The 564,249-nt window shown below is 43.3% G+C and overlaps 22 protein-coding genes, 4 long non-coding RNA genes and 3 other non-coding genes across 74 annotated transcripts; 8 read left to right on the top strand and 21 right to left on the bottom strand.

Annotated features, from left to right (window-relative positions):
- Nucleotides 1–8,068: 8,068 nt before the first annotated feature.
- ppm1e (protein phosphatase, Mg2+/Mn2+ dependent, 1E) lies at nucleotides 8,069–51,693 on the bottom strand. The gene is made up of 7 exons (XM_023819465.2): nucleotides 51,423–51,693; nucleotides 19,109–19,230; nucleotides 15,916–16,115; nucleotides 14,646–14,834; nucleotides 14,233–14,376; nucleotides 10,909–11,002; nucleotides 8,069–9,045 (listed from the first exon to the last, which is right to left on the bottom strand). Exons 1-7 carry the CDS (start codon nucleotides 51,602–51,604, stop codon nucleotides 8,171–8,173), a joined length of 1,806 nt encoding a protein of 601 aa, XP_023675233.2. The 5' UTR covers nucleotides 51,605–51,693; the 3' UTR covers nucleotides 8,069–8,170.
- A 2,978-nt stretch (nucleotides 51,694–54,671) lies between these two features.
- Nucleotides 54,672–63,814, bottom strand: rad51c (RAD51 paralog C). The gene is made up of 9 exons (XM_023819499.2): nucleotides 63,329–63,814; nucleotides 62,824–63,061; nucleotides 62,267–62,424; nucleotides 61,179–61,312; nucleotides 60,811–60,942; nucleotides 59,458–59,524; nucleotides 58,670–58,730; nucleotides 56,248–56,308; nucleotides 54,672–55,170 (listed from the first exon to the last, which is right to left on the bottom strand). The coding sequence occupies exons 1-9, from the start codon at nucleotides 63,444–63,446 to the stop codon at nucleotides 55,054–55,056; spliced, it is 1,086 nt and encodes a 361-aa protein (XP_023675267.1). The 5' UTR covers nucleotides 63,447–63,814; the 3' UTR covers nucleotides 54,672–55,053.
- A 1,715-nt stretch (nucleotides 63,815–65,529) lies between these two features.
- On the top strand, nucleotides 65,530–82,553 carry tex14 (testis expressed 14, intercellular bridge forming factor). 8 transcript variants are annotated; one of them, XM_072702119.1, is made up of 28 exons: nucleotides 65,530–65,665; nucleotides 66,419–66,573; nucleotides 67,458–67,572; nucleotides 67,738–67,903; nucleotides 68,232–68,374; nucleotides 68,831–68,900; nucleotides 69,377–69,510; nucleotides 69,750–69,866; nucleotides 70,266–70,389; nucleotides 71,526–71,704; nucleotides 71,948–72,099; nucleotides 72,204–72,394; nucleotides 72,540–72,651; nucleotides 73,089–73,690; nucleotides 74,014–74,090; nucleotides 74,354–74,424; nucleotides 74,732–74,902; nucleotides 75,591–75,673; nucleotides 76,530–76,616; nucleotides 76,793–76,880; nucleotides 76,990–77,065; nucleotides 77,138–77,277; nucleotides 77,539–77,675; nucleotides 77,893–78,136; nucleotides 79,606–79,720; nucleotides 79,843–79,941; nucleotides 81,525–81,722; nucleotides 81,804–82,553. In XM_072702119.1, exons 2-27 carry the CDS (start codon nucleotides 66,444–66,446, stop codon nucleotides 81,691–81,693), a joined length of 3,792 nt encoding a protein of 1,263 aa, XP_072558220.1. In that variant the 5' UTR covers nucleotides 65,530–65,665; nucleotides 66,419–66,443; the 3' UTR covers nucleotides 81,694–81,722; nucleotides 81,804–82,553. The 8 variants fall into 8 exon arrangements, 7 of the variants coding, with proteins under 7 accessions (XP_072558220.1, XP_072558221.1, XP_072558217.1 ...); XM_072702120.1 differs by having other exon boundaries at nucleotides 75,573–75,673; nucleotides 81,576–81,722; XM_072702116.1 differs by having other exon boundaries at nucleotides 75,573–75,673.
- Nucleotides 82,554–82,827: 274 nt separating this feature from the next.
- On the bottom strand, nucleotides 82,828–88,227 carry ska2 (spindle and kinetochore associated complex subunit 2). 2 transcript variants are annotated; one of them, XM_023819386.2, is made up of 7 exons: nucleotides 88,070–88,227; nucleotides 86,005–86,094; nucleotides 84,306–84,482; nucleotides 84,113–84,187; nucleotides 83,678–83,720; nucleotides 83,402–83,537; nucleotides 82,828–83,182 (listed from the first exon to the last, which is right to left on the bottom strand). In XM_023819386.2, the coding sequence occupies exons 1-7, from the start codon at nucleotides 88,100–88,102 to the stop codon at nucleotides 83,050–83,052; spliced, it is 687 nt and encodes a 228-aa protein (XP_023675154.1). In that variant the 5' UTR covers nucleotides 88,103–88,227; the 3' UTR covers nucleotides 82,828–83,049. The 2 variants fall into 2 exon arrangements, with proteins under 2 accessions (XP_023675154.1, XP_023675155.1); XM_023819387.2 differs by lacking the exon at nucleotides 88,070–88,227 and adding an exon at nucleotides 87,565–87,693.
- Nucleotides 88,228–92,451: 4,224 nt separating this feature from the next.
- Nucleotides 92,452–97,652, top strand: mdh2 (malate dehydrogenase 2, NAD (mitochondrial)). Its single transcript, XM_072702242.1, has 9 exons — nucleotides 92,452–92,632; nucleotides 93,969–94,137; nucleotides 94,451–94,534; nucleotides 94,886–94,995; nucleotides 95,703–95,828; nucleotides 96,084–96,161; nucleotides 96,389–96,488; nucleotides 96,710–96,861; nucleotides 97,365–97,652. The coding sequence occupies exons 1-9, from the start codon at nucleotides 92,570–92,572 to the stop codon at nucleotides 97,491–97,493; spliced, it is 1,011 nt and encodes a 336-aa protein (XP_072558343.1). The 5' UTR covers nucleotides 92,452–92,569; the 3' UTR covers nucleotides 97,494–97,652.
- Nucleotides 97,653–98,014: 362 nt separating this feature from the next.
- On the top strand, nucleotides 98,015–109,744 carry gas2l2 (growth arrest specific 2 like 2). Its single transcript, XM_023819414.2, has 6 exons — nucleotides 98,015–98,710; nucleotides 99,597–99,838; nucleotides 100,742–100,849; nucleotides 101,221–101,317; nucleotides 105,414–105,687; nucleotides 106,535–109,744. Exons 1-6 carry the CDS (start codon nucleotides 98,353–98,355, stop codon nucleotides 108,246–108,248), a joined length of 2,793 nt encoding a protein of 930 aa, XP_023675182.2. The 5' UTR covers nucleotides 98,015–98,352; the 3' UTR covers nucleotides 108,249–109,744.
- Nucleotides 98,850–109,537, bottom strand: LOC111847850 (uncharacterized). Its single transcript, XR_002839174.2, has 3 exons — nucleotides 109,438–109,537; nucleotides 100,277–100,332; nucleotides 98,850–99,721 (listed from the first exon to the last, which is right to left on the bottom strand). It is a non-coding gene; the product is annotated as an uncharacterized lncRNA (long non-coding RNA).
- A 1,563-nt stretch (nucleotides 109,745–111,307) lies between the features above and the next one.
- LOC111847837 (ras-like protein family member 10B) lies at nucleotides 111,308–125,744 on the bottom strand. Of its 5 annotated transcripts, XM_023819390.2 has the most exons (5): nucleotides 125,393–125,744; nucleotides 125,036–125,127; nucleotides 123,360–123,960; nucleotides 118,669–118,793; nucleotides 116,989–117,600 (listed from the first exon to the last, which is right to left on the bottom strand). In XM_023819390.2, exons 3-5 carry the CDS (start codon nucleotides 123,648–123,650, stop codon nucleotides 117,324–117,326), a joined length of 693 nt encoding a protein of 230 aa, XP_023675158.1. In that variant the 5' UTR covers nucleotides 123,651–123,960; nucleotides 125,036–125,127; nucleotides 125,393–125,744; the 3' UTR covers nucleotides 116,989–117,323. The 5 variants fall into 5 exon arrangements, with proteins under 5 accessions (XP_023675161.2, XP_023675158.1, XP_023675156.1 ...); XM_023819388.2 differs by having other exon boundaries at nucleotides 123,360–123,701; nucleotides 123,803–125,744; XM_023819392.2 differs by lacking the exon at nucleotides 125,036–125,127.
- A 4,368-nt stretch (nucleotides 125,745–130,112) lies between these two features.
- On the bottom strand, nucleotides 130,113–158,014 carry ap2b1 (adaptor related protein complex 2 subunit beta 1). The gene is made up of 22 exons (XM_023819444.2): nucleotides 157,864–158,014; nucleotides 156,920–156,981; nucleotides 156,629–156,734; nucleotides 155,868–156,003; nucleotides 154,836–155,081; nucleotides 154,536–154,726; nucleotides 153,736–153,957; nucleotides 153,061–153,181; nucleotides 151,972–152,067; nucleotides 151,542–151,657; nucleotides 151,252–151,417; nucleotides 150,401–150,499; nucleotides 149,605–149,864; nucleotides 148,750–148,942; nucleotides 143,747–143,788; nucleotides 143,180–143,326; nucleotides 142,396–142,541; nucleotides 141,340–141,469; nucleotides 138,772–138,856; nucleotides 138,181–138,267; nucleotides 135,025–135,179; nucleotides 130,113–132,238 (listed from the first exon to the last, which is right to left on the bottom strand). Exons 2-22 carry the CDS (start codon nucleotides 156,954–156,956, stop codon nucleotides 132,164–132,166), a joined length of 2,856 nt encoding a protein of 951 aa, XP_023675212.1. The 5' UTR covers nucleotides 156,957–156,981; nucleotides 157,864–158,014; the 3' UTR covers nucleotides 130,113–132,163.
- A 2-nt stretch (nucleotides 158,015–158,016) lies between these two features.
- On the top strand, nucleotides 158,017–160,923 carry pex12 (peroxisomal biogenesis factor 12). Its single transcript, XM_023819445.2, has 3 exons — nucleotides 158,017–158,390; nucleotides 158,630–159,165; nucleotides 159,426–160,923. The coding sequence occupies exons 1-3, from the start codon at nucleotides 158,268–158,270 to the stop codon at nucleotides 159,817–159,819; spliced, it is 1,053 nt and encodes a 350-aa protein (XP_023675213.1). The 5' UTR covers nucleotides 158,017–158,267; the 3' UTR covers nucleotides 159,820–160,923.
- Nucleotides 160,924–162,631: 1,708 nt separating this feature from the next.
- LOC111847900 (uncharacterized) lies at nucleotides 162,632–164,547 on the bottom strand. The gene is made up of 4 exons (XR_002839183.2): nucleotides 164,439–164,547; nucleotides 163,472–163,608; nucleotides 163,175–163,258; nucleotides 162,632–163,060 (listed from the first exon to the last, which is right to left on the bottom strand). It is a non-coding gene; the product is annotated as an uncharacterized lncRNA (long non-coding RNA).
- Nucleotides 163,707–163,801, bottom strand: LOC111847906 (Z30 small nucleolar RNA). Its single transcript, XR_002839184.1, has one exon. It is a non-coding gene; the product is annotated as a Z30 small nucleolar RNA (small nucleolar RNA).
- Nucleotides 164,548–165,373: 826 nt separating the features above from the next.
- Nucleotides 165,374–170,106, bottom strand: orai2 (ORAI calcium release-activated calcium modulator 2). 2 transcript variants are annotated; one of them, XM_023819475.2, is made up of 4 exons: nucleotides 169,856–170,106; nucleotides 168,739–168,782; nucleotides 168,050–168,285; nucleotides 165,374–167,878 (listed from the first exon to the last, which is right to left on the bottom strand). In XM_023819475.2, the coding sequence occupies exons 1-4, from the start codon at nucleotides 170,089–170,091 to the stop codon at nucleotides 167,330–167,332; spliced, it is 1,065 nt and encodes a 354-aa protein (XP_023675243.2). In that variant the 5' UTR covers nucleotides 170,092–170,106; the 3' UTR covers nucleotides 165,374–167,329. The 2 variants fall into 2 exon arrangements, with proteins under 2 accessions (XP_023675243.2, XP_023675242.1); XM_023819474.2 differs by lacking the exon at nucleotides 169,856–170,106 and adding an exon at nucleotides 169,334–169,849.
- A 366-nt stretch (nucleotides 170,107–170,472) lies between these two features.
- bckdk (branched chain ketoacid dehydrogenase kinase) lies at nucleotides 170,473–187,848 on the bottom strand. 2 transcript variants are annotated; one of them, XM_023819472.2, is made up of 11 exons: nucleotides 187,469–187,847; nucleotides 185,302–185,370; nucleotides 184,141–184,251; nucleotides 181,416–181,463; nucleotides 180,177–180,296; nucleotides 179,494–179,592; nucleotides 178,430–178,503; nucleotides 176,373–176,501; nucleotides 173,883–173,972; nucleotides 172,503–172,658; nucleotides 170,473–172,060 (listed from the first exon to the last, which is right to left on the bottom strand). In XM_023819472.2, the coding sequence occupies exons 1-11, from the start codon at nucleotides 187,700–187,702 to the stop codon at nucleotides 171,916–171,918; spliced, it is 1,275 nt and encodes a 424-aa protein (XP_023675240.1). In that variant the 5' UTR covers nucleotides 187,703–187,847; the 3' UTR covers nucleotides 170,473–171,915. The 2 variants fall into 2 exon arrangements, with proteins under 2 accessions (XP_023675240.1, XP_072558288.1); XM_072702187.1 differs by lacking the exon at nucleotides 184,141–184,251 and having other exon boundaries at nucleotides 187,469–187,848.
- Nucleotides 187,849–187,938: 90 nt separating this feature from the next.
- On the top strand, nucleotides 187,939–191,334 carry LOC111847882 (uncharacterized). Of its 4 annotated transcripts, none has more exons than XR_011983523.1 (5): nucleotides 187,939–187,971; nucleotides 188,431–188,482; nucleotides 189,484–189,796; nucleotides 190,400–190,491; nucleotides 191,198–191,334. It is a non-coding gene; the product is annotated as an uncharacterized lncRNA (long non-coding RNA). The 4 variants fall into 4 exon arrangements; XR_011983521.1 differs by having other exon boundaries at nucleotides 187,956–188,008; XR_011983522.1 differs by having other exon boundaries at nucleotides 187,951–187,971; nucleotides 188,431–189,796.
- On the bottom strand, nucleotides 190,882–201,925 carry lrwd1 (leucine-rich repeats and WD repeat domain containing 1). Of its 4 annotated transcripts, none has more exons than XM_023819466.2 (16): nucleotides 201,812–201,925; nucleotides 201,096–201,177; nucleotides 200,403–200,637; nucleotides 200,059–200,178; nucleotides 199,707–199,853; nucleotides 199,510–199,599; nucleotides 198,209–198,985; nucleotides 197,973–198,090; nucleotides 197,414–197,520; nucleotides 194,347–194,554; nucleotides 194,189–194,261; nucleotides 193,347–193,487; nucleotides 192,817–192,920; nucleotides 192,069–192,227; nucleotides 191,855–191,964; nucleotides 190,882–191,290 (listed from the first exon to the last, which is right to left on the bottom strand). In XM_023819466.2, exons 2-16 carry the CDS (start codon nucleotides 201,173–201,175, stop codon nucleotides 191,147–191,149), a joined length of 2,613 nt encoding a protein of 870 aa, XP_023675234.2. In that variant the 5' UTR covers nucleotides 201,176–201,177; nucleotides 201,812–201,925; the 3' UTR covers nucleotides 190,882–191,146. The 4 variants fall into 4 exon arrangements, with proteins under 4 accessions (XP_023675234.2, XP_023675236.2, XP_023675237.2 ...); XM_023819468.2 differs by having other exon boundaries at nucleotides 198,209–198,982; XM_023819469.2 differs by having other exon boundaries at nucleotides 199,516–199,599.
- Nucleotides 201,926–202,577: 652 nt separating this feature from the next.
- Nucleotides 202,578–204,373, bottom strand: alkbh4 (alkB homolog 4, lysine demthylase). Its single transcript, XM_072702188.1, has 4 exons — nucleotides 204,172–204,373; nucleotides 203,670–203,861; nucleotides 202,933–203,516; nucleotides 202,578–202,892 (listed from the first exon to the last, which is right to left on the bottom strand). Exons 1-3 carry the CDS (start codon nucleotides 204,283–204,285, stop codon nucleotides 202,986–202,988), a joined length of 837 nt encoding a protein of 278 aa, XP_072558289.1. The 5' UTR covers nucleotides 204,286–204,373; the 3' UTR covers nucleotides 202,578–202,892; nucleotides 202,933–202,985.
- A 2,279-nt stretch (nucleotides 204,374–206,652) lies between these two features.
- polr2j (RNA polymerase II subunit J) lies at nucleotides 206,653–208,519 on the bottom strand. Its single transcript, XM_023819452.2, has 4 exons — nucleotides 208,368–208,519; nucleotides 207,938–208,027; nucleotides 207,628–207,802; nucleotides 206,653–207,163 (listed from the first exon to the last, which is right to left on the bottom strand). The coding sequence occupies exons 1-4, from the start codon at nucleotides 208,418–208,420 to the stop codon at nucleotides 207,128–207,130; spliced, it is 354 nt and encodes a 117-aa protein (XP_023675220.1). The 5' UTR covers nucleotides 208,421–208,519; the 3' UTR covers nucleotides 206,653–207,127.
- An 8,995-nt stretch (nucleotides 208,520–217,514) lies between these two features.
- ncf1 (neutrophil cytosolic factor 1) lies at nucleotides 217,515–222,305 on the top strand. Of its 2 annotated transcripts, none has more exons than XM_023819412.2 (11): nucleotides 217,515–217,672; nucleotides 217,820–217,900; nucleotides 218,237–218,312; nucleotides 219,313–219,478; nucleotides 219,622–219,680; nucleotides 219,775–219,897; nucleotides 220,495–220,602; nucleotides 220,722–220,839; nucleotides 221,159–221,272; nucleotides 221,559–221,734; nucleotides 221,822–222,305. In XM_023819412.2, exons 1-11 carry the CDS (start codon nucleotides 217,601–217,603, stop codon nucleotides 221,953–221,955), a joined length of 1,227 nt encoding a protein of 408 aa, XP_023675180.2. In that variant the 5' UTR covers nucleotides 217,515–217,600; the 3' UTR covers nucleotides 221,956–222,305. The 2 variants fall into 2 exon arrangements, with proteins under 2 accessions (XP_023675180.2, XP_023675181.2); XM_023819413.2 differs by having other exon boundaries at nucleotides 217,563–217,672; nucleotides 217,803–217,900.
- Nucleotides 222,306–222,701: 396 nt separating this feature from the next.
- Nucleotides 222,702–230,248, top strand: rcc1l (RCC1 like). Its single transcript, XM_023819441.2, has 13 exons — nucleotides 222,702–222,738; nucleotides 222,825–222,914; nucleotides 223,283–223,573; nucleotides 223,712–223,841; nucleotides 224,320–224,448; nucleotides 224,628–224,694; nucleotides 225,344–225,395; nucleotides 225,669–225,753; nucleotides 226,679–226,860; nucleotides 227,045–227,132; nucleotides 228,564–228,737; nucleotides 229,440–229,525; nucleotides 229,604–230,248. The coding sequence occupies exons 3-13, from the start codon at nucleotides 223,295–223,297 to the stop codon at nucleotides 229,679–229,681; spliced, it is 1,350 nt and encodes a 449-aa protein (XP_023675209.2). The 5' UTR covers nucleotides 222,702–222,738; nucleotides 222,825–222,914; nucleotides 223,283–223,294; the 3' UTR covers nucleotides 229,682–230,248.
- castor2 (cytosolic arginine sensor for mTORC1 subunit 2) lies at nucleotides 230,218–246,198 on the bottom strand. The gene is made up of 9 exons (XM_023819443.2): nucleotides 245,761–246,198; nucleotides 241,084–241,154; nucleotides 240,031–240,224; nucleotides 237,311–237,443; nucleotides 236,540–236,663; nucleotides 236,309–236,419; nucleotides 235,904–235,986; nucleotides 235,365–235,459; nucleotides 230,218–233,869 (listed from the first exon to the last, which is right to left on the bottom strand). Exons 1-9 carry the CDS (start codon nucleotides 245,871–245,873, stop codon nucleotides 233,804–233,806), a joined length of 990 nt encoding a protein of 329 aa, XP_023675211.1. The 5' UTR covers nucleotides 245,874–246,198; the 3' UTR covers nucleotides 230,218–233,803.
- A 2,045-nt stretch (nucleotides 246,199–248,243) lies between these two features.
- On the bottom strand, nucleotides 248,244–254,588 carry LOC111847894 (uncharacterized). Of its 5 annotated transcripts, none has more exons than XR_011983472.1 (9): nucleotides 254,534–254,588; nucleotides 253,559–253,622; nucleotides 253,278–253,310; nucleotides 253,045–253,088; nucleotides 252,597–252,652; nucleotides 251,950–252,206; nucleotides 249,091–249,172; nucleotides 248,710–248,863; nucleotides 248,244–248,559 (listed from the first exon to the last, which is right to left on the bottom strand). It is a non-coding gene; the product is annotated as an uncharacterized lncRNA (long non-coding RNA). The 5 variants fall into 5 exon arrangements; XR_011983473.1 differs by having other exon boundaries at nucleotides 248,834–248,863; XR_002839180.2 differs by having other exon boundaries at nucleotides 254,527–254,566.
- LOC111847907 (small nucleolar RNA SNORA8) lies at nucleotides 252,333–252,471 on the bottom strand. Its single transcript, XR_002839185.1, has one exon. It is a non-coding gene; the product is annotated as a small nucleolar RNA SNORA8 (small nucleolar RNA).
- Nucleotides 252,851–252,983, bottom strand: LOC111847908 (small nucleolar RNA SNORA18). The gene has a single exon (XR_002839186.1). It is a non-coding gene; the product is annotated as a small nucleolar RNA SNORA18 (small nucleolar RNA).
- A 5,533-nt stretch (nucleotides 254,589–260,121) lies between the features above and the next one.
- Nucleotides 260,122–469,645, bottom strand: doc2b (double C2-like domains, beta). 6 transcript variants are annotated; one of them, XM_072701925.1, is made up of 20 exons: nucleotides 469,395–469,645; nucleotides 468,297–468,383; nucleotides 468,170–468,208; nucleotides 468,001–468,055; nucleotides 464,227–464,311; nucleotides 463,544–463,687; nucleotides 462,607–462,736; nucleotides 457,648–457,734; nucleotides 427,843–428,008; nucleotides 413,573–413,686; nucleotides 412,904–413,056; nucleotides 342,917–343,099; nucleotides 313,548–313,627; nucleotides 290,905–290,979; nucleotides 288,677–288,786; nucleotides 277,782–277,908; nucleotides 272,369–272,526; nucleotides 265,695–265,776; nucleotides 264,008–264,104; nucleotides 260,122–263,589 (listed from the first exon to the last, which is right to left on the bottom strand). In XM_072701925.1, the coding sequence occupies exons 5-20, from the start codon at nucleotides 464,289–464,291 to the stop codon at nucleotides 263,453–263,455; spliced, it is 1,908 nt and encodes a 635-aa protein (XP_072558026.1). In that variant the 5' UTR covers nucleotides 464,292–464,311; nucleotides 468,001–468,055; nucleotides 468,170–468,208; nucleotides 468,297–468,383; nucleotides 469,395–469,645; the 3' UTR covers nucleotides 260,122–263,452. The 6 variants fall into 6 exon arrangements, with proteins under 6 accessions (XP_072558026.1, XP_072558024.1, XP_072558025.1 ...); XM_072701923.1 differs by lacking the exons at nucleotides 468,170–468,208; nucleotides 468,297–468,383; XM_072701924.1 differs by lacking the exons at nucleotides 468,170–468,208; nucleotides 468,297–468,383; nucleotides 469,395–469,645 and having other exon boundaries at nucleotides 468,001–468,141.
- Nucleotides 469,646–472,745: 3,100 nt separating this feature from the next.
- On the bottom strand, nucleotides 472,746–482,419 carry tmem248 (transmembrane protein 248). 2 transcript variants are annotated; one of them, XM_023797015.2, is made up of 7 exons: nucleotides 482,122–482,419; nucleotides 478,590–478,748; nucleotides 477,864–478,149; nucleotides 477,318–477,468; nucleotides 476,862–477,045; nucleotides 476,291–476,434; nucleotides 472,746–475,704 (listed from the first exon to the last, which is right to left on the bottom strand). In XM_023797015.2, the coding sequence occupies exons 1-7, from the start codon at nucleotides 482,122–482,124 to the stop codon at nucleotides 475,678–475,680; spliced, it is 954 nt and encodes a 317-aa protein (XP_023652783.1). In that variant the 5' UTR covers nucleotides 482,125–482,419; the 3' UTR covers nucleotides 472,746–475,677. The 2 variants fall into 2 exon arrangements, with proteins under 2 accessions (XP_023652783.1, XP_023652782.1); XM_023797014.2 differs by lacking the exon at nucleotides 482,122–482,419 and having other exon boundaries at nucleotides 478,590–478,760.
- On the top strand, nucleotides 481,533–487,899 carry rad51d (RAD51 paralog D). 8 transcript variants are annotated; one of them, XM_023797010.2, is made up of 12 exons: nucleotides 482,549–482,796; nucleotides 482,978–482,999; nucleotides 483,349–483,435; nucleotides 483,652–483,713; nucleotides 483,883–484,001; nucleotides 484,421–484,502; nucleotides 485,405–485,539; nucleotides 485,838–485,933; nucleotides 486,463–486,553; nucleotides 486,642–486,712; nucleotides 486,817–486,981; nucleotides 487,331–487,899. In XM_023797010.2, the coding sequence occupies exons 3-12, from the start codon at nucleotides 483,354–483,356 to the stop codon at nucleotides 487,436–487,438; spliced, it is 1,011 nt and encodes a 336-aa protein (XP_023652778.1). In that variant the 5' UTR covers nucleotides 482,549–482,796; nucleotides 482,978–482,999; nucleotides 483,349–483,353; the 3' UTR covers nucleotides 487,439–487,899. The 8 variants fall into 8 exon arrangements, with proteins under 8 accessions (XP_023652781.1, XP_023652778.1, XP_023652774.1 ...); XM_023797006.2 differs by having other exon boundaries at nucleotides 482,978–483,003; XM_023797009.2 differs by having other exon boundaries at nucleotides 482,978–483,003; nucleotides 483,282–483,435.
- Nucleotides 487,900–488,163: 264 nt separating this feature from the next.
- On the bottom strand, nucleotides 488,164–501,005 carry lig3 (ligase III, DNA, ATP-dependent). Of its 2 annotated transcripts, none has more exons than XM_023797004.2 (21): nucleotides 500,870–501,005; nucleotides 499,546–500,129; nucleotides 499,156–499,284; nucleotides 498,154–498,363; nucleotides 497,693–497,844; nucleotides 497,390–497,556; nucleotides 496,724–496,801; nucleotides 495,963–496,131; nucleotides 495,715–495,870; nucleotides 495,369–495,500; nucleotides 495,188–495,267; nucleotides 494,724–494,811; nucleotides 494,437–494,514; nucleotides 492,629–492,752; nucleotides 492,344–492,486; nucleotides 492,027–492,101; nucleotides 491,726–491,872; nucleotides 490,876–491,026; nucleotides 490,599–490,696; nucleotides 489,309–489,398; nucleotides 488,164–489,098 (listed from the first exon to the last, which is right to left on the bottom strand). In XM_023797004.2, the coding sequence occupies exons 2-21, from the start codon at nucleotides 500,093–500,095 to the stop codon at nucleotides 488,865–488,867; spliced, it is 3,051 nt and encodes a 1,016-aa protein (XP_023652772.1). In that variant the 5' UTR covers nucleotides 500,096–500,129; nucleotides 500,870–501,005; the 3' UTR covers nucleotides 488,164–488,864. The 2 variants fall into 2 exon arrangements, with proteins under 2 accessions (XP_023652772.1, XP_023652771.1); XM_023797003.2 differs by having other exon boundaries at nucleotides 500,763–501,001.
- Nucleotides 501,006–513,892: 12,887 nt separating this feature from the next.
- Nucleotides 513,893–556,649, bottom strand: LOC111836066 (protocadherin-1-like). Of its 7 annotated transcripts, none has more exons than XM_023796997.2 (6): nucleotides 556,342–556,649; nucleotides 556,070–556,158; nucleotides 553,316–554,132; nucleotides 550,744–552,936; nucleotides 528,670–528,889; nucleotides 513,893–519,375 (listed from the first exon to the last, which is right to left on the bottom strand). In XM_023796997.2, the coding sequence occupies exons 3-6, from the start codon at nucleotides 554,108–554,110 to the stop codon at nucleotides 519,041–519,043; spliced, it is 3,543 nt and encodes a 1,180-aa protein (XP_023652765.1). In that variant the 5' UTR covers nucleotides 554,111–554,132; nucleotides 556,070–556,158; nucleotides 556,342–556,649; the 3' UTR covers nucleotides 513,893–519,040. The 7 variants fall into 7 exon arrangements, with proteins under 7 accessions (XP_023652765.1, XP_023652763.1, XP_023652767.1 ...); XM_023797000.2 differs by adding an exon at nucleotides 527,905–528,095 and having other exon boundaries at nucleotides 519,249–519,375; nucleotides 556,070–556,649; XM_023797001.2 differs by adding an exon at nucleotides 527,905–528,095 and having other exon boundaries at nucleotides 519,265–519,372; nucleotides 556,070–556,649.
- Nucleotides 556,650–564,249: the final 7,600 nt, after the last annotated feature.

Here is a 564,249-nt window from a genome sequence, read left to right as displayed (position 1 = left end):
GGGGGGGACACAACAATATTATGTTTAACATTTTTTTTTTTTAAATAAAAATTTCTTAGCTATTGATGGTGAGGATATTTATTATTATTATTATTATTATTATTATTATTATTATTATTATTAATATTTATTTGTGCCCCTGTATGTGTTACTTGTGCTCCCACTCGTAACCAGGATTATAACACTCTTGTAATGCTTAATGTGGTGGAACACAGCAAGGGATCAGAGACCTTTCCTCCATAGAGATTTTTCTTGAGATCCTTCAGAGACTTCAGTCCTTATTTGTGGACAGTCCAGCTCGCTCCATCGTTTGTCAGTTGGGTTCCGGTCAGGGAGCTGTGTTCGCCATCGCAGAAGCTTCATTCTGCTGTCAATGAACCTTTTTTTTTTTCCTGTGGACTGGGAGGTATGCCTTGGATCGCTGTCCTGCTGGAAAATCCACCCATGACCCAGTTTTAGCCTTCTGTCAGCGGCATCCAGATTATGAACTAAAATTTCCTGCTATTAGATGGAGTTTATTCTAAAATTGTTCTCCGGGCCTTCGGAGGGAAAACGGCACCAAAACATCACAGCCTCCCCGCACCAGCACCGTCATATTACACAGTGCGGAGAAGGTGCTTTTCTGCATGAACACCCTTCTTTACACTGAACCAACCTGTGGTATTTGTTCCCAAAAAATTCTCTTTAAGAAATGACTGCTTATGTACTCCGTGACAGATGCCAGGCGATTTTCATGGCACTTTGTCTGGTAAGCCTTCCACGTAACGTGCTGGCATGGAGCGGCTGTCTCATTGCCATTTTGGAGACCCCCGGATGCATCCAAATTCAGCCGTTCTCAAAATGTGATCCTTGATCTCCATTTCCCATCTTGCTGGTTTATACTAAGAGAATACACAGTTTGGCTGAGGTTTGTTGATCTTTAACCATCTTGATGGATGATTAAGGCAGTTGGGTCTGTCCATCACCACATATTTATTTCCCAGTGGTACCTGAAGGCATGGATGACCATTCCTAAAGATTCAGGGGTGCTTAAAATTGAAGTTATGTTATTCAGTTATATTATATTATGAACAAAATTTCTGGGTGTGCCAATAATTGTGGCATGTTGGATTTTTTTCTTCCCTTTGAATCATACCTGAATTTATGGTTAAAATTCTTCATTTTGTGTGCAAGATCAAGCTTATCAAGAATTTTTCTAAAGCCTATAGCATTTTTCTTGTTCATTTTATACCATGGGTGCTGGTTGATTCTGGAGGGTACCTTTGCCCGCATACATTGAGTAATAATTATAACAAGTGGAGTTGTTGAATGTTCGCATTTGTACTTTTCCCTTCACGAGGCCCAGCTGCTCCAGAGCAGCCGGCCCCCACACACCCCCTCAGCTCAATTATATTTCCCCTTTACTCCACACCCGACACTGGCTCCCTGTGAAATTTCACATTTGCTTCATGGCTCCTGCAGGCTCGCTGCATTCGAGCTCCCTCCTATCTCTTTGGTATCATCCTGTCCACCCTCCTGTAATCTCCAATCCTCCACGACTGTTATCTTCACTGTTCCTCCATCTCACCCCTGTTGCTTTGGTGACGGAGCCTACTCCAGAGCCTGGGTGCTACCTATAACCCCAACTGTGCAACCATTTTACGTTTCTCCTATTTACATCCCTAATGTGATTCTGATATTGAACCCGAGTTCTGTGAGGCCATATACAAAGGCTCGGAATAGACCAAAAACACAGCACAGGAAGGTTTGCCTCCACTGTCGAGCAGTAGTTAACCTTTTTTCCAGGAGCTGCAAGTTCTTTGGCCTAGTTATACCGCCTCCTGCTGGCTGTTGACGGGTCACGCAGGATCCCTGCCAGTATTCCATGTAATGCTGTCCTGTGTGCCGTCTGAGAGCAGCTGGTCTTGGGGGAGGCAGTGAGGGGCTCTGCCAGGCTTTTGCTGGAAGGGACAGCACTCCACAGTAATTATATGGGTGAATGACTGTTGGCACTGGACATTGTCCTGCTCATATCCTGTCTCTGCTGTGTCTCCACACTGGAGGAACAGGAGGACGCAGTGGGGGACCAGTGCCTTCTATAGGGGAGAGGAGGTAAAGGACATGTTGCACATTTAGTCTGTCGTCCTACAGTTTTAATATCCATCTGGCCTTAATCCAGCAGAAATCAAAATAGTTGTAGTTGGCAAGCAACGACTCATGAGGCACTTACTGTGATGTGCTTGTGTGCCAAGATGTATCAATTGGGTAAAAGCAGCCCTTAATGAATCCTGCTCTGAATCTGGTTTGATCAAGTATTTTTGAATACATTGTGAAGGAGCGCTGACTGAAGAGGACACTTTGTTTTTATTCACGGGCAATGTGATCATGGTTCCATTTCTAAGAGAATTCCCCTGATATAAGAGAGATGCTGATGACGCTATGTTGTCAGCTTCAGCACTTACACAATTGGTACATCTGAAATTGCATACTTATTCAGTAGGTACTAAATATGGTCAGAAGCCTGTCGACTGTTAATGCAGTGCATACTGTATGTGTGAATGTGTGGTCGCCATCTTGCATATTGCCTGACCCAGATGTTTACCAATGACGTAGCTTGACCCCAGAGGAAGTTTATAGCCATTAAAGACCATTAAAGAAATATATATTTGAGTCAAGTTATGTAACTGAGGATTGTTTTCCACTTAAACCTATACAAAAACAGCACTTCCTCTGCCACCTTGCCACAGCTCCAATGGCCTTGTGGGATAGCGTAGCATCCGTTGGTTGCACTCTTCAGAATTTTCACAGAATGTTGTATGTCATTTGGGGTACTGTTTGCATACTGTCTCATCCACAGTAAGGATTCGGACATACTGCTCGCATCGCATACTACGCCTACTACATAGCAATCAAGTATGTGATTTCACATGCACCCAGTAACTCCAAGTGTGGAGTTAAGGACATGTGATATCCTTATGATTTTTGGTAGACGGTGGCAGTGAACTGAACATTTCAGCTGTGACCTTTTGTCTCATTACTGGAGATGTAATGCTTACCTCAGTCTCATTCTGCTTGGTAGATTTAGTCCACTCCTCCTAATTCTAGGCTTCCTCATGTTTGAAATGACACAAAAGTCTGGCCTAAGTGGTATCTGGTGTGATTAAAACTTGCATAAATGGACCATCTAAGATTCCAGGGCCTTGACTGGTACTCGGCATGACCGTTACATAGGTATTCAGTTTCAAAAGTTTCTTGGCCAGTCAAATGCTTATCTATATAAATGCAACCCCATAAGGTGTCCATGGAGTTTAACGACAAAGGGACTTAAATTGTGTGTCTACATGTATAAATGGTTTCAACAACAAATGTTTTGAAGGACGGTGGATAACTGGGGGAATCAGAATGGAACATCTAAGCTGGAAGCGTCTAGTCATGGAACAGGTATTCATTTGGCTGGACCGTAACATCAGCTGTAAGATGGGGCCCAAATCGCACATTCTTCAGCACCGACGTCGCCAGGAGATACTTCTTTCTACCTACATGAGACTGCTGGGCTCTTGGCACTCTGCACCTGGCACAGGGGGTGGCTGTTCTTTTGATGGAATGTCTTCAAGACTCCATTACTACATGGTGCAGACTTCTGTAAGAGTCCCCATATTAAAAAGCGGAGTGTGTCAGAATGCCCTGACCCACTTAAAGCAGGGCTCCTCAGTCCCTTCCCTTCCGGGCATCGGGTGTTTCTCTGTTTTGTGTCCCCATGCCCTTGGTTGAACTGAGCCATTAATCACTACCTCTACCCGAAGCCAGAGGACCAGAGACGTCAACGTTCCCTCTTCCCGGCTGGCATGGATACAGACAAAAGGTGTGAACGACATACTGTCTGTGGCCGTTTGTTGTTGGGAAAATGAAAAGTGGGTGATGACTTTCCTAAGTGTCATGGGAACATGGGAAGTCTTTAGAGAAATGCAGATTCGGTAGAAAGTCCCCTTTCGAGATGCTCGTGTTCTTTCTGCCACTCGACCTGCCATAAATATTTATTTTTTTGGGACCAGCATCTCCTTGTTCTCGTGTGGCTGCGCCCAGTGTAGTCGCTACACCCTTAAATGCAGGCATGGACGTCGGCACTGTTTTTAAAGCGCCTGAAAGCTCTTTCCAGGAGTCGCTCGGACGCAGTAGTTTCTAAAAATGTATTGTTGAATAACTAATGATAATGAATGTTTTATGGCGAGCCCTGAAAACGGTTAAAATGATCTGTCCCCCGTATAAGCACCTGGGGAGAGAGGGTGAGGGAGAAAGAGGACAAAATGGAAAAAGCCACATTTCTCTGCTTGCTAATAGCCCCACTCTAACACTTACTGTTATGCGTCCCTGGTTTGGCGCCATTCAGAGTCACACTCGTGCTATTAAGTGGACTTGGGGGTCTTTGCACTCAGTTAAATCAAAGCGTAAGCAAAGCTCAGCCCTCACCCCCTACCCCAGACGCCCGTGATGCCACGCCACGTCTCCACAAGAGATGTGCCAGCCTTGATTAAGAGCCACCTCTGCTAATTTAATAATTCAGTATCATAGGTAGGGCTTGGCGGGTGGAGACTGGAGCTGTGCTAATGAAATCACCGGGTGGCGCTGTTGGGGCGCTGCGGACAGATCAAAGTGCACCTGGGGATGGCCTCAGTGCTTGGCTAGCTTCACCACTGGGGGGGGGCGCATAGGAGGGAGTGGAAATAAAGCACAGCAGACCTAGTTCATCTAACCTTTATACAAGATAATAGTCACCAGATAAGATATGCACACATGTATTCTACATAAACACAGAGGATACGGATACAGAGACGATTATTGGTTAGCTAACCTGCAGACTGGGGAAGAGCACATTGTGGGTTTGTCTTTAGCGCCCTGGGGGTTCCGCTGTGTACACAGGCTCCAGATCCAGCCAAACTCTCAATCACCGAGCCACTGCAGAATACTGACCCGTGCGCGGCCCCCAGAGGCTGCGGGGAGCCCATCTGGCACTTTCTGCGGTTCTAATACATCTCAATTCAATCAATATATCTCGGCTTTCAACGAACGGCCCTTTTTAATTCACGTCGGCTTGAGACCATTGGGTGACCATTATTAGATTATTGTTATGACTAGTGCTTTATTAAGAACGTACAGACAAAAAAAAAAATGTGTCCCTCATGAAGTCGATGTTCCAAAAGGCCATGCAGAGACTGGCAGCAGTAAGAGGTATGACAGAACATGACAGAACCTCAGTCCTAATTAAGAGTTGAGCTGGAATAAGACCATCATACACAGAAAGCGGGTCCCCAAGTCTGATTAAAAAAAATAAAAATAAGAAAGTGTCTGTCAGTCTGTCATGTGACTTGGCAAAAGGCCGGGATGAGTGTTTCTGAGCACCTGCTCGGTCTCAGATGGTCGGCACGCTGCAGCCCACAGGTTTCCGTACCTGTGGGAGTCCTAGGGCCCCATCCAGGGTGGTAAGGGGTCGCCGTCTCTCTGCACTGCCCTTCCCCACATCCCCAGCTCCGGAATATACCGTGAGGTTCCTGTTCTAGCTAAACGCGGGTTACCTCGTCGCTACCGCGCTCGGACCGGGTCAGGGGCTCGCCGGCAATGAAGGTGAGCTGGAAGACCTTCAGGTGAATCAGCCCCCGGCGGCACTGGGAACACGGGACCCGTGTGCTAAACAGCGGCGTCCCCCCTCCCCCCCCTGGGCTTCTGCTGGGAGGGGACAGCAAACCCACAGAGCGAGCCTTCCCCCGCGCGGCTCATAAAGTTTCATTATTATTGCTTACAGGAACAAGCGGCAGTTACTGGACGCAAGTATGGAGTAATGGAAAGGTGGGGTGGGGGGGGGGGGGGTACAGGGGGGAAGGAGAACAAACCTGAACTACATGTACATATTATATCACCAAGCGGGGGCAAGTGGCACGACCAAGCTTCTCTGACAAAGCTTCTGGAGGGAGGGGAAAGCCGTTCTGTTGGGGGGGGGGGGGCTGGATCGTGGAGAGTTTGAAGGTACAGGAGCAAAAGGCAGCATTGGGCAGGCAGGGTTACCGGCGACAGCTGCTCAGTGGTTTTTTAACATAGTGTCTCTCAACCCGCTCCTCAGGGACCCCCAAATGGTCCACGTTTTTGCTCCATGTCTGGCAGGGGCTGGGAGCAAAAACATGAATTGTCCGGGAGGTCCCCAAGGACAGAGTTCGGAACCCAAGGCTACACAGTTCCGCTACGATCTTTGGCGGAAACCCTTGTTTAGGGACTCGGAAACGTGCCTCTCGTGGGCTCAGCGTAACGTCACAGAAGCTGGCTTTTGTTGGCCGAGCACAAAAGTGTCACAGCTGTCCTCCGGAGGGGTCATGTGATTGCGAGGACGGCGAGGACAGCACAGTGCAGCGGTGCGAATCTACACGGGCCGAATGTGCTGTCGTCTTGCTAAATTTACAGTCGATTTCGATATTCTACTACGGAACAGACTACATGCCCAGAACTCGATTTCTCACACGCTCACATGTGCACGCACACACACACACACGAACACACGCACATATATATTCATATTTATATAAATATGTGATATTCTCTTTTAGAATTCCAGTATATATTATGTGCCCTGGGTGTGAAGATTTTGGGATCAGGTTTGCTTTAGAAGCTGGTGGTAGGATTTTAGGGGCTCTGGGGTTTGGGGAAACCACCTTCATGTAGGTTACAACTTCTCCGCACAGAAGACACAGGGCAGGGTTTGGGAGTCTGATGCAGTACAATGTCCCAGAGACAGTCAGTCCAGACCCTAGGGGGCGCTGGTGCCTTCATCCCTTGCAGACAGACCAGCCAGCGCCTACAGCGTCCGTGCCTCCAGGGTCTCGGTGCAGGGTGGCATGGTTGTGCAGAGGGAGCGATAGCTGGCTGTACGTATGTCCATCTCGCGACCAGGCGACGGTCGCCCCTACTGCGTCCTGCCCAACGTGGCAGATTCTCTCCAGTCTCTGAAGAATGAACACAGGTGCGTTCCCCATGTCTGCCTCATGTAGACGTCCACGTCTGGGCAGACGGAGGTCCCGGGGGCGTCTCTGAGCATCCCCTGCAAGTCGGGCATAGTGGTCCGGTGGAGCGCCGGCCGGGGTGAGCTGCGGTTCTCATGTTCCTATGCCGTCTCCAGCAGGGAGGCGGGTAAATGTTTTCCCCTTGGCCAGGAACTACACCAGCCTAGCAGGGACACCCGGGTTCAAATGGCACAATGTGATGGTTAGTGTGAGAATATGGAGGGGAAGGTGATTTCGTACATCTACATTACTAAACTTCCTCATCTAATTTTGGGAGATGGAGCAAATATCGTGAGATGGGGGAGCGTGGGGACCTTCAGCCCAGCTGTGGTGACGATTGCTTAGATTCTTCAGACACTTGGCTACTAAAACAAAAAAAAAAAGTTTTGACTCGTTAAAGAAAAGCTTCCCATTGTCTTGCGATACGATCAAAAATAAGAAAAACGAACATAAAAAAGAGCGATGGCGACAGAGACTGCTGTCCAGTATGGCGTCTGGCTGCCTGGTGTGTGTGTGTGTATATGGCTGTCAGCTCTGGGCTCACCCGCTCCCCGTCCACGGCTGAGGCACCCCAGCGCCTCTCTGCCTCTGGTGCCGCTGGCTGGTCTTGGTTGCGGTCTGGGTGAAAAGGCACATGTTCCCTCCGGACAGCCCCCCCCCCCCCCACACCCCTCGGAGGCTTGCAGGCCGCCACGGGCATTGCTCTGGGCGCCAGCCTTTATCCCTCAGGCTGGGTCTCCAAACTGATAATGGCCTCGTATTAGTTGATATTAATGGCTGATAATACAGTCTCCACAATGCTAGTACGTCTATATATATATATATATATAATCATAGTGTTATGTGATCTGACTTTTACATTTTGAGCTCCAATGTAAAAGTGTTCGCTGTAATGGACCGACCTCGTGTATGCCAGTATGCCAGTATGTGTTTATAAGACACTGAGGGAATGTCTGGCTCTTCAGAGCTCATCCTAGGATTCTGGTTAGCTGGGGGTGGGCGATAATGTGGGTTGGGGTGGGGTGGGGTGGGGTGGGGATGGGGGGTGGCATCCCGGGCTCAGTGCCAGTGTGCCATGAAGTGAGTGGTCAGTCCTGGTCGGAGGAATAGGGGGGGTGGAGAGAGCGAGAGACGAGGAGATGACTGCGTCAGAAGCAGCCGCCCAGCGGCACGCGGGGTAGGGCGACGCCGGGCCGGTTTCTCAGGCAGCGCCGGGGACAGGGGGTGGCCCGTAAGGGGCGCAGGGGGCCACAGGCCTCTCTCAGCCCTCCTGTACGGGGCACCCGCCTGGAGGAGGTGCTCTCCATCCACCTCCTGGGCCTCCATTCACGGGGGAAGAGGGACTCCATCTGCAGCCATCGTCTGGACCGTTGAGGAGATGGGCGGCCCTCTAGCTTGTAGGGACGCCAGGCCGCACCGGGTCCTGCCGGCGATGTCAGGTCCAGGGTGACGGTTCTGGTGGGAGGTGCAGACGGAGCGCCAGGGTAGAGGAGTCGGCTCCCCTCAGAAGGCAGTTCGGGTCCGATCAGACTCAGGCTAGTTCTGTCAGTAAATGAGTCCATGCGGTCTTCGTAGCCCAGGTCTGCCGGTGCCGAGCACTGCTGTAGTGGCCAGGTGCCCATGTTTTTGCCCCGGATGTCTGTACCTCCATCCTGGCACCCGAGCTCACCCTGTAGCACCTCCTCTTGCTCCTGTTCCTCTTCCTCTTCAGCCGGCGCCTCTTCCTCTTCCTCGTTCACCTCGGGGGGGGCCGGGCAGCGGGGGTCCCTGAGGAAGACGACGATGACGGTGATGTTGTCGCTGGAGCCGGCGTCGCGGGCCGAGGCCACCAGCTTGTGGGCCACCATGCTGGTGTCGCCGGCGTTCTCCTGCAGGTGGTCGCTGACCACGCGCACCGCCTCGTCGGGGCTCACGGTGTCGTAGAAGCCGTCGCAGGCCAGGATCAGGTAGTCCTCTGAGCCGTCCAGCTGGAAGGTGCTGTGGTCGGCGTCTCCGCAGATGTACGGCTTGTGCTCCGAGTCGCCTGCGGACGGGAGCGGGCCGTGAGGGTCATGGCAGAGCCTTGGCCCACGAGGGCTGGCCTAGCAAATACAACCACTCCAAGTTTAGCGGCCGAATAGCAACTTATATCATTGGACCCATTCAGTTGCACGGTTCCAACTATGTAAGTTAGCAACTATGCTACGTAGTTGCTACACAGTTAGCAACTATGCTTTTGGGAAACGCACCCCAGGTCGATAAGCGAAGCAGTCGCCAAGTGAAAATCATGCTAGCTAAGGCATGACCGCGACTGTGCTTACGACTTTATTTTAGCTTTCTATACTCAAGTTCTTGTATACATCAACATGTGGACATCTCTAACGTAATTTTGTACATTCCAATTCAAACGCCTCTTTAAGTCAACGAAATGAGGTCGTAAATGCACGCATCGATTGGAAAAGTTATTTCTTTTATTACTCTCGTATTTCTGAATGGTTGCTAACCGCGGTAGTCGCTAAACAAGGACTGGTTGCAGTCAATTTAAACAACAGCAAAATCACTTTTACTGGCTTCTTAAGGCTAAACAGGTTTCTCTGTGGGCATGTCGGCATCTAGTTTAATTGCTGAAAAGCTAGGTGCTGATATTTCCACCCAGTTGTTGGCCTTCATCAGCCAAACGGAAGCCACAAGACCTCTGGCCATCTAATGGCAGGACTGGGCACTGCTAATGCCCTGCTGGGATCTGAAGCTGTTATGTCATATTGCATTTTTTACCTCACACATTCATATTCTGTTGCTGAGTCACGCCATGCCTGTTATAATGCACTATAGCAAAGGTCAGGATAAATCTGGGTGCTTTCAGATAATGGCTCAGTCACAGTGAATGCTTTATCTGTTGAAGGCGCCAGGTGCAGATGTGAGGACTCGTTCAGACCCATCACAGCGCACACTGACACGCAGAGCTATGGGCGATTTGGCAACTCCAATTCATCACAGCGTGTTTCATCACATCACAGCGGACTGTGGGGGAAACCGGAAGAAACCCCACAACAACACGGGGAGAACATGCAAACTCCACACATATGGAGTCATGGCGGAGACTCGAACCCTGCCAACCACTGCACCACCCTAAATAGGGTCTACATGTGTTTAGTAAACCTTGTCGAATCGGACTCTATACCCGGTGACACAAAGTCCGTTACTAAGCCGGAAAATAAACGTCTGGCTCCTTTGTGGCAGATAATATCTCAAGCCAGGTGCAAGGACTGGGGGGGCACAACAGCGACTCAATTAATGGCAACTGTGTGCGATACTGAAGCCACAGAATTTCCGGCAGATGGGCGACGGCAGTGTAGCGGGAGCCCTAACGCGGTGACGGTGGAAAATAGGCGCGTTTATAAATAGGGACGTGGTGGAGATGCAGGTCACCACTCGCGCTGTTTGTCCTTCTTTCCAGAATCATCCCGCAGGAATTTATTGCGTAGATCTGGCCCTGCTGAGGTCACAGAAAATGCTCCACTTTTTCAGTCGTCCATTCCAGTGCAGCAAAAAGTTTCTCCGCATCTGTGCGCCGTGGCAGAAGCCCCCGGAGGGACGGTATCTGCTGGATTTTCCCCCAGTAAACTTCTCTACGGCGGCACGGTCTCGTATAGCCACATATTTCTGACGTCCCACGCTAGACGCACCATTTCTAACGGTGTCTGCACTGGCGATGTGAAAATGACCCAGATGTGAAAGTCATTCTCGTTTGCAGAGGACAGGGAGTCCGCAGTGTGTTTGTTCATGAGTGAAGCCTCACCTCCATTCACCATTTCCTTCCAGAAGCCTCTGTCCTTCCCCCACACAATCCCCAGACCCAAATGCCCCCCCCCCCCCACCCCACCCCCTGGCCTATTGCCTTCCGTACCGATGGCCCTGGAGACGGACAGGCTCCCGTTCACCCTCCACGTGCCGAACCAGATGACGCAGCCGCCCAGAGCTTCGATACGCTGCTTCTCGTCCTGTGGGGGTGGGGGGTGAGGATCTGGTTATAGGCAGGTCATGACCAATACCAGGTACGAGCTGAATTCTTCTCTGCAGAAAGTATGTCCTTTGAAACAAGACAGTGAGCGAGCACATTTTACCCTAACCCTAACCCTCAGAGGATGGAACGTACTGTATTTAACCTTGTGTCAATTGTATATGAAGTATATCTAAAACATATGCACTCATGTTATTATTAATATTCATTTTTAACATATCAAACCCATTTGTTCCAATTTACAAATGAAACAACGTGCCGTTCGCCTCTTTACAAAACTGAATGAACGTGTTAATTCAGGGCTCGTCACGAACGAACGGCACATTCACACTCATCGTCAAACCGTTCTCTGACACTTTACAAACACATCCTGTAATTATAGATAAAACAGCTTTCATTAACACAGTAACTCATGCTAATATATCGATGGTTAACACACAGACGACGGATTGGTAAATGGTTTATAAGTGAGCCTTAAGTGGTTGTTGTAAATGATCATCAGTGAACGTGGAGATGGGGGCACATACATGGCTGTGCCACTCCCCAGGCATGCGGTCCGGACAGGCCCAGACGGGGCCCTGACTCTGAGCGGCTGAATCCACACGTTCACACTCTGACATCACATCTAGCATTAAGTTTTGCACCCCTGCAGTCCAGGGTCTTTCCTGTGCCGCGGGTGATGCAGGAGAAGGAATGCGGAATCCTGACCACACGCATGTGCCAGGAGATAATCACGGGAGACTCATCTCCGTGACCCTGAGCTGTTTCGTCCAGTGAGGCTGGTGTACAAAAGTATCATTTACCTTCATTTCAGGGATGAGGATGCAGGTTTAGACAAGATAAATTTGACTCCTAAATGCTATCTAAGTTAATGCCAGTTTCAAAATAACAAAAATGCCATTAGGATCCAATGACACCGGCTTCACAGATGGATTTGAGGTTTTAATATACATTTTAATTTCTGTAACCACTCATCCTATGCAGGTCTAAACCCTTGGGGGGGCTAGTTATCTGTGCCCATGATCAGAAGATTGCTGGTTTGAGCCCCAGCCTCAGCATAATGGTCACATGCCCATGGACCCTTGAGTAAGGCCCTTAACCCCCCTGTTCCAGGGTCACCACACAACGGCTGACGCTGCACTGTGAACCCATAGCTATGGAAAGCCAGACTGGGCAGGTGAAGAGATGGATTCCAGTGTACCTGTATTCATTGTTGTGCAATTGGCCAATAAAGGATTTGTCAAAAGAAATATCCCAGAAGCTATGAGTGCAGGTAATAAGCCGCAGTTGGACCCCTCCTCATCGTAGGGCACACACACAATTTGGCAGCTCCAATTCACCATGGCATGTTTCTGGACTGTGGAAGGGTGGATTCTTCAGTAGAGACCCTATGACAACACAGGGAGGGTATGCAAACTGACACACACTGCAGATTCAAACCCTGGTCTCTACAAGTAAGAGACAACAGTGTTAAGCACTACACCAGCCTCTGTATCTACTAAACAAATGTAATCCTCTTTTAGACTGTAAGGTTCTGCAGGTATCCTATGGGTGGATGCAGGTTTAGACAAGATCAATTAAAAACTCCTAAATGTTACTTTAAATTTAAAGCCAGTTTCACAATAACAAAAATGCCACTAGGATCCACTGACACAAGCTTCTCAGATGGACTTGAGAAATTTGTAAGGTCATAGAGGGAAGGAGGAGGTGAGGGTTGGTGAGTGGCTCAGTGGGCTAAGTCACCATGTCCATGATCCAAGAATCACAGGCTCAAGCCCCAGGCTCAGCACAACAGCCACAGGCCCTTGAGCAAGGTCCTTAGTAACCAGCCCCATAGTGCCACACAATGGCTGACCCTGTGCTGTGACACCCCCCCCCCCCCCCCCCCCAAGACCACAGACAACAAGATGGGGTAGACAAAGATCAGCTCTAACATATTTTTATAAAAAAATATATATCCCAAAACCTGAGCACACATCAGGGAATAACCCAAAACAGAACACTCACACCACCTGACCATACAAACACTCCTTACAGTACAGATTCAAACCCTGGTCTTCAGAGGCACAAGGCAACAGTGTTAACCACCATGCCACCCTCCAACCATACAACACAAATGTAACACTCTTTTAGACCAAGTAAGGATCTGCAGGTATCCTATGGATGGATGCAGGTTTAGAAACAATAAATTTAAGATTCTTTAAGACTCCTCAGCATGTTTTTGGGCTGAGGGCAGCTGTTGTTTCACACCTCTGGGACCAGGGCTTGAGTCTCTGCCATGGCTCCATCTGTGTGGAGTTTGCATGATCTCCCGTGTCATCGTGGGGTTTCCTCCGCGTAACTCCGGTTTCCCCTGACAGTCCAAAAACACGCTGAGGTTAATTGGAGTTACCAAATTGCCCGTAGATGTACTTATGTGCGTAAATGGTGTGTGAGTGTGCCCTGTAATGAGTTTGGCGCCCCATCCTAATGCCTTATTCCCATAGCCTCTGGGATGGGTTCCGGACTCCCAGCAACTCTGAATAGGATAAGCAGTTTCAGAAAATGGATGGATGTTTTTGGACTGTGGGGAGAAACCAGAATACCCATAATGACATAATGAGAAACCAGAATACCCATAATGACAATGAGAGAACATGCAAACTCTATACATGGAGCCACCTTGGACACTCGAACCTTGGTCCCAGAGGTGTAAGGCAATAGTGCAAATCACTAGACCAGTATGCTGCCCTCCAATTACAATAAACAAATGCAATACTCTTTCAGACTGTATAAGGATCTGCAGTCTGACGGATGGATGGATGGACAGACGGATGGATGGACAGACAGACGGATGGATAGATGGACAGACAGACGGATGGATGGATGGATGGACGGTCATACGGATGGATAGATCGATGGATGGACAGACGGACGGATGGATGGATGGATGGACAGACGGATGGATGGATGGACGGACAGACGGATGGATAGATCGATGGATGGACAGACGGATGGATGGATGGACGGACAGACGGATGGATAGATCGATGGATGGACAGACGGATGGATGGATGGATGGACAGACGGATGGATGGATGGACGAACAGACGGATGGATAGATCGATGGATGGATGGACGGACCGACGGATGGATAGATCGATGGATGGCCAGACGGATGGATGGACAGACAGACGGATGGATGGATGGACATGAGCAAGGCTGCCTCACCTCTCTATCTGGCTTGTGTGGCTTCATCAGCTCCACGGCCTGCCCTCGCCTGACCAGCATCACCTGCGAGTCGCCGAGCCAGGCCACGTGCAGGGTGCGTCCCCTCAGGAAGGTCACCACCCCAGTGGTGCCGCATCGCAGGCGCTGCCAAGCAGAGACGCATCGCAAGGCTCAGGGCTCCACTCTGCCAGCCACTAGCAACTCCACTCCTACACCTTAATGCCGCTTTATTCATATACTCGCAAACTAAACCACAGCACGCATTTCGACAAGGGTGACCGCTTTTACTTTTGCATAAATAGCTGCTTTTTGGCATTTCATCAAACCACCGACCCTCACCACAAGGGGGCGACCTGCAGCCCTGACCCACATACAGGCCGGAAGCTGGAAGGCAGAGGACAGCCTGCCCTTACCTCGCGTGAGGCTTTCTGCACGAAGCGCTCGTCCGTCAGCTTGAAGGCACGGCACAGGGCCTCAGTAGGGTCCTGGCTGAACATCTCCTGCCGCACCAGGTTCACATGCAGGTGGTTGGATGCGTAGGTAGCGGCGTCCACTCCCCCGTGGCCGTCGAACACGGCGAAGTAGGCCTGGTCCTCCTGGTCCTGTCCCGGTGGAGGAGAAGCATGTCAGGGAGACACGACCTTCTGGTGGCCAGTGCTCCGGCACGCAGCCCGTAAAGATATTCCACATGTTCCAACCACTTAGCTGCATGTGGCCCTTTGCGTACACCATGGGGGCCCACGGGGGGGCTGAGAAACAGGGTTTCCTTCCTGGAATAACAGGAAGGTAACGCTTTCCACTGATGCTATTAATTATGTCATATGCTGCAACTGAAGCTCTCGCACCTCAGCCAGTCAAAGGCAGAGCAGCAGAAACCCTATCGGCCTGCCAGCTGCCTTCATTACGTCGGGTGGTAGATTTCCTGCTGCGCTTCTGGATTTGCACCTTGGGGGGGTGGGGGGGTGGCGGAGCGCAATTAATTAGCCAACGCGGAGGGCTGAAAAAAGTGCCCTTAATTACCCGAGATTGGCGATGCCCAGCTGAGGTCTGGCAAACACACTATATTGTACACATCTAAACATGTGCACAGTCCGGACTCAGTTTGTAAGTTCTGTCTTTATTTATTTACTTCTTTATTGAATTTTCCTGCTGCATGTCGAATTGACTGACTTCCGTCTGACCTGACTTTGAGACCCTGAGCAGCCAGAAGAGGTGATCTAATGTGATTGGAGTCTATGGAGAGGTGGAATTTCTGCGTCAGTGTGCATGTCGATTCGCTCGAAGGCGCTATCTGTACAAACACTGCACAATGGCAGCAAGTGCACTCACACCTCCGCAATGTGTGTATGTGTGTGTCTGTGGGTCATGTACAGATTACACTGAGGAGTCCAAACGTCCCTACAATGTGATAAAAATCTGTCATTTTGACATTGAGGGACCAGAAATGTGGAGCAAACGTGTAGACCATCTGGCAGTGAGCTCGGAGGGAGCAAAAGCATGGACTGACTGTGGGTCCCCGAGGACCAGATTGGGAAAAGATATAATAAATCATGGAATTATAAATTATACATAAATGATCGTATTCACAACTAATCGCTACTACATATCAGCCGATTAAAGATGTCCGCCCTGCCTTGTCTTATGTTCTGCTCCCTCTGAGGAGGCAGGGATCCCTGTGGTCACCTGCAGGCTGAACAGCGCGTTGAATTCCGGGATGACGACGTGCTTGTCCTCCATCTTCCGCCGCATGTTCTTGATTGCGTGGATGGACGTCTCGTAGTAGGCCTGAGAGCGGCGCCGCTGCGGGAAGTCCTTGAGCCAGAGGCAGCAGATCTCGCACAGCTTGTTGAAGATGAGCCGGGCCAGCTTCACCGAGTCGAGCTCTGTGTGAGAAAGCATGCGCCCACACGGCCATTATTCCTCACCGCTGCCGAGCCTGTGAGTCTGACACACCCCCATTTCTCTCGGATAGTGGGAATTTTTCTTACACAAAAATGTTCTTAGGGCAGAAGAAAAAAATGATTGGTTCGGAGAGATAACTAATCAGATTGTAGAGGAGGTGGGAGCAAGCAACGAAAGGAGACTGGACCAAGATATCTGATTGGTTGGTCCTGCCTCCTCTACAATCTAAGTGGTCATCTCTCTGAACCAATCGTTTTTCCTTCTGCCCTCAGAACATTTTTGCATAAGTAAAATTCCCATGAGCCCTTGCTCAGGGGGCGGAGGCTGACCATAATAACTAAACGGCCCTGTGAGCCAGTGACAGTGGTCTCATTCTGCCACCAATCCGTGTGACGGCGCCCCCCAGGGTGCATGCTTGGCTAAACACACAAGCGCAACCACGACGCCCCTACAGTCATGGCACTCCGTACGTGATAAAGATGATTAGAACCAATTGAATTTAATTAGTAATAATTAAAAAATGCATTATTAATCTATGATTAACGGGGGGAGGGGGGTAATTGTTTTTGACCCTCAAAACATCTTACCTCGTACGTAACACGATATTAAATAGTGTGAGATGGGTACAGCTTGGAGAGTGACTGACACCACCGGCCCAGAGAGCGGCCCAGAGAGCGGCTCCGCTTTACACCTTGCAGCCCGTCCTCATTCCGGGACCCACTTAAGGGGACCGGGGCCGCCAGCGCACAGCAGGGGGATGAGAGGCACCTCTTTCCCTTTCGAGAGGCTCGCTAAATGTTACCTTTACATGGTACCTGCTGTGGTCTGTCTCAGTCTGACTGCTTCACTAACGATGTTCCTGCAGTGGCTGTCTAAATGAGATCCCCCCCCCCGGATACTGGCTGTGTAAATGAGAGCCCCCCCCCCGGATAGTGGCTGTGCAAGTGAGATCCCACCCCCCCCGGATAGTGGCTGTCTAAATGAGATCTCCCCCCCCGGATAGTGGCTGTGTAAATGAGATCCCTCCCCCCCTGGATACAGGCTGTGTAAATTAGATCCCCCCCCCTGGATACTGGCTGTGTAAATGAGAGTCCCCCCCCCCCCAGATAGTGGCTGTGTAAATGAGATCCCCCCCTGTATAGTGGCTGTGTAAATGAGAGTCCCCCCCCGGATAGTGGCTGTGTAAATGAGAGACCCCCGCCGGATAGTGGCTGTGTAAATGAGATCCCCCCCCCCGGATAGTGGCTGTGTAAATGAGAGTCCCCCCTCGGATAGTGGCTGTGTAAATGAGAGTCCTCCCTCGGATAGTGGCTGTGTAAATGAGAGTCCCCCCCCCCCCGGATAGTGGCTGTGTAAATGAGAGTCCCCCCCCGGATAGTGGCTGTGTAAATGAGAGTCCCCCCCCGGATAGTGGCTGTGTAAATGAGAGGAATATGCAATGACATCGGTGCTCGCCTTATTGGGACTGGCCTGCTGTGATAGGCGGAGCCCAAAGGACTGGGGGACAGCCTTCAAGGCCTCTCAGACCACCTGGGTCTCCCCCATGTCCTCCCTTCCCATTGGGGTGGCAGCATACTTTCGTGTCCCTCACCCTGAGTGGAATCTGGAAGGTCGTTTGCTTTACTCGGCCAGTCAGTGTATTTCAGCACCACACATTTCCAAAAGCTGTAAAGCTCTATTTCCGTAGGCTGAATGTGGAATTCCAACAATAACTTAGTGACCCTGTGAAATAAAGCAATCAACCACTACACTTGTGTCTATTCCAGTACCTTCCATTGCATCACTGTGCCACATGTTCACTAAAAGATGGCACCAGGAAATCGGGCCAGAGCCAGATCTGGGCCCAGCAGCCCCATTCTCCCTCATTCCTGCCACCCAGCAATCCCTCCTGGTCCGTATCCCCACCATGGCCGAGAGGCTACTCAGAATCCTGGTCATTATCAAAATCCTTCCGGACACCAAAGAACGCAAACCAAAGGAGGACGATTTTGTGAAAAAAAAAGGAGGCAGAAATGTCCCAGACACCCTGACTCAGACTCCTCGCCGTTCCTGTAATGTTCCTTCGCGAGATTTCACACTTGAATATGCTGTATTTATAAGGCCACTTGGTACATAGTTAGGTCACCATGTGACCTGATTTTTGAGTCAATACTTCAAAACACCACACATAACGTCCTACTTCCTGTGTCTATTGAGATACAAGATTCAGTATCCTTTCATCTTCATAGCCAACATTTTTCACATCTTCCGTGATATTCTCTGCTTGTACCTTGCCTTATACTTAAATATTTTGATTTGTCATGTGCTAATTGCAGCGTGAGTATCACATGCACAGATCCCAGTCTGATTCACGAATGTGGACTATGACTATGAGTGAGCAGCATAAATTTTACACTAATCATGCTTCACCACTCAACACTGAGCAGTGAAGCATATCCGGTGGCATAATATTTAAGAGTGGGGGTTCCTGATCTGTGTGATAGCACAGATGAGCAATTTTGGATGTACCCAGTAGTGATTGCAAAATGAAGCCTCATGAACCATTTGCTGTATTTTTTTTCCCCTCTAGATGGCAATCTTGGTTTGCTTTGGGGCATGCATTGAACCCTTTTTTTGAGCAGAGAGCACCACCTAGTGGGGTCAGAAAATACAGCAAGTGGTTCATGAAGCTTCATTTGGCCATCAATAGTACCCGGTACATTTCTGCAGAGGGTCTTAGATGATTATGTTTACAAACTGATTGCTGCTACATATCAGCCAATTAAAGATGGTCGTCCTGTCCTGTGCTGAGATCCGAATCCCTGTGGTCATTGGTTTACGCTCCAGGAGGTATCGTGCACTGAAACTGCCTTCCAATTCTTGGCATACCGCTACACTGTACCACATGAATTCTGCTGCATGACAGACTGTCACGTTGCTGGTACCACATCATGTTGTGAAAGTGAGGGCCCGCCAGTGAGAGGGGGATACTCACGGGGGAGGGACTCTGTGTTGTCCTCCACTGCCTTGTTTTGGTGGTAGACGGAGAGGTCGCTCTGGAGGACATCGTTGGCTGTGGCTCGGGCAAGGGCTGCTGCCAGGGTGAATGGGCAGTTACTGTAGGAAGACAGGAAGAGCAAGGGGGTCCTGTTTACCTCAATCCCTCTTACTGGCCTTTACATCCAACAGCCAATCATAGCAGGGTTTTCCACGCCCTCCTACCTAAAGACTCAGGAATATAATATGACTGCTTTCACAATCATTCTTCCCTTCAAAGTTCTACGTCCCTCCCCCCCTTAACAGGCAATTTCTGGACACAAAGCCAACTGGTAGCCATGATTAGTGAACTTGAGGGCCGATGAGCAGCCAAGCATGGACTCCAGCGTGAGAAATCGTGTCAAACACCTTTTTAATAATTAGCCTCCAGAAAAACCGCAGGATAAGGCAGTCGTATGGTCAAGGTCGCTCTTCTTCCTGTGATTATCCTCGGCTCTTCACGAACGGTTTCTTATCGGTGTTCCATTATTAATCAGATCAGCTGTGGAAAGAAGCTGTCATGGTGAACTTATTGTTTCTTAATGTGTTGTGCATGCGTGCGAGCGGGTTTACCTATCCTTATGGGGACACAATGTCCCCATAACGTGATAAATATCCGTTTTTTTTTCCCTTATGGGGACCGGTTTCCTGGTCCCCATAAGGGAAAACTCTATTTTATAAAGAACGGTGACTGCTATGAAAAAACTAAAAATAAAAAAAATAATAAAAATAACTCTTGTATTTTGTTAGGTTACTTATGGTTATGGTTAGGGCAGGGTAGGGGTTAAGGTTGTCATAGTTAGCGTTAGCATTTTTCCCATTGAAATGAATGAGCGGTCCCAATAAGGATATGTTTACCCTACATGTGCGTGTGTGTGTGTGTGTGTGTGTGTGTGTGACAGCCTAGAAATCTATCAGCAACAGCATGTAGGAGAGCCGTTCTTGCCACAAGCCACAGTGCCTCATCCCGCTATCCTGCGACTCCTGGCAGACGCAGGAAATACAGGCTGTCCACATCCCCACTTCTGGTGCAGAGTTCCATCTTTCCCATTTCACAGACAGCACACACACGCGCGCACACGCGCACGCACCCCTCTGTAGAGTGCGTAGAGAGTACAAGCGAGGGCCACTGCTGTCCAATAATGGGGCACTCTGAAACGCAACATGCAAAGGACATTCTGAGAACAGCTGAGCAGCTTGGGCCAAAAGCGACCCATGGACGCGTCGTCTTCAATTAAACTGAGCAGACCCTTCCCTTCCCCCCTGCGAGCGAGATTTCCGCACAGCTGTTGAGGTCACACATGGAACGCAGACAGGCAGCTCATCGGTCGCTCCCGACTTTAAGTGACCGCTGAATACGGCTCTGCTGGTTTACTTAATTCTCTCGTTTTTATTTATCCCTCAACTGTTATTGTTACTACTATTATGTATGGGACTCTGGGGTAATTAGCTCACACTTTACACATTTAGAATTGAGGTTAAACAATTCAGGTTAAGCAACTTGCTCAAGGATATGACAGCTCTGCATGAGATTTTAAGCAGGAAACCTTGAGATCACTAGTTCCCCAACCACAATACTGCTCATCCAGGTCTTGGGTCGTGGAAGTAGATTTGGTCTGGGTTCACGAAGACATATGAGCAGCTCTGTATTGCTGTGTATTCCTACCTGGGACATGCATCCTCAATAGTCTAATGCAGATGGGATTACATTTCCAGATCACCGAGGTCTCCTGCCAAACGCTCGGTGGGGGGGTAGGACTGTTGAAGCAATGTGATGCTTTATCCTAGAGACCGTACCCATGGTAACACGAGGTGCCTCATGTTGACAGCCGATCGGGTAACCATGGTGACACATACACCCTGGCTTCCGTGGCGAGCGCCGTAGGTATGGTAACGTGCAAAGCCTGGATGTGACCACAGGACGCCACGGCGACTGGCCCGATCACGTGCTGAGAGATGGCTGTCGGAGGCAAACAGCGACTAAAGCTCCTCAGGCGACGTGGGATTTGGATATTAAAATTAGAGCAGATCTCCGTCTTCATTTGCCGCGTTTCTGAAGAGCTGGAATAGCAGTCCGCAGACATGAAGGGAAAGTGGAACAGACTCCTGCAAGGGCAGCCCAATGACAGCTCATCCTCACACCTGAGGCTCGGTCCGGTACGCACGCCGCATCCAGTTTAGTGGTTCTGCGCCACGATATATTCCTGAGGCCTTGAGCACACAATCGCGGTGACTAATGAAGCCTTCTGATAGGGCCTGTTTTATTACAGGTTTATCAGGAATCGATAATGAACAATGAGCTCACTGAGGTCTGCATTCAGAGAACCCCTCCATGCTAAGACTGGACCTTTTGGTCTCATGGACAATTTGACAAGTTCTCCCACAGCGTGGTCATGAGGTTCAGCCCCTTTGTGTGCTGATAACGGTCTGGGAACGTTCACCTGAAGCTTGTGAGTCAGGCACAGCACAGACTGGCACCCGCTCACAGGAAAACAAATGCTTCCTCCACCCCATCAATCGTGAGCTCATCACACACACACACACACACACACACACACACACACAGAGTCATGAGTCACACTGAAATACATTCTGATTTGGCTGCATGAAGACACGCCCATCCTTTCATCCCGCTTGTGTTTTTGTTCGATCACACTGTGGTGTGCTTAGTCGTTAACGATCCTGCTGATCAATATCCATCAGGGGACCAAAACAAACCTTAATGCAGTTAGAAAGGAAAGCAAGCAAAAGGGGGTAAAGGAAGTCCGGGAAATGTAAAGTGAGTGGATGAATTTCAATGGTCAGGAGGAAATCCGGGCGTTTTTATGCTATGCGTGCGCTTGGGCACCGACTGCACCAATCAGAGCCCCCCCCCCCCCCAAATAGGACATCCTAATGGGCAAAGGAGGAGGCGCTAGAAGAGGGCGGGGGGGGGGGGATGCTGTCGTGAGCTAACATGCAATTTGGGGGGTGTGAGGGCTATTTATAGTCAACTGATTAGCAAGAAGCCATTCAAGCACTACCTTCTGTAATATACCCAGAATATCCGAGTCGGCTGTTTCAGCAGTCGATGTCATTATTCCGTGGGAGAAGGAGCGGCGCAGGGAAGTGAATTTAATCGCAGTAATTCAACCAGAGTAATGAGCGGGCGTGAGACCGGGATGCTGGGCGACAAGGGAAGCTGTGTGTGGGCGAGGAGGAGGGCCTGGGGGTGGACAGACAGAGAGGCAGGCCATGCCGGGTTTGGAAGAGGGAGACCTCACAAGCGGTGAGATCCGCAACGCGTGCGGGAGGATGCGGCGCCGCAAAGAGAGCCCCGAACATCCCCAGCTGTCACGCCACCGCCTGAAAGCCACCTCCTCCACATTTCCATTCATAGAAATCCAGCTCTCTCACTCGCCGAGCCGGGTGCCGTCACACCTCGCGCATGGTGGGTGGGGAAGCCGGTAAACACCTGATTTGCCGGAGGCACTTCTGCATACCCGCTCATGCCCAATCACGGCTCCCCGTTGCTTTTGCGACACAGGCGAGTCAGAGGAGGCTACGTTAGTAATGCGACGGTCCAGGCTGGAGATGCGTAGCTTTTGTTTTTTTTTTTGGAAACATAACAGAAAATGTAGGGATTCTATTTAAAGGCACCGCGTCTTGCTTGCGTGCAGCTTTTTAACTCCTCTGCAGCCTGCCATCTTCCTCGCTCCTCCTCTCCCTCACTGTGCTGCCGACACGGATCGGAGCGAGTCACACGCACACTGCAGAGCTTCGTTCTTTTTTTTCCTTTTTTGTTTCCCACCCCCTCCCGATCGAGGGGAGGATTAGGGAGTCTCTTCTTCACGTCACAGCAAGCGGGTAGAGACGCAGGATGAATGAGGAGAGTCTCCAGCCCCCCCCGACCGCCTCCTCCCTTCAGGGGATGCTGAGTTCAGGGCTGCCGTCATTGGGCTGCCGTACCTAACCCCCCCTCCCACCCGCATGCCGGCCTGTGCCCCCACCCCCCGCTAACTGAGACGGGGGCCAAGGTTCCTATGACACTAAGCATGAGCTGTGTCACCACGGTGCTGGCATTTCATTTTATTTTTAATTAGAGGAGTGTGCTGCTTAACTCCCGTCATGTAAAGCCGCCATCCAATCAGCGTGTCAGGTTCCAGACTCACATCCCGGGGTGGGCCATCCCTGTGCGCTCACGATTCCCTGCACCTGCAAGCGTGTGCGTGTGTGCGTGTGCGCATGTGAGTGCTGCTGCTTCGGGGACGCAGTGACAGCTGCTGACGTCAGACTGCTGTGCGCCAGCCGCAGAGGCAGCGCGTCACACACACACACACACACACACACACACATGCGCACGCCTGCCTGCCTTCCAAGGGGGGAAACCTCACAGCCACATTAACTTTCAAGCGTCCTTGGCCAAGATCCTACATGCTGGCTTTAGATACACGCTTATGCACCGAGAATATGCACGTATGTCACACGAGTGTCAGGACAGTGGCTCAGTCATCAGGGAGCAGATGCCTGTCTATGAGTCGGCCCCCACTCTGGATCGCACACGCCGGTTTAAGGCTTCCCCTTAATAACACAACATTTTCACCGACAGATTACAGCGGTAAAAGAAACGTACTGCAGCTGTATCGCTCACAAGCGTGCGGGGGCTGTGTGAGGGGGTGACCCTCAGACTGCGGGAATACAGGTAATCTCTGCTTTGCGTGACTCAGCCGAATGCTAGATTAATGTGCCCCCTCTCTGTCCATCAAGCTGTCTTTTTTTACCCTGGATAATTAGATGTGGAAGGGGTCTAAATATAAGGTCTTCCTTGGGGTGTCTCTCTTTCTCTTTCCGTGCGGCATATTTCGGCTGCAGCATCCCACCCCCATTTTCAAGCCGAGCTCCGCGCGTCACAGCATCACGACGCCCACGCCTCTCCGTCCTTGTGTTTCTCATCCTCTTTTAATTATTCATCCCTGTCCGTGTCACAGGAATGCGAAAATCCCTCCCAACCCCCCCCCCCCTCACCCAGCCCCGACTAACTGCAGGATCTCATCTCCGACAGGGTTTCCCCGCTCTGTCCGCTGCCTCACATCGGTCACACGGGGACGGACACGGCTCTATACGGCCGGAAATGGAATCGATCGCACAGTTTAAAGGGGAATTCCCCCAGTCTGGTCATTCTGCATATATTACTCGTTTACTGCGGTAAGAATATGCATAACCTATTATAACCTATTCTAGTAATCAAAACAAATCTAGTTTTCATAAGCACTAATTTGCCATTTCTGAGCGTCACAGTTACAGTTATTACTTGACAGTTCCATGGACTTCTTTTTTTACATTTTCAAATAACCAAGGCGTCATGGAAAGTGAAAACTGGACTAGCAAAGGGCTGTAAACATCCTGTGTTTTATCACAGACAACAGAATTTGGGATATATATTGGGAATTCTGACAGAAGAATGTCTAATTTTGCCATGTATTCATACCTTCCCAATAGATATACAGAAATAACATAAGAGAGTGAAATTCCTTATACAACAAAATAGCAACTCATGGTACATATGATACAGTTTCCGTTCATTAAAATTCAAAAATCATCTGATGCTTAATATGCCTTTGAGGTGGAGGAACCATCCTTAATGTTTTTTTAGTTCAGTTGCTCATTCTGGCAGCTACTGTGAGGGTTACGGAGACTCGCACACTGTACTGAACCCAAGTGATAATATACACAGCACACAGGAACACATATGTGCGAAAGTAATATTCAAAAACATTTCGGCTGCCTGAATTAATTTGTATAACTAAATGAAAAGAAACATCACCCACCGCCAGTGCGGCGACATCCAAAGCACGCACCTGGGAAGCTCTATTAGCAACAGTGTCTCCAGTTTCCGGAGAACGATCAGAAAACGCAGAGATTAAGTTGATAGTCGGCACATGGAGTTACAGGATACTCCAAAGTTAGAATGTACTTTACGCAATGACAATACCAACTGATCACTTTTCTGGAAGTCTGTGTTGCACCATATTGTGGTAAGGAGGCTATTAAATGTCTTACATCATTGTTCCTTATGTAATTAATTAATGCGCTCAGGTTGATGCTGCCAGCAGGCACAGACGAGCACCGATGTGTGCATCAGGAGTGGGCAATCGCCTCTCTGATGATGGCCCCAACTCGGCCTCTGCCTCTCAGCTAGGACAACCTCTGAGCGATTTCGTCCTGTATCGACGGGGACTTCAGGGACACACGGCTTAGCCCATTAACGGGAGCTCAGAGAACCGAAGGCACGGCTTTCCGAGAGACCCGAGGTGGCACTCCGGCGTTCCCAAAAACCTGGACTGGGTGGGCTGCGTTAAAGTCTGACTCAGAAGTGCGAGTGGAGGGCGACGGCACAGGCTGCTGCAGGCCGCCAGGCAGCCCCGCGGACAGATGGAGCCTTGCGCGGTGGCCGTCTCCGCTAGAAAACCCCAGAGAAATCCCAGGGTGCTTCATTTGCCCTTTGGATTGCCCGGGGAAAGCGCTCGCGCTGTCCCAGTGTGCTGGGCTATCTCCGACTTCAAAGAGCAGAGCCCCAGCTGCAGCTTCCGGAGTCTCTCTCTCTCTCTGACACATATGCTATAACAGTGGGGGCTTCGGCAACTGCAGGTGTAGCTGCTCTGAGAAATCCCACGCTGGGCATGCAAGGACTATGGGCCGCCAATCACCAGCGACTGCTGCTCTTCCAGAAGACAATGAGAGGGGGCGGCTGTGCCAAAAGCACCGCCATGATCTCTGGGTGGGTGAGTGGGGGGTAAAAGCACTGGGCCTTCTCCAGTGAGGAGGGCCACACCAGCTGTCTCTCTCGCTCTCTCTCCTGCAGCCTCCAGTACTACTGCTTCCCAGTTCCCGATTTCCGCAGCATTGTTTTGCTCATCGAAAATCACTCATCTGTTCGGCTGATTCTCCACGTTCAAATCTGTCCTAAAATACCAGCCACTTCTTTATCTTATGGATAAAACCACTTATCCAATTAAGGTACCATGACCTTTGCAAGTGTAGCATTTCAGCATCGATGAAGATCAAAATGATTGAGAAACAATGTCCATTAGTAAATCAGTGGTCTAGGACTGCAGGTTTTGGAGAAAAGTCTGGCCTTAGGATCTTGACCTTGTTTGACCTTCTTCAGGATAAGAATATGTCTCCTTAACTACAGAGAGAGTTAATATCCCAAAAGATTAAGAAGTTCAGATGATCTGTGAGAAGGAAAGATTTTGAAATGAATCCACCACAAAGCTGTCACTATATCCCCAAAGAATGCAGGGTTCTTTTGCATACGGAGAAGAGCTCTGTGGTTTATATATATATATTGCATGTTCCTTTATTGAGCTCTTTAACGGCATATTGCGAGCAGAGATCCCCTACAATCTGATTGGTTATCTCTCTGAACCAATAATTTTTCCTTCTGCATTTTTGTGTAATTATAATTCCCATGCGCTATTGGGAGCGAGATCCCCAAGAACGTTTTCCTTGGCTAAGATAAGAAAAGCTGAAAGTTGTAGGGCTGTTAATCGAGTGCGATAGGTCTCCTACACTTAGACAGGCATAATGTGCCTCTGTATACAAGTCCTGGTTTGTTTTCTGGGGCTCAATAAGTGAACGTTTCACGATTGGTTATGTTTATCGTGACTATGGTAATGGAGTTTAGCGACCTCAGTCAGTGCTGCTTACGATGTCACCTTGGCCCATCGACTGACGGACTCCCCTCGTCTTCCTCTGCCTTGACAGAGGTGCACCCACGGCCCGCCTGTGGCATCATCTCTGAATGTTCCACAGCAGCGGCGCGTCGCTCCCCAGCCACGTGTAAATGAACCATCACCAGAACTAATTACTCTTCAAGGCAGGGAGCTATTTTTACACTCTGCGGCTTTCCCCTTCTTTTCTCTTCCCTTCCTCCACTGATGCTTTGCGGTGACACCGAGCTCTTCAGCCGAGCCCAAGCACTTCCCTGTGCTGGATGATGAGCAAATGTGGAAGACTCTGCGCGGCCGGATCCTACGTGGGCTGGCTGCTGCGGCTCTCTGAATGCCAGCCGTGTGCGATTTAGCCGCACCGCTGATATCCATAAGCGGGGAAGACGGCAAGTAGACCTACAAAGGCAGCTCTTTTTGGAAAACCATGCCACTACTCCCCCCCCCCCATCCCCATCCACAAAACATGCACAGGGACCACAGGTGCACAAGAGCATGCCCGAGAGTGCTGGACTGCCCAAGTGTATGAGACAAGTATCCCGGGGGCATTACTCATGCTACAGGTATGTCCCACTTTACTCAAGCCCGCATTTTGCGATCGACAGTTCTGCCGGGGACTGCGATTGGCTGGCTTACTGCGGCGAGCCTGCTGCCACAACCGGGCTCTGAACAGCCATCCTCCCCGTTGGTGAAAATTAAGAAATCTGGCTCCGAAGGAAAATGTGTGAAAAACACTCTCCCTCTCTCTCACTCTCTCTCTCTCTCTATTCCGACTGAAAGATGAGGGAGCCCACTGATCGAAATGCAGTTAAAAGACAGGGTGCTTGAAGCGAGAACGGTCAACCGTCCCTGGCATTTCGGAGAAGGAAGAAGCACGTGGCCGTAGGGGAAGCGTGTCATTGACATGGCCGCCGGCATCGCTGTTGCGCTGTCTGTCCTGCCGGGGAAAGCGTGGGCAGAGGCGGCACCCATTTTACATCCCATAATCCCCCGTGCATTTGTTTGACCCAGCAGCGAATTTGCCAAACAAATCCTGTTCCAATTATTAAAAGAACCATTTAGTGCCAAGGAGACGACGGGTAACCCGGGGGGACTGGTGTGCTGTGCTCAGGGACTTGCGGCTTGGGGGTATGGCAGACAGAGAGCGCTGGCCTGACAAAGGGTGTTTGTTCAGCTGGGGACTCGGCCACATTACAGCCTCACCGGGTCGTTCGTCACTCATCCATCACGACTGATAACGTGGCTCCGGCTCCCCGACAAACCCCATTTAAACGACGTCCCCCGTTTTGTCGCTCTCTGATTTCCGAGGCGCTCTCTGCCTTTTTATAAGGCTCTTCGGTTGGTTCCATATGATATCGCAAGTTTTCTATTTATACTTTTGCAAGTGTGTGGGCTTCTACTGTGTTTGTGCCAGAGCGTGGATAGGAGGGGTGTCTCGCTGTGGAAACTGCAGGTGTGTGACTCACTATGCAGGGCAAACGTAGCCAGTTAGTGGTGGGTGACCTACATGAGCCAAGCAGTGCTAAGGCCATTCTCTGCCTCTGAAGTCACAGATGGGTAAGAGTGACACGTACCATCACACCCCTCCCCCATCCGCACACAAGTATCCATCTGTTGCAGAACACAAGAGTAAAGATGTCTAGAAGATGAAGACTTTTTGATTCGTTTTGGCACTTGAGGTCTGGAGAATGAAGTCCCAGCAGTAGCTGCAGGTAAACCTCGGCGTACTCATGGGGGGGGGAACCCAAAAACGAAACCCCCCTACAGCCGTATCCTGCTGTTTGTGGCGGAAATGCCAGTCAGCCCATTTCCATTTGAACCATAGAAAATAGAGCCCTTTTGTCATAGTAATGCACGCAATCCAAGAAGCTGGCAAAATGCTTCTACACAGTGATTACAATCCACTCCGCTATAAAAGCCTTAATTCCATTTTCGGTAACTTCAAATCCAGGAAGCGTCAGGTGAAGCCACGACAGTCACGGGGCACTCAGACTGGAAACCTGCACCCGCGTGTCATCGGCACCGAGTCTTTGTTCTGTGGGCGGAAAGCGGTACATAGAGGAAGCCATCCCAGTCTCCCGACCCACAGAACTGGGTCAGACTCGAACCAGAGGCCCTGGAGGTGGGAGGCGAAATGCTACATCGAGCCACGCAAGCCTTCCGTCCCTGCTGAAAGCCCAGAATATTGTGTGTGATTTAATGTATTTATGGAGGAAAACGGAGGGAAATCCACCGTGGGTGGAATTACTGTCAGTGACCGTCTGGATTAACCTGGTCAGAACCAAAACAACTAGTTAAAGTGATATGATAATCCCACTCACAGTGAGTTTTACACCCATCAGAAAGTTACGCTTCAGTTACATCTATAACCAGTGAGAGTAGCTGATTTTATTGCATAAGTAATCAGGAATTTAAAAAAATGGATTTCCTTGTTTTGAAATCAGTATTATTTTGTATTTCACCATTATAGCTGGTGTAAGATTCCACATCCCTCCTGCGGTCCATTTGAGTGTTTATAGAAACCTAGCACTTTGAAAGGTCCTTTGTATAATACCACTCGAGGGGTCGTGCACGACTACCGAAAGCGCCTGGCTGAGCAGGCTGGCGCTCGCTGTAAATCAGTGTTTCCAGTAAATCGCACTGTGACCTATAGTGACCAAAAGCTTTCGATCAAAGTATCGACTACTCATGTCTCACTATTTACAAATGACTGCAAATAGCGCGATTCTACTGGAAAGGTGAGGAAAAGTCTGGAATCATAACACTGGTGTTTGAATGAATGAAGTGTGTTTATGCGTTCAGCTTATAACAGTTACAGACTGGTATTTCCATCACTGCAGGCTGGCTGAGTGAGATACAAGCATCATCTGCCTCATGCAGCATAAACAGAGTCCCCCATGCTTTGAATAACACACGCAACATTGGAAAAATAATTAATGAAACAGCAGTTAACAGTTTTGAGTGCCTGCAATATTTGTACAGTCTTACGTGTTATGTCATACAGAGTAAGTGGGTACACTTTATGTTAAGGACATCAACTGCTTCCAAGGAGGTGGTCAGTTCATGGTCCAAAAGTGACCCTGCTGCGGCACTTAAACTGAATTGCACCAGGAAAAATATCCAGCTTGGGAACAGTATGTGGCTTCAGATGAAGCGTTTGCTAAACAGCTACGCTGCAACAATTTTCTGAGAACGGTTTGCATGGGAAATCGGTATAACTCACTGAAACTTTACACCACTAAGGCCTCTCATTCGCATGTCACGTTCCTGATCATATGTTGTCGGCTGGCTGAGGAGCCTCACTTCTGTCCAGTCGGTAGGCCAGGGGCATCCATTAGGGCCTCCAAACTTCCAAGGCTTCAGAGACCTTGAAAAAAATGCCAGTCTATCCAAAATGGCTTCCTTGGGTTGGGACGGCTGTCTGGGGTCTCGCTCAAGGTTACACGAAGAACTGCCAAACACGAAATGGAACACCAGGCATGTGAGGGACAGTCTGTCATCAACGAATGGGCAGTGGCTCCAGGAACAGGGCCACACCCACCACTTCTTTAATACTTCTTAACATTATTAAAAGGCTACCTGACAGATTTCATACTGCCAGTGATCAAAAAGTCTTCCGAGGTCAGATTTCGTTTATTTATTTCCCCTGTTACTTTCCCGCAGCTGTAGTTGAATACATACCCCTCATAAAGTACTTCCACCTCTCGCAGTATAGAGAACAGAAAAGCCTCGAAAGCTTTTAGCGATTGTTTATACAGATGCAATTAGAAGAAATCGCTCCGGTAGAACACAAGTTCTCGGAAAGAGTGCCTGGACAACGTCATTCATGGCCGTTACTGTCAGTTTTCAGGTAGATACTGAGTTAGATCACCATCATCCCGTTCTGCAGTAGTAGTTATATGGTACACATGTTATTTCCACAGCAACATCGATGCTCAGGGTCTATTTTTGTCTTTAGCTTTTTGACCGTGTCACACGCACAAAAAAGCAGCAGCACAGTCGGATATTCCTTTCCAGCTACGATAGATCATTCACAACGATGTTGGTTCTGACTCACCCGCAAATCACTGACGTGCAAACTTGTGTATAATGACTTGAATGTTTCAACCTTTCTTCAGGGGCAAAGGTACTTTTGAGTGCTTGCACTTCTTGAAAAAAAAAAATCCCAGCGGCCCACCTCTAATCTCAAGCAACCGAACAGGAAAACAGCGCAGACCACCGATTTCTGATGAAAGAGAACTGGGAAGGATGTAAGTCAATCGATTCGCGATTCACATTTATAAAAGATGGTTTCTGGAGTGTCTTCATCCTGACTTCAGAGCACTGGAACCTACACAATAGAAACTGCATTACGCCACTGACAAAATGCGGAAGTCTGAATCCCATCCGTTCCCCCTGGATGACAGTTAATCGGCCACTGAGTTAGAGGTGCTGAAAATGCGGCATTAATTATTAGATCTAGAGTATATAACTAGTACATAACGATGTTACAACACTGTCTAAGTGGCATCCACAGCAGGCCTGTAAAATGACAACACCGGTAGCAGTTTGGTGTCACAGAAGCTTCCGGTGAACGTTCCAAAATTAAATGGGAACACTGGAGAGATGCACTTGTGCTACTCAATGTGAGAATTCTCCAGGGGAGCAAAAAACTTTGAGCATAACCCAAATCACTTAGGACTGTCCTTTGTGTGTCAAACCAGACCACAAGCAGGGCAGTGACACTGACTTTTCACTCAGCAAGGTTACGTCTGTATCTCAGCAGCTAAAATTAGGTTTGATAAAAATAGACCTGGCTGTCATCTCTAAATACTATACAGATTTGATTTAGACAATCATGTGGTTACACATATTCAGCTGACTGTTAGTAATTTCTACCTACAATATATTTATAATTCACAAACTTTAAGGTGATAATAGTGGAATGAAAACAATTACTATTCTGTCCACTGGCAAGTTAAGTACAAACTAAAACTCTTGATGCAAATCCCTCATCAAAGCTCACTATACAATCTGTGAAGCTCAGACTACATACATATACATCACACTACATTCATTTTTCATAAACTACTTATCCAGAAGAGGGTTGTGGAGTCTGACATGAGGGCAGGGGACACCCAGGACTGCATGCCAGTCCATCATCGGACTAGTGATGTAACAGTTCTGAAACCGAGAACAAAACCGCGATACAAAACTTCATGATCTTGTGTCGCGGTTCTGGAAGACGCAGGTACAGCCTGTTTGGCTCTCAATTATGTTACTAATGTCACAAAACTTATTTTTCATTGCACAATTAACACTAAAACATGTACATCAAGAAATATTACAACACATGTAAATCACAAAATTATTATTCTATTTAAGTTTTGGCCAAGCTGTATATTTCGTAAATATTACACATTGCACCTATTTTATGGTCTCCCAGCTGCGTGTGTCTTGTGACTATTTTGGCCCAATCGCAACTGAGCGATCACACCTGCACTAAAAGCTAGGCTGGTTTCATTAGCTCATTAGAGTTTAGTATTTTATTTTTTATTTTATTCGTGATTAATATAACCCAGATTTCCCCCCCTATTTTTTCTTATTAAACCTACCTACAGTTGACTCTTTATGTCAACTGGTTGGTTGCAGCAAAGTCTTAGTCTGGACTTTTACTCTCTGGACTTGTATTATGTACCTGACTCTGGTCACCCAGCATCCCATCCAGGGCACCTCCTGCCTTAAGCTCTATGGTGCCTGTGATAAGCTTCACGTTACCCAGAACCCTGTGCTGCAAAAGCAGTTATATTATAATAAATACAAACTCAATATTGATTTATTAATAATGCAACAAAACCTTATAAATATTGATTTTGTCATGATGAATTCCCTTAAAATAAACCTTGCGGTGAATGCACTGCTTTGCAAAGGATATTTATTAATGGTTATAGAATGTTATTTATATGAGCAGGCAGCGGAACAATCTATGAGCATAAATCCACTTCAGAGAGCTAAGCTTCTTGTGACCCATAACAAGCTGCAGCAGGGCCTCCCGACAGGTCGTTATTCTGGATTGGGGCTATGTTTTTCCCCGCCCCCGAGACAAAGGCAGCTCCCTTATTGGCTCAAAGTTCATGACATCATCACTGCAAGCAAGCAAGGAAAGTAGTGAAAGGCCAAAGGGTAAAAAAAAAAACATATACAAAAAAAAAACATACAGCAGAAAAAGGGTTTTGCTTTAGCCACGAAACAGAAGCTGTAGGGATGTGACTCTTTAGTCAACGAAAATAGTGAATCGAGAGTGACATCGGTGGCAGATGAACAAACAGTGGAACTACGAGGAAGGATTGCTTGATGGCCTCGGTTTTGGAGGTGCTTGGGTTAGAGCCGACTCCCTGTGCGACGTCAGGGAGAGCACTGTGATTCTACGACACACGCCACCTTTCTTTTATTATCTTGCCCGGAGCTGCAAGGCTGTCCGGCAGCTGCTCAGCAGACAGTGAGGTGGGTTGGGACATTTGTCAAAAGCTGCCTCTGACTTTGTCAAATGTGTTGCTGAACAATTATGTGGTGGATATTAATTCAATTAATATTATTTTGCTGGATTGCAAGCTAATGTATATTGTCAATTTATCATGAAAAATATAGGCCTTTTGCCTTTGTTGCACAGTAAATCCATCCACTGATGGATAGGGGAGTGGGGGAGAGCTTACTACATATTACTAATATTACTACATCTTACTATATGCTACATACTACTAAGTAATTTTTAAATACAATGGTTTAAGATTTTAACATAATTAAACTGATGAGTAGTTTAACTAACTCAACTTAATTACAACACATCTATATGACATCTAGGAATGTAAAGTTTTACTCTTATCATCGGAACTCTCAATATGTCCCAATATGTACATGTTTAAGGCACTGAAATGGAGTGAAAAACTACTTTAATGGTGGAATCTTGGGAGCCCATGGTTGTGATACAGCTGTATCTGATTATGCAGAATCACCATGGACACACACTGATGTGGCAACTTAGTGGCTGGAGACTAAACTTAACTGGGGAAAAATATCTAAAAAGAGGAGCATTTCCACATGCCTTCCTCAGGGTGAATTCTGGGCCAGTTTTAAGCACCATAATGCTGTGTCTAGGGCTAGATCTCAGTTCTCTGACATGGATCACAATGAAGACTGCATTGAGTCTTAATGACTTTTTTCAGATGCAGGCCCACTTCCGAGGAGCGAGCCAGACAAACAAAGGGCCCCCAAAACTTCCCCCGTCGCCCAGGATCACGATCCTAATCCCAAGATTACCGTAGCTGCCATTTTCCACCGCTGTGCCGCTCGCCGATGTGGGCCGAGGCTCAGCGTGCCCAGGAAACGCTGCCGCATGCCATTGCGATCCGGCCCGGCATGGGCAGAGTGCGACCCGGAACGGTGACAATGCGATCATATTCTGGCGAGCTACCTGTGAGTTACGTAAGATGTCTGGATCCGGCATGAGGAACCGGCTGGGTTACGGAGGCGTTCGCCGGTGGGGCTGTACAGCAAGGGCGGCTATCCGCAGCTAACGTCATTTTGGCATCGGACTGGGATTGAGAAACAGCAGGTGCTGTTCTTCTGGAGCTCCGGGAATGTCCTCTGCTCCTTCCGAGGTTGGCGCGCCTCAGACCTCTGTGGCCCTGCAGCGGTTGACATGGTGAACTCTCTAATGTTCTCAAGCTTCCTGCTAATGCCGCCATTTGCACAGAGAGTCAAAGGGGAACGTCCCAAACACAGCTATGCATGGCCACTCAGCGTGCCCACCTGACGGGGAACCTCTCCGTCCTGCTTACACCCCAACCAATAACCAGCCTGCTGCAGTTTCCCGCCAAACCTCCACCAATAGCATACAAGAGACCGCTAATTTGTCCAAAACCAGGATCCATTTGTTGGTCACATGAATGCTGATTAGGAAATTTGCTCAGAAAGTAAAAAGCGACACTTAATGGTTTGTTGCCTTACCTCAGTTGGGATCTGAGAAATGAAAACCTTTCAAAGACATGCAGCATAGGACCACTTGTCGTAATCGGCTTACAGCATCCACAATTTAATTCACTCCTTGCTGAGATGGCACAATAATAAAGGGTCACTGCCGCCCAGTAGCAATTTACTGAATTTATGAGAAAGATGTAACAAAGCCACCAGCCAATCCCACCTTTTGAAAGGGGTCACGTGATTTAAATGCATTCTTTCCACAATAAACATAACATTGCATGCAATGTAATGGGTAAACAAACAGCATGTCAGCAATGACATAGAAAGAATGCTAATCAGCCCATTTGCTGAAAGCTGGCTAGTCACTGTCTGCTGTTCTTAAAGTTAATTTACAGGTTATACACATTAAGTTGGCAAGGACATTTAGTCAATTATCGCGGTATTCTTGCTCCGTTAACATAATCCTACATTAGACAGTTCACATTAAAGCAGTTCTGTTTTTCCTGTCTAATTTTATTATAACAGGGCAGATTTTGAATTAGAAAATAGTTCAGGAATAATTCTAAAACAATGTTAATTTCAGCCACTTTTTCCCGAAACCAATTATTGGCAAAATGAAAACAGCGGGGCAGGAAGGTGGGACAGTAGGGGCTCGTGAGGAGATCGGGGGGAGATTGGGCTGAAATCGAGGCTGCGGGGTCACGCCGATTCAGACCGGCGGCGTATTTCATTAGCGCCGAGCGGCGAGGTTGTGTGCTGGGATTCACTGGGGTGAGCATGGAGAAAAAAAAACATAGTAACAAAGCAGAAAAGCTGCGTACATCCCGCGGACTGCGCTGGTCCTCCATCCGCTTGAGGTGTCATGAAATACGCGAGCCGAGACTCTAGGTAATTACTCAACGCCGCCCGTGTAAACCCCCAGGAACGTGCCTGATCAGTACCGATGCCCTCAATCCCATTCATCGGACCAACTGTAATAAACGCAAACTCAGCACTTGAATTTTAAATACAATTCTTTTGATGCAGGAACGTGAGGCTTTTGATTAAGCTAGCCTAGCGCGGCTTCTGTCAGCGTGTCCCCCCCCGCAAACGTGAGCCCATGAGCACAGTGCTGACGCAAGTCTGCCCACCGCGCAGGGAATCGTGTTGTGTTCATCTTGGCTCACCCCTGAAGCCAGGAAAAGCCCAACCGGCGAGGGGTTCTGAGGCCCCCCCTCATCAGGGGGGAACAGGATGACGGCAAGCCGGAAAGGCGGATCCCCCCCCCCCCGGAAAGAGCCTACCCTCCGGCACGTTTCACCCCTTCACATGATGATAGCCCATTGATGGTTCTGTTTACATTTCATAATAACATGTAATTATTATGCGGGAGTGGGGGTTCCCAAAGGCAGTAAAGGCTGTTCAAACATATGCAGGCCCACCCCTCAAGTCACACCTGGGATCGGCATACAAAGGTCAGGTACATGTGGCGAGCGGCCGCCAAGTTCAGCCCCAGGGCTGCTGGGCTGGCTCGAGTCCACCTCCTTCTCTGGACCCGACCGGACCGGGCCACGAGATATACGAGCAGCACACCGCTGATAGAGGCTCAGGAGACAGTGTTACGTAACTGACCAGCTGGCAGTGCCACGGCCTGGACCGCCTTAGCCCTTTCAGTGCTTGTTGTACCTGCGTAGTTATACCTTAAGGTCATGTGACTGTCTCGACACGCCCCAGCCTAAGAGGAGGGTCTGGAACATAATTCGATTGGTCTGGGTTGGAGGCCCAATATGAAACGTTTTCAAAGGGCCCAAAATACCTAAGGGGCTCCCCTGACTTCTACTACTGATCACAACCTAGAAGTAAAACGCTCACTGGGCACACTGGGTGAAGATGTCATTAAAATTAACAGTAATGCTCTTAATTTGTTTTCCCTGCTGTTCAGAGCCGATAGAAACACAGTGGATATTCCTGATGGCTATAACTTATTTAGCCATTCCGAGAAACTCAAAGGAGGGGGGTTATTTTATTAGGAGGTAGCTAAGCAGACCCCTGGGGGGGCCCTTTCTCTTCCTAATGGGGGCTGGGTGAGCACATGAGCCGATCAGCCAAATGCTCTATCGACAAGGAGAGCGCAGAAGTAGGAGCGATTACCGTAGAGAAAGAGCCCCTGCTGCCAACAGCACTGGAGCGGCCGAGCTGGGAGCTGGGAGCTGGGAGTTGGGAGTTGGGAGCTGGGAGCTGGGAGTTGGGAGCTGGGAGCTGGGAGTTGGGAGCTGGGAGCTGAGCTTTATCACGCCATCAGCACCGGAGCGGGCGAGCTGGGAGCTGGGAGCTGGGCTTTCTCCCGCCATAAACCGATTGGTGGAATTAATCACATTGAGGCAACCAAAGTCAGGCACTTGAAAGTCCTTTGAGAGGGACCCGACTAGATTCACCAGCCAACTTGTGTAGGGTCCAGAGGGCGCTCCTGTGCAGCAAATCTCTAACAGCACTGCATTTACACTCAAATCTTAATATTTTAACTGTATAAATTAGGATTTTTGTAAATTTTCTGGGGGCAGGCATGGTGGTGCAGTGGTTAGCTCCCCCTTTGGGTCTGGTTAGGGTTAGGGCTTCCTCTGCTACCCCCTGGAAGACGGGCTCCCCCTTTGGGTCTGGTTAGAGTTAGGGCTTCCTCTGCCACCCCCTGGAGAATGGGCTCCCCCTTTGAGTCTGGTTCCTCCTAAGGTTTCTTCCTTCTAGGAAATTTTTCCTTGCCACTGTCACCTCTGGCTTGCTCACTGGGGGCTTGGGCAGGGACAATGTAAAGTGGTTTGGACAGAACAGACCTGTTTTGAACTGAATTGAATTGATCTGAACTGAACTGTGTGAGTGAGTGTGTTTTGTGGTGCTAATTGCTGCGGTTACTTCAGCGCCTTTTATGGCCTGGCTGAACCAAGGTGGCTCATAAATGATGCCCTGATGAGCCACACATCCAGTGGGAGGAGCCAGTGGGAGAGATTGGGCCTTCTGCTGGCGAGACAGCAAGTAAATGAGTAGCTCTTACAGTATTAAATATGTAGACAACAGACTCCGGTTCAATAATGCAAACTTTCTCCACAGAATTGCATGGCGTAATGCAACCCCACACAAAGGCAGAGCCGATCTGCTCCATTGCTAGGGGGGCAGGGGGGAGGGATTAAATGCCGCTTACAAAGCATGGCCTGACCAAGCCCACTCCCTCTTCCCATTTCCTTAATGAACCCGGGCATGGCACTCGATCCAGGAGGAATTATGTGGATCGCTATCCGGCAAGGAGCTCAGAAATACCGGGATAAACACAAAGCAAGATGCAATACCCTCTCATCAAATTCCGGCGTAGCCGGAGGCTTGTTTCGTGAAAATGAATCACCTGAATGAGATTAACCTACACGTGGCTTATGTGACAGCTAGTCCTCACACAAAACTGGTAACAAAAGCCTGCACAACTGGCTTTCCAAGGCTGCTGCACTAGGACAGTATGACCTGTAGCTGGGAGGGTGCACAGGCTGGCGCCCCCTTTGTCTCCCCGTGGTACTGCAGGCTTTGATCTTAAAGCAAGCAGGCTAAACATTTTAACAAGACATTCCTTGGGTTGAGAGTATACTTTGACCAAATGGTTTGCCTTTAGTTATGGACCCTAAGTCCAGGGCTTCCTTTAATACCTGTCTGGAATTCATGCATGCATTAATGAGCCTGTTCCAGAAACGTGTATTCCTTTTGTATTTCATTCAGTGGGCTTCATTTGCATTACACCATGGCAGACTGTCCGGCGTATGAGAAGACAAGGGATTGGGCCCTGGCACTCAGGGCAGCTGCTTTGCATTGCCCTGGCTTTGGAAGGGAGGCGACATTTGCTTACAAGCTGCTGATAAACAAACAGCCCCTCGCTGCGGACCGGATCGCCGGAGGCGGTGTGTGGGATTCACAGGACCATCGCAGAAGTGGCACTTCCTCTCTGCCACGGTGTGCTTTTTTTTTCAGATTCCCAGAAGGCCGCTGTGCTGCTGTGGTCATTGCCGAACACCTATTGGCTCTTCAAACATTATGAAGTGAGAGGATCATAAAACATTGCCTGAGGAAACAGCGTAGCAGGATAGGATAGGACTTTATTGATCCCACAGTGGGGAAATTTGTGCGTTACCACAGCTCTAGACAGATAGCCTGAAAGAGTACAAGAGTAATACAAGAATAAGAATACAAGAAAAAAAATAAATAATCAAAAATAAAATAAGATAAAACACTAAATACAGCAGTAGTGCCTATGTACACCCATACACAGTATGTAATATATGGATAGTGGGTTGTGGGAAAAAGTGCAAGTAATAATAAATAACAACTATTTCACTACTACAGCTGCATTTACCTCTATAAGGTGCGTTATGTATGAAGTGGTAAGTAGTGGTGACCGTAGAGGTACGTATCAGCACCCATGTTCCATAACATCTTATCAAGCGATGAGTCTGGAATCCATCCCAGGAAGCACAGGGACGAGGCAGCGGGCACATCAGAGGCTAGGGCTACTATCTCGCACACAAAATCATAGTATGGGCAATTTCGAGACCCCGATTCACGTAAACGCATGTTTTTTTGGATGGAATGTAGGCTATTGTGGGCAGAATATGCAATCTCCACAATCTCAAAACTGAAATCAAACTGAATGTCGGTGCCACCCTTCTGCATCACCATACCTATTAGTAATCAGATGACTGTCCATGAATATGTAAGATCAACACTTTGAAGAACCACACGCAGCCGCAAAGGCGCCATGGCATGAATAACCCTCCCCGCGGTCCGTCCGCTCCCGCTCTGCTTTCTGCGCTCAGCACCAGCAGCTTACGGGCTGCAGATGAGTCATAAGCCCCCAAAGGAACACTGTGGCCATGCACCGGGAACCAAGCACCGGGAGCCAGGCACAAGGTCAGGCCGGCACATCGGGCGGAACTCAGGCCACAGGCCCTCCAGTGTGCTCAGCGTCACCAGCACAGCCCAGAGCACAGAGGTCACCGCTGAGGTGACGAGAGTCACTGAACCATACGGTACAGGAGAGCTTCGTCAGAGTCAGCGGACTGAGAGAATCTGATCTGACGCTCGCAAATGCCAAATGCTGTAAAGTCCATCCATAAGGTTCTTGTAATGTTCTAAGGCAGATTCATAAGATTGTTGTAATGTTCTAATGCATATCCATAAGGCTGGTGTCATGTTCCAAGGCATACCCATAAGGTTGTTGTACTGTTCTAAGGCATATCCATAAGATTGTTGTAATGTCCTAAGGTATATCCTTAAAATTGTTGTTAGGTTCTAAGGGATGCCCATAAGATTGTTCTAATGTTCTAAGGTCTACCCATAAGATTGTTGCTATGTTCTAAGGCATAGCCAGAAGTTTGTGTAGACCACAGCGGCAGGCAGAAGGCCATTTTGTGGCACTTCTCCAGAGCCTTACCTTTCCCTTGCTACATGAGCGTTCCAAGGAGTTTGCACACCTGCCAGAAAAGGTTGCCTTCATAACACAATCAAACAAATAACCAGATGAACCATCTCGCAGTCCTGCTGAAACACCTGTCAATTCACGAAGGAACTGGCTCGGTCCTAGTTTGCAGCCCAGATAGCCGAACGTTATTATCACATTAAATAACCCTAACCCTCCCTCGACACCATCTCAAGGCAATGGCGAATTTCCCAGGGTGCGCCCGTCACAGGGCCATCGGCACCCAGCAAGTCGAAGGGAGAGACCCAGCGATGACGTTTCATCTGTGGCAAAAAAAGTATCAGTGCCCTGTCAGGGGGCGTGAGCTCCACTTTCAGGCCCTGCCAGAGACAGCAGCCACTTAAAAGCAGTCAAGAGGAGGCAATTAGTTTCTGTTTTGTGAGGGGAGCAACACAAGCCTCCCTGTCAGGCGTTCAATGGTCGGGACTAAAAAAAGAAAGTCTTTTTAAACTCTGAGCCTGTTAAAGCTGGAGCGGCCATGAGCAGCAGCCCCCAGGAAGCAATAGCTGCTTTAGAATATAGGCCAGTCATCTCCTCCTTCATACAGCCCCAGTTTCACAGCCTGAGGAATGGAGGCGCTGTACTGTGGCCTGGGAAGAGCATTTGCATATGAGAGCAGGTCGCCCGTTCGCTCTGACCACGGCTGCCTCCAACGTCCTTGAAAAGTCCACTCCTACAGGTTAATGGCCGGAATTCTGGAAGACCAGGTGACGCGCTCCTTATGGGACGGCCCAGTCTGCTGCCGTCACGTTCAGAAACACACATTTAAAAAAAGACAAGTGGCCCAAACCGGGCCCGTTGTTTTCAAGGCCACTGCAAATTCATGGTTCCGTATTAGCAGCACCGGCGCTACCTTTTCAGGGGCCCTAGGCAAAGCTTTATTTGGGAGGCCCCCCTACCAAGAAAACTGATGATCATTTCACTTCCTTTGCAGCGCAGGTAATTCGGGGCCCTTAGGCAACTTCCTACTCTCTGAGCTAAATTAAGACGTTGAAAGATTTAACCCTAAATAAACAGCTTTTGCCCTGACCATTAGACTGGCATCGTGTCATTACTTGCATGCTTGCCACTTATTGATCTGAATGGAGGGAAAATCGTTACAGGACCTGAGCATAGGCTGAGGTTTTATGACACAGAACCAAGAAAATAACAAAGAAACGGGGTCTGACTGACCCCAGAGTGCAAAGAGTGACCTTAATGTGCTAGCCCAGAGACTGAATCAGGCCAAGGGTTCTCAGTGCTAGCCCAGAGACTGAATCAGGCCAAGGGTTCTCAGTGCTAGCCCAGAGACTGAATCAGGCCAAGGGTTCTCAGTGCTAGCCCAGAGACTGAATCAGGCCAAGGGTTCTCAGTGCTAGCCCAGAGACTGAATCAGGCAAAGGGTTCTCAGTGCTAGCCCAGAGACTGAATCAGGCAAAGGGTTCTCAGTGCTAGCCCAGAGACTGAATCAGGCCAAGGGTTCTCAGTGCTAGCCCAGAGACTGAATCAGGCCAAGGGTTCTCAGTGCTAGCCCAGAGACTGAATCAGGCCAAGGGTTCTCAGTGCTAGCCCAGAGACTGAATCAGGCCAAGGGTTCTCAGTGCTAGCCCAGAGACAGAATCAGGCAAAGGGTTCTCAGTGCTAGCCCAGAGACTGAATCAGGCCAAGGGTTCTCAGTGCTAGCCCAGAGACTGAATCAGGCCAAGGGTTCTCAGTGCTAGCCCAGAGACTGAATCAGGCCAAGGGTTCTCAGTGCTAGCCCAGAGACTGAATCAGGCCAAGGGTTCTCAGTGCTAGCCCAGAGACTGAATCAGGCCAAGGGTTCTCAGTGCTAGCCCAGAGACTGAATCAGGCCAAGGGTTCTCAGTGCTAGCCCAGAGACTGAATCAGGCCAAGGGTTCTCAGTGCTAGCCCAGAGACAGAATCAGGCAAAGGGTTCTCAGTGCTAGCCCAGAGACTGAATCAGGCCAAGGGTTCTCAGTGCTAGCCCAGAGACTGAATCAGGCCAAGGGTTCTCAGTAATAGCCCAGAGACTGAATCAGGCCAAGGGTTCTCAGTGCTAGCCCAGAGACTGAATCAGGCCAAGGGTTCTCAGTGCTAGCCCAGAGACTGAATCAGGCCAAGGGTTCTCAGTGCTAGCCCAGAGACTGAATCAGGCCAAGGGTTCTCAGTGCTAGCCCAGAGACTGAATCAGGCCAAGGGTTCTCAGTGCTAGCCCAGAGACTGAATCAGGCCAAGGGTTCTCAGTGCTAGCCCAGAGACTGAATCAGGCCAAGGGTTCTCAGTGCTAGCCCAGAGACAGAATCAGGCAAAGGGTTCTCAGTGCTAGCCCAGAGACTGAATCAGGCCAAGGGTTCTCAGTGCTAGCCCAGAGACTGAATCAGGCCAAGGGTTCTCAGTAATAGCCCAGAGACTGAATCAGGCCAAGGGTTCTCAGTGCTAGCCCAGAGACTGAATCAGGCCAAGGGTTCTCAGTGCTAGCCCAGAGACTGAATCAGGCCAAGGGTTCTCAGTGCTAGCCCAGAGACTGAATCAGGCCAAGGGTTCTCAGTGCTAGCCCAGAGACTGAATCAGGCCAAGGGTTCTCAGTGCTAGCCCAGAGACTGAATCAGGCCAAGGGTTCTCAGTGCTAGCCCAGAGACTGAATCATGCCAAGGGTTCTCAGTCTAAGCGCATGCTAGTTAAAATATCTGAGCCAAACAAATCATTCGGAGCTCGTCCAGATTCATTCGGGGCTTCCGGATTCTGACATGTTTGGGAAAACTGACGAGCTCCTCTGGCTGTTTTATTGGTTTTAATGGAGTGTGGTGGAAAAGCGAGGCCAAGACTCTGACTGGGGGAGTAGAAGGGAGATCTGACAGGGGCGGCATGGGGCGGAGTCACACCCGCACCGGCGGCAAACCACTTGTTTTCCACAGTTCCACCACCTGCGTTTGGCATCGCAGACGGCAGCAGCGAACATGAACAAACATGAAGATTCCTCCGCCGGGAAACTTTCTGCCTCCTCAGACTCAACTGGGCAATTTCACTTCTTGGCTGGTCTGCTTGCGACAAAATTCAGAGGAAAATAAAAAACAACTCAATCTGTACATACGGACTGTTAGTGCCAAGTTTGGATCTTAGCAGAGACTATCTGCACTTTTGGCACTCGTCTGTGCGATCCTGACATTTCACAGAGTTGGAGAAAATGTGGCTGTATGCAGATATACCACCAATCTCTTCAGTCCTCAAGCACTCAAAATGCAACAAAATTCACATGTGGAAAGGAAGTATAAAGCTTCAAATTATCCATCCATCCATCTTCTGTAAATCACAGAAAGTGACGCCACAGCCTCCGGCTCCAGCAGGTCTTGGTGGATGGTTTGCAGGAGTAACTCCTCCCTGACCGGAGTAAACATGCTCTGTGTTTAACGTAGTCTCAGATGCCCCCCCACACCCCACCCCACCCCACCACGCATGAATAGTGACAGAACCAAGCAATGGCTGCCGTAGGTTGCAGGAGGGGGGGGAGGTAAAGGAGAAAGCAGTTCTGAGGAGGTGTGGACCAATGCTAAAGAGGAGCTATGTTGACGACCACACAACCAAGAAGGGTTTTAAGCGGATAGTGGGCTTGGCGATGGTCAGGGCTGCCCCGGTACGCTAATCCCAGGACCAGGGTGATTAAGGGATTACCCTTGGAAGTAATTTGCCAGGCCAGGAAAGCCCGGCCAAAGAGCGCGCAGTGCAGGAGTCAGGACAGGGAGGCGCGGAGGTGCGCTCCCTCGGCCACATCTGGGACGGAGGCGAGGTGGCGGCCGTCCTGGAGCAGCTTATCCAGGATTTCGTGCCGGTGCTCCGCCCTGATTCAGACTGAGGCGGCACTAACTGTGTCAGACGGTGTGAGTTGGGCCGCCAGGCCCGAACGCTATTAGGATACAAGCGCTCCGGGGGGACTCGGCCGCCGGGGGGCCGGCTGCCTTCATTTGCGGCAGCCTGCTCCAGAACTCACCGGTCTCGACATCCACAGGAAGGGGCGGGGACTCGGCAAGCTGGGGCTGTCCCAGTATATTTCCCCCCAGGCATTTTGCATTATTTCACTGGAATTGACGGTGCCGCTGGGCATACAGCAATACTGTCAGCGGTAAAAAATGCGACAACGAGGCCTGTGACGTGTGACAGCTGAGCCTGTAGGTCGCAAACAGCTGCTACGCTGTCTGTCGCTGACGTGAGATCGTGTTCATTTTCACGTCTCTTCACGCCGCTGTACGCCCACCATACACGTCGTGTAGTTTGCATTCTGGGCGACTCAAGGTCAGGATCCTCACATATTTTGGGAAAATGACTTTCAGGCAGCATACGGATTTGTTTGTTTAAATGACACGTTCCTGAGGCAAAAGGAATTCCGGCAACATCTTTGTTTCTGTAGGGGTCCAACAATTCACCTTCTTGATATATGACATGAAAGAGTCTCTGATTCTTAAGGTATTCATGCTGATTTCATTAAAATTATGCATTACTCAGCATAAAACTAGGTCAACTGCATCAAGAAATTTCAATGGACTACAGTATAAAGAAACACAACTTTTTGCTAAATGACTTCAGCTTCATTTATTGACAATGTACACAGATTCCTTCCAATACCTGATATTGACCCACTCATTCTGCTGCTTGGAGCTGTCCTTGAAAATGTAGCTTAATCTTTAAGGCCATGTGCCCTTCGAGCTGACAGCCACGACCTTGGTGAGGAGAGCCAGTGACGGACGTGTTATGAATCTGCCACAAGCACACTTAGCGCAACTGCTCATCAATCGGCAATAGTCAGTTAATCAATCACATCTCCACTGAATTATTAAGATGGTGGTTTTAACAAGAGGTGACAGACCTCTTTTACACAAATGAAATTCAGGAAGACAGCCTCAGAAGACCCTTCGGAATGGTGGCTTGGTTTATGCAGAACCTGAAAATGATCTGGGATGAGTATAAAATGCTAGACAGTAGATCATAATATATTTCCCCTGGGATGGATGGTTGGATGGATGGATGTATGGATCTATCTATCTATCTATCCATCCATCTATCTATCTATCTATCTATCTCACCCCTTGCTATCAGATCATTTTCACGACTGACACTCAGTCGCCAGGGGGAACAAATGAATCAACATTTGCATGTAAATGCAGATGCTTCAGAGTCCAACATGACTGTTAAATGAAACCCCTGCACAGCACCCACATGTCAATGAACATTCTAGAGAATCACACTAGCAGTAGATCCCAAAGAAGTTCAGCATTTAACACAGGTTTTGAGTACACCCTGTAAAGAGGAAAACGTATTACAGATGATGCAAGAAAATGTCTCTGACCTTCATATTCATTCATGTCCCCTAATAAAATGTCCTAATTGAAGCCAAGGATGGAAAAAAAGCATGTTTCTGGTGCTGCAACACAACAGGAGACGATGGAGAAAATGAACTGAGAATGACTGCAGGCCCCAGAAAATGACTTCTGCTCCATGACCAAAGAGCACAGAAAGACAGGCCTTGCTCTCAGAGTCAAGTGTATATTTATCTGTATGTATTTTTGATGGTTTACTGTGGTGGGATCCACCAGATATCCAAACAATGAAGCGCTGTTCTCATCACAGCACTGTGGAGGTTTTGACTTCTGCACGTATCGTCCTCAAGTCTTCAATATGGTGCTTTCCCATCCTTCAGCTCAAACCTAGAAATACATTTATTATTGTACATGGAAATTCAGCACAGCTCTCAAGGTTACTGAAATGCTAGTTTAGCATTGTCGTTACACACCGACCATCGCCCTGCCAACACATTGCGCCCATGGGCATCGCTCAGGCACTCGCACGCCGGCCTGGATGGCACCGTAGGCTCAGAGCATGCCACGTCTATGCCGGCCGTGGATCTATGTTTTGGCTGGCCTTGCCTTCTCTGTTAAATCCCACCACGGCTCAATTGGCAAAGTTTCAGCTGGATCCAACCTGCCTGAAAGGTGTCCCCAATACACCGTTGGAAAAGACTCTTCTTCCAACACCATGCAGGCAGAACAAGATGGCTGCTTTTTTTTTTTTTTAGCCTTGCAACGATATTTAGCCATTTTAAGCCACGCGCTGCACAAAGGATTCAGCCAGGATCTGGGTTGGATCAGGACGTTTGAACAGTGGAGGTTTTATCAAACAGAAGCACGATGCAGCCAGTTGCTTCTCCGCTGCCACCTGAATCAGGCAAAGGTCGCCTTTGTCCTCAGGATCATTTTCGTGTTGACTTTTGATCTGTGGTGGAGGTGCAAATGAGCTCACCTGCCGTTTCTCTGGGACCCGCTCTACGTTGGTGGACCAAATCCCAATCTGACTATGTCCCTCCTAAAGGGGATGGGGGGAGTTGGACTGTTCAGCTGGGGAGCAGCTGCTATCAATGTTACTGAAGACGAGTTGTGCTGTAATACGTCGCCAAAAATGCTCTTGGCAGAGAGATCTGGCTACATGTGAGAGAAATATGACAATTTAATTTCTATGCTATTGTGCACTTTTTTTCTTTACATCAAAACACTGTGACCAGAGGTTAAATCAAGTAGCATTGATTTGTATATGTATATATAAACATATGTGTGTGTGTGTGTATATATATATATATATATGTGTGTGTGTGTGTGTGTGTGTGTATATATATATATATATATAAATATATATATAATGTGTGAATGTATGAATAAAATAGACTGTCAAAATTATATTCCTTTTGGACAGAACCACACCTCCATCTCACTTATGAACCTGTAATTTGACTGAAGTCTTTCGACGCCATCTGCTTTGGTCATCTGACATTAAAAATGTATTAGCAAAAGGTACTTTTGAATATGCATAATTACCTTGTCATATCATTGCTTAAAAATCTTAACAAGAATTACTCAACCCTCTTCATCTGACCGTTCCGTGGGGCTGGATCAAATGGATTTCAAAAATCAGTTCCACACTTAATCCACATTCACATTTATGTATAACTGGTCATTATTTATTTTTATACAGCTACCTCTAATAAAAACGCTACCAGAATATTTGGATTATTTCCTCCTCCAAGCCAGCCAGTGATTCCATACCCTTGTTTCAAACCCTTTCCTTCTTGCAGTTCTTGTTGGATGGCACAGCACCACCAAACTTACAGCTCAGAGTATCTCTCCTGCACAACCAACCCATTACATAAATATGTTGTTCAGATCACATTCTCATATTGTGGACGGCCATCCCCAGAAAATGAATGAATTTCATGTCACTGAAGTGTGTGCTAAATTTGGCTTCAAAAACACGTTACAAATTTTCACTAAAATGTGACGGTTGGTTTTGCAGAGTTAAACTGATTCCCCATTTCTCCTAACCTTGCTGCAAAGTTAAACCGTCAAGCTTGGGTCACAGTAACCGGCGATGCGAGTGCTTGCTGCTCTCAAAAAGGTCACATGCAGCTACGCACATCCAAGGCGTTAATATCAAACCTGATGCTCTCGGTTGGCATGGCGTTTGGGACATTCATGTTGTCGAGGGCTACGGAGTTCCCCATTTGGGGCGTCTACACAGGACTCCTCGTTCAGATAACCATGGGACCAAACATACCAAACATGTTTGGTAAACATGGGAGTTTACCAAAATAAAGGATGCTATTTATATTGACTTGTCAAGGATATTGCCATGTAAGCTATATAAGAGACTACCAATGGCAGGAACATGTGCCGTCATACATGTAACCTAGTAAGACATCATGCTGATTAAATTAAATTCAAACAGACATAATCCTCCTGACACATAGCCAAAATAATTCAACTACCATCATAATCACATCATAATTACACTACTTAAGTGTCACCACAACTGAATATCCGGCAACTTCAAGGAAGAAACCAGCAAACAAGGCTATTTTTAATTACACCAACTAATAATAAAACACTAAAGGCATGTGGCTCCCGCACTGACTCCTTAAGAGCTGGTTTGCTATTTTCGATCACATTATCTGTATGTACATTATCTGTATGTACATTATCTGTATGTACATTATCTTTATGCATTCCACATCAGTGTGCTCATTAGTGTTCACCCTTCGCTTTGCAGGCCACGGAACTGAGACACTATTTAGCAACCAGTTAAAGGTGAACTTCATCCATAACTCCACGCAATTGATCCATAAAGTGAACAGGGTCATCTCAGTACTCAAGAAGACCCACTGGTCATCCTGACCCACGTTCTGCCTAGCATGCTCTGGATGTTAATATTGGTACTCAAACCACATATAAAACTGGTAATTTCACTGGTACTGGTTTTCCTTATTATTTTTATTGACTTGAAAATCAAACATCCACAGATTTTTTTTTCCCATTTGACATTTTTTTCATTTCAATTTTAAGAAGTCTTCAGTAGTTACAGATTAAAGAAATGATCTGAAATGATATCTGTGACATGACTAAGTGAGAAGACAACCTTAATTGTTATATTTGATGTGAAATTCAGCTTATTATGATAGTGCTAGATATTTACTGGAACAATATTGGGGTTAAGAGTATCTGACTCCCGCACTCTTGTCTAATTATGTCTCTCTGTGCTTCTATGAAACACAATTTAGCATCAGGATTTGAACAGTTTGCAGAAGAGTGAGAAATTTTCCCTTGGTGCCACATATGCGCAGTCCAATGCAAGAGTGTCTTTCACTCATTAGCCGAAAACGACATTTGTGTATTGCTGAATTCCCTATTGTGCAAGAACCATCTACATTTAAAAGTATCACTTTGGCCAGTTGCAATAATTATCTGTTACTTCACCATTTCAAAGTGGGAATTAACTGTGAGACAACGTGAGGTGTGAGTGCTGGGACTGAGATACGCCATCTCTCTTTGCCCTGGGAACAAACTGTGGGAATACTGCTGAAGAACAGACAAACCCCTCTCTGCCTCAAGCCTGGAATTCCTCTCACCGCACCCCCACTCCCAGCCTAGTCGAAACCTGTAATATTGAGGCATGCTCAGATCAGCAGGTCTGAAAGTGTGCCCGGGTATTAAAAAAAAAAAAAGCTTGCGATGTCATTGCCACGGCAACCCCTCCCTAGCACGGACGTCCCCCTCTTTCATGCGCACACACACTTCAACCCCTCCCAACACCCACGCAGACCCACACATGGAGACGAGAAGCGAACAAAGGGGATTTCTCCATCTCCTCCTGAACTATGATTAGATCTTCATCCCGGAGACACAATAATCACGCATTCGAGCTGAATCACCACAGAGGCAGCTGAACTCCAACATCGGAATCCAAGTCACTACATGGAAATAAGTACTGTTTGTGTCCACCAGGTTTGATTAATCTGGCAATAAAATTAGGTTCATGCAGCAGCAGAATACAAGTTCAAAGCTATCTGCATAACAGGCAACCGACAGTTAACAATCTGATCTTTGTGCACGGTTTGTACCCTTGTTACAGGGAGACCCATAATTAAACATCTCCAATGTTATCTAATCGGAAATAGCACGGATGGTCTGTCCTCTGTCACCTACCCATACGTGACCTTAATGTAAAAGACCTTCCTCTGACTTCTGCTGGAACTAGGTAAGGACATATTGTAGGCGGGTGGGGTACACTGACGATCGTCGATTCATACAACTGCAATGCATGATGCCTTCTGTACCATGCTCAGATCTCTAGAGGAAATCAATCAAAGAATACTGAAATCCAATAAATGGTATAAATTATCTTAAAAGCTTGGCTGAACCATTTATTTGTTTTATTTTATTAAAAAATGTATTACACCTGAGCAGCGTTGATTTTATTAATATATTATTAACATCATCCTTTTTAAATAACTACCAGCAATATCAGAACCTAACATGGTATATTTAGCACGACGGCAATTTTATAGGACCCTGACGAGGGTGAGCGGTTAAAAGATAGGTGGATGGAAACTTAAATTTTACAACCTTCTCCTCATACTCAGGTTAAACTTTTTAATCAGCTGCCTACAGGCTCTTAGTTTTTCCTCCTTGCGTCTACAGCCCGGGAGACTGAGCTCTGACCGCCACACTTGGGCTATTTGTAGAAACGCCAATGACGTGATTTCTACAAAGCAGAAACCATCCTACACAACTCGCCGGTGCCGGCTGACGCGTAAAAAGCGATGTAACACGCTTCCTGAGAATAAAAAATCGTTCAGGCAGCCTCATCTGGACTGACACAGGTACAGGAGAACCGATGTGCACTGGATGACTGAGACATCATAGACGATTTATATAAAATACTACACCTCTAAATGATATGACGTGGTACAGTCTGCCGGCACTGTGGGTCTTTCAACGAAAAGTATGATTTCAGTGCACGGTCAAAATGAAGGATATAATAGGCGCTGACGTCTAAACGCTAATTCACTGTAAAAAAAAAATCATTACCGATCCTTCAGCGTCATAAACCAAGTCCACGAGGAACATGTTATAACGCACAGAAACCGGTAACAAGCTGCTGGGTACACGCTTCTTTCATTCATCTCTGCACTCTTTCATTCATTCTTCCCTCCACATTCCCCGGGTTCGCAAGCACTGTAATTCTAGACCCCGTAAACGTGAACCCCTTTCAAAGCAGACCAGATTCCTGAATAATAATAAAATAATAATAATAATAATAATAATAATAATAATAATATAATGCATTCGTAATGTATTATTATTTATATGCGACTGATATTAATTTCCATATATATAGGTCTATATTATTCATACAAGTGAAACATAAACATGCACGGTAGCGCTTAAATTGAAATAAAGTCGCTCGTTTTGATCAAGTGTAGACAGCAGTGATGAAGGATGCATATGCATGGTGCTCAAAATCTCAAGTCGCGGTGCTCAAGCAGAAACTGGTGGTACAGACCGCAAAACTACACTGAAACGCCTGGCGAGGCGACTGACAGCGAGGCAGCCGGCGTGCACGATGCCATATAACGATGAAATAAAAGTGACATTATTTGCAAAGCGGAACTTAAGTGAATTTGAGTAAGTATACTGTAAGTTGTCTCGCTCGGTACTTTTCGCCGTTGTTATTAACGGCTCCGGAGCACTTGCCAATATACCATTTAAAAGCCACTGGGAGCTGAAAATATGTGTGAGCGATACGGCGGACCGGGACTTAACTATTTGCACAGATGCTGGAGACACAAGTCGAGACATTCCCCTTCCACTTCGTCCTCGGAGATGAGGTCCGTCAACGGGCGCAGGGGCAGAGGCTCATCGTCCTGGAGCGGTGTCCTCATCTCTCGGAGGAAGAGCTCCAGGAACCTTCGGAAGGTTTTCTCCTCGTTGGCGGAGCCGGCCATCACTTCTCATTCCTGGAGAGACGAGAGACAGCACTGGCCGGGGAAGGAGACTACTTCGGAGCGCTTTGCTGGATAGCTCCCCACTCGCTGGGAGGGAGGGGGTGAGAGGAGGGGGAGGTGGGAGGGGGCGGGGGCGCGCGAGCGCGCGTGACCAGCAACTCGCGCAATTACAGGAGGAGGCGGCCTGACGGACGAGCGTGACGTTAGAGGAGCGAGCGAGACGCCGCCGCGAGGCAGCCGTATCTTCGTCAGGGTCGGGGGCGCGCACGCCTGACAGGTATGTGTTCGCAATTGGCCGAGCCTTACACCTGTTCTGCGTGCGCGCTCTGTTTGGTGACGAAGGGAACCTTCCTTTTTTCAGCTGCTGACGGACGAAAGGACGCGAAGATGCTAAAAATGACTCATATTGTATATGAAAAAAGCACCGCCCGTTGTACATATTAATCTTATACACAATATTCCAAGTAATTATTAACATTATTGTTATTATTATTAATACATTATAATAATAAGATATTCAGCTTTATAATGTCTAAAGTGTGTGCTTTTAGAACAGAAATATTTAATTTACGAAGGTAATCGGTAAAATATTACTGGTGTAATTTTGTTGTCATTTAAAGTTTCATTATAGTATTGATTGCTGGGCCCGACAAGGTGAAATGGCGATATCTCGCTGTTTAAATGTGTATATAGGACATCAAGCTCTTGTCGCTAAAAATACCGACTGTAGTAGATTCACTCTCAGTGTGGATTAACCACTTTATTGCCTGGCCGTGTGGTTCAAACATTAGATATGCGGCCGCACTGTGGACAGTGTTAGAAAGAAATGTACTAAAATCGAACCAAGTTTTGTTGAATAAAAATAATGGGAAATTTGTCCGTTGTATTTTTTAAAATATAAAGTGACCAGTAATTATCCATAAATATTCAAAGAAATACAATGTTAATGTATTAAATCAATCTATAATATATTTTGTTTTATAATTTAAAGAGCATTTTAAAAGTGAAGGAATTGAGTTCTGCACAATTGCTTCTTTAAATCCACGACTCTTTAGGGAAACCTGGACTTCTAGTATAGGGAATTGCAGCCCTCGCCTGTTTTCTCATGCTGTTTATCGGACTGGAATCGTGGTAGAGAGAGAAAAAGCAGGGCAGGACTTGCCGCATACAAATAGTTGACCGCCGGAGGAAAGAGTTGTACATAATTTACTAGAATTACTTGTCTTTGAACATATATCTTTGTTATGGATGATGGCTCCTCTTTAGTGCAAACGACGTCACAACAAATTAAGCATGTGAACGCACTGCACAACTCAAATTAGTTTCCACTGAATAATGGTATACGGTTTCTTTTAATTAAGGTTTGTATTAATGGAGCCGACAGGTTTTTCAAGGATGTCTCCAGAAAACCGTAAATGCAAAAACCAGGGGAGGGGGCCAGACATACAGTATATACGCCTGTTTGCAGTGCCAGTGAAACACTCGCGGTTTAACTGAGTGCCACCTCTGGCAGTCAGTTCATTCGTTTATAAACTTGACGTCATTCATTTATAAACTTGATGGCAAAAGCAATAGCTGAAGAATGCGGGTCTCTGGATGAAATATGGCAGTTTGAGATATTTCATGATTTGTGAGATCCATAAGTAACACATTTCTGTCACCTGGAAAGAGACTTTCACAAAGGGGCTCGCTTCCTCATAATTGCCAAAATGAACCAATAATCTTTTCTAATTCAAGATATTCAAGTAAGCATGCAGGGCAAAGGTCAAAGTTGAAATGTCTGTATTTGTAAATATTGCTGCTACATGCCCTCATAACTACCATTCAGCCATCAGCCTTACGTTTATGAAATCAAGACCATGAAAACACAAATCTATGCTGTTGTTAGTGACAGCTCATAGTGACGCCTGGTAATTTGTGAAAAGGCGCATGGGCAGTCATCCTTGCGGAGAATGCTGGCTGAGGTTGCAGCCTCCCAGTTCCGGGCCAAGTTTACCATGCAGCTACACAGGCTTCAGGATGTGGGTTTTGCACATGGTGTCGTTATCACCAGAATCCACTCTGAGGCTGAGAAGATCCGTCTGCCAGCTGCTTTCCAGTGCAGGATGGACCTGGGAGATTTCCACAGAGGGCGTACCCTAGATGACATGCTAATCCATCACAGCGTACACACAATCACACAATAAGGTAAGTTAAAAGTCACCGATTTACCTCAACAACATTTTTGGATTATGAGACGAAACCCTGTGAAATACATGAAGAACATGAAACCTGCAACCCTGAAAATGTGAGATTGCTAAGCCTGGAGTCACGTCTGCTGCCTTCTGAGGTCTGCCCACTAAATAGTGACACATTTTCCAATACCCGTCGCTACACAAACAAGCTAGTCTTCAGAGATGAAGGGTATTGATAAGGAAGTCATCCACTCTATCTCTCAGACCTCCCCGCCATGCCAGAAAATATTAGCCCAAGTGCTCGTATTTCACTTGCTTGCCCACTGCAGCAGCTGAAGCCAGCATTTTTGTGTGGAATTTAATTAGAGAGATGAATCAACAAGGGCTCTTGCACTGGGGACCACAGTGAAGGCTATATGAAATATCCTTGACTCTGCAGCGATTGACTTGCATCTAAATTGTCCCAAGGATGCCCAGGTCACTCTGTCAAGGACTAACACAGCTTGTGAACCAACTCTGATCCTGGATGGGGAAGTCATTTTGATATTCCTTCAAGCTTGATGCTTTATCAAGCAGTTGTAACAGCAATAAAGTAATTGAGTCCATGTTTTGTATCCCCGCAATAGTTTGTAGGGTCTTCTAACAGGGTTGGGGCCATTCCTGAATGAATTCATTGATTCCAATCCAAATCATGAAATGGAACTGGAGTTGGATTTTAAATTTCCCTGAAATTCTAATTCAATTCCAGTTCTGTTCCACATAGTTTGTTTTCCAATTCCAACTCCAGTTCCAATTCCTGATTTAGACTGGAATTAATGAATGCATTCCGGAATGGCCCCAACCCTGCCTTTTAATAACCTGGGGATTATTGCTTGTTAGGGTCCAGATGCCTCTTGTTGCTTCCAAAAGAGATTTTAATGATCTACCACTGTCAAAGCACAGAGACAATAGTATTACGCAGAAAACTCAAAGTCATTCTTTAAGTACTTGGTGAACGTTTTGTACAGAGCACTGCCCCCTGTCAAAATGGCCAGCTGCCTTCCAATCAATATAGAACAAGTCCATCATGAGAGCTTCGAACCTTCACGGTCAACCCCATCTTTGTTTCGTCAAGTAAAAATGAAGATTAAAGCAGCATACTGCAGCTGTGTGTGATATTGCCTTCATGTAAACAATGCAGTACATCACATCCAGACCCCTTCTTATTGTCAGAGTGTCATCAGAATCATCAAACAGTTTTAGAACAGCTGAATGTTGTTTTTGAGCCAGATGTCTTCAAGTCTGGTGGTCGTCTGCTTCGGTGCGGAGGCGCTTAGGAGCGTTTCCTGATGGAATCACAGATGAGTCAGCCGAAACGTGGTCAGAAGAGAGCACATCTCTGAAGCCAGCGCCCTGAGAAAGAGAGGGCCGTCGTTCAGCACCAGAAACTCAGTGAAGCCCCGTCGTGGCACCCGGGCGGCACAGGAAAGCCCCGTTTGCGTTTACCCCCACTTCGCGGCCAAAGAGGAGAAAAGCCAGGCCTTATAGTGATGCGGAGGACTTTAATCTCCAGACACCATATCGAGACGACACACCTAGTTATTCTAGGCTCCCAAAACCCAGCAAACTATTTACTCTGTTCTCAATTAACTTAATTTGTCCGATTTCACCAGCTCCAAAGGGCAAATTGTCTTTGCCAAAGGAACAAGGGTAGGGGAAAAAAATATTTTCAAAATGCTTCAAATGCAATAAGCAATTGCAACCCAGTTGATACAATAGTTATGACAGCTAATGCTTAGCAAAAAAGACAAGTCTCCACAGTTCTGTTTTACTGCAGGCCGCTTTGTCGGCCAAATCCTCTTTACCAGCAAGAGCAAATAAGGTAAAATGAGAGTGTGTAAGCCTGTCCCTAGTCCCGTCTCGCCATGGCTGCTAATGTACAGCTTGCAGCCACGCCACTCCCGCCCTGACACTGAAACTCCCTCTGCTGTGTGACCAGGCGGTTTTTCCCCATAGTACCTTTGCCATTACGCTACAGTCTCGGCTCATTTGTCTAGACGTGGGGGGGGAAAAAAGCCTCGTCACGAACATGTTAATTACAGAGGCAAAAAAATAAATAAATAAAACTGCTCCCGCTGCAGTGTGTAGTAGCACGGTTACATAACCGCCAGGTGCCAGCTAACGTTACCCATAATTCCAACGTCGCCCAGAGATGTCTTACGCAATAGGCCAACTTACGTGAATCCTATGTAATAAACGTGGATAAGGGAGTGAGGAAAATACTTAAGTGGTCAACATTATACGGAAAGGCTTTCTTTTTCATAGATCGGACTGATAGATTTGATACATAAAGCATTTTTGAATAAACAGCCCTGGTGTAAAATGAAAATGAAAGGCGTCTGTGAGATTTGGACAGCTGCTTGCTCATCAGATTAGGCTTACGCTCTGGCAATCAGCTGAGCGGCGGGACAGGGAGGTATGCATACTCACAGTGATCTGGTACAGAACCGTAGCCTCCCTCTGGCTTGGAGACTTATACAGAGACGCCAGTCTGCGGAGAGAACGGCAGATCTTCACGAAAGCTGTGGAAACCTCGGTTAAACTGGCCACAACTGATGATCTGGCTGTAATTCACACTTACACTGTATGACCAAAGGCATGAGGATGCCCCTATTATTTAATTGTCTAATTAGGCTACACCCATTGCTGGCACTGGTGCATAACTAAGCACATAGTTACGCAATGTTTACGCAGCAAACATCTGCAGTGGAATTGATGGTTGTACAGAACCACAGCATAGCACGCCATCTTTCTAAGAAATGAGTTTGCCCTGGTCAACAGCAGCTGAAATGTGATGGTCATAATGTCCAGAAGCAAGTTCAGCTGTGAGGTGAGGGGCCACACAAGCTCACAGACAGGAACCTGATCACCCAACATTAATACCCAACCTGAATGGCAGCAAATCCCACCAGCAATGTTCTAGCATGTAATGGAAAGCCTTCCCAGAAGAGTTACAGCAACAATGGGGCAACAGAGTTCATATTTAATATCCTTGAATTTGGAATTAAATGTCAGACAAGCTTGAGTCTGCATACTTTTGGCCATATAGTGCATGTCAGGGGTGACCAACCTTATCCGCAAAGGGCCGGTGTGTTCCCAAAAACCTGCAGGTCAGCTGTTCAAACCCAGGTGTGAGGACTCTTCAGCCAATCAGTCCTCTAATTAGTAATGTAATTATGGAGTTGCGGCAAAAACCCGCAAACACAGCAGCCCTGTCCGGATAAGACTGACCAGCCATGGTATATGTGGATGTCCAGCTTAACTGCCACAATTAACCTTACAGAAACGTATCACAGGACAGCTTCTGTCTGGACGACCTTGAGCTTCAGAGAAACTTTCTTCAGCTTGTTTTTCTGCCGCCAATGAGCGGTCAGGCGAAAGTTATTATAAATAAGGACCAGCCACCAAATGCAGGCCAGCTCTCTGTGCTGCATGAGTCATTCTCGCAGCAACGCAGAACAAAATGTTTAGGCAGCACATTCTGGAATAAACAGGCGCGGCATAACGAGTGCTTCTCCAGGTGCTCCCTCCCAGCGGCGATTCGTTTTGCTTTTTATTTAGTTGGTACACTCCTCCCAGGACCCAGCCCAGAAGCTTCCATTTGCCTAATGCACAGACTCGGTGCTCCCGGTTCGGGGGCTGCGTAGAGTGCGTGACCCCTGCACAAAGTCGCTTGGATAATGGAACATCTCACCTCGCTGTTCCCCATCAGGGACTTAGCCAAGAGCAACACTCTTAGCTGCATGTGAATAAACAAGCATGTGTGTCCTGCGCATGTGTCCTTTGCAAAATGATGGACACAAACAAAATCAAATATTTATTTATGCGAAATAGAAATCATTTTTGTAAAACTACACATTAATGGGCAGCACTGTCACTTCCATACCTGTAAGTTTTGGGGATCAAAGTCTGTCCCGAGATCTGTCTGAATGGACTGTGAGTTGAAAGCGTTGGACATTCCATAAACATGCAGTTGGATAAACTAGCATCTCTTAATTCATACAGTATGCCCCTTTTGGCGCTTTTCCACTGCCACCAAGAACCGAAATAGTGGTTTTCCATTTCAGTTACCTGAGCCATAACTATAGTTACTCGACTAAGGCTGCCACTAACAACTATTTTTCTATGGATTAATCAATAGACTATTTCACCGATTGGTCGATTAATCTAAGCGATTAATTTTACTCCAGAAAATCAAACTGACAGTTTCTGCACGTCATTGCAGTGCTTTAGATAATGGACGCCGGCTTTCCGATGCTATACGGACATTATTTTCGCCCACAATTCAATAAGTGGATTAGTAGTATGTCTAAAACATTAAGTGCGTGTTGTGATGCACAAATCCGGCGTACCTTTTTGTTTATTAAACTCATGCATGACGTTAGTGCCGCTGAGGTATGCCACTGAACTTTGCACTGTGTAAAAAACGCCGTTACCAAGCGGACTCTTCTGCAGTGGTTAACCGAAGTGAGCTGGTACCGTGCTGCAACTAGTTTCTCTTCACAGTGCGGATCGAGTGCGACTCGGTTCCATATGCCGGTGGAAAAGCACCATTTGTGTGTCTTATCTGCTTCCTGGTTTCGCTCCAGGTTTACCTCGACCCAGGACTAGATAATGGTCAAGGACACTGGACAGATGATCCTCACATTCATCTTTCAGCTGCTTATCCTGGTTGATGGTCAAGGGGGGGGGGGCGTAGAGCCTAGAGCACAGGCCAAAATTGGTGGTGCAACAAGACGCCAGTCCATCACAGAGCTTGTATCAATGTTGCATATTAATATTTATGCAACAGAATCCTCTAATTTCTTTGGCAGCGGTAAAGCTTGTTCTGAGGGCTGCGGATCAGAATTACCTCTGTTCCCCCTCCCAGTGCAAAACAAGCCTCTGAGTCGCAGCATGGCCCCAGCTTTCACCTGTACAGGAGGGTCAGAGGAGACTCAGTCTTATACCATCCACAAGTCATATATTATATCATCTGACAGCTAGTAACCCTTCATTGAGCTCTCGTGGCTTTCTGATTCATATTATTCCCTCATTAAACCTTTCGGTACAGCCACAAATTGTTCCTGTCACCTTGCGTATTAATAGATCCAAGAGGCAAATATGGTGTTATAATCGTGGTACACATCACGACACGATCATAACACTGAAAGGGATTGTGTCTATCTGACACCCCCCCATTGAAGCCTCTACAGCTGTAATCTAAGGGCACTTTGATGTAAATTCCAGAACTTCTTACAAGGCCAGCAGAAAGACTCACCCCAGAGAAGCTTAAATGTAGAGGTCACCTTATTTAATTATAATAAATCTTTAAGCAATGAGTAACTACATCAGTAATCATTAACTAAGTAGTTTTACCATGCAATTCAGGCTCTAACACTGTGTGAATTAAATTTATCTACAGTTTACATCATATCCAGCTTTGGGAGAGTTTGTCTATTGAACCGTCACTGTTGGGATAGTCCAACGTTTTTTTCTGCTGAAATCCTGCAGGTATTTTTAGCAGCAAATGTGCTACTCATATTCAGCAAGGGGACACGGTGAAAACACAGTGTTTATGAATAGGGCCTAAATTAAGTATCTGCTATGCATTAAGCAACCTTCTGAACCTGAACATCCAGGACTCACACGTCCTCTCACCTAAGGCCGGCACCAGCTTGGATTGGCCGCTTCCAACCTTCGTTGTCATCTGATTGGTCAGTACGACCTAGGGACGAAGGGAGAAGACGGCCGTTTATAGTTTCCGAAAGACAGCTGCTCAGGCGCGCATAGCAACCAGGAAGGACACAACACACACTGGGATTTGCTTGTGACAGTTTGTTTAACCACAATTAATGGTGTCGACGTACACAACTGGCCAATAAAAATGTGAATCATACAAACAAGGAATAAACCTGACCTTTGTCCAGAGGTTTACAAAAGTTAGCCCTCTTTCCATCGAATGACGCTTTGGGAAACAGCCCGCTGCTACTCTACACGCCCTCTGTCAGAATGCTCACGTATTACGAGGAAAGTAGCCCACGCTCCCCCTTTTCAGTCTGCATTCCGGAAACTTCCCCTCTCAGTTGCAGCTGAAATGCTGTCAAATCCTGACAGGTTTCTGTGCCTGTGGGGAAAATTCCTCCCTTTGGGGGAATGATCATCTCCAGGCATAAAATGGCTACTTAGCTGCCAGCTGAGTTTGTTTTAAGAGAATCGTATAAATAATGTTCGACAGACATTATACCCCAAACCGCCCTGCGCAGCTTTGAAAACAATGCATATACTGCAGCAATTAAAAGATGGCAGTGAATACCATGCTGATCATATCTCAGATATTTCTCCTTTGGCAAGTATCATATACATATATATTCTGAGTGAAGACCCCTCATTTTGGGATGTTTTGCATTTACTTTGGAGCAGATCGGCCAGATGGGGGAATTCCCATTCCGCGACACATTTGCATTGAACTTTACGCAAAGCTACCAATGTTGAAAAGCCTGCCAATATGGAAATACACCCTGATTGGTACTCCCTCATTTCCTGAAGCGGGCCCCCATGCATTTTGAGCACAAAAACACATTTGGTTGATGTCCAAGAGAATTCTGTTTACTCAGGGATTCTGGCATCTTCCTCTAGGGCGGCGCTAACAGTTACGAAGTCAAATAAGGGGACTTCCCTGACTGAGCATGACATACTGAACCTCTGAAACAGGACCTCAGCAGGATTCCCCTGGATTCACCCATTTGTGACGAAGAATGCCTGCAGTTTTTCTTGCAGCAGGTCGTTAAATAACACCAGTGGGGGAAAAAAAACAAAGCAAATTTGCTCCAGGTCTTCCTGAAATCTTTCACTGACGAAACACTGCTCTGGCACTCTGGAGGGCCGCGGCACGGAATTTTCAGTTCATTTTGAAAATGAGCCCCTGGTTAGAACGGTGCAGACACCAAGCGAAAAACAAATGGCGAGGGAGAAAGGTCACAAGACTGCAGAAATAGCAGCCAGAGGACGGACCGCAACATTGTACTGGTTAGCCATCTGGGCGAGCTGTTGGGCAAGGCCGTTTAATAGCCGCGTTCTTTGGGAGAGGTCCTCAAAGTCATGGCGGAATGGGAAAGCAATGCTGTCAATCACCACCAAACGGACCTATCGAAACACAGCAGAGGAACAGCAGCCAATCAGCAAAAAGAACAAAAAGAAAATTAATTCTTATTGCATATGATCATTAGAATTAAAACAAAAATATTAAAACAACAGATCAATTTATGGCCAAGGAGGAGTCATAGCACTAATAAGCTAAAGGTAAACCATAAATACAACTTCTAAGATATTCTCTTTCCTTTGGACGCAAGCGCTTGCTCTCGTAAGACAGGAATTTATACCTCAGGGTGCTGAGATAAAAAGTCAGGCAGGAGGTAGGTCTCAGCCAACAGCTCCACGTAGTCATGACAACGGAAGAGGTACAGCTTGGAGAGAATGCCTTCCACAGTGAACACCTTCAAGGCCTCTCGCTGCTCTGAAAAGGACGTCTGGTCACCGGGCTTAAAAGATACCCGACTTCACACGAAATGCATTTTACATTCCCTCACTTCCAGGTTAACATTCATCCAGGCCAAATCTTGCTATTTTTCTTCCCATTTCCTCATACGCCCCCCTCCCCCCCCCATCACTTGTCATTTCAGTAACCCCCCCTAGAGCGCCACCAAGCTTAAAGAAAGTGCACTCGTGAATTGCTAGATTCAACATTTCCAATAAATTGTTTGAGAAAAGACCTTTGACAATTTCATATAACCCACACAGGAAAAGAAAACCTATGATCTGGAAGAAGCCTTAAAATTGCCTTTTTTAAAAGATGGATCATGTACTTTAAGGTTCAGCTGTTGTTGAATATGAAATTTTTAATTAACCAGTGTATAAGGAGTGATATCAGGTCAGGATTTGAACTTTGCTCAGATTTCAGCTGAAGCATGTAATTAGTTATGTTATTAAAATAATATTTGTGTAATGGTATACCAAGAGATACAATTACCATAAACTCTTAGTGCATCGGACAAAAATGTCACATGTTCTGGGGCAGATTGTGAGAAATGGGTTTAGTACCATATGCAACTAGGTGAGGACGGCTATATAATGTCTAGACAATAGAAACAGCTTCACATATGAAATCCAGAATGGGTGGCACTGGTTTTGGTAGTCCCACATTAGATGGATGGACGGATGGATGAGGTTTTGAGTTTTTGCCCTATGATGAAATGTGAAATTCAGGCTTAAAATCAATAGTGACATTCCAAAACAGGGGCATTTTCCAATAAGTCTAACATGCAGATGCATATCGATGCAGACGCAGTGTTGACCGGCAAACTGACATAATCTTCTTTTGCGAAACCAACTAAAGTTTCATTTGTGACTGTTCTAAAAAAGTATGCGGTATTTAGGGCAGGCGGGCCTTGCCCCCCGCTGCCTGTAGTACCGGCGTCGCCGGCCAGCAGGGAGCAGTGCTCCACAGCCGCTTTGGCCACATCCTCCACCCGCTGCACCATGAAGCTGCCCTCCGTGTCCACGAACACCGCCTGGCCTCCCAGGCCTCCGAAGCAGGCCGGTATCTGGACGTCCACCGTCAGCTGGATGCTGCCACAGCGCACAGAATACAACGATAAAGAGGCTCACTGTTCTATGACACCTCCGTTGCTGCCGTGCATAATTAGCGAAAGGAGAAACAAGATTATGTTAACCTACCTGTCACTAATCCAACTGCTTTAAGGTCCACCGTAATACTCTTAAAAGAAGAACCTGCCCTTAAATCCCCTAAGAATGTACCTAATAGATCAACTAGTTAGAATAGTTTCTTGCCCCCCCATCGTAAAAAAACATTACTCCAGTTAGTTCTGTTAATCAGCCAGGAAACTTCAAAGATCAATGATTATTTGGATTATTACATAACTAAAATAAAATCTACAAAGGCCTGTCCTGGATACACCAAAAATAGACGAGAGGGCATCGGAAATAGGCAGTGAAGCTCGGTCCTACCAGAGCTGTGTTTTGCCCACGCCAGGTGCTCCACAGACTTCACTGGTCTTGCCCACGGGCATCCCACCACCAAGGACGGAGTCTAGTGCTGAGCAGAAGGTGACGATGGCACCCATCGCCTGCTCCCTCCCCAGCAGCTCCAGGGCCGTCATCCGGCTGCCTGCACCCGCTCCCTGGCTGGCGTCACACCGCACAGTCTGCAGCACGTCTACCGCCTCCTGCTGGGAGATCCCTGATTCTGCGCAGCATCACAAAGCGAACGCAATGAATGTGCATGACGCCAAACTCCCGTTTGCGGAATAATATACGTAATAATACGTACGTTTAACCTTTTCTTCTGTGTAAATATACCTAAAGATTTACTCTTAAGATGCAAAATTCTGAGGATATCCTCGACAGGTTTAAATAATAATATTAAATAATATTAATAATATTTGTGCGATATGTCTTATGCCATAATCATTCCCATTTCTAGGCTTACGTGCCCGTTATAGAGACACACTACCTTTGCTGAGTTGCAGCGGTCGCAGATCGCACAGATCTGCCGCTGTGTGAAATCCGGCATTGATGAGCTTCACTTTGACAGCTGGGGCGAACGCAAAACTGGACAGAGGTCTCTGCATCTTCAACAGCGACGCACACCAGTAAGACCCAATATGTTTAAACACCAGCCAATTCCATAAACACTTCCTGCTGCTATGAAAGCCAAGCTATGTGGTAAAGTGGTTTTAAAAACACCACATTTTTGGATTGAAGCAGAGCAGGATCTCCTAAAAATGCGATTTGCAAATATATATATATAGTGCAACGCGGTCTACTTCGTATAACAAAATGTATCTCGTTGCAAAACTTCAAATTTACATCTTTGGTTTCGTTTCGCCGTGCGTTTTATCTGTTGTAGGAAATACTAAGTGAAAGCAGACGGACAGCGAGCGATCAGCCATTTTAATAATCCCTCCAACTTTTTCCGACAGGAAGAGGCTGTTCCGCCGCGCGCCCGGCCGGCCGGCGGCCCTCTATCGCCCCCCTGTGGCTGAATCACGAGCTGAATCTCAGGAAACCAACCGATCTTTAATTCAATTTGGGATCTTGTTTTAGTGGCCTAATTTTTCAAAATGACTTTGTAGTCACCACAATGTTAACATACGAAAAATAAATAGCCATTACATGCCTTAAAAAGTTATGAAACAATATGAAACGAGCAATAAAATGGTTATTAATTAAAATGGTAATTAATCCATTAAATTAAACTACATATTTTTCCCCAAAACTGTCCCTCAGGGGCAAGGAAGTATGATACCACTGATTTTCTTGACAAGTAATACCAAGGTTAGTGTCCTGATGCAGATATTTGTAAGTGTTTCTGTGAGCTTGAAATGGGAAATCTATAAGATTGGCTAATTGGTACCACAATATATTTTATAGAGCAGCCCAGCGCTTCAAACATCGATGGATGGTTAAGGTACTACAGGAAGCAGTAGGATGTTCTTGTGCAGTAAATGAGTATGCAGTATAAAATGACAAATCAGATTATCTGTATTCTATTTAAAACATTTAGAAAACATTGCTCAATGTCGTAAAACCAGCTTGTTCTTCCAGTTTAGCTATAAATCCACACATAGCCTGAATATTTAAGGCTTGTTGCATTAACACTTGAAATGTCAGTGTCTTCTTTAAACTCTGGTTAGGCTGCCTCCTCTCAATTATTTTCCTCAAAGGTTTTTGTTCAGGAACATGCTGACAGTTTTTCCCTTCAACCTGCTTCATTGCTCACAGACGAGGGTTGTGGTGAGCGGCTTCATGGGTTAGGGGGCCATGTCTGTGCTTGGAAGGTCACAGGGTCAGCAGAATGATTTCGCTGTTGGGACCGTGACCCCCATTTGCTCCAGGGATTGCTTGACCCTGCTTTCTAAAGAATGTATGGCACTTTGCATAAAAGCAGCCAATAAATAACTTTCCTGCCTTTGAAAAAAAACTTTCTGTGGGTACAGATGAAGCAAAAATACCCACCTATCTCACTGCAAGTCTGCTTATGTATGGAAATGCATGTTCATGCTCTCAACACTGAAGCGACGGATCGTTGTCCTTGCAGAATGAACTTCTGAGTAATGGTGCATTTCAAGAAGTGCATCGAGGCCTGCAGTGCTGACAGGCAGTGATATGCCTAGAAATTCTAGGCCCCCTGGCAAAACACCACCTTAGGTCCTCTGCCTGGTTACCAATGCTGGCCCCCTGAATTTGCTAGGAAATCGATCCCTCTCCAACACCCAAGTTGACGTGACATGATTATCAAAATCTGCCCATAACCCTCAATTTTCTGTGGCTGTAGAACTAGTGGCATGTGCCTAACTCAGTGGCGTAGAGGGGTTTGATGTCAGTGCTGAGGTACAGCCTCGTCATGAAACACAAGGATTTTACCCTTATGTCCAAAAAAGCGCTGGCAGCTAGACTATGAAAGATTGCAAAACACCACAATCTGACATTGCAGTGCTAGTTGTGAGACAAGCGAACGACTCCGACTGGCACAAGGGGCAGCGCTTTTGACACAGAAACGTGTTTTTCAGACCGACCTCCCTCCCGTGTCACCCCTTCAAAAGAGGGAGCGGAAGGAGAAATAGTTCTTATCCTAAAATTGCCATTTTGGCCCTGGTAGTAGTTCATGTCCAGCTCAATATAACAATATAAACTTTTAAACTACTAGGTAAACAAATTTAAAAGTTTAAATCGATTCTCAAAATGAAGCATTCAGATCTGAAGGATCGGTGTTTCAGTATCGATCCGCGCATCCCCAGCCGAGGAATATCGTTCGATCCAGGCCAAAGGTGTTTTATATAATTAAGAGGTATCTAGATGTACATATAAGTATATAATTACCTATTCGCTAATATAGCTTTACTCAGTTAATTATTATGCTATATGTGGATGACCTGGAATACCTGATCGCTGCTGGACCCAGTAGATTTCTCAAATATGGTCCTCGTTAAACCGAATAACCGCATTTAACTTCGATGTCTGTATCGCTTGAAATGTCAGCTTATATGGAGTATGCGTATTTCTCAGAATATATTTCGGACAGGCAGCTTGCTAGTGATAATTATATAGTCTAGATACAGACATTTTTTGTGGTTATTTACAGAATCTCAATATTACCTTTATCTCGTAAGGCCCGATGACCCATACATCATACATACACGTGTCATGGTGCTATCTAAGAAGTATATTATAGCTTTATCTTTTTATATAAAAGAAGCGGTATGTTTCCACATATTGCAGATTATATATGATAATTATAAAACACGAGGACGGGAGCTTATCTAAGGGTTTTGCCATCAATCTCGCAGAACATATACTTTTTTATTCGGGGCTTTTATTTAAAAGACTGTAGAGTTAAGCCCCTTATCGGCTTGGATATTTTTTACTCTTGAGTGATTTTCAGATTTCGCGTATAATTGCATCACACCACATTCGTTACGATTGATGGAGAACAGGACCATTTGGACACTTGACTGGTGTGCTGACATTTAGCATCTTTTGGGTGTATGTACCGATCATCCAGGAAAATGGACACTTTCATGTCTTTCCTTCCTGAAATCAGACCGGCGTTCCGCGTGCAGATCCTCATGGCTGCCGCGTGGCCGGTTCCCTGCCCCGTGCGTGGGGGCACTGTCAGAGACGGAGGCATGGCCGCGCGTCTACACCAGCACACGCTGGACAGGAATCTGCGCAAGATGGAGAAGCTGCTCAAGAAAGGTGAACTCACACAGCCAAAGATGGCAGGTTGTGTCGATGTTATGTTTGCATAGTTAGCCATTGACGTACACAGTGACAAGTTTCAAACTGTCATGCTCACGCAGGAAATCTTACGGTAAATCTATATTATTCCGTTATAAGCCTAAAATTAGCGTCATTAGGGGTAGTTTACATACCCAACAGACTATTTACAAGGTAAAGCTCTTACATGCATGTAAATGCACATGCATGTGTGTGCAGACTTGTCTCAAATTGAAAGTCTCCCAGCCAGCTGAACAAGGCTGGCAACCCTGCAGTGGTCATTGAATAAATGCAAGTTTCACAGCCCCCGTGTGAGAGTAGCATGTACAGCCGACTGAGACAAAGTGAAATTGGGCGGTAACGTGCCGATAGGGTGTTGATCAGCACTGCCTACAAGGTTTTCGTTTGACTTTGTGCTTTCTCGCACAGTCCAGAGGCATGTTTTTTAAAGGATTTGGTGCCCTTAGTGTGTGCCCTATGATATATTGGCTTCCTGTCTAGGATGTCCCCACTGCTTCATGGGATGGGCTCCTGGTGACCCTACAGTAGAAGATGGATAGATATAGCTTACTTACAAAAAAATGTTCTGAAGGCAGACCGAAAAATGATTGGTTAAGAGAGATAGCAAATCAGATTGTAGAGGATGTAGGCGCAAGCAACTAGAGGAGGAGAGACCAAGACATCTGATTGGTTGTTCCCGCTTCCTCTAGCTGTGTGGACCCACCTCCTCTACAGTCTGATTGGCTATGACATGCATCCATTTCTATACATGAATATTGTAATATTCCATAGTGCTTTACAGCAGGTGAAGAGCTTATTAGTGATGTACTCTCTGTTATTAGTGATGTTGCTCTCTGTATTAGGGGTGAACGTCGACTGTGTCAATCACCTTGGCCAGACGGCCCTGTTCTGTGCGTCTCTCCTGGGTCTGACCGGAGCTACGGAGCTGCTCCTGCAGTACGGCGCCGACCCAAACCAGTACGGGCCCCCCTGAGCGCGCAGACACTCGCTGCGCAGACACTCGCTGCGCTTTGGCTTTTAGTGCCCCTTTGTTTCCCTCCATCGCCAAATGCTATTATTTACACCTGTATTCCTGCCGCTTACATTCGCGAGTCTGTGAGATGTGCTGCCCGCCCCCCGCAGTCGCTGCGCAGACATGAGCACCCCCGTGCATGCAGCTGTGTTCTCCTGCAATCCCTGGCTACTGGCAGGGCTGCTGGATGCTGGAGGCGACCTGAGACTTCACGACGACGAGGGACGGCTCCCCCAGGATTGGGCGGAGGCCGGCGCACAGGAGCACAGCCCCAGGGTACGGCCGTGTGTCCTCCTCCTCCCCAGGTCTTGTTTTCAGTTCTCCCAGGTAATTAGTTTAATAATGGCTGATTCTGATTGGCCAGAGGCTTCACACCTGACTCACAGGTAAAGGAAGGCTGGGAAATCAGCAGCGCTCGGCCCTTGAGGGCCGTGATTTGAATTGCCCTGCCCTGCTCTGCCCTAGTGAATAGGACCCATATTGTGGCAGATGTGCTCCTTACCTTCTGCTGCTGTTAACTTTGTTTCCTAACTGCCCGCCTTTGTTCCCGCCCCTGGCCCCGCCCCTGGCCCCACCCCTGGCCCCGCCCCTGGCCCCTGTGCAGATGCTAAGCTTCCTGAGGAGCTGCGCGTCGCACATGAACAGTCTTTTGCAGCCGGTCCAGCCCCAAGCCCTTCAGCCAACGGGCTGCCACTCCTGCAAGTCTCTCCTGCGCTCCCCCTCCTTCCTGAACCTCCTAAGACCCAGGTGTGGGCGGGGCCCCACTTGCATACCCTTGTTTGATTGGTCAACTGTTTTTTTTTTTTCTTCCTTTTTTTGTCTGTGGTCAGCAGGTACCTTTTATCCAGGCCAGCTAAAAATATGTTTTTTTTTTTTCTTTGAAAAGCATGAGCAACAAGGTTGTTGAGGACATTAAGTGCGTCAGAAAAAACAAGGTTTTTGGTGGACTTTCTAGGTGGCTGGTGTTTATATTGGCCTTTTAGAAATGGACAGTATTTATCATAAAACTATGATTTATTTATTTATTGATGCTGCAGTTCCTATTTTATTAGGGGAGACTGTAGGACGATAGGTTATTTCAAGGTGAAACGGTGCATTCATTTCAAGACAGGTGATATTTTAATGAGGCAGTCATTCTGTTTCGGAGCTGTTTCTTGTGTAGGCTTATTTTGGGGCATTCTGGGTTATTAATCTGTGTTACAGCGGTTCAGACCTCCACCCTAGCTCCAAGGCGACCGCCTCCGACGCTGTCCAGTGTTACGGCTTCGGGAAGGTATGTGAAAGGCTTGGCCGAAGCAGGGCTGAGTCTTCGCCCCTTTAACTTGTGTGGGTGGAATGAAGAAATCGGCGTTAGTAGTATAATTAGTGAAGAGTTAAGGGACATTCATCAGGACGGTCAGCAGCGGTGAATGTGGATGGATGGATTAGTGGATAGGTAGCATTGATGCACTTTTCTGGGACTGGAGGTTTGAATGTGCCCCCCCCCAGTCTCCCGAAGGTATCATGAGTTTCCTCTAGGTTACCTGTCATCCCCCCGCTGTCTAAAAGCGCACAGATCAGGTGAATTTGTGAATATTCCTGTGTGCGCTCAGAGAGTAGCGCTTCACCCAGCATTGTGTCCTGCATCATGATCCGTGTTTCCCAGAATAGACTCTTCAGAGCTCTTGAGCAGATAAGTGGTTATCGGACACGGATGGACAGGTCGGGTTACGCCGGCTGTCGGTCACTTTCCGCCCTTGGCCGTTGCAGTTGTGGTTGGACCGGCCGCGGAAGCTTCTGGGCCTGCTGGCCTGCATTCCTCTGATCTCCGACAGCGACCTTGGGCAAGCGGAGGATGAACCTTCTCTCTCATACTCCTGCGGTTCATTCATAAATATGATGAAGTAAGAGATGCTGGCCATAGCATAGCAGTGTAACAGAGACATCCTCAGACATTGTAAGACATCTTCACATTATGGATTCAGTCGTAGTGAATTCCCAGTAGAGAGCAGTTTTTTTGTATGATTATGACTTACTTGCAACATGAAAAGCTTTTAAAATACACAGTGATTTCAGGCTAAAATTGTATCTGCTTGCTGTAAAGAAAATGGTTGCTTTCTCCTCCCTAATTTGCGGCTTTCAGTTCCAGCTGGAAGGGCTGCCGCGTGACGGTGAAGGAGCTGCAGACTCGCCCGGCGTCGAAGTACGTCGGCCAAGATGGCTACCAGGACCTTCTGATCGCTGAGCAGGCGCACTGCTGGTAATGGAGAGGGGCCTCTTCCACAGACGTGCTGACAATTTTTGAACGGATTTTAAAATAAAAAAAAAAAAGTCAGTGTTTGTTCTCTTGATTTGATGTCACGGGGGTTTCAACAGCCGAAAGTCAATTAAAGCTGTTTTTGTCATGACAACATGGCGGATTGTAGATACAGATCAAACGTGTTGTTAAACGTACAGAAATTGATTACGATGTGATGTTCTCCTTCAGATAAAACCTGAGAAATGTCTCCTTTTTAAATGAAATGAGCCGTCCTGTAGCAGCGAGCGGCTTTGGTTGTTGTTTTGATGGCCTGTGTGCGTATGTGTCCTTAGTGTCAATGTGCGTGACTCCTCACCCCTGTGACATTTCACGGTGTAACGTGGGGCTTCACCTCCTCAGCCGGCTGTCCCACCCGCACCTTCTGCAGCTGCTGGCCGTCAGTAAGTCTGCTGAGCTGCTTGGCGTCCGGCTGGTGTTCGAGAGGGTGCACGTGGGGTCCCTCCACAGCCTCCTGCACCACAGGGTAACCCTGCCACAAGCCCCGCCCCCAAACCCCGCCCCAAATCAGGCACACCATGCCAACCCCCCCAAAACACACCCCCAGTCCAGAATGCGCAAACCCATTTTTGGAGTTATATGTGCTGCTGATTTTTTTTCTACCCCAAAAGCTACAAATTTAGCCATCTACATTATTTTTTGTATTATTTTTACCTAAAGTTTATCCAGGTTAAGTACTTCCTCAAGTGTATAACTTTCAGTACTCTGGTGTATTTCCTAACCTGCCAGGATACCAGCCATTAATCAGCTATCTTTCTCACACACGTTCAAACACAGTACTGCTAGGTAAGTCTTAGGCCATCAGAAATAATGTTTAAAGCTGTTTATCGGGGTAGTTAGGGTATATTTGTTCAGAAAAAAAAACACAATTTAACTGGAATATATACAAATGAACAGTAACAATAAAAAATAAATGAGAATTTCTTTAATTCTCCGAAAAGTTACTGATATCTTGTTGGATGGCTGGATGAACACAGCTTCAGCTCCCAAACCTCTCCTCAGGGGCACCTCAGCCGTTCTGTCTGTTTGTTAAATCTCAGCACCAGCTCACTTAATTAACAGCTTAATTAGTGAAATAACTTAATGAGCACTGATTAGCCATTAGCATTAACATGTTGTGCTAGTGGATGATTCAGCAAATACATTGGTGTATTGGATGGTTACTGAAAAAGCTTTGGTGACTTTGGGAGAGGGTTTGAAACAGATAAGCTGACACTTTGACAGACATGATGTCATATTTTTACATTAATATTTAAACACTTTGTCATTCTAAGACTTTTGACAGTGATGTATATATACTGACTATATGTATATAAAATACACTGTATAGTATACAGCTGTAATCATGACTATGTGAAACAGCCACCTATTTATTGAGAAGCCACATGGATGCAGGGCTCAGCAGAGGTGGAACGTTCAGGTCCAGAAAGTACAAATCCAGACCAAGGTTTTATTCCCACCCGTCAGTTAAGTGTAAAGAGTCAAAGTGACAGAGTACTCAACTGGTCGGTTGAAACAAAACCTTGGTCTGGAGTTGTGCTTTCTGGACCTGAATTCTGGGGCTCAGAGATCACACACCTGTACCTCCTTACTCCGTTCCAGAGGGCCGAAGTTCCTGTGCTCCAGACGGGGGTGCTGCTCAGCATGGTGCTGCACGTTTGCGAGGCCCTGCTGTACCTGCATGGTCGGGGGCTGGTCCTGAGAGCCCTGTCTTCCCACAGCGTACAGATCGTCCACCCCACGGTGGCCAAGGTCACTGGGCTTGGCTTCATGGTGCCCAGGTAGAGCCGGGGGGGGGGGGGGGGGGGGGCTTTTTGGCAGTTTATGGTCCGTTTGGTGGAATTTTCTAAAACCCTCATTGGACCTATTCCTCAGGCAGCCGTGTATGTGATTTTATTTGTCTGCCTTTTAATCATATGTTAGAGTATATTTGTTTTCTTGCATTTTAGTAAAATATGCAAGAATTAAACATAAAAATAGACAAAACGAGCGACCCTATTCCCTCCTCCATCTGTCCCGGGAAGCGAGGAGGGGCGTGGCTCTCATGGGGCCACACACCCGCCCCTCCCCCCCGAGCTGTACAACTGGGCCGCTCCGGAGGTCATCAGGTTGAGGGCCTGCACCGACAAGGCCGACCTGTACAGCGCCTGCGCCCTCATTCAGGAGCTCTACACAGGTGCTGTGTCTCAGCCTTAGTCTCCCCCACCGCGAGCGTGATCCTTCCCGCCATTTTGCCAGTCTGTGTTGCCTAGTTAGACGCAGGGTCCCCTTCCGTCACAGATGCGGTGCCTTGGGGTCCCGTGGACCCCTCCTGGATCCAGCAGGCGGTGGATTCCGGCGGCGCCCTGCCGGTCCACTCCGCTGTGCCTCAGCCCTATTACAGGCTGGTTAGCACCTGCCTGCAGGCCCAGGCACAGGATCGAACCAACAGCCTGCAAGACCTCCGTTACCTTCTCTGCCGTGACATCCGGGTACCGTAAGGCCGCCTGTGTCCTGCACGCTGTTACCTGATGAGAAGCAGAGCGGCGTCAGCACCGCGGTACCTGCTAGGTGTGTTTACCGGGTCTACATGCTCATCGGGCCGGTCAGGATGGATTGGAGGTGTGTGTCTCCTAGGCGCCGTCCCGGAACTCGTGGAGGGGGAGTGGCCCGTGTCCGGAGCCGGCAGGCCTGAGTTTGCCAGGCTGGGGACTGGAGTTTGCAGAGGACTGGCCTCACCCCCCCACAGGTGGGTACTGGGGCAATGAAATCGCCCGTTATCAGGGACCTGAGGACCTCTCCCCCTAGGGGTGGTAGTTATGCAGTCTGCTGTGGCGTAATGTAGCGTTTGTACCAATGTCAAGATCTATAGTTAGTGCAGATGTAAATGACTGTATACGGGACGCAACACTCTTAAATGTCATTAGATACACGTAAAGCCTGTCTGTAGGCACGCCGATAGCTGTGTAGCTTAACACAGGGAATCCTGGGAGCTTCTCCAGCCTGCCTGATGTGGTTTGGGTTCAGGTCCTGAAAGTAAAAATCCTGACCATGACTTTGCTTCAACCAGCCTGTTGAGGACTCTGTGACTGTGACTCTTAATACTCAACTGGTTGATTGAAACAAAATCTTGGTCTGGATTTTTATTTTCTGGACCTGAAATTTCCATATCTGCCCGCCCCATAGCGAGCAAGGAAACGGAGCAGGAGCTGCAGGCGGGGCTGGCCGACATCTTGCTGGACAGAGAGATGCAAAACCCGCTTTGGCGGCTGGACCATCTCCTGGACAGGGAGGGGGGGGAAGTTAAGAACCAGTTGCCTAGGATGGACCTGGGGGGAGAGACAGCAGAGGGGCAGCACGTCTCCTTCCGTTACCCGGATCCGGGCGTCCTGGAGGAGGCCGGCTCAGTGGACGACTCGGCGAAGAGGGAGCAGATCTCCAGGCACATGGGGGCCATCGTGCTGAACCTCAAGGTGTCCCAGGTGCTGATGCAGCAGTCTGAGGCCAGTCTCCTGGCCGTGGAGATGCGTGAGGGAGGTGGGACTTCCGGCGGCTCGCAGGACGAGTGCGGGTTCGACGAGGTGGACGGCCCGTGCCCAGACCAGGTCGCCAGAGGTGGGGGTGTTTTTGGTAGGGCTGTGGGGCCCCCCCTCTATTATCACCCGCCACTTGGTGATGTCTTGGGAGAGGACGAGTGGGACCACAAGGCACAGTACCCTAGCTGTGGGAATGAGGAGCCCACGTGTTACTTTTCGGCGGAGGAGGACGTGTATGCTGAAGAACTTCAGGTAGGACGCTTTCCTAAGTGACAAAGACCACAGGAGGAAAAGAGTTATCTTCTGGTTCAGGGTTCCCCAGTTTTGTTCTGGAGGGCCAGTCTGTAATACAGTTTGTAGATTTCCCTCCTCAAACACACCTGCAAAACCTGCTAACTAGCTGATCAAGATGTGTTTGCTAACTGCGTTGCGGACTGGCCCTCCAGAACCGGGATCGCAGAACCCTTGTCTGATTGAAGTGAAGTATTGCCCTCATGTTCCAGGCAATCGTAAGGCCCGTGTAAATGAAAGCTGGCTAAGGCACTATGGCTGATGGCTGTCGCTTCCCTCGGTAGGTGAGCGCAAACACGGGAGGAGGTCAGAGAGGAGGAGGTGGTCCGCAGCGAGCTGGGACACGGGGACGTGAGGACAGGTAGGGCTCAGACGGGACTCTGTGATGGGAAAGGAGAAGCAGAGTCTGGGTCGTTGTAGGCGTCAGCTAGGCGGTGAGGGAGCGGCCGTGTGCATTACCAGGGGGAAGAAGGCAGAGGAATTCACACTCACTTGTGATTTGTTTAATTTTTTAACCTTTGACTGGCAAGAATTACATTTATTGATTGAGAAGAAGATGCAGGTCCTCTTGTGTGGCTGCAGTTTGTGGACAGTTCTTCTGGGCTGCGATTCGCTCCTTTGCAGGAAGTCTGCATCTCCCAGAGCGACGGATTTGAGGAGGCCCAGGGGGTCCGGCGGCCAAGCCGAGTGGAAGAGTGAGGGAGCGGCCATGCTTTTCACACTCACTTCATCACTCTCTTACCTCTCAATGCAGAATGAGTTGTCATTGCTTGGCAAATGAAGATCAAGGGTCAACATTTCAGCTTCACAAAAAAATTTAAGGGAGGTCACTTTCTAATGGGAGGGGCAGTCATAACAGCTGTCGAGTAATTACATTTGATTTAGCTGAATTGTAAGACTTCAGCTAATGCATTCAGTATAATGGGGATTAAAGTGATTAATTAATTGGAAGGTGAGGTTCGTTAATCAATGGCTCAGCCGGAAGATGTGTCTTGTGCCCAGCCGAGGTCTCGGCGGCGGTGGCCCGGATGACCCGGGGTCGCTTGGTCGGTCCCAGGAGCAGCGAGAGCAGGGGGTCAGAGGATCTCCTATGGAGTCACAACCCCCACAGACCTGGGACAGAGGACAGCTGTGACAGCAGTGACCCGGAGACCCTCCTCAAGAGCTTTGCAGGTGACAGAGAGGAGCGACTAAATGTGAATCGCTAACAGATAAAAGAGATGTAATCCAAACCCTAAACTGTGTTTGGGAACAGTCAATGCTTGGGCATGTTCCCATTGAGAATGGGCAACAAATTTCTATCTGGGCACGTTTGATCTCAGTGGACAACTTTTTGAGATCTTTCAGATGCCCTGTTTATCTGCACCTTTAGGTTTGTTTCTCTAGTTACTGTTTTTATAGACTTTATAGACTAAAGACAGCAAAGTGAGCAAAAAATATACATCTTATCATACAAATTGATTGTTTATTGTTAAATCCAGTTGAAAAATGTAAAAACATTTGATCTAGTTTTCTGTTTTATTTCTTCTTATAACTTACTGCAGTTACCTGTTTGGGGAAAATAGTTTCAATAAATCAGAGCATCATTGATATATTTTTAATATACCTACTATGTGATATCATTTGCTCTACACCAAAAATAAAACAAAAAAGATGTACTGCATTTCATTATTCGTTATTTTTTTTTTTATCTCAGGTTTGTGAGAGTGACCCATGGGTGTGTCATGATGTTCACCCTAAGCTAACAAGGAGTTGATTGTGAGGTTTATAAGAGTGAGAGAGCACTCTCCCTTCCTATATGAGAAATGCAAAGTGACTGTTGTGCATCTCCCTTGTGTCTGAGCGTGTCAGCTCTCCTCAGGCCTCCAGAGTGAGAGTGAGGAGGAGCCAGACCTCCTCGCTGTCACCAGAATGTTCCAGGCCCCAATACTGCATGCTGCACAGGTAAAATATACCCAACTGCATATTTTATAACTAGATGGAGGGACAACAATGTATTCACGGATATCACCCTGTCCCCCAATCTAATCCCTACTCCTCCCACACCCCCCAGGCTCTGCAGTCTCTGGTCCCTTTACACACTCTCCCCACCTCTCCAAAAAATGCTTTTTTAAAAGCCTAACTTTGTGTGACTTGTCTCAGTTGAACCAGATTCAGCAGATCTGCATATACGGCTGTCCTTTCATGGGCCAGCACTGTGTGGCGCTGCTTCAATTTTGATGTAACCTGGGTCTCGAATTTTGACCAGTTCCAGGGCTTCACCTATACAATGTGTGTGCAAAGATTTAAAAGAGTTCCATCAAATACTTTTTGAGTTACTGTGCTAACTTGAAAGTGTCTGCCAACTGGTCCCTAAACCATATGTATTCCTTGTCCAAGGAATACAATAATGCTGTAACCAGCAATGCCTATGACACCTCCGGAGAACAGAAGACTATCTGAGTCAGATTCATAGCTATTCTTCTCACTCTATATGTTACTCACCTCCTCAGGCAATGTAGCGAAGAGTGGTATCAGTTTTTATTCTCTTTATTTAACCCAAGACTGTGTAAGTATCCAGCCAATAGCACGATGAGAGGGAGATGTGAGCCATACCGACCACCTAAAGGAATACCAACTCATTCACGTTGTCTGGGCCTCCTGGCCACAGATGACTAATGCAGATCAAAGCTGGTGCCTATTTGTATTTCCGTGGCCTGGGTTTAAACCCTTTGGCCACTGACTGTATGTGTACGTTGTGTACAGCTCTGAATGTCCAGGTAATTAAGGCAGGGGATCATGTGACCCTCTGTGTGCACAGGAGGAGTCTTCATCCGAGTCAGAGAGCATTGGATCCCCAGTAGAGTCCTTCAGTGTGTTCCTCACCCCAAACCCAAGGCACTCGCAGGTTTGACTTCAAACATGAGGATGCTGGCTGACTTAGACAGATTTGTGAACCGTACCTTTGTTTTGTTCTGTCCGGATCATTGGGTCAGGAATGCTGTAGAGACTGTTAGACTTAAGACTGCCATGTCGAAAAAGCTGACGGAGAGATAATAACAGAAAAACTGCTTCCTGTTTCAGTCGCCCAGCTTGGAGCAGGACCTGGAGGTCACAGTGGGGGTTTGTCAGCCTGGAGCGGGAGGAGCGGCGCAGGAGGCCAGGCTCAGAGGTAAAGGAGCGCGGAGGTCCTTTGCTGTGCAGTTAAGACGGACCTGTTGCATTAAGCGTGCAATGCTCTGGGTTACAGCACCTCACAGTGGTATGATGTTTTTCTCCAGGACGAAGATTTGCAGTGGAGGAGTCAGCAGAAGCGAGGCCTTACCCAGCCAGCCCTAGTTCTTTTCCAGCTGCCGGGTAAGGCCCACTTGTATATGCGGTAGGAGAAAGCTCCCCGAGTACCTGACGCCGTGTCCTTTCTGCATACAGCGACTGTCTCTCAGACTTGGCTGAGCTGTCCAGCATCACATGCTCACCTGGGCAGCAGCAGGAGCAGGCAGCACAGGCCCTGGGGTCCCCTGCCGTCAGCCGACGCCCCTCGCTGTGCTACAGCACCCCCCGCAGCCCAGGTGGGCCTCGCGCATGCGAGCCCAAGGACAGTTACTGTGTCATGGCTCTCTGGAGAGACACTGTTCGCTCACGCCGATTAGAACTTGGATGAATCTACTGAAAACGGGTCATGGCTACATGGGAATAATAGAGGAACGTTCCCTGGCATGTTTAATCGAGAGTATCATAATTTGAGTCCATATGTAACATTACGTGAGATCGTTCCTGTGCACAATCGCCTGTATGCTAATGTCGCTAACTGGGGCTTGTTTCTGGGACAGTGCAAAGCCCTAGATCCAGGGAGGCAGGCAGCCGTGTTGAGCCACCTCCACACCTGGAGAGGCCACTTAACGCCACCTGCTGCACCGGCTCCCCCACCATGGACACCTTCGCTACTGCCAGCACTTCCACAGTGGCTGTACTTTCCTGCATGATTTGCAATCGCTTATATATTCATTTATTATGAAAATGGAGATTTAAAGCATTAAAGACATGTTTAGGCTACAATAATGAACAGAACCTTTTACGGTTCAGAATGAAAATACCTTATTAGCCCCCAGTGTTCAGGCGCACACATTACAGGGTGGATACTGCAAACACTCACTCATATAGATGCGACTCCTTTTTCGCTACAGGGTGATATTCCCAGCATGCAGCAGTCCCCCCCACAGATTGACACCAGCTCATCCCATGTGGGTGAGAGTGGGACCACATGGGTGTCAGGAAGCCAAGATAAGCATGAGCCTGGGACAGACCCTGAGCATGATGACCAAGTGAAGGCGGGCGATCCGGAAAGGTCTCCCTCCAGTGATTCCCCCTCGCCCAGCTTGAGCTCCACCCCCGAGAATGTGCTGTACACTTCGGTGGAACTTGCTGAAGGTGCGACATGTCATAGGTATCTCTTAGCAGAAAATTCACCCTTTTCTGGCATGTTGGTGACAAAATTAATCAGGATCCCCAACCCTGCCTGGCGAAATTAATATTTAAAAATGGAAGAATAGCACTGCTTTTGAAAATACCTTCAAAATACAGCATACCATGGCAAAAAATACAATAATTAGCTAAATATGGCGGAGACAGCAGATTTGTTTCTATGCCACTTTGTCACTTTAAACACAGACTTTAGACTGTGTACAATTTTTATACAATTTAGAACCATAATGTTTTGCATTTGCATTTTTCTTTAAATCCTGTTTTGGCCCAACTAATCGATTAGTTGAGCGCGTGATCACGATTAATCGATTTTTTACAGCCAAAAATGTCATTTATCCCATTTAAATGTTAAATACATTTGTCTCTGTATAGTGAGTGTGTGTAGGGCCCCATCCATATTTGTGCAGACCCAGAAGGTTTCGAAATCACTCTGGGATATGCAGCGAATAGAGCTCCAAGTCGATCACTAAGAAGTGGGAATTAGACAGCACCATCGAGAAGCTGCAGCCCTTCAGCCCCGATAATGGACTGAAATGCGTGGCCCAAGAGACACTGGAGTGGCTTAAATACAAAAAAAACTAACCACCATCAAGTGGACTGGAAAAAGCCCACACTTCAGTTCAGTGTATTTTACAAATTACCGAATGTAACAAAATCCAAGTGTTCATTAAGTATTAAAACGTATAGCTGCTCTGTATGGGGGTTAACATAAGGTTGTCTGATCCAGTTGGTCCTCATGCAGATATGTACTGGACTTCATTCGGCATGCCACCTTACCATGATTTAATTGCTACTTCAGTCAGGCAACTAATTTCTGATAATGTCTGCCCTTTATCTTTGTGCATTCTGGTGAAGATTGGCGGAAATGTCAGCGTAAAGTGGTTTTCTATATCAAAACTGGTATTAATTCGTACCTCTTCAAAGTGTTGAAAAATTGTAACACAAAAGGTAAAAGCCCTATTAAATCAATACTAAAATTTATGTAAGTCAAAATGCTGTAAGTTGGGGGAGCGTACATCCTACTGACCCTTCAGATTTACATTTGATTAGAAGGAAGTTACAAAGTGAATATAGCTTAATTGTAGCATTTTGGCATATGTAGCATATGTCGCTAGAAATCAGGCTGAACAGCATCGAGACCTGTTAGAATCTTATATACGTGGATCATGTCCCCCCCTTCATCTATTTTGCGCGAGGCTAAACAGATTCAGCTCAGCTAACCTCTCCTCATAAGACATTCCTCTAAGACCAGGAGTCATTCTTGTAGCCCTACGTTGAACCTTTTCCAAGGCACACTACATTTGTGAGATCTTAGGTCCAGCTAGAAATCAGGCAAGTTGCCTGCATGCTGCAACCTGTAGTTCTACAACTACAAAAAACTCAGTGTTAACATTATATTTTATTTATATGTTCAGGTGACCACTCTGTCGCTGGCCACACCAACCTCAAGGGGAGTATGTCTGCACACACCAGCCAGGGATCATGGTGCCCCACAGAAGATCACAGTTTACTGGAAGATACAGTCCAACGGTGGTGTCCAAATTTCCGCATAGATAAGCTAAAACACATTACCATAAATTAGAAGGCTGAAATAAGGCTGAGGACAATCCACAGATCAACTTCAGATACGAGCTTAGTCGTCCCCTCCACAGGGTGCATTCGACGTTGGACGAGATGCTGCATCACATGCTGCTGGAACTGGCTGCTGGAGAGAAGATGGCAGGAAATGACACCTCAGTGCTCTGTGCGCGGTGAGTTCACGGTCCCTAAATTGTGCCACAACTTTAGTTACATTGAGTTTAGAATGTGAGAGGTGGGATTGAGACCTATTAATGAACAATTACAAACAAGAGGAGGCCATTCGGCCCATCAAGCTCGTTTGGGGAGAACTTAACTAATAGCTCAGAGTTGTTAAAATCTTATCTAGCTCTGATTTAAAGCTTGCACTACACTAGCATGAAGACTATTCCATACTCTAACTACACGCTTTGTGTAAAGAAGTGTTTTCTCAAATTCAGTTTAAAATGTTCTCCTGCTAATTTCCACCTATGGCCACGAGTTCTAGTATTTAAACTAATATTAAAGCAGCCTTTTGGCTGAACAGCATCGAGACCTGTTAGAATCTTATATACGTGGATCATGTCCCCCCCTTCATCTATTTTGCGCGAGGCTAAACAGATTCAGCTCAGCTAACCTCTCCTCATAAGACATTCCTCTAAGACCAGGAATCATTCTTGTAGCCCTACGTTGAACCTTTTCCAAGGCAGCAGTGTCCTTTTTAAGGTATGGTGACCAAACATGCACACAATATTCTAGGTAGGGTCATACCAAAGAATTGTATAATCGTAGCATCACCTCCCTTGACTTAAACTCCACACACCTAGAGATGTAACCCAACATCCTATTGGCCTTTTTTATTGCTTCCCCACACTGACAAGAGTGAGACATGGAAGCATCAACATACACACTGAGGTCTTTCTCATGATCAGCTACCTTTACTTCAGTGGAACCCATAAAATACCTCTACTTTATATTTCTGCTCCCTGCATGGATTACCTTACATTTATCTACGTTAAATTTCCATAGCCCAGTCACTAATTAAATCAATATCCCGTTGTAGCCTCTGTGCTGCTAATTTAGTATCTGCTACACCACCCACCTTGGTGTCGTCTGCAAATTTATTGTACGTATTGGTGTCAATATCATTAATGTAAATTAGGAACAATAATGGTCCTAAAATTGAACCCTGCGGTACCCCACTATGAACGCAGGCCCACGGCAACATTATGCCTCTAATAACTACCTGCTGCTTCCTGTCTGTTAACCAGTTTTCGATCCAAGCTGCTACAGTTCCTAAAATCCCTGCAGCTTTGAGCTTTAGCAAGAGCCGTTTGTGAGGAACAACATCTATGGCCTTCTGGAAATCTAAGTAGATCACGTCGTAGGCTTTTTTGTGATCAATTTCTCTTGTAGCTTCCTCAAAGAACTCAAGTAGATTAGTTACACAGGACCTACCTCTCCTAAATCCAGAATCCTCAGAATGTTATTTGAATCCAGGTAATCTACCATTTTCACTTGGATTATAGCTTCTATTACCTTTCCAGTTATGCAAGTTAAGTTCCCTTGTAATATGCAGCCGAACCTGCCCACATAAATCTACGGATTTTATTTACAGTCTATCCGTCCTTCCATCTAAACTGCTTCCCCTGGTGAGAATTGCACTACTTGACATAATATGTAAAGATGAAAGATGTCATATTACTATTCAAATGGTTATTGTAAAAATATATGAAAGTGGCCGCAGAAGTCACATACAGCTGATTGATTCATTTAGGTTTTGGTTCATGTTTTGTGTGTCTGGACTATCTGCATTTGAGTCCGACAGGGAGGGGGTAGGGAATGAAATGGACAACCTGGAGTCTAGGAAGACGTTACAGTCTGATGACGCTGTACCTTCAGTACCCGGGACCACAAGTCCTGGGAAAACAGCATCCACACCCTGACAAATTTAAATGTGTTGGAGAACAGCAAGGTAACGCGTGCCTACAGTGCTTTCAAGCAGTCGTGTAGGTGTGAGCGCTGCTTTAACGTTGACTTATCTGCATCTCGATAGGCTGAGTAGATGAACATGAAGAGAAGCTGGAGGCTAGAGGGATCTGAAGACAACCTCAATGGTCCTTTCCAGCCCCACTGAGTTTCATTCACTTTGATTTGATTGTTATGAATGGTTCTTTATGGCATGACATTATATTTGTAACCATTCACAGTGAAGACACTAATCCCTCTTTTGCCAAAGTATTTTCTTGAAAATGACATGTGCATTGTAATAATAGAGGAAATCCATATGGTGTAACTTACTGGCAGTGACTGTCCTGGGTCAGGTTCCCACAAAAAGTCAAACTGGCCCAAACCAGTCACTGCTCAAATTATCCCATTCCCAGCAGGGTACAAGAAAATAATCACCTACATTATTATCATCACTCCTTGTTTGTGTTTAGACTTAAAATCAGTGTTAATATTTTTATTCTCTCGTTGCAGTTTTGTTGTTATTGAATTGTTTGCTCTTACATTGTGCTGTTGCCCCTTATAGCTTGAGATCCTTGTACTTTACAGTGTAACGTAATGCAGCGTTATATATTTATAAGTAGTATATTTTATAGGGTGTTCGAAGAATCCTTTTGGACACAACTGGAAGGACTGTGATCTTTTTGTGATGCTGTCTTTGTAGTGAGAGTTTTGTTTAGCTCACTGCTCACTGACTTTGCAGAATTTCTCTTCATATTGTAGTATTTCAATGAGACGTGAGCTGTTCTCCATTTAAATGTCTACACAACTTTTTTCCAAATAAACACCTTAACATCCATTGTTTCTTTCAATGTTTCATTTTTTCTAAGTAAGCGATTTCTCTTCCTATTTTAAGCCATCTAACCTTTTTAACTTAGTGTGGATATATGGAAATTTCAAGTGTGGATATACACAAACTCAGAAAACATTACACAGGATTTTTACGTTGGATGTTTGGTTGTGGCATTAACATGACGTGTAGTTATACAGTGTATGATTAAAATGCTTTTAAAGGTGTTGAAATAAATGTATGTTACAGGTAAAGCGAAGCACTGCAATAATCACTGTAGTCCTTTTCAGTAAACATAAATATTAAACATTTAATAAAATATTCATTTAACAGAGTTTTTAATTTAAACAGCCTGGAATACTTACCGTGTATGTTTGAAAGTTTTGTTTTGACACTAGTTCCATGAAAGCAGATGCTTCAGGACTGTACGACACAGTTGTTGGAATGTGCAGTACGTAACCTGCATTGATCCCTGCAGTCTTTAACACAGACCCATGCAAGCCCCTCAGTCTCTCGTTGCTAGGCGAACACATCCTTTCTTGTCCACTTCAATAAGGGAGAGGTGCTTTAATGTTTTCAACTTGGCTTCGCTCAGCTTCATGTTCATTTTCTTCATCTGCATCGAGTTAAGGGTCCCACTGGGGAGAAATGAAGTTCATATTGATAAGGTAAATACATCACTATTTTACCAAACCTAAACACACATAGGGCTAGGAATGTGGTCCATTTCCCAGGCTTAACAGGGAATACTACAAAAACACTATTTTGCTTTCGTTACAAATTTATAACTCTTGTCGAAGACAGTTATAAAAACAAACAGCCGTTTCAACAGCACATTCTGTCACAACTCCCCCAACCTGTTGTTTGCGACGAAGTGTTCGAACAGCTGCTTATAGAAGGCATTGAGGTCAGCCAGCTTGACGTTGGAGCGCACGCTGCGCGGTACCGCCTCCAGGTCCACTTCGCTTAGCTCCTCAAACTCCTTGCTTGGGGCTGCAGAGATGATTGAAGAGGTTAGATGTTTCTTTCTGAAGTCATGTCAAACAGCAGGGTTGGGTAATGAGAGTTACTAGCTCCAGACAGCCCTATCACTTCTTTACTAATATTCAGTGGTGAGGACTTCTTTTACTTACGTTGTGACTCGTTATCGGCTGGGACCTCAGATGTGGATGGGCTCTAAACACAAGTTAAATAACCATATGTGAAAACAGCAGGATTCCTAACATTTAAGATCCATGCAGAAATGCTCTATCACAGGTCAAGGAGGGCCAGTCTGCAGATTTCCCTGCTCAAATACACATTCAGTTCACCAGCTAATTGCCAAGTTTAGTAGGTTTGTTTGAGCGGGGAAATCTGCAATCTGTGTTGCAGACCGGCCCTCCAGGACCAGAATTGAACTCTGTTCTATCAGGAGCTAAGAAAGGCCGCATTATTGCATGAATCAGCACCAATCTGTAGCAACAACTTCACAACTACAGTGGTTCATTTTATACATTATCAAAGTCCAAATGTATGAGAATTCTTTCTAAGCCATTGCTTCCTATAAGCCATATTTGCGTTCACCTTACCGTTGCTGTCAGCTGATAATCAGGCAAGCAGAGAAACTCAGCTGCCTCTTGTTCTTTGTCTGTAAGCGGGGGAAGCTAAAATACAAAGGAGCAGACTTCTTCAGGCTTCCTACAACCACTTACTCTGCCTTCCATATTTATGGCAGATAACCATTTGTCTACAGGTGGTTAAGCAGGCAGGTGAGGGCTGTACCTGGTAGTCTGAGATGAGCTGCAGCTCTTGCACCAGCTGTACCGTGGTATTTAGGTGGACCTTGATGGCCTCCACAGACTGCTTCTGCTCCACTGCGATCTCCTCTATTTGCCCACATAGGGACTTGTGTCGCGCCTTGATGGCAGACAGATTCTCCAGCAGCTTCACGGGGTTTTCCTGTAGGAAAGGTCACACATCATGAACTATGCAGATCTCCAGTACGACATAGGCGGCGTTTACTAGCAGCACGTAACAGGAAGTGGTCGTGATTTTCTTTTACGGTGGTGAAACGTAAATTGCGAAGTGATCAAATGCACCCACCGATTATTATGTAAGTGAATATTCGGCATTGTGTTTTACATTCACGTCACGTAGGAGATTCCGCGAAAATGTCCACCGTGGCTGATTCGCTGCGATACATGGCCAGTCCCAGGGTCTCGTTTATAGCTACACCATTAATATAACGCGTCAAACTGTTAATAGACCAAGAGGAGGGGTAGGTGGCGATGAGCCCCCAAGCCCACGGCCCTCCGTGCCCTGCATGTCTGCTGAATTAACTGATGCAACCGAAACACAGAAGACTGACACGTTTCCAAAATGCACCCAAATGCGCCATTTGCGAAACCAATTATATCCGATACCGAGAAAGGGCAAGTTTTTAAAAAGCCACGAAGGAATGCCGTATATTTAGTAGCTATGAGCAATGCTTTAGTTTCACAGCCAACGTTTAATACCCCTTCCCTTTTGAAATAAGCGGGAAGGCTACGTGACAACGGACCATGTTATGCATAAGGCATTTATTAATGCTTTGCATTTTGTGGGTTATCGTATCCGCTTATGGTAAATTACAATGCATTGTAAATGTAATGTATACTGATGTGGTGTTACAGCGGTCCTACGTAGGCCGCGCGGTATCGTGTCGTTTAATTCTGATTGCTTATTGTGCAATAAAAATTAGCTTTTCAATTCTGTAAGTGTATACACAAATACATACACACACATTTTTATATATTATTTTTTATGCCGCCCTTTTAACCCCGCTGCTCCTTTAAAACCGCACAATATCTTTATACCCTTTGGGCAGCGTATAATTTTATGCAGTTAATACAGTATTGCCAGCTGTCAGGTATCTGACGTGACACTCACGCTTTCAGACACTCGCGCTCACGCAAGAAATCTTACGGCAAATCTATATTATTCCATTATAAACCTAAAATTAGCTACAGCAAAAGCGCTGGTGAGGCTTGCAAAGCTTACAGACTATTTACAAGGTAATAAACTGTTACACACATGTAAATTCATATGCATCTGTGTGCAGACTTGTCTCGAATTGAAAATCTCAGCTGACCAAAGTCGGCAGTCCTGCAGTTAATTACTGTCACATGAGTTGGGCCGTCGCATGCCGTCGTATTTGCCGCAGACAGCGCGGCCATGTTTGGGGTCTCATGCGCTTATACTTCTTATACCGCTGGTGACAGGTTGGGCAGTCCGTGGTGCCTTAATCTGTTCGGGTGCTACTCTGATCGTGATGATCGTCGGTTTTAAACACACTGTGACATATTGTGCTTGTACTACGGCAAACCGGGGGTTTTAATAAGGAAAAGGTCTTCATTTTTGCTAAGGGGATCGGTCAGCGTGGGCCGCATGGCCAGCAGAATAGGAGGCTTTTAACGAGGTCCTGTCACCCGACTTGCCTTACCTGCGCCTCCCCGTTCCCCGGAACGGTGGACATGAACTCGAACTTTAGCTGTTTTTCCACGTACTCCAGGTCAGCCTCCGCTTTCTGGAACTGAGAGGAAACCGTGCATAACAAACGGCAAGCCCCGTCACTCTGCCACAGTGCTAGGCGAGCGTGATTAACAGCCATGGAAAGGCGAAGAACAGCTGTATGCAGGACAGAGTACATCCAGGGGCCCACACGTTTTGTACGCAGATTTAGTTCCACAACTACATTTCACTCTAGGCATTTTCATATTGCTATGTGTTGCTGAAATGTACACATATTATGGGAGCTCAAATGACCAGCTAATTTCTGTATTATGCATATAAACATAGTTTTTTAAAACCTGAACAAACCTCATGTTATTTAATACCGTTTAGTTTTCCATTTTATGCAAAGACCACAGGTACACCAATGACAAAATGAATATGCTTAAGTCCTAGCAAACCACGTGCACTTGGATAATGAAAAAGCTTTTTTAGTCCATAAATTGCTTTCAGCTTCTTCCAAATATGCTTGTGGTTTTTGTTAAGTTAAACACATTACGTGAACTCAGCATAGTATCTTAAGAATTCAAACATTTGTTTTTGGCTTTTTTTTTTTTTTTTGCAAAGTGAACAAAAGTATGAGGCTGGGAGCGGCGACGATCAGGCTGAGATCGGGCTCTGCCCAAACACTGACACCCTATAAGCAATATTGCACTACTCTGAAAACAGCGGACAGCAGAGACAATATTGATAGGGTTTCAGGACTTAGGACACGTCAAGAAGTACGCATTACACAAAAGGATAGACTGACGAGAAGCTTCCCCTTTATATGTAACGCTAATTGAGCTATACTGCATTAATCCTGCATATTGACTGTAGCATACAGTAAATCAAATGATCTCGTCATTCACGTGTTTGCACTACAGCAGACTACGTGAAATACAGAACTCCAAACTTGATCGCAGCAGTCAAACAAACCGTCAGTACAAATCGTCTACTTGTGCCACACAAATACATCTACACCTTTTACATTAAAGCCTTTCCCGGTTCCTGCAGCCTCCTCTGACTGGTGTTTGGCTGCTTTCAGACGCTTTGACAATACTATTGCACTGCTAGCTGTCTAATACAGTAGTGCAATAAAGTCAGAGCAGCTGTAAACAGCACATCTGGTGTCTATTGATTCTTTTTTTGCCAAGTTGCACGGTCCTTTTTGGCATTATCTAATTGGGAACAATCCCTGGCCAATGCCCTTTTAACATTGCACTGCTTTCATTACTTTGTCATCAGTAGTACAACATAAAAGGGGCAGTGGACAGACAGAATGCACGGTGGTGTCTTTCCTTTAAAGCAAGTTTATGCAAAAACAAAAAGGGAGGAAAAATAAACATTAAATGACAAACTGCACCTGCATAGACCTTTGGGACGTTACCCATTATACACAAACAGGAGCTGGAAACCAGGTTTATATTTCGGCAGAATTTGCCTGAACAGGTAACTGGCTGGCTACGAGCCTTGGTCGGTGGAAGCAGCCTCATGAAATACGCGCACGTACCTAAATTCGGGGAGTAGTTGGGAAAGTGCGCGCCGCCATGCGACATGAAGGCACCCGCAGCGCCGAGTGCGGACAAACTCACTTTTTTAAATGTTAACGGTCACGACGAGCGAGTGCGCGTGGGAGACGGGCACGGCCTCCCGCACGCTCAGCCCCTTTCCCTCGCGTTCGCCCCAATTCCAAAACGCATTCGGCAGGATCGGGGCGCTAGTTTGGGAGCTATAGCTATCACCGATACGCAAAATGCTGGCCATCGTCTCACTTCCGTTTTCATTATATTCTCCCCTCTCCCCAATCCCACCCTTTGGCTTGCGAGTCGTGTGATGGGAAAGACAGAAAAGAAAATGTTGCTCCTTTGTACAATTCGTAAAACCCTTTTTCTTTCGGTCAGCTGCCCGAGTAACTATTGGCAACAAAACATGGGTTCTTCGAAACGTGTTCGTTATAACGAGATTAAACAATTCTTCATATTTTAGTGATTATTTTAGGATAAAACTGCGCTTACCATCGCCTCCAGCTTATTGACTGCTGTCTCCATGTTGAATAGTTTACATTCCTTAGGCAGCCCCGTAAAAATAAAGCTAGTACCTCATGTAACAGCTGCTGTGATTGGCTAGCTGTCAGGAATAGTGTCAGGAGATAGGCCACTTGAGAGATAGAGCGGTCTAGGAAGTGGGTGTTGTAAAAGAGAGAGCTCATAAAATGGCGTTCTGAATGCTGATTGGACGAACTCGTCTTCAAACAGTAATTGGACGGCGGTTTCAAAGTCTGCGGCTGTTGGATTTGTTTCAGTGCTGAAGGCTGGTTTAAAAAACCTGGAGTGTTTGCTGAACTTTACGTACTTCGGGATTCATCTTTATTAATTTGTGTAATGTGTGATTTAATAATTTAGTGATGTTAATATATTTTATGGCGCTGGCTGTCGGTGTCTGTGAAATTGATTTGCTTATTGATGTGTTGTAATGTTGCAATCTTGCCTATATCTCTGCGTTTTCTAGATTCCCTACACTGGCCTACAGGATTCCTTTCACGTGAACAGTTTTATGGTTTAAATCAGAATTAGTATTCAAGACTGTTATAAGGTAATGGCTTCCAGTTTCAAGAAACCACTGTATTATTTACGCGTGATTATTGACGTCGTTTAGTACGTAAAATTTCACATTTATTCAAGGACAACAAACATGTTCTATTACTAGTTTTGGTGATATCTTTAATGTAGTTGTGTTTGAGGTTGCAGCCCGCGGTATCTGTTAACATATACAGCTGTCAGATAAATACTTTGCCCAAATGTTAATCAAATCCAGTGCAGGGACTGATCAGTCAACTGTTTTGTGAAGTTCCGGGATTTACCATTACATTGGTATACAAAATAATCAAGGGTAAGATTATTTTATCTTTGTGCTTAAAATGATGAAATATATAAGTTCCCTTTTTTAAACTCTATAAAATGCCACTTTCATTAAAAGGGGGTTCTAGTGCTGCAACTAAATAGAATAGTTACTCATTTGAACTGGTTTAAATATTTAGTAGCTTTGAAAATAATATGTATGTATGTTGCTACATTAATGCTTTAATGTTTAATATTGACGTTTAATGCCTAGTTTATATAATAATGTTGTTTTATGATTTTGTTCTCAGGATTATCTTGGTTCTTGGGTTTGTTAGTTAATATTTATATTTAATATATGGCCATAACAAACGATGAATATATATCGCTTTTATATAAAACGATCTCTAGTTGTTTATCCTATGTATGCACTGAATATAACATGTTGAAACATATGCAAAGTATATAAGCAAATATTTCTATAATTCCAAATACAAAATCCTATGATTTATTTTTCCTTTTAAAACTTTTATAGACAGAAGTACAGTGTCATTTTCAACAAATGCATCAGCAATAAACATAAACAAAATCACCTCAAACAATGCATGGATATTAATCATATTTTAATATACTGTGCTAATGCTATGCATGAGTTCAATTAAAGTTAAGGGTGGACAATGATGCAAAGGTCTTTAGAAGTTCTTTTTTGGTGTTAATACCATAATCAATAGGCTGCCATAAATGTTCTATGTGTTGAAACAAAAGTAACAGTAAGGTATTGTTCTGTCCCACCACATATATATATATATATATATATATATATATATATATATATATATATATATATATATATATATATATATATATATATATATATATAGTACTTGCTTATATTTTGTTATTCCGTATTCGTTAGCAAAGAATTAACAGTAAAATATCATCTCTGTTAAGGGCAATGTTCTGATACAATTATCAGTATTATTTCTAGTACAATTTCACATTCACCGAGTTCAAGAAAATATAAAAATAATACTTAGTAGTACAACATATCTTTAAATAAGTCAAATCTGCATTATAAATCTGAATTTATTTTTATGTGTGGCATAGATTGATGGTTTAAAAATACATTCAAAGCCTTTTAATATTGAGAGTAATTTTGTGGATCTCCTAACCTGTTTTATATGTTTAATTTATTTGTAGTTAAAATATAACTCTTAAATGATCTTTATCCAGTTATTGCATTTAATAATCCTACATGACATGTATGATATTTATTTTAAATTGCCAATCTACTTAATTTGCCTGAACTATCAAAATTAATCAAAATATTGCTTAAGTAAGATTGAAAGATTAGTGAAGGTGTTAAATCAGAATGTGTTCTGTAGTGAAATAGTTTTTTCAAAATGGTGTTAAATTGCAATAACTCGTAACCCAGTCGTGCATTTTGAATGTTAATGTTTTTGAAAATATGATTTGTAAAAGCTGAACAATAAGTTAATTTTCAACCCTCTGAAAGTCATGTACTTTACCGTGTTGTGGCCAGCGTTTTATGATACAATTAATTTAGACACTGGACTAACGGAATGAGTGATTATTTTAAAAGGTTTACATCTTAAGGAACACTATATGAAAACAAACTTTGAAAAACAACCTCATTGCAAATCAGCCTTTTGGCCCTAACAGGTAAATTGAAATTATTCTACTCGTACAGATTGAAATGTGTTACATTTCCTTCATGTCATACTTTGTCCTCTTTTTTGCAGTTGTGTTGTGGGAAAATTGAATATCACCATAATCTAAAAACTAAAGTAATATAATCTTGCCCCCCATTCAATTAAAATAAAACAAAAAACCTTAATTTAAAAACGTGGTTTTTTTCTGCTGCAGATCATTCTGAATGGGAAAACTATAAAAGGTAGCCTGTGAAAATAAGTTATTTTTGCTTGATTTAAAATCAAACTAAAACATAACACTCCAAATACAAAAGTTTAAGGCTATTTTAGTAGATTATGTATGAAGTATGTTTATAGTAATACAATAATCAACACCAAGATGGTATTGGAGAGTAGTTTGGATAAAACAGGGAGACAGATACACTGGTTTTTATAAACTCCTACCTTAACATCTAAAATATTATAACATTCATATTATTTTAATATTAAAATATTAAAACATCATAAAAAAATATTTTGTTTTTAATACATTACCAAGATAAGCCGCTTCCTAGTATATGATGAGTTTTATTAATAAATAACCATTATACATCCATCCACCTTCCATAGCAGTTTATTCATTATAGTATGGTAATCTTGGAGCCTGCCACAGTAACCACAGAGAACACTGTAGGGACGGTCTGGATGTGAGACCAGTGTATCACCAGGATGTACTCTCAAACCATAGGAATTTTATAGTCACCAATTCACCCAAACCATGTGTTTTGGGACTGCAGGAGGAGCCCAGCATGCAGCACAAGGAAAACATGCAAACTCTACTCCCATCCTAAAACTAAACAAGGACTGTTTAAACAGTAATTTTTAAAAAAATGACATTAACATGCATGTCACTAATAGTGTGCCCCATCTTACAAAGACATTGTGGGTGACAACAAACAGTGTACTGAGAAACAACATTTCCTTGAAACAATACAGTAGTAGCAGCGCTTTATTGATCACAAAGGAAATTCCAAAAGAGCTATTTTTTGGTGTTAATATTATAAACATTATGATACTAACACCAAATGTGTTGAAATATACGTGTAACAGTAAGATATTGTTCTGTCCCACCATATATACATAGTACTTGCTTATACTAACTAAAGTAGATGTTATAGTACTATATGACATTTATCTTTATTATATAAAACAAATCTGTAAAATTTTCTGGTTTGTAAAGTTTTACGGTTTGGAATGTTGAAGCAGACAGACATTGGAATAATTGAATTTGAGAACATTCTACAATTGTAATTCATTGGATTTACTCTTAACATCGAATTGATATCTTAAGAAATCAATATCGAAAACTTTACACAATCCCAAATTGAGCACTTATGCCTAAATGAGTACGCTGGTCAAGTGCCAATATTTAAAAGCAACAGAAATGTGTGATCTCAGTACACGTGCATTGCATGCAGGCAAAGCATAGATTCGCGCAGCATTGAGGTTGTACAGATACAGCGCCCCATAACTGTAGTGACCATACGTATGCATAGCAGTCGTTGTATTAACAATTCTATCATACATGCGATACATTATTTGAAGAACAACAATCACAGACTAAAATAACGATTTTAAGGAACGTTAATAAAAGTTATTTTTCATTGTATATCAGAAAATGTAATTTTCTGGATAATTCCATTTAACCCCGCCTCATCGAAAAGGAGACCAATGACAAATTCATGAGCACCTAACTGAAGGATCCAAGAAGTCTGAGCAGTCACGGCTTTCACGCTCAGCTCCAAATGGACATAGTTTGGTTGACCGTTCATTCGTCCAATCACAATTTGAATTGACACTATTTAACCAATCGTATAGAGGCAGCGTGTGGAAGCGACGCGTCAGCCGCAGTTAAGGTAGGTAGATCGAGGGACGTTCGCTGTCGACCGGGAGCCGCAATAGAGGACGTTAGTGTCATTACCTAAGGAGAATCTGTTTTAAACTTCACAGCAAACCAGTTATCACAATGTTTTCCCGCGTTGCACGACCAGCTCTTAACATCACTCGGACCCTGTCCACCTCTTCCCAGGTAAATTGCCGGTACTTTAAAGTAAATATTAGTTATGCAGCTAATACACGTCTTGTTAATTAAGATTAAAAACTTCATTTTGTATCCAGTTTTTTCCTGTAATGTAATAACGCTGCACTGCATTTGTTTCTTTAACTGGCTACGTTGCAGACATTGGGTTTGCCCGTTAATGTTTACCATATCTTGGGTAAGTGTCTTGTAGGTACACAGTTTGTCTTTCCGGCAACGTCGTATTTATAGCTGACCCGAGAAGTAATTCTAGGCTTTGCTCTGCCGGAAGGTCATACATGTGGATCGGGCTCGTTTATTTCTTTACCCGCGGCCCAAACTCCAGTTTGCGTACCTGCGTCTCTTCTCTGGCCTGTTGAAAATGATCGTGGCTGACTTCTGATAATTATCTTTAGTGACGTTTAAGTACCATCCAGCCAAAATTACCTCGTCCTGTGGTATCAGCAATCAAGTCGCGATAGCCGGTTAAATTTTTAGTTGATTTAATCCACCATTTGACCTTTAAGGCCTGCTTCCTTTATATTCGTGAGCACCTGATGTGGACAAATCAAATCATTTTTCGTTGTAATGGTTAAAGATATGACTGGAGTAATTCCTTTTTCTGTATAATGACGTCTGCACGAAGGGCACGTACCCACGTGTGATGGAGAGGTCGTCGGTTCGAATCCCAGGGCCGCTTACAGTACGCCTGTTTCATTCATTCTTCTAGCTTCGTGTCTGAATTACGCAACGACGTATGTGACCGCCCTCTTCACATTCTGTCTGCCCATATGTCATTTAGAACAACGATTCAGAAAGTGAACTTTTCCTGGTATCTTGCATCGTGTGGAATAGGATTATTGACGTTCTTGAAGTGTTAGTGCCTTAGGTTATTGGTAGGGGAGTATTTTATTTAGGTGTTCCCTTTTATCCCTGGGATGTTGCTCTCTTCACTGGGATGGGTTACCTCTGCTGGTTAACTTGGATTCTAAAATGTTTGGTGTCACTGTTGCCCACTCTGGTTTGAAATGGGTTTGTTCAGCCAATGTAAGTAATTGGGGGGAAAATGCACAATCATCTTAATTTATTGTCTAATAAATCATGTCCCACTGACTCATCTTTCTATGATTTCAAAAACTGGCTTTCATTCTTATGTGTCATGTCTCTTGTTGCAGTGTTTCATGAGTGTATGTTGTAATATGGAAGGCAGTGGGTGTGTGTATAATATCTGTAAAATTGCCTCATTTTATAGATGCACTTATCACTTGCCCTAGTATTAAGATAACACCTCTTTAATGTATGAGTGAAATAATAAGTTCATAGGTTAGTGTGTTTTGTGCTTCCTTAGAACCATGCCAAGGTGGCGGTGTTGGGTGCGTCAGGTGGCATCGGCCAGCCCCTGTCCCTGCTATTGAAGAACAGTCCCCTAGTGAGCCAGCTGTCTCTTTATGATATTGCTCACACCCCTGGTGTCGCTGCCGACCTGAGCCATATCGAGACCAGGGCCCAGGTCACTGGTGAGTGATTGCGACCAAATTCCAAGCTGGTGTTGACTGGAATCTGCAGTTTAGGGTGGTAGGTTAGGTTTTTATGAAAGTTGACAAAATTAGACGTAAAAAATGCAAACAAGTTAAAAATAATCATTAATCTCTTTGATATTGAAATTCTGGCATCTGAAAAGATGCATTATATAATGCAGTGTGAGGGTTTTGTCCTGGTACATCTTGATGTGCTGCATATCCATTCATATTGAGACTTATTGGGCAATGCCTGCTACAAAATGGATCTGCTTTCCTAAATGTATCAGTTTGACTCGACTCTGTCCTTCAGGCTACATTGGGCCAGATCAGCTGGGAGCTGCCCTGAAGGGCTGTGAAGTTGTGGTTATCCCCGCTGGAGTACCCCGGAAGCCTGGTGGGTAGAGCAGGTCGTGACCTCCCGTCACTTACCGCTTTGATAAACTTGGCATTTTAATTGCCTTCTGAAGTATGACTATATAAAATGCATTTTTTATAAAACATGCAATGTGTACACAAAGGTGTTCTGATACAGAGAACAAACTAGCATGAAACCTCTCCTAAATTTTATTCAGACTTAACTTCTCTGCATTGGACTAGAGCAGCGTTTCCCAATCTGGCCCTCAGGGACCCGCAGACGGTCCACATTTTTGCTCCAATCTGGGAGGGAGCAAAAACGTGGACTGGCTTGGGTAAACACTGGAACAGGGTATTATACAGATATTCAATAACTGATTTTGGTCCACAGGAATGACTAGAGATGATCTGTTTAATACCAACGCCAGCATCGTGGCCACCCTGGTTGATGCCTGCGCCCGCAACTGCCCTGAAGCTATGTTGTGTGTCATCTCCAACCCTGTGAGTAGCTTCGTGTTCCTGATCAGGTTGGACTGCCGGGTGACTGTGGGGGTTTGTTACCTTGTCTGGTTCAGCTTTTTTTTTTTCTTTTCTTTATGGTTTCCTAAGTGATGAGGTGTTGACTGTAGGGCACATGGTAATGGTGCCTCATAAGCTGTAGCCCTTTGTCAGAGGGGTAGACTCTTATGGTGGCTGCATGTTGTACATTTTGGTCTCGTACTTCTTGGCATGCAGCCAATACAACTGCAAAGGGTGTTTGACATTGATGCCCTTGACTTCATCTGCAACAGTACAGCCTGGGCTTAGCTGACCCTGTTGTGTGCTGGCTGGGCACTTGCTAAACTTAATACTTACCTCAGTGTTTCACACATTGAAGTTGAGTATAAAGGGCTTAACTTATGGTCTAAGCAGTTAGTGCATCCTCATCATAATCATGTGTCTTCATGAGAATGCAATTTGGATGGGTTTTAGTGGCAACTGAAGATTAATGCTTCAGAGCTTTATTCTCGTCACTAGACATGTTGGAGGTTCTGTATCGGCGACATTGGCTACATACAGTATCTGTGTAATTAAATGTCTGGCTTAATTACCTGTGGCAAGTTACTATCTTCAGTGTTTTTCTAGACCAGAATTAATATCTTACTGGATGGTATTCATCTTTCTGCCATTTTCTTTTCTCTTTTTTCTTTTTTTTTTTTCCTTTTCAGGTAAATTCTACAATTCCCATTGCATCTGAAATTCTGAAGAAGCATGGCGTTTACAATCCCAACAGAGTGTTTGGCGTCACAACTTTGGATATCGTCAGGGCAAACACGTTTGTGGCTGAACTCAAGGTAAGCAGAGATGGCTCTGGAGATCAGATTATAGGTAGAAATCAAACCACTGAAGTTGCTTCACATCTTTGTGGTATTGTCAGGTTGAGTGCCGATTACGTTTTACACATAAGTGGTATCCTTGCCAATATGGTCAACCTAAATCCTGCTGTAGCATTGAGAATCCTTTCGATATGTAAATCCCAGGTATGTGAACAATTTGCATTGGAGGTGGGAGGGGTGTCATTGTGGAGTAACTTGGGGTTTCTCTTGCAGGGTCTGGATCCCGCTCGTGTCAATGTTCCCGTCGTTGGCGGCCATGCAGGAAAAACAATCATTCCAGTCATTTCCCAGGTGAACTGGATAATTAAAAAAAAAAAAAAAAAAAAAGTAGGGTAGCTTAATTCTTAAATTGAGATTATACCAGATTGTAGGGGGAGGTGTTGGGAGTAGTTTGGAGAATTTTGTTTGGAAGTGAAGTTCTGTATTTACTGGTATAGAAAAGAATCTTGTAGCACAAGGTTGAGTTTAGTCTGGTTCTGAATGTTCTGGCTCATGGTCACATTTTTAAACTTCCTCAGTGTACTCCCAAAGTCGAGTTCCCTACCGATACACTCACTGCACTGACAGGCCGTATCCAGGAGGCAGGGACTGAGGTTGTGAAGGCCAAGGCCGGGGCAGGTAAGTCCAGCCAACTGTAAGGCAGTGTTTCTCAGTCTGCTCCTCAGGGACCTGCAGACGGTCCACATTTTCGCTCCCTCCTAGCTTGGAGGGAGCAAAAACATGGACTGGCTGCAGGTCCCTGAGGAATGGATTGGAAAGTGGTGGTTTAAGGGTACAGCCATTAATTTTGTAGATCTGGAGGCTCTGACATGGGTTCTGTTTCTTTTTTTTCCCTTCAGGTTCTGCCACCCTCTCAATGGCCTATGCTGGGGCGAGATTCACATTCTCCCTGCTGGACGCTATGAATGGGAAAGAGGGGGTTGTTGAGTGTGCGTTTGTGAGGTCTGAGGAAACAGAGTGCAAATACTTCTCCACCCCTCTCCTCCTTGGGGTGAGTGCAGAGGCATGGATGGCTTTCAGCAGGCATTCCAGCTTATTTGCCAGTTTTGGTTCTTAAGACTTTTGCATCCATCTTCCAAACACTAGTTTAACACACCAACTAAAATTGGAATTGGGAGCAAATTTCTAAACTGAATACAGCTTGTTTAAAGTTACTTAAGTTTTTTATTTTTAAAAATCCTTACACCTTTGCTGGCAGTAATTTTTAAACATTGATGGGACTGTTTCCACTTCGACTCGGAACATTTACGTACCGTTAGGGGTACATTAATGTTTGTACATTGGCTGTTCCTTGGCCAGTTTCTATACCTTTTTTTTTTTTTTTAAAAGACTTAAAAGGTACATTTATCTACAGCTAGGGTACAGTCCCAGTGACTAGCAAAGGTACAAATTGGTACTTCTGACGGTGCGGGATAAGTGTATGGACAGTGATGCAATATGACAGTTGCAACTGGAGAGGAATGATTGAGTGACTCTTCTATCCCTCTTACCCAGAAACAAGGAATTGAGAAGAACCTAGGACTTGGTAAGCTATCAGCCTTCGAGGAGAAGCTGGTGGCCGAGGCTCTGGGCGAGTTGAAGGCCTCCATCAAAAAGGGAGAGGACTTTGTGCTGAGCAAGTGAATGGACAGAGCTGTGGCACTAGCATCGTGTTGTGAAACCACTGAGCACTGCAAGAGGCTCCCAGAGTTTAAGTTGACGGTGACTGGCAGCTGTTGGTGCAGTTGCTCGTTGCAGTCTCAAAATGTAAATTATGAAGCCAATAAATGGTGTGTGTTTTAACATTTCGTCCTTTGTCCATTTCATAAGGCTGGCAGTCCAGTTTTGGGTTAAAATTCATTTCTCAGACACTGGCTCAAACGTATTAACCATTGTTCCAAATGTGTGTCGTACCTTTAATACAAGGAGTAACTTATGATCGACTGCACACTGGTTGTACTGGTCCTGCACATCTTAACCCTGTAATTTGGATTCTGTGTGTTTTTTTAGTATTAGTCTGGGAAAATCTGATAACAAAGCTTAATGGCTGCTTCTAACCAGAGAGAGGCTTGCAGCCTTGAGGTAAGGGGCTCCTGGGCATGAAATGGTTAAGATGACTGTTTATAGCTACCCTGTAATCGGGTAACCAAGGAGAGCCGCTCATCCCTGTATACTGTGCTACAAAACAAATTTGGTCTTCACCCCGCACAATGGAGCAAACCCTATACCATTTCTGTGTGTGATTCTGGTGATGACGGAGCCACGGGGCTGGACTTTAAGTAAATTTTGGGCTAATTCTAGGTTCTTTTTCGTACTCGATTGAATTAATTGCACAGATTAATATAGAGTTCTGTTACTTTAATAACTAAACTATGTAAAGTCAAGATCTTTGAAATCACATCGATCGTTGTTCGACAGTCAGAAGAACAAAACGCGCGGCTTATTTTCGAAATCGATTTTTAGATTATTCGAACTTCATAGGAATATTAGCCAGGCGCTCGGGATGTCCGTCATTCAGCATTCCAGCAACAGGAGTATCAAGCCCTTCAAGTCCAGTGAGGAGTACTTGTATGCCATGAAAGAAGACTTGGCGGAGTGGCTGAGGGATCTTTACGGCATCAGCATCACAGTGATCAATTTCTTCGAGGTCCTTGAAAGCGGTGCCGTCCTGTGTCGCCATGCCAATAACGCGACGCGGGCCGCTGCAGACTTCTTAAGGGAGCTCGGGCACCAGGCGCCGACAGCGCATCTGCCCACAGCTGGGGTCACCTACGTCGAATCGGCACAACCGGCCACCTTCCTGGCCCGAGATAATATATCAAATTTTATAAACTGGTGTCGACAAGAAATGGGCATCAAAGGTGAGTGAGCGATGCACTGTAACACGTTTTATTCAATACTATCAATTTTCACTTATAGTTGTACCCGTTACATTAGCCCAAACAGTATGTCAGTCGTATTTCCTGTATTACCCGATAATAAACAGATAACGAACAGCAGTTATGTTCATGTTTTATGTTTTAATTAACTTTATATTTCACTGCTTTGAAGGTCTCTTAGAAACGATAGAATACAAACTTCGTGGGGTTTTCAAGGGGAAAACATCTGTTAGCATTGTCGTGATCATTTTACTGTGCAGTTTCCTTCTTCGCAGTTAATTTTTACTTTAAAATTGGGTTGTCTTGTGTTGCATGCATAGTGCGAAAGATACAATATAAACAAATATGAATAAAATACGGTCCTGGATGGCTGCAGGCCCATCAGATATCCTGTACTTTGGATTAACTAATCTAGTCGAGTTAATTAATATTACTAATTAATGTTAATTGCGTGAATAATCATACGCTGCTCCAAGACACGAAACTTATATATCTTCTTCAGAGCTTTTGCGGCAGTCTGTTATTTGACCACCAGGCGGCTCCAAAAACCTGCGGTCCCACGTGGTATATCTGAGTTGATAGACAGTTTCAGCATAAATGCCCACCGTCAGTGTTATGGGGATAGTATGGTGATTCAGTGGATAATTCTGTGGTTCGACATTTCAGATGTTGTGGGTTCAGTTCCCACTCTGGGAGCTGTGTTTGGGTTTCCTCTGGATACTGCAGGTGTCTTCTAATTGCCCTTATTGTGCTCAGTCTGGCATCTCATCTTTGGGGTACCTTTTTATGTGAATATATCACATGGAAATATCACAGATCTCAGAATCTGTGGGCGTGATTAGGCATATTCACTCTCCATGTTCTGCAGATGTCTTGATGTTCGAGACAGATGACCTGGTTCTGCGGAAAAATGAGAAGAACTTCGTCTTGTGCTTGCTGGAGGTGGCCCGGCGGGCTTCTCGCTTTGGGATGGCAGTGCCGGTTCTGATCCAGCTGGAGCAGGAGATAGAGGAGGAGATCTGTGAAGAGCTGCATTTGCCACTAGGGGGCGTGCCAAAAGTACGGCGAGCTAGGAGCCAGCTGTCTGACTTCAGGGACCTGGATGAGATGGTGAGGCTTGTGGAACTTCTGCAGAACCCGACTCAACAGCTAGTGAGACAAATTTAGCTGAAGGTGATGCTTTCCTATAGCATGTAAGGGAGCATTTTGTAGGATGTATGAAATGCCACAAAGATGCATTGAATAAACTTAATAATTATTATTATTAGAAGCAAGTAATCAGACATGCAGCTAGTAATGAAAATCAGCAGAGTCCCCCTCCCCAAAATTTGTTTCTGGCTACAGGCTTGATGTAATCAGCATAAGATATTAAATTATACACTGTTTTCAAATAAAACATGAATCATGCTCCCATAATTGAGCTTTTGTATTTTCTAAACTCATGAAAATCTTTGTTGGCCTAATGTCGCCCTAGCTAGTGTTTGATTCTCTGATGGGATGCATGACATCGCACATTCGCTACACAATAAGTGTCCATCAGATCAGTACCATGTCCTCTTCACTTGTTATAGGACAGCATGTTTCCTTTTGGTCTGAAGTATTTCCTGGAACACAAGAAGAGAAAGTTTTTTCTTAATATTAATGTTGCCAAGATGATTTACTAGATGTAAAATGAAGCCATTGCCGCTGGTCATCATATGTATGATTTTCAAAGGAGGCTGTTAAGACCCTGAGGAGAGGAGATTTATGTAGGAAATAAGTTCTCACCCTTTGTGTGTGTGTGTGTGTCTGTGTCTCTGTGTGTATATATGTGTGTCTTTGTCTGTGTGTATATGTGTGTGTGTCTCTCTGTGTATATGTCTGTGAGTGTGTATATATGTGTGTATTTCTGTCTGTATATGTCTGTGAGTGTGTATGTGTGTGTGTGTCTCTGTGTGTATATGCCTGTGATTGTGTTTTATATCTGTGAGTGTGTATATGTCTGTGAGTGTGTATTCCCTGTGATGTGTCCAGGTCCAGCATCTCGTAAGCCGCTGCACATGCCCCGCCCAGTTCCCCATGGCCAAAGTGTCAGAGGGCAGGTACAGAGCGGGCGACTCCAGCGCTCTCATTTTTGTGCGGGTATAACAGCAAAATCTGCTTCCTTCATTTTTTTGCCCATTTTCATCATATGCCAGTTTTCAATAACAGTTTTTCATTCTTTGCCCTCCTGTCAGGTACACTGCTGTGTTTTTTTCGATACCTTAAGGCAGTGTTTCTCAAACCAGTCCTTGGGGACCCCCAGACGGTCCATGTTTTTGCTCTCTCTCTCAGCTCCCTGCCAGACAGTCCACATTTTTGTTCCCTGGAGCTGGGAGGGAGCCAAAACGTGGACCGTGGACTGACTTGAGAAACACTGCCTTAAGGTATTTCTGGCAAAGAAAGTGATCTCTCTCAGCTGTGTTTGTGGAGATGTGCAAGAGGAGGCCCTAACGATGTCGGTATCCCTGCAGATCCTAAGAAGTCATGTGATGGTGCGGGTGGGCGGAGGCTGGGACACGCTGGAGCACTACCTGGATAAACATGACCCGTGCCGTTGCACATCTCTCAGTGAGTCACATCCCATAAAACACAAAGGATGAGTCTTTCACACAAGCCATATATCAGCGGTGGGCAATCTCAATTACCAAGGGCAACAGTGCCACGGCCTTTAGAAATGACTGGAATGTTCTGAGGGGTGACTTATTGTTCTGTAATCACAGCACAATCCACATGTCTGCAGAACAGGAATTTACGGTGGCCGAGAGAGCTCAACGCGCTGCAACTTCAAGAAAACACATGCAAACATAAAAAAAACACAACAAATTAAGAAAACGTCTCCATCAGTTTCACAACACAGGCGTTGCAAACACACGAACGCGCAGCAAACACAAAAAACGCGCTGCAAACACAAAAAACGTGCTGCAAACACAAAAAACGCGGTGCAAATACAAAAAACGTGCTGCAAACACAAAAACGCGGTGCAAATACAAAAAACGTGCTGCAAACACAAAAAACGCGGTGCAAATACAAAAAACGTGCTGCAAACACAAAAAACGCGGTGCAAATACAAAAAACGTGCTGCAAACACAAAAAACGCGGTGCAAATACAAAAAACGTGCTGCAAACACAAAAAAAGCGCTGCAAATAGCAGGCACCACAACGGAAATGTTTCGGGGGGACCTCAAAAAGTGACGAACCCATCTGGGAGCTGATTATTTGTTCAGTGGCTTTTGGTCAGAGTAGAGGTGTTGTGCGTGAACTAAAAGGTGTTTTTTTTTTTTTAACAACCTGATCATACGATTCATTGGTCTTTTGGATATTATTAGACTAATCTGACGAAGCACACACTTAACTGTGGAACGTTATTAATTTAATTGCCAATAAATATCTAAATAAATATATATGCAAATAAATGACAAAATTCTGCAGTGCTTCATTAATGGTTAAAATCAGGTCAAAATTCATTATAGATTGATGGAAAAAAATATATTTTACAATTTATTCAGACCCCTTAATAATAATGAACAACGGAATACAAATAAAGCATGCTAAAATCGGTAACATTGTTATTTTTATTTATTTATTTATTTTGTTTTTTCAGATCAAAATGTATTGTCCGTTCTGTGGCTTTCAGCGGCCAACTTTGCACAAATTTTGTAGCTCATGTGGGCGAAATGTTAGTTTTGTCGTGGAGAATGCCCCTAAACCTGCAGGTGAGGACCGGTGGCCTGTACTACGAAGTGGGGTTACTGGCTTATCGGGGTAACTTGTCGGATTTAAGGTACCACAGTTTAAATGGACTTCATATTCGTTCACTTACATTTTGCCCAGACTACCTTAAATCCGAAAAGTTACCCCGATAAGCCAGTAACCTCGCTTCGCAGTACAGGCCACTGGTGTCATGCCAGACTGTGCCCAGAGGTAATATGAACAAATAATCAGCTCCCAGATGGGTTCGTCACTTTTTGAGGTCCCCCCGAAACATTTCCGTTGTGGTGCCTGCTATTTGCAGCGCTTTTTTTGTGTTTGCAGCACGTTTTTTGTATTTGCACCGCGTTGTTTGTGTTTGCAGCACGTTTTTTGTATTTGCACCGCGTTTTTTGTGTTTGCAGCACGTTTTTTGTATTTGCACCGCGTTTTTTGTGTTTGCAGCACGTTTTTTGTGTTTGCAGCACGTTTTTTGTGTTTGCTGCGCGTTCGTGTGTTTGCAGCGCCTGTGTTGTGAAACTGATGGAGACGTTTTCTTAATTTGTTGTGTTTTTTTTATGTTTGCATGTGTTTTCTTGAAGTTGCAGCGTGTTGAGCTCTCTCGGCCACCGTAGGAATTACCCACCCAAACACCCATCCCCCAACATACTGATAACATATTTGAGTGATTAAATATTTGTGCTTGTCAGAAAAAGATTATTATACCTTATAATGACTTAAATGAAATGAATAAGTGACATACTGACAGAAAATTAGAACCAACCTAATATTAATTATTTTTTTTCCATTTTCCATATAGAGTTAAATTTTATTTACTAATAGACAAAGCAAAGCAGAGTTTTTTCTAGATTCATTCTTCTAACACAAAATCTTTTCATACATTTCGGTTTTATCAATGTATCTAAAATTAAAATAAGCAAGGTGTCTGTATTTTGGTTTGATGATGCAGGTGAGAATTTTTATATAAAATGAGAGCCGTTGATTGTGGTCTTTCATATTAGATAATGTATGACTGGCTCAGATCCTCCAATAGAGGGCAGTCTTTCCCGCATCATTCCGCTAGTGCAGGGCTCTTCAAATCTGGACCTCGATTCCAAATCTGGACCTTGTTTTCAGTTCTCCCAGGTAGTTAGTTTAATAATTACTGATTCTGATTGGTCAGAGGCTTCATACCTGGCTCACAGGTAAAGTATGGCTGGAAAACCAGCAGTGCTCGGACCTCGAGGACCGTGATTTGAATAATAGGGCTCTAGTCTATATCCATCTTTCAACTACATATCCTGCACGGGACCAACAGAGGGCCAGGAGCCACTCCTAGACAACAAATGGTACCATTTTAGTGTTTTATGCAGTTACGTAGGGGTCCATACATACCTGTGCACCCTAAATGAGAAGCCAGTTCATTGCAGGGCTTGCATACATGCACATGCTCACAAACTACAGGGTATATAGGACCGCCAGTTAGCCTGTCTTTGCACTGTAGGAAGAAAGTGTCATAACTGGAGTAAACGCTTATGAGACGGGAGGAACATTCAATAACACTCTACTTAAAGCTCTCCTTTATAATGCACTATAGATACCTTCATAATACATTGTAATAGTCGGCATACGAATTAGTAAAGCATTACAGCATCTTCTATTGACAGCCGTAGGGCATAATAGTGTTGATCATAATACATCATAAGCTCCAATTAATCTCTTATCTATAATACACTATAGATACCTTCACAATGCATTATAATTTTTGCTATAGGCATCGAGGATGCTTTGTACTGCACTATGAAGGTATCACTAGTGCATTATAGATGAGAGCTTCATAAAGCATTCATAATGTATAATAAACATGGCTATAATGTGTTATGCCTTGTTATAAGCATTTAGAGCCATGTTTCTACTGCTTTTTGAATGCATTATAATGTGCTATGAATGTGTTTATATTTTCTTATCGACATGGCATTCACAGAAAGTGTTACCGAACATTCAATTCAATTCAATTCAATTCAATTCAATTCAGTTTATTTTGAAGGCACTATGCTTTTCATAACAGAGTTGCCCTAAGGGATGTGAGAACTCTACACAGTCACATCCGTTACTATGGAGGTATGAGGCAGCATCGATGCCCTCTGAGCCACTATGCCAGCCTCTAGTGAAAGACAATCAGCAAGTTCCAGCACAGACCGCTATTAACTTCTCATTTGCATTCCGTCTCCACAATGTGTGGCGTGTGTTTTGTTTTTTTTTTAAATCAATGAAGTCAATTTGCACAAAAGTGGAAAGTTAAGAGCAGGGAGGTGTCTGTCCTTGACAAACGTCCCACTTTACAGTGAGGATATATTGACCTCTGCAGCATGTGCTGGCTGTTCATTTAATGCTGAGCTTTGTGAGGGAAAAGGATTTCAAATGGAATAAAGAAGAATTTAATATGAATGCCATGCAGTACGAGCCAAACAAATGACCAAGCTGCACATTCTGCTGTGGAGCAGCTGGATATGTTGATAAGCATGATTCCGGGGCAAACCTTACTTAAGGGTCCAATAGCAGGACCTATTCTGGCAGCCAACGCCTTTTTCTGTGCCCACTGGGCTTTGTAATGTGCTTGATGCTCAGCAAATAGGATTAACTAAAAGCAATTAATTTTGCCCTCAAAAATCTTGGTTGTGTTCTTCAATGGAAACGTCACTGTTTTCTCTGTGCGGATATATGTGGCAAGTGATGATGGATAGAGGGAGAAAGAAGGAGAAACCACAGATGGCTGTGCTGCTGGAAAAGCACAGCCAGTGCTGGATAGATGTGTACATGTGAAGCACAGCCAGTGCTGGATAGATGTGTACATGTGAAGCACAGCCAGTGCTGGATAGATGTGTACATGTGAAGCACAGCACTGCTGAAATGCTTCAGCTTCAGCTTATCCTGCAGACATGCAGAGTTAATGTCTGTCCTACGCACCTGACAACAGCCCACAAGCAGCCCAGGATGACCAGACTGCAGCATCCCAGCACTCCCGTGCACGAGGTCAGGACTCTTCCGACGGCGCAGCACGGGGATGGAGGCGGGGCTGAGCCCAGGCTGCTGGTGAGCCGCACGCAGTCGCCCCCGCCGCCCGTCCCCTGGGTAACTGCGGGCGGCGGCACCAGACCCTGGAGCGCACGCTGCCCGACACGGCGCCCGTCTCCGTCTCCCGAGCCACGTGCCAGGGTTGCTGCGGGGCTAAGACCACCTTCTCCTGACAGGTAGGTGAGCGAGGGGGACGTGTGTTTGTGTGGATTTGGGGGGGGGGGCTAGTGAGTCACAGGAGAGGCGCGGAAAGGCAGCAATTTTGTCCATTAGACGGAAGCGCACCTTGGCGATGGAGAATAATTTCATTAAGCCGCGGTCGCGACCTCTTTCACTGCCAGGGTGGCAAAGCATTGCGCAAAAAGCCGCCATTACTCATGGTCCGACCCCCCATAAACAAACAGGACCGTGTGGTACGTGGCATTTTTATTTGTACGAATCCACCGCATCTGCGATATATATATGCTTTTGCGAAACTCTTTGTGACACTGGGGAAAGCACGAGTGAGTAGGCGGACTGGGCGCTCGAATGTCTGCGGCCCTTCATCAGGCAGGTTATAGTTTCTCAGCATGCTGTTTCTTTTAAATCATATTTTTAGAAACTCTCAAAAGAAGAAACAAATCGCTTAGTGCAGCATAAGAAGAGGAAGGACAGGCTGGCTGTAGACAAACAGCAGAAATCCTGGGGATCTGCGGGAACAGAGTCCCCACGAATGTGGCTTTGATTGTGTATTACTCTATATATTACTCTGTGTATTACTCTGTGTATTACTCTGTAAGTTACTCTGAAATATCAAGGTTCAACGTCTTTTTATTATCCTGTGAAGGTCAGCAAACTATTTTGTGATCTATGTTATAAATAGAGAATATGATGTTTATTTGTCACTGGTTCAGTGAAATGCACACAGTTTATTTGCACTATTTCCGAAATATATATATGATCAAGTAACACATATGTAATCTATTTCGCATACGCCTAGTAATTTTTCCCTGGGGTTGGATGAGGTCGTGTTTGTTATTTCAGAGTGAGGGCAAGATCAGCCACACCCACACCCAGCAGAAACCTGCCCCGCGAGGACAAGGAAGAGTGTGTACACAGCGCCTCCACAAGGACAGGCAGAAAACTGACCCGGCAGTCTCCCTCTCCTCGCCTGGCTAGTAGCCTTCCTCGACCGACTCAGACCTCTCCCGCCCCCCAGCCTGAAACCCAGCGCCCTAGCACGCCTCTGGTCTTCCAGAAGACTGCAGGGACCATCACCTTCCAGCTACAGCACAACCCAGCAAGTCGGATCACAGAAACCTGGACGAAATCCCAGTTCACCTCTAAGTTACGACATGGCAGTGCTTCAAATACGCAAAATATCGAGGCTGAAAGCAGGGTTCCCAGTCCAATTGGCATGTCCAGGAAGGGGGGACTTTATTCGGCTGGTTTGTCCACACCTGTACGGTGCTACGTCCCCATCAGGGGCAGCCGTCCCAGCGCCAGGCAGCCCTCCACAGCTGTCCACCTGATGGAGGACGCTGGGCGTCCTCTACAGGTTTCAAATTTCATTCGCACCTTTAGCCCGACTAAGCAGTCGAGAAGCAAAGCCTCAGAGGAACACTTGCTCGGTGTCCTCACACCTGCCGAAAGTGGTGCAGATGTGGGTCTGGTGGATCACCCACCCAGCTCGTACAGCAGTTATGGACTTCTTATAAACAGCTCCATAACAGAAGGAGCCAGACGGTCGAGAAGCCAGGCATTGCAAAGCTCAGCAAAGAATCCTTTGATTTACCCAGGCAGATATGGAGAGTCCCTCGACAATAATTGTGCCCTTATTGCCCCCCCAGAGCTTGGCAGAGCAGAGGGTGTCAGGGAAATTAGTAAGAGGTACTTCTTCACGCCGCCACCCATCAGTCCGGAAGAGGAAGCTACCTTGTACCGTAGTTTGGAGCATGAGATTCTGTCCAATCTAAAGCTGCTTAACACGCACACAGATGATGACAGCAGCCTAGAAGGTGGCCAGGATGGTGGTGGCATGGGGAGAGCGGGAGACAGATTCTGCACAAATGACCGAGTTCCATGTCCATCTAAGCCGTCTTGTCAAAACCTTCCTGCTGCAGAAGACAGAGCTGCCACTGACTCTAATGGAAGCAGCAGTGTGGTTATGGATGACCTGGCAACAGGGTCATTTCTGCTGTACCCAAGCGACATCCAAGCACGTACCCTGGAGCTGCGTGCAGGGAATCATCAGGCCTCTAAGCCAGGCACCGAAAACTCCATGGGATGCAGCGTGGAGTCCACTGATCTCACAGAGACCACACAGGAAAGACAAGATTTTGGTGTAACTAATCCTAGTGCAAACAGGGCTCCTAAGGTGTTCACCATGGCACAATACCGGGATCTCACCCTAAAGTCCTCAATACCCATTACCCCATCCTCTAAGCTAAGGAGGGTGCTGAAGAGGCCAGAGAGGGTGCCGTCCATTTATAAGCTGAAGCTAAGACCCAGGGTTCGACCCAGGCAGGACAACAGGCCAGAGAGAAAGCCCTCCAGAATACCCACCCCGCTGTTCTATCGGCGTGGCCAGCCTGGCCGCGGCTCTCAAAGGGAAAAACGGAGAGATGATACGGAAGCTGCTCCATGTTGTTTGGACAGCAGCACCAAGTCCAAGGAGGACACGCCGGTGTCATTACCAAGGGCAAAAATGGCAGCAAAAGAGACAGTCGGGGACCAAGCAAAAGAGACTTGGCTTTGACTGGGCTGACTGTCAAAATGCCTTCATTATTTTTCACACTTGAATGTTATATTGCATTTCCTGAGATTATAAAAAAAAAGTTTCAGGGACAAATGCATATTTGCATGAGCAGCAAGTGTACTTAATATAGCACATGACTAATATCCATCCATCCATCCATTTTCTGTACCTGCTTGCCCTATTAGGTGTTGCCGGGGTCTGAAACCTTGTATCAGGTTTATTTCATCGTATAATCAATTTTCAGCCGGGGATTTTCATTATTGCTTATTTAGTGCAGGGTCATGGAGAGCCTGGAGCATAACCCAAGCAGCATAGGACAGGGAACACAATGGGTGCCAGTCCATTATAGGACACAAACTAAGGGGAGTTTAGAGATGTCAAACCACATTGTTGCACTGCAGGAGGAAGCCCACACAAACAGGAACCGGAGGTGAGCAATCAAAGTCACAGCTAGTGATGGGTAAATTGAGCTTCATGAACCATTTCTTAAATTTTTTGACCCACTAGATGGTGCTCTTGATTTGCTTTGGGCCATGATTTGAGTGCTTTTTTGGAACAGATAGCACCATCTAGTGGAGTCAGAAAATACAGCAAATGGTTCATGAAGTTTCATTGGACTATCACTAGCCACAGCTGAGGTTGTGCCGCTGCATTGCTACATACCACCGCAGAAGACCTTCCATTGTCGGGAGTAACAAAATTTTGACACTATCACACTTCCACTATTTCTCCACCATTATTCATGCATGCCGCCCTGCTGCTGCCAGAGGTTTTGCTTCATTGCTTCCCTGTAAAACGGTCTCACGGCACCTGGGGAGTGTGACACAATAGAGGGGCCAAGGAATCATTATTGGCCCCAGCTGGGGGTCCTTCAGCTATGGCCAGTTCAAGCTGGAAGGGGGAGGGGGTGCATGCGACCTGTCGCCACAGCCCAGCGGAGCATAAATACCCGCTAAGAGGCCACATTTAGACAGGCGTCAAGGGGAATGTAACCAAGACAAAATCGTGAATAAAGCCAGCACTGAAAAGGCTGATTTTCCATTATAGGCTTTGTGCAAATTATGGAAGGTTCCAAATGATTAGTACAATTACTGCGCGCCCTGTAACAATGGCAACAACAACAAAAAACTGAAATTGTATCAGGGATTCTGCAAGCCGGTTAATAATTTAAAAAATTCTTTTTATTTACCGCTAGCAGGGGTGCGGGTTAGCGATGCGCACGGACCGAGCGCTGCCTCCGTAACCTTGTGCCTTTGCTGGCCGCGGCTGCAGCCCGCAGACCTATAAATATCTCGCAGCACAATGCTGGAGAGACAGAGTCTGGGGCTATTATTAGCATGATCAGAAATGCAGCCTGTCACGCTACGCCGGCTGCGTTCTCCCTTTGTCACTTTCCTCCCCAGTTGCTTGTAAATCACCTTTATTTCCTGTGCGAGACGAGGGGAATCAAAGTCCTTGCCTTGAATGTGTCTTCATTTGAATGGATTTTCATAAATACAAACACTAGCTTTTTTTTTTTAAAAAAATCTGAACTCAACAGTTAATATATGCTTGGTTCAAAATACAAAATATCACACCTTTATATTGTCATTTAATGGTCTTTTCAGGTTGCAACTGGACATTCTTAATTAGTACATGGAGATGACATAACAATGAGATTTTATTAGGCTTCAGGTCTGAATTGTGACAATTAAGTTTGCTGTTTGCTGTTCGAAAAGGGTCCAAATAGCTTCTCTGTTTATTTGGAAACCAGTTCATGAGAACTGTGGGTAAATCACTGGCTTATATTCTTTTTGTCTAGTGGTTAAGTGAAGAACATGTAGTTTGCCTGTTTTGTGCTCATATGGAAAGTCTTCTTATACTGACATTGCTAGACTGGCATAGTAAACACATAATGTCACGGAGCAATTTATCTTCAGTTTTGAATTTGATAGGGAATAATTTAGCTATAAAAAACAGGGTTTGTTTTCAGTTGTTTCTGAACTAGTGGGATGACTCAATAAATGTGAAGGGCAGCCACATGTAGTGTATACAACAAAGGCTTGGGTTTATGTGTACAAATTCAGTTTGACCTGCTTGCACTTGGTGCCAGGTGGAGATAAATCAGTGTAACAGCTGGAAGTGGAAGCTGAAACTGGAGACGTGACCAAAATGTTGGTGCTTTACCCCTAAGAAAAGTACTGGCCGCACCTGGATCACTTCAGTGAAGGTCTTCAAGTGTGAATGTCCCTTTAGAACAGGTACCATCGTCGGTAGTCAGACTCAGACATGGAAAAACCAGTAATTGACAACAGAGCCCCACCTTCACAGCTCTAACCAGCAACAAGCTGCCTTTGTTCTTCAGGGCTACAAAGGCACTGTAGGATGGCAGCTGAGCATTAATGAATAAAACCACAATGGTCGACTGCCCTCACCTCCTATTCCAAATAGTTAAAGGTGGGGTCACTTCTAATTACACTGTGCTGTCTTACACAGGAAATATGCAATTATCCCAGAATGTGGCACACAGCAGGAAGGTCCGTTTGCCACTCGGAGCTGCATCAGATTAGCAGTGCAATAACTTGTGGTGATATCTGCTATGTCATTGTATGCAGTATGGGGTGACATTCAGGCTGTGATGAAGCACTGTGCAGAAGAGACAGGGGTTTGAGGTCCCACTGAGGAACATCGCACTGGAAGACAATAAAAGTATCCAATATAGGAGATGATTAAGTATAGCTTTGTATAAACAACTTCTACTATGCTCTTAATGTTTAATGTATATCCAATACACAATGCTGCTGGGGTAGTGGTATCGTGCAAGATTCCCATTCTTGTGACCCGGGTTCGATGCCTGGGCAGTGCATGCTATTTGGGGTAGTGGTGGTTTAATGGTTAGGGAAGCACCCTTGTGATCAAAGGACTGCTGGTTTGAATCCCTAATCACTGAAGTACTCTGAGCAAGGTGCTGCTTCATGGGTGTTGGATTAACTGCCCCCTGCTATGTCACAAATGGGTTAAATGCAGAGGACATGTTGCACTGTGTGTAACTAATCACTTTATATATTATATTAACAGTCTTTATGATGCTCACACATTCCTTTTATTAACATTATGCACCTTGTGATACTAAACATACATTTTAATAACCAGTCTAAGGGCTAAGGAATACAAAAAATTAAGAAATTAAGTGCCAATGAACTGCAATGTAGCAAAAGGTATCATTTAACGAGGAGGGAGGAAAGGGGCAAGCAGAAGATCACTCAGCCAGCCAGCTGTGGGCCAAGTTTAATTTACAGTGAAACTGCAGTATAAATAGGCATGCTAGTACAGCTGCAACAGAAAATCAACCTGAGTGAGTAATCTGTATCCAGTTCATACATCAGATATAAGGCCTAGTCATTTGCTTTGCTTTGTGTTTTATTTCAGGAACAGAAACTAGAAAATAGAAGGATTCTTCTTAGGTCCTAACATGCATCAATATGTGGATGAATGTGAAAGAGTATCAACCTGACATTTTGGAAACCGCTGAACCATTTTGTCCTGTATGCGAGGAGGGATTGTGCCACATTACAGTGAGATCCCAAGAACTTCACCCACCGAATTCAGGACCTGAAATAAAGGCCAATAAATTTAAAAGCCCCCCCTACACTGAAGGATAAACTGTATTTTTTTAATTCCAACATACACATCTTCCATTGACCATCCAACAACTCAAGAAGGCAAACAGTCCATGCCGAAGGAAATGTTTCACAAACACACAGAATGATAAAGCTGATCTGGTAACACTATACTTGAGGTGGCACAAATAACTTACTCAGTTACTACTCAACTACAAATCACGAACAAATATAGTAACTGCATGAAATTCGTGAACCATTATGATGATTTAATGATAAACGAACATGGGATCAGTGCATAACTAACAATTAGTTACTGGTTAATAAAAACATTAAGTAAGAGTGTCGCTCACTTCCTGCAGTGAGTAATTTAGATGCAGAGCGAGTACAAAAAATGTAACATTTACTTATGCCCCCTCAAGTAAAGTGTTACCAGGGATCTCGAAAAAGTTCCAAAAAAATCTCCCAAGGAGGATATTTTAGGTGACGAGGACAGATGGGCTAAAGTCAAAACACATATTATGTTCAGCCATGTAATAATGGAATAAAATACATCTCTCATAGGAAGCTCAGTTATGCAAAAAGTCAAAATAAAATGGACCGAAGCTGAATAAGATATCCAGAAACATGTTCTCTGACTGAGTGTTTCTTTAAAGACCCATTAGCCTTGGCTGAAGTTTTCAGTCTAAAATGAGGATGAAAAATGTCAAACCAAGTTACAATTAACGGATATAGTTTCTGAGGGAACAATATAAGAAAGTAATTCTTCTGACTTCTTCTTGTGCCTCGTTGAAAGTTATTAATGAATCTTCTGACGTCCGCCGATAACTGGACAACACAGCTACTGGCACAGACTACACAGGAGTGAATTAGACTGAGGTGTAATGTTTGCGGGACGGGTGTGACTGTCAGGTCAGGTCAAGGTTGGGAAGCATGCACTGGTACAGCGCGTTGCCGATCCCACCACACAATGAAACACCTCAGGATCCTGGTTGGCGACCCTCCAGGCCAACATGCAGTCCAGTCCCACCATCCAGAAACGGCCGTCTATCTGCCACAGCCAGGTGTTACGTGGGTGTCCCCTTAGCCTGGTCCAGCTGCTCGGGTCCTCAGCAATGAGGATCCTGTGAGCCAGATCACCCTCAGGGAATCGGAAACATAGCCGTAGTGCCATAGCACTTCCTCACAATGCAGGTAATGTGCCTCATTGGGAACTACCTGAGCAACCACTCGGTCGCACACAAAGTCAAACCAGTGGTACCCAAGGATTCTCCAAAGAGACACAGTACCAAAGGAGTCCAGTCTTCATTTCAGGTCACTGGATAGCGTCCATGTCTCACAGCCATACAGCAAGACAGGGAGCACCAGGACTCTAAAGACTTGGACTTTTGTCTTCTTACAAAGACATCTGGAGTGCCACCCTTTTCCAGCAACCTCATGATCCCCATGCTCTCCCAGTCCCTCTACTGACTTCAAAGCAAGAGTCATCAGAGACATGAATGTCGCTACCAAGGTAAGTGAAACTCTTGATGTGGTTGACGTTCTCCCTGCAGACAGACACACTGCTGATGGCTGTGCCCAAGAGGTCATTGAAGGCCTATATCTTGGTTTTTATCCATTACACTCACAAGCCCAGACACTCAGACTCCTCGATCATTAACTCGAGAGCCCTGATGAGAGCCTCCATTGACTATGCGAAGACCACAGCATTACATTTACATTAACTGCATTTGGCAGACGCCCTTAGCCAGTGCGACTTTTTGTTGGATCAGTGAATCTTTCTTCACCAACAGATGCCCCACAGCTGCTGGACCCCATGACCCTGCCCAACACCCAGCCCATGCAAGCATTAAGCAGAGAAGGAGCAAGAACACACTCCTGACAAACTGGGAAGAATGCAGAGATTCTGCCTCCACTCTGCCCGGCACTCACAGTACCAGTGTACAGGCCGGCCATGATGTCCAGCAACTTCAGGAGGATCCCGCGAAGTCTCAGGATGTCCCACAGGGCAGCCTGCCCAACAGAGTCAAACTCTTTATGTAAATCAACAAAGGCTGCAAAGAAACTCTGCCAATATTCATGTTTGCACTCAGTGAGAACCCTCAGTGCCAGGATGCAGACGGTTGACTTCTTAGGCATAAAACTAGGCTGCTCCGGTTGCTGGTAGGCAAACAATTGATCACAGATCCTGTTTGTGGATAAAATGCGGCTCAGGGCACTGGAACCAGGATCCAGTGACCCACAGCTGCTGACTTTTTGCAAAGTCAAGGAACATGGAGCCACTTTCAACACAATCACCAGACCTGTGGGGACTGACACAATCCTCATAATCAGCCCTGTCAGTGCCAGTGGTCACACTGAAGTCACCCGTGACCAGAGGAGTGTCACCTCATTGAGACAGCACTCACTGTGGTCAGAGTGTACACCCGGAGAGTGCCTTAGCCGGAGTCTCATAATATAGTTGTTGAAAAGAGTGACATTGGACACCATCGGGAGAAGTAATTCCGCCACAGCAACAGCAACTCCCGGAGTATGGCAGCCATCAAGGCAACCAGACCAATAATAGGTGTACCCACCTACAGCGATCTCACCAGTTCCTGGTCTGAGTGCCGCCACTGTTATGCGGTGTTTATGAAGCTCCACCGACAGCAGAGGAAGATGGTCATCATGCCGGAGAGACAAGACGTTCCACGCGCCTACCCGGATGGACCGCCTCAGATTCGGACCCAAGTGCTGCCGTGCAGCAGGTGATGCCTCGGCACCACACCAGGTCCAATTCCCAACAGGTCTGGTCCCATTGGCTCCCTGGTGGTTTCAACTCCTCCGGGGATGAGGCCCCCGAGGGCTTTCCCTCATCCCCTTCATGATGCATGCAAGCTTCCCATTGGTGGCTGCAGCAGAGCTACTCCCACTAAGAGTAGCTTTGTCAGAGCTGTGCTAAGTTTTTACAGTGGCTGGAGTGTCAATCCTGCCACCAACCCCCAAATCTTTCCCTGCAAGTTGGAGGACCTCTTGCAGAGCTGGATGAAACTGTGATTTTAGTCTGCGTCTGATTCAGAAAATAAGCATCTCTGTAACTTTATTCAACTCTTTGAAGAGGAAGTGGCGTCATAAAGAGCCAAAAGACAGAGAACAACTAGTTGTTTCCCGGCAGACCCTGGTCAAGGATATGCAAAGAATACATCTTCAAAGTAACAGTGAATACCAAATCTTCTTCTCGAGTTGATATTGCAGATTTAGCCGACTGCACTGGCATGGCAGGTGCTGTGCACTTCTTGGAGTCCGCCGAGAATGAGCCTTTGTGCTTCCTTTGTTGTCATAAAGTTCCGCAGCACAGATACAGGGCAGAAAGTGAGTGGGACTTTTGGTGCTTAGCAGTTGGGGCTGTTGCAATGTAGTGATGTCCTGGACCATCATAGTCGCATCTCGTAATGAGTTTTGGGGTCATTCCCTCACTTCGAAGGCCCAGTGCTCACATGAGGGCGCAGCGTTCACGTCTCAGTGCCCTCTGGAAGCGGATGGTGGCGTGGATATGCTTACAGCGGGCGCAGCCGACGCTACGTACGGCCTCGCTGAACAGCAGTAGGATGTGCCAGTTGAACTTGGCCGAGCACTCCACATAGCCGCACTTCCAGCTCTTGCGAACCAGGTCGGACACGTTGTGCCGGGGGATGACACGGCCGCGCTGCAGGTCCCGCTTGTTGCCCACGATCAGGATGGGGGTCTCCGCCGTTCCCAGCAGCCTAGTGACAGGGATTGGGGAGGGCAGGCATGAGTCACCGTGACACTCGTGCTACAAAAGGCATAGTAAGCTGGCATCTAGCCAGCCTGGGTTAGTATGCTGGGGGTGTGTTCTTAGTCATTAACATCAATGGAAACCGGCAGATACATTTCACCGAAGAACATTAGTCATCTCAACAATGTGGATCACGACTGATCGGAAATATCGACTAGTCCTTTCATTCTTTACACATTGTTTCTGTTTGTTAGAAGCAGTTTTCGTTGTCTGAGTTACAAATGTGTTTAATCAATGGCACAATGTCTTTTATTAGTGTTATTAAACCCCCGCTCTTGGCCCGACCAGAGTTTCTCATCTTGTTCAGAAGGTTTTGAGTTTGGGGTAGATCAAGAGCAGAGGAAAAACAGAAGGAAGAAAATGGGGGCTGGAACGAGTTCCCTACGTTGGTCAGATTGTTTCTCCTGTTCAGAGCCAATTATAAGACTGGGCTCCTTAGACCCAGAGGTAGGTAATTTGGACCCAGAGAGTAAAAGTCCACACTGAGAATTTGTTTCAACCAGCCAGTTTAGTATTCTGTGACTATGATTATTTATGCTGGTTGTTTTAAACAAAATCTTGGTCTGGATTTTTACTGTCTGGACCTGAACTACCCACCTCTGCTCAGACCCTACATTCAATGGCTTCATTGCACTCAGACATAATGATTTATCGCTTAAGAACATCCATGCGTCTCCTAACTGTGTATCCTGGTCAGGATCTTGACGAGGAGCTGGAGCCTATCACAGCAACATGGCACCCAAGGCTGAGCTACAGAAACATTCATATTAGAACCATATTAGCAGCCATTTAGCCGGACAGCATGACTTTGGACTGCTGGAGAAAACCTCCAAAACAAGGGGGGGGGGAGGGGGCGTGCAAACTCCACATAGACACAGCGTGGAGGCAGCATTTATACCCAGGGGTGGAACTAAAGAATTTTTGCTACTAGCAAAACAGGACTACTTCAGTATAAATGTAGGCCGACATGCAATTTTTTACTAGCAGTGTTCAATTTTTTGTACTTGCTACTCGCTCTGTGCATAAATTACTCACCACAAGAGGCAGGTGAGCTTAAATTCCAATACTGTTTGTACCCCAAATCTGGAGGGGCGAGGCGACAGTGATACCTACTGTCACCCCAATCAACAGCATCAAATAAGTAATTATTTCATAATAAGAAATACATTAAGAACATTGTAATTAATGTGTCAAAATACAGAATCGCACTGAATGGACGCTGATTTTAATTCAATTAACTCAATTCAAAAATCTCCACTGAAAAAGGACACTGAATTTCATTAATTCATAACAGTTACACTTAACGAGTCATTATCAGACACAAACTTGCTATAATGGATCCAACCATTTCAGGAATTCATTGTGGTCATTGACCGCCTTGACCCTGCACCCCCCAACCTGCCCCCCGCCAGGCATCGTGGGTTCATGCCCCATCTTCCTGTCCTCAGCTCCCACCTCCTTCCAGTGTTGGTGACATGCTCGCTTTAACGCCCATATTTGGGAGAACAATTCTCCCAGAATCCCAGGGGAGATGTTCAGAAGCCAGCGATCTCCTGCCAATTTTCTCTTTTCCCTGGGAGGCACCAAAAGGAGACAGTGCTCCATGTACAAATTTCTCCAAATCCCATCAACGTGGGCAACCTCTGTCTGCTGGGATTAACATACTCTGACGGCAGTAACTCATGTACATGCGGATAGCTTTGTACACAGCGACCATAAGCCTTTAAGCTCAGCATCTCTGGTATATGAGGGGTGGAGGCAGCATAAAGGCTGGAGATCTGTCACATGGAGACTCCGACTCCTTCTCCCCGCCCCCCATCTGCCCGTGCTCTGGCGGGGGGGCATGGCGGCACCGACAGCTGTCAGGTGTGGAGGTGACGCCTGGCCTCTCCGTGTGACAAGGCCACTGTGATGGGGCTGGCAAGCAGCTGGCAAACGCGACTCCATGCACAATGACCTGAGGAGAAGGCAGAAGAATATCCCCAGTGCTGTCAAGGCGTCCGCGGCTGAACGGGCGGCAAACCTCTTGAATTAGTTCGATGTTCCGTACGGTGAGGTGAAAGCGTAGACGTGCCTGACGGGTTATCTATGAATTAAAGTGCAGCATTAAGTGCATTTAAAGGAACGAAAAACCCCGGGACTTACTGCCCGCCTCGCTGTCTACGTGATGATGCGACCGCGCTCATGGGGTTGAAGCAACCGCACTAAGGATCAATCAGCGAATCCCTGACAGACGCATCTCCGGTATGCCGCCTGGCTGCTACTGACTCACACCGCTGTAACTTGCCGTCGAGGTGCAGAGTGATGTGTCGCTTGGAAAATCGGTCTGTCAAGGTAATCTCAAAATGCCACATTTTCGTCAGCTTCAATAGATTAGATCTCAACCCAACCGATCAAGACTATCTGTTTTGACTTCTCTTGTACGTTTTTATCAACTAATTCTCGCTTCTATCTGGATCTTTTGCCCACAGATGAATCTGACAATATGAAGGCCAGCAAGGTCACAGAAGCTTAAGGAAATCCTACGGCACTTTCGAAACATAATTTCATCGAGAAATGCATGTGTTAAAGGAACACTTTTATCACATCTGATATGTCAGTCCCCTATTAATCTAAGAAAGTTGTGGACTTTCCGGCAGGGAGCAAAAACGTGGACCATCTGGGTTGAGAAACACTGATCTAAGATACCCAAATGCAAATTAATATTATTACTGCCAGCTCTAAGTTTGGGGGAAACTACTGTGCAGAAACAGGGCAATAATTGAGCTAAATTTCCAAACGTTTTTACGGAAAGGTGGCTATTTATAGGGCGTTGGTATATTTTTGGAATCAGTATATTAGCAGATAACAAAAAGGGATCGACGACTCGTCACCTCAGTAAGGGCTGTGAGCAGCTGACTTTCTGCTTTTTCCTACACCCTCTGAATGCTAATGGGACATGGGCTACAGATCGTGGGCATGCAGGTGTGTCGTGTGTGTATGTGGGGGGGGGGGGGGGGGAGGATGGGGGGGGGTTGGCATGTACCTGGTCTCCAGTATCTGCTGCCGCATGGTCTTGACATACTCGAAGCTGTCGAAGCAGCAGATGTCGTAAACGAGGATGTAGACGTGAGCACTCCGGATGCCTCTGCAACAGGAATCGGCCCACTCCTGGGGGTGGGGGGGCGGCGAGAAGGAGACAAACAGGGAGGGTATGAGTGGGCGGGAAGAGACAGCGAGAATGTAAACACATGGAGAACTGGAACATAGTTACAAATCTACTGCCAGTGCAATTCCAACAAAACCAAACATATCAGCTGCACCGTCATTACTGTGACAATATCAGCAGTCCCTGTACTTTTATATTTGTAGAAATAACACTTGCCGCCGTTTTTAAATGTATTACGTTGTCTTTTACGGTATCTATGCAAATAATCAGCAGTCCTAGTTCCTTCTGCATTCAAATGTACCTGCCAGATAAAATTGTGTGCTATAGCACAGGACACAGCATACGAGTAAAGGAGTTACGGAGCACACGCTAATGCAGCATATTGCTGCACCTACCACATGACCCACCAACTCAGGGATGAGAACCCGAGTGCAGTCATGCAGCGGGTGATACCTCCACACTAGTTCGAATGGAATGGAACAATGTGAGTTTTTTCCAGTGGCTGCAGTGCCAATCCTGCCACCAACGCCCATATTATTCCCTGTAAGTTGGAGGACCCCTTTATAGGGCTGGATGTAGATTAATGTCATACCCAGGGCGAAGCAATTGCAAGTTGAAGGCCTTGCTCAAGGGCCCAACGGAGTAGAAACACTTCTGGAATTCACAGGATTCGAACCAACAACCTTCCCAATGCCATCACTCCACCCATATGAGTAAATCGAGCAGAAAAATAATTACTTATTTTCCTGGAGAGTAATTTAAGATACAATTCAGACCAAAAAAGGCTGTTAAAAAAGGATTAATAATTAACAATAATAATAAAAGTAATAATTATTATAATATGGTCTATCCATCTTTCGACTGCTTATCCTGGATAGTGACATGAGGGCCTGGAGCTTATCCCAGGCAGCACTGAGCTGGGGTAGATCCTGGATGGGTCTGCACAGGAAATTCATAGCCAGATCCCCAGAGGTGTGTGGAAGAAGCGCTAACTGCAGAAGTACTAGTGTGGACCCGTCATAAAAAAGCCATGTGACTCTACAGGCAGAACATGCCTGCTTCTAAACAGGGCTACCGCTATCACTTTAACGAATGCTACCGCTATCACTTTAACGAATGATACCGCTGTCACTTTAACGGATGCTACCGCTATGACTTTCACGAATGATACCACTGTCACTTTAACGGATGCTACCGCTATGACTTTAACGGATGCTACCGCTATCACTTTAACGGATGCTACCGCTATCACTTTAACGGATGCTACCGCTATCACTTTAACGGATGCTACCGCTATCACTTCAACGGATGCTACCGCTATCACTTTAACGAATGTTCCCTTTCAGCAGAGAGGCAGTGTGCTCGTAGAGTCCCTAGAGTTACAGCACAGCACGCATTGCGGGAGATGACAGGGCACTTTTTTCCACAAGCAGAAGACCTGTTAACCTGTTAACCTCTGACCCTAGTCAACCTTGGAGAGTGGGGGGGGGGGGTTGCTGGGAGGATGAAGGCAGGTGAATGAGGGGGAGGAGCTCACCCCACACACAAGCGGGGCACCAGTAACGCATTGCGGGATCCTAAGCATTCCATCGCATTTTCAATGCACACACAGCCCCCATTGCAGGATGTGCTCACCTTTGATAACATGCAGTCATCATTACATGCAATGACATGGTAAACCAAACGGGAACAGAGGCAAGAAATCAAACTATGGAAACGGATATGGACACAGCATAGCTGTCAAGTCTCCCGTTTTGGCCAGCAAACTACCGTATTTTACCCCTCTTTCCCGCCGTCCTCCCATATTAGTATTTTCCCGTAAATCTCCCGTATTATAATATCATTTAAAAAAAATTCCTCTGCCTCTCCAAACTGAACTGTCAGTAGCATCGCGAGAACTGCCACCTGCAGTAGACTGCAGGTCATTTACAACATTAACCAGATCATAAATGCGGAGGTTAAAATGGCAATGCTGTGTGCCAAAAACAACGTTACTTTCACCTTCTGTGACGACTTCAACAACGATACAAAGTCTGCAACAAATCTGTATAATAAGTCATTAGTGAAGGCCAGAGAGCCACATGAGTGAACATGAGAAATTAAAAGAAAATGTGTAATGAAAATAAAATGACAAGTTATTTTAGATTTCTTGTACACCTGTCTTAAAATGTAAGGGATACTACAGCTTGGTTGGGGTGGTGTGATGGCTCGCGGTGGGTACTGGAAAATTTCCCTTATTTTCAAATCCAAAACTTGACAGGTATGGGACACAGCAGCGATTGTACCTCTACACAAATGCATGGCATATCAGCTAATAAAGTGAACAGGGTTAGCCAATGAGAGGCCTGTACAGGGTTAGCCAATGAGAGGTCTGTACAAGGTTAGCCAACGAGAGGTCTGTACAAGGTTAGCCAACGAGAGGTCTGTACAAGGTTAGCCAACGAGAGGCCTGTACAGGGTTAGCCAATGAGAGGTCTGTACAGGGTTAACCAATGGGAGGCCTACAGCTAATCATTGTGTAATTTCATTTTTTTGTTCTTTTGCATCATGCTCTGGCAGGATTTGTTCATTCCTTCTTAGAAAATCATAAACAAAACACGATCTGCACAAAAACTGAATAAAAGATTTGCAGGGAAATAATAATAAAGAAAATATGGGTGAGGTATGCAAATGTATGATATAAGGCTGAGAGAGGCTCAAAGGCACTTGGCCGACTGGGAGATAAGAGTGAAAAAATGAGAAAATTGGAAAACATTAATGGCCAATATGGCTGCTGCTTCTTTCTCATTTTCACTTTACTTTCCGAAGCTTAAAATAAACACCATTAAAACACTACAGACAATGTCGTCAAGGAAAATAATAGGTACGATGTGCAACTCCAGCAAAAAACATGCACACCAGAGCAACTTAAAGCACTGCACTTCCCCAAAAAAATACATTTACAATTTCAGTTGCCCCAGCAGAAAGCGAGGGAATCGATCAGCCATCATGTCTGTTTACAGCCCTTTCACGTCCTGCTTTTAAAAATCTGTTATGCAACAAGCAAGGCTCTGTAGACATTAGCTTTGAGTGTCAAGTCATGGTGTGTGTGGCTGATCGGACAATACTTACTAATATTTCATTGCATTTAAGCAATTTTTGGAAAAAAAACATACAATAAAATTTATGCTGCACATTCCCAATGAAATAACCAAGTCGAGGTTTATCACTTCATTCGGTTTGCGGAATCGGAGTCTCCCCATTCGTCAAAGGGACATGGCTCTACTTGAATTGCGACCTTGCAATAATTCTGCAATGTTAGAGATACAGGTGATGATATGTTCATCTCTTTTGTGTTGCATGATGGGTAGGAGCCGGGAAAAAAACAGGCCCACCTTCCATAACCTTATCAGATGCTTAGGAAGCATGTGATATTCATACTCCAGTCCAGCAAGTAAGGCTCAAACAGGAAATACTGGTGATGGCAGAAAAGTGATGCAGGAAGCAGATGTGCCACTCTGAGGGTCTCTGCCCTAAATCCCTCTTCTGTTACTAGGCACCGATTCCGCAGCACCCATCAGAAATCTGAATCCATCCGGGTCTGAATTCTGAATTAACAAAGTCATCCAGGGTAGTGTTTGGGGACGCCGCCCACGGCCCTCAATCAGGGACATGCACTCCGCTAATGGCACACGACCCATCTGTAAGTGGTACTTGTTCAACGTGCTCCAGAGCTTCAGGCAACAACTCCAGGCCGCTATCCAAACAAATGGACCGCGACGAATCAAAGGAGAGCACGCCTATTTTTGGAGATTCATTAGCCGCGATGCAAAAAATAGACAGAATGATGCTGAATAGCTGAATCTTCAAGAAAAAAAAACAGGCTTCAGGCGTAACAGATTGAGTGCAAGGTGCGTCATAAAAAATGATAGAACACATAACACGACCAGACAAAAACAAGCAGGACATGAAATCTACACTTAAATACCATCTGCATGACAGGGATGTTAAGACACTCTGGGCAGAGTCTGTGGCAGGACAGGAGCCTTGGTACTCAAAGCACCTGGGATTCTACTGTCTTTTTTACAAAAAGCTCATAATGAGCTGGTTTCTACCCAAACAATGACAGGCATTCCAGCATTTTACACTTTGTTACCACATTTCATGAATACCTCACAGAATGATACAGCTCCTGAGCCTGAAAGAAACAGACTGTATGAAATGTAATATTTATATGGCTAGGTATCAGCAATAGACTTTAGTACAGTCATCACAGAATCTCCATGATCAGTTTTTTATATATATATAGTTACATATTACTTATATATAAAACTAATCTACAGATTCTACTATATATATGTGTGTGTATGTGTGTGTGTATGCACATTTTATTACTATAAACAGCAATATTAAACTCATAGTACTGGAGTTGCCCTATAATGTTAACCTTATATAGCAAATATTCATTATTAATGTCTGCATCACTTTTATTGTGGAAAACAATGAGAACAGAATGTGTGTCTCCTCTCTGTGGCCTACGGGGCTGAATGTGCTGCGCATGCCAACTGGTGCTGGGAGCAGCGGCGTACCTGCAGCGAGCTTCCAGGGAAGCTGGGGATGGCGGGGTAGTCGGTGATCTGGAGGTCGTGCACGTGCCCGTTGAGAACGGCGGCGGACAGATGCACCTGGCGGGTGTGGCCGGGCGTGCCGGTCTCACTGTAGTCATCGTGCAGGAACCGTCGCACCACTGCCGTCTTGCCGACCCCCTGCGCCCCCAGCACGGCGATCTTGAAGGGAGGGGGCATGCCCCCCCGGCCACCTCCTCGGCCTCTGCTGCCCGCCCCGCCCTCCCGGTTCTCGCAAACTGCAGGCCAATGCATTCCGGGCGCAGCGCGGATGCCACATAGTTACAGCGGGAGCACGGGCAGGGGCTGCGGGTACGACACAGTCCCATTCATAGGCCAGCACCCCTGCGGACAGCGGCAGAGAGAGAGAGCGGCGTGAGCGCCCAAGGCGTGCCTCACATCCGTACCCGTGTCTTGGGCTCTGGAGAGGAGATCCCCGTTGGTCCCGTCCTCAAGCGATCCGCTGCATTCCTATGCAGTCGCTCGGACTTCCCGCCGCGTGAGAGTAAGCAGGGGAGGCAGCGCCCAGCAACTGAACGAGAAATCGAGGTGCGATGGCACGTTCCTAGGTTCAAGAAAACATCCTGAGAAAAGGCAGGCAAAGGGTGGCATTCATCATGAGTGCAGAGTATAATATAATATAATAGAATAGAATATCTTTGTCATTCAACATAAATAAAATATGTGGATAATTAACAACAATTCACCATCACAAGATAGTAGTGAGAATTCTCTGTGGAAGTATCCATTGGTTTCCAGTAAAGTCCAGCTGTGACAACATCCATTTGGGGAGAGAGACGTCAGTTTTACTACTCATGATTGGGTTCCCGCCAATCAAGGCCCCGACGCTGCTGTAGCAGTGAGATCTACGCGGCTGCCTGCCGCTCTGCAGAGCTGCCGTCAGCAGTGAAGGAAAGCTCTAGCATTTGTATGCAAATACAATCGCAAACCCAAGCATGTTCTCAAATAGTGCTTAGGGATGCCATGACCTACCACCTAATGATGTCTGACGATTTTTTTTAAGTTGTCCATGGCACGCCTCCCGTTTTGGATTAACACTTCATCCCTGATAATGTTTCATCATGCCTGAGAGGGGTGCTTGAGAGCATAATGCTGCACAGCTAACGTTTACAGTATATTCTCATTAAAACAACAGCATAAAAAAAATTCGCGATCCGCACACCCTTACCCTTAGTGAAAATGAGGTGAACACAGGTTGGGCAATTTGATTTTAAATAATTACAAAAACCTAGAGAAAACACACAATGTAGCTACTCTGAGAAAATGTCAGTATATAATGACTATATATACTCTTTGCTTTATTTAACAATCACACCATATAGGAGAATGGCAGCGCGCGCACCGGTACTCTTAAACCAGGTCAGCAAGGCTTAAGTGGAACGGCTAAGATATTTATAGGGAATTTATTTGAAGCTTGAAAAAGATGAAGAATATGCAGATGAAAGTCTCTTTTGTAATGTTAAGCAGCAGTACTACGTTGGTGATTACTCAACAAAACTGCAACATCACGGAATAAGTGAAGGGTTAAGACAGCAGCGCAATTTTCTATCAAGTGATATTTCGGCTACTAATTCTAATAATATACTGTAAAAGAAAGAAAGAAAGAAAGAAAAACTTACCCAGTCTACGAGTGCCGGTTATACTGGCGACGAGGCATCATCTCGATTACAGTGCCTGACGCGTTTGTAGTGGAGTTTCACTAAGTTGACAGCTATCCTTCACCATAGGGTAGATGGCATTTTGGCGTAATGATAACATTCACTTCATCCTCTAATTTCACTATTAATCTTACTGAAACATTTTAACACCCAATAACTTTATCTGCAGGTATGCAGAGCGTGATGTTCCACCTACGATGGTGCCGATGTACAAATACGCATGGCTGCGGCGATTGCGGAGTGTGTTTTACGTGTAAACGCAATGAATACAGAACGTCTTATATACTAAGGAAAAAGCAACGAGTGTAGTTATCTTACCTTGGTAAGCTTAGGTATTATATTCGGTGAGCCGATCGCAAACCCCGGACATTGCGATCGCGGTCCCCACGCGTTGTCGACTATGAAGACCCCATGAAAGCGTTTTACTCCGTTTGCCTCCCACTCCCGAGCGGGCAGCTCAGGTGTCCGCGCTGCGGCGCCGCCTGCAGGGAGCGCATCTCCTCTACGTGCCGGTTTGTACGAGCGCGCAGCACAGGGTCGCTGCGCACGTCAGATAACGGGAGACAAAAACCAGCGCGTCGGCGATCAGCGTCTCATTTACCGAGCAGCTATACGACCTTGACGCTCCATCGCCGGGGCTGCTGGCGTTCCTGAGATTCGCACTCGTTAGTAAGCTGGCTGAGAAAAAAAAAAATAACTTCAAAATTTATTTCGGAATAAAATGCCTTACTAAATATCTGTTCGTCAAATGACACCGCTCAGTACTGAACTGGAAAAACAGTAGTCTGAGTAGATTTATAAAGGCATAGGTGTGTAGATTGCCCCTTTTTCTATCAATATTGCATGTATTTGGATTCTACAAGAACGTGGCGACGTAGCTCGTTTCAAGTTTCCGAGACGAACAAAAGTTTTAAGGTATATGTAAAAAATGATGTTGATAAAAATAATGTTACCCTTTTGCGGTTTCGAAGTGCAAGCTTTTTATTCAGACATAAACGGGGACTGGAAAACATCAAGACGCAACCGGAGCTTTTCCCAGGCAGCAAGGTTTCGGTACACGGTGGACAGGTGCACGTACACAGTCATATGCATATCATACATTCATCTGCATGATGAATTTAGAGACACCAATTAGTCTAACCTTACGAGTTGGTCCCCCGCATAACACGGAGCGAACATGAAACTCCGAGCACGCAGGGCGGAGGCGGTATTCGAGTTCCCATCTTTGGAGGTGGGCGGGAACAGGGCCGCCTAGTCAGCCGCCTGTCACGTTTCTCCTCTCAGAGCAATTACTTAAAATTGGAATGCAATACTGATTAAAGGTTCTTTGTAAATTAATATCAACTCAGTGTGCCATTTTAGTAACGCTTTTGTATCCTATTAGACAATTGCATTGCCACAAATACTACTTATAAATGACAGTCATTATGCATAAAATGAGATATCTGTATGGGAGAATATGTAATTAATTATCATCCCATTTCCAAACTGACAAAGGAACATCCTTTATTTTAGCCGCAAGCGGCGCCATGATTTATTTCAAACATCATTCAGCTTCATAGGAAGTGTATCAGTTTCATCTGGGCTGCTGCTGCTCGCTCTACTCAACAGCGCAGAATAAGCAGCGTGTGTAAACGCCACTGCCAGCGGGCAGTGCAGCGGCTGTCTCTTAGCAACAGCATTCCTGCTCCACTGTTGCTTGGCAACCACTTGTTTCATACCTGTCAAATACATGTCAGATAAGCATTCCGTTACCCGAGGTGTCTTTGTGCAACAAGTTATCTCTTATTCCTAAGGGCAGTCTTCGTGTGGGGCCAGGTGAAACTGCTCAGATGAAAAGGTAAAAGTATTGACGTAACTATTCCAAACGGATGCTTAATTGTTAAATTTAGCAGGAATCAAACACAATGAATGAAACTATTTTATTTCCATTTCAGGATGGATGGATGGATAGATAGATGGATGGATAAGATGGTTGGAAGGATGGATGTGGTGTCATTGTTTCATCCAAAAGTTAATATGGGATCAATACACTTACTCATAGTTTTTTGTCTGTTCCAAATACTTATTCTGACTCATCTAATTGTTTGTGTGCAATTGCCGACACTAAGAAGGCTGTGGCTTTACTAATTCTCTCAGAGAACAGTTGCAGAAATTACAAGAACTGGGCAAAGCTGTCAGTTTGCCTCTGGCTGGATTTATACTAAAAATGCCAGAGGGAATGTAGCTGTCCTGTCATCTGAGAAGATTTCTGTTTGACGGGGCTGCCTTTGTGAAATTGCACTCACTGGACAGTGGATTACAATGAGATGGAGCGAGCTCACAATTGAAATTAAGGGCACCCTAACACAAATACTGTGCATACATACTAATATAGAGAAATAGGCTGATTATCACAAACAGAAATTCATAATTGCTTACTTATTTAATCCTTTGATACAGCAAAACTGGATTAAATAGGTTTGGTGGAATTACCTTAAGTCCTACACAATTCATTCATCTTTGCGCAGTAATTAAATGTCATAATTTTCTAACAAAACCAATGACAAATTCATGGTCAGGTAGTGAACTTCAAGAAAAGAAGGCAAAATTGTAAAGATGAAAGAAGCGTCAAAACAAGTCAGGAATAAAGTCTGTGAAAATATGAGAGATCAGGAAAATGGTACAACAATGTCCCTGAGAGTGTATTTAATCATGAAGACAGGGATACAAAATGCCACCCAAACAAAAGATGTGGCTGTTTCTCAAAGTGGAGCAACCACACTGATGACAGAAGCCAGAGGGAGGTCAGATATCAGTAGCTCTCAGTTATTAGTAGAGTCTGACCAAAATATAGAAAAAAACGTTCAATTCACAATATTACTTACACTTAGTTGAAATGTCTTGTCATGAAAAGGAAGCTAATGTTTTATTTGCCCTTGTGGAACCTGGCAGTAACACACTTGCAGGATCATCTTGCAGAAATGTTGGTCAGAAAGGGAATCTGGACATGTGGTGCGAACCATGATGGCGCATCACCCAACAGACAAAGGGCAAACGGTCACACATGGTGATCACAGAATGGTGATCACAGAATGGTGATCACAGAATTGAGCTACAGAGGCACTCACTCTTACCAGGCACACCAAAGCTTGCTATGACTGAAGGAAACATGATGTAAACAAGAATCAGGAACCTATTTAATCCTGAAGAGCCTGAAAGCCACAGCAGAAGCACCTTTTACTGACTCGACAGGAATTGCATGAGTAAACCTTAAGCGACTTAAGAAAGCCAGTGAAAATCTATCAGGTTGAGAAAAATTACGGCACGCTATTGCAAATTTGGCTTATACAATGATCGCATTTCAGCTTTTTAAAAATTTACTGCACTGTTTATTTACAATTTTATTAATATGGGAAGCCTGAATATTGTGAAACATAATCATATACAGGTTTAAAAATTCAAGTGTATAAATTTTGCTTCAGATGATGCTGCATGAGATGGTACCTCTGTAATGTTCTACTCAACACATCCAATAAACTATCTGTTCGAAGGAAGACTTCTGTATGTCAGGATTTATTCTGGATTCCATAATTTGTTTGTTCCATGAGTGGCACTGTGTTCTTATACCTCCAGGTAAACAACTTTCTCCAGTTCTTTCTACACCAGTTTAGCATGTGGGAATCCAGGCGAAAGCTGTAAATAGCCGAGACGGTGGGGTGTCTTGACAATTCCACCCTGCTGTCCAAGAGTAATGTGGGCAATATGGTTCAGTTGAGCACTTTGCAGAGGAACAGATATGGAAATTTTGCTCCCTGCCCAGCATGTGACCATAGTGATCCATTCTTAAGCAGTAAATGCCTTTTGTCTGAACAAGGTCATTTCATCATTTAGAAGTGATTGGTGGAAGGTGGCACAGTGGTTAGCAGTAGTAACCTCTGGGATCAAATCTCCGCCCTGGATTTATGTGCATAGAGTTCGCATGTTCTCCCTGTGTGGTCGTGGGGTTTCCCCCCCCCCCCAGTACAAAAACATGCGGAGGTTAATTGGAGTTGCCAAATTGCCCGTAGGTGTAAATTCCATCCTGGGTTATTCCCTGACTTGTGCCCATACCTTACAGGATACTCTGCAGCCCTCAACCCAGAAGAGAACCAGTGCACATGGTCTCAGGCCGAGGAACAGCGCAATGTTTTCCCCTGTAGGCTAGCCAAAATTTGAACTAAAATATGCCTGAAATCTATGATTATTACAACAGCTAATGGAAAAAAAGGAAAACTCATCTGCCCCCAAACCAGAAGCTTACAATGGTAAACAAACCTCTAATTTCCATAGTGGTATTTGTACACTGCCCGGCCAAAAAAGTCACCATTTGAATTTATATCAGCAAATTCTTAAGAGCCAATGACTGGATCACTATTACAGCTCAGCAACATTATGCAGCAATAAAGTGACGTCAGCTGAGTACCTGAATCTAGTGAATGGCCAGGTTACACCTCCATCCATCATCAATGGATTTTTTTCCTTCCCTGTTGGCATGGGCATATTCCAGGACAAGAATGTCAAGATTCATTGGGTTTGAATTGTCAAAGAGTGGTTCAGGGAGCATGAGGAATCATTTTCACACATGACTTGGTCACCTTTAACCTCATTGAAGGTCTTTGGGATGTGCTGAAGGAGGCTTTATGGAGTGGTTCAACTCACTTGTCAATACAGGATCTCGATGAGGAATTAATGCAAATCTGGATGAAAATAAAGGGTCAGATGTTGCATAAGCCTGTGGAAACTATGTCATGACAAATGTGCGCGATAATCAAAGCTAAAGGTGGTCCAACTTTTTTTATTTTTTTATTTCCCTCTTCCCAGTTTAGATTTCTGATGTATGGAAGAGTATTACAAAAAGCGTGCCGTCACACGGTTTCTAAAGCAACTGAAATGTCTTGGTGTGACATTGCTGGTTTGATTCTTATTGCATGCTGATCAACTTCTCCTGTCAGGGCTTGTTATACTGATGCGTCAGAGCTGATGCGATTTAAACGGAAAGGAACACACGTAGGCATCGTCCATGAGGACAGTTTATTGAAAATGGCAATAAGGAAAAAAACAAAAAAAAAGAAACGAAAAGAAAGGTTACATCGGTTTGGGGGAAAGAAAGGTGGAAGAAGAGGTAAAACTGGCAAGATTAAGACAGAATTCAGAGGAGGCAGATGACCATTGAGCAAATAAACTGGTAGGAATGGGTGGCATAGTGGTCCTTTAAGGAGATTTAAGACGACACGGCCCTCTGTTTTGAAAATGGTCGATTTCAGGCTCAGAATCAGAAAATCGAAAATCCAGAAAAGCTGAAAAAACCCACAGCAAGTCTGGCAACCTCATAAAATAATCTCACATCAATCTCCCATATAGTTCCTTTGTGGTTCTTAGTCCCTGCCCCCATATTTATATAAACGATACAAGGTTAATGTATTGGGGCCAGAGTCTGTTCTTCAGAAGTGGTACATCCCTTTCTGCAAAGACCACAGCTCGTAGCACAAACGTTAAGGCCCCCAAGAAGCGATGGGCACTGGTTACATGCGGGACCACAGGCACGTCATGTATGGCAACAGCTCGCAAAACACATAAATCACAAAAACATTTGTACCTTTGTGTTCGAGATCCATACAACTATGCACCTAAAGTCTGAGCACAGACACGATTAAGCATCACTACCATATGTTCAGCAAGCATAGGTACTTTTAATATTTCTAATATGAAATTTTATTTGCATGTACTATAGATAGTCATTAAAATTCACTGTCACATTTGCAGCCTTGGTAAACCGCTACTATATCATGCTACTTTTGAGGCTAAACTTGTGGAAAAAATGTTTCTAACTTCGACTGTTCTTCCAGCACAGCTATCCTATATATATCCAAGTTTACCGACATATTATCACTACACAATGGAAGCAATGTGGCAGCTGCAACCACGATCTCTCACTGCATTAGTACAATGTTTTGATGCAAAAATAGCAGGTAAGCACAACCATGTAGCGATAAACATCTAATGCCAGTATGAGGGCTGAGTATAGCTAGCTACATTTACATATCGGCAAAATATTTAAGCTTGTATCCCAAGCAATAGTTTGAAACTTTTTTGGGGGGTTGTTAGTATACAATTGTTCAAAACACACTTACCACAACGATATTCTCATATTGGTCTTATTGTAAAACAGAAGTATAACCCTACAGAGAGCCTTCATCACCTCAGTTTTGCATGACAACCTTTCGCCGGTTTGGATGTGTGTGACATTTAGGGTTCAGCCTTACGATAAACTGCCCAAAGGGAGCAAGGCTGCCTCGACAGCTACAGAAGGGCCTGGCAAGTTGGGAGGCAGGAAAAGCTTCAGCTTATCAGTCACGCAAAAACTGGCAGACATTTCCTCTCTTTTAAAAGCAAAATATTAACAATGGCAATACAAAATATATGTACATAAAACACGACGGATGGCACGGGCTCAAGTAAATGCGTGGTCATTTTCATGAAGCGGTAATGCGATGGTGAGCAAAAAAAAAACAAAAACAAAAAAAACACAGGACTAAGTCGCCAAGACCGAATGTATAACATCGAACTCCCAGCTTTCAGCCTCCTCATGCCGTTTTGGGTTGCGGTGTTCGGTCACGTCAGCTGTTAAGAGGCGTTAGAGGGAGCACTAGGAGCTAACAGACAATGGTGTCTCAAACTGCCTCGCCGAAGGCCCCACCGATCAACAGGGCCAGTCCTTTATCAATGTATTCATGCTTAGTCGGGCATGGCGGACAAGTAAAGCAGAGACCATAAACAACTGGGGGAAATCGGACAAAAAAAAATAAAAGTGCTTCAAAAGAAACCAGATACAGTACGAAGGCGGGTGAAGAGATTTCTAAAGCGGTTCATGGTGTCAGACATTCACAACGACAACATTAAGATACAGCCGTGGATGGAATATTAGTGCCCTTGCTTACGTAGACAAGGACAGAGTAAGTGAAAGAACGTTTAAAAAAAAAAAAAAAAAGATCAAAAGGTACAGATTTGTTCTTGTGCCACAGAGGAGTGGAGAGTGGACCATGGTGCGAGGAAGTGGAGATGAACGATTTAGTTCTTCAGGACGCCGTCGTACACCTGGTAGACGTACTGAGAGACCTCAGGAGCTCGGCACTTCAGGGAGAGCTGGGGACAGACAAAGGGAGAGAAACGTAATGACGAGTGGCAGAGGGACTCTGTCGGATCAGTTCTTAGCTGAGCCTGCTCTGCGTTCTGCCTACAAAGTGGGAGTCAAATTCATAACCCCTCACCTGTTTTCATGGCAACGCCGTGAAAAAGAAGCAATTAAACTAATGACCATTTCATTTATTCCACATTGTACACTGATCTTGATGAGGGACTCTACGGAGATTCTTGGTTTACTTTCAGAGAAATACGAGGCGATTTGTATTCAATTCACACTTTGTCCTCACAATAACTCACCACTTCTTTAAAAAGTCATTTCTATGATATTTTTAGACTTTACAGCCATTCACAGCCCACCATTAATTAGAGAGCTGTTGAAGTTGCCATTCAGGTGAATTCAATAGCTAAAGCAGCAAGCAATCCTGAGCACAGGCTGGTCGATCACTCAGGCAGCCTTTGTCCATATGTTCTCTGTGACGTGTGAAACGTCTGCCTGCTGAAACATACAGACACAAACTCCACCACCAAACCGATACGCTGTTCACTTCAAGTTATTCTGCAAAATTTCATCCACCCCGTCAAGCCACTGTTATGCAGATACTTCGTGAAAGCTTAGCATCTTTACAAAAACATCAGGTGTCTATCCAAGTGATGATCAGCCTGAGAAATAATGACTGTTTGTACAGCACTGTAAACTCATATTTTTAAAGGAAACAATTGTGCATTTTAGGTGCTATAGGAATTCCTTGATAAAGGTAGTGATGTTCACAGCCATCTTGACTGACCACTGAAACTGCAGCTCCTTGGCATACTGACTTGCCAATGACCAATCAACACACAATTAGCAGCTCCTTGGCATACTGACCCGCCATTAGCCAATCAAGCTCCACAATGAGCAGCTCCCTGGCATACGGACTGGCCATTGGCTAATCAAACTCCACAATGAGCAACTCCTTAGCACACTGACTCTCCTGGCATTAATCCCTGGAAAACGGACAGCACAATGGAGGACTCAAAACTGCCCAGTATTCACAGAAATTGGGTTATGGAGCAATTACTGAGCAAATGACACATTAGACCAGTGTTTCCCAATCCGGTCCTCAGGGACCCACAGCTCCGTCCCAGCTCCCAATAGGGACTGAACTGGGGATTGTCCCTACGACAAATCCTAGTAGATCCACATGCAAAATCTTTGTTATAGACTGAAGAGGCCTTCATACCTTCTACCATGTCTCAAACTGTAACAGGCTCCATCTCGATTTTCTTATGATGCCATTGTCTGACATGGCATAAAAATGATCTTCGATGTGAGAGAGCTCTGACTTTCCTTCAGACGCTCAACCAAGATGGTCAGAGCAAGCGTGACAGGTATGGCAGATTGGAGTCTAGATCAGGCCCAGCCTATGGACACCAAAGGCTGTCAAAACCATCAAATATCGCAAATAGTAGATTCCTCTCAGTATGCATACAAGGTTACCCTTAGTTTTTGGTTTTTTAGATTTTACTTTTTGTTTAGATCAGCGTTTCCCAAACCCAGCCCTCAAGGACCCCCCAACAGTCCACGTGTTTGCTCCTTCTCAGCCTGTCTGGCAAGGAGCTGGGACGGAGCAAAATAATACTGCTTTGGTATACTTCAGTACGATATGCACTGTAGCGGAGCACACCACATAATACTGCTTTGGTATACCATGGTTTGGTATACTTCAGTACGATATGCACTGTAGCGGAGCACACCACATAATACTGCTTTGGTATACTTCAGTACGATATGCACTGTAGCAGAGCACACCACATACAGTAATACTGCTTTGGTATACTTCAGTATGATATGCACTGTAGCAGAGCACACCACATAATACTGCTTTGGTATACCATGGTTTGGCATTCAGTGTGACATGCACTGAAGTGGTGGTGAAGAAAGGAACAGCTCAGCAGCCACGACATCCTTTAAAAAAGATCTTGTGGATAAACAAAGTATAAAGACATCGGTGGTTAGCAGTTTTATAGTCTGACATTTATTAAACATAAGGATATACCAAATTTATACTGATTACTAACTTTTGGGCATCGGAAAATGCCTCATTAATATTTTTATGTGTATTACTAATCTGCTTAACAAATTGTGGGTGTAAATAAATGTCCGGATAGCACCGAAAAGCTGGTGTCTGGCCACATGTTTCACCGGTCATCTGAAACCCTAGTGATTATTGCACATGCGCGATGTAATATCGATATGATATCACCCAGTCTTAGCGATCACCTTTGAAAGACAGCAGCAGAAACATATTTTATTTCACTTCATAACACAACAGATGCTGACTAAGACATATGAGTTACCTCTAAATGAACTACGTCAGAAACCTGTCGAATCACCTGGAGGTGCAAGAATATGGTTGTAATTATTTTTAGGTTCTTACAAAACACTCCCTTGAAGGTTATTCTACCTTTCCAGCTCCTGTGAGCTTGGTTTTCCTTCTGGGCTTCTAGTGCGCCAGGTGGCTATGGGAGCAGAACCTAGCCTGGATAATGAAGACGCTATAAAGGGAGTCTATCTGTCATGCTGGAGACAGGTGTTCCCGGGCTCCTTCAAACGCACGACGAAGAGTAACGGCTGCTGGGCACATACAACAAATTAAGGTGTTTTTGTTCCAATCCTAAAACAAAATATGGCATTCTATTAAACATCAGAACAGCCGTGTGTACAGTTCCTGGTCCTGCCACAGGGAAAGGAGTGAGAATGAGCCACCGCGAGGACAGAAAGGGGCAGGGTGGGGCGGCAGGCTTACTGTGTAGTTGGGGTTGCCGGGCTGGATACGCAGCTCTGCCAGAATCCAGATGCCATTGGTGAGCTTCAGGGACTGGTAGAGCATGTCCTGACCCTCCACGTTCCTCTTGGCGATGGTGAAGATGTTGTTATTCTGGAGCTTTCCGGACACCGTGTCTGCAGACCCAGAAGCCCAGAGGCGTTACTCATGACAGGGTAGGAGTAGGACCAGTCTTGCTAACTTGCACCCCAAGAATAAACTTAGGGCACAATGACTCATGGTAAAAGAAAACTTGTATCCGACGATTTTAGTTGAAAAGACAGACAAACATTTGCAGCCAATGCTGAAATGAAAGGGCAGCCTATTCATAAGTATATATAGTAAGTCATACAGAATAATGTGAGATGATGGATTTGACTCAGTTACTTAACAGATGCCAGTCTCCCCCCAAACTTACAACACAGTCATGCCATGCCAGAAACACACAGTATGCATGCAACCTTCTAGACCTCTGAAGCTAGTCTGATAATGGACAAAGTTCTTCCAGACAAGGGGGATGGTTATCCAGTCTATGTTTAGAGTGTTATTAGGTTGTGCAACACCTGGATGCTCACAAACCCCTCCCAAAAGAACAGGGTCATGTGAAAAATTAGTTTGATAATACAAAAACCACATCCATTAATCAAATATACTTATGAGGAACAGTTCAAATTACAAGCACAAATGCATTTAACTAACCACACGAAGACCACAGCAATTTCACAAAAAATCATTTCCCTTCCCGCAAATATTCTGAGGGCCCCTTCATCCATCACTGTCCACCGTCAAACCATTAGCTGGCCAGAGACGGCTGCCTTCCAAGAGAACTAATCCGCGGAACTGAGAGTGACATGGAGCGAATGAGAACTGGGGAGAGGCCAAGCTTCATCCCAGGCTGCCACGTCTGAACGAGCTGGTCAGGATTTGCTGGAATCCCATCATGGGTTACTGAGCAAGAAAATACAATGAAACCACAATACTGGGATCCGCTTTCAATTAAAGGCTGGCCAAACGCTTCAACCAAGTGTACTTAAAGGAATAAACTTCACCATGTCAAGCAGGCATCAACATCCCGCGTCGGAGAACCCTAAGATTCAAGCTGATGCACATGAGCGTTGAAGTCGCCCAGATTAATTTACAGGCAAACACCGGCTCGAGCAGATAAAACGTTGTTGCTGCTACACACACGAGAAAGAGCTGATAGGGCTCCTCAGTCTCGGCACACCTCTGTCTCCTCGTCCGTTAGATGGCATGACGCCCCTCCTCTAACCCCGAGACGCTTCAGGATTCACAGGGAAATGCGCCAACTCTGGCCTGATGAATACAAATGAGAGACTGTCCATGAGTCACCCAACCGAGGGTGAACAGGCTCTGCGTTTCTCTGCATTAAAGGCATTTCACACTGGGCAATAAACTCAAACTCAAGGAAATGAAACAGAGTCAACTCAAGTGTTCTGAAATCATGGAGTTGTTTACAAGTATAAATAGTAAAAGTACTCTGATTTCTCCACAACTACTATTGCAGGTGACTCAGTACTAACACTGGCCAATTAAATGCCATGTTACTGAGTCATGGTCTTTGTGGTCTATAGATGCTCATGGGCTTTCATTCAACCGCTACTGCCCCTGAAAAACTGTCAATGACTTCTGTTCGACTTTTGAAGACAGAGACAGCACAAATTCCAATAATGAAATTGGGATCCAAGCATCCTTGGATGACATGATGTTTTCACTAAAGACCACGGGGCACCTGCAATAACGTCACGTAACTTGACTCATAGATGGGTTCAAAAAAACTGTGAGCAGAAGCTGCGTAGACAACAAAGGTACGGATATAAAACTAATAAAAGGAAACGTATGACAAAGGGTCACCACTGCCAGGTGGCAAGAAGTTAACTCAAAACCTCTAACAGTTTTTTCCAAATTAAATGCACCATTTTTGATAACAGTTTTCAACCTTTAAAACAACAGACTTGGGGACAAGAAATACAGCATCCACTGAACAATCACAGAAACGCAACTAAAACACTCCAAAGCTAATGAATTACATCGCGCATGTACACACACACACACACACACACACACACACACACACACACACACACACACACACACACAGACGCGCGTGTGTGCATGCAATCAATTAGTGGCAGGCAAATCCAAATAAAAACTGAAAGTCGTGCTCATTAAGCAGCAATTCTTCACATCTACGTGTGCGCTGTTTAAACTTCAGTCATTCTATTGATCGAACCAGCGACACCCAGTGAGAGCTGGAAGGTTAACGAGGGTCAGGGAGTTAAGTCGTCCTTTGCAGGAGAAGCGGAGGCTTATGGGACCCAACTCTCACTGCGGCTGAAGCTTGCAGTAAAAACAAAAAGCTGTCAAACAAAGCGGTCCTTGGTCCTTGGGAAAAAAACGAATACGCTCATCCCAGCAACCCCAACTAGTATTTAAGGCACCCTTGTGGGGTCTAATAGATATCAAAATATTTCACTACATTATATGGAAACAGTGCATAAACAAAATGGGAATGTGATTGGTTTTCTGCGGCATTCTTAAGTGAGAAATGGACCTAACGAAACGCAGCAGGCTGCACTGGGACCGGCAAGGTTAACGTGCCTCCTCTTTGTGTACAGATACGCCCATCATGGCAGGAGCCAGCCCAGGCGCATAATGGGGCATTCAACACATTTCCTGGTCCCTGAAGCCATACATCACTGCCTTACAGTGCACCCAGGGCCCGCACTGCAGTGAGGCTTCCATTCAGGTCCACTTTACGTTCAGAAACCCAACTCAACGGCCTCAAGCCCCAAGCAATCGCACACTGACAGCATATTAGTCAGACAGAACCCTTGAATTTATGCAGAAGGTCAGGTCTCAACTTTAAAGAGTCACTATATTATACTTCAGTATATTAATCCTTAATAAGCAGTACATAAATTCTCTATCGATCTAGAGAAATTGCATTTAAAAATGGCCCCTAGTCTGCACTTCTGTGTGCGCCTTGGAACTGGATTGGCATCCCATCCAAGGTGCCCCCCCTGCCCTGTGCCCTATCCCCCTAAATGACAGTGCATTCATTCTCTTCGTTAAAAATCAAGTTATCGGTCTTTGCCAACACTGCAGAGTCTCACTTACCTGCATTCAGGTGACAGTCCTTTATCTGATACTGCAGCTCGTTCTCATTGGGTATGTCCTTCCAGGTGGCCAAGAAGACCTGGCGTTCTGTGAGGGGGTTGGCATACAGTCATGCTGCGGTGGGGGGGGGGGCACGCTCTGAAATACTCAGTGATGGCTGAGCGTTCAGCGTTTAAGGGCTGACAAGGAGGTTTGCAGAATCCAAGCAGACATGCTTATGGAATCTCACTAGGACTGACGGGGCTATCGGATGATTTACAAATTACATGACTAATCTTCTTGAGTAGGATTTTTTTCTGAAAGTGTACCATCAATAAATCGCCCTATCATTTAAGTTTCTTTTTAAATGTTTCCATTACGTAACTCTATATGGCTCAACTAAGCAGGAGGATGAGCATTTCATAATTTAAAAATCAGTATCAAGCTAAACAAACACATTGTGTGGTGATTTGTACTGCATCCAACCCAACCTCAAGATTATGTAGATGAAAGAAATGCACTTAATCCAATAATTAATAATTTATTCCTCCCCCCAAAAAACAAATTTTTTTAAACACGCATAACTTGACGTCACTAAGCTGGCTCACTCACCCATTTTACCGTCCTCCACAAAGAATATGTTGAGTGGAATGAGACAGCTGAAGTAGAAGACATCAATGTTGTTTTTGACAGCCACCTGCCAAGCAAAAAAAAAGAGCATATCCGTCCAAGAGCCAGGCGGGCTACCTCACACGCACTCCTCACGTCACGCGTTACGCCGCCACCACGCCAACTGAGATATGCAAACTGCAGGAATTCTGGCTGCAGAGGGGAAGGGGTATCTACAGGGTACTGCATCTGAAAACCCTGGTCTTATCCCACCCCTGCAGTTTGAGACTCAAAATCTCTCAGTAACTAGCTGATCCTATACAACTATTGGTGAATTCAGACATTTCTGACAGGACATACCACCAACACAGGATCAAAGTGTGCTGGGCTGTGTGTGGATAAGTGTTCTTTGACAATATGGCCTGGGATTGGAGAGGACAGCCGGCTGATCAACAAGCAGCCAAAAAAGGAACTTCCATTGTCTCTGGCACTTTTACGGCAAATATTTCTTGATGCTAATGTTGGGTTTTTACAGAGTGTTGGAAAGCGAAAGGATCAAGGCGAGTGACTGGCTGAGGTCCGGTACGTTTGGAGTGATGTTTTCAAGACCATAGGACAGGAAGGCAGGAACCTTAAGCCAGGTTGAAAAGAAAATACCCAGAATTAAGGACCCATCACATAAGAGTTTCAAAACTGCATTCCTTGAAGACCTCTCTGAATGCCTAAAACAAGATCTTAAATTTAGGAGGAGAATGAAACCACCTCTGACTGTGGCTACGGTGTTCGGCAGAAAAGTGACGTGAGCATCAGACCTGAGGACGCATTTGGAAGCTGATGACACCCCGGAGGAGCCTCGTCAATCTGAGCCTGGGCTCGACATGACGAAGAGCTGTGATGTTTTATCAGCGGTAGGCAGAAGCCATGGCTGGCCATTTTGGGCAGTTCAGACTGTTCTCAGCACAGGGAATGCCATTAATCATCGAGGACAGCTGAATGAATAAGGGCAAACGAGTCCTTCATAGTGTGCCGGGACTCCTGAGTCATTCCATGACTGTCAACGTACATAGAACGATGTGCCTGACTCCTTTTAAGAAAATCCATAGAAAAAATAACGTTATGAATTTGATCTCCTGCCTCCTTCTAGCACCGGATCTCAGGGGTGTGAAGCTCACTTAAAGGTCACGTTCACAGCCCCAAAGACTCTGCAAGCAGAGAGCTGGTCTCAGCATGGGCCAGATCTGCCGTCTGTTGGACTCTCGTAAACAAACTCTGTAGGACTCCTGTATATTTTTACAGGTCAGCCAGATTGCCCCCAGCACCCTCCATCCAGCACCACGTGAGCCACGAGGGATGGAGGGGAGGAGCGACTGGGCATAATGGATTAGCATTTGGGGTCGCTTCGTTAGGTAGGGCAAGACCAAGGGCTGTGGTGCGCGGCTGGGTTAGCATCCGGCTAGGTCCTGGTAAATGGTCCATCACGCAATGGCAATGGTGCTCCAGGAATGTAACAACACTGCCAGGGTTTGTCAGGCACTGCGGCTTTTAGGTGAGCCTGCCAGCACCTAAGTGCTATGCGGCGAGCTGCAAGCATGGAGATTGCATGGCTAATGCTAGCTACACACCAAGCCAACGGCAAAAAACCTTGCGCCAACCAAGGCTGACAAACGATCGGCTCTCATGGACTGTGCACATTTGCGCTGGAACCAGCACGACCAGAAGTCACGGCTGAAATACAGCCCATTCAAGGTACTCAGTCTGACAGACTTGCTTCAATGCTGCTGAAGCATGATCGACAGGCTAAAACCAGTGGCAATGGGGACCGGCCGGGACCAGCCATGCCGCACACACCTGTGTGACAGCCAGTCACTGACTCGCTAAGTCACAGACAGCCTGACCGCTCCCGATGGCCAAAAATGGGCTTGGTGTGTTCCTGGCTCAAGAGGTTCACACGCAACTTTAAATACCATATACCAGTGTTTCTCAACCCAGTCCTCGAGGACCACCAGACAAGCCATGTTTTTGCTCCCTTCCAGCCAGACAGGCCATATTTCTGCTCCCTCCCAGCCAGACAAGCCATGTTTTTGCTCCCTTCCAGCCAGACAAGCCATGTTTTTGCTCCCTTCCAGCCAGACAAGCCATGTTTTTGCTCCCTTCCAGCCAGACAAGCCATGTTTTTGCTCCCTTCCAGCCAGACAAGCCATGTTTTTGCTCCCTTCCAGCCAGACAAGCCATGTTTTTGCTCCCTTCCAGCTCCCAATTCAATTCAAAACATGGCCCGCATGTGCCTGTAAATACACAGTGGGATAGTAAGTTGATTTAATACAAATCAAAGCAAGAAAATACCAGCAATGCTGAGGGCGGATATCACTTGATTTCTATACTGGGAGCTGGGAGGGAGCAAAAATATGGACTGTCTGGGGATCCCCAGCGACCGGATTGGGAAGCACTGCCATCCACAATCACAAAAATGCACCGAGCCATGTGGGCTCCCCCCAGAACCGACAGACCAGAAATCTGATGGTGTGGGGCTGACGCGGTGGTCGCGGTCGGTACACGTGAAGAGGGGCCCACCTGGAGGTTGTTGAGTGGGTCCATCTTCATGACGGGGCCGATGGTGTTGAGCGGCAGGGAGATGTCGATGCTCTGGCTGGGCATCAGCGGGGTGTGGACGGGCAGGGGTGTGGTGGGGATCATGCCAAAGCTGGGGAGACACGGGAGCCAGCTTCCAACATGGCCGCACCAAGAACCGCTAACCGCTAACGCATTCAAAATGTGGAGGCCTTGATTTCTCACAGGCAGAAAGCTGGGGGGGGGGGCTCCTGTTATGTGTTCACATTTCATTAAATGCATTAAAATCTTTTTCAGTTTTATGTTAATTGCTTGATGATTATAGGCAGCTGGTATTTTGAGTAAATAACGTAGGAGGCTTGTCTACATTCCTCTGGGTATTTGAATTTTGAAACAAAGCAGATTAATAATCAGTGTTTTTTTGAGAACTGAAAAGGGGCTTCTATTTATTAAAAAAAATATATATATATTCTCCTGTGCTTGGGGGGGTGTTCCACAAAGCGGAAATTCTCAGTTAGCTGGGATAACTTAAGAAGTCATGATTGTCCAATAAGAGTTTAAGTAAGGAGCATTCCTATTGGACGATCATGACTTCTAGCTTAAGGTAACCCAGCTAACTGAGAAATCCTGCTTCGGGGAACACCCCCCAGTCTTTAATACATTCCCCATAGCAGGGATAGGGGCAAATAAGAGAAATGTAATATCCTGCAATACAATGTGATTTATGTAGATGTTGTATGTGTTTGTGTCTCTTAAATATTGAGGTTAATTATAATTAATGATTTACTTGGTTGTTCAGTGTAGTGTTGACTTAATTATTCTGAATATGCTGAAAACTTCTATAACAACTGTCAGGGAGAAACAATGAGTATAATGAATGCATTAACTAATTAAGGAACAATGGATACGTAAGTAAATGAGATTCCAAGGACCTGAGCTGGCAACCACCAACCTAAATCTTTATTAAATAAGCAACTGAAAAACAATCTGATACTCAGGTTACAGGGCCAGTATTGACACAATACCACCCCCCCCCCTCCCATGCGCTCCCTCCCTCACCTGTTCTTGTTAAACTGAATGGCGAAGTCGGTCATGTGCTGCAGGGCCTTGTCCGTGAAGGTCATGTCCATGTACATGTGGCCCTGCCTGCGCGAGAAGGTCCCCGCGATCTCCAAGCCTTTGGCCTTCACCGCCGGCAGCCACACCTGCGGCACATGCGGCTCAGCATGATCGAAATGTCCGCGCGCGTACACACCTACAAGGCCACTCCCCCAACCCGCTCAGCCAATGACATTAACTTAACTCAGTTACTTAACCACGCCCCCAAAATAAAAACACCTGCTACAGAAACACTTGCCAAGCCCTGGTTCCATCTAGGGAGGACGTCTCAAGGCGTATCCCCACATGGACAAGGGCAGCAGCCATAAGAGCTCACAGAGGCACGTGTGCTTATCACCTGTGCTGGGAACCATTATTTCCACTGTGAGCTGAATACCACCACTTCCCCAAAACACTGACCCCAACATTCCTGATGCTGCCCAGACTATGCAAGATCTTACTAACTTGCCTCCCAAGAACAAACTTGGGGTGCAATGAATTATGGGACTGATCCTCGATATTTGCGGTGGGGCAAGAAAGACATCCGGGGATTTTTACTGTCCTCTGTACTTCTGTTCTTGAGTATTAGAACTGGTCTTCAGCAAGGAAGATGACATAAAACTGGGACACGAGAACACAAGCATGCATATTGAGAAACGTCCCTTCTCATTACTTAGTGAGATGTATTCACCGTCACTAAGAGCCGACCACAGGCCTTGACTGTGACCACAGATGACACACTTACTGTTTTGGGGGCCACGTAGCCCCCAGTGGTGATGGCCATACCCGTGGAGAGCTCGAACAGGTCATTGAGTCCGCTGCTGAGCGTGGCTGGGGTGGGCGAGGGTGCAAACGTGTTGGGCACCGAGGACGGAATGAAGTTCTGTCCCACCTGAGGCACAGAACACACACACACACACACACACACACACACACACACACACACACACAGCATGAGACCATCCTGCACAAAAAGCCAGAAAACAGATGGCTTTGGATTCATTTTAACCTCTTAATATTTCAGTACATTCCATTCCGAACTACACATCTCAATATTCAGATTCTCAGAAGGACGATTTTGCCCCCAAGACCACCCAAGATTATTAGTCCATCTGAAAGTTTGTATGATTACAAGCAATAACAGTAACCAAATATCTTCCAGCTATTTCCTGACAACAGAAATATTTTCATGTTACTTCCGTTGTAGGTTTTGGTGCCGGATTAGTGGTACAAAAGTATGGAATCTGGGCATTTAATCTTCAAGACACACGGAACACATCTATTCAAGAAAAAAGGTTTATGTGCAACTTACAGCTGGGCTTCCGCCAACACCTCCTCCCAGATCTCCCCCGAGCTGCAAAGGAGAGGGGAAATCCAGGATTCACATCCATACATACACGAAGACAGAAGATAAACAGGGGAGTGAAGGCAAAACAGAAAAGACCCCCCATCACAACCCCCCATCACAGTCCCTGAGAGTAGAGGTCGACCGAACGACAGACCAGAAAAAAAATGAAAAAAAAAAAACACAAATTGAACCATGAAATGCCAAACAGACAGCACCAAACGTGCTAAAATTGTCATTGTTTTCTTACTACCTTTAAAATGCTGCATGCCCTTAATTAATATTTAGCGTCAAATTATTGATTTTGTATGTTATTAATGTTAAGTAAATATTTAAGGTTAACCAGCTGTGTTACTGATGTTTTTGTACCTGCTATGCAGCTCACTAAAGAGCCACATCTAACCGAGAGAACCCTTTATGGAAGCAGCTGGAAAACCAACTTTAGTGGAAATGGAGGGAGGCCAGACGGACGCGGCGGGACCAAGAGGACGCAGCTGGAGAAGCCCCCCCTCGAAGGTCTGTGTCCCAGGCGGGGCCAGCGATATTAATGGATCACAGTCAATGACTCACGGGACACCAGGTGTTCAGCCAGAAGGAACCTCAAAGGGACTGATTAAGGAGACCTTTCATATTGAGGGTGAGATTTTATGGCAAATTAATCCAAAAGTTAACAGCGTTTAGGTGGCTTTAAATTAAATTAACTCAAGGCTATAACCATTCAAAAGACGCATGACATGAGTTCATTGAGAACATTTCCCCCCAGAACATGCCACAGTTCTTTTAAACCATCTGACGTAGAGCTAAGGCAGGAAAGTGACTTCAGAAGCATCAGACGCTGGTTATAGATTGCTGCTCTTTTGATGAGAAGAAATTCATACTTTCACATCCCACTGTCTGACATACTGGAGGGTAAATGACGGCGATGGAAACAGACCGACCCTCTGCAAGGCAATTTAAAACCAGCCAAGTAAACCGACCACATTGTGGGGACGTGAACGGCTGGTCCCGGATGTAGCAAAACTCATTCATTATACTTTCAATCACAGTTGCCAGGCAGAGCAGGTCATGTGAAACGCCGCAGACCCGGACGGGGCAGCCGGGCTAAGCGGTCAGTCTCGGTGCAGCCTGATTTCTTTCAGCCTGCTACTCCAGAGCAACTGGACACCTCCTCAGCTGTTAAGTGCTTTTTATTAAAAACGGTTTGACAACTTTATTCTACAAATTATTCACAGGAAGTCCTGCGGCCCGCAGATTAATCCATCGCTTCCCCTTGACACATTAACTGCAGCAGTGATTTATTTAACCAGATGCCGCGATTTCCTTGAAAGAAAACGAAAACCTGTCAGAATAATGGGCGCAGCTCTAGTGGATTATTCAGTGCAGTGTCTGCCGTGACCTCAACACGGACACGCGTGTGGACAGGGTACAACCGTACTGGCCGGGGGAGTCGAAGGCGGCCTCTCAGAATACATGCTTTTTGAAGAACAATATGCAAACCTTATCCAGAGCCTTAACCGCTACAAAATGCCGGTGGGGGGGGGGGGGGGGGGGGTTGGGGGGTCTCTACATCCACAAAGACTCTGTTTTCCATACTTTTGACATCAGAAGTCGCCATCAGATACAAATTCACTGCATCTGTAACAAGTCCAATAACTGCTCTGCTCACCCAGATCCTCCCACACAAAGGCCCCCTTTCCCTTTTCCTGCAGGCTAGATGTTTCTACACTCCACCAAAAACCAGGAGCACAGACTCTGCCCTGAAGCAAGAAGACAGCAAAATGCTTCAATTGCTCCCGCATCACAGAGAACGCTTTCATCAGAAACTAACACAGGCCCTGTCTGAGCGCTAATACGTCTATATTATCGCACAGTACATTTCTCCTGCCACTTTTATTTTTTAAAGGACGTTTCAAGAACGCAGAATTCTTCTTTTATCTAGAACACACAGAGTCCTTTCAGAAAGACGATAAATGTTTAATTTTTTTCATTATTCTAAAGGTTTTCATAAAGGCTGAAGGAGAGTGAGCATAGGTGAGGCGGGGCGGGCTGGGCGGGGCGCTGAGGGAGTGCAATAGGTTCTTCTCATTGTTATGCTCGGCTCCGTGTCCCTGTGGGTGTGCCGATGACGCGAGACTGAAAGACAGTGCCTGCAGGAACGAGCCCCCCCCCCACCCCCCCCTCCATGAACATGCATGACCCTCTCATAACCCTGAAAATGACCGTCATAGTCACTCAGCTGTTTTACTGATGGGCTGTCAGCATTCCGATGTCTAAAAAAAAAATAGCCGAGCATGTGGTTTTAATAAATATTTTGCACACTGATGTGGCAGAGACGCCCGTCCCCTATGCTGGGACAAAGATCATTCAGCGCGAGCTTGAACCCCTCCCTCCGCAGCCCACAAAGGCACTCGCTGCTTTGTAAACCTCAGCAGGAGGCTCCCCTCGTCCCGAACGCTGAGCCGGAAGGGCTGAAAGACTCCAGGATAAGCCCATGTAGTGCCCTTCCTGCCCCACGGTGGCCCTGATTGGAAGTGCCAGGTCATATTAGGTACTGGAATCAGCCGTTCACCTTCCAGGCAGGATGTGAGGCAAACCCGAAGACGAGGAATGACATCAAGGCAGCCACTGGCTTCCCCTTCCCCTTGAGGGCACTTTCGGATACAGCAATTTTGTATTCTGTCGCTCGTTCAATTTTTAGGATAAAAAAATAAATAAATATAGGGGGCTCAATTGTTTATCACCCCCCCCAACATAAAACTGGCCTGGAATCGGCTACAGGAAGGACGCCGACTTTAGCTACGCTTGGATCTGTGGATCAAATGACACCCATGCATCACAAGCAGCTTCACCCTGATGTACATGCAGAGAAAGATCAGTCTGCCACAGTGGCTACAGTTCGCAGGAAATGCGTCGCTGCATGTTCTTCGTATGCGATCGCATTTATGACACCACACCGGCCCTGCTTCAATGCGGCTTAACCTTCACTTCCTGCATGCAGCACGCTTCGCTGTCTTTCCACTCTCTGTCAAACGGATCTCAGCTGATGTTCGGCAGTTTCAATCACTTTCGAGCGAGCATTCCTCCATCCACTACAAAGCTGCTTTTTCATAGAAGTGAATAATCACGGGATAGATGATCGGAAAACCAGACCAGAGTGATGCTTTCAAGCGTCTGACACGTCGTTAGCCACAGAGCCAATCCGTTTAAGGGAGAACCTACAGGGTTCATAGCAAAGCTCAGCATAAGAGCAGCTCCTGACAATAAACGGGCGTCAATCGAAGGCCCCCCCTAAGCTTCTTGCGTCAGACGGACAGCGAGGCTGAGTTATGGGGGAAGGCACCTGAAGGGACCTGCAGCTGAGGGTGTGTGGAACCAGCTGGACAGCCAAATTACCTATGAGGCCAAACATTTACTGCTGACAATACAGCCCTTTCTATGAAATCTGAACCTCAAAATTAACTCAACTTCAGATATTAAATACTGATGTATTCTATTCAAAAGGTGTTAAATTCTGAGGGTTTGAAGTTAAGATAAATGAGCATACACAAAAATAGAGAAATATATTTTTAGCTTATCTGAAACAAACAAGAAAAATATGCACTATAGTTAACTCAAAACCTTTGTAATTGAATGATCTCGGCACGATTTCAGTTGGTGTGTTTATTTCAAAGAAGTTTTGTTACTAGGCTGGCCGGATGCAGGGCAGAGAATAGCCCTGAACAGACATGAAAGAGCAGCCATTTCTCTGGCCGTAGGAACTGTTAATAATTTTTACATACAGCGTTGTTGAAAGATGAGCCAAGCCATATAAGACAAGAATTTTAATGAAGTGCAAATTAAGATATAACTGAAGCACGTGGGACTCAGCAGCTGAAAGACCATGTCTGTAATGGTCATTGAAAGCACCCTGTCACTCACGTTTGCTATCATGGTAATACGGTTCCCTCTGGCAGAGGTGGAAAGTTCAGGTCCAGAAACTACAAATCCATACCAAGGTTTTGTTTCAACCAACCAGTTTAGTATGGAGAGTCACAGTCACAGAGTAGAGTACTTAACAGGTTGGTTGAAACAAAACCTTGGTCTGGATTTGGACTTTCGGGACCTGTATTATCCACTTGTGCCCTTTGGTTACCTGTACTGAGTGAGACAAGCGCATCAAAAAAACAGAAACGCTGAGCGGAGAAGCATATATGAGAGCCAGCACACACTTTCTGAGGTAGCAAACTCACTGATCCATGCTCTGAAAAGCTAAGGATTACCCTTACAGCTCGAAGACGTGCCGTACTACACCAACACCAGCAGCAGGTCTATTCCTTTGCTACATATCATCAATCTCTACGGGCCAGTACCCGCCACCTCCTCCACCCCCCAGTACCAGTCAAACCCCCTTTCATGGCACATATGATCTGGCTAAACAAACATGGCTCCCACCTCCTCTGTAGATGTGTTTATACCAGAGATCTCCAACTCCGGTCCTGGAGAGCTCCTGCTCTCCAGTAGGTTTTCTATCCATCCTGGCTTCTGATGAGTCACAGCTGTTCTCAGGTAAATATCAGGAAGTGCTGTGGCTCATCAGAAGCCAAGTGGGACAGAAAACCTACTGGACAGCAGCTCTCCCGGACCGGAGTCGGAGACCCCTGGATTACACCATCTGACTGGTACGGCTGGAACGCACACTTACTCTTCAAATACAACTGAGCTGAAAAGTCAGCTTGGTTTAACAGACACGGCTCAGCCCATGGCTACAGACAGCCCAAATTAATGATATTTGATAAATATGGAAAAGTAAACAGTGCATGCGCTTAATTTACATCTATTTAGCTCACAGAGTTCCATGAACACTGGGATAATCCTGGTTCCGTGATCATGCAAACACACCACCGTTTTAAAAGGTCCATGTAGACTAAACAAAACACTTCCCCAAGTTAAAAAAAAAAAAAACAGTCAGGGTCTGTGGGGCGTGAGCTTACCAGGCTGTCCAGACCTCCGCCCAACAGGTCGACGGCCCCCATCTGCATGGAGGACACCTGGGGCACATTGACAGGAGGTCCCAGGTCCAGGTTGAGCAGATCACCAAGGAGGTCCCCTTGGGAGGGGATGACCTGCGGCTGGTCCATAGGGGCCACCGGGCCGGCGCTGATGGGGCTCTCGCCTGTGTCGATGCTGACAGAGCACAGGGCCAAAACCATACATGAGCTGCTTCCTGTACAGTCATTCCCCAAGCCTGCGTTTCCCAATCCAGCCCTTGGGGACCCATAGACAGTCCACCGGGAGCTGGCTGGGAGCAAAAACATGGACTGTTTGTGGGTCCCCAAGAATTGGACTGGGAAACACCCCCCTACAAGACAATATACAAGAACAGTTTTTAGAAACAGCGATGTAATTACACGCTTGAAAAACAGGACTTCCCCCAAGAGGCCAATGCTGGACAAACAAGGATGCAAATGGAAAAACAACAAACTCCACTGACTGGGGTTAATTATTTAAACAGTACCAAAAACGAGACTCACTAATAGAATAGGTTTCTTTGTGGCCTATTAGATTTCAAGACTGGCAAACAGCCACATCCACAAAATGCTGTGGCCGTGAAAGAGCTAATAAATAAAGATCAATAAAATTATCAAACAACTGCAAAGACTCCTCGCATCTTGTGTGAATGACGACGAAATTGTGTTTGAAGGCGTTAACCAGGGTCCCCTTTGCAAAGTGATCTCGCACCTACCCTACACGCTTACATGCTAACCAAACAGGAAACGTGTCATAAGCCGGTTGCCCTGGAAACCAGCCGCTCTCCTGGAGCAGCCAGCCTGCGACGTGGGCCGTACCTGCCGTGCTGGATGGGCAGGTGCTTGCGGTGGATGCCGTGGCTGCCCTCCACGAAGGCGTTGGGGGGCTTGTGGTAGACAGAGGCCAGCGAGCCAATGTGGCAGATGAGCTCGTCCAGCAGAGTGGGCTCAATCAGGTCAGTTTCCTCGGAGATGAGGGGCTTCTCTGACAGGACCACCTCCTTGGCAGTCACGGGGTCAGTGGACAGAAGGCGCCAGTAGATGTAACCCCTGTCACGCAGGTCTGGGTTGTCAGAGTCCTACATGAAGAAATGGAACATAAAATACCTTAATCTTAAACCCATAACGCTTCCATAAACCCAGTCGTAGCTAGTCAGCGTTAGCCCTGCCCAGCGACTGACATTTTGTTTCATTACATACATAAACATGCAATATCTTGGTATATAACTCCTTAAGTGACACTGAAAAGACATTCCGGCACAGCCTATAATTCAACACGTGAGCTCCGCCCACACAAGCTTTGCTGTGACTCTGCTGCTGTTCGGGAGCACGGAATTAGACTCCGCACTTTTTGTTTAATTCCCTAGAAGATTATCCTACTCTACCAGCTCCAAATCATAACAGGGGTAGAAATAATAGATATAGGTGTTTCGGGTTATATAGTGAAGGAGGATGACTACCCCAAACCTTACCGCTGACTTCGGTTAGCCACCAACGCTAACATGGCGAAATAGAGCACAATGTGAAACACTCATGACAGCCTAATAACGACATGGGCCACGACCTGTAAGGGGTCACAGGATATCGAGCTAGAGCCTCCGCTCGCCGGCCTCACCTGGGTCGCTAGGCTGAGCACCTGCTGCACCAGCTCCTGCGTCTCCGACGGCTTCTTCAGGAACAGCTTGACGATGGCTGTCAGCAGAGTGAGCTGGACCTGCCATGTGACGACGGGGGACGCACTCAGACACATCGTACGTGGCAAACCGCTGCCAAGGCAGCTACGGGCAAAACCTTAGCCTTCGCTGACTGGCGGTATGCAGAGGAGGGCAGTTCAGGTCCAGAAAGTGAAAATGCAGACCAACATTTTCTTACAACCAACCAGCTGTGTATAATGAGGCATAGTCTCTACAGAACAACGTATAACCATCCATATTATATTCATCACCATCATTGTCACTCATCCATGTTTCAGTTATTCAGTACTCAACAGGTTGGGTGAAACAAAATCTTGGTCCGGATTTTTACTCTCTGGACCTGAAATGTCCACTTCTGGCGGTATGGCATACTGGATTCTTCAGTGATTTTTAAAAAAATAAATAGGCCTGGGCTTACATTCACACACTGGTCTGATGTACGTTTACACTGTTCTTTAGTTGATGCTTTTAAGCAAATGAATTCCACCCTGTTTTATCAAGCTACCAGAGGTGGGTATTTCAGGTCCAGAAAGTACAAATCCAGACTAAGATTTTGTTCCAACCTACTAGTCGAGTTCTCTGTGACTGTTACTCCTTATACTTAACTGGTTGGTTGGATCAAAATCATGGTCAGGATTTTTGTCGGGAAATGTCCACCTCCCCAAATCACAGAAGAAACGACCAGGCTCAAGCAAGGAAACTACACCAGGTGAAAGCCACCATTTTCCACCAGACACCTGGTTGGTTTAACCATGGATGGCTTTAGGCCTACCTGAGTGCTCTCGTCGTGGAAGCCCTCCAGGAAGCTCTCCAGCAGCTCGTCGGCGTTGTCGATTCGTTCGGCGTACTCGCCCACGATCCAGATCATGGCGGCACGGGCATCCGGCTCATCCAGGGAGTCCAGGTTCTCGCATAACGTGGCAATAATGCTCTCATACCTAAAGAGGAATTTTCAATGTTCTTTATCAGCCCTGAGCTAATGCCCAAACACAGGCTGGCTTTACCCACGAGTAATCAACGGTAGTTGGACACCACTCAGCTCGGATGGGGAGGGGGACTTACTTGTTGGGGTATTTGCGGAAGATGTCCCTGATGACCACAATAGCCTCCTGCACCACGTAGTTGACCTTGGTCTGGATGAGGTCCAGCAGGGTGCTCACACAGCGCTCGGCCGATTGCTGTCAGCCGGGAGACAGACACCGCGTTGCCACAAGTCCCCAACAAAAGGAGAGTGTTAAAATGAATCCAGAGATCCATCTCAGACTCCCTTCTTCTTGAAGCGACAGGAAATTACAAGCCGCAATTGTACAGAGACGCCGTTCCGGCCGGGAAGCCTGGCCTTAGAGTCTATTAAATCCATATTTTTAATTTGCATTTTAATATTTTATTCTTGCGGTGGCAGCTTTCATATGCATCTTGAGAGCAGGGAGAGATGGCAGCTAAGCTGAGAGGGGGTGGGTGATGGGCGGGGGTCCGTCCGCCAGGCACTCACCTCCACCTTGATGGCGCAGCGCCCGATGGCCCGGACTGCCTTGCGGACAAAGTCCACGTCCACTTCAGTGGCATACTCCTTCAGCTCGGCGAGGACCTGCAAGCCCCAAGCTTAAACCTCACCACAGATCCAACCCGTAGCCACCCCTTACCAGTGTCAATATCATCTTTAATACCCTGCCTCCCAATTAAAAACCATTTACGAGGTATTATCTGCAGTCAAACGTCACCCGTGTGGTGCATGAATAACGCTGCATTATACAACTCGGTAGACATCTGTGCGGTTCCAGTGCCACTGTGGGGATCTGAACCAGCTTCACGCCGGCCGATCATAGATCCAGCCCGCTCAAGATATTACCCTTTACTCCCACCTCCACCTCATTGGTGCTGATCTTCCGTGTCACCCGATAAATGTCAGTTATGAAATTCAACGACGCGACCTTTCAAAATATTTGCACGGGCAAGTGCTGCCACTCTCTGCGTAACGACCAGGAGCAGGTGCCGCGGCGATAAACACGAGGCGGTCCGCCCAGCCGCTCCCCTGGCATGCCCTGCTCTCGCCTGACGGCACTCGGCGCTTTGACAGCTGCGGTTTTCACTCGGGGGGGGGGGGGGGGGGCGGTGGTGGTTGGGGGGCACCTGCCTAGGTCTGTCTGCCCGGCCTGCCGAGATGGGCAGCACCTATCCCATCGGGTACGCAGGTACCAAGCATCTCACAGCGTTTCGGTCTCAGAAGCAGCCATCGCTTTAGGTAAAACCAATCACCCACATTAGCCTGCATGCAACAATAACCCTCCATCACCTGTGTCTGCGTGGGCATCTTCTACCCACCTGGTATCCATAACAACTTCAAGTTGAAATAAAACACTGAAAATGCTAGTGCTAATTTAGCGGAAAACATTTCATGATCTGTGTAAACGTAGTAGGAATGGTCTCTACCGTCAACCCGACTTGATTCTTCTGAGAAAGTCTACAAGTTATTGACGCCAAGCAAAAAAAACACCCAACAAACTGAGTGCGATCGGGCTGATGGTTCCTTAGGGGGGTAAGAAGCGGTGCTAGCGGCCAGGACGCGGAACGCCGTCGGTACCTGGGCGATGTTGGCCTGAGAGGCCAGGCGAATCATGATGTCCAGCTTCTCCAGTTTCACATAAATAGGGTCGTTGTACTTGACGAAAAACACCTTTATCTCCTGCTTCAGAATCTCAGGCCTGTTACAATAAAACGGAGGGGAAATTCAGAGAGTCATTCGGGACACATCAGTTATCTTTAGCTAAGGTCAGTCATCAGTTTGGGGTGCTTCCAAGGGCAAAGGTCAGCGAAGGTTAGGGGAACCCCTCACTGTTAGTCTATTTGCAATGTTAATAGTTCTCCATGGAGAGCAAGAGGAGAGAAAAGAAGAAATGAAAAACAAGAACCTAAAATGGGTAAAATTTCCAGTTGCTGCCATTTATTTGCAAATTAATTTGTTAGTTGCCATTTACTTAAACCAGGCAGTGACTGAGTGCATGAAACACAGCATCCTGTTTTTAAGCCTCGTTCCCAACCTCTCTAGAAGATAGGAAGCCTTCTCAGGTTCCAATACTGTCATCTAGTGGCAGAATATGAACATGAATCAATTTTTAGTGCCACCTTTTTACTTGTATGGACCGGACCCACACTGACTTACTAAAACAAAAGGCACAACAGGAAAAAAACGTTCTTCATTTCGCACATGTTGAGATGCCATGACCACACAGCCGAAGAGGAGCATGGAGATACTCACCTTTTCTGCACAATAAGGTTGATGTTCCTCAGGGCCACGTACTGAACCTCGGGCTCCCCGGACAGCAGGGTGACCAGCGGGGGGGACAGCTTCTTCAGCAGGGTGTTGTAGTAGTCGGAGTCCTTGGGCAGAAGCTCAAGGAACTTCATGAGCACCTTCACCGCCGACAGCACCACGGCAGAGTTGGCGTGTGACAGCCGGGGGGTGACGCGTTCACAGATGCTGGGGGGGGGGGGCACCGACACGAGTCAGACACGGCTAGACTTACACGCTCCACGGCCTATTCTCCAGCATTACTGGTATCGCTAAGGTATCGGCCTGCAACCTAAGGATGCTTCTCTCTTAAATAAAGAATAACGTTCCAGTAGCCAGCCTCAAGTTAATATCCAGCTATGCACCCCTAACACATCTGCATACACAGAACTTAATATTAGAGGGAGGACAGCAGGAAGTGGCAAAAGACAGCTCTAAAATAAACAAGGGAAAAGAGGGAGAGCAGAAAAACACTGCAAAATCCCAGCTAAACATAATCCATTAATCCACTGTCCCAGGTGAATCTTCTCCTATCCTGTGTGCAAACAGGTCACCTTTCATCATAATCATATTTCCATGGTCAAATAATAACATCCGAATGTTAAAAGAAAAACAATATCTAGATTCACCCTGCATGGGACAGTATAGAAAATGGATGGATGGATGATGATGGAAGGATGGACGAATGGATAGAAGAAAAATTATTTCAAAGAATGTACCAGGAGGACAGTGTTTGTCAGGGACATGGCGTGATGGTACAGACGTACCTCTGGGCTTCACGCTCGTCCTTGGGGTTGTAGTTGGACAGACAGTCCAGGATGAAGATCTGGCCCCACTCGGTGCACTCGTTCAGGGCCGTCAGCAGCTTGTTGATGTTCTGCGGGTTCAGATCCAGCAGGTTGCTGTTGGGGTGGGACTCGCTGATCTCGGACAGGGCCGCCACTGCGTTGGCCACGACCTGCAGGGACGACAGAGGGTCCTTTTCAGCCGCCCATCTCTTACTGGGGCGACGCAGGCAGACCGGATGTGGGAAACTTGCAGAAGTGGGGCAAAGGGAAGCGGCGCACCATGGGATTGGAGTCGGCGATGAGGTCTCGCAGGGAGTCCAGGAAGCCCTGGTCCTCCACCATCTGGGCGTTAATGTCGTGCAGCTTGGCCACGCACACGGCCGCCGTCTTCCTCACGTAGGGGTCCTCGTCCTTCAGGCATTTGCGCAGCGGCTCGCAGAGGTACTCCGTGATCTTGTCCACGCGGATGCAGCCCATGGTCCGAACGGCAAGAGCGCGGATCAGGGGGTTGGGGTCTTCACAGTCCTGCGAAAGGAGACGATCCAGAGATACCCCCCCACCACCCGTCAGTAAGGCTGCAGCCTGGTTATACTTTACTTTCTGCGAGGAGCCCCTCTTACATAATGCATTTCATTGTTTTCACTGGGCTTTGCCATTTGCATATTTGCATGTTTAAACTGCATACATGCATTCATATTCTATACTCACTACCATTGACATGTACAGCCATGAATACTTGCCATTTCAATCACTGTTCCATATAATGTGGTTATTTGAAATACTTCTACTTATCCGCTATGTTTTTTTTGATCTATTTCATCCTGTTTTCCATTTTATTTGTTTCATCTTACAGTCTTTTACACTTCAGCTCTGCATACTATGGTATGTTGTCTAATTTATGTTTGCTGTAACAAAGGAATTTCCCATTTGTGCTAAATAAAGTACATCCATCTATCTCTTACCCATCCATCCTTCTACGTCAAAACGGAAATTAAAAAGTGACAAATTAAAGAGGAGTCAGCCTATAAATTAAGAACAAAAAAATAAAAGGATCTGTCAGTTTACAAACCTTATCTATCAATTTATAGGAAAATATAAATAGCTTACTATTAAGACCAAAAGCTATATGCTGCGCATCATCTAACATATTAAAAAAAAAAAAACCTTTTACATATTTCTAAAAATAAAAAAAATTTAAATGAGGCTAGCTCAATTTGCAAAAGGAAACACCCAACGGTGCAGCTCAAGCGAGTGACTGACTGCTGCTGATTTACAAAACGCCGGTCGCCCGCGGCGACGAGCCACACCCACCTTCACAAAGCTGTTCACCGCCATGATGGCCATGTCAGGCTGGCTCTTGGCGTAGTTCATCAGATACAGATACACCAGCTTCTTTAGCTCCAGGTTGTCTGTCTGCATGCAGTTGACCACATCGGGGAACAGAGAGCTGCAGGAAAGATCCATCAGATAGTTAGGATTTACACTCATAATAACAAACAGCGAATCCACGTCCTGATACCAGGGATCTAGCCTGAGCAGCAGGCTGTCTTAAGGTTGCAGTAGAAGGCAATGAAGTGGTCTGAAGGGTCGAGGGTTTGACTCCTAGAAGAGGAACTGTGTTTTTCTCATGGGGTTTAAACAATGTGATGAAATGACTGGGGCGTGAACAAACTACATAACTTGTGAGTAGGAAACCCTGATCCTGCAGTGCCTGTATCCAGGAAGTTTTCCATCCTACCTGATGAGTTACTATCTGCCTGAGATCAGGTGTATTACATCAGAGAGCAGGTAGGATGGAAAACCTGCTGGATACCGACACTCCAGAATCAGGGCTGCCTATCCCTGGCTTAACCAGTATCTTCAGCAGCATTAAACAATTACAGCAGGATTATAATCAATGATAAAAAAGACATTATTTTAGGATGATACTTTTTAATAAAATTACAGATTCTTTTTTACATATTCACTAAACACCTCAATGCCAAATTTTTATAGCCACACACTTATCAAATTACTGCGAGGCTGAACATCTGATTACATTTCATAGGCCGTCTCAAGTTAAGGCTACCAACCTGACATCTTTCCCCACTGTCATGGCAGCAATGACCTTCTTCACTGCCTCCTTCCTTTTCTCTTTCTTCTCATTGTTCAGCTCGGCCTTGAGCTCAAAGATCTCCCCTAAAATAAAGAGCAACCAAAAACTGAATCAGCACAAACAATCTAAATAAGGGCTTGCACTCAGTGGACTGAGACACTTGCAGCATAAAACTGTTGCTTATAAAACATAACTTGATCTGCATGATTAATTACAGTACACATTACTGAAAACCAATTGCAGCCCGACTGACATTATAGTGACTCACCTTTTTTGTTTGTGGTAAAGTATTTTGAATCGGTCATTTTGGCTAATCTTCAAATAGCAGAGCTGAGAAATCAAGAATACAATATTCATTCATAAAGCACTCCATGACAAGGACTACATGCTTGGAAGGTACCTCAACACAAAACTAGTTCTATGCAAGGATCACGCTGATTGAGCCTTGCAAAATTTCCTTAAAAAATCTACTGCTATCAAATCACAGTAAAAAAAAAAAATCACTGCAATTTTAGTTTTACTGCTTTTAACGAACACAGAGCAAAAAAGCACTAACGTTTCCAGCTTCTTCCCAAAAATCTGATGTTCTAAAGCATACCTGTTGCACTTGTATATAAATATTATTAGCTAGATGCAAACGTGGTTCAAAGCATCCCGTGTCAGGTCGTTCGAATGTGTTACTAGGGGAGATCTGTGATAAGCTAGCGTTTGTAATTTCGATGTACATCGCGGCCTGTGTGTAGAAAACAACACATGAGGCATTACAAGAAATTTACTTTCATTGTCTTGTACCAGTAACATATAATGTGTCACGAACACTCTGCAGCGGTCTCCGCACAGCTACGTAAATCCCTCCTTCGGAGCGCTAGCAAGCCGGCTAGCGGGACTTACGGAAGGCTAATGATAACGATACGAGGTGGGATTTTTTTTCAGGAAAAAAATGTCCAATGCGCGTGTCATCCAAGTAACCGTAAAATTATAAAATGATAACAATTCACATCATTTAAAGTGTCAACTCGGTTTTAATTATGTAAGGTTTTCAGACACGTTATTGGGTGTGACCCTTAACAGTAGCGGGTAAATGGCTATCTAGCCTACTAGGAAAGACGCTGGAAAAAGAGGACACGGTATTCATAAAACGAACTATACAAATATAAATATTCTATATATAAAACGAAAGACCACGTATATGTGATAAAGACAGGAACTTACATAGACGCAATTCAAGGTATTGAAATTGAAAATGAGAATTTGCCTCCCTGGACTGCAGCGGTGGAGTACGAAGATGATGGAGCGCTCCCGGAAAAACACAAGCGACGGGGTAGGAAGAAGCAGCGACGCAACACCGGAAATGGATTATCAAGACCGGAAGTTGCTGTCCGGATGTCTTTGGGGTGAACACCAAACGAAAAGTTTACCGTTTGGACTTTGTGGTTTATGAATTTCTGTTCTTAGAGATGATTTAGATGTCCCTAACACATCAGTTGTGGATGTTTCCCGTGATTGCATTTTGATTAAAAGCAATGCTTGACAGGAATGGTTTTCTGTCATTTTAATATTCGATTATACTTTAATATAAGTAAAATTTAGTATCGTTTTTAACCTACCTGGAAATTATGGCGGAAAGAGGTGCCCATATCACTACAGCTGCAGCGGATGCCCGACCTTCGATTTTCGAAGTTCTGGCCCAGGACTCGTTATTGGGTGCTGTCAGACCTGCTGTTCAGCACGCCGTGAAGGTTGTCATTTATCTATGTTGTCTTTTAGCTTTATAAACGTAGCATGCAAATAATTTCTCTAGCCTGCTCCGCTTATTCAGTGAGGAGACTTAAACACTTTACTTCGACTACAATGGCATGATTCTTTAGAAACGTAGACTACCGCTATAATAATGTATGTTTTGTTAATGTGAGCTAAAAGAATTGTGTAGGGTTTTTAAAGATGGCATTTTAACACGATATTGACTTGTTAACTGCAGGTTCTGGCAGAGTCCAACCCTTCACGTTACGGACCTTTGTGGCAGTGGTTTGATGAAATCTACGTGTGCCTAGATTTCTTGCTACAGCATCATTTCCTCTGTAAAACCAGCGCTTCTTTTTCGGAGAACTTCTACGGCCTGAAGCGCGTGGTGGCCGCCCACCCCTTGCGCCCAGCGCATGTCGGACTCCGTCGGAAGCAGCACTGGCGCTCCTTACTCCTGCTCGTCCTGGTCCCTTACCTGCGTGCCAAGCTGGAGAAGATTCTGGCCAGACAGAGGGACGAGGATGACTATTCAATACAGCTACCGCAGACGAGATTCCGGCGTATGTACCGGGCCTTCTTGGCTGCCTATCCCTTTGTCAGCACAGCATGGGAAGGCTGGATCTTCTGCCAACAGCTTGCCTACATCTTCGGCCGGACGTGGCACCACTCCCCCCTGGTGTGGCTTGCTGGAGTCAGGCTGGTGCGCCTCACAGCTTATGACGTTCAGAGTATAGATCTAAAGCCTACCACAACACTGGCCTCCAAACAAAGGTGAGAGCCCAAAAAAGTGTCTTGAGACGGCCTACGAAAAGTGTTTTTTTGTTTGCATCTCACCACAACTTCATCAGATCCAAAAGTGTATTAGTATATATGTGTAATATGAAAATCTTCATCTTTAAAAAGTATAAATACTTCATGTGATTGCTATAGCCACCACGGATCATTAATCTGTAACGTTGGATATGTTAGATCTACAAAGGGCAGATACACCATCCTGTCACTCATAAGTAATCGACTGTTTTATCTTCCAGCTTCTCTGTAAAGCTGCAGAAAACGTTTTCGGCAGCTCTGGGCAGTGTAGCTGTTGCCATCTCTACCAGCCTTTCCCTGGGGGTGTTCTTCCTGCAGTTCTTGGAATGGTGGTACTCTTCAGAGAACAACAGCACCATCAAGTCCTTGACATCTCTCCCTACACCATCCCCACCTCTTCACCTTGACCACAGCGAGGAGCAGCCATTCCTGGCCACTAACGTCTGTCCGCTTTGTCGCAAGGTCCGTGCCAACGAGACTGCCTTGGCCACCTCTGGCTACGTATTCTGTTATCGCTGCATATACATCTATGTCAAAGCCCATCAGAGATGCCCCCTCACTGGATACCCAACAGAACTGCAACACCTTATCAAGATCTATTCACCTGAAAGCTAATGTGGGAAAACGTGATTTATGTCATTCAACATCCTTGATTTCCTGTAGCCATTTGTCTGAAGATCATGTCACTCTGATGCATAAATGCTGTTATTGACGTAGCACTGTGGTTTTTTTATTATTAACACATAGTTATACTGAAGTAAAATGTACAGTGAATTGCTTGGTTGGCTGACTCCATGGCTCTAAACAAGGAACACAAGTACAAAAAGAGGATGTTAAACATGTATGGTAACAATGGTCAACAAAGATTTAGTCAGAACAGCTAAGGGAGCGTCTTGTCTGTACTTTATGCCGCTTTCAGAAATGCACTCAGACTTTTGCTGTCACTCATAATTTTTGAGAGACATTTTTAGGCTATATTGACGGTATACAATTCCTTATTAAGAATGCATGAGTATATTAAAGTTTTATTTAGGAAAATTTTAATTTCTGTTTGTGAACATTTTCGAGACTTTACAGAAGGGTGCAAAGTGCTGTATTTCTTTTGTCAGAGCTTGACATTTTCGGACATGTTGAGACCGGACCTTTCTCTTTGATATGGAAGTATGATATCAAGGCAAGTGAACCATTAAGAGATGTTCCTGAAGCCAAGTACAGTGGTACCTTTGAACTCGCACTTATTCCGTTCAGAACTCCGGATCGAATCCTAAAAAGTTTGGGTTCTGATCGAATTTTCCCTATAAGGAATAATGGAAAACCAATTAATTGGTTCCCGGCCCCAAAAAATAACACCTAAATATGTTTTTTTTTAGCATTTAAACACAAAATGAACCGGATAAAACAAGAGCATATACTGTACTAAACATCTAAGGACACTTATCAAAACAGTAATTTGTAAAGTAAGAAAATAAATATATCCAATGTGTAAAGTTAAAAAAAAAACAATGTGTCCTACCCCGATCGTCTGCTCCTTCCGTGTGCCACGCCCCCTTGTTAACCCCGTGTGGAATCCCCGTGTGATCAGCTGTTTCTGGTTGTTGTCATTAGTCCTCTGTATTTAGTCCGCGTTTCAGTTTGTTTCCCCAGTCCGGTCTTTGTATTGTCCGTCTGCGTTTTGCCTGCCTTACCTGTAATTAAACCCTGTGTTCCCCGATACCGTGACGTCTGCGCCTTTGTCTCCATTCCGTCCCCGCTCAGCCTGACAATATTATTAAATTTATTGTTCTATTAATAAACCATTAAGAAATTTTTATTTTAAAATGTATTTTATCATATAATTACTGTTACTGTCTATCATTGTCTAAATGTATTTTTACTGTCTAAATATGTATTCAGCTTGTGTAAACATGCAGGATGCTATCACAGCGAATGCGAAGCTGAGATCGAAGTGTTACCCTTTGTTTCCGCTGAGAGACGTGCCTCGTGACTCATTTCCCCTGCGCGTACAAGTTATCTGAGGTCGGCGTTCACGGTTTGACTTCTGAGATTCAGATCGAGTACTAGGTAATTTTTTTCAGAACTGGTTTGTTTGACTTAAGAAATTCGAGTTCTAACGAGTTTGAGAACTGAGGTACCACTGTACAGCAGAAAATCATGGACTTCTACTTTTTTCATGAGTCACTTCCACCATGCACCTATACTGTAAATATACATATAAAGTTTCTAAAAATCCTTGCGTGATATGGAAATTCGGATTTGAATTTAGCACAAAAAAAAATAGATTAGCCCAAAAGGAAAAATTTGTTGACCAGTGTAATAATTGTAAATACCCAAAAAAATAGTAAGAAAGTGGCAGGCAATAGTGCAAAGTGTCAGTCTAACGTACACATGAAGCTGGACATTGTACAGCCTGTGGTGGAATAGCGGTTAGCATTGGGACACTGCCCTCATTGAGGATCTGGGTTGCTGGGGGAGGGGAGGGGCTCTCAGTCTTTTTGTGCAGTCTAAGCCACAGTGGCATTTTCCTAGTCTCAGCACAAAGGGGCCATTTTCACAGAAGCTGGGATCACTGATGATTCTGCTGGCCCTGCGTTTTATCTGACTCAGCCGACCGCATCATCCTCTGCAGAGCCCCGGGCTCCCGCTGTGTGCTGTTCCCAGCCCAAGCATGGATGGTCCACCTCTATATTCCTACATGTTGTTGCCTCTCCTTTCACCCTGGCAGCTAGACGAGCTCAGATTCCCCATCATCAAGGCATACACCTTATTTAAGATACTGAAACCTGATACCTGCTTGCATACACTTAGTCACTGTTGAGCAGTAGCCTGTTGTGATTTTGCAATCAAAACACAGTCAGGGATGCGCAGTCGTTGTGTACAGTATATGGCTAACATCCATTAATGTTTCTACCAAATAACAAAAAATTGGAAGATTCTGCATCTTGAATACAGGAGACAGTAAGAAGTATTTTATTCATGCGTATGGGAAAATTAGCCTTCATGCCTTTCCAAGAGATACAGAAACACACAGACGAGATCAAGTTTTGGGGTCAAAGGCAAGATGCCACAATCCCCGGAGCCAGTGGTGTTAAGGGCCTCCAAGGGCCCACTGGCAGTGCGACTCTGCAGGCCTCAGCATTCAAACCAAGACCTTCGCCGGGCACAGAGAACCTGCAGATGCTTGTTCGGTCACACCCACCACAAGCTTATAATGCAGATGGCAGACAACTCGATAGTTTAGGGGAAAGCCAACAAGCAAGTGCGGCAATTAAATTCCTGAAATGCCTGTAAAGCAGTGGTGGGGAACCTGTTCCATGGAGTGCCGGTGCGGGTTTTTGGGATAGCCTCTCAAATCAACCAATAATAAAGCAGTAGTTCTCAACTCCAGTCCTGGGGACCCACTGTTATTGGCTGATTGAGAGGCTATCCCAAAAACCTCACACCGGCCCTCCATGGAACAGGTTCCCCACCCCTGCAGTAAAAGGAATAAACTGGGACAAGTGTCAATCACCGAGTGACCCTGGGCATGCATTTAGACAGTCAGTGCAGAAGAATTCGAGTCACATAGAACACTATTCCTGTCCTGCTCCAGCCAAGCAGTTCTGCAGTGCAGGCAGCTCCCATGTTATGAACGACACCCATCGAGTCAAATTTGTAGGTAAGTCAGGGGACACAGACACACACACACTTCAAGTTGACAAACCACTGAAATCATGCAATGTTTTCATGAGCATCAAAGTACTCCATGCGTTAGTTATCACAAAGCTGCATTTAACCCGAATTTAACATGACTTTATGGTCATCATCCGTTTGGAAGTACAAGTTGTTGCAAGTCGGATGTTCTTAACCCAGGGACTGCCTGTATAAAAAGGCTGGTGTTTAGTCTTGATAGCAAGTCAGCCCATACTGCAGAGGAAACAGGCAGTCATTACAAAGACTGCAGGGCTGTTACAGAATGGAAGTGCAAACTCACCTCCGTCATCGCCTTCCGATTCACAGACTTGGGGCTGAATGGCCAGCTGGCCTGTGCAAGAGCACATCCTGTGAGCAGATGCACCTACAACATGAGAATTAGGAAATTTTGGTCATCTATGCAACGCATATCCAAAGCATTGAGCTCAACTTTGCATGTAGCGCCAAAAATTCAAATTTAAGCAAACAGATGCTAGCTAGACATATTAGGGCACAGATGAGCATGAAATAAAACCAGTGCTTTCATCTGTAGATGTAATGCAAAAGATCAAAGCAGAGCTATTGGCTCATTTGTCACCTCAATTGGGGGGGGGGGGGGGGGGGGTTGCACACAGGTTGTTTCAGGCCTAATGTCAGCATAACTGGGGAAGGGCACAGAGGTCATCCAAAGTCACTTGCTGGGGTCACCTACTCCGGATCCCAGAACTCCAATTCCTATCCAGAACAAAAGCTTTTCAAATTTAGCAAGTCAACTGGCACAGCGATCACATGCAACAGATTAATTTAGGCAGGGTCTCCGGGTGCAGTCCCAGCAGCTCAGAGAGAAGATTAAAAACGAGGTCATACTTTGATCATTGTCCACAATGTGACAATACCAAGTCAGGCAATTCTTCGTCTCATCACAGCTACACGGCTTATGATACAATGTTGATGCGTGGTGGTCAGCGAGTCTTGTCAATTGAACTACTACACTTATTCAAAATGCATTTCATCTGAAGTAGGGAGGAGAGCTAGTTTAAAAGGACAATCACATTCTGAAAGCTGTTAGCAGCTACACACTCAAACATGTGCATGGAAGTGAAGTAATGAGGCAAACAGTGGGAAGAGCGATTCCTCATATGCCAGACAGCCTTAATTACACCGAAGGCTCTTCCTGCAGCAATGCAATATTTCCATAATCAAAGCTTCAGCCTGGGCGTCTTGCAGCAGTTTCCAGAACCCCTTAAAAACCAAGGCCACATATGCCAACGCAAGCTGTGAAATGTTCCAGCAACGACAAGCTCCGTTTCTCAGACTCAGCTTTCCGTCATGCTTTAGGCCAAGCGGCTTTGGCAACAGAGCACCACCAATTAAGCAATGCTATTAAATCTTAACAGTTCAGTCACTTCAGATTCAGCTTCAGCAGGTACACACTGCAGAAGCCAGTCACCGATATGTCTGGAGTAAAGTAGTACAGACTTCGCAAACTAGGGATTAGTCCCAATTTCTGCAAATATCTGAATTCTTGTGTCATACATTCTTACGGAACCAGAAGCCCTTCTTACCTAGAAAGACACTGGTGTCATTGGCATGGAGCACAATAGCAAACAACCACATTTACTAGTTACGTTACGTTAAGTTAAGTTAAGTTAAGTTAATCTTCAACACCCCACAAACCACAACTGCCACACAACCAGAAATAATATCATGCAGCCCTGACATCTTATACCCATGGCGCTGTATCAAGTGGCTCATTACTACTAATTACTTAATTAGTTGCATGCATTGAGTACTTATTCCCCTATAGGCCCCTGCCTGCCAGCCATCACAACCCCTGCTCAATTACCCACCTGGTAGTCAGTGCAAATGAGCACCTCTTTAGGGCCAAATTCATACATTGCAATATTTCATTGATATATCACCCAACCTTATGGGAAACTAGAATCCAGTTGCAAAATGTTCTATTTACATGAATTAAGGGATAAAACTGAAACAGTACCTCTATGCATCCCTCCTCCAACCACTTACAAATCACAAACTCCCTGGTGGGCCTGGAGTCTATCAGGCAGCCTAGGGCACAAGGCAGGCGACCATCCTGGATGGGATGCCAGTCTATCACAGGGCACACAAATGAATATGCTCAAGTTATGGCCAATCTAGGAGATACAAATTTGCCAAAATGCATGATTTTAAATTGCAAGAGGAAACCCACACATCACTATGTGATGTGGATAGTTCAGGTCCAGAAAGAAATAATCCAGGCCAAGTTTTTGTTTCAACCAACCAGTTGAGTACTCTGTGACTGTGACTCTTCGTACTCAACTCGTTGGCTGAAATAAAATCTTGGTCTGAATTTTTACTTTCTGGACCTGAACTTTCCATCTCTACCTGCCAACCCTGTAGGTGTGAGGCCAAAGTACCGGCAAATCATTCCATGATTGTTACTCTTTAATAACATTTGGATAACAACTCATACACAGTTCACCGCACAAACATGTGATAACAGACATTTAGACTTTATTGTTAGGATCTGAGAACAGCAGTGCAACGTCTTAATTACAGCATCATGAAAACCCCTTCAAAGCAAGAGGACGTAACATTTAACGCTGAAAGAGCACTTGACCTTTTACCATAAGCATGAGCCAATAAAGCATTCGTTTGGTCAAAGGAACAGCTTTCAGTGCTGTTCCTCTGGTTAGTTGGCACAGGGTAAAACTGCAGCATTTTGGCGCTAACCTTAAAAACTAAATTCAACCTGTAATATTTCCCTTACTACCAAACCTATATACACATCAGCTGGAATGTCTTTTGTAATTTGCTCACTTATACACGACTTGTCTCACTTGAGTGCAAATCACACCAAACTGCCACATTACTACTTCATTTACAGAATATTTGGTATACAATTAGCAATTACGACCTTCATTTTAGTCTCAAAGACACACTCGTGGTAGTTTTACTTACACAAAATCGTTCTGAGAACAGACTGAAAAAACTATTATTTCTGGTTCTCTGAACCAATCAGACTGTAAAAGAGGTGGGTCCAAGCAAGTAGAGGAAGCCAAGACCATCCAATCAGATGTCCTGCTCCTGCCTCCTCTACTTGCTTGGACTCACCTCTACAATCTGATTGGTCATCTCTCTGAACTACTCATTTTTTGTTCTTGTATTTTATTTTTATTCTATTTGTGCAAATAAAATTCCCATGAACCAACGACACACCTACAGCACTTCCTATCTACAGAGGGAAAAAAATGCCCAGACCCTGGTCATTCTTAGGCAAAAAAAAAAAAAAACCTGCAACATCAATCATGTAAACTCACTCAAACGTAAAAAAGGATTTTGTAAAAAGATGCACTTGTTTGATGCTCAGTAGGCCGCTCTCCGCAAACGGACACGAGATCGTACCCTGATTACGCATTTCTCCTTTTTTTGTGCTTCACAATATAAAAGTACAAATAAATAGTTATGTGATATGAAAATAAAAGCAGGAAGGGACGGGTTATACATATGCTTCTGGTGGATAAGAGCTTACATGTTAGCTTTAGGATGCAAAAACAATGATCCTATACTTTCGATGTGCACATGATTATGAAAGTCGCACTGCGTTACCGTATTTACGTCAACACCGATAAGGTGGTCAAACACCTGAGACAAGAGAGACATCATGGAGACCATTGCTGCGAAAAAATTAATAACAGCACTCATGTGTGAACAGCACTGGAGGGGAAGCATAAATGGGGGAAGCATAAAAATAAAAAATACAGTGACAACCAAAGAAAGCTGCTGCTTGCAAGCTAGACACATATTTGCATACATTAATATAAAAGGTTTTTCCCATGCGTGTCCATGATACAGATATTGTATTATAACACCATTTGAAATGTTGTGTGCAGAAACTCATCATTGTAAACCAAACACGTATCAGGTGGCGCACAGGCCGCTTACGACAGCAGCCTACCCACAATGCACCTGGCTGGCACTCGGAACTCACGCACGAGTGCCACGCTTCACATCATCGCGTATAGCTTAACTCATTTACTCAGCTGGAGTTCAGGAAAACGGACTGTAAGGAGAGGGCGTGGACGAGACCTGCACTGCAACCTAAAGTGAACATAAGTCAGGAGAATGTGGCAGATACAAATGGCTGCATCAGCTCAGGGAAGGTCAAACTTTTTTAAATATTCAGACTCGCACTTAGCCGAACATGAAATAGCCCTTAAAAATTGGTTGTAAACCTTCCTTTGTTGTTAAAGGTTAAAACGGAATCCACGCGCCCCGCGTGAGAAGTCAACGGAAGGTACAACAGACGAGTACACATAATGCTCAGGATGGATAAGGACTGGAGGATTACTTCCCACGCGCGAAGACGTCACCATGCAACATTTATTAGGCTTCGTGAGCAAGACGGGGCTTTGGGGCAGAAGGTGGAGGAAGTTCTGAATGGGTGAGTGCTTCAGACGGCCTGAATCCCCCGCTCCTGGCCGTCCAGCTGCACTTTAATCTTGTGCAGTTCCTCAATCTCCTGGTGGTGGCGCTCCGTCTTGTGGCGCACAAGAGAGCGGTAGAAGTGGATGGTGAAGACCACGAAGATGAAGCCCACGGGGACCATGATGATGGTGGAGGCGAGGGCGGCCTGCCAGCCACTGTGGCCGGGCTGCGAGGGGGCAGGGGTGCTGCAGTTGGCTCTAGTCCCAGAATCCACGGGCAGGAATTTGATCCAGCACAGGAGCACCACCTCGGCCAGGAAGAGGAGGATGCCCAGGGCGGTGGAGAACCCCCAAGCGAGCTCGATGTAGTAATGCATCCGCTCGTGGGGCGACTCGCTGACCGAGTTGAGGTTGTGGATGTTGCTGACCGCCTCCACGTTGGGCAGGATGCAGGTGCTGATCAGCAGAGCGAAGAGGTGCACGGCCACCAGCACCGTGGTGCACACACTGAAGGCGATCAGCAGCAGCCGCGGATAGTTGTACTGCATCTCCAGCTGAACTTCAACCATGGCCACCTAACAGACAACCAACACCTTCAGTTCTGGATCTACCCTGATATAATCAAGAGTTATTAGCTTTATACATTAAATTAACTTGTAAACACAGTGTTAGGTACCTCCTACTTCCTTCCTGAATGCTAAATTTAGGTGTCTGCCATGCATCCTTGCTCTAGGTTTGAAACCCACCATGGCGAAGCCTGAGAGGAGGGCAGAGGTGCGGCTGGAGGCTTTGAGCTTGGCCCGGCTCAGGTAGAGCTTCCTCCAGGAGAGGGCCTGCACAGAGTGGTGGTTCGAGGTGACGAGCTCCAGGTAGCTCCGGCGTACCCAGTCCCGGTAGTCCATCCCCCCCCCCTCCTGCAATCGATCTGAGCCTCCTGGTGCAGGAGAACCCATGGGCACGTTCAGCTCACTGCTCATAACAACTGCGAAGATCAGCGGAAAAGGTTTGGCTGTTAATAAATGTGCATCTACAAACACCAGACATACAACCGCCCCCCCGTGCGAACTTTGGTCAGCTGGCTGGTGTGACATTCTCAATCCAAGACAAGTCTGCACACACATGAACAGGCATTTACATGTATGCGACAGTTTTATTACCTTGAAAATAGTCTGTAGGCTTTGCAAACTACCCCAACGCTTTTGATGTAGCTAATTTTAGGTTTATAATGCAATAATATAAATTTGCCATAAGATTTCTTGCCTGAATTGGCAACCCTGCACCCACACCGTGATAGTACCTCACATTCATTATAAGCAGCTGGAGAACCAGACACAGAATATTACGCAAATTGACGGAGGAACGGATCTTTCATTTACTATACGAACAATGAAAAAGTACAGCTGGTCATGGGGATTAGAGCGAAGCAGCTACTTACTTGGCCGGGTTTCCCCTGGATTCTGCAGGGCTTTCATCAAATACCTAAACGGGAACACAAGATATCAAGTTCCGATTTTTTCCTTATATACTTAGACCTTCTTCCTGAGTAACACGACACCTTTGATTTGTGTTTTGTGACTTGGGGATCACATGCATCGTCATATTAAGGAATTTCTCAAAAACAAGCCGGGTAAAATTACTTTGTGTTAACACGCATTTTGAAACATTTCCTGTCAAAACACGCAAAAACTGAGAAGCGTTTATTCAACGACCAGCATCTACTGATGTACAAAACCCGTATGACCAGCGACATTTTGCACGCAGTATTAAAGTTTTTTAATCGTACTTCTAATGCTGCCAATAACATTTAAAACAAAAACACGGATGTGGTCGGTAGCGAGTTTTTTAAGTTACATCCGGTTGTGTAATTTGAAAGCTACATTTGGAGTAAAATCTAGGGGCTTAATAACTGAAATCCTCGCTTCCCGAAAGCGCGATTTATACGGATTCAGCATCTGCTCAGTGATTTCCCTGAAAATGGTCCCCCACCCTAAGGGTGGACGGGGAAGCCGGGTCCCCCCCAAGCCACACACCGCATCCTTTCGCTTTCCCATAAGCACCGGGATCCATTTTAATAACAGCCTCCCAGCGACCCAACAAGCAGGAGTAGGCTGACTGAATTCTCCGGAGACTTTAGCCGGAAAGGCCGGGAAAACAAATCGTCGTGAAACGCTAGAGGCAGGGAGGGAGGGAGGAAGGGGGGTGCAATGACGCCCGATCTGCGTCGCGCAAATTCTTCTCTTTCTCTTACGGCCACGTCTGTCAAGCAACAATAGAGGTAAACAAGAAAAATAACATGAAATCTTATCAGAATAGATACATAATTAATCATTTATATTATTCGCTACATTATCTAATTGTGATTCTCCATAACGGAACGTTAACCAGTAGAAACACCTAAATTAATTGCAGATCGCGAGTCTCAACTTAATACAGAGACAAAAATATGTCAATAACAATACAGGATCCACTGTTGCGGCCGGCTAGCCACCTCCCTGGCAGTCGGACGGGCGGCTTTTTGCATCTTAAAACACACAGCGGGCACCTGCCTTTACCTTACTGCCCCCGACGGCCGCAGATCCGTCTCATCCACGTCAGCTGCGAGTGAAAGCGGCCCGGAGGAGGGAGATGCTGCGCCCACCGTGAGGCACCGCGCCGCCAATCCAGCGCCGTCGCCCCGCCCCCTTTTCGCCGTCGCCCCTGTCACGTGATGAGGGCGCCGGAAAAGGTGCTTCCCGAGCTGGGGGTTTTCCCTGGAATGACCCGTAATGCGAGACCCGATTTGGGTCATGTGTTGCCGTCGGTGCCAGCCTGCCTCATCAAGCTGTATAATACGCTGCAATTCGGTGATAGTGATTGCTAGAAGCATTAAAATCCATCAATCTAAAACTGCGACAGACCACAGATTCTGAAGCTGAATGTGTTTAATGATAAATTTAAGTGCGATGTTAGGCAAAATGGTTTTGATGTGGAATGTCACCGTTCAAAATATATCTTAATAGCACGTCCTCTAGCTTCTGGCCGTAAAGACCAGGCCAACGGGGAAACCCTCCCGAACTATAAGCAGCTGTGTTTGATCAATTTAAATTTCCATTCTATTCCCAAAACGGCGTTTATATGATTGGTTTTGAAACTGATGACAATTATACTGTGAATGACTACAAAGTTCACATTTGCTTGCATCATGAATTTAATAATGCCCAAGAAACTATACAGTTGAAACCTATGGAGAACAGTCAACAATTCAAATCTCTGCAAAACAAAAATTACTTCATAAAATCTGATTATTTGGGATATGTTAGTCTTCATTGACGATGAAAAATGTGCAAAACTTTAAATTACATACGCATTCAAATAACACTTCTCAAATTTTGTTTTACAATAAAATTGAACGTCATTTTACGTTTCACCAGTTTTCTCCGATTCTGTGCCACAAGAGGGCGCACTTGGCCAATATAGAAATAGTGGCTCGACGACAGGCAAAGTTAACCGACTGGAGCGCGATCTCAAGATACATTGCTTTTTCTCAGCCTTAGACTACATCAAAAAATAGAAAATAATAATGGATGCTGCGTTTATGCTTCTCAGATGACCTTATATTAACTTAGTATCCAACAGGACAAGTGAACTACTGTTTTTGAAGAAACAAATGACCATCAACGGAATGTAAGCCGCAGAAGTGTCGCTAACGTTTTGAATGACCGAAGAGAAGCAATGTCCCACTCCAACAACTTATCAGGCAAGATTAACGAACACGTGTATAAACAATACATAGCATTGTCAAATAGCGGTGTTAGCAGTAAAAATGCATTTTCAGTGTGGTCAAAAAAAAAACCAAAAATTAAACAATACATATAAAGTCATTGGCTTTACAAGGTAACCAGTATCACAAACTGCATGAAGTTCAGAAAGTAAAGACCAAAAGCTACATGAGTGAAATGAGCCAATGTCGAGTATTTATGCATAATAGACTGTCCAAATTTTTACTTAAATCGTCCACACTGAAAACCAGCTAAATACACGTCTACCCTTTATCAGCAAACGTTGTCGAGATGAAAGTTCGACTGAGTTGATCCTCACGGTGTTGCTTGTTAGCGTCTAATACACAGGCAAGAGTTAAATGACCACCAAAGTCCTTCGGCAATGCATCTCCAACACAAATTACAAGATCAGGTCAGTACATCCGGGACGATTCTCCACGACAGCTGTCATGCTGGCCTCTTTCCATACTTGTGGGAACATGGCAAGAGGCGGGTCTGAAGGAAACTCGTCTCCTTAGCTTTTTCTGCACGTGTCGGCCCTTTATAGATGATGGGCGAGGTCACAATCACCAGCAGACCATCTGAACCAACTTCCTGAAGGCTGAAGGTTTCCTCAACAACGGTCGTTACGCAGACCTTTCCGATGAGCCATCAACTATTGAACAGTATCTGAATTCAGCCTCGCAAAGACACAGTCGTACAAATAATCAAAGAGAGTAGTCATCCCAGCAGCTCAAGTCTACTGGCAGCGGCTGCCACAGTGGGGCACTGGTCCCCAAGGTGGCTGGGGGCGGGGAGAAGGTTAATGGGAGACACTGCCACCCTTCAGTAGTCTCTCCATGGCAGGTTTGGGGTCAGACACGGAAGCTCTCCCCCTTGCCGTCAATGTGGCGCAGACGCAGGTAGACATCGGTGCCGATGCCCTGCATCGACTGAATGGACAGGGAACCGCCAAGGTACTCCGCGTATGCCCTGGAGGTGGGCAGACCGAAGCCAAATCTGGGGGGAGGGGGCAAGGTGGGGGAGGGGTAGAGAGGAACAGGGCCTGAAACTTTGACACTAAAGGGAATCCCTTAGAAAGACCACAATGGCAAAGATCCAGAACTAGAATCTGGATCTGACTCTTCAGAACAAATAGGTATTTCAATCATTTATAATGAAAGAAAAGAAAAACTGCATAATCAATGGAACAAATTTCAGGAGCACGGACCCATTGTCTCATTTTAAAAACCTGCATGTGAACCCAGGGAGCAAAATATGATGGCAGAATCCGGTCCTCTTAGGCCCCAGACAGTCCACGTTTTTGCTCCCTCCCAGTTCCCTAAAAACGTGGACTGACTGGGTGTCCCCAGGGACCGGATTGGGAAACACTGTCCTAATAGCAGACATGCAGTGGGGTTATGGGGGTGCACTCCCATGGCCAGAGGGGGCGGGCCCTTACCCATGCATGGGGCCAGACTGGGGCCCGCTGTTGGTGATGTTGTTGAAGAGGTTGCTCATGCGTGGGTCCTGGGCACTCTCCTCGGCCGTGCTGAAGTGGTAGTCCATGACCTTGTCCAGGATCCTGTGAGGGATTCCTCCTCCGCGGTCTGAGATTCTGCAGCAGGACGGCACACGGCTGAGGCACACGGCAGCAGTTTCAAACTGCGCTTCGTATTAGATACCCTTCACTTTAAGATGCCAAACAACAGTGTTAGGAAATTGAAAGCTACAATTCTACTGCAATAAGCCTATTGATACGAGTTTGGTCAGAGCTATTTACTGACCTCAGTGATGACAACAAGAAACAAAGAACGCTCAGCATTTTAATTTCGTTCTATGCTTCATATTCAGTTAACATCAAAAACCAGAGCTTGGATTCCAGCTATAACAGACACTGCACCACCTCAGCCGTACATCCGACCCGTTCGAAAATGAACCCGCTGGCAGAGCAGGCTGGCTGCTGTGAGCAGGACAGTAAACATGTGCCTGTCAATATGTTCCTTCCCTCATACAGCTATTAGAGAGTTTAACACACAAAGAAGGGAGTAGCTGCGATGTGAAGATTAAATGAAGCGTGCAGATTCGTTACGAGCCATTTGCTGCTTAAAAAATTAACACATTTGACCTCTCAAAAATGGCTGTCCCCCCCCCCCCCCCCACAGGTAAATATTATGATTATTAAAACACATTCAGTAACTCAATAAGCAAAGTCCTAGTGAGGAACTATCGAAGGGTTTATTGAAGAGGCCCTGCTACTAGTTAATGACGCTGGTGGCGATTGACGACTGCGCTTTACCGCAGGAAGTGAGCGTGAATGACATAATTGGCAGCCGAGCAGCAAAGCACAAGAAAACATCGTTCCACGTGAATGCGGCCGAGTGCGTCCAGGAAAGGTCGCCACGACGCTAACGTGCGCGGTAAACAAAAGGGTGACGCAAAGAGGCACTTAGCGGGGCTAACCGTTTTAGAAACAACAGTCAGGTGCCCTGTGGCACTCCTGCATGATCTTCCTATTCCACACACACCCCCGGGGTTGCTGGCATTTCTGTTAGGGGGAGGGGGGGGGGCTGGCAGCTACCTCTTGACATGTGGTCATCACTCCAGCAAACTAGATTTATGCCGCGGTCAGAGTTTACATTCCTGTAGCTCAACAAGTACAGCAGGGTGCTAACAATCCAAAGGTTGCGGGTTCAAATCCCAGCGAGCACACATTAAATTCTAACCCTTCCCTGGACTGCAAGTCTACTGATGTCAGACAAATGTAAACATACACCCGCGAAAGGTCAAGAATGAGCAGGGGACGGCTGTTAGAGGATGAGGGGGGAAGCGCGTGGCTCACCTGATGACGAAGTCGGTATCGTTGTTGGCGATGGTAACCACTACGTCAGGCACGTTGTAGGGTGTGTCCAGGTGGCTTTCCATGGTGGCCCTGAGCAATGGGGAAAACAAATGAAATCATGCTTTATGTCATTTGTAAATCGAAGAAGCAGGAATGACAGCATCTGGCTGTAGTCATGCCATCTTGATACACCCAGCATACTCTCCTATGAGAATGAAGCCAAGGTCAGCGTCAGCCGTTCATCTGGTGCCACGGAGCATTTTTTCAGGAGTTAACGGCACTCAGAGTCATAACCGCACATTGCATGCGAAACATCTTGTGCGCCAATATGTATGGATGTATGCTGTCTATATTGCATCCGTGTCAACATTTAACATTGCACTACTTAAACTTGAACAAACCATCATATCTATCACATGACATTCCTACGTTTCACCCTCTCTGTCGTGTATCTAGTCTCTTGCATTTATTCTGTCTGTAACTGTCAATCGTCTATTGTCATGTCTCTACCAGTAGCGAGCTGCCAAAAAAAATTAAATATAAAATTTTCACCGGTCATGTAGTAATAAAGATTCGGACGACTCTGAACGTGTGTCTCTGTGAACAACTCAGTCCCACTGGGCCATTCAGAAAATCCCATGATGCATAGAGCTAAACCCAGGCCTGGATACAACACCGTTTAAGCGCTTTGATCACAGTGATGGTAAATGCATGATTATACTGGTAAATGTGTAATCAAGTGAGTAAAACGGCGGGGGTCACGTACAGCAGCTGACTGGCCTTAGCTCACAGCTGCCCCCCTGAACTTTTGGCAGACGTGGCAGGAGACTGAGGCATTGAAGCGCACAGATATTTGTCCTTGACGCTTACAGTGGTGCTGCTGGTGGGGGGGGGGGGGGGGGTGGGGCGGTGGTATGCTTTCAAAGTCCACCCCCACTCTCGCAGGGTTAGGTTGAGGCGAGCACAGGACCCAGACTGGCACCGCGGGCCGTCGTTCTAGAAGGAACGCGACAGAGGGTCTTGCCAAGGCTTCCTGCCAAGGGCGGTATGTTCCAGGCCTGACCGCTAAGACTGCGTGCCTGCGGGGGCTCGGGGGGGGGGGGGGGGGGGCGGGGCTATAGACGACGGCTGCCCAGCACTCAGAAATGACAAATCCACGTCAGACCAAGCGGAAGGTCTGAGGAGGGGAGGTACAACTTAACACGGCTGGATGTTTTACCGAAGAACACTGTCCGATACGATCCACACACGTCCACTTCAATAACTGATTTTTGTACTGATTGCAGCTTTCGCCCACTGAGCACTTCAGCAGTTTCTGGTCCCAGAACGTGACTCTGCTCACATGAGCAGAACACGTAATCGCACGGTTTGCACGGGGGGTGGAAAGTAACTGAAAAAAAGGGCGTGGCCAACAACTCCACAAGCCTGTGCTCAACCCAGCGGACACCAGAGCAGACTGGAGGAGAGTTAGGAGGGCAGTCTGGGACCACACACCAACAGCCTCCATCCTAATGGGGCACGAGATGCCACTGCCCCCACACCAAACAGCGAACCCATTCAGCAGGACCCACTGGCATGGAGACCTTCTCCTGACCAATCACCGTCTGTGTCAACATCACAGAGACTGGCAAGACTCACCATGCCAGTCTGAAAAGCCAATTTCAATTCCCATTTGGTCCACAAGCCTGCGTGTGGACTTCATACCGTGGGAGGGGGGGAATTATACTGTATATAGACGCTCTGGAAAAACACCGAGGGGAAATTTATAATCTTTATACCGCATGCTGAAGGAAATCTATAGGAAAAGGCTGACCACTGGAAATTTCCAGACCTACTTTTTTAGGTCTTGTGGAGGAGCACGTTCGCCTCCCAGCAAGTCCTCAGGCTTCCCAGACAGCGGGGTGCAGACACACGCGGGCCGTGTTTTCACAGCAAGGTCACCATGAGACGTCCCTCAAAGACCACAACAAGGACATGACCCTGCCCCTTATTCAGTACAGCAATTGTTTTCTTTTAATGTTACATAGAATGTAACTCTATCCCACTGCCTCTAACACTATTACTACATGTGATTCTTGCACTAAGTGAGCCTACGACCTCTTGTCATCGTGCATACACACATATGTCAATAAGGCTACGTTCAGACTGAATGTGCTCAACCGTTTTTTTGCCTGAATGCGACTCAAATCAGATTTTTTTCAGGGCTGTGTGGACACACAAATCCAGTGTTTTTATGTCAGATTTAAGTCACTTTCATACGCGACCTGAATGTGAGCGGTCAGATAGGGATTCATGTGGTGTTTTTTGCCTTTACACAAGCGCCGTCCTCACACAGCGCGGAAACACAATGGAGGAGACGAAACGTGTCAAGGTGCGCAGGCGTGCCGTTTCCGATGACAGACGCGTCCACATTGCAGTTAGACACAGGACACCTGTATTTATGACTTTGCGCCCCATGATCTGACAGGAAGCAGGAGGGACGGGTCGCACCTCATGGCGTTCTTCAGCAGCTCCGGCAGGATGTAGTCCAGCGGCAGAGGGATGAACGGGAAGCGCGCAGCTACGTGCCCGTTGATCCGGACCCGGGGCGAGTTTCCGTACTGGTGCTCACACAGACGCCTGTGGGGGCAGCAGCCAGTCCGTCAGTAAGGGAGCACATGGGGGGGGGGGCTAATGTGTTGTGATGGGGGTCAGGGGAACGGTCCAGGATTCCGCCAACTACAGAATATAGTTGGCAGAATTTTCCGGGTATATCGAGTACTACACACAAGTCTTCGCCCATCAGACAAGATGTCATACAGCTATTTGTCAGAGCAGTAAGTTTGCCCTTACTTAGAAACAACAACACCAGAATATGTAAATGCACAGTAACAAAAAAAATCCTGTCTGTTCTCCAAAATGATATCTGATTGGACGGCTAGATGAACGCCGCTTCAGGTCCCAAACCCCTCCGCTGGGGCCCCTCAGCTAATCTGTGTGTTTGTTAAGTTTCACCAGCAGCTCCGTTAATTAGCAAACTTAGTTAACTTAATGAGGTATTCATTAACCCAGTAGGCTGTGGCAATGAGCCGACTCAAAAGAATCAGTACTTTTGAAGATCTTTAGAAAGGGTTAGGGTTAGGGTTAGGTTTAGGGTTAGGCTTAGGCTAACACACAAGCAAAGACAGTATCAGTTTTATGCCCACATACAGACCGTCCCGCACATGATACAAGCAGGTAAAACAACAGTCATGTGAATGAATCGGCTGAGCTGCGTCATGGGCGGCCAGACCGCCGTCAGCGGTCTGCAGGGAGCCTCAGACGCTGACCGCCTCAGGCGCTGACCGCCTCTGCTCTGCGGACTGTGGCTATGCGCAGAGCCTGCTGACTCAGGCCGGCGTCACTGTGCGAGCGCAGGGCTGGAAGTGTAATGGCAGGCCGGCACGGGGGGGGGGGGGGGGGGGTTTGAGGGGTGGGTGGAGTCTGGGCACATTTCTAGAGTCTCTGAAAAACAAGTGCACGTAGTTCGCACGTGTACACGCGTGCACTGCACATGCTCGGCACGACGGAGCCTCTGCAGAACAAATGCTTGCTGCTGACTACTCATTAACTACTGTTACACACAACGCTGCAGACAGATATAAAGCCTCTATAACGTGTCACAGCAGGCCCAGCTAGGACTTCCATGACCTTCAGACAGACAGAAAGCCCCTCCCCCACCCTGAAGAGCCATTCTCACAGCTCATGCCTTACAAGAACCGTAGCAAGATCTTGTTTACGAAAGTCATGGCCGTTACTTTAATGGGAGCCCTGCCCACTGAAGAAAAAAAAAAAAAAGAAATAGTGCACGGAACGAAAAAAAGAACAAAACAAAAAAACAAAAAAATAAAAATGATAAGCAGGGATCCGATTGGTTCATTTGGTTGCTATGAATTCGACCGGCCAATCAGATCTCAGGAGGGGGGTGGGTGTTTTCTATTTCAGTGCCGGGGACTTCCTGTACCAGGACATGTGCATTTTTCTTCAGTGAGCTGTGGTGCTACAGCCCTTTGTTTGCGCCCAGCCCACATGCTGACTACAGGGATCTCAAGAGAACAGAACTCAAACAAGTCATCAAACAAGTCAACAAACCTCAAAACAAGCTCTGCATTACCTTTCGACTTCCCTAATTGAAAAAGAACTATTTAACATTCTGGAATTCTCTCCCCAAAAAAAAACAAACAAAGAAAAACCTTATTCAGGCAAAAAACAAGTTCTAGTGTTGTTTGCCGCCGAGAGTATATTTGTTCCAAGGCTGAACCTTTTTAAATTCAGCTACAAATAACAAGCACACATCCAAAAAAAAATAATTTTATTTGGAAAGCTAAAGGCAGAGTGAATATTTGCCGATAGCTTGAGAAAAGCACAGAACAGCATTGAACAAAGCCCAGGTGACTGTGCTGTAAACCTGCCTGCCTGGGCAGGAAAACTGGCACAGGGGTCAGACACACCAAGCGGGGGCTGAGCACAGACGAGGGGCTGATGGAAAGGGTGGTGGTGTGGGGGGGGGGGGGGGGGGGGGCACTCACCGGGCGAAATCCACCCACTTCTCAATGATCTTTTTCGGTGAGAGGCGCCTGCAGATTATTCCCACGAAGTCGGCCTGCAGGAGCAGAGGTACGTGAGCACAGACACAAACAGCACTTTCACTTCTTATTCACTTCTTATTCACGCCTGTTCTGGTTTCACCCGCCGATGAGTCACTCCCCAGCGAGTCCCAGGTTCGAGCCTGTTCGCCTGCCGTACGCTAACAAAGTTCTTTTTGGATCATATGTAAAAGACGTACACAAATATCAATTCTAGAATGAACCGGGGCTGCTCTGCCACAGATGGGAACGGGTACCTCAGATTAAGAGGCTATTCTGACTGTCCGCAAGTGTTTTTGCTTCGCTTCACTAGACAATAAAACAGTAGAATGAGACGGGGACACGGACACAAGAGTCACACGCGGGAAGTTGCCGGAAAGGCCGCCGTCCGTGCCAAAGACACCGTTTTCATATCGGTCTGGCAGAGCGTGCAAGATCTCGTGAGCCCGGTAAATTAAGCTTTGGAAGCCCAGTGACATTTAACAGGCATACCTCTAAAACGTAGAAATTTTCTGTTCTTCCACAATCCATTAACTGTGAAGTAAATATTAGCCAAGAGCATCTGCTCAGCCAAGTCACCCCCATGAAATGAGACTCGGAGAGAAAGGTATTTATAGAGAGTTGCGTAACTGGGTCATATAGAAATATTACACCAGGACCCCTGGATACCCAAAGGCGTCATTTCAGTAAAACGGCCGTGAGCAGAGCAGGCCGAGGAAGCCATGAGTCCGTGTGGAGTCAGTACAGACGGCTTTATTCACGGATGGGGGGGGGGGGACACTGAGATGCTAACATTGGTAATTAAGTTAAGTAGGGTGCTGTTCTTTGATTTCACAATATTCTTTCCTTCTGGATTTAAGAGGATAATAAGACCTTCTAAGAAATTACTTCAATAAGAATAAACCGATAAAAGGAATGCTTAAGATTACATCTCCAGTAGAAAGCACCTAAACCCCAACCCACCAAAGCATCCCGACAAGAAAGGAACGGTGAAATCGGGGACGTACGTTGTCTTCGTGCAGGGCGAGGTGGTGCGAGGCCAGCATGCGGATCCCCAGGCGTGAGGTTAGCGTGGTGTCCAGGAAGCTCCGAATCAGGGTCTCGTCCTGGGAAGGAACCGACACAGAAAATGAGCCCGGAACTGAAGCTGACACCAAGTTAATGAGTTTTAATCTTGCACAAATTTGACATACTTTTCCATCGCAAGAACATATGGATAAATGCCGCCACCACAAAAATTTAGACATTACAAAGAATTCTCAATGTTAACCATGTTACATTCTTTGTGCCTCGTTTTATTCCGCACATCTGATTAACACTTGCGCACGCTGAGACATTTCCATTAAGCATAACAGCCGTATAAAATGTCCTTAATTGACGTTTTGAAGACACAAACAGGCTGAGTACTGCACCATCCATCCCGTTTATGTGGGACCGGTCTCCAAGCAAACATCCCCTTGGAGACTCAGATGTGCCATCTGAACAAGAACTCTAAATATTTTAATTCACGCAGTTTTCCCGGCTCGACTCAGAACCCCCAAACGTAAGCAGGGTTCCGACAGACCCATCTGGAGGAGATCGAATCATCAATTACTGATTTTTGATGTCCGTACTATTCTCTCTGAAACCTCATCTTTAAAGAAATAAAATTAAAAAAGCATATACTCCCCCCCCCCCCCCCCCGACCCACCTGCAGGTGCTTGCGACATTCCCGAAACCCCTCCGCCAGCATGGTCACCACGTCCTTGTGGTCGTCCAGCAGCTGCTGCACCAGCTTGCAATACTGAGCCTCTGTCTCCTGATCCTTGATCTGACACAGGGGCAACACATTAGCGCAGGCAGAGCGCAGGCAGAGCGCAGGCAGGCCACTCTCAAGAAACCGCTTATTTCCGAATTACGCACAAGTTGTACTAACAAAAAAACTGCCATAAATCCTATTATATTAAAAATCTGTTAAATACAATAGTTCGTAATAACGAATGCGATGCTCGTGAAAACAGTACAGTGCCGTACGCATATACGTTTATCATTACTATATTATTACTATGTACTGTATTGTTAATTTTCCGACTTACAGACTTAGGGAACGGATCTCGTCAGTTCTGTACTACAAAACTAATGCGCAAGCAACAGTGATGATTGTTTCAACGATTTACAGAGAAAATATTAAATGCCTCAGAATGTGCTGTAACACCATGTAATTCAGACCATACGGTACATGATTTAGTAACATATTTGACCTACACGCTATGATGTTCCAGTCAGCAATTTCACAATTCCCAGTCAGCTACTTTAGCTGGTGAGTCAGCGCACACACACACACACACACACACCCACCCATGCCTTCACTCACCACCGATTTCCGACTGTGAACACTACATTAAGCAACAAATATGAATCACTGAAACACAGTTAACAGAAAAAGGGCTTCCAAATTTGAGGGACACCCGAGGGCTTACGCTGGAATTTCTCCCATCTACACCCATTCTGCTCCATGATACTAGAAGATTAGTCATGAAATTTTCCCACAGTGACTAACCACATATGGTTAGGCAAAGAAAAATAAAATAAGGTGAGTCACATGTACATGAGTCTGCTAGATACAGAAGATCCAGGGGGTGACTAAAGCCAACCATCTCAGCAGATACAGCATCAAGACTCAAGCAGTCCAAATGTCTATATTCGTTAAACCCCCCCCCCCCCCCAAAAAAAAGCACTGCACGCTGTGATGCCCACGTCAATTCCAGCAGTCGGGACAAATGCGACACCCGCTTAGTCACTTGGGCACCTCTGTCCAGTGGCGGGCATGCATGACGGCGTCTCCCCTTACCAATCACACCGGGCCGGCGCTATATACGGAAGCCCTTCAACTTGGCTAATAGACGCGTCCTCACATCATCCATGCTCACGCCCCCATGCTCTCACTTACCGCTGGGAAGTCGCTCAGCATGTGGTACGCCCGAATGTAGAGCTCGTGCTGGGGGAGGGAAGGCAGAGCATGGGTTAGACGTCCCAGGTGGGGGACACCAGCCCACTCACAGCTATCACTGAAGAGGCACACACAGACCCTCAGCTATGGAGGCATGGTATACAATGTTAATGACAATGACAACATCATAATAACAAACAACAACAACAACAACAACAACAATAATAATAATATCAACATTTGATCATTAAAAATCATTAGTTTATCATCATCATCATCATCAATATCTTCCTTGTTCTTCCAAGTGAAGATCAAATTCCCGCAGCACAATCCACAAGATACCGGGTGGGAGGACAGCATGAGCTTTGGAAATTGAACAAAAGTTCTTTGTCGGATCACATGAGGACCGAGTGAGTTTTGGTCCTCGGCACTGTGACATGTGATTAGCACACTGACTTTAGCACACTGACTTTAGCACACTGACTTTAGCACACTGACTTTAGCACACTGACTTTAGCACACTGACTTTAGCACACTGACTTTAGCACACTGACTTTAGCACACTGACTTTAGCACACTGACTTTAGCACACTGACTTTAGCACACTGACTTTAGCACACTGACTTTAGCACACTGACTTTAGCACACTGACTTTAGCACACTGAGTGTCATCGCAGAAACAAAAATGAAAACAAAAAGAAAAGAAAAAAAAAACAGTGAGTTTTGGAAATTTGCCGTTCGACTACTGACTAGTAATGAGCACAGAATTGTTATTCAAATTCGTTTGAAAACAGGAAGAGAACAGTTCAATTTACAGCCCTTAAACTCATCAAGCCTTTACAGTCAACACTGCTTCAGACCTGCCAAAAAGAGAGAAACCCCCCCACATTCACATGCCCCCTCAGCTAAACAGCTGTTGTTTTTGCTCAGCAGTGGAAATAGCACTTATTCCGCATATTTTCATGCATATCTGATAGCGATTCTCTGCTACAGACACTGACTGTACACATCGAAGCATCCGGTGGCTTCATCTCGTCGAGATTTAGGTTACAGGACAGTCGTATTCGGCCAATTAGTTTGCAAAGCAAAGAGAAACCTGACCCAGCTCATCAAATTGTCCCCGCCCTGCTGTTTGGAGCACACAGGAAAACAAGAGGCCCGCTTCAGGAGCTGCTTCCCGAACATAAATGCTGCTGGCAGCCAGCAGGGGCAGATCTGGGACAGAGGTCACCCAGTGCCCATATCTTGGAGGAAAACAAGCCAAAACTATATGCTGCTGGAAAAATATCTATACAGGAGAAAGGAAGGCGTCTTATTGCAGCCATCTAACAGAGTTCTTGTGGGGAAAGGGGATTCAAAACTGGCAACCTTCTAGCTTATAAAAAACAAAAACGTGACAAAAATATAATACGCAGTGGAGGAAAACAGATCTGGCGAATCCTTACATTAAAAATGAACGGTGAATCCAGGCAAGGCTGGAATCTGAACACACCACAGTGACAGGCATTATAAACAGGTGCGCGGTTTTAAATATTTATCGTAGATCTGGGCAAGGTCAAAATGAACGAGCAGCAGCGTGCCAACAACGGCTTTGCAGGTTGAAACTCAAGTGGAGGGAGAGCGATGCGCTGTTCATTGGCTTGTATCACGACACATCGTGGTATTTTTGCCATAAAGATATTCAAGGCAAGATTTTTATTTTTCACTTTTCTGTTGTCAATAGCAAAATACACACTGCACATTGTCAAAACCAAATGGATTATGCATAAACCAGATATTCTGGAAACTAATTCTTTAGTGTGCAGAGAACAACTTAAATTGAACCTCAAATATAAAAAAAGTCAGAATTCTTCAGTGCAAATACATCAAAAAAAAAATCTCAAATCTTTCACTCTTAAATCTTCAAAAAAAAAAAAAAAGAGTAAACCGTGTACAAAACAGCATATAAAATAAAAAGCAACTATACATTTTTAAAAATAACAGAGATGCTTAGCATCAAACAGCCTTTTCTGTCTTTTAAAGGAAGTTCTGCTTGCAAGTACTCCAGCTATTCTAGGCTGACTCAGTGTCACTTGTCCGCTTGATTTAGCTCTGGGATCGGCCACCAGGCTCTTCTCTCTACGCGATGTTTGACGTTCATCATGCACACGCAGGTGCCTTCACTTAAGGTGTTGACATTTGCTGTATTGCCACCTTCAGCCGTTGTATCTTTCTTGCATAGTTTACAAATGATCATCGTTTGGTTACAGGACATCAGACCTAAATCGTGCTTCCTTTTTAGGAAGCATCCTCAGAAACTGACACACAATTTGTGCTTTTGGCCCTGCTGGCTTCCACTTTGTTAGCTTATACATCGATACGTCACATTGCCAGTCTTGCGAGAGCAATTTCGTCGGGTTTTACTTGCATGACGAAACGTTACACACACACACACACACACACACACACAGATCCAGGGGCCTCCATCACGAAACTGAATTTTTGGGCTATCACCCATTTAGCGAACGAAAAAAGTCCATTTAAACTGGGGTACCTTAAATCTGATAAGTAACGTGGCAAACCAACAAATCTCGTTTCGTGATACAGAACCCTGTTTGTGAGACTGTGTTGATGGTGCGTCGCAATATCTTTAATATCAACATATGACTTATTAATAGTATCAAACACTGCACCGGTATTGTCGTGGGCAATATGGTTCGGCACAGCCCTTGGGGAAGGGACCTACCACTTGCAGGATAGTGGGGTTGCAGCCAATGATGAAGGGTAAGCTGCGGAAGCCTTTGATGCGATGGGCAATGCGCACAGGCAGCTCCTTCTGCAGATATTTGGCACTGCTCTGGAGGGGGGGGGGCGGGGGCAGGGAGAGTCAGATAAAATGCAACATGCACACAGAGAAGGTTCCCAATGACTAATCACACCAGTTCCACATTTTAGGCCCTGTCATAACAAGAGTCAACACACAAACCAGGCGCGCAAATCCTACTATCGTTACGCAACACGGCTAGCTAGCCAGGCTACGGGCAGCACCATTCTGAGCCTTTAGCACAAACAGGACTGAAAATATTCCATTATTTATCACGAATGTGAACCGAGTGCTGTTTTACGAGACGAGCAAAACATGCGCAACATCTAAAATAGATGTTATTGTGACTGGATGAAAGGTTGCGCTGAGCAAAACCAAACAGCTTTTGAACTTTTCCCACCGATCAAGGCCACTGTGGAATGAAACCGGAGCACGGCCCGCGATGGATAGAGGAAAGACGGCAAGTCCAGTCTGCTCATCCAGCGGCTCTGCAGAGAAGCGGCCGGGAGACTGCGGTCCGTTACACAGCTTGTGCTCCGTACGACACTTGCAGTTCGATTTTCAGCACAGCACATTTATGTGGATTAATTCTTAGTTTGCGAAAGACCACACTTGTTTATTTTTTTCCCCCCCCATTTAACCCAGATTTTCAACTGATTAAAAGCCAAACAACAGAAAACTTTAACATGACAGAGGAATTCTGCCCTTGGTACAGACCCACCTCTCAGTGCTTAACACAGCACAGCTGGCAGGTCTGTACAACAACAAAAAAAAGCTGCTGACCCTTCAGGTCCGCCTGTGAATCGGGGGAGCAGTTCAAACAGAACAAGATAATCTTTCACTTTTCTGATAAAGACTCGGCCAGTTCGTCTCTTAACTAAAAGGCACAGCACGGCCATTAAGTACAAATGACCTACTTCCAACTGCTTATGTTTTCTCCATTCGTCATATTTTTATCAAGTAAAGCAGATTCGACACACCTGCTACTCGCTAAGCAACACGAAAAAACTCACACATGACCCCTCCCACCATTGGGTTTGAGAGGGGAAAAAATGGCTAAGGAAGAAAAAGAAAAATAGTTACCAGAATGTGATGTCCATCTTGCGACTTTCCAGCGTACAGCATGGTGGCTGGCGTCAGTCTGACCGAGGCCTAGAGGAAGAGGCGCAAGAAAACCTGTTTGTGTGGTTTTTGCCGGGAATCTGTAATATAGCCTGCACGAGAGCCAATTTTGCCAAAAATCACTAAGAGAGCGGCTGTTTTACAAAGTGGCTCTTTTTGTGCCTCACACAAAGGGCTGGGATGACGGGAACCAGAAAAAGGGAAAGCTGGTTTAAAGCTGGTGTGAATGAAAAGACGCAGCGCCTAAGGTCACGAGGGGCTGTGCTGTACCTGGCAGAGGCACCTAAGCTACACAGCGCCACAAACAAGACCGGCTGAACAGAGAAGCAAAAGCTCACTTCTTCAGATCAGATGTAACCTGACACCCAACATTTAACTCAAAAACTCTTGCCCAATTCTACACTTCGCACAAACATTTATAGTGAGTGGAAGTACAGACTATGTATCATTATTCATAGAGCAGATTAACTTGGAGACACAGAATAAAAATGTCTTATTAATAATCAGCTCAGACATTGGCCGCCAAAGACAGGGTCTCTCACAGATTAAAAGTGAAGTTTGAGGAGAGTCTTACACCCACTCAGATCATTTAAACCATGTGGGCAAGGAGACGAAACACCAAGTTCCTCCGTGAAATTCAGCCGTCGCTGTTTTAGAGATCCTCTCTCCCAAGCGCATTGGGAAGGCCATGCAAAAACATGGAGTGTGTTCATCTTCAAACCAGCAATGCCAGTTCAACTTCATACACCCCCACTTTCCCACGAGGTGTGCTGCCCAGAATTCCATCTGACACTGCAGGCATCCCAAACATGGCGTGGCCTCAAAACACCGATATATGCTTCTAACGACACCCAGGCCACATTACCATGTTATGGGATTTCATATATATTTTGAATGAACCTACAAACAATTCTCTTTAGGCAAGAAACACTACAAATCAATTAACCGTTTATGCAAAAAAAAAAAAAAAAGTAAAAACTAACAACAGTTAGAAGACGGGACCTACAGAAATTCGAGATTGAAGCTCTTCATTGTCGTTGTGTAACACGAACAAAGTTACTTTCGTGACAACCCCAAGGTGCATTAATAGATTCAAAATAACAGCTAAAAATAAAATAATCATACAAAATATGTTCAAAAATATCTGCGAAGATGCCATATACAATGTTAAGTGAATAACCAGAGCTATTTATTGCAGCAGCGTACAGCAACAGATTATTATTGCACATATTACATAGTACATGCACTTCACCAACATGTGCTACTGTACATATTTAGCGAGATTATCTCAGATAGAGGGGATTCTGACTTCAGCAAGATTATGGCTGTTCTTCTACACAGCTGTTTTACTATATGCAACTTCTAAGCATCTGAAGACGTCCACTTTTGGATGTACACATATTCACTTTTTTGTATATTCCAGTTCTTCTGTTTTTATGTTGTATAGCCAACTGCAGGATTAATAAAGCTTCTCTTATGCCGTTGCGTTGAGTTTTCTCTATGCACTGAAGGCACCACGCTTTCTGACCTTGCTTTGCCCCGGCCGTGCAGTTTGCAAATGTCGTGCCCTTATCACTCAGCACACGTGGGACCAGATCAACTACCTCGCTATTTTCGCTTCTGCTTATTTATCCAAATAATTTAGGTGGGGCAGGGGATATCGAAACAATTCGCTTCCGATATCGAAACAATCCTGATTACGAAGCAAAGTGGACAGATCGATGACAAGCCTAGCATCTCCAACTGCAGGATGGACTGTACCCTGACGTCAAAAGGGGGAAATAAATACATTTGCCAGCCAAAATCTGTCTGAATACTGAACACTGTAACACAAAAAACAATCAGGATCGTAAAGTACCAGTGCTGCATATCGACTCACATCGTGCGCATCTGATTTTCGCCCTGTGTTATATACAGTTAGGACTATGTGGCAGAGAAAGGGTAACAGGAAGGTTTCCAGGCCATAGACGGAACCTCGGCCATCGTGCACGGCGATCGAAGCCTGACCTGGGCTCATGGGGGATAACCGCAGCTCGCGGCAGCGCCCAGGCCAGCGTGCACCCGCCCGGCCGGCCGAGCATGAACGCGCGCAGGATGCTGCGCGGAGCCGCATTTCCCAGGGAGTTACCTTTTCGGCGGACGCGTCGATGGCCGACTGGTTATAAAACGAAGTGACGGTTTTGGACCTTTCCCGAGCCAGCTCGAAGTAGCCCTGCATCGAGGAGGTGGACCGGAGCCTGCGGCTCGCAGAAAGGGGGGCGACCGCCCTCGTGATGGGCGAAAACATCTTTGTCATCCCCAGGCTGGCGAGTGAACCGCAAGCCAGCATCTCAAAAGCTCTTCCCGTCAGTCCCCGTCGCATTTTCGGCTCCTTTGTCCTTTAGTACACTGACCGTGCACCGTTACCTTCGGCTGAGTCAACACGGCCGCTTTATCAAGCCATTTAACACGATTCAGCCCCACAGCTCAGCACTACGTACAAATTACAGGGGGACCGAGTCTATATGCAGAAAGGCCTCCGCCAGCACCCTATTGGTCAGGCCACTCACCATATTGTCTAATCACATAGTCTGGGGGCGGGCCTATGGTGCCTCGCCACGCCCACCGTGGGGTTACAGTGCAGAAGTTACGGTAAGAACAATGGCGAAGGCAAGCCAGTTGTGATAAGGTGAACAACATAGGCGACGTGGGCCGTGCGGCGTAAAAACAATAAAAGTGTTTGTGTTATCTAGACGGGGTGGGAGGGGCATTACGCAATACCGCATGGCGACGCTAAGGAGGGCTGAATCAGGAAACAGTTCACCTTCAGACAATAGGCTGAAGACCAAAATCCAAAGCGAAGTCTTGCGTCTAGCATGATGTAACGTTTACTTATGAATAAATTATACGCCGTGATAGTTTCAGAAGAAACTATGACAACAGGAGCGTTATTTACTACGCTATTTACTCCGCGATTATAGTTCTTATATTTCGTATTATTGTTAGGGTGTCAGTCTATTAACACAAACCCATGCTACTCCATGATTCATTTCATGGTGATTTTATGTTAAGTGTCTATCTATATATACAGTATTCCAATCATCTATCCAGAACAGGGCTGTAGGGGGGCCTGGAGCCTATACGAGGTAGCACAAGGCACAAGGTAGGCACGAGCCCTGAAAGGGATGGGTAATGGGTAACTGCTTTCTTTTGGATTGTGGCAGAAGACCTGCATGACCCTGAAAAAGAATGCAAATTGCACATAAGCAGAGTAATGGTGTGATTCAAGCCTTTAACTACCCATCGAGCCACCCACATTTAAAACCATCCACCAAAATTCGCATGTTGTATGTATAGGCAAACAAGGCTCTCCCTGTAAATTCTGTCCCCTGGTGGCAAGAAAGAGAACTTACTGCGGTCAACTGTACCTGCGATAATCGCGGTGATTCCCGTTGCGAATGTATGCTAATAAATTATAAGAACCAAATCTTTACAAATCTTTACATAACAAGCGAGTTTACTCACAGGCTATTAAACAAATTAACCTAAAGGAATTGTCACTGTGACATATATAGAAATCTGAATATTTTTATGAAAACTATTTGATTATATCGATCAGGCCACAACTACGGTAAGAACACTAAGATTTGCTGCTGTAAGCAAAAACTTAAAAAAAAAAAACTATGAATAATATAACCAGCAGCAAAGCCTCACCTATAAATATGAATAATAAATACGCATGACATAATTTCCAGAGATTACTGGGGCAATTCTAAACATTTACCTACTGTACAGGTTTTTTTTGGCTTTCAGTCAGAATCAGTAATTCAGTCACTATCTACAGAATTCTGATAAATAATATGCAAAATTCTTATTTTCTTTAAACCATACTGCTGCAAAGAAGTTAGATTAATCCTTATGGATACACCTGACTATTTCAAAGACTAACATTGTTGTTTTTTTCCTGCTTTCTTGGTAGATTTAGTTAAGAATCATTAAGAATCTTTAGTTTCAACACATTGTCAGTATATTTCAAGTCGGACATTAGCTTTTCCTTTTGGGAAGTTCCGGCACCATGTACACCTTATGTTAAATTCAGTTTTATTTGTATAGTGCATTTTTACAACATTGTCTCAAGGCGCTTTACATTATTCCTGCCTAAAGCTCCCAGTGAGCAAGTCAGAGGCGACAGTGGCAAGGAATATCTCCCTAGAAGGAAGAAGGCAGAGGAAGCCCTAACCCTAACCAGACCCGAAGGGGGAGCCCGTCCTCCAGGGGGCAGCAGAGGAAGCCCTAAACCTAACCAGACCCGAAGGGGGAGCCCGTCCTCCAGGGGGCAGCAGAGGAAGCCCTAAACCTAACCAGACCCGAAGGGGGAGCCCGTCCTGCAGGGGGCGGCAGAGGAAGCCCTAACCCTAACCAGACCCGAAGGGGGAGCCCGTCCTCCAGGGGGCAGCAGAGGAAGTCAAAGGTCTAGGTCAGATCTTTTCAAAGGAAGTCTAAATTGTACATTTGCTGGTATATTTTTTGCCACATTTTGCATGTTGAGTAGGAGCAAGAGATCACAGCAAATGCCTTTTGTTGGAGCTGGTGCTTGATAACATCTCTTTGTATACAAGTTTAAATATATTCCCTGGACACGCAGTACAGACTGCACCAAAACCAAAGCAGCGCCACTTAGTTAGGAAGAACGGTAATTTCAGACACTTGATTCCGCTTGCACAATAGCTCAAATAGTATATGACAGATCTTTACAGGACATTACACGCACACAAGCATTACACCCTGAGGACAGAAGCTCCTCTTCAGCTAATCTGTTTTTTTCATAATACTCCTGAAGTGCTTGCCAGATTTAAGCAGGTTGAACAGGCAGTTACTGGGGTGAGACAGGTCTTTGACGATCCTGGTTACTCTGCTCCTGCAGAGACATATGTAGCTGCTGCTGTGATGTTGAAATTTCCCTTGGCGGGATTAATAAAGTTTGTCTTATTCAGACTTTGCATTGTATGTATGAAGAACTAAAACTGATCAATTCTGAGACAAATCACAACAAAGTTGAAGCAATGTCGCTTATTGGCAGATGGATCTTACTACCACTTCACCAAAACATAATATGGATGAAGATCTACACCTGATTTAATCTCAAGACAAAAACTGAAGCAACAGCACTAGGTGAGTGTCTATGGAGGCTGCAGTAGACATTTAAACACAGTAACTCTAAAAGTATTTAATGGATCTTTTTCAAACTTCCACAGAACATTGTATATATGGAGTATATTTCATTTTGAGACAAACTTTCCCAAAATTTAAGCAGTGTCACTTGGTGGTGAAACATGAAAGGAGAGCCACAGACACGGTTCTGGTGAACCTGACCATACTGAGACAAATCAACCAAAGCTGGGCTTTCAATAAAAAAAATTTTTAAGTGATGAGGGCAGCATGTAGAGGCTGTTGCAGACTGTAGAGGTTGGGGGGTGTGGGAGGATTAGGGATTAGATTGGGGTCGAGTGAGGGGGCCATATAGGACCTGTTTTTTTTTTAAATAAATAAAAACAGGACAAATTTGTAGGTGGTGTATGATTATATCATACATTTTTTGCAAGTATAACAAAACATACAAACTTTAAAAGATAAAAAGACTAAAAATAACTGGCATTAAAAGTAAAAACAGCATATTTTGAAAGGATTTCACTTAATACATAAACACCTATACATAATTGTTCTCAAAAGTCTTTCTTGCCTAAAAACATGAGAATGAGATGAAAAATTAAATGAAACCTAAAGCTCTATTGTATGGTCTCTCGGAAAAAGAGTGTGACTTAAAGAGCTACAACCTCTTCCACACAATAACCATGTTCTTGTCGCTTAATGCCACCAGGTATCGGACCCTGGGGCCCACCGCCACGCTGTTGATGGACGGCCCCTCCACGGGTCCGCCTCCATTCCTGACGGGCGAAGGCCACTGCAGAACCTAAAATGGGAAAGCAACGAGCGCCTCTCCTTAGCATGTCTGCTAACATACATTTCAGATGACAATTAAGGTCAATCATAAAAAAAGCATAAATAAATGCTTTGCAGGAACCATTCTGTACCAACATGGTCGCTAATACATAGATTATCGTTCTAGTGACATTTTTCACTACTCAAACTAAACAGCCCCAGGAAATCAGAGGCGCCATCATGCATTGTGTGTTTATTGGGTCGGGATTACAGGCCCCATGGTAATGTTATGTGCATGTTTATTACTTTACTCCTTTGACTTGTATTTCCTGAGATCACACACACAATAAGGCACCTTACACGCAGCACCACATTAAGAAAATCGATAATGCTTTTCATTAACATAGGTGCATGATACATCACTTGACATCGGAATCGGCCAATATTTGTTGAAAGTCCTATTGCCGGCTGATATTTAAACTTCATCGATATTCAAAGTTAGCAGCGACAGAGCTAAAGACAACTGCAAAAGTAATGGAAATGACTGCACTGAAAAAAGAATACAAAAAAACAAAAAGTAAAATCTGTACTATACCTCGGTGGGTGAAATAGTTCTGTCAGTCTTTGCTGCAGCCCTGGAAATGTCTGGGAGATGGTAAGTCCACAATTGGCCGTCCTCGTCCCCACATACCACATACCCTTCGCCTGTTTAGGGGGTCAAACTCATCAACAACAGGCAAACTGAAGAGAGCAGCAGGTCCTGAGAGCAGGTCAGGTATGTGAGGCCTTCATGACGACCAGCTACTCACTGGGACAGGTGCTGAGAGAGAGGTACGGGACGTCAGTGCAGGACCACTGCAGCACGGCCAGGATGGCAGCGGGTACCTCTTTGGTTTTGTTGGGCCGAGTGGCTTGGGTGCGTCTCCAGCTCCACAGGTAGATACAACCTGCCATGTGGCACTTGGACACTACAGGGGCGAAAGTTTGTGTGAGATTGGTGGGGGGCGGAGTCACATGGGTCTTTCGGTAGTCAGGTGACCAGGAGTTTTACAGATTCAACTGCACGTGTTCACTGCTTCAGGGCACACTGTAAACGTTGAATTTTGTTCCCCACTAGTCAAATCGAAGGGTGACACACACTTTGTCATCTAGGCTATTCTTTATAAATTAAGGTGACGAAGTCATAAGAACATTCTGAGAACTGCCTATTCTGTGCCCCCCCCCTTCTGGAACATGATGCCCACAGGCCAAAGATGTTAACAGCAGAAATTGTGTGAATCAAATGGTTGAACAAAACGGATCTAAGTATTAGTTTCTCTTGTCGCTTACATTCACTTATTTAGCAGATGCTTTTATCCAAAGCGACATAAAATTCAGTCCCTGGAGCAACTAGGGGTTAAGCGCCTTGCTCTGTGAAATCACTCTGCCGACCACGGGCTTTGAACCAGCGACCTTCCAATATGGGCCGCAAGTCCTATCCTGCAGTGTCACAAACAGCCCAACCCCTCGCGTTGGTATAATGGCTCTGAGCAGCATCTTAGCAGCTTTAAGACCCACCGACGACATCCTCCGAGAGGAAGCCCAAGCCATCCACGGTGCGGTAGTGCCTGTCCCGGTCGTCTTTCTTGTACACAGGAAACGTGATCTCCATCACCGGAGATCTAAGGGATGGCAGAACCAAAGAAGTTTCACGACACCTTCAGCCCGCATCACAAGATTTCTGGTGATCATGTGACTAGCGGACAGGCGAAACACATTTACTGAATTTGTGCAAACCGTTACTCACTAGGATTAGGGTACGGTTATCTCAATGCAACCAGGCAGGTGCTCCAAGAAGCAGGATTTCTTGCTTAGCCAGATATCTTGTTGGATTTAAGGTAGTCTGGGCTAAATGGACTTTATCTTCAGTCACTTGCATTTAGCTCAGGCTACCTTAAATCCGACAAGTTATCTGGCTAAGCAAGACAAAACAATACAGTCCTAAATCCTTTGTTACAAACCTGTTATTTCTATTATCATATAACACATTGACAACTCTAAATCAATCACTGCAGGACCGTGAGGGTAACAAACATCCGCCGTCTGACCTCTTAAGCACGTTCTGACTGAGCTGGATGTTGAAGTTAAGAAGACCTCCATCACAGCCAGCTAGAAGGTGCGAATCTGGCCCAGAGGGGGGCAGGCCGAGCTGCAGAGGGGTCGAGTCTGTCTCCAGCACCAGGAGCTGCCTGCACATGGGGAGAAGCATGAGACAGGGCCTCCTAGGGGGGCAATGTTCTCTCAAAGGCATCAGATGGCTGTTCAAGAATTCAAGATTCACCCTTTATCACTGACCATGTTATGATCTCTAAGACTCAATCAGTATCACAAATGCATGCAGATGCTCCAACCATTCGTCCAACCATTCGTCCATCCATCCATCCATCCGTCCATCCATCCATCCATCCATCCGTCCAGACCACTTCCCTAACCTAAGAGTTTTAGGTTTTTAGGATGTATAAATGTCTAGAAGGTATGGTGGTATGAAAAATAATAGATAACTCCTAAACACACGGAATTCTTACGGTATTGGTAGGGGCATGTCCCTATCGCCCATACGCAAATCTATACCCTTTGAAAGAAGGAAGGAAGGATACATATTTCCTATCTATCAAAGAAATAGACAGGTGGATAGATTTTGAAATTTTATTTCTAAGAAAATGGAATGAAAAATCTAAGACAATATCTGTGTATTTCTATTTTCTTAGAAAAAAAAATAAAGAAAATATGTAAGAAAATACCTGCGTATCTATGCATTTATTTTTTTAGATACATAGATAATGATCTATCTACCTACCTACCTACCTACCTCTGGCTGCAGATGGGGGGCAGTGTGAGTGCAGCCTTTATAGACCCACCCCAGGGTGCCACACAAATGCAGGACACTAACCTGACTTCAAACTTGTAGTTGCTGTCCATTCCACCGACGTCCCACATCACAATCTTGTTGTCGTACGCTCCAGCTGTCGGTGTGCGAGAGACCAATCAGTGAGTGAAGAGCGTGGCTGAGTGGGTGCTGTAGGACTGGGGGGGGGGGGGGGGACTCACTGAACAGGAAGCTCTGCTGCTGGGAGCTGAACCGCAGCGTGGAGAGGGAACGCCGGCTAGCGCGGAATTCCCCGTAGGCCACGCTGGCCCGGGGGTGGATCAGCTTCACTATCCCCCTCTTGCCCCCCGCCGCCAGGACGGTGCATGGCCGCACCACGCCCCCATCCCGAGACATCATCAAGCGCGTCCAGGACAAGGAGAAGAACTCCTGGGAGTCAGAGGGGGCAGGTCCCAGAAAAAAGAGTGAGGCATCAGAGATTGTAACATCTTTATGGTGCGCGCCCCCCCCCGCAGTGGCATGGGAAGGAATTGCAGGGGGCACTCAGGTGAGCAAATATGGTAACAGGCAGACAGAGACAGCACCTAGGGGGGCAAATAGGGCAACATACTGACAACACCTAGGGGGGCAAATAGGGTAACACACTGACAACACCTAGGGGGTAAATAGGGAAACACACTGACAACACCTGAGGGGGGCAAACAGAATAACAGGCAGACAGAGACAGCACCTATGGGGGGCAAACAGGGCAACAGGCAGACAGAGACAGCACCTATGGGGGGCAAACAGGGCAACAGGCAGACAGAGACAGCACCTATGGGGGGCAAACAGGGCAACAGGCAGACAGAGACAGCACCTATGGGGGGCAAACAGGGCAACAGGCAGACAGAGACAGCACCTATGGGGGGCAAACAGGGCAACAGGCAGACAGAGACAGCACCTATGGGGGGCAAACAGGGCAACAGGCAGACAGAGACAGCACCTATGGGGGGCAAACAGGGCAACAGGCAGACAGAGACAGCACCTATGGGGGGCAAACAGGGCAACAGGCAGACAGAGACAGCACCTATGGGGGGCAAACAGGGCAACAGGCAGACAGAGACAGCACCTATGGGGGGCAAACAGGGCAACAGGCAGACAGAGACAGCACCTATGGGGGGCAAACAGGGCAACAGGCAGACAGAGACAGCACCTATGGGGGGCAAACAGGGCAACAGGCAGACAGAGACAGCACCTATGGGGGGCAAACAGGGCAACAGGCAGACAGAGACAGCACCTATGGGGGGCAAACAGGGCAACAGGCAGACAGAGACAGCACCTATGGGGGGCAAACAGGGCAACAGGCAGACAGAGACAGCACCTATGGGGGGCAAACAGGGCAACAGGCAGACAGAGACAGCACCTATGGGGGGCAAACAGGGCAACAGGCAGACAGAGACAGCACCTATGGGGGGCAAACAGGGCAACAGGCAGACAGAGACAGCACCTATGGGGGGCAAACAGGGCAACAGGCAGACAGAGACAGCACCTATGGGGGGCAAACAGGGCAACAGGCAGACAGAGACAGCACCTATGGGGGGCAAACAGGGCAACAGGCAGACAGAGACAGCACCTATGGGGGGCAAACAGGGCAACAGGCAGACAGAGACAGCACCTATGGGGGGCAAACAGGGCAACAGGCAGACAGAGACAGCACCTATGGGGGGCAAACAGGGCAACAGGCAGACAGAGACAGCACCTATGGGGGGCAAACAGGGCAACAGGCAGACAGAGACAGCACCTATGGGGGGCAAACAGGGCAACAGGCAGACAGAGACAGCACCTATGGGGGGCAAACAGGGCAACAGGCAGACAGAGACAGCACCTATGGGGGGCAAACAGGGCAACAGGCAGACAGAGACAGCACCTATGGGGGGCAAACAGGGCAACAGGCAGACAGAGACAGCACCTATGGGGGGCAAACAGGGCAACAGGCAGACAGAGACAGCACCTATGGGGGGCAAACAGGGCAACAGGCAGACAGAGACAGCACCTATGGGGGGCAAACAGGGCAACAGGCAGACAGAGACAGCACCTATGGGGGGCAAACAGGGCAACAGGCAGACAGAGACAGCACCTATGGGGGGCAAACAGGGCAACAGGCAGACAGAGACAGCACCTATGGGGGGCAAACAGGGCAACAGGCAGACAGAGACAGCACCTATGGGGGGCAAACAGGGCAACAGGCAGACAGAGACAGCACCTATGGGGGGCAAACAGGGCAACAGGCAGACAGAGACAGCACCTATGGGGGGCAAACAGGGCAACAGGCAGACAGAGACAGCACCTATGGGGGGCAAGTAGGGCAACAGGCAGACAGAGACAGCACCTATGGGGGGCAAACAGGGCAACAGGCAGACAGAGACAGCACCTATGGGGGGCAAACAGGGCAACAGGCTGACAGAGACAGCACCTATGGGGGGCAAGTAGGGCAACAGGCAGACAGAGACAGCACATATGGGGGGCAAACAGGGCAACAGGCAGACAGAGACTGCACCTATGGGGGGCAATTAGGGCAACAGGCAGACAGAGACAGCACCTATGGGGGGCAAACAGGGCAACAGGCTGACAGAGACAGCACCTATGGGGGGCAAGTAGGGCAACAGGCAGACAGAGACAGCACCTATGGGGGGCAAACAGGGCAACAGGCAGACAGAGACTGCACCTATGGGGGGCAATTAGGGCAACAGGCAGACAGAGACAGCACCTATGGGGGGCAAATAGGGCAACAGGCAGACAGAGACAGCACCTATGGGGGGCAAGTAGGGCAACAGGCAGACAGAGACAGCACCTATGGGGGGCAAACAGGGCAACAGGCAAACAGAGACTGCACCTATGGGGGGCAATTAGGGCAACAGGCAGACAGAGACAGCACCTATGGGGGGCAAATAGGGCAACAGGCAGACAGAGACAGCACCTATGGGGGGCAAGTAGGGCAACAGGCAGACAGAGACAGCACCTATAGGGGGCAAATAGGGCAACAGGCAGACAGAGACAGCACCTATGGGGGGCAAGTAGGGCAACAGGCAGACAGAGACAGCACCTATGGGGGGCAAACAGGGCAACAGGCAAACAGAGACTGCACCTATGGGGGGCAATTAGGGCAACAGGCAGACAGAGACAGCACCTATGGGGGGCAAATAGGGCAACAGGCAGACAGAGACAGCACCTATGGGGGGCAAGTAGGGCAACAGGCAGACAGAGACAGCACCTCGGGGGTCTGAGTGGCAGGACACAGAAGGCACTGACCTCGCCAGGCACTTTGTACTTCTTGAGCACGTGTCCCGTCTCACAGTCTATCAGACACACAGACTCCCCCCCACAAGTGGCCACGATGCGGGACTCCTGGCTGGAATCTGCGTCAGAGGTGTAAAAAAAACAGCAACGCAAAAGGAGGGTAAATGCGGTCTCATCCCTGCAGGCACAGCGCACAGACTCAGGCTGCGTCCACACTGCCGCACTGTCATTAAAAAACACAAACATTACTTTATATTACTTTTCATCTACACTTTCATCCACTAAAATGCTCTTTATAGCCTATGGTGGATTATTTAACGCTAGATATAAATGGTGCTTCAGGTTCAATCAACCACATAAGTACACCTGGGAGGTACACTTTCATCGTTCCCAAAAAAATTTTTTTAAATGCTACCAAGTGAACCAATCACAGTTCTTGTGATGTGCGTCGCCACGACGTGTAGTTACATTTCTGGGGAGATGTGTGCCAGGCTACTGTGTAGGGTATGCAGCCGCACTTTACTTACAGTGTCGATTTGACGCAGAACTATAAATTAGGTGTTATACTCACTGCAGTCCTCCAGGGGGGGCTCAAAGGCACAGGCCCACAGCTGAGTGCTGAAATCTTCAGGGCTGTCCCGCTTACTGTGGCACTGCAGCACGTGGAGGGGCAGCAGGGTCACGGGCTCCTGGGAGAGATGGCACATGAGTGGGGCCCGAAAACGCCTGGCGCCGGGGACGCTCGGACAGAGTCACGTCTGTTTCGGCAAACAGAACTATAATCTGGGATCTCGGCGGACTGGCTACCTTGGGCTTGGCATCGTGCACTTGCATAAACAAGTTGTCCACCTTCTTCCCCTTAAGGGGAGTGGCCTTGCCTGGGCCGTCCAGAATTCTGAGGCTTTCTCCCCTCAGCCTTTTCCCAGTGGGGCTGCCCAACCCTCCATCACCTTCTCTAGGGCTTTCCATGGGCTTGTTGGCTTTCACGGGTGTGGTCAGCAAGCGGATTGACTTCCTGGTGCTGCCCAACCCTCCATCACCTTCTCTAGGGCTTTCCATGGGCTTGTCTGCTTTCATGGGTGTGGTCAGCAAGCGGATCGACTTCTTGGGACTGCCCAACCCTCCATCACCTTCTCTAGGGCTTTCCATGGGCTTGTTGGCTTTCACGGGTGTGGTCAGCAAGCGGATTGACTTCCTGGTGCTGCCCAACCCTCCATCACCTTCTCTAGGGCTTTCCATGGGCTTGTCCGCTTTCATGGGTGTGGTCAGCAAGCGGATCGACTTCTTGGGACTGCCCAACCCTCCATCACCTTCTCTAGGGCTTTCCATGGGCTTGTCGGCTTTCACGGGTGTGGTCAGCAAGCGGATTGACTTCCTGGGGCTGCCCAACCCTCCATCACCTTTTCGAGAGCTTTCCATGGGTTTGTCGACCTTCACAGGAGTGCCCTGCAGGCGGCTCGACTTCCTGGGGCTGTCTTCAGCGGGTGGTGTGTCGGCTCTCCGGGGTCTCTTCGGAGTGCTGCCCTCGTTTTCAACCACCCCTGTGGCCTCCTGTTTCCTCTTGGGGGTAGACAGCACACCCTGCTATAACAGGAATGAGTTCTGAGCAAAAGTCCATCCAGTATACAGCAATGTCTAATAATCTCTAAAGAAGAACAGGTTCGGTACAAGTTTGACCCCGTTGGCCCAATACCATCATAATATGGATATAACTAGGGTTGACAAGGGGGCCGAAAATTTCTGGGAACTTTCCAGAAACTTTCCATTCCATGGGAAGTTAAACTGGGAAATTTTGGAAATATTCCAAGTTGGAAATTTACCATTGGAATTATTGGGAACATGTGGGAATTAATTAAATCCCAGAATGTTGTAGCCCTAGATACAGCACATAATAAATGTACTTGTCTGCTCTATGTGTACAGTCCTTGCACATTTTGCACTACGTTATGTTCGTTTGTGCTTTAGGTTCCCTGCTGTTATATGTGCAAGAATTTCTCTGTGGGATCAATAAAAGCTATACAATGGTGGACAGAAAAATGCTCGATTATTAATGTTTCCTCTGGCTGACAATTTATACCGGCAGCTGATAGTTCTGGAAATGAACTTACGCCGACCTCATTCATGGCACTAACACCCCCGCGCTCCTCCCGTTCACTCTCAGCTAGTGAGCGCAGGTACTCTTTCGCAAGCATCTCCACCTAGGAGACAACAGGATGAGCATCCTCCTAAGACACGCTAATGGAAGGTAATCCTCATTCTTGGCACGAGCTTGTGGAAGTTCCTGCACCAAGACAGAGCTTCTCACCCTCCACTTGATGTAGTCATTGACGGAACTGGGGCCATACTTTATCTGAGCCCGTGCCGCCCGCACAAACTCGCCCTCCAGAGCTTTCAGCTTCTCTGCTGTTGGGTTATCAGGCAGGGAAAAATTTGCCTCCCACAATCCAACCACCTATATATATATAAGAAAACACCAAACATGCACACAAGTCAGCTCATGCGAAGCAAATAAGACGTAGTTAAGATTTATATACATCACCTAAACCCAAAATCCTGACCATCTGACATTGACGAAAGATGTCGATCTTGCACATTGAGGATTTAGCCAGTTGTATTATCTAAATTAAATAATAAAGCAGGAGGGAAAAACATTGTACCCGTTTCCTAAGATTTTCACTCTCGACATGGCGCAGGTGGCGTGCCGTCGAGCTGATGTCTTTGCCATCGAAGACCCTCAGCTTAGACAAGAGGAACATCAGTTTGTAGTGGTCACTGACCTAGAAGACACAAGCAGACACAAGCGCCGGTCAGACGCCAGTAACCGGCTCCGACGGCACTTAACGATGCTCCCCTAGGGGGGGGAAACGCTCTGGGCGGCTTCTCGTTCCATAAGAAAGAACGAATTTGAATGTGAATTGCAGGCCAATGAGAGGGGAAGGTGCGAGTTAACAGAGAGTCATCAGTAAGTCTGCAGGGAACAAGTGGAGAAACGGCTCCTCACTGTGAGGTAGATATTCCCTTCGAGCCGCAGCTCCTCCAGGGCACACAGGCTCTGCAGAGAGGCCACATTCTCCATGTTGTTGTCAGAGCAGTCCAGCACGCGCAGGGAAGGCAGGCGCAGACCCGAGGGCAGCCCCTCCAGGCGGTTCCCAGATAAGTCCAGCTGCTCCAGGTTACAGAGCCGGCAGAGCAGAGAGACGGGCAAGTCCTTACTGCATAAGCCAAGCTTTGACAAGCTAGAGGGACGAAAGCAGAGACAGGATACTCAGAGGGAGATGACCACGCCCGACAGCTACCAGTCTGATTTAAGCAGGAACCTTTTCATTTCAGGCTAAATAGAGAGATCTTCCCGGGTGGAAGAGCACAATGCAACAATGTCATGCTTCAGATTAGAAAACAAAATATGATTTATTCATTTTAAAACATTTTGATTGGTCTAGTTGCACAATATTAATCCACTACATAACACTCTGAAGTATAACTGAAGTAAGACCTATGGCTTGTTTTTTTAAACTAAAAAATTTTTAAAGTAAAATAGAAATATATTTTGAAAAATACAAATTCAATAACAATACAGGCAGAATACTAGTAATAATAACAACAACATATTTGCTTATTTACACACCACACACTGCACTCGTCTGAAATGAACGTTATCTCGTGTGAAGGCTCACGTCCTGTAAACGATACGTACTTCAGCGTCCTGATGTGCTCCAGTTTGTCAGTTTTTGGAGTCCCTCTCTCCAGCAGCATGTTCTCCGTTATCTTTACCATGGCTGATGTCGGGGAACAAGAGGAAGGACTGAAACCAGCACCGGAGCAACCAAACTGACTGATATTATTGCATGGGCAGCAAATAGCTATATATTTTGTTAGGGGGTGTGACCAAGCAGCGTTTTTTAGAGGTTGGATTTCAGAGGGTGTGAATCGGTGTCGTGAGAAGTGGTCAATTTACACCTTTCGCCAGGGTTTCGTTGGCTTTTCACGTGTAAATGGTTTCCTCTGTGAGAAGTGGCAGACGTGTTTTTTCTTTTTCTCTTTTGTTTTTGCAAGTTTGCTACGATGCATGTATTACTTGTGCACATGGTAATGAAATACATTAGGGGAAAACTGAATACAAATTCAGTTGTATTCATTGGGAAAACTTTAGATCCCAATAGCATTGGTTCCCAATTAGCTACTACACCACACCAAGTAAAACACCAGAAAGACACGCAATAAAAACCGGACATTTAAAACAGTTGTCCTCTAACCGGCTTATTTCTAGTATTTAATGTGTCAGAGAGTCCACTACATATTGTCTGCCACTAACTGATACCAATATAGAAAACGATCTACTTAAAATAAAGTGCATATTTCGAAAAATATAGATTAATACATTATGAATCAACATCTTGAACATATACTCACTTATAACACGTGATTTTTTTCCCCCAGGTAAAAACTTATTTCAACTTTGACCCGGATGAAAACGCAACAAAGCATCGTAACGACGCCATGTTGAGCGTGTCAACTTCTGCTGCGCTTTAGCGCCCCCCATCGGTCGGTCCCCTGCTTGTCGTGTACAGGGTCGTCGGTACTTCGGCTATATTATGCTTTAGCGTGTCATGTGTATGACAGCGGTACACAGTTTACAGAAATCATCAATTACGCATAGTTTTGATTATAGTTTTATTTTTACTATTGTCCTTTGTGCCTGGCATATCTTTTAGTGTCATGGACTCCTTCTATAAAATGTTTTAAAATGCATAAGGTTAAGGTCACATGGAGAGGCCGCCGCGCATACGTCTGCTCGCGCCGCCATCTTGAAGTATTACTGAAAATAAAATATATAAAATAAAATATATGGTATTACAAAGGAAACCAATAACAAACTGGGTTTTAACACCCAATGATTTTTTTTTACCGATGTGGTACGTAGCCGAGTATTAAAATCAAGAGTTTGCACCCCCTCAAAATTTGCTTCAGCTTCTGCGAAATCTGCTGAATGATTTTAATTCTGCCAATGGGCCTGGCTGCTTACATTCATAACTTTAGGAAATGCCTTTTCCCCCAATATTAATTTCCCCTCAGGTATTTATAGTTTATAATACAAATACAATTATTGTTTTTTTTTTTTTTTTTTTTTACAAATCGCACAACAACACATATTTCTCAGGTTTAAAAAATAACACAGTAGAGACAATTGTTTTTTATTATCGCTTAAACTATTCTAATTCAAATCTTTGGCATAATATATTTGGAGAATATAAAACACCACTGCCCAACATATTTCAGAATCACTATCAAATACTTTTCATTCCAAGGGGCCTGTTGCACATTTCCCAGAATGCTGAGTGACAAACACAATCTGCACGTCCAGAAAGTTTCCTACAACCCGCATTTCAGTTTGAGATCCTCTCTCTCTGTACTTCATAAATGAGCAACTGTCCATAATTACGTTCCAGATTCCTGGGTGAAAACTTACAAATATGGAAGCAGATATGAGAGTGTCTATGCTCTACGAAAAGTTCTTTTTGATTACCCCAAATTTTCCAGGTACAATTTTAGCAGAGGCATATCGGTTGCAATGACATGCAGAACTTCATACGGGCACTCCTTGGAAACTCCGGGCTACGTCCAGTAGCTGTTTCCCAAGGGCTTCCTGCCGTCCACCAGGGAGGAACTCCGCTGACAGCTCCCTGTACGTGCTGCACACCCGGCGCTCACAGATGTCCTTCCGGTAGATGGCGTGCTTCCACCTGTGGCGAGCCTCGTCATAAAGCACGATCAGCGCCCTGCGAGGAAGCTCCACCGACACTCGTACTTCTCCTTGCACGTTTCCCAGCTGGAGTTCTTCCAGCCGGTCGTTCCTACTCATCGTAACGACTGTGTCCGAGAGAAGACTGAGGGTGACCAGGCGTTCCCCCCACAGCCAGCTGTCATCCAGATGGGGGTCAATGGCAGACCCCCGCACTGGGTCATAGTCCAGGTTGCATTGCTCCACGGGCTGAAAGCCCAGTAACAATGATTCCTGCCTCATTTGCATCACCAGATCCCGGCTACTGGCAGGCAGGCCCCTGAATCCTCCTAAATGGACACGTTGCTTTTTGAAGTTCACTTTGGGCCCAAAGTCCTACAAAGAGAAGGCGGTGAAGAAGAATGGTTATCTTGAAAATATATAAGAAACCAAGAAATCTGAATTTTGCAATGCAGGTAGACACATTCAAGCAGTCTTGATTTGTGTAATGAACTGTAGGTCAACTATATGGTGAAGTTCTATTCACACCTGCTTCCTACGACCAGACTGCGACTCCTTCCAACAATCCTGGTCCATTCTCTTCACCAGCTCTTTCTCCTTCTCCTCCGACACGAAGTCTTTCCACAGAAAGACACCAGGGAAGGGGAACGACTCTTGAACACCACCCTCATTTCGTATAGCCTGCCGCAGGGATGGCTCATACTTGAAATAGTGTAACGTCTAGAAAATAAAAATAATAATTAAAAAAATCATTTGTTGAATCATTTGTTATTCCAAGAGATGACACCATGTTCACCTAATACCGCAAATGGCACATAATTGTAATCTGCCGCTTCCAGTTCCACGACGGCCCTGTTGATGTGCAATTTAGCGCGTACATAAGCTGGACGGCTCAAGCAAAAATGTGGCTGCATAAACTGGTAATATTGTTTTCAATTTAAGAGTCGACAGCCCAAAATGAAAGCATTATAATTTACCACAGAGTCAATAAAGCGCCAGTTACAGTTACAGGGTAATTCGCGAAACATACCGAGTGATTGCTGTCTTGTGCTCTTTCTTTACCGTTGATTTTTTCGCAGATAAGACAAGACCGGATTCCTTTACAGCCACAAATCTCGGCTGGTTTGTACTGTTCCGCTGCCATAGATCCTCACAGGACGCATGTCATAGAAGCCATGCACCGACAGCAGCTGTGCAACGCATTATTGTGTTCGACAGGAAACCCTGGCTTGCCGAACGCTGGTTCCCAAAAGACACAGCGAAAGTTAGAATAAATATTACGTTTCAAGTTTTATTATCACGTGTATTCTGAGAATACAGTGAAATTCTTGTGCTACGGTTGTGTATCTGTGTGTGTGTGTGTGTGTGTGTGTGTGTGTGGGGGGGGGGGGTCCGGATATGTGCATGGAAGAGAAGACAATCACCTGTGCAGTATAAATATTATTTAAAATAACATGAGCAGGGTTATTCAAATCACGGTCCTCGAGGTCTGAGCACTGCTGGTTTTCCAGCCTTCCTTTACCTGTGAGCCAGGTATGAAGCCTCTGACCAATCAGAATCAGTAATTATTAAACTAACTACCTGGGAGAACTGAAAACAAGGTCCAGATTTGAAGAACCCTGAACTAGAGTAATATAATAGTGCTGAAAAAGTGCAGGCAGTAGATCAGCAATACAGTACTGTGCAATACAATGGCGATATGGTGGATAGATTTGGGTCAATGGTTGTTTACAGTTTTTTTCAATCGCTAACAAGCGCTTACCCATACTTCAGATACTTTTTCTAAACTCTTAACACAGACTCACACCTACAAAACACAATTGGCCAAATGGATAATTTTCTTCTCAAAAATACATTTTGTTAAATATATACTAACTCTTCATTTCAAAATAGAACACATCTTTCTCTGCACACACTAACTTTACAAAAACACTATAAATCTGACTCAAAATGAAATTATTCTGTCAAAGAATAACACTTGTTTTCACTTCACAAGGTACATGCAGTCAATCAAAGTACACCAGGTTTCAAAATACTGGCTATTATTGACATTACAAAAACTGCATAGACTTTTATGTTTCAGTTTTACAGGTATTTGCATGCAAAACATGCAATCCACCATTTTGACACCAGAAATGTCTTGGTTGGTAACTGTATGTCCACATGTACAGTAATGTTCACATTCAAAAGCATTCCAGTAAAAAGCAAACAAGTTTTTTTTTCTTTACTGTTTACTACAGGAGGTACAGTAGAAACACGGTATGATAGAACAGAAAAAGTTTTACAGTATTGCTTACAGTGAACAAAATATCCATGAAACACACAAGAGCATTCTGAACAAAAAAACAACAGCAAAAAGCCAAGATAAAAAGGGGGGGAGGGGGGCTAAAAAAAGGCAAAAAATTTGCATCTAATCTCTGCGATCTTCAGGGTTAGGCCACATGTTTCCAAAAACATCACTCCTCAAAGTCTTGCCTTATAAACCCCACTGAGTCTAAGCCAGAATGGAATAAGCTGTGGTTGGCCCAATTTACCCAACATAAATCAGCTGTGTGTCAATTATTCAATTGTTTGTTTATTATCAGCTGAGATATATTTTTGATATTGATATTGTTTTTGAACTGATATCATTGCAGAAGCAGAGGTTTTTATACTGTATCTAAGGTTTGGAATATTGTTTTTGCTATTGTGGGATGTTGTGTGTTAACATTCGTAAATACTACAAAAACAGTCCATAATTTTGTTGGAAGGTATAGCTTGTCTGTTAAGAAAATGTAAGCATTGTGGAAATGTGTTCACTGACTGCATATTGGGTGAAAACGACATGAAATGTGTGAATGGTATGGCCACAAAAGACCGATGCTGTGCTAATTGTGTTTAGAGTTTTGAAAATGTGACAACTGTTTGGACAAACGCTTGTTAGCGACTGAAAAAAACTGTAATGACCTGACTATTTAAGTTATACAGACTGTATATGGTGATACTTCATACATTCCTGTGGGGATATTTTTCTTGCTTTGCCCCATCTTGCTCTCCATATAGGTAAGACCAGAGCTGGGGGTCACAGTGAAAGGGCAGCCATCTACAGTATCCATTGAGATGTGGGTTATGGGCCTTGTTCTGTGACTATTCTGCCAAGGCTGGGCTCAAACTGGTGACCTTCTTATCACAGACGCTTAGCCTGCTAAGCCACAGTCCACCACCACACACTTTTGATTTGAGAGTTTATGAAATGATGTAATTAAATCATTATACTTGATTGATCCCCATGGAGACATTCTCTTTTCCCCCACCCCATCTCACTCTCCATATGTGGGACCAAGCTTGGCAGCATAGGGCAGCCACCCATAGTGACGCCCAGGGAGCTGGGGGTTAAGGGCCTTGCTCAAGGACCCACAGACGGGCAGAGCCTGGGCTCGAACCGGCGACCTTCTGATCACAGGAACAGAGGCTTAGCCCAGTATTGGCTTTGCTTTTAAGTATCTCCAATAACAATACATGAGAAAGAGAATTCTTACACTTTTTTATTATTTGAATCATCAGTAATATACAATCGCAGAAGTTTTCAACAAAGACATTTTACAATTTTCTTCAATTGTACAAAGAAAATTGTACAATTGTTCCAGAGAGAATAACACATTCAAAGAGCACCTTGAACATCATAACATTAGCAAAGTGCTTCATTTGGTCTGGAATATTCAACCAATAATGATTTTACTGAAGGGATACTGAGTCACGGGGAAAGCTTATCAAAAATAAAGTAAAACATTGTTGAGCTGGCTGTGAATTCTTCTCAGTTTGCACGTTTTTTTTCCCGCAGCCAAAACAGGTTTCTCCTCACGAAATATTCAGAGCATAACCCAACACATGGACAAATAGCCCATTTTGTTATGATTTAGAAACATACAAAGGAAAACTGCAGCCGAATCCTCAATAAATAATCAATGTCAAGGCCTCCATTAGAGAAAGAACAGTGACGACACTGGTCACTCAATACCCTCCTGTTTATCCTTGATGGCCACCTGAAAAGGCGAGAAGGTAAAACATTATTACAAAAATTGCACAGACATCGTACTCATGGTCTTCAGCATATAACACAAATCAAACCACCTGCAGGGTTGCTGACTTTGGTCAGCTGGTTGGAGTGAGATTTTCAATTCGAGACAAGTCAGCACACGCATTTACATGTACGGAACAGTTTTATTACCTTGTAGTCTGCAGGGTTTGCCAACTACCCCAACGCTTCTGATGTAGCTCATTTTAGGTTTATAATGGAATTATATAAATTTGCCATATGATTTCTTGCACGAGCGTGCGAGTCTGAAAGCGCGAGTGTCTAGATGCGTGAGAGCCGGCAACCTTGCACATGTGATGTGAAAGGTAACCAGTAATATGGCTGGTTCTTATTTCCACTGGTATAATGCTGATCATGCGAACAGCTGGTAATACTTTTCCAGACTGCAGACCCATCTTGCAGCACACTCACCCTGAACCTCTCCTCCAGCAAGGACAGCTCACTGATGAGATCCGTGATGGCGTTGGTGAAGGCTTCCTGCGGGCTGTAATCTGGGGTGGTCTGGACGCGGATGACAATCTTGTGTTCCAGGGGATGGGGGACTTTGTACCCTGCAAAGAGCACCTGAGGGTCCTTCAGCAGCTGCCTAAAATGCAAGGGGGCAGGGGGGGGGGGGGCGGTTAGAGGTGAATGAGATTTTGATTGGATGATAAACACCAGTCTGAGTTTAATCATTTTTCACGTAACATATACATTGCGTTATCTTTCTTTATGAACTCACGATCGGATGATGTTGCCAAGTGTGTGGTCTTCTTTGTTCAACGTGAAAAGGCAGGCATTGGGCACCTTGGTGTCCTTTACTATAGTAATTCTATAGGTGGATACAATTATACAATAAGAATTACAACTCGCATGGTTTTAACTGCGAAGTCAGCTCAGTATCAACTGAACACCATTCATACTCTCAAAACGAACTGCAGCAACGCGCCAATAAGTAAAGAAAAAGTAATGCAGCAAAAGATAAAAAAAATACCAGAATCAGTTGGGATTTTTTTTAACAGGGAGATATTTATATATGTAAACATTCAAACGTGAAACATTAAAAATTGGTTGCATTTCTTCTTAGAGCACCACGCTACCATAGCCGGGTCGACTTATACAGTGAAACTTTTACATACATCCACACACAAAGACGTGGTAACAATACTTACTTTTTCTCTCCCTCAAACAGCAAAAATGACTCAAAAGCTGGTGGTGCGTTCATGTTTTATCGGTTTATTTTGTAACCAGCTAGCAGACAAGCCGCTTACGAGCGCCTACTTTAAATAAAGTAAAATGGCCGCCAAAACAATGCGTTAGATCTTCCGGTTTCCACTAGAGGGCAGTACTTTCAGAAAAATATCCACTTCTCTTAGTGAATTATATTATTTAATTGATGTTTGATTCATTATTAGGCTAAGCAAAAATATGACGCTTAATAAAAAGAAAATATCTGTGGATAACATCTATGCAGACATGTTAAACATTGCTTGTCAATGGAATTTTGTTATGAAACTAATAAATTTGCAATATTTTTACTCAATTAAGCAAACGTCCCAAGATTTTCTGGGAGCATTGAATGTTAAGGGGTCTATGCACATGCCGAGAAAGTACTAGGTTTGCATCCAATGATCACAGTCTTACAGACGCAGTATGTTCGTTTATCATTATGTTGTTTTACCACTCTCAGTGGAGGCGGGCACAATTCTCTCCCTCTCCCTCCCCTTATCTTCCCTGCTTTGCTTCTCTCGTCTCGTCCAGTCTACTGTCTTACTGTCTATATTTGAGAGACTTTCTCAGCCCTGCTCTTCAAAACTAAGAAAATCATGGATTTGATCAACTGGTCTCTCAACGCAACTGACAGCATCTTCTCAACGAGAAGCGCAGGTTCGGGGGAAACTGACTGTCCTGCAGGAACGTACGCAGCTGGCTACAGGATGGACGGATGGGAGAAGTGGAGGGTCGTGTGTCTGGCGGCTCTTTCCATGGAGGACATAGAAGACATTTACCTATTCGGAACCATGATTACAGGTCTGATGGTGATTGGATTAGGCATTGCCCTGACTTATCGGAAATTGAAGAAAACGGTGACAGCCGCTCAAAGCCCCACTAGGCTGGCCGGGATGATTGACGGACTTGGCAGAGCTGTTGGCGCCCAGACTATGGCTATAGATTGCAAACTGGATAACATCACTGTGTCTAATGACCGCAGATTTGATTACATCACCGTGACTATGGACCGCAGATTGGATAACATCACGGAGGAGCTCACGGCTCTGCAAAGGATTTTGGATGGCCGAGACCAGCATGGACATTAGAGGAGCTGAGAAATTACAGTTTCTCGCCTGAAAACCCAAACAACCCCATTCTATCTGCTTTTGGCTCCCCCCTAATCAGCACGGGCCTTGGCCAAGGCCGCTGCTGAGCTCAACAACTCCCCCTGAAGAACAAGGCAGTGAGACTCTCTTGCATTCCTCTCCCCCAACCACAAGGACTCCCTCCCCCCATCCCACGCCTTCGCCGCTTCATACCCCCAGCATGAACAGGCGGGTCTGTGACCAGCACCTCTATGGCTGCAGGACCGGATGGCTGTTTGTCTATGCTGGACTACCTCCTCCTCCCCATTCCCCACCCCTGTTGCAAGTCACGACTTTTGATGTTGTTAAGTGTAGTGACCATGTGCTGAGGTGTTTTTTTCTGTTCCTACAATGTCCTCCCTATTGGAGTACAGTCTGGGGGCTCTTTTTTTTTATTCTCCTCCTCTCTCCTCATGTAATCCTGTTTTCTCTATTCTTCCTATATCCCATGTCTTCCTGACCTGTCTACCCCCTGTAATGTGATGTTTGTATATTTATGGTCAGGTTGATGGCCTGCCTTTCGCTGGTACTTGTGACTAGTGACATGGTGCATTGCAACAGCAATAAAGGGTTTTCATCATCATCATCATCATCAGAACTTTTAAACAATACAAAATAAACTAAAAATGTGATCAAAAAGTTATCTAATAAATTTTGATAAATAGTAGCATATGGAAAATATACATAACATGTAAATGAAATACATCAAATTGGCTTGTCACTCCAAGTAATATTACTGCTTATTTATTTGTAATGTTCCCGTGAAAATACATACGGATTGACAGATTGTTCCTTACCCACGTCTTACCTCTAGCAGAAGTGAAATTTTGGCAGCACACTCTCAGAAAAAGGGTAAACATTATACCAGTCACTGGGACTGCACTCTCAAGGGTGTACCGGCCATTGATGGTACATTAACGCTGTTTGTACCTTTGAGATGTTCCTCAGTGTCCAGTTCTGTACCTTAAATGGTACAATTACCTACAGCTAAGGGTACATTTGACAGACCCTTGAGGGTGCAGTCCCAGTGACAAGCAAAGGTACAAATTTTACCCATTTTTTTCCTGAGAGTGTAGTTCGGTAAGCGAATTAAGTCAAGATACAAAAAGATGGGACAGAAATCAAAATGTCATATGGGAATATCTTATCCACTTGAGAAATAAATGCCCGGTCAGAGCTACTGATGAAAATTAACATTAAAGCTGATGAAAAAGCAATACGGTACTTTTTTTAATGCAAAACCGACCTTTTATTAAATCGTTCACTTTGAATATTTTGCTCATTATTGGGATATTAAGAAACAAGGAGAGCTACCCTGGGTGCCATGAAGGCCTATATTTACATTTGCATAAATGTAATCAATTATAATAATGTCTGAGGTCCATTTAGATATGTAGTGCGCATTGCATAGTGTTTATCCATTTCTTTGTTCCTGCTTTTATGTAATACTTCTGTGCTAGCATTTCTATATTTTCAAAACATTCTAGGAGCTTCCATTAAAAGTAACAACATCGTTTTCTTTTAGTTACATGATTTTGTGACTTCCTCTTTCAAGTTCCTACTTCAGGGATGGATTATTCATCTACATCTCAACATTTGGAATAAATCATATGACCGGCTTGGACTTAAAAGTTCACAAAGATGAATAATGACTGCAGAGATGGAATCTGGTTTATTTTTAAGCTGCTTCCCCAAATAATAGATTACGAAGTATCGAAGTATGTTTCCTCTGTGCTGTGTCCAAAAATAATTTTTAAATTAGGTTTTACAGGATATTGGTCTCTGTTTTTAAACATATACTGTTTTAAACAGTGGTCAAGTAAACGATGACATGATGGTACAGCAGGTGGCACTGTTGCTTAGTACTGAGTGAAGCCCAGTATGTGGGAAATTTGTATGGCCTTTGCTGTGAGGGTTAGGAAGCACTGCTAACGAGTCATTGAGTGTTTCCCATAACAGCCCTCCTTTCTGCCCTGCCTACAGCTATCATGAAATGCATTAAAAGTGTGAGTCATAGTATTTCCATAACTGAAGGAGAAAATCTTCTAACTGGAAATCAGACCTCAACCTGTGCTTGCACCAGGAAGTCGATGTGTGTGTCATCCAGGCCCATGACGTGCAAATCCCGCGCACAATTCTTTTTTAAAAAAAAAAAAAAACATGAAAAAGACTTTATGAAAATGACTCAGTGGTGAAACATTATGTCATTTACATGGCAGTTAGACCTTGTTGAAATTACCAAAGCTAACCTTGCAGATATGAGACTCTGACTGGTGCATTAATCCACAAATGCTTAGCCAAACTTCAGGAATATAATACTGTACACCCATGTTATTTATGTGTGTAACATTTTTATTGAAACATTTCTTTTCCTTGTAAACATGAAATATGCTTCCAGCAATGTACAAATCCTTCTACAAGGGTTTCTTCCCCATGATATCTAAATGTGTCTTTTCAAAATTCAACCCAGGAATGATTATGACATTTAATTGTTTGGTATTATTGATAAATGATAGATAAACAACAACTAGACAACTACAAATGTAAAAAAAACCCATAATATTTCAACTCCATTGTTCTTGGTAAAGAACAACGTTAAAATTGATCCCCTTAAAATTGAGCCGGGGTGGATCCAGTGGTCGTGGTGCATGTTGGCACCAATGACATAGGAAAGGGCAGAAGGGCTGTTCTGCAAGATAAATTTATAGAAGTCGCGGATAAGCTTAGAAGCAGAACATCCACGGTGGTATTCTCTGGAATACTTCCCGTGCCACGTGCAAGTCAGGCAAAATTAGCTGAGATAAGGGGATTAAATGCGTGGCTAAAATGGTGGTGTAGGAAAGAGGGGTTCAGGTTTATGGGGCACTGGAAGACCTTCTGGAACAGGTGGGACCTGTTCAAGCCGGACGGGTTGCATCTGAACCATAGGGGAACCAGTGTATTGGGGAGGCGTATGTGCAGAATAGTTGAGGAATGTTTAAACTAGGGACTGGGGGGGCAGGGAGGTCAGTTAAGAATTTATGTGGGGAGAGACGGAAAGCCCAAATAAATATTAAAAGTAGACACTGTAAAAGGCCTACCATTAGTGGTCTGTATTTGAATGCTAGGAGTATTAGAAACAAAATTAATGACTTAGAGGCTTTAATTTCTTCAGACAATTACGACATTATAGGAATAACTGAAACATGGATGAGTGACAATGATGGTGATGAATATAATATGGATGGTTATACGTTGTTCCGTAGAGACCGGATAGGCAAGAAGGGAGGTGGTGTTGCAGTATACGTAAAAGAAAACTTGCAGGCAAGGGATCTCACTGATAAAAATAAAAATTCAGAAGCTGTATGGATCAAACTTGATGCTAAAGATTCAAATGGCCTAATTGTCGGGGTTTGTTATAGGGCACCTAATGTAGCTGTAGAGGAAAGCAGAATATTATATGATGATATCAGGATTATGAGTAATAAAAATGATGTGGTGGTTATGGGTGATTTTAATTTACCTGGGATACAGTGGGACACAGTCTCTGGCTCTTCTGTAAATGAACTTGAGATGGTGGAATTAGTACAGGATTGTTTTTTTACTCAGTTTGTTAATACTCCTACCAGGGGAGAAGCCCTTCTTGATCTCGTTTTTTGTAATAACCAGGATAGGATTGGAAAATTAGAGGTTTTAGACCCATTGTACGGTAGTGATCATAACATGGTTAAATTCGAGGTTAATTTTAGTGTCCGAAGAGCAAAGTCTAAATTAAAAGTATACAATGTTAGGAAGGCTAACTTTAATGGTATGAGACGGAAATTAGAAACTGTAAACTGGACAGAGTTAAATAGCAAAACAGTTGAAGAGGCATGGGAATTTTTCAAAAGCACATTGTTGCAAGTGCAAGAGGACTTCATACCTGTTTCCAGCAAAACTAAATCTAGGAAACGGCAACCAAGGTGGTTTACTAAGGAAATTAAGAATAAAGTCAGGAGGAAAAGGGCTCTGTTCCACAACTGGAAAATAACTAATGATTTCAAAATCAAGCAGGAGTATCTAAGTCTACAGGCAGAGTTAAAAAATGACATTAGGCTATCAAAGAGGGATGTAGAAAGAAAAATTGCATTGGAGGCTAAGCATGACAGTAAAGGTTTCTTCCAATATTTTAACTCCAAGAGAGCACTAAAAGCTGAAATCACTAATTTGCAGGATAGTAAGGGCCTTATAATTGATAACGAAATTGATATGGTAAACGAGTTTAATGATTATTTTTCAAGGGTGTTCACAATAGAGAACACAAGTAACTTACCACCAATTAATACGAATACAGCATCGTCTATGACCAATATATGTATAACTGAGGTTGATGTGATACTAAGCCTAGCTAAACTCAAAATAAATAAATCGCAGGGGCCTGATGGCATCTTACCTTTAGTCTTGAAAGAGATGAGGGATATTATTAGCCAACCTTTGACTTTAATATTCCAGAAATCGTTATCTGCGGGTGTGGTACCATCAGATTGGAAGCATGCTAATATAACACCCATATTCAAAAAAGGGGATAGAAGTAATCCAGCAAACTATAGGCCAATCAGTTTAGCTAGCATTACTGGAAAAATAATGGAAGCTATAATTCAAGTGAAAATGGTAGATTACCTAGATGCAAATAACATTATAAAGGATAGCCAACATGGATTTAGGAGAGGTAGATCCTGCTTAACGAATCTGCTTGAGTTCTTTGAGGAAGCTACAAGTGAAATTGATCACAAAAAGGCCTATGATGTGATTTACTTAGATTTCCAGAAAGCCTTTGATGTTGTCCCCCACAAACGGCTCTTGTTAAAGCTTAAAGCTGCAGGAATTTTAGGAACTGTGGCAGCTTGGATCAAAAACTGGCTAACTGATAGGAAGCAGCGAGTAGTTATTAGAGGCACTATGTCACAGTGGGCATCCGTTTATAGTGGGGTACCGCAGGGTTCAATTTTAGGACCACTATTGTTTCTAATTTACATTAATGATATTGACACGAATACATACAGTAAACTGGTTAAATTTGCAGACGACACTAAGGTGGGCGGGGTAGCAGATACTAATCTAGCAGCAGAGAGGCTTCAACGGGATCTGGATTTAATTAGCGAATGGGCTGATACTTGGCAGATGAAATTTAACACAGATAAATGTAAGGTAATCCATGCAGGGAGCAGAAATATACAGTACAGATATTTTATGGGTTCCACTGAAATAAAGGTAGCTGATTACGAGAAAGATCTCGGTATGTATGTTGATGCTTCCATGTCCCACTCTCGCCAATGTGGGGAAGCAATAAAAAAGGCGAACAGAATGTTGGGTTATATCTCTAGATGTGTGGAGTTTAAGTCAAGGGAGGTGATGTTACACTTATATAATTCCTTGGTAAGACCCCACCTAGAATACTGTGTGCAGGTTTGGTCACCATACCTCAAGAAGGACATTGCTGCCTTAGAAAAGGTGCAACGAAGAGCTACGAGAATGATTCCTGGTCTTAGAGGAATGTCTTATGAGGAGAGGTTAGCAGAACTGAATCTGTTCAGCCTTGAGCAAAGGAGACTAAGGGGGGATATGATTCAGGTCTATAAGATTCTAACGGGTCTGGATGCTGTTCAGCCAAATGACTATTTCAATATTAGTCTAAATACTAGAACTCGTGGCCATAAGTGGAAATTAGCGGGAGAACATTTTAAAACAAATTTGAGGAAGCATTTCTTTACACAGCGTGTAGTCAGAGTATGGAATAGTCTTCCTGCTATTGTAGTGGAAGCTAAAACCATGGGTTCCTTTAAATCAGAGCTAGATAAGATTTTAACAACTCTGAGCTATTAGCTAAGTTCTCCCCAAACGAGCTTGATGGGCCGAATGGCCTCCTCTCGTTTGTAAATTTCTTATGTTCTTATGTTCTTAAAATGTAGGTTGTTCATCTTTTGAGTGATACAAAAATGTTTATAGGCTTGATATTGGACCCAATTTTTTCTCCGTATTAAAAAAGTATAGGGTGCCAATTAATTTGAATAAACTTTCATATTTTCATATTTCACATTGTAGTAATAGACTGTTCTTTTCCCCTGTGTCTCGTTACTTTACCTTTGAGTAGAATAATAAACATGGATTACCTTAGGGAGTTATAGGCTTTTGGTAAAAATACCAGCTGCATGCTAAGACTGTGCTCCTTCGTTACTGTTGCACGACACCAGATTACACATGGTCTGACTCACTGATTAAGTCCATGACTTAAGGCCACAACTTAAGAATTTCGGAAACATTCCTTCATCACACCTTCACCAGTAAACTGGCAGTTAAGAAGCTGTTTTATTCATTGCAAGATGAAATTTGGACTTCATGACACAAAAAGAATAAACACATTTTAGCACAAAAAACTAACATCATGCAACTCAGACCACAACGAGGTCCCCACGAAGCTTAAATTGGCTACTTATTCTCTAGCTCCCTATTCGCAGAATCCCTGCCACCTTAAACAGATGTTTCAATAGAATCCCAGTTGATGTCATATTGCTGGTCAGTCAATGCCTCTGTTAAAACGTTCAAAAACAGGCGATACACCAACTGTTACACTCACTATATCCTTAGTTTGAAGGTGTTTTGGTAACACTTTACTTGATGGGGCAGAATAAATATAGCATTGTGATATTACTAATATGTTAATTAACCACAAGCAGAGTCCTAGTTACGGAAATCCAGAGATGACACACATCTTCATTACTGAGAATAATGATGATGAGGCTCCTCTCTAGACATCCGGACTTAGTTACATACTGATCTCATCAGAATCATGATGCATCGTTTACCTCATGCGGTTACTGCATTTGTTACTTTATCTGTTAATTTTGTAAACCTTTGTGACTCAATGAATTGATGAATATCAAGTGAAATACTGATCTCATGATTATTCATCATTAATGCATCGTGATGCATCTTGTATTCCAAGTAGCAACTATATTTGTTCTTGATTTGTACTTCAGTAGTAACTGTTTAGTTTTCAAAAAGAACATTGTCTGAACTTGGAGTTTTTAAACCATGGACTACTGTAGACATATGAATGTTCTCCCGTACTGACATTGATGAGATATGTTGCTGTCAATATGGCAGCACATTCATTATATCTACAGTAGTCTGTAGTGTAAAAGCTCCAAGTTCAGAGGGCATTGTATTAGAAACTATACACCTTCTATTTCAGCAAACACGGGTCCTGCAAATAAGCAGCCAACTTCATCATAGTGAATTCCCCGCTTGTCTTTCTCATTTCCCTATACTTTAGTGCTGTCGATTCAGGTGTAAAAGAAAACAGGTGCTGTGCTGGAAATAACAAACTCAACGAATGTACAATGGCGCTTATAACAGTGGTTCTCAAATGTCCCCTCTAGTGGACCGCGAAGGTATTACCGCACATATCCGAGACCGAAACAAATTAAAAAGAACTAATCCAGCGATGTGCTTCATTGAAACAGACTGGACAGCAAATACAATTCATATTGTGGCCATATACTTACCTGGCAGGGGAGAGACCATGATCACGAGGGTGGTTCACTCAGGGTGAGACTCAGCCTATTATCCATCCATCCATCTATCTATCTATCTATGTATCTATCAATCTAATCTAATCACTGCTCATGAAAACCGCATCAACCGAATAGTGAAAGATACCTCATATTTCTATGGTTCTTTCCTTACCAGTAAGCACAGAGTTCTGGTCTTACGCCTTATTGGCGAATTTCTACCTTTTAATACTGTATATTGAAATATATAATTTATATAAACGTCATTTGTGTGAGTTTGATCACAATAAAACATTTTAAATTAATGGCTTTGTTAGTTTTCTTTCAAAAAAAAAAAAAAACAGATGTGCAAAATTTCCCCTTTTTGCATAGGTTTCCTTATTTTGGGTTGATAGTGGTTGAGTGGGCGGCACATGTTTGTGGAACTCCCAGCCTTACACAAGGAACTTCACCGCCCCTATAAAACGGTCTCCTTCTTCATCTGGTTAACTTACCATCACAACATCAAATTCTTCCAGCATGGAGGAGCCATATATACTTCATATGGAGATACTGGGCTTTGAAAGGAGATTCTTTCCGAGCCAACATTACGTAAGTTTGGAGACAAATGTAAAGTTACAGATATTATCGGCTGTGATTTTGGGAAACCTTACTTTTCTCTGACCAGCTTGATAAATATATGCATTTATTAAACGTTTAAGAACTGCAATATGCCTCTTAGGTTTGTTCGATTTGCAGGTGTACATGTTCTTAGTGAAATGGAGTGATCTGTCAGAGAAACTGGTCTACAGGAAATATCCAGAAATGTACACGTTACACGTGAGTAACTGCATGCTGCCTTTCCATACGAATCTCCCGCTGAAACTTACTCGTTTCCCTTCATAGTTTGCCACTTCCCAAAGGTCAAGTCAGTCACGATGGTTTATTTATAATAAACAAAATTGTGCAACAGGAAATGAATACTTATTCTGGCACGCAAGGAGGATTTTGAAGGCAATTCAACTCTCCCTGGTTACAATATTATTGTTGCACAAATGGCCCTAAACAATAAATGAAAATAGTTCAATGCTTTATTGCAATCTGGGCTGTGTATCCCCTGTGTGCCTTGGGCAGGGCAGCAGTACACTGACTGGCCATAATGTCTGTCTGTTTTAGAAAACCCTGAAGGAAATGTTTCCCATAGAGGCTGGAGACATTGATGCCGAAGACAGGATCATACCGTCTCTGCCTGGTAAAGATGTGCCTCACTGTCCCGTTCTGAAGACAATTTTCAGGGATCACGTTTCGTAAAGTGCAATTTTAATAAAGATGTACTTTTGCGAACCACATTCAATGTCAAAATATATCTGTGAAAAGCATTATGCAGAGCTGCTAGATAGGTGCTTATCTCATGTAAAAAGAAAAAGAGAAGAATTAGTTGTTAGTTTGGTCGTGGTATTTTGGCGGAGGAAACACCTGTTCTCGCTAAACTTCATTAACAGGACATAAAAATAAGTTTCTGGTTTCGTTACTAGTGATGAAGGCTTCTTTGTCAAGAAAGGGGGGAAATCCACTCTGAAATATTGATGCACTTTAGAAAGCGGAGCTGAAAAATCGTAACATCTTAATCTGTTTTCGTTAAATATGTATATACCACTTCATAAAGCCGAAAACAAAGCATCTAGCAACTGTAGCTACGAGTCTGGTGTAAGAGGCCCGGCTGGACGATGTATGAACACATGGGTGAATATAGTAACATGCAGGCACATTTAAGGCCTGTTAGCTTTAACTTAAGCCGGCATGAAAAAAAAAAAACTAATTTTCAGTAATTTGAACGGAAAAGCATTTCGCAAGATTTCCTGGCATTTGAAGTAGACAACTGCAGTCTCAAAGGAAGATGGACATCACTGCTTTGCATTTAAATAAACGAGAAAGGAAGTTTTTCTTCAAAAGCTACTGAATTTCATTGTTGCATCATAATTTTATATCGTAACACTTTCTCATGTTTTAAGAATGCTGTTATACTGAGACTTACTATACCAGCTATGGTGCTTATAGGCCCATTGACAGGAAGTTAATATGCAGATTATCTCTGTACAGATAAACTTAAGCAAAGCCGTGACATGCCAGTGTATAAATCATTTTAGACCTATTTAACTATAGCATTTAAACCAGTTGGAATGTTTTCAGTTAAACTGAATTTGCATAGCCTAAATGTGTTTGCTGCAAACATCTCCATCCCTGTATCGTAGCACCAAAATGGTTCGACAACCAGAAAAGTACAGAGAGCCGGCAGGGCACGCTAGCCGAGTACTGTCAGGCCGTCATCAACCTGCCGCCCAAGATCTCCCGCTGTCAGCTGCTGTATGACTTCTTTCACGTTAGACCTGACGATGAAGTCCCGCCCTCTGCACACCCGTAAGGATACACCAGCCGTCAAATATGCACAAAAAAATAAAAACGATTATCAAATATAAATCGGTAGTCCCATTTTACTTTGTTTCAAGTCTTTCTGGAAAAAAAAAATAATGTAGTGTCACTTTAAATTTTCTTTCTTTTAGGATTAAAAGAAATGAAACATACCTGATGCAACGGGGCAGGTCAAGATCCAACACATCTGGTAGCGTCCTGCTCCTGTGTATTCAGTCCGAGTCCTATGTAGTCAGAGCATATGTCCTTTTAAAAACTTTTAAAAACTTCAATACTGCTTGCAGAGATTACCGGCCCCATCATCCTGGAGACATACCGGGCAATAGCAGATTACAGCAAGAGCTCGAGGTATGAGCTCAGCCTAACTGTTGGAGACCTGATGGACATCGTGGAGAAAAATCCCAATGGTGAGGTTACAAAAAATGTCTTAGATGCACCTTAAGGTTTCGGAGGTAATAACTTGCTTTTCTCAAGCCTTAATGGGATGATAAATCAAAAGGAAGTAAATAAGATTGTTGAAAAACATATGTTGTACATAGTCTGTACAGTGTATATAACACGTTTTTTGGTCAACCTTTATGGATATTTTTCTGACATCGTTGTTTGGCTCAGATTCAGTTTTCTCCTCAGATTCTCATTATATTACTGTAACTTGAGGTGATATGTCCGCCATGCCCAACTATTAAATAATGATAATAATAAAGCAGAATAAAAATGAATCAAAGGGTGTTTCTTCCTAAATAATTATATGTCCTGAAGGAGGCACACCTGAGAGAGCTTTACCTGAGAAAGGTCAGGAAGAGTTTATAGTTTTGGCTGACAATTTCAGTGGAACATCTAAAATAGGAATCTTGGAAGGTTGGATATCTCGATATTGAATGTGCCTTAAATCAGTGACCTTTGACGGTATGAGTCATTAATCACCATGCTGCAGGTGGTTCTGTGGCATTGTCTTCTCCTGTCTGTGATCACATACTTCAGCCGGCCTGTGTATCTCCTGGCAGGGTGGTGGTTCTGTCAGTGTGAGTCCCGTCGTGGCTGGATCCCCGCGTCCTACCTGGAGCCCATGGAGGGGCCCGATGAGGGGGAGGAGCCAGACCCCAACTATGAGGGTCAGCCACAATGACACCGACTGTTTACCAAAATGCGAGATCCACACTGTGTTTCATTTGCAGATGACACCTTCGAGCACTAGAGTGCATTCGTTTAAACAGCATGTGTGTCTCCACAGGAGAACTGTACGTAACCATTAAGGGCTATACTGCTACTGAAGATGACGAGTTGACTCTTGAATCAGGAGAGATAATTGAGGTCATCCACAAGTTGCTGGATGGCTGGTGGGTGGTCAGGTATGTCAGTTATAAAAACATATTTTTTCACAGCTGTACGTGCTTGAGACTCATGATGTGGATGACTGATGTGGATGACTGCGGATGGTTTGGCTACTGAACTGTCATAACTCATTCTGACGGTTTTCAGAAGCTGTCTTTGGGTTGCTGGCTTTTTTGTTTCGCTTTCGGCCTGAAGAGCACGGCTTTGTGCCTGCAGTCTGCTAAGTGATGCAATTAAGCCTTTGAAAATTGAGCAATTGAACCAAGTTCCTCATGGTATTTCCAAACGGTGCACAGGGGTAACATTGTCTACGTGATTGTCGTGCATCGTTGACAGGAAAGGAGAGGAGACGGGACATTACCCTTCAATGTTCCTGCGCAAAAGTGGACTGAAGAAAGAGTCTTACACTAACGGGAATGAAACTATGAGGGGTACACCACCCCCCAGGAGGTATTCACCACGCCAATGTCCATTATTCTGCTACAATGTGATAGTTCACTACCGAAATGCCAACTTAGGTACATATTTAAAGAACGGAATTGAAATAGAACACTTTTCATAAATTATATCATAACTTAGGGTGGCACTATATGTGACTGAGTTGTTTAGGAAAGGCTCAACACCCCCACGATCTTGTCCATGATAAGTGGATGGATGGATCAATGAATAGATAGATGGATGGATGGAGATATTTTGTTTTAAGCCTCACAGGCAATGTTTGTCTCCTGGTCCACAGATCAACAATTCGCAATGCCCAAAGCATCCATGCCAGAGGGCGCAATCGCATCACCCAGGACGTCTACAGGAGGAACAGCCGGCGCTACCTTCAGCAACGTGGCCCACGCTCTGTGCTGGCCCAGGAAGCAGCCAGCAGCTCAGCCATTTCAGAGACGATCAGTGAGAAGTCTGAAGGTAACCCTGGGCACCTTTTCCAGGGAGCAGCTGGCGCACATTTGGAGCGTGATCAAGCAAACTTCTGATGACTCTGGTTCTTTTCAGAGAGCGATCCAAGCCCCATTCCAGAGCCAAAGGGACAGATCCCAGCCATTCCACCCCGTCCCAGTCCAGAACTCATCCTGGAGCGCTGTACATCAGGCACTTGCAAGAAGGTCGTCATCCAGAGCACCGGCTAAGAGAGCAGTGTGTCCCCTGCTAACAGAATCGTCGTAAAGGACACTGCAGAGTTGCCTATGAACTTTCACGTTTGTTAGTGTGCTTGTTTACTGGATTAGCTGCAGTAATACTATGTAAACTATGGTTATTATTAATACATGCTTTCTGGCTTTATTTTTAAGTATTATATGCTGTTAAATGGGTAGTGTTTTATATGAAATGTTATCTTTTATATGAAATTGTTATATATGCTACTATTCCTGTTAAATGATCTGAGTAATCACTTATATCTTAAGCATTGTTTTGTGTTTTTCTTAACAGGATATACTTGTGTATATCGGGGTTGTAAATTAAATACATCTTGCATTATTTTATATGTTGTAGGAGCTAATTGTCTATATGGAAGATACAATCCATTTTATTATAAAATTCACTCTGTGCACGCATTCCCTTCCCTATACAAGAATAACCATGTATGTGAACCTACAAATTCAGTAAAAAGCAGTTTCACTGGACATAAAATAAGTTTCGAATATATATATATATTTAATTTTGCTATAACGTATCGCTGCGTAAAGCTTGGGAAATGAGTTCAAAAGATATTTTTATTAAGCGTCTTTCTGAATACACATATTCACATAATTGCTAAATATAGAGAAGTACAATATTTTCGGAATATTGCAATACACTACGTTTCCCAAGAAAACTATAACCGGAAATTACGTATTTAATATGCCGCGTAAGGTTAGAGGTCAGAGTTCACCTAAAGGTTAGTCTCATGGCGCCCGACATTGTCAAACATGGTAATGCCTTTTTCAACTACACAATGCTTTGACATTGTATATGTATTATTATAACCAAGTACTCTACCTACTCTGTTTATGTCAAGAAACCATGAAGAATTTCAGCTATCTGTGAAGTTTGTTATACCTGGATTTAGTGTGTAAAACATAATTCTGAGCGTTAACTGCTTTACTCGGTAAGTACTTTATAATACACCGATTTCATTTACTTTGCGGTTATTACTCCAAATGAGTCATAATATAACCAGACATTGTTATGAATATTTGAAGATTACTATCTGTGATTCGCTAGCTTAACATTTCATAAAACATTGATAGTGCGCATAGCGGATTAATACAGTTCATAGACGTCGACCGTTAAACTATAGTATTATAAGTCTGACTGAGTTGACCAGGTGTGTATCATTGTGGCTTATCGAAAGATTTTAATTTTGTTTTCTTGGAACCTCAACCTCGGTTGTTCTAACTGGCAAACTAATGTACGTGTGTATATATATATATATATATATATATATATATATGTCTTTTTCATGCACTTTTGCAGGCTATCTATTCAATGGCCTTGGTCCATCTTCGAAAACTAGGTCTGCTTCATCTTGTAAATCGTGCATGTGCGTCTCGCAGCCTGGCATCAAAGGCCCAAACGAAGGAATCTGAATTGGGACCAATATTCCAGTATGTGGGACAGCACAGAAAGCCCAAAGACAAAGTCTTCGTCTGGGGATTCAGCTACACGGGGGCTCTTGGCATTCCTAGCTTTGTGATTCCGGACAGTGGGAGAAAAAAACGCCGGAAATATCAGTTTACCCCATATCGGCTTGACACCGCAGAGCAGGTACTGCACTGTAGATGCCGCCTAAAGTATCATATGGTGGCGAGATATGCTGCCTAATATCAAAGTCTATAAAATAGACTGACACCATGCTTAACACATCACAGCATTTCTTATGTCTTGTGTCCTGTTTGCCCACAGATTTCATCAGCAGCCTGTGGTTATGGGTTCACGCTGCTGTCCTCTAGAACTCGAGACATTACCAAATTGTGGGGAATGGGCCTCAATAAGGACTCCCAGTTGGGTTTCCAGTGTTCCCGCCATGACCGGGGTCAGCATCCCTTCCTTTCTTCTTAACCGTCTACGGCTCCTCCGCTGTCAGTTACAGGCAGTCCCCGGGCTAAGAATGTCCAACCTACAGACAATTTCTACTCACTAACTGACTGCCATAAAGTATATTATACTAAAAATTCAGGTTAAATATAATGGTTCATAATAACGAACACACGCATGACTTTGTGGTGCTCATGAAATCATTGTGCGGCTTCAGCTGTTCATTGGCTCGAGGTACAGTCCTGTATGTAACTTATTACTGTATAATAATAATAATCATCTACTGAATTATTATGTACTGTGTTATTATTGCTCCGACTTTCCTACAGATTTGACTTAAAGACAGACTTAGGGAGCGGATCTCCTTCATGACCTGAGGACAGCCTGCAATTGAATGGAAGCCCAAAGTTAAATTTGACAGGTTACCCGGTTTGTAAGAATGCAGATACAATTCTTTCGCTCTCCTTGGTCCCCAGAGAAAAGCTATGCCTACGTGCTGGAGCCCTCCCCAGTGCGCCTTCCCTTGGCCAGGCCGCAGGAGACGCGGGTGCTGCAGGTGGCCTGTGGGCGCGCCCACTCCCTCATCCTCACGGACTCTGAGGGCGGTAAGCCACGAGGGGGAGGGACATGTCCCATCACACCCGGGTGTAATCAACCCTTTTTAGTTCTTAAAAATGAAGCTTCCCATCCTCAAGCTGTATTTGATGTGCTTTGTGACAACAAAAGTGTCTGTGGTCTAATGTAAATATAAGGATCAGATAATACTTTGTGACGTTGCTTACAGTGTTCAGCCTTGGGAACAATGCGTACGGACAGTGTGGGAGGAAAATAGTAGAGGATGAAGTTTACAGGTACGCTCTCCACGGATCCATATCTGCTGAATGTTACGCAGGTTTCTTTTCTGCACAGTTCACAATACAATAAGTTTGCAATGTCATTTATTTAGGAAATACTTCTGTCCAAAACAGCGTTCAATTGAAAGCAGCGTTAGACAGTCCCTGGTGCATTCGGGGGTTAAGGGCCCAGCGACTCTGAGATTTGTGTTGGCATAGCAGAAGGAACATTCGATCTAAAGTTTTTATCAGACAGCTTCAGTATGTTGTGCATCATTTAACACAGGGAATTTAAGCTATATGTTTTCAGTTGACTGTTAAAGTTATTTGTCTGGATTTGTGTGGCTAAACAGCTCAATCGAGAACTGGCGAATGAAAACCAGCATATCTGGTTGAAGTAAAACCAATAAGGGGCAGTGTGCGGCTCAGTGGGCGGAGCCTCTGTGCCTTTGATCAGAAGGTCGCTGGATTGAGCCTGACCTCGACATGGGTCCTTGAGCGAGGCCCTTAACCCCCCCCCCCCTTCCCTGGTGACTGTCCTTCCATTATAATAATTTCTATGTCTGTCACAACTGCGGTCTGACATGCCTGCCGCGCTTAGAAAGTTACCTTATGAGGAAAGGTGTTGTTCTGATTGACAAATGATAATCTTTTGTTTCCCTCCCAGTGGAAGCCATGTCATACACAAGATTGAAGGTTTTGACAGTCGGGTCACTCAGGTGAGTTGATTGTGCTTAGAATCAAGGAGCGTTTGTAGACTAGAATTGTTAAACATTGTGTAAATTAAGTTTAGTACATTCATTTTTCCCTAGTTCTTGTATAATATTACAAAATGGAACTGTGCAAATCAAAAATGTAATTGATAGTTTTTAAAATACTGCAGGAAGAATGTATTAAAGTGTCTGTAACAGGCTTGCTTTTTCAAATGTGATTTTGTTTTAAAATGGTACCACAGTTAGAAATCCACCTGTGATGCTGCCTTTCTCCTCTAGGTGGCATGTGGGCAGGACCACAGCTTGTTCCTGACTGAGACGGGCAGAGTGTACACCTGCGGATGGGGGGCAGACGGACAGACAGGTCTGCTGATGTTCACATATGACAGGCATTCCTGAATACCATGAATTAACGTTACGTTTGTATAGCGCTTTTCAAGACACACAAAGCCACACAGACGCAATGGGGAGCCACTTCTGTAAACCATCTGGTGATGTAATGGGACAGTGCACCCACCACACAGCAGCCAAGATGGTGATGGGGCAGGAGAGAACTCACCACTTAGATATAAGATATGATTAGGAGTCACAATGGGCGATTTCAACCAGGGCAACGGGGTACCACCTCTACTCTTTCAAAAGATGCCCAGGGATCCTTTATGATCTCAGAGGGGGGGGGCAGGAGCTCGGTTTTACATATCGTCTAGAAGACAGTGTCTCCGTCACTGCACTGGGATCCACAGACCATAGGATGGGCTCCCCCTGCTGGCCACACCAACACCTCCTCCAGCAGCAACCCAGCTTTCCTAGCTGGTCTCCCACCCAAGTACTAGCCAGGTCCTGCTTGGCTTCCGGTGGGTTACCTGGGCTGAGCTGCAGGTGGCACAGCAGCTGACAACCCAGATGCTGATTATTCAGTCTATAGACTAGAAAGAAAGTGTTTTGCTCTTTAGCATTTCTCTACACCAATGATTAATTTTATCCTTCATCTTAGCTCACAGTAGCTGATCAAAAATAATGTCAATATTTGTAGCTAGATATCCTGTGTTTTCACAGATGGGAAATTATTGACACACCACAACAAAATGCATCCTCTGCATTTTATCCTTGTGTGATATAGCAGCAGGCAGGTATTAGTTACTGCCCGGAGAACAGTACCATGCTGGTCAGGGATTTGAACCAGTGACCATCCAATCACAAGCACACTTCCCTAACCATTAGGCCACCGCTGCCCACTTGCGTTTGTGTTAGCAGGAGATGTTTATAATGGCTTTGCGTTCATTCGGCAGGACTAGGAAGTTATGACATGGCCTCCCGGCCTGCGGCTGTCGCGGGGGACCTGGCTGGGGTGAGGGTGCGGCAGGTGACGTCTTACGGGGACTGCAGCCTGGCCGTGTCGCAGGACGGGGAGCTCTTCGGATGGGGAAACTCTGAATACCGGCAGCTGTCCGCCGTTACGGAAGCAATGCAGGTAGAAGCCACGGCTGACATTATGGGCGCCGGGTGGCTTACAGTTTGCTGCATATTTTTAATTCTTGCGTTTGTCCTCTAATGTCTGAGTGACATTTAAGTCACTGGGCCAAGAAACCCCTCAACTCACCTGCATACGACACGAGGTGGGTTTTAACACTTTACTTTCCTTCCCTCCTCGACAGATCAATACTCCACAGCACCTCCCGGTGGAGGAGATGGGCAAGGTGCAGCAGGCTGCCTGCGGGGGGACTCAGGTGGCTGTACTGAACGGTGAGGTCAGGGTAGTCAGACCTGGGGCCCGAACCATGAACCAGAATCAGATTCTTTATTATTCACCAAGTCCCAAGTGTACAAGGGATTCCTCCTGGTGCGATTGTCAACCAGAGGTGGGAAGTTCAGGTCCAGGAAGGACAAATCCAGCTCAAGGTTTTGTTTCAACCATTCAGTTGAGCATAAAGAGTCACAGTCACAGAGTACACAGCTGGTTGGTTGGAACAAAATCTTGGTCTGGATTTGTGCTTTCTGGACCCGAACTCTGCATCTGTGTCATAATGTCAGTCCAATAAAAAGTACAGAATGAGATAATGATGTACAAAATACACGGTAAAAGATAAAAACATAAATAGACCATACAGAACAAAAACTGCAAATAGTGTGACAAGTTAATGAATTTCCCCAAGAGTGATTGGTGTCGTTAAAGTGCATCTGTGTGTGTGTGTGCTGACTGCAGTAGTGCACCAGGGAAAGGTTGTTACTGTGATTATGGGATGGGAGGGGCAATATTAGTGTGCATTACAATGCGTGTAGTAAAGTGCATTTGCAGCAGTTAAAACAGAGGAATATCAGAGCAGTGTTTCCCCAAGCATTTTACTAGGGGGGTGCCCCGCCCCCCCAACGGCACCTCCCGGCCCCCTATTATTATTTATTCATTATTATTTATTCAGTTTTATTTTATTTTCTATATAGCACCAGATCACAACAGAAGTCATTTAAGGTTCCCTTTCCTATATAACAGGTCTATACATTGTCCTTTTTTTAAACTAAATAGCTTTATGTTATCTTATTTACACACAGCTTGTCATATTTGTTTCTACACGGTCACGCGTTTACAATTCCCCTCTGCTCTCTGTATCGCGCATGGCGGAGTTCTGCTCCGATGCGCGCGCACACACAGGTGAGCACACTCCCACCAGCGGACAATATGTCGCGTCAACCACCTGAAAAGTAGACAAAAATCCCCCCCCCCCACCCTGAAAGCTGCAAACCTAGGGGAAACACTGCAGAGCGGTCCTTGTTCAGAAGGATTACAGCCTGAGAGAAGCCACTGTGGAGGTGCTGGCTGGTCCAAGTCTTTAGGGCTCTCACTCTGTCGACTGAGATGGGAGACCTTGGAATAGAGTGGCTAGGCTGCGAGAGCTTGTTTAAATTGACTTTTTCTTCGTCCACTTACATTAGCCCAGACTGCCTTAAATCTCACAAGTTATCCGGCTAAGCTAGAAATCCTGCTTTGTGATACAGCCCCCTGGATTAGTACTTATTTTGCATTAGGGTTTTCACTTTAGCTATGATTTTGTGCATCTGTTTAGTTTTGTAAAACCAGAATATTGCAGGTGCAGATTAAGACCATGGCTCTCTATTTTGTGTGTGTTGTTTGGTTGATATGTCGGTCACAATAATGTCAAAGTTTCTATCTTGCCTCAGACAAAGGCGAGGTGTTTGTTTGGGGCTACGGCATTCTGGGAAAAGGGCCGAATCTGTCGGAGTCCAAGAAGCCAGAGATGGTCCCGCCCGCGCTGTTTGGGCGCTCGGAGTTTAACCCTTCGGTGCGAGTCACTCAGATCCGATGTGGACTACATCACTTTGCAGCTGTCACAGGTACATCAGTTTGATCAGAGGTCCGTTTGTTCATTTTTAAAGCATTTGTGCCTCTTGCTTAATGCAGCATGATAACAGGTAATATTTTTGATTGCATTACTGGAAAAAAAGATTGTTTTGTTCTGAAACCCAGTACTGACGATCAAAGCCCTAGGTTGTGAAATTCTGTGCAAGAAAATACCTTCTAAGGGATTATTACTGATTTATGTTGCTGTCTAGATGGCTTTATCTGGAGAATCTTAATTGGTTTTGATTTTAGAAATCCATTGCTTACAGCATAACGTTTATTTTTTACTAAACACGTTGAAAAGTACCTTTTCCAAAGGTTACAAAGAGTTCTTTGTGAACCTTAAGATGGAAAAAATTTGTCACAAACCACTAGACTGCTGGTCCAGCTGTGAACTCTAAGGTGGAGACACCAACATGACCATCAGCTGTGGAGTAAATGAGACAGGTAGCATGCATGTGATGTCACCTTTGAGGGCGTTTCTTAGTGCGTCTTGCTTCCAGATGACCCCAGGTGTGTAATAGTATGGAACCACATCTATCTATACAGGCACCTTCTTTGTTTCAAACAATAAGAGACAGTGGTTTGGCATGAACTTGTTTGGTGAGAATGTAACTGAGCTCAAAGTGAACAAACCACAGTGCATGTACATATGAGGCTGGTATGGGCCCTGAGAGGAATGTGCTTTGTTTCAGATAAAGGCGAGCTCTTTGTTTGGGGCAAGAATGTGAGAGGTTGCCTGGGAATCGGCAAGGCGGATGACCAGTTCTTTCCATGGCGGGTAAGGGCTGGATCCAGCTGAGTTTTAATGTCTTTATAAAGCAGAACTGTTTTTAAGGCATGCTGTTCCATGTTTCAGGTGACCGTGCCAGGCCATGTGGTGGATGTGGCATGTGGGGTTGATCATATGGTGGCGCTGGTTAAGTCCCTGATTTGACCAGGCCCAGACATGAGACACCGCCCTTACGCCGGTTTGCTAGGCACTGCCCGTGGAGCTTTCCATTAGACTGACCTTCGACCTTTCTACTGAAGCCGTCCTCAAGACTTAAGAGCATCTGAAGTCGCATAACGGCATGTATTGAAATGCTATATGTGACATTTTGGTAGATGCCATAGCTGGTTTTTTTTTTTTTTTTAAACAGATTCTGAATTGGTCACAGAGAGGTAGAATTGGTTGAAGGGCAGGAGGGGAATCCAGGATGGGAGGAGCTTTTGTAGGTCTGCCAAACAGATAATTTAATATCAGCAGCTGTTGACATTCTTTGTTCACCAGTTGGTTGTGTGCACTAATGTGCAGAAGCCAGTTTCATGCAGTGTACTGCTTTGTTCACTAGCCTTAAACTGACATGAATGTAAACAAACGCAATATTAAGATGAATTCACATCACTGCTCTACAATTATAGAAATTAGTGTAATATGTTGACATAATGTAGAATGTTTCTCAACACTGATGAAAGGATACTGCATTCAGATTGACAGATTAAAGTACTTTATTTTTTTTTTATTTGCCACACTTGATGTACCAATTTGCTTTTAATTATTTCACAATTCTGATAATCTGAAAATGCAAAACCATTTAACTTTTGGTGATGGGAAGAGGTTTCAAAAAGGGGGGGAAAAAATAAAAACCCACAGACGAAATACACTTGAACACAGGCCCATGACTCGGGTCAGCCAGCCGTGAGCGGGACACAGCATAGAAACCTTCTTAAGGGATAGTCACTTTGATCATACATTCAAAACGTAGCAGCTTTAGTTCATTAGTTCACAGCCCCCATACAGACATACTATCTTGAAATGAATTGTAGGATTAACGCTTACAGGAAGAATGTTCTGCGGTTGCAACATAAGGGGCTGGGGAAGTGTTATAAAATTGGCCAAGATTTGAATTAGATTCCTGGCTTGAAAGCTATAGATTTTACCCTCGTATTCCACCATTAAATTCTAACAAACATGAAAAGTATTGGGGGGTGGGGGTACATTTCACAAGAAACCTACAAGCCTGGAGTATTTAAGCCCCTTTAAAAATAACCCTAAATACCCATGATCCTTTATATTCAAAAAAAGTAGCTAAACGGCGGGACTCAAGTTACGTCGCAAACTTGCAGTTTAGGCTCAGGAACATCTGGCGATAGGTGAATTTGCATAATGTCCACTGAGCAGCATCTTTTAGGTTCTAATTCTCAACGGGTTAATTTAATCAGAACTATGTGAGAATCAACACCTTCAAAACAGCCATTCAACCTGTGTTCCATTTGACCCAAAGTAAATGAGAAACACCAGTCACGGTCTTAATGCTGAGACTGTCACAGTCACCTCATGCACCGTGACTGTTCAGACCACCGGATTCTAGCTCACTGTAAACTTAAGTCACATTATTCTGGGAAACATGTAAAACGGACCTTAAGTCCTGCTTTAGCTTAATAAAAGGATCAGTGTTTTAGAAGCAAAACATCGAGCACGTGAAGAGCAGCCATTCACCGTATGTCCTCAGTGCTACACAAGGATTAGCGCCATCTTCACCATCCGTGGCTCATCGGGCTCTGCACTTGGCTTGGGGGGGGAAAAAAAATAAAAATAAAAATGGGTGAACCAACTTGCCACCCATAATTGTTCTGCGGTCACCTACAAATAAAACCGGATCGTCCCTGAAATTCAGCACTACCAGATATTAATGATGGATTACCGCTGCAGTTAATTAATATGGATGTAAAACCAAAAGTTCATGTTATGAATTCAAACTAATTTCCATTTTCAAGTCGACTCATAGGGACTATGATCCATCCACCCTAATCTTGGGAAAATTAACTCGGCACAGTCTGAAGCCACTTGATATTTTAGTGCAAGAAAAGTTGCACTGGAAGTGAGTCAGAGGCAAAAAATGAAAAAGCGTCACACGTACAAAAGACGTGAGGCCACCTGAACCTAATAATGGCAAGACAGTGGGCCGTGTGTCACTTTTCACCTGAACTTGGTGCCGGAAAAAAAAAAAAAAAAAAACTTCTACATATATCCCACAAAAAAAAAAAAAAATGAAATGCAATTGTTTTATCAACAAGGAACGCATGCTTCATTCAAAAAAGGCTATTTTCACTCCAGTTTAGGTTTTGGTGTCAGTAAAGTTACATAACATACCCAGAAAAACAACGGAACATCACAAGGCATAGAAGCCAGGGGGGTCCAAAACAACCTGTGCTATTCCAGAACAATCTCTCGAAAGTTTGTTTACCTTTTTCTAAAAAGGGTAACGAAACCACTCATTTACTCATCAGGTCTACAGAGATGAACTTAAATGTTCAGTGGCAGAAAGTATGACAGAGAAAGCTAAGTAAGCTATGCAAGCTGAACTGTGTGAGAAGACTAACCAAAAATTAACCCCATCCTACGTTAAAAGTACCTCGTTGCCCTAAAAACATTGTGTGCAAAACAAACGCGGCAAGACGAGAGACTGGGGTGAAATGGATTCCCAAAATGAAATGCACTTCAAGCTCAAAACAAGTTTTTTTTTTTTTTTTTTTTTTTTTTTTTTAATCCTTGGGATAAACGTCACCCATGAATCTAACACTGATGTAAATGGCTTCCTAGAACAAGTGGGTTTGGTGTAGAGAAATGCCACAACCAATCCGAGAAGAAAAACAACCCAACAATCCTTGTCTCATGAGCTACCTTCCTGGACACCAAATTATGCTTAGTTTTCACATTAGCAGCTCCATGGGACCTTAAAGTGCAGACCAGGGGGGGTTTAAGGCCTAAAAACAGGGACAACGTTGCATAATGTACCCACATGATCCCACCGCCACTGATGATCTGACTGACAACGTCTCCATCCCTATCCCTCCAATACTGGAACAGCTAGTTTGGTAAGAATCAAAGTGTGGTGTGGGGTTCATATGTTTGTTTTTCAACAAATAATTTCCTTGATATTAATGGAAGAGAAAGCAACGCTTCTGGGGGGTTGGGGGAGGGGGGGGTAGGTGGTGAAGAGACAGCAGACGGCAGTTGTGCAAGACCTGCTGCAAGTGAGCATCTCACGACTGCGGCCAAGGTGCACACAACTGTTAGCGAAGCCAAGGGCTCCAAGCAGACTGAACGCTGACCAATACTGTGCTTGCCGTCAGTTTTCAGTTTGCACACTGAAAGGACTCAACTTAATCCCCAGTCAGCTAAAAATACACACAATGAAAGTACTGAATAGACAATTCACTGGTCTGATAAATAACCTCGTTGGCAAAAAAAAAAATGATGCAATTTGTATTGAATGTCCAATAGCCACCTTCAGATATAGCTTAACTACAACATATTGCTGAAACAAGATTGCATACTTTGTGGAAAGGAACTATTGTATTAACAAATCCCACACTATAGTAATCAATCACTGTACAGTGAACGCAAACAAATCCATATACTTTAAGACAGCTTATTCAATGTTGAGAGGCCAAACCGCACCATGGTAAATACCACCACCTTATTCTCTCCTGTAGTTGCACCTTTAAACAGCTTTAGGCAAGGCATCGGTTTAGGCTCAAAGCATCATGGCACTGTATGCAAGGGGAGATTCAAAAACAAAATAACACTAAACATATAAACCATGCCAGAGATTCTCTTTGTGCAGTGTCGTTTTCCTTAAGATAATGTAAGAGCAGTTATAACAATGTTTTTGATGCATGAACAGGTCAGATTGGCAAATCAAAGCAACCCAGCAGTCAGGGAAGAATGGAGGTGGTGGTGGGGGGGGGGGGCAGCAAAGGGGACAGCCAACAAAAATGTTTCAGGAGCTGGTATAAAATTTCGGGCTTGGGGGTTTAACAGATCCTGCTGGCATGGTCACAAAAGAAGATGGGAGATGCTCTATGATCACCACAGAACTAGACCTACTGCTTGGTGGTGTTGGCACAGTCTCTGAGAACAGAACACAGAATATTTGGGCTCATTGCAGACTAAGAGTCCCCCCCCCAGCAGTCCACAGGTAAGCTCTTGGCACTTTTGAGTTTGACATTATCTGACGGTAACTTGACGTGTCAGCGGGGAGGCGAGACACCAGTCCCACGGCTCCGCCCTTCACTGTCCTGTGCTCTCATTGGTCCGCAAAGCTCCAATCACACTCTGGATATTTTCTTCGGGGACCTGGTAAAGGAGCAAGGGGAGGGGGGGGCATTAGAGAACACGAACCATCTACGAGCAGCGTCAGCTACGGAAGCGAATTATATTTGGGCAAAAATCAGCTCAATCTTTCCAGAATCATTAATTATACCAATAGCGCAGAGGTCACTAACAGGCGGTTATTTTAACCAGCACAGCGTTTGTAGTCTTTTCGGTAGTGGTTTAGCAAACGCTTTTAACCGCGTAGTTCGGTGTATGCAGCCCTTTGTCCGTCATAATGTGCCATTAGTGTTGATATCAGCAGCAAAGCGACCAAAAAGCCGTAATGCTCCTAACAGAGTAGCTGACCTGTCCTGAAATCATACAGCTGAAAAGTTTCCAAAACACAGTATGTATTATATAACATGTTGGATAAATAGACAGTTTATTGGTGATTTCATGTTCGTGGAAGTTTCCGCTTTTTAACAACTGTGTAAAGTAATGTTATCTGTTATATAAATCAACTAAGGTGAAACAAAAACTGTACATATTCAGCATTTGGCATGCCACTCACGATTTCAGACTCGCACAGGAAATCTTACGGCAAATCTATATTATTCCATTATAAACCTAAAATAAGCTACGTCAAAAGTATATTTACACGGTTAAATACAAAAGCAGACTATTTACAAGGTAAGAATTATTACATATCTATGCAGACATCTTGAATTGAATTGTACTGAATTAACTTGACAGTGAGATACTGATTACATGCAATGTTGATACAACCGATAGGCTACTTAAATATACATCACACTAAATAGTTAGACATTATGATCTTCCGGACCTTTGCTTCAAGAAATTTTCTGTAACTGGACCTCTTTAAATTTTAGCTGACTTCCCCTGCAATACAGCTATTAAACGAATTAATTTTTTTTAAATGCCAATATCGCAATATATATCGCAGAAAGAATAAATATTGCAATGTGATTTTTTCCCCCCAATATCGTGCAGCCCTACTGCCAACCTTCCATCCCACCACACTGCAGGTCACATGGTGCGCCGCATAGCTAAGAGCCGCCGCACCTCCCCTGCGCTAAACCACATGGCAAACCATTACCTTTTTTTCCTGTCAGTGCTGAAACTTTTGTTATAGTTCAGATTTGTGGACTTCAGAGCTCTGCATAAGCACATTTAGCTGGCTTTTGAGCACTCAAGAATTCTTCTAATACTTTACTCTGCCTAATGGTTTATTTCTTAGGGTAATTACACAAAATGAATTTTATAAAGAAAAAAAATCCCTGTAATACAATGTACTGGATTTGCCAAAACTGGTGTTAATGGGAGAAGCAGAAGTTTAGTCTGGGGCTGTGTGACTACTTTCTAGCCCCAGAACAGAAATCCAATACAGATTAACCTTAAATGACAATGCTTTAGGGTTCACGGGGGGCACAAGTAGATCTGTATTCATCTGAAGCCCCAAAACGGAACTCTTCAGGATCCAAACCAAAGGCTGTGTTCCGGACGAGGGCAAACTCACCAAAGCATGGTCGAATTTAAAGGTACTGATGTAGTACGCTGGAATGTCAGCAGTAGCCAGAGGTTCAGATATTTGAGCCACAATGCCGCACTCATCTGTCAGCACCAAAAGCAAGGGTGGGAAAAGTTACAGCCACGTGTGGATAGAGAGCTTACTTCTGTATAACAAAACACATAAAAACCATTCAGATTTTACATTACATCTATGTAGCAGATGCTTTAAATCCAACAGAAAATACAACAGAGAAGGTAGAGTTCTTAGTTGCAGTTGAAATTAAGGGCCCAAGGCAAAAAAATCACACTGCTGACCACTGGATTTTGAACCAGCAACCTTCTGATCATGGGCCTAACCCACTAAGTCAAATAACGCTCCGCCAATCAACATTTAAAAAAAACAAAACAAAAAAAATACATCACTTATACACATTCCAGCACTTGGTCCCTTTGTACAGATGGACAGAGGACTGTCTGATTATTTGTCCTTGTCCATTGGCTGCTAACTATAGACAAAGAAGAAATATCCATGCAGGTAAGACTCACCAAATCCGAGTGGCTGCCCTCCGATGCGAACCATCTTCCATAGCTCTCCTGAGGCACTGGTGAAGAGAACGTTGTTGGGAAACCTGGAGCATCACAAAGTGACAGGTTGGGGACAAACGTTCAAACTGATTCTCAGCCTTCAAAAATTATGGTGGCCATTCTTAGTTGTCTGGGAGCAGTGTTTCCCAATCCGGTCCTTGGGGTCCGGCAGACAGTCCACGTTTCTGCTCCCTCCCAGCTCTCTAGCTAAAACGTGGACTGTCTGCAGGACCCCAAGGGCCGGATTGGGAAACAAACAAAAAAAAGATATAAGGAATACAAAATATGCAGAATGTCCATTCAATCTACAGGTCATGTAAGCTGCAGGTCAGAAAAGATAAAGAGGCAAAGCCATTTATACGCCACCTTCGGGTCATCTGCTCATCCATGACCAGAGAGATGTAGCCTTCAATCAGGGAAAAGGAGAAGAAGCGAATGTGCCCAGAATCATCACTGGCTCCTGCAGGCTCCTTAACCCTAAAGTGTCAAAGGATGGAATCAGTTGTTATAACTACAAATAAGTGTTTTTCTACTAACCTAAGACAGAACCTTAGCTTTATACTACGGATACATGTCAGCACATGGAGGGACACTTACCCACTGGAATAGAACATGACATCCATTAGCAGAGTGGCCACAGAAGGCAGGGTATCAGGGTTCAGGCTGGTCACACAGAACATGTTGCTGGGGCTGGACAGGGGGTGAATGATTGGGCGCTGGACTGGAGACAAGACACCATGTTTGGCACAGTGCCAAGAGCGACTGACGGAAGTTGCTAGAGTGGAATTTAAGATGCTAACACCGAATCAGAAAATGAAACTTGGGTTAAACCAATGCTCCCGTAGCTCAACAAGTAGAGCATTCTATTAACAACCTGAAGGTTCAAATCTGAGGGAGTACTTTAACTGTAACCCTTCCCTCTAGTGTACGTCAATTTGGATAAAAGTTTCAGATTAATAACAAGAGTTTCATAGTTCAGGCTAAAACTGTGAGCAAAAACAGTCTTCAGCCAACAGTCTATATCAGTGCTGCCAGAGTTTAGGTACAGTCCTAATTTGAAACACTTGATACAGATAAATCAGGTCCTTCAGTATCATATCAGTATTAGAGTCAGCTATATTGAAGCTAAGGTGGCTCGGATACTGAGATATTACTGAAGGGACCGATTATTTGTATCAGGTGTGTTGAATTTGGGCGGCACCTAAGCTCAGCGGGGGGGGGTGGATCTGCAGGAGCAGGGTTGGGCAACCCTGGTCTATATGAGCTGTTGGTCAGTTTGCCAGGACACACATACTGCACAGGTATGGGAAGTACAGCTATTATGTTGATCAATGATACATGACTCATACGTTATGAACTTGGCCCTACCCAATTTCGGCTTTACAAAGCCATTGGTGACCCCCAGGCTGTTGACGGCAACAGTCTCGCCATTCACTACACGCAGAAGGGTGAACTCGGAGGACAGGGTGTGCATGACCATCGGCAGGTCTCTCTCTCTCACCTGCAGAAGCAAAATCGGAGGAATGCAGAGGAGCTTAATTAAGATCCCATTCGATGAAGGATGCAGCCGACTCACTTACCCCATAGAACAAAGTGAATCATTTCAACATGTTTTAATGCGGTTACATCTTTGAGATAAAGGTGATATACAACAACGAAGCCGGTACAGTAAAAATGCTTTTGGAAAACTGAACACACAGAAGTACAGTTACAAAGGCAACTAGTCTCATATTCTGGAACAAATGTGCACACCAGCCCAAGCTGACAAGTCACAGAATTAGCAGAGCAAAAAAGCAGCAAGAAATTCAAAACAAATGCAGGAACACATTACAAACATCCAAGAAAATTTTACTGGTGTAATACATTTGGAAAAATCATACAGGGCTTACATTAAGAACAAACACATGCATACTTCATATGCATTTAATTATACCTAATTAGGCCTTGTGAGGACCATTACCAGGCTAAAAATGTTAAAGCTCATGACGGAAACTGATACGTAATGACACACACAAGGGACAAGGTGAGAAAAGTTTTCTGATTCTGGATTTATCTTTGTATATTTGTGGAGACATTTAACTGCGGTGGACGTGCGAGCGTGTGCACGCATGCGGTTGTGATGGGGGGTCTCACGACCCCTGCCTTTATCCTGCTTGTAATCGGATACCACAAAGCAGGTTGTTTGCTTGGTTTCTTTAAAGCTTGCGATTGTTTTCTGACCAAGAGCAGCTGGTGTGGGACATAGTCGCCCAATGTATGTTACAGCAAATTCCACCAAGAAGCTAATCCTCCTTATGCAACTGGGGCCAGATTGCCGTCAGCTTCCATTTCTCCACCGTGAACAGGACCTGGTTTATCACCATCCCAGTTCCTCTAGAAACCTTACTCACTGCCCTCGAGACAGGCTGCAGGATAGGAAACTATTAGCTTGATTAAGGAATTGCTTGTGCAAAGGGTCATCTATTAAAGTTTGAAAGCCTAACAGAATAATGGAAACATCTGGTACAGTTTAGCTCAGATGGAAGTTTATTTTAAGCTGATGCAGTGTGCAGGGGGACAAGTCATTCAAGCGGAGTTTGATAACACAAGATACATGTTTGGTGCTGCTGAAATTCTCTTTTTTTGGCCCCTTTCTGGAGATTTGCAAATGAAAACACCCTTCCACAAACACACAGGTGATACATGCGAAGGACATTTCAGCGAGTAATCAGTGAAGAGAGTCGTGCTTTGAGTAACTAAACAGGAGCAGAGCTTCTCAAATTGATCCCAGCCCTGAAACTGACATCTGATAAATCAGAGTCGAAGCACGGCAGTAAGCGCATATCTACAGAAAGGAGCCAAAAGTGTGCGACAGAACAATATCGATTACTTACACTGTAAAGAATTAAACTAACTGTTTAACAAAGGAATCGATAAAGGAGGAGGAAAAAAAACACACTTCTGTTGTGATGAGATCAATACTCCATCACAAATGTACTTAGCACCAGTTGTTAAATAAAAACTATGAAGTGAGAGGAGCCATGGAGGGACGTCTATTAGGACATTTGTGGTCCGTCACAATCAGCACAAACGAGTGAAATGGATTAAAGCAAACAAAGTGACACCGGCCCAATGGCAGCGCATCTTGGAGGGCATTTGCCTGCCAGATAATGCCGATGGAAACACCCCTCCAGTTTGTTTATACAACATACACTGCATTCCGATTTAACCTCTAACTGTATACAGAAATTCACTCAGCACGACACTGGCTCAGTACAATGTCATTATACAGCCTTTATTACACACTGGGACAGTGTCTGGCTGACACGTACGATTTATCTAACATGTACCATTTTCAAATCTCACCAAACTTTCACTACAACCTGCAAATATTAGCTCGCTGCTGGACAATACTGCTGGACGTTTCTTTCCCTACACAGTAAAACTTACTTATTCGACGGTACTTTAGAATCGTGGCAAAGGCTTGACATATTTCAATACTGACATTGTTTCCAATTCCTCTTGTAACTGCACTCATTAAATGCCCCACTGCCACCTTCAACCCAAAGACCAATATTAATAATAACAAACAACAACAATTAGGCAAGGATAGACAAAGTGATTACTGCCTCCCCTATACGTTCTATAATCTGCTGAAATTAAAGTGAGCATTACCTCACTATAACACAAAAAACAGAAGAACATTTCACTACAACACTTGTTTTGTTACAAAGGCAAACTGAAGGAATCACTGACACGTCTGACACTATTTACCCTCATCAAGAAGCTTCTCAGGTCTTATTTTTTGAGATGACAAATTTCCATGACAGTCCAGCACAAGGATAAGACAAACCTGTCTTTAATCTCTTCACTGAAAAGTATGATGAAACCCTGAACGTCTGGAATTTCACGTTTACTTAGTGACTGACGCGCGAGGGCCATCAACGAGACCTCTTTCAAAACATTTGCTACATGGTGCTCCAAGCGCATTATACATCAGCTCTTTGTTGTTGTTCAGTCATTGTGACAATGTCAAATGGTACCTATGAATGAAAACAAAAGAACAGATAAACAGAATTCCTTTTGAAGATAAAAAAAAAAAGACTCACCAGTATGAAGTCAGTCTGGTAGGTGGACAACATAAACACCGATATGTTGTGGTCAGCCAGAGGGGCTATCACCGACTTGGCAATTTTGGTGACCCCGATTGGTTGAGAGCTGGAGGAACTTCCACCCCCCGAAACCACATTGAGCGCCAGCCATGTGGCCTCCGCAACACTGAGGTGCTCGGACTCAGGCAGCTCTGAAACACAGCAAGAGGATCACCATCAGCCCCACAGACCTGCTTTTTACAGCGATCTCTGATTCATAGGTGAAAGACGGCACCTCACTGGCATCTTTTGCAGATTTTGCCACTCATAAAAGTTCTGAAATTATTCTAAATTAATGAAAACACTGAGATATAATGAACACTGTGCTGAATAATTAAAAAAAAAAAAAACCAACAATAAAATCTTGCTAAGCTAAAACGCTTTTATGCTCTGCCCCTCTTACATGCATCCGTCTTCCATTACGCTCAACCAAATGAGTGTTAGGGTGACACTACATTTTGTTACATAATTTTTTCCCAAAGTGCTGTACTGAAGTGTATGTCTTTCACCTGATTCCCCCCCCCCCCCATCTTTGACCTAGCACCCACTAATAAATGGATGAAGTAAACAACCACAGACACAAATCCTGGTTTATCAAGATAAAATAGCACATCAACATCTGCCTCATAAGACACCACGTTGCACTTTTTCTGACCAGATTTAATGGCGATTCTCAGATGATTTACTTTGGCAGAGAAAGGTACACAAACAAACAAAACAAAACTTCCTATCTGTCCAGGGTACCTGGACCGGTTCTGCAAACAGGACTTCTAGTATCCATGGTTACGAATGAGGGTCACCCTAGCAACCAGGCTAATGACACGGATTCACTCACTCAACCAAAAAAAACAAACAGTCTGGCCTTGTTAACCCATGGTGGGAAAAGCACTGTTACCTCTACGTTAATGTACTGTCAAACAGTGAAATTCAGACAGATGGGTGACAATGGCCACATTTTGTTGTGTAGTTGCAAACCCTGAAAGTGCAATGATAAATGTATAATAGACTGACCTTTGAAGCCTTCTTCGTCAACAATAATGGTGTAATCCTCCGGAGTTTCCGTCAGACTGAAGAATTTACATCTGAAGAACAGATGAACAAGCTCACTGGACATTGCTGCGCGCATGAATTAACCTGAACAGTCACATTCTCATTCACATGATGCGCCCAATGCGAAGTTATGAAGCCGAAGCTGGAAAACCTAGATAAAAATTAGACTGTGATTGGTAACGAGCCCCAAAACTCCTCTGGTGGCTTGACTCAAGATACTAGCCGTCCCATGCATTTCCGCATCTCCCTGTGAAACATAAGAGCACGCAAAACCGACTGGATCATCAGTGCATCTTAAGAATGCTGCGGTAAAAATATTACTGGGCAAATCGTGATAGGAAACTTAGCCGACAAAATGTCCAGGTCAAAACTAGAATGCAAGTACTTTCATTCCACGCAATTAAAATTGACACAGCGGTTGAGGGAGAGTTTTATGTTGCTCATAAAACCCAAAGCAGCGCTGAACGCGGTGAAAAGAGGGGCCTTTATTTATGATACGGCTCATCCACCCACACACTTCTTTCATTTCAGGGCAACCGCGTAAAGTGAGGACTCTGGACAGCTTTAAATCTCTATTTTCCCAATAGTGCTGTGTTTCACTTAGAGTCATTGCCCACATGTTCCACATATTGTGCTCGTTATGCAGATTTTTTTCCCCTTCCTGAGATTTTAGCAACATTTTTAACATGACAGGTTTTAGCAATAACCAAAACCGGATGGAACGAAGGTGAGATGCAAAGACAGGTCATGCAAAAACAGCTTTAAAAAAAAAAGTTAAGGGCAATGAAATTGATCACACAGACATCTATAGCTTACTTTTAATGTACAGTTTTGGTCATTGGTAAAAATTTCAATATCAGACAGGAAAATAACTGAGAAGAATACGGAAATGTATTCCTTTACCCACATTTCAATTCAGTCCCCCCCCCGCCCGAGTGCCCTAGTAAACTGGTACAAGATACCCAAGTGGAGTTCATAAATTAGTCGCACAGGTTCAAACAGACATAGGGCCTGTTTCACGAAGCTGGATTTCTTGTTTAGCCAGATAACTTGCCATATTTAAGGTAGGCAAGACTACATTGGATTTTATCATTGCCGATTTAGATTTAAGGTAATCTGGGCTAAATGTAATAAGTTATCCGGCTAAGCAAGAAATCCTGCTTCATAAAGCAGGGCTCAGAAGGCTAAGAGGAACCCTGCCAACATCCAACACACATACTGGATGGACCAGAATGATCCTGGCTAAAGCAACTAACCAGAGAACACAATCACTGTAAAACAAATTTTGATACTGGTATGGGAGAACAATTTGCCTTTTCACTATTACAACAGAGCCACAATCCACTTCCGCTACAGACTTCAATTACCACAGTTCTTGGATTGAGTATAATTATTATAGGGCTGTATTAGCAAAACTTCTGAAAAAAGTAAAATAAAATGGGTCAATTGCCATATTTGTTTTATTTCCACATCAATTTAGGTGATAAACTCCAAAAATCCCATTTCTGTACTATCGAGGAAAAAATTCAAATCCTGGGTTTACAAGAGGCAGACAACTAATAGGGATAAGCTTTGTTTAAGTAACCTGGGATATTTGGGCATCTGACACATGGATAAACCACATCCAAAGAAAGCCAAACAAAATCTAACACATTCTCCCTTTTACATGAATTTAAACTATTTAAAACCTCCTATTCACAGAAAGCATGTATAATGTCCTCCACCTTCAAATTGGTGTGTGTTTTCACTCAGAAGTAAAATAACATTTTCAAAAATGTAACTGCTTAAAAGCAAAACACGGTTATTATTTAGCTAGTTAGCATGTGGTTGCTTCAAGTCAGTGTAATGCGTAGCTGACAAATGTTAGACCAGTTAGACTTAAACATGATACGTCATTAGGAACATGTGAACCTAGTAAATTTTACATGTAGATTACACCTTAGCTGTGTGAACTATAAATAGTGAGAGGAAAACTAAATGATTTTGTTTTCGAGATACTAGAGAATGCCTCAAGAAAGGTGACGCAATTCCTGCAAAAATTTGGTCATGTTCTATCACGACAACTGACAACTGAAATGTCAGCCGATTGTTACAGGTACTAAAATAAACTTCAGAGTGCAACTTCACCGTTTAAGGATTAAGAAAGGGAACCAGGTGACGGTTATTTCGCCCCAGTTTTTTTTTAATGCGAGTCCTTTGGCACAACAGCCACAACGGCAGGTAAAAAATAATCACAATTCCATTACACACCCTGAAAAGGTACAAACACATAAGCAACTGATCCCGCTGCCCTTTCTAACCAGGTTAAGCATCTGCAATCATTTAGATATCTCAACAAATATGCAGAACTTCTGTTTTTATTGTGGAAGGCCGGGTTCAGCATTAGACCTTCATACACCTCTCTCTCTTGCACCAGATGTGACACCCTCCGCCCACACACTAGTAGTCTGTTTCTACCCTTGAGTCTTCAAATAAACAATCAGACAGTGAGTCAGCAGAGGCACGATATAAGTCTTAACCAGTGTTTTATAATGCAACGGATCTTTCAAGCAATCAGTCCGAATGTGTCGACAGAGCTCTTCCCATGATCGTTCACATTCCATAAGGATGTGAAACACTTTCCATACAGCGACTGAGTTTTGGGCTATTTCAAGCACCCCCAAGTCCTAAAAAAAATAAACCTTCATTTCTGGTCCAACAACTGAAGAAAACTCAAGTACCATACTGTGACTTAAACAAGCTACGTGTATATTTTTTACCTTTCAAAATTGCAAGGAAATGACCAGCTTAAAGCACCGACGAGTGCAGGCCTAGATAATTAACATGAAAGTATGACTGAAGATACCAGGAAGCTAAAATACACAGGCTGTTTCATTTCCAATTTTACTTGTCAAAACTAAAGACAAGCAAGGATATCAAACGTACCACCCAAGAAACATCTAATTTGAAAGCAAACAAACTACTGACATCTGCTATTGAAAACATGAACGCCAAATCAGAGGGACAGCACTATACTCTTAGACGCTGGCATTAAATGTGGCCCCTCATGGTAAAGCAAATATGTCTGACACAGCAGTGCATTCAGACCATTATTCTGCTTGCGAAAGCTGCCGGACAGGACACATAAAAAAAAAAATGTGGTTGGAAAGGTGGACATAAATGTATTTATCACTGGACGACAGGTCAGAATTCATTTTTATCAGTGCTGATGCTGCTTTTGTGCGCTTTGGAGACTGATAACACTCAAAACGAAAGCTCCCGAGATAGGCATTGACAGGCAGCAACCTGGCTGCCAGACACCTTCATACTCAGATACCCGGCCCACACCGTGCTGACGTTAGCAAGCAGGTTATAATTCCAATACTTAAGACCCAAAGGCTTAAAGAAAAAGAAACCGAGTCTGCATTTAAAAATGCTAAAAAGGTGGGTGACGTTTATAACAGTCAGTTAAGACTATTCGCCACATTAGTTTCAAGCACCTGCATTGAATTTCGCTTAAAATCTTCCCTCATTCTAACAATAACTGATACAAGGCTTTCGTGTCACATTTTAAAAATGTCCCTACATAACTCCAGAAAAACATGACTGATATATTCTACAGCATTCAGTTAAAAAGTTGGCTAAAGAGGAAGTAAAATATTGGCCCTTTTTGGGGGAAAACACATGCCTGGGTTAATTAAGGCGGTCGTTTATCAGTCCGCTCGCCCCGATTTACCAAACACGTTCAACGGTAACAAATAACATCACGGCTGGGGGAAAAAAAAAACATGCCGAACTGAAACATTCTGACAATCGGATTTTTTCCAACAATACCCTTAAATACATCAACCGCTTTACAATGACAATATTCGAAACACTGCTTTAATAAAAGGGAGCCAAATGTTTAAAATAAAATATCATCGAGATTACGCCGTCAGGCCAGCGAGACATTTCTGCGCCGTGGAGGAGCGTCTGCCTTCGGGACGCACTCTGCTCATTACCCTTGTTTTTCATCGATTGCAACGGCGGGGAAGCAAAGTTTTCCCCGACATGTAAGGTCTTTTAAGTTGGCCCCAGAATCAGGCCTATACGGACGGGACTGGTTCACGGAGCCGCTGCAGAGGAGGGGGGGATACTTTGTGCAACAGAGACGACAAACGCAAAGAAGCAGCGGTGTTAGTTTGCCCGTGAGAGGCGGCAAAGGAGATCGGCTGGATCTACATGGACTGCAATTTGCTACACTACCGACTGTATGCTTTCTGCATCTCGGAGTGAGACGTATAAGCCGGTTGAAGTTTAATTTAACACCGCCCCCTTTGTCGGCCGTACCGCTGTACGCACACTTCCCTCGCGTCGACTATCTTGCACAAAAAAACCCCAAAAAACAAAGGTATTGGGAAACAACGCAATAACAAATTAATGAAAATGTAGCGGACGATTTACTTTTGGGCGTCTCGTTTTCATGCAACAGCGACACAGCATGCAATACAACTGCAATAAGAATAACTTGACTCTAATTAACAGAACATGGTTGCAGATTTAAAAAAGATATCTTTAAAAAAACAATAACGGTATAAGAGAAACGCAACGTGCAGTTTCTTGCTTTATTGCGTTTCTTAAATTACTACGGACTTGCATTGTTCGTAGCTAGCTACTTACCTTGTTTTACTAGGCAAGAAGGCGAGTTTAATTAATCCGTGAGTGCAAATCTGAATACCTTCCTTTGCTATACTTGCTACTTTCAAGCTGTGTTCTAAAATATGCAACTCCATCTTTTACGTCTTCTCATTTGCAGATTATCTAAAAATACATATTTATCCTTCCTTTAAAATAATAAATAAATAAATAGAAAAGGAGCTTTAAAACCTTTAAACGAAGCAGGCAGCAGGTTGAAGAGAGGGGAAAAGGAAAGTTATCCGATGAGACGAGTAGAAGACAGAAGAGCAGAGTGAAATAAAAGAAACCACAATGAGGTAAATGGGGAGGGTGAGAAGAGAAAGACTGGTGGTCCCCGTGTTTTCTCTCCGACAGGGATTGGAATAGTCCAGCAGCTGGTATCAGTGAAACAAACAACTTGCCACTCAAACGAAGGGGAGGACCAGTGGAGGGCGTCCCATACGTCAATTGCATGATGGGACTTGTAGTTCAGTCACATTAACTTTGGGGCGTTCCAAAGTAACCCAGATTTTAAAAAGAGCAATGAAATGTATTTTAAGCACCTCGCAGAAATGTTGCTCATCTAAAATAAAATGAGCTCATCAAACAGAGTTCTTATATTTAACAAAATCATATCGGTTTCGAATCAAAAACTACAACTCTGCAAATAATATGTTTTGAATACAGCATATTTCCTTTCGAAATCTCAGTGTAGGGTTTAACGCACAAATAGTGGAGGACCTCATTAAAAAGGTAAATAAAAATTAACTCGCCAGATGTATGTGGCTGTCAAAGATCAAACCAATCGTAATAAATCAACTACCCTTAATTCAATCACAGTACAAGCGGCACTTTATCGAAGATTTGTTTGAAATGCAAAAACAACCAATTGTGTGATGAAATTATATGATTAAGGCCTGAGTATAGATTGACCTACACATATGTTGAGCCATTCTCATCATGATACACTCAAATGTGTTAATCAAACTCTCCTAATTTCATCAGGTGAGACAGTGATACGCACACTTTGTCTGTCCCCGGGAACAGCTGAGCCAGACGTCACTGTCTGCTATGAAATGACGTCATAAGATATGAATAATTCAGGACCGAAGTCCCTCAGTCACAGTAGCCACGAAAGGCCCAAATTATGTGGCGACCAAGTGCCACAGTATGAAAAGAGAGGAAACTTATGCTTATCACCACAAGTACAAGGGGTAGAGTCTGAACTTTTGCATTGCAAAATCTTAAAAGGTTTTCAACATTCATCACATTGCAATAATAATGCAAAAGTCAATATCCGTGAACACACGAATTACGACTAAATATTTTAGTATGTTACACAGCCTTATCCTGATAACTAATCCATTAATCACAATAGTCATGTAATATACTGCACAATGTAGCCTTAAATACAAGGAAATGTCACGTTCCTATGTAAAACATCTGAGATTAAAGTATTTCAAGGTTAAATGGTTAAGGGTCAAAACTGGGCCAATGCAGAGTGAATATTACAACTCCTTTTCCTATTAGCAGTAGCATTTAGATGCTCCTACTAAACATATTGATAGGCAACTTCTGAGTTGTAAATTCCAGCATTGCAGAAAACTGTGAAGCTGATATATAGCCTGTAGTTTTATCACCTAGTTGTTCAAAAAATACATTGCAACTCTTAAAAGAATTATTTCAAATGTACACATGGCAACACCTCCTTGTTCTCCATCTCCTGCAGGCATCAGTTTAATTATTCACAAGTGATGACTCTAGGTAACCAAGGCAGGGAACCATAAAACAAGCAGCCTTTTGTATTGAGAGATAAGATCGTCAAGCACTCTGATCTCAGAGGAGCCTTTCGAAAACAAAAATAAACACCACCTTAGGTTCAAACGGGTACTCTGTCAGTGCCGGCTCTCCCAGCAACACTACTTGGAAAATTGAGAATGCTTCATTGAATATTCTTTAAATCTTGTAAGGAAAAAATCTGGACTTTGTGGTTTCATACAGTTGCAAAAGGCAGTTTTAAACATTGGGTTAACACACAAAAAAAAAGTTTGCAGTAGTGGTTGTTTCGCAAAGATTTAATAAAACTAAACTGCAGCTGAAAGCTACAAACTAGCGTTATATTCCCCTACAATGTGACACTTGTGTGGCAGCCTTTCATTAATTACATTTTAGCTATAGGACGGCTCTAGATCCAGACAGCCATGTCACTATATTAAGTGTGTGCAAATTCAGGTGAGCCCAGGACACAGCGGGTGGGTATTTATATAAAGAAATCCTGAAAGGAACAAGTGTCTGTTCATAAGGTGTAAATTAAGCATCTCTCTCACACATACACACTTGAATCTCAATCTAGCACTAGCCACTGTATTTTTAAAATCGGACTCCATTACAATAAAATGAACTGAAGTTGATTAAAGCTCAGAGGCTGGACAGTCACACCCAATGATAACTGCTTGATATAATGTAAATAAAGTGGTACAGCTCAGTGAATGAAAAAGGGACTTTATTTCACTTGCAATGAACAAATTACATGCATTATTAAAGCAGTCAATTGCAGATTTAAAAAGGTGCAGAAACAGTTCTCTGTATCACACAGGGTCACAATGCTACAAAGCACAACCTACTAAATTGTAATACAAATTTATAAAAGGATGATTCAAAATAAAAATAGACCCAGGGGCAGCAGACAACCTGACCAAAGTGCAGCATGGCAAAGATTTAAGCGACTCTGCAGTTCCATAAGCTTGGCACATCTCCAGCCAGAAGGAAGAGTTTTGGTTGCCGACTGACCTCCCCATGGCCCTATTGCATAAGACAACGGGGCTTTGATCAGCTGTTAATTGATAAACCAGGATTAAGGAAAAAGTGCTACAAAACACATCTAGCAACAGTTTACCAAAGGTCAGTAAGAAACCACAATGAAATGTAGCCCATGTGACGTCAAAGACTCACTTCCAGAATCTATATCAGGTCCTTGTGGGCAGTAAATGTTGGATCACCGCGTAAGACATTGCCAGTGGAACAGCCTGGCTACCCCTCTTTGAAGTGATCCCTGAATTGCGGTCGGTCCACTCACCATTCTTCAGCCTTTGTGCACAGAGCAACCCTGTTTAGAGAAGAAAAGAATTAATACAAAAGTTTCCTCAAACAATTTCTTCCACAAATAAAATGTGAATGTTTCCAGAGTGTCACATCAGATGACGTGAAACATCTGGAGTTTACTTTTTGGTCATGTCCACAGCAGACCAGGAACAAAAGCCATCCTAGTAGCCTTGGTATATGACCAAATTTACACAAATAATCAATAGGACGGACAATAACATTCATACCTACCTATCAAATGGATCAGGCTTCCTGCCAGGCTAATGGGCTAGGCTTCCTGCCAGGCTAATGGGCTGGACAATGAAACTGACACCTGGTGTTAGACCATAATAAGGTATTAGCAGGCACGTGCAGAGGGGGGGGGCAGAGGGTGCTTGAGCACCCGCCCCTTTCCTCCAGGATGCCTCAAGAGCGCTTTTCTTGGTTTTTTTTTTTTATGTGTATGTGTGTATGGAGCCCTGTCTTTGCCCCTCAACAATAAAATGTAACTATTAATCTCAATTTTGCCAAATACAAGGATCTGGCTTGCATCAGTCACATGACTGCCATTAACCAATGCTCGCCCTTGAGGGCAGAGCGCGCTCGTTACGAGCCGGGTACGAGCTCGCAAAGTGCACGTGCATTTTCTGCAGGCTGGGTGGTGCGGAGCTGGAGGAGAAGCAGGCAAATTAGTTGGAAGGTGCAGACTGCAACAAAACAGTAAATAGGGTGTACAGCGCACACTATAGTCTATAACAAATGAATTGAAATAAATGAGCTTGCTGTTTGTGCAACAGCGCGACAAGCATTACCTGTCCTTTTATGAACAACTGCACAAGTAATGGTGGTCATTAGCTGCTAGCTAACCAGGTAAGGGTGTTACAAGGGGGTCTGTAGCTCTGTCCACCGTTTTAGGGAACATGGTTTGCTTTAAAGTAAGTTACAGGACTTTTCCCTTCTTTTCTGGAGAGCTTTTATTTCACTAAAAACGATCTAATATGGATATCCATATAATTCCATATTAGATTCGTCATGAATACGAGTTGTTGTTATTCAGCCTGTTCTATGTTTTTTAACTTTGAGCACCGGCCCCTTTAAACGTCTCTGCACGGCCCTGGGCATTAGTATGGTGTAGGGTCTCCTTTTGCAGGCAACAAAGCATCAGTTCTTCTTGGGAAACGTTTCCTGACTCGCTCCTCCAAAACACCCCAAAGTGGCGCAATATCATCAGATCTGGTGACTGCAGGCATTTAGCATTTTCATGTTTATCAAACCACCCTGCCACCATTCCTACTGTATGTACTGATGCATCATCATCCTGATACACAGCACCACTGAAACAGGCGTCCAGCACTGGCACAAGTGACCAAAGGATTGGCTATCACAGGGTGACCATGACCGACCCTGTGGAGCTCCTAATGAACAGCTTTGGTGGGAACAGGAGACGAGGGGCATGTTTAATTCTGCAGCGAGTTGGGCAGCTGTGGTTTTGTTGTTTTCGCACACAATCTAGGTTAGTACCCAGATATCCCTTCCAGACAGCTTCCTATTGCGTCCACAGTTACCCCTGTTGGACATGGTCTGTCCTTCGTGGTGATATGCAGGCAACCCGGGATACTGTGGCTGTCGATATACCAAAAAGGCCTGAGACACACCAACAATCTGCCGTCTTTCGGACTCTTACGCATGTCATGCTGTGCAGACTCATACCGCATGAACAACTGCTATCGCTGTGCTAATTCAACCTTCACACTCTGTCCATTCCATCAGAAAGAGCAATCAGGGAAGACTGGCCACCAGGGCTCAGACATACACTCACCTAAAGGATTATTAGGAACACCATACTAATACGGTGTTTGACGCCCTTTTGCCTTCAGAACTGCCTTAATTCTACGTGGCATTGATTCAACAAGGTGCTGAAAGCATTCTTTAGAAATTTTGGCCCATATTGATAGGATAGCATCTTGCAGTTGATGAAAATTTGTGGGATGCACATCCAGGGTACGAAGCTCCCGTTCCACCACATCCCAAAGATGCTCTATTGGGTTGAGATCTGGTGACTGTGGGGGCCATTTTAGTACAGTGAACTCATTGTCATGTTCAAGAAACCAATTTGAAATGACTCGAGCTTTGTGACATGGTACATTATCTTGCTGGAAGTAGCCATCAGAGGATGGGTACATGGTGGTCATAAAGGGATGGACATGGTCAGAAACAATGCTCAGGTAGACCGTTGTATTTAAACGATGCCCAATTGGCACTAAGGGGCCTAAAGTGTGCCAAGAAAACATTCCCCACACCACTACACCAGCACCACGAGCCTGCACAGTGGTAACAAGGCATGATGGATCCATGCTCTCATTCTGTTTACGCCAAATTCTGACTCTACCATTTGAATGTCTCAACAGAAATTGAGACTCATCAGACCAGGCAACATTTTTCCAGTCTTCAACTGTCCAATATTGGTGAGCTCGTGCAAATTGTAGCCTCTTTTTCCTATTTGTAGTGGTGATGAGTGGTACCCGGTGGGGTCTTCTGCTGTTGTAGCCCATCCGCCTCAAGGTTGTGCGTGTTGTGGCTTCACAAATGCTTTGCTGCATACCTCGGTTGTAACGAGTGGTTAATTCAGTCAAAGTTGCTCTTCTATCAGCTTGAATCAGTCGCCCCATTCTCCTCTGACCTCTAGCATCAACAAGGCATTTTCGCCCACAGGACTCTCGCATACTGGATGTTTTTCCCTTTGCACACCATTCTTTGTAAACCCTAGAAATGGTTGCGCGTGAAAATCCCAGTAACTGAGCAGATTGTGAAATACTCAGAGCGGCCCGTCTGGCACCAACAATCATGCCACGCTCAAAATCGCTTAAATCACCTTTCTTTCCCATTCTGACATTCAGTTGGGAGTTCAGGAGATTATCTTGACCAGGACCACACCCCTAAATGCATTGAAGCAACTGCCATGTGATTGGTTGATTAGATAATTGCATTAATGAGAAATTGAACAGGTGTTCCTAATAATCCTTTAGGTGAGCATATAATAATAATAATAATAATAATAATAATAATACTTTATTAATCCCCGTGGGGAAATTGTCTGTACGCCTTCCTCACCTTGCTCTTTGTAGAGTAAGCTGTCAGCGAAGGGCAGCCACCTGTAGCAGCGCCCAGGGAGCTGGGGGTTAAGGGTCTTGCTCAAGGACCCGCATACGTGCTGAGGCTGGGTTTGAACCGGCGACCTTCTGATTACAGGCACACAGGCTTAGCCCACTGAGTCACACACTGCCCATATATAGACATGAAGCCTCAAAAACGATTGGCTTGTGTGTCAGTTTCATTGTCCAAACACCTGTAAGGATTCTTCACAAGACCTGTAGATTTAAAGGAAAATAAATTCTTAAGATTTGTAGCATCCTCCAGCACATTAAATGCCACTTCATAATGGCATGTGTCAAATATTTACACATTAGTGTGAAGAATGACAGAACTGCAAAAAATCATGTTTAAGCACAAATACCAGGACTCCAAGCACAAAGGAGCATGAAGACCAACGATGCCACATGCTCAGTTTGCTGTCGCACTGTGTTATGAACAGTCCAGCCTGGATTCAGCTAGCTGCAGATACCATACAGTGCTTTCGAAATCAGTGATGCATGGACTATGCAAATTACACTTACAAAGTTACAGTGAGGCTGTACATGAACCCTACTAGCAACTCAAGCATACATGCAGAACATCTACAGGAGAATCCTTACACTCACCCATAAACAGGAAATGCTCAACCATCGCTGAATGATCCTTTTCCCCTCAAGAGATTCTGGAAACCAAATGAGTTATGTTCAAAGATGGAACTGGTCTCAGCACAATTACGTAATTTCCATGCCTGCGTATGGAGTTCTACAATGCCTAAAGCAAAATTCCTTACAAAGTATAAAGAAGAATCCAGCTGGTTGCAGATAACAATATAGCCCATAGGGATTAAATATCTAAAATAACAAGAACGTAGCATTAAAATACTTGTTCTGCACTTTTATCCCACAGAGCTAACGGTAATAACTCTGAGGGTAAAGCGAAACTGCAGGTTTTTCTACGAGGTATTTCCAACGACAAGGTCTCATAATGTGGAGCCCATCGGGATAGACCTCAGAATCACTGCAAGTCACCACCATCATATTAAAAAAATAAATAAAAACACTAACAAAAACATACCAAGCATAGCCATGTGAACTTCAATCAGCAAACCATTTGGACAGCTAGGAAAAAACAGAAACTGATAGTCAACCTTCACTCGGTACACAGCAGAAGACATCATATGTGAGCGATGTCCAAGTTCAGAGAGAATTAATTCATCCAGATTTCAGAGCAGTTGAACATTGGCAATCATCATTACAGACAGGACCACAAATATACACATATGTATACAGAAATGAAAGCCTTCATACCTGATAAATCTCTCCCCAACTTGGGCCTTCTTCCTGAAGGAAAATTAAAAGTTAAATAAATGCAGCTTAAATACAGCAACACAAAATGTTTTAAAACAGCTCAAGTGTCCACCCTGAAATGTAACACTGCTGTTGGGTAAGCACAACAGTGGGTTGCAGCAGGCAGTATTTATATCAGCACATCAACAGTATATGAGCCCACGGTCACTGAGGCTTTGACTGATGACGAGCATAGTCATTTCATGACATTGTTGTTAAAATACCACATGCATAATAGATACCTGCGCTCTGGATATGTGGTCTCTGGTGCCACTAAGGCATCGTATTTCGCTTCAGAATTTGGATCTGAGAGAGACGGGGAAAAAAAATAAAAAATGCGACACGCCTTACAATCCCAGGTTTTAATAATTAATAATCCGTTGACGCATGCGCACTGACTTAACGGAACTTCCGATGGGTAGGAAGGCGTAAGTGGTTATGGAAGCAGCGGTGGTTAAAAATAAAGCTTGTAATTGATATCAAGCACATAAATGCACGTTCACTTTGAAGTTTCCAACCCGAACTGCATGCAACGTACAAAAAGACGGGGGGAAAAGAGCGTGCAAAGGGCCCCCTATCACAGGAAAACCGCGAGTCAGAATAGGATATAGGATACCCGTTTAGAAACACGTGGTCAGGAAACCAAGACAGCTAAGCCAGAAGAACAGCCATATTGTCGTCCACGTTCATCCTCAAACATTGACCTGTGTTCTAACCGGATTTTATGATGTTTCAGGCATCATTGTCACCACATTAGCCGGTGTTCCATAGTGGCGAAAGCAGGTCCTGAGATTTGTTTAGCCATGGGGAAGAACTGGGATTTACCCACGAAACATGATAACCCCTTTAGACTTCACCTCATGGCACGAGCGGAAAGCCCAGTCAGACTTTTAAGGTTAAACTATTGAACTATTTTGGAAAAAGACTAAATTGAGAAATGGTGTGCCCGTGATTATGCACCTCCATCAGACGTGCGATTACGATTACGCACATATAAAGGCAACTTAGCTCGCAAACAGCAAGATGCATGATAACGTGCTCTGCAGTTAACACGTGGCGGCAATCAAAATACAAGATATGCAAAACTCCCTTAAAAAAAACTACCCGCGACAACAGCAATATCATTAACAAAGATCACGATATTCATACAAGTCAAGTTATCTGGCTTGACCTGACTAGATCTATACAACAAACACATTCCACCACTTACCACTTACCACCCACTCCGCCTGGCTATATCAAAATGGGACCCTGCTAACGTTTTGTTCAACATTTATAGGCACGACAGTAGCACACTTTACGGCACGTAACGACCAGCCAATCGACGTCTTCGATTTTGAGCTGGTTTATTAAAACGATAAGGCAATGATTTAAGCAACATTTGTCAATGTCTTGGGATATTTAACCCATACTATGTGGGATAATTCACAATAAATGTACTTAATTACGTATTGAATTTGATCTTTATAATGAAGTAGTTTTTAAAGTTTTAGCTTTTTAAATGAATAATGTTGACAAGCCACAAAACTTAAGTCCCTTAATATTGTATTTCACAGTGTCGCTCACACAATATTTGATTTTTTTGTAAATATAGCTAGAGGTGTGCCATATTTATGGAAGCCCGTTTCCGCCAGGTAGTAAAAAAAAATATAAGCCACGGAATCTCGCCATATTATGGAAGCCCGTTTCCGCCAGGTAGTAAAAAAAATATAAGCCACGGAATCTCGCAATTGCGACTTTATATCTCGCAATTGCGACTTAGTAAGTCACAATTCCGACTTTATATCTCGCAATTGCGACTTAGTATCTCGAAACAAGTTTCTAGCTTTAATAACTTTTCACGGAAGTAAGGTGGGGCGTTTTTAATGACAGAATCGTGTTGTCCAGTACACAGACAACGATGCACACCGATTACGAAACACGTAATCAAGCAATTCAGCTGTGATACATTTACTTTGTCCCACGGTGCACTGCCTAAATCACACTTTACAACCTACTTATGGATTAATTTGTGTTATCAATTAACTGTCAATATGTATGAAATGGAGCAATGGCATGTAATATGGATATGATGTAATAATTAAACTGTTAGACAGAAAGTGATCTTGAAAATCCAAGGGGTGTGCATTGCCCCCTGACTCCACTGATCAAGGCACACTTCATAGGACATGACTGTCTCATTTTGTTTCAGAGCAATTAACCCTTTAGTGCATTGCCCTTATGGCATGTAATATGCACACAGTGTATTAATTAATAGCTGTTTTAGAGAACGTGATCTTGAAAATCCAAGGGGTGTCCATTGTCCCCCAGGTTCCCCTGATCCATGCACAATTCATTTTGTTTCGGAGCTATTAACCCTTTAGTGCATTACCCCTATGCCATGTAATATGGATACAATATATAATTAATAACTGATAGAGAGAAAGTTATTCTGAAAATCCAAGGGGTGTGCATTGTTCCCTGTAGTCCACTGATCAAAGCACACTTCACTAGAAGTGCCTGTCTTGTCTAGTTTTAAAATTATTAACCCATTCATGTATTGTCCCATTGCACATTATACGGATACATTCAAACATTCAGAAATTAATTAAGATTTGTACGTAAAGCAATCTGGGAAACAAAGGGGTGTGCATCAGTCGCCATGAGCCCAAAATGCTAAACCACCATGTCATTACAGATGACAGCACCTATAATATTAGCTATTAACACGATTTTGCACAAATCATGAAATGGTTTGAAGCGCAAAAATAATCGGTGGGCATCGTTGTATGTGTACTGGACAACACGATTCTGTCATTAAAATGACACCGATGCTTAAGTGAAATCCAGGTCCTTTTAATTGAAGATATAAAGTCGCAATTGCGACATATAAAGTCAGAATTCTGACTTACTAAGTCGCAATTGCGAGATATAAAGTCGCAATTGCGAGATATAAAGTCAGAATTCTGACTTACTAAGTCGCAATTGCGAGATATAAAGTCGCAATTGCGATTTACTAAGTCGCAATTGCGAGATTCCGTGGCTTATATTTTTTTTACTACCTGGCGGAAACGGGCTTCCATACTCATATTTCACAGTCATGATATGCGCCATTTTTTGCTTATTTTTTGATGCATGGTCATGTGACTGATATACCGCATACCATTACATATAATGCTGTAGATAATCTGTGTGTAAAATGTCTCAAAGGTTATTTGCTGCACATGGAGCTAGATTATCAGAATGGATTGAAAATGATGACGAAATGAAATGTTTTGAGAAAATTATCCTACAATCTCTCAAATCCACACAGTACTACATTCTTTTACACTTGGACGTATCTTCATACGTCAATTTTCCACGTGCGCTTTCAGGCTGGGGACGGTTGTGCGCGCGGCAGCTGGTGAGCATACTATACATTTGGCTGTGGTTGCGGATGGTTATGGTCGGTGCGTGAATACAGCGTGATATTCCACCGGACCAAGAGAGGGCAGACATAATGCAACAAACACAAATACAAGCAATGCAGTGAAATGGGTAAACTTTTATCAACAGTGTTAAAGTTATTAATCTAGGCTTGGGCGGTATTGCGGTAATATGGCATTCCACATTTCGACGACATTAGCCGGTACTCCCCGCCCCTTGCTTTGTGAATTTTATGGCCAATTTTTCAAAATACAGGAATAGTATTGCTTTTTAAAATACCATACACCACAGTATGAAGAATTAGATAAGCGCGGGTACCTCAGACCCTCCACATACAGCAACTCACCGTGTCTACTACAACAACAACTACAGCTATTCTTCCTCTACTCTTTCATCATTGACTGATAATCTGCGAAATCCCATGCTGCCACCTACTGGAAACACCTAGTCAATTATTTTGCAAAAAAAATTTGGGCTACACACACACACGGACCGCAGCCAACCCCAGATGACGAAATTTCCATCACGTCCCCTCATCCGCATCCAAAAGCGCGCACAGATGAGTGAAGTATGAATTGGCCTCAATGCCCAGATTCTGTTTGTGGACTTCATCTCTGCCTTCAATGATAGCAACCCTGACTTACTGCTTAAGAAACTCAAGACCCTCCATATCCAACCATCTCTCTGCTACTGGATTCATGATTTCCTGACAAGCAGGAAACAGGGCAGCTACACTTCAGAGTGCCGGTGCCCCACAAAGATGTGTTCCCTGCTTTAATCTTTGAACACCAAAAAACTACACTTTAAAGTAACTCCTACTCTGAATGGACTTATCATGAATGGTGAGGAGTCCAGCTCCCGAAAGGAAGCTGACTGGTGTCATGGTGATTAACAACAAAGTTGAACACACTGTAGGAAAAAAAAAACGTGGAAATGATTTTCGCCTTCCAGAAGCCCCGCCTCCGCCACTCGTATTGCACGGCACTACAGTCAAGGCAGGGGAGACCTTCAAATTCCTAGGCTCCACCGTGCAACAAGAACTCAAACGTGACACAAACATTGCCTGCATGACTAAGAAGGCCCACCAGCACATGTACTTCTTGTATCAGCAGAATAAATTCAAGGTCTCCCAGACGGTGGCTCAGCTGTAAACCTAGCAGGTTAATCAATTATTGCATCCTCCATTGATGTCTGGTTTGGCTCACCATCACACTCTAAGCAGACACTTCAGCGAATTGAGTGATGTGTGGAGAAGATCGCTGCCTGTCAGCTCCCCCCGTTTGAGGAACATCCATCCATCCATCCATTTACTTCCGCTTATCCGAGGTCGGGTCGCGGGGGCAGCAGTCTCAGCAGTCTCAGCAGGGAAACCCAGACTTCCCTCTCCCCGGCCACTTCATCCAGCTCCTCTGGGGGAATCCTGAGGTGTTCCCAGGCCAGCCAGGAGACATAGACTCTCCAGCGTGTCCTGGGTCTTCCCCGGGGCCTCCTCCCAGTGGGACATGCCCGGAACACCTCACCAGGGAGGCGTCCAGGAGGCATCCTGACCAGATGCCCGAAACACCTCATCTGGCTCCTCTCGATGCGGAGGAGCAGCGACTCTACTCCGAGTCTCTCCCGAATGACTGAGCTCCTCACCCTATCTCCTCCCTTTTGGCTCAGCTCCTCCTTCACCATGACAGACCGATGCAGCGCCCGCATCACTGCTGACGCCGCACTGATCCGCCTGTTGATCTCCCGCTCCATCCTTCCATGAACAAGACCCCGAGATACTTAAACTCCTCCACTTGGGGAGATGTACAATTTATATATTTATATTTATATGTCTGTTTGCTTATTTATCATTTGCATGTCTTTCTTTTTATTTCTACTCCCACTTTACTTTTATTCTATTTATTGTTTTTGTAGTTTTGTTTTGATTGTATGTTTAATTGTACATCTACTGTATCAGTCAAGCCTCCATCTGCACCAAAATACATTCCTTGAACTTTTTGTACTAGTTGAATAAAAAGATTTGGTAACACTTTACCTGAGAAAGCACAAAAAATTTAGTATTTATTAACCAAAAACAAAGTGTTAGTTACGTACTGATCCCACGTTGGAACTATATCTGTTCATGATTTGTACTTGAGTAGTAACTGAGTTACTAAGTTACTTGTGCCCCCTCAAGTACAGTCGATCGTTCTATATTGGAACATCCCCCATTGCGGTGTTGATATGCTGTGGGGTCCGCTTAAGATCATTTGGAATTTTGCGAAAGCCACAGATGACACGCAAAAATGCAGTTTTACTCATAAATGCATAAAAATGTACACTGCTGGTTTGGAGAACGCCAAGCGTGTTCATGACAGCCTCTCACGTGACATCTCGTCGTCATCTTTGTATCTCGCGGTTCTTGTATCGTTCCACTTCGGTTCTGCTCACCAAGGAGACCAAAATACTTTACGTTGTTTCTCCAGATTGCAGGGGGGCTGTGCCCCTAACCCCCACGATGTGGAAGGGTCAACTGTGAAGTGTTACAGTGATTCTGATCTGTACAATAACAACTGTGTCTTATTATAAAACGTAAGTAGTACTCCTCGGTTGTCTTTTATTTCTAAACTTTGGTACCAATGATATGGAATGATGGAATTAATCATTTAAAAGTAAAAACTCTGGGGCAGTAAAGGTCAGGGGCTCTCTGAATATGGTGAATGTCCTTACCCTGGGAAGCCAGTCAAAAACTTTCTTATTTGCTGGTATGCATTGAAGAATAAAATTTTGCGCCTTGATTTAAAAACGTGTGTATGCCAAATGTAACCCTTCTCTCTATTACTCCATCACCTGAGAGCTATGGCAATTATTTTCATCCCGTTTCCTAAAAATCACACTTTGTAATGATTTCAAAAATTTCAAAAGATGAGATTAGATGTGAGAATAAAGACTACAAAAGTCAAATGCTGCTCCCAGGTCCTATAGGTGTGTGCCGTAGGTTCATTGGAAAGTTTATTTCAGCTATTAGATATTTAAAAAAAAATAAAAGATTGGAGAAATTCAAATAATCCAGCAAACAAGATAACATTATCTCTTACTTCTACTCATCAATTCCATCTAGCAAACAGTGTCACACCAAATGTGAGTGCTGTCATTCTCTTATTCCTCGGTTTCTGATAATTAATGATCTTAAGTTTCAAATCCGTCATTTGAATAGGTTATTTCCTTGAAAACCTAGTGATGGTTTGACTAGAACTGTGAAAGAGCACAACCAAAACAAGATCAGCCCAGGCTGCTTCTCTGCTTTATTGAATGTGAGCTTTCTGTTTTGTACAAACAAATAGTACACTATAGGCTAGAGTAAAAAACACACTTTGGATATTATACTCAAACATTTTCAAAAACAGACAAAAATATATAATTCCAGTTTCTGATAGAGAATATTTGTTAATTTATTAAAGTACACAAACTTAAATAACATGTAAATATATGACTGACCATTCGTTTGTGCTTCACAAAAATCAATAAGTTGCAGTCAGTACACTTGAACAGCCCGATGTAGCCGCGTTTCCTCGGATTTTCTTGTGTGAATTTAACCTGAATTAGTTTTTTTCCCAAAACAAATAAATCATGGTCTGTGTTCAGAACTAACAAATTTGTTTTTCAGTGAAGGGCAATTTCAGAATGGTTTGGTTTCAAAGTTCTTAGTAGCTGCATCAGTGATTTTTATCCATTCATCCACCTCCTAACCACTTATCCTGATAAGGGGCACAAGGGGGACTGTAGACCCCATTTAATGTATGAAATCATCATTGAAACAACATGAATTCACTGGATGCTTCAAGCAAATCCAGGACATTAAGGTTAGTCCTGAACTGCCACTATTAACCAGTAGAGGGCAATATACCATTTCAAAAATAAAATCAAAGGGAACAAATAAAAAAACTATCTGGAAATCTACGACCATCCTTAACAAGCATCTGCACTGCAGACAGATGTACTGGGTGTTAATGAAAACCACGCAGCTCATGTCATTCACAACGCTTCCTTTTTCTGTCCTGCAAGCTCCTTCCAAAAAATGGATGTTATTTTTTGGTTTTTTTTTCATCCTTTCATCTCAACCTTTCCATCGCTGACACACTGTACAACAACATTGGCAATAAATGTCACAGTGGGAAAATCTCACAGATTAAAATGCAATATCTAAGTATAACATAATGTACATGTACAGGGAATATAAATCTGCCAAATGTATTATTTAGATTTTAAAAGCTTGTATAGATTTAGGGAACACTGTAAAGTGAGTGGTGCAAAAACACACAAAAAAGGCACGATAATTCGGGCCGTTTGGTGCAAGAATAAAGTGAAATACAAGTATATCTTTTTTTTTGGAGAACCACTGGAATATGCCAACAATTGCCTGAGTGTTAAAACAAATAAAACATTGACATTTTTTTTTCAACATGCATTCACATCTCCAGTCAATACAGCAGCCTGACAGGCAATGCGATAGCAGTAAAAGTACAAAATGTTTGTCCATTAAGAAAGACTGACATTCCTCTGGCATCCATAGAAGTCTTTTTTTCACAGAAAAAACAGGAGTATCAAACATTTAGTAAAGTCAGTTCATGACAAACCAAGGACATTTGCATGCATTTTTCCCATAGTATAGAGGTTGAATACAAAGGCAAACAGATTGCAAAAAATGTCACGAATGTGGCAGCGAGAGAGTCTACCTTGGTGAGCCAGCCTTACTGACACATCTCCTGCAGCTTTGGGCCATTTCTGGGGCAAAGAATTAACCTGACTAAAGATCCTGTTACCTCCCATAGTCCCTCCTATGCTATACAACACCTGAACAAAATGCTCATGAAGTGTTACTTGCACAAAAATGTTCTGAGGGCAGAATAAAAAATGATTGGTTCAGGGAGATTAGATTTTAGAGGAGGTGGCTTCAAGCAGCGAGAGGAGGCGGGACCAACCAATCAGATATCTTGGACCCGCCTCCTCTACAATTCGATTGGTTATCTCTCTGAACCAATAATTTCTCGTTCTGCCCTCTGAACATTTTTGCGTAAAAGTAAAACTCCCATGAGCGAACAAAACAAATAAAACTTCTAAAGTAGCTTTATCACAGAACAACAAAATACACCAAAAGGCTTGCTATGAACCAGGTGCTGTGTCAATGTCAGCTGAGTATGATAAATAATTTAATAGGTGGGGAAAAAAGTTCTGCCTTCCTGTTGGGTGAAGGCATGTGTTTAAGATGCCTGACTGTACAGCCCCTTCTGCCGTGTTACTGTCTGCTGTCAGTGTTTGCAGTGCAGGTAATGTGTCAAACTGGTGACTGTGAGATACAGCATGCCGTGTCAAACTGGTGACTGTGAGATACAGCATGCCGTGTCAAACTGGTGACTGTGAGATACAGCATGCCGTGTCAAACTGGTGACTGTGAGATACAGCATGCCGTGTCAAACTGGTGACTGTGAGATACAGCATGCGGTGTCAAACTGGTGACTGTGAGATACAGCATGCCGTGTCAAACTGGTGACTGTGAGATACAGCATGCCGTGCCAAACTGGTGACTGTGAGATACAGCATGCCGTGCCAAACTGGTGACTGTGAGATACAGCATGCCGTGCCAAACTGGTGACTGTGAGATACAGCATGCTGTGCCAAACTGGTGACTGTGAGATACAGCATGCTACTTTTCTGCATTTTTTGTAAATACTCTGCACCAAACAAACTCAGCTGGCAGGTTCGAGAATAACTTTAGCTTTTCCTTCATTTAAGTTTATCTTGTGTTATGTGATAGACCATGAGTTGTTAATCTTATGATACAATAGGGAATGATTTGGGGGGCGTAGTTTCTTAAAAAGGTGCACTATGTAATCGACAGCAAACACTCACATTTTATACTGACTTACATTTCTTACATAATCTTTCTTACTGATGTGTATCTTTTCTAATAACCTCTCATCTGTTTCTCCAAAATGTTCTGAATAGCTCAGGAAACTAACATCTACTGTATGCTTTCGGATTATTTGATCTGACACACTTGGAAACAGGTTTAAAACACATGTTGCTTTCTAAACAAATCTTTTAGGAATGATCAGGAAACAGAGCTGAATACAGTGCACCTTTGACCACCCAATCTGATAAAAAAAATATTAAACAATAAATAAATAAATATTTTCTTCCTGGGAGTCACTGTTCTCCTGGGCAAATTAAAATCACTTTTATAACCAAATAGCTATAAGAGCATTTCACAGTATAATCCGTTCTCAGACTGACTACATAACTTCAGGGATTCTGTCAGCGTTGGTTCAATCCTGCATTAATTTGGCCAACTAAAGCACAGACGCCACTGCATGGGTGACATTCTCATAGTGTTTTCTCACCAGCAATTGCATTGATGTAAATTTTCTGGTTCGTTTTAGAGAACCACTATTAATCTATCATATCGACACCACATGTCACATTTATAATTAGGATGGGCAGCTCTTTGACTCTGGAGACAAAGCAAGATCTATATTCTCTGGCAAGGGTTACATTATGTCCTGGGTAACTTTATGTCATGAAACCGTAACTTCAGTGTAAGATACATATAAAATTTGGGGAATATGAAATGAGGCAGATTTCATCTGCAAACCATTATCTGAATTAGGATCTTGTGGGAATGAATGTGTCAGTCAAGGCAGGCTCTCACCCAGGCCAGACAGAACGAGCTGCTAGCCACAATGGAGGGTAGGTTGTGTTTAGTCACTGAACACTGATCCTGGCAGTTCGTTGGTCAATGTGTGCCATCGCTCGATTTTCTTGTCCTTATTCTTGAGGCAGTCAAACCAGTGTTTCAGCCTTTCTCCATTGGCATTAATCCCCAGAGAAACTCCACCTATTAAACAAATAAAACACTAATTCCTGTAAAGGCACTTTTTTTTTGAAGGTAGACAAAATATTTTGAGAAAGCTTCCTTATCTGTCGTGCAGTGTACTATGTCTAACAAAATATCTCAAGAGGTCAGGTCTGCCTCCATTGTGATCAAAATATTTATCAATTGGCATACAGGAGCCAAATAATTTGTGGGCTGATTTCCATTTTTTGTGATTGATTGGATTAAATAAGAGGTCAAGTAGCTGCAAATCATTCTAAGAGCAAAAGAGTGAGCAGTGATTGAAATGTAAAAGCACAGTTTGCAGTACAAAGCTTATGACCAGTAAACAATTTACTCATGCAGTGAGTGTAATCAACTCATCTTCAAATAATTATTTTGAAAAAGATGGGATTTTAAAAATGAATAAGGTGGGACTTACCAATGAAATCGTTGGACTTTCCAATGTCATAATCCCACACTGTCACCTCCAAGGTCTTCTTTGTTAGGTCAGCATATTTGATTTCATAGAAGAATTCCTGAAAATGACAAACAGAAATCTCATCAGTAGCACAAATAACGTGGGCAAGCAGTATGTACTTTTCATGTCAACAAACCAACCAACAAACAATACACAACAGATACAAATCTGGCCATTTTCATTATGTACAGATAAAAGCAAAGAATGCTTTGACTCTGATTAAAATGCCATTAATATGACAGGATCACACAACTGCTTCTTTTTCACTCATCTGTGTACCTAGAAATTCTAGGCCTGCTGTCAAAATGTGACGCTGTCCTGCGCCCCGGTACAATTAAATTTTATAATTTTATATGTATAATTTAACATATTCAAGAGCCCCTCTGAAGTGCTGGGCCCCCTGAATCTGCCAGGGTATCCACACCCCTCCAAGGCCGCCATCCTTGTGAGTGGATGTTAGTTAGTTAGTTAGTTGGTTGGATGAAAAATCACGGGACTTGAAGTTAAGAGGATTGAAATTTTGTTTAAAGCAAATTTCATGACAGGGTGCTTTGTAGATTCTTAAATGACTCCAGGCATCAACAAACATTACATTTCTTTAAGAGACGGCGCTTTGAAAGTCTTCTTCTAGTCATGGCTTTTCTTCCACAAAATATATTTCCCAGTTTGCATAATATTCATTGTTCAGTTTGCCCCAATTTAACCTCCAGTTTGGTCTATGTGTTCAGCCACAGTCAGAGAAGATAAAAGTCCTTCCCCCATTCACACTTGCCTCTACTACATCATTTATTTATTTTTACAATGTCAATCAATTGCTGCCATGTACAGTATCAATCAATCACAGCATGTCACCTAAAAAGGAGAGTAATAGTGTCATATCACATGACCTGGCCACCTGTCCTAAACACAGTAAAAATGATTTTGGAGGAGTTTCACCAGAGAGTGAAGGAAATGTGGCGATTGAGAGCTCAGCATATATGTGGGACCAACTTCAGGACAGTTGGAAAAGTATCTCAGGAGGCCACCTCATGAAATTGGGATAGAGGAGACAGTCGGGTCAGACAGTCCTGGGACAATTGGGGTTAAGGGCCTTGGTGGGATCACTCTGCTGACCCAGGGATTTGAACCAGCAACCTTCTGAGCCCCAAACCACAGAGCTACCTCCCCAACAAATTATAATTTTTTGTTTAATACTTTTTTGGTCAGTGCATAATTCCATATATGTCATTTTATGGTTCTGGAATCTTAATAATTATTCTAAAATGTGGAGAATAGTACAAATAAACCTTTCTGAGGGCCGGTGTAGCCAAACTTTTACTGGTACTGTAGGTGAGCGGAGATGGGGCTGCTTTGTGGGAGTGACAGGATGCTCTCCCCAGGCAGCCAGTGTGTCACAGACCCCTGATCGACAGCATTTTTACTAGGTTTTGCTGCTTCACTGCTAATTTTCTGAGCAAATGTTCACTTACTGCCCAGCTGTACTCATTCTCTCTGACTGCACAGTCCGGTGCACTGGAACAGTACAACCAACAATAATAGAGTCCATTTCTGTAAATTCACTTTTCCTGACAGTGTATATATACTGTGTGTATGATTGCCATGGGAAGAGAGATAATGAGACAGAGTAAAGAGCAAATTGCCGCCTCACCTCATTAAACTCTGGGTTTAGTGTTTTCTTTTTTACTGCAGTCTTGTGCTTTGATTTCTTGTTCTCGTCTGGCTTCAGATACCTGTGGGACAGCAACTTAATTTTCATCATCAATCAAACTATAAAGCATAATTTAGTCTGTCCCTCATTGTAAATTTGCATCAAGAAAAGAATACATTCACTGTTCATAGTACTATGATGATGTGGTTACAGTGACAGATGATAATATGGGAAAAAAAGTAGCATATTTTTCATGAGTGGATTTGATAGTAGTGGATTTTACTGGAGGAAACTGTGACAGATAGGCTGAAGTGAAAAGAAAATCACAAAACCTGCCAAAAATCACAAAGTAAGGACGGGCCAAACAGCAACTTTCTGTAGTTTGAAATTGTAAAAATCCCCGCCGATATCTTCTTCTCCAGCAGAGGGCATTGCAGAACTATATTCAGTTTTTAACGCGTCGCTGTTGGAGCTTCTAAGCATATACACTAAGCATATACACAAACAACGCTGTATATACAAAAAACTGCACTTCAGTTACTTGAAACCTATGCGATTGAACACTGCAGAACAATACATATTAAATAGATATTATGAGATTTCAACCCACATAACATGATCAATATTTCAGCACTTTTTTCTTTGTAACAAAGATACGGATCTGCCTTTTTCATAACAATTTTAAAAACATTATTTCGTAATACTGGGGTTTTAATATATTTTAATATTCAGTACACTGGTGCAATTCAAAGTACTGTAATTTAATCAAGTACTCAAGGCAACATGTTATCTTGTAGATACAGTTATGAAAGCCTTGCAATCTTAGACCAGTGTTTCCCAACCCAGTCCTCAGAGACCCCCAGACAGTCCACATTTTTGCGCCAACCCAGCTTCCGGCCAATCACGAACACCGAATACCCGGCATGGTTGTGTTGGGAGCTGGGTCGGAGCAAAAACGTGGACTGTCTGAAGGTTGACAAGGACTGGAATTGGAAAGACTGATCTAGACTATTGTTAGATATACAACCTGGAGAGGAAACTGGAATGGACGGCACCGCTGTTCCACAACTCCAGGCTGGGAACTCAGATCCCACGTCTGAGATTTATGTGTGTGGAGTTTGCATGTTGTCCCGCGTTACGTCGGTATCCTCCAGCTATGCAAATTCCCTCATACAGTCAGGATAATTGATAATTGGTGTATCTAAGTAGCCCCAGAGAATATAACTGTGTGTGTGCCCTGTGTCGGAATGCCATCCCATCCATGTGGCTCTTGTCTTATTTTGTTCCTGCTGTGCAGCTCTTGCTCCTATAATACTTACTCTTGTACCTGGGCATTCACTGGAAGCTCAGCCTGGCTGCTTTTATGACTAGTCGACTCGCTGACATGTTTGCAATGTGCTATTTGCCTGTATAAAATTAAATGTACAAGTAGCCCAACCCTCTGCTTTCAGGAACAGGCTCCCTGTGACTCACATCAGGTCGATAAGTTACTATAATGTTTGAGAAAGTATGCAGGAAAGACAGAAAATGATAAAGAATCCTTAAGATTAAAATTTAAATGGTGTCCTGTCACTGCGAACTCTGAACCCCAGAAGTCCTGCAGAAATCTACAGTCTCAGCATCTGAAGGCTTGCTGACAGCTGCCTAAGAGAGTCAGACTGTTGACACGAGAAGATGTTGCGTGTAAAACCACGTATTCTTTATCCACTACAAGAGCTGGTTTCCAGAGGTTTTCTGCTTGTGCCAAAATCACGTAAATGTGATTCAGGTTTGTCTCTAATTGTGGATTAGGGTACCCATATCAGCGTTTCATTCTGCCAAGCGGGAGGAAACATCCGAGTCACTCTTGCTGAAGCGGTTTATCTGGCAAAGCGGGTTATCTGTCTCGCTGAAGAGCCCCGCCCAGGTCATCCACTCAGGTGCTGACTATGCATGGATTAATTTTACCATATCACACTGAGAGACGGTGTCTAGCATTATTCTCTTCAAAACATCCTGCTGTAGTGAGTATGATTTTAATTGGCGTGATAACGACCAAAGTACTAAAGTGTATCAGTATAGCTATTCTCTCAAATGTTGCCTGTAGAGCTGACCCTCTGATACAAGATGTGGAATTTCATACTTTCTGTATCTTAGAACCAATTTCAATAAATTATTACGGCTACCCCCACCATGCCCGACAGCGGCTGAAAATATGTCTCCTGCAGAGAGATATCTAAGTATGTAATCATGCCATATTGCTTCAGGCTAGCAGTCTGAAAATGCAGCTCCAGAGGACAAACTGAGAACAGCACTGCGCACTCAACTTGCTATTAATGTTGGGTAACACTTTATTTGACAGGGCACAAATAATATAATGCTATAATTTTTGTATTAATTAACTACAAAGTTTTAGTACCATACTGATTTCATGTTAATTCATCAGTAGTGAATCATGACATCTTTTAACGAGCAGATACAATGTTTGTTACTACATCTGTTAATTCTGTAAACCTTTGTGAACTACTGAAGGAACAAGTAATTAATAACACAAGTGAAATACTGATCTCATGTTCGTTCATTTTTAATGAACTGCAACATCTTTTGTCAAGCAGCCATATTTGTTCATGATTTGTACTTCAGTAGTAACTCAGTTATTACTAAGTCTCTGTGCCCCGTCGAGTAAAGTGTCACCTAATTTTTTTGTTTACAAGACTCTTTGTGTATGAAAAAGAGACATTTTCCTTCTTTCCCATCATTCCTTTCCCGTTCATTTCAATGCCAGTTACGCTGCACCATCAACATAACAATGATACGTTTTTACAACATTTTCGTTAAGCGCACATGCAGCCAAAGGGCAGGAATCTTTTCCAGCTGAATGTGTCAGTAGTTAGCACGTTACATTAGCATGTTAGTAAAGCCGTATATCTCTAAGTAACAGATACTGTCAAGGAAACGCAGAGGAAATGTAAGCGTGCGAGGATTATAAATATGATTATTAATGAGATTTCTGAGCGGTACGAAGCAGCATTGACCAGACTCATTGAGATGCAAAATATTGTAACAAAGCATAGAGGCAGTGACTCTCTGTGAGCTTATGACAGCATCAGCCGCCTGTCATCCAACATAAAGTTAACTGGTTCACGGTAAATAACAGCTGAAAGGAGCAGCACGCAGAAATGAATAAGCTAGCTGGCAAATATATTCATCACCGTGACACTATATTAAAACATCACTTTGACACCACACTAAAACTATATATCACTTGGTGTGTTTTATGGCCGTTTGTGTGTAGGCAATTATATTTCAGCCAGAGAAGGAAGACACCTTGCTTAGCTGGTGGGTGGGGGCTGAGATTCCGGGAGGTGGGGGGGGGTAATTCTAAGATTTGTTTTTTATGGAGGAAGGCCAGCCTCATTAGCCAATGGTATGTTTTGATTTGGTGAGTGATTGGAGAGGGGGAACTCTGGGGGCCAATCAGCTTTCAGCCGGGCCCTGTGGCCCCACCCCTGTATACTCCAAATAACCAAAAACAGCAACTTTATATGACCTCACACTGTGGTGTTTATCGTGTTGCTCTATGAGGTATGTTACACAGTATTTCAATTATTTGAGATATGAAATCATAGATGCTGTGCACAAGAACATCCATGATACATTGACAGAGCACCCTGACAAAACACATCAATAATTCTGCTTGTTCATGGGACAGATATCCATGTTGACATGCCAGGCAATCAGTAGTGTGACAGATCTGAGTGCAAGCACGACTCGGGGAGAAGTGAAAGTGAAAAGCAATATCGACCTAGCAACAAGACTGGGCTGTGATGCTGTACGGCCTGGATAATGAATGACAATCATGAATTGACATGTTGGAAACACAGCACAGGCTTATGACATCCTGAAGGGGCGGGCACTGCTCTGCATTACGCGTCGTGATGAATGGATTCCCGCACGAGATACTACAATGGCTGAAATTCTTCAGGGGACACCTTCATCGTAAGCTGATTCTGTTCGCTGGTCACAGCGTCCCACAGAATCAAAGGAAAGTGTATTACAGTACAAACACTCCTCCCCGGGGAACTTCTGCATTCCTCACCCTCTTCTGTTATGTTACCAGGAGACAATATCCTTCCAGATGGTATGTGTCGTCTGTCAGTCTGCATGTAACTACCAATATTCATGTTTAGCTTCGAAATTTACCTTAACCTTAACAATATAATTTAATTTGATTGAACTTCAATGTATATGTTGATTGAATGTTCAAATGGCATTTTCATCTGATCAGTAGGGGGCGCAATTGCACCCCCTGCCCCTCAGTAAAATCACCCATCCATCCATCCATCCATCCATCCCCTGACTGCTTGCAGGAGCACCTGAAACACTTCCCAGGCAGCAAAGGCCACCAGGCTCTTTCTGAAATGCTTCTAAAAATGTATGTTTTCTCTAAAACTGGCGTTATTTCTTAAGAAGTACAGATAAAGACTTACAAACCCCTTGTTGTAAATAGAGGAGGTTTACAAAAGACAGAGTCTTACTGCGATTCTGGGCTGGAGTGTCTTGCTGATATCTGTAATCGCAGAAGATCTGCAGGGTGCCACTACTGAGATGTTAGGAAGCACAATTTGTGGAAGCCCTGTTTTATCCATGACCCATAATTTTTTTTTCTTATTTTGATCTTCCATTGATCTTTGCAGGGCTAGTAAGTAATTAACCTTGCACTGTAGGAACACTATACTATACAGCTATACTATACAGCTATACTATACAGTGATACAGGGGCTGTGGTAATTGTTTCCCAGTTATTTGTCAAACAGACTTTCACAAAAGTGATATGACATCTTAATTTATTAAGTCAGTAGAGAGTAAATGCAGTTTTCTAACTTCTAGCAAACTGAATCAGTCATTCAATGAGCTTTCATTGTACTGTGTACAAAACAAAGCAGTTTAATGTAATATTAAATCATTTTTTATTTTATACACGCAAAATCCTGTTATAAAGTATTACATCCCCTTTACTTAGGACATCTTGGTGCCGGTAACACTGGACAGAGAGAGTTTGAGAGCAATAATGAATTATTGCCAAACAAATAAAAAATAAAAGGATTCTTGAAAACTCTGTACACATTCAATGTTAATTTGAGCCAGAATCAATCTGATGAACGTTTTACGATCAGAGTGAAGCTGTCAGCACTCAATTTCTATAGACCAGTGTTTCCCAGCCCAGTCCTCGTGGACCAACAAATGGTCCACATTTTTGCTCCCTCCCAGCTCCCAGGTTGAGACACACTACTCTAGATCCAAGTCATAGAAATGCCAGACTTCAAGTGAAAGCAAATCCATGCCTTGGTAGCTGGGCCAGTGGTGGACTTCTCAGGAGTGGGCATTCTGCCAAAATATCTATAACGGAGGAAGTTCAGCTGTTCTATAATCCATCATTCAATAGACAGTGATTAAAAACAGGATATATTGTAGAGAAGAAAGATGGAGACAACTGTTCACTAAGTAATACAAAATGATGTAGATCCTCCAATCAAGTTTCCCTTAAACTACTTTTCTGAAGCGACCCTTTTGGCAGATGTGGATCTTATTATAATTCATGACGTACTTTATATTCCGCAGTTAAAATTCTCACTGAGTTGGTCTAGTGTGCTGGTTGTAGTGTAATGCCTTTTAGATACCTTGCTGCAGCACGTCTTGGACTATTGAATGAGCTGTTAATTCTGCTCTGTGCTCTGCACAGCTCAGCAGAACATCAGGCTGTCTTTCAGTCAAAGCTGAGACGCCGATGATCCAAAGTACAACAATAATTCCACATCCAGTTCATTGAAAAACAGGACCTAACTCAAGCTTTTTGGTGGTGCTGTGGACAGACTGAAACGCAATACTGCTAAGCCCCATAAATGTCCCTCAAGTGAAGAAGTTCTGCAGAGGCCAAGTGATCCCAGAATTCCTCTACGCGGGTTGTTTATTTGTCCACTCATATTTCTTAGCAATTTGATAACATTCAGTATCACAAAAATCAAATACTTTTCTTATATACAAATACAAGCACGAAGCATTGCTTTGTATAGAGGATGGTCAAGTCCTTTTGTGACTTTTGTGTCACTATATAAAGAGCTGCAGCACAGCCGGTCCTCATAGATCTTTTGCACTCTCCAGGGAGTAGCACTGTCCCCCTTGTATTACTGGGAACTGCACAAGCAGCATTCTTATAGCAAGGGGTAAACACTGAAAGATGATGCCACTTTACAGCAGGGCAAACTGTGAGATAAGCCTTGAGATATATCAACAGAAAAGAATTCCAAAAGTGTGTAACAGAATGATAAAAGTGCAGTATGAACAGCCAGCAGTAGAGCTGGCCAACATGCCCTAAAAACAATATCACAATATATTCAGTAATTTTCACAATATCAATAATTATCATGCTATTATAAAATATGACATGTAGTTTGAAGTTATGGAGAATGTGACAAGTATAATGATGAATTACACCAACAGCAGACTCATACCTCGATGCAATTTGTGTAAGAATAGTGCATGCTAACCGTTAATCATGCAAGAAATCAAGTGCTTAGGCTATATCACGATTCTCACGACACTTAAATTGAAGATGATATGAATGTTCAGAACCACGATACGATATTTTAACGATATATCGCCCAGCCTTAGCTAGCAGCAGGGTAAACACCTACGTTTTGACGTAAGGGTCAGAGAAGCCATTGGCGTCCATGGCGGCCAGGTGGGCGCAGCGTATGATGCCCACGATCAGGCCGCACTTCTGTGAGCTGTACTTCAGGGAGATCATGATGCGTCCTCTCTCCTCCAGGGATTTGTCGTCTGTTTTGTCAATCTGTGGAAATGGGGTGAGGATTATTGGGGGGGGGGGGACTGATCTCTCTTTTTACTCCTCTGTTGCTGACTGCCCCACAGATCCACTTTCTTGTAGGTTTTACTGAAATTTTTGAAAATGCAGGTGCACAGGACAAGGACCACAGAAAAAGCACTGCAGTGAAATGTGATCTCCTGCTGCAATACAGTGAAAATTACACCATCAGGCAGAAAATGACAACAAAAGGAAGGATTCTGAATATTTTTAAAAAGTACAAAAATGCAGGACAGTACAAAACAAGGGGTTAAGGCTGTACGTCCATAGTGTCTGAGTATGTAATCAAATGCCTCTGCAGTTAGCAGTTACTGCACGCGCTGCTATGTTTTATTGATCGCACTCAGGGAGAGCCTACAGAACAGTCTGAGGGCCACTGGCTGCTCTTCGTTATACAAAAATAGAGTGATATTTTCCGTTCACATCAATTTACAGCTATTATGAATTTTTTCCTGGGGTGCAGTTTTGGTTTCCTACAATGGATTTCTACATTATTGCAATACACTTTAGCCAGTGGCTCAGCTGCTGGTGGAACTCAAGTAGGTTCCTCAAGCTTTTGAGGGACACTGCATGAATGATCTCTACAGAACTGAGCTACAGCCGATTTATTTACATCCCCCTGTCTGCCTCCAACCCAGCTTAAAAAAAAAGAAAAGAAAGAAAAGCCATTTTGGCAACTCTGTGCTGAAATCGTCAGGTAACGAAGGACAAAGGATGATTCGGCAGCACTGCTGAGAAGGTATGCAGATTAAACAGACGATAACATAGACTTATAGACACAGCCTGCTGCTCCGACAGGCAGCCACTTTCAAGCCAGTCGATTCCAAAGGGAATGACAAAAACAAACAAACCAACCAACCAACCAAACAAACAAACAAACAAACAAACAAACAAACAAATCCCACAACCTTAAGGAGAAAGATTGCTTCCTTGCCACTGTGTCAGACATTTGATATTCAGTTTGCTGCTGAGCTGCTTTGCAATCAGGAATGGGGGGGCTGACATTTAGCACTCCATTAGCTTGTGAATGAGTGTGTCGTTCGCGGCTGTGACTGAACCTAGGTGATGTTGGGATGGGGGGCAGGGGGCTTAGTGGGAGGCTGTTTGCCTTCTTATTCTCTTTAACACTCTGCAAAGATTCCCCTTTGCCGCCTGCCAAAAAAAGACCCCAAGAGATACATGCTTAGAAGGTGCACACACATCTTTCCTTCTCTCTGGCACCACCTAGCTGTGAGGTTATGGAATAGGCAGTCCCTGTGGCTGAAACATCTTTCTTAATCATCCATAAAGCCAGCAGCAGAGCTCTCACAGCAATGCACAGTATTTTTAAGTTTTAGGATCTGACAAATTGAAAGCATGACAAAATAACATGGTACACATGTCGTGCTAAAGTTTCAATTGTTGACTCATATAAGTTGTCAGTGTGACCCTCTGCTTCCATAAATATGGCTGTTTGGTAAATCTCAGAATCTATCCTACAGATTTGTGGACACAAAACATTGAAGCCGTGGTGATGCTTATTGTCAGATTCTTTATTTTCTCCATGTGGCTCCAAGAAACAACCAACATTCACTCATACCAAAGTATTATTTCCATCAAACAAAAATTTACTAAAAAAAATGAAACACTGGTATTTTCCCAAACCGGTTATGTTTGGCGTAATATCATTGTAAATACAGCTTTAATCTTTAAGTACTAAAAGTACTAGAAAACCCTACAATTTACATAAATCCTTTGGTGCATCATGAATAATTTATGGTCTTTCATCCATCCATCCATCCATCCATTTTCCAACTGCTTCCCCACTACAGGGTCATGGGAGGGGGGGGGGGGGCGGGAGCTGGAATGTATCCCAGGCAACAACAGGGGCAAAACAGGGGGAGACGATGGACCGAATGCCAGCCCATCGCAGGCACACACACACTCTAAGGGCAATTTAGAAATGCCAGTGTAACAAGTGCATGCCCTTGGACTCCAGGAGGAAGTCCACAGTGCATGAGGAGAACATGCAGACTCCACACACGTGGATCTTCATCCACAGAGGATGTATCCTGGGTGTATATACAGTACTGCGCAAAAATATTTAAAGCTGTTTGTCTGGGTAATATGCATTTAATTCCTCAAAATTAGGAGTAAGACAATAAAAATTATCAAGAATTTCTTCTGTTCTCCAAAAAGTTACCGATATCTAGGCTAGATGAACACAGCTTCAGTTCCCAAACCTCTCCTAAGGGGCATCCCAGCCATTCCATGCATTTCTTACAATTTCATCACCAGCTCACTTAATTAATTAATTGAATTAGGTTTAAAAAGTCAATGGTGTATTGATTAGCCATACGAGGTGTGCTGGTGGTCAAGTCCAAAATACATGGCTGTATTGAGAGGTTTCCAAACGGCTAAGCAGACACACTTTGACAGACATCGTAGTTTTCCACCAACATGAATGTTATTTAAATATTATTTCCTTTGGCTGCCTTAAGACTTTTGTACAGTTCTGTATATAGAAATTCAACTGGAAATGTGAAAAAAGATCTTTTTATATATAAATCATATTTATATAATTTCATGAAGGACATCATAAAAGTATCTTCCAAAACTGTGCTTAAAAGTCGGGGTGGAGGCACACAACCTGTTTGACATGACTGGTTAACTGTAACGTTAGAATGGTTATTACAGTACAGTCATCCACTCACTCCCCGTCCTCCCGCCCTGTCAGCCTGATCTCGGATCACAAAAACCCGTCACCTCTGCCATTCTGTGACTGTACAGAAGCCTGCATGAATGAGATGCTTCGCATCGCAGATATTAAGGAGAAATAGCTTCCTGTTAACCTCACCTGTTCATTTAAGGAATAAAAAGCAGCCAGTGTTTGTGGAACAGAAAAATCATGGTTCCCTTGAATTTCAGATCAGTCCTTCAGCAATCAGCAGTCTACCTTGTGGAAATACATCATGTTAATGTGATTGCTCAGACAGCACTAAGACGGTGACACTTGTTCTGATGTCGGCAATGTCCTAACATTTGCTTTTTGTAAAGCCCTCGAAAACATGCCCAGAAAAATGCCTGCTCTGCTCGACACTATAAACCCGGGGATTTCACGGATTGTTGCTGCATTTTCTTGGGTGTATTAAAGCTGTTTTTCAAAGGAATTCCTAGTCACATTATGTTATTTGCATAAGCCTTTATAAATAAACTCCGGAACAAATCTCCTCGTATTTGGAACTGCTGAAGAAGTAGTGCAACGTATAGTCTTTACAAGTTAAATATTTGATTTGGCCCATAAATCAGTAGCACTGACACTCAAAGTGGTCTCAAGGGCCAAAGAGATCATTCTTACTGTTAATTTTGTGTTAAATCACAAAATCAGCAATTCTGTACAAAAGAGTCACACACGAGGTGGGCAGACAGTCACAAAACGGTCCTTTATTTGACATCCAGCCTTCCTTGAACCCTTTCTTAAGGGCCAAACAAAAAAAATTACTATCCTGCCAAGGCCAGGATTCGAACCAGTGACCTTCTGGTCACAGAAGCCACATTATTGACACCATTAGGTGATTCTTTCTGGGGGGCACAGGTGGTCATTTGGGGGGGGGGGGGGGGGGGTGCCAATACTGTGCAAATGCCACCTCTGATCATGACTCTCAGGATGGGCGACGGACGAGCAAACTGTCACATGTCACAGGAACCGGCAAGCAGGCCCCTGTCAGGTGACACAGCGCGGTGACGCCACGCCCACCTCCAGGTACAAACAACCGGCAAGGAAATGCTACAGGCAGAGCGGCTGTTAATGAAATCCTACAGGCTGACTGTCACTCCTGCAATTGTCAGGCGGAGAAGAGGCGTCTCTCTCGCGCGCAATGACGGTATTTGGGCTGTCAGCGCTAGTGATGTAAAACCCCATTGTTCTGGCAGAGGCCCGCTTTCGCGTTCTGAAGGCTTCCTCTGATGTTAAACGGAGAGGGGAATTTTAAAAAAAACAGCCCATCAGAGCAGAACTGCGCCAAAAGCCGTTCTATGAATGAAACTCACCTGATGAAATTAGAAGCCTTTAAAAGCACGGCGGGATAAAACGGATAAAAGGCCACAGGCACAAATATTAAAGGTGAATTCCTCCTCCTGATAGAGGCTCTGAATTTGGAGTAAAAGGTGTTCAAAGGACCCAGGCAAAATCTTTTCACTGATGTTGTTATTTTATCTTTTTTTTTGGAGGTCGGTGTATTTATAAGTGCGTTTCCATGATCAAAGTCAACAACTGTATTTTGGTTAAAGAGATCAAACTAAGTGTGATTCTACGCTGTGTAGGAAACTCTGGTTTTGTATTTGTCAATGGATATTAATAACACATTGGAGGACGTAGATAATAGGGCTACAACAGCAATAGACAAGTCATGTTCTATATTTAAACTCCCACACCTTTGAATCATGTGGCAAATTGCTGTCTAGGTATCTATATAACCCACATATATACCTACATACATAAGCTACATACAATACTGGTCTAAAGTCTGGACTCACCTACTGGAAATCATGTGTTTTTCAACAAAATAATAACCCTAAGCTCACCTTGAGGTTATGTAAGTATTATTGTGAACAAGGAAAGCGATGGAGTGCTGTGACAGATAACTTGGCCCCTACAATCCCCCCCAACCTAAACCTATAGTGCTGGTTTGGGATAAGTTGGATCAGAGAGTAAGAGTAAGGTAGCCAACTGCTGCCCAGAACTTGTGGAAACTCCTTCAGGACAGTTGGAGAAGCATTCCAGGTGGCTACATCTGGAAGCTGGCTCAGAGAATGTCAAGAGTCTGCAGCGCTGACATCAAAGCCAAAGGGGATTATTCTGAAGAGTCTAATACTTGAGAAAAGGTTGAGATGTTGAACACTTCTCTTGGTTGCTTAAATATTTGATATGCATTCCTCCATAACCTCACGGTTTTTTACTATGTGACTAACATAGATAATGTAGAGACAAATGGATTAAGAGCAGGTGTGTCCAGACTTGTGATTGATACTGTATATTTTGGACAATTTACATAGAATAATATTTAGTCTATAATAAGCGAGGACAATTATTTATGTTTTTATCCAGGAGTATGTGATACATAATAAATAAATTGGCAAATACAAGATGCTGTGAAAAAAGAATGAATGAAACAAAAGTCAGCTTTGGAGTCAGAGCTGGGCTCACAGGCTTAATTTTATCGGATGCAGGACACAAGACTTACAGGTAGCTGCTTCTCCAGGCAGTTGCTGAAGTTTTTTGTCTGGTTGGGTTTCAGTTTCTTCAGGGGGATGCGCGTTTCTCCGATGAACTCATTGTGGCGGAACTTGTCCTCATCACATACTGAAATCCTGAGAGCGGAGGGAAAACAGGGGGGAAAAAAAAATAAGGAAGAATTCAAGAGTGGGAGAGCCATGCGCAGAAAGAAAAGGAGTGGGGGAAAGGTCAGAGGTCAGAGCCTGAACTGCGGTCACGCGGAAGGTAGCTGTGCTCGGCTGGGAATCGTGTGTCGCTGAGGTTTCACTTAAACTACGTTTTTTTTCGTCCTTTGCATCAATCCCACAACCGCCTGCAGCATCACTACAAAAGTGCACCAATATGGCTGAGGCTTCAGGCAACGTCGAGGACAAAGCTGTCAAGCTCAAAAGCTCAGTACTTACTAACCTCGTTATCCAGTTTCGAGGAATATCTTATGCTATAACAGTTTCCCTTGCCTCCTCTTCACTTTCAGCTCGAAAATGCCTTTGACTCACACACAATCTGGCCCCAAGCACTGCAAGTCTACATATTTCAATATATATATATTTTTTTTTGCCTAAGCTGGGTTTTATTTTATTCTAACATGACAACCTATTTAAGCTACGAAGGGAAAGATTTTGAAATGCTCCGGAGGTAGATCTCCGCATTGAAAAAAGACAGTCAAGGTAAAATGTAAGCTTCTAGAAATTCCATGCCGACGATGGCATTCTTTGCTTGAAGCTTTACCTTGAATGTCATACATTTTTATATATTTTTTTGCTTATGTTGGAATAATAACTGTGAGATCAGTATGTAGGCAAAACAGAATCATGTTTGCATGGGGAATTATATTTTACTTGAGGGGACAAGCTTTAATAGACAACAGTAGACTGGAACATATCAGAGCAGTCTCCAGCATAGACCTTCAACAGGTAGTACAAATTTCATAGTTTAATTTACAAGACAAAATTGATTTACTTCCAGAAAAGATCTGGCACTTCTGTTTTTTTTGTTGGTTTACAGTAGGACCAGTAAGCTGGTGAGAAGGTCGACCCTCTGTGTCAAAATGAGCTCAACTTCAGACATGTGACCCAGCGGAGGCACCATCTTCAATCTGCAGCAACTGTGTACAAATATAATTTATTTTAACCTTCAGCCTGCTGTGCTCTAAGATGAGAACTGCACTGCTCTCGGCCTCACGCCTACGGCCGTAATAGAGTCGGTATATCTGACTTACGCTCAGAAGCTTGCCAGTAGCTTTCAGTGCGCATGCTCTGTAACAAAGCAAAAGCTGTTGACACTTTTCAGCTTTATTAGCTTATTAAAGGGCCAGTTCACCCCAAAACTGCAAAGCAATGTTGAGTATTTTTCTGGTGCTTTAAACACCACAGAAAGAATGCCATTCGCTCCATTCACCATTATATTTGAGAGAAGGCCGACATTTCTACAGCCGATATCTCAAAAATTAGGCAACTCCTAGCAGAACAATCTAGATCAGGGGTGTCAAACATTCTGGAGGGCCGGAGCTCTGCGCATTTTTGGGTTTCCCCTCATTTAACACACCAGATTTAACTCCGTGTGCTAATTACCACACAGCTCATGAGCTGAATCATTTGTGGTGGAACAGGGAAAGAACTAAGCTACATAGGACTCCGGCCCCCAGGACTGAAGTTTGACACCCCTGCCCTAGATGGATAGATAGCACTAAAGCCCCACCAAAACATCAGTTTCAGTTTTGGGGTGAACTGCCCCTTTAAATCGGGCATATATGTTTGTCCTACATAGATCACTACAGGAAAGTGGCAATTCAAGGTGGCAGCAATTTTATGTCACTAAGAAATATGTTTGGAACATAAATCATTGCACATAATATCCATGGAACCAATCATCTCTCCATCCATCCCCACATCCACGCATCCCCTCAGTCTTAGTGATAACTTGTGCAGAGTTGCATCATGGGTATATTCAGGACCACTGAAACACACTCACTAATGTCAGTTTAAAATAATTATCAGCTCATTCTCCAGAACATGCGGGACGACACCAGAGTACAATGCCAATCACACACCTGCTTTTAATGCATTTGTCTCTATATTAGCTATGTCGTTCACCTTATAGTGAAAGAGTAACGCAGAGAGTAATGCATATCAAATATTGCAAGGACTACGAGGAGTGTTCAACATCTCAGCATTTTTTCAAATTTTAGACTCTACAAAATAGCCCCCTTCTGCTTCGATGACAGCTCACAAAATAGTAGCACTGGTAATAGTATAATAGATGGTTATCTTTTTGAAAAACAAACGTTTTTTGGTTGGTGTTTGGTACTGTATCAGGAATAAACTGACACAACGTCGACTCAGGGAGATGCTTCAGAAATATTTATTTCCTTTATAGCATATATATATAGAAAAAAATTACACTTGATTGTGATTAGTGTGTAATATACGCATTTTATGGATAATTAACTTTTCTTTTTTTTCATTCTTAAGTTGTTATACAGCAAATTGAACTGTTATTAGTCGGCTGTCAAATTTACATGCATTTGGATTCTGTGACCTACTATTAAGACAATACAAACCTCACTGGAGACTGCTATAGGTTATTTCCCTCAACTAATTAAGTAGAACATCCATTCCTTGTAATCATGAGCAATGAGATGGCACCAGCAGCAGTACATCTGTCCTCTGTGACGGTTTCAGGAAAGTGTGATTGCTACCATAGTCAAGCTGCTTTAAACTGTTTATTTGCTTGAACAAATTTGTATTTTTTGACCCCAGAAAAACTAAATACCACATTTTTGTAATTAAAACAACATAAAAAGTAGACGATATAATTCCTTCTATAATAATTACCCTAAATGTCATTTAAAAACTCCTATTATACCAATTAGCTATAATTACTTTAAATAAGGAACTCAAATGAGAATTGCGGAATGACTCAGCTATTGTACCGTCTCTAGCTGGAATTCTGAGCCAATATAAACGACAGATCATCTCTTACGAACAACACGGCTCACTGTATGGAAGGATGATTGGCTCAGTTTGCACCACGCATTAAAACTGAAACCCCAACCCAACAAAGTCCTCAGAAAAAGTGTTTGAGTGAAGTTCATCGTTACTAAAACGACTGGTGAGTATGGTGACAATCGATAAACAAGCATAGGGATAAGCACAGGGACAGCAACTCAGTCTTCTCGTGAGACCTAGCGGGCCTAACCTGCCCCCATAATGTCATTTTCGACCCCTGTGCATTAAACTGTTAAAGGTACAGTACCAATCAAAGGACGTCAAGTCGCCTACAAAGGAGTGATATTGCCACATCACATAACGATGATGATGATGATGATGATGATGAAACCCTTTATTGCTGTTGCAATACACCATGTCACTAGTCACAAGTACCAGCGAAAAAACTGGCCATCAACCCGACCATACATATACAGAAACATCACATTATAGGGGGTAGACAGGTCAGGAAGACGGGGGATATAGGAAGAAGAGAGAAAAAACAGAATTACATGAGGAGATAGGAGGAGAATAAAAAAACAGCCCACAGACTGTACTCCAGTAGGGAGTACATTGTAGAAACCGAAAAAAAACACCTCAGCGACATAAGCACAGGGAAAAAGCCTAAGGAGTATACTGTACAAACAATGAACAGGCACACAGTACATAACACCTGGCAATTAATGCATGGAGGTACTGTCCAAGCTTTAAGCGGCAGTGCAACAGATGTAAATAGATGTGAACAGATGTAAACAATATACAGATGTAAACAGATGTAAACAATATACAGATGTAAACAGATGTAAATAATATACAGATGTAAACTGAAAATAATCGATACTTCATTGATCCCTGTGTCGAAATTATCTTTACACCTCCCTCAACACACTCTTTTTTTGTTTTTTTAGAGTAAGCTGAGGATTAAGGGCCTTGCTCAAGGACCCACTGGTTTGAACCGGTGACCTTTAGATTACAGGCATACAGGCTTAGCCCACTGAGCCACACATACAGACGTGAACAGATGTGAACAATATACAGGTGTAGACAGTATATTCCTTAGGCTTTTACTTTACAACTATACAGATATGTGGTATCCCAAAACCCCAAGCTAGCTGCCATGGGTCTAATTAGGACCATCCACTTAATTCCCATCCTCAGAGGCTGCCATTTACTTGAGGCATGTTCCATCCTCTGTTAAATACCCAGAAGATATTGTATACAACTAATGTCATTAAGTGATGTATTTAAAACTCAGGGAACCATGTAAGGAGGTCCTACATGTATGCTGAGCACTCATTGGCTGCTTTTCCTTCACTCTCTGATTAAACTCCTCCAAAACCACTTCTACTGTGTTTAGGTCAGGTGGCCGGGTCATGTGATGCGACACTATCACTCTCCTTTGTAGGAAGCTTGGTGTGCCCAAACTTTTGACTGGTAGCGTACATTATAAAGAAATATCCATTTACAAATCAAGAATAAGAGCTGAAAAATTTGGTAATGTTGGAATGTATGAATAAAATCTCTGCATGAAATTAAAATTTAAATTAATTGGGTAACACTTTCTGAAAATGCCATGTATATAATAATAGCCTTAGACACATTCATAGTACATAATAATGCACTATAAATATTTATATAAAAAGGCATAACACATTATAGCCATGTTTATTATGCATTATGAATACTCTATGAAGCTCTCACCTACAATACACTATAGATACCTTCATAATGCAGTATAAAGCATCCTTAATGCCTATCCCGGTTATTATAATGTATTATGAAGGTATCTATAGTGCATTATACATGAGAGCTTCATTGGTGCTTATGAAGTATTATAATCAACGCTATAATGCCTTATGACTGTCAATAGAAGATGCTATAATGCTTTATTAATTCTTATACTAACCATTATAATGCATTATGAAAATAACTATAATGTAAGTTCTACTGTACAGGGAAATTCAATGAATTTGAAAAAGACCACTAATGCAAAACCTAAAAAGTATGGAAAAATTGTATTTAAATTTTAAAAATTTGAAAGACCAGTAATGTAACACAACATTAATATATAAGGATTAATTTACCTACATGCATCTAATTAATATTCATATCTGTAGTATGTATTGTTTTGGCAAAAACAGGTCTCCAACAAGATTATCTTTGTGAAACAATTAGTATGGAAATTGGCCAAATGCAGAGTGAAGAGCGGAGGGTCACCAGAGCTACTTAAATGCCTGGATGGAGCCAGTAGCCAAAAGATAATTATATTGTGTCAGAAGTCAAACAAATTTGATTGGTTTTAGCTGTGGACGAGTGGGGAAGCACAATACATTCTTTTCATCCTTCAAATAACCTGCCACTTAAAAGCCTCATTTTAATTAGTCAATGCAAATTAAATTAATAGAAGACAGCGTATTGGCAAATTACCTTTAATAACAAAATACATTACGGGAAACATAAATTATACATCATAAAATGGTGCCCTGGTTAGGAACAATGGGACTGAAGTAAAATGTATTGGAGAGGTGGGTGGGTGGGGGGGGGGTAAGAATACTGCTATAAGTCAGATATCAAAACCTGGAAATAATTAATTTCACTGCTCAAGAAAGAGAAATGAAAACAATTCTGTGCAGTATTCAGCTGGCCTTAGTACTAAACCTCAGCATCTTTATTTATTTTTAAGACAGAAGAAACGATGCAGACAACATGGCTCTACATAGGGGAGCTGAACTGACGCACTGGACTTGGCTAATGCTTCTCGGTAACGCTTCTCTGTAACGCTTCTCGGTAACATTTCACGGTAATGCTTCTCGGTAACGCTACTCGGTAATATTTCACGGTAATGCTTCTCGGTAACGCTTCTCGGTAACATTTCACGGTAATGCTTCTCGGTAACGCTTCTTGGTAACACTTCACGGTAACGCTTCTCGAGTAACGTCCCACCCGATACTGGCACTTTTGACTCTTGGCTGATCCTCACAGGGGTCGCAATTAAATGGTGGTTCTGAGGTTCTGTCCCAGGGCAGAAAGGATGCAGGTGGATGGCTAATAGAGAGGGAATTTGTAAAGGAGCGAATGTCTGATTTGAGACATGTCATTCGATTGAGTTAAATGTTGTTAAGAGATGCTCTGACCTGGTTCTAAATTGAATCTGACCACCTGATCACTGGAATCAGCCCACTTGTATAAAACAATGTAACAAAAAACAGGCCTTGTTTAAAGCTTCCTCTCTGTAATGTAGGAAACATTACACTGGGCAAATGGTTTATTGAGAAATCAGTGGCAAGGCCACTGAAGTCACTGTTGCTGACAGTTATTATATGTCTGAATCCAAAATGACATTATCCAAGTCCCTGGCCATATACACAAAATTAAAGTGTAACTCATCTCAGACTTCTTTAAATACAGGAACATTGTGTAACAGACAAGATCATGAAGTCACGAATATTATCAAATTACTCCCATTGCGGGAATGATGACTGTACTCGTCTGGTGTTCGGGCTCGAGGTACGCACGCTGGCACCGGGGCGATACATCAGCGAGAAGGTCGCCCTGCGTATGTGGAGACGGGCATCAAGATCGCAAAGCTCTTGGCCAGTTCAGCGCACAGAGCATTGATATAGGCTAATTATTTTGGCCTGGAATGGTGGAACTGTGTTCATTTTTCTCCAAAACATCCTACACAGGTAATGTGTTATAGTGCTGTCGGGGTTTGCGTGTCCCAGCATGCCCTGCGAGTAACTGAAAAATAGCCCCTTGTTGTGCTGTGGTTGATAACAGTTGTACTGCCCAATGGTGGCGTGTATGTTTGCCCGTGTATTATGTGCACCCTGTCCGATCCTCGCGTGTCTTTAGCTTTGTATAAATCTCCCACTGTGTGTACTTGACAGTCCAGTGTATAACGTCACTTTGTTTCCATACTATGCTCAGTTCGGTGCTTGTTGGCAGCCTGCTATGGTCTTGCTAAGGACTTCGATAAAAGAGTGAGTTCTTCCCGGTAAGCAAGTCTCCTTGTCCTTCGCTGCTCTTGCAATGCCTTGGTCTGCCTGGCACTACAATGCTATCACTTCTATACAGATTTTTTTTTAACTGAACGTATTTAAGCCAAGTACATTGTTGAATTAGGGTTAAGATTAAGGTGTTTTTAATTCTTAAATAATGATTAGCTGAAAGTTTCAAGGTATAAGACGGAGAAAAAAAAATGTCATTTCATTCAGGATGTCAGGGTGTCACAATATATCCACTGTATCCTGAGCACCAGGAGGGCTGCAAATGCATTTTATAACAACCAAAATCAATTTGCAGTAATTCTTTCTTTGCTTTTGAAGGTCAATGCCAGTTATCCAAACATTTATTTTGGAGATATCTCTCAATGAGCTACCAGGTTTACCATTTAATCGGCTACAGCACCACATACTGGAAAAGTAATCCTTATTCAAGTGTATTATGTTTCACTGAATATTGATGATCTTGCATTTAATAGAGGTGAACGTTTTCTAATTAATCTCTTGATAATACTAGGTAAATTTTATTACCATGAAAGAAAATATTCCTGAAAAGTACTTTATTTCTTTAATACATTCTTATTTTGTCCTGATAAATATACAGCTTCAGCACAAGAAAAAACTTAGTAAAACTTTGACTCTGTTAAGGCTTTTTCAAATGTATTAAAATAATTTGCTTTATTTGTCCTTTTTTGCTATTAATTTTGTTTATACTACATCTTTGAACATTGTTGTTATGTTACTTTTGTTTGCAGCTATGTGATTATGATACATTGTCATGCATATATGTGAAGTTGAATGAATGAATAAAGAAAAGCTGAGAGTAACACATATGTTCTTTATGAAAGGCATCAAAAGGAGCCCCAAGAGAGTAATATCCCGGCCTGCCAATGTTCCCAAGCTCCAGTCCTAACTTGGAAACGCTCGTTCCTTTAATTTCCAACTAAAACCAATTTCATTTCAATTGAAGCTAACACAGATGACGCTTAAATGGAAGAAGGCAGACAGGATAATCGCCTCATTTTTCACCATTAACTAGACAGGAAATGATGTTTCTCTAAGCATGATTACTGTATGGGGTAGCCCTGCTCTTCCAGGATGAATTTATGAGTGCTGGGTTCACTTTTTTTAAATTTATTTTTATAATGCATTTATTTGCATAAATGATATGAACTATTCTGGAGGCAATGCTAACAAAGGAGACTTTGGTATCCATGGCAACTGGCAGAGACAGCCGAAAGAAGACCTCCTGTGTAAACGCCTTGTGAATCATCAGGTGGTCCCTCCTCATCAGCATGCCGCTCATGCCCTTGCACACATTGGAGGGAACTACATGGGCCACTTCAAACTGACATATTTGCTGCCCTTATTTTGTTTTGCCTGCAAATTGTGCCTGTAGGTCCTGTCCTCCCATAATAGGAACCTGGACGGCTGGTGTTTTACCGCGGATTCACGGTTTCCAGCTCCCAGCAATCGGACATTCATGCGTATGCACTGGTAACATTCTTCATTATCATATTTGGAAGTCAGAGGCTAAATTAATAAATAAAAAGGAATGCCCCTCTCCTTTTATAGAAAAATCCATTTACAAACCAAGAACGAACAATTTGGTAATGTTGGAACGTACGAATAAAATCTCACCATGAAATTAAAAAGAATTTGGTAACACTTTCTATGAATGCCATATCTATAAAGATCTATAAACACATTCATGGCACTTTATAATGCATTCAAAAAGCATTATAAACATGGCTATAAATATATATAAAAAAGCATATCATATAACAGCCATGTTTATTATGTATTATGAATGCTTTATGAAGCTCCCATCTATAATGCACTATAGATACCTTCATAATGCAGTACAAAGCATCCTTAACGCTTATACCCACCATTATAATACATTATGAAGGTATCTTTAGTGCATTATAGATGAAAGCTTCATTGGAGCTTATGAAGCATTATAATCAACACTATAATGCCTTATGAATGTCAGTAGAAAATGCTGTAATGTTTTATTAATTCTTATACCGACTATTATAATGCACTATTAAGGTAATTATAATGCATTAGATGACAGCTTCAAGTTAAGTGTTACCATACATTTCATTAATTGTTAGTTTTCTCTGTGAAGAATCGTCATTACTTTTGCATTTTGGAGGCAGTGAGGCAGGGCAGGCCTCTGCCTCAGTCTGGCTTGTACTGTAGCAGATCGCCAGTCAGGTCTCATCCATCTACTCATGCCCTAACAGAAGCCAGTGAGGACAGACTTGTTACTGCAGCCGTGCTCAGGTGGTACAAACTGGCAGTAGTGAAGGGAGTAACATGTCATTCAGGAAATTGCTTGCTATAAAGGGTCTCTATCTTTTCCCAAACAATTACATCCCCTGAGTTCTGGACTTTGCTGCCAAAACTCAAAGGTTACTGTTATTGGATTTTACATAAAAATCCCATGAAGTTCACAACCAACTAAACAGGATAAAGAGCTACTGGACATTTGTGGGATACGATCCTGATGCAAAATCAGTTTCCTTTGGTCTGATCTCTCCTGAGCCCGGAGTATCCCGCATGAATCTGTGAAGCGTGTCCTTCCGGCAGGTGGGGGTCACTGCCTACTTGACATGCAAATATGCATGACTGTCAGTTAGACAGACGGCTATTTACCTGCCGCTGCTGTCTCAGTCATCCGTGCCGGTGAGCAGCACGTAATGCAAAGGGCTTCTTCCAGGCACAATGGCATTCGATTAATGAGAAGACAAGACATTTATATTGGGAGCTAAATTAAAAAAAAATGCAGACCTTTTACTAAGGGCAGGAAAATGAGGCTCCATCAGCTGCTTAATGACTTGAGATGTCTTCTGCTATTATATTGATTCACACCAGCCAATTGCAGACAGCTCTAACTGACTCTTGCTTTCGGTGATTCACGGAGCCTTTCGTATTCATCACTGCATTTTAATAAAGAGCCAAAGGGCAGCAAAAAAAAATAAAATAACTGACATTCACGGGGCCAAAAGGCTTATCTGCTTTAATGTTTTTAACCTGATAACCGCATAACCTCTGTGCTGTAATGAGGATGAACAGCGGTGCAAACACAGGCTACAGCACAGGCTGTACGACACTGTGGCCGAGCTGAGCGACTGCTCGGTCCTACGAGACAGATTTTGAAGATCGACAGCTTTCCAATTCCAACCCAGGCCCTTGAGGTTATAAAAATCACTGGTGCTTAGTGTGTTCACACTATGCGGTCAGGCAGTCAAAAAAAATCATTCACTAAGACCTGGACAGAATTTATAAGAATCAGATTCCATTAATCTTTAATAACATTCTTAGAAAGGAGTATTCTGATTGGTTATTCTGTACAAAGACACACAGAGAGGTAATGGTAATATCTCCATCCATCCATCCAACAATCCACAAAGACATGCAGAGGCAATGACAATAGCTACATCCATCCATCCATCCATCAATCCAATCCAGCACAAATTCCCACGTTGCCTGGAACCTATCCCCAATCACAGGACCTGGCCTGGATTAAACATATAAGCATTTGTAATATCGAACAGAGTGACCACCCCTGGTCTCATTCACAAATGTCTTGTAACAAGTTAATGCAATTTAATATTTGATATCTTTAATATGACTGTGTATTGTACTTTTAATATAGCACTCACTGAGCAGCCTATGTAACATATTCCCAGAGTTAGGTGCAATTCTTGAGCAGATCTGTTTCTTTCTGACCTGACGTCTGGCATGCTGTTGCCACTTAATAGGCTTAATCTGGCTCCACCCACACACACACATACACACACACACACGCGCGCGCGCGCGCGACATGTGATTGTTACAGCGAAAGCGACTGGCTGCACTACCTGAGCGTTTTGCGCACCATATCCTCGTCGGTGATGCCGTAGTACGTCAGCGTTTCGCTCCACACGGGGTTGAGGGTGTTGCGCAGTGTCTTGGTGCGCAGTTTGTTCGCCTGCGGGTGAATGAATCGAGGGTGAGCAAAGGGGAGCGTGACCTGCTGTTTTTGGGGTTTTTTGCGTATTTATTTCTGCGCATCTGTATGCACAGTATGGGGTCCCTCTGGGATCAAACCTGGGATCAAAGTCATAGCCAGCTTGTGATGATGGTTTTGATGTACTGTAACCATTCTGAAAATAAAAAAAGCTTTCATTTCTGAAACAATCACATTACTGCTGCTACTGGAATATAGTAAAATAGATTTGACATTTTTAAATATACACAACAAACTGAACACATTTCAATATATGTATGTAAGTAATGAATTTTCATATGTATACTGTAAACATTTTTCGTATCTTGCTTGTCTTTCGTTTCATGATTGTAATACAGTAAAATCCCGTTATAACAGACTTCAAGGGACCTGGCAAAACAGTCCGTTATATAGAATTGCTGTTTGCCCAGAACACAACTACAGGACACCATTTACTCATGCCACACCCCAGCAGACACACTTGTGGTATAGATTATTATATTGTACATGTAGTAATCCAACTTTACCTGACCAGATGCGTGACTATTAATAATCCTGACTACGTATCTGCGCTGGACATCACCGGCACGCCACGCGCCTTGTAGGCGGAGCCTGCATGTCCGTTATAGCCGAACAAAACTACAGCTAAAAGCGGCTCTGGGGAACAAATTGATTGTCCATTATAAGCGAAATTCCGTTATATGCGAGTCCGCTATATCCGATGCTTTTTCTGCATGTTCTTAAAGGCGCGCGGCCGGGACCAGCGGACCTCGTCCGTTATAGACGATATTCCGTTATAAACGAGTACACTATAACGGGATTTTACTGTATTGGACTTTATGTCTGTCTGTCTGTCTATCTATCAAGAGTAAAAGAACTTACATTCCACCTTAATTTGTATGACTATCAGAAGGCAACTCATAAAAAATACACATTAAATGATCAAAGCAGGGATACTTTGTAATTAAAGGCACATACACGAGTTCTACACCAATGGCATCTGGAGCACTGCAGTTAACTGTGTGGATTATTTTGATATTTTTACACAAAACCTTCTTAGCCAAACATTACTCAACAAGAAAAATGACTCAAAATGAGGCATGTAATGATTTTAATAAGTATAATCAGTATGCTGTCACTGGGCACGGTAGTGTATTTATTACTAAAATGGTATAAATATTTTAATAAAAAATGCTCTAGGTCCTTGACCACAATCATGCATGATTTTTGATGTGAGAGTGATACACGATACATTTATATTTATATATTCATATTTATAAAGTAATTACATTTTTTTCCCCCATTCAGCATCCGTAGTACAAGTAGCAGAAGTAGCATCTGTGCTCCAGCACAATGACAATAAAAGGCTTTCTATTCTATTATATTTCTATTTCTTTCATAGCTTTTCAATAAGTAATAGGATTATGATATTTATGTTATTGTGAAGTTGTCCACTTGAAAGTGACCTCATTGGTCAAAAAACATAAGAGGGATACTGCCCTAAAGATAAGTGCCTTACATTAACTGCATCTTCATAATGCTTTTATAATTCATTCATAGAACATTTAATACACCTTCATAATGCATTCATAGAACATTCATAAGCGGCTTGTAAGTATGCTGTAACATCCTAACAAACCTTAACAGCTTTAATATACATTAATAACAAATATCATATGATTATACGACTTTAATGTTTTTTTATTGTTATATAATGTTTGTTATTATAAAGTTTAAATATATAAGCATTTACAGGCATTCTCTAAACCAGTGTTTCCCAATCTGGTCCTTGGGGACTCACAGACGGTCCATGTTTTTGCTCCCTCCCAGCTCCCTACCAGACAGTCTACATTTTGCTCCCCCACTGGGAGCTGGGAGGGAGCAAAAACATGGGCTGCCTCGGGTCCCTGAGGACCGGGTTGGGAAACATTCATCTAAGCTAACAAGCCTTGACCTTGATATAGATACATGGCAGCTCTAGAGGATGCCCAGTATTTCTATTTTATTATTTAGCATTTTCTGCAGATATGATATCTGGCTGAGCTAAAGGGTGGAATCCTCTTTCTGTGCTTTCTCAGGGCCCATCTAAGGCCTACGTACCTTACTGGCTCCAGGCAGCAGATGCACCTTAACGTAAGGATCCGATAGCCCATTGTGATCCATTGGTTTGAGTCCCTGTTGGATACAGAACATGGAAAAGGTATAAGCCTTTACGTGATGAAATCATCTCCTCATCCCATTATCCACATAATGTAATTAATAAATCCAATATGTCTGGCTTGAGAATAGGGACTCTGACTTGACATCAAGTGTCCCATTCCGTCACCTCAGTGTCAGAGTATCACATAAGTAATTAAGCTACAACTGATGTTCTCAGTCACCACAACTGAGGCCGATCTTCAAATTTCTACATAGGTTAGATACTTAAAGTTCAGGACGCACCTACATTTTAATGCATGTTTCTGTATTTTAGCTTTGTTATTCACTTTATAGTAAAAGGCCTTGAGGAAATGAAGTGATACATGTCAAATATTTACACTCCACAAAACAGCCCTCTTTAGCTTTGATGTCAGCGCTGCAGACTCTTGGCATTCTCTGAGCCAGCTTCCAGATGTAGCCACCTGCAATGCTTCTCCAACAGTCCTGAAGGAGTTTCCAGAAGGTCTGGGCACCAGTCGGCTACCTTACTCTTACTCTCTGATCCAACTTATCCCAAACCAGCACTATAGGGTTTAGGTTAGGGGGGGATTGTGGGGGCCAGGTCATCTGTCACAGCACTCCATCTCTTTCCTTGTTCACAAGATAATACAGCACTGTCATGACCTCAAGGTGAGCTTAGGCTCGTTATTTTGTTGAAAAACAAATGATTTTCAGTAGGTAAGTCCAGACTTTAGACTGGTACTGAATTTCTCAAAATATTCTTATTGATTATGATACATTACTTTGATTCATATGACCTGGAAAAGAGTGACTGGTATGTATTTATACTATAATAATGTGGCTGCCTCCCTGAGGAACTTACATATCTGTACCTGTGTCACATCAGTCAGAATTTGTAAAATACTGTTTAAAAAAGAGTAATGCAACAAATGATAAGGATTTACTACATTAAAGGTAGTCTTTGGATCCCAAACATCAGGTTGGCAATAAAAACAAATGTGTCATGTACCTTTGTGTAAATGGCAACACGATTAAGCAAAAGGGCTGTAATGAAAAACAAAGAAGAAATGCAGTGACTCACTGAATTTGTCAGAAATGATTAAATCAATCATAAAAACCAGAAACTTTGTGTTGAGTACTATGCTGAACACATCAGCAGACGTTAATTAGTACCAGTTGGGAATCACTGGTACTAGAACTGGGAGTGGGCTCACAGAAACACTTTGTGGAAAGGAAGATAGAGAAAACGGGGAAGGAGTTCTAGAATAATCAGGTAGAACTCTACAAATTACAGTAGCATTGTCTAACATGGAGGCCAGCGTGCAGTAGCCAGTGTCTATGCAGTTACCACTGGAAGTCCTACACCATCCGATAAGCATCATTAAAATGGAAGTTATACATAAGCTATGACATGGCATTACTACTTCAGAACTACCTCGCTTTTTACTGCTCATATAACATCCCAGCCAAATCTTAGCCTGGATGTTTCATCTGGTGTCTTCTGTCAGCACAAAGTGGTCCAATAAGCTGAATCATTCCCTTCTGTTGATGGCAAAACACTGTTCCTGTTCGTATTCCCATTGAGAATTTCTTTGGCCTGGACAGACCTACATGAATACCTCATTGGGTGGTTATATACAAGGCTATCTCCATGGCCTTTATTTATCAGGAGTATAAGATGTCCATAAATCACTTGTTTAATCAATATTTTCAACAAAATGCTGGATAAAAACATGTCTTTCTCCCTTTCTATTAATTTCAGGATGGATATATAAGCCTACCAAAACAAACAAACAATATACAGTGGTACCTCGGTTCTCGAACTTAATCCGTTCTGTACTCTGGATCGAATCCTAAAAAGTTCAAGTTCTGATCGAATTTTTCCCATAAGAAATAATGTAAAACCAATTAATTGGTTCCCGGCCCTCCAAAATTACACCTAAATATGTTTTTTTTTTTTTTTTTTAGCATTTAAACACAAAATGAACAGGATAAAACAAGAAGAGCATTTTTTTTCTTAATGGCTTCCAAAACGATAAAGATCTTATCCCATCATTACCCCTGTCCTGCCCCGATCGTCCGCTCCTTCCGTGTGCCACGCCCCCTCGTTAACCTCGTGTGGGATCCCCATGTGATCAGCTGTTTCTGGTTGTTGTCATTAGTCCTCTGTATTAAGTCCGCGTTTCAGTTTGTTTCCCCAGTCCGGTCATTGGGTGCGTTCGACTTGCTTACAGCGCTGGCTTAAAGCAACACATTCTGATCCTGACGCAATGCATTACAGTTCAATGCATTGCGACCTCTCACCCGGCTGCACAAACTGGAATCGCCTCCGTGACGACACACCTTTGCCCTTATTGGCTGAAGAGTTTAGTTACATGCATGACGTTTGTATCCCAGGCAGTTCCGATGCGTAATCTGCTATTTCTCCCGAATATCACGTAAAGCAGTGAGAACTGGATTTCAGTTAATTTACCTGGTAAAATAAAGTTTAAATAAATGACATAAATGCTCTAATAGTACACGTAAGTAAGTGGTTTATTTATTGTTAGTTACTGTAATGTTGCGCTGCTTTATTTGGTTAATCGTCCAGTCTGTGAAGAAGGCATTCAAGTAAGAATTGCATTGTAGTATGACTCATTTCCTGTCGCGTACAATTTATATTAGGTCAGCATTCACGGTTCGACTTCTGATATTCAGATCGAGTTGTAGGTCAAACTGGTTTGTTCGACTTTCAAGAAATTCGAGTTCTAGTGAGTTTGAGAACCGAGGTACCACTGTATATAATGCATATGTACTGTATATTTGTATATCCTCCTGAAACCCAAGGAAATAAGTGTCCTTCAATTTTAGGTTATTTGTCTTTGGAAGAAATAAGACATCTTACAATTTAGATTTTTTCAAATTTATTTTTATTTTTAATTTCACAGCATGTCCTCTTTAGTGAACAACAGGAATAAATATGTTTCCTTACATCAGTGAAAAGATGCAAAAACAACATGTCCACTGCAATGGACATAAATGAATGGGTGGGTCTCGTCTCAGGAGGATATGTGCACACACATGCCCACATGATACTGTGCAAAAGTTTTAGGTAGTGAGAGAAAATGATGTTTGAATGATCTTCATGTTGCTGTCAAACTATGATATTATGTCTGTCAAAGTGTGTCAGCTTAGCCCCTTCAAACCTCTCCTAAAGTCACCCCTGTATTTACAGCAACCTTCTAATACACTCTTGTATTTTTTGCTTCAACCACCAGCACGCCTTGTTTGGTTAATCAATACCTCATTGACTTTTTACAATTAATTAAATTAATGAATTAAGTGAGCTGATGCTGAAATGTAACAGATACATGGAACGGCTGGAGTGCTGCTGAGGAGTGTGAACTGAAGCCTTGTTCATCTGAAAATTTTGGAGAATGAAAGAAATTCTTGTTAGTTTGTGTTTTGTTACTCTTAATTTTCAAATGCTCTAAGTGTTCTTGTGATCTTCATACTGAGAATATATACACTCAGTACCCAGATAAATAGCTTGAAACATTTTCTTTGACTGCCTAAAACTTGTACAGTAGTTTCGGTAACTGTGGTTTCAGGACTCAGTAATTTACTCTCCGGGACACACCATTAAAAACCAAACACTTTTGGCATTTTTACTTTTTTGATTGCATGCACAGATCTTTGTGGGGACCTGAAAATGATCCCCACAGCATCAAAACCAAAAGTTTTTATCACATTGTGGGGGGCATTTGGTCCCCACAATGTAATATAAACATAATCCACACACACACACACACACAGGTTTGTAATTATTCAATAAAATTTTTTTTAAATTGTGCCTTTCACAACAGAGTTGTTATGGATGCATTAAAAATATATGAATATAAAACATCGTTAACCATCTTCAAAAGTTAAAGTTACAGTTATTAGCATAAAATAAGACTGACACCATGCAGGAAATGCATATCATATCGCTGTAGTGCTACCATACAGAAAGGGGGCTCAGTCATCACCTTCAGAGCTCCCTTGTATATGTGGAAAAAAAATTTGCTGGCAAATTACTTCTTCTGACTGCCTGTCAGGAGAAAACCTAAAAGCTCTTTTTTTCCACCCCAGAAACTAATCATCAGTGACTTTCTCCGAGGCCTCAAAACACCTTGCCAAAGAGAAACAAAAATCAGCCTCTCAGTGTCTTCCCTGTGATCTGGAACTGCCAATTTACACAGCCTGGGATACGGTAAACCGAGCCACGTCCCTCCAATTTACACAGCCTGGGATACGGTAAACTGAGCCACGTCCCTCCACTGCGTATCTGCTCCTCCTTTTTCACATCACCCTGCATATCACATCTACCCTTAGCAGGGCTTTTGAACTTTGCATTACTAGGTGGTAAATATCGCTCTTGCAATTATTATGTGCCTTGTATTACTGGGTGATACTGGGTGTTTTCCAGTTCAGCGAGTGAATAAAAGTGTATGGAATATATTTCGGGACATAAGTCTGTCATTCTGTCCAGCTCTGCTATTTGTGTGTCTGAACTCCTGATCTCCTTAAAATAATAAATAATAATAATGAAAAACTCTTCATATCTTGGTCAAATGTGCCTTGACATGTTGGTCAAATGGTTAGATATACAACGTAGCAGAGAATTCAAAAGGCTGCCTGTCGGGTTTGGCTGGCTACTACTGTAAAATCCCTTCAACACAGAGTAATGACCAGAGGTTTCAGAGTAACAGTCGACAGCACAGCAGAAATCGGACCCCCTGCAGAGCCCCTCTGTGCACCGAGAGGTGATCAGAACTAACAGAATTCAGAGCAGCCGAAGGAAGTTGGGGAAAAGCAACAAAGCTAATCCACGACATAAAATGTGTGTTAATACTGATTCCCCCTGGGAAAAGTAATGAAGAATCCCTGCTGGCCGATCGAACGTCATCTCAGAATCCAGATCAGTGTCTTGGGGGGGGGGGGGGGGCACCGAGGTTTATACAATATTGAGTAGATGTCTTACATTAAAAAGCAGTTGCCCACTGTGAGCAGTGCTCACTGGAGGTGCAGAATTTAAGGGAAGAACCGCACAGAAGTGCATGTGCGGCAGGATGCAAGAGAAGTATTTTATTCCCACTACAGAAAAAAGTTCAGAAGTCGATAAGTAAAACTCTCCTGGAGATACTTTTTAAATAAGGCTGTCTTAAGTAACACTGGAATGGAGTTTTGGTTAGTTGTTGTGAAATTTTTCAAGTTTTGTTTGTAAAACTAAAAAGGTATATTAAACGTCTCGAGTTTAAAAAATATATTTTTAAAAGTGAGTGACTGGTGCGTGAGTGTGCCCCGTGACCCAGAGGAGGACAAGTGAATACAGAAAATGAATGGATGGATATTAAAAGTAAAGGTTCTGAATTTCGCTCTGGATCCCTGCGACCTGGCACAGGACACATGGGTATAGAAAATGGATGCATGGATGCATGGGTTTTGAATTGACCATCCTTTCGAACACTTACACTATCTGTTTCACTTATTTCAGAGGTAACTAGTATTGATGTCAGTCAAAATCATTCAGAGGCTGACGGTCTCCTGGAGGACGTGGGACACTGGAAGCTGGGCATCCCCTGTTGGGGCCGGCACTCAGATGCGGCAGCTCCGGCACCCCCCACAGTGAGAAGTTTGTGCTGCACATCTGTGAGTGTGGTGCGCAGTATGGTGCTCTCTAGCTCGGCATTTTAGAACCTTAACACTGAGAGACACCAATAAATAATGGATCATCGTCTTCTCGCAAGTTTGATTGCCTGTGCATCACCCTACAGCTGTTCCATTAAACAACTAACAACTGTCTGATCCTCAAGATCTGACAGTCAAGCTGGCTGACCGTCATTCTGTACTATCTATAGTATCAAACTAAGAACCCCATCAAACTAAGAACCCCACACTCATTCACTGGGTAACACTTTACATTAACTGCAGCTTCATAATGCACTAATAGAACATTCAGTGCACCTTCATAATGAATTCGTAGAACATTCATAAGCAGCATGTAAGTATACCTCAACATCCTAACATACTTTAACAGGTTTTGTATACATTAATAACATTATATAATACGATAATGTTTGTTTTCGGTGTTTAAAGCTGTTAAGGTATGTTAGGATGCTAAGGTATACTTACATGCTGCTTATGAATGTTCTATGAATGCATTATGAAGGTGCACTGAATATATTATGAATGCACAATGAATGCATTATGAAGGTCCACCGAATATTCTATGAGTGCATTATAAAGGCATTATGAAGAAGCAGTTAATGTAAGGCATTACCATTCATTGTTACAAGTCTAGCCACAGAATTGAAATACACCACAATGGAGAATCATCTTTGTGGTTTTGGGGCACTCCGTTTCACTAGCTCGTTTTCACTTTAATTTTGCCGAAGTGTCACTAATGCCTCTTGAGAAATTGAAATTTTCGACTGCACGACGTATCCAATATGAGTGCCACACGCCCTGAAATTTCCTTAATACTCAAAGTTATGACATCATGCATTGATACCAGGGGTAGATAACCCCCTTAATCGCATGCTTGAATACTTCTGCATAGACGCTTGTTTAGTGCCTCTATTACAATGGGTTTCCATAAAAGAAGCCGACTGTATCTTTATAAAACAGCCACAGGCCTGTCTAAGAGACATCAGCGTGAGTCACTTTAGATGTGGGAACCAATAATAATGTGGCAATATGAGAGAAACCGTCAGGCTGCTGTAGTCACAAACAAACCAGTAATTACTTCCATCACCAGCTCTCTGCGGCCTGAGTCCCCCCCCCTAAACCCCCCCCCGGTGCTGGTTGTGTCACTGGTGCTTGTTCTTTGTCCCCCGTATATTTTATTTATTTATTTGTTTGATATTTGAGAGTGTGTGTCGCGCTCTAAGCCCATTTGCTCAGCCATGTGTGGGATGAGGGTTCTTCACAGCGCCAAAGAGAGCCGCGTCGCAGAGGATGGCTGACGGAACAACTAATGTAATTAAAATTTCTACTCCTTAATTAACTTATTTCTACTCTGGTGCATTAAATCAGGCAGAGTGCTCATTTTTGTGGATTTGTTTCTCATCTCTCCTTGAAAATGTAAAAGAGAAGCACAAGGATCATTATAAGTTAAAGGGAAGCACTCACTCAGTTCTTGACATTCACCTCTTCATAAAGATTATTCGATCTGCTGAGAGATCCGGCCTCCATCAATATACAGCTTGAGTCGCGTCCATTTAAATCAAAATGCAGTCCGATTCCCTGCCGATGCTTTCAACCGTCTTTGACAACAACTGTGGCGTCTCATTCAATCTCGCGGATCATTCAGTTCTTCCAGGTGGACTGTCCCTTTGACTAGCTTTTCCGGAAAGATGAACTTTTCTGACATGAAAACATAGTTCACTGTCAAAGGTGCAGCAATTTTTGGTACTTTGGTCTGATTTCAGTGTATTGCTGCGTGAAGGACCTGGATTATATTTTTGGTTAAAATTATTTTCGGGGTTTTGTGAAACTTACACTATTAATCGAAGAGCATCAACTCCTGATTTTGGATTTTATCGACATACCGGTACATCAACAGCCAGATTTCAGATTTAAGTAATTAGATTAAGTATGCTGGCATTCCTTATATATTGTTGAGAGTCGGATGAAATATCCATGTGATTTTATTTTATTAAAAATTTTCTTGATTCTGCCCAATGTAGTTTACTGCATATATCTGAAAAATGGCAGAAAGCAGTCCTATACATTTTATTTTAATAGTGCTGAGGATAGGGAAGAAAAACAGAAAAAAACAGCTGAATAAATAGCAAATGATTACTTGGAATCAGACACTGTAACTTTTTATAACTAGAAAATATTTTTTCCTTGTGGACACCTGCAGGATTAATCAGCAAACATCCTTCTGCTATATAATGTTGTCTCATCACTTTAATATTAAAGACTAATTTCAATCCTAACCCACACCGGCTCTTTAACTCTTAGGGGAGGCTGTAGGTTAAAGTGTGGGTGTGCAGAATAGCAAATATATTTCGTAGGTCTGAGAAAGATAGCATGAGAGCTTAGTAATGGCCCCGGCACGCCAATGGCGCTCGAACCCCTGACCCCTTCAGAGAATGGTGACTAATTTCGAAGTGAGGCCAGCACTGAGACGCCGTGGATAAAACAAACATCGCCAGCGCTTCTCTGATCGCCATGCTCTCTGTGAATAGGCCCTCGATCATAATTACGGAGGAAGGAGAAGCGGCCAGCGCCGGCGGCAGATGGGCACGATGCATCATGCGAGCCTCGTACACCTACTCATTCATGCCCCGTGCTCCATTTACACAGAGCCGCCACTTTGGGAGGCGAGTGCTTCCTTCCTTCGGGAATGAATCAGGATATCCGAGGTAAACTCTCTCCGCAATGAACCACATTTTTCTCTCTCCGTCCAGCTGCACAGAAGGATGAGAGATTCAGCCTCATGTGCAACTTAAAAACGCTTTAATCATAATTACCATGGTAAAATCCAATACGAGACAGTTCTAATCTCAGTTTGCCCAGATTCAACACGAGAACTATCCCTCAGGGATTGTGAAATTAATTCAATTTGTGCTACATATAAACTTGATATTTTAAAGTATGTAGTTTTACATTTCGAAAAGATGACTAGCCAGAGATTCTTATAATAAAACGTATATCACCTACACCCTACCATCTGTCGGAAAATGGGTTAATTTTGTGATTTTATCGAGGCAAAAGTTGGTCATCAAAAGAAGGAACAAGTAACGTAAACTTCGAATAAACGTGATCCTTTCAGATGTCATGAACAAAACTGGCCGTAAACCGGAAGCCAGCACACCTGATACCCAGTCAGAAAGTTTGCACTTTATGATGTCTAATGAGAGCCACTGTGTAGCTCAACAGCAGGTTATAAAACACCCAACCTGTGTCACAAAGTTACAAAGGCCAGGAAGGAGCAGTGAAACATCCGTCCGTAATGGTGGACCTGTGTATGTGGACGACCTAAGGTGAGGTCTGACTCTCACCCAGAGGATGATGATCATGACTTTGTGATCTTTTCTTTGTTCCTTGTGCAGGAGCAGAAGGAAGATCAGGAGAATCCCACCCGTCTGAAGTAGAACCGTGAGGGAATGGACAGCTGATAATGAGGATTTTTGGTCAGTATCAGACATTCTGAATGCCTGTTCTTTGACCTCCCCCCCAGGCAAATATTCAAATACACGACTGATCTTTTATGAATAAAATCCATGTTTAGTACAATATATAATCAGTATATAATCGAAATATGATTTATTCGCAAGTGGAAACTTTTGTTTGACCTTTTCAGCGAGCGAAAATAGTCTTGACCAATTAAGTTGTAATGACCAATTTAACTGAAGCTGCAGTGCATTTCACTGCATTTCAAAACACAGTGTGGGTAGACTTAAAAAGGCTCCAAGAAAATTCCAGTGCAGGTGAGTGTTGTGGTGGGCACGGAGGCTCTTTGGCGCTAGTGCAGCCGACAAAAAGAACAAACACTCAGCACTGAACGCCACATCTGTGAGCCAGTGGTGGACCTTATCCACAGATTCAAGTGTGCAAACACCCGAAAGGCATACAGTACCTGTCAGGTTTTGGATTTGAAAATAAGGGAAATTTTCCGGCAGCCACTGCAAGCCACCCCACCACCCCAACCAAGCTGCAGTATGCCTTACATTTTAAGACAGGTGTACAAGAAATCTACAATAACCACTTGTCATTTACATTTTATTTTCATTACACGTTTTCTTTTAATTCCTCATGTTCACTCATGTGGCTCTCTGGCATTCACTAATGACTTATTATACAGATTTGTTGCAGAATTTGTATCCTTGTTGAAGTCGTCACAGAAGGTGAAAGTAATGTTGTTTTTGGCACACAGCATTGCCATTTTAACCTCCGCATTTATGACCTGGTTAATAATGTAAATGACCTGCAGAGTACTGCAGGTGGCAGTTCTCGCGAGGCTACTGACAGTTCAGTTTGGAGAGGCAGAGGAATTGTTTTTAAATGATATTATAATACGGGAGATTTACGGGAAAATGTTAATACGGGAGGAGGGCGGGAAAGAGGGGTAAAATACATCGGTCAAAACGGGAGACTTGACAGCTATGCCGAAAGCGTGCTGTTAATGTACGCTCATGGATATTCAGCCGCAGAACATCTCTTAGTGCGTCTATCAGTATATTTTCCTTGCTTAACAAACACTCTCAGACCACTGGCCATGACATTCTTCCCAGCAGGCATTAGTACTGTGAAGCATCTAACCAACACTTTGAATACTGAGAATAGATACCTCACAGCCCCTTACAATACAAAGGATGGAAAATGGTTTGAATTACAATTCAAGCATTATCAGCTGTAATACTGATTATCTAACAGTGATTTCTTTTCAGGGTTGTTTTTTCTTTCATTGAAAACTTTTACTCAGTTTAGTTTTCTAGATTTATGCATAGATATTAGGACAATTAAACTGTAAAGTTTTCAACTTTAAATGTCACACTAAATACAAAATATATGCGCTGAACAAAGTTTGCCAATGTAAAAAGCATGAAGTAATAATAAAGTAATAAACTAATAAAGAGGACAAATTAAAAAGATGTAAAACTATACACAAATATTTAAACATTTATTAAATATTACCAAAATTGTTCATATGAACCATGTTGGAACTATTGAGTAAAACCTTGAGGAAACTGTGGGAGAGAGTGGGCTGGACTGATTATGGTTTGTCCAACAGGAATTAAGGGGAGGGGCCACAGTGCCTTACCTTTTTATACCTGGGAATGGGGAGCTGCATGCAGTGAGAGGGAGTGCGTGCAAGACAGCAGGCCAAGATCAGCAGGCAATGAAGAGGAAAAGAAACAGAAAATACTGGTGAGATCTGGCCAGAAGCAATTTAGAGAAAGACAGGGGAAAAAAGAATTGAGAAAGGATGAAACTTAAAAGGGTCTACTTAGTGCAGTGGATTAACATTCTGTTAAAAGTCGATTCTTCACATGTAAAGTAAAAAAAAAAGATAATATTGTTTGGAAAGAAACCTCAATGACACACAGTACTACATGTGTGCAAATAAGGATCTGCTGGCATTACAAATACAGTGGTACCTCAGTTCTTGAACTCATTAGAACTCGAATTTCTTAAAAGTCAAACCAACCAGTTCGGAAAAAAAATACCTAGAACTCGATCTGAATCCCAGAAGTCAAACTGTGAACGCCGACCTAAGATAAGTTGTACGCGCGGGGAAATGAGTCATGCGGCACGTCTCTCAGCGGAAACAAAGGGTAAAGCTTCAGTCTCAGCCTGGCATTCGCTGTGATAGCATCGTGCATGTTTACACTAGCTGAATACATATATTTAGACAGTAAAAATACATTTAGACAATGACAGACAGTAACAGTAATTATTATTATATAATAAAATACATTTAAAAATAAAGATTTCTTATTTATTATTTTAATATTAATAATAAACCACTAATACATTTAATTATAATAATATTGTTTTGCCGAGCGGGGATGGAACGGAGACAAAGGCGCAGATGTCAGGGTATCGGGGAATACGGGGTTTAATTACAGGTAAGGCAGGCAAAACGCAGACGGACAATACAATACTGGGGAAACAAACTGAAACGCAGACTAAATACAGAGGACTAATGACAACAACCAGAAACAGCTGATCACACGGGGATTCCACATGGGGTTAATGAGGGGGCGTGGCACACGGAAGGAGCGGACGATCGGGGCAGGACACATTGTTTGGATACATTTATTTTCTTACTTTACAAATTACTGTTTTGATAAATGTGCTTAGATGTGTTTAGTACAGTATATGCTCTTCTTGTTTTATCCGGTTCATTTTGTGTTTAAATGCTAAAAAAAAAACATATTTAGGTGTAGGAACCAATTAATTGGCATATTTAGGAACCAATTAATTGGTTTTCCATTATTTCTTATCGGGAAAATTTGATCACAACTCAAACTTTTTAGGATTCTTTCTGGAGTTCTGAACTGATTAAATTCGAGTTCTGAGGTACTGTACCACTGTATGTTCTCCTGGAGCCAATAAGTTATCTGTGCATAATAACAAAAACACATTCTTTGGCTATCAGCTTTGTAACAGGAAAATGAGATAAGAAAGTTGTGGTGGTCTGGGCCACAAAGACAAAACAGAGTCACAGAGAAGTGAAAAAACCAAAACTTAGCGTACAAGACAAAACCGTTACTAAAGAAACCTCACTTACGATGTATTTGGCAGCATCAGCTCTGTCGGCGAGCTCAAAAATGTCATGTTCATTTTTTTCAGCGTGATTTCTGAAGACTTCGAACCCGGGTTAGTCATCATAGCGGACACCGAGCCTCCTCGTGAGCATGTAGCTTGCATGTAAAATAAGCAGAAAGTCCCGACAGGGTCACGCTGACTTGCCGTTTTGTCTCGTTATGTGCCCTAGCTACTAACAAGTCTGCAGAATAACGCAGCACCTTATCCGGCATTTGCCGCCCTGATTCAGGGGCTGACAGCTCACCTATGAAAAGTGTGCACTTACCGCCCATGTTCTATCCAGGCATTAAAGATTTTCAACATACCACCGACAATCAGGAAACAATGTGGGCTCTAAAGTCCCTGATGCCTGCTGCTGGTGTTGGGTAGTAGAGCCAGTTTTTGCAATGCATTTTGATAGACCCAACTGACTAATTTTAGTAATTTGTGCCACTTCCCATCAACGCTTAATGAAATAACTGGGGCGAGGATCCTGGGAGCATCTCTGTGCTTATTGTGGTGCCATTATCTGTTATCATGACAGTTTACTTCATGCCTGCTCATTATGATGCACCTAGTCGTCGGTTGTTCCTTAGTCAAAATTCCTTCACTTCTCACTAACTCAAGGAATACTCTTTAGCATATAGGAAGTCTTGTGTGTCAGTTTCATGTTATGCATGGCAATAAAGGACCTCTTCTAGAATTCAGTATTCCCCTAAATGCCTTCAGATACATTTTAGGTTACATAAAGCATTACATAAAAAATGTGAGGGCTACCAAGACCTGCCATTTCCTGCAGGTGTTCACCATTTGCAGGTGTTCACCATTTCCTGCAGGTGTTCACCATTTCCTGCAGGTGTTCACCATTTCCCAACACACAGCACCAGTACAGCATAAAAGAATATGTTGCTTTTCGAGGTTCTGATAAAACAAGATGACACATACAGCAGAACAGAACACACTACTGGATATATTAAGGTCTAATCCCATAATGACACCAGTGTGGTGAGCGATGGGAATCTCATGGCCAAACTTAAGTCCCAGTATCTCACATCAACGAGCTGGATAGTTCAGGTCCAGAAAGTGAAATTCCAGACCAAGATTTTGTTTCAACCAGCCTGTTGAACATAAAGAGTCACAGTCAGAGAGAACTCAACTGGTTGGTTGAAACAAACCCTTGGCCTGGACTTCTACTTTCTGTATCAGAACTATCCAGCTCTGAAAGTGACCCTAAGTGCTTCACCAACAGGACCAGGCCCCTTAGTGAGGTCACTAGGATCTCCACAATACACTATACATTAGTGAGGTCACTGGGATCGCCACAATACACTATATACTAGTGAGGTCACTAGGATCGCCACAATACACTATATACTAGTGAGGTCACTAGGATCGCCACAATACACTATATACTAGTGAGGTCACTAGGATCGCCACAATACACTATATACTAGTGAGGTCACTAGGATCGCCACAATACACTATATACTAGTGAGGTCACTAGGATCGCCACAATACACTATATACTAGTGAGGTCACTAGGATCGCCACAATACACTATATACTAGTGAGGTCACTAGGATCGCCACAATACACTATATATTATTGCAGCTCATAAGCTGAATGCATCTTAAGAGAGGTGTGTTATAAATTGCTCTCCCTGCTTTCATCAGTAGTTCTTGCTGACAGATACATCAGATTAATTTTTCCATGGTGGATTCAGAGCCGTTCTATGCCTTTGGCTATCAACACTCCATCAACACTGAGATGACTGACTTCACATGTTTAAAAATGCATGAAAGACTTCTGAGAGATACTGGAGTCAACATTGTGAGGGATCTTTAATTATGAAATATTCATTATTTGGAATATATTGTATATTGTTATAGTTATGTAAAGAAATAATGGCTACACTTTCAGGAACATATGTTGCCATTCATATGATGAAACTTAGGTTTATTAAATGTAAGTTTATTCATGAATGCATTTAACATGCTGTTTAATTGTGGCAGGACCTCTGTCAGCATACTGCACACGTCACGTGATCGCGTACGACTCGCCTTTGGGGATTCGCCAGCAATCGTCTCCGTGAAAAGCGCTGCATCTGTTCCCTTAGCACAATTCCGAATTTCAGGTTGACGGCTTCATAATTCATTAGCCTGCCTTACCTGCCTGCTGTTGTTAACAGTGAAGTGCAAATTACAAGATGGCTCTTAATGCAATATTTAAAGTGTGCAGCCTCGAGTCCTGCTTTTTAAATGATTTATTTCCAAGGGGATCGGTATGAATCGCACGGCCGACGACGAGCACCGTTATATTTAAGCCACTTGTGTGAGGGTGGATCATGCGATAGATGGAGGTTGAAGAGCAAACTTATTGCTGATGTGTCCATTCGATCCACACTTTAAGTATTTACACGCATCACACTAGATTTTAGGGGCGGCCCGGGGGTGCAGTGGTTAGCACTGTTGCTGTACATCTCTGGGACCAGGGTTCGAGTCTCCGCCATAGTTCTGTGTGTGTGGCGTTTGCATGTTCTTCCCGTGTTGTTGTGGGATTTCCTCTGTGTACTCCGGCTTCCCCCCCCCCAACACAAAGACATGCTGAGGTTACTTGGAGTTACCAAATTGCCCACCGGAGTGAATGGTGTGCGAGTGTGAATGGTGTGCGAATGTGAATAGTGTATGAGTGTGAATGGTGTGCGAGTGTGCCCTGTGATTGGTTGGTCTCCATCCTGGGTAGTTCCCTGCCTTGTGCCTGTAGCCTCCAGGATAGTTTCTGGACCCCTGCAACACTTGGTGGGTACAGATGATGGGTGGATGGACTAGTTTAGTTATTGGTAAGTTCATCACTCACAGCATGTTAGGGCAGTGGTGGCTTAATGGTTGGGAACGTGCACTTGTAATTGAAAGATTGCAGGTTCGAATCCCCAACCAGCAAGGCACCACTGAGGTACCCTGAGCAATGTACCACCCCCAAGCACTGCTCCCCGGGCGCTGAATTAGCTGCCCCCTGCTATGTCACATTGTCACATATGGGTTAAATGCAGAGGACACATTTCGTTGTTGTGCACTGTGTGCTGTGGTGTGTCAACAATGACAATTAATCACTAAATTATGAATTCTAAAAAGCTGGTAATGTGCAGTATTACTGAAGCATTACAAGGATGTTCTCCAGATCAGGACAGTCACACCTTCCAACAGATATCAGACATGTTTGTTAGTATAATTAACACAATACTGGAAATAAATATGAACAACTTTTTATTTATGTTTAAACCTGCATGGAAGTATATCAATTTAAAGAATGAAAGGAAAGATTAAACACTTCCAAGATTCAACATGCGACTTACCCATAGGAACTAACATAAAATAAACTGTCTGCTAATTTTTTACTGTGCAAACTGCTGTAGCCACAAACAGGTTTTTTTTGGTTCTGTAGGTTAGGGATCTGTGCCCATCACTGGAAGGTTGCTGGTTCAAATCCTACTGCTTGAGTCTGTTACTGTTGGGTCCTTGAGCAAGGCCCTTCACCTCAACTGCTCCTGGGACTGGCTGAACAAAATAAAATGTAATGTAAATATGCAAAAAGAAGCAGGCTGTAGCTCTATCTAATGCAGCTGTCGGTGCAGATAAAGGTTCTTACTGAAGAGGTGATAAAAATCTAGTCATCCTGAATCCTATAACCTGCACCCCGTGTATCAATCACTGTTACCGAGCTCAGCTGTCCGACGGCTGTCCAGCTCGCACGTCTCAGCACCAGTAATCAATGGCTGCCTTTGAATGGGAGTGATGTATCTCAGAGATAACCCGACAGTAGCCTGGATTGATATCCCATCTTAGCCTTCTCCTGCTGAGATGGGAAGACACCACGACATGCATGACAATGCATGTCTCTGTGATCATCAATAAAAACCTGTGTCGAGCATCAGACCAGTCAGAGTGTTTTTGGTGGGAGACTTGAAACATGCCTCACGGTATTGCTTGGAAGCAGTTCGAGCCAATGCAGGAAATGTAAAAAAGCCTGAGCAAAGTTAGCCACTAAGTGTGAGCAGGACGATGGTGATATCAGCTCAGAGACAGTACGGTTAAACACAACTCAGTGTGCGACTTGGGAATTCCCCAGAGTCTACAAAATCGGTGTTTACCTGGTGAAAATAGAAAGTAGATTTTGATGGCGAGTTGGACATTATGGGCTGGAGGTGTCAGGTGAGATGTTATTGCTCAAATTTATTATTATTACACGTCACTTAGCTTAGATTGGGATGGCTGTAGACTGACTGTAGGACCATGTTAGATCTCACACGGGGTGGGGGGGGGGAGGGGGGCTGAGACACAACCAACCTACTATACTGGACTCCTTCCCTTTATGAAAAGGTTGTATGATGTGGCAAAACTTCTTGGGGGGGGGGAAGCTATCTTAGGCTTTTGTATAGTTTATTCCCGTAGGAAAAATGCCATTATTAACCGAGTTACCCAGTGTCCCAAAACTCAGTGGCTATTACAAAAACTGCATTCAACAGATATTTCAGTTGAATGATATTACCACGCAGTTGCACACAGACGACAAATGCAGGCACAATTTCTCCGCTGCAAATGAAAACAAAGGACTGGCCGCATCGCCACTATCTCTTTGATTTAACTGCCCTTCACACTCGGACCGGCCAATCCCGCATGTTCTCCACACATCCTGCCTTATCTTTCTGCTGCAGGAATCGCTAATCTTCCTGGTGGCACCGTCCAAGGAATCCGATCGGGCCGGTGCATTAATTACTGTTGGAGATCAGTGGAGCAATTAAGCCTGATCTGACACCGGCGGTGAAGCGCACCTGTGAACGTGTTCGAGTCACGTTAGCCGACACGCCGTAAAACAAAAGCTTAGCGTTAAGACCCCCTCCTCTTCATTCGGTATCTGTCAATAGCAGCGGCCGACAGCAATGCCAAACGACAATAGAGGGGCATCCACTGAAACCGACGGCAGGGAGTGTATCTATCTGCTCGATATTCATGGCCCATTGGTCAGTCCACTGTGGAAAGTTCACAAATTCAGGGAAGATGCTGGGTAAATCACAGGAATCAGGCAGCCTCTTAATGGCTGATTCCTATCAGCGTTGACTAGCCCACTCCATTGGCTTGCCCTTGAGGCCAGATGATTCATTAATGTACAGGACATGGAGTAGGTGGGGGGGGGGGGGGGGGGGTTAACCGGGACCACACTGTCACTATGCAAATTTCGCAATTAATAAAACAGAGTAATTGGGCACAATTGGCTTAATCTGTTCTTCCCGAGGTCAGATTTTACTGATGCAAAGGCTCCTTCGTCTGAGACGACAGCACAGCGCTACAGACAGGATGGGCCAGATTTACAGGGAGTTTGGCTAAGAAACACGCGATATATCCAACAACGCATAGACAAACAACGTTATTTACCGACCTCAACAACTGGTAACCTATAAATCAAAGCGACACAAAGAGGCAATAGAGAAGACCTTCCTTGCTTCTCAATCTAATAACTCTTCACTGGATTCTAATATCGATTTTTAAAAGTATTGCTTACACTCACCTGCATGTGATACCTGTCGCACGGCCATTTCATTTTTGATTATTTTTATTTTCATTCTCAATTCCGGGTTAGTTTGAGTTCAAACCAGTAATAGTTTTAACTGAAGGGTGCGTTGAAGAATTTTGTTCTATATCTTGTTACATTAATAAGCAAAAGTATGATATTACATATAAACACACAGTACAGTGTACAGTATCATAGGTATACATAAACATACATAATATCGAAAATACTTAGAAAGTGTTTTTTTAAAACATTAGTCCATTGAGTGCTAGATACAGTACTTATGCTGTTACAGGGACAACAATAACAAGCACACTGTCAGTAAGGGGAGAGCCAGAGGCTCGACATCATAAACCACTGCGCAGAGGTTGGCCTGTGGTCGCTCAGAACAAACAGGGGCACTAATGAGCCAGTGCAGACCCAGGAGAATCAGGGGACCCGAGGTGGGAGGAGCCAGTCAGCCTCAGAGCCCAGCAGGGACAGGACAACAGTCAGACGCGGCCCGGCTCCTTTTGATTGTTCTGACAGCGGATGGCAATTTCTTTCTATTGATTACAGTACCGGCACAAACAAAGGCTGCTACGAGCTTTTAATCAAGCGTGTTGGCCTGATGGTCTCTGGTCCATCGGCATAATAGCTTTGCTGAACCAGAAATGCACTAGGAATTTTCTTAATGTGTTTTCCTGATCCTATTGGTGGTCCGCACTGTCCTCTATGAGCCAAACTGTAAAATCAACACCGCACTGCCCTAAGCAGATGCGTCCATTTGTCCACCTGTTCAATCCACATTCCACCCTGCTATGTTGCTGTATTATTTCTTGTTTACATACACATTGCATTATATAGACAAACTAGGGATGTCAAATTTAATGCATGCATAAATTTTTATACCACAATGGGACAATCGTACGAACAGTGATTTTTACTTTTATTATAGTCAAATACAGGAAAAAAATAATTGGTCAAATAATTAAATTGTATTATTAATTAAAGTTTTATTTAAAATGTGAAACTTTTATTTCATTAAAGGCTAATACCTTACAATAAGGATCATTCCAGTCATTAAGTGCATGTTCAATGCACGTTTTTTTGTGCCACTGCATACTTGAATATGGATGGTATGACAATAAAGTCCATTGGCTGTGAATTGATTTGACTCCCACTTTTATCGTAATGCCATGAGGAAGATCACAAGACAATTAATAACAATCACTGGCTACAAGCAGTAACAGACCAGCAGCTACATTTACACAGTGAGGCCTCATCTACATTCAAAAGCCAAACACTGGACAGCACTGCATTTTAACTGGATGTGCTGTGTACATATAAGAAACTCAAGAAACCCTTTGCCCTTTGTCTCACCTGATTGGCAGTTGCCTGGCAACATTGCTCCAATAGTTTCCCTGTGTATCATCACCTTAAGACTGCGGGATGTAGAAACTGTCAATGGACATTAATTGCTCGAATATTATTTTTTTTCAGCCTGAGATAGACTAGGGAACTCTAATCACGGCAATTAAAGATCAGGAGTTAAAAACTACTGTTTAATACAAGTGCTGAATGTGATGTTGACATCCAGACTGTGCGGGACAGTGTCCATTGATGGTTACATCTAGGGATGTTGGTTCTTATAACGTTCTAACTCTAACTTGTACGCAGAGGTGGAAAGTTCAGGCCCAGAAAGTACAAATCCACACCCAGGTTTTGTTTCAACCAACCAGTTTAGTTTAAAAAGTCACAGACACAGAGCACTGGTTGGTTGAAACATAAACCTGGGTGTCGATTTGTACTTTCTGGACCGGAGCTTTCCATCCTTTTTGGTATGGCTTTTCTCTGGGAACACTGGTTTTATTCCTGCTGGGTGAATTGGCGGCCTTACGCTGCTCTCCCTCTATGATGCGTGTCGTGTGAATATGCGCGGGTGTGAATGCTGTGCCACACACTGACATCAAGTCCATGTCTGCAGGCCTTGTTTCATGTGGTGGGCTCTGAATTTCTGAAGGCCCAGTCGGGTGGGAGGTTGTCAGGAATCCAGATCTCAGTGTGAAGAGAAGTGTACCTGAGATTGTTCCGGCATGGGTTCTGAGGAATACGGTATTGAAGGGAGACTTTCGGAAATTGACAGACTATTTGGCCACAGTGCATTAGCAGTGACTAATCACTTGAGGTTAATTACTAAAAAAATGTGTACATTGCATCATAAATTATGTGCAGTAAAGTTAAATGTATCATGTCTAACAGTGTTTTAATATATATTATTATTAAGAACATAATTATGTCACTATACATACAGTACTTACAGGAAGGTTTGGGATGCTTAATTCTGTAAAAATGTTGCAAACTTGTTGCTTTCATAACAAAAGTCCATTGACAAGCAACGTTTAACACATTCAGCACTTATCTCCTGCACAGATATTTTCTTTTTATTATGTATCATAATGTTTCTGACTGACTCATTCAGTTCTGTTCTTACCATTTTGATATTAACTGCAGTTGTAGTCATTGGCTCCCATAGGGAAACTAAACACAAATGTTTGGTGTTTAATGTTATTGCAAAGGTGTTACTTATTAAAAAGCACCCAATGAGACTGCTTGGCAATGAACTTTTTAACTCAGAACAGCTCTTTCTGAAGTATAATTTGGGTTTTAATTTATTACTACTTGAAATGAATGTTTTACTTGAAAAATACTGTTTTTTTTCTTATATGATTTAATGCAAATTAATTAAATAATGAATCTTGTTATAAAACCAATACATTTGCAATATTTGTACTGAATTAAGCAAGCGTGTGTATACAGACACACACATACATACATACACATATACATGCATTCATATTCATACGTGTGTGTATATATATTGAGAGAAATATTCATATATCAAATTTGCATTTCAAGACGTGCCAAAAAACATCGCTCAAATTAATAAACAGAGGAGCTAAGGGTTTTAACAAAGGCCACTTTTCTTAGATGATTCCAGAGAGTCTGTCTCCCTGCACTCTATTGTTGTCATTTGTGATAATGCTTCGTGTGACAGGGACCGCAGAGACTCTCTGGCTCTGGGCATGTCCCTCCACAGGAGTGTTACTGATTCCGATGCCGACAGACACTCCTCGTGTCAAGGAAAATACCCTTTTTGGAAAAAGGTGGGGACACTTAAAATCCAAGCTCTCTATTACTGAGGTCCCTGTGTAGTGAGCTACGAGATATTACATTGAATAAAATTAGGTTTTGTAATGTTCTTCCTGCCTTGGACTGAAACAGTATTTTTCCTGTGTTCTTGGGAACGCTTAAATAAGAGGCAGGACTGTATCACAGATTTATCGTTCTTTTAAGGCCAGTATCAGGGTATCAGCCAGATACCGTGCAGGGTCAACGCCCTTAGGGCAGCATAAATGACTGCCAGGCTCGCCGGGCTGAGGGGGGCGCTGTAGACGGACCTCAGGCACCACAATGTGCTCAATTATTTCAATAATCCGGTTAGGGATGCAAAGGGTCAAGTATTGCTGCTTCTGCTTTTTGATTTTTGAAATGTCAGCAGAATCATTACAGCCTTGAAATATAAATGCCCAGCAAAGCTGAAAAATTAACACACAGCTAATTGAAAATACATACAGATCAATACATTTAGGTATTTTCCTTCTATCCACAACAGACTTAAAGATGCTCAAAGTGAGTCCAATATAACAGTATTATGAAACAAACTGATTTAGCAAACTCTCCGGGCTTTTATTATGGCCTTATATTTACATTTGTCTGCCTGTTTTATGGCACTGGTGTCCTTCTGTGCCACCTTGTGTGTATCGTGGTTACAAATACAAACACACACAGGCAATTCCTCAGTGCTAATCTGGAACACGCACCATCTGCTGCAGGATTTGGAAGCAACTACATTCAAGAAAAGGCAGGGGAGTGATTTTCTTTAGCAGTCCACTATCTATATTGATTAAAAAAAAAACTCAATTTTGGCCAGAGGCAGGCCAACTCCCGTAGTCAAAGGTGGGAGTTTATGCCATGCAGTGTAGAGATCGGGGTGGGGGAAGGGGGGTATTGCAGTCAACTATATTTTACACAAAACCGGACTAAACCTGTGTGAAAATCCTAGCAAAGATGTTTTAACATAAATTCAAATTTAGGAGGACAACACCATGATTTCCAACTGAAAAGATTTCGCTCCCAAGACTTCACAGTTGCAGTTAATTTATGACTTGCTCAGCTGAATGGAAGGAAGGAAGTCAGCAGATAAACAGTTCCCAGCATGCACTGCACCCTGCAGCCTGTGTGGGTCCAGGGCCAAAAACTGTGACTTGTAACAGGGGAAGCATCATGATTCATGGGCATGAGAGAATTAAGGGCTGAAGGCTGCATTGGTTTACTGCACGCTGTCTGTTTTAACAGGCCGTTTAATTAGATGGGAGGGTGTGCTTCACAAGGCTTCCCTACGTTTTCTCGATGCACGCTATCGACACACACCCCTGGGTGTAATTCTTCAGTGCAATGTGGGAATGTTTCTTTTGATGGCTTATTTATAGGGAAGATTCCCTGCTAAGAAAGCTTTTATTTTGCTGCTGGAGGTGTCTGAAGGTCAAATTATTCGTTCGAGACAAAAGGCGGAAAAAATGAATGAAGCTGAAATGAATGCGAAGCAGTAAAAATGCTGGTGGGTATGAGCACTTACCCTGATTGGTGCTGGAGACGCACCGCGTGCATCTGAAACATTAACCTGCCCCTACCTTGGCCTTGTTGATGGTGCAGTGCAGGGCGTTGTTTTCCTGGTCGTACAGCAGACTGAAATCCAGCGTCCCCAGCGTGGCTGTAAGAGAAATTGACAGCTGTGAGACTGGACGCCAGTTAGCATAATGCTAAAATTAGCGAGTTGACCAAAGTCCGTCTTCATCTCAGCGAAAGTCGTATTAAGACATCCAGCTGCTGAGAGACAACCGAAAACGTGCAGGGATGAGACAGAAGGGAGCGTGGAAGCAGATTTGCGATTCTACGTGTCTCTAAGAGCTTGCATTGTATGCTTTGCTGCGAGCGACGGCATGCTGGTGAAACACACATTCCACATTGCTGGCTGAGCGGCTTCGGAAGAATGACGATGAGCAGCCAGGGACACAAAAGGGGACACCTGTGGGATCACACCAGCATTCCCTTCTGCATCGGTGACAAGACTGGAACTCTGAATATATTTATATGGCAAAAAGACAGTCGGTTTCTCTTGAATCAATTTCCTTCACAAATTGTCTTGTCGATGCCTTATTCGCAAGGTTGCCAACTCACGCATCCGGCGTGACACTCACACTTTCTGACTGTCGTGCACACACAAGAAATCCTGCGGCAAATCTATATCATTCTTTGCAAACCCTACAGACTATTTACAAGGTAATAGAACTACTACATGCATGTAAACACGTGTGCAGACGTGTCTCAAATTGAAAATCTCATGTCAGCCAGCTCACCAAAGTTGCCAACTCTGCTTATTTGACTTCTGGCAGGGACTGGAATCAGATCCATTAGTCGATGATGTAATATTATTTTTACGATCAGAAAGATAATAAATTAGCAGAATGCCCTTGACAGCAATCACAGACGGGACTCAAACTAGCAGGAAATCAAGTCATTAAGGCTAATTCACTGGTGAGAGCAACTGTATATTTTGCCAATTTGGAATCGGTAATTCAGCCTCGAAGATTTGTGGATATGTTCTGCTGAAAGCTTCCAGCCAATCTAACTTCCCTTTAAATTACCACAAATTACGGTTTTGTCTTTATTTACTTTACACTAAGGTACATTCCCCCCCCCCCCCCCCCACATCAATATCCAAGCAAGCAGCTCAGCTCGTTCCTGCCCCAGGGCTGTGAGAATTCAGCTCTGCCACGCTTGTCCCCCGATTCCTCGGCTCTCAGAACCTGCAAATCCCCGTTTGGCAATCAGACGTGAACAAGCTCTGCCAGCTCGTACCTGTAAGAAGCAAAGACAGTTCGCTTTGGGTTTTTTCTCTCTCTCCCATCAAGGCATGCAAATGCTGTGCCAGATACGCAAAGACGTAAAACCTCTATTTTCATTTTAGAAGATGCTTTAAATCCGCTAGAAAAGAACATTCATGAGTAAACCATTTCATTACACCATTTTAAAATGTTACAGGAGCAAAAAGAGTGGGAATATTATTGCTTAAACGTCAGCTACTGTCAACAATATGAAGAACTTGCATGACAACATAGGTAGAAATTAGTTCGGTAACACATTACTTGAAGGGGCACAAATAACTTAGTTACTCAGGTACTACTCAGGAACAAATAATTAAGTAATACAGTGCTTGCATAAAATATATGAAAAGTGATGAATGATTAATGATGAATGAACATGCTCCTATGTTTGATACTATACTATACTATACTATACTATACCACAGCCTCACATTTACAAATACTGCATTGTACAATATCATTCTTATACATAATCAGTATTGCTGATGGCACTATATCACTTGTCTTGTATTTAATCTGTAAATGGCTTGTATATTGTGAATTGTCTGTAAATTATATGTTCATTGTCTGCATATTGTCTGTCTAATGTGAGAGACACCAACAGCCGGAACCAAATTCCTTGTGTAACTTAAAATACTTAAAATCTGATTCTTAGTATGTAACTAACACTTAGTTACTGGTTAATTGATGCTTTAAGTAAGAGTGTATTACTACATTATTTGTGACCATTGTGTTACCAGTCAGCTCAGATTCGTTGAGTACTGAACACTCAGACTAAGCGGCACAGGCTGCAATCACTATTCTTAGTTTTGTTAATCGGCGAAACAGATATTTTCCCTGTTTACCAAACAGAGCTTTCACTTATATAGGGAGTCTCTACAGTTGAGAGTGCTAACGAATGCTACACCCATTTTCACGTTTGACTTAGTTACCGCTCTCTTTGACATCTTCATATATTAGTACACCTCTGCCTCTGCTTTTAGCGTAAGTACTCCAGGAAATGAAAATGTTTTTTTTTTTCTTTTAGCTTTGGAGTGCACAAACAGAATTGGCTGGCGTGACGCTTCATTACAGGCATTCAGAGTACTGGGCAATATTAATTTGCTTCCTTGTGAATTCACTAAGGATGCTTTCCAGAGGCTGTGGCGAACTGGCAGCCAATATTCCACAGGTGGCTGAAAGCCTTTTTTGGAACAGGAACACGAACACGAAACACATGGTTTTGTTGCTTATAATGGCAGTATCTGGTAGACAATAAATGACAGTGAATCTTCTACAATTATAGTTATTTGAACACAACATCAATACTGCAATGCTTAATGGTTCTCATTATAATTTATTAATTGTGTCCAGTAAAAAAAAAAAATGATTACAAACCCAGACTTCTTGTGATACACTGGTTTCTAATTAATCGTCTGAGGACATTTTCTGACCTACAATTCCACTCTCGGGTCGATGGTATTATCAGCAGAAGAAATTAATTCCAGTCTGCGGACCCTCAGCGGCTGCTGCTTTCGCTCTCGCTCCCTTGTTCTGTCCAAACGCGGAACACAAAGCCGAACCTCACTGCACGCGGCTGTACAGCGACAGACAGACTTTCAGCAGCCGGCAATGTGCAGGCCAAATATGCAAAGGGCCGGTGCCTTATCTTAACATGGGATCAGCACAGAACATTCTACGCAATATGGAGGTGTGTGCAGACTAGCAAAGGACTGTCTGCATCGCCGTGGAAGGTTTGCCCACGCAGCCGTAGAAGTAGCGAGAGGCACACTGAGAAATGCCTGATTAAAGCAATATGTGTCTTGCTACATTATATAGAGAACAAAAAAAAACGGATTCAAGTTGAGAGATGGGTTAGAGATGGATATGCTTAAATATTGCAATTTGCATAAAAAAGGCTCATTGTCTAGTTCAGTATATATGCACTACATCTTATTCTGGTATCTGTTCAGACCAAGTCAATGTGAATTGTGTATTGTATGAGTTACATTTCCAAGCATTATAAAGACAAAAAAATGATAACAAGGGGCAAGAAATAATCACTTTCTACATAAATTTCATTAGCTTGTCATCTGATGGTTCAGCTTTCGAAAGTGTTTCTACCAAATTTCACTTGCAGCCATTTAATGATAGTGTTATGCAGTGTCACACACAGGCAGGGACAGGCCATCAGGAAATGCCGGAATGTTCCGGGTGGCCTGATTTTGTGAGGCCGCCCTTTCGTCGCCAACCCCAGCATGATATACATTATACAGCTTATATACCAGGGGTGCCCGGCCTGTCAGTCGATCGCAGGAGATGGTTTCTGGGTAATGCTTTATTTCATTGGTTGCCAATCGATTGATTGTGATTGACCCCCCCCCCACGATCAGCAGAAAATTCCCGGCCCGCTTTTTGTTGCCAGTCCGCCTCTGACTACTCTACCCAAGAGCACTGAACCTTAACAGCTAAATCTTGCTTAAAACACACAACAATAATTTTTCTCATATCTTTGTATGTCTGGAAAATGCCACATGTTTCTCTTGCCATTCCGTGTTCAGCCCCTGCTTCCTTTGCGGATCTGTGCCTCTTCATGAAGTCCCAGCATGCTTTGCAGATGAGGTATGCGGACTCCCAGAGATACGCTGGCTGCCAAGGCTGCCGTTTTCTCTACCTGCCACATGTCACGCAGTTCCGTGCAGAGCAGTTTTCACCAATCAGGGCGTCAGGAGGCTCGCAGCTGATAGGCGGACGAGCTGCAGGTGTTTGACGGTTTATCTCAGTCTGCCCAAGCCCTCCAGGTCACGCTGGAAACATTCCAGAAACTAACAAACAGCTGATTGACGACATAGACTTGAATTGGGCCACAAAATACACTTTGTATGAGTCTGAAATACATAACTGCAGCAGCTGTGATCCCTCTTGTTATGGAAAGCACTGTAAGCAATACCCACCAGCTACAAAATCCTGGCAGTGCTTGCGGACACCACTGCCTCGCTCCCTGATGTGGTATACAACCTTTAATCTTGGATTGAAAGCCACAGCCCAAATCCAGCAGAAGAGGTTATGTTTACTTCCCACGGAGCTGCACTGCATGTGACAAATTTTTAACTTTTAAATGTCTGAACTCTTGTAATGCCACTGGTCCTGACAGCGTTGTGTCACGTCTTCAAGACACGCAGAGGTGTTCGCAAATGTCTTGAAATTGTCCATCTTAAGAACACAGTCACACCCGTGCCAAAGAAACCTCGTCTCCTGCCTCAGTGTTTACTGTCTCACCTCCCACGTCCATCATGACGAAGTGCTTCTGAAGACTAGTCTTGTTCTATGGGAATAATGATACCCCGGATTTAAGTTACAGGTGCCGCGTGTCTATGGAAGATACCACCACCCTTTTGTCCTACACACGGCTCTGTAACAACATTAAAGCAAGAACATCTATGTCAGGGTGCTGTTCGTTGACGACAACTCTACATTCATCCCTATTTCTTCATCAAAACTTGTGTTAAAACTCAGAGTCCTTTGTCTGTGCAGCTTCATCTGTGGCTGGGTATTTGATTTTCTGACTAAAAGGCCACAGGCAGTGAGAATCGGAAACAGAACCTCGTCCACATTGATCCTCAGCACCGGTTTGCCGCAGGCTTGCTGCCGTAGCCCATTATACAGTCTGTTCACCGAAGACTATGTGGCAAGGCATGCAGGCAATAGCATTGTCACATCTGCAGTCATCATCATCAGTGATGATGAGGAGGGTGCCTTCAGGAGGGAAGTAAAAGGCCGGAATGTTCTGTGCCCATAACACAACCTGCTCTATGTGTCAACAAGACAAAGGAGCTGGTCATGGACTCCAAGAAGAGCATATCGGGGTTCCTACTCTGCATCAACAGTTCAACCTGTGGATTCCTGGGCCTCCTACTCTCAGACTTTCTCTCATGGTCTCGTAACACCAGCTGCATCCTCAACACTGCTGACTGCTGTTCCAGAGGAGGCTTCTAACACGGCACCACTGAGCACAGCCTGACAGGAGGCATCACGGCATGGTTTGGTAACCTGACAGCCCAAGATCTCACTCTGCTGCAAATTTCAGTCAGGATAGCCTCCAATATCACTGGCTCTGAGCCTCTGAAGCTCCAATCCATTTACACCAGCCTTCTGTCAGGAGATGGCCGAGTATCACCATGGACGCCAGTCACCCCGCTCCTGCCCTCTTCATACCACTGCCCTCCGCTAAACGCTACAGGAGCATCCCCACCTGCCCCACGCGCTTCAGGGACGCCGTCTTCCCACAAGCCATCGGGACTGTAAACACCCTGTGACTCTGACACCAAAACCCCGAAAACAATGCCCCAACCCAGTGTAATCCTCCTGCGTTTATTGTAACGGCAACATTTTACTTGAGGAAGCACAATGAATGTAATATTTTGTTCTTAATTAACCACAAACTAAGTCTTAGTTACATACTGATCTCATGTCTCATCATTAATGAATCATGGTGCATCTTTTATCTCAGTTAACTACTATGTTCGTTCATTATTTGTACTTCAGTAGTAACTGTTACTGTTGTAACTAGTTCTAACTTATCATATTTCACAATACTGCATTGGTTTTTGCACACTTTTCATGCACCATTTTACCACTGTTGCTCTGTTACTACCACTATTTTATGTGCTGTTGTACTGTAGTGTTTCGATGTTGCACTACTGTCTTGTTCTTGTTACACAAGAATTTCATTGTTTTCTTTGACTGAACTGTGATAACTTACACTTACCGATGAACCCAGAATGAATGACCACGGTGTGTTTATAACAACGTTATAAATCAGATAAAAATTGTCCCATAAACCCTATGAAATCTTAGGGGACACAGATCAGGTGACAGCTCAGGAAGGAATGTGCTCATCCCGCGGTTGGCATGGTGAGGACGCCGCTTGTCGCCACGGAGACACAATGTGCCCCTAATTGGGGTGTGAGGTGAGCATGACACCGTGACCTTCTGACTGTGCGTCACTCCACTTCGGGGAGGTTTTAACGGCCTCATTAAGATCAGAGCCTCAGAGCCCCGCCGAAGGCTGGGCGACTCTGACGGGGGCTGATGCGCCGGTCCGCGCTCGAACCTGGACGGCTCTGCCAGCTGACCCGCGCGGCCAGGGCAGCCCACTCATGCGCCTGAGACATCTAACCTAGCCCCGATGCCCGTGTCATGAGTGCCACGCTAACACCGTGGTGTATTTACAAAGCTGCTGAAATGATCGATTTTACAACAGAGACTTGGGCTTGGTCGATATCTACATAGACTGCTGTATGTTACAGCATTTTCAATAGTGAGCAACGTCTCAATCCTTAAGAGCAGCTCCAAAAGTATGGTAGCTAGTTTGGTACCACTTTACGACAAAACTTCCCTTATAAAGGGTTTATGAATGATTAATAATCAGGTCATTAATTAGGTTGGAACACTCTGTAAATCATTAAGAGACAATCCTAAATTATAACTGTTTTTTTCCATTAAAGAGTTACGACCATTTATAAGTGGCAAAAGGGAAGCCTCATTGTAAAGTGGTGCTGCTAGTTCCATAAAATTGTTTGGCCATATTTAAAATTAAAGACTTGCGTAAATATCCACTGATAAAGAATTTGGTGTTTTTGACAAATGGCACCATAATATCGTGGCATAACCCCCGGGTGGGGCTACACCGTGGCGGTTGAAGTGGTTCCCCATTGGTTCCTTAAAGCGCTTTGCGTGTTTGAAAAGTGCTTACATAATATGTACAATATAAATGTAACATTCATTCATTCAATCAATATAGGCATAAGAAGCAGGATGTAAGACACAGTCACTGTCCTTCAGAATGTGAAGGAAACAACCTTGTTATATGCTGCACTGGACCTTAACACCACCCAGAATGGCAGACAAATCAACTGAAAAATTGGCTGATAAAAAGTTAAAGTCTCAGACACAGAATGGGCGCCCAGATAAATAAAACAGATAAAAATCGTAGATTTCCGAAAACCACGACGCTTATTCCAGATAGTAGGCAAAGCCGGATGATGGGGAATCGGGGATTGTGTCTGGGGGTGACGGTGGAAATATAGGTGAGACGAAGGCGGCGGGTGAGACGGCTTTGGTGTGAGCATGAGGAGAGAGACATACAGAAAAGCCAGAACGGCGGCAGGTCACGGCGCGGCTACACGTTACAGGTGAGGCAGGGATCTGGGTCTGGGCAGGCGGATTACGAATCACACTCATACTGTATATACACCGTGAGCCAATAAGGATCAGGCGTAGGAAGCGAAGGAAAAGGCATGACGACCCTAAGAGTCACCTGACCTGCCCCCCTGGGACCTCACTGGGCAATATGAAATGGGGAAGTGCTTATTGCTAAGCTCCAAGAGGATATTTATTTCTGTGGCTAAATTGCAGCATATTCAGGCAAATGTAGGGGCAGCTATTGAATTAATGAACTTGGAATAGGTATCACTGCAAAGGGAGTGGGAGGGGACGGATTTTAAAGTAAAATTACAGGAGCGCCTGCTGCTATGTCACTGGGGACAGAGGAGCAGCTGGGGGCTGGGGGCTGGGGGCCATTTGCCGGCCTAATCAGTCAGCAGCAAACATAAAAATGACAATAACGGATCTTGGCCAGTTTGTGCTCAGAATTTATATCCATCCATCCATCCATCCATCCATCCACCCATCGGCCTGGTTAATATGGGGGTAGGGGGGACATGACCCCCCCAATGTCTATTGGAAATCACATTGTGATATTTTTGAGTTTTGCTATCGCTGTTCATAAGATTCCTAAGAGTGCATTCCTAACATCAACCTTAACCTAAAGAGGGTTACTTTTATTTTATTTTATATAAATGATGAAACCTTTAAGATTGTTCTTACATAGCATTCTATCATGATGTGATTGCAAGTGTGTCCATTACTATGTCATCATCATATACATCACACCCTCACCCCACCGGGGCAAATTTGGTCCCCCCCCCCCAGTGTCAAACTCCTTCTGATGCCACTGCATCAACCCGTCCGTCCGGTTATGCTGGTCAGTGTTACAGGGACTCATATTAGTAAGTCAGGAAGTAAGTAAAATTTATGTACAGTGGTACCTCAGAACTCGAACTTAATCCGTTCATAACTCTGGATCAAATCCTAAAAAGTTCGAGTTGTGATCGAATTTTCCCCATAAGAAATAATGGAAAACCAATTAATTTGTTCCCAGCCCCAAAAAATTACACCTAAATATGTTTGTTTTTTTAGCATTTAAACACAAAATGAACCGGATAAAACAAGAAGAGCATATACTGTACTAAACACATCTAAGCACATTTATCAAAACAGTAATTTGTAAAGTAAGAAAATAAATGTATCCAAACAATGTGTCCTGCCCCGATCATTCGCTCCTTCCGTGTGCCACGCCCCCTCGTTAACCCCGTGTGGAATCCCCGTGTGATCAGCTGTTTCTGGTTGTTGTCATTAGCCCTCTGTATTTAGTCCGCGTTTCAGTTTGTTTCCCCAGTCCTGTCATTGTATTGTCCATCTCTGTTTTGCCTGCCTTACCTGTAATTAAACCCCGTATTCCCCGATACCCTGAAGTCTGCGCCTATGTCTCCGTTCCATCCCCTCTCGGCACGACAATATTATTATAATTAAATGTATTAATGGTTTATTATTAATATAAAAATAATTAGATAAAAATAAGAAATCTTTATTTTTAAATGTATTTTATTATATAATAATTACTGTTACTGTCTATCATTGTCTAAATGTATTTTTACTGTCTAAATATATGTATTCAGCTAGTGTAAACATGCAGGATGCTATCACAGCGAATGCCAGGCTGAGACTGAAGCGTTACCCTTTGTTTCCGCTGAGAGACGTGCCGCGTGACTCATTTCCCCCGCAAGTACAAGTTATCTTAGGTCGGCGTTCACGGTTTGACTTCTGAGATTCAGATCGAGCTCTAGGTACTTTTTTTTCAAACTGGTTGGTTCAACTTTTAAGAAATTCGAGTTCTAATGAGTTTGAGAACTGAGGTACCACTGCATTAAGTGCCTCTCACAGACAAGAGGTCACAAGGCACTGTTACGCCGTCAAAATAAAACACAACAAGGAAAAACAAATGAACAGGAACACTACTAGTAACAGTAATAATAAAAACAACAGAATAGAAGAAGGAGAATATTAGTTTGCCTTTGTAGCTGCATTCCATCCTCCGTAATAAACTGGAGACAATAAGCTGTTGAAACATGTTAATTCACTTTAATCAGAGAACATTAACACGTCCCACAGTACTACACATTACGCTCCTCATTAGCGATCTCCCCCTACTCCAGGTTCGTGAGATATACATCACGACTCCCCAGATAATACTCTTTGTAAAAGTAGCTCTCACTGTAAAAAAGGCTAGATACTTTTTTTTTTTGCTGTACATGACTAGTACCGGATTGCGATTTAAAGACAGAAATCAGCTTAGTTATATGTTTCAAACCTGGGAGGAAAGTTGTGCAACACATGGGCGAGATGCAAACTCCACAAACGTCAAGCAGAAGCTGGATTCAGACCCCCAATCCTGGAGCTGGAGAGGCAACAGAACGTCCCACTGAACCACCATGCTGGTGCAATAGCCTTATGTAATACAATACAGCTTAGTGCCAATGCATGACCAGCTATTACATTACATTGCTGCCTGATGAGAAGCTCTATATCTGCAGTCCTACAATTAAGGGACCCAGAGGTTTACATTACAGCCTCACAGAGACACGGGATTAAACTGCTATCACCTGATCGTAATTTCAAAATTCTCTTGGCTAATCACTTAGCCATAATATAGGACTATAAACTTGCACATAAAATGAAAATGGTATTTATACTAAAGTGCCAGTCAGTAAAGCTGTATATGACAAGAGCAGGCAAACTAAGACCATGTGTACTATTCTGTAATCATATCATTGTGGGATCTTTGAGCAAGAGCCATATACCTAAAAACTACTCCAGGAGTACTGGATAAATGGTGATCCTGGGCTCTGTCTTCAGATTTCACTCCCTTCTACATATACAGGATTCCCCCTCTACCTGAAAGTGGAGCATTCCGATGAAACTTTTCGTAAGCAGAAATGGTGTAAAGCAAAGAAACAATTACCATTAACTTATAAGGGAAACGTTTTTTGGCCGTTTCCGGACCGAAAAAATAACCCACTAAATCATACCAAATAATACATAAAACATAAAATAACACTAACATACAGTAAATACACAGTTTATATAAAGTGGAAATAATGTATGTACAGTGTAGCTTCACCAGAATCAATACAATCCTGCATCTCTTAACGACAGGGATATGTTTTGAGAAATGCGTCATTACGTGATTTTGCCGTTGTGAGTGTACACATACCTAGAAGGTACAGCCTACTGTACTACACACCAAAGCTACATGGTAAAGCCTAATGACGAGAAAAAACTACAGTATAGTAAATACATAAACTAGTAACATAGTTGTTTAATATCATTATCAAGTGTTGTGTACTATACATAATTGTATGTGCTATACATTTATACCACGAGCAATGCAGCGAGTAATGCGTTGCACTATGACGTTACAATGACGTTGCAAAACGATAAGAATTTCTCAGCTCCATTACAATCCTATGAGAGGGCCGTCGCATATGCAGTCCGTCACTGACCGAAACATTGTTATGCGGCGCATGACGGTATGTCTATAATTAGCTCGCTAATAAATAATAATAATAAACGCTATTTTGACTTTTCTCATTTTTTCGTAAAAGCAAAAATCCTCTTTGGATTTGTTCTCGGTTAGCGAAAACAGGTGGGGATGTAGGTCTTTCGTAAAAGCGACATGGCTTAAAGCGAACATTCGCAAAGCAGGGGAGACCTATATATGTGTGTCTCATCCAAGAGCAACATGGGAAAGGCTAAAGCCGAAGAATTAATTATCTTCATGAACGTGTACTTGCACAAATGGCAAATAAAAGTATCATTTTTGACTGCAGTAACTTGTATATTTCACATAGCCAGCTTTGCTCTCACTCCCAGGTTCAGCTCTCCACATGCAAACAGAAAGCGGCCCTCAGCTCTCTCAGCTAGCCCTTGTGCTGCGGGGAAGCTCCGCACCACTACTGATCAGATTAAAAGAAAAATTTACTTAGAGCTTGTGCTGCTCTTATAGAGAATAAACAGAGAGGCGGCAAGAAATTCAAAGATAAAGATAAAGGTCGGGGGGGCAAGAGCAGCTCTCTGAAGAAGTATTTTCTGGAAAGCTGGTCCCAAGAGACGGGGTGCATCAAACGAGAGCTGGACCTTAACACCAAACTCACAGCCTTAGCGTTAATGGGCCATGTTCTGCGCAAAATCAGCTGCCTTTTCATGATTTTTGATACACTGGCTTTGATGCCTCCTGAGTTCAGCCAGCAGAAGTCTTGTGTTATCGAGAACCATAAGTATGTGACTGACCTCTTCACCAAGGTAACGACAAAAACTGGAGGTACCTCGTATGCAAAAAATTTGCCAAGCTCAACAGCCCATGCTGTTCCGCATGACGGTGCATTCGCAGAAGTTTTACTGGGTTAGACGATTATGTGTTATGTCATATGTGCTCAGTCTATCATGATTCGTCTCGATATCTTTCAGTGTTCTAGGTTTTACGTTTGACATCTGTCCTTGTTCTTCAGTGATCTAGGTGCCTAGGGATGTGACCATGCAAAATCTCTACATCTGCTGCAAGAGACAGCGAGATCATTGGGACAGACACTGGGTAATCTAAACCATGTTACTCTAAAGGAAACTTTCTTGACTGTGAAGCACTCGTCTCCCCGTACGTCTCTGCCGACCTGGCAGCAAGGGGCGGATGTTAAACAAACTGACACAGTGTAAAGCACAGATTTTTCCGTGGGTGGGAGAGAGCGGTTCTTTCCGCCATGCGTCACTTTGTCATCCGCACTTGGTGACATGTGATTCTCACAGGTATGCTAAGCATTTCCTGCAACTGTGGCAAAGCCTGAAGAACAGGAGACTGATAAATTCAATCACTCTCAAACAACACAGACAAATGATTAAGATTTAATCCAATGCAGAATATTACAAGTGTGGTAATGACAGTAATACAATACCTTCCTGTCTGAACTGAGATGGCAAGTTATCCTGGAAAAAAAATCCAAAAGCGTAAACAGTGCATGTAAATACAAAAATATCTACAGTAAAATACATATCAATAACATATCAATCAATATTCTGTGCTCGCTTAGCTGATTCAGGGTCATGGGGGGTCCGGAGCCTATGGGTCCAAGGCAGGGAACAACCCAGGATGGGGCCCCAACCCATCACAGGTCACACTCTCACACCATTCAGTCACACACGTACACCAACGGGCAACGTGGTAACTCCAGTTGACCTCAGCATGTTTTTGGACTGTGGGGGGAAATAGTATCCATAGGAAACCCCACGATGACACGGGAAGAACATGCAAACTCCACACACATGGAGCCCTGGTGGAGACTCAAACCCTGGTCCCAGACGTAACAGTGCTAACCGCTACACCCCTGTGCCCCCCCTCTCATTACATTTCAGAAAACCAATTCATTTATCTAACCTGTTTCCCTCATGAGTACTGTAAGGTAGAAGAACACTTGGCTCAAGTGGCTGCAAGTTATTTGGCTTCATTATTATGATCAAACAAAGGGCACAGGAAGGAATAGAAAGATTAGACATAGAGAGGAAGAGCAGAGGGTGACAGAACAAATTCTGGGTGAATCACTAGACCAGAGTTTTCCAATCCGGTCCTTGGTGACCCACAGACAGTCCACTTTTTTAGGGAGCTGGGAGGAAGCAAAAATGTGGACTGTCTGGCAGGGAGCTCGGAGGGAGCAAAAACATTGACCTACAGTGGGCTCCTGAGGACTGGATTGGGAAACACTGACCTAGACTGTACTTCTTCAAAGAGAGTCCAGAATAAAGCCTGTATACCACCAAAATGATGAGACGATTCGAAAGATTTCCGCTGCCATGTTCTGGATTTATTGCCAATATTCTTCGGTTTTCTGTTTTGTAGAGATATTTTCTGTGTTATGTTGGACCACTGGCTGAACACTGATGTTGAGAAAGTACATTTCCCAGGAGCAGACATAGAAATAGTCATAATCTATTTGGATGCTCCTCTCATTCAAAAGTTGGACTTAACTGAATCAGTAAAGAAGGTCAAAAGCATATCTGTCTGTTTACACCAGACAGCAAACTTAACCCTGCATTTCATCTGTTTGGAAGACCCCCCCCCCCCCAGGTGAGTAAACAGATAACCAGCTGAGGTGTGTAAGATTGTCCGGCGTGAGGAAGGAGTTATATCACGTCAGCAAAGGGCAGATTGGGCACAATGAAGAATAATGGGCTGGTCAATGAAGGGGGCCCCACGTACAAAAAAATGGATGGGGGTGCCACACGATGACAGTGCAGAGGAAACCAGGGCAATAATATTGTCATTTGTCATTTTTGGTGGGGGTGCTGCGGGGGGATCAGTACTCTTCACCTTTTGTAACGGGCAAAGCTTTAATAAGGGACTGGACCCGTCACCACGGAGGCACAGGAGAAATATCTTAAAGAACATTATTTGCTCTCAGATGAGCTACACCGATGTCAAACTACCCATCTGAATTTTGACCTGGAGGTCATTTTTAACAGTTGCTAATTTTGACTAAAAATAATTCTTGGATGGAGGTAACGAAAGGATTATCAGTATATCTGAGGGATGTGTGTTTCATCTGTGCCGTGTTGTGGTATTTCTTATGCTGCTGAGTGACAGTTAGCATGACGTGCTCTGTGGTGACCTAACACCCACTGTCCGGACACCTCCAGCGCACAGACGTGACTCAGTGTTGGAAGAGGGTGGATTGAGGAAGGGGTGACAATGCTGTCTGTATACTTCATTAATGTCAGCTAACTCAAAAATCTTCTCCGTATTCAGTGGCATCCATCCCAGTCATTTTTAAAATATATCCTACAAGAGCAGCGCAAAAGGAACTAATTTTCAGCCCTGGAGTTTTACGCCCAATTTCAGCTCATTTTGTGTTCGTTCTTGGGGAGCTTTGATGCATGATGTCACAATTGAAGTCTTATTATCCAGATACATCTATTACTGACATTTCACGAAGAAATAAATAACAAATAGCATATCGAACTGTTTAAGCAGTCTGACTTTTTTGGCCCAGCCTGGCATCTATATCTGTCCATCATTTGAGAAACCTCCAGTAATTAGCAATAGCAAGCGATTAGTTGTAGAATTTTAAGCGGAAAATAATTTTGTATCTGACCAACTCAATTTTAAACCTGTCAAATTATTTCGTTTCTGACCAGCACAGCAGCTAAGGGGCTCACTGGGAATTCACCCGAGCCTTCCGATTGGCCACTCTGGACCGATACCAGAGTCAGTTCTCTTCTATAGTCTGAATGCAACATGTAGCGTGTATAATAAGTATTTAAGTCAGTCATGAACCCAATCCATGCCTTATGATGTTGTGAGCTGTGCTGGAGTTTACTGCCCTGCTTTACAGTGACAGCTGGCTACACACAGATAAGACGTTCAAGGGAGACTGACCGATGCAACGGAAGGCAAACGTCTGCTTGGTGGAAGTTTGGGAGGACATGTCGTCACCGTAGGCCGATGGCAGGATCATCGTCTTTGTCGCGGCACAGCGATTTAGTTGTACATCTGTGGCGGGAATTCTGGGCCAGATTAGATGAGATTAAATTTAATGTCCAGCCTGTTCATGGAGGCTGAGTGAGAGCTGCCTAAAAACGTGAAATGAGTGACAAAATGAGAACAGAAGCAAGAATGTAGTTTAATTGAATTGAATTTTTTTTTTTGGTTCTTGATTTTTAATAGTTGACTTGTATGTTGGCTTTGTCTTTATGATATTTTTGGTTTATACGTCTATTATTTTGTAATGTAATATTTCGAAAACCAATACAAGAAGGTGACCCTAAGCCTATGTGATTCAGACTCTTTATGCCGTCTCCTTTTTTATAAGTATTGCCTATCACAATTGTTAGTAAATAAGTTTAGCAGTGATTTTGTCTTCGGAAGGTATTACCGCAGCAAAGAGGAGAGAACAAAGAGCAGGAGAGACCGATGAGCAGGAGAGACCGATGAGCAGGAGAGACCGATGAGCAGGAGAGAACAATGAGCAGGAGAGACCAATGAGCAGGAGAGGCCAATGAGCAGGAGAGGCTGTGGCTCAAAGACCACCGAGATAACAGAGCCAAGAAAGACCCCTGAAGCCTCTGTTCTCCTTGCCATGGGACAGTAACACACCTGAGAGGGACACCTTCATCACAAGATCAGTCACTCTTCATTGGAGACAGATGCTTTATGCATGAACCCCACCCGGGCTTTGGGCGCTGTGACGTGGTGGACTGTACCCTGTGCTTTATCCTCGTCCCGGTGTGTGAGGTCTAGGCTCTGTAGGCGCCGTCAACCGCTCAGAATCGGTTTGACGGCTCCAGACCGAGACGCAGAGCTGGAGAAGCAAAGCTGCGATCAATAGACGAGCTGCTGGGGGAAAGGAAGCACATTTTGTGAAGAACCTTCTATTTAGTTGAATTAATCAGGCTGAACCAGAGCAGGCTTCAGAATAGGCACTTTCATTCAACTTCAAACCATAAGTACTAGTTTGTAATTGGATAATACATCCAAATGTGAGCCTAAGCAGAGAGTAAGAGCTCCTTAAGCACCATTTCTACTATTTTTTGGGCTTCAAGCCTTCCGGTCCAACATGAGCCTGTGTTTTCTATTTTAGAAATGGAACAATTACAAACTTGCCATCTTCTGCCCTGATATATTGTTCATATTGTTCTCCATCCCATTTTCTTTCTCGATTACGATTCCTTAATGATCGCCACACAGCCGAAGTCACGTCAAGTTTCATCTTTGTTACTGTCATCAGTGCCTATTTAGGCTCGGGTTGGACACACATCGATACTTGCAGCTAAAAAATATGTCACCACCAAAGGTTAGGTGTGACGGCAGAGTTCTGTCTTCCAAAAGATGATGCAAACTACTTCGGTCCCTGGTTTGCGTTTAACTGTCCGATACAAAATGTAATAAATTGTAATCGTAGCACATACGAAATTTTTGTGAATTCAGGTGGGTAATGAAGAGGCAATTAAACGAAATGACAGCTATATACAGAAATCTCATGAGGACCAACACCAGAGACTAATGAGACAAATCTGTGAAGTGACTTTGCAAGCTATTTCCGCGAATGCATGGACTGCCGTTGGTGCAAACAACACTGTATAAAAATCTTAAATTATATTCTTTCACCTCCTTGTTTTGAGCTACACATGTGTTTAAGTATCTTTATTACTGGTGTTTTTGTAATGTTGTTGCTGGGATGGTTTCCAACGGTTACGCATATAAATTAAAATGGAAAAGCAAAGGGAGACTTAAAACCCATAATTTCATGTAGTAGTGCCCGGTGGTTCCTTACGTCTTTCATTCTCTGCCATGAAACCCGAATCTCTGTCCAACCTAAGGGGTCCCTCCTCCAGGGACTGGGACCCCAGAGTAACTGGTATCGAAAAGCTGGCACCGAGATGCAGCACAAATGACGGCTTTCGAGAGGTGGGGCTAACAACCTGTATGAAGAAGCATTTAATACATCCAGAGGCACAGCGACAGGACAGGCAAGACAGACAACCGTTTGGGGCCCCGAGCTGGGAGGAGGCCCTCAAGGCCAGCTGATTATGTCAATTCTGTTTTTCGTAAAAGTGAAAATAAAAGACTTGTGTCTATTGAAGTCTCTTTGTCCATGTTATTCATATGAACTTGCTAATATGCTGTGAGGAAACTCACGCAAAGAGACACTGCATGTAAAAACTCCCGAGACTAAATTTGTGATGTAACAGCGCTAACGTGGCACTTTGCTGCCGTACACAAAACCTACAATGATACAGAAATGGCTCAACACACTCGCCAGAATACACTGACAACAAACATGTCCTACATTGTGCCACTTACAGCTCAACACTGAACATCAAAGTATTAAAGTATCAGAATGATTGCATTACACAAAGAAGTGTGAGTCACTGGCTCTTAGGTAGCCATGTTTGAATGACACACTTATCCTAACTCATTTCCAATCATTTACGGTACGTAATTCTCCCTGTCTAGAACAATACTTGAGTGGGGACAGAGACCTAATTTTTTTTCCTCAGTGTTTGCATCTGCTCTAAATCCTGGCTTCTTAATAACACTATTAGCTTTCCTCAGCCTCTCTGCCCTCCTGGGATATCAGTTTGCTGCTGCCAGCAAATATCTGTTCAGAAGCAACAGCGTCGCGATCTTCAACTTGTCCTTCTAATGAACACGACACGTGGAGACTTCAACCTGAGCGTTTTTAAGGATAATTACGCACCGAAAGCCCCTATAATCGCAGCAGTGAGATGTGATATTTAGTCACTTACCAAGCAAAAACAGTAGTTTCAGTCAAGCTTTTGTTACATTGTCATTTTCAGTAAATTAATGGGATTAGATAACTAGCCTTGCCGGGCATATTAGCTTCCAATAACAAGTGTGGTTTTCAGAAACCAAGCAGAGACTTTCAGAAATCCCTTGAGTCCTACATTTCACCTGACATATATTTGATCTACAGCAGTGTTTCCCATCCCTCGTCCTCCGGGACCCACAGACGGTCCATGATTTTGCTCCCTCTCAGCTTGCTGCCAGACAGTGAACAATTTTGCATGACTGTCAGTCCCCGAGGACCGGATTGGAAAATACTGATACACAGGCCTCAGTACAGTTCTCCAGGAGTCATTTAGCGTTATTTCTTTGTCAGAGGATTAACAGTAAGATATGAAACAGCATAGTAGACACTGTGGTCTATACCCATGATCAGAAGGTTGATGGTTCATATCCTGTGGTCGACAGAGTGTATTCTCCGTTGGGCCCTTGAAGAAGGCCCCCAACCGAGGGACTCGAGGGACTGAATGACCCTGCTCTCTGGACTATCCGGAATTTCAAATGAACACGTCTGCTAAGTAAATAGATGTAAATAAGATTGATGATTCCCTAACGTTAACTCACAGCAATGTGTTGCGAAATGGATTAATTCCAGCCAAGGATTTTAAGTTATTAGGACGGTGGCTTCAAACATGCGTCTCCTGCTGCCTGGTCTTTCAGAACCATGCTGGTGTTTTTTGATTTCCAGCAGCGCAGTCATGCCACTATGACGGTCCCAGCCAGATGTCCTCTGCCTGCTAGTGCACACAGGCTCATAGCCGCATCGGTGTGAAAAAATAAACACCATAAGTCAGGATGATAATCTTGGGCAATAAAGCACTGAAATGATTATTAATATAGACATTTTAATTTCTCAGCACATGCTCAGCACAGCGAGGCTAAGGCGCTGACTCGCAAGGTGCTGACTCGCATGGCGCTGACTCGCAAGGCGCTGACTCACATGGCACTGACTCGCAAGGCGCTGACTCGCAAGGCGCTGACTCGGTGGACGTATCTAACCGAAAGCGGTACGAAAAAAACGAAGGCAAGTTCTAGCTCAGTTCTATTTAGTTACCATAAAAAATCCAGCACTACCCCATAAAGGAACCATCACATGGCTCAGACACAGTGTTCTCCATGTAGCTCACACATAGGTCACACAGGGTCTCATCTTCTATTGTATGTCATGTGTGTTTTTGCAATGTTTGGGTACGGTTTCCCGTGTTAATATGCTGAGTGACATTTTCCTCTTCAACAATGTCAGTGCTGCTGCATTAGCAATAAAATGACGTACTCTAAAGGGTAGACATTTTCCCAGTTTAGTCTTCAGGCGCGTGTCCTTTCAAGTCAAACGGTGCTGCATCTGTATCCAGTACAGCTCACTCATAGCATCATTTCAAAATTCAACTTCATAATATTGCATTAGTTCTCATAATGTAGAAATTAGATTGTGGCTAAATTTCAATAAAAGGGGCTTTTCGTTTTTAATCTCCAATAATCCAAATCCTCTCTACTTAGGTGTACAAAAATATCTCTCCTCCTAGTAATAGTATTGAGAGTGGAGATCTCATCGTAATAGTAGGCTGGATGAGTATAAATAGGCAGTGCTAATCAGAGGTAGATAGTCCAGGTCCGGAAAGTAAAACTCCAGACCAAGATTTTGTTTCAGCCAACCAGTTGAGTATAAAGAGTCACAGTCACAGTGTACTCAACTGGTTGGTTAAAACAAAATCTTGGTCTGGATTTTTACTTTCTGGACCTGAACTATCCACCTCTGGTGGTAATGCAAATTATACAACTATATAATCCCAGCAAATTTCCTGAGATTACATTACAGGGTAGATCTCTATAATGGAAAAGTTGGAATAAATGCATTATTTAGGTGGGTTCACAGTGACTATAATTTTTTATGAACTTACTTTAGTAAATGTTCCAGTTTGGGAGCAGGCAAAATGAAAGAGACACTCATTCTGACCCTATGGATTCCTCAGATATGACATCCAGTGCAGCTGGTATCCAGGGAGAAACTGCAGACTACACAACTGCTGGAGATTATGAGGCACAGCCCAAAGAACTGGGTCACATACCCCTTAAGCCTCAATCCACTTAGAACTTCAGCTAATGTTTTTTTTTTTAAATATGAATACATCTCCAAAAAATTATTTGACTCTGTGATGCTGTTAAGTTTCCAAACAACATGGGTTGTCTGCGAGTTGGAGCTAATTAACCTTTTGCTGGCTAAGATTTTTCTGAGATTCGTTTATCTCCATGACACTCTTAGAGAAGCTAGCCTTGGCTGATGGAGTTGCCCAGCGCGGCTCTAAACGTTACGCGAGGGGGGGGCATCGCTTGCCACTTAGCTCGGAAATGATAATTACTTTTCGCCACATCGTCTTCAAAAACTCTCAGGCAACCTCTTGTGTTGCTGGCTGCTCTTTTCTTCTGCGGTCAGAGGGCCATCGCAATCTACTTGTCACTGTGCCAGGGACAAATCAGACAGGGCTTGTACTTGTTAACAATTGACGAAATAACCAGGTGACATCAACAGGCATCCTGTTGTTCCTGGAAGTTCTTGGAGTCGCCTGCAAATTAACATCGTCTCCCTGACACCTGTGAGTGATGCTCAATGTCCCGGAAATCTGTCGTTCAGCTGGCAAGTAGTGTTACTGCCAGCACCCGGCTTGGCAATTCTGTCCAGACATTATACCATGGTAAAGGCAATACTATTCTGGAATTTTCCAATAAAATTTGTTGAGCAAAAGTACTGTGGTATACAGTATTAACGTAATACAGCCCGAGCCTAACCAGCACTCCTCACCCCCATCGTTGTCTGTTATCTGCCTCCCTGAAATCAATATGCCTAAGGTAGGATGTCTGCATTAGCTCGTACCTTCTGGATAAGAAACTCATCAAGCTGAGATGAACCTGACTGGATGGCTGTTCCTGGAAGCAGTGTACAACGTGACGAGCACAGCGCATATGAGGAAGTCCAGCGACGGTGCTGCGAGAGGCTCTGGTCTGAGGCTCTGGTCTGAGGGTCTGTCTCGCCAGTGATTCCTGACCTCGGCACCGTTAATGGAGAGGCTAAGCGTGTGCGATTAAGCACAGCAGATGCTGTTATTTAACAGCTAATCGTGCTTTGGTAATGCTGGCCAGACGGAGTGGTACTGAAGGCCATAAATTTGCCTCACTTGTACGTCACTTTGGTCTAACGTCTCGGCTAAATAAAGCAAATGGAAAATGGAAAAATACACCAAATGTGAAGCCCTAGGTTGTGGTTCAGCTGTAACAGGACTCCTGGACACTACAGAATATCACCCCTCAATCCACTCTGCTGGTAGTAATCGAAAAACACTCTGGGTCTTTCGCAACATGGCTGCCGTCCTTTGCCGTCTCTCAAATCAGATTTCCCTCCCTCACTCGCACCATGTGACAGGGTTGATTTTTCATGAGCTCTGTGAGGCAGAGGGGGTTAGTTATGGGTAGGCGGAGGAAACAGGTTGATGGCAGCGAGGGGGGTTGCTGAGTTTCGGCAGTGGAGTGAGTGGAAAGTGGACGACTGAGCAGGCAGCGCTTGACGTGATGGAATACCGAGTGTTAGCTGACTGTTTGGGGGCTGTTAACAGAATCAGTGACTCATCACTGCTGCGCGAGTGATCCAGGCTTCAGAGCTGCGAGAAGAGAGTGGCCAGTTAACCCTAAGCAAGTGGAAAATTCTAGGGTACAGTTACCTGTTCCATTCATTCTCAAACATATAAACAAGTGTCCTCCACTAAAAGCCAGATAAATAGCAAAGTAAACAGATTAATGAGAGAACAACTGTGCCAAACATGCTATTCCAAAACTCTTGATGTTTAGCCACTAGAGTCCCATTTCCAATATATTCCACACTTTGCGATTTTATCATCTCGGAGGCATTTGGCTAATTCATTAGAAACCCTGCTTGTATAAAAGTAAATCCCATCCGGATCTAGCAATAATACAAGGATTTGTTGTCAGTATAAACTGACGTCAGTCGGCTTTTTCCGGAATGACATTTATGAGTTTGAGCACACAGTCAGCACTCGATGTCACACAGACATCTCTGATGCAATATAGTTATTCTCACATTTCAACAGCCAGCGAATGACAGGAGTCTCAGCTGAATTATGTTGCTCAGTAGACTTGAGCTTGTATGAGGGGGTGTTGGACTTTATTTATTAGTTATGTAGAATGCTTCCCTATCTCTGGAGGCTAATATCAGTTTCCTGTCGTCAGCTGAAGTTTTCCGCAACTGAGATGCTGTGGGTGACAAAAATAGTGATTGGACTTGGTTTTAGCAAAAGATGTTGCTCAGATTTAAATGTCTGGTTTTACTTACACAAGTTTTATAAGAAGTTTCACTTTTCGCGATGAAACAAGTAAAGAACAGTATTATCAAATGCTAGTTATTGTCAAGCATCCTCCAGCAAAAATGTTTCAGCAAAAATGGCCTTAAAATATTGAAACTGTCTGGAAAGGTCATCTACGTGGTTAGGGAGATACAAAGCAATATCATCAAAACAAACACAAATATCAGTAAAATGCATTTTAAAATTACTTGCAAATTACAGCGTTCTATTCTCAAAGTGATATCTTCATGCATTTACTTCTGTTTTAGTTGCGACTGTTACTCATAGCCCTCATCAAGTGAGTAATTATCCTGCTTGTTTTGTTATTCTTGCTCCTTCAATAAATCCTCAGTTAATGACAAAAAATATCAGAGCTATATAAAGAAGATAATCACATGAACTCTGTCCTTCTGTTAGCCATTTCCATTCAGAACGTGCAAACAATGCAGACTCTGTGTCCACTTAGATTTTCTGATGCAATCAAAGAAGTGCAAAGCGCACATGGAGAACAGAGCAATACCTTTGTACGGTTAGTGAAAGGCTGGCAAATGGACAAGAGATCATATTATTTACCGGAGAGAACTGCATAGCATGGGGGGGGCGCTCCAGTCTGGCCCCCAACAGTGCAAAAACACGCTGAGGCTAATTGGAGTTACCAAACTGCCTTTAGGTGTGCCTGTGTGAGTCAGCCCCCCCCCCCCGTGACCCTAGGACAAGCGGTTACAGAAGATAGAAGGACGGATGAAACGTATAGCAAATATAATAAAATATATAATAAAGAGTGACATTACACATTTTCATTCAACTTCACCATGAGATTTTTTTCCCCACTCTGTTTTGAATCAATAAAATTACTACAGCAATTAGTTATATTCAATCATATTACTGCTCCCATTGCTAATAATATCTTCCATTCATCCAACCTTCCATAACCACTTAATCAGTACACTACGAATCCATAAACAGAAATCCTATATTCTTATATTTTATGCATTCAATATAATCTAATGTCTTGGATAGGGTCCTGACCAGGCCTGTGGGCTTCCCCAGGCAGCTACCAGCAACAGGCATGGGAACTCTATGGTCGGGATAGACATGCAAAAGGAGAAAATATTATCCAAAAATAAACTCTTCTTCATGTTTATGGTAAAAAGCTGTCAAGTGGGAGAGAGCAGGCAGGCATACAAATCAAATACAAGCAAGAGGGCTGGACCTCTGCCGGCTCATGCCACGAGCTCCTCCAAGATTTGTATTGTGGTTATTTCAGAAGAGCTGGGTTTTTTTTCTTCTTCTGTTTTGATATTCATTACAGTGAAACTAAAATGATTAACATCCAAATTTCTGCCATGTGTGTAATTATTACAGCATGGCAAAAACTATGCATATTTACAAGCAATTCATTCCAAGGTCCAAAACTCACCCTTGTTTCTCTGTACTGAAAATAATAAGTGCTCATGTTGTATCACAAATATAAAAACATCGAGGAATGTCTCGGGGAAAAAAACAGCGAAACTGCGAATGTGTTAGACCGACAAAGTGAGATTCTATCAATATTACGACTGGCAATAAGCCTAGTGTGGCCCGTGATTCCACCTAAACACTCGTAACATGTGACTTTCGGAATATGGCTCTGGCGTTGATGGCACTTTCCCACTCTTGTTTGGAATCGGTACCAGGTAGCCGCTTTCCACAGAAACTGTAAAAGATCAATAACTATCCGCACTTAAAAGGCGACAAAGTAAAATGTGTAGTGTGTGTGCATTACTCACAGGGAACAACAACAGAAGATCACCACTTACTCATAGCACATTCAAGTGAGCGATTCCAGAACATCATCGTCCGCTTTCTCAAGTGTCCTCATTTACAAGAAGGCAGTGTTTGTTATCTGCCCGCAAACATAACCATGAATATCACATTTTCTGTCTCTGAAAACATGATGTATTATATATTTGGTATTTATGTGCATGTGCTTGAATCGATGTTGATATTCATATTGATAAAAGTGTCCTGCTGTTACCTCTCATGTCAAAAACAAATACAAATACATGTACACAGTGGGCGTACGCAGAGTGACTTTGTGCTAAAAGGTAACAGAATGTATATGTAAGCATTTATGGTAACACTTGAGGGGCTACAAAGAACTTCTCAGCTACTACTCAAGTAAAAATCATGAACTAATTCAGTAACTGCATGAAATACATAATGAACCACCATGACTGATTAATGATAAATGAACATGGTATCAGTATATAATTAACACTTAGTTACTGGTTAATTAATGCATTAAGTAAGAGTGTACTACTATATTTTTTGTGCCCCCTCAAGTGTTGCAGATTATTTTATTGTAAAATTTAACTACATTCAGAAATTTACTTATCAGTTTTACACACATTTGGCATTTAGACAGAAACACTAAATCTGAATTCTATTACCATTAAGTCAGGTATAAAAACATGAATACAGTACGTATTCTCAATCTAATTTCCAAATTCAGTGTCGAACGATATATCCAGGAACTACAATGAAGAAATACAAAAAAACAGAGACAGACTTCAATTTCTGCATACTTACGTATTGTAAATCGACTTCTATGTAAATGCACTTTATATGTTCAGGTTACGTTAAATTCGGACGAATGAGGCCTGAGGAGTATATAGAGTTCAATATTTCACATTTTTGAGCTTCGCCACACCCATTCGACAGCATGACAATATGCTGCATTACACCATTAAATGTTTCAGTCTTCTAGGCATATTTTAAGACATTGCATTTCTTGGTTTTCTCGCAGTATTTGTCATCAGTGGCTCCAATTCATTGAAACCATGTGCAACATGACTTTTGAACTGTAAATGCACTGAATGAAGCCGTACTATGGCATTGATTTGGGACAATATCTTCCCATTCATTCTGTTCCGCGTGTAAGCTAGTTAACACAATGAAAAAAATGTCCACTGCTCATTTCACAGTTTGTCCACCCAGATGGTGCCCACTTGTTAGACGTTTTACAAGCCAAAAGATGTGAATAAAGACAAAAATATTGAATACAAGGTCTTGTAATAAAAAATATAAAAATGCTAAAAATATTAACTTTATTTAAAATGAGTTCTGCAATTCAGTACTACCTACCTGTCGCTAATCTCACTCTATAGATGTAGAATCTGGCTATTAATGTTTAAAGGGATCATTACTATGACCAAACTGATGCATTTTCAATGGCTTTCTCTAATCCACCTCTTCAATGGCAATTTGAATCATGAACAAATAGGTTACATGTAGTCAAATAGGTTATACAGAGAACTGTTATATCAAAATAGGGCTTACAAATCCTGCCTAAGGTCCAGAAAAAGTAGGATGCTCTGTATTCTGCCTCTGACTGACAAATGATAGCTTGGGAGATGCTTAATAGGGTCCTATGATGTGGCTCAGAAAGATCTGCCCATGATTGGTTATTTCCCTCAGTAATAGAGGGTTAGACGAGTGAAGCATTGCAGAATGACAAATTACGTGAAAAGTGTCTTTTGGGACATAAAGGTGCAACAAACTGTAGCTACAAAGGCGAAACAGATTCTATCCAAATTTCTCTGAAAAATATCACTAGTGAGTCGCTTACAATGTATGATTCATGTCTGGTTTTACTGACAAGGAACAGCCAATCCACGTTATCAAGCATGCAAAAATTGCCCATGTGCCAGGCCAGTTATTATGTGTGAATGACAGAAGAATGTGAAAGGGAAGTAATGCTGCTTTTCCTAGATATTGGAAAAAAAAACCCAATAAAAAGCAAATGGTGTTTAGAAATGTTCTGATTGCCCTGTGAGGGCAGAACCAGCAGGAGATGTCGTTTTCTTCCTCAATTAAAATCTAAGTTGAGAGAAATAGAGCAGAAAATGTTACTTTGGGTGTTTTTTAATCATAGACATGCAAATTTGTCAATACTGTAACGACAAACTGGAAGCCCACAGTGTGGGAATGGTGCTGCCAAACAGGTGAGTGTTGTTCCTAGCAGGTGTCTCTTGGGGCCAGTTATTGCAGTTGACTCCATTTCACTTGAAGGGCTGAAATTCTCTGTGGTGATGGCGCATTAGCCCCTGTGCTGCGCGCAGTGGGATGCCTTCACAGTGCTATGCGCAGTGGGATGCCTTCACAGTGCTGCGCGCAGTGGGATGCCTGCACAGTGCTACGCAAGGTGCTTCTACATAATTTCGTTTGACTTCACCTTGAGACCCTGAGACAAGGTGTCAGAAAAGCTGAAAGTGTTGTGTGATGTTTTATAGTTATGGGGACTGCACCCAGTTTTAGAAGCATGGCGAAATGGGAGAGTATATATCAGCATGGCACCAAACTGAATTAGGGCTGCATAATCTCACATCACGATATTACATCGCGATATGTGAAATTTATGCCAGTAACACCGTGGTATTTATGAAACAAAAAAGGAGATGAAATTATCTGCAATAAAATACAGCCAATAGAATCTGTTATTATCTACCAAAAGTGTGACAAATAAGTTTATAGTATTGCCATGAGTTGTGTTAACAGACACAAAGCAGTGCTGACGATACACTGTATCATATAACCCGAGTGTCTAACATCTGATCGGCTTCATCCAACATTACATGTCATGGTTCATGTATATTTCTTTATATATTTCTGCAATATTCAATATACAATACTGAATACTAACAATGTCCATTCATCCATCTGTCCATCCATTTCTCCATCTTCAAACTGCTTTCTTTGGTGAGAGTTTACAGTTTAGGTGTTTTACATTTTGAATATTTAAGAAATAAACACTGAATACAACATATAATACTGTAATATCCCTGCCAGACAGTCCATGTTTTTGCTCCATACTGGTAGCCGGGAGGGAGCAAAATTGTGGACTGTCTATGGGTCCTCAAGAACTGGATTGGAAAACACTGATGTACGCAATTCATCTAATAAGTCCCGCTACCATGACAGCGGAATTTCATCTTTGCGCTCATTAACGCTCCGCAGCACGTGGCGTCGAACCATATGCTGGCGCTGAGAGTGACTCGGTGATTGGACGACGTTCGCATCTGCCGTCGTGAAAACTAAAGCGGAGTGGGGAAATCCCCCGCAAGGGCAGACGAATACCGAAAACTCTGGGCCTCCCGCGCCAAACAGATGCGCTCAGGCTTTAACGGCCCTTTAAGGAGGCGCCTCGCTGTCAATGTGCCGTCAACGGGCCAGCCAGTGTGGGGATGGTGAGGCTCAGTGTGTTCTCAAGGCAGCTGGCAGCGAGGGCGTATCGGTGAGCGCGCAGGGCAGGGCTGTCTGCGGCGGTTGACACCGTTTAGCTCGTCTGCCCCTTGCGAGCCGCTCACTGCCCCCCCCCCCACTCTGTGCTTCTACATCGCATCCGATCTCTCCTCTCCTGAAGTCCCCCGTTCCTCAGGGCGTCTCCCCGGCCACCACGTGGGCTCTTCTCTAATTGCCAACTCCGACGATAGATGCCCGATCGTGACTAATTGTTTTCTTGCTGTCTGCCGATTCCTGGCTCCTCACCCGACGGCGGTGGCTGGTGAGAGACGGGTGAGCTACATGGTGACATTTTACCTTCTGGAAACGGTCGTGACAATTAGCCCAAACAGCCAGAGCTCAATCTCTCCCATAATGCCCTGATCCTGACACAGACGCATGTCTGCACGCTCTCCTCAAGTGGCTGAATGGTGCTGTTCCGCACTGCAGACACTGCAATATTCTAAGCAATCAAAACTATAATAAAGTGACACAATAAGAACAAACCACAAGGACTCTAAGAATGTAGAGGAATCTCTCTGCAAACCATCTCTTTATGAGTACTGGAATGCTAGGTCCTCAGGTAGATCAAGGCTGGTGACTTTTATCTCTTTCCTTAATACAGGACAGTGTGGCTAATGTAGGGTAAGCAAGAAACATCTGCGATGGTGCCTGGCAAGGCGCTTTCAAACTGGGATTATAATCCTGAACAGAGGTGGAAAGTTCAGGTCCAGAAAGTACAAATCCAGACCAAGATTTGGCTTCAACCAACCAGCTGAGAATAAAGAATCACAATCACCGAGTCTGGGTACTCAACTGGTTGGTTGTAACAAAACCTTGGGCTGGATTTGTACTTTCTGGACCTGAACTTTACACCTATGCTCAGGATTAAAATCTCAGTTTGAGGCCCCTCGCAATTTGCCATGGGCTGCACCTCCCAGGTTAACCCCCCCGACTCTTGACGCCGAAATCGTCTGCGTCTCACAGGTGGTGGGTAATTAACCGGAGGGAGTCTTAATTCCCAACCTGGAGACGGTATCTTGCAGCCTGCTGTACAGAAACAACTGCAGAGTGAAATCAGCTCTTCCTGACTGTCATCAGTCAGGGCGAATCGCACAAGCCCGGGTTTAATGGGTCATTGCCACTGCAGACCTAATTCAACAAGTAACACAGACAGTCTGACTGAAAATAGAGAACAGAAGAGGCGTGTATTTCACACAGAAGCTTTGCTTTTAAATGAGAGACAGCATAATAGAAATTTATAAGCATGCACTGCAATAGACAAAACCAGAACCATAAGACATTTTTCAAAGGTAATTCAGAGTGAAAAATGTATTAAATACAATAAAGTTTAGATTCTTTTGTGTTCAGAGTCTGGTTGACCAGATTTTAGTGCCTTTTCAAGGATGCAGATAAACTTCCACTATGGATAAACATTAGATGAAAGGATGTTAAGACTTTGCATTAGTAGTTAAATGCGCCGTTATGATGAATGTGAAAGCAAAGCGACAGAGACGCGCATTACTGTGAGCGTGCGCTTCCCTCAGGCATGACGAACGAGCATGGCCGCTTTCATTTGGGAGATTAAACCTTTCAGATGTGCAAAGCAACACGGTGCTCCGATCAAGTCTGAGAAATGCGCGCAGACCGAAATCTGATTCATTCCCTGCTTGACATTCAAAGGCATAAAGTGAAACCAAAAAAAAGAAAGAAAAAAAATCATGTCAGATGATGATGCACAGAGCGGACAAGCCGACCGTTAGTATACACTTCTCCAACCGTGAAATTATGATATAGTAGGTAAGTATCGGTTGTGACCTTGTGACCTCATCGCTTTCCGGTGCTGGTCCTCTGAGAGAGACGCATGGCACAGGATTTGTGGAGGAACAGCCATAATTGCAACAGTTGGTTGGACAGAGATGCACAAACACAGGAGAGGAAGCGACGGGTAGGTGGGGGTGCTGGTAGCAGGTATGGAGGGGGGGGTGGTCACTTACTAGAGTCGTCTGAGTCGTAACCCTCCATATCTGGCTCCTCCTCCTTTTTGCTGGGCGGCGGCGCTGTGGCCCCTAAGGCACGATCCTGGTCCTCCTCATGGCGAGCTTGCTCAGGGGGGGGGCCCTCGGACTTCTGGCTGGAGGAGGAGTGCAGGGATCCCGCTCGGCTGAGCGCGGGGGGTGCTACGGGGGGGAAACCCCGCGGGTAGCGGGGAAAATAATCAGATATCTGCTTGATGGGCTGTATGGGGCCAGGACAGACATCGATGGCCATGTGCTCCTGGATGCTGATGGTGGTCTTCTCGCCTTTGCGGAGTGTCATGCATGCGGCCCTTTGGTGACACAAAGACCCGCCAAGTGAGGAAAGACAAAAAAAACAAAACAAAAAAAACAAAAAAAACAATGAAAAGGAAAGTTTAAAAAACAGAGAACAGCAGGTTGGGGGAAAAAGTTGTGTTTTCCTTTAGCGAAAAGCTCAAAAAAAAAGAGGATGTCCTCCTGATAGTGTCTCCTGCTACTACTGGACCTCAGATACCCGACACCCGGCTACATGGAGAGACGCTAAGCTGCTCGCCGTCTCTCTGCGACCATGCTTGTCTGCCTCACGGTAACTGGCTGCTCAGAGAGCTCAGCTCCAGACCCTGCCGGCGAGTGTGTGCGTGTGAGGGTGGAGAGAGAGAGAGAGGGAGGGTGGGGATTAGACGGAGTGTGGGGGGGGAGGGGCCAACTGATGTCACTGCTTAGCAACCGAGCAGTAAACAGGAACCGTCGGCGCGGCTGCATAATTGTACTATTAGTCTCCTCCATCTGTCAGCGGGAGGATCTTCGGTCGCTGTGAGTGGGGGGTTTGGGGGGGATGGTTTAGGGGTCGAGGGTTTGAGTACAGCTGGCCCCTGCTTTGTTCTGGGCCCACCCTGTAAGACAATTGCTCTCCTGCTGGGTCCCTATCACGTAGAAGACACTGACCAAGCAGTAAATACGCAACATTAAAGGAAAAGCAACAAGTAACTCCAAGATTCACAAACAGCAATATTAAAAAAGTTGTGAATGCCGTTCTGCTTTAGTGAGGCTCCCTGTGAGGCTCGTAGGACATAAAGACGAGCCGTTTCAGGGTAGGTTAGACTCCCAGGGTCCATCTCTCCCATTCCCCACTCCGCAGCGACGCCCGCTGTCCGCTATGCGGCCGCACGTAGCACGGGGCCCTCCCAGTAACCGCGTGTAGCACGGGGCCCTCCCAGTAACTGCGTGTAGCACGGGGCCCTCCCAGTAACAGCACATAGCACAGGGCCCTCCCAGTAACCGCACGTAGCACGGGGCCCTCCCAGTAACCGCGTGTAGCACGGGGCCCTCCCAGTAACAGCACATAGCACGGGGCCCTCCCAGTAACTGCGTGTAGCACGGGGCCCTCCCAGTAACAGCACATAGCACGGGGCCCTCCCAGTAACTGTACGTAGCACGGGGCCCTCCCAGTAACTGTACGTAGCACGGGGCCCTCCCAGTAACAGCACATAGCACGGGGCCCTCCCAGTAACAGCACATAGCACAGGGCCCTCCCAGTAACCGCACGTAGCACAGGGCCCTCCCAGTAACCGCACGTAGCACGGGGCCCTCCCAGTAACCGCACGTAGCACGGGGCCCTCCCAGTAACCGCGTGTAGCATGGGGCCCTCCCAGTAACCGCGTGTAGCATGGGGCCCTCCCAGTAACCGCGTGTAGCATGGGGCCCTCCCAGTAACTGCGTGTAGCATGGGGCCCTCCCAGTAACCGCGTGTAGCATGGGGCCCTCCCAGTAACCGCGTGTAGCACGGGGCCCTCCCAGTAACTGCGTGTAGCACGGGGCCCTCCCAGTAACTGCGTGTAGCATGGGGCCCTCCCAGTAACTGCGTGTAGCATGGGGCCCTCCCAGTAACCGCGCGTATCACGGGGCCCTCCCAGTAACCGTGCGTAGCACGGGGCCCTCCCAGTAACCGCGTGTAGCACGGGGCCCTCCCAGTAACCGCGTGTAGCACGGGGCCCTCCCAGTAACCGTGCGTAGCACGGGGCCCTCCCAGTAACCGTGCGTAGCACGGGGCCCTCCCAGTAACTGTGCGTAGCACGGGGCCCTCCCAGTAACTGTGCGTAGCACGGGGCCCTCCCAGTAACTGTACGTAGCACGGGGCCCTCCCAGTAACTGTGCGTAGCACGGGGCCCTCCCAGTAACTGTGCGTAGCACGGGGCCCTCCCAGTAACTGTGCGTAGCACGGGGCCCTCCCAGTAACCGTGCGTAGCATGGGGCCCTCCCAGTAACCGTACGTAGCACGGGGCCCTCCCAGTAACTGTACGTAGCACGGGGCCCTCCCAGTAACTGTGCGTAGCACGGGGCCCTCCCAGTAACTGTGCGTAGCACGGGGCCCTCCCAGTAACTGCGCGTAGCATGGGGCCCTCCCAGTAACTGCGTGTAGCACGGGGCCCTCCCAGTAACTGCGCGTAGCACGGGGCCCTCCCAGTAACTGCGTGTAGCATGGGGCCCTCCCAGTAACTGCGTGTAGCACGGGGCCCTCCCAGTAACTGCGCGTAGCACGGGGCCCTCCCAGTAACTGCGTGTAGCATGGGGCCCTCCCAGTAACTGCGTGTAGCACGGGGCCCTCCCAGTAACTGTGCGTAGCACGGGGCCCTCCCAGTAACTGCGTGTAGCACGGGGCCCTCCCAGTAACTGCGCGTAGCACGGGGCCCTCCCAGTAACTGTACGTAGCACGGGGCCCTCCCAGTAACCGCACGTATCACGGGGCCCTCCCAGTAACTGTACGTAGCACGGGGCCCTCCCAGTAACCGCACGTATCACGGGGCCCTCCCAGTAACAGCACATAGCACAGGGCCCTCCCAGTAACTGTACGTAGCACGGGGCCCTCCCAGTAACTGTACGTAGCACGGGGCCCTCCCAGTAACTGTACGTAGCACGGGGCCCTCCCAGTAACCGCACGTAGCACGGGGCCCTCCCAGTAACCGCACGTATCACGGGGCCCTCCCAGTAACCGCACGTAGCACGGGGCCCTCCCAGTAACCGCACGTATCACGGGGCCCTCCCAGTAACCGCGCGTATCACGGGGCCCTCCCAGTAACCGCGCGTATCACGGGGCCCTCCCAGTAACCGCGTGTAGCACGGGGCCCTCCCAGTAACTGCGTGTAGCATGGGGCCCTCCCAGTAACCGCGTGTAGCATGGGGCCCTCCCAGTAACCGCGCGTATCACGGGGCCCTCCCAGTAAAGTTAGCAGATCCTCAGGTGCTGAGAAGCGGGCTTCACCCCCCAGAGGCTGCACACGTGCTCAGGGGGAAGGACAGAATAACTGGTGATTTCTGTGGGAACAATGGGCCATATTTCAAGATCAAAATACCTCTGGCGATTTATCCTTCGTATATTTCAAATGAAGGCTGGAAGAATTTGAATCTAAAAGACAGACAGCAAGATCAGCTAAAATATCACAAGTCTCTTTCAGTCTGAGATAACAGAAGCAGGGCCCTGAAACCACTGGAATTTTAGCAGATCAGCAAGAGGTGCAAATAAACTTATTTTTTGATAATGCTTTTCCTTCAGTCACAATTTTTATTCATTAAACTACTAGATTATGCACTTGCTTAATTCAAATGAAGTGCAGTAGGGTTCTACCTGCGTCCTTCACCACTACACCACCTGCTGGAATGTATGAGCATTGCACTCACCCTCCCACTCTCCCCCAGCACCGGTGTTGCACCCGTGGCCGAGATAAGGGTGCGAGCCTCCCCTCTCCTGCCATCCGCATCCGCCCCGCTGATTCATTACAGGAGGAGAGAGATATTCGGTCAGCCTCATCTCCTCCACTCACTGAAATCAATACCTGTGATCAATTCTGCAGTCACACTGCCTACTCCTCCTGCCTACAGAGGGAGCACTAATTCTTCGCAGATATATTAAGAAATATCCTTTTTTTATTTTTTCCAGGTGGTGGCAAATAGCTTAACTTGGTTATGATTTTCCCCTTGAACGCCTCTTTCGTTTTTAAATGCCACACTCAATCACTTAAATCATTAAAATGAATAGCGGCCTGGTTTCAGATTAATTCAATATAAGCCGGGCCGCGTCTGATGAGAGCATAAAAATCAGACGCATTTTCAGAAAGGCAAGACATTGCGAGCAAAGCTCACTGCCCCCTCGACTGCTGAGGGTGCAGGCAGCGTGTGGCGAAATGGCTGGAATCCTTTCACAGACTGTACGGAACATAAGGATAATACTTGGATTTTTCCCGGCCCACGCAAGCGACACCTCACCCACGTGTGCATTTAGGGGTAGTTTGTCAGAGAAAGGGTGCCAAGACAGAAAAATATGTTTTCTGGAACATTCCTCACAGACAAGACTTGGTCGTTTGGGCTGTTCCTCCTCACCGCATCGCTGACGCGAGGTCTTACCGGTTCGGCCCAATCGCCTTTCCTTCCTCCCCCAAACCCCCGTTATCGCCCAACTGCAGAGAGGAGAAGGATCTTTTACTCCGCCATTATTTCATCCCTGTACGGCTAGTAGGGGTGCATTATGCCGTACGTCTTTTTTTACCAGCATGGCAGAGTAACAGCCTAATGCCGCGCGTCCCGACACGGCTCGCGCCGAGGCCCACTCAAGGAGCGCGGCCCTTAAGTACTAACAGCGCACGGAGCCGCCATGTCATAAACGGATTAGGTCTGGAAAAACTACGGCCACTGATGGGCCTATAACTCCCCACGGCTCTTCATTATGCGCCGGCCGCACATCCACGTGCTGAAATGAGCTTCCCGCGCGACTCTCCGAGCTACTGGAGAAAGCGGCCAGCTCCAGACATGAGGGGGCACCTTAAACCCTTAGACTTTCTGCTTAATCTGCAGAGGAAGCATGCGGGTTAAAAGAATATAGAATTACAATCTGGTAGTTGAACGAACCATTAAATAAGCAGAGACACCCCATTCAGTGACCCGCTTTACCTCACACCCTGTGCATTCTGGGATAGGTTCTCCTATTCAGTGTTACGGGGGTCTGTAGCCTATCCCAGCGGCTACATGTGCAAGGCAGGGAACAGCCCAGGATGGGGGCCATCCCACCGCAGGTCACACTCACACACCATTCACACCTACTGACAATCTGGAAACTCCAGTTCACCTCAGCATGGTTTTTGGACCCAGAAGAAACCCCCCCATACCCAGGATCCAACCAACCTTTTTAAAAAAGTGCCTGGGGATTCTAGGAGAGCGAGGTCAGTAATTTCCCCTTGAAATATTTGCCAAATCATAATTAACTATCTGCATTTATACGTTTCCTTTACACCAATTGTCAGTAAATTTTAACTATGATTTTTAAGATTAGTTTAATCCAAGAAAACAGTGGGGATAGTATTGTGTTTCACTGGAAGTGGGGATGTCATAACAACAACCCATGCCCAGGACTGCCCGGGGAGAACATGCAAGCTGCACACACAGAGCTGGGTGGAGACCCAAACCGCAGTAATTGTGAGGCACCTGCACTAACCAGCCTGCCGGGAAATATTTACCATATTCTGCCCACTACTCAGTCTGCTCTCTCTTGCCCTCAACACACACACACACACACACACACACAACCTTCACTTCCACAGTATAAAGTTCCTGTTGTGGATTTTCTCTTTGTTCATTCTCGTTGGCTTGCAAATGCATTGTGATAAGGGACCTGTTTCATTTTTCCCTGGGTGTGCGTTTATAGAAAGAAGACAGAACAAAGCAGATTTCTGTTGAGTCAAGAACTAGCTGTTATTTTGCAGCAGCTGGAAGGGAATACAAAGTCAAATGAAAAAGAATGTCAGAAAATCATTATTTAATTAAATCAATATTCTACAGGGTTGCAGAATGCACTGGAACTACCTGTGAGGATTTATTGATGCTAGCAGTAAATAATAAGATGTAAGCAGAGAGCCACGATTCTGGTTTTTGGCGCTGAATTGCAGTTCAGTGTTAGAGAAATGTTTTATGAAAGTTTTGAACATTTCTGAATGCAAGAAATGACCTGCACGCAGCAGGAAAACATCTCAAACGGGAATAACTGTTGAAACCATTTTAATTTGCTTTCAAGCACATGAATCTTAATTTAGTGATGCAAAATTTTTGCCTAAATTTAAACTCTTTTTTGTTATAACAGAAAAAGTCACCTCATGAGCACAACGCCATCCCACACGGATGAATTGTACCAAAAAAGCCTTTTCTGTGCTACGCTTTGCGAAATAACAATTGTATGATGTTAACTCATGTTTTCCATCTAATTTTATATCACGGCTTAGTCAGTAACATACTCCAGACATTAAAAGCATACAGGAAGTTATTTAAAATGAAACACAATTTTCTCTTGTAATACCAGTTTCTGAGAGCCACACTATTTGTGAACAAATAGCTGTGACACGGGAACCAGGAAAACAGATTTACTGGCAAATGTGGTTTCAGGGTTTACACCGTCCTGACGGAGACACACCAACGCGACACAGCGGGGAACTGCGGAAGTCGAAAGCGTTGTTATGGCAAGAACTAGAATAAAACAAAGGAATTAGAAGCAACTTAAGAAGAAGCCGGAAGGTGCATTTGTCTGAAAGAGGGTTTACAAGCGGCCAGGAGGAAAATCAGACATGCGGCAGCTTCAGGCAAGGAGAAGAGAGCAGAGGAGTAAAGCTGCAGAAACACCTGACTCTCTCTCCTAAGATGGCCACGCCCCCTGCCCCCCCCCCCCACACACACATTAAGAACTTTAAGATGAGACTGTACCACCAAACTGGCAAATGTAACTGTACAGGTTTATAATAATTACTGAACTCACTTTAATAATTTCTTACAATTAACTAGTTTAATTTATACACATATACTTATGTTAACGACTGTGCTTACAGTTTAATTGGTTTTTATAACTGCAAGCTCATTGGCATGATTTGAATAATCGTTTCAGACAGCCCGGTATGTCCGGCTCGACCCCCATAGGACTCAAACTCAGTCCTTCAGGTTAAATTTCACACTAGAAAAGTTAGCAAAACATCAGGTCTTTCAAATAAATGAGTAAGATGTGTAATTATCTTCAGTCTATATGTACACTAATCACGGTGAATTAATGTCAGCGCGAACTATATCTCAGGGAGCTTTATTTAATTCAAAGCTCACTAAAAATCCATAAAACTGATGACCACGTCTACAATTTGCTCCAAAAAATCTCACACATAAATGTGATACTTTCCAATTATTCTCACATTATATTTACTTCCTTTTAAGAGGTCTTCATTTTTAGACATATCAAGCAAAATTAACGACTCCATCCGATTCCATACATTTTTATTAGAGAATTCATGTATATAATAAATCCAGATGAAAGCTCAGCTTTAGCAATGACATTAGACCACAAAAATATTAGCCAATCAGAGGTGTGCATGAGTGTGGTTACCAGGTTACGGTTCTTGATTGATGAGCAGAGTAACTGCTGTAGACCAGTGAGGTATAGGCACCTGTCTGGCTACATCCCGCCTCCTCCCCCTTCCGTCCCTGGAGGAGCTGTCTGGAAACATTGCCTGACCTCATGGTAGATTATGGCGTGTCCCTGGCAGCACGCTGTGGATGCACTCGATCAGACCGGCTTAGACCGGAAGCTTCTTATTATGAGGCCACGTGGGTGGGGGGCGATCGGACAGGAACATAAGGTAATCAGAGGTTGCTGAGACCGGGATTATAGCGGAGCAAGGTCTTAGGCAATGGCACTCTGCAATAAGGCGGGGGAGGGGCCGTCCGAAACAGGTGGCTAAGTGACGACATACTGCGCGTGTGAGGGTGCGTGCCGGAGTTATTATGATGCTGAATTATTCACCAAAGCCAGATTGATAAAAATACTTAAAAGAAATACATCCAACTTGAAAAAGAACAAGCCCAAGAGACTTTCTTCCTCATCTTCTGCCAAAAAAATGATGCTGGAGACTTTTATCACATGCTCATAAAATGTAATCAAGCAACATTAAATTAAAGACTTAATACGGTCAAATGTAAACCCCTGAGTGCAGAATCCATATAACATTCTTCACCCATGACTGCATGGCGAAACCCAGAAGCAACCGCACCATAAAGTTTGCTGATGGTAAAACAATAATTACCCTCATCATCAATAGTATTGAGTCCAAACGGAGGAGCGAAGCAGTGGATTTGGTATAGCAGTGCCACAACAATTACCCTCCCCCAGTCACCCATCCTTAACCTGAATACATCAAATCAGGATTTTGTGAACTTCAGGAGGCTGAGAAGGAATCACACACTGGTCACCACTGATGGGTGTTCAGTGGAAACTGTAAGCAACTGCACTTTCCTCATGAAAGCTTATCAGCACCCTCACTTCCTGTGACACAGGAAGTGGGAAGAAGGTCCCTCAGCTATTACATTATGGTATGGAGAAGCACCTGTCCAAATAGGAAGGCCATCACTGTTGGGCATTTCAGGTCCAGAAGCCATAAATCCAGACCATGATTTTGTTTCTACCAACCAGTTGAGCATAGTCACAGAGTACTCAGCTGGTTGTTAGAGACAAAATCTTGCTGTGGATTTATGGCTTCTGGTCCTGAAATGACCAACACTGAAGGCCATCCAGAGGGCTGTGAGGCTGGCCCAGATGATCATAGGGCAGTGTTTCCCAATCTGATCCACGGGGACCCACAGTCAGTCCACATCTTTGCTCCCTCCCAGCTCCCATAGAACAAAAATGTCTGAATATCTGGCAGAGAGCTGGGAGGGAGCAAAAACATGGACTGACTGTGGGTCCCCAAGGACTGGGTTGGGAAACACTGTCAAAAGTTTTACCCGAAACTTGCATTCTGTTAATTATGGCTTAATGGGTATTCCAATCCACTTGTTGCACACGGCCAACAGAACATCTAGATTTTTCAATGCATGCAAAGTGGCAGCCAGATATATGAGATTGGTTTAAAAAATATGCAGATTTCTGCCCTGCAGTCTTCTTGTTTGACAGGCGTCTCTGCAACAAAAGCCGCTGGCATCCTTAACGCACCACAAAGGACCGTCTCAAAGGTGATGCCAACATGACGCAACGCCTTGCACTCGCGGAGCAGGGCGGCATCTGCAAGGCACACGTGCTGAGAGAGCTGTCTGAGGAGCAATCCATCTAATAAAAAATAATAAAAACATTTATATAATATTTAATAAAAACGGGTGGCTTGATGGCTTGGTGGGTTAGCGCTGCTGCTTTACACCTTCAGGGTTGGTTGGGGGTTGGAATCTGGCCTCCACTGTGTGTCTGTGTGTGTATGGAGTTCACATGCTCTTTGTGATGACCAGGTTCATCTGGATACAGTGGTTTCCTCTAAAAACGTGCTTTTTGGAGTCTCTAAATTGCTCATAGAGTATGATTGTGTGCATATGTGCCCTGTAGTGGTCGTCTTCGGTTGGGAACGTTATTCTTTTTGGCACAATCTAAACATTTGACCACTTCTGTGAAATGAACATTGGTAGACTGTTTTACGCGTTAAAATGGTAGGTTACCAGTCACGGTAAAACAACCATGTGGCTCCCAACGTCCACTTCTTTATTTTCACATTAAAAAAAAAAAACTTTATTGCTCCTCTGACCCATATCCCTTACGGCAGTCGCAAACCAAATAAACTAACTGGAGAAGCACTTTCCAGTATGATATGCTACATACATTTCAAATTATAATGGCAGGTTTAAAACAACATATTATGACCATTTAATTAAACAAAAATTACACCATTCTGCATAAATGGCGCTTACAGTGTGCATATGTGCCCTGTGATGAACTGGCATCCCATCAAGGACGTCCCATAGCCTTGTGACCCCTAGGACAGGCTCTAGGTCTGCTTGCAACTCTGACCAGGATTGGCGATTAGAAGATGGATGGATGATTTAAAAAAATGCTCTGTCTCCATTTCATTATCTTATAGTTGGTACTGCCGTAATCCAGTGGTTTGCACTGTTGCCTCACACCTCTGGGACCAGTATTCGAGTCTCTGCCATGGTTCCATGTGTGTGGAGTCTGCATGTTCTCCCCATGTCATCGTGGGGCTTCCTTCAGGTACTCCGGATTCCCCCCACAGCCCAAAAACATGCTGAGGTTAATTGGAGTCATCAATTTGCCTGTAGGTGTACGTGTACGTGTGTGAGTGAGTGGTGTGTGAGTGTGACCTGTGATGGGTTGGCCCTCCAGTCTGGGTTGTTCCCTGTCTTGCTCCCATTAGCTCGCCCCCCCCCCCCACCCCCTCCGTGACCCTTAATAGGATAAGTTGGTACAGAAAATAGATGGATTTTGTCTGAATTTAATTTTAACTTGGTAATATCCTAATTTAAGTTTAAAAAGCAGTTACTGCAAGTTGTTTAAACAATAAGTAATGACATTTTTCTGGTTCATATTTTATTTTGAGTGATAATTTTACATTTAGGAGCTGCATATGTCAATGCTGAGAAAAAGGCCTGAGCTCTTTGAAAGATGGGGAGGGCAGATCAGGTGATGAGATCAGTCATTTTCACCTGTGCCTTATTGGCCAGCTTTAAATCACACTGCGCTCTCTCTGGAGATGCGGTCCAGCTCGGAATCCCGACCACACACACCCGCAGCCTGTTCTCTGTCCGGGACTCCATGTGTTCCTCTCTCCATGGGTCGCCACCTTATCTTGGGGGGGAGCTTGTGGCCTAGGGCCTGGTTATCGGTCCCCAGGCAAAGCCCAAAAGAGCTGGATGAGTCCGTCGTCCTGCGGGTCAACCACCTGCGGGGGGCGCTGTAGCAGTCTAGTGCCCCTGCCACCCAAACCTGGATGAGTGGCACAAAACGGATGGAATGATTCTACATATATTCCTCTTTCTACAAAGGGCCGAAGCACTCTTCCTTTTCCGCCACACTGTTTTTTATTACATCCATCTGCACTCCTATACCAAGTGCTTATATTACTCACCCTTCCTGAAGACCTAGAGGTACGTATCAGTGTATCAGAGGAGGGCTCCAGTGTAACCTGTCGCCATGAAACAGCAACGGAACGTCTATCCAACTCATCAGATCAGCACCAGACGTATTGGGTTCAAAAAAACACTTGATAACAGCGCTGGATAACATTTAAGGCAGGTCTGTGCTGGTCTTCGTCAGTGATGACAAACAGATTCAACACAGAAGGCAGCAAACTGCAGTGAAACGTCTGAGTTTAATCAGCCTAACTTTCCTCTCATTTCTGTGCTGTTCGTTTTCCATAAAACACCCAGTTCCAGCTGCGAGTGAATTAAATTTCAAACAAATTTGTTTGCGAAGGATAAAGATATTTACCTCCACGTTCGGTGTCGACACACACAGGACATGATTAAACTGAAAGAGCTCCAAAGAAAGTGAACTAGTTATTAAAGTGATTTTATTAAATAGCTTACGACCTGAGGGAAGAGACGTGTGTTTATAAAACAGGCTTCTGACTAGCTTAACCATCAAAATCCATCCAAAAATGGGAATTGCCACAAGTCGGTCTAACCTGGAGTCATGGGCATTTAAATTGTGCTGTGGGGTGATTTCCTGGCCGAATGTGAAACAAGCAATGGGACATGACAAAAACTATTACGGAGTCTCGAGTGGTGAGTGAATCACGGCACTCTGTCTGAATATCAATGGGCTGAAAAATGGCAGTGGGAACAAGCTGGTGGGAGTTTTACACAAAATTGTTCGGAGGGCAGAATGAAAAATAAGGGGAGGTAGGTCCAAGTAACTGGAGAAGGCAGACCCAAGACATTTGATTGGTTGGTCCCGCCTCCTCTAATTGCTTGGATTCACCTCCCCCACAATCTGATTGGTTATCTCTCTGAACCAATCATTTTTAATTCTACGAACAGAACATTTTTGTGCAAGTAAAACTCCCATGAGCTCCCCGCTCAGTAATTTGGATTGTCTGGGACCTGGGGGGTTGTTGGGTGATGTTCAGATTGAAGGTGTCAGCCCTAGGAGGGAGCAGGGGATGGTGCTGAGGGAGTTCTTCTGGTGTTGGCGAGAGGTGGTCCCTGGCGACCTCATCTCTGGCTCACTCGTGGGATTAGGGTGGAGAGAGCAGAAGGACGACAGAGCTGAGGAGGCCATGAACCAGCTTCAGGTTCCTAAAACCAGCTAGAGGCTTCCAAGCTTCCGAGACACTTACAGGAAACAAGCCGCGTTGTGCCTCACGACCTCATTTATCACTCCCTGTTTGTTCATAATCATGCGTATTCAGAGCAAACGTGCAGATCGAAATAATGATGTTCAGTGCCAATGTACACAAGGTTAACGTCAACAAAGAATTTCATATATTTGCATTGCTAACACTATTCTCCTCAATTCCACAGACCATCTCGGCCATCTAATTTAAACATAAGAGAGGAAACATTATTACAAGACAGGACCTTGGTGTTTTTCAGACCTCTTTACGGTGGAATTGTGGCAAAATTAATGAGAATTGGTCTGAAAGGTAATCTAGGTCTATCAAATGACTCGCATCACAGAAACAATGAGATTCTCGCTCTGTTTCTCAGTGTTTCTCAGGGTACATGCTTTCCTCAATGCCATTTGTCATTTCTGTTGTTTCATTTATCTGTAAGTGTTGTACTAGTAATGGAACTAAACTAAAATCACAGTACACCTCAGTACCCAATACAGCCAATGTGAAAAAGGTACAAGTATCTGAAAAACAAGTCATCCAGTTGTACAGTATGTGCCTTACACGTCTTCAATGGATGTTCTATTAATCAAGACCTTCGCATACATATGATCTAAGGGAGAGGAATCCAGATATGAAAAAATCATGATATGAAAAGAGCTTTAAGCATGTATGCTGAACATACTGAACGATTTCTGACCATCTATGTCTAAGTGCATCATAGTCTCAGGCAGCTAAAATAATGCAGAAACATTCTACACCGTAATATAGCCCTATGGTAAAGTCTTAATATATAGTAATCTGCCCACTAAACCCAAACTATTAACCTGCTCTAAGTTGTGAAGGATGCTAGACATTAAGAATAATATGACATCAGGAGTCTCTAAATTGCTCATAGAGTATGATTGTGTACATATGTGTGTGTGTTACAGTGGAAACATTGTTACACTATAACTGTACAGAGATAGTAAAACATTCATTACAACATATTCATTTTAAAATAAGATTGCATTATAAATGAAAGGGAAAAACAAAGGTATGAATGAATGTAGCCGTAAATAGCACATGATACAAAAGAGATATAGTGGCATTATCAGTATATAATGTGTGTTCAGCTGTCTTGGAACCCACAAGCTGTGTAGAGCTGTGTCTGTGCGCTATAGCAACCAAGGGGTTTTATTCCCCGCCAAGCGTTTTGCGAGCCTGGGTCCCGTGACGGCAGCCAAAAGCCGGCAGGGCTCTGGGGCGGAGACGGGCGCCATGGCGACAGCATGCAGCGTTCCGCAGCACCGCCTGCTAAAACACCTGCTGCACAGCAGTCCCCCGGCAGGCAGGTGGTGCTGTTCCCGTGCGGCACGACTGTACCACAACAAACAAACAAAGATGCGGCCCAAAAAAAAAGCCAATGGATGACAGCTACCCACGGCGAGTCCTCGGCTGACCGTGGATATGTCTTAGTCCCACGTGCAGTGAAGAACACAAAAAAGTCATGAATAAATCATGAATAAGTCATGAATAAGTCATGAATAATCCTCAGAGGACAGGTACTTCTGAAAGAAATAATTACTGTTATGCTGCCATCAGTCATCACTGGATAAGCATATTGAACATCTAATTTCATTGTATCACATTTTAAAAGTGAGCTGTTATTAACCTTAGATTGAAACTGTCTGCTCAATGCTTTATTAATATACCTAATCAGTATGACAGTGACTCATCTGTTTTTCTGGCATATAACTATTATGAAATACCTTTATTGTTTTGCTGTTTGGATGGATGTAACTCTTGACTCGGTTCTGTTTCACTAGGACGGCCCATGCAGGGCCTGCATCTTGATACATCGTGATCGTATTCAAATAAATTTGTGCCTCTGGTAATTTTTTCACACCTGTTCTCGGTAAAATGAGTGCCGGAGTGAGCCATTAATTTGCCATTGTATAAAAAGGGCATTAACCTTTACCATCTCGCTCTCCGTGAGGGACACAGGGAAGCGAGAGCAAGCTTTTGGGTCACAGTGAAAGGCAACCACCTTACACTGTCCAGGAGATCTTTTCTCCCAATGGCCATAAAATTATATAACTCTGCTCTGTAATGTTTTTACTATGGGACAGGAACTATGAGTAGTTCCTGTTCAATATTATTTTTATAATATTACCGTTTCTAATTCGAGTTCCAAGTGCAATATCTGGTTACAATACATGTGGGTAATATTTCTTCTTATTATACTGTATTTCTTGTGCATTATTATGTAACTTAATTGTGTGTTATATCACATTTTATTATATTTTACTTTTACTTATTGTTATTTTCTCTTTAAATTTTTATTTTTATATATAATAATGTACTTTCTTCTAATTTAATTTTTCTTTCTTCCCGGTAACTTAACCAATTTATAATTAATTAATTAATTAGAGCAACTGTATAACCAGGACAAAGTAATTTCCCTCTGGGATTAATAAAGTTCTTTGAATCTTGAGAGGTGGGGGTTAAGGGCCTTTCTCAAGGGATCATGGATATGTAACTATTCTGCCAAGGCCGGGACTCGAACTAACAACCTACTAATCACAAACAGAGAGGCTCAGCCCACTGTGCCACACACATATAAACAACCATACATACAGGCAACACGACAGGTCAAATAAATATAATTCTCTAAATTCGCAAAACCAGTTCCTGGTTTTGCCCAGTTCTGCTCGTTGCAGAAGAAAGATTGATTGCAGTTCAGTCGATTCACACGACCAAGCCTTACATTTACTGCCTGAAATGCCAGCCTGAGTACTGGGTATTGGCTTCACATTCATGCATGTAACCATTTATTTTAGTTTAACAGCTGCACAACTATAAGTAAAATTACAAGATAACATTATACATATATTATAAAATAACACTTTAAATATTTAGTCACAAATAGAACAAAAATTCTGCTGTATTATTTTCACCATATGTTTAAGGTAAAAAATATAAAAATAGAATCAACAGTCACAATCTAAATTATTTATCTTTAAATTATTTATCTTTCACCCAACATCTTCCATCTTGGAAGTACAGCGGTGCAGTCCTTCCCGGGGGGCACAGGGCACAAAACAGGGATAAATGCTAGCGGATGTCATTCCACTGGGGGCTACATACACACACAGACTATTACACATCCTGGGCAGGATTCAAACCCATAACCATTTGGAATGTGAATCAACAGCGTTACCCAAACAACCACTATAATGCCTTAAATCTGGATTGTTTCGCAGCACAAATTAACCGTGATGATTAATTATGCGTACTATATATAACAAGGTGGCAGCAAGTTTTCTTGAGAGAAGCATATATGAACATAAAATTAAAAAGAGGACTGACTCTTGACAGTTTCCTATTTTATAATGATGCATAGTGTTTGTGGGAACAATTAGATACGTTGGATACTGTAGCGTACGGCGTTTTGAGTTTCATATGTCTGGTCCAGTAGGTAATACGGCAAGCGATTCATCTTTCATTTCCTTAAGTTTGGACATCTGATAGCGGCACAAATGGGTAGAAAATCTGATACTGAAGGGAAATGCAGCAGCATAGTGAAGATTGGAGCAGAGTGTTTCCGAATCTGGTCCTATGGGAGCTACAGACAGTGCATGTTTTTGCTCCCTCCCAGCTCCTGGTAGGGAGCAAAAATGTGGACTTTCTGGCAGGGAGCTGGGAGGGAGCAAAAACATGGACTGACTGTGGGTCCCTGAGGACTGGATTGGGAAGCACTGCTGTAACAAATGACATAAAAAAGCACGATGCTTCCTTCAGGAGGGCCCGCATTTCCAATCTCAGCCAACTTTCTCTATAAGCCGCCAATTACACCTCTGCTTTACACCCATTGCTGTTCCTTGTGTACTGCTTGCGTCCCCTCAATGTGTCACCCAGAAGTAATTACCAAGGTTTTTAACACATCCCTTGAAATTAAACATGCAGTGTTGTAAACAATGCCATCCCTAACTGAAATACAGACTCGTCCAAACAAATCTGTATGATTGTGACTACTGTGATTCATAATCACATCAACTGGTTCATCAACTGGAAACCAAACAAACTATTAAAAGACATTCAGGTTAAGACTTCAGGCTTCTACAAGTCACCTTCCATTACAGTATATAAAACCCTGCCACATGACCAAATGATGTCTGCAGCGACAATATACCTCTTTGAACTTCTTATTCTAGAGCTTATGTGAGGCAGTGTTGGGTACAAGGCAGGGGAACAACCCGGAAAGGGATCACAGGGCAGACACAAGCAGGAACTATGGGGAATTTAGGGTGTGCATTTAGGTTTGTATTTATATCTTCATGGGGACTCCATTCATTTCTATGGGGAAAACTCTAATCCCAACATGACGACCTTAACTTCTACCCAGCCCTAACCGTAACCATAAGTAACAAAACAAAGAACAAAAGTTTTGGCATTTTTAATATTTTGACTGCATTAACAAGTTTTTGCGGAGACCTGAAAAATGGTCCCTACAATGTTAAAATAACAGGTTTTTAATCACACTGTGGGGGACATTTGGTCAATGTAATGTAAACATAATCCCCCCACACACAGGAGTGGTAGAACATCAACTGCCAAACCTTGAAGTGTAAAGCTTCTAGCGCTTCTGTACCACAGCATCAACAGATAGTAGGAAGCATTAGGTCAGAAGAGCAGTAATTAAGTGACCAGCCATAATGGAACTTGTAAAGAATTACATACAGCTATAACAAGAATACTTGATATTGTGCGATTTCCAGGTAGATCCATGCATCTTAAATTGCTTCCGCATCAAGCATTATTTAGACAAATTTAAAATCACTTCAGTGATTCAGTGGGCTGAGTGCATGTGACACAGAATTCATCCTTCACTGCCAGGTCACAATTATATTACGAAATGCGACTGCAACCTTTGACTAGGAGAAGAACCAAATGAGATTTAAATAATGCCATTCATACAGAATGGTAGCAATTAAGGGCAAGCTAACCAGGGCTCTCGCCGGAAAACGCAAGGCCCTGGTTCTTTATTTACCCTTCATGAAGTCAGTTCACTGGCTGAAAACCCTGTTTTGGGGGTTAAACTGGGATATATTTATGAGGATTTGTGAGGACTACACACTAGAGTGTTTAGTTAAAAAAGACTGTAGAAGTTGTTATATAAATAATGTGAAAAAGAACATGATTCCACAATGTCCAGGCATTAAAGGATACAGCAGTCCGTAATCCATGTCAGTCACCCCCCTCCCAAATCTACTCCTTTACATTTGCCCAGCGATCTGCAGAGCCCCCTGGAAACTGATAGCCACAGAACATTTCACACTTACGTTACGACATGAACAAACTTGTATGTATTATTCTGGTACCACTTTACAATAAGGCTCCACACTGCCACTTATAAACAGTACTAACTCATTAATAAAAAGAAAACTGTTAACACTTGTTTATAATTGTCTATTAAAGATTTACAAAGTGTTACGGCCTAATTAATAACCTGATTATAAACCATTCAGAAATGCTTTATAATGGTAGTCTTATCGTAAAGTCTATCATTATTCGGCGTTTTCCACATAACCTAGGTGTATAACTACTATTGTTTATTAGCTGTTGTAGAGTGAGGCATCGTAATTAAAGAAAACAGATTCCACAGCTGAAAATTTGCATGGGATGTATGAAGCAGAAAAAATTAACCGGAGTACAAGTGTCTAACTCTTCCATGAATCATTTCTGTGCAATTTTTGTTCCCAGTGTCTCAAGGAAATACTACTGACATCAAGGATGTATAACCAGGCAATTTTCATACCTGCACATATTATGGCTCCATTGACTCTACAATCGAAACTTTAGTGCGTGTATTACAAAAGGTACATCAATAATGACCCCACTCCGTGTCAAACTTGCCCTCTAATGATTATTCTGGGAAAGGCATGGATTTTAAACAGCCTGCCTGCGAGTTTATTACTTAATAATTGGAGGCATGAATTAAAAAAAAATCATTAAAATTTGTGAAACATGACATCGCTAAGAAAAACGTCTGTTCAGCATGTAAATGCGATTGACACAACTTGGTCGATGTGCACATTACACTCTTCATTTTATTGCTGATTTTCCGGAATGCTATATCAATTAATAGCACCCAAACTACACTTTCGTGGGGAAATACAAATGGTGAAATTCTCCACTGCTTTTCCATATGCAGAACCAAAGTGTGAAAGCTATATACTGCAATTCTTTTTCATGTAGGGCACATCTACAGTTACTGTACAGTTGAGCAAATAACTGATTATTTCTACTTACAGATAAAATAGAAAATTGTACAAGGTTCCTCAAGGCGGCAGGAGCATGAGCCTGGAGTGCTGGGATTGTTCTATGAGGTAACGGAACCGGAAAGGCATCTGGAGATAGCCAATCTCTCTTCCTATCTGTCTAACCAGAAATAGAGAAATCCTGTGAATCTGAGAGCCTGAAATATGCTGGGCTCTACAGGGATGGTTCCTTACGCAAATCCTGTCTGCCCAAATGAAAGCTGCAGGTTTGTCAGGATGCCTAATGCCTTGTTCATCACGCAGCTTGAGCTAGAGATTGGGCCAGTGAGATAAAAAAAAAAGTGGTCCGAACTCTGCACTAGTGTGGTGAAACATTTCAAAGCAGAAGACACTTTCTTCATTAGAAATCTACTAGTCTTATGTGCAAACATATTTTTACAGCTTCAATTTAATAAGAGGACTGTTTCGCAAGATTCTGAAATGATCAGAAGAGTGTAATCCTAGAATATTATATTTGAGTACCTAATTACTTATTCTGCAGGTGTCTCCTCTGACTTACGATATGACAACAGAAGATACACGGAGGTCATAAATTTACGTTGATAATAACACAGCAATCTTTGACATTCAGAACCCCTCTGGTCTTTTAGGGGTCAATCCAATTCATTTCATTCCTAGAATTATTACCCGCTTCCATTATTCCATACCAATGAATGTACAGAGGCTCAGGCTCTATACTGGGACCCAGCCCATGATGCCTCTTCATAGCTACACCCGACACTATTTAAATAGATGTAGATTAGATTCAACACTACTTCTGCAACCGTAACTATACTGAAAGCAGTTGGTGTTCACTATGTATCATTAGTAATTATATAATCACCAAAGCTGTCAATCAAGGATTAATCAGTATGGATTTATGGTATAATTAGTAATTAGAATAAATGATTTTGCCATCTATTATTCGAAGTGCTTTTCATTATAATTGCCTTATACTTTTGGATGGTCCAGCTGGGTAGTACCATGGTAACCTCTAGTTACATGGTACTGCGGGGGGGGGGGACAGCAGTCTACACACATCCTAGATACCGGCCCCTAACCTATATTTCACAGCACAAAATAAATTCTGCATACAGTTCTATGATCTTATCTCAGGATGTCTACAATTCATTTTCTTCATCTATTTCATGTTCTATTTTTCACACCACAAGCATCCATCCATCCATCCGTCCATCCATCCATACATCCATGTTCAGTTGTGCTAATCAGAATACAACGTAAACCAGTACACCATTAAGTTATGAAAAAGGTCCTTCTTATTTAATTTGGAACCATTCCCATTGCAGAAATGGGTCAGAACTACATAATATTAAGTAAATTAAATTTATCCGAATTACCTCCACCTGATCCTGCACTGTCCATTAAGAATTTCATTGCAATGTGTTTACCTCATGCATGCCTTGTACACAATTCATCTTGAAATGTGTTACATCGTTTTAGACAAACATTCTTTCATTAAACCCTGTAAATGACTGTGTTCTGCTTAATCCAGGTCCAGTTGTAAGAGAATTTCTAACGTCTGAGCTGAGCTGTAATCCGATTTAAGACTATGTGACATTCTGATTTATGGATTTTCCTTTAGATCATTTGGACTTTATGTATTTTGATTTGTGTTACTGCCACCCATTTAGGCTTCTTTCTCAGATTCTGACATCTTTGAAGTTTTATGTTACATTATATTGTTCAAACTCTGGTAGTAGTCTGATAACATTATTTACTGATATTTGTACCCAGACATAATTCATACTTTCAGGGCTTGAACACAGGATGTGGAGAAAACATGCGTTCTCGAAGAGAGAATATTTGAAGGACTCTCCATTCTTGCTATACTTGCACCCATTTATTTAAGTTAATTACTTGAGCTCAGTCACGGTGAGATCTTCTACAGGAAGAAGCTGCCTATTCACTTTCCTGTCCCCTGTACCCCCTTCAGCTCCTGAGGAAGCCCTGCAGATGTGGCCTTCATGCTTGGACATGACCAACTCCGCTCTGGTGGCCTGTTGCTGAGTCAACGCCAAGGTGAAGCCAATACATCTTGCCCTTTTAGCCAATTAAGGTGCGGCTCAACATCAGGCTAGACTGCTGCCTATGATTCCTAGTTCACCCTGCTTCCAGTCGTGGCGACCATGGCAAGAGGCCAGACTCCCCGCCACATTCAGTCCTCTGTGGTCCCCAAGCAGTTGCTATGGAAACCCTGACTTCAATGAGAACATGTCTGAGATATAACCTGTAATAGTTACCATGTCAGTTATCTAGAAACAGGAAGCTAAACTGTTTTCCAGGTCCAGTCCTACTTTTTCTTCATTTAAAAAAAAAAAAAAATCTGTCACTGAAATACAATGTTCAGCATTTGAAATATTTTCCATTAAAACTGTAAATGGACAGTTAAATTCTGTGGAACACGGTGTCGTTAAATAAAAAGAGTAACTGCACTGAAAATGCTGCAGGTTCAGGGGGAGAATGCGAGTCAGGGACTAAGGAGTAAAATTACAAGCAAGGTCACATGACTGTGGGGGGCCTTTTGGGAATGGAGTGTAATCGTTACCTATAATGACATGACCCTTTAACCATACACTGCATAAATGGTCATAAACGATGGATGAATGGATAGATGGACAGATATATGTGTGCTGTTATGCTTCAGCTCCACTTTCAGGACCTGTAATTCTGTCCCCTTTAAACAAATTCCCTATTTAGCCTGAACACAAATTTTGCGTATTTTATCATACTGGTTCCATCCACACCCCACTGCCAACAACTAATCCAGAGAAAGAAAATTACACCAATAAACCTCTTTAAAGTTGCCCTGTCATATTTATAGCCCATCCCCCAGGAAGCAGAGGGCACACGACTGGGAGAGACCCTGGATGGGATGCCAGTCCATTGCCGGGGACAAATATACACACACACACACACACACAGTGTGATGTACAGATATCAGTATTACCTCACTGCCTGCTTTTGGAACATGGGAGTTATTATGCTGAAATTAGGAGCCGCAGAATCATTTCATCTTTTCATGCTTCGGAATTAAATATTTGAGTGAAGAAAACGGCACAAAGGCAAGTATCAACGCGTATGATGTGCATAATTAAATGTGACACCGCTCTGCAAATTGGCGGGCAAGTGACCCGAGGTCACTGGAGGGGAAACGGCATTTAGATATGACAGAGACTTATTGTATTCAAATTTTAATTTATTTATCATTGCCCATTTTTATTGTAATGCCTCATTTTGATAGAGCTAAGTAAAATTTTCCAATCCATTATTTAACATCAGCAATATCCCCCTGTTAAAACTCAGTATAGGTTTTCTTTTGCTTCTGTGTTTTGAAATACAACAATGCATCCTTTTTTAAAACAGGCCTTATAAAGATACTTCAATTACACAGGGTTGTATCTAATGATTAATTCATTCTTTCAAATTGTCTAATATATATGATAATTATGGGGTCTGATCTGTCTACAAGAATGCAAATGTCAAGATAACGGGTTTTAATAGAGATCCCATTTACCAAGTCTCTCAACTTGAAAACAGCCAACTAATGAGTCTTGAAAATGGTATATAGAGAAAATGACTGAAGGTCTAGAAGTACAGACAACATTTGTGTAAATGAATACACAGTGGGAGAGACACAACAGGTGCTGACTGGCACATCTTAAGATACGCAATGCTTCCGGAACATTCCGCTGTCGATGTATGAAACACATATAGACACTGACAACAGATTTTCTCACCTCTGTTGGTCCCCAAAGCAAATTCCCATAGTGACTCCTGACCTGAAATAACATCCTAGTCAGCAGAACGACATACATTAGGCAATATCTACTTATTTATTTAGGTTTGTACCCCTATTTCTTCATGCAATGCACAGTCACACAGACACACACACATACACACACACACCACTACCATGCACGCATGCGTGCACGCACACACACACACACACACACACACACACGTTTGTAATTATATCTTTGTGGGGACATTTCTATGGGGGAAAACTCGAATCTCAAAATGACAACCTTAATCCTTACCCAGCCTTAACCATAACCATAAGTAACCAAGCAAAATGCAAGACTTTTGGCAATTTTAGCTTTTTGATTGCATTCACAGATATTTATGGGGACCTGAAAAATGGTCCCCACAATGTCAAAATAACAGGTTTTTATCACATTGTGGGGGACATTTGGGCCCCACAATGTAATATAAACATATTCCACACACTATCTATCTGTCCATTTGTCTGTCTATATCTGTGTCTGTTTGTGTGATTTACCCGCAGATTTAGCAGAAACATTTGCATGTGAATGCTGAATGCTGGGAGGTAATGGAGCGTAGGCACTGAGCTTCTGAAGAACTTCTGCAGGTCTTTCAAGTTCCATATTAAAAAACAGTGAATGGAGGCAACAGTGCAGGAAAATCATCCAATTATGTAATAAATGTGAGGCAGCAAACAGGAAAGATTTCATTATATAATCGTACAATACACATGGTCTATTCTGTGTCCATGGCAATGTTTCTTCCTGCACTGAGGTAGAAATCAAGATTTCTCAATTCATATGTTAATACCATGCCTGGATATAACTCGAAGTCCATAGAGTTAAAGTCCAAAGAAGCAATGTCATATTGAATTAGAAAGCGCTCACCTATAAAAACATTTGGAATCTTACTTTAATATACCACAGTAATGTACACTGCTGCTTTCATCCCTACAGGCCTCAGTAAAGGGGGGTGGAGTCGTAATCTATTTAAACTAAAGGAGAACAGTCAGTCCCGATGGCTGCATTACAGCAACAGATGATGAAGGAAGAAGGCCACAGATAGCTGGAGACCTCGCTTTCCACGAGGAACGATAAGGGCTTCCACAAAGGGCAGGAACGACCGGGTCAGAACAGGCAAATGCGCCAAAGGGCTTTTATTCATTAGGAATAATTTTTAAGAGAGAAAATGTTCCACTAGGAGCGCTGTGTGATGATGAAGAAAGGTACAGACATCAGAGACTGGCATGCATTACGGCTGCAAAAGAGGCTCCGGCTTTTACGGAGCACACTGATATCCGCACTAACTGAAATATATCTCATCTATGCAAATCACTGTCAAAAAATGGGAGTAAAAGGACTACAGAAGACGAGTGAAACTCGGCCATCCGGAACCGGAGCCCGTTGGGCTTTCACAACAGCACACAGTAGTGCACTTACACGTCCGCTGTTAATACAAAGCAAAGTGACACAAAACAAGCTTTTCACACACTGAACAGAGCAAGGAAACTGCTTTAAACAGGAAACTATGTTGTTTGTAATTTTTTATGGCTTGTTCTATGGTTTGGTGAGGTCAAGCAGCCTCCATCCATCCATCCACATTTCCGTGCAGAACAGGACACAAGATACAGTACTAGTGCACTCAGAATGGAAAGCTAATGATGTGCAATGTTATTAACAATAACTGTTTCTGTATTGTGTGGGACAGGCCCCAGAACCACTGTGACATTTTCCTGAGCTAGTGATTATGGAAATGGACGGATAGATGGGTGGATGAATGGATGGATGGAGAGATATGCAATTAAACCCATCAATATGTCACAGGGAGTTTCGTTTGCCTGCATTTGATGGCCACATCTGTCTATTGTATCAGAATTACCAGTAGTCTGTGTAGTCAGCATGTTATGAACACAGTAATTGGAGATATAGAACTGTTGGGTAATTACATGGAGGATGAACCTATGCAGTATGTGGTCATTTGACAAAAGAAAAGAAAAAACGTTTAACAGCTTGGAAATGAGCTGGCAGAGATATTGGTAAACGCCTATAATACCGTCCATTAAACACTGTACCATACAGCCTGAATGGAAATTTCTCTGTTCATCTTGAATTCAATTCAGCTTCAGTTTGAGGCACACAAAAGGTGGGCCTTTATTTTACAAAACAATATTGCTGGGATGTGCATACTGTATGATTAAATAACAGGATTTATTTTTGTTTATAAGTTAGATTTATTGAGGCCTGATACACAGAATAGATTTTCATTCTGTTTGTGGGTTTCTTGTGAAAGGCTTTAAAAAGTAAGTTATTATAAAGTTTTGATTATTAGACTATCTATGCACTTAAAACTGAATCACTCCAAACACAAATCTCACATCACTAGAACTCTAAGCTGCATTTCAACAACCAAATATTTGGTGAAAACTGCTATCGTACATAGCAACAGCAAAAATAATACTGTAACAAGCGAAAAGTTTGGAATGGGGAGATAAAAAATGTAGAAAAGAACAGAAATGGCTCTGAACGTAATTAATGCAATTTAACTCTGTATTTTGCAAAAAAATTTTGCTTCCCAAATTCAATCAAAGGTCCGAAGTTTTAGTTATAAATGAAGGCATCAGCAGTAGCTATGCAGTCCGTTTCAGAAAAGGAGGGAATTTGAGCTTTAGTCCAGCCTGAATGATGGTACATGGGAGATACTGGTTTACTTTCACTGTTCACCCACTGGATGTTTTCAGAAAACCGGCACCCAGAACATACTTTCTAATGAAGGCAAATGAGAAGAATGATAAGAAACATTCACGGATTTATTTCAACATTTACCAAGATCACAGTAATTCAGACAAAACAAACCGATCAGACTGTAATAATGTATCACAGTCTTTTTATGTCTTTTTACACAATTATGAAAGGAGGAAGAATGTGACTGTTAGACTGCAGTTGTTTGGTAGAAACAATGCAACAGAGTGGTGACTGGTAAGTCCGTATGGTATTGCTGACAAGGGAAGACAGATAAGTCACAGCCGGTCGACAGCCACACTCTGGCAGAGGGATTTTCTGTGTCCAGTTGGCTGGCCCATTTGGTCTTATTAGTTTCTTCATTTCCTTTGCAGTCAAACAGGATGTTAAAAATTGAGTAGGGTTTCACACTGATCACAAGACTGAAAACGTTGGGGACATATAATTAATGATAATTAGAAAAATATTTATAATTCTGTGCTGTGTCGTGCCAAAAACATGTGCAGACCCCTACAGTAGCACTGGGGGCGACTGCAATAACGCAATCCTCCCCAGCACGGAACATCAGAAAGAGTTAAGAAGTAGGGCACACAATGGTCATAAGGTGATTCATAACCATCAAAGCAATGCAAAGATGTGTGACCCAGTCAGGCATACTGGTATACAGCTAACGACCTGTCCCTTACAGAGGCTCTACTCCGGCCAACGAATGCTTAAATACCTGCTGGCAGACAACATGGAGCCGGCAGACACCGGATTGGCAGAGCATGTTTTGGTGACTCATGCGGCTGACTTGGGCTACCAGGGAATTGCGTATGTGCGTGTTATCGGCCTGTGGGAGACAGCAAAGACTGATTCATGCTGCTCAGCTGAATTCGCCCCCCCCATGTAAACGGCACGTCGAACACCTTGACAATAAAGAAGAGGAAGGTGATCAACTGTCATGATAAATCTGCTTTCACTACCAACCACCAGTAATTAGATGAATATGGTCACTGAAAATGTTTCATTTATTTTCCAATAAATGCTTTTTAAAAAATGTCTTTGATGCCATGCAATGACAGAAAAGCTCAATTTGTGATTTTTTATCTTTTAAGAGTTCATATAACTAATGGTTTCTGGTAACACTTTCTATGAATGCCATGTCAAGAATCTGTAAACACATTCATAGCATATTATAATACGTTCATATATCATTATAAACATGGCTATTAATACAGTATATATAAAAAAGGCATAACATGAAACAGCCATGTTTATTATGCATTATGAATGCTTTATGAAGATCCCACCTTTAATGCACTATAGATACCTTCATAATGCAGTACAAAGCATGTTTAATGCTTATACTGGCCATAATAATGGTATTATAGTGTATTATAGATAAAAGCTTCATTGGAGCTTATGAAGTATTATAATCGACACTGTAATGCGTTACGGCTGTCAATAGAAGATGGTGTAATTTTTCATTAATTCTTATACTGACCATTATAATGGAGTATATATGAAGGTATCTACAGTGCATTATAGATGACAGCTTCAAGCAAAGTGTTATCAGATTTCTTATTAAGAGTGCATTTAGATAGACAGATATACATTTCCCAAGTGGGAAGTTCTGCCTGTACAAAGACTGATATAGCCACATAACCATTGGCACTGCACATCAGAAACCTTCATTCAGCTGAAGACCATTTTGTAAGGATAAAATAAAGAAGCTATGTCTAGGCTTTCAATCTCTGCTCCTTAAATGAATTCCCAAGTGGGCAAGGTGTTGGCGTGAGAGGCTGGAGAGCAGCTTACAAGGTTACATCACTCACTAGTCGCTACTGCTGTACTGCCCAGCGAACAACAACGGCAGGATGACTCAACCTGTCATGTAGGACTTTGGTGAGTTTGAATTCTGGGATGGCAGACATGAGTGTATTTTCAGCTGTGCATGTTGTTAGAAATCTTTGTGGTTATTTCCGTGCGAGGACAGCGCTCACACAATCAGGGCTGTCCATAAAGGGGGAGAAAGAGGAAGAGTTTCAGGGGCCCAGGCACCAGGGGGCGCTTATGAGTGGGCATGGATCAGAATCAGAATCAGAATCAGAATCGGGTTTATTGCCAAGTACGTTCACACATACAAGGAATTTGCTTTGATGGTTGGTGCCAGAGATGTGGAGGTAGATATATCAGTATATAAATATATAATATAAATAAAATGTACATTGGGTATGTTCAGGGTGGAATATATACATATGTAACATACTTGAGTTAGGATGGGGAAATGGGATTTGAGTGAGTGTTCCTGGCCTTATTGATGAGGCGGGCCGCGGTGGGGAAGAAACTGTTCTTATGCCGTGATGTTTTGGTCCCAATGGACCGCAACCTTCTGCCAGAGGGAAGAGTCCGAAGGAGTTTGTGACCAGGGTGAGAGGAATCGGCCATAATCCTTCCTGCCCTTTTCAGAGCCCTGGACTCGTACAGGTCCTGTAGAGGTGGAAGGTTGCAGCCGATTGTCTTCTCAGCGGAGTGGATGATGCGCTGTAGTCTGCTCTTGTCCTTAGCAGTGGCAGCGGGGTACCAGACAGTGATGGAGGTGGTGAGAATGGACTCAATGATGGCAGTGTAGAAGTGCACCATCATAGACTTGGGCAGACTGAACTTCTTCAGCTGCCTTAGGAAGAACATTCTCTGTTGGGCTTTTTTAGTGAGAGAACAGGTGTTCATCTCCCACTTAAGGTCCTTGCTGATCGTGGTGCCCAGAAAGCGGAAGTACTCCACAGTGGTGACTGGTGAGCCGAGCAGGGAGATGGATAGAGGTGGGGCAGAGCTTCTTCTGAAGTCCACAGTCATCTCAACTGTCTTCAGGGAGTTGAGCTCAAGGTTATTCCCGTTGGACCAGGACACCAGGTGTTCAATCTCCTGCCTATAGGCAGACTCGTCCCCATCAGAGATGAGTCCGATGAGGGTGGTGTCGTCTGCAAATTTCAGGAGCTTGACAGACGGGTGGGTGGAGGTGCAGCTGTTGGTGTAGAGGGAGAATAGGAGGGGAGAAAGGACGCAGCCTTGCGGCGATCCGGTGCTGATGGTCTGGGAGATAGAAATATGCTTTCCCATCTTCACGTGTTGCTTCCTGTTGGTCAGGAAGTCTGTGATCCATCTGCAGGTGGAGTCGGGTACATGGAGGTCGGAGAGCTTGTCGTGCAGGAGGTTTGGGATGATGGTGTTGAAGGCGGAGCTAAAATCCACAAAAAGGATTCTAACGTATGTTCCTGGGGAGTCAAGGTGCTGGAGCATGAAGTGTAGGGCCATGTTGACAGCATCGTCTACAGATCTGTTGGCTCTGTAGGCAAACTGCATGGGGTCCAGCAGGTGGTCAGTGGTGGCTTTGAGGTGGCGGAGTACGAGGCGCTCAAAGGACTTCATAACTACAGGCGTCAAAGCAATGGGTCTGTAGTCGTTTAGTCCTGTTGTCTTAGGTTTTTTTGGTACTGGGATGATGGTTGATGTCTTGAAGCATGCTGGCACATGGCATGACTCCAGTGAGGTGTTGAAGATTTCTGTGAGCACAGGAGTCAGCTGGTCAGCACAGTGTTTTAAGGTGAACGGGGAGATTGAGTCTGGACCTGCAGCTTTGCGGGGGTTCAGCTTCTTGAGGACCTTGTTAACGTCCTCCTCATGAATATGAAGAGGTGGGGTGTGAGGCTTCAAAGATGCCACACCAGCAGTTGGTGTGGGGGAGGTGGTCAGTGGTCGATGTGAGGAGCCGCGGGGGATGGTGAAGTGTGAATTGTCCAGTTGTCTTTCAAAGCGGCAGTAGAAGTCGTTTAACTGATTAGCAAGGTACAGGTCATTGACAGAGTGGGGGGCTGTGGGTTTGTAGTTAGTGATCTGTCTGAGCCCCTTCCAGACAGACGCGGGGTCGTTGGCTGAGAACTGGTGTTGGAGTTTCTCAGAGTACAGTCGTTTAGCATTCCTCACCGCCTTGCTAAACCTGTTCCTCAGTTTCCTGTACCTGTCCTTAAGGGTAGCTAAGGTTTGGAGAAGGGGCCCATTTGGTACAATTCTTCAGGGGCCCGACCATGTCTTTGTGCAGCCCTGCTCACAGTGTCATTGTAACACACTTTCTGTCATGGACTCGGGTGCTTCAGGTGGGAGGACGAGCCACGGTGCAGGCAGGAGGGGAATGTGGACGACCCACTGGCGACTTGCAGGGAAACAGGGGTTCATTATATTGAAAACACGAGGAACAGTACAAAAACAAACGGACCACGAGGGGTCAAAAGCAAAGGGATAAACAGAGACTAACTACAGATGGGGAAGGGAAACAAGGGGCAGGCAGGCAGAATACAAATAACAGAACATTCAAACATAATCAATAGTATACAACATCAAACATCAATGAGTCCAGAAGGAACAGAACGGGATCAGGAACTTAAATACAACAGCCTAACAAGGATAACACAGAACAGGTGAAAACAATTAACAAGGACTAGTAAAACAGGCAACAGGTGACACTAATAATTAACTAACTCAAGGAACTAAACAGGTAAACTAAGAACTGAGAAAGAAACAAGGAAAACAGAATCTAACACAGGGAATAACAAATGACTAAGGCACAAAGTAAGAAACCAAAACTGACTACAAATCACAGGACTATTCTGATTCAAATCAAACAAGAACAAAAGGAACAAAGTACAAAAACAGAGGAGGCAGGATTCGAACACAAGACAGAGGGGTTCACAGACAGCCACATGCTCAACTTGTAGAACCATGTGGCCAACGGAGAACAGGGGAAAACACAAAAGCTGACAGGAGGGACAGGATGGCCAGCGACGCCTGCTGGCCAAATGGGGAAAGGACAACTAAAGACAGACAACAGGAGCTGACCCTGACAATTTTCCACCACTCAGCATTGCTCTTTCACAGGCTCCCTCACACACAGTGCCGCTAATACCATCATTTCATCATTTAGATGACTGCCCATCACTTTGACTTCAGGCTGAACACCTCTCAGACTTCCCGCTTCAAGGCCTCTCCGTATCCCCAGAGGCCGGGAAGCCCATAAGCGCTACAAACGGCTTTGACACAAGGGTGACATCAAACGCGCTTTCGTTTGTCAAAAAGCTGCCGGCTTTAAGGTCTGGCTCGCGGGTTGTTTAATGGGCAAAATGCGCGTGCGATTCCGTATGTGGCGCCCCAGGGAGCCGGCCGCGTCAACAGGGCGAAAACGCTTCCAGCTACGGGGTTCAACTCTGCCATCAGGTAAAACGGCCACTGAATCAGAATTTGTCTAATTAGCTCCTCTCTGTCTGAGGAATCCAGCAGTGACCGACTCTGTTCTGTATAGCCAGACGCCGTTTTTTTAGCAAAACTGAGACACAGGAGTGCTTTAATTTCCATGTAAAAGCTCTGCTCCAACCCACTTGTTACCCTTCACTTTCAATGAAGCGGAAGTCTTGTTTGTGCAGTTATCTATCACACAATGGACAGACGGGGCTTATTTAACAAGGCCGCTTGCTCACCTAAGGAGACAACAGAACCTAAAATTAATGCTATTTTAACTGAATGTAAAACATATCTAGGACAAAGTCTACAGTAGTTCCAATAGGCTCTTATTTTACTGTGCATATACAAGCATGTATATATCTGAATGAATTGGGACAACGCCCATAAAGTTTCAGCAAATGGGATTTAATCTGGGCTTTGATAAGGTAATAAAATCATCATTGGGTCATTCATTGTGTCACACTACCCCTACACATGTTTCTTTCATTACTGACTTTGATTTTCTATTTTGAATGACAGAATAATATTTTCTTAAATTTTTATATTATAAAATATGATGTCACATTGGAACCTAAGGTCATTAAAAACAGTTTTGGTGCGTTCCATTTGCCCTGGGAACCCGTATTCCGAGTCGGATTCCGAGTTTTGAAGCCGGAACTGACGACATGCGTGCTCCTGTTTGTCGGAGATCTGAGAAATATCTCGGAGCAGCACAGAGGATCCCAAGTTCAGAATCCAAGATGGCTGCGCCCTTTATCAACAGAAGGGAAAGTTGTAGTTTTATACTGTTTAAACACTACTTCTCATTTGTGGCTCATTAAATCGATTGCACACACTATACCGTCCAACTTATCTGTGGACGTGTTGCTAATGTGTAATGTAATGTGCTATCAACTGATATTGCTAACAATGGCAATTAACTGGGCTAGAATTGGATTTCATGATTACTCGGATTATTTGTCGGATTTACGATACTTCGGGCTAATTGTAAGTGAACAAAGATAAAGACCATTTAAACTGAGGTACCTTAAATCCGACAAGTTGTCCGGCTAAGCAAAAAATCTTGCTTTTTGATATGGGTCCATGGTATTGCACTTCTGTGGCAGATGGAATGCATCCGACTCGTGTTCAAGGTGTTCAATAAACATGTTAAGTGCATATAGTGTATATTCCCTTTTTTCTTGAGTCTGTTTGCTAAATGAAATGCAATTAATATAGATTAAAAATGAAAGATATTTAATTGTGATTAATTGAAATTAATCCACAGCAACCCTGTGATTAATCTGATTAAAAATTTTAATCGTTTGACAGCACTAATATATATATATATATATACACACACACACACAATTTTATAAATATATATTGTTACTTATTTAACACATATATAGTTAAACGTTCAATGCATGATATTCGTAAAAAATAAATTAAATATTATTATGATTAAAAATAATGAAGCAACAATTGATTAAAGTTATGCAAAAAATTGGAAGTGTTTCCACAAATTTGGCCACTAGTATAGCTGTGCAAAGTGTAAATCTACAACATGGCATCACATCATGGCACCACATCATGGCACCACATCATGGCACCACATCAGGGCACCACATCAGGGCACCACAGCATGGCACCACATCAGGGCACCACATCATGGCACCACATCATGGCACCACATCAGGGCACCACAGCATGGCGCCATATCAGGGCACCACAGCATGGCACCACATCAGGGCACCACAGCATGGCACCACATCAGGGCACCACATCAGGGCACCACATCAGGGCACCACAGCATGGCACCACATCAGGGCACCACAGCATGGCACCACATCAGGGCACCACATCATGGCACCACATCAGGGCACCACAGCATGGCACCACATCAGGGCACCACAGCATGGCACCACATCAGGGCACCACAGCATGGCACCACATCATGGCACCACATCAGGGCACCACATCATGGCGCCATATCATTTACGACCACAGAAATTAACCATACACCATACAGCGCTGTCATACACTCAAGGACAACTCGTACTTATGAATGGACTCCCATAAAGCCTATTATATTAATAATTCAGGTGAAATACAATGGTTCATAATAATGAACACATATACTACTTTGTGACACTTGTGAAAATATTGCACGGCTGTAGCAGTTTGTCGGCTCAAAGTACAGCACGGTACCATGTGTCGATACTTTTACCATTACTGTACCATTACTTGGCAAAGACTAACACTTAGCAAATGGATCTCATTTGTAACCTGCCTCTACTGCTTTCCTTAACCCCCACGATGGCCAAACATTTTCTTTGTTTATGAACAATGACAGACACAGGGAGAGACTATCGATGCTACAGTACTTTCCCGTAACAGACTACAGGATGAGATTAAATGAAGAAAGTATACTTAAAACCCCCCTGGTCAATTTAACTGGGTTGGTGCCTTAATCCCATAGTACCTCTGTTATGGTTTAACATATCTGCTTAATTCGGAGCTTGCTGCAAGCACTACTCCCACTGATTATCACCATGCTCATATTTAATTGTGCCAATTTTCTTGTTTTTCCTATGCCATTCGAGATGATTTATAGAGGTTTGCATTATACAGAATTAATCAAAGAATGACAGCTTCACAGTTCTCAAAGCAAGATGATCATTCCGAACTCGCTTAAGCTGTCCTTGCTCTTCAGTTTCAGTGGTGAATCTATGACGTTCCACCGAGATCAATGCCTGAATCTGCCTCAATTCACAATATAAAAGAAAATTAAATCTGACGTTTAAGATGAAGAAAAAAATGTTCTTCTGTGTGAGCTTGGGTTTTATATAGGGTAAACGACTTGACATGCACAAGACAAGAAGAGCAGTAGAAAATGAACAGGATGCATCATTCTATCAGATACAAAGAAAATGTTTCAGATATGTCCTACGGCATATTTAGTTTTTGAAATCATTTTTAATTTTCAAATATGATGTTGAACCTATTCTAAAATTATAGAAACCCAACATCTATAAATGGCTTTGTTATTTTTAACAAGGAAATGGCAGTAAAACATGTATCGTATTACCAGTGATACAGATACTTACAAGACAGAAGTACCCTGTCTAATATCAAATGCCTAATGAGAAAGTGTCAAAGACCTAAAACGGCAAAGAGCTAAAGAGTTAAAGAGCTAAAGAGTTAAAGAGCTAAAGAGTAGGGTTTGAAGGAATGTTTGAATGCATCACTGGGAATAAGGAATCTGGATCATCCAAAAAATGTAGAGAAAATGAAGAGAAAATAGGGGGGGGGGGGGGGGCAGGCAATGTGGGGGTCGGAATCTAACACATTGGGTCCTTCTGTTCTCTGTTATTAAAATCTGTGACTTTAATATACTTTTGAGGTAACTCACTTACATAAAACATATTAAAAGGACACCTCTGAATTCACAAACGTAGCACTTTAATCTGAGAAAAGTAATGTTCCAAGTAATTACTCTAGTACAGAATAACTGTAGAGCAGAACATTTTGTTTACGCGAAGATAAAAATTCACACTGTAAATGCTGTTCAATCTTGCTGGAAAACATTAACTGTTCGAGCAAAATAAATGTTTAGCAGGATTTGTGACTCATTTGGGCACATCGGCGACCCTGAGGGGTTGGTGGCTCTCCTGCACAGAGCCAAGACCCTGCTGCATCCTATTTACACTCACACTCAGGATCTGCTGGGGGGGTTCAGAGCTGAGGATCCGGGGCATCCCACAGAGAGTGGGTCGTGGGAGTTTTACTTATACAAAAATGTTCTGAAGGCAGAAGGAACAATGATTGGTTCCAAGCAACTAGATGAGGAGGGACCAAGGAATCTGATTGGTTAGTCCGACCACCTCTAATTGCTTGGACCCACCTCCTCTACAATCTGATTGGTTAACTTCCTTCTCCTTCTGCCCTCAGAACATTTTTATGTAAATTAAACTCCCATGAGTCACAGACTGGGGGGGCAACATAGTTTTTTTCAGGGCCAACTGTGATTATACTACAAAAAACTGCCCCAATATGGCAGCACATCTACACATTTTATGTGCTTCCATCTGTGGATGTGGCTCTTAGACAGGAAAGCAGGAGTGACCCAGGTGACTGGAGGAACCACCCGGCTGGGTCTGGCCGCTAGTCTGACTCAGCATGGCGGATGTGGCCCGTCCCGTCTCTCGCCACCTCATTAATGCGGCAGAAACTTCCAGGACATCACATCAAAAAACATCATATCACATCATAAACAGTTTTGCACTCAGCATAGCTTATAAATCCCAACTGCAGACCCAGGTGTCTAAAGTTATACACTGTAAGGGTATGAGCCTATTCCCCAAGACAGCCCACCACCCAAAAGTCTAATCCTACTTCTGTCATTTATCAAAATGACCAACCAGTTACTCAACTCCACTCTCCATAAATCCCAAAGACACGCATAGCTGAGCTGAAGAAGTAACACAGCGATGCTTTTGGTAAAATGAGCCTTTGTCAAGAACTAGATCACGGCATCGCTGAGTGACCAGGCGGCCGTCACATTTATTTTCTAAGTTTTGGGAGGAATTTCAGCGTCAATGACAAGGTCAGAATTCAGCCTGGTTTGATTAATAGGCAAAACTATTTTAATTACTCTTGTGAACACATTACAATTTTGTGTAGGTAGGTGACAAAATGGTCCATAGTGGCGAAGTTGTGGTGCGTTACAAATATAATACACAGGCTGTAAAAATACTGACTATTCCATGTCTTTAACTGCCCCCACCATCAACTTCTGTCTGTCTAACATGTCTTGCTATGAAAAGACGAAATGGGAGAGGGGTTTAATATATATAATCCTTTAATAAGAGATTCTGGGTAAGTTCCTTGGACCACTATACTATAAATCAGGCCCTATAAAAATGCAGAAGGTCCCTCCACTAATTGGTCCTCGTGCTAACAGGAGTAAGACTGAGCTGATCCTATCTTTCCTGACAAAAAGTAGATGCTACCCCCACCCCCATCACAAGGGCTCACTAGCTGGTCACTCCGTTTTACCATCTTAATTCATGTCAGTGCTTCAGCTGTCAGGAACAGTAATAGTTCATTAAGGTACATGTTTTACTGGCGTTGTAAAGTCGACTCAAATGACTAGTGCTGCGTGACCCTTACTGCTGTCCTTCACAGTGTCGGGGCTGTTAAATACAGTGGTAAATATTGTAAAAGTAAAAAAGTAAAAGGAAATACAGTGGTACCTCAGTACTCAAACTCATTAGAACTCGAATTTCTTAAAAGTCGAACCAACCAGTTTGAAAAATTTTTACCTAGAGCTCAATCTGAATCTCAGAAGTCAAACCGTGAACGCCGACCTAAGATAACTTGTACGTGTGGGGAAATGAGTCACGTGGCACGTCTCTCAGCGGAAACAAAGAGTAACGCTTCAGTCTCTGCCTCACGCGCATTAGCTGTGATAGCATCGTGCATGTTTACATTAGCTGAATACATGTATTTAGACAGTAAAAATACATTTAGACAATGATAGACAGTAACAGTAATTATTATTATTATATAATAAAATACATTTAAAAATAAAGATTTCTTATTCATTATTTTAATATTAATAATAAACCATTAATACATTTAATTATAATAATATTGTCGTGCCGAGCGGGGACGGAACGGAGACAAAGGCGCAGACGTCAGGGTATCGGGGAACACGGGGTTTAATTACAGGTAAGGACACATTCTTTTTTTAACTTTACACATTGTTTGGATACATTTATTTTCTTACTTTATAAATTACTATTTTGATAAATGTGCTTAGATGTGTTTAGTACAGTATATGCTCTTCTTGGTTTATCCGGTTCATTTTGTGTTTAAATGCTAAATAAAACATATTTAGGTGAAATTTTTTGGGGCCGGGAACCAATTCATTGGTTTTCCATTATTTCTTATGGGGAAAATTCGATCACAACTCAAACTTTTTAGGATTCGATCCGGAGTTCTGAACGGATTAAATTTGAGTTCTGAGGTACCACTGTATTCACTTTGGATGTTGTTTCCCAAAGGTTTCCTACATTATATGGATAAAAGTACTGGGACTCCTGGCCCATTCTGAATCCATAGGCATCGATATGGAGTTGCACCCCCCCTTTGCAGCTATAACAGCTGCCACTCTTGGGAAGGCTTTCCACAAGAATATGGAGTGAGTCTGTGGGAATCTTTACCCATTCATCCAGAAGAGCATTTGTGAGGTCAGGCACTGATGTTGGATGTGAAGGCCTGGCTTGCAGTCGCTGTTCTAGGTGTTTGCTGGGGTTGAAGTCAGGGATTTGTGCAGGCCAGTCAAGTTCTTATGGAAAGCCTTAACTGCCCTAAAAAAATTGCCCTTAACTAATTTACAAATACAAACATCGAAGGTACAGCACTGAATTCAGTGTCCTTACTTTAACATGATTCTGACATTCATTTCAATCAAAAGCAATCAGAATGGCAGTACTAAAACTTTCAATATGGAATCAACGTGATTTTATAATGTGAAAATTCCTTCAACCGTGGAAATCTCTTCTCTTTTGATATGTTTGCTTGGTAATCAGTATGACTATAACATGAAATCAAAACCTCATTGTAGCAGTTGAGAAAGAACCATTTTGATGTTACGAGGGAGATAAAAGATCATAAACGCTCAAATAAACAGACTGTACAGAACGATATCCTTCATAACTGAAAAGAAAATTTGCAGTGGTCCAAACAGAACATGCTGTAACCAAGGGGAACACTGTTGGCTGAAAGTCACAGAAGGCTGTCATGAAAAAGATCAAAGAATCAGGCCAAAGACTGGAATCCGTAATTCACATTTCTCCTTGTTCTCAATGACATTTCCAAAAAAAACCCGAAATAGCCCTTTGCCTGCTGATTTTATAATTAAAAATATAAATGTCAATTAATCAGATTCAGCCATCTCTCCTGAGAGTCTCATTCGACTGAGGCGAACATGGATATCACGGCCATAGGGCAGAAATTGAGTATCTTAGATTTATTTGTCATGCTGGAATGAACTATTGTACAGATAGTTGTAAATAATACTGATCATGTTGTCTTAATATATTAAAGTGAAAAACCTTTTCTCAGAAAATAAACACATCTTCCCCATTACTCTGAGTAGCTGTCCGAAGTAATTCAGCATTCTCATCACATGACAGACCATAAGTTAATTATATAATGTAAAGGAATATTACAATAATGATATATTGTCACAGACCTCCTTATATATTAACTCAAACAAATGGTAATGTTCAGATACTACCTCTGTCCCTCAATGACCTGACATTTTAATATTGCTCCCCAATCTTAAGAGAACAAACTACAATACAGACACCCCTCACTTAACAAACGAGGTCCATTCCTATGAATAGTCGTTGAGTGAATTGGACGATAAATGAGAAGCCTCCCCTTACTGATATTTCAAGCATACTGCACTGGTAGTGGTTTTACATATTGTTATAATGTCACCTTTGCACCATTTATAACATTTGCAGTATATTTATAAATGCTTATACAGTAGTGTACTGTATGCTGTAATAAACAGAATAGAGGAATTTAGCTCTAATATACATCACTTACGTTTGTGTACTGTAAATACAGGCAATCAGAGATTGCGAACACCAGTGTAATGAATGCTGAGCGACTGCGAGAATGAGACTTAGACTGAGGAAGGGTGATGATGAGACGCCATGCTGGCAAAGATCTCACACAGCGTACAATACGGACTGGTGAAGAGCTGGTCGTAAGTCCGGGCAGTCGTTAAACAGCTAGGTCCTGATACATTCACAATACTTTCCTAAATAAAGTATAACTGTCGTCAAAATGCATGTATAAACACTGACAAAAGTTTCGGACCTCGTCTGGCAGTGATCTGTTCCAGCCAATATACTGCAACTAAGCCACTGACCCAAAAGCTGGCAGCTGTGGTTCACTTGTTTGTGGTCTGGGGTCTCTAACAGCCGAACCTCACCATGCTGCCTCTGCCCCTCTCACATTAAACCTCCACATTTGGCAACCTCACCTAATCAACTAACAGTGAGCTTCATGCAATGTACATTTTAATGTCGTCTCCAGGGACTAGCAGCTAGCTGAGAAAGCTTATAATTTGCAGGCAACTGGTGACACTTTCAGACTCTCATACTGTACTCACGCAAAAAATTCTTTCGGCAAATCCATACTATTCCATTATAAACCTAAAATGTTGGCGACTCTGATTTTGTTGCATTGGCAGTGTTTGGTGTTGAGTTAAGGCTCTCTGTATTCCCTCATACTCGGGTGAGTTATTCCACAGTATGATGAAAATGTCCTTCAGGTCTAACACAGAAGACAACACCACCAAAACACCACTGTAAATAATCGACAAATAACATTGGTCATGGTTCTGACCTTGCCACTGTGAGAAAGAGCCCTTGAGTCACAAATTACATGCTCTCTCCTCTTTCATCTTACTGCTGCACAGTCAGGACCATATACAGGTCTGTGAAAAAGTAATCACATCCCGCAAAACGTTTTATTTTATTCTAAATAATTTGACATAAGGATATCTCATTTTCATTTCAACAATATTGGTAATTCAATCATTAGTAATCTAATTTGACAAATAACAATGAAAATGGTGCTTTGCAATCATTTATATAAATCAGCAGGGATCCAATTTCCTTGTACAGAAAAAGTTAGTGCAGCCCTTCCTTAATGATCACATCAAATGCCTAAAATTGGATTCAGGTGCAGCAAAGCAGGTGCAAATGATTATAAGATCATGAGAGAGTAACTTAGACGGAACTGTCTTATATAAACCCTCCATAATGAGCCATTGTGATTACTGTACACTTTTTTTTAATTAATAATTATTCAGTTCAATTTATTTTATATAGCGCCTTTCACAACATACAGAGATGTATTGTGTGCCAATGCATTATTAGTTTATGCATATTGAATGGTTGTTGATATAATGAAAAAAGGGGAAAAAATTTGAACATTTGAAACATTTGATAGTATTTTGAGTGGTTCTGTTTTCTCCATTTAAGAGAAACTTTTAACGCCCAGGAGCCCATTACCTAACCTGTCAGTGAGATTTTGCCTGAAGTAGATATTTTCAAAGCAGTGCTATCTAACCTTGGGTGAAGTTAAAGCCTGTGTTCCTTTATTAACATGTTCCTTTTTCAGGTTCTGTATCTCCCGCTCGCTTTGGGTTTAATTTAATGGCTGCATTTCTGTACTCAGTCACTGGCAGCTCTTGCATATCCAAGGCCTATGAATTATGGGTAATACTTACAGGGGAGAGGAATGTATTTTGCTGCTTACTATGCTGGGGACAGACTTCTAAACTTTTTTAGGCTATTTGTAATTTGTATTCCTTTCTTTGTCCTTCAGAAGGAATTATTTGAGACTGCGGCAGGCAAACTGTGGAATGAGGGAAGCACACCGTCAGAAACACTGCTGCAACTGTTCTGACTACAGGTGCTGCGACTGCATGCAAATGGACTGGAAAAAATGTCAAGCACCCTTGGAGGTGTCCCGTTGCTCCTGTGATGTGAGCCATCCTAATCTCATTTGTACGCACCGTTGTCAAGGCAGCGTCTCGCCAGGTGCCGATGACCAGCGGCTCTCGGAGGTTAAGCGCAGTGACTGCTCTGTGAAGGCATGTTTCTGAGATTTAGGGAGAGCCGGTTTGCGCCTCCCCTCCGAACACCCAGTGAAGGGGGGGCACTTCAGAGACTCCCAATGCTTGACAAACAGACGCTTGTCATACAATTTGGGTTGTTTATGCGCTGCTACCGTTACAGCCCCCTCCGGAGATTAATCACCCATCACTCTGTTTCATTAATTTAATTCCACAAATATGAGTAATTAGGTGTATTGTGTTAACGTGATAAATCCTAGCGTTTCCTACAGCCCTCTAGGATACAGCATCCTACATATGGGAAACTGACTACATAAGATATAAATTATCAAAATATTACTCTGGTGAATTCCCTCCTGCCCCTTCACCACCTTAGCTACTCAGTGGTGAGTGTACCGTCGCATCATCCAGGTGGGGGCTACACAGTATTGGTGGTTGAAGTGGCTCCCCACTGCTTCGCTAAAGTGCTTTGGGTGTCTTGAAAAGAGTTATATAAATGTAACATTCATTTATGCTTTGTGATGGGCAATATTGGAACATAGAGCAATACAGAATAATGACTGACTAGGGAGTGCTGGAAATCAACCATCCATTTTCCATACTCACTTGCCCTTTGATGGGTTGTGGGGGGTCCGGAGCCCATCCTGAAGCTATGAGCGCAAGGCAGGGAATAACCCAGGATGAGGGGCCAACCCACTGCAGCCTACCCACGCACATGCCCGCCAGTGACGATCTGGTATCTGCAATTCACCTCAGCGTGTTCCTGGACTGTGGGGGGAAACTGGAGAATGTGCAGGAAGCCCCACGACGACACGGGGGGAACATGCAAACTCCACACACGGAGCCATGGCAGAGACTCGAACCCAGGTCCCAGAGGTACGAAGCAGCAGTGCTCATGCACTGCACTGTCATGGTGTGGAGAGCAAATTTGATAAAATGGTTCTTGTATGCACTGCCTAATGAACACCGCGTTGTATCTTTTAAAAAAAGAAAGAAGAGAAGTTAAATAATCTTTTTAAAACAGTATAGTATTTTCATAATGCATTCATATCATTGTCAAAAATATCAAAATAATATCCCAAAACATGACACTGCGGTGATCATGACAGCAAGGACAACTGTAATGCCCAGAAGCACAGGACTATTACCATGTTAATTGCACTTTTATTTGTGATCTATCTGCAAGTCAAATGTTTTTCGGAATCTAAAGCAAGAACTGATAATACACTTTATGTAAAGTTTTTTGCATGTTACCGTTGCATAATCACATCACTGGCAATCAGAAAAAGCCATGTCCTTTACAATACTCTGACTAAATATTTTCTTAATGTAAGGCAACATTTAGGTAACATTGGTAAATTATTTCTTGGCTAATACATTCCTGTGAATGCAATGATGCATACAAATTAATATAACAGCCAAGCGACAGTCTAAAACAGGGTATTGCTATATTGGGACTTGCATGTGTCATTTCTAGCAAATGGGACAATTACCGTAAGCAAATGCACTCTTATTACGCTGGATTCCTGCAGTCTTTGTCTTACTACTGCCTAGCTGTTACCATGGCGATGGACACCAGCTTCCACAGACATCGAACAGACCTTTAGAGGAAAACACGGCACAAAACGGATGGATTTCTTTTATCAACACCTCTGTGAAAGGCATTTAATCTAATCACAGGCTGAAGGCTAAAAACCTGCCCCCTCATCTGCTTCTCAGTTTCAAATCCCACAGGCTAAATGGATTCTGACAATGTGAAAACAACTTAGTCGTGCTACTTTATTTTGGAGTAAATATTTGAGGCTCAACCTCGCATCCAGGGTACCTCAGTCTTGTTTCCTGTGCTGTCTGGGACAGGCTCCAGGCTCCGCTGCAACTCTGACAAGGAAAAGCCATCAGAAGATGGATGGGTGGATAGATGGATTTTAGGGTGAAATTTTATTTGCAAATATAGCAAATATCCCCACAAACAAACGTGCCAACGACACACCTGAGCCTTTTTCATTTCAAAAATACAACCTGCCACAAATGCAGTACATTTTGCAGACAGTGCAGACAATACAGTGTTGTTCTTGTGGTCTGACACACAATCTGTGGTCTTTCATCTTGACCCTTGAACGGGTTTCAGAAAATCATCCTTTGTGGCATCTATCATTTCTGTGAAATCTCTAACTCTGTCCCACCCATATTCAACATACTCAGTTTGCCTTCCCTGCCTAAACAACAGCAAAGAAGTGAACTCAACTTAAAAAATACATGCAAGAGCTCAAGGCAAACAGATTCTCGTATACAGCTGTGTTGTTCTTCAATATTCAGGTGTCCTTTCCCCATTAAGTTGAATTTTTTCTAAAAGAAATTTATCAGTGTTTACCTTTTATATTGATATATTCACCACACATTCTCCTTTTATCCTGATAAAATGACATTGACAAGCCCTACACAACTTCCCGAAAAGGATTAGCCAGCCTTCAACTCCGCTGAACCATAACACACTAAACCAAACAATCTCTCTTAACTTACGCTATATGGACAAAAGTATTGGGGCTCGCCACTTAATCATTGAATTCACGTGTTTCATTCAGTCCCATTTCCACAGGTGTATAAAATCAAGGACCTAGCCATGCAGTCAGGTCTATAAACATTTGTGAAAGAATGGGTCGTTCTGAAGAGCTGTTAAACGAAGTGTGGTATTGTCATAGGATGCCACATTTGCATTGTCAGTTTGTGGAATTTCTCCCCTGCTAGATATTACTGCAGATTGTTATTGCAGAGTGGAAGCATTTAGGAATAACAGAAACACAGCCATGAAGTGGCAGACCACGTAAAGTAACAGAGCAGGGTCACCGAGTGCTGAGGCACAGAGTGCATAAAAGTCACCAATACTCTGTTGACTCAATAACTGCAGAGTTCCAAACTTCCTCTGGCATTAACCTCAGCACAAAAACTGCACTGGGAGCTTCATGGAATGGACTTCTGTGGCTGAGCAGCTGCATGCAAGTCTCACATCATGAAGCGCATTGCCAAGTGTTGGATGGAGTAGTGTAAAGCACGCTGTCACTGGACTCCAGAGCAGTGGAAACATGTTCTGTGGAGTGACAAATCTCGCTTTTCAGTCTGGTAGTCTGATAGACGAGTCTAGGTTTGGCAGATGCCAGGGGAACGTTACCTGCCTGACTGCATTAAGCCAACTGTAAAGTTTGGTGGAGGAGGGATAATGGTATGGGGTTCTTTTTCAGGGGTTGGGCTAGGCCCCTTAGTTCCAGTGAGGGCAACTCTTAATGCTTCAGCATACCAAGACATTTTGGGCAATTCAAAGCTTCCAACTTTGTGGGAACGGTTTGGGGAAGGCCCTTTTCTGCTCCAGCATGACTGTGCCCCAGTGCACAGAGCAAGGTCCATAAAGACATGGTTAGCTGAGTTTGGTGTGGAAGAACTTGACTGGCCCACACAGAGTCTTGACCTCAACCCCATCAAACACCTTTGGGATGAACTAGAATGGAGATTGTGAGCCAGGCCTTCAAGTCCAACATCAGTGACTGACTTCATAAATGCATCCATACTTTATATGGATGAATGGGCAAAAAATTCCCAAAGACACACTCCAAAATCTTGTGGAAATCCTTCCCAGAAGAGTGGCAGTTGTTATAGCTGCAAAGGGGGGACCAACTACATATTGATGCCTATGAATTTAGAATGTGATGTCATAAAAGTTCCTGTAGGTGTAATGGTCATGTGTCCGAATAGTTGTGTCCATTCAGTGCATTTTTCACAGAATCATACTCTCACCCCATCGTCACCTTCCACGTGTAAAGGCTGGCTCTAAATTCATACTAAAGAAACAGAAAATTAAACACTATTAAATTTCCTGCATATCCTGTCTTAAAAACAGAAATAGTGCTGTCATGATATGTATCCGTAACTTTATTAAATTTGGTTAGCGGAGCACACCACATGTATCACGATCAATGAGGATGCAGAAGTAAACGGGTTCATTGTAGACGGACAGGGCAGACGGCGACGAACATCAATGAGTGATCTGGGGAAACAGACTTGAACGTGGACTAAGTACACTAGACAAGCAGAAAATAACAGGCAACAGGTGATCACAATCGGGAATTAACACGAGGTAACGAGGGGGGCGTGGCACACAGGAGGATCGGACGAGCAGGTCATGACAACATGCTACTGTTTGGGTAAATCATGGAAGCGATAAGCACTGAAGTGGCGGTGAAGAGAAGGACGGCAGGCACGACAAAAGAGGAGATATTGTGGATAAACAAGGTAAAAAAAAAAGGGAGTGGCAATTTTTTTGCAGTTTAAAGTTTCATACATTTATTAAACATAAGGATACACTGAATTTATATAGATTGCTACCTTTTGGGCGTCACAATATGCCTCTCGTTAATAATTTAGGTGTACTACTAATCTGCTTATCAATTTGTGAAAAGCTGGCGTCTTGACAGATTTTGCTAGGTGTAAATACGCTGGTACACCCATTATCTAAAGCCCTGCATATTAAGATTATATCGTTATCATGAATTCTTTTGGCCACTATAATCATGTCAGAAAAATGTGATATCATGACAGCCCTAAGTAGAAACGGGGGGTTTGTGAAAACTTCCACTGGAGCACATGTAAAATAAAACCAAGTACAAATTACCTTTCAAATACATATTTAAGATTAATTATGGTGTGATTTTTTGAAACAGCATTAAACTGTTAGTGATTGGTTACTTTTGGTCAAATGACCACTCATGCCAGTAAATTGCCTTTAGATGTCAAGGGTCTGATTATAACGGTATGAAGCACATGGTACAGCCCAAAACCACTTTTTTCTGTCATTTTAAATGATCAAATTCAGTAATAATGGATATGTTTAAAACACCACAGGCACAGTGGAATATCAATGTAACAATGGAAAATGTAACAAGAAAAAAAGGATATCTATATGTATTTAAATTAACATATTCAAATGTAAAGACAAGTTTAACATTAATACAATTGGACAAGACCATTTAATGTCCCATATTAGGCAATTAGAGATAGTATCAAAAAACCTCTTTTTGTTGATTAAATTACATGAAAGAGGGCGTGGAGATAAAACACTTAATTTTATATAAAATATTAGCATATTTACTGATACATTAATACTACGCAAGTCTCAAACTTGACTAGGAAATTCTGTACATTGTGCTTTCAAAATGAAAACCTTGTGCATTAAAGGACAGCACGGTTGGCATTCGAGGTCACAGGATTACATAACATAGCTGTGCAGAACAGTCTAGATAATCATCAGAGGAGAAAAAATCTGAGGCAAATATGTTATTTTTGTTTAAATGCTACTTAAATCTGCCAATATGATTCATGACTTATTTTTTGTAATTATTACATAATCTCTTTATACATAATTATTTAATTTCATAAATGTATTTAAACATGCATTTTTTTTACAAGACTGAATGACTGAAAAGTGATACATGCATGTAGTTATAACTCATTTGAAACCTGCAGTTGTTTTAGTTCCACCTGTTTTGGATACAGTTTGAGCTAAAACAGGATTCACAGTTATGTCACTATGTTTGCACTTTCTAAAAAATATATAATAAAAATTCAGCAAGAGTAGGGTGTGAACAGAGAAGTCATTTTAATTAGAGAAGATGGATCTCTTCAGATCTCTGCGCGAGCCTTATCTCTCATTTAGTCTATAATTAACACCACAGATTTTTATTGATTAAGCTGAGGTGATGTTTTTATGAACCCAGTCTCATACTTTAATATTTATAACCAATCATCTTAAAGTATTCATTATGTAAAAATTCAACAGGTGAAACAAAATAACACAATTAATTCACTACAGGTTAGTCACTCTGACTACCATAAATTACCTAGATTTGATTTAGAAAAAGCAGCCCCTTCTTTACATATATTTAATTTTGGAAGAACTGTTGGTAACACTTTACTTAAGGCCATGTTTTTAGTAATTTACAAACATATTCATAACAAATAATAATGAATTCATAAAGCATTATAAACATTGCTATAAATATTTATCAAAAGGCATAAAATGTTATACCCATTTGTATTATGCATAATGAATGCATTATTATTAGTTATGTGTTTATAAATTACTTCATTATTATTTTTACTATTTTTATTATTAAAAGCATTAATAGATACCTTATAATGCATGATAATGGTTGGTATAAGCATTAAGGATGCTTTGTACTGCATTATAAAGGTATCTATAGTGTATTATAGATGAGAGCTTCATAAAGCATTAATAATGTATAACAAACATGGCTGTAATGTATTATGCCTTTTTATAAATATTTGTATCCTGTTTATAATGCTTTATGAATGCATTATAATGCATTATGAATGTGTTTATAAATGACTAAAACATGGCCTTAAGTAAAGTGTCACCAAACTATTATTGAAAGAAACTTCACAAACAATGGGAATAATTGCCTTTATATGTATTTCTTTGAGCAAATCACTGTGGAAAAATTAATATGTACTGAACATTCTAGAGTTTTCTGCATAGTTTTGCCAATGAGAGCCTTGCAAAGGAAATTGCTGATAACAAAAACCAGGGATTAAAAATTACAGACATGCGGTGCACAATTATCATAACCGGCACAGAAGGGCATTCATTAACACCTGAGCGTTACCGTCACTGAGTGGCACACGGTTTTTTAATGTGCTGTGTGTAGGCAGTTCATACTCAGGGCATTAATTGGCATGGTGATAAAACAACCCCCCCAACACCCTGCGAAAAATTCTGCTGGGTGTTTATCACCCTGGACCATGACAACCCAGGGCTCTGTCACATCTTCCTGTGACATGCTTTTAGAGTCCAGGTTCCCAAACTATTCAGCCTATGACCCCCAGTTGTGGTTACTGTTAATAAGATATTTAACATGTTTTATAATCATCTTGTGGAAATGTTCTTGTCACCTCCCCAATATGGAACCCGTTTTAGAGAATTATTAGCTTCTGTAAACAAAAGCGCACAGTGTCACACCACACTGATTCCGGATTCCCGATGTGTGTCTCACTCAATGCTTCATTCACTAAGAAATGCATCATGCTAGACCATTGAGATAAATAAATCACACTATAACAATGGCATAAATTATGCACGTCACATAAAAGGTGAAATGTTACGACGGTATGACAGTACAGTATATCATCATACAAAAATATGAAAGAGTTATCATTAGTGCTGCTCTGTATCATGGTTTAAATGATTATATCACAACACATTAATATCCGTGACACCCAGATATGCTACTAATGTATTATTATCACATGAAATATCCATCGTATTGAATGTTTTCAATTCACAGTTAATTCAGATTTAATCCCTAAAACTGTGATAATTTGCTGTAATTGTCATAACAGATGTGCAAGCCCAACACCCCCATAGGGGACAGCATCCTTTGGTCAGCTGACCAGCTAGTAAAATATGGTCTAAAGATGTCGGGATGTTCTGGGGATACAGAGGGTGCAATTCACGCTAAAGGTGACCCGCCCCAAAGAATTTGTTAAGTTGTGTCGATGCATTTTGAATTCAGAAAAAGATGGATTTACGGTAGAGAATGACTTGCTGTTTGTCTTTGTAGAGCACGTGGTAAAGCTGTAATGACCAAAATCCGTTACATTAATATGTGTGAGTGTCTCTATGCTAGTAACCTACTAAAACAGGCACTTCAAACTCTAATATCCCTGGGACCTCTGACTAGGAGGTCTTTAGCCAATCGGGCAAATTAATGTTTTTTTTTTTAACAATATATGGATAATCTATGAAACAGCGTGGTGATCGAGGGGTGTGGCAGTTGTAAAATCCAAAAAAATGCATCCCACAGAATTCAACACCATTCCACAGAATTCACACCATTCCATGGTGAGCTGGATTTCATAGTGATTAAAAAAAACAGTCGTGGGACGGATAGAACCATTTCACAGGGGCTGGTACTTTGAGGGCTAAGAGCACGTATAGGCAAATATGCATAGGAACCATGTCACTGATGCTTGCTGTGCAACTTAAAGAAGACAAGAGGTATTTCATGTGAATAAACAAATGAGTAAGGACTAAATTAACGTAGTAATTTTTTCATTTTCGTATTGTTTGTGTAATTCATTCATTGAGTAGCATTACGTGTTAAAGAGTGATATATCAGAAATCATGATATTGAGATCTAAATGGTTATCATGGCAAGAATTTTTCATACTGTTGTAGCCGTACATCACACCATAATAGGGGAAGTACTGAAGAATTACAAAAAAATTACTTTTCTTCGTAAATTCATGATGCAACAATAAATACTGAGAGCAATCCTGACAAGAATGACATTTTAAGATGGATGGATGGAGTGAAAAACAGACACCGCACCAGTAATTTTCTAAACTTTCACGGTGTAACGAACATCACAAACTGATCATTTGAAAGCAAACGGGTCTTTCAAAGACAGTGATCAAAAAGGTATAATCAGCGAGGCAGCAAAATCGAGCTACTGAGCAATCAGTGGGAGGGGTAACGGACAGTGGGCTTCGCTGGGAAGTCTGGAGAAAAATCGTAACAGTTGAATTTGACTACCAGCAGAAATATGATTGCAGCGTCTGCCTCTGTGTTAAAGCGTCCAGCACACGTCACCCAGGAAAACATTCATTCTTAGTTCTCTGCCTCAGCACCTCTGTTCCTCAGTCATATGTTCCGTCCTTGTTAGAAAGTTGGCTTCTAACATCCTCATTTGTGTCTCATGTTTTTGTCCCAGTAATCCACAATGCCAATCCCAACAACAAATTCTTCTTCTTCCTCATTATTAGCATTATTTAGAGCATTAAAGTTGGATCATTCACTTACTGAAAATCGGAGCTTCATTACCACCTGAATATTGCTGGTATTCTTACAGCAGTGAGCAGATGTGTTACCAACCTACTTATCAAAAGATAATGATACCAGTCTGCTTCTCCGTCCCAGTTTCTTGCATTCAGTAATTCCTCCAAGTTGAACATGTGGTTCAGCTGACATGATTGGGCATCAGTTTCTTACAGCCATGTGATCAGGAGTGTCGTTAGAGTCTTTGGGCCTCATAAAAGTGTGTCAGACTGGCCCCCCAAACCAGACCAATCATATTAACTTCCCCATTTGTTATGGTCCCTGTCACTCAGGGACTCCTGGAATCATCCCGACTTTCCGCCCTTAACGGCGCCCCTACATGTGATTCACACATGGAGAAAAAGTTATTTTCATGCTTCCCGTAAATTAAGTTTCACCACTAGTCGAATTTGCTAAGATTAAACATTTCTATAATTCGTGTTAGTTCACATGTGATAAGGTAAGAGCAAGTCTGGCTGGCCTAAACTATCTATATGTACGCATATATGGAAGAGATCAGAGAAGTAAAACAGCTACATAAATACATGCTCATTGACATGAGGCAGTAACTATAAAAAAAAAAAATCACTTCCGAAATAAATAAAGCAAACTGTGAAAATCGTTAACCCCAGGATTACATGCAAGCTGTGTGAGATAAAAGGCATCATTTTTGCACCCAAAAAATTACTAACAAGCATCTGTGTAATTTCACTTCACTTGTCTATTTACATAAACACCTTCATTCAGCAAAGCTGACAGGTCTCACTACCTTCATCTGTCTTTGCCGCAGTGATTCTAGAGGCTCGCGGACACAGACCTGCCTGGGAGATATTTCGGCTACGTTAACACCCAACACCTCTTATCCTGTGTGTTTTTAACTCTCTGCTTTGTCTCTGGGAAATGGAGCGCTCAGCTCGCCAAAGGCCCGCTAATCCACTGAGTCACTGACGCCGTAAAACGGCCGAGCGGCCAGGATGCGCCGCACGCAAGCGGGGCTCTCGTGTCGCATTTAATTGCTGGCTCTCACCGTTTATGAGAGGAGAGTAGGTGCCCTTCAGATATGCAGCCCTCACCAAGCTGTACTGCCAGATAGCATTTGCCACGCTGTGCAGCTCCATGCCCAATGCCGTTTTAGCCATACAGAGCCCCCCCCCCCACTCCTCCACAGCCCGACTTCATACTGTGTAACAGGTTTTGTACCCCTACTCTTCAATTCTCTCTCCCCACTTCTGCCAGCCACACCGTTTCCAGAGAAACGAACTTCTGAGAAGTTCGACTCTCTAAATTCTGCTTCAAGAAATGACTTTAACCTATTCAAAGGGTTTGCGCCGTTTTACAAGATGGATCTTAACTGATGTCAGATCAGACTGAAGGCGGAGACGCGGAAATCACATTTTGTCGCCGATTCTGTGACTGTGCGGCCGAAAATGTTCACGCTTGATTTACCCGCAATGGGTTGACATCCTGTCAAGGATGCACCTTCCCTCACACTGAAGATTTTGCAGTAGAAACTAGGGCAGCCCGTTCCTTTAAAGTCCAGGCCTTCTGTACACTGCGGTGTGATTAAACGTGGCATGTGTTGCTCTCAGCTCCGTGCTCAGTGAGAGCTCGCTGAATGGCAGCCCAGAGCCGGCCACAGGTCTCCGGGATACCGAGGAGTCTGAGAAAAGGGAAGGAGGAACTGCTGAACATTAATGATTCTGCAGGGCAGCAGAAGCCAAGCCCGAGCAGTGGCCCTTTTAACTAAATCGAAAGATCTGGAACATGCAGGAAACACCCATCTTACAGGCGAATGAAATGCATTAAATCAATTTCACCATATTTGATGCACGACAACCAGCTTTCGGTTTATGCAACACAGAAGTAAATTTTTGGTAATTTGTTTATCGATCCGTTATTCCAAATCGAGACGGCCAAAACCGCCAGTCACTTGTTTCGTGCTCAGCAGCAAACCTGTTTTCTGTAACGCTAAGCTCCCCATCCTAACAAATCCGATTTACTCTTCAACACTGTCACAAATTAGCAATTAAGGTGGCCGAGCCTGAACAGATGAATTATTTAGCACCACATTAAATAAGATTCTAACAAATTTCATCATTATTTGTCAAAAACTTTCCTGGTTAGTGAAACTGTTAGCTGTAACAGGCAGTCAAATGTGCGAAATGCCTAGATCATTAATTTGTAGGCACAAATTATAAAATATTCATAATTAGGCTCCAGTGTTGTTTAGTCATGTTGGTTTCTGCAGGACGAAAGGACCACCTTCTGTTTGAAAGTTATTATGCAGAGATGAAAAACTCATGGTTCCCATAGTCGCATGTGAATTTGGACTGAAAAACTAAAATCCCTTTGTTCCATAACATTGTTCCAGACAGAAAGAGCCATAAAAGCTCAAAATCGTTCTCTGGGAAGAGCTTCACCTACAGAATCACAATAACTAGAAAAGCTAGGGAAGAAACTGGGCGTCCCTGGGTGGGTTTGAAAATGAATGTATTGCCTAAGGGCTTTTATGTTTATTTTTTATTTTAGCTGTGGGGGAGAATCTTACCTTGGATACGTTACCCTGCATTATATGTCACTACTGTATTTACATCCATCCATTTCCCACACTCCCTGGCAGGTGGGCCTTCCCTGATGAAGTCCCCCGGCCGTATTTACATATGTACGTTTTTATGTAAGCAATGGTGATGCATCAGCAAGCTACGTTTAATTATAGATTACAAATAAAGCATAAATGAGCAAATGCAGCTTATGCATTAATAAATGCCGGTTGTACAAAAAAGTGCAAGAGCTGTGATTTGAAAAACTATTAAGACATTTCACTTGTTAAAGCAATCCTCTAATATAACACACCGTTCTCTTCGTAGCGACAGGAATAGACACATGCTCTCTGTTCTAATTGGACATTTGTTATCCTAATGACCAGTCTGATACAGCATAAATTGGACTTTGGAGGTGCCAGAAGAAAAGAATTCCCTCCCGGGACCAATGAAGCTTATCTTGATATAGCTACAGAACGGTAATATTAAGAAAATCATCATATTTTATCTAGAACAGAATTACTTTGACATCAGGTATGACTTTTCCTTAATTTTCTCCATCTATAAGCAGCAACTATTGTGTTTACAGGGCAAAAACACTTTCTAAGACCATGGAACACTCAATCAGATATTTTTTGGCAGATTACATTGTCAACCTATGTCCTCTGTATTATACGATTACAATGGACATCAGTTCTATTAAGCTTAATTTAAAACGAGAATTATGGAGCAACACAGATTTTGGGGAATGCAGTAATAAGTATTTGAAGACAGCCAAGCTCTTAAAAGGATTTCACTCCGTTACCGTTCAGCATTACAAACAATCCTTTGGCTATATTTTACATACAGCACTATTTTCTGAACAGTATTGATTTGCACTTGAACTAAAAACGATGGAACGAAAAACTACCCCACAAACCAGGAGCCAAAATAACATAACATGCTACAGTTGAAAGGAACAAAGCCACCCTTAAGGCGGTAGGTGAGAAGCTGAATAAATACTTTCAAGGTTTCCATGGTGGGAGAGTCAATGGCTTTGGCGTCATCGACTGCGCTCCCACTGGCTGAGGGAAAATTTCAGAGTAGTTGAGTCACTCATGGACCTGTGGCATGCAGACATCAAAATTGCAATGTGCCGAAAGAAAATCTCAAATAGCCACCATAAATAGGTAAGTAGAGCTCCTCATGTGGGAGAAACTCAAGGTTTTCACGATGACTAAGTGACTCAAGACCAATGGGATCTGACTCAAGAGGCTTATTATCGATATGGTACGATGTATTTTAAGTGCGGACTGTATCTAAACAGGCCTTGAAATGTAGTGCATGCAAAAGGACTGTGGAGTTGCGATTCAAGCCTGCAGACAAGAAAAACAAGCGCTTGTCTTTTAATGAGCTCAAAAGCAAATATTATTCACTTGACAGATTTTTGTTCCACCTCGCCTCACCTTAATCCCAAGAATATATTTTAAATTGAGCAAATGAAATGGATGAAATGTTGCTGACCCACATAAATATAAATATGATCAGTCCCGTGACCCCCTCTTGGATGCATAACATGAGGATGGATAGATGATTCATGGTCTTTAATGGGGGTGATTCAATTAAAGCTGTTAAATTTAATTTGTACGTCAATTGTCACTGGGGTATATCAGTACTGCTTTGGAACAATGGCATGTTTTATACTGATCTGAAACCGTGACTAACATGTTCCATTTGAGCAGGCGTAAAAAACAGGCTTTATTTACTGCTTGATAAATTTCATTAGTGTCGTACTTTGCAGTAATCAAGAGAGTTTAGTCTGTTATTAATTTTCTCATGTTTGGGCCACACATGGAACAAAGAAATATAATGTATTACAGCAAATTTATGTAAATAATTGCTCCACAATGTCACTTTTCATGCACATTGAATATTTTTTTAATACCCACCAATATCAGTTAATTTTTTTTTATAAGACAGCTTAACTATACCACATAATTGAGTGAATACTCACCACATGCTATAGCAAACATTTTTGGACACATCCCTAATTTACATGTGCAACTCTGTTTTTATTTCACTCTAAATTAGTTTTTTTTATTCCAAAACTCTATAAACTGCAAATCTGTGTTAGATTCGTCACAGCACTCAACATTCACTGCAAGTCATTAATTCACAATGTCCCTCTCTAGAATTAGTAAATTATCCTCAGGAAACAAATCAACTTCTTTCTTATTTTCCTGGTATGACACTGCACTGCGGGCAGCATGGTGGTGCAGTGGTTAGCACTGTTGCCTTGCACCTCTGGGACCTGGGTTCGAGCACTGCAGTTATTGGTATGTGCTGAAGATGTCAGGAAATTTTAAACAAAACTAACAAAAAAAGTGAAAATACAGTAGATGAAATAAAAACAAAATGATTCACTGCATTTAATAGTGCTTCTTGCCATTAAGAACCTGCTGACTGAAGTGAACCTTACAGCTGCCTCCTCTAAGAACTGAAGTGAATTATATTTTATTTAGAGACGAGCAGTGAAGCCCGTAACTTAAAAAAGGCAAATAAAATTTAAAACTGGATATTTTCATGTATAAAACAAACATTAATTAATCATTTGAGGCAGCTATTTATTTAGATTTTTTTTTACCTTTATACATGGCTGCTGCATGACGAGCTGCTGTCTCCTCTGTGTCTTTACTCAGGATAAACAATTGAAAGATGCTCTTTGCCATTACTGACAGAACCACTAGCGGGATTCTGTTCTGTACCAGATTCTAAAGGAGAATATCGCGCCATCTTTCTGGGCACTGTGGCTGGTAGCTTCAGGTAGCGTTTAGACCCAGTCGCGGCAGATAATAAGGCAACTTTAAAAATCAATAAAAGTCCTGAACTGTGCAGAGACACAATGCATTGTTCAGTATAATGCTTTTGTGCAAGAAAGACCTTAATGGCTCTCCTTCACACTGCTGTAGGATGAGCTTGTTGCTGAGAATTCTCTACATGCTGAGATGTATCGACTGGAAGATCTGGGAGACGCATGGCCTGCATGACGTGTGACGTTACTGTCGACATCGCAGCTTATATACAGTAAGCCGTCACATTGCAACATTCTGTTTCTGGTTTTCCTACAATTCCGGTAAACATATCTTTATGGGACCGCTCATTCATTTCTATGGGAAAAATGCTGACGCTAACTATGACAACCTTAACCCCTACCCTGCCCTAACCATAACCATAAGTAACCTAACAAAATACAAGAGTTTTTGCATTTTTAGTTTTTTCATAGCAGTCACCGATTTTTATAAAATAGAGTTTTCCTTTATGGGGACCAGGAAACCAGTCCCCATAAGGGAAAAAAAACGGATATTTATCACGTTATGGGGACATTGTGTCCCCATAAGGATAGGTAAACCCGCTCGCGCACACACACACACACACACACACACAGTATTGTAATATATCATAACTTCTCTGTTAACAGATAACTTTACAACATATTAATGTTCGTCTTAATTAATTAATTAATTAATTAATTATTATTGCTATTATTGTTATTGAATCACTGTACTGTGTCTGGCTGCTGTAACACTACAGCGTCCCTAATGGTATCAGTGGCTGCTTTGCTGCCCACCTACCTACTAATGGTGCGTCGCTTTCAATTGTTGCTTATTATTCTTTAAAAAAAAAAAAAGGTGCCAAAGCTACATAAATCAGTCTCTCTTTTTTTAAATCCAAAGCAAAACACCATTAAAATTTGAACACAGTTGGACAACAGTTGAACTAATTATCTCCCTCAAAAATGTATCTTTCAGATTTCAGAAGAGAGCGTTTACCTGAATGTCCTCTTCCTTTCACAGCCTGTGTGGGTCGATACTAATGGCTGCAGGAGTTGTCTGTCTTTTGCATTTATGTAAGGTGTTGGATTTTGCTGCTATTACTCTTCAGAGATTTTATCTGATTGTCTGAGGCACGCAACGCCCGTGTCTTACACAGGACTGTGTGTTCCTTCTACCAAGAGCGGGTTATTGACCAGTCATTGTCTTCAGCTACTCACAGGATAAACATTAGGAGACAAGGAGACTCCAGACCTTGTCAACAAAAAAAGTTACATTCAATCTCTCAAAATATACGAAACAAATGGAAAGTCAAGTGCAGGGTCCTGACAACAAATCAGGGGCCAAATGCCGTTTGGCTGTGTCCTCTATGGGAACAAACATTTTCCGAGGAGTTCCCTCATCACCGTTGAGTTCTGGCAGGACGCTTTCACCATTCCAACCATGATATCGTATTTGAACCCCTGCTGAAATGAAGTCGAAATGTCATACGGAACTGTGCCATAAGCAATTTTAGCCGCAGGAAGTCCAGCAGTAGAAGGATGCACTATATCTAAAATAAACGATGACAGGAAGAGGAAAATGATCTGACGGAGCATTTTGTGGAGACTGATGGGCCATCCCAAAAATATTTCATCAAATTTCATTACAGTTAGAAGCAGCGGTACGACTTCCATTTCAGTCAGATATGAAAAATTGTTTTTGCCCAGATATAAAATAAATATATATAGACAAACACAAGATATATCACACACAAACAAAGGGACAATTTTCATTGGAGTGTCTTGAAAACAGCACTAAGTGGAGAGAAACTCCTTGATAAAATACAGTTCAGGATTCCAGAGGAACAGCTTCAGACCTTTAGTGACACTTTGCCATTTCATCCCAGGACTGCTCTCCTGCAGCTGCACAGGGTACACTAATAACCTGCAGAGTGACATGCTTTCAGTCGGTTCTATTTTTGATCTCTACCAGGACTGCATGTACGGAACGTTGGGGGGAAAAAATCACATCAAATGAGAAGCTGAGAGGGAAAGGCGTCTGGTTTATGAGAGTGTGATCACCTTCCAAGATGATTTTAGGGAGCAAAAACAGGTTTGCAAATTGAGAAATGGGTGCATGGGTTACTTTCATGGGTTACTTGTCCTGTCAGAAGGCCGAACCAGAATGCAATGCGGTTTTGCGGCAGTGAAAATGTGTTTTTTTAATATTATTGCGCATTTGACATGGTCTTCATATGTTTACATAAGCTATTGGCTACATTATTTTAATGATTATGCAAATAAAAAGTGCAGAGTGCACCTCGTTTTATCTGTGGTTATCAATACAAGATTTGGTGAAATTATTTCAGTTCATGTATCAGTACCTTTTGAACCTTTTCAGCACATTTTAACAATACTACGAGGATAATGATAATCGCAATATTAATTTTTCATATTCTCTCTAAACTTGACTAAGATGTTCTAACAGGACTTAAACAGAGATGTTGATGTTTGAGAACTTTTCTTGGACTTACGGATGTTAGGCTTGGCCGTACGTAAGTGATGTTAACAAATGGAACCGCAATAAGATTCCATCATTCATGCTTACTAACACAGTTAGTTTGGTAACACTTCACTTAAGGTTATGTCTTTAGTGATTTATAAACACATTCATTACAAATAATAATGCATTAAGCATGTAATGCAGTACAAAGCATCCTTAATTCCTATACCCACCATTATAATGCATTAATAAGGTATCTAAAGTGCATTATAGATGAGACCTTCATAAGGAATTCATAATGCATAATAAACATGACTATTATGTGTTATGCCTTTTATAAATATTTATAGGCATGTTTATAATGCTTTATGAATGCATTATAATGCATTATGAAAGTGTTCAAATAACTAAAAACATGGCCCTAAGTGAAGTGTTACCATTAGTTTTAATACATCTTCCTCACTTTAAAATTGCTATAAAATCATGCTTATATTATAATTTAGTGTATTATAATGTTTTCAATATTTTGTCAATATTTCTTAAATACATAAGCATTTTAAAAAGCATATATACCTTCTCACAATAACATCCTGGGCTGGGAACTGATAGGCACTGATAGATGGCCGTGGCGATGAAGATGTCGGAGTGGACAGAGGTGCCACAGCGTCACCATGAAGGCAAACCCCCTCGCAGGTTTCCAGCACCTGTCTCTAAGCAACTGACTCCTCAGAACCCGCTGAGCGATACTGAACATGATTAGGTACTTTTCTGAAAAGCACGGCGGGGGGTCAGAGGCTCTCATCACCGTCAAAATAAAACACAGCACTGGGATATCATCCGAAAGGCTCCCTAAACAGCTGAATTCATTGCAGCACGGTCCTTACTGCAACAGGCACCATGTTACAGCCAGATGGCTGTAAATCTAAGTGCTAAGAGGTTCCACTGAGCAAGGTAATTACAAACAGTTCTATAATGTATCCACCTGTATAAGGATTTTTAAAAAATAAAAATTAGCTACTGCAAATAATATTTTTATGATGAATTATCAGAAAACAGCTTTAGAAACCAAGAAAAATTACAAAACTATAAACAGCAGGGTCTAGTTTGTACTTAGCCTGGCCTAACATGCGCTAGATGTTTAATAATTAAAATAAATAATAAAAAAATAAATTTGACTTGACTTAAAAAAGTATACAATTCTCTTCATGGATTATACCACATCAATTCAGGGTATGACAAAAATGATGTGCTAATACTTTTAAACTTTTAGAAGCATACAAGGTCAATGCAGCAGCTAGAGAAAGTTATATAACATACATCTAAGAGATATTCATAGAAGGGCTTTCATTAAAAAAAAGAAAAAGACGCGCAAAGGTTCATGGCTCTGCATAAGCAGCTTACAGCACCCCAGCCCAACCCACCTCCACCTACCGCCTTTGTTTCTGACGTCCGCGTTATCGTGGACCTTGATGGCTGAAAGCAAAGTTTTTACCACAGACTTCCCACAAGAGCGAACGCTAAGACATGGATGAGGCAGGGTGGGATGGAGACTTCCCACAAGAGCGAATGCTGAGACATCGACGAGGCAGGACGGGATGGAGACTTCCCACGAGATCGAACGCTGAGACATGGACGAGGCAGGACAGGATGGAGACTTCCCACGAGAGCGAACGCTGAGACATGGACAAGGCAGGACGGGATGGAGACTTCGTGCAAGAGCGAACGCTGAGACAGGGATGAGGCAGGATGGGATGGAGACTTCCCACGAGAGCGAACGCTGAGACAGGGACGAGGCAGGATGGGATGGAGACTTCCCACGAGAGCGAACGCTGAGACAGGGACGAGGCAGGATGGGATGGAGACTTCCCACGAGAGCGAACGCTGAGACAGGGACGAGGCAGGATGGGATGGAGACTTCCCACGAGAGCGAACGCTGAGACATGAAACATGAAGAACAACAATGATTCAGACTATGACTCCTCATGGGAGGCATTCCTGTGGACAGCATTCCTTCCTGTCCTCCTCTTCTCCGTCACTCTCACCTTGTCTCCTTGATGTGTCTTTGCTGAGTATGACAGATGCATGTAATATGTCACGATGTTTTACAGCTGCCATCGTAACCTGACACTCATGACGCGCACTGTTCCAGTGGCTCTGGGGAGTTTCTATGTATGTTCGTAAAAAGTGTGATTAAGATATCAGTGGGATGTTTATTTATATCGTCCCTGGAATCTTCAGATTAATAGAATGCTTATTTTTCTGCCTTTTGATTTTAATTCAAATGCATGCTGTAAAACGTGAATCTACGGAGTCGCTTCGTTAAATCTAAACTGCATGTGTCAAAACGATGGATGCTGTCAAGGTGATCCCCTCAGTGCACACTCAACGCTGATAATAATCTTTTCTTCTCTAGACTGTCAATGAACTGTTAAAGAACAAGAAAGATTTCTGATACAGAAACATCTCGCCTCATTGGCTTTGTTATTCAGTTAGCGTAATTAAGTGTTGTATTTATCCGGGGAGAAGCTGACCTGCAGAATCTGCTCAGATTGGCTCTCTTCAGTTCTCTTTTTCATACTCAGAAACTCCATGAACAGATAATTATGAACCGCTATAATAAATAGAAATATATATATAGTCTACAAGTATACAAATAGCTCTCTTTGCTCAGATTTCAGTTCATTATTCCATGCACAAAGGATTATACCTTGATACAAACATTGTAACAGTTGTCATTCATTTTTGCTTTCTGAAACTGCAAAATACATCTTTAATGCACAATCACCCAGGAGAGCAGGAAGTCTCAAATTCTTTTATATGCCTATTTTATCTTCCTCTTCCTGCATCACAGCCACTGGAATGTTTATTGAAGCATCACCTGATATGGTCTGAAATCAAAACTGCATGAAGAAGGTATTCTAAATGGTTCTTGGGGGTGGGGGGGGGGTACCTATTTTCAAATTCTGAAGAACAAATAAAAAGGAAATAAAAAGCATGCATCCAGGGGTGGACTGGCAACAAAAAGCAGACCAGGAATTTGCCGCTGACCAGGAGTCAAATCAGGAGTTGACTGACAATGAAATAATGCATTATCCATTAATCATCTTCTGTGATCAACCTGGGAACAAGCTGGTATTGAGTGATGGGACAGACAGCCCTGGTATAGAGGCAATATCATGGCAGTCTGAGGAGAGACCGGCACTCACAAGCCCGGCTCCCCGGGATTAACCCCTAAACTCCTGAAGGCCAGGCCGTGCCTGTATGCAGCAAACCCTGCTGTCCTTGTTTTTCTGTCCGCCTGCCTCTACGTACCACTACAGGCCACAAATGAAAGCGAGAGAGAGAAAGGTGTGGATCCGATAGAACTCTTGGAAAATCCACGGCTCGGTGATCCCCATCTGCCGGGTACCCGTGAGTCCCAGGCTGCTGGCGGGTGGGCGGTGCCAACTGCTGCGTGGCTGCCTGGCGCCGCAGCTGAGGTTCTGCAGTGTGAAAACCCAGCAGGGAGATGCCAGGGCAGAAGTGCACGGCGTGCACAGACAGGGCGTCTCACTGCAGCACACAGCTCCAGACACACAAACGGAGATTCATTAGACCGGAGAACGAGAATTGACTAAATTATTGTGGCCGTGGCTTAAATGAACAAATAAATATTCGCAAATGAATGAAAACATATTAGACACCTTATTTAAATATCTCACGGCATTAAATTCCACGACAACATAAAGAGTCATGGACATTCTATCGGCCTGAATAATTACAGACAAATGTCTTCTCATTTGCTTGCTGCAGTGACCGACATGGCCAGCTTTGGTGCAGAGGTTGATCACCGGGTTTCTAACCAGAACAGATTATTTAAATACAGATTTAAGATTACTGAAATATATATAAATCAACATTTACACAGCCTGACAGTTTATTTGCTATCACCACACAACATTAAAGCTTCCCTCTTCACAGACAAACTGCGGTTCTGCGACTCCATAGGGGACTGTGGTCTCTAACTGGGCACCAGGGGAACCACAGAACAGCTTCACATTTTCTCGCTGCAGTTCACTCACTTACTAGCTAATTGCCTAATTAGTAGAGACTGCCTAATTAGGGTCTGTTTTTAACTTTTTAAGTTGTAAGTGGACCTGCACTCGTTGCTCAGTCTTGGGGTCGCCTACCTGAGCTTCTGAGCTCCATGGTTTGAGCTCCATGGTTCTACATGGAGGTACTGGTTTTTCGTTTGACCTCCATTGAGGATCTAGTTTCTTCCATAAACTTCTGTTGTGTGGAACTCCTGCAAGAATTATCATAAACGGAAGTTTGACTGACAGCGAATCCTTCTTAGTGTGGCCCGTTGTATGTAACTGGATTCTCAATGACACTGTGAAGAGAGATCTTGTGGCATGCAGAGCGTGTGCAGGCAATCTGCCGACACATTTTGTAAATCACACACGCATTGCAACATTGAAACATGTTTTTAGCCTCCGAATAATCAGAACATTATATATTAATTATTCAAAATTAATTTAAAAAATCATGCATTATTGGTAGGAGATTCATAGCTCTTTGTTTATTTTCGGGGTAAATTTCTTACTTTATTATTACTAATCTTAGTCAATTCCCTTTTTATCACACCCTTTTGTATTATATTTAAACTGCAGGGAACAGGAAGGAAACATTAAAAACGGAGCCTTAAGACAGCACTGTGCCACCACAGTACCTTCAGTGCACCTATGTGTACAAGGAACTTTGGAATCCATCCAACAGACATCGCATCCTTTGCCGTTTTAATTGGGCTGAGATCTGACGGCTGAGATGAGCATGAAAGCCCCTGTTCTGTCTGGCATATTCAATGAAATCACATCAGGAATTTATGCACTTCTGCCCACAGATACTGTCTGTCCCTGACAATGACACGCCAATGTCACCCCAGCCACTGGTCCCTGTGGTTGAGTACCCAATGACACGCCAATGTCACCCCAGCCACTGGTCCCTGTGGTTGAGTACCCAATGACACGCCCTAGCATCCTCATATGTGAAAATCATTGAGACCTCTAAATGAGGCATCTGAGCCTGCCAAGCAATGTCATACATGACCCAACGTGCAATGGCATGTTAAATTAACTGAAGAACGATGGGAAACCACCTGCAATCCATCCATCCACCCACCCAGGATGGGGCACCAACCTATTACAGGGCACACTCACACACCATTTACACACATATACATCTACGGGCAATTTGGTAACTCCAGTTAACCTCAGCATGTTTTTGGACTGTCGGGGTAAACAGGAGTACCCGGAGGAAACCTCATGATGACACGGGGAGAACATCAAACTCCACGCACATGGAGCCACGGCAGTGACTTGAACCCTGGTCCCAGAGGTGCAAACCACTGTACCACCATGCTGCCTGAAACCACCTGCTTTGTACTATAATGTATTTATTCCTCATTTACACAAATGCTTCTTTTATTTTCATAGTCACCTATAAATCTCTTCATAAAAACATTAATGATCTGCTGGCCCTGGGTAGATTTGTAGAAAAATCTATACAATCCCTACCTATTCCCACAACAACAAGCAAGCAAAATCATGCCAGGTTTTACTGATTGTATGTCTGATACACTTAAGCCATTGACACAACCAATGCAAAACATGCAGAGGCTTATTAATTTGTCGTAGTCAGATATCAACAAGCAAAATTAAGCAACACTTTCTCAACACGTATTTGTTTTGTCATTTATTATGATGAGTTTAGATCAAGATAATCAGAAAGGTCTGGACAGTTATTAATTACTGTGACAAACAGTCCCTCATTATCAAACAACCACCACTAAGTAATCCCTAGTTTTAAAAAACAGCCTTGATTCCTCAACAGGATTCTTTGCAAATCTGCTTTAAGGACAGTCAAGGTCTTTATTCTGAAGAGCAAAACCCTTCATATGCTTCAAAAACAACTTAAGGATTCTTCTAAAATATATTTCTGAGCTGAGTAAAATGCATGGACACTGACGGGTATGGTCACCCGATACTCTGGCGTGTCACCCCTGATACTCCGGCGTGTCACCCCCGATACTCCGGCGTGTCACCCCCGATACTCCGGCATCGGACTACTGAGCCAGTCACCTCGGTCAAAATGGCCCCCTTCTCCATAAATGATTATCTCCACTTGACATATACATGCAGACTCTCCTTGGTAATTATCCTTCACTGTCACTCCATTGATTGTGATTTTGTGCCTCATCAAATCTATTTGTTCATCCACCCAAATCTATTAGTATCTACCTATGCTCCAAAGGATATTTCAATAGATTGCTCGCAGATAAAATCCTGGTAACCTACTGCCCCTATTCTTCAAAATCAGATTAGTAGCTCTCTAATGGCTTCTTGTGGGTTTTTCTACAATAAATGAGATTAAGGAGTTTCATTTTTATCCAGGGTTTTTCAGAAATGTAAGTGTCTGCCTGGTATCTTTCTGGAAGCTTGTGGGAGTTTTACTTACACTAAAATGTTCCAAAGACATAACGAAAAAATAATTGGTTGAAAGAGATAACCAATCACATTGCAGAGGAGGTGGGTCAAAGCAACTAGAGGTGCGACCAAGACATCTGATTGGTTGGGCTTGCCTCCTCTAGTTGCTTGGACCCACCTCCTCTACAATCTGATTGGTTATTTCTCTGAACCAATAATTATTTTTGTTCTGCCCTCAGAACATTTTTGTGTAAGGAAAACTGCTATGAACCACCCCCCCCCCCGAATGCGTCGAAGAATCTCAAAAATCTCTTGACAGATTGCACTGAAATTCTTCAAAGCCGAAAACCTCGTCATCATTCTAGAAAATACTGTGCAGACCTCCAAGATCACCAAGAACCATAGACAGCTTGCTTTATTAGAACAAGAGTCTTGGTGCTAGAACACTGAATCAAGACCCTTGTTTTCCAGCAAATACTTTGAGCCATAGCGCTTACCAACAAAAAATGCAGCACCTTTCTAAGCTTCTGAGAGCATAGATCGATCCAAAGCATTTCTGCCTGGCTAGTAGACACCTACGCGCGCAAGAGCACCTCCTCATTTATCTTCTCTCACCTCCAGCTACAGCCCATATACACTTCAAAAGTCTTGTATGGTGAATATAATTAACTAAACCTCAAGCCACAAAAAAGGAAGGCAGAATTTCTAAGTGATTATATTAAGCAGTAAATTATAAAGAAACATATGAGAAAAGAGCCCTGTAGTTTCACTGGTGTGCAGTAGAGTCAGTGTAATTAATTGCATGAATATAACTAAAGTTTGCCTCTGGCCAACACACTGAAAAGATAATCAGCACTGATGTGCTCTGTGTAGCCAAGATTTTCAGCTTATAATATACACAATATATCACTATATGAAAAACACACTGCAAAGGTTATTTTGAGGGATACAGACAAAACCACAAATAGGATTCCCTCCACTGGGCTCCTTGTGTCTATAAGACAGTATTTTGAGGCTCACGAACCAGCCAGGATTTCTAGAGAAATATTATAGTCAAGCAATATAATTTTTTTTAAATACAGTTTAGGTCCAGAACAGATGCTATTCCCTGGTTTGAAACCAGTGCCTATAATGTATAATATCTTTATTTCAGGTTATTTGTAGTCCAGTTTTTGAGCTGCTGTGAAGTCCAGCCAACTAACCACCAGATGTTTTTGGTGCAATGGTTTTGTCTTTTAGTAGTTGTGTGGCATGTGTGTCAAAGAACAGCACTCACAAATATTTAAAAAATAAGAAAATAATTAAAAAAAAATGTCTGCTATTCAATGCTCTTTGTAAAAACCCGTTACCATCAGTATTGTAGAAAATTGCATTTTTTCGAATGTTGTTTAAGGGTGCAGCATCATGATGCCTTCTTAAGACGACCTTGAGACCGAAAAGACCTCTGGCTACATTCCTTAACATATTGCTTTAAAGCAGAGTTTCCTAATCCGGTCCATGTTTTTTCTCCCTCTGAGCTCCCAGCCAGACAGTCCACATCTTGACTGTGAACATGGGGTGTCTGTAGGTTCCCAAGGAAAAGGCCCCGTTTCCTGTAGCCATGCAGCAATGACCCTGTAGCTTCTTTTCATTCATGGTCAGTGACGGCATTCACCCTGTACTACCCCAGGTACAGTGCTGCTGCAACAGGAAGCATATTTTTATATTACCTCTATATTGTGGCCATATTTCACTTCAAAATAGATGTTCATGTATGATAGTATGACATAGCACTATTAAAGAACTATTAAAGAAAGAACTGAAATAAAAAATAAAAAATAAATAGATTTTATATATATTATACACACACACACACTCACTCACACAGAGAGATCGACTGAAATTGAAAAAATGGTTAGTTTTAATCTGCTTAGGACTCAGTCTGCTCATTTGACTGTATGCATGTCAGTAATGTGCTGAGTGGTTGCCGTGCAAGTTCAGAGAATGACAGAATAAAATGACCTCGTTAGACAGACATAGAGCAGTGATGATTTCAGCATAGCGTTTAAGGCACAGAACATGGCAGGTGCCTGCTGATCACTGCAGACACCCCTGTACTGAGCTCTCTGAATACTGACCTTGGCGGAGGATAGAAAAGGAGGAGGAGGGTAAAGGCTGCATCAGAGGATGTGACCACACTCAGTGAAGCTCAGCGTAAGTAGGTTCAGTACATGAAAATAAATAACAGCTCCACAAGAAAACACAATTGTGCTTTGATCTGACATGTTTCCCACTGAGATTCAAATGCTAGACATCATCACCTATCCTATCTTATACCATCTCCTATCCTATCATATCCTATCCTATACCATCTCCTATCCTATCATATCCTATCCTATCCTATACCATCTCCTATCCTATCATATCCTATCCTATCCTATCCTATACCATCTCCTATCCTATCATATCCTATACCATCTCCTATCCTACCTTATCCTATCCTATCCTATGCCATCCATCTCCTATCCTATCCTATCTATCTCCTATCCTATCCTATCCTATCCTATACCATACCATCTCCTATCATATCCTATCCTATCTATCTCCTATCCTATCCTATCCATCTCCTATCCTATCCTATCCATCTCCTATCCTATCCATCTCCTATCCTATCCTATCCATCTCCTATCCTATCCTATCCTATCCTATTCATATCCTATCCTATTCATATCCTATCCTATCTATCTCCTATCCTATCCTATCCTATCCTATCCTATCCTATCCTATCCTATCCTATTCATCTCTTATTTGTATCAGCCAACTTCCTGAAGGCCATCCAATACCGGACAGCCAGCTGTATCATAACACACGACTAACAGTTAGCTGCTCGGAGTACATGTTTGCCAGTGATGGCATCTCTGCCCATTGTCTGCCTGGCGCAGACAGTGATGAATAGGCGCCAGCACGCATTCCCATACACGTAGATGATAGAGCCGCAATTACGTAATCATGCTGTCAAAGAGGAGAGGGAGCCAACTTAGAAATGTCAAGGTAAGTTGGATAAAGGAGGCAAGTGGGCAGGGCGAGGGTGGGAGACAAAGGAGTGTAGATGTAGGAGCGGAGGTGGCGGGGTGGGGGGGGGATGGGACGGGGGGGAGCTCGTCACACAAGCCCTTCTGAAAACAATTTAGCCCCTCTTTCAGAAAAACCTTTTGAAAAAAAAATTACAAAAGCATAAGTGCACTCCACAGCTCCCCCCAAGTCCATGAGAGATTTGGACAGAAGGACATTGTAAGGGTTCCACACTGTGCATTATGTAAGTGAAAGCGCAGAATACCTAAACCTACCTAAGTTAACGGGAAAAAAATAAGTCAGGCACTAGTTTTTCTAGCATTTGGTGAGAAACACGGAAGGAGCTGCATGAATGCATTTGTCCTTAAGATAGGTGTTAACCAACACCGCAAGCTTCTGTATCACGGTCAACTCCTCAGGAACTACAGCTTTATAGTTCTTGAATGTAGGTTTTTGTAGCTACTGTACTGTTTGATTTTATTTTGGTTGTGTTATGGGAGCTGAATACATCGCTTGACAAAAAAGTACCACAGTTTGTGTCTCCAGTTAGCTTAAATAGATACGTCTTTGACATTATGCGCCAAACACATAAAATTAAGTAAATAATGGTGTAACCACTCAAATGCTTAGGGCCTCCTAGTGACCCACAGCCATCGGCACTGATGAGCGGAAATAAAACACATCAATGGCTAACTGTACGGCTCCCATTATCAATGGCTCAAGAACTAATGACCAACAGAACTAAAACATAAACTTCCTTCCACAGTTTAATCAGTGTGCCATTAACAGTCATACTCAAATTGTAAAAATCATCATACAAGGGCGGCGTTGATGAGCAACAAACAAAAAGACAAGAATCAAATTCTGAGGTTTCATCAAGTTATAGTAATTACAGAGATTAGGCACGGCAGGCCAACCAAAGTTGGATGTAGAAGAGAAAGCAATACTATCTGCTCAGTAAGAGAGAAAGCAGTACTAACTGCTCAATCAAAGAGAAAGCAGTACTATCTGCTCAGTAAGAGAGAAAGCAGTATTAACTGCACAAAGAGAAGGCAGTACTCTCTGCTCAGTAAGAGAGGAAGCAGTACTAACTGCTCAGTCAAAGAGAAAGCAGTACTATCTGCTCAGTAAGAGAGAAAGCAGTACTATTTGCTCAACAAGAGAAAGCAGTACGAACTGCTCAATTAAAGAGAAAGCTGTTCAAACAGAAAGCAGTGCTATTTGCTCAACAAGAGAAAGCAGTACTAACTGCTCAATCAAAGAGAAAGCAGTACTATCTGCTTAGTAAGAGAGAAAGCAGTACTAACTGCTCAATCAAAGAGAAGGCAGTACTATTTGCTCATAGAGAAAACTGAACTATCTGCTCAGTAAGAGAGAAAGCAGTACTATTTGCTCAACAAGAGAAAGCAGTACGAACTGCTCAATTAAAGAGAAAGCTGTTCAAACAGAAAGCAGTGCTATTTGCTCAACAAGAGAAAGCAGTACTAACTGCTCAATCAAAGAGAAAGCAGTACTATCTGCTTAGTAAGAGAGAAAGCAGTACTAACTGCTCAATCAAAGAGAAGGCAGTACTATTTGCTCATAGAGAAAACTGAACTATCTGCTCAGTAAGAGAGAAAGCAATACTATTTGCTCAACAAGAGAAAGCAGTACTAACTGCTCAATCAAAGAGAAGGCAGTACTATTTGCTCAGAGAAAACTGTACTAACTGCTAAATCAAAGAGGAAGCAGTACTAACTGCTCAATCAAAGAGAAGACAGTACTCTCTGCTCAGTAAGAGAGAAAGCAGTACTAACTACTCAATCAAAGAGAAAGCAGTACTATTTGCTCATAGAGAAAACTGTACTAACTGCTAAATCAAAGAGGAAGCAGTACTAACTGCTCAATCAAAGAGAAGGCAGTACTCTCTGCTCAGTAAAAGAGAAAGCAGTACTAACTGCTCAATCAAAGAGAAATCAGTACTATTTGCTCAGAGAAAACTGTACTAACTGCTAAATCAAAGAGGAAGCAGTACTAACTGCTCAATCAAAGAGAAGACAGTACTCTCTGCTCAGTAAGAGAGAAAGCAGTACTAACTACTCAATCAAAGAGAAAGCAGTACTATTTGCTCATAGAGAAAACTGTACTAACTGCTCAATCAAAGAGAAGGCAGTACTCTCTGCTCAGTAAGAGAGAAAGCAGTACTAACTGCTCAAACAAACAGAAAGCAGTACTACCTACTCAACCAAAACTCTTCAAAAATGCAAAAACCTTTATTTAAAGACCATATGCATTAAACTGTGGTAACTTTTTTTGTTACTGGATGTTCTATTTGTAATACAAGTTATAATGAATAACTCAGACTATTCACTGGAGGAGAAAAACACAGCAATCCTTGCCTCTAAATGAAGTAAATCCTCTAGTAGCAGACTTGCTACAATAAAGCATGAACTGAAAAGTCTATCCACAAATTATAAGTAGTTTGCATACTATACAGTACAGGAAGTGAGAAGTTAAAATCACCATTAAGCTAATCAATAAATGGCTGTGAATTCTTGTGTTAATATTCCACTGACAGAACATTTTTAAGTATGCTTTTAATATTCAATCGGCCAGCAAACTTATGTGGTAAAAATAAAGACAAGTTGTATGGCTGAAAGAGCTTTAAAAGTATTGCAAGTATTCTTAGTAGGGAAAATAAAACATCAGTTTGTGATAAAAGATGACTAGTTCCACGACACCCAATAGTGATTATATAAAATAACTAATTTAGTCATAATTGAATTAATAATGATTTACGTCCAAGAATCAGTGCCTTTAAACATAGATGCCAGAAGAGTTGTTATTTCAAGGGGAGGTTGGAGAATGACTAACACACTGCCATTGTGTAAATGGGGCCTAATTTGATCTTCCTACGAGACTGTGAGATGGGGGGCTGTGTGTGTGTGGGGGGGGGGGGGGGGGGGGCGGGGGGAAGGGGTAGGGAGCCGCAGACTGCTCAGGCCTGTCATGCATAAACATTGTAGAGTAGGTGAAGAGCAGTAACAGACAACACTTAGCAACAAAAATCAATTTATTATTCTACTCATTACGTGGCTATAGACAAATAAAATCCTAAGAATCACACTGTGAAATATAGTTATTGTTTGTTTATGTACGTATGAGCTAATATGGGAAAGTGTTAAATAAGTATAGCATTTTAATCTTCACGCTAGGAAACAAATTGTATTTAATTGAAATTAGAATGCAGGGGGTTAATTATGGTCACCTTTTCAGTCTTAATAAACATGATCTGCCTTTATACGTTTCTGCCACACATTTCATACAAGGGGGAAACAAACCACTGAAATGTTTTTTATCATGTGGGGCCTTTGTGATGAGGGGAAAAAGCAACAATCAGAGAAGAATGCAGAGAGATACCTCTCTGCCTAGCAAGGACTATTCTACATAATTAACATGAAGATCCTGTACAGTGCTAACTACACAATCCATAGGTTGTCCGTAACACCTTCTAAAAAAATCTACATTCAAAATTTTAAGTGTCACATTCCTTAAAAAAAGTGCTGCTGTAAAGGATGACTAAATTTTGTATTGATTATTACATAATGAAGAGATGCTGCACCGACGAAACAGTCAACAATGTGTTCAAATTACGCGTCATGTAGTCATCGAATCTATACGTGGAAAAAATGATCTACTCTTAGGTGGCTGCTTGTGTTATAGATCAGCTTATCCAGTGGCCCCGGGGAGGGGGGGGGGGGGGGGGGCGGGGGAGGGGTAAATCAGAGGTTCCTTATTCTATACGCCAAATAGAGGCCAATAAGATTTACTGACCCCACCCCCCTTTCTGGTCTTTAATGTGTGGAGTCAATTTTGCTGCACTCACTCAGTGAAGGCTGACTACAGTCCGTGTCAGCGAGCTCCGCGGCGAACGAGACGCCGCTGTGATCACTGCCCAGGCTGGAGTGACTGCTGAACAGAACGCCGCCCACTGACTTGGCTACGCAGCCGGCTCTTTGCACCAGAGCCCCACCGAACACTAGGATCAAAGAAAACAGCAGCTTTTACTTTGAACCCAACGCCAGCATTTTTATACAATGAAGCCATCGTGACACTATGTCATCATATATACAGACAGACATAGATGCATAATAATGCATACTTACTGATGCTAAAATACAGAATGAAGTACAGATATTTATCAGAGAACATCACCACAATGATGTTATATTTACTGTCAAACCTCGTCTATGAACGTTATTATCTAAGGAAAGACAGAATTGTTTATTTACTATGAACTTTACAGTTCCCATAAAAGCAGGCAAACAGATGCCCAGTATTATTAAACTGGCAAGTAAGCAGGATTAATGGCCATTTGTGAGTCGTTGTGGAAGTGACGGATGCCCCTGTTGTCGAATGGCATTTAAGAGTAATTATATCCTTGGCGAATGTGACAAGGCGGCAACAGTCAATGCCACCTGTTATTCGCAAGGGAAGGAGAGTCCTAGCGGAAAGGTGGCAGAATGTCTTTAAGTGGTGTGTGGGAGGGGCTCACCTGGATGCCCCTGCTCTGTGCCCGCCGGGTCACTCAGAGACCTGGACGTGCAGGCCTTCTGCTCCTGGCTGGACTCACTCGTCTCCGACTCACTGTCACTGTCACTGGAGATCACTGCACAGGCAGAGGGGCGACCGTCAGTTACCGGCACGTCCATTACAGAGGACAAGAAGCTTCCTTCATTTTTACTGAGCACCGGTACAATGTTCCCGATAAATGGATTTGGTGATGAGATTGAGTAAAGCGAAGGACAAAGTACATGGCAAAGTATATGGGCAGGTTCCAGCCCCCTCCAGGTTATTTAGCCTACAGATGATCACATTTTAGACAATTTAATAAATGGTTCCATTAAAATGATCCCAATATTCTGGACTTTCGTGCAGCAGTTATCTCAGTCAGGGGCCTGTTTCCCCCTGAGTATGGCATTTGGCTAACATGCTCTCTACAAACAAAGTGGAAAGGTTACCAGACTCAAGCTGTGCTTGTTTCCTAACAGACTCCACCAAAAAAAAAAAAGTGGCACAGAACTGATTAGTCAAGCCTGTGGACGGACGAACTAACGACAGGGCCTTTTAACACGGTGCGCCATGACAGCCGCGGCTTATGTTCTGTCCTTTGCACGGAAATGGATGGACAGACGCGAAGAGGCCGCACTGTGGGGGTGGCCAGTCGCTAAGGGCAAGGGACACGCAGCCGCAGGTGGCTGTGGCTGCTCCATCTACAAGGGGCCACCTTGGATGTCGTCAGCTGACAGGCACATGCTCGTCCCTTTCAGTGGAGTGAGGCCAAGCTGAAAATGAATATTTTTATCTGGAGGGAAGTCAAGACCATGGCTGACGTGGGCCCAGCTTCCAATTTTCCATTCCCATCTGCCATGGTTTCAATCAGTCTGGGCGACTGGCACTGTCTCGCCGCTGTGATTTGCATCGACCCTTCTCTACCCACATATTCTTACTACCCTCACCCGCTAAAAACTCCATCCGGCGCCCCAATGTGCCTCTCAATCTGTCCTGGTGAGCAGACCTCGAAGAGCACCGACTTCTGTCTCACCGCTGACTCACTCCTCTCAGATTTTACGCCAGTCGCTGACAGGACCACCGGCCACGAATTTCATTTTAAGTTTGCGAATGTAACACAAACCCAAAATAAAAATGTCATCTATGAGTAATTGGCACATTTTAAGGGAAAAAGTTGCCTTTTGCTGATTAGTTCCAGTTACGAGCATAAGGACTCTTTTAAACTAGACTGTGAATCACTCTGTACTCATACTGGAATTAAGTGAGTCACTCTGCATTAACAGGTACATATTCAAGGTTTGACACAACCAAACAATGGTGTTAAGCTACTGTAAATCTAATATTAGCAAGTACTGGCTAACAAAAAAAAAAGCAGAAGCATTCATTTGCCAGACCAATTTATTATGGCAGATTTGGTGTAAACATGCCAGTTAAAGAGATAAGAGGAGAAAAAAACACAAATTTCTAAACTGCTCAGTTAATGCCATTTATTAATTTGAAACCAAACCTTCTACTTTCCATCTGTCTTTGCCGCAACTCCACGTCTGGCAGGCGAGTCAGGTTTTTAACTAGACTGTGGGCGTCCATTAATCCAACACACGAGGACGTCGACAAAATCCTTTAATGACGGATCATTCAGAATAAACCAGATGAGCATTTGGGAATATAGGCTGTGCTGGTGTCCTGAAATACAGCTGAATCCAGCTAATTACGTGGAGCACATGACCAATTATTCACAACCAATTAATTTCAAAATATACTCAGTGACAAAAAAAAAGTTAGCCACCCAGACGGGGAGGTGGAAATTAAATGAATCTGCACATAGTGAAAGGTCATGTGACTGTATCGCAATGAGTATAATATCAGACCAAATGGACAACAAAGTTGGCAGAATGGGCACACTGCTGGTCCCATGTCAGTAGGGTGTGGCACCCCCCCCCCCCCAGGACTGGATACATGCAGAAATACGGTGTTGTAACTGGCCCTCGAGATCCTGCAGATTGGCAGTGGGTCTGAGTTGACCTTCAAACTGATCCCACACATGTTCGAATGGGGAAATATTAGGGGACCTGGCTGGCCACAGGAGGACATCAACATGACGCAGGCAGTCCATAGACACACATGTCGAAAGCGTGTACCAGGGTGCTGTCTCAGGAGGGGTAAGACAAATGCAGGATGTCACTGGCATAGCACTGTGCTGTCCATCAGGGTCTCCTGAATCACTACCAGAGATGAGATGAAGTCATACCCTATGATGCCAGGAGTAACACCGGTGTGTCTCTCCACATCATTGGCAGGATTGTGTATGGCAACATACACACACACAGTGGTCTGAAACTGCTTGTCCTATTCAAGGTCAGGAGGAATGTAGATCTTGGATGCCAGGGGCACAAGGCAGGGAACAACCCAGGATGGGAAACCAACCAATCGCAGGGCAAGGGCGGGCACACACAGACACACAGACCGGTGGGCAATTTGGTAACTCCAATTAGCCAGGGCATGATTTTGTACTTTTGTACTGCGGGGGGGACAATCAGAGTACCCAGCAGAAACTCCACAATGACAGAGGGAGAATATGCAAACTCCACACACAGAGCCATGGCAGAGACTCGAACCCTGGTCCCAGAGGTATGAGGCAACAGTGCTAACCGCTTCATCACCATGGCTTCCTAAGACTTCCAGCACACTAAGAGTCAATTATTGACTTTGTAGTTGTGTCATCTAACATCGGGCATTGTGTTTTGGAGTTGGCTGAAGAGCAGGCCATAGTTATCAACTGATCACTACTTGATGGATTTGATGTACACAATCCAGACGGACAATCGTAGTTTGCAGGGAATGCTGAAGCATCAGTGCGGGAATAATTCAACTCACACATCCAGAAAGTGGTAATGGACATCGAGGCTGGGGAAACTGAGACTGAATGTGCAAGGTCTCAATCATCGCAATGGCGGCAATGAGTTGTGGTTAGAAGGCAATCGGTCCTTCACACCGCAGTAACCATAGATTCTACTGCTGGACACCGATGGTGAGGGAAAGAGCCAAGATGAAGAAGGAGACCATCAAGACAATGCTTGCACGGGGGTCTGAAAAATGTTGACAGGTGAAAAAGTCTGCAATGAAGGTAATTCATGGAAGCTAAAGTTTATGCTTGGGAGGAGTTTGGAGAAATAGCCCAAAAGATGGTCTGGCAAACCACCGGACACTATAGGGGAGGGTGGCAGGACCTGGAATTTAGCCTAAATCTTGGCATTTTGTCAAGCGGTGGAAAAAATACTTTGAGGGATTGAAATCATTAAATCTTTGATGCCAACTGTGAAACGACAAGAGAATCAGCAACTCCAGATCCAAAGTGATGGTACTTCCTTTTGTTTCAAGAGAGGGGGCAGTCTACCATTAGGGGAGGAGTGTAAGTACCTCTGGATCCTGTTCACAAATGACGGTAAGGAGGAGCATAACAGGCAGACTGCTTTGGGGACTGCACTTCTAGCAGGAACATAACAGACAGACTGCTTTGGGGACTGCACTTTTAGCAGGAGCATAACAGGCAGACTGCTTTGGGGACTGCACTTTTAGCAGGAGCATAACAGGCAGACTGCTTTGGGGACTGCACTTCTAGCAGGAACATAACAGGCAGACTGCTTTGGGGACTGCACTTTTAGCAGGAGCATAACAGGCAGACTGCTTTGGGGACTGCACTTTTAGCAGGAGCATAACAGGCAGACTGCTTTGGGGACTGCACTTCTAGCAGGAACATAACAGGCAGACTGCTTTGGGGACTGCACTTCTAGCAGGAACATAACAGGCAGACTGCTTTGGGGACTGCACTTTTAGCAGGAGCATAACAGGCAGACTGCTTTGGGGACTGCACTTCTAGCAGGAACATAACAGGCAGACTGCTTTGGGGACTGCACTTCTAGCAGGAACATAACAGGCAGACTGCTTTGGGGACTGCACTTCTAGCAGGAACATAACAGGCAGACTGCTTTGGGGACTGCACTTTTAGCAGGAGCATAACAGGCAGACTGCTTTGGGGACTGCACTTCTAGCAGGAACATAACAGGCAGACTGCTTTGGGGACTGCACTTCTAGCAGGAACATAACAGGCAGACTGCTTTGGGGACTGCACTTCTAGCAGGAACATAACAGGCAGACTGCTTTGGGGACTGCACTTTTAGCAGGAGCATAACAGGCAGACTGCTTTGGGGACTGCACTTCTAGCAGGAACATAACAGGCAGACTGCTTTGGGGACTGCACTTCTAGCAGGAACATAACAGGCAGACTGCTTTGGGGACTGCACTTTTAGCAGGAGCATAACAGGCAGACTGCTTTGGGGACTGCACTTCTAGCAGGAACATAACAGGCAGACTGCTTTGGGGACTGCACTTCTAGCAGGAACATAACAGGCAGACTGCTTTGGGGACTGCACTTCTAGCAGGAACATAACAGGCAGACTGCTTTGGGGACTGCACTTTTAGCAGGAGCATAACAGGCAGACTGCTTTGGGGACTGCACTTTTAGCAGGAGCATAACAGGCAGACTGCTTTGGGGACTGCACTTCTAGCAGGAACATAACAGGCAGACTGCTTTGGGGACTGCACTTCTAGCAGGAACATAACAGGCAGACTGCTTTGGGGACTGCACTTTTAGCAGGAGCATAACAGGCAGACTGCTTTGGGGACTGCACTTCTAGCAGGAACATAACAGGCAGACTGCTTTGGGGACTGCACTTCTAGCAGGAACATAACAGGCAGACTGCTTTGGGGACTGCACTTTTAGCAGGAGCATAACAGGCAGACTGCTTTGGGGACTGTACTTTTAGCAGGAGCATAACAGGCAGACTGCTTTGGGGACTGCAGGAACATAACAGGCAGACTGCTTTGGGGACTGTACTTTTAGCATGCAGGGGGATGGTAAAGCAGGATGAAGCTGCTCTCCTTGGTCAATCTACATCCCGATCCTCGGCGATAATCGTAAACTGTGGATAAAGACCAAAAGTCAAACCAAAGGGAAGAACTAGCAGCTGAAATGAGGTTTCTCTACAGAGTAGCTGGTCTTGCTCCTCGTGAAAGGGGGAGGAGTGTGAAGATCTGGTAGAACTTTAAAACAGAGTCACCGCTCCTCTGGATTGTGAGGAGTCAGGTGTGGTGATTCAGGCATCTTTTAAGGATGTTGTTTGAGATGCCTCCAAAAAGAACTGTTTCAGGAATGTCCCAATGGACAGAGGCCCCAAGGAAGACCAAGGATGTGCTGGATGGCTTGAGAATGTCAAGGGATGCCCCGCTCTGTATTAGATAAGTGGTTAGCAGATGGACAGATGGAATGTCAAATAGATTATTCTGGAATCTAGAGATCAATTGAATCAATAGGTCAGAAAAAAATTGCTCGATTTTTGAGCATTTTATGGCAATCGACATCTGCCAATTGATCAGATTACATGGCTGATATAGTGACGGCTGCACATGGCTGCGCATGACTGAATGACTGATGCGCAGCCAAACAGAGCACTCACCTCGTCAGTGTTGTGTGGTAATGAACACAGTAATGAACCCACGTGACAACCAAAGGTCAGAATTCTAAATTTCTCGCGCTCACATCAGTTTCGCTTGACGAACATCACTACAAAGCCAAAATGATCTAAATTTTTAAACATATTGCTTTGTTACTTTTATCATAAATTGAATCATGAAATGCCAGAGATAGCACCAAATGTGCCTAAATAATTGTTGTACTTTCTATTGCTTTTGTTTCATTTTCACTTTTATTAAAGTGCTGAATGTTTAAAGTGTGATTAATATTTAGTGTGAAATTATTAATTGTTTTGTATGTTATTAATGTTAAATGAATATTTAGAATTTTTCCACGTAAAGAAATTAGTGCAATATCGGACACCCCCCCCCCCCCCCCCCCCCCAACCCCCAACCCCAAAGCATAAGGCATTGGTCACTGAAAAACATCTCAGTCGACCTCTGCTGGAATCCCATACAGGGCATCTCCTGCCTTGTTTTATATTGGTTAAAGAGTTGTAGAAAAAGGGCGGATGCATGGATGGATGGACATGCATTACTATTTCTTTACTGAAACACATGCAGACCCATATATCTACATGAATATACTAGTGACTGAAATCCCGGCAGCTCGTGGTGCAGTCAGAGCCCATGTCAGTGTCCTCCAGAGCAAACGACATGCACTATTTCACCTGCACCATCTATTCGCAGCCGACTGGAGTCCACGGACAATTTAACAACAGGAATCAAGAGAAGGGGCTTTGGCAGCACGGCACTTTATGGCGGGAGGCTGGGCCGAGAGCGCGGCCCGATCACATCCAGGCGGGACTTTTACTGGAAGGTGGAGGTAGCGGCGACAAACTGGAGGACAGTCTGCCCACACCAGAGCTCCCAGCTGCTTCATCGCGTTACTGTGGTGTTTTATTACTGCTACCTGTTCTAACTGTTATTAATGTCACACTGTCAGCCTACATGAGTCCCCATGGACCTGGGGCAGGGACAGGGAAGGGGGGGTGGGGGGGGCTGCTCTGTCTGAAAGCCTGTCACATCAGGTATAAGATTTTCTGCAAGTACCACAGGTCATAGAGTATGTGTCACAGAGCTGGGCTGTCTGTAATCTTATAGATCAACACGACTTTGTCAATCTTCATACAATATGCTGCACCTTCAAATAAAAGCAGCAGATTACACTTTGTCTCTCACAGCTGACAGCGTAGAGGAGCCCCTACCCTTTATTTTGGGGACATGAGGGGCTGAGAGGGGAGAAGAAACCTTTAGGGAGATCAGATTGCTGCCCCACCCCCCACCATGTAATGTCACCCAATTTGTGGACATGGACAGAAACACAAAAACAAAAAGCATTCGCAGTTGGGGTCTGGCCCGGCCCATTATAAACTGTAAACAAATCAGCTCACTGTCAATCCTGACCTAGAACTCACACTGATTTTAAAGAGCAGAACACAAATATTCACAGATATTTTAGCTTTGTGAGGTTCAAAAAAAAAAACCTAACTAAAAAAAAAAAAAAAACATAAAAAGCAAAATAAAAACCAACAGAAAACAATCACTATTCTTGTCCTTCTTACACTACATTCAGGAAAAGGTTAGCATCTCTGGATATTGCTTAATGCTTATTAAGCAAAACTACCGAAAATTGCTTAATGCATTTACTAATCAAATCGTTTTCTGTTACCAGATCACCAGACGACCATTGATCACCCGCAAAAAAAAAATCAATATCTGCATAATTAAGCAAGATCCCATGCATATTTACAGAGGATCATGGAAAGTACAGTGTCCCAGCTTATGAATGAGATCAATTTGTAGGTAAGCGGGAAAAATTATAATACCTAACATAATAATAATCATTTTTATACAGCAGTAATAACAGTAACTACATACAGTACTGTACTCTCTTATTATGAACCACTTGTATTTAACCCAAATTACTAATAAAACAGGCTTTGCAGCAGTTCGTTTGTAAGTACATGTTAGACATTCGTAACCCAGGCACTGCCTGTACAGTATATGCCAGAATGCTGTTTTTGTCTGGTTGGTGCAGTTTACCACAAGCGCACATCATTCAGTTCCAGCTCCAAACGATACACCAGCAAATCATCATGGCATGGAGGTGCTGCCTAAAAAGACAAGGACCCCAGTCAAGAGCCCTTATTACTCACAACCAATTAGAGCCCTTTGGGAAATTTCAGTACATTCCATTAGCAGAGGATTGATAAATGGTTCCCTTTTAACGTGCTGGTTGTAAAAACGCAGCCAGAGCTCAATGTGAATGTAAAAGACAAAAAAATGTTAACTAACTTACTCCTGTACACGCATGCAGGTAAGTATGTAAACATTTAATGTGGAAGATACGGCTTTTTACTCTGAACTTTGTTCAATTAAAGGTGCTAATCAAGAAACAAGAGACTGTCATAACAAAAACTAACAAAATGAAAGACAAAACACTATTTCTAATGGCTCTTATAAGAGCAGGTCGTAATTGGAGAAAGGGAAAATCAAATCACCTTTAATGTCAGTGAGAATTCATTCCTCTGTGATATGGGGGTGCATCTGCACCACTCCCAGCTCTGAGTGATCGCTTCCTTAATGACTCGTACCAGACGAGCATGTTATTTCATACCTTATAAAAGGTAGAAATGCATGCATCATTAAAGAATATGAAGTTCTATTATACTTAACGTCCCAGAGTGAGCACACTTTTGTAAAAATCTCCACCATACTTTACATCTGATATTTTTGGTAAATCAAAATGCTTGATGATCCACATAATTTGGTGGGAAAAATACCACAATAATACACAAATCCTAGTCTGTTTTTGTCTTATCCACTAGCTTTGGGGCTTTTTCAACAATCTCAGGGACTGTTCGGCGGCAGCTGGGTGACATTTGGCAACTGCAAGAGATATCAGACCAAGCAGCTGGGTGTGATGACTTCAGTTCAGCGGCCTGCTTCCAGTGTTTCTTGCCCATATACAAGGTAATACAAATGAGTTTAAAATAGGTGGCAACCAAGTTCTGAGAGACAGGCTTGATCCGTAATGCTGGGAGTATTGCTGACAGTGCTATAGAAGGTCACATCAAACCGTGCCCACAGAAAGTCTCAGGACCCTTAATCCAGTAAAAATATTGCAAATGTATTGTTTTTTTTTATTTGTTTGCAAAAATATATCTCTCATTAGAAACACCCAGACGTTTTAAAGTAAAACATTTATTTCAAGCATTAATAAACTGAAACCCAAATTGAACTTCAGAAAGAACTGTTCTGAGTTAAAAAGTTCATTGCCAAGCAGTCTCACTGGGTGCTTTTTAATAAGCAACACCTTTGCAATAACATAAAACACCAAACATTTGTGTTTAGTATCCTGTCGGGAGTCAATGACTACAACTGCAATTATTATCAAATGGCAAGAATAGAACTAAATGAAGCAGTCAGGAAAATTATGATACATAATAAAAAGAAAATGTCTGTGTGGAAGATATGTGCAGAAAGATTCAACTTTGCATATCAATGGACTTTTGTTATAAAACCAACACATTTGCAACAATTTTACAGAATTAAGCAAGCGCCCCAAGACTTTTTGTGAGCACTGTATATCTACAAAGAAGATTCTATTGAAATACTGAAGTATTATAGTATTATTATTCAGAAACAGATGTGAGGACAGTAGTATTATAGCTACAGCCATGCACAGTACCAGCTGTTGGTATATCAGAGTTCAAAATCGAGCAAGAAAAGCAACAATGTCAGATCCTCTACTGACCTTTGAGTCTGCACTCCACTTCAGTCATACGTACATCTGACCGATTTAATTAACCCAATAACCGAAACTAGAAACTGAGTGTTACTTTTCAGAAGGACAAAATGAGCCTGAACAGCGTATTTGGAAACATCACATGTAATCACAGAATACAAATATTTTTGACTGTAACAAAATCTAAACGTGCATCCACTGAAAAGTAAACACGGCGTTTCTGAAAATGCTAAAAATACTGCACTACGCCGATCTCGTGAAACAAAATCACGGCACATGGCAGATTCACATTCTCCTTGACAGCTTGCCAGGTTTTACTCCAATGAGAAACAGCTAAGGAGGTCAGTTCATTAATTTGCTGGCCCACGACTTAGTTATGCACAATCAAAGTGCAAAAATGGCACTTGAATCGCTCTATATTTACATGTAATTTGAATTCAAAGACTGGATAAGAGGATCAGCAGCTAAAACAGCCACTTTTTTCAAATATCTCTTAATGACATATAGACGGACGCTTACATAATACTATTAAAGGCAAATTCTGTCAAATGCCTGCTTTTTGCATCCAACACTTCAGTGAACCACTAAGGAACAGATGGTTAAATATTCCGGCTTTGCCAAACTACGCAACTGAAGCTGAAGGTTTAAAAAAAAAAAAAACGCAAAGGACGGCCTGTAATAAAACCTCTTAGTAAAATCCATCCATCCATCCATCCATCCATCCATCCAGTACACGGGTGTCAGAATATTTCCTTAAATATTACATTATTACATGTATCAGTAGTGCACTTGACCTGGACATGCTTTACTCCCACATACTTGGATGCATTTGCCTGAAGTAGCAACATTGTCTTGAATTGCACTGGAAGGCAACACTTCAAACAAGAGGAAAAATTTGGAAACACTTTACTTAAAGCTGTCATCATAATGCAGTACAGTTATCTTCATACTGCATTACAATGGTCGGTATAAGAATTAATAAAGTAGTACGGCATCTTCTACTGACAGTCATAGGTATTATAGAATTTATATATACCTAGATACCTAGAGTTGATAGGCTCTAATGAAGCTCTCATGTATAATGCACTATAGATATCTTCATACTGCATTACAGTGGTTGGTATAAGAATTAATAAAGTATTATAGCATCTTCTATTGACAGCCGTAAGGCATTATAGTGTTAATTATAATACTTCATAACCTGCAATGAATCTTATCTATAATACACTATAGATACCTTCATAATGCATTATAATGGTCAAGAATTTAGGATGCTTTGTATCTATAGTATCTATAGTGCAGTTTATAAACAGTTATAGCCATGTTTGGAATACTTTATGAATGCATTATGATACAAGTTGATATATAATGAATTATACTTGACTGCTTTAAGTAAAATGCTACCAAAATGCTACCAAAATGCTACCAAAATGTCTTAAACACATATAAAATAATGCTGTCAGGTTCGCGAATGCAAACACGGCTGAGACTGTCAGGCCAGCCGGACAGGGCTAGAGTCCGCTACAGTTTCTTACTTTGAAGGACTCTGGAGTATAAAGAGTTCTCAGTGTTCTGAGACTTCTCGCGAATACTCACACACCCCTACGGGGCGGATTAACTTATCTGGGGGCCCTAGGCTGACACCAGCACGAACACTCAGGTGTTTAACTAACCATTCCATTTATCCGGCGGCGGCGCCCTGGGCTGTAATCCAGCACTCCGCACACATGCAGTGTAAACTCAAATCTTCAGCGCAAGTGCATTTCCATACAAGAGACGAATCTACAACTTTAGTTTCGTTTCAAGAAACAAATGCAGTTATGGTTTCATTCATTCCCGGTCAAAAAAAAAAAAGTTGAATGAGTATAGTTATGAACAGGTTTATAGGAACTGCGGGGGGGACATTTGTAAAGAGACCTTTGTATGTTATTACGGTGCGCCCCCCCTCCCAATATAAAACTCTCTCCTATGCCAAAGTTATGAAGTAAAATTTTAGCTGTTTGTGAGACACCCAATAAACTGTAAGAACATAATCCTCATTAGGCTACTATTATATAGATGTTTGGCTTGATATAGACTTGCCACTAGCAAAGTTTGGAGTAGATTAGTAACTGGTATTCATAGCTGTCTGGAATAAACAGCTGATATGGAAGGGTGTAATTTGTGAAATATCTAGATTTAAATCGACTTTTGTTCACCTCTGTCTTGTGCAGACTTGATGTTCTTTGCACGTGAAAAATCCATCTCTGCCCAACAGAACCAAAATATGTTTTGATCCCCTCTTGGAGTCCCATTTGTTCTGGTGGCGGCCAGCAGCTGGTCTTTCAGGAGCTGTTTGCTAACCTTCATCAGGTAAAGCGGGGGCCACACGAGGCAAAGCTGCTGCCAGCATGTCAGGCTGATTGGCCCGCGCTGGAGCTGAGCTCCCATTGGCCAGCCGTGAGTCACACGCGCCACTGAAAAACACACACTGTGTAAGTGCCGGTGTGACGACCGCATTTTTCAATCTACATTCTGCTGCTCATATTCCTGATGCACGCAGATGAACTGAGGTCTTAGCCATTATAGTCTAGGCAGCCGAGGGGGGGGGGGGGGGGGGGGGGGTAGAAAAATGTGCTGTGGATTGCATTTGCTACAGTAAATGTCACCAGCGCTGCACTGCAAAATATTTGAGTGCCCTAAGAGACCCTGAAATTTTCAGGAATCACCTACAGTGGACATGTTATGCTATTACTGTGATTACTGAACACTTTCAAATTAAAAAAAAACATGTTTCATGTTGATAACCATTGGAAATGGAGGATGATTGTGCACTTCTGTTACAAAAATGTCAGTAAAAAAAAATCACAACAGTAGCCCATTCTTTGCACGGTCATGGTGGGCAATGATGCTGCTACTTGCTTTACTGATACAGCTTGTCTAAAAAGTGTCATCAATTGCTGGAAAAAGCACAAAAAATACATCCTGAAAAGGTATATTAACTGGCCCCTCACATGTATTTAAGAAGCAAGAATAAAGTGTAAATGACAGTGTTGGTTTTCCAAGTCTAGGGAGGCACAGGGAAGGGATACGGCACGTCGCATAAAAAGTTCTCTTTCCGTTTGGCAAATTGGTTCCCGCCTCTCGTTCTTTTGGAGGGTTGTGCTATCGCCATGCTGCGGTGCTTTATTAAACCTGCCTTATAAAGACAGCAGGGAACTTCCCAAGGATAAAGTTTCATGTGGACTGAACGATGACATCTTTGTTAATGCATATTGATACATACCATTAAAAATAAAAAAACTCCTAAATTAAGAGTGAATTGTACTCAGATTACATAATGTATTTCCCCACATCTTTTAATCAGAATGTATTTTCTTTATCTGGGATAACAAAACTACAAACCTAGCCCCAAAATGTGTCTTCGCCAGCGTTTGGTGACAAGTAAGCATTCATTTTGCCAGATATTAATTCAGATAAATTATTCATTTTGATCAGCCTTCCCTGTTATTCCCAATTTCCAAATCAATATAAGCAGTTTGCCTAGCAGTAAATTTGATATATTTGAGAATTTGACCCTGTTCAAATCCCCTGGTGCTCATTTTTCACATAGCACATTAGTTTTCTGTCTGTTATTTATAGCATATAAATCCATTAGATATAAATTACCGGACAGCTATATCAGAGGACCCCGCGTTAATTAGTCTTTGGGGAAAAGGCTCTATTAGGTTGCAAGTACTGGATCTCCATTAATGACACAGCAAATACATACCTAAAGAATACATAAAATTAGGTTTCCGCATCTGCAACTTGACATTACTGCCAGGATGCATGGAGGGATTTCCAACGTTCAGCTACAGACCAGCAATGCAAATGAATCAATAAGCCAAAATACATACTGTACAGCTACTGGAATTGAAAGACTGGGCATTTGATTGTCAGCTTCTTAAAAATTTTACAGTGTCGCAAAAAGTGTTTAAAATCGTCCAGTTCCTTGCTGCAGTCAGATCAAATGTCAGAAATCTATTTTTCCAACCATCCTTCCATCTGAAACACAGGCTCTACTTAGATTATTGTGGGGTTACGTTCCGATAATCCTATTGTAAGGCAAAAATGCATTTTAATACAGCACACCTAACCTAATAAACATTATAGCCTAGTCTAGCCTTCCTTAAAACATGCTTAGGACGCTTACATTGGCCTACATTTGGGCAAAATCATTAATGCAAAGCGTATTTCATTATAAATATGTTGAATAAATATTTTGAATACCCCATGTAATTTACTGACTAATGTACTGAAAGTGAAAAACATTTACCCCTCGTAAAGTCTAAATATCGTAACACGGACTATCGTAACCCCGAAGCATCGGTATCTAATTCCTGCTGCATTGACCCTTCAGAGTATGTGGCGTAAAGGCAGGAATGCACACACTGATATGTACATCCTCTGCATTTCAATTAGCTTCCACGATTCACTGGAAAACAGGCAGTTCAATACCCAAAAAATGCTGCAACAGTAGATCACTTGCAAAGGCCCGTTCAGTTCCGTAAACTGTGGCGGCTCAATGGGCTGCACCCCTCTGCTCTCCTTTCTACTGGCTTGTAGGCTCTGTGTCCTGGTTTTGCATGCGTGGAGTTTGCAGATATTCTTGCAGATAACTCAAGTTACTTATTTCGATGTATGATATTTTTAACAGTCTTTGATTGTTTATAAACATTACCGGCAATATTCGTGTAGTAATTTTTAAAGCGTAATGCCAAAATCAAAATCAAGATAAATGTTCTCAGAATTTTGCCCACTAGTGCATATTTGGGTATGTATTTTCTACATGTGACATTCGAGCTGCAGTATAACGTATTTTTAATGTTAAGTTTAACGTTTTAAGCAGGAAGTTTTCGGTTGAGGTTTATGTAATGTTTTGGTAGCGCACTGTACAAGGCGCCAAGTGTTTCTTTGTCCCTGCCTCAAAGCGCACACGCGGTGTGACTGACCTTTACCGTGTGCCCAGCCGCACGAGCGTCCAGGGGTGCCAGTCGCCGCCAGCCCCCCCCCCTCGGCACTGCGTGGCACGGCTCCCGGCCCCCATGTCGCCTCCTTCGTGGGGTACACGTACTTAGGCAGTGACTTGTAAAACCAGGCTCCTGAACGCTTCCATACCTGAAAAAAGATGAGTAGAAAGAGGAGGAAAAAATGACAGGGTTAGGTACTGTAAAAGACATTCGTAGTCGACAATCGGACTGTCACCTCTGGTCAACAAAATATATAAAGTCCTCCCCCCTACCCACTGGCGGGAAAAATCTTGGCAGCTCCCCAGATAATTTCCATTTTTCCATCAGGGACTATTGCCAGACATAAGCAGAAGTAGAAAACAATTAACTCAAAACCACCAAAAGGAATGTTTCGAAATAGCCATTTTACAATTATTGCATGATTTTTACATAAGCGAACATTAGTTGGATATATGACGGTTTCCATTTAAAAAAATTGTAAAAAGTCAAAATTGGGCTGATTTCACTGCATGGAAATCAATCAAAAATGAGTCCCGCTATTACATAATGGACAGCTATTCACATAACTAACTGTCAGTTTCCATAGCTGGTTACATAGCCTAAAGGAGGGATTGAAATATCACGAAAGAACCATTCGTCTCACTTAAAGCAAGAAAACTTAAACTTGCGCTAAATTCAGAAACGTATTCATCCCCCTCATGCAGTGATTTTCTTTTACAGGGAAAGACCCTTTTTGGAAAATGCAAATGATTTAACTCAACAGCAAAGATTAGTTACTTTTCAAAGGATAAACTTCATTTTAAAAAGTAATAGTTTATCCTGGAGAGTTCTCAGTAGAATATCTCATTAAGAATGGAATTAACATCTACGAGTTTATTTATTCATAAGCAGTTGGAGGGTGTGATGACCTGAAGTTTACCAAGAACATGTTTTACATTTAATTATTTAGCAGAAGCTTTTGTCCGAAGCAGGGACATCCGGTGTCTCTTGAGCAATTGGAGGTAAGAGCCTTACTCAAGGGCCCAATGGTGACATCACTGTACTAGCTATGAGATTTAAAATGTCAGCCTTCTGATCACTAACCTGCAGAGTGAAACCAGCAATGACCTGTAACTTAAGAAGTAAAGATGTTAAAGGAAACAAAGGGAACAACCAAAAAAAAAAACAATCCAGAACTACTACAAAATTCAGACACCACGTCACGGCTGCCTGGTGTTGGTCTCCCTCTAAACACCTTCAAGGGATATTTTGGTTTCTGAATTCCAACCGTCTCTTTTCTCTGCCCACTGGTCCTATGCAGGGTCACGGGGGTGTGCAGCTTATCTCGGGAAGATATGGGCACAAGGCAAGGAACAACCCAGGATGGGGTGCCAACTCATCGCAGGGCACACACACAAAACATTCATGCAGACATTCACACATACTGGAAAGCTTACAACTCTAATTCACCTTATCATGTTTTTGAATTGTTGGGGGGGGGGAACTGAAGGAAACTCCACAATGACACAGGGAGAACAAGGAGACTCCACACACATGAAGCCATGGCGGAGACTCGAACCCTGGTCCCAGACGTACAACAACACTAACCACTGCGCTGCCCCTGTCTACAGAACATATAACTTAATTGTGTGTCTTCTGCAGGTTAAAGGCTTTATAACTACAGGTTTCTTTAAGGAAATCGCAGGTTTGAAATATCTGGTCCAGCTGGGTCTATGAGGCTGGCGCACTGAAATGCTTGGGCAGGTCTGCTGCACGTCTGTAGATTTAAGTTGCAGCTTAGAGGCATGCGACGGCTCCCACTGGAAATGCATTTGCTGGATGAGCGGGTAATTAGCAGGCACGTTGATTCACAGTCCGCAAGCCTTGTAAAGGTGTCAGTTAAATGAAACACCTTGCGGTGCCCAGTGAATGCATCTGCACCATGTGACTCGGACTACATGGTCTGTGAATAGATGTAATTTCTTTGTACTTCATAAAATAATGAAGATAAAAAAGGTTCTTCATGTCAAGCAATGAAGCTTTAATTTGCCCAGTGAAAAAGAAGTTGAAAAGGAACTTAAATCTGGATCCTGACTTCTTTTAAACTTGTAAGCTACATTGGGGAGAAAAAAACAAATGGGCTAATCAATACACATACAGAAGGTTAATACCATGGGTTTGAGTTAAGCATTTCGATCTTTGGAACGTGTCGCGCATATGCATTTGATGAGTCATGTAACCCGATCCAAACGCTGAAGACCAGTCCTCACATAACACAGTCACTAAGCACATTATTTTGATGTATAAAATAAAAATGGAAAAAATACGAAGGCCTGCGCCAGAGGAGCTATAAATCAGAAAACAATTAAATCGTTTTTTTTTTTTGTTTCAGAACTAAGAATAAGTAGAAACATTTTGGCCTCATCTTCCTTAATACGTTCTTTGCGCCGGCTGGCATGCGGTGATTGCGCCGGTACTTTGTACCCTATCATGAAAACGGCAGTTGTTTCTACCAAAATGAGAAATTCAACACATTTTGATTGGTTCTTTGTCTGCCTGAATGGGGCAGCCTTGATATTTGTTATGCATGACACAAAAGACATTTCCGAGCACGGTATTTGTTTGCTAGTTTAATTTTAGATTCCCTGAAACCAGATTTACCAAAGATGTAGTATGAAATAAAGACATAAAAATTACTAAAATCTCATGACCTTGACCGGGATAAGCAATTAGAATATTAATGGATGGATGGATTCTCCAGTAAAGGGTTCACGACATCACTGTGACTCATGTTACTCAGCGGCGCCTCTGCTCCACTCCCCGCCTCACAGCAAGGAATTTATAACTGTCAGGCAACAGGCTCCGAAATGTCAGGACCAGCAGTACCAGCTCCGGAGCAGGCTGATGGCACCATCCGCTTGCCCTTCAGCATCTCTGGCCCCCAGTTCCTCCCCTCATGTCACCCGCATGCGAGCCCAGCAGCTCGAAGGGCAGCGCTGCCGCCGTTTTCAACGCGTTAATTATTTCCCCCAGTACTAGAAGATGAGTCATACTCTCAGTCGCATTACATTGTGTGGGACGGTACACCTGGAATTCCAAGCTGAAGCCAACATGTTCACACTGATGTGAAAATAGACGATTTATCTCAGAAATAATGATTAGATTGAAGGAAAATAGGGTAGAAGGTACAGTTTGACGGGGCTGAAATTAATGTACTCACTGAGTGACATGCTGACACACTGGCTGTTGATGCATTGACCCTCATGAAAACAGTAATGCAGTCATATGCAGGGACTCCATTTGGGGACATGAGGGGAAAAGGCAGCAAGAGTAAAGATTTTCTGCTATATTTCACCTAAAAAATGATTATAGACTCAGGGACAGGTTTCCCAACCCAACAAAGATTGGCAAGTAAATCACACAAATGTTCATCTCGTTCTGACCATGATGTACTACCAGGATATCAGAAATATGTATGCAGCTCAAAACAGCAATTAAATCATTTTAATTAAAAGCATTTAAAATTTAATGGCAATTAGGTATTTGGTCAATCAAACCATGTGCAATCTTAACTTACCTACCATTTGTTAAAATAATAACAAAAAAAAACCCTGACAAGGTATTAAAATCGGGGTAAATGTTCAAGTGCCTTAACCTTTGCAGGGTATTCACACAGATATCTGTACATGCTCACAGTGCAAACCCTAAGCATGTGGAATGAAAGCCTGTCTTCATGCTTGTTTTTGCCAGAAGGCCTGACTTATATGCCAGAAATACATGCATGTTAGTGCCGATAGTAAAGCTGTGATTGTTATGAACAAAAGACCCAAAGCCTTTTAATGAGGCCACTCTGCATGTTTAGTAAATGCCCCTGTTCATGCTGATTATGGCTCAGCACATAAAGATCTGACCTCCTCTTTAGAAGGGCATCAGCTACAAGCATCACTGGTACACTTTTTATGGGGATAAAATCTATGTTTTTAAATAAAAATCTCCCAGCTGTACATCAGTATATCCATCCATCCATCCATCTATCCTTCCATCCATCCATCCATCCACTGCTTATCTAGGGTCGGCTGCAGGGGCAGCAGTCTGAGCAGGGATGCTCAGACCTCCCTCTCCCCAGCCACCTCCTCCAGCTCCTCTGGGGGGATACCAAGGCGTTCCCAGGTCAGATGAGAGATATAATCTCTCCAGCGTGTCCTGGGTCTGCCCCAGGGTCTCCTCCTGGTTGGACATGCCAGAAGCACCTCCCCAGGGATAGATGTCCAAACCACCTCAACTGGCTCCTTTCGTTGCGGAGGAGCAGCGGCTCTCCTTTGAACCCCTCCCGAATGTCTGAGCTCCTCACCCTGCCTCCAAGGCTGAGCCCAGCCACCCTGCAGAGGAAGCTCATTTCCGCAGAACTAGAAAATTGTGCAAATCATCATGCACATTCATTTACGCCTTCTGCATCCAATGTGCTCCTAAAATGCAGTAAAATGTAAACAATAAACACTAAGCAAGTAAACAATACAGATCTGATTAGTCATTCGATTATCATGTGTCGTCTCAGCATGCAAGCATGGAGAATATTTCCTGCAGAATATCTGAGTATTTGGCCAGAAAACTGTGTGAGTACATGGCCTGGCCATGAGATTTCCATATCCGTGGAAGGTTTGTTCAATGCCAGTCAACACAACTCTTCGCCACAGTAAATCTTTGAGACAGGACTGGTGGTATTACTTACCAAGAGAAACACTACACATGCTAAAGACTGGCCACTTTCTGACTATTAAGTGGAGATTGGAGGGGAATGAAATGTAATTTCAAAGACAATAAATGACAGGAAAAAAAACTGTGTGTTATTTATGGGTGAAGACCGAATGACTTTAAATCTGCCTTGTTTAGCAATCTGGAAATACAGAATCCACCCCCCCCCCCAACACACACAACCACACCAGAGAGAAACGTTATTCTCTTGACAAACACTAATGCCTGCTCTGACATTCTGCTATAAACGCCTAATTCATCCCTGCTTCTTGTGGGTTTTCAAATTAACCACAGAGACGTCCACTTCAGTGCTGGACATCGAAAGGCATGCGAGGTGACTTTTTAATTTTCAAATATAAACAAAATGAATAAGAAAATAGCGAGCTTGCTTGATCTTGCACGGAAGTGAAGTTGCATCAAGTATCATTCTCGTCCGAGATGAAGCTGTACCTGTGCATCTTACTCTGAAGTACAAGGAGAGAGAAGCCAAATATTGCACACAAGGCAGTACAGAGTGTTAGGAAGTCTGCTCAGAAGATCACAAGCACTGAGCTACCCTCCACTGACTAGCTGTAGCTTAGCTGCTGCTGTAACAAGGTCTGGGCTATAATTCAGGACGACAGCCTCCCCATCCACAAAATCTTCACACACCTGCGGTCTGGTAGGAGGGTCTGCAGCATCAGAATACTGACTATCAGATTCAAAACTAGCTTCTGTTTCAAAGGCATTTTCATTTCCAACGGCCACATTTCCCATAGCAGTCACATGCATGACACCTGCACTTCATACATGTCACCGCACTTATATTAGGTATCGACTACATATCACTCAGTTTTGCAGTCTTGCATTGTTCTACACTGTCTGTGTTGTCTTGCACTGTCCTTTGAGTTCCAATACAGAGTCAAGCTGAATGCCTGAGCATTCCAATTGCATCCTCTGCACACGACCAATAAAGATCTTGTTTTGCACTGTCTGTGTGATTAGAGTTCTGTAACCGAGTCAAGCTGCATGTCTGAGCGTTGAAAAAAAACTAAATACAGCATATGAGAGATGGAATTAAAAACTCATCACATCCAGCTTGACTGAACTTCCAAAACATGCAACCCTGGCCCTTATCAGCAAGACATCAAATCGAAATGCAAAATGCAAATACCCCTTCGCTCTACTGATGACAGATGGGCAGAAGGGCCACGTGGGAATCTCCATTGTTCTGTATAGGCGTTGTTGGACTTAACTCGCCTGACCTTATCCCGCTTCCCACTGGAAGCTGAGCAAAGGCCTTAGTGTACAGAGAGAAGCACATATGTAAATGGCCCCCTTTGAATCAGCTTAAACGGTTTTGTGTGACCAACTTTTTTGCACATGTTTTCCCAATTTAATGAATCCAGGTAGAACTAATTATTATCATACCATCTGTTGTTACATGTCTAAAAACACATGCAACGACAACAGCAACACTCTCTTAAACCAAGTTTAGCAATAGAAGATGAAGACAAAAATGGAATGAAATAAATACAAATTACTGCTGCTGATTCCAACTCTAGCCTGGATATGGGCAACGACGGTTAATTGAGATACAAGCAGCAGGTCTGGAATCAGTTTCTCAGATACAGTTGACGGATGTGCTGACTCAAGTGGCATTTTATTGCATGGACTTAAGATCCTGGTTGTAAAAAATGCTTTGGCTTTCGTGAATGATGTTAAAGCTCAATGCCTCTTCAAACATCCCAACAATTCGACGTCTGAGGGCGGGATCTGAGACAGTACGGCGGCCCCCCAGCCCTGCACGTGCTCGCTGATTCAACAAGAAAGGGCTGACATGCCGAACGGTGCAGCTTTAAAAGTATCACGTATGAACAACAGCTCACAGAATAAACTGCATACATGGTGCAGACTTTAAGGAAAATCATTCAGAAATAAGGACCGCAGGTGTGACTGCATACAAATGCATCATAATTATGGATATTAGTGTGTTGGGAATATTGTGTATGAAGATCCATTCATTTTCCATAATTACTGAAGCAGCAGAGGGAGCCTGGAGCCTATGTGAGGAAGCAGAGAGCACAAGGTACACGTACACCATGGATGGGATGTCAATCTATCACAGGGCACAAGGTACACGTGCACCCTGGATGGGATGTCAATCTATCACAGGGCACAAGGTACACGTACACCCTGGATGGGATGTCAATCTATCACAGGGCACAAGGAACACGGACACCATGGATGGGATGTCAATCTATCACAGGCCACAAGGTACACGTACACCCTGGATGGGATGTCAATCTATCACAGGGCACAAGGAACACGGACACCCTGGATGGGATGTCAATCTATCACAGGGCACAAGGTACACGTACACCCTGGATGGGATGTCAATCTATCACAGGGCACAAGGAACACGGACACCATGGATGGGATGTCAATCTATCACAGGGCACAAGGAACACGGACACCCTGGATGGGATGTCAATCTATCACAGGGCACAAGGTACACGGACACCCTGGATGGGATGTCAATCTATCACAGGGCACAAGGTACACGTACACCATGGATGGGATGTCAATCTATCACAGGGCACAAGGTACACGGACACCCTGGATGGGATGTCAATCTATCACAGGGCACAAGGTACACGGACACCCTGGATGGGATGTCAATCTATCACAGGGCACAAGGTACACGGACACCATGGATGGGATGTCAATCTATCACAGGGCACAAGGTACACGTACACCCTGGATGGGATGTCAATCTATCACAGGGCACAAGGTACACGGACACCCTGGATGGGATGTCAATCTATCACAGGGCACAAGGTACACGGACACCCTGGATGGGATGTCAATCTATCACAGGGCACAAGGAACACGGACACCATGGATGGGATGTCAATCTATCACAGGGCACAAGGTACACGGACACCCTGGATGGGATGTCAATCTATCACAGGGCACAAGGAACACGGACACCCTGGATGGGATGTCATTCTATCACAGGGCACAAGGTACACGTACACCCTGGATGGGATGTCAATCTATCACAGGCCACAAGGTACACGGACACCCTGGATGGGATGTCAATCTATCACAGGCCACAAGGTACACGGACACCCTGGATGGGATGTCAATCTATCACAGGGCACAAGGTACACGGACACCCTGGATGGGATGTCAATCTATCACAGGGCACAAGGTACACGGACACCCTGGATGGGATGTCAGTCTATCACAGGGCACAAGGAACACGGACACCCTGGATGGGATGTCAGTCTATCACAGGCCACAAGGTACACGGACACCCTGGATGGGATGTCAGTCTATCACAGGCCACAAGGTACACGGACACCCTGGATGGGATGTCAATCTATCACAGGCCACAAGGTACACGGACACCCTGGATGGGATGTCAATCTATCACAGGCCACAAGGTACACGGACACCCTGGATGGGATGTCAGTCTATCACAGGGCACAAGGTACACGGACACCCTGGATGGGATGTCAGTCTATCACAGGGCACAAGGTACACGTACACCCTGGATGGGATGTCATTCTATCACAGGGCACAAGGTACACGTACACCCTGGATGGGATGTCAATCTATCACAGGGCACAAGGTACACGTACACCCTGGATGGGATGTCAATCTATCACAGGGCACAAGGTACACGGACACCCTGGATGGGATGTCAATCTATCACAGGGCACAAGGTACACGGACACCCTGGATGGGATGTCAATCTATCACAGGGCACAAGGTACACGGACACCCTGGATGGGATGTCAATCTATCACAGGGCACAAGGTACACGGACACCCTGGATGGGATGTCAATCTATCACAGGGCACAAGGTACACGGACACCCTGGATGGGATGTCAATCTATCACAGGGCACAAGGTACACGGACACCCTGGATGGGATGTCAATCTATCACAGGGCACAAGGTACACGGACACCCTGGATGGGATGTCAATCTATCACAGGGCACAAGGTACACGGACACCCTGGATGGGATGTCAATCTATCACAGGCCACAAGGTACACGGACACCCTGGATGGGATGTCAGTCTATCACAGGGCACAAGGTACACGGACACCCTGGATGGGATGTCAATCTATCACAGGGCACAAGGTACACATACACCCTGGATGGGATGTCATTCTATCACAGGGCACAAGGTACACGGACACCCTGGATGGGATGTCAATCTATCACAGGGCACAAGGTACACGTACACCCTGGATGGGATGTCAATCTATCACAGGGCACAAGGTACACGGACACCCTGGATGGGATGTCAATCTATCACAGGGCACAAGGTACACGGACACCCTGGATGGGATGTCAGTCTATCACAGGGCACAAGGAACACGGACACCCTGGATGGGATGTCAGTCTATCACAGGCCACAAGGTACACGGACACCCTGGATGGGATGTCAGTCTATCACAGGCCACAAGGTACACGGACACCCTGGATGGGATGTCAGTCTATCACAGGCCACAAGGTACACGGACACCCTGGATGGGATGTCAGTCTATCACAGGCCACAAGGTACACGGACACCCTGGATGGGATGTCAGTCTATCACAGGGCACAAGGTACACGTACACCATGGATGGGATGTCAATCTATCACAGGGCACAAGGTACACGGACACCCTGGATGGGATGTCAATCTATCACAGGGCACAAGGTACACGGACACCCTGGATGGGATGTCAATCTATCACAGGGCACAAGGAACACGGACACCATGGATGGGATGTCAATCTATCACAGGGCACAAGGTACACGTACACCCTGGATGGGATGTCAATCTATCACAGGGCACAAGGTACACGGACACCCTGGATGGGATGTCAATCTATCACAGGGCACAAGGTACACGTACACCCTGGATGGGATGTCAATCTATCACAGGGCACAAGGAACACGGACACCATGGATGGGATGTCAATCTATCACAGGGCACAAGGTACACGGACACCCTGGATGGGATGTCAATCTATCACAGGCCACAAGGTACACGGACACCCTGGATGGGATGTCAATCTATCACAGGGCACAAGGTACACGTACACCCTGGATGGGATGTCAATCTATCACAGGGCACAAGGAACACGGACACCATGGATGGGATGTCAGTCTATCACAGGGCACAAGGTACACGGACACCCTGGATGGGATGTCAGTCTATCACAGGGCACAAGGTACACGGACACCCTGGATGGGATGTCAGTCTATCACAGGGCACAAGGTACACGGACACCCTGGATGGGATGTCAGTCTATCACAGGGCACAAGGTACACGGACACCCTGGATGGGATGTCAGTCTATCACAGGGCACAAGGTACACGGACACCCTGGATGGGATGTCAGTCTATCACAGGCCACAAGGTACACGTACACCCTGGATGGGATGTCAGTCTATCACAGGGCACAAGGTACACGGACACCCTGGATGGGATGTCAGTCTATCACAGGGCACAAGGTACACGTACACCCTGGATGGGATGTCAATCTATCACAGGGCACAAGGTACACGGACACCCTGGATGGGATGTCAATCTATCACAGGGCACAAGGTACACGGACACCCTGGATGGGATGTCAATCTATCACAGGGCACAAGGTACACGGACACCCTGGATGGGATGTCAATCTATCACAGGGCACAAGGTACACGGACACCCTGGATGGGATGTCAATCTATCACAGGGCACAAGGTACACGGACACCCTGGATGGGATGTCAATCAATCACAGGGCACAAGGTACACGGACACCCTGGATGGGATGTCAATCTATCACAGGCCACAAGGTACACGGACACCCTGGATGGGATGTCAGTCTATCACAGGGCACAAGGTACACGGACACCCTGGATGGGATGTCAATCTATCACAGGGCACAAGGTACACATACACCCTGGATGGGATGTCATTCTATCACAGGGCACAAGGTACACGGACACCCTGGATGGGATGTCAATCTATCACAGGGCACAAGGTACACGGACACCCTGGATGGGATGTCAATCTATCACAGGGCACAAGGTACACGGACACCCTGGATGGGATGTCAGTCTATCACAGGGCACAAGGTACACATACACCCTGGATGGGATGTCATTCTATCACAGGGCACAAGGTACACGGACACCCTGGATGGGATGTCATTCTATCACAGGGCACAAGGTACACGGACACCCTGGATGGGATGTCAATCTATCACAGGGCACAAGGTACACGGACACCCTGGATGGGATGTCAATCTATCACAGGGCACAAGGTACACGGACACCCTGGATGGGATGTCAGTCTATCACAGGCCACAAGGTACACGGACACCCTGGATGGGATGTCAGTCTATCACAGGCCACAAGGTACACGGACACCCTGGATGGGATGTCAGTCTATCACAGGCCACAAGGTACACGGACACCCTGGATGGGATGTCAGTCTATCACAGGCCACAAGGTACACGGACACCCTGGATGGGATGTCAGTCTATCACAGGGCACAAGGTACACGTACACCATGGATGGGATGTCAATCTATCACAGGGCACAAGGTACACGGACACCCTGGATGGGATGTCAATCTATCACAGGGCACAAGGTACACGGACACCCTGGATGGGATGTCAATCTATCACAGGGCACAAGGAACACGGACACCATGGATGGGATGTCAATCTATCACAGGGCACAAGGTACACGTACACCCTGGATGGGATGTCAATCTATCACAGGGCACAAGGTACACGGACACCCTGGATGGGATGTCAATCTATCACAGGGCACAAGGTACACGTACACCCTGGATGGGATGTCAATCTATCACAGGGCACAAGGAACACGGACACCATGGATGGGATGTCAATCTATCACAGGGCACAAGGTACACGGACACCCTGGATGGGATGTCAATCTATCACAGGCCACAAGGTACACGGACACCCTGGATGGGATGTCAATCTATCACAGGGCACAAGGTACACGTACACCCTGGATGGGATGTCAATCTATCACAGGGCACAAGGAACACGGACACCATGGATGGGATGTCAGTCTATCACAGGGCACAAGGTACACGGACACCCTGGATGGGATGTCAGTCTATCACAGGGCACAAGGTACACGGACACCCTGGATGGGATGTCAGTCTATCACAGGGCACAAGGTACACGGACACCCTGGATGGGATGTCAGTCTATCACAGGGCACAAGGTACACGGACACCCTGGATGGGATGTCAGTCTATCACAGGGCACAAGGTACACGGACACCCTGGATGGGATGTCAGTCTATCACAGGGCACAAGGTACACGGACACCCTGGATGGGATGTCAGTCTATCACAGGCCACAAGGTACACGTACACCCTGGATGGGATGTCAGTCTATCACAGGGCACAAGGTACACGGACACCCTGGATGGGATGTCAGTCTATCACAGGGCACAAGGTACACGGACACCCTGGACGGGATGTCAATCTATCACAGGGCACAAGGAACACGGACACCCTGGATGGGATGTCAGTCTATCTCAGGGCATGCACAAACGCACGCACTCATACACACACACATGCACACACACACACATGTAGGGTAAACATATCCTTTTGGGGACTGCTCATTCATTTCAATGGGGAAAATGCTAACGCTAACTATGACAACCTTAACCCCTACCCTGTCCTAACCATAACCATAAGTAACCTAACAAAATACAAGAGTTTTTTGCATTTTTAGTTTTTTCATAGCAGTCACCGATTTTTATAAAATAGAGTTTTCCTTTATGGGGACTTTTATTTATCACGTTATGGGGACATTATGTCCCTTTAAGGATAGGTAATCCCGCTCGCTCGCGCGCGCACACACACACACACACACACACACACACACACACACACACACAGAACTTGTGTCCATGGACCCACACACCCATGCGCACATGTCCACAGACACGCACACAGTGACACGCACGGGTGCACGCACACATGTGCACACTGACACGTGCAGATGCTCACGTTCATGCACACATAAAAAGTAACTGGAACAGCCAGAGGACATATGAGAATGTGAAAAAAAACCATGAAAACTGCACAAACACTGACCCCCTTCGTGATTTAGTGAAGGTCCAAGGCTCACATGTCACTCCAATGTCTGTGCAGCAGTTTCATTTCACGTCAGTAACAGATGTTGCACATTTCTTATTTCAGGATGAGTCTATATAAAGCATTACTTTATTTAACCCAGTGTCTACCACATTTAATATAAAAAATACACCAAACAGATACTGTATAGCTTGAAAAAACAGGCATCTTATACCAAATTGCTAAGCTCTAAACACATACTGTGAATGTTCACAGTTAATTTTTTATTATCTTTCACACCAGTGATAAGAGTAATTATTTTAATTGCATATATACAAAGTGAGCAATTTTCCAAACACCTAGGATGAAAACAAAATAATGGGGCATTTGTAGAGAGATACCACAGAATCAGGTGGGTAACAATGAAACTGTAAGGAATATTCTTGTTTAAACTGAGAACTGGATTTCCCTTGCCATAACACCGATTCCATCAGAGAAGGTCATTCATAATGGCTTATATCATTTACATTATCTAACTAAAGTAAAAAAGTCCAAAAACAGACACCATTCCCTCCTAAACAGTATGGTGTCTGTGATCTTAGTATCTTCAGTTGGTTTGCTCCCCCATTTCAGAGTAAAACCCCATAGCAAGGCTGTAAGAGACACAGTGTACGTATGGTCCTGTCTGCATGAGTAAAGATGCCCTTTACCGTTAGCGCGCTTGGAACAGCCCGCAGCCGTGATAGCGGGGTCTGAATATGTTACCTTTCCAAGTAGCTGCTTCAAGCTTAATAAAATTAATCATTTTCCAACAGTGTCCAATGCTGAACAAAGTCAGGATCCGCCGACCGAGGACCATGAGCCGCGCTGCCGCTTGTACGCTGTGGTTAATGCAGTCGCACCTCTTAGCCTGTTTTAATTATTTTAATATAATTTCTAATCCCCCCTCCCCCACCAAAGTCATGCACATTCCCCATTTTACGGTCTTCTAGCAAGCCGGCCTGGCGTACAGGCAACGTGTTTGTAATTATTCCGGAACATGGATCGGTTACTCGTTTTACCTTATCAGTTAATAAACTTCAAAAACATTATTTCTGAATAGCATTTTAACAGCTTGCTATAATTACATAGGCAATGTTTGTTCTTTTAGTCAGAACCCATCAACCAATCATTATTCAGACTTGATTTATTGCACAAACATTTCATTTCATTGGGTGATGATTCAAAGGTTTATATAACAAAAGTGTAGACATAACTATTTTTAAATTGCTTGCGTTCATTTTTAATGCACTGGAGTCTCCAAATTTTTTTCCCCCTTCTTTGATAAATTAATGCTAGATTCCGCTGCCAGTTTCACCCACAGCCTGTTGCCACAGTCTCCAGATAAGCAAAGGACTTCCTTCTAGTAGAGTATTAAAGGAATCTATCCTGCAGCACCAAAAATATCTGCGATATGCTCAGCTCTCTTTTATTAAGGATCCGCTTTATATATTTCGAGCCTGTGTCTTTGTGTGCAATAGAGCAAGAATTTAAGCTAAGAGGAAGAGCACATGGTTTCATTAACAAGTTCACTTTAAAAGTTCAGCTGCAATTACACAATACTATCAAAGATTTTAACCTGGAAACACCACACATTTGAGTATCAACTACATTGTTTTACTAAATGTAGACAATTATCCAAACCATTTAATATTATGCTTATCCATGGGAGGGTTGTGCTATACACAATTATCATTAGACTAATTACAATAGCAATTACAATTGTGTATCTAGATCTAGTTAAAGCTTTTCCCGGCTGGGTTTTGTCTACCTATACTCCTTCACAGATCTTCCAAAGAGGCAATTGAAATGGAAATTTCTCTATACAAATTTCTTCCGCCATTTTAATTATCAGAACTATAACATCTCTAATTTATATGTGAGAGCCAGTGTCTCGTGAAATTGGTTTTGAGGGCAGTCTGCACAGACTGTCGGAGAAATCTGTGCACCAACAGATCGTCCAGACTCCATTAGGGCCACCAAACTGAGAACCTCCCAAGGAGAGAACAGGTCTGGGTAAAGGACATACTTGGAGGTGTAACGGAATATCAGAAGCCAATTCCAAATTCTTTCTTGCACTTAAGATACAAATTTTCAGATTTAATTAATTCTTTAATTTAATTCCCTTTTTTTTCTTCTTTCTTCACGGGGCAGTAAATGAGCTTTGTTACATGAATCTTATTGAGAGTTCAGTATCATGCAATGCTCAGGACTGGCATCCCATCCAAAGTGTCCTTGTCTTGTGTTCCATGTTCCTGAGACAGGTATTAAGGATAAGTGCAGCTCAGTAGGGATAAAAACTCTTTACTGACCCAGGCTGAACTGGAGGTTGTTTATGCTTAATTAATGGTCTGGTTTTGCCTGTAGTCTGTACCTGTATGACCTTCAACTCTGTTTCCAGTGACCTGCTCTGTTTTTCAGGATATTAGCCTGGTTGCCCAGCCAAATTAGCGATACTTTTCACTTCATATTTTTAAAATAAATCCAGGAATTAACAATGGAGGGGTCAGTTAGGTCTGGGAACTTTGAGGGCAAATACCACTATATCCACAGCACACGGGCTGCCTGGATATTCCCTCTGAATAGAAAGAATTCACAGGAATCCTAATTGGACCTCTCTAGGTAGGCTGTGGGACGGTAGGAGACATAATTATGGTATTAATGTTGTCAATCAGTTATAATATAGGTTGATTAAATATTACTAGAGACCTAAAGTTTAGCAGAGCATTCGTATCATTCCAAGCAGCAATGCTTACTTAGTATTTAGGACAAGCAACAATGCTGAAATCAAGGTAACGTGCAGTAAATAACCTGCTCCTCATTTCATATTTATTGTTCTTTCCCTTTTCTGTCTCCTGGTAACAGCATTAATAAGACCGGCAGCTTTCTGGTGGGTATTTAATTCGCAGCTAAACAAGAATCACAAATCTATTTCCTGGCTTTGCATTCCAATACTTCATTATACTCAAATAAAAACAATTTCAGAGACATAACTTAATGCACCCAGAGTTTTATTGCCTAGCTGATCGTGCAGCTCATGTCTCTCTTGGGCATTACATTTGCATTGCCAAACAGGAACTTCTTTCCAAAATATGAACTATCGCTACAAACGGTCTGGCCACCAGCATTAACATCCTTAAGTGATACTTATTTGAACTGGAATGATGAGCAATTTACTTCAGAAATATTGTGAGTCTTCATCTTATGCCAGCCCATCCATCCATCCATCCATCCATCCATCCATCAATCCAATGCTATTCAGGGTTGCTGGGGTTCCTGAGCTTATCCCAGAGGCTATGGGCAGAAGGCAGGACCCAGGATGGGGCGCCAAACCAACCCAGGGCACACTGACACACCATACACTCACACACCATTCGCTCACAGACCGTACGCTCACACACCATACGGTCACAGACCGTACGCTCACACACCGTTCGCTCACACACCGTGTACGCTCACACACCGTGTACGCTCACAGACCGTGTACACTCACAGACCGTGTACACTCACACACCGTGTACACTCACACACCGTGTACACTCACACACCGTACGCTCACACACCGTACGCTGACACACCATTCCCTCACACACCATTCACACCTATGAGCCATTTGATAACTCCAATTAACCTCAGCATGTTCTTGGACGGACTGTGGGGGTGGGGGGGGGGGGGGGGGGGGGGGAAACAGGAGTACCTGGAGGAAACCCCACGATGACACAAAGGGAAGATGCACATGGAGAACTTGGTAATTAAATAGATTTTGTTTCATTAGGAAGAAAAATCACAAAAGCTGGCCAGACTTAAACTAAGATTAAATTACATACATGATAAGGTAGTATAGTATAGTATATAATTCACAGACCTAATAAGATTTGATGTAGTATTAATAAACAGGCTAGCATGTCCTGTATCAAACCGTATACTAACCATAACCATATACTAGAATATTTTGAAAAGACTCTGAAAACACTTTTTAAAGACTAGAGTCTGACACCCTCTAACATCTAAAGACAATCTGTCATAGTCACAGAGTTATTTTTGTCACAGTGTATGATTTTGCAAAGACTGGGATCACTATCTGCACGAGCCAAGACTAAGGACCTATAATAACATTAAAAAACGCTTGATTTTATCGTAACGTCAAGGGCAGAAATAGGCTTACTTAAGACAGCTATCCTGACCAACTGACACTAAACAATCGAGGTGACAGGAGCTTGCCACGACTCTAGCAAAACTTTGTGATCTTTTTCCGACATTGGAAAATTGGAAATTTGTCTGCAACAGTGAAATCACTAGAAAACTTGTTTGCTGTAAGGCCAGCTTAAGGCAGTTTCAAAATCAAAATGGTTTTCACTGAATTAACTAACCCATAATCTGAAAGCAGAAAATGCCCCGAGCAACAAAATACTAAAACCAAACAGCACATGTAATAAATTAATCAGAAATCAATCTACTTCACAGCAGCCGATCAACAGATGAAAACTAGTGTTGTGCAGTTAACTAACAACTTCAAAGGTGACTTGTATATAATATATATTTATATACAAATTTCTTCCGCCATTTTAATTATTGGAACGATATATACATATATAACGATATACAACGAGATATATTATGTATATTAAATGCATATTGTAGAGTCTATACTCCCAATAATTCCGGAAGTTTCTTTTCTTCCAAAATCACTGACTCTGAGCCTCTGAAGCTCCAATCCATTTACTCCAGCCTTCTGTCAGGAGACGACCGAGTATCACCATGGACGCCAGCCACCCCGCTCCTGCCCTCTTCATACCACTGCCCTCCGCTAAACGCTACAGGAGCATCCCCACCTGCCCCACGCGCTTCAGGGACGCCGTCTTCCCACAAGCCATCGGGACTGTAAACACCCAGTGACTCTGACACCAAAACCCCGAAAATAGCAGAAGGGTAATGAGGCAGTTGCAGGCCCTGAAACGCGTACAAAACACCTTGCTGAAAAAATGACATGTATGTTTAAGAATAAATGTAATAAAACTAATAAAAGGATGTGAAATTGTGTGGAAATCGGTCTGTAGATTGAAATGTACACTTTTCATTTTTTTTTTTCTCTCATGTTATTGTTTTGTTTTTTTTAACCAGAGAGCTGATGTATCCACACAAATAGGTACCAGAATGCATTCTGGCAGGATCCTGCACAAATTAAGAGCTGATTATATCATAACAAACAGCACAGTACTGCACAGGACTCCTCCCACATGACACTGCACAATACTGTGTTACAATAGGAACGACTCCGCAGCATGAATTTCATAGAATATTATATACACATGCAATGTGTATCGGAAGAAAAACAGCTGAACTCAGATCAGTGGAAAGAAGCGAAAACCACACTGGCATAAACAAACATGAGGGTCAAGTGAGCCATTGTAGTGCAGTGTCATGTCAGTGATCACTGTAAATGCAAACGCATGATGCTCATAAGGAAATGCCAATTACTCCCAAATCTGCACACACAGAATTCGATCACATATATTACTGATAAAACTAGGGAGGCCACCCTCAGTCATACCCTGCTTATTCAAACCAGGGCGGCAGAACTGCCGCAAAAAACAAACAAAATAAATATTAGGAAAATCATACGAAGTCATTATCACTGGATGATTTCCAGCAGTGGGTGTAAATGGCCCCATTCGATCTTACAGATCCATGCTTGCAGGAGCACCTTGAGCAGTCACTGAACCGGGAGCCACACTGAGCACCTGCACGATATCGCGGTCCCTGGGTGACACACGTGCGGCCCCCTCCAAATGGGGCTATTTGTCATGTACAGGCCCCTTGTGACACGGCGAGTCTAATGCCGGGCTGGCAGAGGGAGAACGCATACAGCCTTCAAGGCATGAGTGCGTCAGTGTTGGCGGCGGTGGGGGGATGCGCCCTTTACTAAACCAAATAAACAATTATAACGGATCCTAAGGCGATACGCATCCGGTATCTCAGGATGTTATGAACAGAAGGGCCTGCTTGCAAAAAGGCAGCTATGTTCGGTTAAGAAGGAAATGGAAAGAAATAAGAAGATGAGAGAATAGCATGTCCACCTTGCATGTGCACCCCAAACACAGCACAGCCAACAATCACACTACTGATCTCTCTGCCAGCTAAAAAAACCGCTGGCTGTTATCAGAATCAAAAACTAGCACGATCTTCAGATGTCAGGCACAAAGCACAGGACTGATAAACCGTAGCGCCGTGTGCTACACTGAAGTGGGCAGGCATAACGCACAGGCCTGACTTCCCATCATCCCTTGCGGCAAACTGTCAGTGTAAAAATAGTCCAGCCGCGAGCAGGACTGGGTGCGTGTATGGGTAAGGCGTGAGTGTGTTCCTGCTGTGAAGGAACAAAAGCTCTGCTTTGTGATGGAGCTAGTGCTGGAGAGCGAGGTGAACAATCATGATTGTCTTTTTAAAGACAATAAAGAGCACTGTTCCATTTTTAAACCTCGTCTCTGCCTCCATTCATTCTGCCACCTGCCTCTCCTTCCCACCCGTAAAGCTACAATTCTTTTTTGAGGTAGAGTGCCCTGAAAGGATATACACTCTTTGGCTCTGACAGTGGAAGCTTTTCCTGAACATACAGTGGGTGAAAGGCATGCTCTCAGAAAAGGTGATTGCATGAAAGGTCAAAATCCCGAAGAACATGTTTTGGAGGAACATCAGGACATAACAGAACCTGATAACAGAGCCGCAGCACAACAAACATCTAATGCTACAGTATCTTGCTCGGCAGAAAAGCAGCCCAGCTTAACTGGATTTCCTTAGCATGCACATGGTGCATAATTAGGTCAATAACATTAGGCTGTCGTTCGATTTCACATTTCTGCAAATGAGACAAAGCCTGGAGCTGAAATGTTCGAAAAGGCATGGAAGACACACTTCAACTCTATACCATGAGGAAACTCCTATTCTTTTGCGCCAGTACGCTCCCCACACAGTAGCTGAGGTGGTGAAGGGGCAGGAGAGAATTCACCAGTTATATACAGGAGATAATTAGGAGGCCAGATCAGATAAGGCCACATTAGGACGGCACCATTATTACAGCCCAGTGTCCCCATGACTACACTGGGGCATTGGGATCCACAACGACCACAGGACAGGCTAACCTGCTGGCCACACCAACACCTCCTGCAGCAGCAACCCAGCTCTCCCAATTGGTCTACTATCTAAATACTGGCCAGGGCCAAACCTGCTTGGCTTCAGGTGGATAAGCTGGGCTGAACTGCAGGTGGTACAGCTGCTAAAAACCACACCACATTTAGATTATGCAATAAATCTAATAGCAAAAGGAAACAAAATGCAAAAACTTTACTTGGTCTTTAATTGGGATTGCAGTGGATCGTGCCTCCAACATCAAACTCCAGGAAGTGAGAACTTCCCCCAGTCTATTACCTTCTCCACCCTGGCCAGGAAGTGCACAACAGGAAGTGAGAACTTCCCCCAGTCTATTACCTTCTCCACCCTGGCCAGGAAGTGCACAACAGGAAGTGAGAACTTCCCCCAGTCTATTACCTTCTCCACCCTGGCCAGGAAGTGCACAACAGGAAGTGAGAACTTCCCCCAGTCTATTACCTTCTCCACCCTGGCCAGGAAGACACAGCAGTGTCTTTACTTCCTGAGGAGACTAAAGAAAGTCTATCGCCTCAGATCCTGACCATCCCGTACCAGGGCTAGACATAAGGATTTAGGAGGGAACAGCCACTTTGGCCTTGGCTATTCATATTTTTTCTAGGGCACAAGGCCATTAAGCCTGGGCACAAGGCCAAAATCTGGAGTAAAAATGTTTTTTTCATTTATTTAAATTTCATAGGACACCTCGGGCCTTGTGGAGGAATTTTATTTCCATAAAGGATGCATTTTTTTATTTTCAAAAAAGCAGAAACTTTCCAAAAAGGCATTGGGCCAATACTGATCGAGTCACTAATTACCAATTACTGTAATTACCAAGTTTAGACAACCTACGCAATACGACCTTCGATTTGAGACAGAATATATATATATATATATATATATATATATATATATATATATATATATATTATAGTAGGGCTGGACAATAATTCGATATCAATATATATCGCGATATATTTTTTTCCGATAACGGTGATACGATTTTTAAACACATTTCCGATATTTCGATATACATTTACATGTATCACAAGTGCTAAACAGCGCGTATTCAAATCGCATTTGCATGGTAATTTGCTGAACAACGCAGCTGTGAAACGTGATCCAGGTAAAACTTTTTTAGACAGCATAAATAATATTGAAGCATTTGTTTAAGCAGACTGTTAAAAGCAAAAGCAACAAAGCATTTTAGACTTTGTAAAGAAACCATAGTAACCACGTGTATGATACTTTTCAGAGCTGCGTCAGAGGGAAATGACTCGTGAATTTAATTTTGACACTGGTTAGCTTTTTGTGAAAAGGAACTACAGTACACCTCGCAGGTTTTTTGTGATTTTGTGAGCGATCTTTGTGTTTTCAATGTTGGAGAATATAATTAAAGGTTTGTATCAAGAAACGACGGTGGTTTTTATTGTATACTGGTAAATCTCTGCTGTTAGTTGGTGGTATGCCTTTTGTTAGCCAACATGTATGTCGGGGCCGGCTCTACGCTGGGGCAACGCCCCCTTAAGCAAACGTCCTGCCCCCTTAAATCAAACTTTTAGAAGTTGAGGAAGAAAATAATAATTACCCACAAACTGAATATGGACAAGATTTACTACAGTAGCTGAAAAATCCACTGAAAAAGGCACAAACGAGATGATAAGTTTCACTTCTTGTTCGCTCTTTCCCTCCGCGTTCTGTTTGTGCGCGGGCTCACGCAGCACTCGGCAGATCCCCCACTCACCCTCCCCCCAGCTAAACATCCAATCACTGTTAGTATGCAAATGAGCCAGTTTCTCAGTAGGCAGGGCAAAGCGAAATGAGCTGCGTGATTGCAGAAGGTTTGGAGGAAACAGCAATCTCTCTCGTCAAAATCATAGTGATTAGTGAGATCATGGTTCGAATTATTTTTGTCTGTTTGGGGGGGGGTCTTGATCGGGGGGTACTGTACCCCCCAGTACCCCCCGATCAAGACCCCCCCCAAATAGACAAAAATAGCAGTTTGGGGGGGGGGGGGGGTATTAACATTTTTCTTGTTGTTTTTTTTTTTTTTAAGAAAGAACCTCACCTTGTAGGAAAATTTTATGTAAAACGATTTTAGACACCCCTAGTGTGGATCGTACCATTTGAACCACCTTGGCGCTAGAAGCAGCTTAGCCAGTCGGTTACGTCATTCATTCTCATTGAGCGACTTGTTCGTTGTGATTTCAAGATTCTTTATTCGTCACATACATAGTTATAACAAGTACAACATGTAGTGAAATGAACCTTGACCGATCCTATTTTTCAGTTTTATATTTCAAGACTCGGTGAATTGATTTTTTCTTTTTCATAACTTAGCCTACCCTTTTTAGTTTTGGTAATATTGGCAATAGTGAAAAGTGTTTTGTTGGGTTCAAATATGTTTGATATAGGCCATCCAATTAAGGTAAATGTCTTGTTTTTAATCTGATGAGGAATATTTTATTTTATTTTTTGTTTTACTTTTCAGTTTTCCCCCTGAGGGATTGCCACCTTTGCGTGCCTCAGTGACCCTAAGAGCTACACCAGCAGAAGCTTAGCCTTCAGGTGGGACACCCAAGTTGGACAGGTCTTAGGGCAGAGGCCTGACAAAGTGCAATCCAATTACATGACAAAAACAGTTATCCAGAGCACCACCCCACCCCTTTCCCGCCTTTGTCGCCACCATGTGCCCCCTTCACATTTCTGTCTGCCCCCTCATATATGCATGTCTAGAACCGGCCCCGATGTATGTACATATTTATAGCATGCCGATCGCGTAAAACAAATCGCGGCAATGCCAAAAACCCATGCATGTACATTCTCAGTTATTAACGCACATAAATACATTTCAAGCACATGCTAATATATTGCTGCCATATTGGTTTTCGGTTATCTCGATCATCGGTTATCTCGACGCTTTTTGGCAACCCCCTAGGCCGGCGACATAACCGGGTTCGACTGTATATGAATAATCAGCCTGTTCTAGTTTAAATGGAAATATATTATTGTTAATAAGCTGAGTCTGAGAGTTTTATTTATTTGATAGTTTATTTCACATTTCTTGTTTGTAAAGGCTAAATACAAAAAAAAAGTGAACCTTTTTTTTTTGTACTGTTTTTATTTAAAAAAAAAATTATATAATATTAATAGGAGGAGCCTGGAGGTATTATAGACTTTGCAAATTCAGTTTGCAGACAACCATTGTGCGTGTCCTCGGCAGTTTTTTCCTGAGGCTTTTTAATATTACCCATATCGATATCGGAATTATATGGTATCGACCAAAATTAAGAAATATATCGTGATATAAATTTTTGCCATATCGTCCAGGCCTAATTTATAGATATATATAGCTTTATTTCAAAAAACAAAATCCAACAATAAAGGAGCCGTCAATATTTTTGTATTTGTTTGCTCAGAACACCCGTATTCTTTTAGTGTACATGACAATTGACTTGACGTTCGTTTTTTGCACACTGCACGCTACCAGTCCTATATCCTCCCAGCAGAGCTTGGTACTTCTCTGAGTCAAATCTGCTCTGCCTCGGCAAATGTTTTTTTACAACACCATCTGACACTTACCTGAACAAAGTAGATAATTTGCAACATTTTGCGGCAGTAGCCGCGAGTTCAGCTTGCTTTCTTTTACGTTCTCGATCTTTGCGAGGCATGGTGACAGCATAAGCAGCAGACGACAACTACACGATGATTACCGAAGAGGACACCTATCTGTTATTCGGAAACCGTCGGATGGCTTTTCCAATCAAAAACGTAACCCCCGATCATTGCTGTGGCTCCATAGTAGGCTGGACGATACATACCGTACCAGCCAATCATGCGACGAACACATGATCGTATTAGTCCAGAATTCATTGCGGTTCATTCAGTAGTTGGGAATTACGAGATGTGCGGGTCGACCTCGTTTCTCGTATCGAAGGTTGGGTTCGGGTTCAGTACAGATGCATCGATTGTTGACGAGGTAAAGTGGACCGTGTCGTGCGCAAGTCTTTTGTGTAATGAACGTTACTTTCGGTAAAAAGGGGGCATACGGCCAGACAAACATTAAAGGCAGGCCAATCTTGGCCGTAAGGTACTTCAATTTTGAGGAGGTGTGCGGCCAATTTTGAAAGGCACGACGGCCATTGGCCGCGGTGCCGCGGCTTATGTCTAGCCCTGCCGTACTATCGAGAGCATCTTGACCAGCTGTGTCACGGTGTGGTATAACAGTTGTTCTGTCTCTGACCAGAAAGCCCTCTAACGGGATGTGAGAACTGCCCAGTACATCATCAGCACCCAGCTCTCCTACATCAAGAATCTCCGGCATAAACAATCCTTGAAAAGGCCACACAATATCATTGGAGATTCCTCCCACCCAAACCATAGACTGGTTACCCTACTCCGACCCAGAAGGAGGAACACAAGCCTCTGGTCCCATACCAGCTGGCTGCTTCTTCCCCCAGCTGTCTCCCCACTAAACTCTCAACACCATCGCTATTATACGACTAATCCTCCTCATTTCACAATTATTTAAATTCACTGTATAAATACATACACACACACAAACACCAATGAGCATAAACATTATTTACTTCACGTGAGGCTGATCATAATGTTGACTCATAGAAATGGTGTTTGTCAAGGTCTGCGAGGAACTAGACCGTAAGCTAACATTCAGTACTCAGAGTAGACATATTGAACTTTCCAGAAACTTTCTATTCCAGGGGAAGTTAAGTTGGGGAATTTTGAAAATTTTCCATGGGAATTGGCAGGTATATATGGGAATTAATGGAAAATTACTTCCATTACTTTCTCTTTCACTCTCAGGTTAAATTACTCCAATACCATTTCTACTGTGTATAAGTCAGATGGCCAGGTCATGTGATATGACACTCTCTCTTTTGTAGGTAGCTTGACATGTCCAAAGTTTTGACTGGTACTCTGGTACTGTACATATTATTCTCTCTCTCTCTCTCTCTCTCTCTCTCTCTCTCTCACACTCACACACACACACACACACACACACACACACGGAATTCTCATTCTTTACTGCAATCGTAGATGCTGCATATACTCATTATTTATACCACACCAAGTGTAGATGCATAGTTTTCTATTTATTTATCAGACATGTATATATTGTAAGCTCTTTCTAGCACTTCTGCACTATTTCACACTTTCAGATTAGATGCCAAACTGCATTGTGTTGTACATTTCGAGGATTTCGGGCAAAGACAATAAAGTTGAATCTAATCTAATCTCTTTCACTTTCAAAGTAAAAGTCATGGCTGAGACGGAAAATGTAGCTGCTCATTTTTCTCTGTTGCAGAAGCTTTATAAATCTGCCTGTGACTTTTTAAACACTTTAGCAGTTTTCTTTTTTCCCATGTTGCATCATATTGTACCAGACAGAATGTAACACCCCATTGCACTCCATTACTATGACGATCTAGCGGGAGAATCTCTGGAAAAACAAGTCTCCGCAAGTTCGCCATGACTCACAGAGCACGTGAAGCCATTTTCAATAAAACCGATCATCTTGATAACGAGTCACACTTAACTTGGGGGTGACAGTGATGAAGAGAGAACCCCCCCCCCCCCAGCTCCCAGCATTAATGGCATGGAATGCACTGATAACATCAATACAATCTGTAACTGGTGGGATAGGGATGGAGCAGTCTTTCTTCTAGCTTGTTTAATGAAAGTGTAATAGGAAGATGGCTGATGGCTGGACAGGATGAGTAGGTGAGACTGCAGGAGCTTCTGGAAGTGAGCGTGATAGTTAACAAGAGGCCAGTGGTCGTGCCGTCAGAATCTATCAGAGAGTCAGATAGGGGAGGACTGCAGATCAGCACAAATCTGTAGCTGATGCTTAACCAGCAGCTAAACTCAAAAATCAATTACGGAATATGCGAGAAAAAGCTACGGTTAATCAGGCCCAAGAAACACCTTCTACTTATAGTGATTCCCGAAGGTTTATTTTTCCAGCACACTTAGGTGCGGGCGATGCTTGCAAGAACAACATATGTTAATCACAAGCAATCATAAGCAATCATGAAAGAAGCATTTAAATCAGTAACCAAAAAAAAAACAGAGGCCGACTTGATCTTGACTCACCCATAATTTGTTCTAAATTTTGCTAGAGGGCAGAACTCTATATACTTAGCAGAATACATTTTAATTTCCTGAGCATTTTTCCCTTCATCTAGGTTTCCTTCATATACCAAAAGACCAATGATTCCCCAAAGCAGGGGTCCCTCTCTTTCACGTAAAAGCAATTTTAATATTACAATTTTCTAAATCTTAAAATTAATATTGAAATTAAGATGAAGTCATCTGCTGAGATACAACAGCATGTTAATGCTCAGAAAGACACAATTTACAGATGAGTTTGGTGATAAACAGGTTAGATATTTTTTTTAAAGCGAAGGATTAACATTTCCTATACGAATCTGCTTTGATGAGTATTTATGATTGATGATGGAGTATTTGATGACAGATTAGCGCAGTAAGAAACTCATAATCATTTCTTTCTTTTAGGATTCCCTCACCAGCAATGGAGATTATCACCAGCACTTTGCTCTTGCGAGTCTGATTGACGAATAATACTAAGGGAAGGTTCACAGAATTGCATCACCGGAAATGTCTCTAAGCGAAGGTGGTATGAGGAATAATGAAAATGAGCAAACGCACACCTCTGCGCATCTCCGGGCACCTTTCACTCCCTGACCTTTTCACTGCTTGACAAAGGAAGAACCCTGGTTGTATTAAAGCTTTCAGTAACACAAAGGCGCTCTATCAACACGTAGCCACACTAATCCAGGGGACGGACTGCAGACGACCCGTCAGACAAAGACAAACTTCCAGGTAGTTCCTGGAACTGAAATACAAATACGCAATATTAAATGCTAGATCAAATACTTACGGCACAGCCCTTTAAAAACACAAATTCAGATCTTTTCAGACTACTGCCTGCTTGTGAAAAAGTGTCAGGATTTCACACTGCTTTTCTCAAACCAGTCAGGGTCAAGTTAACAGCACTGAACCAAACTGAACCATGCATTGCCACAGAAGCACTGTAAGAATATATAATCTGCCTGAATCCCACGTAGGCCAGGCTGCTGATTTCACATCCAGTTGAAGGAAGTCCATCTCCATGCAATTTGGATGCACCATGCATTTCACTCCACTTTTGCACATTAACACAAAAAATAATCACTAATTTGCACATAAATGGATGAAATGATATCCCAAGAAACCTCCATGATTGACATTTTTAAAGATCCTTCCAATTAAAAAAAAAAACACCCTCATTGTCTCTACTAGCACGCAAGGTGTAGACATGAATAATGAATTTCTGTTGATCTGGCGATTTTTCACTTTTTTGAGCTGCAGTCCTAACCTAGCTGGTCAGTATCGGCCGGTCGTTCCCTAATCACCCTTCAACAACCTCAATGTGCTACCTGCCACTGCGAACATGACACCTAAAACGGCTTCCTGAACTGCAAAGGCAGCGGCCGTCTGTGTGGTAGCTAATGAGGACAAAGGTCACTGAAAGGATACACATCCACGAACTAAAAGCTTCGCACACAAATATAACTGTATAACAGCCAATGATATTTAAAAAGTCATACCTTAACCTTTTCCCCCTTATATTTCAGACCCACTTTTTAATATTATCATCCAACACAGCCTAGACACACGCAGGGATCGTCAGAATGCATCCCGTCATGCTGTGTGGAGCTAATGCTTTGCTTAACTTTCGCTTAAGTTTTGTCAAACACTTAAATTCAGGGTGAAGGGAATGAAATCTGCATCGTCCGTGTAGGACACATAAAACGCTTCAGTCTGCATTTACACAGCACCTTCCCCACATTGTTTATTTTCAAATTTATATACAAATGAGTTTTCTGTGGCCATCCAAATCTCACCATTTGTGATTTATGAGCAAGACTGTATATGAAAAGGCCCTTTCTTTGTGCCAAAACAGGAAAATCCTCAGCCGTGGATGCTACTGGTTAGGCATGCTTGGTTAATGGACTGTGAACCTGCAGCACCCCTTTTTATCTGTGTCTATTCAAACAGCACAATTTCATTGTGAGAAACAGAAGACTTGGCTAGGTTATAAAATGAGAAAAATCAGCGGAAAACCAAGAGCTTTTTTTGGGGGGGCAAGACATTCTAAATGTGCCTTTGAACATATTCCAAACATCCAGGCAATATAAACCTATTGAATATTTAGTAAAACTATGACACAAGCTCATGGGAGTATTATTTACACAAAAAAAATGACTGGTTTAGAGAGATAACCAATCAGATTATAGAGAAGGTCGGTCCAAGCAATTGGAGGAGGTGGGACCAACCACCTCTCCTAATTGCTTGGACCCACCTCCTCTACAAATCATTGTTTATCTCTCTGAACCAATCATATTTTGTCAGTGACATCCTGCGTCCGCATGTCATACCCCTTCTGAGACCCTGGTACAGTCATTCAACAAGACAATGCCCATCCACACATGGCACGTGTGTCTATGGACTGCCTGCGCAGTTTGAGGTCCCCCGATCTTTCCCCAACCAAACACGTGTGGGATCAGCTCAGACGTCAACTTAGACCCAGTGCCAGTCTGCAGGATCTCGAGGGCCAGTTACAACAGCTGATATTATATTCATTGCGATACAGTCACACGCCCCTTCCACCGCGTGCAGATTCACTTCATTTCCACCACCCTGTCTGCATGTTTACCTTTCTTAGCTACTGAGTGCACATCCACACCATGTCTTCGGTATAAGGTAACAGGGCCTTGGCTAATGACCCATGGCCAGGTTATCATTAATAATGGGGCAAAATCTCCGCCGTATTCCAAATGGTCATCACTTTGATGCACAATGTGCAGAGATTATTTTAAAGAAAGACAAATTATGCTGTTCAAATAGAATAGCTCTCCAGATAAATTGTAAAGCAGATACAGGTATTTGGTTTTTACAAAGAATCCTTTCATTAGTGGCATACAAACATATAAATGAAATCAGAAATGTAAAATGAATGGATTTACTAATCTGGGAATTACTTACTAGAAATACGAGACCTCTCTTCGCTGGCAGAAAATAAGGATAATGTTCACACCCAATGTTTACTCGAAATAAAAAGAACCAATCACATTTATGGACTGGAAAATTGAAACTAAAAAATCATTTGTTTGGCCTTAGTAACTGTTTGGTGTATAAAAGAACTGAAACTTTGTTCCACTGGCTTTATTACTTGTAGAGTAAGACACCCTCAGACTACATATCTCTGGCATGCTCCAAACCAAACATACTAATGAATTATAGAGGAAATTCCAAATTAATTTAACATTAATATTTCTGTAATTTCCAGGCAATTCTTGCCAGGATTTAGGTATGTCTTAAATGTGCCACAATACAATCCAAATCATATAATATGCTTAGATCAAATGCTACACGCAAGTCTACCTTAAAATACATACATTTTGAAAACAGTCTACTTTGTTTCATATACCGCTGCAAACTTTTACATTACAATTATGGAAAATAGTTTTCTAAAACAAACTTCCAAAACATTTTGTGAAAGTGGGCATTTAACATCCAACATTACTTTATAAAGAGTGTTCCTAGACCCTTTCAAAAACCTCTCAGAAAATCACCTAACCACAGCATGTTTGTTTCGGATTTTTAACAGCAGTGCGTCATATGGCTTGAAGACGCATGTTTTTCATGATTACTGGGATGTTGTTGGCTGCACTGCAGTGACACTCACCTCTCTTTGCTCACTGCATATCTTGCACAGCCACTGCGTTCTCTTCTGACCACGCAGGCTCTCCACTCCACACTTGGTGCACACTTTCTGAAGGTAGAGTGGTAACAGGGACAGGAAAAACTGAGCAAAATACAAAAATGCAGTGCAGTCATATAGTGAAGACATATAAAAATGCAGTGAATTTCACATAAATACAAACTAATATGTTGGTCTATCTCATAACACTAGGGAAATTTAGATGCCAGTTTGTTTAACTGTGGGAGGGGACCCAACAACCTGGAGGAAACCTGTAATGTGAGGGGAGATCACTCAAAATCCACAAACGCAGAGCAAAGGTGTGATTCAAACCCCCCCCCCAGTGCTTGCATAAATCCATAGTAATTAACAAATGAATGAGGTGGGGTTAGGCCATTAGCCTAAGAATTTCTTATCAGACACAAATAAACCTAGATTGTTTATGGCATACTTTTCTTTTCTAAGGCCAAAGAAGAACAAACAATAACATCATGACAGCAATTAACTTCGACAAAACACAACTGTTCACAGACAACTGGATACATTAAAATAGCTGGACTTCAATTGTTAAATTAAACCATTCCAATGACAGGTTGTCAAAATAGGGACAAAGGCGATTTTTCTGGGAAAAATACACCAAAGGGTTCATAATTATGTTTTAAACTGAGCAATTCTGTCTTAAGTTTGGAAAAATAGCAGGGAACCCATGGAACCCTTCCCTAGGATTTCCCGCTATCTCACATCTCTTTGTCAGACGGCTCCCAGGAAAAGAGCTCCTTCTGCAATTAAATGCTATGAAGAGACTTTGCTGGAGAATTCCATTTAAACTCAAAGCTGTAGATAGCGACGTCTGCCAAAAACAGAACTCGGCAGCTAGAAAGGATGGAAAATACTGACATGCCATTCTCAGACATACTGTCAGATAAAAGGAACATTAGCCGATAGTCAACATCGCAAACTACAGTAGATATTCATTTCCAGGCAACAAGGTATCATCAGTTATCAAAAAAATAAATGAACCGACATATTCAAACATATCACTGCATCCATATCATATCATAAATCTAAAGAGGCGTAACTTACTGTTGGAGACGAGTTGTGGTGTCATAACAGATTTTAACGTACTAAACGTGGCTGCAGTTTTACACGATACATAGCTAGTCGAATATGTCGTTTTAAAAAAAATGATCTGGGACCTTACTTTACTAGCTGTTTATCGCTTCATCAAACTTACAACCTGAACGAATAAAGTCTGATCATGAAAAACGGGGCTCGCAGGTAAGGAATGCAGCATTAAATAGAACGTCACCTAAGGCCACTTAAAATTAATAAATTGTTTTACATGACTCAAACTTCTAAAATATTGGTGAGTAGGGGATTGTATATTTTATATTTTATATTTTTAGCGAAAAGACGAACGGCAACAGAGATATACTAAAACTAGAAAATTAAACTTTAATTTGTCAGTATCTCAACATTTTAAACCCTCAACAGTTCAAACAATTACAAGAAAAGAGAAACCTTCAAAACAAATGCCTAGTCTAAGTGTTTAATGGTCTTGCCACAGAATAGCCCAATAAAAGCGTCCTCCTGACAATAGCAAAACAACAGCACTTCCATTGTTTCAAACAATAGAAGTGCTGTTATTTGACCTCAATGAGGGTCACTATTATTGGACCACCCTACAAGAGACTACTTGCTCACAGTGCACAGGATATCAGGATTTGGCACATTGACGATCTCTGACAGTTTTAAATATAAAATATTTAAAAAATCGAGGCGGCACCAAAAAATTGAGGCGGGCGGCCATGTAAAACAATTTATTAATTTTAAGTGGCCTAATGCAGGTACACAATACAAATCATCTAACACAAACTAATTCGCTACTGCTTGTTTACCTAAATAGATGCCATCTCCCCCCTTGAATTTCCAGTGGCCCCTGGCGATCACAGTTTATTTCCAGGGCCTGGGCTCTCACCTGTCTCCAAAGTCTGCTCCTAAACACGAGGGCACCATATGTCCCACACTGCCCTCTGATTACACACAGCGACCTGGGGAGTCCCAGTGATTCACCTCCAGCCATCTGGGCTCAGTGAGACCAGGAAGGCGGCAGGTAATCAGACTTCGGTCAGCGGGAATGCTTGCAAACATCCTTTTCGCTCAAAACCTTCAGCTGCGCAGCAGTGAATTTTGATAGTTGTGATCTACTGCCATCTTGTGGCAATTCTGCCATTTACAAGATAATACTTTAAGGGCTTTCAAAGGCTTTTTCACACAAGAGAACACTCAAAACATGCCAGTTTATATATAGCAGGGTTAGAAGTTTTGTATTAAAGCTAAAGTGTTTAGCATTAAAAGTACGTACGACACTGGAGAGCTTAATGTGCGTTTACTAACATAAGGAAGGTGAATTCATTTTTAATTTCTATGGTTAACAGAGATATTTTTATGATGGGGGAAAAAACTGTGCTTAACAACCTTGGTGAAAGATTTATGTGAGCCACACAAACTGAAGATCAGAAGCTCAATAGTATAGACACACGCAAACACGGTGGCTAATGGAGCACGTCTCGCTGACCAAGAGCTTTGATCCGTGTGCGAAAAGGTCACTTCAGCCAATATTAAAGAGGTCAACCTTCTCTCAATGTTGTGACTGCAAAAACTGATGAGCTTCAGCTAGTGGAAAATAACAGAAACACTCTACATTATTGTCATTTGACTACTCTGCGAAGCCAAAGCAGAAATGTACGTCACTGCTCTCTGATACACTATATGATCCAATGTATGCAGACACCAGCTTGTCCAACATCTCATTCTGAAACCAAGAGTATTGATGTGAATTGGTTGGATAGCCTGTATTTTTCTGGGAAGGTTTTCCCATTAGATGCTGGAACATTGTTGGTGGGATTTGTTGCCATGCAGGTTGGGTATTGATGCTGGGTGATCAGGTCCCTCTCTGAGCTTGTGTGATGAAACCACTTCATTACTGAACTTCCTCCCAGACATTTGATCTTCACAATCACTTCACTTTCGGCTGACCAGGGCAGCTCTAGCAGGACAGAAATGTGACAAGCTAACTTGTCGGAAAGATGGCATCCCGCGATGGTGCCAAGCGGAAAGTCGCTAACGTCTTCTGTACTGTACAACCAGCAATTCTGCTGCAGATGTTTGCTGCGTAAACGTTGCAGAAATGTATGCTTAATTTTACACCTGTGTCCTTAATTAGGCAATTAATCTAATTAATAGGGCATCCTCATACCTTTGGCCATATTATAAAGGTGGTTCTCCAGACGGCCACAAAATAAAACTTTAAAAATGTATTAGGGCTGTCATAAAAAGTATTTGCAACTAAGTTCCTAATTTCCTTATTTATATCCATCTTCCACAGGCACACTAAGTAAAACGTTCCTGAGCAAACATCCATTCTTGTTTTAAGGTTGGTTCACAATACTGGAATGATAAGTGATAAAACAGGATCATAATACACGAAGACTTCAAAAAAAAAGTAATCTGGGTGTTACACATGTTGGTAAGTGTGGCGTTTAGAATTAAAACATCCTGTTAGCAAAATTTAGTTCCTGGGTCTGTGGTGATTAAATTCAGAGGAACTGGAGCAGAATGTATCTATTTACTGAAGTAACATGACTGGAAAAGGAAAATTCTTTTGAAAATTCCAGGTGGCAGCTTTGCCAAGTCAGCTTAAACTACGCCACTGCTACAGCCAGGCCAGTGTCTCCCAGTCAGGTTCTTAGGGACACACTGACAGTCCACATGCAAAAAATGTGGATTGTCTAAAAGGGAGTTAGGGGGGAGCAAAAACATGGACCGTCAGTGGGTCTCCGAGGACTGGATTGGGAAACACTGATCTAGTACGCCCTTGCACATGTTTAGATCTAGATATTGCATGGTGCAGTATGTCGCTGTTCTGTAACAGATTTTAGGAGAGCAGTCTGTTTGCGCCTGTGGTTTCAGACAGTAAGCTCAGGAATCTAATTTGTTCCTACCATGCACTTATCTTCCATTTAATAGCCTATCTAACCAACTTGTAAACAACAAACCATTAGCATTCAGTTAAATAAAGCACACTCTAAAAATAGTATTTTTTCTAATATGTTACATAATGTTATCTTGAAATGTTTTTTTTTTTAAATTTATTCCTTCCCCCACCATTTCTAAACATTCCTAGACTGCAGACTGGGGTTTTCAATGGTAAATTATTACCAGGACTGATAACATGATCAAAAAACACAAGGTCACCTAAAATGTAATTGGAACACTTTTGGTTTTCCGTTCTGAAACTGCTTCCTTATTGGCCATTTCGCCACGCTGCCAATGAAAGACTAGCCAATCCCCTTCTGCTGTCAGGGTGTTCATTACATTTCTTCTTGGATGCACTGTTTTTTCATGCACTTTAATTTCCTCTTACTTGATTTCATTAAATATAAGTGCCAGGGATCTTTGTCACGCTTTGCCACAGTTGTCAGGAGTGAGCAGGGAAACATGAGCTATGTATATTAAAATCACATTTCACGTTACGCAGCAACTTCGGCTGAGCGTTAATCCATCCCCTTGCTGGACAAACAAGCGCACAACACGAGAAGATCGGGCTGACAACACAGACGAGCATGAAAAAATATATATTCTAAGTTATATAAAAGTTAAATTCATCTGTTGCTTATGTTTGTTCACTGTTCCAGTGTTTCCAAGAACTTTTCTGTTTCTGTCGTATGAATTTATCCATTGCTATTTCTAAAATAGTCAACAGACAGACACAGGGAACATCCAGAGCCTCTGGTGACACCAGAGGCTGACCTGTGTGTTGACAGGACCGCAATAACCTTGTTTCAGGGAAGCCAAGAGGAGTATTTCTGAGTTTTCGGGAGCCTCTGTTTACAGAGTTTTGGTAGGAGGAGCGTTTGGCAGATGGTTTTGAGAAATACACACCTTGCAGCAGTCTTGACAGATTACGGATGGCAGGCCCAGAAGTCCGAGAATCTCGCCACAGAGGAGACACTGGGTCAGTCCGTTCCCCACTGCGCTCTTCTTCATGTTATCCAAGCGATCCACGAGTCTCCTGGGGGACACATAAAGGCAAAGGCCTTCACCGATCTATCTACCAGAGGTCAAGGGAGTATTGCTCTCAGCCACGATGGAGATAAGAACATCCCAAGCAGACACCACCGCCTGCTACTGACCAGTGGGCTCTTTGTATTCTGGTACAGCTTTCTTAGGTTGATTTTTTGGACAAACTGTATTTTTCTGGCATATATAAATGAGAAAATGTAGCAGCTCCAGACAGCTAGTGAGAAAAAAGGTCAGACAATCACAAGATCTAAATTAAAATCATGCAAAGTCAAAGAGTCTGAAACAGTTACAGTGCGATGAGCAAAATGTGTGCTAATACTTTTAAAGCTATAGATTCTGTATTTTGTAATACCTGTTATGTTTGGTTATAATACTTATTACGTTGTAATGGTTTGGAAGTCTGGTGGGTATTGGGGTGCTCTCATCCTCATACACCGGTGTTTAACTAGGTACTGGGCACTAAAGAGGCCGTTAAAGGCCTTTCAAACAGGCCCGAAATCCTTACTGAGGCTTTTACAGAGACCCATCACCAGATGCGACCATTCTGAAAGGTCACATTTAATGTCAAGAAACTACATTATAACAGAGGTCTCCCTGGAAACTATTGTGTCTGCTGATCTTTTCAGCAGCTGACCACAGAGTGATTGATTGGAACTGGGTCTGTGTTTCTGCCTCTTAGCAGATGCCTGATAAACAGTCATGGTACAGAGCAGGTAGGGTCTGGGCTGCCGTGATAAAACGGCATGAATTAGTGCCTGGCTCCTAATGTCAGGCCTGCGCATTCGGTGAGGCCTACCCAACCCGGCACTGCTCCCTGTGCTCCAGCTGCTCAGCCCTGCGCATCACGCCCACGATGACGTCCAGCTCCCTGACGTCCAGGGCCTGACTCTTCCTCTGCCGCTCCGTGCGGAACGTGTGCACCGACCAGCCCGTCTGCAACCTTGGAGACAAACGTGAAAAATGCACTAAGGCGGTCTGACTAGGAGCAAAAAATAAAGAAATAAATAAATAAAATCACCACAACAGCCCACCTAGCTAGGGAGAGATTTTTCGCATTTTTGGCAGGTCAAGCACTAACTGCTGACCTCAAAACCTACAAGCCTCTGGCCTCAGAGTACGCACCGCCTTACGCAAACGAAACGTCGGCTGTTTTCACTTTGTACTCAGTTTCCTGAAAATAGGGCCAACGGCTGAAAGAAAATAAACAACGTGTTCTGAAATCTTTAGTGTACCATCCCCCGACCACCGAAGGCATCAGATGACATGTGGGTCTCGTTAAAACAGATAAACTTAATAAGTTAATAACGACACCTGAAAGGCTCATTGTGAGTCAGAATCAGACCGTCTGGATGCACAGCTGCGTTTTGCTAGGAGCAAATTCAATACGCTCAAAACGCTTTAGAGTTCCGACATCAAGGGGGTGAACAGACATGGAGAGGCTGAGAATAAAACCCAGACGGAGGAGTGTGCTGGCCTTACTTGGCTCGAAGGGCCAGCTGTCTGTCGTTAGGACACACCCACTGGTCAGCGCTGTTCCCAAACATAGTGCGTCTGCTGTGCCGACCTGCGGAAAGCAAGGAAGCCACACTGAAATGTAGAATGAAAGGATTCCAGCATATTTCATATTAATTAAGCAGATTTCTGCAGTTTCAGTAGTTTTCCATTCAGAAAGTACATCACCGTGACCAGAACCACATACATTTGATGTTACACTGAGAAAAGTCTTTACAATGCATAATTTGTTAAGCCAAAATGTTTACTATAAAGAAATTATAGATAATATTATAAACTTTGTTGCTTTGTTTTAGCAAAAGTAGTAGGACATTAAAACAATATCATGCATTTAGAAATAATTTCTGTAGCTATTCCTCCTTTTACTTATATATGTAAAATGTCACATATTATATATAAATGTATTTACATTACACATAAATTTCATCAGTTAAACCATCTATCCACTCCCAAGGCAGGGAATGACCCAGGATGGGGTGTCAACCCATCACAGGACACACTCACACACCAACGGGCAACGTGGTAACTCCAGTTGACCTCAGCATATTTTTGGACTGTGGGGGGAAACCAGAGTATCCATAGGAAACCCCACGATGACACGGGAAGAACACGCAAACTCCACACACATGGAGCCCTGGTGGAGACTCAAACCCTGGTCCCAGAGGTGTGAGACAGCAGAGGCTGCCTACCGTCCCACACCAGCTCAATTAATTGACTTTATTAGTTAAATAATTCAATGAGGTATTGATTAGCAATAGAAGGTGGGGCAGTGGTTGAATTAAAAAATACATGAGTGTATTGGATGGTTGCTGTAAATACAGGGGTGACTTTAGGAGAGGTTTTGAAGGGGCTAAGCTGACACACTTTGACAGACATAATATCATAGTGTTACACTATGAAGACAGACCAGGCATTATTTCAAAGACGAATCAGAAACTGCTAAACCAACTTATTTTAAACAGGATCACTTCACACTAGGTGGAATTTATTTCCACATGCTAATATGTCACATTGTTTTATCTCTGCCTCACATGGTGGCAAAGGCCAACCGACATAAACGTGATGACTGGCCGCTGCAGCCAATCATGCTTTATGTCAAGGCACTGGTGGGCGCAACCAACAATGCTGACAGGGGAATCGATTGTTCAGCCACTGAGCACCGACTCCCTCTGGCCCTGTATGGCTGCCAGCAGGTCAAATTAAAGGTCCGTGCAACAATAAACCTGGCTGCCTTTCCAGTTAAAACTGCATTAAAAAGCGGTCGCCTAGTGACAGCTTGAGAGCAGAGTGTCGCCTCAGGCCGCAGACAGTGACGTTTCTCACTCCATTTGTGTCTTTTCTGGTGGGTATGGTTAAAAAAAAACAAAAAACAGATGTCCAATGGGTGAAGCTCGGTATATTTTCAAATGGAACGTCTGATGCAATTCTTCTTTGGCAAAATGCATGACCTTGGAAGATTTTCCAGTACGGCTGAACATAATATGAAAGGAGCAGTTGTGCGCAGAGAACACTGATACCAACTCTATTGTTACAAACGATTGTGCAAGTGTATCAAAGAGGAGTAATTAAAGGGAAAACCTCATAGACCTAAAAGCAGGCAGCTCTCGCTCACGTTCGCTGATGGACCTCAGCTTCAAATGCTGAAGTACTTTCCTGCGAAAAAGCAGCCTTTTCTCCACTTCACTCCCATACAAACAGTGACTCGTGCCTTTTTCTCCATCCACTGACTTGGTTTGGATCATGTGACAGCTCCCATCCCCCCCCCCACCAGCAAACAAAACCTGCCTGTCAAAATTTCACAAATTTCCCACTTAGTGCCTATTAACGAGCACTGGCACGTATCAAAAGATGCCATTAATTATTCAAAAAACAGTTAGGAATGGAAAGAGTCTCAGTGGTTAGTCTCTGGCCGGGCTGTGGATGTGATTTCTGCCCTGGCTCTGCGCATGGGGCGTTCACATGGCCCCCCAGTTCCCCCCCCCCCCCCCCCCCCCATAGCTCAGAGACGTCCAGCTTAACTGAAATGGTTTCTCTAAATTACTACTGGTGTGTGGCTGTGTGTTACTGAGGATGGATGGTTATTAAGGATGGATGAAAAAACAAGTCATACAAAGGAGACGGTACTGACGCTATACGTAAAAAAATTATTCATACTGCAGTGAATTCAAAAGGACAAATGCGAATACACAGGGACACAAAAGAATAAGCCTTTTAACGACACATGAAATTAAAATTGCCTTATTTTCATTCTAGTTTCAAGTTTTTTGAATTCTGCAAAATTAAAGAAAAAAGTGCAAAGCCATTTCTGGATGTACGATTTGCTAATAAAGTTTGAATATGATTTGATTGAGCATGTAAACGCAAATCACTGTACTAACAATCATATCAATACGAGGGGAACAAAACGGTGAGAAATATTTACAGCAATGCAATTAATTGTATATTTTCAAACAGCCCTGATATCATCTCTTTAATTAAATTTATTAAACTGCAGTTTTTAAACCCCATTCTTTCTGTTTGCATCCTCATGTTTACAACCATTACACAAGATAACAATTCAATAAGAATAATAATAACTGTATCTCTCCAGCTCCTCCTCGCCCCCTCCCGGACTCCCTCCACAGGCTACCTGTACGAGGACGTATCGGGTTCGAGACATTTCTACAGTCCTACGAAGTTGCCATGGAAACAGCCCCAGCATATCATCACAATCTCATTAAAGCCTCAACCCCCCCCCCCCCAGCTGGTAACCATGTCCCCATTCCTGGCACTGCCAGACCGTTTGCCATCCAGCTCGAAATCAAGACCGATCTTCTGAAACGAAGCCCCTCTGTGGTTAAAAAAAAATATCCCCCCAGCTTCTCACTAAGGGACACAGAATTCATGCCCTTGGGCTGCACTTCAGTCTTGAACTGCACTCTGAATGCGGGGAAAAAGGGCCACATTTTTACTGCCAATGCTGATGTACAGTATTGTGCAAAAGTCTAAGGCAGTCTAAGAAAATGATGCTCAAATGATCTTCATGTCGGTGTCTGTCTGTCTGTGATGTCTGTCAAAGTGTGTGAGCTTAGCCGTTTAAGGGCCTAAAGTCACCCCAGTGTTTGCAGCAGCCATCCAAGTCACCCATGTATTTGGGAACTTCAGATTGGTTTGGGAACTGAAGCGGTGTTCATCTAGCCGTCCAACAAGTTATCAGTAACTTTTTGGAGAACGGAGGTAATTCTTGTTCGTTTTTTGTTACTGTGCTACATTTAATTTTCATATGTTCTAAATGTTTAATTGTGTTTTTTGTTCTGAGCACATAAACCCTTACCACTTAGAGAAATAGCTTTAAACATTTCCTTTGACTGTGTAAGACTTTTGCATAGTACTGTACACACGTGGTTAGCATTTCATCTTGGCTACAAGTTGTTTGCATATAAAGTTTTAAAGAATCAACTCCGATAAAATTGATGATTTAAAATTGCCACATTATGCTGTTTTCCAGTGTCCCATCCCATTGTGTAAGATGGGACAAACAATGTTCCCTGCCAATAGAGTTTAGCAGATTTCATTTCCAGGCAGCTGCACGAGATCACTTCGGAAACGACACATGTGCTACCTGAGGTGTCTTTTGCTGGCCGGTCAATAAGCCTCTTAGAAAAGATATGGTGTCGTCCGTTCTGGGCACGCTCAGCAAGCTGTAACAACACACGAAAAGCCCTTGTGTGCAGAGAGGAAAAGAGAAAGAGAAGCGTTTACCTTGTGAGCCGTCTGTCGCAAGATGGATTTGAGGGTCGTGCTTTAATTAGTGAAGCTGAAAAACAAGAGAAAAGAAAGAAAATAAACCGGTTGCTCAGGAGTGAAATTTTGGAATCTGTAGCTCCTGCACTGTCTGGGAAATGGATCACATGACAAGGAGAACAATTACCCTTAAACATCCTGTTCCTCAGCAGCCAGCAATCATTGACTGGAATGGAAAAGTTGTGGGCAGTGAAGCTGGAATCTGCAACTAGCCGCAGCGATGCACACAGTACGCTCATGCAATCAGCACTGACCTTCTCTATTCACAGCTCTATGCTGATTCATTAAACGAAAGCAATTCTGTTCCAGCTGTCTGAAAATAATCAGTTTTCTGATGTGACCTATTTCGAGACAAATCAACACAAATGTGACCACTCTCTCTTAGACATTTTGTTACACATTAAACACAAAGGACATTAAAAACAAAAAATGTTACACAAAGGACAGTAAACCAATCATATATGAAACAAACTAGAATAAAACAGACACAATCAAGTAAGAGGGTTCGAATAACACATTTTACGAATAACGTTTTACTTTTTTTCCCAAAAATGAACAGCGTCCTTTTAAATCATTAATCAATGTAAAGCCAATTAGTGTCTTTGATTGCCATTGAATGGGACACCCCCTGATGCAGGTGCCCCCCCAGCACCTCATGAGCAACAGGACACCCTTAGACACACAGGTTTTTAAGAAAAGCTGAACACCTCAGATTGACAAACACCCTCTCTGACTGCAGCATCTGTAGCGACAGTTGAATGTGACTCAGAAAGTCCCAGCTTGTGCCCAGATAAACAAGGCCGACCCCACATTCTGCACGATGCTGTCATTTCTGCCCGAGCCAGACGGCTCACCCTTCTGTGCCAACAGTCCTCTGGGCTGGTAGACTGGGACGTTCCCAAGAACGTCCGCCAAAACATCACATCACAGAAGGAAGGTGTGCCATTAATCGAGGGCACCCTCCTCATTCGGAACCAGTGGTGTGTGCGGTAAATATGCCCATGTGTGCATGGGCAAGCCTGACTTTTTTAGCTTTCTTTCGAAAACCAGTGAACTGTGATGCAGCAAAAACCAAAGAACACACAGCAAAAGCAGAGAACAGCTTTTAAAAATCCTGAATGAATGGGAAACATGGATATATTAACAGCAAGTCACAGAAGCTAGTAAAAAAATTTGCATTTCTTTGCTGGATATCCTATCTGAAAAGTAAAAAGAATACCCTGTTTACATACATCAAGTAAGATGCTCCCCATTGTACCTAACAATTTCAACAATACACCACATATTCATAAAAACACCATTAAATGTCTATGAAGTGCTTTAAATTGTGCACAGGTCACTATCACGCCTACCTTAGTGCAATCTGACGTCTGAGCCGGGTACTCCCTTACACAGGTGAGGCAGGTCGCCCATACAGCTGCCGCACTTACTCTTCGACACACAAGCTAAAGGGGAAACTGCGCGCTAATCGCCCTCCGCAGCCCGTGGGTGATGGCAGGGTGTGCTGCTGACTCGCCACTTTCTCCCCCAAGTACGCTTCCAAACCACAGGGCAGGCGTCCCTTTCCCCTGAGCAAACAGCCACTCGCTCCAGCCCAGTAACACCCCCCCCCCCGGTCACTACCTCGGTTCTCCGGATAAGCCAGCGGCTGAGGTCATTTACTCCCCCCCACCTCCCCCTGTCGATACAGCAGCGACCCACGTGTCTCATCTGCTTACATGGGAGAAGGAGAAGTACCGAGTAAATACCGTCTGCTGCACCATATGCCATATTTTTACGCCCTCCTGCTTTTTATCAGTTGGTCACGTAAAGAAATATTGTACCGCAGCTACATTAACTTGTAAACACACCTGCTTCAAAGCCCCTGAAGCCAAACAAACAAGGAAAACAATAAAAACGCTGAGAAAGCAGTTAAGACCAGGAAATAACTGTCATTTAAACTTCTTCGTAACAAATCCGACTAAAGGAGACGCAATGCAGGCATTCAGCATTACACTGACAAAAGTGAATTTGTCAGGTCACTTGAATTATACTGTCTGATATCTGCATTCAGGGGTTTTCCACTCAAAAGACTTGCTTGGCGAGTTTTTATCTATTGACCTAGAAATAGATTCATTGTGAAGATACCATTATCAATGCAAGACAAAGGAAACCAGCCACATTATGCGAATATAACCCAATTATATAAACCAGTAGTAGTTATAATTAGGGAAAAAACGCAGGTTTGTCGACGATTTCATTTCTTTTAATTAACGTCCGGTCGTCTGAAGGGTACTCGCACGGTCACATAACATTAATTTAAGTACGCTTGATAAGTGACAGATAAATAGCTTCGGTAACAGCAAGCTCAGTCAACATTATATACCATTAACGGGCGCCTGCAGTATTATCTTGGGTAAATAAAGGTTTAAGGGTTAGAGTATATAGCTTGTTATTTTTAATGCAAAATTCGGTTTAAAAGGAGCACATGCCGTGGATCATGTCTTCCTTTAACCAGAGGCCATTCTTTTTTTTATTTCGGGAGTGTAATTTGCAGGAATACTCTGCAGACCAAGTGGTGTCGGGTGACTTAATATTTAATCTTTTTATTGCCACCTTGTGCAACTGATAGTGTGTTGAAATCTTCCAAATTAAAACTTTTGTTTAAGGACTTTGGCTGCATACTTAGTTTTTAATCTATAGTTCTAGTTTCGGATAGGCCTATACTGTGGTGCGTCAGTATTGAAATATCTGCGGTAGCGTCTGCTAATATATATTAATATGCTTCCTTTTATTTTTTATAAATATGATGATCAATTATTCAAGTCTGTAGTTTAACCCGGCGCAGTAAAAAAAAAACAACCCAAAAAACATAATAAATAAACATAGTAAAACAAGTGAGTGTTATGTTACATTGTACTGTAGTTATTCAATGTATTTATTGATTTGGCCTTAGAATGTCTGACCTAATCATTACAACTATCTTGAATTAGAACAAACTAAAGTTAACCTACTCAAAATGTCTGCAGTGCATCAAATATGAAAATTAAAGTTAAAAAGAAATAGTTTTAATGATTTTGGTAATGTTTGTTTTGAACCAAATGGGAGGAGGTATTTAACAAACTACACATTTTTAAATGAATGTAGTCAGGCTGTTGAGTTACCAATCTGTAGGCCAATGACCTGTGCCGTGATATTCTCCGTCAGCTGGTGAGCTGAGCTGCCTGTTGCTTTATTCAGGAACTAAGGAATCAGGGAATTCAGTGGAAATGTCACTTCACCTGGTTCTTAGGTAAACCAGCCGAGGCTGCAGTAGAATTCATTACGGAGTGAAGCAGAATAAGTCACACACAAATGGTGAAGAACACTGAACACCTCATAGGGTTTCATTCCTCTACAAGTCACTGACAGAGTAATTTAAACCTGTTAATGGCTACGTGTCCATGCAGGAGCACAGCTGTAGTTTCAGATCCTTGGCTTGATCTGAAGGGGCTCATATGACACTTCTGCGTTTATTTCCCCAAAGTCAGTGTTTTGTAGCTATGTTGACCGCTTAGACTCTTCTCTAACTGCTGTACCTGTAGACAGAGTTGTGAAAACAACATATTCACTTGAGGATAAGAGATATTCTATTCATTTTTCAGTATTGATTTAAAAAATAATTTATGTGGTGCAGTTCTCTATATTTTAGTCTTTTGTTCAGTGTGATGTAGTCCTATTTAAGAACGAAAAACAAGGGAACAGCCAAATTGTCACTGTGTGTTTGGCTCATTTGCTGGGGATATTTTAAACCTTGCAGTATGACAGGTGGGAAACTCGCTGTGTCATCGCCGTGGCAGCCGCGACCAAAACATGGGGAACAATAATGGATCCTTTCATAAGCCAGTGCACTTGGGGATAATGGAGGAAATGTGAACACAAGAAACTGGTACACAGTTCATAAAGGGACAGAGAGGAGCAAAGCCACTTCAGTTCTATATTTACATGAAATATATTGGAGACCAAACTATTGATTAGTCACCTTCAGTGAGCGTTCTACTGCCAAAGTTGGGCAATTGCAGTTTGACTTCATTTATTCTTCTGAAAAAGAAAATACTGAGTTCCTTTCAGTATATTGACAAACATACAAAACAATGACAATACATGATAGCTTTGTATTACACATTAAAATTGCATATATCCATGTCACACTTTACCTTCCAGTTCGCTTTTACACTATCCACGCCCCAATAAAGGTGACATAGTTTTAAATAGACAATGAAAAATACTCTGTGGCTTATTTGGATTGGTGTTTAATTAGTAATGCAGTGTTATATCGAGAGGGTTTAACTAACAGCTTGAGGCAGAAAATGTACCATTGTGCCTTGTAACATGAACATCTATTCACAACTGCAAGCCAGCAATTGAAACTTAGTTACATGCTGAAACAGCAATATACATCATTTTCCACATTCCCGTTTAACCACTTATTTTACAATTAGCCAATTGTTTACACTTTGAGAAACTATAAAACAACTTTAAAGATTATAAATGCTTATATAGCAGTGTTGTAGTACCTGTGGTTTAATGTATTTTATGTTCGGCTAAATGAAATGATACTGAACCTAAAAAGTACAATTTATGGTCAAAAACATCTTTTCATGAAGACAAATTGTACATATTAGAAGTTTATATTGTTAAAATACAAAACATTTCCATGTGAGTAACTGAGATGGACACCAGAATGTGTCAGATTATTTATTTGTTTATTTCAACTTGGGTAAATTACAGCTGTTTTACTGAAGGGAGAAAAAAAAATTGGTCACTGGAAGGCTGACCTTCGTCATCACAACTTGAAATGGAAGAGCTATTTACACTGGTGACACTGTGGTTTAGTGCACAAGGCACTTACACGGTAGCTGTCTGCGTACTCGTACTGCTAGAGAGATCGGAAGAGAGTGGGAGGGAGGGAGGGGGGGGGCAAACAGGGGTAGGGTGCTGGCCCACTGTTCAGTCATATGTAGAGATTATGATAGACTGACACAAACAAATGCCCTCTAGGATTTATATCAGGACAAGCAATGGAATTTCAACCTCCAAGTGCACATGCATGCATGCATAAGAAACAGTCTCTCTGTCCCAGCTTTCAATGCCGTACTTCACTAGTGTACTTGGGATTTGTAAGGGTACGTGAAACGCATCAACACATGGCGGGAAGGCAAAGGAAGGGGAAAATGAGCAATGATGAAAATGATAAAGAGCCTGCCACCGCCCAAGTCGGTCACCATGCGTCACCATGCGTACGGTGCATTCCGGAACCATAAACAAGGAACTGACTCTCCCGCTTCGGGACGCTCGCAGACAGCAGCCCAGAGAGCACGCAGCACGTGCTAAGGTGCCGGGACGTCGTCAGCTGAAGGCAGGCAGAGCTCATATAGCTTAAAAGGAGGGCAGTGTCTATGGGACGTGTCAGCATCACAGATGTAAGGGTGAATGATTTTTGTTTTGGTCCATCAAAATTAAATGCACAAAAGTGTGTGTGTTTTTTTTAAAAATAATATGCATATGGAAATCAGAAGGTATACAGAGAAAATGGATACAAGTATTTCCTCCTTCGTGTAAAGGAAGCGGAACTAAAGTCACAGCAAATTGTACGGTGGTGTAAAATGGCCATAAAGCTATACAAAAAAAAAAATAATGATCTGACCGTGTACTATAAGCAGAAAGGATTAGCATACAGACAGCAGTCAAATGAATTTAAAGAATTAGCAAGTAATGGATTGGAAATTAACTGTCTATATACAAAAAAAAAAAAAAGCACGGCAGGTTTGCTTCGCAGACATGCTGTTCGACAGGTAATACCATAGTTCCTTAAAGTAAAAACTTTCCCCATTACGCAATAAAGTACAGCAGAATTATGCTTGCTTTCCTAATCAATATCCTTGGGGGGCCAAGATTAACAGCTGATATGATACAAACCTGCAGCTACAAATTACATGCAGGTAAAGACACAAATTAGATAGTTGAGTTGACATTACATGCATGTTCTTTAGTTGTTCTGCTGCTATTATTCAAAACAAAACATATCAGCATGTAAGATACAAGTCCGCTAATGGTTTTGTTGGAGACTTGAAGCTTTTCTATAAGCCCCCTGAGCTATCAGCAGTTTAATATATTTCACACCTTATATGAGCTGCAGATTAGAGACAGGAAATGCTTATTTTTAAAGGGAAGCTATGAATTCTATTTCTTAAGATTGATTTATTTCATTAAATTAACATAACTTCATAATAGCATGTGTTTGCCACGCGAGGCAAGGCTGGCTAGATCAAAAATGGAAATGTGCATGTATAATCAACTTTTAAGTGAGAAAGAGGCTTTGAGCCTAATTACATTAAACATTTACATGATTGGAGAGGTGAGGGGGGGAAAAAAAAAAAACTTCCGATAATCTGTAACAAAGTAGGGTTTACACTCCAAAGCTGCAATTTTGCTGGAAGAAAATACATTCATGAAGTATTTGTTTAAAAAAAAAAAAAAAGATCAGAGGTAAATTAAAAATGTTCAATCATTACAAGTGAAATCAGTTAGCTATAATATACAGTACATTTCACCATTAAACAGATCCAAACATGAAGGGCGGAGAAATGCAATCCAGTCTTAAGCCACATTTCTAAAATGTAGTTCTGCAAACTATACTGAATGGTTATAAGACCGTAAACAGTGACATTCTAACTCCGAGCTGGATATTAGCAGAAGTCATAAATGGCCGTGCCTGTGAGTATGTTCAGTTCATGCCTAGAATCCATCACACTCTCATACCAGTAGCGCACATGTTTGAATTCGAATGGCGTGCAGCTTGCTTTGATGTAAATCCTTTATTAGAAATGCAATAGTTTGAATGACTGAGGGACGTAAGCTTAAAATCTGCAATAAAATGGAGACGGAAAAAAAGTTTACAGCAGCTGGACATGGTTTATTTTAATGGCGCTGTGACTGAGTTGCCTCAAATTATCAATTTTGGGGCTTAAAGAACCAGACTGGGGTCGGCACTTCCTGTTTTATAGTGGGGACAGAAAGTTCACTGAAAACAGACCTCATTTTTAAACTTTAAACTTTTTAAATTTTTATCTTTAGAAGAAAACTTTCAAAAAGCAAATGAGGTGGTATTCAAAAACAGGCAATAAGGAACACACTCATCAGGGAGGAGTTCTCAAACCTAAAAATCGAACAAAAGGGCATTGACCTTAGGCAGCCGTTGCTAAGGAAACCAAAGGCTGGCTTTCACCAGACAAACAGAAATGTAATGAGAGAGCTGGGAGAGTCCACACGTGGAGGACGCATGCGGCATCGCCGGACGCAGATGATGAAATGCAACGGTAGTCGGATGGAAGTGCAATTCTCACTCGCAAACTCAAAATCGCATCCTCAGCTTCTCCAGTATTGCGTCAGACTTCATTACGGACTCAGGCTGACTTCTGCACTGAATTCAAGAATCCTACAAATATTTACACAGTAGATACAGGCACTTAAAATGTCTTTGGTTGGAGTGACCCAACATTTCAGAAAAAAATGCATTCACAGGGCTGTGCACCCATTCATGGGTTCAGTAGGCAACTAGTAAAATCAGTTTTCCCCCTCCTCCTTTTAAGTTAAGGTTCATTTAAGTCGTCGATCTCAAACGCATCCTTCCGACAAGGCCACCTAGATGGGGGGGGAAATTTGAGAAAGCATAATAAAAAGTCAATCATCCCAATTCCAAAGTACAATTTAAGTTACAAGGGCGAATGCATTATGCTTTACCAGTTTGAACGCTGCACATTAGGTTTTTCCTGGGATTAATCCACATCAAATTAATTATGCTTAATTCACCTTTCAGAAGGTAAAATACAGGGCTTTACTGTTTCTTAGCTGGTATAATGTTGGTGCTTAAAAATCGCAATGAATGGTCACCACATCTTACCCCCCCCCCCCCTCTTAAAACTGAATAAAAAAAAAGTTTACTTCTTTTGAATATACATTAAATCCTGGTAATTGCTTTTTGTACTTAATAATCTATTCTCCAGTACTATTTTCAGGTGGAGTTCCCCTTTAAGAGTAGATTTATGGAAGACTGGATTCTGCCTGAAGCTTCACCATGTGACTGAGCAGCTAAACTGAAGAGACAGAGACTGATGTACATTATGGTATGAAATTACGCTTCCAAGCCCTGGTCTAGACACCAAGGCTGCCAAACTGTGGCTCAACCGTTCTGGCTCAGTGTGCTTGTAATCTTACGCGAGATATTTACCTTTTCAGGGCAGAAATCTGCGTTATTCTGCCGTATTTTGCCTGGTCGGCCCTTGATGACTGCATAGCAGAACATTGTGATCACCATCACAAAGAGGAAGTAGCTGGTGTGCATTAGATGAAGGTTTATAAGAGAACGATCATCCTATGGAAAAAAACAAAACATTTAAACCTGAAGAAAGTAGGGATGATAAATAACATATTCAAGACCTTGTAGATGGTTTAAATTCCAGCTGTGTATCCTTTTGTCATGGTATCTAAAAAAGCATAACTGTGGAGAGCAAATTATTTTAGGCAAAGTGCAGTGAAGGATTTTAACTTGCCCCACAGAGATTAAAATAGTTCCTTAACACAGTAAGCAGTGCATGGAGGTAGCTGCACACCAACTTACCAAGCAGATTCCTAAACTGACCTGAATGCATATTATATTTGCAATTGATGCAAATACAAAATGCAAATCATACAAATGAAAATTAAATATTCACGCATAAATAAATTTGTGGCCATTTGCCTTGCTCTTGGTGAGCACTGAGTAAGGGTCACCCACACAAAGGTGTCAAATGCACACTCACGTCTGGCACGATGACTGTGAGCTTGGGGTTGAGTGCGTGGTACACTTTGCCGATGGCTCCTTTATAACACCAGAACGGGTTGTAGTCCTGCGTGTACTTTGTGTCAGAATCTCTCGCGGTGGTGAATATTTTATACCAGGATGTAGCATTGGTGTAGGTCTCAGGAACGCAGTGTGGTGGTTGCCTGGAACCAAAAATAAAGGAGATAAATAGTTATGAGAAGTCAAGCCGGATAAACACTGAACGGAAGGCCTGGAATACAGATCAGGAACTATGGAAAATGGAACAAAACCTACAAGGAGAATCTTCTTCTAAGCAGCTGAAGCACTTCATTTTGAGAAATTAAACATATCTATGACAGAGTGCTATGAAACGTGGCCATTACAACATCATGCATGTTGAAAGCAAACTATTCAAGCACACTCAGGGTGATTCTGTGAGGCTTCTGTAACTTACACTGTGACTGGGAAGACATTGCTGGCTGCAGTAATTGTCATACAGGTACTGAAGACGCCCTGCTCACACCGGCCGTGCAGGACGCAGTCGTCCGAGTTCCAGGATGCAGGCAGGGTAAAGGTGATGTTAATTTCCTCATGGGCTTCCCTCCCTTAATCACATACATGGAAAAAAAAAACACACACACCAATAGCGGTTGACAATGTGCCAGCGATGATGTGGAAACTTAACAGGTTTTTCAAATAATACTTCCATTGCAATAGGTCTTTGTCACAGTTAAAGCAAGTCAGTCCACTCTGCACACAGGACGTCTAGTATTGTACCGCCATCATAGAGCAAGATCTTTGATTTTCAAATGACTGACACAATTTCCCATTTCATGAATACACATTAAGACAGAGGTGGTGTTCAATTCATGCTCTATGGCTAATGCTAAGTGCGCTAATGCTAAGTGCGCTAATGCTAAGTGCGCTAATGCTAAGTGTACCACTGTCTCGAAGATGAGCACCGACATCCTCATCCTACACGAGGCACTGCCTTCGATACCTGCTAGGCCGACTTGCTGACCCAAAATCGTAGCGTACAAGTGGGTGATGTTGCGGGAGTAGCCTCCAAAGGGGCGCAACGGATCCAGGGTGAGGGTGATGGGAACAGAGATATTGATGGGCCCAGGGTCCTCCAGCAGAGAAGGGGCCTGCGTGCTGGGGCGAGCCTGGCCGCTGGTGACCGTGCTCTCGGGGGTAGTGGATTCATTCAAGCTATGCTTCAGGGTCTCGTTCTCCGAAATGCAGAAGTCCAGCTCATTAAAGCGCAGCAAGAAGGTGTTCCAGTCCTGTGAACAGTTGAATAAAGCCCACAAAACCAAAGGCTTGAATGACAGGGTAGCAAATGTGAACCATGTTACTGTAGCCTTCATGTGCTGAAAGGAAAACCAGACAAAAAAAAGGCAAAACATGCTTTTTGTTATACGCAATGTTAAAATTATTTACCAACATGCCTCTGAGGCCAATTTGTAAATTGACCTGAATGCAGAGATGTGACTGACCTGAAATGCTCCTACTACTGAAGTAAGTTTCAGCTTCAAAGCTGAAGCCCTACTGTGAAAGGCGAGAAGAACGCAAGGCTTGTTGCAATGCTAATTTTAAAGACAAAATCACATGACCAGTACAATCGGTCTCAGAATGAATGTCTGAAGGCAGCAGCTGGATCACGCCACAGTGCATTCATCTTTCTTTTAAAAGAGAAAGAAAACAATGCCATGAAGCCTCATACCTCCATCAACTCTGGAGATTTTATTTCCTTTATCTTGAAGAAGTAGCCAATGGTGAGGAAGGCTATGGCTACAGTGCTGACACTGACCATAAAGATGACCAGTGGCGGACGGCTACTGATGTAGGTCTTCAGGTTCTCCAGAGGGTTGATTAGGTAGACCTGGAATGACATACAGATTACCACCCAGCAATTCTGAACCTGCTGTCATTTGCGTGCACAAGACTAAAACTTAAGGCTTCCAGACTAAAGCATAAAAAGGTTAGATTTCACAATTAAACATAACTCTGATTAAAAGCAAGCACAGTAAAGGGCACTGTGATTTCTGAAAATCTGAGTATACATGCTACAAACCATAACTATGTTTTAAACAGTATACTTGTGTACAACCCCCCTTCCAAAAAACGTTGTGCTAACGTAAATGCTTTACAAATCATATAAACCCATATTTGATTGAAAATAGAACAAAGAAAACTTATCAAATGCTGAAACTTAGTAATTACATAGTTTTATGACAAACACAGTATATGTTAAATTTGAACTTGATGCCAGCAACATCAGTGGTCAACATGTGGCTCAGTGTGCTAAGCCTCTGTGCCTGTGATTGGAAGGTCGCCGGTACGTTTGTGGGTCCTGCGTGCCCTACAGAGAGCAGGCTGGGGGAGTATGGGTGTGAAGACAGGGAGAGGTTCTCCACTCTGTGAAAGATGCTGTGGGCAAATACTGCAACAATCTAAGAATAATGTTCCTCAATGTAATACAGCAAAAAAAGGAATTTCATCCACAGTACATGATATCATTAAAAAATTCAGAGAAATCTCTGCTCAAGGGACAAGGCCGAAAACCAATATTGGATAGCAGTGATCTTCAGGTCCTCTGGTGGCACCGCATTAAAAAGATACAATTCTATAGTGGGAATCACTACATGGGCTCAGGAACACTTCCAAAACCCACTGTCTATGAACGCAGTTTGTCGCTGCACAAATGCAGGATGAAATTCTACCACGCAAAGAAAAAACCAGATCTAAACATGATCCAAAAACGCTGCCGACTTCTCTGGGCCTGAGCTCATTTAAGATGGACTGAGGCAAAATGTGGGCTGACGAATCAAAATTTCAGATTCTTTTTGGATGCCACGTCCTCTGGACTAAGAGGAGAGGGACCATCCAGCTTATCATCAGCTCACAGCTCAAAAGCAAGCATCCATGATGGCATGGGGGGTGCATTCGTGCCCATAGCTTGGGTAGCTTGCACATCTGGGAAGGTACCGTTAGTGCTGAACGATATATACACAGGTATTGGACCAATATATGGTGCCATCCAGACAACGTCTTTTTCAGAGAAGGCCTTGTATGTTTCAGCAAGACAATGCCAAACCACATCCTATGTGTATTACAACAGCATGGCTCTGAAATAGAAGAGTCTGGATACTAGACTGGCCTGCCTGAAGTCCAGACTTGTCACCCATTGAAAACATTTGGAGCATCACGAAATGAAAAATACAAAGATGACCATGAACTATTGAGAAGTTAAAATCGTATATCAGGCAATAAAGGGAACAACATTTCACTTTCAAAACTCCAGCAACCAGTCTCCTCAGTTCCCAAACATTTACAGTGTTGTTAAAAGAAAAGGTGATGCAGCACAGTGGTAAACATGCCCCTGTCCCAACGTTTTTGAAATGTGTTGCTGGCGTCAAATTCAAATTGAGCATATAAAACAAAATCTCTCAGTTTTAACATTCGATAAGTTGTCTTTGTTCTATTTTCAATAAAATATGGGTTTATATGATTTGTAAATTATTGCATTCTGTTTACAGTTCACACAGTGCCCCAACTTTGTGGGGTAGCATGAACAAGAGTAAAAGTTGGCCAAAATGTATAAATTTACAAATATTAAAATCTATAGGGTAGGTGAGCACATGGATTCTGTTGGGTTCCCACTGTCAAACATGGAAGTATCTGTTTGGGGGGGGGGTGCTTTGCTGATTGTTGTTTTTTTTTTTTTTTTTTTTTTTTTAAAAAAGTAATATTTCCAAATTCAAGATTAATGTCAACCAGCACAAATCAAAGGGTTTCCATTCCATTTGGATTATGGTTGATTATGCAATCACATTATGTTGATTATGCAACACACCTCAACGTTGTGCAAGAACTATCTGGTAAAGAGGAAAAGTGAAGGACAACTAATTAATTGCTTTGGAAGAAAGCAGCATGTTTCTTTAATAACATGCCAAAAATTTTTGGGCAATCCCTCATTCTATCAAAACTCAATCAAAATCTGTTTTATGCTAATTAAATCCATTACAAAAGGTGTGTTGTCCCACCACATAAAATGCATGTTCATGAGAGATTGAACATCATCAGAATTATTAATAAACAGATCCAGACTTGGAGGAAGCACACTTGGACAAGACGGTTCCTTTAGCTAATCATATTCTCCAGCATACAAAACACCGTTGTCCATCTGCGTAGAACAACAGCTCTACACATCAGCGTCCCTCGCATGGAAGGAGGAGAAAAATGCTACAGCGTGCATCTGTCCAAAAGCCGTATGCAGACTGCTGCTTCGGCTGCCTTTCAAATCTTATATGGTCAGACTGACCCTGGATATCTTTTTTGAAGCGTCAAACATACCCATCCCTATGAAGCTCCAGAAGAAAAACACTGTACAACCGGCGTCCAATGTACAACTATTCTACCGCTCCGTTTACCTTACCATCTGCAGGTGCCCTTAAAAACTACTAAAAATAAATATAATTTCAGAATTATCTAGCAGCACTTGACATTGTTTCACGTTTCACTATGGGCGGAGGCCGGCGTAACTGAAAGCGCATAAACCCCTTAGACTGCAGATTCCCTATCTTCTGCATCTTTTAATTGCATCGCAACACTGCCTTCACTGCACATCTGCATTAAATGCTTTTATTAACGTCCAAAGATCACCACTTGCGAATGCACAACCATGCCCTGCGTCCTGTGAGACATCAACCGCTGGAAAATGACTATCTCGTATTATTAACAGCTCCGAAATCGACTTTCCCATGTCCTCCACGTCACACCCACCTAAGCTGGTACGCTACAGTTACAAATTAACCTATATTTACTAACTTCTGGAAAATTAATTTAAGTTGACGGCTTGAAAAGCACCATCTCATCTTACCAACTTGTCTATTTTAACCATAACAACGACTAAGCCAGTTAGATACTGTACGAACTACGACAGTACGGTCTTAAAACCACTGCAGCCTATTAATACGACAATTAGTAAACGTATTCAGATGATATTCAATTAAGAGATTAAAAACCGATTAATTGTCTATACATTTAATTGACTTCCCTTTTTTATTAGCGAGACTGAATGCAAAGCAGCACAGCAGAGGCCTTTGCTAGTGTTACCAGTGTGACTCTCACGTTATTTAGCGAACATAAAAGTCAACATATGTGTATACAGTTCTTCACAATAAATCCTCGGTGTGGTGCGTTATGGACAAAAGAGATTAAAATCTTAATATATGCACACAAGGAGGGCTTACCATTTTCTCTGTGTTTTCGGGACGACGGCGGGTCGTAAGTTGTTGTTGGCTGCCTAGCTAGCTAGCTAGCTCCACGGCTAGCCAACTAGTTATATCTTTCTGGTACTGCAAATAAAGGACAGCGTCTGATGGCAACCGTGATTAACAACGTTAGGACGGTTGTTCGCTTTCTTTCCCATCATCTGCCTGCCCCCACCGCCCTCGGTGGTGACTACAGCCTCGATTTTTTTTCCACGGTATTTATATTTCCGATCTTCAGTAACCGGACTGCCTCTTCTCTAGTATTCGCTTGTTTCGCTCCGTCCGTATTGCGCAGCCTTTGCGTCCGAGCTCCTATTCCGTAAGCCTTTTAAGGCACGCACTCAAGACGCTTCCGGCGTTTTTTCATCTGCGTACGCAAACATCGTAAACAGTAGCAGTGACAAGCCTTCTCGATGGCCGGATTCTCTATTCCGGGATGACGTCGAAGTAAATGTTACATGGACGTAAAAGCGTGGATGACACCAGATTTTGTCAGCTTCCAGAAGGAATTGCATGCATGCGTTGAGAATACACCAGATGCAACGAATATAGCAAGCTTGCCTGTGAAGATGAGATTAAGTGCACAATAACAAGAGAAAACACCTTATCTGGCGGGCTATTTTAAGAGCGGGAAAAAGCCGGCATTGTTCTTCCGTGAGTTAAAGCATAGCTAATCTCGGTTGACAAGAAACAGCACAGTACTCATCTTGCCATCCTGCGTACTATCTAGCATTATATATATATAGCATTATATCTTTTTGAAGTAGATTGTCATTTTGATCACATTTATAAATAAACGAACAATGATGGCTGATTAAAATATATACATCAACAGGCGGATAACCTTTATGAACAAGGCATGTAAGTTTACCCGACTGAAATATATCACATTATTGAACATGTTCGATTTTCTAAAGATTTATGCCAGTCATCTCACGTATCCCCCGATAATCGAAACATTACTAGACGTAAAAGTCGCACTAGGTTGTTTGCATGCATTGTTTTATTTAAATTTCCATACACGTCTTTATTGTTTTTATTAATTTAACGTAGTAACGTAGTATTTTAAGTGCATGTAATTCGTCTCTGAAAGCTTTATTTAAATTAACCAATTACTAATTTGGACACATTTTCACCAGATCAATACAAGAGATGTCCAGCTTTAAAGAATACAGAATATTACTTGTATAAATGTGAACATTTCAGCTGCCATGGTGTTTCTGAGAGAGGGCCTGTGTCCTGGATTGACTGATGAAGTGGTTCAAGCACTGCGTGCCAAAAACATTAGGACAGGTATGGAGTTGCATGATAATGGATGCAAATTTACCAGGTTTGGCATCGATTTATCGGGAAAAACTGTACAAAATATTCATTTTTTTCTCTTAGCATTTAGTTATCTAGATGGAGCCTGACAAACTCTTACAGTAAGAGTTGGCGAGTGGTAGATGTGAAAATGGCATGTAAGGGCACCGAAACCTGCTATTTATTTTAGTCCTCTTTCGATTTTAGTTGTGGACCTTGTCTCTTCAGACATTGAAGATCTTGCACAGAAATGTTCTGTGTCTTACAAGGTAAGTGACTGTCACAATGATTTTAAAGTCCATTATCTTTACTTGAACACTTGATAAACAATGGACAGTTTGAAGCAGAGCTTGGTGGAAATAAGTCATTGAGGAGTTGTATAGCGCTTTTGTTGTAGCTCTTGGTTGGGATCTTACCTACTGCAGCGCTGTCTTTCAGACGCTGTTGGCCGTGCGCCGGGTGCTCTTGGCCCAGAACTCGGCTTTTCCCGTTACCGGAGCCGACCTCTATGAGGAGCTACTGAGCTCCACCGCCATCCTCTCCACAGGAAATGCCAGGTGAGCCTTTGCAGTAAATCTGTCACCCAAGACACTTTCCGTGAATTAAACGCAGCATGATTCAGGAACTGGTGGTGGTTCGGAGATTTAAAAAAAAAAAAACGTGATTTACGAGCAGAATATTCACTGGCACTGATTCCCCGTGGCCATAAAGCTTGTAAATGTATGTGTGCCTGAAATTCAGAATTTCAATACAAAAGATCATTTTCATAGTAATTAGTCATTAGAGAAGATTAGTAATTAGAGAGGAACAGAGGATTTTAAGGTCACATCTTGTTTTACATATGGTATTTAATAAAGTGCATGACTTTTTTTAATTGACAAAGTGAATCCTCTGATTTGTGTGAATTACATCCCTTTTTTGTTTTGCACTTTTAATATCAGTTAATGCATGTTATCTTATGTGTGATTAATCCCAGTTTGGATAAGCTTCTAGACTCTGGTTTGTATACTGGAGAACTGTCAGAGCTGGTTGGTGCTCCTGGGACTGGAAAAACTCAGGTAAACAATGTTAATATACAGAATATGCCTAACCACCTCTGAGGAATTGCTCATTCAGGGTTTGCACTTAAGTAATAGATGAGGGGGATTCATTCCTTTCAAGCAGCTTAGGGTAACTGTGATTTTGAATCAGTTTGTTTATGAAATGCACAACAATACAGCAATCAGCTAGGGCTGGGCGATATATCGATATTATATCGCGCATGCGCAATAATCACTAGGGCTTCAGATGACAGTCGCAACATCTGGCCATGCGCCAGCTTTTCGGTGCTATACGGACATTTATTTACGCCCACAATTTAAGCAGTTTAGTAGTATAGCTAAAATATCAATGAGGCTTTGTATGACGTCCAAAAGTCATTATTAGTATAAATACGGCATATCCTTATGTTTAATAAATGTGTCAGACTTTGAACTGCAAAAAGTACCACCACACTGCCGACGTATTTTTACGTTGTTTATCCACAAGATCTCCTCTTTTAAAAGATGTCGTGGCTGCTCTTCTTCACCGCGAGGTATACCAAACAGTACTATGTGGAGTGCTCCTCTAATCGAATTTAAGAAACGTAAAGTTTATACAGATTACTAACTTTTGGGTATCACAAAACGCATCTCATTAATATTTAAGCCATACTACTAATCCTCTTACCAAATTATGGGCGTAAATTAATGTCCGTATAGCACCGAAAAGCTGGCGTCTGGCCAAATGCTTCGTCTGTCATCTGACCAGGGCGGTGATTATTGTGCATGCGCGATATAAAATCAATATGATATCGCCCAGCCCTACAATTAGCTATAAATGTAGGCAATGAAATCAGGTCAGAATTGTACTGTTTGTGATGTAATTGAACTTACAAATTCCCATTTTCATTTCATCTTGCTTTCTTTTTTCCTCTTTTCAGATATGTCTTGGTGTGGCAGTAAATATATCATGTGAAGTGAAGCAGAGTGTTCTATATATTGACTCCACGGGGGGACTTTCTGCTAACCGTTTGCTGCAGATGATAAAAGCCAAAATTAGTAATGCAGAAGAGCAGGTATATAAGTGCTGGTAATGTTGTTGGCTAAGCAATGATTTATGAATCAGGCTGTTTTTTGCTTAGCAAGCTATGTATGATTACAGCTAGTATTTAAGGGCTTATATCGAGAACAGGTTTGCAAAGAGGAAGAAACTTTCCTTAAACTTTCCATTCAATGGGACGATAAGATGGGGAATTATGGAGATATTCCAAGTTGGAAACTTTCCAGGGTAATTAATGGGAATATATGGGAAAATTCCCAGAATTTTGGGACCCTAATTGAGAATGTGTGTTATGCTTATTGTTGTGTCTATAGATGGAAGCTCTTGGAAGAATCCAAGTGTGTCCAGTATTTGATGTGTTCTCCTTATTTGAGTGTCTACACCATTTCAGGAGTACTGGCCTTCAGCAGGTGAGGATGATTTGTACTTAATTCTAATGTTAGTGATGTGTATATTTAATAATTTATGTTAAACATATTTATGAAAGCAGTCTTAGACTGGGGAGGGTCAAAGTTGGATATAAATCCCTCCAAAAATGAAACTCATTTAAAGTAAAAGTTATACATATGTTAGGCTCATGAGATTTATTTTTTTGCTGATTAGAGCAAGACATGCATTTGTTTTATTCTACATTTGTCTCCCTATCAAACCACCAAATAAAATTGCCCATTTCATCCTCCTCCTCTGGATTTGTCTGCTGTAACCAGGGTTCTTACACACTTCTGACTGAATATCTCAAAATACAAATTGTAATCCTTATCATTGTGCCTGAACTTGCAAGTGTAAAATCCACGTCAAATACTGTTATACTAACCACTGCCTTCATTTCCCAGACACAGCACACTGTTACTCCGTAATAACATTAGACATGAATAAACAACAGTTTGTGGTTCTTTACTAATAAATTCAAGGAAGTTGTGCTGTTTCTTCCACTCGTAGTCCCTGGCTGGTGGCAGTTCTGTAAAGGCAGTAATAGTGGACTCTGTGTCAGCTGTTCTGGCTAATATGCTGGGAGGCAAACAGACAGAGGGTAAGTACCCAGTTAAAGAGAATTAAAATAATCTACTATGACTCATAGTCTTTTATAGCCATCCTGTCTAAGAGATGTCTTGTTTTAGGCATGTCACTGATGATGCAAGTTGCAGGGGAACTGAGGACACTCGCCAAAGACCTTAACGTGGCCGTTCTAGTAAGGGGAGGTGCAATATAATCTAAAGATCATTTGAAGTTTGAAAATGTTCTTGAACAGATCAGACTAGTGTGGTTTGAGTCCAAATGTATTGTATTTGACAGGTGACCAACCACGTGACCAGGGACGGCAATGGGATGATTAAGGCTGGATTAGGACAATCTTGGAGCCACATCCCTCGAACCCGGGTTCTCCTGCAACGCATAGAGCAACCCAGGTCCACGTGCAGCAGCTTACGGACTGCAACCTTGATCAAGTCTTCTCGATGGGTAAGATCTTATGTAATCTGTAATTCAATTTATACTTGGATCTATGGAGCAGTGTTTCTCAACCCGGTCCTTGGGGATCCCCAGACGGTCCACGTTTTCTCTCCCTCCCAGCTCCTTGCCAGACAGGGGTGCTGGGAGGGTGCAAAAACCTGTTCCGTCTGGGGGTCCCCAAAGACCAGGCTAAGAAACACTGCTATAGAGCATAATTAAATGTTAAAATTGACTGCTGAAGACAAATATTTAAAACTCAAATACCTAATTACAACTTCGACCTGAAACCGATTTATTGATTTTTTTTTTTTTACTGCAACAAAACATTCAGTTCTACATATAATCTCTCTTGTTGTAGCCATGTTATAGTATGGAGGAGATTGACCTCAGATACTGGGGACAATGTGAGGAGAAGCTACACGGACTCCAGGGAAAGAGGAAACAAGTCAGCAACAGTCCCAGCTGAGGCCTGAATGTTTAAAGTTAACGGACTAAAGGAAGCATTTCAGGTTCTGCACTAATGACTCACCACGGCTTTTAAAACCCTTTATCTGTACAACAGCTGTATCCTATAATGGCGAGGTGGTGCAGTCATGCGCACGCTGCTGGAAAAGGCTGCTTGAAAGAAAAACAGCTGAGCACAGAACTGCATTTATGAAACGGCCAGACTGTGTGTATTCCTGCCTTAAATTTTGCAGAAGTTAGGCAGAGCAGATTTCCTTACTTGCAGTGGTGGCTTGTTTGATATTTTTGAACACGCTGCCTAGATTTTGCTTGAAGTTACAAATATTTCCTCGTTTATTTTTGATTGTGAACTAGTACACTTTATAAATATCTAGCGTAAGAAATTAGACAAAGTGATGCTGTGTATGTAGCTATTTGAATATTATTATTCTTCACTAATATAATTTGTAATTGTCATGTTTATTTGGCATCCTGTTTTTTTTCCCCAAAGCAGCCACTGTAGCAGACTAGGGGGGACATGCCTCACTTAGAGTAAGGCTAGGGTAGGTGTCATACCTATCCCTGCAGCCAGGGGGCACCATATAAGCACAACAGTTTTGTATGAGGTGCTTGCAGTACAGGAAACAGACTTCCTGGTCAACCAGGAAAAACATGAGGAATGTGCTTTAAGTCAATGCTCCATTTTCAACTATATCATCAGTTAAAGAGCAACCACAAAATCAACCATTAAATTCTAAACTTCTTTATTGACTTGTTTCACCTTTAAGTCAATATGCTTGTTTCTTTAAGTGATAGTGAGCGCTGTAGAAAAAGCACCGGGAGGACTTCCTGCATTCGTTTAAAAAGCTGAGCTCTTATTTCAACAGTTCATTTTTGAAAAAGCTTTTACATCAGAACTTGAATAAAAAGCTACCAAGCCACACCCATCCCTACTATCAGCACACTGCACGTTACGTCTCTGCTCAGTACAAGCAGCAAAAATGGAACATGTAAGAATCATAAAATGGGCTGGTTCACCATGGAAATGGTTGAATACCAAAGGAAAGTACATCCTTTAGCTATTTAGCTCAGGGGGAAAAAAATATGTATAATACATACATACATAAAGAAAATGAAATCGGTAGTGTGCTTATGTGTGTTTTTACAGCTCAGCAGAAAGCTGATAGCCACAACTTAAAAAAAAATAAAATAAAAAATTAAAATATGATCCAGCTGTATATCACGCAAGATACTATGGCTGTTTTATGCCTCACAAGAGCTGAAATGCGTCACAGATATGGTTTATACCTGTCTGGGTGAGACAACCCCCATGGACCATTTAGTGTGAAACCAACCTGACTGGCGTGTGAATTGCATAATTATTTAAGGGGGGGGGGATAAAATCAACTTGCATGCATTTCCCAGATCTAGCTGCAGAAGACATGAGCTCAACAGGACGGCACCACCCTGCGTTTCCGAATGCATTCCCAGATCCAGGCAGCGCTGACTTTCTGGGCTGCGCCGTCTCCCTCGGGCTCTGCAAGGGTGTGTGTGGCTGAAGAGGCATCGTAATCCGGCACCAGGTCTCCGTCGTAGGCCACAAAGTACCGCCGGAGTTTCTCATAGTCTTCCACTGAATCAGGCATGAAAAGCTTCACTCCAGTGAAGATGTCAAGTAAGGTCTGATGTAAGGAAAGCAAATATTCAGAATTAGACTGTAGATGTCACCGCAGGAATGGTTTACAGTCATCTCTGCAAAACTACTATTTTTATATAAGCTATTAGGGTACCATCTGTATTGTCGTGCACTTGGAGGAAATAAGCAGCCAATTAAACATGCAACAAAATCCATGCGTTAAGTACATTTCAAAATGAATTCATTTTCACAATACCTTCTCTTTCGTAGGTTCTGACAATTGGAAAGGAGTGGTCTTCGCCGATTGGCTTTGTCCGTTGCTGTGTACGGTTTCAGTTTTTTTTAGCTGAAAGCAGAGACGTGGCATAAGATTCCAAATTTATCTGAACATAAAGTTACAGTACGGGAGAATCTTTGTTCCTCTTCTATTGCTTCAAGTCTTGCGGTTTGTTGTTACATAAAGTTTTGGAGGGCGCTCGGTTAGGGTTAGTTTTGGAGGGCGCTCGGTTAGGGTTAGTTTTGGAGGGCGCTCGGTTAGGGTTAGTTTTGGAGGGCGCTCGGTTAGGGTTAGTTTTGGAGGGCGCTCGGTTAGGGTTAGTTTTGGAGGGCGCTCGGTTAGGGTTAGTTTTGGAGGGCGCTCGGTTAGGGTTAGTTTTGGAGGGCGCTCGGTTAGGGTTAGTTTTGGAGGGCGCTCGGTTAGGGTTAGTTTTGGACGGCGCTCGGTTAGGGTTAATTTTGGAGGGCGCTCGGTTAGGGTTAGTTTTGGAGGGCGCTCGGTTAGGGTTAGTTTTGGAGGGCGCTCGGTTAGGGTTAGTTTTGGAGGGCGCTCGGTTAGGGTTAGTTTTGGACGGCGCTCGGTTAGGGTTAATTTTGGAGGGCGCTCGGTTAGGGTTAGTTTTGGAGGGCGCTCGGTTAGGGTTAGTTTTGGAGGGCGCTCGGTTAGGGTTAGTTTTGGAGGGCGCTCGGTTAGGGTTAGTTTTGGAGGGCGCTCGGTTAGGGTTAGTTTTGGAGGGCGCTCGGTTAGGGTTAGTTTTGGACGGCGCTCGGTTAGGGTTAATTTTGGAGGGCGCTCGGTTAGGGTTAGTTTTGGAGGGCGCTCGGTTAGGGTTAGTTTTGGAGGGCGCTCGGTTAGGGTTAGTTTTGGAGGGCGCTCGGTTAGGGTTAGTTTTGGAGGGCGCTCGGTTAGGGTTAGTTTTGGACGGCGCTCGGTTAGGGTTAATTTTGGAGGGCGCTCGGTTAGGGTTAGTTTTGGAGGGCGCTCGGTTAGGGTTAGTTTTGGAGGGCGCTCGGTTAGGGTTAGTTTTGGAGGGCGCTCGGTTAGGGTTAGTTTTGGAGGGCGCTCGGTTAGGGTTAATTTTGGACGGCGCTCGGTTAGGGTTAGTTTTGGAGGGCGCTCGGTTAGGGTTAGTTTTGGAGGGCGCTCGGTTAGGGTTAGTTTTGGAGGGCGCTCGGTTAGGGTTAGTTTTGGACGGCGCTCGGTTAGGGTTAGTTTTGGACGGCGCTCGGTTAGGGTTAATTTTGGACGGCTCTCGGCTGACAAACGTACCTTTTTCCCCACACGCTCCCCTTCAGGCATTTTCCTCTTGGGAATGGGAGGAGGCGTTTCAGGTTTCGCTTGTTTTGCTTTAGGTGTTTGGCTGTTCCCTGAGTACAGGAGAAGACGAGATGTGAACCTAAGCCTGAACACTTAGGTATACAAGCATGCAACATTTATGCATAAAAACCGTTTAATAATCGACTCGCAGGCTGCCTTGGCAGCTTTATCTGTGAAAATGTTCTAAGTCAGAATGATGAAAATGAAAGATGACTTGAGAGGAGCTCACCAGCCTTTCTGGAGGTGGCAGCTTCGTGGGATGAGGGTGACGGAGAGTTCTCACCGCTGTCTCCCCCAGAGGAGCCCTTGTCGCCATTACCCTTTGATGGTCCTGCTGTCACCTCAAAATCACTATTTTCCTTGGAAATTCTATACAGTTCCTGCGAGAGAAGTGAGAAGTAGCAGTAATAAGCTCCCATTTCAGACTGAACAATCAGTCTAGGAAGCAAAATCTCATATATAGAAGTAGTTGGGTGGGTTCTGGTGGACTGACTGGCTGAAGTTCATGTAGAACTTCTTCAGTGTGCAACTTATGCTAATTACACTCAACAGCCACTTCGTTAGAGGCACCCTTTTGCCAACAGAACGGTCTGAATTCAACAAGTAGCTGGATCCTTTCCTTACACAGTCTGGTCCATGACATTTTTAGCTTTCAATGGTCTGGCTATTCCCCTCTGACCTCTCATTAACAAGATACAAATAAGCATGTGAAAATGGCCTCGGAACACTGGGTTCTTTTTTTGCTTATTACACAATTATCTGTAAACTATAGACATTGTAGCACCCAAAAATACTAGAAGAGCGGCTGTTTGAGACACCCGGACCACCATGTTGAAAATCATTGATTGCGCACGTAGCCAGATACTCTAGGCTGAGATGTTGGCATACATGAGCAGACACCAATGAAGTGGATGCTGAGTATGTACAGTAAACTGTAAAATGTACAGTATAAGGTACAAGTTGCTTTGGACAAAAGGGCAAGTTCAGCATTTACAAACAGTAATAAAGCCGTCCGTATATATTTGTTCATGGTTAATGAGGCAGAAGGCTGCACGGCATGAGGTGGTGTTATACTGCACTTTGAGCTGAGGAAGATTGGTGGCGCTCTTCCAGTCTTTGTCGTCCCGGATGCGGGTGCAGCGTGGGAAGCGGATGGAGATGCCGTCAGCCGTGTGCATCTCTGACTTCGAGAACTCGGCTCCTGTGATCTCCCAGACCGGAGCTTTCTAACCATGGCAGGGACACAGGACACAGGAGCGCCGTCAGGGACATGCTGCCAGTAGATAGAGAACTCCTCCCCATTAACATGGCAGTATCAGCATATCTTAAGAGGAAATCCACTTCACTAAATTGAATGAACACAATCTGTTGAATACTTACTTCCGGATCCCGGATAAGGAAATCTGGATAATAGTTCTTGACGATTTTCAGCCAGCTTGGGATTTTGCTTGGATCCTAGGAGACAAAGATATTTCCTTTCTTTGTGAAGTGGATGCAGTTTATGCATAGGATAGTGTTTCCCAACGCAGACCTTGGGGACTCAGACGGTCCATGTTTTTGCTCCCTCCCAGCTCCCAAATGAGCAAAAACGTGGCCTGACTGCAGGTCCCCGAGAACCGGATTGGGAAACACTGGCATAGGAAAACAGGGGAAGGTGCATCGTCTCAGAATTCTATGGCAGTTAGTTCATGCTCTACCTTGCTGATCTTGATGACATCCAGCTCTTTCTGCAGCCTGGCCAGGGTTGCGTCATCATACCCTCCAGAGCACTTGGTCACCGTGCACCACTTCTTTGACTCAGGATCATAACAGCCCATTAAGAAGCTGGACATGATCCCTCCTGTAGAAGGACATGGTTATACAAAAGCTGAGTCACCCTCTTCAAACTGAATCAATGTTTGTTTACGAGCGACGACATGCAGGTTGACATCTGAAAAATGCTTAGTGACCGAGCTCTCAGTGCACGCACTGGATGGCCTTACCGTTTGAACCTTTTCCATAGAAAGCGCCCAAAACCACAAGGTCTGCAGTGTCTGCCATAGCGCCTTCATTCAGATAGTCTTTCTTTACTTTCAGCCAGTGTCTCTTTCCAGGCTCATAGGGGCCCTTTTAACAAAAGACAATATTTTTCAGTCTCTGAGTGTAATACAGACATTACATTTGACTGGCAACAGACCCTACAGTTTCAGTCAAACTAACTAGATGCTGTCAGAACGCCAGTGTATAAAGGGTTTGCAAAGGACATCACAGCAAGCGGCAGTCACTGCACTCACACCCACTGAGTGGCAAATAGACTGAGTGGCAGCTTCAGCGCTTGGCTTGAGTGCCGCAAAAACACATGGGAATGAGCCGTCTGGCGATTGATTAAACACAAATCGATTTAACAAGAAATCGGAGCTGTCTTTTTATAGCCGAAAACTAAAGGAAGCAAATGGATCACTGCAATCTGCAGAAACAACTGGAATCCAAGAAATGTTCATTAGCAGTAAACATTTTGTCAGTTATGTAGGATTTTTGGGTAAAGTTACACACTCTATTGACTACTCATGGATTAAATATTTAGCATCATTCATTTATATTATGTGTGACTGTAAAGATTCCATGATGATGAGCCTTGAGTTCCAAAAACAATGTGGGGGAATATTAGATAGCGTTAGCTAACCAAAACAAACACAGTTTACCTTATAAGGGGCTTTTCCACAGAAACAATTTAGACAGTTTCTCATGTTGCAGTGCATTTTGCTACTTAGTCCATATGAGGCGGCATGCTCTAGCGGGAAAGTGACGTCAATGCAAACCCTCTATTCCCCAGATGGCCCCCTCACCCCCCCCTCCAATCAAATCCATCTCTACAATCTCTAGCCTCCCGACACACTTTCTCTGGCAGCGACCCCTCCCTTCGCCGTCACTAAGAGGCAATTTTGGTGCAATATGTCTCTAAATAGACCCAGATCACCAATGCAATGAAGGAAGTATGAAAAAGATCAAATACTTTTAGAGTTAGCGTGTTCACAAGATAAAGTGTCTTCTGAAGCTGCCCTCGCCTTCCTTTGCTGCTACACAGCACTACTGCTTCTAATTTACTGAAAGCTGTCACAAAATTAAGTCGTGTATATCTCCACCCATAACGTTTTTTTGTGAAGTGGCAATAAGATCCATCAAATACTTTGAGTTATCGCACTACCGACATCAAGCGTCTGAGGCTGTCCTCTGCCATCACTATGCAGAGGTGCTTCACTTTTGGTGTGATTTGTTTCAGAATGTGATCAGTTCCATATCCTCTCCCAAACAGTGTGTCTGCAAAGTATGAAAGTGGAAATCTCTACGGCAACAGTGGACCGGTCCCCAAACCATATGTATTCCCCATCTGGGGAATATAACTACAACGTCCATTTGAAACTAACTGTAACCTCTGATATTATAAGGGACAGGTGTGTGTATCAGTCGGTTAAGACTCCGTGCAAGGCCCTTAACTTCCGACTGCTTGAGGGGCACCACATGCATGCCAAAACTGCACTCAGACACCAAGCTTTGCTTCCACCTGTGTGTCTGTCTGTCTGTGTGTGTGTGTGTGTGTGTGTGTGTGTGTCTGTGTGTCTCAAAAGGATGGGATGTGTGACAAGTATTCCAAAATACCTGCACTCATACTTGTACAAATGGCAAATAAATCACCATTTCATAAGCCGGTAAGAGAAATGGTGATATTTTATATTCAGGCCATGATTCTTAGAGGCACAGCAAGGGCTCTAGGCCCGTATAACCAGCCAAGGAGAAGGAGGAAGCCATTTACCTTTATGTCCTTCAACACCAGTCCCTCAAGACCCTCTCTGATGACCCGTGTGATCATCTCAGCTAGATCTGCTCCTTTCTGTCATTCAGAAAATGAATAATTTTTCAATACACTACAAAAAAAATGGAAAATATACCTTTTAGCTGCTCCACATCTTGGTTTTTGCACCTAACAAAATATATTTTATACAATACCAATGAAGAAAAGACATTTCTGCAGCAAAGGAAACCCCTCAAAAAGAAAAACAGGTACAGTTATTAATGTATGTATAGAATGTTTCTACTCACAGTGACGTGTTTCATTTCAGAGAACAGTATTCTGTTGGGAACTTCTACCATGTTATCGTGGAGGAACTTCCTTCTTTCACAAAGTGGTCTGGAAAACACAAATACGAATTGTCTATTCATCGGTGTTTCCCAATCCGGTTCTCAGGGATCCATAGACAGTCCACAATTTTGCTCCCTCCCAGCTCCCGGTAGGGAGCAAAAATGTGGACTGTCTGGCAGGGAGTAGGGAGGGAACAACAGCATGGACTGTCTGGGGGTCCCCAAGGACTGTATTTGTGAACACTGGTCTTTTTAAGCTAGTCTATTATATACTTATCATTGGTTGAGTGTTGTATCTTTAAATATGAACTGATCTTAGGACTCATCCAAAACTAGCCAGTTTGCAATTTAAAACCTCAGACTAAAAAACATTCAGGCAGAATCTATTTCTTTCAAAATTCAGAAAGCAAAAAAGCATTACATACTTGTCCATTAGGCTCACGCCATTGAAATAAATGCAATCGAACACAAATAGGCACACTTTGGCATCCTGGAAGGCTGCTTTCTGAAATTAAACAGAAAAAGAAGAAAAATCAATTACTATTTCTTGGAAATTATTCATTGATAGACAGGCTTAAAAGTATCATGTGCAGCCATAAATATTACCTTGTGCACACCCAGGGTTCCAAAAGGCAAGGGTTTACCGGTGTTGGTGTCAATCAGAAGCACCTCAGCATCCAAAATCATACTATGACCCCCAGGAAAAGCCTGGGGGATGAACTCTTTAAAATGGGCCACCTGAAATGAATGAGAGTGAGTCAGTGAGTGAGTGACTGATTTTTAGAGCACATTTTAAAACAATCAAGGTTGACCAAAGTGCTGTACAAGAATAATTCATAAGAGCAATAAACTGATTTAACACAGGAGATCAAAAATACTGTGCAAGAGTATGCAACTTAAAACGGAGCAGCAGCCTGAAACGATTCCATACGGCGAATCCGCCACTGCTCACCTTGTGTGGCAGGACAGGTTTGAGACTGCGGCTGAAGTAACTGAAGTGGTCTCCATTTTTGTGGACCTGAACTCTCTCCCCGTCGTATTTGATCTCGGAGTACATGCCATTAGGGCACTTCTTCATTGCATGCTCAATCGATTTACACGCCTCTGCCTGCGTGTAAATATGAAACGTATTCAGAACCTCACTCCCACGCAGCAATACGCAGTTAATTTCATTTCAGTGATTTATAGGGTGATACCCACCAGCATGGGCTGCACGGGAGTCATGAGCGAGGCCTCCACGCTCAGGATCTTCCTGGGGCCCGAGCCAGTGGATGACTCCTGTTGATTTCGCAGCACTCGGTCGATGACGTCTCCAAGGTTACGGGAGGCTTTGAAGGCATCATAGGCGTTGGGGTCGACGGCATCCAGCCTTTAAGGAATACAGGAACCACACGTAAGCCGTGTAAAGGTTAGCAGATGGCATACAATATTAGTGCTTCAGACAACACTTCACATTAACTGCACCTTCATAATGCATTCATTATCCATCCATAGAACATTCAGTGCACCTTCATAATGCATTCATAGAACATTCATAAGGAGCATGCAAAAATACTAAATGTGTCAAATGATTGCATTCCTAACACTTTCGATGAACAATGCATTAATAAACATTATATGATTGTACAATTATAATGGTTGTTATTAATGCATATTACAACTGTAATGTCTTGTTCATTGAAAGTATTAAGAATGCAATGCTATAAGGTATGGTAAGGTGCATTTACATACAGGATGAGGACATGTGAACCAAATGTTCTACAAATGCATTATGAAGGTGCACCGAATGTTCTACGAATGCATTATGAAGGTGCACCGAATGTTCCACGAATGCATTATGAAGGTGCACCGAATGTTCCACGAATGCATATTGATGGAATTATGAAAGTGCAGGTTACGTAAAGAGTTACCCTCCGTTATTTCTATAAATAACTTGATCTCTGAGATGCAAGTAAACTTACACATGCTTGGCTCCAGAGTTCATTTTCAAATCATGTTTAATAAGTCTTATGATGCATTTCAGGTCATTCCCCGTACATCTGAAACACAGAAAATACCAAAATAATGTCACCTGAGAACAGTATATAGTCACTTTTATAATAGAATGCTCCAAAACATACAAAAAAATAGCTATGGTAGCCAGCAGACAACTTTAATAAAATTTAAAAATGAGTGTATTTAGCAAGTACAAGGACAAAAGATATTAAAAGCTCTCCATACTAATGGTAATTTGTTAAACATGAATAGACAACACGGTGGTTTTGCCGTTTCTGGTGGCCCATCATGGCCGCGACATGGCACAACATTTAAAGTTCAGAATTAAGATATACTCAGTTAGCTAAGAGCATGAAGTTTTATTTTAGTTGGCTGCTTTCTATTAAATGTCTCCAAGAGCATTATATCTATGAATCACATCAGTTAAAATGAGTCAAACCTACCAAACATAGACGGGAATCGTGCAGCATGTAATATATATTCCTAAAATCTGAGCAAAAGACGGAAAACAGCTCCTTAAACAGTGAGGGTGGGGGTGAGGGCTGGTTTTTGTTGTCTTTCTGGGGACCACTGTGTTCCAAGAAGCACTGCATAATTATGATGTTTTTTTGACTAGTAACAGAGGGACTCACTTCTTAGCAATGTCTTCCAGTTCTTTCTGCTGCTCGTCCTCCTTGGTGAGCTGGGCTAGGCGTGTTAGCGAGGCATCCACCTCTTGGATAGTCAGAAGACTTTTAGAGGCAGGTGGGAATGACTTACTCTCTTCAAAAAAGATCCGCACAGTCTCTGACACGTCGCCCTGTGTTTGAGAAGGGCAGAAGACACACAAGAAAATAGTTAGATAACCGTCTAAATCAAAGGCCACCTACAAATGAGACAACTGCTACCATTGGTGACAGTCAATCAGGGACAAAGAAAAATTTGAAAACACTGACCTTTTCCAGATCTCGCACCATCTCTTCCTGGTTACAGTTGAAGACACGACTGAAGAGCTTGACAATCTGCTTGTCATTTAAGTTGTACACACTCTTGACCACACCAGGGAGAAGCAACTTCACAGTCAGATACAGGTCTCCCCTGAATTTATCTGTGGAATCCCCAAAGGTTGTATGTGATGAAAATGTCATGCATTTGGTTAGTGGTGCAGTACAACCCATTATGTAGTATAATATGATATCTGGGATGCAACAGCAGAGTACTGATGGCATTTCAAGCAAAGTCAGTCAGACCTTTAGAAACTGTAACCAGATTCCCTTACTGTAGAATTAGCCTACTCCTTGCCTTAATAACCAAATCAAAATTTGAATATCATCTTAAAATACAATCAACTATCAAGTGTGGTACACAAATCCAAGCGCAGAAGAAGCAACTGAGGATAACTTCATTACAAACTCACCTCCACTAGTCCCTTTCCTTAGGAAGTCCTGGATGATCTGAGTTTTCACATTGTAGCTGTTCTTGTCCGCCACCATAGCGCACAGCTTGCGGAACTCACGCAAAAGGCAGTCCTTGTGTCTGGGGTCAGACAGCTCGGTGGACAGCTTGCTGCCTTGGTTAGCTTTGGCCGGGGAGGGGCCGGGGCTGGTTGATGTGCCCGCCTTAGCCGCTGACCAGATACAACACAACACAGGTTAACGCACGTAGCCGAACACTGACAGATTCCAGACAGTGATGCGTTCAGATAGAGACTTGTGAGCCAAAAACAGTGCAGCATTGAACACACCGTGTTGGACTTGTGAAAAAGTTATACATTCCAAAGTTAAGCAGCTATTCAAGTAAATATCATCCTTGTATGACAAGATGATTGGACTAGTGCAACATGATGTGTTAATCTATTAGTTCTGCTGCAGAATTGTTTAGGACCACAATCCAAAAATAGGCAGCTGGGCTAAATTGACCACAGTGCAGGTTCGTAACTGTATGCCCTGCGATGGGCTGGTGTGCTGCCCGGGCTGTACCCCCACTGTACCCCGCCTGTGTGCCCTGTGATGGGCTGGTGTGCTGCCCGGGCTGTACCCCGCCTGTATGCCCTGTGATGGGCTGGTGTGCTGCCCGGGCTGTACCCCCACTGTACCCCCACTGTGTGCTCTGTGATGCTTGGAAGAGGCCCCAGGCCTCCAGTCTCCCTTCTCAGGATAAGCAGCTGGAAGACGGATGAATACATATTGCTAATTATTTCCCCATGATACATGTTCTGATCATAGCACCTGTAGACATCCTAAGAGTTTTTCATACAGAAATAAATGTAAAGGGTGCCTCCCGACAAACAGACAGACAGACAGGCAGATAGACAGGCAGGCAGGCAGACAGGCAGGCAGACAGACAGACAGGCCTACTCTATGGGAGCATGAGACACCAGCTGGCCAAACTGCCTCATGACTAAGAGTTGCCGCCTCACCAGTGAAACCAGAAAACTTCCTGGGGGCATTGATGGAAGGATCAGCCAAAGGTGCTGTTAACTGTCCACTGTTGTTCAGCTTGGCTTGTACTTTCTTCTTTGGGCTTGCATTTGTTTTGCTAGCCAAATCTATCAAAACAGGAAACAAGGAACACAACAAACAACTTTTCAGTTTAAAACACTCAATTGCTTACCTTCCAAAGTTGTTAATACCTGTATTTAGGGGAAGGGACTAACAAAACATATATAAACTAACGCTATTAATTTAATGTGAGGGATAAACAAATGGGAGTTTATCACAATATGAAATGCATGCCTTTAAAATTCTTAACTGTTATGACAATATTGACAGATCTATTGATGTCAATACTTGTCCCCAGTTCAAAATACCTGCAATGTGTTTGTTGATGAGCTCTTTGTCCTCGTCCTGCAGTTCCTCCCAGCCCTCCAGGTCCGTCATATCTTCGATCTTCTTTGTCGTCGGCCGAGAGCGTTCCAGCTTCTCGAAGATGCATTTCACGTGATACCATTCCTTCATCTCCCCGGCAGACTCACTGAAGGGGTTGGGCACAATCTTGCCAATGCGGACCAGCCCTTTCATTATTTTGTCCTTGCACTTCTTGCAGCCGGCAGTTCCGCGCTTGGCGTATTCCACGCAATACCTCTGCTCAGCCATGCTTTCTGGTACACTGCCACTCTTGGGCCAAATCACACGGGTGAGGCAACAGGCGGAGACACTAAATGTCCGAGATGCTTCGCTCCACTTAGAGCTGATCCAGGGCTTGAAAAAGACAGTTTGGGAGTGCTGAGGTAGTACTTGGGAATACAGGCAAAAAAGGTAGGTGCGTGCAGATCCTGAAGTAAGGTGGACTCTGCGCAGGTCTCTTAAAGGTGTACGGTAGAATCTTTGTACGACGAAGCTGACAGAGAATTTCTGCATGCAGATTGTTTTCTTTCACACTTTTTTCATACATCTTTAAGAAAAGGAATACAAAACAATTATGAAAAAGCTAACTGTTAACAAGTTCATGAGAAATTACATTTCTGAGTACTTGCCTATTAGAAAGTTGTTACACTTGGTGGTACTAGACCTTATCAACACAACTGACCTTTCACCTGCATACTTATCCATCAGCTATCAACTACTATTAACCAAAGAGAGATTTTACTTGTCGCGGCGAACATACATCTGTTTCTTACAAACACAGTTCAGCTGATCGAGACTTTTGGAACAATTTTTAAACCCCAATGCTTATTACATAGCCCCAAACTTGAAATATTAATTTGCTTCTTTTCGGCACTGCCTAACCAAAAAGTTCACTCTCAATGAGTGACTTATAATACATTGTCGACGATACAAATATGCGTATCCTTCATTTTGTAAAAAAAAAAAAAAATAGGCATGCAACGTCTCGTAGTGCCAGTGCTTTATCAGGTTAGCAGTACTGTTTGATATTTGGCAGAAAAATAAAAGGTGTTCGTAAAATGTTAGCTAACATAAACATGAGGATATTTAATTCAACAGCGTGCTTAATTTCCTCAATAATGATAGAGAGGAGCATCCTTGATTTTCCACACTAACACATCTACCGAAATCCAGCACTTACCCACACTTGCCATTAGCCCTTTGTTTACTTCATACGGGTTTCTTTACCTGACTTCATTCATCAAATACCAAACTCGTAGCGCTCCTTCTTAAATAATATCGACTTACTTGTTAACGAACTCCTTTACTTTTCACTGTGTTTACAAAATTATGTAGTAACATTTTTAACCTACTGATCCAGCTCAGCTTCCCCTTTAAATATCACGCTTCCTCTTTTGTTTCACAGAGTTTCCTGTGTTACTGCGCAGGCGCGAAACACATCTTTTTATTTATTTTTTTGCCGACAGCAATGTCTTCTCCGAGAAAACGTTTTTAACGAGAGGGGCCTGGATTTGCCGCGGATGGCGGCAGTGCAGGCGGCAGAGGGGAGTCGCCATGCGAGATGAGCCAATCACAATGTGCGTGAATACGCGTCAGTAGCAGCTGGGATACATGACCGATGCGTACAATATTTGAGAAACAAATCAGGATTTTTCCAAAATGCATTAATATAAACATAAAAAGGCAACAATAATGATGTAATTAATGCTAACAACTATAGCCTACTATAATCATCATTTCTATGCTGGAAATTAGGCAACCTGAACGCATTATATGAAAACACATTGCAAAATGGAAATTGGCCTACATGGAGTGAATTATGTTACACTGCAAAAACAGTTTTGTGTGTGTGTGTGTATATATATATATATATATATATATATATATATATATATATATATATATATATATATATATATATACACACTGCTCAAAAAAATTAAAGGAACGCTTTGAAAACACATCAGATCTCAATGGGGGGAAAAATCATGCTGTATATCTATACTGATATGGACTGGGTAATGTGTTAGGAATGAAAGGATGCCACATCGTTTGATGGAAATGAAAATGATAAACCTACAGAGGGCTGAATTCAAAGACACCCCAAAAATCAAAGTGAAAAACTGATCCGGTAGGCTGGTCCATTTTGCCGAAATTTCATTGCAGCAACTCAAAATCGTACTCAGTAGTTTGTATGGCCCCCACGTGCTTGTATGCATGCCTGATAATGTCGGGGCTGCTCCTAATGAGACGACGGATGGTGTCCTGGGGGATCTCCTCCCAGATCTGAACCAGGGCATCACTGAGCTCCTGGACAGTCTGAAGTGCAACCTGGTGGCGTTGTATGGACTGAAACATAATGTCTCAGAGGTGTTCTATTGGATTTAGGTCAGGCGAGCGTGGGGGCCAGTCAATGGTATCAATTCCTTCATCCTCCAGGAACTGCCTGCATACTCTCGCCACATGAGGCCGGGCATTGTCGTGCACCAGGAGGAACCCAGGACCCACTGCACCAGCGTAGGGTCTGACAATGGGTCCAAGGTTTCATCCTGATACCTAATGGCAGTCAAGGTGTCGTTGTCTAGCCTGTAGAGGTCTGTGTGTCCCTCCATGGATATGCCACCACAGACCTTCACTGACCCACCACCAAAATGGTCTTGCTGAACAATGTCACAGGAAGCATAATATTCTCCGCAGCTTCTCCAGACCCTTTCACTTCTGTCACATGTGCTCAGGGTGAACCTGCTCTCATCTGTGAAAAGCACAGAGTGCCAATGGTGGACCTGCCAATTCTGGTATTCTATGGCAAATGCCAATCAAGCTCCACGGTCCTGGGCAGTGAACACAGGGCCCACTAGAGGACGTCGGGCCCTCAGGCCACCCTCATGAAGTCTGTTTCTGATTGTTTGCTCAGAGACATGCACACCAGTGGCCTGCTGGAGGTCATTCTGTAGGGCTCTGGCAGTGCTCTTCCTGTTCCTCCTTGCACAAAGAAGCAGATACTGGTCCTACTTATGGGTTAAGGACCTTCTACAGCCCTGTCCATCTCTCCTAGGGTAACTGCCTATCTCCTGGAATGTCCTCCATGGCCTTGAGACCGGGCTGGGAGACACAGTAAACCTTCTGGCAATGGCACATATTGATGCACCATCATGGAGGAGTTGGACTTCCTGTGCAACCTCTGTAGGGTCCAGGTATCACCTCATGCTACCAGTAGTGACACTGACTGTAGCCAAATGCAAAACTAGTGAAAAAAACTCTCAGAAAAGATGAGGAGGGAAAAATGTCAGTGGCCCCCACCTGTTAAACCATTCCTGTTTTGGGGGTCGTCTCATTGTTGCCCCTCTAGTGCACCTGTTGTTAACTTCTTTAACACCAAAGCAGCTGAAACCGATTAACAACCCCCATTGCTACTTAACGGACTAGATCAATATCCCAGAAGTTAAATTGACTCGATGCTATACTCTGATTAGAAAGTGTTCCTTAAATTTTTTTGAGCAGTGTATATATATATATATATATATGTATAGACTTTCTCAATAGAATTCCCTGAAAAAAATTCATCATCTATAGAGAACTTTCTCTGCTTAATAAAAAAAACAACAGTGATATAATCTCAGGTGAAATGGTATAATTAGTGCTTTAACTCTATCAAGTGACAATTTCTGTAAAGGCTTATCTTCATACCACTGCCAGATATTTGATAATAATTCATCTGTAGAAATTCATTCATTTCGTTCAGTCCATGTTTTGACTAATAAAGCAGAGCTTTTTTCCCCCGCCATGACTTTGTGGTCGTCATGTAGGGCATATTCTGACAGAGGTGTTAGCTAATGGCTGGCAGGATATGCTTATACTGTACTCACAGGGCCACATTACCACTTACACAAAGCAGGGTCACTGTCACACAGGAAGCATGACACCACAGTGTAAACTCACTGAGCCAAAAATATGCTGACATTTTGCACATTTTCTTTGTTTTACAATCATATATAGGTATCAAGATATATTAGAACAGTTAGCTATAGTACATGAATTACCCCTTGGTGGCAGAAAGCATTTAGAAATATTTATAAAATCATTTCAAAGGGACTTTAACAATATGATAGAGTTGGGTAGTTTGACTGGAGAGGATTGAAAATTAATGGTAACAAAATTGGCTTCCCCATCTAGACTTTCACTGGATTCCTCATTTGTCTTTTGTACTGTATCTATAAATGATGGCGTGCAATACAATGAATCTGAGTATGCATGAATTTTTAAAAGGCAAACAATTCCAAAAAATGAGTATTATCACAACCCACAGAACACTCAGTATATGTCCTTTTTGTATAATAATGCAAGCAATTATGAGAGTAATTAATGGGCTTTTTAATAATATTATTATGTGTGTCTCTACTGTAGGCTAAATGCATTAATACTTAATGGAAGTCAGTTCTATGGGGCACAGTGACCAAAAATGTATTAAAGATTAAATAACTACATTTTTTAGGGGGAAGCTAAGAATGAATTGCTCTACATGGTTAAAGAGCCTACATTAGAGCACACAAAAATAAAGTTCAGACACGGACAAGCAGACAAATGATTGTGCGACTCTTGCATAATTGCCTCCAGCCTTATGCAGCATGCTACTCTTACTGATTTCCAGTTGGATCTATTAGACCTGAAAGGACCTCAAAAAAAAGTCTGCTTGACTGAAAAAAAGGACGGGGAGTAGAAGAGACACATTGATCTGTTTTAGAATCTTATCTGACTAATTTTCTTATTGCAGTTTTAGGATTTAATACTTTTTTCCTCTTCCGGTGACATCATTGAGAGTTAAAAATGGTATACATTATATTAACTCTAATGGCCGACTGTGATGATCTTGTTAAATCTTTCTCAGGCACTTGAGGGCAACTATGTTAGGAAGGACGCTGTAAGAATGCTGTGAACTGAAATGACTTATATCACCAATTGCCCAAAATATCACAATAACACATATAAAACAATCTGTATAAAAAAAAAACAGTGGCTGTTAGCTTTCTTTGTTCGACAAGTGTTCTTCTAAACATGACACAGTCACAGAGCCAATAAGTCTGAATACACTGTAGAAATTTTAAACTGTGTGATCTGCTGAGAAATAATTAGCTTGCAGCTGTTTTGACAGCATAATTCATCAGCCCAGCATGGCTGATATATCAGATAATTGTTATTCTCGGGACTTTACAAATAATGAGCAGATGTCATCTAAATAGAATATGTGGACTCTCACAGGGACCCCTACTGCAAAGTAAATAGATTTCTAACCCAACCCAGCACAGAAAATTTCCCTTGCTTGGTACACAAATTAAACCAGCAGATGTCATGGTAGTATTGCAGAAATGCATATCACCTAGACTCAATCGAATTAAATTTTATTGCTAACAACTGCACAATTATACGCACGACCATTCAAACATCCTCAGGTTTATATGTATATTTTCCCATTTACCAGGTTTAGCTCTGCGATTAATATGTATACCCCCCTAATAGATATGCAGTTTTATATGGAATATTTAAATTAATAGACCCCATAGAAACCAGGTTTGTTTTTATACCATCTTCCCCTAACTTGGTGCAGATATTCCCTGAATTTAACAAATGAACTGGCATATTTTGCAATAAAGGTGGAAACCGTGGGGTAATTAAACAAAGGATTTTATCACTGAAGAAAAAATAAACCACAATGGGTGCAAATGGGCTTTTTTCATACGTTCTCCATATCTCCTCCAACATTCCTCCCTCATCCACCCAGCTGACCCTATTAAAACATTATCAAGCCAATTAGGGCATTCAGGCTTAGCTAGGTTTCATTAATTGAAGAGTCTGATGGCATGGGGCTTGTTGCCATAGAAATCCCAAAGATCATCTATATCGAGCCCCTTGCCATTCTGGGTCTCCCACCACGTCCGCTAATAAGGACATACATCTGAGTTTGTCAATAACATATTTACTTGGCTTCTACCTTTGTAGAAAAAAATGAAATGAACAGAGAGAGTAAGGAAATGAAGGATGAGGGCAATGATACATCCTAAAAGAACCTGCAGTTTTGCAGTAACCAATTGATTTAACAATATTACATGATTGTTCATTCAGCATGATTGTTTTATTTGTGATTCTGTTACTATACCAAGAAAAGCAGAGCAAATGCAACCTAACAGAAAAATCAGAAGAAATCAGAAGTTGAGTCCCCATTCTGCTGCTTACTTAAGATGAAATGAACACCATACTGCTTACTGCATTTATGTTTTAACCAGAATAAAGTACCAGGAACAATGACAGTTTAGTAATGTAAGCAAGTGAATGAAGACACTAGCAAGGTACAGACCTTGTCACAGAAACAGCATCGTGTGTGTGGAAAATCACTACTCCTAAATGGTACAATCAACATCCATTTTAAGAAGAGACTGGATCACACTAAGGCTTCACATCGATGGTATCACAATAAAATTAGGGCACAGACTAGCGGGATTGCAGAAAGGGTAATGACTGCAAAATTACAGACTGTTGCTGTCAGAAAATCAGATCGATCTGCACTCTGACGTTAGAAAGGTATCTGACGTATCTGTCCAATATTAGCAGATAATGTGTATTGTAAAGGTTGGTGCTAGATTAACAATTAGCACCATTTTTTGCTTTAACTTCTTTTCTATCACATACTGAAAACTGTAGATAATATATCACGTATGCACACACACATGAAAAATGGATATATCCCATGAAGATGTATCAGTTAACATATGTCAACAGAATGTTAGTAGACGTCAACACTTCTTGGCTTGAACCATGGGTGGTGTGGTGGTGCAGTGGTTAACCTCTGGGACCAGGATTCTAGTCTCTGCTATGGCTCCACGTATGTGGAGTTTGCATATTCAATCCATGTCGTTGTGGGGTTTCTTCCAGGTCCCCCCCCCCCTCCCCACAGTCCAAAAACTTTGCTGAGGCTAATTGGAGTTTCCAAATTACCCATAAGTATGTCTGTGTGAGTGAATGTAGTGTGATTGTGCCCTGTGATTGGTTGGCACCCCACCCTGGGTTGCTCCCTGCCTTGCATCAATAGGCTCTGGACCCTCAAACCCCTGAATAGCCATTACAGAAAATATCTGGTTATAAGCACGTTTTATTGTACAAATACAGTGCAACAATAACATTAACAAATTAAATATTCTTAGTTATTAAGCAAAAGGAGAATGCATAGAACACACAGGAAAACTTTGCCATCACCTACTATTCAGCAGTATATTTGTGTCGATCATGCAGATTCACATTATAAAAACCAGAATCCCAGATTATCTAAAGGAAAAGAAACTGGTGTTACTATTTCTTAACTGTACCTGCTACACAAGAGGGCTCAGAGTACAAAGAAGTTTCTAGAGCATTCCATAATGTAGATGTGGACAATAATGTGCATCTTTGACTGATGGATCGTTTGAAATGCAGGGGGAAAATGTGATTGCATGGGCATCCAGGAGTGGACACACAACAAGCCCATTAATTCACACCCTGTCTTTTCCTTGCTTGTTTCCCTCATGCAGAGGCTTAAATTCCCAAACCCCAAATAGGGTACACAGCAGGGGAACATCCTGGACAGGATTCCTGTGCCTCACAGGGCAAGCACACACTATCTTTGGACAATTTGGACATGCAAATTTGCCTAACAGAGTGCAGGAAAGAAATCAGGGTACCTGGAGAAAAACCTCAGTATTTTGCATATGCTTTGCATATACTTGGGTAAACTGGTAATGAATGTTAATTAATTTTCAAAATTTTCTGAGTGACTATTTGCAAAACTCAAAAGTGAGAAGGCCAGATAATAATTAACAAGGATTGTAAATACGACGCACATAGTGGTCACGGTTGTGTATGGTGTCATGTCCCAGCATGTGCTTCGGCTGGGGATTTGGCCAGAGGTGTCAGGAGAATGACTTGTAGTGTATGAAGGCAGCAAGCAGATATGATGGCAGTAACGTGTCAACACCACGGTGGAATGAGCCAGCTGCTAAACGATTAGCTAAAGTGCAAGAAGAGAGAAGAGCACTCCATGGAGCAGATGGGCAGAACTATTCATGATGTTCTTCAATGTCGCCACCATCCTCTCTTCTGCAACTGCTTCCATTGCTTCCGGGGTCAGTCCTGTGATGGAGCTGGCTTTCCTGATGAGTTTGCCCAGGCGTTTGGCATCAAGTACCTTGCTTCTACAGCAGACCACAGCATATGTAATTGCACTGGCCACTATGCACTGGTAAAATAACATCTCCAGAGACTTGCCACACACATGAGAGAGATGGAAATGCAGCCTCGGAATCTACTCAGACCTATTTGTGCTACAAGTGTCGTCCACCCAGTCCAGTCTGCTGTTCAAATGAAGCCCCAAATGCATGTAACACTGAACCACCTCCGCTTCTCCCCTTGTGTAGTAAGTGGTCTCAGGGGCTTTTTGGAATTGTGGAAATTCACCGGCAACTCCTTTGTCTTGCTATTGTTCAGCAGTAAGTCATTCTCCTTGCACCACACAATGAGGTCCTCCACTAGCTTGCTATACTCTGACTCATCTCCATTTTTGATACGCCGCAGAGTGGAGGAGACAACGGAGAACCTTTGTGGGTAACATGAGCTGATGTTGTAGTGGAAGTCCATCATGTAGATGGTGAAGAGGAAGAGACCTCCCCGATGAGCCCCACCCTTAAAAAAGTAGCAATAATGAGTGATTTTAATTATCTCGTAAACATTTTATTTAAGTTTTTTGTATATCATACTTGTTAGCTATATTATCTTGGGCATTTTTATGAGTTGACTTAATACAAGACAATAATACTCGGAGAAGCTGAAGGTTAAAGAGGAACCGGATAACCAGCAAGAAGGTCGATGTGCTCATCAACAATGAACATGCCTGTGGGAAGTCTGAAGACCTGGAGAGAAGACAATGTGTGGAGAAATGCTGTCTATATGTTAACGCAATGACACCTAATAACAATAACAATAATAACAATCATCATCTTCTTGTTCTTCTTCTTCTGCTCTTCATCATCAGTGTCATCATCAAAATAATAAACACCTTTAAGGTTATAATTGCAATTGAATTAATAACAGTGATATAATTAGAATCTTTTTACAGTTGCTACTTTGTCATGTGAAGTATTTTTTATTCTTTGCGGTTTGTATTGTTACTGGTATTATGGTGCTATTTTGCTTCATTGAATCCTTTGCGTTATCATTGGTGTATTGATTATGACTATGCCTACAGTGCAGCATCAGAAATACCAGAAAAAAATGAGAAATGGAACTGAGAGGATATTTCTACTCATATCTGCCTTTTAAATGAGCCCAGCATCGCCGTGATTCCAGTAACTGTAGCGTGCATGTATAGTAAAAGTCATAACGAGCTAGAGATTTACACGAATTAGAGCAAGATAAACTCGGAATACTCAATACTTAATTAGGGCACAAGAAAGCTCTCATTCGCCAGATCCAGCTAAGATGTGCCAGTTATGAAATGGGAAAATAACAGGAAGAATAGGAAATGAAAGGAAGAAAATAAATTATATGACATTAATCAAAAGAAACATCCAGGATGTTGATATCTGCTCTTAAATAAACTCGGGGTTTTTAACAGCTACTTTCCAAATGGTAAATTAATTAAATCAACGATTACTCACTCAGGCACATGTACACATACTCAGAAACGCAACATACAATTATATGTGAACAAGTCCACTGCACATAGCATTTTAAATGTAGTAGCTATTAAGTTTTGAGTTACTATTATTCATTAAAACAATATTAATATTATTTTTGGCTGTACAACAACGATAGTGACTGACAAGCAGGACAGTAACTTCATGATATCGCTATAGGACAGAACATCAGTTAACACTTATTATAGATGTTCATACACCTCTAAAACTGTTGAGGGGGTTTGGGCTTATCAAGGACCTTGATATACATTAGATGATGTGGGGAAATATTTATGTTAGGATCAGCAAACTGGGTCAGTTGTGCTTGCCCACATGGAAAGAACCTATATGAGGATATATGCGCATATATGAAACCTATATGCAGTATATATGCATATATATGATAATATATATGATGCATATATGCGTATATATGCCACCTATAGGCAAAATTGAGGTGCATATATGTGCATATACAGGCCATATAGGTCTCCTGTATTGCTTCTTTATATCCACATATAAGCCCTATATGTACATACAAGATATGTCTCCTATATAGCTCATGGCAGGATCTGGTCATTTTAGCTCATATCTCACTTTGGCAACTGTCATACATGATGCCTAGCTCATATTTTCTATTATCAAGGCAATAACTAAGAACTAACTAAAAAAAAAACAAAAACTTATATGCGAACACGTGAAATTGGTATCACATGCAATTGGCATGTTATGGAATTTAACTATGGCAAATAAGTGAGAGGAGATGGAAAGCTATGATGTCTACACGTTTTCCTGAAACATTTACTGTACTATGCAGTCCCATGAAACATTTACTATGCAGTTGTATTTAGAAGAACATTTCTTTTTCACGGCAATCTTCGGAGGGAGAGGGAGAAATAGAGGAAAAAGAAAAGATAATTTAATGGCAACAGTGGCACAGATGGGAGAGTGGGTTGTCCCATGATCAGAAGGTCAGGGGTTTGAATCCTGGCTCCTGCAGGTGCAGAATGTCATTGTGTGACAAGATGCTCGCTAAATGTAAATAAAAATTTAAATTTCTAGATTTTGGCCTTTTATTTATGTTGTCTAGCAGCTATGGATTTTAATAATTTTAGTAATAATAATTTAATAATAATTTAATAATAGGTGAACATATAGGTGAACATATATGTGCATATATGTACATATAATATAGGAAAACGGCCAATTTTATATATGTCACATATATTAAAAACCTATATCAAAACCTATATTAAAACATATATGTTTATATAGGTTATTTCCGTGTGGGTGCAGGCAATGGGATAGACCCACCAATGTGCCTGACATTCCCTGCAATGCCACTTCAGGTGTATAATCACTAGGTGGGAGCAAAGCAGGTGGGACAATTAATCTGACAGATAATCTCATTAACCGGCAATAAAATTAAAGATTCACACCATTTTATCCAAAAGTATCGATGCTCGAGTCTTGGCTCATTCATAGGGGAGTATCATTATCTTTTAAATATGTACATGAACACTGTGATGACCCCCCCCCAAGCTGAACAAGGAGCGGCCATTTTGTAACTGTGTGAGTGCAGTGCAGATGTTTGTCTTCTGTAATCACATCCGGCCTTAGCTGTACAATGACTCAACTGAGCACATAAAGTGTATTTATTATAATTACACGTTTTACGTTTTCTGTGTTTAACTTCTTTACATGGTTGGATAGTTTTTAATGCAATGAAAGTACCATGGTAAAGATTCAGGGGATGGCATGGTGGCGCTGAACACCTCTGGGACCAGGGTTTGCCGCCATGGTTCCATGAGTTCCATGATGTTCTCCTCGTGGGGTTTCCTCCGGGTACTCCGCTTCCCCCCCCCCCCCACAGTCCAAAAACATGCTGAGGTTAATTGGCGTTACCAAGTTGCCCGTAGGTGTGTATGTGTGAGTGAATGGTGTGAGAGTGTGCCCTGCGATGGGTTGGCGCCTCATCCTGGGTTGTTCCCTGCCTTGCACCCGTAGCCTCCAAGATAGGCTCCAGACCCCTCGCGATCCTGAATAGGACAAGTGGTTACAGATAATGGATGGATGGGTAAAGATTCACCCCTTTCTGACCGAATGTTGCAGTGAATAGTGGAGCTCTTGGACAGAGGTAGATATTTCAGGTCCAGATAGTACAAATCCAGACCAAGATTTTGTTTCAACCAGCTAGTTGAGCATAAAGAGTCACAGTCAGAGAGGGCTCATCTGGCTGGTTGAAACAAAATCTGGGTGTGGATTTGTACTCTTTGGACTGGAAATCTCCACCTCTGCTTTTGGACCCTGGAATGTGAGAAGTGCGATTATATGCTGGAAGGATATTTGCACTGTTAATATCTTATAGCCTTGGTGCCGCGACACATATTCATGTCTTTTGTATGGACACCGGGAATGAGGGTATTCATCATATTTCTGATCCTTAATCACTGCAGGAGTGATTAATTACAACAGATAGGGCTGTTTTATAGTTAATGCTTAAGCCATTTTAAGAAATTGCAGCAGCTGTCATAAGGTTTCTCTTTGAAGAAAGAAAACGTAGCATTCTATCTAAAAATAAAATGTTTCATCTAATAAAATATATCTCTTAAAAAAAAAAATTCTGACTCATACTCTAACAAAGGAAGTATAATGAAATGCAGTAGATAGAGTGAGTAATATTGAAAATGAGAGCCTTCCCTTTAATATAAAAAAACCCCCTTCTTTAAAAGACAATGTTTCACACAACAAAATGGAAGTGAATTATAATCCTTGACGGTATATGACCCTAACTTTTCACTGTCTGACATTTTTAACTGTTGCAACTATGAAAAAAGAGCAAACACTGTTTCCTTGAATAAAATGACTTTTAAAGAAAACTTAACTTAATGAAAGACAGTGTTAAAAATGGGACCCAAAATGTTGCTTAAATGGATTGAAAATTGTTTTACCCGAGAGTACAATATATATACATTCACTGTATTTTTGTATGAAGTGAGAGAGATATGTATTATGCAGGTTCATGAAACATTGATACAATGTTCTCTTTAACCTGTGGTGTTCAGTCAAAATTACATTACTTTACATGACAAAATATATTGATTTATTTCACGACATATTCAGGGCTTCATTAGAACAGTTTGTAATGTATTTCCAGTGCTTAATTTAGTCAGGGAATAAAAGCAACAATTTTTCCAAGTTCACTGGGGAAATGCACAGTATCGAATGATATTCTGCAAAGCTTATTTTATATTTATTAAGAAAAAATTGATTCTGTATCATGTATATAAGCCAGTCTCTATATTTCTGCACATTCATTTGGTATTGTGGTATATGTCATAAAATATCTTGTAAAATTATTCTATAAATCCAATGAGGGCCTCACTATGTTAGATGAGCTGTGTACAAGAATGAGACAGTTGAAAAAAACTGTCTCAAGACAGAACTTTCTGTAAGGCTATGTCTTAATGTCACACATTTTCAAAAAAAAACAGCTGTACAGTATATTTTCCAAGATTTGATATCCAGCTGAATTCAATTTCTGTTTTTTTCTGTTGCCCATGGCTTGTTCTTCAAACATATTTATGAAATGAATTAATGACAAGAAAATTCAGTTCAGGTTTAGGGTAACTTGATATGGGAGAAGGAATGAGAGAGAGACAGATACTGTACAGTGTTGTGTGTGTGTGTGTGTGTGTGTCTGTGTGTGTTCATGCAAACTCCCAACTTTGTATATGAGCTGACGATGAACTTCCCTTTGAAATGAAGACAATGATTGATGAATATATACTATTTGCATTTAAAAACTGACTTTGTTGTTTAATTTTGTTCAGAATTCTATTCCTTATTTCATATTCATAGCTAGTTAAGCCCCTTCTTTAAAATTATCCACCTTCATGGAAGAAGAGTGGTGCTTGGAATGAGTTACTGTCACAAAGCATCTATTTGCTAGCTGCATATAAAGTCTTCCGTAAAAAGACATTTATATGCAGCACTGATTGCCCATTGCCATCTTGTTCGGCTAAGGCTAAATCAACTGTGGCATATCGAACCCCAGCTAAAATATGCCCCAGCATAAATGTACCACATAACACAAGCGTCCTCAGCTCTGGGTTTTGAATGCCAGTGTTGCAGGTTTTCTCAGATTCTGTGCAGTAGGGATATGAGTTTGCATCATTCAATTAAGGCAATGAGGAGAGTAGAAGAGACTTTGCTAAAACTAAATTGTGGTGATACTGCAGATCTCCAGGATCAGAGATGGAAAGCAGGGTTTGCATGTAGTAAGGTTCGGCTCCGTGTCCGGTTAACTACAGGCTTCTCTGTCTTTGAATACTGTCATACTTTCAAAAATCTTCTATAAGTCGGGGTTGCTGTACATGCAAGTATTATGTGTTCTATTTCACTAAAACTCTTTATGATTTCACTTCAATACCCATACACTTCTATGCAGTACACAAATCTGGGTTGCACCATGCTTTTCTGCATAAGCTGCAGTTCTCAAATCCATTTCATTTACCCATATCATATGTTTCTTGTATTACACCATTACACAATCTGATAATACACATTAACTAATCATAAAGCTGATAATTGGATGAATCAGGTGTGCTGGAGGTGAAATAGAATAACATCTTTATTGGTATATGACTGAGCTTGGGGGTAGAGCATAACTACATCAAATGACAATAGCGAACAGAATAAGACAGCCGGATACACATAATACACTATACAATGAATAAATACACAACATAAAGTGTACAACATAGGACACGTGCAATTTAAATGTTATACAAAATAAGACTCCAGGACATGGACAAATAGCAATGCAGAGTAAATCCCTAACACAGAATACACAACATACATCAAAAGTGCCTTAATAGCAGAACAAGTGTGCAAAAAAAAAGACACTGAATATGGAATAAAGTGCAAAAAGTTGCTCTGTACATGTAAACATAGGCTTAATCAGTGCAAATGAAATATATCACAGGACAACATGACAAAGAACCCATTACTAATCACAGAAGGATGGTTATTAATCGTCGATTAGTCTTACAGTATTGGATAAGAACAGGGTTGCCAGCTCTCACACATCTGGCGTGACGCTTTCTGACTCTCGCGCTCAAGCAAGAAAGCTTACAGCAAATCTATATTATTCCATGATAAACCTAAACTTAACTACATCAGAAGCGTTAGGTAGTTTGCAAACGCTGCAGACTATTTACAAAAGTAATAAAACTGTTATATGCGTGTAAATGCGTGTACATATGTATGCAGACTTGTCTCGAATTGAAAATCTCACGCCGGCCAGCTGACCGAAGTTGGCAACCCTGTAGGAAGCAGTTGTAATACTGTGAGGTTCTGTAGCACCTACCAGAGAAGAGCAGCAGCTGCAGTCAGCAGTGGGCTAAGAGTGACAGGTCTGCAGTCAGCCTATTGGCACGTTTGATGATGTGTTGGATGTGCAGGGATTCGTTTGAGGCGAAGGCATTGCCATTTATTTCAGTGACCTTTGTTAGCATAGACAGTAGTGTTTTCCTTGTTAGGATGCCTGTGCTACCATACCAAACAATGGCTTCCTGAAATGGCACTCCCTGACTGCAAACGTTCCTCAATTGCCTGAGGAAGAAACGTTTGGAACGGCTGTTGTATGTAAAATTGCTTTTCGCAAGATGATTGTTTCTTATGATATAATGAAGCAGCGTAGCGGAGATCGGCTACCCTTGTGTGCAGCGTTCGATAAAAGCACAGACGGCGAGCGAACGGAAAGTATGAGCATATGTGTTTCCATGGCAACAGGAGGAGCAACAGTATCAGTTCTGGGAGCACTGAAGAAGCCAAGCGGGCTCATAAATGCTGGATTTAACAGCTGAGCGTAAGAACATTTAACCAAATATAATGAGAGTTTGCATGTTATTCCTCGTTTTGACCTTGTCAGGTTGGCTGCTAATTACTTTTATGATTTACTGAGTACCCGGGACGTTAAATCGTCCGGTCAAATCTGAAATGCAACCCTGTTTTATTAGCTACGGAAGATGAAGGGTTTAGGGAGATCTAGGTGATGACGGTGATGGGATTCAAGGGCGAGATGATGGAGGAGAACATGCCAGGATGCAAGAAGCAGATGAGGCTGTCGAAGAATTCACTCAAAATTAGCCAGTAGTCTAGAGATAGTTTATTGTGACGCTTAAAAGACAAAGTGACAAAGTATAAGAAAATGCATGAGAAAAGACAGAGTCACGCCAGGTATGCTGCATATCCCCCTTCACCTGGAGATTCCCCAAATGGATACATTCTTCATACATCATCACGTGATACGGAACTCCCAACCAATCACATTAACATATATTAGGCTTTAAAACCTCAGGGAAAGAGAAAGCCTGTGTTATCACCAAGCCTTCACCTGGACGGGGTCGGCACGTACAAGGTTTATGCTCACATACGGATTTTCAGGTCTCTTTCCCAGACACAGAGACTCCATTTAGTCAAAATCATAGCCAGACTCGAGCTTGTAGAACCATTACAAAGATTAGGAGATCAACAGAGCAATAAAAAAGGATTTCAGAGCAACAGAAAAGTTTGATCCGAGCCCCAGAAGCACTGTCCACCTTATGGTCCAATTTTAATAAATAATGGTCAATAACGGAGTCTGGTTATTAATAAATTCCCAATTTATAATTGATTCGTTTTCAGATTATTGATATTAAATACACGATTCCACAGGGTAATATGGGGCATCTGGGGTATGCCAAGGTAAATGCAACAGATCCTCCTCCCAGCTTGGGGGTTTATCTTCTCCAGCTGACACTGATAAAGCACTTCCTAAAACTGCACTATAACACAGAGTACCAATATTCAGGATCTTTACGGAAACCTCAACAGCAAGGCATGACACTGGGCTGCAATTAAACCCTACAATTCACAAAAACATTGGACGAGGCCAGCAATATGAGTCGTTCCTTACATTGTATTTGCTTTTTTCTCTCGTTCTGGTCTTCATAAATGACACGTCTTAGCATAGTGTTATGAGATGATACGAAAATGCCTCAGTACATTTCTAAATACAATAAAGAAAGGTTATTACTCAGAACTTCTATATTCTGAGTGACTTTGACATTCAACACTTGCATTCAATTTAGTGACACTGGATAGATACACTGTATGGCCAAAAACATGTGGACACCGCCATTTAATTGCCAAATTAAAGCATATTCATTGTTGACTCAGGTGTATAATTAAATATTTAGCAATGCAATCTCCAGCAACAATGGCAGCTTTTCAACAAATCAGTCTGCCACATTTTGCCCTGCTAGAGCTGCCCTGGTCACATGTAGCGAAGTGGAAACATCTGGGAGCAAGTTCAGCTGTGAGGTGGGGGCCACACAAGCTCACAGAGAGGGACCTGATCACCCAACATCAATACCCAACCTGAATGGCAGCGAATCCCACCAGCAATGTTCCAGCATCTAATGGAAAGCCTTCTCAGAAGAGTACAGGTTATTATAGCAAGACAGGTGGTCCAACGAAATATTAATTCCCTTGATTTTGGAATGAGAAGCTGGAGTCCACATATTTTTTGCATATATAGTTTACCTATGCAGGAAATGTGATCAGAATTGTCATTTTTCTATTCAGCTTGGCCATGGACTACTGATTATAAGCTGGTCCACTAAAATTGGATCTTTTATACTGCAGATGTCTGAAATTCTGAATGCTATTTCTGTCAATGAGTTAATTTTGTAAACCCTTTAAATCTAAACTGCACCCCCACTACAGTTGCATTGTGGGAATGATCTATTTTATTGAATTGTAAAAATTCAACAAGGTCCTTATTATTTTCTACATATTTTATTATAAAGCTTTAAGGCAGAAGACTAATTACAAATGATTCTATTGACATGCAAGCATTGATCCAAACAAAGTGGAACACCTGGGAGGAAACTCAAACTGCTCTTCATTGAAGTTCACTGTTCACAATAAACATAAATATCAAATAAAATATGATATTCAACTGTCAAGGAAACATTAGGCAGTGGATAATTACAACCACAGAGTTTGCCATAAGTTTTAGAAGCTACACTTGCATGTACATTTATCTGTGCAAAAAACATTACATCACAAGTATTTTCTCCTACTTAAATACAGCCAACAGTTAAGCCAACAACTTGCACTTTTTATAAGGACAGCCTCTGAAGGCAGGACCTTTTGAGAAGTAAGGAATCTGAAACAGGAATCTTCACAAATAATGAAATACCAACAAGGAACATGTTTTACCTATAATTCTTCATTGTAATTAATACTAAACCCCTAAAAGACCTAAAAATGTGCTTGACCCTACAACAACACATCACAAATGTTTACATCTCTGTCACACAGAGATAAACGGATTTTCACCACTGTTATGGACAGCTGATGCCACCCTATTGGCTGGGAAAAAAACAGTGAGCATTATTTAATACAAAACCATTTGTTTTAATCTTGATTCCACCCTTGCTTTCTCCCTATGTTTTTTAATCTCGATCATCTCTTTGGTTAGGACTAATGTCAATGTATGTTGGTCCCTGTGTAGCACACATTTCAAGAGGACATAGAACTAATTGGAACTGCCAAACTAGGTCATAACAAGACAGTGGTAGTGGATAGTTAAGAATGAAATGATCCCATCCAGTTAGAACCTGTAATGGCCACAAACGAGGGCCCTTGTGGGGTATAGATTTCTTTATGTGTGCCCCGGGCTGATCCAGGCTGTCACAGTGTTGTTTCTACTTACGGTGCTGTCTCTGAGTGTCATTAATGGAAGGTGTGGCTTTTTTTAAGTGACATTAAGGGAGTATGTGCTCATGAAATGGTGTAGATTCTGGGTATGACCATAATGGGGTCAGCAGGGGGAAACCATTCCACTTACATATAGCCCCCCCCCTGATTATGGGAGCTACATGCAGTTGTGGGAATCATTACATAATGGAACCCATAGATCTTTTTTTTATTTTTTTTTGTCTTCTTTGCGTCTCGATGTTTTCCCGAGCAGAGCAGTCACAAGGTGGGTACGTATTCAAACATATGTGCAGTTTGTTGGGGATACGCGACAATCCCCGACACCATCACAATAAGATCTCCACGTCGGAATAAATAATGATGCAACGATGAAGAAAATATCCCATAAAAGAATTTACATAACTGTACAGTAATCCAGCAACTCTGCATGTTGTTCTTTAAAAAGCCAGTGCCTCCAGTTTGTCAGCCATCCTGCTTTCTGAATATTCATGGAATCCCATTGTATATGTTTGTATGTATGTGTGTATATATATATATATGTATATATATTTATATATATAATTATATATAGCATATATAACTTTGCCTTTAGCCTTGTAGAAATGATAAAAGGTAGAAAAAAACAAATGTAATTCCCATATTTCCATGTGCATGTTCTGTGTTCATACATGAACGTTTTACAGTGATCCCTTAAGTGCAGACATACCCCTGCGTCCCACAGCAGAGCTCCAGCCTGCCACTGCGCTGCAGACATTGAACTCATATCATTAGAGCATTTTCTCACTTTCTTGTGGATTTGAATTTCATTCTGGATCGTTAAAGCCTTCTGGAAGCGGTCAGACGGAAGGCCTAAGGTATCCAATCATCTCCAGACTACAGTGAGATAGAGTCTTCTCACAGGTATACCTACCAGGGTCCTTGGAAGTTGAGAACCCTTCTCCAGGCACGTCTCGCCCGAGTGCCTCGCAGGCAGATCTGTCTGGAGGCATTCTCACAGGTAAATCTCTCGCTTAGAAGCTTCCTCCAGGGGTGGAGGCTGTCCAGACTCATGGCTGCTGCATGAGTAGGCACTATGTGAGGGCAGAAGGCGCACGCTGGCCACCTTGGTGCTACGCTCCTCTGCCAGCCTCCCCCCTCCAGGCCCTGGCCGGTCCAGGCTGTTTCTCTCCTGGTAAGGCACAAAGGTTGACAGTTTCGGGGGGGTTCTGTTCTTGCGGCTGGGAGATGGCTGGCCCGGCATCCAGCAGGTGTCCGAGTGCCCGAACTCGGTGCATTCCTGAGTGCAGTTCCCGGTCATGGCCACGTCAGGGAGGGAGCGGACGTCTGCTGGGAGAGGGGACAGGAGGCACGTTGAACCGACGAGTTCCTCAAGCAATACTGAGCCACTGGAAATCTGTTAAACAACTGCGCTCATAAGAGGTTTACTTACGCAAAAATGTTCCGAGGGCAGGAACAGAAATGATTGGTTCAGAGAGATAACCAATCAGATTATAAAAGAGGTGGGTCCAAGCAACTAGAGAAAGCGGGACCAAAACAAATGATTGTTTGGTGCCGCCTCAACAAGGTGCAATTTCATTGGTTATCTCTATGAGCCAATCATTTTTCTTTCCTCAGAACATTTTTGTGTAAGTAAAACCCCTATGAGCAAGAATTGCACGCTCATTTCCTTTTATTAGCATAATGTATGTAATATGTTACTTAAAGTTCGACAGTGTTACTTTCATCCAGTAAGGGAAGTTTAGAAAGTGCAGTCAGGGTTTCCCTCCTGTTTCCTCTGCCCCCTAGTGGTTTTTCTGCTCACTGCTCTTTGTACCTGTATTTTGGGCGTGTCGCCAGTTTCCTGCTCCCAGAGATCACCTGACTACAACCACCAATCAGCCGGTTTAATTAGACAAGTGCCCGCACCTGTTCCTTGTTAAGCATATCTTCCCCAGTGAATTTAAGGATCTGTTTCCCAGTTGCCAGATTGTCTTGTGCCCCTGCCAAGCACTCTGGTGCTTGTTATACTGTGAGTCCAGCTCTGTGTTTGAGCGCTCCCTGTGTTTTGATTTTTGGCCACCTTTGCCAGTGATGCGTTCTGCCTACCTGTGCATTGAATCTTTGCCCGCCAACTGATTTTGTGCCCTGCCTCTGGTGTTTGGATTAGCTCTGCCTGAATTATTGCCTCGCTATGTTTTTTTGGATCCCTGCCTGTCTCCTGACCTTGCCCTTGTCTCTGCTGATTTGGTACCCCAGTCCTGTTGGAAGATTCTGGTACCAGGGCCGCCAGGCAGTTCCCAGGCCTGGGCACACACCCCCGGCCTGGGACAACTGCCCCAGTAGTCTCCTTGAGTTGTGGGTATCATTGACCCCTTATGGTTTTCCGAGTATTTGTTAAGCTCTCAGTAAAGGTCCTACTGCCCTTAATAATTCCTTACACCCTGTGCTGTGTCACGGTACTGTAGCCATTTCCTTCTTTTGCCTTGAATGGGTCAATTGCCCCATATACTGTATACATCATTTTAAATACTGAACTTAATATTTTGTACACTGACTTAATGGTCTGATTTTGTGAGGAAGCAAGACAAGGATACCTAATACATTTAAAACTCGGATATCCAGTGTTTATCTGGAGGTTTGAAAATATTCCTACAAGTCCCCATTTCAAAGTTCTTTGTTGTAGGCCTTCTTGGTTGCTCCTGCTTGGAATGTGACCTGCTTATCAAGGCTGCTATTCCGTTTCAACAAATTAATAGTAAACCCAGGAGGCATGTAACCCAGTGACCTAGTTTAACTGCATAGATGCCAGTCTCAACCCCCAAAACAGTAAGAGGAACAAAAGTTCCTTCTGAGATGTTTTGATTAAGGCAATATCATATTCAAAGATGTATATAGAAGCGTGCAGAACCCTAACTATATCATTAACTCGTAACTGCTCCATCCTAAGGCTATAAATTCTAGGCATTTTGGTTAACATTGACAAATGTTCATGTCTACAGAGGGCTTCGAGCTGCACCATTGAAAATGATGTCGAACCTAAAATGCTGCATAAAATAAATACATTTTTCTTTCTTTTCCCTTGAAGAGTCTGCTGAGAAAGTACATATAATATAAATTCAAATGTACAAACACAAGCACACTGTCAAAAAGGCTATACAATTTCCCATACACACGCATATAGGCAAACATATAAAAAGAAAGAAGGATTCCTGTTTGTCCTGCTCTGGGTTTGAAGGAGGTCAGAAACCCACCCAGAGCCACGGGGCACAAGTCTAGACAGCCTGGATAGGATGCCAGTCCATTACAGGGCACCACAATTATTATGGGCAATTTAGATACACCAACTGTACAGCTTTAGACTGCGGGAGGGAGCCACCGTACCCAGAGGAGACCTGCACAACTCAGAGAACATGCAAACCCCCGACACCCAAGACTGAAGGTGTGATCGTGCCGCCCGCTGCCAGAACTAATCATGCTTGATATTTCTTCCTATTAATTCCTCTTTGAAAGGGAGAGGAGAACACTTTCTATCTGTTAAACAGAATCGAAATATACAAAAAGAGAGCATGTATTAATCTGTGTACTTTTTCTGGATTTTAGTGGATTATAGTGAATGCATTGATTCTGGCCCTGTCCAAACATCAACACACAAGATGTGACATCTGGCAAAAAAATAAATAAAATAATAATAATATTGTACTGTAAAAATGATATACGCCTGAGGCTGGTATAGAAATTTCTCTATTTGTACTATCTAGGGGGTTGGAGGCTATCTAGCATAAGGCACAAGGCAGGGGACACCCTGGTTGGGATGTGAGTCCATTACAGGTCACAAGGCAGGGGACACCCTGGTTGGGATGTGAGTCCATTACAGGTCACAAGGCAGGGGACACCCTGGTTGGGATGTGAGTCCATTACAGGTCACAAGGCAGGGGACACCCTGGTTGGGATGTGAGTCCATCACATGGCATACACATCCACACAGTCATAATCTATGCACATTTTAGAAATGCTTATTAGTTTAACTGCAAGTTTTTGGACTGTGAGATGAACATGGGAACTCCACACAAACACAACAGGGACCGGAATCCAGCCCCCTTTGGAGACAGGAGGTAACAGTGCTACCCACTGACCCAGCAAACGCTAGAACATTAAGCCAATGTTAGCCTAGAGTTCTCCTGAGGTTAGTTTTACAAAAAAAAAAAAACCTTCCACTAATATTTAGAGAATGTTTACTCCAGGCTATTATGCATAAGAACATTCTCCAAATGTTTTGGGAACTAAAAAACTCATTACATGAATGGTGAATGGTCCTATGACGTTTAGAGAACCTAAATATACTATAACTATACATCGTTATAAAGTGTATTTAGGTATCTTGTATTTTAATGATTAGGGGGACGTTAATACAATCAATTGGAACATTGTCCAAAGGTTATACCAAACGTTATGAGAATTTTCCATAAATCAAAACATGCAACCAAAAATGTTATATTTACATTAAAAAAAACCTTTCCTGGCTAATCATAGGGCAATCAAACAAACCTTTGGGGAACGTTCATGTAATCATAAAACAACCTTCCTGGAATGTTCTGGGAACCAAAAATGATTAGCTGGGAGCCACCATGGTGCATATACATTTTCACATATTCAATCAGGATAGTCATAACACCACATATGCTAAAACTGACATTCTCTCTGCATTCACACGATGGGCATTGATATTTATACGCAAAAAACCGATATGCAGTGAATGAACCGCACTCAGAAATGCTGAAATATGTCACTCTTAATGCCCTAGCTACCCAGTCTACAATTTCCCTGTCTTCTACAACTATTTTCATATATTTTGTTAAAAATATTTTTGCATTTCTATTTTTACAGGGCTCTCTTACAAACTAAATTACATTCTTAGTTTGGTGCATTGCATATTCGTTAGGCTTATTATTATTAGGCTTTGCGTTAACTGAGCATGCTGGTAAAGCCTGTGCACTGTATTTGACAGCAAATTGCTCTGGCAGAGCTTTGACAAAAAAGGAAAAGACAGTACCGCCTTAATACGAGATGCATGATTATTTCATCAGCTAGATTTTTTTGCATAAAAACATGAAACCAGAGGCTGAGTCTGTGGCTTGGTTTTGCAGCAGGAGGCAGCATCATGATTTTGTTGGATGGTTTGTTCATTTTGTTCACCTGGGTGGATATACATTGGATTATGTGGAAAATATTGATTTTAATGGTTTCCTGACATCACCCTGGATATGGCTCCCATCCAATGGGACGTCAACAAGCCAAAGAGGCTTAAAAGGGATCTTGCAACTTACCTACGGTAGATGTAATAGTGAAATAAATCCGCGGATCATGAAATCACAAGCGGCGATTCCCGCTCACTTCCCTTAATGGCAACTCATTCCCCTGATAACATTTGAATAGTGACGATCCTGATTCTGAGGACTTATACAATCCCAGAATGAGATCCAGATTATACTCTAGAGAAGAATGAGACTTTTCATGATATCTGGACTCTCAACCAGATTCAAGAATAACAGGTTTCATTTTAGGGGACATACTGGACTTTAAAACCTCAAAATTTATATTTACAGTTCATTTTTTTTTTAAATGAGTTTGTCATGTCTGTAGTTTAAAGTTTTGAATACATTTATCTTAGATTATCTTACATCTTTTTGTAATGGTATGTGTTATTAACTAATGGCATTCACATACAGTACACCCACAGTAATAAGCTATACAAGCTAAATTAAATAAATCCTATGTCCTATGAATTCATGCTACATTTTATTGCTACAATATATCTTGTATCTATTGTAATACCACTGGAAACTGAGACTCTGAATACTGTAGAAATACTAGTTGCCTCATTAAGAAGCATTGGCCAAGTACTAATGAGATTACTGGTGAGTGCAGCCTAGGAAAACAGCTTCTGCCTCTTGCCACAGGCTGCCCCTGGCATAAGAGCCACCTTGGTGTGAGGGCAGGAAGGACCTATGTGTGGCAAATCAAAAAATGGCAAACAAGTCCAGCAATGTGTTTCAATCTATGCACCCTTGTACCGTATATGCAGTTAACCTGCCTGCACCCACTACACCTTTTGTTACAGTTGTTTTTAAGGGTCTGATGCAACACCAGTGCAAGGATGTGGGCAGTGAAGCTCTGGTAAGAGGCCCCAGCTTGCTGGTGATATCGTCAAGGCGGATGGCAATGGGGAAGGGCTCCAATATAGAGCAGGGCACAAGTATCTTCAGCTAATTGGTGGCCAGCTGACAGCATGATGACCTAAACAGCCATCTATCCATCTTCCAGGAGGACATATCCAGGAGAGAGGTGGAGGGGAGATCTGAACATTTGTATAATATCAATTGACTACTTAATGACAAATGTCAATTAAATTTTACTGATTTATTTACCATGACCGGTGCCTGTAATCTACAGCAAGAAAGTCTCAGATTTCCCTGTAGGTTTTACAAGAAAATTGGATGATTACATTACACATGTAATGGGTGATTTAAACGATTCCAATCTTTGCTCGCCATGTTTTTATGCATTTACTCTTAGTGTTACATTTTATTGTTGCGTTCAATGTCTTATTTAAAAGACCATTTTGATGAATGCATTGTCCCTTATTATGTGGAGAACGCTGAGGCTTACCTCTAGCATGGTGAATCAGCTGAAAGATTGGAAACTGATCTTAAGTACACCTTTAGATTAGATTTTATATTATTTCGAAATGTTTTGTTATATTTGCATGTGACAGTCTGGTGTTAGAAGGTAAAGGGAGACATTTTCTATTATGCACCTTCTAGATTAAAAACCTATATATAATAGAGTGGTTTTCAAAAAAATATATAATAATAATTCGCCATATGCTATGGGCATAATAAAATAATTTAAGAACTATGTGTGTGAAAGTCTGTTTTAGTTTAATATACCTTTTATTGAATTTATTGATTTTGAAGTCTCCTGCAGACAAGGTTATTTAAAATAATGGCATCATATAGATCCATGATATGATCATTTGTTTAAAATACTGTTAATATATTGTGTGTGTGTGTGTGTGGGGGGGAACAGCATGTGTTCAAAAGAAGGTGATTATAGACACCCCCACCCCCCACCGTCACCCCCACCACCATACTGTGCAGCAAAGGAAACGTGTGACACGCATGTCTGTGCAGCTCGGCAATGCAGACAGAAATACCACAGTATGACAGTATTATAGTATTACAGTATTATAGTATATTATCTATACTGCCAGGGGCGTCAAAGGGGCAGGGATACCCTAGCAGAATTAGGGGGCTCAACACTTGACACCGGCCCCTTGAATATGTTAAAGTATGTGTCAAATTGGGTGGGCAGGGGGGCAGAATTTCTAAGTATGCCCCAGTATAGAGCAGGTCCCCGCTTTCGAATGAGATCCGTTCCCTAAGTCTGTCTTTAAGTCAAATTCGTAGGTAGGTTGGAACAGGTCCATACAGATCTTATTTAGTGTAAGTTAGTCAAATGTTTGTCTTAATATATTGTATCTATTTACTGTAACTGTACTGCAGCTTGAGCTAATGAACTGCTGAAGTTATGCAATGTTTTCATGAGCATCACAAAGTAGTGCGTGCATTCGTTATTATGAGCTATTGTATTTAACGCAAATTTTTTAAATAATAGGCTTTATGTTCGTAAGTACGGGTTGTTCGTAAGTTGGATGTTCTTAACCACAGGACTGGCGGCATTACAGTGTTAGTAGATGTACTATTATACACATTTTCCTCACAATTTGCACTGTATTACTTCCCTTAATTTCTTTATATTTTATGAAATAAGAAAACAGTCTAATTACAATACAGGACATTCATCCATCAACCACATATTAGGTAGCACATTCTACAAATAAATTTCCACTAGTATATACAGCTTTTCTATTGCACAAAAATACACAATGTAGCAAAATGCATCACTGCCCCACAATGCACCAGCGTTGCCTGTCACAGTGTGCTGCTCGAAGCAAGACCAAGAGCATTAGTTCAGACATTAGTTTACATAGCCATTAACCATATTTGTTCTAACTTTAATAGCAGATCATTTAATTAATGATACAGCAGTAGCACAGTGGGCAGTTCAGAAGGAGGGACGTCACCTCTAGCCTCCTTGCCGGCCTTCCAGCTGTAACTGTGCCTTGATATCCTATCCATGGAAATCACAAACAGGAATGGAGACATGATGCCAACACTCGCTCTAAATGACATCGGCTTTGTGCCAAGCAGGCAGAATAAACTCCTACTTCGTTGTACAGCAATTGGGTAGCGGTATCTACACTGGTACCCCATATTCCAGCAGAGTTTGCCACAGAATGTGCTGAAGCATGCGGTCGTAAGGCCATCTCCAAGTCCACAAGGCACATCTGTTAGCGTATCCCCACAAAGCCTCACACTGTGACTAGGACAAGAGCTGGTCCACTATCCCTGTGCCTGGCTGGAATCCGCATTGTTCCTCTTGAATCCTAGGTTCAACTACGGGGCAGGATCTCTTCTCCCGTACCCTGGCATAGGTTTTCCCAGAAATTTGAAGAAAGACTGAGCAAAGCCCCTCCGCCCCCCCCCCCCCCCCCCCCCCCGATATGTGGTTTACAGAAACTTCTTTGGGGCCACGCAACACTCTCTCCTTAGCCTCTCCAAATTCCTACCATGCATGAGCACTTTTCGGATGTCGTTAACTTTCAGCTCTCACAGATATGTCAGAACAAGTATTACCCTGAAGGCCTCCTTCTTCAGCTTGTCAATCAGCGGGTCCTAGGATTACCTCCATGACAGACAACAACTGCAATGATTGCAGCCTTCTGCCCACTCATCTTTGTAGCCGCTGCAATGATTGAGGCCTTGAACATGGTCCATTCAGACTTAAAGGCCCTGGATACACCGGCTTCAACCAGCATCTCCAGCAAACCTTGATTGTTCCTCTGAATCCCCTCATTCCCATGGCCTACTCGTGCACTGAATCCAATAGGTACTGTAACATCAAAATTGTAACCGACTCTGCAAAGACAAAACACTAATTTACAAAATGTATCATTATTCGTACCAATTATTGACTTTTTGGCAAATAACATTCTTCTTCATGTCTTCTCCTAATACTTTGTAGAAGCAGCTTTTGAATTTCTTACAGCTGCAAATCTTTATGAATAAGTTTCTATCAGCTTTGCACACCTGGCAATTTTATTCCACTCGTTCTTGCAAAACACATCAAGTTTCTTCAGATTTCCAGGGGATCTCCTGAGCACATCCCTCTTTAAGTCGTTCCACGGGTTTTCTCCGGGATTGAGGTCTGAGCTCTGACTGGGCTATTCCAAAACCTTGATCTTCTTTCTCTGAAGCAATTCCTTAGCGAGTTGGATGTCTGCCTTGGGTTGTTATCATGTTGGAAGCTGAAATTCCTCTTCATCTTCAGGTTTATGACAGAGGCCAGCGGGTTTGTCTTTTGGCCAAAATATCGTGATATTTGGAGCTAATCATTATCCATCTATCTTGAGCAGAACCCCTTGTCCCAACTGAGGTGAATCAGCCACAAATCATGATGCTGTCAAAACCATGCATCACAGTAGGTATGATGCTCTTTGAACAAGCTTTATTCTCTTTGCATCAAACATATGTCTAACAGTTAAGGCTAAAAAGTTCAACCTTTGTCTCATCAGACCATAAGACATTTTCCCACATGGTTTTGGGTGACTGAATATATTACTATTATTCTTTTGTTTTTGCTAAATTTTGATGTCATTTTTTGTAAGAGATTTGTTCTGTCTCGTCACCCTACCCCATAGCCCAGACATGGATAGAAAATGGGAGATTGTTGTCGCATACAAAGAGTGACCAGTACCTGCCCGATATTCCTGCAGCTCCTTTAATGTTGCTGTAGGCCTCTTGGGAGTCTCCCTGATAAGTTCTCACCATGTCCTGTCACCAGCTTTGGAGAATCGTACTGATTTTGGTAATGTCCCTGTGGTTCCACATTTTCTCCAATGACATCCAATGCCTTTGAGATTTTTATAGCCCTCTCCTGATTGGTACCTTTCAACAATAAGACCCCGCAGATGCATTGTCAGCTCCTTGCGGACCACGGTGATCCCAGTAGGATACAACCACAAAAGTTTCAACACAGGAACAGATTATTCTTATTTGTGATTAATCAGAATAACTTTCATTGATGGCAGGAGTGTGCTGCCTACCTTTGGACATGATATTGAATATGACTGGTAGCTTCTATACACGGTTACAGTACCTGTTATTAAAGCATGTGCCTGCTTATACAATTAGCGCTTTTACATTTGTTTGTGCCACTAATTATCTATTTATTTATTCTCTTGAATTTTGTCGGTTGCAAGGCCACATCAAAGATGGAGAAATGTCTGATATAACTTATCTTGATTTCTGGCTTTACACTTGCAATTTCAATAAACGTTCATAGACTTTATATTCACTATACAGTGTTTGATTTATAAATTTCACCTTCTAAGCTGATTTTGGAGAATGAATTAGATTCATCAAATGAGGCTTATTATGTACTGATACGTCCGGAAAAGTATTTTATACTATATTGTACATGTGTCCTGAGATATGTGTTGAAAGCAACAGCGTCTCTTACCATTTTCAGGGTGCTCCAGTTCGCCAATGCTGCCGTCAGGGGTGGTTCTCTCATAGTGGTCCTCAGGAAGGGCCAGGGGCCCCATGCGAGGGCCTGACGATGACTTGCTGCTGGGCGTTTCAGATTCCTCCAGGCCGCTGTCATAATAACTTTGCTGGGAGGAGTCTTGCTGATCTTGCGTTTGATTGGTTGTGGAGAATGTCACTCGTCGATGAGGCAGCTACAAAGTGCAAAGAAAGCAGTCAGCCGTGAACGCGATTGCTGTCGTTATTGCTGTGACCTTACACACGCTTCTGAGGTTTGCGTTGCTTCCTTCCTGGTCACTGAATGCATTCATTATGATGTTGCTGTGACTCACCCGGCAAACTACCATTCATATTAAAATATACATTTAAAAGCTCATGAGAGGCTTTATGGTAAAAATCCTTTTACTGTACTAGTCTGAGCCATTAACACGATCAAGGACCTACATAAATGTAGCTAAATAAATGATGAATTCATGAAAATCTCTGTTGTCAGTCACAGTAGTCGTAGTTGCAAGGGTGTAGATTTAGTTTAAACATTGAAAGGGACCAAATCAGTGCTGAACCCCCCCAAAACACAAACCGTACCCCCAAAATATTGGTAAGGATGTGTCCCTACCATCCATACCCAAATCTATGCCCCAGGGTATTTCCTTCATGACATGTTTTGGTCTTCCTGAGGATTGTGAAACTTTTACGCTACAATAATTAGGTTGTGCTATTGTATAATGCTCCAGTTTACCTCAGCTTCCCTGCATTATATAGCCAATATTAGCACGAGCTTTTGTTACTTTTCCTGTTTTATTTCTGCCAGTCAGATCATCTACTGGAGAGTCAGCATGCAGTATATAGTATATAGAGTACAGATTCATGTAGTGTCTAGAGATGTGCATGTCCATCACTGAGGCTGTGATACATCTCAATGTGCCGCCAACGATCCAATATATTAAAGATACATATGAAGCAACTACTAATGCGATACAATATAATTCACCTCTATTATGATGCAATGTGATTTGATCCAACACAATGCAATTCAATGCGATACAATGCAATGCAAAAGAATATAACGCTATGCAATTCAATATGGTGCTGAAACAGAGTTTAGAGAGTGAGAATCAATCTAAATGTAATATCATTGGTCAAAAATTATTGGCCACATTTCTAATTAATAAAGACATAGGGCCTCTACTAATAATTATATATTAACAAATTGGATTTTACTAATACAAAGATGTTAGAAACGATGGATCATCCCATGAATCTGGTGCACACTTTTTTAACTGGGGCAGTTGCATCGTGGACTTTTATGCTGGGGCACCGATGCAAATCTGAGAATCTTACCATCCTTAGTATTGATACTACACTACAGAGCTGGATCATTGCACCTTGATGACTTTTCCCATGGATCTGCTAGTGAAAAAGCTAGCTGCCCAGTCACAGCTTAATTTCTGATTTAAACATTTATATAAAATGTGTTCCATGTGTGTTATATGATCACCAGCTTTAAATTAGTATTTTTTTTAAGCTTCTTTTCCAAAGATTGGCAGGTGGATATTTTGTTTTTGAATTATCTCTTTAAAAAGTACCAGAAAGTGCGGAGCATCCAATACTGAATACACTTCATCGGCAGGCTGAAGATTTCTTTTACTTTATAGGTTTCATCAAGAGGCTAACATTCTAGAATTAGACTGTTGCTTGCTTTACTTGACCAACAGCCTTTAGCTGCTGCGCTGACAGCAGATGTCACTGTTGAGCGATGAGTGAGTGGTTCCCGGCCGCCTCAAACGCCTCACAGCACGTCAGTCGCTTTCTGGACCTCCGCGAAACACATTAGCTAATTATGCACAGTGGGGAGGCATTCATCCCAATGGGGAGGTACATTTGTACATTGTAGTGTACATTTCAAACAAAGTGTAGACATGAACGGTTAAAGAGGTGCTCCACCAATCACAGAAGAGGAAAGACTCAGTTATCCTGGATGAGGAAGTGTAACAAATATAGATTTGGTTTGAGTACTCTGGAATTATCTAGATATATAAACAAATTCTGAAATATTTAGGAAAAACACATATATGTTTCAGAAACACTGACTATGCAATAGTATCCAAAATCTAATATCAAAGGTCTTGGGGTAGAGGTTCTATACCCTGCCTCCATAGTTCTGTTGGCAGGCCCAGTCACACAGGAGCCCAGTCGTATTTTTCAGCTCCCTGCAGTCTTCTGTCATTGTGTTTTAAAAATATACATCCATATTTGAGTGAAGTCAATGAGCCCCATCGTTCAAAGGCCCTATATATATTTTTTTCCTTAGTCTGATGAATTTACAGCTCACACCCGATATAGAACACACACATTGCCTGTGGTCTACATAGATGTTTTGGGTACCGCACTTGACGGTACATACAATATGCACATTAAACATGCACTAATGCACGTTTCATTACATGCATGTAATCCCCAGCACTTAGTCACTGCTTTAGGGGTAAGGCTCTGCATTGCAAAGCACTCGTTCCTTGCACCTTCTGTGTGGGTGCACAACGCATGTCTGGTTTAAAATTACTTCAGACTGGGTCACCTCAGAACTAGGTCTGACGTGTGACAACAGGAAAAGCTCATGTGATCACGTTCCCTTTCCCTTCGTTGTGAAACTTCTAGCCTATATTTTATATTGGTAACGATCTTACATAAAAATTACAATGAGAAAGACTGATTCACAGACTGATGAATAAAAAATTACTTGTATTGCATGAAAAACAATAGATCCTTAAAAATGTTAAAAAAAAACTCATATGAGACTGCAATTTAAATACATCCATCCATCTTCCAAACTGCTCGAACCCAGGTCCCAGAGGTGTGAGGCAGCAGTGCCAACTACTGCACCACCATGCCTCCCCATGCAATATAAATACATAAAATAAAATTCCATCCAACCATCCATCTTCCAGCTGCTTGTCTATGTGGATGGTGTACATTCTGGATAGGATGCTACTTTAAATAAAACATATACTTTTTTCATATTAGGACATTTAAATGATCATTATCTTAATGTTGACCACCACATGATCTGCTCTTCTCAGAAACTAATGACACGTGGTGCTCAACACATTACAGTCCAGTGTGTTTAATGGTGCACATTTCAATATGCTTACTAGTCTGTAGTCAATGATGCATAATGGTCTATAGTCGTTCCATCTTCTGCCGGCTCCTAATCCCATACGAGGCCGCAGTTCTTACAGGTATACGGCACATAGTGATTAATGGCCTACAGTTCATTGTGCTTGGTGGTGTGCAGTCTGAAGTAGTGCAGAAAAAGTCCCATTTCCAAAGACCAAAAATAGGAAGGGAGGAAATCTGTTTTGCTTATGGTTAATTGAAGGGGTTACTCTTCTGCGTTGTCCATTTTAAAAAAGGAGTGTGTTCCATTTTTCAAAATTCATTTTAAAATATTTAAGCGGCAAGTGCTCGAGAGCTGGTAGGGAGATACTGACCCAGGTTTTTACAATAAAAATCCCTTTTCTATATTTCATCCAGATTTGTAAAAGGTTTGCAAGGCAAAACGTAAAGGCCTTTTTCCCACCCACTGAGAGATCCTGCTTTAATGGCTGCGGGGAAAGTATCGGTAATTTAAACTACCTCTGAAAAGGCTTCCAGCTGGAATATACATCAAAACACAGCAACTTAAAATAAATTTATCTGAAATCGTTTAAAAGTTGCTAGATTTTTACTTTTTGCTGACAGTAATAAACTTAAATATTTCCCATTTGTGCAAATCATAACAGATCATAATTAATTGTATAATTACTGAAAATTTTACATATATTTGACTTTATAATCCCATTGTCGGAGATGTACCCGTGTCACGGCAGAACAGTCACATTAAACACATTGTACGTTCAGAGACTTTAGTTTCTCATTTTCATCCTTTCAAATATGGATTACCCTCATGAGTACACTGGTGAGTAACTAGATGTTTTGCACTGCATGTTTTCATTAATTTATTTTGATTTGGATTACAGTCTGTTCAAAAGGCTTCAATAGGCACTGTTTCTTTTGAAGCTGCACTGCATCATTTATATACACCCTCTTAAAACCCTGAATTAGGCAGTGGGTTCCGAACTTCCCTCTGTGGGTGTGGCACTTTTGAGGGTATCGCTCCATGACTTCATACTCTCACTGGGGTGGCATGGCAACATTGAGGGCAGCTCTGCATTCCCGCACCTGCAATGATGGGGGTTTAATTCCTGCCTCTTCTGTGTGTGTGTGGAGCTCGCATACCCTCCCAGTGTTGCGTGGGTTCTGATCTGCAGCCCAAAGTCCCGCAGTTTGGCCAGCTGGTGTCTCATGCTCCCATAGAGTAGGCCTGTGTGTGTGTGTGTGTGTGTGTGTGTGTCTGTGCCCTGTGATAGACTGACATTCCATCCAGGGGGTACCCCAGCCTTGTGCCCAGTGCTAGATTGGTCACAAGTCCCTCTGCACCACTGACACTGTGGTTAGAAGATCAGGAGATCATTAATCATTATCTACGAAATAGCCAATAATGCAAAATAATTCTGAAAGCATAAAGCAAATAATAGTCTGTTTTATATTTTAAAAGAGTGTGCTTGCATTACAGCTCATACATCATACTGCGTCTTTTGTAGATTTCTATTTGTGTAAACTGTTTGTTGTACTGTGGCCGCTGTTCAGTGAGTCATTGTTTTAATACTAAAGCACCTCAAACCCTTCAGAAATATGACACTCGAAACATATTCCAGCCAGTCTACCATCTGTCCTTGCTCCCCAGCCTTGAGTATGTTATCAAGGTCTAATCAGCAGTGTTCTCATCAAAGACGTGACTAAAAATGAAGCCAACCATTCCAGCCATTGTTGAAGTCCTGCGCTGACTGTTTACTCGCCATAGTTTTCAATCAGTGGGCTCCCAGAATGTGCATTGATAATCTATCCTGACAATCTAAAGCCCAAATTTATTATCAGAGCTGACAAGGCAGCATGAAGAGATGGAAGCTGCCATTTTCATTTGTTTTGAAAGCGAACAGGTAATCTGTCAGGCAAAGGGGAATTTAAACGCACTTGATTCATTCAGCCCTTGTCGATTCTTAATCGCGCTTGACATGTATATTAAACGCACATTAAATGTTAGCCTGTATGGTGCCTCGACAATCACAGAATGTATTTGTCTGTCTTTAGTACAAAGGTTAAAAATGTGTATTCTGGGATGGAGTGGGAGAATTGTAAGATGTTTCGCATGGTTCTCTTTGCAAGCGGATATATTTAGCAATATATGATTCTGTTAAAGCTCAACCGACAGTGGTAGTCTGTGATGAACATTAACTAAGCACTTTCAGTATTTATTAAATAAACATAAGTGTTAACAAGCAGTGTTAGTCTGTCATATCTAAATACAGCAATATTATCTATGAAAAATAATTATCAGGAGTGGTGTGTTAAATGCCAAGAAGCAGTGCTGGTGTTAGTCTGTGGGGAAAGTGAAACTGCAGGATGAGTCTACCATGAATTATCCAGCGTTAGTGTCTGCTAATTAACAGGCATCAATCTCAACCTATGGTAAATACACAGAACCAGCTGTGAGATGTGCTGGAAAGGGCAGGCTTGGCTGCGAATGAGGTGACTGTTATCTACCAACCATACACTGGATATAAATTGGTATTTTTTTTGTACCATGATAATGAAATCCATCCATCCATCCATCCATCCATCTTCTACCAGTTTCATCCTGGTAAGGGATTTTTAAGGGTTTTTTTGTACCATGTGGTGAAATCCATCCATCCATCCATCCATCCATCCATCCATCCATCCATATTCTAACAGCTTATCGTGATTAGGGCCCCATGGAGACTGCAAATTTAAGTAAAGGAATAAGCAAATAAATAATTAGAAAATGTGCTCCTGGGAATCTGCCTCCAAATTACTGACCCTTTCCCCGGTTAAACCCCGTGGCCCTGCTTCTGTTGTCCATCCCAACCTTAGACTGACAGAACCCCGCGGCCCGGTCAGTTTACAGCAGGAACAGCCGCAGGCCTGCCTGCCTTCTAACAACACCCGCATGCTCACCGAGTGCCCAACTGAGGAGAGAGCCGCCCCCCCCCCCCCCCTTCGAGTCCCACCTCTCTGCTGCCTTCACAAATTCAGCATGAGGAACCTACGCAGGAACACAGCTGCAGGTAGCGGCATCACCTGAGAATACACTCCCTGCAGACGCAGAACGATGGATGCCGTCTGACACAGATCTGGGAAGGAGGACGTTGTCCCCAAATGCCCTGCTAAATGCAGCAGGGGAAGCACTGCTAGGCGTCCCCATCAGATCTGTCAGCTCCTTTAAAAGAACTTCCACCTCTGTCACCGACGTCCCTAAAATAGATGCCCAGTGGTTTTTTACCAGTAGTTTGGCATAAAGAATGATTATATCACAAAGGGTAAGAAATTTCCCAGTCCTGATTTCAGAAAGCCATCAGCAGGCCTGGACTGGCTACCCTCCCCCCCCCCCCCCACCATTTAGGAAAATTTATGGTAGCCCCCCCATTGCATCAAAACTTATCATGAGGGAGTGATTTTTCATCCCAGTCCAGCCTTGACCATCATCGTATGGTCCTAGTCCCCTTTTATAAATGTTGAATTGCCATTTGCACAGACTGCCTTCATCTGTTGATGGATATTCTGAACTGGGTTGGAGCTCATTTGGCCATTACACAGTAATTCTTTCAGGTATAGCTTTATAGTAGTTATTGTGGATTGTGAAAAAGGGAACTGTGTTTCTTTCTTCATCTAACAAACATATTGCTTCAGGCGAACACAGGTAGGCACGAATGTTTCTGGGGAGCAGTAAGGTTGAGGATAAAACTCGTCTACCACATGTTATCAACTGATAACCGTATGAAGTACGATCATTCTGGGTTTACGTCAGACTGGGAGCCAAAGCTAACCTCTCAGGGCTCTGCTGGGCCCTGGTTTCAATTTGTATCTTGTGTAGTTCACCTACCCATTAGCTACTCCACCAGGATGCATCATAAATTTCCCCATTCCCTCCTCCAAAAAATCCCACTATCCTGTGGATTTTTTTTTCCGTCATGAAGAACTGATGAATTTATGTTTATCACTGAGTAAAAGACAGCTCACTTAAGCAATTTAATGGAATGTTACATTTCATGATTTTTAAGTTTTAAACAGATATAAGAAAAACGATATGAGCTACTTAAACCTGTGTTCTTTGGATGGTTTCCCAGACCTCCCTCTGGTTTTCCGTGTCTGAGTGATGCACAGCCTTCTCGGATCATTTTAAAGAGCATTTGGAAGAGTTTGAGCATGTTTAAATACAAGCTGCCATATGTTTAAGACCTGAGAGCAAAATCCCATGCCCAGAGGCTGAGTAATGTGACATTGTTTTGCTATATACCTGTACACAAGCAGTGTTAGTCAACAGCAAACAATAACTGAAAGTGTGGAAAATATGATTCAGCAATGCTAGTCCCTCATCAAAAGTGGTCCTGTCGTTTCCTGTGTCTTCATTTAAATGATAAGCCCTAGCGCTAAGGACTCTTCAAGATTACAGAACACCTTGGTGATGTAGACTACAAATGATGAGTCAACTGGAGGAAAGCACTCCAAACAGATCACATCAACAACGGAAAATCTGGTGGGAGGAGAAGCCAGAACTTCCCAAAACATCTAATCCTGCTCCAGACCACAGGGGTGTCCAGCTGACTGGCCACGATTTTAAAGCCCTCCTGTCTCAGTGAGGGCTTGTAATGCTGGTTAGACAATGGCTGGGCCCATTATGCTTGTGTATAAAATTTGTGATGAGTGTTTAGAATTATAGCTGTTTACGATTTAATTAAAAATGTTTACTGGAACACAATATAAAGGAACTCCTTTGGCCTAATTGTATTCATATATTCTTTCACCACTGCTTTGTAACAACTATAACTATTATTCATGCTCAGTGAGTGGCAATTCAATATCTGCAGTCAAGATGGCTTCAAAGTCATGAGTATAGTCACGTATATTGCCAGGTGTATGAGAATGGAGACATAACTGAATGTGATTGGTCTGTTTGAGTTAAAAGGTTTCTATGATTGGTTGTGAAGGAGAGGCCCAAGAGGGCCAAGTGGGGTTACATCACCTGTCAGAGAGCCAGCGTCTGGATTTTAATGCACTCTTTCAATATGGAAATTCAGCTCGTTTGCCTGAATATTCTTTTCTTGTTAATGTGAGCTACTCATGCAGCCTATAACAACACCAGAGTAAATATTTCAAATTAACACTCTTCAGTAGGAATTTTCATACATTATATGGACAAAAGTATTGGGACACCTGGCCATTACACCTACAGGAACTTTTATGACATCCCATTCTGAATCCATAGGCATTAATATGGAGTTGGTCCCTCTTTTGCAGCTATTACAGCTGCCAGAAGATTTTAGAGTGTTTCTGTGGGAATTTTTGCCCATTCATTCAGAAGAGCATTCGTGAGGTCAGGCACTGATGTTGGATGTGAAATCCTGACTCTCAATCTTCTGTTCTATTTCATCCCAGAGGTGTTCAGTGGGGTTGAGGTCAGGGCTCTGTGCAGGCCAGTCAAGTTCTTCCACACCAAACTCACCTAACTATGTCTCTATGAGCCTGGCTTTGTGCACTGGGACGCAGTCACGCTGGAGCAGAAAAGGACCGTCCCCAACTTCACAAACTGACTTATTGCAAAGGTGGCATCCTATGACAATGTTACGCTCAAATTCACTGAACTCTTCAAAATGACTCGTTCTTTCACAAATGTTTGTAGACCTGACTGCATGGCCAGGTGCTTGATTTTACACACCTGTGGCAATGGGCCTGAATGAAACACCTGAATGCAATGATTAAGAGGCGTGTCCCAACACTTTGGTCCATATAGTGTATATTACCGACACTGTTCCTTGTAACCCAAAAACCATGTATCACCGCAGACTGGCTCTGCTAAGCATACTGGTTAATTCCATATCACGCATTTACCAGGAAAAAAGGAAAAAGTATTTCAGGAGGAATTTGCTGAGATGCGTGAAGGCACTTTCTGGCTAGAGCCTATTATATTGGTTCCTAAGCCCAAAGGATTCATTCCGTTCTGTGTTGACTATTGTAAATTTAATAAGGTGTCTAAATTCAATGTGTATCCCATGCCCTCTATTGATGAGCTGCTAGGTGGGACATAGTTTGCTTTTGTTCAACACTGGATTTCACCAAAGGCTACTGGCACATTCCCTTATTGCTACAATGTGCGGAAAAATCAGCTTTCTTTCTCTGCAGCTGATAGTGGGCCCTTCATCCTCATGTTTCTGCATTCGTGTTCCAGGGTAACTAGCTAAAATCGCTGCTTATAGCTAATGCTGAATACAGAATGTTCAACACTTGAGGGGGATCCTGCAATTTTTGAGAGAAACAGGGGTTACTGCTGCCCACAAAAATATTAAATTTGGTGTACGGAATTACAATATCTGTGCTTGGAGGGTGGAAAGTTTAGACTAAAAATCAATAAAACAGCAGTAATCACTTGCTGCTCTCACACAAGGACTCACAGCACTCAATAAAAGGCATTTTATTCATTTCAACAACTCAAAAATAGGGAAAAAACACACCAAATCAGGGTGTCCCACACAGAATGCCAAGTTTTCTGCCGAACAGTCCCCTGGGGTTGGACAGCATGTTGAGTGCTGCAAAAAGTTGGGACTTGAGCGGCTCAAGAACAAGGAATACGAAAGACCCTCAGATGCCGACAGTTGGAGGAACCACAAGAACACCAATACAACAACAGAGTTTTTAAAAAGAAGACTCTGGCAGGGCGAAGCATCGCAACCCAGAAATAAGATGCTGGTGAAGAGAACTGCAGACCCAGAGATGCCAGCACAGAAAGAAACTCCATGAAGAGCCGAGCTGCTGCTGAGATTGAGCCCAAAGAGTAACAAGTCCCAAGCGAAGCTCACTGCTCAGTCAAAGCTGACCTTGCAGTGTCTGCTTACAGTTCAGAGTATGGTCACGCAGATCTCTCTGAAATAATTGTGCGGGTATAACGCAAAGCAAACTCTAAAAACAGGAGAGGTGCTTTATTTAAAACTGTTCAATCCTATTCTGTCCCTGTCCTTTGGATCTGACCCAAGAGGGAGTCTAGACTCAAATGCAAGGCGCCATGTGGAATTTTGTTGTGAACCACTGTATAAATCACATGACTTTCCTGTCCTTCCTGTTCTGACCGCAGCTTGTGATTGGTGGTGATGGTGTTTGCGGGGTTAGGATGGGGGTCATCAACACTGGCTGCTAATTATTTTAGCATATTAATCGCTGCATTCTCTATTAAATTACCTGGAAGAACCCCAAAAATGCATGTCCTGGTTAACCTAATAGTACCCGTCTCCCCCTATCTGTATTCTTTTCAACGTCTGTTCAGAGGACAGTTATTTTTTCTGTATCTTTTGGCTGCTGTCCATCCTGTGTATACTGAGTCCTGTTTCCCCTGAAAAGGACAGTAACACTTTACTTGAGGGGGGCACAAGTAACTTGGTATCTCAGCTACCACTCAAGTACAAATCATGAACGAATACAGTAACTGTATGAAATACATGAGCCATTATGACTGATAAATGATGAATGAACATTGGATCAGTACCTAACACTTCATCTCTGGTTAATTACGGCAATAAGTAAGAGTGTACTACTACATTGTTTACACCCCCTCAAATAAAGTATTACCAAAAGGACAGCATCCCTAAATATGAATCTGATTCCTTGTCAATCCTGTGTGGTGGTGTCCTCTATCCCAAGCACAAAAGTGTCAAATTATGGGAATTGTCAGCAAGTGGAAGAGTAATAGGCTGTGCTTCGTAGAGAGAGAGAGATAGAGATGGATGGATGGATGGATAGATTGGATGGATAGATAGATAGATAGATAGATAGATAGATAGATAGATAGATAGATAGATAGATAGATAGATAGATAGATAGATAACCGTATTAATCCCAAAGGAAAGGTATCAATCAGAAATATAGTTTTTGGTGAATAAATACACACTGTTCTGTCCATCATGAATACGAACCAGAGAAGTTAGAATTCAGTGAATGATAACCAGCAGGGTTTGTTTGTAGAAAATATATACCAGTATTGTTCGTCTACAGCAAACAACAGCTGAAAGTGTTTGTGGAAGATATAAACCAGCAGTGTTAGTTTATCATCAATGATAACTAGCAGAGCTGATTTATGGAGAAAATAAGCCAACATTGTTTGTCTGTGGTAAATATGCGCCGGCTTGGCCTATATCGAATATAGTGCAGTATTGTTGGTATTTGATGTACGTGAAAAAGTTGTGATGTGAACCACTTATGTGAATGAGTTAGTAAATACTAGCATTGTTAATCTACTGTGAATAATAACTGGCAATATACCTCTTTGTAAACGCTCATTGAGAAAAATTCCAAAAAAGCAGGGAAGTGAAAGGAGGTGGGATAACGGTCTTTCTTAAATGGTCCTGAGTAAGTGATTGTGAAAGAGCAGATATGCTGCCTGGATATCTAACTGCTGGCTCTCACATGTTCTCACATGTAGTCTCTGCGGTTCTTTCCGGTTCATCATTGGCCAGTGTGTATGCTGTGAGGTCACACCCCTCAGCACAAACATAGTGATCGCTGGTGGTTTGAATCACACCTCTCTCACTCTCTGACACTGCACTTGTTTTGTGGGCTGTATGTGTGGACCTAATTATTCCTCATTAAAAACCAAAGACTAATAACTCAATAGCACCTGCGGATTCTTTGGAGACATGGAGAAACAAGAGTGTGAGATTTAAAAGATGTTCCGACCTCGAGAGGATGAGCTGAAGGACGGACGAGTAATAACTGAGGGTTTCTATAGCAAAAACATCAACAGTCAAAATATATTTAATGAGGGCAGACACATGGAAGAACTTTCAGTAATGGAAGCAGAGATCAGATTAGCCCAGAGATTACTGCCAAAAAGGAGGACTATGAAGATAGATAACATTCTGAAAGAAATATTACAAGAAACTGTAGAAGAATCAGTGTTGCCCAAATTATACAAAAAAAATTCAAAACAATTCAATAGCCTACAAATTGGAAGAGATTGGTTTATATATTCCAAGGAAATGAAACATGAAGGATTGTGCAAATTATCGTACAATTTCCTCACATCACATGTCAGTAAGATTATACTAAAGATCATTCAAAAGATTGGAGCCCTACCGTACCGAGGAAGGGCATTGCCTGATGTGCGAGCAGGATTCAGGAAAGGCCACAGAACAAAAGGCAGCATTGACGCTGATGCACAATGGATAATCGAAAAAAAAAAAAAACAAGGAATACCAGACGGAGGTCAACATGGGCTTTATTGATTGTAGCAAAGCCTTGGATTGTGTTGACCATGTTACACTATGGATTGCTATCAGTGAAACAGGTGTACCAGACCATCTTATAAAGAATCCGTACACTGGATAAGAACCAGAGTCAGCATCGTATAGGGAGAAAATGAGTGATTCCAGATTTGCGAAAGAGAAAGAATTCTATCATTATACCTATTCAACCTTACATATGCGGAGCATATAGTGAGAGAGGCCGGACTGAAAGACAACTACGGGCTCAAGACTGGAGGAAGTAACGTGAGCAGCTTTGGAAATAAAGGAGATCTGAAGGCACGTCTAAGGGGGAGTTAAGAGCCGGCTAAGATAGAGATTATGGCAACGGTAAAGGTGTTCTTTAGGAATAGGAAATAACCACATCATGGTCATTTTGGTGAAAACATTCAAGCTATTTTGCCTTCGTCAAACAGTGACAAATAACAAAAGATCCGGTAGTTAAGAATAAATCATAGACAGGCACTTAGCAGGGCTGTAATGAAAACAACATCTCTAATAGCGAAGATCTACGTTATACATCTTTATTAAACAGGGTGTTCATGTCACTGTACCCCAATACCAAACAAACCAACTTCTCTAGATGGTACTAAATCAAACCAACTATTTTGCAAAATAAGACTGATTCTGTTTCTGTTTCTGGGGCATCATTAGCATTTGTGTAACGCTTTCTCACAGATACCTCAGCATGCTTCTCAGGCAGTATACAAGGATTTCTTTCAGAACGGAGTGTTTATTATCTTGGTAAAGCAGATACATGCTTTCATTTGAGGGCTAAGCAGTCTCTCTAAGGGAATTAATATCAGCTTCCCACTTTCCCACTTTCTCCTGTGGGGAAGAATCTCCTTTGATAATTCTCCGTAGGCTGCACTGTCGCTGAAAGGAAGAAGCTGCCAGTTATTAATCAAAGTGCCTGTGGAGTTTGGAGAGCAACCAACTGCCCCCCCCCCAGGTGGCGCCCCCCCAGGTGACCTCCCCCAGGTGACCTCCCCAAGATTGCCATGGGATGGGCCTGGATGACTCAGTGACTCTGTGTTTGAAGATGACAGTGACCAAGTACTCTGAGATAATCATATTATCATCTCAGCCTCCAGTCTCCTGGATTTCAGGATCATGGGCCTCTAGAAGGACCATGAAATCGTCTATAAGCCAGCCTGTGCCCATATAGCTGTGGAAGCAGAGTGGGAAGGTAATACCTAAAAATACAATATGGGCAATATTACCATGGTGATGTGCCTCAATGAAAATTTGGCAGACTTTTTGACATTTTTGTCAGGACAAATAATAGGAGCAAACAGAATGTAACAACGTTTCACGCCAGATTGTGCCAGCTTTATACACATGGAATGTCTGAGGAATAGGAGACAACACAAAAGAGTTAATCAGAAATAAAGTTAGGAAGACTGCGCTGTAAATAAACAAGTGTGTTAAAGATAGCGACACAATCTCATGGCTGAGCACCACTTACGACGCATCGGCTCTTCAATCTCACTGAATGGAAGAGCGGATGAATAGGGCTACATGCCGTACTCGTTCAGAAGGTTAAATAATGCCCTCTCCAAACCTAATGAACAGCTCCTGGATCTCTCCTTTCAGCTGCTTTATAGGTCAGGCAGAAATCCATCAGACATAGTAGACTGAGGTAATTGTTAAATTGTTTGTATCTGTTCAGGCAGGATGTCATCAAAGAGCATGAGCTCCAGTGCTGTAGCCACCAGGCTGACCTGACCAGCTCACAGCACTATATGCACTTTCTGTACTTTATGCAACTAGTACTGTATCTAAGGCCCTGTTTACACTTGGTTTGAAAAATGCATCTTTGGCGAGTGGATCATAAGCAGACAGCAGAGATACGTTGCCGTTTGCACCCGTGCCGATCATGTGTCTCTAAGATGTCCAGCCATCCACTTGTATTCAGATCTTCATTACTGCCCCACCCACAGGTATAGTGACGTCCTTGTCGGGGACGCATTCAGGACACATTAGTGTTTACACCACAAAAGATACACGGTGAAACGCTCCCCTGACCACCTCGGCAAGTTGTTTGGCTGATTGGATCACAATGCATCTCGGTGGTCATTTATACTTGTTAAATTGCTCAAGACGCAGGACCTAAGTGCCGTTTCACATCTGATTGTCCATTGTCTATCCACTCTTTATATACACACTGCTGTTACATGTACTGTGTGCAGCTGAATGAGTAAGCATCTCAATGCACTTGTTGCACATGGTCGATATATCATCTCCAAACTTGAATCTATTTTACTGTTTCGGTCCCTTAACTTCGGACACCGTGACTTGGCCAGTGGAGAACATTGGCACATTATCTTTAAAGAAGTTCCCAGCCACTTCTTAATAATCTCCTTCCGCTAACCCCATTAATACTCTCTAACAGGAAACCTATAACCTCTTTACTACAGTCAGTTAAATATTGTTTCATATCTGACCACAGGAAGCTTCCTCCTAGATGGCATTTGCTTTCCAGAGAAAGGAGCTGTAATTGAATCAAGCTAATTTCAGCGGATCCCTCCTGGTCGTTTGTTTCGCTGACAGCACTGCTCAGCAGTAATAGAGGCTGAGAGAGGCGCGCTCACAAAATGAGAGAAGGGGAAGGCGATGCCGCCATCCTTGCAGCTGGATCACAAGTGCAGCAATTGGTACTATAACACATACTTGTGTAACACAGTCAGGTGCAGAAAAACACAGTCCTATGCAGTTTCCCTTAAGGTGACACGGCCTGGTACATAATACTGAAAAATCAGATAGCCTGAACCTGTACACTCCAGTGCAACTTATCACAGTGCAGTGTAATATTTACCATACTGTGCCAAGCACAGGCTATGGTGATGCAGACTGTAAGCTACTTGTAGATGCGGAATTTTGTGTTATATATCAATCAGTTATCTTATGGAGATTCACTACGGATCAGGCTTCCTTTTCGACTAATCATTATTCATTAAAATGAGGTCACCGGTGGAGGAGAATCTCTTGGGCCAAAATCACAGATGCGCGTGCAAAGGGTCATTGAATCCGTTTCCGCTGCTCTGTTGTTCACCTTATCCTAGTTTATGGCTCTGCAGCCGTGAGTTTGGCTGTGATTTTGACTAGGTGGGGTCTGTCGGTCTGAGACAAAGGACCAGACAGTCCCTCTTTATAGCTGTCTACTAGGTCACTGTAAATATAAATTTGTGTGCAATTGAATTAGGCTCTGTTCAGGTGGACTCCTGGTGAGCAAGCAGGTTCTGTTCTTTTATATTTACTTATTTAACAGATGTTGTTGTCCAAAGCGACGTGCACTTGGGGTTATGGTCAGGGTTAGCTAGTGTCCCTGTAGCAGTTGGGGTTAAAAGCCTTGCTCAAGGGCCAAATAGTGATCTAATTGCTCTGCCTGCCACAGGATTCAAACCTACAGCCTTCCAGACACCGGCACAGATTAGCTGAGATTTAACTATCAACTGCTGGGCAAGACTTTGAGGAATATATAGGAATGTGGGAAATGATAGGTTGAGGGTGGAATCCAGAGTTAATCTCCCCCATGAAGCTGAATTTCTCTTTACGTTCTTATTTTGTCTTCCGAGCCTGGCTACTTGTGAGTAAATTCTTTGACAGTTGCTTCTTTGTTTAGCCCTTTGGGGAAATTATTTTGGCTGCTATAGCAGTTTATTTTACTTAGCATGTTGTGCCTTGTAGCAGAGCACAGACCGCGCACTGCTGTTCGGCAGAAAGCAAGGCGGCACACTTCATTTACTGTAGCGGAATGCCGGCTGTCTGAAATGTCTTCAAAGACTGTCTTGAGCAGTGGAATCTGGGGAAAAAGAACAGGTCTTATCTTCATCCTGGCCAAAGTTTCAAAGTAAAACAGGGAAAAGATACGAACAGTGGAAAGAATCGAGCAATTAATTGTCTTCTGAACTTGGCTTCTATCCTCAACACTCAGCCAAGAAAAGTCTATTACAGGAACAGGGCAATAATTAAGCCTGAACATCAACGACCGATAAAACATTCCTCATCCCTCCCACCCTACCTCTTCATCTATCTTTTGCATAACTCTAAATGGACTATAACAAAGCACTTAAACTGCATAAAATGAAATTCAAATCAGATCCCCACTCCAGACCACATTCATGACCCGAACATGACTTATGTAAATGGGAAAGGTGTATTCACAATCAGTCAAAGCTAATAATATTAAAGCATTTGAGTTGCACTTCAAAACCCATACAGGTGCCTTTGAAGGTCTACAGATGAAGGCAACAGCATTGACTCAAAGTAGCTATGATCACATGGGATTTATATGGTTAGGGTTAGACTAAATATGTCCCATAGTCAGGCAAGCACACAGTGAAAATATCTCATGGGTCTTTGCCAAGAACAGAACAAACAAGAACATCAATAATTTTGCCTCATTCTCTGCTCCTATTTGAACTTTCCTGGATAATAGAATTTCTGACATTGTTCACTTTAAGCTTTGTTTACCATCTGCAATATTAGTACAACAAAGTAACATAAGTCTGACTGTCGGTTGATTCTCCAGTCTATGAACCCTGACTTAAGCATCCCGTAAGCCTGACTTTACTAGGCTGTCAGTATGATTCACTAGTCTGTAAATCTGAATTTAACCGGCTATCAAAATGATTCACTAGTATGTTAGCCTGACTTTACCAGCCTGTAAGGCTGATGATTCTCCAGTCAGTCTCCATTAGACTTCATCCTACCCCACTGAGTCTGACAAGGGAGTGACGCATCTCTGAGATAATGATACCTAATGACACACAAATAAATCATTTTTCAACAATCAGAGACTTGAATTTTGAGAATTTCACAAATCTTCCTCAAATTTATCGTAACAAACACAATGCTATGAACATACTAATATGATTTTTCTGACCCATTAATTGTATTCAGGGAGTAATTTATGCTACGAAAAAAAATGTACATTTGTGATAGATTTAAAAAAATAGTCATATATACTTAAACAGTTGTCTCCATATTATATTCCCATGTACAATAAAGATATGAAAGAATGTCAATAGCCACAAATGTCCATTATGCAGGAGTTCATAATTTGCCCCAAGAAACAAGCAAAACTGCTCATGACAGAAAAGAAATAGACTGACCCAAAAACAGTCTGCGATGCTCTGCAGTACTTGTGTTCTTTACACACATGAATGGTTATGGTTGTGGATCATTTGCTATCCTTCAGCTTGTTCTTCAATTAATCTGCGTCTCCACTAAATGCCTTTAGAATTTATTACAAAGATAATTTGCCTAGCAACAGTCTATTGTATATCTGGAGAACCTGTGCATATGCTTAGCAACAGCCTAGAGCACATTTCATTAGCAATAGACCAGTCTGTGTCTTTAGCAAAAAATGAACGCATGTGTTTAGTTACAGACCAGTGCATATGGCTTTAGCAACAGACCAGCACAAATCCTTAGCAACAGATGAGTGTAAATGCTTAGCAACAGACCAGCACATGTCTATGGGAAACACTTCAGTGCACACCCCTAGCAACAGACCAGTGCTATGGCAACAGACTAGAGAGGAACAGAAAAAAACAGTACCCTGTTTAGCAAAGGATTTAAAAAAAAAAAAAAAAAAAAAGATTTACATAAATGTGTCCATATTTGCATGATGGCTTCTCTGATAAGCAGTAAAAGCCAAACCCTAGATATTATAAGAGTAGAGTCCAATAAGTCATACTCAGGTTATATGACTCTCCAGTGTAAAGGGCATAGAGTGTAATTGTGCATGTGTGTGCATGTGCGTGTGCCCTGTGATGGATTGGCATTCAGGGTGTTTCCCTGCTTGGTACTGCCCAGGACATGCAAGAAGGGTCCCTGTGACAATGTCCTGGATAAATGATCGGAAAAAGGAAGAATGGATGGAAATGTTCTCGGCATTTAGTCAAAAATGCAATAGCAGATCTTGGTTTAAAACGACACATAAATCACTTCGTGATTTGTGTCACACAGAAATTAGGTTCTTTTCTTGGCAGCACTGATAGGTAGCGCTGGCATGTCCTAGCACAACTTTAATTATATAAATGTAAAGTGGTGCAACATTTCTATAACACCTGTACCAAAATAAACATCTACATTCAACTACATGAACAAAGACCTAACCCTGACCCCATACAATTGTGTGAAAATGTTGTCGGTGGATTACATTATAACCATATTCCCAAAACCAAACACGTGCACCCATGAAAATATCTTGATTGGATTACACTACAATCACATCCATAACCCTAACCATAATTCACACTAATCAAAAGATACTTACACTCATCTTACACAATATTTTTTCTATAGCTATCAAATATTACTATTACTGACCATACAGAGTTCATATTTATTTTTTTGAGTTCCAGTCACCTCGCACGTTATAGAAAGATGGGCATCATTTTTCACAACACAGTGCTTCTCCAGGCTGTGCTGCTGCTTCCTCATTGTGTTCTCAGTCCTGTATTGACGATCGTCCACATTTACCTGGGTTTCCTATGACTGGCATCATTTGCTCCCAAATTCAAATAAGTACAGTTCAGGAGATTCTAAATTAGTGTGTGAGTTTGCGAATATTCTGTGTTATCTATGCAAGGAATGTCCTACCTTACACATGGGATAGACTCAGGATCACCGTCACCCTAACTGGGTCAGATCGTATTAAAAATAGATGTACGGATGGAGTGAACATGGGAATGAAGGATTACTACACTAGTCACTGTTATTGGGAAAGCCATTCCTATTATAGCGTTGTACTTCCCATTGACTGAGTGATGGAAATATATGGCTTCAGGTCACAGAAGGGCAGACAAAGTCCAGACAGACCCTTAACGGGGGATGAGTCCTTAAAAAGAATGAATATCACCAGCTGCATAATGACACTGGAGAACTCCCAAGCTTTCTGGGCAATATTATAGCAAAGTAGACCCAAGTCTGGATCCCAGTCTAACTGATGGAGAAGACAGTGTAAGAAGATGGCAGGAAATTGAGAACTGAATGCTGCAACCTCAGTCGACTTGTGTGTGTGTGACCGTACGTATTAGGCTGGTCTTCAACCCTCTAAATATTTAGTGCACAATTTATCCCCCAACCTAATTACTGCCCCCCCCCCCCCATTGCTAAATTCTAAGAGGTTCTAAGGGATGTCAGACTAATTACCTAGTTTTTCATTCTGGAGCTAAAGACAATGAACGTTTGCACTAAACCTCAGAAGGTGAAGGTCTGTAGCGTAGGTCTGTAGCGTAGGTCTGTAGCACGCTGCGTGTGGGGACTTAGGTGACCTCACTGGTTTGCAACAATAATCCCAGCAGACTGATGCTTCCATAGTCATTTATGAGAAAACATGTTTTATTTTTTTCTGAGCTATTTCACTGCATTCAGCCTATTTTTATTTATAGATTTTGTTTTCCTTCATGCCCCCCAGGCCCAATTTCCCCTCCCTCTGCTGTACCCTGTAAAGGGGGCCAGATTGACAGTGATAAAGTTTTGGCTGCATCACCCCTACTTTCAATGTCACATGGTTTTGTTCAGCTTTGTCATATACATGCTAATTCTACATGACAGCACATTAGATCCACTCCAATTGCATCTTCATACTTTGCGTTTATTGTAAGTTTAAAAAAAATCCTCAGATATATTTCTCTCTTAATCAAAAGGCACATCATATAGTTAACATGTTTTTTTTTTATTTTTGAATGTGGGAAAAAATGTGTAAAATACACAAAAACCCTTCCCAAAGCATCCAACTCTTCCTAAAATCCAACTCACCCAAAAAACTGCGCACCATCTGTACAGTAAATAGTGCTTTTTTTCCCTCCGCTCTTTGACCTAGCAGCCAATTAGTATGGTAACAGCAGATATCAATAAGCACTATGCTGCTTATGTGAGACTTTTTTTAAGCTCTCCGTGGGAAAGTCTACTTGGCTCATAGACAGAACCATGTGACAAACAGAAGTAGGGTAAATGGATCCAGACTATATTATGAATGTTTCCCTTTTTCAGGCTGCCTGAGGGTTGAACAGTACAGTGAAAATTAAAAGGGCCAAAGCAGAAATTATCTTTAGTGGGCAAACCAGCAAAGACAGCAAAACAGTGATTGATTGGTGGAACTAAGACACTCTGCTTCCCATCAAGGTTTTTTTAGGCACAGAAAAAAATAAGCATTCATATATATACACACACTACAGGAAAACAAGGGTCACACGTGTTAAATGCCTTAAGGTCAGTTGGCTCACACTCTTAGACCTTGTGAATGGACAACGACCCCCCCACCCCCACCTCCCGCGCACATGCTCCAATCCATAACTTCAATAAAAATCCTTTTAAAAATAAACCATAATAAACCAAAAATAAATCACTCCTCACTGCACTGTCCACTCCTCACTGCACTGTTCTGATCAAATAACAAGGTGTATCAGCTTCCATTATTCAATCTTGAACAAAAACAAAAGCCTCCATGGTAGTAATTTTTATGTGTTTTTTAAAATTATTTTAAGTATTGAAAACAGTTGACTTGCATTACCTGTAAATTCAAATGTTAAATGGGATTCCGCTTTAACCCTTTCACAGTATCTTCTGGAGTGGGTTGGAAACGGCTTGCAATCTGAGCTGGGTTTTTCAACAGGTGTGGCGTCCTCAGGTTTGTAGACAAACTGACTGCTGGGTGACGGCATAAATTTGCCACTGTGTCCTACTTGGCCACATTCACTGGTTCATTTGGTGAGGGAGAATAAACGTGGCTTGGCTCACTTGCACGATGCCATGTGATTTACGAAATTTAAAATACACTGAAATGTGAATCAACCTGGCTGGAATGTGAATTAAAGGGACGACTGTCAGCTTCCTGATACTCCTGGGGATGGAGGTAGGGATGGGAAGGAAAACTTGGTAGATAGTAGCCAGGTGGATCTGTGGATAGTGATCCTTGGCCCTGGGTCTTATGGAGTATCTTCTGGGTACATAGGGTCCAACCCTCAGTCCAGAATCATTTGAGCTGATCAAATGGGGTCTCTACATTATCCAAATAGTGAGTGCGTGTCCTGCAATGCAAAGTCATCCCGCTGCTTCATTTCCTGCGCTTTCTGGGACAGACTCCTGGCGACTCTCTTCTCCAAAAGCAATTATGGAAGATCGATGTAAATTTGACACAGAAGTGGAACTATCAAAATACTGTGCGCGAGTTTGCTCAAAATAACAATAAAAGTGTGGAAATTGCGTGCTGATGAAGTTATAAATTCATCAGATTGCGCTGGATTCTTCTGCACATGCTAAAAATGTATATATGCACACACACGTGAGAAACTAAAGGCGCGTACCAAGACGACACTTGTATTTACCATCAAACACAGAGACATCGTTCTGGATACTTATTCCCAGATGCCACCTACAAGGTCCTTACTAGCATGAACATAAACATAATTTTCGTTTAGCCCTGTGCTATACCTCTAGCGTTTAGCCCTGTGCTATACTGTACCTCTAGCGTTTAGCCCTGTGCTATACCTCTAGCGTTTAGCCCTGTGCTATACCTCTAGCGTTTAGCCCTGTGCTATACCTCTAGCGTATTTCTGTCCTACAGTATTAGCACCGGCGGTAGGCATTTTTAACGAGGAAATTCATAGGAAACTTAGGAAATTCCCTCCTACCTGTTTATGGTTGTACTTTGTTGGGTTTGTTTTGTAGCTGTAATCTGAATACTGGTCAGAGCCGGTTGAGTTGTCATCTCCCGCTCCCACAAATGAGTTTGCCACTGGGAGATCCTGCACCACCTGGTGTTTGTTAGACGCTGAGGGGGACTGGGGCTGGAGCTGGATCGAGGGGAGGGGAGAGTTGGATCGGTAGTGGCGGCCCAGGTCTGGGCTTCCCGGAGAGTAGTTCAGAGGCAGGTGGATCCTGGGGCTGTCATTGATCCTGTCATGACTGAAATTTAGACTCTTTTGAAGACTGGCCTGCTCCACTTCTTCATCTTCTTCTAAAGGTTTGGCTGGCTTGGGAGCTTTACCTTTCTTCCACTTTTTGCCTTTGCTGCTCTTGGGGCCCTGCTTAGGAGCATATAGGTCCTTCGTCTCCTTCTTACCGGCCTGGTAGCCACTTTTAGTCTCCTTCTGCAGTTTATGCTGGATGACCACCACCACTATGATTACGACGATGACACCGGCAATGCCTGCTATACTACCATACAAAATGTTGCTGTGCTGGGATGCGTGGCTGTACTCTGGGTCTCCAGCAATGTCAAGGTCAAGTGGAGTGTTTAGGCTGTGTCCTACTAGTGACTCTAGTAAGGTGATGTTGTTGAGGGTCTCATTTACATATATGTGCACCAGGGACACTGCATGCCGTGGGGGTTTGCCTTTATCACTGACCTTCACCACCAACCGATGAAGCCCACTGTGCCTAGGTGCGAGCTCCTTAGCAAGGCTTATCTCCCCATCAGTTGGGGAGATGCGGAAAAGATTATGGGGGTTCCCCCCAGAAATACTAAAAACCAGCTCCGCATTGGGCCCAGCATCTATGTCTTCGGCCTCTACTTTTTCCACTCTGCTTTCCGGACTGGTTGATGGAGAAAGGCATTTGTAGGAAGCATTTGAAGGCTTAGTGACATAGGGAGCATTGTCATTTTCATCAAGGACATTAATAGTAACACCCACATAGGACGATCTTGGTGGGTCACCATTGTCCACTGCTTTCAGGCGGAAAGTATACGTGCTCTCTTTTTCTCGATCGAGTGACATACTGGAGAGAATTGTGCCAGTACCATTTTGGATGACAAATTTCCCATTGTCTGGTTCTACAGAAAGGTGTACCTGTGCATTCTGTCCTGTGTCTGCATCAATGACTGTCACCATGCCAACGGGACTGAGTTTAGGCATGTTCTCCAGAACTGAGAAGCTGTAGCCACTCAGCATGAACTTGGGGTCATTGTCATTCCGGTCCAGCACCCTGACCACAACCACAGCTGTTCCACGGTGGCTGGGGATACCTTTGTCAGAAGCAGTCACATGAAATTCATAGCGATCTCTGTGTTCTCGGTCCAGCTGACTTCGTGCCCGTACTTCACCAGTGACAGGGTTAATCTCAAAAAGTCCTTTTGTAGAAGAGTCTGAGATGATGCTGTAGATCAGCTCTGAATTTGTGCCGCTGTCGGCGTCTGTGGCCACCACATCCAGAACCTTCTCCCCTAGCTGGTTCTCTTCTGCAAAATCAACCTCCAGTAGGGCAGGAGAAAAGATAGGGGAATTATCGTTGACATCTTGGACCTGAACTTTCAGAGAGTTTGTGCTAGAGAGAGCTGGGTTGCCTGAATCAACAGCCACAACCTCAACTTCATAGTCTTTGACTCTTTCATAGTCTAGAGGGGTTGTTGTCTGCAGAAAGTACTTCCTCTTGTTGTCGTTGGGGGAGTCGCTAGCTGGTCGCAGCTGGAATGGAACATCTCCAGCCACCACACAGGTAACCACTGCATTCTCTCCCTCATCTCTATCTGATACCTGGACTAATGCCACTGCCGTCCCAATTGGCATATCCTCTGAAATGTTCGCTATCCCATCCTGATGGGTTACCAACCCAATTCCACGTATCTCAACCATGGGTGCATTGTCATTCTGGTCCTTCACATTGATTGAAACGTAGACCTTGGAACTTTTAGGGGTCGATCCTTTGTCCCGTGCAACCACATAAAACTTTAAACCACTAACTTCTTCCCGGTCCACAAGTCCTTTAACATAGATGATACCAGTAGAGTGGTCAATTCTCAGCAGCTTCTGAACTGGATCTGTAACCTGATGCAAAGTGTACTCAATCTCCCCATTGAGGCCAATATCAGAGTCAGCGGCTTTTACCTGTAAGCAAGAAGACCGGGGAAAATGTTAAATATCACTGAACAGTCCAGCAACTGTTTCAGTTGCGAAAATGCATTATTTAAGGAAGAGCAGCTTTACAGTAAGAGCATGTCATGAGGCATGTAATTCATAAAGAGGTCTGACAGCAGTATTACTGAACTGGAACATTAATGTCATGCATATCCTAGACCGGCATAAATGATATGGTACAAACAATTATGATGAATAAAGTTATTCAAAACCTATACTGGTTCTTTGATATTACAGCCCTATAAAAGAGTGAATATGATGACAACTTACATTAATACAGTGTTTATGATAGACCTAGATCAATGATATTACTCTGCAAGTGACTGAGTGACCAGGATGTGGGTATTACCTGCAGCACAGATTGTCCCATGGCGCTGTTTTCAAACAGGTCTGCTTCATACATTGATTTCTCAAACCTGGGAGTGTTATCGTTGGCATCGGTGACAATCACTCGCAACAAGGCACTGCTGTAACGCGGAGGAATCCCGCCATCCACGACTTTGATGCTGAGGTCATACGAGTCTTTCTGCTCGCGATCGAGGTTACCCAACACTATCAGCTGTGGGAGCTTCTCTCCTCGGTCCTCAGCTACCTGCAGGCTGAAGATGGCAGCCGCGTCCGGTCCTGCAGTTAGGGCATAATCTACCACCCCGTTCCGCCCCGAGTCCCTGTCATTAGCTAGGGGGATGGAAAAAAGGGTCCCCTGATGTGTGCTCTCTGGAACGTAGAGGGTAAGGATGGGTGATGGGAATTGTGGAGTGTTGTCATTAATGTCTTGGACCTCAATCCGCCCCTCAATCAAACGGGGGCTGAGATTTTGATTTAAATCGGTAATGGACACCTCAAACTCCAGAAAGCATGGATCTCCCCTGTGCGAATTTCGGCAGTCTTTCAGGTTCTCCCTGTCGATGGGAACCTCTGTGGTAAAGATGTCTCCTGTTTTACCATCCACTCGCAGGTAAGGGGTGCCGATTTCCAGCTTGTACAAGTGACCAGAGTCAGGAAGTCCCTGGTCAGCAGCCAGGCTGCCAATCAGAGTGTTAGGTGGTTGTTCTTCCAGTGCCCGGTAGAGAACGCCCCCTGCTGCCCTGCGATGGATGACCAGCAGCAGGACGCACAGCAGGGCTCTCCTGGGCATGCCCATCACTGACTGACCAGACGCACTGCTGTGAGTGAAGGAAGAGGACGGGGAAACCAACTTAACAGCAACAAACACCATGCAAGCTTCAGGTAATGCTTTGCCACTATAACAATCTTTCATACACCACCGAAATCCCGTCATTACATAAAACACAAAATCACATGATTATCTTGATTTATAAAAAAAAAAACACACACAAACACACACTGACTTCAGAAAACACTCACATTTTCAGCAATTGCAAATCTAAACCTTTCCCCACCAACAAAACAATGACAAATCAACAGAAACAGACTTTATCTGCACTCAATAAAAGCAATGTTTGAAATATTTAATGATGTAGTCAGGGGATATAAAATTGTAGTAAACAAATTAGTCATATTAATCTAAATGTAAAGAGTTTGAAGCTGATTTATATATAAGCTTCCATTGGCAACCAACAGTGATTCAAGGTATCACAACTGCACTGGTGCAGCCATCTTGTATGTTAATAGTGATTATTTTTATTTTTCAAATAAGCTGTTCCCTGTTTTAGGCCAATATACTGCAGATCTGTGTGCAGCATTATATGTCATGTGAATTAACACAGAACGAAATCAAACACAATCCCCATGCGTAATTATGAATACCAAAAAGACACACACACACACACACACCAAAAAACATATACAAGATTATATTAGTAGCAATAACCACTTGGGAGCAGGAAATACTATCTGCAGAATTTCAGAAAGAGCATTATATACATTGACTCTGAACTCATTGTGAGAGCAGTTCTGTATACAGTCTGAGCTCACACTGAGAAAACTTTATAAACAGGCAGTCTGAGCTCATTGAAGCACACACACAGCAAGATAGCTTTGAAGAAATGAGTGACAGATAACAGCTGGGTTATATTGAGTGACCAACAGCGGGATTAGGAATGACTAACAATAGTTGAAAGCTGTTTATGATCGGTTTTTAATTAATGTATAGATTTTGTGGAATTGCAAGCAATTGGCATCGCGGAGAGTCATCACGTGACTTTGGTCCAGTCACGTCAACTTCCTGCAATCATATGGTCCTGCTTTAAAACAGGTGCACTGGAATCTATCGATCAAACAATCTCATCAATTACTGCTGGTGTTTGATTATTACATCATAGTACTACACATACATTTCATTGTCTTGCAGAGCGGCAACACTTCAATCAGACCAATTTTGACCACATTCATTAAAAAGTACTGCTTCAAGAGACCCTAGCATTGTACTCTCGTGATTTAAAATGCACCTGTAGGAACCAGTTGAGCCATTTAATTAGCATCATGTAGATTAAAATCCCGCTTTTACATTTAGCACATCGATGTGCTGCCATTATATCGTCATTTGTTTGTAAATATTTTACAACCGAGAAGATTAGAGTACATGATATCTACATTGTTTGCAAAACCCATACTGCATAAAATCGGGTTCAGTAACTATGTAATGGTCTCCTCCGGGAAACTCGCTACGGGGTTGCAGCGTGATAGCTGCTGCCAGACGGAACTGCACTTAATGTGATAAGTGGATACAGAACTGCAACCAATACCTGGATGCGCTGCTCTAGACGGATCGATAATGGTGTGAAAGCAAGACATTTCACACCTGGCAAAATTATAAAAATTCAAATGTAAGGCAACATTGCACCATAAACGCTTCACCAGTTGAAGTGCGACACGAGATGGTAATGAGTTATTTAGTTAGTGTGTTGTTTTACTGTAGCCTACTGCCTGTTGTCATTAAATTTAGAAACATAAATATAACACGTAGTGGACAGTAACAAGACTGCATATCATAGGTAGTAGATTAAGACATGCACAACTTTCACTACATTTAACAAAAACAAAAACATAAAAACCCCATTTAAATGTAAAAGACGAAATCTGAACCGAGTAACAGCTGCGCACACAGTAATTACTTATTACGCTTATAGAATTAATATACCTCCGATGAACAGAACTCCTCTTGAAATCGCCAGTTTTGATTCTGTGATGACGGTGGATGCGACTCCCTTTCGCTTCTAAATATTCTTACTTTATTCCAAAAGTCCCACGATTATTTAGAGAAAAAGATGAAAAGACACAATCCTTTGACTGAAAATCCACACGAAACCATTGGGGGCTCCACGTTAATTCATATAGTTAGCGAAACTATCAGTAATTATATAGGTGTGCGTTTTTTTCTTGATTACTTTTGGGACCCACGGAGCCACCTACCATGGACCGCTATCACTGTCCGTCGCTTTGCATCTGTGTAAAGGAACGATACTGCGCCGCCGTTAAAACGCACCGCGCTAAATGGTTCCAAGCGTTACAGATGAAACCCGCAGGCACGCCGGGCTCAGTTCATCAGCCTCACAAGCAGACAGCTCCATCTGCATATACTCATCCTTCGTTCCTTCCGCTGTTCAGCGGCGTCTCGCCACCGCTCGCACTGAGGCCAGCTTAGCGCCGCTGTACAGCGCAAGTGGGTGAGAAAGCTGCCTCTGCTCGGCGCTGCCTCTCTCCCAGCCCCTCCTCAATTGCACGCAGTGGGGAAGGAGGTGGAGCGGGACGCGCGGTGCCGCTGCGGATTCCCCGCCATTTACCCTGTTATTTTAAGGGTTACAACACATGAACACTTGTCATTAAATGTCTTTTTCTGTCGCCCCTGTCAGTTGTATGGAATGCATGGTACTGTACCATATATATATATACGAATACAAATATGAAATTGGAATAGCATACATTAGTGTTTATTTAATTGATTGCTTGATTACTTCTTTTTTTAAGGATCTCTTTCATTCATAAGTTGGACAACTGAAAACTCATATTCTGCGCAGCGTGCCTTGCAAACACATGCTCAAACCAGAAGTTACAGTATAGGCTACTGCATGACCGGCAGCGAGTGTAGCCTGTTAAAAGAATATAAGTTTAATATCGATTTTCGTTTTACTCTTCTGAACCCAGTTGTTCATATTTGAGCACGTTTAAATGAGTACGAATTCTTCACGATTTGCACAGGGACTTTAAGCAAATTCCGAGGAAGACTTCGGTGTTGCAAGGGACGTATGCAAGGTTCCCGACTATGTGCGCAAGTTTATGAAATTTTTATTTCCTCTGCAACGCATCAGTACTCAGTTTGTCTGTCAAATTTTGAAATCCTCTCCTACGTTTAGCAGATTGTCTTCAGCTACGATCGTCTTTTGTTATGCGTCACAATTAAGGCACCGTAACGAATTTTAAAAAAATGATAATATGGGTGGGTGGATTTAATTACATATAAGAAGTAGCATGTCTCACGCTGTCAGCTTCATCGTGTCGTGCGTTTCCGGTTATGTGAACATGAGCTTATTTGCAGCTATGCTGTAGGTGTACCTGTTATGTTTGGTAAGTAGTTGCCATTAATGCCCTCTCTTCCAAACCCCATTTAGAGGTGCTGGGTTGGGGGGGATCCAGGGCTGGAGGCTCCAAATTCTGCATCCACCCTGCAGCATGTGCCATGTGATGGACTGGCAGCCCTGGCTATGTGCCTTCTGCTGCCTGGGACAGACTCCAAGGCTGCCCATGAGCCTGACCAGGATAGGGTACATGGCTACAGGGTCGTGCTGCTCTCAGAAGAACATAGCTACAGGTGCCAGTATCACACAGGGCACAGTACTACTCAGCTACAGGTGCCAGTATCTTACAGTGCACAGTACTACTCAGCTACAGGTGTCAGCCCCTCCCAGTACACGCACGCATGCACGTGTCGGGTACACATATCTTTATGGGGACCGCTCACACACACACGCACACACACACACATATATATGTACCTTTTATTGCTTATCCTGTCCTGTACAGATTTAAGATGAATAGATGAATTTGCATGCTTTTTTCATCCTTATTCTATAGCATGAGATTCTCATTAAGTTTAATTTTCATTTCTATTCAATGGAAATTAAGCTGAAGGGTAGCAGAGGACCTTTCAGCAAAAATGGGGGGAAAGGGAAAGAAAACAAACAGCATAAATCACTCCTGCAGTATTTTCAGAGCTTTTTTAAAGAATAGTTTTGTGAAGAGCTCAATTTTTTTTATTGAACTCTCACTTCCCTGGATTTTAGGTAAATGCTAAACATTTTCAGGAGCTTGTGGGCAACTCTGCTGGAAATATTTTACAAACAAATTGAACTGATCACAACATTCGGAAATTGGTTTCTAAACTCCAGTATATCTCGGAAAGAAAAAAAAAACAAAACACATCCTATTAGTTTAGAGGGAGATGTTCATTCACCTATCAGATCAGAGTGTGAAAAGAGACACAACAGCACGAGTCGCAGAAGTAACCTTCCTCTATTAATGTCACATTAATCTCAAGATGGTTAACATCTTAACCTTCCATTGTTCCTCTGGCCACATTTCCTGCGGAAGTGTATATTTTGTCCAGTGTGTTATGATTTCTAAAGTTATCTATGTCTGAATGTTTGTTTATGCATGTTTTGGTTTTTCTATGCTTAGTGCTATCTATCTGGTGTCTGACATGTTTTTTTCCCACTAATTTTGACTTTATAGTGCTTTATCTGTTGTTTTGTCTGTCTGTGATGCTGTTACTAAATGTTTGCTAAGTATTTTAGCACCATTCTGTTAAGAAGGGTCCTTTTTTAAAAAATTTAATGATATTCAGTTGAATTGGTCATTTTTCCTCATCCATTCTCAATCTATTCCTTATGCTGTCCTGTCATTATTATTTACTTCTGTGTCACACAGCACCCAGAAACTACTCCTTCCTGTTGCCTGTAGACCGCAGTAGGAATGATTCACCGCCGAAAGCCGTTCCTCACCGTTGCAGATAGTCCACTGCAGGACCGACTGCTGGCCCAGATCTTCTCCGCGAATAGATGTCTTGCACAGACAAAGTCCAAAAGTCTGATCACATGACTTCCATGCATCCAGTATGCCAAACAAATCTATGCAAAATTAAATAAATAAAAAAACAGATATTCAGATGTTTCAAAAGCTGCTGATTACAAAATAAAAAGAAATATGTTAATATTAGGCTAATTAAAGATTAGTATGAACAGTTATAATGTTATAATCTCTTGTGTCATAAACTTGTCATGACATAAAAATGTTTAATTTCGCAAAAATATTAATGAAAGAACTCAAATACTAGCATCCCATTCAAGGCTTTCACACTGCTTATCTCTTCATGTTGTCAGGATGGGCATCCTGAGACCCTGTGGATGGATGGATGGATGGATGGTTGAATGGATGGATACGTGATTTAAAATGGAAAAAGTATTTTAATTAGTCTGTTTAGTAATTAGTTTAATTGTATTAGATGCTAATGGCATTCTTTCCTTCATTTTATTTGTGTATATGCTACAATGCAGATAAGATTAGTCTTTGCAGTAGGCGCAGATTAAGAGGCTAACATTTTTACCATGCAGACCTGCTGCATTTTGTGCAAGTTTCCAAAGGATTATTACAATTACATTTGTCAGCCTGGCATATGCTGCATTTGTTACTGGATCTTGATACGGTGCCTGATGGCACTGCTTCAGATAGAATAAGTAAACCAAACATTTACCTGCCAAGATTCAGAATGTTATAATATACACGCCAGTGCACATAACTGGCCCTTATGTGATGCTGCCCTCACAGACTGCTGGCCTGCTGGCCGGTCTGCGATGTCTGATGTAGATGTTGCAGAACTCTCTGCTTTTCGGGTTTCATATTCTCCCACTTATTCCAAGTTTTGCATGGAATAGCTCTTGGGATTGCAGTTGCATACTGTGTAAGTACTGATATCGTGCTGGGGTATTTGTCTATGGTGGTAGTACAGCCAACATGTTGCATTATTCCTGTGGTGCGATAGTACAGTGTGGAAAAACTTTCATGATGGAATGGGAAGATTTATTTGCACCCTTGGGGTATATCGAGCAGCATAGCAGATTACCGGTTTGGTCTGTAAAAGAAAAACAACAACAACAAAACATAACACTAACAAAAGCTGAATCATTGCTCTAAGTCTCTTTGTCACACACAAGGCAAAACTACCGTCTACAATTATGAAATGAATCCCGGCTTGTATTGGGGCTTTTTGTCTGACATCATACCATTACTGAAATGTCTATGCCTTCCTGGTGTATTACATATAGTCATAATGCCCAAAGTATTTGGCCACTTTGACAATACAGCCATTGTGTTGTAGTGTTTATGTACTGTGATAGTACAGCCATTGCGTTGTAGTGTTTATGTACTGTTATAGTACAGCCATTGTATTGTTGTATTTGGAATGATTACCATAAAGGATTCACTGCTTGTGACATGTGGTACTTATTTTATCTTTATCACGGTTTAGGCAAGGCTGACTCTTTTGCAATTTCACGTTCGAGTTTGGGTTTGTTTGAGTCACCTGCCTACCGGGAAATTTGGAGCTATAGCTACGTAAAATTACACTGCTTAGTGTAGAAACAACACTAAGGGGAGTGTAGGGGGTACAGTGTAACATTACATTAATAAGGTGAGTGAAGGAGGTGTGAGCATGCTCAGTTGCACTGGAAGGAAAAAGGATGAAGACAAATGGGTGAGTGATCTGAAACAAACCAATCAGAAACTTGTTTTGAGCAGAGAAGCTGGATGGATTGGATTGGGCATTTCTTTGTTGTGCAATATCTTTTAACCGAGATGCTGCAGCCATCGTCCATTTGTCTTCCTGAAAAATGCCTTGTCGAGACAGCTATGCCCGTGAATTTCATATTATTGTCATTTCCATCCTTTTCCAAACACCTCCCCCCCCCATTATGACACACCACAGCTTTTCATTTTATTTGCTTCTTCTGTTTTAGGTCACTTTTATTCATCAAGGAGAAAAAAAAAAAAAACGCTTGATTAAAGCAGGACGAAGGGAGCTCAGTGCAGCGTGGCTTTCCAGTGAGAAATCTGAAACAGATGGAGTAAAACAGAGGAGATGCGTGAGTTTGTGGATGTTGCATTAAGACACAAACTAAATTCATCTGGTTGGAAGGATCCACTTAATGTCTTCTGAGGAACGGAGTCAGACAGGCCGCGGTGAAGGGAAGCTGGCGGTCCCAGCCCCCGGGGGCCCACCAAGGCGTCTGACACTATCACGTCACCTGCTCAGCTGCCTGTAGGGTTACACGTGTGTTTGAAGACATGCTGCCTCTGAAATCCCCTTATTTCCAGCGTATTTCCTTTTCTTCCCAGATTTCCTGCTTCGTATCTACCTGTGAAACTAATTGTCAATAGGACCATGGAAAAAAAACACTATAAAATGAAATCGTCCCCCAGTTCCCCTATAAAATTTCACAGGTAGCCTCTATAAAAAATATTTTTTTTATTTTCTGGCCGTTCATCTCTGAAGGTGGAGGCAGAAGGTATCAGGCACTGGAATTCAGGATTCTCCTTTACATTTACGTCCTGATTGGGTGACTCAAGGCTCTCTAAATGGCATTGGACTGATTATCTTGGGCAGGCCAAGCACTGTTACTGTGACGCTATACCATGCCATTTTTCTGCTCAGTCAGAACAGTTTAAGTCTTTTAAATTGGACCCAAAGCTCGTCCTTAACATTCTTGCACTGAACAGCCCAGTTACAGTTAATCTGCATTTATTCACATTGCTGTCTATATCTCACTGTGTTTAACTTACACCAGTCTAACTAATATTGTCTGTTTTGAGTATTTACCCTGATGCATGCACTGTAGAGTGTTTCTTCAGGAGTTGCTCAGTAAAATCCTGTTTCAATCTCTTAACTCTCTGTTATGCTTCACATAGGAATTAATGCAGCAAAGGATTTTCTCTAGATAGGGGCAAACAACAGCAATGCTACAAATGTGTATCTGGATGCAGGAACTGTTTTTAAAGTTAAATGTGTTTTCGATTTGTGTTTGCACCCTACTACAGCATTAACATGACATATCAAGAAGGTTTTTTTTTTCCCTTCTGATATTTCATGGTGACTGTCATGCAAACCGCTTACCGCTGATGCCTGCCTAATGTTACCATGGCTACACAACAAGCTCCGCTCCTCCCGGACCGCTGATACTTATATCACAGCACAGAGGCACTGAAAGCAACCTATAACCAAGATGTCTTTAAAAACGGTGTCGATCCAGAGAGCAGACGACAAATGGAAAAATAAAAGCATCTAAGACCAGTGTTCTGCTGGTTAAATACAATGTTTGCAGCCGGAGAAACCTCCACCATACTGTGTGTGGTGGACTGAAGTGCAGTGCGTCAGTGATTTCAGTAAAAGCGTGTTTCTAACTGTATCAGAAATCTTAGACTTAGATTAATGCAATCCATCATGTACTGGTACAGTGCACAAACACCTGCAGATGGTCAATATACCAAAATAGATCGCACCACATGTAGACCGGGCATAGGGCTGGATTATGTCACCATTCGCTATGATTCTTCAGGAATTACTGAGGATTTTGCCATAGTTTCCCTTAGTTCCGTTTACCAATTGTTTTGCCTTCTCTCACCATCATCTGGCGTTTCTAACCCCGGCTTTCCCCTTTAAGACAGCCACTAGGTAAGGCGTTTCTTCACACCAGACTGCAAAGAAATTAACCTACAATGAAACAGAAGTGATTGATTGGATTAATCTCAGCCTGCAGAGTAGAAGCCTGTGATGGGACGTTTGCAGTGCTCCAGGGAAGGAGCTCACTGATGTGTGAGGCCTGAGAACAATCGGAGGGCGGATCTCAGCTGCTGTGTGACTCCACCCTTAAGCTTAGCCTGCCTCTGATGCCACCTGCTACTCCCGTACTGTCATTGCGAATGCTAACTCATGACGTGCGGCATACATGGCTGTGTCGACATACAATCACACAACTTCCAACCATAGGCACATATACATACTGTACAAGACATAAAACCCTCCTTATTTTATCCATAAACTTATCCACGCGCAAATGATGGCCCTCAAGTACAGATGCTTGCAGTCTCTGCTGACATTATGTCACAAACATCATTTAAATTGGCTTGATGAGGATAATTAAGCTTCGCTAAATGTGTAGGAATGACATGAACTTCATTCTGAAATAATGAGTACGAAAAATACTATCTATCTATCTATCTATCTATCTATCTATCTATCTATCTATCTATCTATCTATCCAGCATCATCATCATCATCATGATTTTACTTGCCAAATTTGCATTACTGAAGCACTTTGCCATTTTATAAAAGTATCACATTTACATGGACGATTGATGCAGTAAATAGATAATAACAGTACAAATAAAGGACGCACCTCAGAATAAGCGTTTCTGTAGTCTCTGCCCCTGATGCTGCGTAACACAGGCCTTTCCTCAATGATGAGGTTGGGTTATGTTTCATTATCTGAAATTGCTTAGAGGTTTGAGCACATCTAGGTGATCATTACCATTATAAAACGTTATCCTATATCTTTATCCCATCTAAGGGTAAAGGGGGCTGTTCTGCTGTCTGAAGTATCCACACATCCACATGATCTCTCTTCTGTCTTGTGCCTGTTTGTCTGGCTTTGAGCACTAACCAGTCTATGCTACACTGTCAGAAAAAAAGAGTACCAATTTGTACCCGCACTCGTCACTGGGGTTGTACCCTCAAGGGTCTGCCAATTGTACCCTAGCTGTAGGTAAATGTACCTTTTAGTCTAACTGAAGGTACAGAAATGGACTCTGAGGCACCCCCAAGGTACAAACAACATTAATGGATTATGAGGAACATTTTTGTACCATTGCGGGCAATGGTACAAAAATGTTCCTCATAATCCATTAATGTACCATAAAAGATATATTTACCTACAGCTAGGGTGCAATTTAGCAGACCCTTGAGCAGTGGTTTCAATGAACTATTAGAAGAGTGATTTTTTTCTGTGTAGAGTGTACATCCCCATTCTGCCCTCAAAAATATTACATCTGCTGTTGAGTACTAAGCAATATATGCTATCAGTGGTTTTACTGAACTATTGGAAGTGTGATTTTTTTTTTGCTTATAGAGCACACTCCCCCAGTTCACCCTTAGAAATACTACGCCTGACTCCGAGGTCTAAACAATCTATGCCATCAATGCTTTCATTGAACTATTGGGAGAGTGATGTTTTGCCTATAGAGCGCACTTCCCCACTCCACCCTCAGAAATCCTAC

The sequence above is a fragment of the Paramormyrops kingsleyae genome, chromosome 18 (assembly GCF_048594095.1).
Source record: "Paramormyrops kingsleyae isolate MSU_618 chromosome 18, PKINGS_0.4, whole genome shotgun sequence".
NCBI classification, from domain to species: Eukaryota; Metazoa; Chordata; class Actinopteri; order Osteoglossiformes; family Mormyridae; genus Paramormyrops; species Paramormyrops kingsleyae.
This window is presented reverse-complemented; position numbering and strand designations above follow the sequence as displayed.

Excerpts from the sequence above, each read along its gene's own strand:
- ppm1e (XM_023819465.2), bottom strand. The coding sequence starts at position 51,604 with ATGGCCGGCTCCGCCAACGAGGAGAAAACCTTCCGAAGGTTCCTGGAG. Across the intron at positions 14,835-15,915 it reads ACGCGCTGTTCAGCCTGCAG|GACCAGGAGGACCAGGCCTA; the intron begins GTGACCACAGGG and ends CCACCGGGACAG. Across the intron at positions 9,046-10,908 it reads GTCCGTCTCCAGGGCCATCG|GCGACTCGGAGCACAAGCCG; the intron begins GTACGGAAGGCA and ends TCCCGTCCGCAG.
- rad51c (XM_023819499.2), bottom strand. The coding sequence starts at position 63,446 with ATGCAGAGACCTCTGTCCAGTTTTGCGTTCGCCCCAGCTGTCAAAGTG. Across the intron at positions 58,731-59,457 it reads CAAGCTGGTGCCGGCCTTAG|GTGAAAGCTGGGGCCATGCT; the intron begins GTGAGAGGACGT and ends CCTCCTGTACAG. Across the intron at positions 56,309-58,669 it reads CACTGGGAGGGGGAACAGAG|ACTGGCGTCTCTGTATAAGT; the intron begins GTAATTCTGATC and ends TTCTCTCCGCAG.
- tex14 (XM_072702116.1), top strand. The coding sequence starts at position 66,444 with ATGGCTGCCGCGTGGCCGGTTCCCTGCCCCGTGCGTGGGGGCACTGTC. Across the intron at positions 67,904-68,231 it reads CACAGGAGCACAGCCCCAGG|ATGCTAAGCTTCCTGAGGAG; the intron begins GTACGGCCGTGT and ends GCCCCTGTGCAG. Across the intron at positions 74,425-74,731 it reads CGGCCAAGCCGAGTGGAAGA|CCGAGGTCTCGGCGGCGGTG; the intron begins GTGAGGGAGCGG and ends TCTTGTGCCCAG.
- ska2 (XM_023819386.2), bottom strand. The coding sequence starts at position 88,102 with ATGGAGACAGCAGTCAATAAGCTGGAGGCGATG. Across the intron at positions 84,188-84,305 it reads AGCTCATCTCAGACTACCAG|CTTCCCCCGCTTACAGACAA; the intron begins GTACAGCCCTCA and ends TTTGTATTTTAG. Across the intron at positions 83,721-84,112 it reads ATTATCAGCTGACAGCAACG|AGCCCATCCACATCTGAGGT; the intron begins GTAAGGTGAACG and ends ACTTGTGTTTAG.
- mdh2 (XM_072702242.1), top strand. The coding sequence starts at position 92,570 with ATGTTTTCCCGCGTTGCACGACCAGCTCTTAACATCACTCGGACCCTG. Across the intron at positions 95,829-96,083 it reads CGTTTGTGGCTGAACTCAAG|GGTCTGGATCCCGCTCGTGT; the intron begins GTAAGCAGAGAT and ends TTTCTCTTGCAG. Across the intron at positions 96,162-96,388 it reads TCATTCCAGTCATTTCCCAG|TGTACTCCCAAAGTCGAGTT; the intron begins GTGAACTGGATA and ends AAACTTCCTCAG.
- gas2l2 (XM_023819414.2), top strand. The coding sequence starts at position 98,353 with ATGTCCGTCATTCAGCATTCCAGCAACAGGAGTATCAAGCCCTTCAAG. Across the intron at positions 98,711-99,596 it reads ACAAGAAATGGGCATCAAAG|ATGTCTTGATGTTCGAGACA; the intron begins GTGAGTGAGCGA and ends CATGTTCTGCAG. Across the intron at positions 100,850-101,220 it reads GCGCTCTCATTTTTGTGCGG|ATCCTAAGAAGTCATGTGAT; the intron begins GTATAACAGCAA and ends GTATCCCTGCAG.
- LOC111847837 (XM_023819388.2), bottom strand. The coding sequence starts at position 123,650 with ATGCATTGGCCTGCAGTTTGCGAGAACCGGGAGGGCGGGGCGGGCAGC. Across the intron at positions 118,794-123,359 it reads TCCCTGGAAGCTCGCTGCAG|GAGTGGGCCGATTCCTGTTG; the intron begins GTACGCCGCTGC and ends CCCCACCCCCAG. Across the intron at positions 117,601-118,668 it reads CAGCAGATACTGGAGACCAG|GTCATTGTGCATGGAGTCGC; the intron begins GTACATGCCAAC and ends CCTTCTCCTCAG.
- ap2b1 (XM_023819444.2), bottom strand. The coding sequence starts at position 156,956 with ATGACCGATTCAAAATACTTTACCACAAACAAAAAAG. Across the intron at positions 154,727-154,835 it reads TCGCCGACTCCAATCCCATG|GTCGTGGCCAACGCAGTGGC; the intron begins GTGCGCCGCTTC and ends TCGTCCCTGCAG. Across the intron at positions 151,658-151,971 it reads GCTGCGCCATCAAGGTGGAG|CAATCGGCCGAGCGCTGTGT; the intron begins GTGAGTGCCTGG and ends CCCGGCTGACAG.
- pex12 (XM_023819445.2), top strand. The coding sequence starts at position 158,268 with ATGGCGGAAAGAGGTGCCCATATCACTACAGCTGCAGCGGATGCCCGA. Across the intron at positions 158,391-158,629 it reads CTGTTCAGCACGCCGTGAAG|GTTCTGGCAGAGTCCAACCC; the intron begins GTTGTCATTTAT and ends TGTTAACTGCAG. Across the intron at positions 159,166-159,425 it reads ACACTGGCCTCCAAACAAAG|CTTCTCTGTAAAGCTGCAGA; the intron begins GTGAGAGCCCAA and ends TTTATCTTCCAG.
- orai2 (XM_023819475.2), bottom strand. The coding sequence starts at position 170,091 with ATGACCCAAATCGGGTCTCGCATTACGGGTCATTCCAGGGAAAACCCC. Across the intron at positions 168,783-169,855 it reads CGGCCGTCGGGGGCAGTAAG|GTATTTGATGAAAGCCCTGC; the intron begins GTAAAGGCAGGT and ends GTTCCCGTTTAG. Across the intron at positions 167,879-168,049 it reads TCCTCTCAGGCTTCGCCATG|GTGGCCATGGTTGAAGTTCA; the intron begins GTGGGTTTCAAA and ends GTTGTCTGTTAG.
- bckdk (XM_023819472.2), bottom strand. The coding sequence starts at position 187,702 with ATGCGACGGGGACTGACGGGAAGAGCTTTTGAGATGCTGGCTTGCGGT. Across the intron at positions 184,252-185,301 it reads AAGATGGACATCACATTCTG|AGCAGTGCCAAATATCTGCA; the intron begins GTAACTATTTTT and ends CCCCCCCTCCAG. Across the intron at positions 181,464-184,140 it reads ACCCCACTATCCTGCAAGTG|CACGAGCTCTACATTCGGGC; the intron begins GTAGGTCCCTTC and ends TCCCTCCCCCAG.
- lrwd1 (XM_023819466.2), bottom strand. The coding sequence starts at position 201,175 with ATGGTAAAGATAACGGAGAACATGCTGCTGGAGAGAGGGACTCCAAAA. Across the intron at positions 200,179-200,402 it reads AAGGGAATATCTACCTCACA|GTCAGTGACCACTACAAACT; the intron begins GTGAGGAGCCGT and ends TGTGTCTTCTAG. Across the intron at positions 192,228-192,816 it reads CCTCTCGGAGGATGTCGTCG|TGTCCAAGTGCCACATGGCA; the intron begins GTGGGTCTTAAA and ends TCGCCCCTGTAG.
- alkbh4 (XM_072702188.1), bottom strand. The coding sequence starts at position 204,285 with ATGGCAGCGGAACAGTACAAACCAGCCGAGATTTGTGGCTGTAAAGGA. Across the intron at positions 203,862-204,171 it reads CACAAGACAGCAATCACTCG|ACGTTACACTATTTCAAGTA; the intron begins GTATGTTTCGCG and ends TTTATTTTCTAG. Across the intron at positions 203,517-203,669 it reads AGTCTGGTCGTAGGAAGCAG|GACTTTGGGCCCAAAGTGAA; the intron begins GTGTGAATAGAA and ends TTCTCTTTGTAG.
- polr2j (XM_023819452.2), bottom strand. The coding sequence starts at position 208,420 with ATGAACGCACCACCAGCTTTTGAGTCATTTTTGCTGTTTGAGGGAGAG. Across the intron at positions 207,803-207,937 it reads CTTGGCAACATCATCCGATC|GCAGCTGCTGAAGGACCCTC; the intron begins GTGAGTTCATAA and ends CTTGCATTTTAG. Across the intron at positions 207,164-207,627 it reads TGCTGGAGGAGAGGTTCAGG|GTGGCCATCAAGGATAAACA; the intron begins GTGAGTGTGCTG and ends TCGCCTTTTCAG.
- ncf1 (XM_023819412.2), top strand. The coding sequence starts at position 217,601 with ATGGAGGAGCCATATATACTTCATATGGAGATACTGGGCTTTGAAAGG. Across the intron at positions 221,273-221,558 it reads GGTACACCACCCCCCAGGAG|ATCAACAATTCGCAATGCCC; the intron begins GTATTCACCACG and ends CCTGGTCCACAG. Across the intron at positions 221,735-221,821 it reads GATCAGTGAGAAGTCTGAAG|AGAGCGATCCAAGCCCCATT; the intron begins GTAACCCTGGGC and ends GGTTCTTTTCAG.
- rcc1l (XM_023819441.2), top strand. The coding sequence starts at position 223,295 with ATGGCCTTGGTCCATCTTCGAAAACTAGGTCTGCTTCATCTTGTAAAT. Across the intron at positions 225,396-225,668 it reads TTGACAGTCGGGTCACTCAG|GTGGCATGTGGGCAGGACCA; the intron begins GTGAGTTGATTG and ends TTTCTCCTCTAG. Across the intron at positions 225,754-226,678 it reads GGGGGCAGACGGACAGACAG|GACTAGGAAGTTATGACATG; the intron begins GTCTGCTGATGT and ends TTCATTCGGCAG.
- castor2 (XM_023819443.2), bottom strand. The coding sequence starts at position 245,873 with ATGGAGTTGCATATTTTAGAACACAGCTTGAAAGTAGCAAGTATAGCA. Across the intron at positions 236,420-236,539 it reads GTCATGTTCTATTCCAGTGG|GGTTAAGGAGCCTGCAGGAG; the intron begins GTAAGTGTCCCT and ends TTGACACTTTAG. Across the intron at positions 235,460-235,903 it reads AGGGCAGCCACTCGGATTTG|ATGAGTGCGGCATTGTGGCT; the intron begins GTGAGTCTTACC and ends TGGTGCTGACAG.
- doc2b (XM_072701925.1), bottom strand. The coding sequence starts at position 464,291 with ATGTTTGGGAACAGCGCTGACCAGTGGGTGTGTCCTAACGACAGACAG. Across the intron at positions 428,009-457,647 it reads TATGCAGTGAGCAAAGAGAG|GTATGGAAGCGTTCAGGAGC; the intron begins GTGAGTGTCACT and ends ATCTTTTTTCAG. Across the intron at positions 264,105-265,694 it reads TAAACCCAGAGTTTAATGAG|GAATTCTTCTATGAAATCAA; the intron begins GTGAGGCGGCAA and ends TGTCATTTTCAG.
- tmem248 (XM_023797014.2), bottom strand. The coding sequence starts at position 478,760 with ATGTCATTCCAGGTCTACCTAATCAACCCTCTGGAGAACCTGAAGACC. Across the intron at positions 478,150-478,589 it reads AATCTCCAGAGTTGATGGAG|GACTGGAACACCTTCTTGCT; the intron begins GTATGAGGCTTC and ends AACTGTTCACAG. Across the intron at positions 475,705-476,290 it reads CAGATTTCTGCCCTGAAAAG|GTGGCCTTGTCGGAAGGATG; the intron begins GTAAATATCTCG and ends CCCCCCATCTAG.
- rad51d (XM_023797006.2), top strand. Across the intron at positions 483,714-483,882 it reads AATGTTCTGTGTCTTACAAG|ACGCTGTTGGCCGTGCGCCG; the intron begins GTAAGTGACTGT and ends GCTGTCTTTCAG. Across the intron at positions 485,540-485,837 it reads TTAGTAATGCAGAAGAGCAG|ATGGAAGCTCTTGGAAGAAT; the intron begins GTATATAAGTGC and ends TTGTGTCTATAG.
- lig3 (XM_023797004.2), bottom strand. The coding sequence starts at position 500,095 with ATGCAGAAATTCTCTGTCAGCTTCGTCGTACAAAGATTCTACCGTACA. Across the intron at positions 496,802-497,389 it reads CTGGAAGACATTGCTAAGAA|ATGTACGGGGAATGACCTGA; the intron begins GTGAGTCCCTCT and ends TCTGTGTTTCAG. Across the intron at positions 495,871-495,962 it reads CTCCCGTGCAGCCCATGCTG|GCAGAGGCGTGTAAATCGAT; the intron begins GTGGGTATCACC and ends ATTTACACGCAG.
- LOC111836066 (XM_023796995.2), bottom strand. The coding sequence starts at position 554,110 with ATGGGCATGCCCAGGAGAGCCCTGCTGTGCGTCCTGCTGCTGGTCATC. Across the intron at positions 552,937-553,315 it reads TGGGACAATCTGTGCTGCAG|GTAAAAGCCGCTGACTCTGA; the intron begins GTAATACCCACA and ends TCTTGCTTACAG. Across the intron at positions 528,890-550,743 it reads CAAAGTACAACCATAAACAG|CTGCCTCATCGACGAGTGAC; the intron begins GTAGGAGGGAAT and ends TGCACTTTGTAG.